The 576,716-nt window shown below is 40.4% G+C and overlaps 2 protein-coding genes and 1 long non-coding RNA gene across 11 annotated transcripts; 1 reads left to right on the top strand and 2 right to left on the bottom strand.

The window, feature by feature from the left end:
- Nucleotides 1–91,113: 91,113 nt before the first annotated feature.
- robo1 (roundabout, axon guidance receptor, homolog 1 (Drosophila)) lies at nucleotides 91,114–286,545 on the top strand. Of its 3 annotated transcripts, none has more exons than XM_039597947.1 (30): nucleotides 91,114–91,228; nucleotides 178,112–178,438; nucleotides 245,025–245,182; nucleotides 249,517–249,637; nucleotides 251,161–251,299; nucleotides 251,455–251,582; nucleotides 255,614–255,622; nucleotides 256,573–256,697; nucleotides 256,888–257,059; nucleotides 258,666–258,871; nucleotides 260,673–260,754; nucleotides 260,941–261,109; nucleotides 261,197–261,363; nucleotides 261,476–261,597; nucleotides 263,289–263,520; nucleotides 264,324–264,445; nucleotides 265,978–266,149; nucleotides 268,283–268,471; nucleotides 271,279–271,305; nucleotides 273,208–273,250; nucleotides 274,840–274,994; nucleotides 276,857–277,243; nucleotides 277,966–278,082; nucleotides 279,175–279,319; nucleotides 279,586–279,816; nucleotides 280,576–281,075; nucleotides 281,179–281,340; nucleotides 284,203–284,478; nucleotides 284,562–284,755; nucleotides 286,383–286,545. In XM_039597947.1, the coding sequence occupies exons 1-30, from the start codon at nucleotides 91,141–91,143 to the stop codon at nucleotides 286,395–286,397; spliced, it is 4,980 nt and encodes a 1,659-aa protein (XP_039453881.1). In that variant the 5' UTR covers nucleotides 91,114–91,140; the 3' UTR covers nucleotides 286,398–286,545. The 3 variants fall into 3 exon arrangements, with proteins under 3 accessions (XP_039453881.1, XP_039453880.1, XP_031615306.1); XM_039597946.1 differs by having other exon boundaries at nucleotides 91,115–91,228; nucleotides 268,283–268,483; XM_031759446.2 differs by lacking the exon at nucleotides 91,114–91,228 and adding an exon at nucleotides 160,971–161,874 and having other exon boundaries at nucleotides 268,283–268,483.
- Nucleotides 251,178–313,416, bottom strand: LOC120432779. 2 transcript variants are annotated; one of them, XR_005608095.1, is made up of 4 exons: nucleotides 313,137–313,416; nucleotides 279,632–279,841; nucleotides 273,127–273,243; nucleotides 251,178–251,285 (listed from the first exon to the last, which is right to left on the bottom strand). It is a non-coding gene; the product is annotated as an uncharacterized LOC120432779 (long non-coding RNA). The 2 variants fall into 2 exon arrangements; XR_005608096.1 differs by lacking the exon at nucleotides 273,127–273,243 and having other exon boundaries at nucleotides 251,185–251,285.
- Nucleotides 313,417–316,884: 3,468 nt separating this feature from the next.
- robo2 (roundabout, axon guidance receptor, homolog 2 (Drosophila)) lies at nucleotides 316,885–470,903 on the bottom strand. 6 transcript variants are annotated; one of them, XM_039622654.1, is made up of 32 exons: nucleotides 470,379–470,903; nucleotides 470,140–470,241; nucleotides 457,324–457,650; nucleotides 376,567–376,724; nucleotides 376,173–376,293; nucleotides 375,562–375,700; nucleotides 364,230–364,366; nucleotides 363,003–363,014; nucleotides 359,078–359,202; nucleotides 357,354–357,525; nucleotides 354,506–354,711; nucleotides 353,507–353,588; nucleotides 353,236–353,401; nucleotides 352,973–353,139; nucleotides 351,571–351,692; nucleotides 349,789–350,020; nucleotides 346,860–346,984; nucleotides 346,603–346,774; nucleotides 345,398–345,586; nucleotides 344,487–344,513; nucleotides 341,729–341,771; nucleotides 337,784–337,911; nucleotides 336,733–337,005; nucleotides 335,617–335,742; nucleotides 330,611–330,770; nucleotides 327,992–328,255; nucleotides 326,867–327,084; nucleotides 322,732–322,914; nucleotides 322,084–322,242; nucleotides 321,667–321,933; nucleotides 320,041–320,232; nucleotides 316,885–319,612 (listed from the first exon to the last, which is right to left on the bottom strand). In XM_039622654.1, coding segments are annotated over exons 2-32 (4,749 nt in total). In that variant the 5' UTR covers nucleotides 470,195–470,241; nucleotides 470,379–470,903; the 3' UTR covers nucleotides 316,885–319,610. The 6 variants fall into 6 exon arrangements, with proteins under 6 accessions (XP_039478588.1, XP_039478587.1, XP_039478591.1 ...); XM_039622653.1 differs by having other exon boundaries at nucleotides 470,140–470,903; XM_039622657.1 differs by lacking the exon at nucleotides 322,732–322,914 and having other exon boundaries at nucleotides 470,140–470,903.
- Nucleotides 470,904–576,716: the final 105,813 nt, after the last annotated feature.

Genomic DNA, 576,716 nt, shown 5'->3' with positions numbered 1-576,716 from the left:
CCAGAGATATTGGCAAAATAGCACTGTAATGTGTTTTTTTCCAGAGACTCCTAACTTGCATTTTACTAGGAGGTATTAGCCTGACCTGTGGGGCCGTCAGAGGTTTTGGTCACAGCAGGGAGCACAGTGAAAGCAATAAAGCTATAGTGTTTGTTCTTCAGTGACTCCTGAGATCTTGCACTGAACAATTTAATTGAAATCATCCTTCCATTGTTCGAGATGACGGTTTTAATTTACAGAGATAAGCAAGAGTGGCCTTGACCTTGCCCTGCTCTGACATAGATCACTGCCCCTGTACCTTTCAAGGTGCCTTCAATCAATTCATTTTCTTCGGACTATAGTTTAATTTTTTTTGTTTTTGTTTTTCAATATTTGTGACGTGAAAGTGCTTCTCGTTTTCCTCCTGGCTTGGTTTTTCCTTTGACATCTGCAGCGTGAGAAAAGAAAATCTATGTAAACAGTACTTCAGTCAACAGATCAACACCCTTCTGTTCTGACTGACCAGCGCTATTGATTACATAATGCTTTGTTCACTCAACTGCTTCCCTCTCTTTGTTGCCATTATCAGATGGTGTGCACAAAACCAGTCACTTTTACCACTGACTGTGAAAGAGCAAAGTCCGCTACTGCAATTATGAGGGAAGCAATAGCAGTGGTAACCATAAGATGGCTTTTTGTGCCCGGACTCATGGCTTAGAAACTCTTAAATCCTCCTTCTAAGCACCTTTAGTGGAGTGTGAAATACAGTGCATTGGGCTTGATTAGATATATACCATTTCTATTTGCTAGAGAGGCTGTGTGTGTGTGTGTGTGTGTGTGTGTGTGTGTGTGTGTGTTTTAACATATAGAAGTGGAAACTACAAGCATCTAGTGAAGTCACATTCACACAGCTTCCTTCTGTAATTGATATTAATTGCTTGTCAGCTGCCTTGCATTCAATTCTCAATGCTTGACTGCTCTGTGGACTAACTGGAAACTCCACTGCCCAAACTGTGCTGAAAGAGAGTGAGTGGATTACTGTAGTTGATTAACTTGTTAAAAATGCTCAGCACCGAGATAAAAAATCAGTCACATACATGTTGAAGTACAGGTGTACTGTTACTCGTCAAGCACACACAAAGAAAATATTTCACGTAAAACTGCTCTGAGGGTACAACTGACTGAATGACAAAAGCTCCCTTAACAATTTATTAAGCACCACAAGTATAAAGTAGCATTAAAAAAGGGTTTTGAATTAATGTTTATTTCCCCCGGAGTCCTGTATGAGTGCGTGTTCATATTACAGGCAGTCAAGAGCAGAGGAGGGGGGGAAGAGGTCGTTTTTCAGCATAAAAGCCCAAATGAAATGGAGAAAAAAAAAATCCTTATTGCAGACAGGGTTCGCTGTCAGTATGAGAGTCCCTTGGCCTTGCCTCAGGCAAAAATTCTGCATTAAAGCTTGCCTGCTCTCAGGGCCAGTATTAAACACTCCCTCTGAAAATATTCACCTGTCAGTGTATTTTCAGTGAAGTGATGAGATGATGTTTTAGCTGTCTGTTGGCAGAAAAGGGAGAGACAGAGAGGAGCTAAAAAAATGGATGAGAAAAAAAATAAACAGCATTAGCATGACTGAAGTGAGCAGCTCTGGCGGAGAGGGACTTCTTTGAAGACTTACAGCCTAATCCTATCTGCTGAACTGCCATCTATGCCTCAGCTTTTGTTTCTCAGACTATAAGACCTATTCCTGCAGGAGGTGCAGAGAGGGTCAATGGATTCATCTTGTAGAGTGCTGAGGAATGTCAAGGTTTTTGTTGATAGCATTAAACAGAACATTTACAACTGAATATGCTTTGTTTACACATTGACCCTTGATAATAACAGTAATCCTGAGCTTATTTTGCTCATGCTCTGAGAAAATATGAACAGCAGAGCAGCCACTTTGAGTTTTCACTGTATTCTGTCTGCAGTTTTTCCTCTATGTAATATTCTCATGATTTTCTTGTGAAGGAATTATGCGATATACAAAGTAATCCTGTATGCTTTGGGTAGATCTGGCTGAAACTAATACCATCTAAAGATATATTCCGAGTCAGGCAGATAGCAAAACTAATTTTTTGCCTTGAGCTAATTTTGACTGCTGGACTTTTTGTGTTTATTTAACCCTCACACAGCCCACTTATAGAGGTTAGCTGGAATCCTGCAGTGTCTGTGGAAATAATTATGTGTGTCTGTATTCAGCTCGGCGTGTGTTTGAACCCTCCAGGAACTATGGATCTTTCTGTTGTTTCCATTCAGTCTGTTTTATTATTATTATTTTTACTGTCTCAGTTAGAGATTCAGAAAGCACTGTAATCTAAAACATTTTGGTCCTCTGCAGATGCATGCCGGGATCAGTTTGTATCTGGATCTAATTGCAACTTTCCAAAGACATTTGTTTCCAGACGCTCCCTTTACACTAATCTCCACATCCACCAAAGTCTTGCTTGTGGAGGATATTTGGATAATCTTCTCTATAATTTTACTGAATCTTGATCATATCATTTAAATAACCTTGAGGCCCTGTATGAATAAACTTGAATTGAACCTAACATACTAAGAACACCTCTCAGTTAGCTTAAGAAATAAGCATTAAAGTTTATTTATTTAATTCCCATCACACCTGAAATAAACCTATTAATCATATTTTAAATATGAAATTGTTAGGAAGACAGACTAATAGATTTTAAAAATTAGAGAGAGATGGATTTTTAAATGAAATTAGGATATCAGCTAACAGGTGAACAACACAGCATATTGCAACTGTGCTTAAACAAAGGGAAGTGACTTACTGCATAACTAAGAACCAGCTTAAATGAAATTATATGCAGTGTGTTGTAATTATTTTCTGGAGATGAAGCACTTCACAGATGCTGACAGCAGCTTTTGGATAACTGCATGATACAAACAGGTCTTGTTTATAGATTTGATTTTTTTTAATCGCATCACTAAAATAAATTCATAAAAAGCACACCTCACCTTGACACACTGGCTCATTTGGTTGTTGATATGCACTCATGGATTCTGGAAGGTCAAGGGGAAATGTGATGCTGCATGTGTGAAGGTGGTCGAGTAGGGATTTTAAAAAGAAGCAATTAGTGTCTTCAGTGTGCTTAAAGTAGATGGGAAGGGTAGACATGAAAGACTTCTCACTCTGTGTCTCGCTCTCTCTCTCTATACTTAAAAATACTTTATAAAAAGGCGTGAGCTTCAGCAGAGAGAACCTGGTAGGTCTTTTTGAAAGCTGCTGCTAGTTTAGCCATTTTAATAACGCGAAGCCACTCTTCACAGTGCACTCTTGGTACGGTGTGGTAGGCCGGTGACACTGATTATATTTAAAACGCTCGTGTTCGGTTGCTAGCTCGTCTGGTCACAGCTATTTCTGCTGCCACAGCAGTGAAGACTGAATTCACTTTTAAGGACTTCAAAGCCAGTTTGAACACTGAAATCTCCCCCATAGCAACTGCAGCTCAAAGGACAGCGTGTACAGTGACTGCCAATTAGGAGTTCCAACGAGACCCATTAGATCCCAAAGAAAAATAGATCTTTCAAAGGGGGACACAGAAGAAAGTGCTGTTTTATGAAGGGTACTAAAACATTTTATGCTACTGGACTGTAATGCACTATATCGCTGCCTATGGCATTAGTTTTTGAAGGGCAAACTATTATTTTAAAGGGAGTTACTCACCTGCGAGTTGTCAGGTGCTGGAGCTGAGTGCTATTTGATGATACTTTTTAATAAACTCATCCAGAGTGCCCTTCAACAACCGTCATCACAATCATGGCTGCAGAAGGTGAGACAGAAGGAAGCAAAGTGAAAAAGCAGGCGCTAGATGTGCCCCAGTCCCACAAATGAAAGATTTAACATCACCCTAAGGTGTTTTTACAGCTCTGTTGTACCTTTAAGGGTGCATTAAGAAAGATTTTACTGTTCCATATCACAAATGGCTGTAATAAATCACCAGGGATTTGATAACGTTGTCACCAGTGACTCGGCAGCCTCTCCTGGGAGTTTTGATTGCAGGAGCTCACTTGGAGACTATACCTGCATCCTCATTCTTGTCTCAGAGGTGATACTGTGTAGTAGGCAGCACTAAAACTGAATGACTGAAAATTTAAACAAGAATATTGCAATGAAAAGCAATCCTAAATACATATCAATCAATCCATACCTTTTCTTAAGCATTCAGACATATTTTTGCCCATTTTCAGAGACTCAAAAGTAATTAGACATTTGACTTACAAGTGGCCAGGTGAGGCGTGTTTGCTTGTTATTCCATGAGAAATTAAGCAGAAAATGTTTGGAGTGTATTCCAAGTGTTGAACTATTTGGCATCTTTTCACTGGAACCGTCAATATGAGGTCCAAAGAGATGTCGATGCGAGTGAAGGAGGCCATCATTAAGCTGAAAAAACCTTCTTCAATGGCTAAGTCGGCCACATGGTCTCAACCCAATAGAGCATGCTTTTCAGTTACAGAAGACAAAATAGAAAGGCCCGCAAAGGAGCAGAAAGAGGAGGCTGTAGTAAAGACCCAATAGAGCATCTCAAGGGAGGAAAATGAGTATTTGGGGATGTCTAGGGGTTCTAGACTTAAGGCAGTCATTGATTGGTAAGTATCCAAGTATTAAAAACAATCCTTATTTAAAATTATCTTAGTGTGTCAAATTACTTTAGGGCCCCTGAAAATGGAGCACTTTAAATGGATAAAAATGGGTGGAATACCTAAAGAGATAATGCAATACTTAATCCTCTTGAATTAAAGCTGAAAGTCTGCATTTCAATTACATCTTGATTATTGGATTTGACATCTTTCGCAGTGGTTTACAGGAGGGAAATGTTATGGTGTTTTATTAACTATGTATCTAATTCAGGGTCGCACAAGAGGGCAGAAGCTGATGACTGAAATATCTTACATGAATTTTTTTTGCCCCATGTAAGAATTCAACAAATAGTGCAAAATAAATACTTTCAATACACAAAATATCTCAAAATTTTAAAGAAAAAAGCCACATAGCAAAAGATCCAGAAAACAAAATCTTTGAAGGATCCAAAACATCTAGCTTACAGCTCAAGAATGTTTATTATTATGCCTGAAATCAGTGGATTTCGAGTTGCACTGCCAAAAAAAGAAAAGCAATAAAACTTTAAATCTTAATATCCAGTTTTTTGGAAAATGTCTGCAATAATATTGATTTTGTAGATAACCATCTACACATGTAAACTGCAGCAGGCTTTTTTTGGTTTTTAAGTTTGCCTTCAGCTTGCAGCTTTGTATTTGGCAGCAGTCGCTGAACACAGATCAGCACTTGTGGGAGCCAGCATGTTTAGGGCTTTTAAAAATCAACAGAAGATTTGGTGAGCATGTGAGCTCCGAGTGATACCCTGCATGAGAGTTTAACAGTAAACACACTTGAGCATTATGACACAGTTGTTAATGGACGAGAGAGCCAGTCCCTGCCAGGCCTTTTCATGTGGGTCATCTAACAAGTGATATCACACTGACAATCCAGGAGAGCCTTCTGTCACACAAATTAATGGACACTTCGAATCTAATTTCACCCTCATACCTTCAGAGGTGCTATACGTCATTCTGTTTGCACTAGGAGCCGTTCCACACTCCGGCTTTTCAATCTGGATGCCTTCAACTCAAACACTGTTCTTATTTTTTTCCGTAAGAAAACATATTAATCATTTGGTTCACCAAATGTATGTGTTAGCGTAAGAATTAATGACCGGTTTAGACTCATAACTCATGTTTGGTGACGTGTATATGTTGAAGTAAATTCTTTGAGACTCTTATAAAATGATAGATAGATAAATACACAAAAGAGCTCCATAAACAGTAAGGCAAGCAGATGTACGCTGGTGCCATATATATATGTAAAAGATGGTTGTTAAATGGCAGCAACATTATTGAACAAAGTGTATAAGTGCCACATTATATTTAGCACTGATTACAAACTTGCAACCATTATTTCCATGTTTCATACATTCTGAAATTGCGTCACGTGTGTTCTCTACATGTTGGAAATAGTCAGCTCTCCCCTCCCTCTCTCTCCTGCTGGTTTGTTTGCTGACATTTCTTTTTACTTAGAAGTGTCGAGGCTGAATAGAGCTTCCATCACCAAAGCAATCACACAAAAACTCTTTCCTGTCGATAATCTGATGTCAATTTGTTTCTACTTCACACAAACGGAGCTTTAAAATCTCTCTGCCTTGGACCTTTAACTTATTTGATCCCTGAACCAGTACAGCTATTGCAACCTAGACTCAACCTTTATTAGATTCTGCCCAATTGACTGTCATGTTTTTGACAGAAGTGTGAAAGCATCATTACAATCTGTTGCCATTGGATTCCCATACTTTCTGCACTGGTCAGTTCCATTTGACAGATGATTGGTCTGTACTTGTGACCCGATGAAAGCTTCTGTGGAGAAAGCAGAGGATGTAAGACAGCGCAGCTCTCGCTCTGTTGACCGTTTGTGAGAAAAATGAGATTAGAAACTGCCCATCCCATTAATTGATAAATCCCGGGCAGCAATCTGTGTCTCTTCGATTCCCAAAATGTCTGAAAATGTGAGTTTCACTGCAGAACTGATGATGATCGCTTTCCAGGAACATCTTCTCAGAGTATATGCAATTGTAATAACCGATTACAAGGTTGGATGGTTTAGCAGCTTATGATCTCCAGATAATACAAACAGTGCTATTAATATAACTTTGTTATTGCTGTTTTCACCCGCATTTGGCTCGCATTGTGACAAGCATGGCTAAGCTGATTTTCCAAGAAGGTAGATGAAGCAGACAGAATTTCTCGTCTTGGTCCAAAAGGAATACATCCTGTTGAACACAGATGTTGAGTTAAGTGATATGTTATTAATAAGAGGCAGAGCATTGTGAAAGAGATTACAGCTGGGGTTTGCCAGAGGCACCTACACACTTAAATCCTTTTGGAAAGGCCAATATTGTATATTTTTAAATGTTTTAAGGGTTTCATGTCATGGGAAAGAAAAGGTTGGGTTTCTGTCTTGCTGTCAGCAGCAAGTTTGTCGGAGACAGTCTGTCTCATTTAAGAGCCTTTGCAGTCATTAAATTCACAATGTGAAACAACACATTTTTATGCTAAACCCACAGGCTGTAACTAGCCTGTCAAAAAGGAGAGTCAAATCTGAAACACCCAAGACAGTTATCAGAGTAATAATTCATGAAAGCACCGTTAAAATGATACGAACATGTCAGAATGCGTACAGTCGAATATTAAATGAAAATAGACAAAATGAAACTAATTAGGTAGATGCTGCAGTGTTTTGGAAAGGGAAAAGTTCAGCGAATAATAATATTGAGGTTGTCTTCATAACATTGAAAACAAGGACAGCAAAACTAACAAAGATGTGACTCAGTTTATTATGATAGTAGCTGACAGTTTGATAGTAGTAATAATAATAACATTAATACTGATGATTATAATAAAGGTTGTTTATATAGCAGTAAAAACAACATTATAACTCCAACATACTGTATAGACAATCAAGCTGTCATACAGACAACTATAAAAAGGTATACATTTAAAACAATGGAGCATTCAAAACTGATAAAAAACAATAAAAATGTGTCAAACTCAATAGTTAAGGCCCCAGTCACCTAAGGCTTGGAGACTTTTACAAGTTACTTTGTTACATTACTATTTGCTACTTTACTATTGCTGCTAAATGTGGTTCTAAAAGCAAATTAATTCATCTTTCACATGACTGCAGAGTCCTGTGAAAACTTCCTTTTTTCACATGACTGTACTGTATTTTTTGATTTCTTTACAGATTTTCTTTTAAAAAAAATTTGTTTTATGCGTAGCTTTCCAAAACATAAATGCAGGCACCTACAGTAGGGGTGAAGAGAAGAGACAGAGCAAACTGAACTGAGTCCTTAGTGTGCAGCTCTCATTTCAGTCAGACTGTGACTTGTTTAAATGATGGGAGTAATCCCTGCAGTCTTTACATCTTACAATCAATTTTTATGGTTGGCCATCACAAAAGCAGCAGCAGTTTCCTGTTAACTCTGATATTATAGGCCTATTAAAGGTATGAAGGCCAGTATTTTCAATTAAACATTTTTTTTTTTTTTTTTTGCATTTGTAACAAACTAAAATGCTTGAAAATTACTTGAAAATGCAGCAGACTATGATGATTTTTAATTGTAGATAGAACTCCTGTTGGCATAGATTTGCAATGAGTTGGGACATTTCAACAAACAGCAGAGATTAAAGCAGTATCTATGTGTATACTAATGTGATTAAGAAGAAAAATCAAAACCAGAATACACAAAATATTTGCTTTTACATACTTTTATATTTTCATCTTGCATGGAAATGTCATGTGTCGGTGGAGCTCATCCAGATTTACTGTAATGCTGTGGAAACAACCAGATGAACAAAACAGAAGCAATCTTTATAATTAACCATCTGACTATTAAAGTTACTGCTGTTAAAAATTGAAACAACAATGATGTAAATCATTAGGTCAACTCAAGTTCCCCTCAAAGACAGTCTCAGTGACTGATGGAAGCAATGTGTTGTTATGGTCATATTCTGCATCCAATTAGTACTGATCTATTGTTGCTACGTGTTGTTTTAATGGTCACAGTAGGCGGGAGATGATTGGCCCTAATCTCATTTGTCTCTCTAATCATGTGTTTATCACACTGAGGTCTGCCGAGGGTCTCTAGTGAGCCATGTATAAACCCTTGCACTGGATGAACCTACAGCACCCATTCAGAAGCAAAGTCATCATTAACATGCAGAGAGGTGAGGAGTATCCAGCTACAGGGGCAGAAAGCGGGCATGAATCATCATTAAAAGATGACATGGCACAGGGTCACATCTACCGGCTAGTGCAGAGGTGGTTACAGCATAAGCTGAGCGGATTGCGTGCTGTAAGGCTGGCACCATGCAGTTCAATAGAGACAAACTATTCTGCAAATAACTTCTGGGGGCCTCACTTTTGTGATATTGAACCACTCCATTCACCGTTAATTGCCTCAGTGTAAGGTTAATTGGCTTGTATTGGAGCCAGGAAATCCAATTAGCTTGGTTGTTATTCCATCTCCATCAACTCATTGATCCACTTGTTTTGATCACAAAATAATAGTTTTTACAAATTAGATCAAGAGAGACACAGTGGATGTAGCAGCTGTATTACTTGGTGCGGACAACCCTTGACACAGTAGTGGAGCACATTATATTGCTTTAGCACCTTGGATTTAAAATTCCCCTTATTACTTTTTTCTCAAATCGCAGATAAAAACTAATATTGTAGAAGTTACACCATACACAATCTAAAGGACGAGCCTGTTCCTCATCGTATAATGCTTTTTTGTCAAAGCTGTTTAACCTGGAGTGACCCCTCCCAAAACGTGTAATAGACACGCCGGTCCACATTGTCCATTTAATGCTTTGTCTCTCCAAAATGTGAAATGGACACCATGCAGAAGTTGCATTATTGCATGCAGAAGTTGCATTAACAGCAGGGGGAGATCATATATTTAAAGCCACGAAGCCGCTAGTGAGCAAAAACCCTATGAAGTGCATTCCAGGGTCCTTAATTGCCAGAAACAAGTAAGCTAGGCGGCTAATAAGTATAAACATGTAAATGTGTTAATAATATTTGTTTAAATGCTTTCCTGTGATTTTTTTTTTTTTTTTCATGCTGGCTTGAAATAAAATATCTCACTTTGCTGTTACTGCAACTTCTGCAAGTGTGTCTATTTTCATGTTCATGTTCATGGTTAATGTTATTAAGGGCTCTATTTTAACCAAAATTTTTAGCTATACCCAAACGTAACCTAAAACTTTTTCATGTCTTACTTGAACCAGTGAGTAAAAATGACAATTAAAAAGTACAAAACGTGCAAAAGGTCCCAAATCAGACACAAGCAAAAAAACTTCAATCACTTCAGGCCTAGAGATGAGTTAGTGACTGTCTTGGTCAATTGGAAAAAATGTGTATTCTATGACCAGGACGTGTTTGTTAGAATTGACTGGCTACTGTATCAAACACCTTGTAATTGCTTTCTTCACTAGTAGATTCCCACAGTCACTTGTAGTTTGCATAGGAAAGGCTGACATGTCTATAGACGTTTTCTAACTTCTAGGGCTGTGCCATATGACATTGTCCACCATAATACTGATGTCATATTGTGATATAATTGCTATAGCAATGCCATGCATTTACATTCCCTAGAAGCCACGACAACTAAAGCCTAGGGTTGTTTGAAAGGGAGCAGCGTGTGTCAGCCTGATGATTTATTCCCTAAAAAAGGGGCTAGTTCAACAACCTCCAGCAAAGCACAATACTTTGAAAAATATGCAAAGATGAAAATGACAAACCTTTTTCACCACTTGAGGATTTTACACTTACAAAATGCTGCAACTTAAAACAGCATTGATAAAATGTTATTTTTCATCATTAGAAATATCATTATCTCTTCAAATATCGTGATATAATTTTGATGTTGTGTTGCTCATCCCTACTCTCTGAGCAGTAGTAAAACTTGAACAAGTGCAATGCAAACTGGAAAGGCAGAATGTTTGCCTTCAAAAAAAACAAAGTTGCGCTTCACTGCAGCACTCAACATGTTTAAAAAGGTGCAACATTTACTTTTCACAATTTCCCTAATGCGCTGCAAGAAGTTGGAAAATGTTTTCACAAAAGTCAGACAAAAGACAAAAGTCCATGCAAACTATGGGTGAATGGACATGGTGACTATATGCTAGCTAGTAAAGCAATTAAATTAAGTTTCAGCTCCATCACCATATACTTCGTGGCCATCCATTTGACATAGCGACTGGCAGCAACTACTTGCCAACCTACTGGTTGCGGAATAGACATTTTTCTCCATGTACCTGCTAGGTAGTAACTGACCATCTCTAGTTCTGGATCACTATGACTTTAGAAAACTATCTCACACTGACTTTCAGCAACCATTTGCCAAATGCTCAGAAAATACACATTTCTCCCTAGCAAGCAGGGTTTTGTCAACTGGTCTCTAGGCCTGTGTGACTGGGTCCAAATTCCATCACCATTCCTTCAACCTCTTAATGTCATTCTTTAAAGCTGGACCGTTATCACTCAGCATTACTCTTGCCTATGTGTCAAGGTACTGACTTTAAAGGATATCTATCTGTGCTTTGCCAGTTGCTTCTAACAGAATAACACTATTTGACTCCCTAAGAGGAGTGCATTGGAAGGTTATAATGAGGTTCTAAAAGAGTCAAATTTCCCTCACAGCACCAAAGTGTACTGCTTATAATCTTAAACGAATTACATGAATAGCACATCATGGAGCATAAATTGCTTTCAGCTTGTTTTTTGTCAAAGTGATGGTCAAAATTATGGCCAACTGAAGGCTTTTCTCTACCCTAACATTTTCTTTTAAAATAAAGCTTCTGCTCCAAAACTGTTCATTTTAAGCAATTTCAAAAAGGTGGACAGTTGGAATGAGATGTCTATATATAAAAGCACAGGGCATCACGTAGTCCATGACAGATGAATCCAAATGTGCAACAAAGGCTATATGAACTGATGGCTGGAAAGATGAATGGACTGATGGATGAATGGTGGTCTGGAGAAAAGTAGACAGGAATGATAAATGGGCAGAAGATGAGTGCTACAGCCTTTCGCATACAGAAAATATTGGATGGTCAAACCTTCAAGAAGACACCAAAATCGTTTCTAAGATATCGGGGCGACATTGTGGCCTATGGATAGCTGTAATTCCACTATGGTAATGTCTCAAGGCGAGTTATTGCACCATTTGAGGGATTTCATTGTTGCTAATGTTTGGTGGTTTTCTGGTCCACTGCAGAGGGGCCAAAGCGGGTGTGCTGTGTGCAGGAAATGTCAATGACGATTAGCATAAGAAGAGGGAAGGGCAGGTCACCCGATGCATATTCCACAGCCCATTGGCTCAATAGTATTAATAATAAAACAACACAATGAGAGGGCTCAGGTACTACTTCACTGCAGATCCGTTGCAAATCCATTGTATTTTCTTGTATGTGAGTGTGTCTGTGTAAAATATTAATTCTGCTCACCTTGCTGCACCTCATTTAAAGATCTCTGTGTTTATTTAAGCCTGTTGGCGTCTTTCTTTGTATGTAAGTCCAAACCACTGACCTCCAGGAGATGCTGAAAGTATTCAGAAACAGATCTCCCCTCCTATCCCCCTTCCCCCACCCCTACCCCTTCATCCATCCCCCACTCCTTTTTCACCATTTCCCCCCCCATGTCTGACTGCAGTGTTGTTGCAGTGAGTCTGTGTGTAGGAGAGAAGCATGTATGTGCATACTAACACGGGCTGTGCTGCGATTTCCCCCTATGCCAACAGTGAGCGCCTGCTGCCTGCGCTCCGGATTGTTATAAATAAGGGAATAAGCATTGAGCTGTTATTAAAGTTGATGGAGACAGATGGCTGCTGTTGTTCACAAGTTTAACTAAATCACCAGCCGATCAGCTGTGACACCCGGTGGAAAGTTGGAAGGCTAAAAGAAAGGGAATGCCAAAGAATAAGTGAGCGGTAGTAAACCGATAGGCCTAGCTGTGAACGATCTGCAGCAAAGACGAGCGAGATAATTCATCACTGCTCCTGTTACATCAGGAGTCTACTGTTATTAGCATCACCGTATCGCAGAGATTAATGCACCATTCATTTCCAGGTTTACCTAGCAGTCTATCTGTGCTCACATACAGTAACTAAGGGCAGTTTTTTGTCTCTTTTGAGTACCACGGATCATGTCAGAGCTCTTGCAAAGACAGAAGCATTCATCTTCCCGGCGTGACAGGTGACACTTATAGATTCAAAGTAATTTAGATGTCCACTTTGAATGCTAATGTATACAACAGACATTGTACTAATGTAGTGATTCATTATTTGCTAGTCAAGTCCTCAGGAGTGATATCTTGTTCAGCCTGGTCATCTTTAAGTGTCTGTCAGTGGTATTATTGTGTATTGATTACAATGTTAGGGGAAGATAACTTCTCTGTCTCCAGGCTAGCTCCTAGGAGAATATGTAGACCATTCATGCTCATATTGGGAAAAACATCAGGTACGTTCAAACTGAAATAGTTTGTCCCGACCGAGAACTCATAATGAATCGATATTTCCTAGTCTGTCATTCTACTCTGTCAGAGGTGACATTGATATTCATACATCGCAGCAGGCTCTGTGTCAATTTCCCAGTCTTATTCAAATCTGCTCTGAATGGAGCACAAACCCTTCAGCAGTGTTGGCTGTGAGGATGATAGCCTGTCCTGTTTGAAGAGAAAATTACAAGAGCAATACACCCGGGAATCCTTTCTCATTCCGTATGATGTCAGTGTACAGACATCATGCAGCAATTTTATCTGAGAGAAGTATTTTCGTGTTCCTTTGTTTTTTCTGTGCAGCATATATGCACGGACCAGATTCATGCGGCTTGACAAATGTGCATGAATTCACATGGGAGATCCTGAACCTTAAACATAAAGATAGAGATGCATGCTTGCAATTCACATTTGGGAAGATCTTATTACCATCCTTGACCCGTGTGACCTTAACCTTCACCCATGGCGCTACACCTAAACTTAACCTTTATCTCGCATGAGCCATTTTCTAATTCTGATCCTTTTAAGTCCATGCAGCTTAAAAATATCACAGTTTTTATTGTAATCATAATCCTTTGGCAAACCCATTCCTTTTTACTTATCAGTTTTGAGTCATACATAAAAAAAACGGTGCGCACACACACTCTGGTAACAAATACAGTGTGTTTGTTTTCCACCCACTTTGACAACTCCTTAAAAATAATGCAATGAGTTTTGTTAATGTTTATAAGTGGTTTGACACCCCCTGCTTGATCCATCAGCCTCTCCGACCCCAGGTGACCCCCTACTGTGTGACCTTTAGAAAGGCCAGCTGTTCCCCTTTATAGGATGTGACTGAAGAGGCGGGTCTCCCAGACACCAATTGATTAGAGAAGCATTAATCAAGCTGAGGGATTATCCCTAGCATGGAAAAGGCTTCTTTCTATGGTAAACCAATTATACTTTTTATGGGATGAGAAGGTTAACTGGCTGCACGAGCAATCTGTTTAAACCATTGACACTGCAGGTCTGGTGAGGTGAAAAAGAAGGAGAAGAACGGGGGCAGAGGAGCCGGCTGTTCAGGACGGAAGGCTGAGGGCATGGAGGAGGATAATATGGATTCATGGAGGAGTTCAAATAGAGAGAATGAAGTGAAAAGCATAAAATGATATTATTGGCCATTAAAGTTAATTGGGGGAGTTGCAGTAAAAGATCCGTGGAAGGAAGGATGCATGATGCCGCCCTTGCTGGTCACATAAAGCAATGTTTTCCCTTCATGCTGCATTGAGCATGCAGCAAAAAGAGGGAGGGCAGAGAAGGAGATTCTGATCAAGGGTTTTTTTCCCCCTTTTCTGGTCTTTAATGGCTCCCATGACTTTAATGACCGCTGCCCTGATCTCAGACTTAATGACCCTTCTAGTTTTAGGGAGGCTAAATTAAACCTGTAAAGAGAAATATCCATTCATTACCACACCGCAATAACTTACGTTCATATCACTAACCTGATAACAATTAGCACATGAAGCTCTCCATTATAATGACAGATTTGTTTATGAGGCCTAATCTGTTGAAGCTCCGCGGCAGCATGAGTTATAAATAAAAATGCCACTCTCAGTTATTCTGATCGATTCACGGTCGCTTACAGTACGAAAGCATCTTTAATACATCAATAATCATCTTACATTTTGCATGACTTACTCACTTTTGTGATTCTTAATTACAAACGTTGTTTACTTGATAACGGCTAGTTCCACAGTTATCTGCTACATGATGATCTGATGATCTTGACAAAGCTGTTTCCATTACAACTTTCTAAAAAAATAATAATTTAAAGTTAAAAGAAGTTGAGCACTTCTTTGTCAAGAATGTCCAAATAAAATTGATGTATCCCTAGAGATGAACACTAGAAGGTTTTCTAGTTCTTCTGCTGAAAAAGCATGAAGATTTTGTAAACATGTTTTAAAGTATTAAAACAGTACGAGTCATTTCTGGTTCAATTACTCAGAAGGTGTTTGAAGCCTACATTTCAGACTGTCATGATTCATTTTATTGCAGCATTTGTTTTTGCATTGAGTTCACCTGTGCCCCGTTATCCACTCCGTGCTTGTTAGGTTGTTGTCTTATCTCAAGTTTTTTTTGCATGCTTTTCACTTGTCCTTTGCTGGCTTCACTGGTTTGATTTACACATTCACCAATTTTTATTTTCGCCTGTTAGAGTATTTGGGGATAACGCTCACATGCTTTTTTGCCCTTCTTAGAAATCTGACCTCGGTTTCTTTCATGTTAGCATTAATACCCCACTGCAGAATGTGGTTAGACATTGCTTCGGTTGCTTGGTTATATTCCAGTTTATTCTGAGAAAGCTGACATACAGCCGCTCATTTTTGACATGAAAGTAATGATGAGCAGGGCTGTTTAGCACAGCTGTCATCTCTTTACTCTCCCACTCGCTCTTTTACAACTTCCCTTCACAGAGAGAACTAGAGAGCAGCACAGCTGTCTGCCAGGGCTGGAGAAGTCCGTTGGTCCTGGTGTAACATCTTTGAACCAGTAACTGCTGTTCTGATATAATAAGAATAATACATCTAACTGACCAATATTTCTGGCACCAACTAAACAAGGGTAAAGTTTACGTGTCTAGTTGACTAGTTGCATACATAGTATATTTTATTCATATGCAGCCATATGTGTGGTGGTGCAGTGGTTAGCACTTCTGCCTCACAGCAGGAGTGCTTTTAGACAGAACATGTCAGTCAGCTTGCTTGCATGGGTTTGCTCCAGGTACCCCAGTTCCTCCCACAGTGCAAGCACTGGCATCTATGTCTGGTTAATTCTTAAATGACCATATAGGTGTAAATGTGAGCAGGAACAACACTGCAGCTATGAACTGGATTTATATATGCATAAGGTTTGTGAGGCAGCCAGTCAGTAGAATTGGATTGTGTCTTTAAAGGGAAGCAAGTTAACATGCAGTGGATAAACTGAGCCACTGTACCAAGGCCAAGTATTTGCTAAGTGTTACCTTGAGCTGAGGATGTTACAAAGTTACTCTAGTAGAGTCCAAGAATAAAAATATGGAGCTGGAAATAAGCGTAATAGGTCTGTTAAAAATTGTATTAAATACAAATTATTAATAAAGCAGAGTGTTTTTGTACATATCTGAACATGCCTGGAGAGGATTTTTAATAAACTGTGCTGCCTTAAAAGACCCTTAAGAATATGACTACTAGTATTTATGTTTTCAACTTACTCTACTAAATGATCCGATCCACTGTCCATGCTGATAGTGTCACTTCTTTAGCTTTGGGTTGCAGCTATAATATTATTATTATTATTATTATTATTATTATTATTATTATTATTATTAGTTTCTTCCTATAATAATAATAATAATAACTGCATGCAGGGAAAAGCAAGTTGCACATTTTGTTGGATCTGAATCATGGCAAACATTCTTGTGTCAGAGTCTATTCTTTCAATGTTAACATGTCATTGAAAGACGAGCAGCTGTGTTTGGTTTCATGTCTGTGGTACTGTAGTTTTCCTGTGTTGCCCCTTGAGGTTTATATCCTCTTTTGAAAAGTTGGACTTGCTGTCATGTTTTGGCAGACATCTTTCTTTCATGGTTCATGATTGATAGTCACTTATTTAGTGAAACAGTAGTACAAAACAGTGGTTATGATTTATTTATACACTTTAAATTTTGTAAAAGAACTCATTGTTTTGAAACCATTGTGGTTCTGCTGTTATTCTCTGTGTTCACACAGACTCTAAACTTCAGGGAAGTAGACATAAAAACGTTGCTCTAACTTGAGAAATGAAATAGAGTGAGTAGTCTGCAGAGCACTGGCCTAAATCTGTCTCTTCATTCTATATTTAAGTGCAGTTTTCAAATGACAGACAGCGACCTCAGGCGCCTCATCACCCAACAAAGAGAGCATCAGGTTGGTGTAATTTTACATAACAGCAATTTAAAGTTACAACTTAAAGAGCTGTTTGGTATTTGATAACAAACCCCAAAATTTCAGACAGATATTTCCATACCCCCCATCCCTCCAACCCAAACCTTCGTATGGTGAATTATACTGTACAATAACTTGACTGACCTTGATTTGGAACAGTAACACTCTAGAACTGAAATATTTATTTTCCAAAGGTTTAAGAGGCCATACAATTTCTTCTAACCTGATTTAGATTTTTTGTTTTCCATCTGAACCTTTAAACCATGTGGTATGCTTTGAATAACACTTGTAAAAACTTCTTCTTTTGTTCGCTGGTTCATTGTTTTGTTTTAAAATTTCACAAAAGAACTGACATGATTTCATCATGAGTTGAAAACTTCACATTTATAACCAAAAAGTTCCACAAAATATACCTTTACTTCAAATCAAATCAAACCTTTTATCCCAAAAATATCTCCAGTACATTTTGACCAGTAAGGAAAAATCACTGGATAGTACTGAGGCTTGACTCCTACTCATCATAGTGATGCTTTATTTCCCAATAAACTCCCAAATTTCCCTACGTAGTCAAACGATTCCAAGTGAAATCCTACCAGAGAACGCGAAACCAACGAGACTCACTTTTTATTTATTGAACACATTACCACACTTGTTTTACACCATTTTTGTTTTGGATATATCACACACAGCAGTAACACTACTACAGCAGAGCGAGTAAACACAACAGGCACTGATTGGTAGGGGCCTCACCCACCTCAGGAAAAATCATTTAACAAGTCATTTTTTATACATGTTTTACATCCTTGCTGTAGCCTGAATATTATTTTATCTTTTTGAAATTATATTAGAACTGAAGTGCCAAACTGCTTTCTCTCTGTACACAGCAACTTAACATTCTACAAGAATAAAGGTGACCCCCTGAGATAAGAGAGCTCTTTCAGTGTAAATATACTCATCAAGTGAAGATAATTCTGATCCTGGTCCTGATCTGGGTCTTTTTCTGCTGCTCTTAGACTCTCATTCTAATAGATTTCCCTTTGATCTTCACTGATCCACTGCTGAAGAGTACTGGTATTATAAAGTCACCTGCAGGTTGCAATAATGGTGCAGCAAATACAAATGTCTGTCCTCGTCTCGTCACTCTTCACATCTGCTTCACCAATCTTTTCATGTGGTGGTGTAGCTGTGAAACGAAAAGCAATGAGTTTACTAAAAAGTTCTGTCTGCTGTAACTTTTTACTTCAAGGGCATCATCATTACTGCACTTCATGGCTACAACACAAATTAAAAGTAATAATTCTTTATAAAGAGGACTGTTTCAGTGTGAACTGACTTAGTGAAAGTGAATACAGGTCATGCACAGAGTTTATATTGACATCAAGGTTGTGACTATAATAAACTCTATGTGTAGAGTAGAGCCTGGAGATGAATGCACAGCAGTAACTAGAGTGTGCCATGCATTAGTATAAAAGAACACCTCAAACTGTCTGACTGAAGTGCCTTGCAGGCTTCTCTCCATTTAATATTACCTCTGGTAATTTCCAGTATTATATTTGCCATGGTTAAGAGCTAGTCACTGACAACAATTTAAGTTGAAATAAAAGAGGTATACCATTTTATTTCTTTTATACAGAAAGAAAGATTAGGAGTTTGACCTTTTGTTAATTTTGCAGTTACAGTGACATATGTATATAATGGAAACTAGTTAACATATGGCCACAAGCAGCCTGAAAGGTCAAGATCTCTTTATATGAGAGTCAAAGGTTTTCAGCTAATGCTGTGAGTGTGTATAGGAGGTGAGCAGTGTTTGTGATGGAATTTATATATATTTGTGTGATATACAAAAACTGCCTAACTTTGTTAAAATTACACATACATATGTTTCAAAATTTGAGGGTGATTACTTGCTTTGAAAAATAGAAAGAAATTACAAGGTTTGCTTTGAAAATAATAGAAAATACAACAAAGGCAGAAACTACAAGAATATTTTGCTTTTAGAAAGGAATTTGTGAGAAAAGCTAAGAGATTGCAGCATTTAATAATACGTATTCTAGCTTGTACGGAGGGGACTTTCTGATATCCCTGTGTTGGTGTTGTTCCTGGATCATCACAATAATGTTTGCCCATGATTCACACTGCAACTGACCAATCACATTGTTGTGGTTTTGGGCTTTGGAATGTGAAAGTTCCAATCTCTTCTGAAACTAAACTATTAACTTAAAATATCAAGTTAATGTAAGTTTGCTATTAGCTTGATTTAGGTTAACTATCTTGGTTTGGTTGTATTAGTTTTCAACAGAGGTGGGACCAAGTCATTGTTTTGCAAGTCTCAAGTAAGTCCCAAGTCTTTATCCTCAAGTCACAAGTCAAGTCTCAAGTAAAGTCAAGCAAGTCAGAGTCAAGTCGCAAGTCAAGACAGACAACTTTCAGGTCAAGTCCCAAGTCCGAAACTTTGAATTTCAAGTCCTTTCAAGTCTTTTTTTAACCCTCTGGTCCCGGGTATAATTGGCCGTTCTTGACTACTTTTGATTTTACTTCTATATTTCACTTTTAAAATATGTTTTTTCTTGCCTTGTTTGGTATCATTATTTACAGCACAACCTCAAATATCTGAAATTTGAGTTATTTTTTTCATTTTGGTATACTATATTAGCACAGTTGATCTAAATTCAGACAAAAAATTCAGAATCCGAGTAGAAAAAAGTTATATTTTTTTACATGTTTAACGAATCATTTTCATAACTAATAGAAATAGAAATAGAAATTGTACATTTCTAAAAATTATGCACAAGTTTTGCAAACAACAAAGTTATATGGTACTATTTACCTAAAAAATGCAGCCAAGGCCTCAGGCGTTTTTATATAACCATTTAAATCTATTTACAGAACAATCAGGTGTCCTGCATCAAATAAGAAGGCACACAAATTATTTGTGCCAGTCCAAAAAATGTAGTTTGTGTTCAGTATAAGACAGAGGAGAACACCACAGGCCTAAACCCTGCAGGTCTGACAACTGGAGGTGCATCAGTCCAGTTTTCTATGTGGAGACAGCGTTTACACTGGAATCTGCCTTTGACAGCTTTTTAGATCAAATATGAAATTCAGCAGTCTAACCGACACACAATACAAAACAATAACTACACAACAAACTAACTATAGCCTCCAAACACGCTAAACGTCACTAATGTCTCACATATGAAAACACTCTCTCTCTCTTTCTTTTCGCTGCCCGCTTTTCATGGTGTCACTCCTAAAACTTCCCCTTCTCCTAAACAACCAAATGTCACATGTTGCCTTATCATTTTTTTTTTTTGATTGGCTGACATGGTAAACTCTAACACCAATAGGGAAGGGTGTTTTTCTTTTCTTTTCACTGCAAGTGGAGAGCGTATGCTAGGCTGTCTGTAGAAAACGCCGCTTTTGTCTAGCATCCCTGTTGAGAATAACCTTTGCAAATAAACAACAGCTAATAATATAAGATCAAAGTATTTTATTTGATGTATTGACATAAATGACAGAAGAAAAAGGCCATGTATAGCAGGACTACTCAGTTACACACTAAGGTGGGCCAGATTTTCTAACCAAAAAAATTTTTTCCCAGGCTCAGACATGCAAAAGTTAAACACGACCATACACTAATTGCAAATTAAACACAGTGATTTTGAATTGTGATGTGATGGTAAAATAAATATTTGTCAGTCTAAACTGGGTTAAATCTACGGGGTTAATGATGGGGAGGAGACGGAGAGAGACTGAGTACAGCTACAGAACCCACTTTCTGAAACGGACCCTGCTCACCATTCACCGACAATTCTGAGCTAACAAGTTGCATGTTATTCTTGGATGCGCTTGTAGGACCGGATTTAAAATAGCATGACAAACATATCATACCTGTTAAAGCCAAACAGTATCATCAACGTAGCCCGAAGAACATTTGCTAATAAAATGAAGTTAGCTAAGTCAGCTGTCTCATCGTAGCAAAAAAAGGCACCACCTACCGTTCTTTATGCAACTTCAAATGTCGGACAAAGTTGGAAGTTGTTCCATCTCCGTCTGTGATTCTCTTCTTGCATGTTTTGCATATTGCATTTCGTTTTTGTTGACTACTTCGTAGTTTATGTGTACCCGAAAGAAATTACTCTTGGGAGCATTTTTGGCTCGAGCGTTTTTGTTCTTGTTTTTTCAAATCTGGTTAATTTGATTGGCTGTGCTACAGCCCACGCTCACATACATACGGAGTGTGGTAAGAATGAATGAATGAATAAAGTGAATTAATGGTCCGCACTTTTTATATAATATGTATGTTAAATTTTAGATTTGGGTAAAATATCAAGTCTTTTCAAGTAAACAGGTTCAAGTCCAATTCAAGTCCCAAGTCACTGGTGTAAAAGTCCAAGTCAAGTCACAAGTCTTACAACCTTTTTTCAAGTCAAGTCTAAAGTCATAAAATTAATGACTCGAGTCTGACTCGAGTCCAAGTCATGTGACTCGAGTCCACACCTCTGGTTTTCAATAGCATTAGCTAACTTTTTGGCTACTGCTAATTGAAAGGTCAGACAGCTTGACTGATCAATTGCACTGATCCTGGACCAACATTGTTATAATGATATAGGGACAACACCAACACAGAGGTATCAGCTCTTGCCTTTTAGTTGTTCCATACAACAGAGTGAATGTTAGTACAGGGAATAGACTCTACTAACTGTTTTTGATGCTGTAAATATATGTTTTGTGTTGTGTTGTTTTGTTTTTTTCCATATTATCCTTACCTTAATATAACTTAATATATAATAATTATAGTTACATCTATTTAACTCTATAAAATATTGCATACATATTTCATTATACAGCAGCATGCTGAATCCATTTTGCACTATGTACAGTAGTTAATTAATCTTACCTCCTTCTCCATTACTAATGATCAACACAGTGTAACAACATAATCTTCACTGCAACCCTGGCAGCAAGCACTTTCATGTCAGCAGTGCCATGGAAGTGCTTCAGCTGGAGGCCAGTCTAACAGTGTGTCATGAAGACATGAGCTGCACACACAGGCTGCCCCCTACCTCGCTTTAGTCTGGCTGACTGATCTTCTGCATATATTACCCGACAGACGGTCAAATCCCAACTGTCCCCCAGGACCTGCATTATTGCTGTTTAAAGCCTATTTGAACCAGAAATAGGTAACAGCATGGAGACAAATTTCAATGGAAAAAAATTCTGAAAAAAAACCCTGAAGCAGTCACAAACTGCAGGGTGTTTCAGTGATGATGTTCAGGCAATCTGTTCAGTGAACTAATTCAATGTCAGCACTGAAACTGTGCTATTTTACATTGCTTTTACAGAAATATGAAAGCAATGTAAAGTACCAATGAATTCAGCATAAGCGGTGTGGGGGGGTGTGGGTGGATAAAGGACAGTGTGTGGAAGATGGGAATTGATGAAACATATGTGCAGAGATCGGTATAACATGAGCAGCTGTAAATACAGACAAATAATATCCCAGCCAGGCCTAGGTGGACAGCTCTGCTCTTGGAAAGATAAGGCCACTGACCTTGAGGTTGTTGTTTGCTTTTGCTTCATTGCTGTCTTCTTATGGAGCTGCAGGTTACTCATGTTCTTAAGTGCCCATTGTCCTCCAGTCTGCCTCAGGCTGTACGAGCACAGAAAGTAGGAGGCTGAGAGGTGGCTGCCCGTGTTACCTTGGGCTTTGCTTGCCACCTGTCTAGACATCAGGAAGATAACATTCCCACTTTTAATCCATACTAGGAAGCCTGGAGGAGACTAATTTTAGTACCCGTTCCTGAGTGTTTATCTGTACACATGTCTGCCTCCCCTTACGCAAAATGTGCTCTTTCAGTTCCACAAGATATAACACACTGCAAAACAAACAACACACAATACCCCTGTTTTTTGGGGGGTTTTTTTGCTTGGCAGTGGCTTGTAGCCATGGGTTAAGAAAAAGCCATCTGTCCAGAGTAAGACGTCCTACAGCCACTGCATTATTTTCAATCACAACAAGCAATTTAATGTAGAATCACTTCCCTAAGGTAAGAAAGTCATGCTCGTACAAAGATAAGTCATTCTTTCAGTCATTCCAATTTGCCTAGGGATGTTGAATTGTTAGTGTGACTCAACTGTCAATGTGAAAAAAAATGGTTACGCAGTTTCACAGACTGTCAGCCTGCGACTTTCACAGGTTGTCTTTATACACTTGCTATATTTATTCATTCCACTTCAAAAGCCTGGCAATTACTGTTGGCACTTATAAAATGGCAGTGGGTTTAGGTAGAAATAATGATTGGCAAGAGAAATAGTTTAGGCTCTGCTGTACCTGATGGGTTAGTAATTGAAGAGGGCAGGAGATTATTGTATGGAACTCGGGAAGAAGACATCAGAAGACATCTCTCATGCAACACTGCACAGAGACTGTGGGAGTCCACAAATTACTTGCTCAAACTGCATCCTGATAACACCCTTAACTTCTTGAGGCAGTTTTCCGAAGGATTTATCTCATCAAGAACCTACATGTAGATTTTTAATGTAATTACACCATCTTCCAAATTATCCTGATGGCATACTTGTAGAAACATTTGTTACTCACATCTCACCATCTGCTATAGTGTTTTCATAATTTTTCCTTTTTTACACTGCTGCCCAGAGTAAGTTCAATGCGTCCTCGTTCCATTCTGTCAGATGCCAAGGGTGCTGCACAAAAATGCCCAAAGTGTCCTATGGTGCTGTGAGACACAGACAATGAGCTACAACGCCAGAACTATATACATTAATTGCATTTACAAATTAAGTAGTGTAACACGTTAAGAGTGTTTTAAATAGATATACAATTCCACAATAAGGTCTTCACTTGGGCATCAATGAAAAAACGTTGAAATGAAATAAAATTTACTTACAAGTTGGATTTTTGGGGGAATTACAGGATCCCATGTTTATTGAACGTATTTAAAGGCCAGCAGTTGCTGAAAAGCATGCCAGCTTTGGTTGCGATCAAATGTTTGACGTGGCCATTGAAGAATTTTCAGTTTCTTTACCTTGAGAAACTCTTGGTTTGGTTTTCAGTGCACTCTGAGTCATTATCCATTTCCACTGTGAAGTGCTGTCTGATCAATTTTCCTGCATTTGGCTGAATCTGAGCAGTGAATATAGCTCTGTACACTTCAGCTACATCTGTCAGCCATCACATCATCAACAAACCGTAGTGACCCACTGTCATAACATTGCCTCCACCATGTTTGACAGATAATATGGTATGTTTTAGATCATGAGCTGCTTCTTTCCTTCATTGTTTCTCTTCCCATCATTCTGGAACAAGTTAATCTCATTTTCATCTGCGCAAGGATGTTTTTCCTGGAACTATTTAAAATAATTTTCACATAAAACATAATCTGGCCTTTCACTTCTTGAATGTAACCAATGAGTTTCACCTTGTTGTAAACCCCCTCTATTTCTGTTCATGAAGACATCTCTTGATTGTAGCAATGGTACACTTACTTGATCTTGAAGGACACCACCTCCAGTGTCAAGTTTGCTGACGACACTGTTGTTGTGGGCCTGATCTTCGACAACAGATGGCCTACCTGGAGGAGATTAGGAACCTGGAGACCTGGTGCCAGGAGAATAACCTCCTCTTAAACGTCAGCAAGACTAAGGAGCTGATTGTGGACTTTACTACAAAGCAGGCGAGGAATTATGAGCCCCTGATCATCAATGGCACGCCAGTGGAGAGAGTGGACAGTTTCTGATACCTGGGTGTCCACTTCACTCAGGACCTGCATGGTCCTGCCGCATTAGGACCCTGGTTAAGAAAGCCCGACAGTGTCTTTTCTTCCTCAGAACACTTGGAGACTTCCATCTGCCACTGAGGGTGCTCAAGAACTTTTACTCCTGCACCATTGAGAGCATCCTGATGGGAAACATCTGCACCTGGATTGGGAACAGCACCAAGTAGGACAGACAAGATCTGCAAAGAGTGGTGCACTCGGCCGAACGCATCATTCAATCAGAGCTTCCTGACCTGCTGTCCATCTACACCAAGCGGTGCAAGACTAAAGCCAGGAAGATTATGATGGACCTCTCCCATCCCAACAATGGACTCGTCCCACTGTTGAGGTCTGGGAAGAGCTTCCGCTCCCTTAAGTCCAAAACAGAGAGAATGAGGAGGAGCTTCTTCCCTCAGGCTATTCGGGCCCTGAACCAGGTGTAGGACTGGACTCACTCACACACATCTCATCACTATAGGACTCTGGCTTTTCTTCTTGCACACTTCCTATAATTTATCATTTCTTTTGACTAATGAACTCTTACATAAACTGTTATTTGCACATTTTTACTGTAAATTTCTAAGTTCAAGCTGTAAATTTTGTAGTAACCTGTAAATTTGTATATCTTACTGTAAACCTACTGTCATTTAATGGCTGGTCACTGCATAGCTATAAGCATTTCACCTCATGTCATACTGTGTATGGTTGTGTGTGTGCGACAAATAAAATTTGAATTTGTGTTTTTGACCTGGGTAGATGATAAGAAGGGGTTTTTCTTAACCAAGAAAAGCATGATGTGGCATTATTCTGAACGTATAGGCAAGTGCATTCCTTTTTTCTATGAATGTAAACAGTTTGTGCTATTTCTCTGATATGCTTATTTTGATTTCTCAGCCTAATAAACAATCTGAAAATACGCTTTTGTGAGGATATGCTAGAAAATGTTAGGTTGACTCCAGACCCATCTCTGGCAAAGGGTTAATGCAAACCTGTCTAACTTTTTAAGTAATCTGACAGTAATCTGGCAGCACAGTGGTGGAGTGGTTAGCACTTTCTTCTCACAGCATGAAGGATGTGGCTCAAATCCTGGCTGGGGCCTTTCTGTGTGGCGTTTGCATGTTCTCTCTGTGCCTGCGTGGGTTTCTTCTGGATTTCTCCCATAGTCCAAAAACATACATTTTGTTAATTGGTGATTCTAAATTGGCATGGACATGAAACAGATGAAGTGTATTATAAAGTATGAATGTTTGGTCTAAATGTGACTGGTAGTCAAAAGTGGTCAGTAGGTCTACAAATTTCTAATAAAAGTCCAAGTTAATTAGATTCTAGGCAGACTGATTTATTTTCTTATTTCCAATTTAAAACTTGTATTAATTGATACCAAAAACAAACATTTGTCAACTGATAAAAAAATTAATAAAACAAAAAAGATGGTCATTTTAATGAAATGTGAAATTGGGATCTTTACTGTAAAGGAGCCATCCGCTTCCCAAATTAAAATAATAATTTATCCGAGCAATATCAATAATATTTATCCAAGATCCCATGTTCAGTACAAGTGGAACTAATCAGCGGATACACGCTTGCCCACACAGTTTGAATTGAGTGCCTTGAGTCAAGATGCTCAGACTGTGTGAAGTCTTTGATGGAGAGTTCTGCCACCTGTTTGGCCCACACCTCTTCACTGCTCAGTGAGGCACAAGATGAAGCACTTTACATCTTAGTGATCCTCCTACTTCTGCTCATCACTCTTCATAATACCTTCCAAGCTCCCCCACCAACACCCCCTCCCCACCGTAATCTGCTAAGCAAAATGAGCAATGCCCCGATCTTTCAGCCACCTCCTCAAAAGCCGAGGCGCTCTTCATTTCAATTCGGCGGTGACAGTGATGAGACATGAGACAGCCCTCCCCCATCCTCATCACGAGACAGTGAAACAACAGACACATGGGCTCTACGACGCTGCTGTGTTTAAACTAGAGATTCATCCATGGCACCAGCAGATGGCTGAAAAGTCCGCTAGCGAGTTAATGTGCTATTTAGTTTTCATTATGTGAGTTGACATAAAATGTGGAATGATCAATGATTTGGATGGAAGAAAGTCAGTTTTCTTTTTGAAGCCTTGTGTGTTTAGAAAAGCACCAATTCCCGGTGAATTACCTTTACATCAACTACCATGCACGATTAATATTCAACACTTTTCCGTAGTCCGCGTGGCATTGTTTGAGGTGACGTGTCAATGTTAATTAAATGGCCCAGGAAAGAGATACAGGCATGACTACATGTACAAAATAATTGCAAACAAAAGATTCATGAAGCCATGTGACAAGGAGACTATGAAGAGAAAGAGAAACACAAAGACATGCTGCACAAGACTAAAGAAGAGCAAAAAATGGTAAAAGGGTTTAAAATAACATTGAGGGATGTGACTAATGCAACAGGAAGGAAAGACACACACAAAACATTTAAATGATCTGAAGAGATGGAACATGACCACAAGGAACACAGCAATTTGTAGTTGGATGTATGTATGTGTCTGCATGTAAGAAATACCACATCTACTGATTAATATAGTCATTAGTCATGAATTATTTATGTCTGGTGTTTTATATACAGCCATTTCACAAATACATGCACATAATGCTGTCCATTAGTTGCATACAGTATGCTTCTGGGCAGACTAACCTAAGCTTTGTGCCTTGTTTTATGGAAAACAGAAGAACAACAAGCAGATGTTACTCTGGAGAGGATGGAATTTTTGCTTTGTTATTGCTCAACACTGAAAGTGTTTTTCTCTGTAATTAGCAATCACTGCCTGCCTGATATGACAAACCAATAATATTCTCTCTGCAGGCGATTCACCTGTTGTACTCTGATTCCCCCCCTCTGCTTTAGAAAAAGTGGGGCAGAAACCAGAATGGACTGGATGTTTTCTCTTCAGCGCAAAAGAAAAAAAAAATATGTTTGTGCTTTTGTTTCTTATATGATAGTTCTCACCTACTAATAAGTGATATGATTTTGTGCAAAATAGTTTTTAATAGGCTTCAAGTGCTACAAGTTTTAATTAGAGAGCGTTAACAGGTGACTCAGAATGTAAGCCCAAATTCTCAGGAAGTACATGTATATCAAACACAAACATGGTTTCCGCAAACACACAATTCTTTCACAGAGTCTGATATTAAAGAGTCACTGAAGTTTTTGCTGTGGATGTAATATTAATGGCACTTTTTTATGACAGGTGATTTGAAATAATCCATTTAGATTTGTAGAGAGCCCAGAGGATTTGCATTTTAATTATACATTTTGATTCACTGGGGTTGATTACTTTCATTCTCTGGCAGCAGGTTAATTGTGTGATCTCAGTTCCGCAACACTGTGGACTTGTGTTATTACTTGTGTGAATAATATAATGAGGTTGTCTTATCCCGGAGCGACACATTCACTGCTTTGGTGCTGCATCATGACAGCTAAGGTGGTGTTTTGCATTCTTTCAATATTTTAAAGAATCTTTCAGGTTTGTTGTGTCCTGTGAAAATTGAGGTTCGGGAGGGAAAACTGGTTGAAATTTATGAAAACAAAAGTGAAGCACATACTTCTGTCGTGATCAGATTTTCCCTCCTGTAGCTTGTGTAGGTTCCACAGTGATTTGCATCAGTTGACTCCCATGCTTGGCCAGTCAGCTCAGCTGTAACCCCGCTCTACACAGACTTGGTCCACAGGGAACCCTGCTTAGCTCAGTGTGCACAGGGAAGGGGAATTAGTGTGGGCTTTCAAAGGAGGGATGGAGGAGGGATCTTCTATGTATCGGAAATCATTGCCGCCGGTGGTTCCCAGTAGACGCGAGCAGTACTGATTTGTAAACATAGTGGGTGTGGAAGGACACGGATGGAGCGTGTCATAAAGATTTATACTGTGATTTTCTTCATTTAAAATGTTCATTTGTGCATATGCCGTGTAACATTTGTGTGTTGTCATTTTCGCTTGGGTCATGATGTTGTGAAATTAAATGTTAATTCTATATATTTACTTCACTCTCGCAGCAGTTAGAAGTAGGAGTTATGCGCTTATAAAACAGTAAATAATGCAAGGAAAAATAGCAGCTGTGAATTGTGATTTCAATCATTTCGACGGCTCAAAGCATTTCCATATCAATAATTGCATTTTGTTCAAACACGTATTCTGAAATAATAGTGTCCACAGGAAGAAGGTGCTTTCCCCCTTATTGTGAGTGAAGAAAACTCAATTTGATAAACAGTTAGCTGCAGCCATTGTTTGGTGATGTTATCATGTGCAAAAATATGAGCCCAGAGAGAGGAGAGATTTACAAATGAGGTTTATTTTTTTCTGTAGTTTATTATTCTTCGGCCAGATAGGGAAAATTGCTTGCTGCTGGCTATAGTTGTGGAGTTTCATCTTCCTTTTTTTCTGGCCAACATGTAAGCTCAACCTTCAGCTCTGGGATTTTAGTGGTACTGATATGGAAACTGACATACTCGGTGCAGAGAGGGGAAAATAAATATTCTATTAGCATTTCATTCTATATAACTTTAAAATATTTAATTTTGTTTGCCCCGTTTATTTCTCCATTGATATTCAACAGTTCATATTCCGCTTCCCTTCCCTTGTGTGCTGCATCCCTGCTGTGCAGTTCAGCTTCAAACATCTAAAATCTAACCTTTCCTTCTCTGGCCATCAGACAATCTCTAAATGTCAGTGATGGATCTCTATCTGAGATGCTTGGCAATCAGGGGTACTTTTGATGTACCACATACCTCTCATCCTCATTTGGAGTCTTCTGAGATTCTGAGTCTGTTGCTGTTCTGTCCCATTGTGTGAGACTAGCTGATCTGCAAAGGGAGGGGGAAGAAGCATGGGCCAGATGAGAACCCATCTGGACAGACCCCACATCCTGCCAACTCTCACCCCAGTGGCTCGGGACGCTCCCCACTCATCAGCAGCCATCAAAGGGCGCCTGCCCACCAGCACACCCTAAGTGGGCTGCCAGCTCTATGAGTCCCTCGCCTCATTACTGACAAAAAAAGAGGCAAAAGCAAGGAGCTCCTCAATCACCCAGCCACCCTAAAGCCCCAAGGCAGAAACCTCCAATTCACAGTGCACTGCGTAAATTCAACACGGCCAACCTTGTGGTTATTTTACAGATTTAGTCAAACAGATAAAAATGAAACTCCAGAGCAGCACAACTTCTGCCTAGTTTATGTATATTCAGTTTATACTATATATTTTAAGGTTTTGCTAACATGCTGTACTTCAGCTAGAGTAAACAATTCAACAGTAATGAAAAAAATGACGCGACGTCTGCCTCTGGTCTAGGGTTATATTGGAGACCTAGTGGGGGGTTTTTTACCCAGAGGCACAAAACAAAGCTAACCCAGAAGTGTATTAGTGCAGACAGCGATTTGCATCAGTGAAGGACAGACCCATAACATGTCTGGTCAGCCATGTGTTGTAACACCTATATATACATGTTTCTATGCCAGTATCTATTCACCTGCTTGTATGTGATGATATCTTCCTACCAGTTCAGCTCTTTTCTAACTGCATAATTAACACTGTCTTCTAAGAGCTGTGCATTGCTACACTGCCAACTGGTCGAGGAGCTCGTCGATCCAGGGTACAGGATAAGAGTCAAACTGTGACACCACTTTCACCTTTTGGTAGTCGACACAGAGCCCTATAGACCCATCTTTCTTCACCACAAGAACTCTGGGGCTACACCAGAATGTAACTCTTCTATGAACTCTGAATAATTTGTCTTTTATGCTCAGGTGACCTATAGGTTCATGAACGCACCGTCACGCCAGGTCCGCAAAATGGTGCTCTATGAGATCAGTAAGGCCAGGTAGGGAGAGAACGCATCTGCAAAACACAGTTTAAACGCCGCAACATCTGTTCTCCGGGCCTGTGTGAGTTGGTCATCACAATGGAAGGAGGATGGAATGGTGGAATTTGGCACCTCTGGTCTCAACTCATCTCCTTAACCTCCTTAACCAGGCTCAGCAGGGAAGCAGTTTCAGCCTGTCTCTATGTTTTAAGGACGTTAAGGTGATATATCTGTGTGACTCCTCCCTTCTCTGACCATACCACTTCATAGTCACCCACAAAGCTAACCCAGAAGTGGATCAGTGCAGATGCACATCCGCCCCGGATGCTTGGCAAGTAAAACTTTGACCACAAGGGGTCCTTGCCACTTGGCGAGTAACTTTGAGCTAGAAGATGAGAGTAATAGAAGCACTTGATCTTCCAGTGAAAGTTGCCTAAGTCTAGCCCCTCTGTTGTACAGGGGCTGCTAACGTTCCTCAGCCTGAAGCAAATTCTCTCATGATCACCTCCCCAATGTCTGCAGCTTTACTCTCAGGTCCAGAATGTATTGAATTTCATTTTTAGGTGGGCTTGGACCTTCCTCTCAGTTTTCTTTATTTAGGTGTGAAAAATCCCCCGCAGCTTCCTGCTGAACAATAACTCAAAGGGAGAAACCTGCAAATAACAGAGGGTACATTCTGCTGAAATGGCCCAATGAGGACTATATGCTCAAACAGGACCTCCATTAATGGTAGTGGGTACAAAAATACCTTTGGAATGGCCGTCTAGTTAACCATTTGAAACTGCAGGCAGAATGTGCACCATTGATGCACATCTGCCCGGGTGCCTGGCCAGTAAAATTGGGCCATTATTCGATCCAGAGTTTTATCATATCCCGTATCCCCCTGCTATGGGATTATAATGAGCTGCCTGGAAAATCATTTCCCGGGGCTTTTAGGCACCAACAACTTGGTGTTTTTCTCTTCTGTCCGAGTGTCACAAGTCACCTGATAAAGCCTATCTTTCACTGATATGAAATGCGGGTAGGTCAGCACTGCATCAGTTTGGACCATGTGACCATCAGTTTTTAGTACCTGATTGAAGCTGACCATAGTTTCATCATGAGACTGCTCCAGTGGAAAAGCTCCCATTGAGTGAATGACTGGAGATGTTGGTGCCTTCCTGAGAAGACCCTGCCGTCTCTTCCTCCCCAGAGTCAGTGTCTGATGACCTGTCGGCCACCATCTGTGCCAATGCCTAAACTGGCTGGGCTGATCGCAGGTCTGCCAAAATGTGGCTTGGATTTGGGCACCACTGTGATAATAAAGGACCCATGGAGACAGCGTTACATGCTGCTACGTTTGTATTGTTTGCATGTTCGTTTTTATTTTCGAACGGTTACTGCAGCATCTTTCCAGCTGGTCTCCTCCTTCTCCTTCACACCACACACAGTTTTGATTTCTGGTCCGGCGATGTACTCAAAAGGGGAGACATGATCAGATGATGGAGGTGAGCTTTGTGAGTCAGCCTCCCCTGACACCACACTCAGAATCCACTGCTCCACCCCTCCGCAGCCACAAACCACGTCCCGCCACAATATGCTACACCAGTAAAGCTGATTCATATTCAGATGCACTGCAAAGTACTTACAATGTACTACAGAAATCTGAAGATACTCTTCCAATCATGTACTGCTTTGTTTTCAGCATTTTAATAATTTATTTTAATTTCCATAAGATATGAATATGCAAAATCAGTGGAGATCATTTTCAGTAAGTTGCAACGTTTCTGTTTATATTTCGAGTTGTGCAAACGGTCCCTGTGGTGACCACAAACATTTGCCAAATGTCTTGTGATGATGTAAAAAAAAAAGATTCAACTTTACAAAAAATGACCTGAGGACTGAAATGGGAATTGTGGTCTGGATATCCACTGGCTACATTAAACCCATTTAAAAAAAATGGCTGCTGCACCCAGAAGCCAACTCACCAGACCAGCCCGTATATCCCTAGATTGGATATATTTAGATTTCTGGGATAGCTTTTCACTTGCGCACCACTGTGGTCCTGTCTGTTTTCTAACATTTAAACACTCTGTGGAGCCTTAACTCAACACAAGGAATTCCTCTCTGGCAGAAAGAACTGCTCAGATGTCCAATATGTGTTTTAAAATGATCTCTTTTAGCTACTTTTTTTCCCGAGAGTGTGCAAATCTACATAGATTTGCCAAATGAGGTTCAACAGATACTAGACTGTCTGGTGATTGAGAACAAAATGTTTCATGGATGAATAATCAGACAGACACGATTTATTTATGACAAAGAGATCCCCCTGACACTCTTTGCAGGGAAGAAAAAAGGCAAAAAGAGGCATATTCATCACATTCACATGAATAGGGAAGCATGTAAGACATGGTGGCACCACTCAGCATGAGTTTCTGTATGAGTTTGCAAAGAGGTTTCCTTTGTGTGCATTCTTCATAATTCATTAATTTTCTACAAAGTTACATGACAGTAATTTGAGACCCCTGAAGTCATTCTAGAAATGCCTCCACATCGCTGTTATCTCACAGATGTATGAATTCTTTGCAGGCAAAACCCGACTCCTGCCTTTGTTCTCATCCCTTCAGTCTTTTCTTCCACTGCCACAGTAGACAAAGAGGGATAGTGACTCATTCCCACCCAGGACACCCGAGACATAGCACGCAGCTTTGTTTCGAACATGAAAAATACAAGTGTGTCAAGCAGGAATGAACAGCTGAAAGTAACCTGAGCGTGCCAGCGCTGCAGCTTTCATCCTATAGTGTTTAATTAAAAAGATCCGTCTATAATCTATATCATCTTGACAACCTAATGAGAAAAGTCTAGACAAAATAACTTTATTGCTGATCCACATTAATATACTCATTTAGAAAAGTGGACTAGATGCTTGTGTTTCTGCTCAACAACACTGGTACAGAAAAATCAGCCTCAGCAGCATCTGCTTTAGTGTCATTACCCTCTTTAAAGTAATTCAACTGTCATCAAGTTACTGCTCTGTTATTGGCTATAATTGGGCTTTGTCTCCTTTAGTCGAAGCTCTTACCAAATAGTTTGTGTTTTATTCATTCAACAAGGCAAAATGAAGTGTCTAGATGGAGTCATTAGAGTCCATTAAATCTGAAGTGTGATGCTTTGCCTTTTGCCCATTATCTTTCCATCGGTGGCATTTTTTTCCCCTCCTATTGTCTTTGCCTGAGCTGATTTTGACTGAAGAGCATGGTCATCTGGATATAATATTCTATTACAGCTTTATAGTGTAAAACTGGTATGAAGCCATCGGCAGAGTTAAAACAAGAAAAAGCTAAAAAAAAAAAAAAAAAAAAAAATAGAGTTCATGTTTTTGTTGTTTAGCCTCCAGGGAGAAATCTTACTCTATGGTAAGGTATGTCCTAATTCATCATTGTCTGCATACCAGCTTTCAGGTTCAGAGTCAGACGACATACGTTTTTCACCTATGTTTGAAATTCCTATGTTTGAAATTCTTTCACACTGAGAACTGATATTATAAGTAAGAGTAAAACCTCAGCATGGTTCAGTCATAAAATAAGTTAGCTTATTACAAAACAGGTAATTTCAGTGGAGGAACTACTTTCACACTGAGAACTGATATTATAAGACAGTGGTTAAACTTTTTTTGCCAGGCCTCACCACCTAATACATGGTTCAGTCAGTAATAAAATAAGTTAGCTCCACACCTACACGGTCAGTATCAGTACAATTCACAGCCTCTATGGAGCTTAAGGGACCACCAAACCCTTTTCAGGCACTAGAATGGCAGATAGAAGAATATATCTTCAGTTTTACACAACACAAGATGCCGTCACGGTCGTGTCACTTTTGCTATCATCATTTTTCACCCTGTTGAAAATGTTCACAAAACAAAACAGCTGAGGTACTGTTTGTCCGTGACAGTGGAACAAATACGGCAGGATCAGTAATTTAACACTGGTATGCAAATTTAATGACAAGAAGTCAAAACATGTCTCTGCTATGTACGATGCTCCCCACGGGAAAGTAATTTTGCAGGGAGACTCAATTTGGCACTTAGAAGGTGAAAAAATCACCATATTTTCTAGTCTTTGGCTTGGAAGGAAGTTGGTTTGGAAACATGTTTGGCCTTATAAGTTGCTCAGTTGCTTTGGCCTACCCAGATAATTTTGTCTGTCTTCTCTGTGTTTTAAAGCTCCTTCACTGAGATTCCCACCAAGGAATTTGTACCTGTGATCCCTATAATATCAAAGAAAACCTTGACATGGTGTCTTTTTTGAATCTGTGCTTATAAAAAATATTACCATCTAGCAGCAACAGTATTATAAGTCTTGTCAGTTGGTTATAACGCAGTCAGCTGAAGTTGTTATAGAGCAAAAAAGTCCATTTACTTTTTTTGAACGAGTCAGGTTATTTTTGAGTCAAATTTTAACAATATGTAGTGTACATCTGATAAATTGTATTGTGCTGTCAATATGGTGATTAAGATCAGAAAATTACATGTAAATATTTCATTTGTCTTTGGTGACAAACCAGTGTCACTCCAGGCAGTTATTTCCTCAGACAAACTGTTTAAAGTGTTTTGTTTTTACCCAGCGAGTCAAAGTTTGTTATTTTAATTTTGCAAATATAGACAACTTTGTCATCTTCATTACTCACTCGAGCAATAGAGGCAGAAATCTTTTGCAAAAGTCTTAGAGATGGATGAACTCACCATTTAAAGGGAGCATCATGCGTTAGAGGGCAGAGCAATGAAGAGACCAGCTTTGCTCACCTCATAATTTAGCTCTGTCTGTCCCCTGGAGCTTATTCTTAGGGCTCCATACTAGAGACAGACAGCGAAGTTCAGCCCTCTGCTCCTGCTGTTTTGTTTTTTTTTCCTCTGAGGTTCTGGCTCAGTGCACGTTATTACTCTCCAGGGGAGGAGGTGTTCATCAGCCAGGGACTCCATCTTAGATTGTTGTCAGCTGTATGGAAGGATACGACCCATATCATTGTGCAGTGTGTTCCACTGTATCTCTGTCACTATCCGTCACTGATGGGAGAGCTGCTAAGCTGCTAAAATCAAGTGAAAGCTGCTGTATTGCAATGGCTGAATTAATCAAAAACGGTTAAAAGAAAACTAAAGCATGTTAGATGGTTTTTATGGGCAATAATTATATTTTGGGAAAACTTCTTATTTGCCTTCTTGCGGTATGTAGGTAACAAAACAAAGGCTCACTTAAGCTAAGACTAAAAACTTCAAATTGGTGGGAACAGCTCGGTGGTTCTGTGTAAAAGTCAAAATCTCGTTACTTCTATAGTACAAAGCTAACTAATTAACACTTTGAGTAGTGTATGTAAAATGGATGTTGCTAGAGAGCTAGAGACAAAGACATAAACCACTGGCGGTTGACCTCTTGGAGGATCTGGGTGAATCTGTCTCAGTGGCTTATCAATCATCATTTTACTTTAGCCCACGGTCACATAGACCTACAGAGAAGTTGGCTACATCTGAAAACCACTGGTTGTTTCAGAAAAAATTAGATCTTCTCATGAAGTTGGTAAATGGTTGCTGGACATTGATGTCAGTCACTGTGAAACTGATTGGTAATGTCCTGTTCACTGGCAAACACAGGTCAAGAGGGTATCCCTGCATTCCCTGACGAAGTTGCTTCTCTTCAAGAAGTAGCGAAACTGTGAAAAGTCAACATAATCAGGACACAAATCCTTTTTGCCTTCAAAGTAAAAGTTGTACCTTTGAAACATGCTGAGTGAAATGGTGAAAAACACACCAGATAAGCATAAACAGCGACTGTGATAAACACGAACGAACTTGGTGGCCTCACACTAATGCAGGCTAGCAGAAGATCTGGCGAAGACTCGTTAAGTGCGCTGGTCTTAGGTACTGGCAGTCCAAATTACCAACGGGTGCTGATCGTGGGTAGAATGAGGTAGCTCTGCCCAGAGGTGGAAACTCCAGCTCCATAGAAAAAAAAACCAGCCACTCACCCGACCATGAAACGTTCTTTCTACTCACTTTCAGTTAGGAACTCCAGCAACCTGTTGCCAAAGAATATACATTGTCCCTATCAACCAGTGGTTACTAACCTGTCTCGGGGCTCTTAGCCCTCACTCGACAAAGGAAGTTTAGTTTAATATTGGTTATGTATTGGTGATATCGAACATCAGACTCTGCTATGAACAGTGTGAAGTGTAGTATTTACAGCAGTCTTTACATTGCACTTTACACTGTCCTTTAAAATAGCTTTGATCTGTCAAGTTCAACTCCTTTATTCATTGTGAAGTCAGACTGTTGATGGGTGACCTAGGTGACTTTTCCATAGGCTGTTATCAATCACCTTCATCTAAAGTGAATTAATTCCAGATTAGTGAGCGAGGGTGTAATTAGATTTCATGAGCAGCAAGTTAAGAGGCTAAGCAGAGCTTTGTGGAGCAGCACTGTGCTATGAAGGCATTGCGAATTAGAGAGTAGATAAGCATGAGAGAGGCCTTCAGTTCTTAGCATGGTGAAGATGGGTGAAGGAGGTTGTTGGGTGAAATTTGTATTGATTCTTCAGTGAGGAGGAAGGGAGCCAGGTGATAAACTTGGCCTGCTTAAGTTGACAATCAATACAGATTTCAACCCTTCCTGAGGAAATAAGCATCAATTACCTGTAATGCAGCAGAAGAACTGCAGCGGATAATTACATCTCACACAACAGGTCAGCGGGTGGACTGACTGTGTCTTCTACCTGACAAGGTGGTTAATACAATTCAGCATGCTCAGAAGGCAGCCCTATGCTCTTGTTACTGCAGCCACGTACCGTTGAGTGAGGTCATTTTCCCTTCAATCAGCTTGACCTTTTCCTTTGTGACATTAAGTGGCTTTGCCAGTTCACCGCGTCACTCAGACATAAGCGTGAGCACAGTTTGTGGGAATGTATACTCTGGGTTGATGAGAAAGTTTATGGCGTGTTGGCCTTGTTCAAGTAGCACTGCGGTACGACATTGTCCCCAGATGGTATTTCTGGAGAAATTAATGAGCTATCCATTGCTGTGATAAATATGATCCTTATCAGCAGGGCAGGAGTCAAAGTTGCTTAGACACTGTCTGATCCAGAAACTGCTTTAGCTGAAGTATGGGAAAAAAAAGTGTAAACACTGTTAGAGTACAGCAGACTGTGAGGTACTTAGTAATTGAACTGTGCTTATGGTAATGCTCAGAATAAACATTGCAGATGGCCTTGATCATCTGTCTGTGATGTTATTAGAACATTTCTAATTAGTTCATCAGAAATCAAACAAAGGCAACCTAGGATTAACATGTTTCTCCTTGTTAGCAAGCAGACATAATCTTTTGCTCAGCAGCTTCCACCGCTGATCCAGTGCTTTTTTTTTTTTTTTTTTTTTTTGCATGAGTAACAACTGTAAAGAATGATTACTTTTTAAATTTAGTTTTCCCTTTAAATAGTGGAAAAAAGAAAAAAACTCCTGATAAGCTTTCTCTGACCTTGAATCTGTTTAGAAGACATAATATTGAGATTTAGTGCTGCAGAATTGTTATGGGTAACCTTTTAAAAATGATAAAACCTCTATCTCGCTCAAAGAATTTAAAGGAACTTAGAATTTAACTTTGATTTTTCCTTTAATTTTAATTCCAGCCCTCAGATGGTTGGTTTCCACTGACTGTTGAGTATATCAGTATATCAACATTTTTAGCATGAATATTTTATTGGTGAAGACATGTAATTTAAGTATCAACTTAACTTTTCTCAGGAGTGTGGTCATGGGTGCTCATATTAAATATGGTCAAAGCTTCAAATAATGAGATCAGCATAATATGTAGTACAAGTAATCTCCCAAAGCTCAGACTTTATACTGTTGCTACAAATGCAATGGTATTTTTTTTTTTTACCTCTTAGTTTAACCTTTTACTTTTGATAAATGGAAATGGACTGGCTCTCTATATAGTGCTTTTCTACTCTGTGCACTTAAAGTACTTTGTACTGCAAACCATATTCACACACACATTCAGAGCTTTAGTCTAAATGTTCCAACTCTTTCTACCTGGTTTAGCTCAGTGCCTTGAGCAGGTGACCACGTGCCATATGGCCCGGGTTTGAGTCTGACCTGTGGCCCTCTCTCTCTCTCCTTTCCTGTCATTTCTTCACTGTATCTGTCAATAAAGATGAAAAAGGCCAATTTAAAAAAACCTCTCTCTACCTATAGTAGACACACATCTCTAAATGTTGTCATATACATGGGACATGACTAACATGGCCATCTGTGAGCCATCTGCTCTTCAAAATTAAAACAAAACGGATCTAGGTGTAGCAGGAAAGACTAAACCAAGGTCCACAATCAGGCAAATAAACAATATTTTGAACCATGAATAATGCACAACTACTCTAGTCCAAGAATAAAACAATGCAGCTAGAAATAAGCATAATAAGTCCCCCCTGAAACAAATCTTCAGTGTGATTTGCATTATTATAGACACATTACACCAAATTTCAGCCTTTAAAACTTCCACTAAAGTTTTTAAAAGTTAGATGTGTTTAAACTTTTTTTTTGTATGTTTTTCAGAAACTGGCCAACAAATTGGTGGTGTTTATGCAGCTAAAGCTATAATTTTCATCAAAATACCCAATTTACCTCATCACTGTGTGAAAATGTTTACCCCTCACTCTGAATTCGCTGCTTAGCTTTTCTAACTACAAGGTGTTGCATCCATTTGTGAAAACAGCGGTGAATAGTTTACCCAGCGGGGTCCGAGTGTACTTTTAGGTATTTTTATTTTCTCTATCAAAGCTAAACTTGACCTGGACATTACAGCACCTGACTGAGAATGTGTAAACACAGTTTGAGTGGACTCTTCAGAACCATTAGCTAAGGTTACATGGTAATTGCAGGCTGATTGCTGGCCTTTAATGCAGATGCCTCAAGCCTCAGCGGGATAAACATGGCCCTTACAGGTTTCATCTAATTCTTTCTAAAAGCACCTGCCTGAGTTCTGTAAAACATTTTCAAGAGAGCTAATTAGCCTCTCTGACAACAGCATAATAGGGAAATAGACAATAGGAATTCTTTTTCCAATACATGCCCAATTCGAAAGCAAATTAAAGTGAGAGAGCACCACTTAGACACCGCTGTTCACACTAAAATAGCTCTATTGAAGCCATCTGGCCAGTAACGGCTGCCCTCTTGTTGCCACAGAAACCGGCGCCAGCCACTAACTTCATATCTGAACATTTCCCAGAAAGAATACAGTCAGTACCCTCAAGCATTATTGCCAAAAACAGTCTATCTGTTCTGCTCTAAGTGTAAGATATTATTAGTTTACTTAATAAAAAAAAAAGCAACACATGAAAAAAAAAATCCACAGAGGAGGAGGAATCGAGCAGAGGAGAATGAGTGATAGAGACAGGGAGACGGAGAGACAGCAGGACATGAAAGAGGAGTTTGTAGCACTGTGCAGCTTTCCCCTTCAGCCCCAGCTGCTTTATACACTGAGTCTTTTTATGTACAAGTGCCCGAGTCCTCCACTGAGAGCCGGACCCACAAAGAGCCCTCACAGCCTCAGGCTCATGGAAAGGTGACACAATCAATAGCCTCTCCCCTCCCAGCTTCTTTATGCTGGTATTGTCAATGCGGATGGCTGTATATTCCCCCTTCACAACTCAATGCAACTTTGAACTTATTGAAGCAAAGTACAACTAAAAATAATGGTGAAAAGGGCAGTAATCATACTGGATTGAAGCAGATTGTTTTGTTTGGGTCTCCAAAAATCCATCCCTGAGAGTTCCCACTTCACAGGTTCCCTGAAATTAGAAAATATTCCAATAAACCAGAGGGGGCACACATTTCTGGTTATCTTTGTATGGGGGTACTGAAATCTATTTGTGGTACAGTTATTCCACAGTTTATTTGTGGATGTTGTTTTCTCATTGATGTGTGCTGGAAGAAACCTGGAAATGAACTTGTCCGCCTTTCCAGAACAAATGTTGCACACGCTCTATACGTACGAATGCAGTGCTGCAGCCGATTGACATTTCTGAAGTGTTTACAGATTGAAATCGAAGAGTCCTGTCCTTGAAAAAGTTTTATAACCTTACCACTCTTCTTCAAAATTACGATTTTCAGTAACTTTGCTGTAATCCTGTGGTGTAGTCTTTGCTGTTATTACTGCTCCTTGTTGCTGTAGCCCTAGTGAGGATTTAAATGCACTACAAAAGACTTAAGTGAAACAAAACTATGTCCTGAAAACTGTGAAAAAATATTTGATACTTTAGCTCGGAACATATAGTTTTATGTGGTTAGAAAATATCACCTAACACGTTATTAACTTGCATGGGCCGGCCCCAGTAGGCTTTAAATGAACTTTCTATAAAACACATGATATCCTCACACTGTGAACAAGTTTGCCCTCAGTGCTTTTTTTTTTAAGTTTGTGTATTGAATTAAATAGTGCAACATCTATCCTCTTATGTTCTTAGCCTCAAAATTATTCCACTATGTGAATGATGAAACTGCATTCCCTTAATGAGCTGAACTGAATACAAATACATTATTTATGCAGCGCCCAAAAAAGTCCAGATTAGGTTTGAATCTTTGCAGAAAGAGAATGTGAAAGTGTCAGAGCTGCATGATAAAAACAGAATCAAGTATCACACAACAATACCTCGATGTTGATAGCGTTGTGCTATTCTGGGGTGTGATTATTGATGTTTTCCCTCAGTATCAGGATGACTGTGTTGGTGTCTCAGAGACAAAAAAAAATAGTAACGACGATAAAAGAGAACCATGTGCACACTTTAAGTTCACAAAATCGCATACTATATGTGTACTCTAATTGATTGCTTAAAATGTGTCTAAAAAGTGGGATAAGTACAGAGGTCCTTTATTGCAATTAGGTTTTTATACTAGCGTTTAATATACTAAAGTATGAAACTATGTTTCTGACCAGGAGCTTTGTTTTTGGTTGTGAATTAAATCTCAGTTTTCAGTTTTATGATACCATTATACCATAGTATGTTTCCCTCCAACTCCTTCATTTACATTATAAATTTGTTCATAATAAGACTTGAGTGTATCAGTAACTTCCACATCCACATTCACTCAGTGTTGAGCTAAAGGGACTGAAAATGCCAGCCAATGAAAACATCAGATCTATGTTGAGCAGTTAATAATTAATTTGAGAAAAAAACTGAAAAACAAAAACATAAATGTCATATTTCCATTTTTTGCAGCAGTTTATTGGCTCCAAAATGGATAATTAGCACCACCAGCTGTTAAGCTTGTTTTTTTCTTTTCATTTTTTTAAACAGATGCTTTCAAAGTTTGGTTGAGAATACTATCGATAATAAAATGTCTGTCTCATACTGAAGGATTTATGTATTCAAATGTATTTATGTTATGAAAACACAGACTCTGAATTTCAGCTCCTTGTAGTTAATTTAATAGACAAGATGACTCGAGGGGACAGTGAATGTCTCCCAGCGTGACTTACTAATATACACCCCTCAATGAAATTACTATATTGGTCTTACTGGATTAATAAACTATCTTACTATACACTGACACCAGTCACTTAATTGAGTGGACATCAGCACTAAGTACAGCTATAACTGAGCTGTCTGACACTGAGGATCTGAGCCACTCTGGTTCTGCCAGGCAGAATACATTAGTCCTGTCCAGCAGAGCCCGAGGTAATATTAAAAAATAGATTCCCTAAGGGCAAAATTCCTCCTTAACTCCTGCCTGCTCTTTGCACATTTCTTAACCACAGGCAATTTATTTTTGCATTGTTCTTTTGTGAGTAGAAAAACATCTATGAAGTGTATTTCAAAGCCTTTGCTCCTAAATTCACTATTAACAGTTAGCTGAGGGGTTTTGTATGTTTTTTGTTTGTTTTTTGAATCATGTCAGGATTCATAGTAGGTAGCCACAAGTTATGATGGATTTGTGGTGGAGGAAAGCCAAGGAATAGCATGAACAGTATGAATTATTTTATATAGCTGGACTGTGTAACAGAGATACTGTTTCTGTAGCACTGATTGTTTTTATTTAGTATGCACACATAGCAAATGCAAATTTACCTGCCAGGCCTTGTAAATTGCATTTTATTGTTTAGAGCCTTGCAGATGTGGACATAAATGATGTGTGTTTGCTTGCACATAATACCGCCTCTAACTTACAGCAGTAAATGTATAGTATATTCTTACATTATGTTTAATTTTCCTTAGGAAAGCCATAATAGGTGGATAATGGATTTTGTTCAAAGTTTTAGCTTTTAGCACCGATGCACTAGTTTCTGTTTTAAAACTTAGAGTATCAGAACAATTTAGTGCATGAACATGACTGGATAATCACCTTTAATTATTTTTTAGCCGAGAGTTTTTGTCATTAAAGTATTTAATGACATGGTTTCATTAATGTTTTTATCTTTACCTGCATCTTCTGATATTGCACCTTTTTGGATGAAACATAATTTTTCTTTCATCCTTATCATATCTGCTATGATAAGCTAAAGTTGATTAAATACCCAAAACAACATGCATTTATGCTATAGTCACAGACATCAACAGTGTTTGGAGACGACAGCATGGCCAAAATTATTGCATCTGTGTGTAATAAGCTTGTGATCTTATTACTTTGAAGAAAAGATCAGTCTGCTATCAGTTTGCAGTTGACTGGTGTCAAGCAGGCAATTGCATTCAGTCTATGATAATAGGACTGTGCTAAATCAGCAAAAATTGCAAATCTGTTGCAACATACTTGCAGAAATTTACGTTAAACAGAAACCCACATTAAGTGCTCACATTCAGAGTCCAGCTAGAACCTCATAGATTTGAAATAAAAACAAATAGTAATTTAGTTACTGCAGAAGAACAATTTAACTACAAAATAACATATTTACTTTGCAGCCTTGCTTTTACATAGGAATATAACCAGAATCCACCCAGTTAGTAACCAGTTGAGTTGAATTGCCTATTACAAAGATACATGATGCAAAGAAGTTGCATCCATTGACTGACTCAGTTTAACGGCAGTGTGTTCATCTGTCTGAATGTATGAATTAGATGGCAACTACTTGCAAACTTTCATCAATCTGTTTGCAAGTGATTGTTGTCAGTTTCAAGAGGAGCTGCATTCCAGCAGGAAAGACAGTGGTGAAAGCAACCACTGCACATTAGTCTTTGACTATCCAAAAATTTAGTGTGTTACCACTAGCCAGTGAGCGTGTCATGCTGATTTTACTCTTGTGAAACTGAGTCATTATATGCAATTGACAACTATGGTCTTTAATTGTTTTTATTAGGAGAATAGATGACTTTAAACACTGAAATCTCCTGTTGGTCATTAGTTTTACCTAACAGTAAAAATTGGATAAATGATGATTGCTAACCATTAAGACCAACACAGCAATAAACACAACCATTTGGTATAACTGTCACCATTAAAGAGGGTTCTCTAAAGCCCCTTTGTAACCACTGGTACCTAAGGAAAAATATGGATTCCCTGCTGGTTGGCAAACGGTTCCTGCTAGCTATCACAAGGTGGAACTGGTCCCAGACAGAGTACTGCTCCAAAAATCACCTTGTGATTATTTTTACTTAGCACAGCAGTCAAGATGTCTCAAAAAGCAAAACGTTTAACTGTGAAAGTGTATGTAATCTTTGCATTAAACATTTCACAATTTTCACTACTGCTCAACATCTGCCATGCAAACTATGGATGACATAGTCTGCTAGCAAGCAAAGCAATGTCATGAAGATTTTCTGTCTGGCAGCCTATATTATTTGCAACTATTTGCAAATAGTTTAATTTTCCAGCAACTGCCAGTAACCCACTGGGGAATGCATGTTTTGTGGCAGCTGCCAGGAGGTCACCAAATGATCTCTAGGTTTTACTGACTGGGATCGAACTTAAATTTCGCCATCATTTTAACTTGGAGCACAGTGTTTTCTATATCCCACCTAAGTTTATTCCTATACCATAACAAAACTTTAACCAAAATTTCAAGTGAGAAAAATAAACAATTTAGCCACCAGTTATTAGTAATACTTATGGGTGGCAATGTTAACCAATGCTATCTAATCATCCATGGCAGAAGATGAAACACACTTTAATATATGTGTATCTGTAGCTGTTCTAGTTCAAGTTCTAGTTGTTGAGTGCTGTATTCACACTGTTGTTGACTTATTCTCAGTAGTTAGTCTCATCACAACTCAGTATGATTTTATTACTCAAGATAAAAGCACGTAATCAAGGAGCTCCTTGGGCTCTAAACAAGCAACAAACAAAGCAAAACACCACCATGCCCTTTGTAGCAACTCCAGGGCTTGGTTGAAGACAATGTGTGAAATTTGTCCAAAAAGAGAGTCTCCATGGACACCAGTCTTAAAAGTCATAACTTATGAAACTCATTTGTTTTTGTCTTAAGCCTAATGACATACACAATTACAGGTGAGCCAAAATAGGTGGGTGTATCATTAACTATCTCTTAAGTGTCATATCAGCTAAGTCCCTGAATCCAACCTTTGAGTTCTGACTTGTGGTGTTGCCTTTTTTTTTTTAAAATAGATTTTTAAGCAAATATATGACATATTACTTGTTGTATATAAAATGTACTAACAAACTGCTTAAGAAGCCTGTATTTGGGTAAATATAATTGTAGTATTTTATGTATGTGCACCAACAGCCTGTGGATGCTATGGTTGCATCTTGCAAAACAAGCTAGCTGGTGTTAACAAATAATATGCATGACTGTTATCCATATGTGGTCACTTCCAGTTCCAAGAAAACCAATATGACAGAATTAAAAAAACGGTAAAAGATATTCCACAAACTGGATGATATCACAGTGACTATGTCCATCTTCTGTGGTGTGCCCTTTATTGAGCAGTAGTGGAAGCACTATTATGATTCACATTGTTTTATTCACATGGTCATGTGAAGTTTCATTCTTGCTACTTGAAATCACTGGAGTATTTGAATAATTAAGATTCCCTTCCTGTGTATCGTCTATTTTAAATTTTGCTTTGTTAGCTTGCTTTACAGAGTATTAGAAGAAATAAGTTAATTCCCACTCAGGTATATTAATTCTTAAATCAGAATTTTAAGCATCCATGAGATTCTGTTTTAGGTAGTAACACACTGATAGCAGCAGCTCTTTGTCTCTGGTAAGAACCAGAGCAATCCGACTAACAAGGACAGCTGTATCACCTCAGGTTTGAACTCAGTGTTCCTCCGCCCAGTATGTAATGGGAAGAGTAACCCTATCATTCCCTTAACAACAATGCCCTTCCCCACAGCCACAGACAACAGGTTTGAGTCCTCTCTCAAATTATAAAAAAAGAACAAGATGAGAGGAGATGAATGCCTTTAACAAATGTCAAGCCGGTGCAGCCAAACCAGCTTCTTTTCTCTCCCTTGGTAAGCCCATGATCCTCTGTCCAGAGGAGATATTGGAAAAATACAAATGCAAATCCTCTGCCTCCCAACAGTTCCACCTGGGAGAGTCTCGAGCTGTCAGTTAATGAATGGCAGAGAGAAACTAAGTGTGTGTGTTTGTGCATGTGTATGTGCTGGTGCATGTGTGCGTGTGTGTCAATAAGAGACAATGAGAAAAGAGAGAAGAAACAACACAAAGAAACAAAGAATATGTAGGTGTGTGCAATGGCTTATAGTTTGTATGTGTGACCCATGAGTACGGGAGGTTTGATTGACCATAACCTTTGTGATTTGTGTGTGTGTCTGTGTGTGTGCATGTCCACTGCAAGAATTGAATACTATTTGAAATGGTCCACCTGGGACCCTGATCCCATCCGGCTCCCGTAAGCAGCTCAGGTGTTGTATGAATGTGATTTATTTCCAAACAGAGAGATCCAAATGGAGATGAGGCAGGGACCACTGCGGCTGTCTGGAGAGATGGAAAGAGAGAGAGAGCGAGGAGGAAAAGCAGAGTGAAAACACCATAAATGGTGAGGGAGGCTACTTTCTGTTTGCTTGAGTGAAAGGCAAAGTCATTGTGCTGCTTGACTGCAACTTCACAGCATAAAATTATGTAGAACTATGACTATGAAATGAGATGGAGATTCTGGTTTTGTTGTCAGTAAGATATTCAGATAAATTACAGATTTTTGGTGCATACTACTGCCTTCTTAACACTATGGGTATAAAAATTTGACACTGTCGTATACTCTGTTTCATGAAGGTGGCTACATGGTGTAATTGTTAAAACATTTGCCTCAGACTCAAACGATCCGAAGTTAGAGACCAGGAGGAGACACAAACCCAGTTCAGGAGATCACAAATTAGTGTACACCTAGTGTTGGTCCCAAGCCTGGATAAATGGGAGGGCTGGGAAAAGAGCATTGGGAAAGACATCTGGTGTAAAAATCTGCCCAGTGAAACATGTGGATCCATCAGCTGTGGCAAACCCTTGGGAAATGAGGGAGAAGCCAAAGTTTTGTCTTCTTCCTCTATTCTCTTTTGTGAAAGGATGCAGGAAAGTTATTCTTCATGTGTCTTCTATTTGGTAAGCATCATATGTGGTGACATAGCTTACCAAATATGTGATGTTGCAAAATATATTTTTAATGATATAACGTATATATATTATGAATTTAGTTGCTAATTGCCAGTGGGAAATGTTAATAATTAGGCTGACTACAAAATGTTCTCTGTGTATTACTTGTATTTAATTATTTTCTTTTTTAAAAAACATATCTCCCGGCATATAAATCATAGTTAGTTTTGTTTCAAAAACTTAAAACATGTAGTTTAATACTGTAGGGAAAGTAACTCCACTGACCCAAAGCCTTAAACAGGATGCTGTAATATGTTTCTCTGAAGGAAAGAAAAAATACCAGTATTGTTTCTCAAAGTGCTCTGAACAACCGTACTATTTACCAAGACCTCCTCTTTCCCACAGCACTGGTATGTATTGTAGGAATTGTTGTGGCTACAGAGCAGCTTCATATGCTGCTTAACACTGACAAGATAAATAACGTGCAAACCGAAACGTTCTGCAACTATGCTCATAAAAATGACTTATGTGACATCATGTGTTTCCTCATAGCCCAATGAAAATGCACAGTGGTCACTCCCTGCTTTTCAGATTTGGCACCTTACAACTTTGTCCACTTCCTCAAAACATAAATCAAGTTGAAGAATCACTGTCTGGATGCAGTGGAAAAGATGTACATGGGGTCAGAACGGAACACAATTTAAAAAATAGTAGTACCACTGAGGGTGGTGCAGAGGTGCTCACGAACGTGACCTTGAGGTGGTGTATGGGTACACGATGATCAGGTAAGGTTTTGTTTTGCTATTGACTGTTTTTTTGTAATAACCAGTATACATACATTTTTTAAATTGTGCTTTTCTAAAGAGAATAAAAACTTCTATTCTGGTTGCTTTCTGGACTTACGTTATATTGACTTCTTTCAAATGATATCAGCAAACATCAGCAAGTTGGAAATTAAGCAATGCAGGATTCTTGATGATGAACGACATTTCCTTCGTGTTTCAGCCGACACGTGTCAAACACAACAAGATGTGTGGTGATGTGAAGGCTATAAAGTCAGAAGCAATCGAAGATTCTCAGAGGTTAGCACCTGCATCTCCCTGATTCTTTCTCTGCCTTCCTCCTTCTTTCTGCTGCACTAAAACCTGGAGCTGCCCCTACTAACACCGATGACCTCGAGTTTCCACGGGGAATCAGGCAGGGCTGAGGGGGAAAATGAGAAAGAGAAGAGCTGGGATACAGCGGTGTGTGTTGTGTGCGTGGCAGGAATGTGAATGAGCATGACACTGGGTGTGATGTTTCACACAATGACTACAAATGTGCCCATTCATTATTGTTTAACTTCTTCCATTTTCTCAGTGAGGGCTGTTTGTGTGTGGACCTGCTTTCTTGTCTAATGCCCTCTCATCCTTCACATCTGTGGACCACTCAGCACAGATGTGTTTGCAGTGTGATCAATGAGCTCTTCAGTCAGTACAACAAGATCTGTCGAACGTGATGACATAAACACAGCACGAGTGCATGTTTGAGTCGCCTCACAGAATGTAATGTGCTGCACATTTTAAGCGTGCAAGGTGGTTTCTGGCTGGCACTGGAATTACACCTGACCTTTAAACACAAACACCTCAGAGCTGCTGATCTTACACATTGCCTGCCCCTGTCACATGTAATCATATTCCTGTAATAACGTGATTAATGGTTGCTCAGCATGCGTAATAGAAAATAAAGTGTGTGGGAATTTCATGATTAATTTGAATGTACATTACAAATTCATAGGTGCTGGATGGCCATTTAATTGAACGGCCGAGTGTGCAGATTCAGACTCAGGTGAAGAGTCAAGTGTGTGAAATAGGCAGCGGCCGGGTTTGAATCAAGCCGGAAATTAATTCTCACAGCTACTGTAAATGAGATGTTCTCTATCACAGATATGACAGAGGAATTACATGGAATGAATTCCATGTCATCTTGATGATCCTCTTTCATTCACTGTAATTTGACTGAGAATGAAAAAGTTGGCCTGTGTGAAGTTAAGTCCTTCTTGCTTGCTCTCTCTCATTCTCGCTCTCCCTCGGGTGCAGAACTATTGACCTTGGGACTGACTGTAAAAGAGCTGACGGCAGACATGACTTTTCCCTTTCATTCATTTCCTGTCAGCCACTCAAGAGCCCCCCGCCCCCCCTTGTTTCTTGAGTCCAGTAAGGTCAGCCAAAACATTCATTAACCAAAGAAATGAAATTTAAAGAATGTTATTTTAATCATTTCATGACTCTGTTGAGTTCAAGTAGGAGTAGGATAGTTTGACCATTTAAAACTGCATGCACTTAGATATGTGAGGCTTCTGTCGGATGATTGCATTTATTGCATCTTATTTTAATGACCTCATAGTACCATATCACCCCAAAAGGGCATTTTGCTGTCAGACTGCTGGCTCACTTTTGGTTCCTAGAGTATTTAAGAGTAGAATGGGAGGCAGAGGCTTCAGATTTAAGGTCTCTCTACTGTGGAACTAGGTCCCAGTGTTTGGGAGCCACACACCCACTCTAGTTTTAAGACTAGGCCTAAAAGTTTTTGTTGTAATCAAGCATATAGTTAGATCTGACTCAGGTGACCCTGAATCCTCACTTTGTTACGTTGTAATAGGCCTAGGCTGCTGGGGGATTCCCAACATGCACTGTGTGTTTATATATCACTCTGGATTTAGTCATTAGATCTACAATCATTTACACATTCCTACCTACAAATATCTATTTTTAAAGTGTTGTAAAACCTAAAAATACACTCTTCATACTCTCTGAAACATTAATTAAAGGTTAATCATCCATTTATTTATGCCAGATTCTAAATAGAGTTGTAGTTTAAAATTTAGTTTAGACATTTTTTAAGAATGTTTGCCAACCTCAGCCATACTGTAAAAGCACGCAACATGATTATTGCATATAGATATATTCAAATGTACATTTTGGTAACTTGTTATGGTAAGGTCCTTGTAATATGAGATAAACAAATAATTTTATCTAAAGTTAGACTTTAAGATTTAAGACTTTAATAAGGCTGATTTTTAAAAAAAAGATGGTCATCTTAGGTACATTTTGTTGCATGCTGCTGACTGTTACAAAGCAATTTGTGAGGGCGGTCAAAAACATCAAGTCCCTATTAGGTTGGTGCACAGTAATGAAGTGCTGGGTGGGCAGGTCTATGTCTTGCTGAGTTTAGATAAAGAGGCTGTGGAGCGGAAGATGTAATTAGCTATATTTACTGCCGCCAGCATAGGGCCTGAAGCACAGAAAGACTGACTGTTTCACAACTTGGTAATTGCACCTGCCTCCTCATTACGTTCATATGACCATGAGTGAATCTAAAGCTAAATTTAAAAAAAAAAAAAAAAAAAAATCAGTGGGACAAAAAATCACCGTCATCTATTTTGACAAAGAGATATGTAAGGAAATGCATGTTTCTGCTCTTCATGAGTAGAGAAATTCTGCCATTGTTTTACAGAAAAGCATTGAAACAAAGCTTGTAGTTTGCCTCCACACAGAAAATGAAAGACATATTCAGTTTCTTTCATGATTGTTATAGCAGATTAGAACTATAAAGGCGTTATAAATGGTCAAAAACAAAAGCATTTCTCAAACTTCTCTGGTGTTAAGCCTACCTTAGGAAGTAATTATTCATGTGAAGGGGCCAAATTAAGAGATATTCATAAAACAGCCAAAAAGGGTTAGGAGTATCATGTGGTTGTTTCTGTCCTGGATGCAATTTCTACTTTATCATCAAACAGATTTCATGTTGTGCAATAATTATGAAAGTAATGTGCAGATCTGTAGTCCTGTACCACTCCATCATTTTCATCATGCAACCTGAAATCAGCAAATTGTAGTGCAAGAGGATAGAAAGAAAAAAACATGTTTGTTTGTTTGTTTTTCTAAAGAACTGAAGAATTTTTGTAACGCAAGTAGTGATTGAATTATAGCTGTAATCTAATTGCTGGATTTTGTAAAGTAATGCATTACATTACCGTGTTACTGAAAAATATTAATTACAGTAACCCGTTACTGTGTAATGCATTAAGATTGACATTTGCACATGTTTGTTAATTTGCATATCTTTCTTCTCGAAATCATGTTTATCTGCTAGTATTATTGTTATGTCATAAATCCTTTTGCCAGTATTAGGCTGCTCTATCTTAATCTGTGGTTAAGTTCCAGTTACCCAAACTGATTTCCTTTACATAAACTTATCTGATAAAAACCTTTAATTAAATTATTTGATAACTGGTATCATGAAAAATATTCCACTGAGAGACCAGAGAAAAAGAAAGCAGAGGACTTGAGACAGAAGCAGAGTTATTAGCCAAGGCATTTTGCAAAAATCTGACAGTTTGGAAGATACCGGGCACACAGATGGATACCAAAGAAGTGGATTATGCTGCAGGAGCTGTTTGTGAAGAACATTTTGAACATTTGAGTTTATATCACTGTGAACTCTTATCAAAACTTCACTGACCACAGCCTCTGTTTTGCACTAAGCTACAAACTTTTATAACCCACAGATCTGTTTGTATGAGGCTTTACGGTTCCCTTCTTTTGCTGTGCTCCAGATATATTCATTTGCACAAAACAAGGGGCTCTGTAAGGTGATGGGAGGCGGGAGAAGGCACCCAGTGAATACTATTGATCTGATTCATATGCAATATGCTAGGTCATTATATGACAAATTCAGGGTTTCGGCATAAGTGGGAGTGAATACTGTGCCAAAATCAAAAAGGCCATTTAGGTGATTCCTTGTGAAAGTAACTCTCTAAACATATCTAACGATGATAGTGTAGAGTTCCTGACATTTTAACTCATCCCTCAGATAATATCCATCTGTACATCTTTTTTTGGCCCTAAATAAGCAATCCTTTGGCAAAGTTATGTTCATTATCTACCAAAGTGAAGGAATACAGCGCTACAATGATTAATGGCTTTGTTGGAGAAGGTGGGCTTGCTCTTTGAGAGATAACCCTTTGTATGTAAAGCAGAATGTGTTATCCATTCAAATAGCCTTATCTAGATACACAGGAGGTGTTCACAGCTCTGCACCGTTGTAATGAGGAGACAGAGAAAGATGCAATAATAAAATGAGACGCGCAGTCCTGCATTACCATATAGATAACCAATACAGTACAAGTGAGTTTGCGATCAATACGTGGGCGTGTTTGCTCCTGTGTAGTGTGAAATACAGAGAGAGCTGTTTTAGTTCTGAGAAAAAACCCCCCAAAAAAAACACAAAACAGGAAGCAGGGAGAGAAATAAGGAATGATCAAACATACTGATATAAAGCAGAAGCTGCATTTGTTTTAGTGCTGCTCTCTATCTCAGCCACTTGACAGAATACTTCCGTGTTTTGCAGTGCTACAGCATGGCTGTGTTGCACCGGCCAAGGCTTTCACTCATTTTGAGAGGCACTTTCAAAGGGGTGATTGGATAACCTTTCCAGTGCACACCTTGGGCTAAATTGTAGTGCATGTTTATTGGAGCAGATCTGCTCCTAAGACCAAGCTCCATAAAACACATAATCCTTTATACTGACACATCCGATTGCAGAGAGCTTGTCAAACATTTCTGCAATCCATAAAATGTGCTCAGAGGGGTTTTTTTACGCTGGAGTAAGGATGTATGACTACTATTTACAGTATGCTGACCTCCTGGAAAAACAGTCATGCTGTAGCAAAACACCAAACTTCCTGCTACATAGATCGTTACCTTTATTGGATGTTTTCCTTTTCTAAACCGTTTTTCATGGCACAAGTATGTAAAAAGTATTTCAGTTTTCAATATTAAGTCTAGAATACTGTCTTTTGTTCAAACAGTACAAATGACAATAATTCATGAGAGAAGTTCTTTTTACTTCAGGTCCTTTTCATGCAAATCCCAATTATCTGTGATGGAAAGCACCTCCTGCCAAGTAACAAAAAAAAGGTTTTGTTGCTTTATTGGAACTAATAATGTGATTGATTTGACTTCTTTGTCTCTCACTCTGAGATGAAGTCATTTAGTTACACAAGGGCGAATGATTTTAAAGGAAAGGATGATAATAATCAAGAGTGCTTCTTTGTCTTTTCTTTTCCCTGATCCTTATGCAGCCGGAAAATCCATCATGACAACTCATTAGAGGAGAACTATGTTTAAGCTTCATTACTGACGGAGCGTTATGATTAACTGTGATTTATCTGTTTCAGCATCCGTTAAAAAATATGATTTACTTCTAAATGGGTGAGGAGAAAATGTTTTAGCGGCTCGTGAAACTGAGGGTTTTTACACGTTGTTTTGAACACCACCTAATTCCTCAAAAGAAAACACACCTCTGAAACACACAAACGGAACAAACAAATAGATGTTTTTGGAAAGGTAAATGCCTTAAAGCACAGAGACCCTCCAACTAAGGTTATTTATCTACCCAGTCCACTATGTTGATTAGCAGACAATAGGATGCAGCTCAATTTACTTCTAATTAGGCTTCTAATGTGTGTTATTAAATACATCACCATGTCCCAATTAGAAAACACTGGGGCTATACATCATTTTAATTGATATCCACCTCAGGCCACATGGGCTCACCATATTCCATCAGTGCTCCCAAAATGATCTTTGCTTGTGGAGAGAAGTGGAGGCTTTTTATTGAAGCGCACCCATTGACTTTATGTTGTGTGTGTGTGTGTGTGTGTGTGCTCTGCTTGATTGTATATATCTGGATTTGTGCATTTTGTGGGCTAAGAGACATTTGAGAATAGCAGTGTGGCTCCTCATTATAAAGCACACATCTCCCATGATACCAATGCGTTCTGTTTATTGAATGGTAATGTGTTAGGGAATGCAAATGCAATCTGCCTCGTGCATTTTGTTCAAGCAATCACATTTAATAAGCTATGGCTGAGTGCAGCCAGGCAAAATGAATGTTTTTGATTCAGGTTGGATCATTGGAGATAACCAGAATAAATTCCTGAAACAGAAAATGTGAATGCACCGGATTTCACAACATGATCAGAGTGGTGCAATGAAAGAAGGAGATCCATGATATTAAAGAACCTCTGATATTTTTCCAGTAATAACACACTGCACAGTATCGCTGCTTGCATGAAAAAGAGCTGCCATTAGTTGACTACATTACCCTTGAGATCTGCAAAACATTTGAGTCTTGCAGCTCATTGTTTAATTTTTATGGACCATAGTTTTGGTGCCCTGCGAGACTGACAAGGACAAGCAGAAGTGGATGGATCGACAGATAATTTTGGTGTTTTGGTTCAGTGTTACCAGAGTCATCATATCTGGAGGATAGGGGAAAGTAGTTGAAATTCTATTGCAGTTTACCATTGCAATACCACATAATAGGCAGACTGGCTAACAGTGTTTAACTAACATTTTAGCAGTGATTTTCGCAGTTAAAGTCAGATATTTCCTTCAGGGGTTAACATACTCTAAAAAGAGTGTGAATGTCGGGCACGCTAACAATATTATTTTAGTCAGCGTTGCACTTTTAGATTGTTTCTCCAGCCACAAATGGTTTTAAGAATTAATAGAAAATAAAAATAGTTAGTTTGCATCAGTTTTTGTCACCTGTGGCCTACAGTGAAAAGATGAAAAGCAATCCCTTGCCATGATGTGTTCTTCTCGCTACTGGTAATATTAAAATATTAAGTGCAGCTTTGATAATCCATGAAATTTGAACTGATATTTTTGTGGGAAAAAAAAGTGAAATGTGATGAAATGTGTTGAATTTAATAGAGCTATAATGAGACTGTATGAACTCTAAGAGTGAAACTAATGTAGTCTGAAAAACCATCAGCACCTTTGCACCTTTCTGGGCCAAGTTAGATTGCATTGTCTGGTCATCAGGGTTGAGGCAGATAAAGCGACTATCGATCAATAACCATTTCTTATCCTCACCCTTCATCTTTTCTCTATCAAAGGGCAAAAGCTCCTTTCACACATGATTCTGCCACAGATAACCACATGTTCAGGCCCTCATTCGATCTGTCCCTTTCTGCACTGTTTACTGTCAACCAGCCTCTGAGTGTACATTATGTCTGCCAGCCTACCACTCACTCAGAGGGAGGGCACAGGGATTATGTTTATTATGGACTCTCTGCTTCTTTGTTTTTGTTTTTTTTCTGTCTCAGTCTCTTCTGCAACTGTCTGCATGAGCATCTGTGTGATGTTCAAAGTCTACTCAGGGTTCTTGTATTTGGTGTGGGCCTTCTGTGAGAGGGATGTGAGAATGCAAATGTGCTCAAGCTTAGCTGACAACGATATTTACATGGAAGATCACAGTGTGGCAGAGCAAACATGTCGCTTTTGTTTGAAGAAGGGAGCTGAGCGCTGAGGAATACCAAATAAAACATGTTTAGAATGACAAGAGACATTTTAAATTTCATCTAACCCCCACATAAGGGCTGACTGCTAATGCGTTTTGTCTGAAAACTTTTACAAAGTAGACTAATTAGTGTGACAAAACTATTTAAACTCACCAAGAGTAGAGATGTAATGTAGTCAAACCTCCACTAGGACATGAAGGAATCCCCTGTTTCTCTGTTCATTATGTTTTATTTACTGAGGAAGCTGTGCTTTGATCATCATACTTGAAAAACCCTCACTGACCTCTTCCACATCCTCAAAGTACCATTTTAACAGGAACTGCTTTTAGCAGTCTTTACATCTGGCCTTTTGCATGCCAGTGAAAAGTACACTGCAAAAAAATCTTCATAATTAAAAGAAAACATTTTGAAGTGAACTGTTTAATCACATAGGTGGTATTTTCAGAAAGACAAGATTCAGTTTTATATTTCCTCTATTTAGAGAGAGGTTTTTCAGTTACTACAGTGGCTTGTGGTGTGGCATTCAAGAATGTTTAATTTGTGGTGACTTGTTTACACAAAAATATTCAGTCATGTTCAATCCTTCACTGCACAGATTAATTTGGTAGTTGACATGTCTTCTCAGACATGTGACTTAAAAGTTCCTTTTATGTCCGCCGTGCATTTAAAGCTGTGTTATAATAACAGGACTGGCTGGAAAATTGATGTGACTGAAGAGATATGCCCACAATAAATGGCAAACAGTTTAATGAGACACAGCAGAGTTACTGAGGGGTTTGTTGAGTGAATGAGAAGGTGAAGAGAGAATCGGAGAGGCTGCTGAGTCATTGCCACTAAACAAGTGAGTTGTACCTCAGTTACATGACTTATTGGTCATCTGTTCTCACATTTTGCTTATTGGTAAACAATGTTTACAGTAACTGAAAATAAATAAGTTGGTGAAGAAAAATGGGATTTTAAGTGAAGAAAATCATTTAAATTATTCCTGCCATTTTTCTTTTCTTAGAGAAGAGAAGCTTTCTCCTGGTAATCCTTCAAAACAAACCATCCTTGTTCAATCTTTTTCTAATTGTACTGTCATGAATTTGAACATTTAACATGCAAACTGAGGTCTGAAGAATCTGAGACGTAATTCTTAGGCATTGCACTGTCTGGTGGTGAATTTTCAGGGAAGCCCAGTCCTGGGAGGATTGTGGCAAATGCTTCAGACAAGCAAACTCAAAAAATCTTTGCTTTCATAGAGGTGCTGAAAATCAATTAATCATTTGATTAGCAACACCTGACTTCTATTTACCCTTTTAATTTCTATGGCAGCTGTAGACGTATACTTAATTTTGGCATGATCTATTTTGTGAAAATTCCTCTGCAAAGAAAAGGTTCATTAGTGAGGTGATGCAACACTCTCTTCTGCTGGCATGACTCGGATGAAATGCAGAAGATAAGGATGTACTTTAAGTCATGTGCTGTTGACACTGGCTTTATTTCCTCATTGCTTGGGATCCTGCAGACTTCACTCGTGTATGTTCAAAAATAATGGCAGTGGTAGAAACACCCAGCCTCCCCCCTACCTCGTTAGACCTCATTAAAAAAACCCAATTTGTTATAAAATGATAAGCCAGCCTTTTACCAAAAACTGCGCTTACACATTTGAGAAAAGTTACAAAATTTTAAACTGTTTAAACTAGCAAAGTTTTGTTTTTATTTTACCCAAAATTCATCACAGATAGATTTATGATGAATAAATGAAGACAGAAACACACTTTGACTGTTCAATGTGTTTAATCTAAATTAAATTCTCATAAAATTAGAAGAAAATACCATTCTGGTAAAACCATGTTGAGTATACAAAAATGTTAATCTCCAAGCAGAATGCAGTAGTTAAATATCTGGCACTGTTATCAAAGCATTGGTTAAGTAGTTAACACATCAAGAACCCAGAGAGCTATTAAGATGAAAGCATGTTGTATCTGCTCACAATTTTTTTAGACTTATCCTAAAATTACTTCAAGTTGCTGGATAAACTTTTAGCATCTACAGAGCTTGATGTCCCAAAAGAGCAGGCACATGGACCAACAATTTGTCTGTCCCTGAACTCCCTGAAAAATCACTGCTATCAGACTACATTCACCTTCTAATGTTTTGTCACAAAGAACTCAAACTCAGCACTACAAATGTAGAAGTGGAAGACTTTTACTCACATCGGATTATTTGCATAGCAATATCAAAGTGGATTTCAGTCTCAATTTATCTCTATATCCCATGGGAGTGTCATACGTGGTAATTTTCTTCTCTGTGATGAGAAGCCAAATAGTAATTGAAAGTGAGAATGAATGTTTTAACAGGTAAATCCCCCAATGAGATGTTTGATGATATTTCCTCCTTTGACTTTTTGGACAGAGATGAAGCCCATTCTTTATAGATCCACATTCAGATGACACATTAATCAAGCTTGCTGCTATGTAGTACTTCTCACCCCCATGTGCCTCTACACCAAATGGCCTCTGAAATGGGAAATTGTGGTGAAAGTGGGAGGGCAGCAGGTGTATTACTTGGAAGCTGGGGCCCCACAGCTAAGAGGAGAGAAGGCTCATGCGTTAGATTGCTAATGCTCTCAGCCTGTCCAAAAAATGCACCTGCTTGTGGCTTGATGTTAAATTATTTGGACATGGTTTATAATTTAATTCCATTGCTGTATTAACTCCCAATACATGAAGCTATTAACTGGGGAGCTGCTGATCGGTAAAGTACTGCCATGGCCATCCCAGGTGAATGGTAAAACTTTGAGGTTTGCCTATAAAATACCCAGTGCCTATGGATTTTGTGCTCTGTGGAAACCACAATAAAAATGCAATCTCAACTTTTGAGGAGAATCTATCACAACAGAATGGAGTACAATTCCCTCTCCTGTCATGTGCTATGCTCTGCTGCCTTTCCTGCTAATGGAATGGAGCCTCCATAGTACTTAATAGTCAGACTTAACTGAACCTAGATCTAACAATATTGCAGAACAAAATGGATATTTATGTTGCAGACATTTTGCTTTGATGTAAAAAAGTAAAGTAAAAAATTTGATGGCTCACCTTTTATTTTAGTGCAACAGTGAGCCAGTGTTGTCATGTGATGGGATCCTGCTACTGGAGCAACTAATACAGCCACTATTAATGTTATTAGCTTCCCCTGTTTGGTGAGGCAAAATATCTGCAAAGAAAAGAACATGAAGTCAGAAACTATTTAGGCACGGACTACTTTACTGTATTTTTTAAGCTCCAAGTTTTGCAAGAGTTTTGACCTCCTCAGACTTTTCTCCTTCGCCATGCACCTTGACAGTGACTGATGATGTGCCAGAAATCCTTACTCTGTGCTGTGTCTCTAGTATCTGCCTCTGTTCTTTTTCTGTTTTACTACATAGTTGCTGAGGCTCTTTCTCATGGAAGTTTCATCCATTTCATTTATAGTCCATCTTCTTTGATCTCATAGCAATTATATTATGTTGATTTTTATATTTGTACAAGCTTTTATGGATAAAACCTGATGGTTTTGGTGATCGTCTTACTTTTTTTAGTGCCACTGTGAGGTTCACCAGCGGGGTTTTGAACAAAATGCCTCAAAAGCCATTGTGTGGATTGTCATTTGGTGCAGATATTCACTCTACAATCTAAATAATTCATTTTGCAATTCCTTAACACTTTATCAGGGAGGATTGTTTTGGATTTGAGGCTGGCTGGGACCTTTCTATGTGGCGTTTACATGTGGTGATTCTAAATTTGCCTTAGATGTGTACGGTTGTTTATCTTTCCGTGTTAGCCCTGCGATAGACTGGCAACCTGTCCAGGGTGAACCCAGACTTTTGCCCTATGACAGCTGGGACAGGCCTCAGCCCCCTCCTTGTGAAAATAGATGGATTTCAGGTGGTAGACCAGATTGCCCAGTAATGATAGGGTTAGAGGTTTGACCCCTGTTTCCTTCAAACGCTAAAGTGTCCTTGAGTAAGACCACCAGTTTAGTGCTTTGCATGGAATGTGTGTGAATGGATAAATGATCACTGCAGGGGCCTATAAGTACAGACCATTTATCATTTATGTCACTCTCATTAACACAAAAAATAAAATTATAACAAAATGCTGTAGGCTGTATAAAAAAGACATAACCACCCCGCCATCACTTGTTAACAGAATCACATAAAACATAACTGTATTAAATTCAATAATCACATTACATTCACAATAATGATGCAGCTGAATGAGTGGATTGAAAGAAAAAAGATTTTAAAAATCCTTTTTTTTTCTTCGACTTGGCTACAGTCACCTGATGTTAGTTCCTGTGCAGGCATGAGGAAAATATGGAGTATGTGTGTATCTTTTTTTAACCACTAGCAGTGCTAATTGCTAGGTGTACAAACATGTGTGTACGTCCCCACCTGTCACTACAAATGGCCATGCCCTATAATGCATAACTCTAAACCTTAGCACAATCTCAAATGTATGTACACATGAGGAATAGCTGTAATAAGTTGTTTTCTTTGTTCGGTATTGTAGGATGTTTGTTAACTCTGGCATATGGCACACAGTGTGAAAAGCCACAGCATTTATTGAACAAACAAGACAGCCGCTATACTGCAGGGCTTCAGACTTATAGATGGCAGGAGAAAGTGGAAATAACACAAACACAATACGCTGTCAACTCCATGACCAATTTGTGACAACTACCTCTGTTCCTCTGTAAACGTGGCACTGGTATTGGAGGCCAAGTCTTTATTTGTAGTATGGCAGTGGAGGGAAAAGTGTTTTTGTCATGCTATGTCAGATTCTGGCACACTGGAAACTGTGTTGAGGTGAAATGACAGCATCCCAATCACAAGTAGGGCAAGCAATTAGGACTGTAGGAATATGTGAGGGAGTTTGAAATCAGTTCAGATGCTTTCCATTGTGACAGAAAACCATGTGTGGCTGAAGACCAGGACAGAGCATGACTTTCTCTTTTCTATCCACCCCACTTTGATAGAAGAGAAGAACACCCCAGGATGGGATTCTTGGCAACCTCACATTGCTTAAAAAAGAGTGGATGGCAGATGACACATGGTGTATTTCATGTCTTTATCCTACTGAGTACCAAGCCACCAGGCATTCAAACGGCTCCCTTTTTATCTGAGCTGTGTCCTTTCTGAAGCTCAAGGATGCTGTAAAGGGCATATGACAGAAATCTGGTATAGTGTTAAATTTACAGACACAACTCTTCCAGGAATAGCAGCGACAAGGGAAAAATTGGCAAGGCAAGGGTTTTTCTAACAGAGGTGTTGTCCAGTTATGTCAACAACAGATATGATGCCCCTTTCAACAATGGTTAGCTGAGAGTGAAATGGGACTGATGTGAACCAGTTTAGCTGATTAAACAGACTAATAGAAACAAGATAACCTGCAAACACATCCTCTGCCTGTCTTAGAGGAGCTGAGGATCTGTTTGCAGATTTGCTTCAATTATCTTGATAGTTATCCCAGTAAGGGTTGCAGTGCCTCTGGGACAAACAAAGCAGGGTGAACTTCCTTTTACCATAAGAGCTCAGTGCATCACAAAACAGAGGGGAAATCTACTGGAATCCATGAAACCATATGCCTGCCCTGAGGTCTGTACCCAGCAAGCATGCCTAAGATATTACAACAAAACAGCGCCTGAACCACTTTGAATGTACTTCAAAGTAGTTTTAAAAGTTTTTCAAGTAGTCTTTACTTCTTATATTTGTTGAGTCATGCAAAAAGTCAATGCAAAAACTCACCATTGTATATGAGGGAGTATTAGCTGCCAGAATAGTACACGTCCTTTGGTTTTCACTATAAGCAGTTCAAGTATTCCAAGTCGTCTGATTCACACTACGTTTATGGTCTTACTTTACTAATGAGTAAAGCCTGTCCTTAGCAGATGAAAGCTCAAAAATTACTCAGGTCATAAAAAATCAGTGAACTGCAAAGCATTATCAGTAGTGTCTCTGTTTTCCTAATTACCTGTAATATTTAAATAATGCTTTTACCTACCTATTTTACCTACTAGTATGAGGATGATTCCTGCAAACCTTTACAGAGTTCATAAGAAGTACCAAAAACCAAGTTAAGCACAAATTTAAGTGATATGCTGATGGCAGAACATCTGTCACACCTCTGCTGGTATCTGATCCTACATTCTGCTCAAATCTGATGTTCAAAATTCACACTGGAGAATGTTTGCATACGTTTTCAGTGTATTTCAAAACGTTTTCAGCACTCTACCAACTGTAACCACGTACGGTGTCTTTCAGTATGTTATTTGTTTTAAACAATATTTTATCAGTTGTGTTGTTCCTTTCTTCCCCACTCATAATTAATTTCTCTGCTGTTTTGCTGTCTTGAAGCTCTGCATGTTGCCAGTTTATGACTGTTTGATTTAATATAACACTATAGATGAGTGTTTATGATTTAATCTGCAAAAAACTCAATATTAGAAGATCTTCATAATACATTGAATTAATTCATGATGGGTGTGTTGTTATTTGCTGGGGTATTTCTATATGTTTCATAAATATAATTTACCATACTGAAGGGTATTCTCACATATTTTCTGTATTCTAGAATTCCATTTAATACAATATTATCTTAGGATAAAAAAGTAATAGATGGCACAATTCACAAAATGTAATGAGAATATGCTGTCTTTTCCTCAACACAAATAGTCTTGCTACCTTCAAAAACAAGGAGACCGATGATCTATTATTGTGAGCTGATCAAAAGCAAGTCCAGCTTTCTGACTGGTACTTTTAACTGTGTCAGTTTTAGCTTTATACTCCTCAAAGAGTTTACATTCCAAGTACTTAAAAGTTAGTTTCTTTTTTCAAAGTTTACCTCGTCTGACTTTTCTCTTAGGGCCCTTTGAGCAGCTGTGCCTGCAACTAGTGTTTAAACAAGACAAGGTTTTTTTCTGACAGACTTCTCTTTGCTTTAATCACTATTCATAGTATGAAAGCAGATATCAAAGTGCTGTTTGTCAGACTTGTTATACCAGTGTAACAGTGAGGTACAGATGTGCTTTGCTTTCATTATTCAATGTGTGTGTGTGTAGACTGAAGTATTTTTGTTTCAGAATAGCAGCATGGTATTTTTGGCTGGTTATGCTGAACATGTGGCAGTCTTCCTGGAAAGCTGACCTGTCGGTCTGTCTACAAGTTAATGTTCAAGTCCATCAATGCCCATCTGCAACTGCTTCTGTTTTCTCTCCATCTGTTCGTCTCACTGCTGCTGACACACACATGCTCACGCACACACATCATTCCATCAAGTACCTGGGATATTTGCACCTTTGCATGCTGGTGGCAATTATGGCTTATGGTGCAAGCAGCATAAAAGAATAAATGTTTGATGAGATGTTCAGTAAAAGTCTTGTTAGAATGAGTGAAAAAATTAATCTCACACTCTCCCACCTACCAGCTGCCAAACCACAAGCTCAAGGCAATATGTGAGACAGTGGTTTGCATAAGTTATCACACTTACTATTGCAGGTTGTTTTCATGACCAGGCGTTGTATGAACACACCAGTGTATTTGATCAGCATTCTCTTTATATTTATTCATTGTTAATACCTGCATCGTGAACGGCTTCTCTCTGCAGCTGCACCTGTGCGCCTCAACAAATAATGAATAAAAGATTATCTCTTGTTATTCTTTTATTCAAGACTGATGCCTGACCTCACTGTGTGTCATTGCTTTCTTGTTTTTATATGATTAACAAGTTGCAGATGCAGCCGGTTATCCTGCATATCAAGCATGGTCTCAGCAGCTGACTCTTCAGTTTTCTTCTCCATCCACGAACACTGAGTGAATATAAATGGATCTGAACTTTAGCTGCCTTTCAACATCACATTCTGACATATTGCAGGACCTCCAATGGCACCTCATCCGCTAAAGAAACAGTGTATAAACAATGAAATTAAATCAAACTGCAATGAAAATATGTGCATGACATATGCATGACATATGGGAGCGTTATTAAATAAAGCATATTGTCTTCCACGTAATCATTGCTGCAGTACCTTCAGTATTGAAGCAGCATTAGTAATATTTTTCAACAATGGGTCAAATAACTATGTTAAATTTAAGGGGCTCAAATATAGAGCATATTAATATGTATTGTTGTCCCCTGAGAGGCCAATTGCTGTTGGTACAGTACCTTACCAATCCCAAACCATAGACAAGATGATCAACCAGCTGCTGAAGATAAAGAGCGTGATTTTTCCTTAAAGTTAATAGTGATAGAAAACAAACCTAAACCTAATTAATACTGGCCTTTTATTCATCAAAGCACCAGAAACTTGAGTAGACATTCATTTGATGTAGGTGCGTAATAACTTTTTAAGGTAAACAGGTGCAGGCTTTTCTTTATTTTGTAGTTGATATTTTCAACCCAAATGTGGCAAGAAATATCAACGGAATATCAACTGTTTAAATTGGGAAATACTGACTAAATTATATTTATGTTTTTTTAAACGACTTTTTGTGACTGATATGCAGAAGGAACCTAAATATTTTCACTTCTTTCTCAAATATTCTACTAATACTTTCTCCAGGATTTGGTCTGATTATTTGACAAAAAGAACAGAATAATAATTCAAGCTTTCAACTAAAATATTTTAGCTAAGGTCTTCAGATCAGTATGGTTTAGTGATTAATGGCATTAGAGTACATTTTAGATTGAAACTTTTTGCATTAAAACAGGGCAAGTAAACAGAATCAATCAGCAGGAATATTTACATTATAATCATTATGGAACAATGGATTTTGACTCAGCGCAGCGCTCATAGGAGATGGCACCAGTTTCACTTACTATGTTGCTCATAGGTAAGAGACTGGTTATGAAGCAGCTCAGAAACTAGCAGTATGCAGTTGTCTAATTCAATATTGGCAGCCATTTGTCATGTTGACCTCTATGCAAGGACCTTGAAATTAATAAACTTAAAATGTAATGACACATAATTGTTATTAAACAACTCCAAGACAACGCATTTTATCTCGTTGATGCATTTAGATCAATTTAGACACCGTACACTGTCTCTCTGTCTGACATACATGTGTAACTTGTAAGTCAGACTGCAGGTCCCTTGTTAGATAAGAAGTTTGTGATGTGGATCTTCATTCCCAGTGGACATAACCTCTGTCCCTCTTTGGACACACCAGGCAGACTAGTTAAGATGCAAAGAGAGAGCAGGAGCAATCTGAATGTTCAGTCCAACTCAGAAAGTCAGCTTCTGCGCTGATTGACAGGAGAGGTTGTGTTCATGTTTACCCTTATAGAAATACATGAGACTGTAAAAAAAAGTAAATAAATAAGAAGAATACAAATACTGTACTGCAAAATTGCTTGGCAAGTGAATAGCTGGACAGGAGGAAAAAAGAAATGGGAGGCATAATGCATGAATTGATGGACTGATTCAAAAGGATGATGGAATACATAAATGCATCAATATAGAAATTCAATTTTAAAGCCAAATAGAATCTTTTGTCCATGCTGGTTTTCTTTTTAGAGAAGGCGGTGGGAGAAAGTTCCTCTTTAAGCACAGATTACAAACGGATGCAAATCTGAAGATTTGTGGGTTGTTTTTTTCTTTAAAATTATTAAATACACTTATAGTTGGAGACAAATACTTGCTACACAGCTAAATTTTTGGATCTCCAGCCAGGAGGGCTGCTAGTAACCAGAATTTATCATTTTATCATTATCCAAATGCAGCTTGAGGTGAGTGCTAATGAGTTACTGCATACATTTCTTGCCTTGACAATATCATATATCTTAACTATTCAGAATGTGTGAATATATCAGTCTATGCCAGACAACAGTAAGAATCAGGTTTGAACTCAGCTTGCAGTTTGCCCTTTTGTGTTTTTCAAAGCCATTTAAAATGTATGAGATGAGTGACGCACCTGCGAAGACTATAATTAATTGCCACACCCTCCTATTTATATTCTACTTTACCCAACGCCTTGGCGCATGTGACGTTGTGGGCGCATAAATTAAGGCTGCTGGCACTGTCCAGCTGCGCAAACATGGAACTTTACTACCTGGGGAAAGCAAACCGAACAGTCATCCCGAAGCCGCCACCACTGAATGATGTGTTTCAGGGACACAGTTTTGTGAGACAAACATGTTTGATTGGCAGCTCATTAAACTGAACCGTATCCGGGTTTTGAGCAGCTGATTGAACATACAAGTGATTTTTCAAGTGGGGTACTCTTCCTTCCAGAGCTGACTTTGCTGTTACCTGCACTTGTTACTGAACTGAAAAAGTAGCTGTGAATTTTCAAACGCTTTTTAACACAGCTAGGTTAAGTTGTTCCCAGTATTTCACATTAAAAAAACAACTGTTCTCAAAATGATTTTATAAGGAAAAAAAACAACAATAGGTCATTATTCAAAAATGTCTTGAATTTCGTTTGTTTTAGAAGATGTAGCCACGAGAACCTCGAGAACAATCTATAAAGCAGTCATTTAAGGAGGCTGCTTGGTTGCAGTCTTCTGACAGACAGGCAGGCAGATATCGGTGCCGTTAGTTTAGCGCAGCTTTAGGACCCAGGGAGGCTGACGCGGCTGCTCCCTGCAGAAGAAGCATGAACAGATTTGAATGCGTTGGCTCTCCACCGCTGCCCTAACACCACTGTACATAACGGGCCGGAATTTCTCATTTTCACCCTGAAGGATAAGGTTTATCAAAGGACTCTGCGTTGGTTCGAGTTTCCAATGGTTTGTTTCTAGGAAGCAGGATAACCCGCTTCCACTCAAGTCGCTCAGTTACTAGTTGTAGGCTGTCCATGTCCCTGGGTTTTGTTCACAGCAACGTGCACAGCAAATAAAAGTTTTACGGACCAGCCAGCATGGATCACCTCGGCTTTTAAGTGAAACACAGACACACGTGCAGCAGCCCGTCGCGTCATTTTGGAGAGGTAAGTTGAATTTCGCTGTTGTTAGTGAAGAGTGCTGCGAAAAGTGTGATGACAAGCGCAGTTTGGTGAAAAATGGTGCTCTTTCTGTCGGTACGGAGGCTTGCTGTGTACTATTGTCTGTGTGATTCATGGAGGCTAGACTGCAGTTCTTCTGACTATACATATTGCACAGACACACCGGCGTGCTATGCGTAAAACTGGTGCCTTTTGGCAGATCTTTCTTTATAGCGCATAAAACACGATGATCTACTTTTACAGCAAATTTGATGTATTCGGGTACATAAAATTGTGTCGTAAAAATCAACATTTTATTTTAAAGCCATTTCCACAGCTAGTATAATGTTGTGTTGTGATTTGACAAGTGTGTCTGTTACTTGTCAAAGCACCCTGTTGACTGATGGGCTGTCATACTCCGCCGGCGGAGCTGTCCCTTTTCTGTGGTGCTGAAAGTTTCCCAACTGGCCACATGGCTTGTCGCATCACAGGAGAGCAGTGACAGGAATCAGGCAATGTACTCGTGTATTTTTGTTATTTCCAGGGACTGACATTTAGGATTTGAAAGGTAAACGCTACTAAGCTCTTTACCGATCCACCTGCAGCGTGGTTCGTACAGGATGATGCGTGTAACTCCCACGGCACTGACTTACAGCACTGAAATCTCAACAGGGACTACGGTAAAAAGTGAGATGAATGGAACAGGTATTGTTTGAATGAACACAAAGGGAATTTAAAAAAACTGAATTGTTTTAATTAAACTGTAAAAACAATCTACTTCATGCTGTATAGTAAGATTTAAAACATTAAGAGTTATGGTTATGCATAATAGTCAGGGAAACCGGTGTTGAACAGTTTTTGGTCTATTTAGGGACTTTGCTTGGCTGAAGGCTTGCAGCTATGTGAACTCATATTCATACAATGTGTGTATTCGTGTGTGCCACTCACTGTGAGGAGCTCCTGTCTGTGATTGCTGTTATCACTAATCTGAAGCTCTTCACATCTGAGATTTACAATATGGCTGTGAGGATTTCTGTAGACAGGTGGAGTGCCGTTCATGCTGCTGCCATGGCATTGCTTCATACAGTATTTTCTATCTCAGCTCAAGCTCCAGAGCAGACTGCCCTTTGTAACACTGTGTGAGTCTTAATAGTCTTGGCAGCATTTGGTACAGTGGCACTTTACAGACTGATTCACTTTCTCAGAGAGCTGACCAGCATTTTCTTTTCTATTTTTTTTTCTTTATCTTTTTCCTCTCTATGGTTGTAGTGATGGTGGTGATGAATTGGGTTGGCTGGATTTAAAAACCAATGAATGGCTTTTTCTTTATATTATAAGTCTTTCCTTGGGCATTTTCGAAAGCAAGTAAGAATTTCTGGAACTTCTCTTAAGACTTTTTTTAAAATGTAAAAGCACATTATTATTGGAAATAATAAGATTACATATTTCTCATGCAAATTCAACTCTGCTGTTGTAATAATTTTATCAGTCTTTTTTATAATACCTATTCCTGCTGTGTTACTGACATTTAATTATGTTATCAGTTATTCTTTTGTGTGCATTTAGCATTTATTACATTACAAAGACAATTAATTTTTTCCCAAATCCCATTTTTTGCTGTAATCTTATCTCTCCCTCTTCACTGCACTTCCAGTTCACATGTTGGTATATTACCATTTTCTTTGTCATGACAAAGAAAATGATATTACATGGATATTAAACATGCTGAATATTACATATCACACTGCATCAAATTGATAATAATTAGGTTCAAAAATTGAGATCAGGGACAAAACAAAGAATGAGATATTAGGGACTTATTCAGAGAGAATAATAGCAGAATTGAAAATCATTTTGTTTGCAGCTTACTCTTGCTTTTGTTTGTTGAATGGGTGACTTTGCCCACTGTGAACTGCTGGTCACACGTCTATGGTTGCTTCAGTAAATCTCTCTAATCCAGAGAGGCGAATCATATATGCCGTCATGGCAAATTTGGGGCTTATCGGCAGACTTGAAATTTTGTGTGTGGCAGTCAGAGCGGGACATGAAGAGATCTCATCTAACAGGATTAGGGATATTTGGAAATAAGACAGCGAAGCAGATAATGAATAAAACATTAATACATCGTGAGTAAAACCAACAACAGTAACTACTAAAATGAGTAAAGATTCTTTGAAAGGTTTTCCTGTCACAAATCCCCAGAACTGCATCTCAATATTTTGATTGTGTTTGCAGTCACTTTCACTGTTTATAAAAAGACTCATTCTCACTTATTAGTATTCACTGGTTAAGAAGATTGAAAGATTTCCAAATGAGTACAAGGAACCATCATTCAAAACTGCAGGTATTTCATGTATTTAAAACATTTCTGCAATAGAAAATGACAAAAAAGAAAAAAACCACAATGATAACCCTTTGTTAGGTGAAAATGATAGAGGAAGTAACCATTACTCTTCTTCATCTACTTTCCACCCTGAAGATGTTTGAATACCCTGAGGCTTCTGACGATTGATTTCTATTTTATTGTTTTTATTTTTCATTTCACTGTCATACCAGATGAAATTGCTGTCCTGCAAGGTTGCTTGATTGAAAAACTCCAGTTCAGTTTAGCTCATCCCCCCCCAGAGCCCCGAGGCTGTGGGTCCATCAACGGGGAGATCCTGTTCCCTCTGACACCCAACCTCACATGCAAAAGGTCGAGGGCTGCTCGCTGTCGGCAGGTCTCATCATTCCCCCATGACACGGCCATTATGGTGCCCCCTGGATGGCATGTCAGTCACCTATGGTGGCAAGTCAATTAGTCACGTCTTAAGGGAGTTAGGGTATGTTTGCTTGTTGGATTTCATCATTCATCTGCACATGGAGGACATGCTGGAAAGGGATTACAATTTTCCCATCACAATCAGTTAACTTACTGTATGCCACGAAACAATTAAGGACTCACATTTTTATCTTAATTCATCAAATATTCCTCAAGTAATTGTTAAGAAAACATGCTATAAGCCCAAAGTTAAGAATAAATGACTAACAAAAACAACAGAAGGAGAAAAAGATGAAGGCTTTCTAGAAAAGTCAGACATGGGATGCAGGAGATTGTGATCAAAGTTGTGGATTAAGTTGTCTATGCTTGCCTCTCAAGGAGATTCAGTGTTGTGTGAATCAAACAGAGAATTTGCAGCACCACATGGAGATTAATGCTGTTAAGTACCTGGATGATTGCTTTTTTTACTCTGTATGTGTGTATTTTTAACAGAGGTTGCTTGTGTGCAGATGTCTCATGAATGACTCACTTTCTCTTTTTGTCCACTTTTTCATCTTGGTCAAAGTACAGGATTCTCAAACCATATGAATATTTTCACATGGTTTTTCAGCTTTAATATATTTGTCTTTGCCAGGCCAGTATTTGTATTTATTCTATGAACATACTGTCACAGAAGAGGAATTTGTTCTGTGCCCAAATCTGTAATGTCAAAGCGATGTACAGCTCCATAAAGTGTGAAATGGAAACGATAGAAAATGTGGCTGAGAGTGTACTCCATGATTTGTCTAAAGATAACTGTGCATTTGCTGCTCTAAAACTCTGAGTAAAATGGTCCACATAAAGTGTGATCTCGATCAGCAGTAGCTGGCTCTAAGACGCCCTGTCGCACACCTCAGTACAGAAAAAAGTTTTTAAAAAAGATGTTTAGTTGCTTGCCACTTAGTATCAAACCAAATGTATTGGGGGTAAGCCTTTGCGATAGACTGCTGTCCTATCCCTGGGTTTGTGTTGTGCAGCTGCTGTAAGCTGCTTCATGCCCCTGCATCAGGTGATAAGCTCCTGGCCCGTCAGCCTCCTCAGCATGAACAAGTTCCCCTACATAGTAAAGCTAACAGAGAAATGTAAATGCTGAGAAAAGCTTTCTGTGAATGCAAAAAACCCTCACTATTCACTGTCAGCCTCAAGATCCCTGACAAGACATCTGATCTTTAGTCAAAGGTTAAAGTAAAATCAAAATAAATTTATTAATAAAATTCATAATATACTGTAGGTAGAAAGAGAGACAAAAAATGCTCTTTTTTTCGTGTTGGGTGGTGGCTTATGTCGTTAAATGTCATGTGGTTTTTGGTGTTATTTATATTCATAAGAATTTAATTGTTAAAATGTTGACAAATGCTTTGCTAGTGCTTCTTCAGTTTTGAAGTGTTGAACAGAAAAGTCGTTGTTCTCTGTTGTTTAAACATCAAAAGTAAATGAAGTTGTGCATTTTTTGCCTTCACAGGCCACATAAGAGTTTTTCTTCTGTCCAAAATTTTAAAAAGTACAATAATCAAATTTAAAGATTAAATTTCGTGTTAAGGTAGTACCATTTAAAATGGGATAATATTTCCAGTTTTTAAATTGCTGTTGTCATGACAGCACCCCCTGTTAGCACTTCTAACTAGATTGGCAGATCTGTGCAGTCTGTCGGTGTAATGGTTTACATCATGGAGTCTACATGGATCTGAGGTCAACACAAAACTACTCCTCACTGTGGGCTTTGACAGTAACTTTAATTTTCCATCCTCGTGACTATACCCTTCCAACAGAAACAGGATGCTTCTCCTTTTTATAATCTGGGACCAACTTAAGGGCGCTGGAGTTGCTGACGCAGCAGGAGGGAATTATTGCTAATGTTAGAAAGCTAACTTATCCAGCTCTCAATCCTTTCTTCATAGTGAGGGCTAGCTATCGAGACGTCTACCATGCTGGCTCCTACTTTCTGAGAGGAACACATACCTAGAATAGCACAAGTCCCCCCATATGCTGAAAGTTGGAAATGTCAAATAAGCAGCTATGTGTTGTTGCAATGCTTGAAAACTCACTCTATTACTGCTTAAAGACCATACAGAGAATGTACAGTCAGATACATAGTGCTATGACATTTACTAACAATACTAGTGCACAAATGTCAGTCAACTGCTGACATTATCCTTCTCAGGAAAATGTACACAGTAGTTCTAGTGTCATCTCAGTTTATGTTTTCTTGTGAAGAATTCAAATGAAATGTGAAAAAATTGTTTTAAGTCTTATTCTTCTCATTCTTTCGTTTCCCAAGGCCTATCATCTGCCTCTGAAAAAAAAAATACTTTTAAGTGTTACCTTTGAATTACTGCACTTACATATTCAGCTTTTACCTAAGGGTTAGGAATAAGAATTCAGTTTTCTTCCCTACCATATCTTATATCTTGATTTTTCTCCTCTAGCTCACTGGAGTATGCCTATTTTGTGATAAAACTCAATATTAGTGTCTGGACATCTCCTACATCACTGGCACCCACACTAGCCAGTATCTGGCAGGATATCTGTGGTTTATTATTTTGTGTTTTTTCTTGCTATAATGTGCTGCATTATTTAACAGGTTTTAAAGTCATAAAACAGCTTGGGTCCCAGCGGGAGGCACTGAGCTGTACTTGGGGTGTTTTTTTCATTTCTGGGGATTTTTAAAGCGTCTTTTGATTTTGGGGGACTGTCCTGTGCCTGGACACAGTTTGAAATGTGGGGTGGAGGCAGAAAGGGGCTGCTGAATATCACATTTTTTTTCTTATCAGAAGGTTGTCCTCCCCCTTTTTTTTTCTTTTTCTGCCTTAGCTCTACCTTCTTCCTTTCATGTGCCTCTGATATCACGGCCAGCTGCAGTAACTGCTCCACTACTTCTTGGGATGAGAATCCCTCAGTCCCTCAATCTCCATATTACCCGAAGCACACTTAATGAATAAAGTGCCTTTTACTGTGTGACATTGGACTGGATGGAGAGCACAAAAACCAAGGCAAGGTCACTTCTGCAGTGTGTTCTTGTTAACTCAAATTCTGAATGCCAGCTGTTATTTGCATGCATTTGTTTGTCTCATGCAGTTTCTTTAAACATAGTGGCCAAGTTTGTGCATACTCAGCAGTGGCTCATTGTTTGATGTCAATACCCAATTCCAAATGGGATGAGAAAGAGTACACAGTTGCCTGGTGTGTATTGTCTGTCAGTGTCTCAGTTGTCTGCGCTGCTCTAAATTTGCAACAAAGTCAAATGTACCCTGTGTATGTGTGCACATTCATTTGCATTGTTTGTGTGTAATAACATCCACTCCCAAATATGAATCTGAATAATCAGTTAGCAGTGCAAATGTGCACAGATTTTTTGTTTTTAATGTGTGCATGTGCCGGTGTATGCAGCCACTGGGATTAGTGGTAACCCATAACATAGGCCAGGTCATCAGTAAGGAGCACATCATCTTGTCTCAGCTCCCCACAGAGACAAAGGCAGTAGATACCCCCTTTGTAGCAGCTGGGAACAAAGCACTAAATGTGCAGACTTGCATTAATGCAAGTAGATTAAAAAAAGATATATGGATTAATCAGCGCAATAGATATATTGAAATGTTCTCTTTCGTAGCCGACTCCGATCAATGGCCATTATGCTACTTGGATACATGTGTAAAGAGTCCCTTTCTCCTTGTGTGTGTACACATTTTGCAATAGTTTCTTTGCTTAATGATGGGCTGGTGTGGCCCTGTGGACATCGTTTGTCCCCTTTAATTACCTGGAGGTAGAGATTGTTATTCATGGTAAGGGACGGGGGAATAGTTGTCTGTACGCCCCCCCTCCCTGAGGCCTGCTGCTCTGAGCATTGATGTGGGAGGATGTGCAGAAAACAGATGCTACCCCATGATTTCTGAGTGTTTGTACTAATGATGAGCATCACTAGTCTATCTTTCAACCCTTTAATGGAGGTTCAGCTTGATTTAAAGTCTGATTTTATGGATGGAGCAGTAGTTTCTAGTCTTGCTCATCACCAAGGGCTGTGCTGCAGCTTTTAGACAGTGATGCTGTATTTCTTTACATTGCCTTGTCCTTTAGAGGTTGATGTAAAGACAGCTTTATGTCAGATCTGGCACTGCTTGTTTTTGAGGCAAACCAGCAAATTTGTCCCATTCACTGCGAACTGTGTATACTTCGATCTTCTTTCAGCCAGACAGCCATCGATCGCTGTTCATTTTAGTGCAACGTGAAAATTAACTTGCAGAGACTCAAAAATATTCTGCGATAGGTAATCAATTACATTTTTCAGCTATATGCCGTCTCTTATTGTTAGGCTCAATTGAACTTTGAGAACTCTGTTTGTTGTTGCATGCAAGGATGGAAAGACATTTTGGACTTTAGAGTTGGCTAATACTGCACTGACAGACTCTGATGCCCTTAAATCAACCCCAGGAGACAAATAATGAGAAAACATCTAATTTTTTAGCATTCCAGCGAATTTGATGATTTCTCGGATTTGGATAGCGGATGTCACTCAGGTTTCAGGCATTGAAAAATCCTGTATGCCTCAACATTATTACACCATAATTAGGTAATCTGAACTGAAAATGAGGGTAACAACTACATCGTCTATTATATACCACTAAAAAACACAGTTTATACCTTTTACCTCTATTTACCTCATTATCTGAATATTGTCAACAAGGTTCATTTGGGCATGCCAGTTTTGGATATGAATACTGTTCATTTGAATATTCATATTATTGGCAAGGCTGGTAGATTTTTCTTCCTCCTTGTCTTGTGTGTGAGTCTCTATCCCGCTTGTATTTAAGTGTTGGGCTGGATATGTCCCAAAGGCTGGCTGTAATTCCCTGTGGTGTCCATCAGACCCCTGTCCCTCGAAGCTCTGACAGAAGGAGCTATTATTTTCTCATCGCCCTGGTGGCCTATGTCCCCTGGGAGACGCCTCACCACGTGACTGACAGCTCCGTAAACACAGCCCTGGGGTGACTGAGTGAGAGCTCACTGCAGCGACACCAGCGTCCCGCCTCTCTCCCTCCTCCTCTTCCTCTCTCTCTTTCTCCAGACTTCTCATCTCTGTGTGTCTATCTGTCATGACCTGGTCCACCCTCAGCCTCCCCACTCACCTCTTCACATTACCCTCACCTGACGCTCAGGGTCAGAAGCCACCTGTGTTGAGGCGAGTTTATTGCTAACCTTGCTGCACCCTTTCCACCAGCTGACCAAGAAACAACCCCCACCCCAAAACAGCCTTATACCTTTGTCATCTATGATATTCAACACATTTTCAATATTTTTAGGTGCACTCTATTAGTTCCTTTAATGCGGTATCATAACAACATGGCACAGATTGCATGGGCTGGTGCAGCTCCACTGTGTATGTGTCAGTAGGTCTAACTCCGATGTAACTAAGACAGATGACTATGTCAAGGTTGTTTCCCCACAGGGCTGGGAGAGTAGTTCTCCTCCCAAGCTGCTCCACTCCCTCCACTTTTCCGGTTTCACTGGGGCCTCACAGCTTATTGTAATGACCTGATGTAGATTCAGAATCAGCAGCCCGGGACATCCATCTACATCAGGGTGCAGGAGACAGGAATACCCTCCAAGTCTGTCTGCGAGCTTGGGTGTGTGTCTGTTTATGTATGTTCCTTCATGTCTGTTCACATAAGAACAGCGTTTTTGTCCCTGAACTAGGTCTAGGAGATATGGGCATAAAATTCCTACTGGGGTTTTTACACTGAATGGTGCTAGATGGTATTTTCCACAGAGTGGGCTAGCTGTTCATTTGCAAGTCAAAGCATTATGTGAGATGTCAGAAGCACATCTATTACAACCAAAAACTATGATTTAGAAAAAAATGTGATGACATACTTAAAAGCAGTCAGGAACCAATGCACATTTTTGTGAAACTTAATAAGACCATTTTTCATTTCTGTTATAATATTTTAAATGTAACTGTTTCACTGGGTATACTGATTTTACTTGGTTAGGGTTTTTACCCTGCAGTCAAACATTCTTTTCCAACAGAGGACTCAAAGCTGTTAAGTCGCTTTCTTCAAAGCCACCAGACTCCATTGACAAGAATAGTAATTTCACCTAGAAGAACATGGGAGTTGCTCATCTACAGATGTCTCAATCCATTAGTTTGAGGTATTGTGAGCCTTTTGAAAGGGTTCATTTTGATCCACCTAATGTGTTCTAGCACCAGAGTTGCACTGTGCAAGATAAGCATACTTTCACTTTGACTAGCGTGAAAATGAGCTGTTTTTTTTTTTTTTTATTAAGTTATTCAGTCTCTTGCTCTTCTCAGTTACCACTTACACCAGCTGAATGCAACAATGGCCTCTTGTTTTGGTCGTAAAAATATTAAACTCCTTTAATATTTGTCGGAGATATTTATGGTATTGTGAACATATAATCTTTAGCTACTGAGTATGCCCGAATGCCTCAATCCAAGAGTAATGCAGTTGGGTATTTTAGAAGACACTTCCTATGCGCTAGGCTTTTGTGCTGCATTACCTTTTACTGCTAAAACTGAATGTCAAATATCTGCCAATTTTAAGAAAAAGACTATAGTTCAGTAGAGTACTATTTTATTATTGATCATGAATTTTGAATCAGCTGCTGCAGCCGGACACAACTTATATTCTATTTAACGTTATCTATTAAACATTAAATAATAATTAGTTTTTGGCATCTCCCATTGCATAAGGGGATTATAGGTTATGAATGTTTTTACCCTGAAAGTTTATAAACATTTTCTAGCTATGATTTAAGTGACTATTTATCCTATTTAGAAGTTATTCATTCACACATGATGACTTCTTCTTATCACTTTATCTTTAACAGACTTAATTTTTTTAATTCTGAAACTTGGTCAATGTCACATTTAGCATGGCAGTTACTTTTACACCGCTCCCTGGAAGTTCTGTTCCAACCTGTGTGCTCTATGATTTTACAACAAACCTATAACTTGTGCAAAGGGCAAACAGTTAATTCTTTTTTATATCCAAATTTCAAGTAAAGGATCATCTCTGGTGAAGAACGGCATGTCTCCGGCTTTGACAGAGCAATTTTCTGTAGTTTTTTATTTGAAGAGTCCACAGTTTCCTAGCCTAAAGGCAACACGTCAGGTGAGGAGCAAGACCAGAAGCATGCTCAATTTATTTTATTTTTTTTAAAGATTCATCGGGTTGTGCACTGTGAATTCGTCCCCGAAGGTAAGACTGGCAGAGCTGACTTGTACAATAGCATACTGTGGAGCCTGAGGGAGAACATTCAGAGGAAACGATCAGAACAGCAGTGCGTCCCATCTCATGCCAGCTCAGAATGCACTGAAAACGCATTTTTTTGGCTTGAATTTTTTTGCTCAAACAAACACAATCTTTCCTGAGCACCTGGACCACTCACCAGATTTGGCAGCCCCGCAGCCTCGCCCACTTCCTGAAAATCAAAATCAAGTTGAAAGATTGCTGTTTTGGTACACTGGAGAGGATCCAATGCCCATTGCAGAAGGACAAGTTCAAGGGGACAAAAATAAAAACAACAGTGAAAACAGTCATGAGACAACTGATAGCCAACAACCAAATCTAAATCAGGTAAGGTTTCATATTTTTATGGTTCTGTTCTCAGAACATTTTGATCACATCTTTTATATAACTCTCCTCATCCAAAATTTAAGGACATTGTTCAGTCAAGATTCCCCAAACTATATTTCACATTCTTTATGCCTGGCTTCTATAAAGCATATTATAAATGTTCTTTTAATAAATAGTCATAATTGTAAGGTAGGTTAAAGTAGGCAGTATTTCACTAAAGTGTAAATATTTTATTGCCTTCTTTTTTCAGATTAAGTCTGGGGGATAGTGTAGTTTTAAAAGTCATATTTGATGCTTTAACTACCTGCACTGTTTCCACTACACTGGAACATTTACAATGATGTAAGTCCATTGTTCCTATAGGAAATAAATATATAAGTTAATAGAGTCAAGCCATAAAATAAAGAGACACTCAACTCCTGCCCTTTCTCTGCAAATCTTTTTTTTTTTCAGCTCCACATCTCAAAACTGTCTCGCACCTATTGGCCAATTGCCCTCCTTGCCTGCAGTTACATAAATAGGACTTTTAAATGAGTAATTTTATGAGTAAGCATGTTTTGGCAGATAAACGTGTTTGTTCTTAGCATTTAATGCCAGAAACAACTAGCCTGATTCTGTCTGAAGATAACAAAAGAAATACACATGCTATACTTACTAAACATGTCCAATATATTAGATACAACTGACATGACGGCAATTGTAACTTGTAACAAACCTTGGCACAGATGTCGACTTCAGGCTACAGTTAACACAGGTTCACCAAAATTGGGCAACAGAAGATTGAAAAATGTTGCCTGATCTGATGCATCTCAATTTCTGGTGCCACATCCCACTGGTAGGGTCAGACTTTGTCATAAGCAGCATGGAAGCATGGATTCACACTGCGTTGTATCAATGCTTCCTCCTCAGCTTGTAATGAGTGGGGGATATTTCCTTGGCAGACTTTGGGCCCCTGAGTACCAAATGAGCATCATTTAAACACCACAACCTACCTGAGTATTGTTGCTGAATATTGCCCATCCCTTTATGACAGCACTGTACCCATCAACCCGTGGCTGCTTCCAGCAAGATAATGTGCCATGTCACAAAAGGTGGTCCAACCCAATCCTTACAATGTGTAACTAATACAATTTTGGGTAATTTTAGCCATTTCCCCACTAAATTTAATGTGTGGGACCTGGTTTTAGAAAGATGACCTGCTGATAGAAAGGGGTGAAAACGTGTTCATTTGTTGATGACATTGTGGAGTTAAGTGAAGTTTTTTTTTTTATTTTATTGTTATGTATTTTATATTTTCTCAGTAAAATACCTCCGAGGCCTTAATTCATCAGGAAGCATGCACTTTCTCCAGAAGTGAAGGGAACTGACGAGTTTAAAGAGTCTCATTTTACCCACATTTCATTCAGTTTAATTCATCTTTTAAAAAAACATAAGGTGCCAAATCATGAGTCATCTTCTGGCACTTTATAGAATAACATTAACACAATAATTCACCCTTGAGAAGAGACTTGAAGACAGTGTATCTCAAACAGTTTGGGTTAGGAAAGAATGAAAAAACAACAACACATGAACAATGAGAGCTAAATGGCTTTGTGTGACAGAGAAAGCAGATTTAAGGACTGACTAGATCCCAGCCATAGTCAGTGTATGTTTCACACCCCATATCTGAAGTGATATTGATCTTCCCAATTACCTTCAGAAAGAAAACTTTCTCTTTAAGTGAAAAAGTTGACCAACTTTTTACAACTTTTAAAAACCCATGTTCTGTCCATATCGTAATTCTCTCTTGACAGCCTATTAATGGAGGTTGAGATGTATTTTAAATGAATTCTTTTGATGTCTCTGTCCTTGTATGCACTCAAATTATAAAATACATTGGAGACATAGGTGTGTGCCAGCATGTGTTTTTGTAGGTGCCTGATTTAGTAGAGCAGGTGATACCCACACTTGAGAGGACGAGGCTAATACTAACAAGGGCAACATCTAAAGAGCTTGTGTTCTTAGCACTTTCAGATTTAATACCCTGCCCTAACAACAAATTAACACTGGCACTTTTCTTTCAAATTTAAAGTACCATCAGTAACAAAGCAGGCCTGCTAACATTGCAATACTGTTATAAGAGACTTTATGTTAATACAGCTTTGCAGAGCATGTAAGTGCAAAGCGAACTCTGCGTAGTGGGAAAGTCAATGAATATTCAGCTCAATCTTCTTTCTATTTGGCTGCCACTGTAAAGATAAATGAAGAGGCATGAATCTGATTTTGTCAGTTATTTTCATAACCTGACTCTAAGGTAGCACTCTGTAATTGCCGGTTTGATTTACCTGGTAGTGTCACTTGGTGGAGAAAAAGACAAAAAGTTTGAAACAGAAAAAGCATATTTTGGCAAAAGAAGAGTCTGTTAAGCATTTCTCTAACCACATTACATTTACCAGATGCTTGTGGAAAAACCTCAAAAACAAGAGAAACAAAGTTTTTGTCCACTTTGACCCTCTGTTTTAATTGGCTGAGGGAAAGGGAGGCTGGGATCTCTGCCTGTCAGTGTGTGAATACTCTAATTAACTAGAACCTTGGAGCATTGTAATCTCTGGATTTTGGAGTATCATAATGTATTAACTTTAATTAAGCTTGTGAGCTACGTGAGCTAATTAGATGAATGTGCTTATTTGTAATCTGGATAATATGAATACATTTTACACAAACTGAAATCAGTCAGTCTTGCTAATTACAGTGTGTGTGTGATAGCTCTAATTGGGTACTGTGTGCCTGCCTGTCGATGATACACTCTCTGTTGTTACTATCTGTGCACCCGGCTTAGGCTAATGTGTTGAAATCCTCATGGAGAGATGATGTGCTCTGCTGAAGGCTGACAGTCCCAAGGAGAAAGGCTCACCATGTCGGAGCCTTGTTGAACCACGTACATGTTCAGGACCACTGCTCCTGTCTGTCAGCAACAAGGCAGTACAAACCCACTGTGTTCTCATTATCTACCTGTTTTTTCCTCTCTTTCCTGCTCTGTGGCAGTCGTTGCAGCTGCTGCTGTTTATCCCTGTATAGTTTTCATGTCTCATATCACACATTTGATCTTTGTCTGCTGTTTGCTGGAGCATGAAAGTCTACCACTATGAATTGTCAGGGCCAGTGGTTTGAATGTTGAAAGGGGAGGAAAGAACTGTATCCATTTCACAGCTGGTCCATGTTAAAGATGGATTTACAGTATCAGTTTCTTGTGATCGGGGCCCTCTAGTAATCATTATGACTTATACTTACTTATAAACATTAGAATCATTATAAACTCTCTTTTGCCTTCGAAACTGCTTTAGTTCTTCATAGAATAGATTCAACAAGGTGCTGGAAACATTACAGCATGTACAACCTCACACCGACCTGTATAGATGGAAGGGTCCATAATATACAATGAACTCAATGTCACATTTAAGAAAGCAGTTTAAGATGGTCTGAGTTTTGTGACATGGCATGTTATCCTGCTGGAAACAGCCATCAGAATATGGCTTCATTATGGTGACTGAGGGATGGGTGGTCAGTTGTCACTAGGACTAAGGAATCAAAATGTGCTGAAAATATCCCTCATACTGTTATACCACGAACTCCAGCCTTAGCCCTTTATATACGGTACAATGAGTCCATGCTTTCGTGTCTTAAACCCTGAAATCAAAATGTGGCACTATAAATGGAGTCTTGTTAGACCAGGAAACACTTTTTCAATCTTCTATTGCTCAATTTGTGGGTGAGCCCATGTAAATTGTATTCTCATTTTCCTGGGCTTAGCTGACAGCAATGGCGCCTGGTGTGGTTTTCTTTTGGTGTAGCCCAGCTGTTTCAAGGTTTGAGCTGTTGTTTATTTTATGTAATTCGTTTAACCTTTATTTATATGGGTAGTCCCATTGAGACTCAATGTCAGTGTCAGAGATGCTTTTCTGCATACACTGTTTGCAACAAGTGTTACTGTTGTCTTCCCATTAATCAAAGTAGTCTGGCCATTCTTATCTGACCTCTCACCCCAACAAGATATTTTTGCCAAGTGAATTGCTGCCAGTTGGATATTTTCTCTTTTTCAGACCATTTTCTGTAAACCCTAGGTGGTTGTGCCATTGAATCCCAGTAAATCAGCAGTTCCTGTAATATTCCGACCAGTCATTCTGGCATCAAAAATATGCTACATTTAAAGTAAATGGTAAATGGTAAATGGCCTGTATTTATATAGCGCTTTCTAGTCCCTAAGGACCCCAAAGCGCTTTACATATCCAGACATCCACCCATTCAAACACACATTCACACAAAGTCACTTAAATCATCTTTCTCTCCCATTCTCATGCTTGTGATGGAGAATTTTAACATTCTGCTCTTTACTGTGATTAGCTGACCTGGATGAATGTAAGGTTCCATTGCACCATGTTTTGTCTTTATGTAATCTTTTAATAAAAGATATACTCGACGGTTCAAGCTATAATTTGCATGGAATCTTCCGACTGTATTCTGTGACCATGGTGTGTGGATAATATGTTGCTATAAATTAATTTGTGCTTGTCTTTATTGTCTGTCAAAAGCCAAGCAAACTGTTGTTACCCTGTATTGTCGTTAGAAACCTTTTATAAAGGCGAATTAAAAACCTACAAAGTTTGTGTAGCTCGATTTATTTCAGATTTCCATAATATGCTCAGTTTTTAATTCAGCTGGTCATCTTGCTCAAGTTTACATCCCTAAATCCACTATGTTGCTGCCATGTGATTGGATAAACATAGTACTTTCTTACTTTATTTAAGTAGAATATTCAGTAGCTGTACTTGACTATTCGCTTTTCTCACAACTTTTAACTTTTATTATCTACATTTTAACACAAATTTAAGTTCTTTCTCAGTATTAATTTCTGTACTTACATTTTCATAACATGCTTATTGACTTAGCTGTAAGACAAATCAAACTGGTTTGGAGCTAAATGGAGGCAAAAATAAAACATGAAATGCAATTCTATTGGTGTATCCACTACTGCTAAATGTACATTAAGCAATGAAAATGGCAAAAATTATATAATTCATGCATCATTGCACTATACTCTGAGGATAGACTGTGCCAGAATGATCTGGAACAACATTTTTGGAGTCACAGTACTCCAGCATCTAGGTAGCACTACAGAGAAAGAGCCAGTATAAAAAGAGTAACTTTTTTTTTAAGTGGCAGGCAATTTCAAACGCAACATTTTGAAACGCTCAGCAGATATAATCAAACACGCAAATTGTTTCCATGCAGTTTGTCACTCGTGTCTGCCAGCTAAAGGTACAGCTGCTGTATTTCTCAGGGAGAGAAAGGAATGTGAGATAGCTTTACTCAGAGATGGCGAAGGATGAAAGAAAAAGAAAACAGGAGAGGAAGAAAATAGATTATTTTTAGGTAAGGACTGCTCAGCGACATTTAATAAACTGGGATTATAAAGCTTGCTAAGAATGGCCTTATTTATTTGAGAATTTTATTGAATTTATGATATGTTGCTGAAGTAGGATTTATTTTTTTTCATATTGTGAAAAGCCCTGCAAAACAAACTGAACTATGCTATTTGGTTGACTGGCAATGCTGCGAAGTTTAAGACAGGCTATAATGATTAATTTGCAAAATTTTGGTGAAGTTTACAGTAATGCACAATGTTCCACTGGTGCGAAGTGATGATGTTCATGGTCAATGTTGGGTTACACTGAGTAGCAAATTAGCTATGATGATTGCACACCATCTACTTATAGGTTGTTAAATTTAGTTGGCTAACACAAAGAGCAGCAGCACAGCTCAGCTCCAACTCTGCTGGAGAGTTAGGATTCCCACACCTGCCAAATCCTACCTTAACTCTATAGGTGTAAGTCACCTATTTAAAATCTAGGTCCCAGCAAAGAGAGCTTTAAAAAGAATCCATTTGTTTCTCTTCCTCTGTTCTTTGAAACAGATGTTCAAGATGAGTACATATGCTAGAATTATGATTGAAGTTTACAAAATAAAATTGCATAGCAGGTAGAGGATGTCCTTCAAAAAGCTACTTTTTACTGAACTGGAGAATAAATTAAATAAACTAGAATAATAAGTATATTAAGTATAGTATAATTACAAGAATAAATTCTTCTGTCTCTTTCTGCTCTGTACACTGGGGTGGGATTCAGTTACATATAATACAATGCTGCTACAATGTTCTGCTCACAATAATGACAATATCAGGGCAGGGGATTTTTATATCATACCCCATATACAACAATCATCTAAGATTTATCCAATATGTAAGAGGAAAAAATGCCCTAAACGTGCAGGAATTATTTATTGTCATTAAATTCGCACATAATTTAGTTAATTTGCTGTCTGATTTGTCTTATTCTGGGTTTCTTCTTCTCGTAGTTAGTTATTTTATGTTTACTTTACCTCATTCATTTGATAATAGAGATAAAGAATAGTGACTCTGGTAAGTCAAATAGTGAGAATATTTAATTGTAATTACAAATATATTAAATTTCAACAGTAATAGTAATAAACAGTAACAGTGTAAAGACAACATATCATAACAGAAACCTGTAGAAGATACAGATGTATCATTATTTTGTCCTACTAAGCATACATTCCATAACTGCTCCTCCTACACTTTATCAAGTCATTTGATAAATGCTTCTTATTCTTCAATTTTATTTATTCCTTTTGCTCATACATTGGCTCAGTAAAACATTATAAAGTTTTCTTAACAATTTGATAAATACAGGCCTAGAGCAGTATTGCAAAATTGAGTCCATAAAGCTGTATTAGAGATTGCTGTGTTGTATACAAGAACCCTATTTATTTTCAGGATTAGCTGTCTTACATCATACTGTTATGACAACCAGCTTAACTAGGTCTGTAAAGATAAATGATACATGATCATTCACTACAGAGGCAGCAAGAGTTATGTTGGCTAATAAATGAGAAAGAGAGCATGTAGCATGGAGGAAACAGAAGAAAATGTGCCTGTGGCCCAATTTCAAACAGACGCCTGGAGTCATGTTGTCTTCAGTTTGCCTTCGTGGTTCTGTATTCTGTTTATTCAGCTTGAGGCATTCTCTGACAGCTGTGCTGAAATGAGCTCTGTAAAGTTAGAAACAGACCTCTGAAGTTAAAAAAAAGTAGTCTTACACAACCACCATTGTGACACTTCTTACACCATACAACCCCACAGGGCACTGCAGCCTGGTTTCAATCAGACATCACAGTGAATAGATGAATAGGAAAAACAAGGTGTTACTATGATCTGTACACAAACTGTAAATGCAGTATATGTCCAGACATTATAAACTGTCAAAGAAGCCCCCCCCCTCCCTGGAAGCCTTATCTATTTATAGGTTATTACACAGAGCGGGTTGAGATTCATAAGGGCATATGGAAGGCAGAAGGAGATTGTCAGCCACTGTCACTTACAGTAAATGAAACCTCTGCTACTCCTGTCCTCCAGAAAGTGCATCTGAAACACACTATTAACTTTCCCATTGCTGATGTCACTTTTTATTGCCCCTTGGTTTCAGGTTTTTCTGAGTTGGCAGGCTCTGCTGCACTCCTTTCCAAACCCAGATAGATGCTTGTGACAGAGCATAGAAATACAGCAATGATGGAGATATTATTCTGAGGATTTAATTTGCCAGAGTGGGTTGGGAAAGTGCACCCTCATGATGATTAATGCAAAAAACCCTGTGCTCTGCTTTAGGGAAACCGTCCACTGTCTAGCTTTTGTCTATAAAATCTCTGAGATTTTATTAACACACATTTTTCAACCGTGTTTAGCCTGGAATTGAAACGTAAGCTTAGTGCAGCTGTAAACCTGCCTGTGTGACATTTTAATCAGTTTCGTCTGTATATTTCTATATCTAACAGTTTGTTTCTGTGCCTGTCATATGGTGGATGTGACAGATGTTAAATCTGAGTGTGTTTGGTGAGAGGTTAATTACAAATCTATATGCAGTATGTGGGAACTGGTTGTGAATTAAATTGGAAAATGCCTTCCAGCTCATCTTCATCCAGCTGATATCCAATGTAGGTGAGTCTGAGTAATGAGATGGACCAGTTTGTGGGATGAAGACCATCAATTAATCAATTTTAGTTTCTGACAGAAAATATAGTTAGGGATGATTAATTGCAACTATTAATAAGATATTGTTAATGACCAGAGGTCTGTGACTCTACGGTGAGTGCTTAAACCAGCCATCAAGGGACTCGGTGTTGCTTTGCATGTGGCAGAGGGTAAAACGTGTGCTGCTTTTGTGCGGGGCATAATAGAGAGTGGCATTTGAACATACGCTTGCCGCATTGTGCACGCGTAATTAACATTGCATAATCTACCTGCTTACATAGCAACTTTTGTAATTAGAGTTATGATTGCAGCAGGATAATGACAGCGATTCTACAGCCGATAATGACTGTTGTGCTCTTGGCAGTTGCTGCATTGTTTGTGTAGCAGACTTCTGACATATGGGACACAAAAGGACACAATGGCCAGGCTGACTGCTTTTGTTCCCACCCCGGCAGACCCAATCACTGCAGACAAATTGCGCTGTAAGTCGTCCAAATGATGCTGACCCTGGGAAAATGGTTCAGACACATAAGAACGGGCCCATAATGTGAAAACCTCGGCTACTTTAAGCTTGTGGACACTGAACCTGAGCACAGAACCTATAGCTCCCTGGTGCTCTCTGACTTCAATAATACTGTTTCACTGACAGACATTTTTCACCAAGTAACAGCTTTTGCAATCTCCCAATCATGGTCTAAAGTCACTCCAAAGGAATAAAGTTAAGTTTGTATTAACTAAAGGCCTGTTTTATTGATATTAGAAAACAAATGTATGTTTTCTGTTTACAGAAAGAAGCACTTTGCCCAGCTTTTAAAAATATGTCCACATGGAGTAATAGGACTAAATAGGATTGGATGTTTTTATGGTAATACTACTTCGAAAAAATCAAAGAACCACCCATCTGTATCCTGAAATAATGGAATTGTCCTTTAAAGAAATGGTGGAGCATTTATTCAAATAAATTAAGAGTTGTCAAAGATGGCATCTTGATAGCAGGCACTTAGGCCCGTGGCGTCACTCGCTGTGCAGTCAGTGGGGACAGGTCCATAGTGCAGGCTAAGGACTAATCCATCATCACTAGCGAAGGGGCTGGGGGCCGTGCGCTTGGCTTCTCACTCCAGGAAATAATAAGCTTTTAATTTTTTAAAGATCACATTCATGAGAAGACAGGTCACTATAAGGAAGCCAAGTTACCAAGCTCATCTCCTGAGAGATACTGGAGTGGCTTCAGCTCTGATTTGAGTTTTATTTTTTCTTCTATCTGCATCAACTTGCCGGTTCTAGACAAAGAGATGCTTATTAAATTGGATCTGCTTATTGTCTAATTTTTCTATACCAGAATAAAAACCTCTATCTAGGCTAGTAGCTTCCACCATTAAAACAAATCTAAATGATCATTCACTACATGACATACAGTAGCAATGAACTGAAAGTGGGACAGTGAAGACGAGTCTCTCCCGGTGGAATGGATGGAGCATATGCTATTATGTAAGTCAACTGCAGGGCGTCTTAATGGCTGCAGATTTGTTTCTCGTCCCAGAGTGTTGCCACCGTCTGCACTGAGGTTCCCACAGCAGTGTGGATGATTGGTAGTAGGTCTTGGAGGAGCATGAGAGATGCGATTTACACAAAGAGGGAAGGACAGTTCAGCCACATGTCATCCACTCTCCCTACCGATCACTTTCCACCACCCAGGCAGGTTAATCCTTTTATTGTAATGAAGTGAAGGAGCATAATGTGAATGTGAGATCCTTAATCCAGTGTTGGCATTTTTATGAGAAAGGAGAAGACATGGTGACACAGAGAACCGAGTGCATGAGAGGCACAGGGACTATTCATCAAAATATGGTGCTGACATGGCACAGCATGATAAACCACACCTAATGAGATTTGCAGGTGTATGTACACAAGAAACAAATCCCCTTAATGGTATTGATGACCACTGCACATGTACTGTAAATGTGTTACTTTTCACTCATTCATTGTAACCTGTTCCGATACAGTAGGTTTTATCAGTTTATGCACATTTCACCAAATCAGAAATGGACTGCTCATTGTTCATTAAAGTGTGATTCCCATGCTCTTTTGTTTGGGTCACTATTATTGTACCGGTTACTGTACATATGAGTCAAGTCTTTTATAGATATATATATAGCACATGGCGCACTAATCCTTAACTCTGGAATTTGAAGCTAAGAAAAAATGTAGTCAATGAACCGCTAAAGCAGTTATTTTATTATTGAGCAGGAAAAAGCACAGAACAAATGGCAAACCTTATAAGAATCATACTATTTGACCTACTCTGGCCATTTCCAGGTGTGACAAAATATTCAGAGAAAGTGCTAAAAGAAAAGAAAATATGATTTCTTTAAATAGTGAGGAATAAATTTCAGATATAAATGACATCTACAGTCAATATTTCATGCAAAAAGGCATTTCTATCTATTTTATTTCTAACTGCTGAAGCTATAGCAGTCTGAGTTAACAAACCCTGTGGATATTTTTGTCCCAGTGGTGGTTAATTGTTATTGCTGTGTTCTAAAAAACAAACCTGCATGTGACTATCATCTTCTGTTGCTGCAAGGCAAAGGAACACGGAAGAAACAAAGGTACCGATTTAATCCTAAAAATACCTTAATGTTGGAAAATATCCAGTTTTATTTGGCTAACTTTCAGCAATATTCCACTCACGCTCAGCTAAGATGAGGCTGTGAAGGGCATCGGATGCATTTCAGAAGTAGGGTCAGTGGCAAATAGAAATGGTCATTAATACTGGAGAGGCCAGGGTTTATAATGGAACTGCTAACCCTGTGGTTAAGGACTAAGAGCTTTCTGATCAAAGTCACCAAGATAATATTGCTTGTCAGTATTTGAAATTCTGGGTTCTCTTCAAACTGGGGACAAATGGTGACCAGATATCTAAAACAGCGTTTGCATATCAGCAGTGCTTATTTGTAAGAAAGATGGTAAAGAAGCACATTGGTAGAATATTTAGCAATAAACTTTATTCTGGATAGAAAATAACAAGAAAACGTCAAATTTAAATATTAACTATTAAATTGACTGCCTCTTAAATGGCACCTTTCTACTCTACCTGAGTACTCAAAGTGCTTTATACAACATGCCATTCATACAAGCACTATTTTCTCTGCTTAAATGCCTTCTATCTAACATTCACACACATTCAGATGCCAATAAATGCACTGGTGTTAGTACTTTGGCCAAGGTTACTTGACATGCAGACTAGAGCAGCCAGAGATCGAACCATCAACCATAATGTTTTTGTGTTAATGTTTTTGTGCTTTATGTCATCTAATCTCTATGAATGGATGAAATTATGGTAGTTGGCATGAAGTGATCCATGAGCTAAAAAGTGTGGAATGGGGCATCTTTATGGTTAGTGAGATTTCCCAAACTATATCACGTGATGAACAAGTGTTGAAGAGAAAATGTGAACAGAAAACTAATTTCTGCTATGCACTCAAACCAGTACTTTACAAGAAGTCTTTGCAATTTAGTCTTTCAAATAGTTATTGCAAAATGATACCATGCATTTATGTCACAGTTTAACTTTATGTTTTGCATTTATTGTATTTGTTTATGTCATACCAGTTGGACTGATGCTTTGAAATCTTGAAGTCTTTTGGCTTTTTATTACACTATCTTTAAACATAGGCATAAAACTGATGCATCACAATAAACAAACATTGGCAAATAACTGCCATTAGTAATCGTCAGCTTATTTGTTTGCTGTTTTGCTGATTGCACTCGACAACGGCAGTTTCAGCCTTTTCAGCCAATACATCCCTGATGCTGTCCCTCGGTGCTTTTGCTTCCCAAGCTGCTTTACTGTTGGTTAGTGTGCAGTTAGTATCAGAAGTAGAAGATGAAAGAAAAAAAAGATTAAGCAATGAAAAGTAGAAGTCCCAGTCAGAGGTAAAATGAAGTTCATTCTTATAACCAGAGGTCTCCACTTAGTTTTCCCGAAAGTTATTTGCCAGTCCTGTATTTAAACATTTCACCTGAGAATTTCCAGGTTCAAGGATGGTTTACATGGGTTTTGTGTCTTATTAATTCATCAAGAAATACTTGCAAGTTGAGAAAAAAACATATGCCTTTGTTCCTTAATGTTCAATAATATTTTACCCACAGGTCGTGATTCCTGTTGAGTTTAAGTGCTTGGGTCATGTGGATATGTCACAATAGGAAACCACAGGTTTTGATTGGCATTGCCTTGGTCTTGTAGGCTTTCAGAAATCAATTTGTGGGCAGCGACTGTTCTGCTGATGGTTCCCGTCTTTTGTTGGAGTTGGTCACTGAGCCAGCAGCAATGCTGCTTGTCAGTGCCTGATTAATTGGCTTGAATCCATTCAGCAGTCATTGAGTCAGATAAAAAGAGACAATAAAGGCCTTTCATTCCTCCTGAACTGAATTTGTAGTGAACACAGTCGAAGGCACTGAAACAAGTCTAGCGAAACATGTGCATTCCCTTTGATGGAAGCAGGTTTAATAATGAGTCCTGAGCAATAGTCATTGATTGGACTGTGATGCATCCTTATGTGTGTGTTTGTAGTTTCCAGGAGGTAGGGCTCAAATAAATCTTCTTTTATCTCCAATTTGTCCATTCATTAATCAAATGGAACACTGTGATGAGTTGAATTATGAATCCAGCTTCCCACTTGATGGAGAGTTGAGGGGGCCATCTCAATGCCATTCCCAAACCAAAGACCTCTGATGCTGACTTGTCACAGCCATCTCCTTACTTGTAATTGAGTATTTATCAGATTGCCTGCAAGAGGAAGATGCAGTGTTTATCTGACACAATTATCAACAATAATGGGGGGAGCTAGCCTGCTAGTCCTCAAGGAAACTGGTAGTATGGTATGGATTCAGATGGCCAGGAGTAGTGAATGCAACAACTAGGACTTCATCTGACATTTAGGCAAGAAATGATTGTCATATGGAAACAACTGTGCAAATACAACACATAATTCTTAGAGTCTGCTGTGACACTGAAGGAATAAAGTAATGAAAACACATTTTGGTGCAGCCCCAATGTTGAGATCTAACAGGGAGACTTTTCAGTGACCTATCTAATTCAGAAGCCAGGAAATAAAAGAGGTGCAAGATGCAGCTGTGAGGAAAAGAATGACATAAAAGCTTCCATGATAAGTGGCAAATACATGGTCCATTTAGTGTGTTATTAAAAGACATGCAAGTCTGGAAGAATTAAGTAATATGAAACCAAAGTTTTTCATAGCAGTGCCAAATTCACTTTCATTGCAACATACATATGTTGAATTCCACTGATTGTTGTGGAATGGTAATGTTAATCATCATTATAAAGGATCCGATGCTTGTAGAGACTCAGTCACTGCTGTGGTGCCTTGAAATATTTGATAAAGCATGTCCATCATATTTTTGTTGAAGCATATCCAATTCAAGGAGAATGTCATGCCTGGAAAAAGGGCTGCAAAGAGAAAATCATACTGCCTCACAGTGCAGGTAGGGAAGTCTGAAAGACCAAGAAACGAAGCAGTCAAGGCTGCCTGGCCTGCTGGATGTAATCAAACAAGGGTGACCAGGTTGTTCCACAGATGGCTGATCTGGAGAATCCTCCGATTTATTTCCATGCCACAGACGGTCCTTGTCACTATGTGCAGGTGATTTCAGTATGGCAGCATTGTCTCTCCCTCTTTCTCTCTCTCTCTCAGACACACACACCACTAAACTGACATTTTGTCTCCCGCGTCTGAAATCAATTTGACACCGACTTCTGTTGTGTTGTGAACAGAATAAGATGCTAGGTCAGAGTTTTGCAACAAAGAAAGTTGATTTGTAGCCTTCTCAGCATTGTTAGCAAGACTCTCTTCTGACAATGAATTTGAATGACACTGAATTACAACGTGAAGGAACTCATTAAATGATTGTAAGTCATTTGGATGTTGCATTACATTGTGTATTACGATACTTGAAAGCAAGAAGTAGGAAATTTTATGCATTGCACAACTTTTTTTTCCTTTTCAGTTGGTATTTACAGGTATGAGAGGAATCCCAGCTATATAACCATTGTTTAACTATTTTTAATCTGTTTTTTCAGTTGGACCTCAAGTGATGCCAGGACAGTGAGCATCATTATGCGTGGCACATGGTCAGGGGCCACGCCCCTCTTCATTATGGTCCTGCTCTGGCTGGCTTGGGGTCAAGAGGTTCCTTTAATCCCAGGTAAGACATGACATGTTTCTCAGCACGTGCTTGTCAGCTCATCAGTGATCAAGACTTCATGGTCTGCCTCCATCATCATGGTTTGTCTGTGTCTGTCTGTCAGTCAATGGCTGTCTGACTTATTGTATGCTTGACACCACTCTACTGTTGACATGGGACTTAAATTCTGAGTCATTTGGAGCTAAGATAACTTCTTTTTTTTGGCACAAAGTAATTTTCTTGGTGACATTTTTTACAACAAGTAAAAGCGTTTGCAGCTCTGAACCTCAAGTTAATTCCACAACTGTTCCTGATTGACTGAAAGGTATTTGTACCTGTGGAATATTGAGAAAATCTCCTGATTTTCCAAATAACAAAATAAAGAAAAGAAGTACACTACATCGTAATCAGCCCTCCGTGGCTTGAACACACTAATATTCAGAAAATTTTAATTTTGCACTGCTATGAACTTACTTTTGCTTGTCAGCATGAAAATAATTTACACCTTACCCACCTCTTCCCTCTTCTTGGGTTTGTAAAACAATACAATACAGAATGGAAGGGTTACAAAGACAGGTCCACCAGATGGACAAAAATGCACAGAAAACTTAGATGGACAGATATAGAGATTCTAAAGTTATGCTAGTAAGATGATCTTGTTTTAAACAAATTTTCTTGAACTTGTTTGGGAATTTGATGTACAAGTAAAGTAGAATCATAGGAATTTAAGAAAAACCCACTGTGGTGGGGGCTGCACATCCAGCCACCATTCAATTATGTTAATTAAATGTGTCCAAAGTATACTGTAAATGTTACTAAAACGTTATCCTTCTGCTGATCGTTATTATCAACTTCTTTAGGAGTCCTCTACATGTTTGATGACGTTATTTTGAAGATCCCTGACCCCATATATGTACATATATTGAATACATGCACTATATGGACAAAAGTACTAGACCACCAACATGTTACATTTGCAGGATTTTCTTGCATGGAAATTGATGCCGGAAAGCTGCATGGGTAGATGGATAGATGCTTGAATTTATATAATTGTGGCAATGAGACTGAAAGCACATGAATTCAAGTATTAGGAGTTGTTTTTGTAGCTTTGGAGGTGAACTTTTTCAAGTCTTAGTTTGACTGTTTTGACTGAGTAAGTGAATTACTCTGTAGTTTCTGGTAAAAAGTTCAAGTTCACAAGGTCACCAAAGGATTTCACATCCTTTGAAAATTGCAAGTTATTAAAAATTGATTTTTTTACAGTGGGAAATAGATTGAAATAACCCAAAAGATTGCTAGAAGAATACTTCACTGGCTTCTGTCATCAATATCTGAAAGTTCGTCTGTTGACTTTTACAGATTTCTTTTCTTCTATCTATGAGATAAATAATCTAAATTGTTCCATGTCTTGTACGCTTTAAGACTTTAAGATATGGTGGTTTTTACATGACTGATTTTCTAACCTGTGACATTTTATTGAAATGTCTCCCTGTTTGAGATAAGTGAACCACCCACACTATGTGCTTTTGTCACCGCAATTGACAGTCATTTCAGTTCCACCATGCTGATTTCTCTTTTTTCCACCCAGCTCTCATCCAGCAAGACAACAGTCCCTTCCAGTCCTGCTTAGCAGAGCATTTCACATTCACTGCTTGCTGTTACCTTCTCATTCTGGCTACTCTGCTTCTTTCTATTGCCTTTCACCTCTCATTCATTTTCTTTAACCATGCTCACGCCACCACCTTCTTCTCTTTGTATTTTCTTTCGCCAGCACTATCTAGGAAGCAATTTACTTGTCAAGCAGAGGGCAGTATGCAGCTCCCTGGTCTCCGATGTAATGGTGTGTGTGTGTGTGTGTGTGTGTGTGTGTGTGTGTGTGTGTGTGTGTGTGTGTGTGTGTGTGTGTGTGTGTGTGTGTGTGTGTGTGTGTGTGTGTGCATGAGGGATTGCTACCTTGGCAGAAATGCTTTCAATCACACTCTTGGAGCACGATCTCTGACTGGCAGCAGTAAGAGCTATATTAAGATTGAATCGAAACACTTTTGCTTAACAATCTGATGGCATCAGAGTGCTATAACCAATGGCTTTTTCTTATCTCTATTGCTTATCACTGAAGAGATGCAAGGTGATACCCACAAGAATTCTAAGTGGCAGGTGACGTATCTGTAAGTCGAAATGGTGTCAAGAACAAAGATATGAAAAAAGACATTCTTTCTTATGTAAGGCACCTGTTGTTTAGCTTCAGTGGCAGTTCACCTTAACCTAAGATCTAAGTCATGGGTTGTACCTTCAGTACATGTGTCAGCAAAGAAAGGCAACTATCAGTAATATCTAGATGTAGGAAAGCTGAATTCCTCCAGGACCGTGTTTCTCAATGAGAGAGAAATGTCAAAGCGCCACTTTATTTTTTTCATCTTTACATACTTCATGACTGACAGCGCTCTTATTTTCCTTGCTTTAAAGTAAATATCAGCTGCTCCCGAAAGCAGTGACTCCCTGTTTCCTTTATTTAGGGCACTTTCATCATTTGGGTTTTCCGAGCTTCTTTGTTAACCATCTCTGATTCATGAGTAATGCACCATTATTATGTGTACTGTCTAACTTCGGCGGAAAAAATAGGACACCATATTAGCACATTAAAAATTTTGTTTGCTCTAAAAGATTCTACAGCTAGTAATTTGCACTCGGTGACATTGTTCAGGGCCAGTGCAGGACGAAGTACTCTTTGTAACACTGTGGATGGGGATATCATGGTGGTGGGTGTCAGTGTATCTCACGTTCCCAGATCTCGACTGTTTCAGACTGCATAGCATGAACAGCTTGTTAGCATGATCTTCAGTCCTCCATCTGTGTTCTGAGAGGCTGCATTCAGTTGGAGGACTGAGTGTAGGGCACTCATGTTTTGAAAGTGTTCAAAGACTGATACAGTTAATGCATAAATTTATTTTTTTAAATGAAAAAAGTTACATTTGACTGGCATACAACAGAAAGTCGACTTGTGTAAACATCCTGTAATCTTTACTGTACTGTAGCTGCCATCCACAGATGTTTCAGAGAGCAAAAATTCACACAAAGTTGTCGCTGAACATGATCTGGAGTTTTTTTTGTAGTAATAATGAGCTTGTCTGTGTTTGGTGAAAGGGTTGGACGATAATTTTAGTAACCTCACAGTTGGCCATTGTAAAATGTATGATATAACCATACAAGCAAATATATTTGTACCAAATATGGCTTCAGACATTGATGCAGGTTTTTTTTCTTTTATTATTTAATATTACCTACAGAATACAATTTTACAGCTACAGCTTTGACATCCCCATGTTAAAAGGCCAAATCCATTTCCAGGGTATCTAATGTATCAACTGATTAAAGTTACAGTTTTGGTTGATCAGGCAACCATATGTTGTAAAGTTATTGCACAGGCCAGGGTTTGAATCCAGTGCCGTCCATTTACTGCAGATGCAGATACAGGCTTTTCTCTGTTTTATCGGCAGTTTGACTTTAAATTTCTTCTTTGTATTGATTTTTTAACATTATACTGTAGGAAACATTCAATATATAGTATGTGTGGCTCTGCATATCCCATAAAGGAGAATTTTCTATTCTTCATACAACGGTTTTTGGTGAATCTGCTCTTTGATGTGATTCTCTAGACAAATGAAATCCATAACAAAAGATATTACATCTGTTACACTCAAAGTGCAATAGATACTGATTCAATTTACTCATCCATTGTGTGACCAGAAACAAACTTTCCTGCAGAGACCTTCTATTTTTTTCTTAAAACATTCAGGTTCCCAAAGCTTTTCTACTAAAAATTGAAACACGGTTAAACCGCACCACCACATAGTGTGAGTGGTTTCTGTCAGGTGAGAGAGCCAGACCCTGTGTTGTACTGTGGGTCCCACTCTTTCCCTTTACATTCAATATTCAGCTTGCACACCACCCCGAGGGTGATTAAATATGTGGTTAATACAGCACCATGAGAGTACTGAATTACACAGGAGCCATGCTGACCTTTTTAAATTACAGAACCAATTGTGCGAGACGGCAGAGGAAGTTTATAACAGGTACTGCCAAGATGAAGCCTGGAGGAGAATGGATCTGCTGCCACTGTCCTGCTGACGCGCTCCTTATTAGTGTTCTGCGCTATAAGCACCCTATTTGACACTCATTCTTTCCTTCCTTTCTCTCACTCTGGATCTCATTTGACTGCAGTTTTTGGTCGCTTTGTTTCTGTATCTTGTTTACTACTAGAGCATCCGCGTAGATGAGCTGAAACAGCCGTCCTGCACACACAAACTAATTTGACATTTCATTTCACCGTTGATGAGACATGTATCACTCCTGACGCACAGAGTAGCCTCACTCCATAAATCTTGATCACTGGCCTTTTTCTCCGATGCATCCTAGTCAGCATATTGGCTTTGCAGATATTTGAAGGTCGTTTCTGATGTCTGATTTAATTTGAGGCTAACGCCAAAAAAATGAAGCCGCCAGTTTCAGCATCAGTCACGTGACTTCTTGGAGTCACAGCCATTTTTCAGGGATGACTGTGCTCATCTTCAATCCCCATCAAAAGAACTCTAAACCTGACTGGCAGCGATACAACAATCTCTGCTTGGCAAAGGGCAAGAAAAGCTTTTTAGCAATGAAAAAGTCCGAATAAAATACCCAGACATTAAAAACCAGGTCTGTTTCTCTCCTAGCCAACTTTCAAGAGTAATTCCTGATTGCTTTTCACAGCACATTGCAAAATGCTCAGTAATTGTATTTAGATGAAAAATCCTCATTTCACCACCACTGTTTCATTCTTCTTTCTTGAGAGAGTATGGCGTTATTAGAGGAAGAGGAAGGATTGAACGCTTGGCATTTAATATAATGAAATTCTTGTGATAGAATGTTTTTTAGAACAATACAGTTTAGTGACACTATTCATTCCATTAAGACATATTAAAAAGCTTTGTCAAAGACACCAATGCTCCTTTTTCCCTCTGAACTCTGTCCATACTTATTTCACAAAGCAAACCGATCCCAGTCTTGTCATCTGAAATTGTGGTGCTGTGGTTATAGCGCTCCATGCGTTATTTTCCTTTACACTTTCTCCCCCATTGTTTTTTGTCTTTAGTGCATTCGCATTCATGTGTTTTTAATCTGTTGCAACATTAAGAATGATACATGGCAATAATTGTGTTCAGAAAAACAAAGTCTTTGCTTTTATGCTTCTTGGGGAGTAAAAATTGAACCAAATGTATCTGATGTTATTATTGATTGTCTTATTGAGAGGATTTTAAATCATATATTGTTGATGGAGTTTTTTTTTCTGTTTTTCATGTAAATCTACCTTTTTTTGCACTTCTGTGTAAGAGCCTCCAGTGTTCCATTAGGAAACGGCGGCAATCTGTCTGCCATCTTTGTTTTTGCAAAACAGCATCTTTGGTCACAGATAACCATATTGTTGGGAGCATCTGACACATTTCCTCTGTCCTGGGGCACAGAGCCCTGTGCTTATCATCTCCCTGCCTCTCACTTCATTCGGCCACCATTTAATTACAGAGCAGGGCAGAAGCCAGTGTTTCCTCATCACACTTCCTCCACCCTCAGGCCATCATTTAATGATGAAAAATCTGCTGTGGGAGATTTGGGCATTTGTTTTATTATCATTCTTTTCTCTTTTTGCCATCGAGCTGTGTGTCTGTGAATGAAAGGAGGGTGTTTTTGTACACAACCAGCATATTTTTGGCAATATATTTTGCTCGCAGGCTTGAAATTTGATATTCTGAGCTTAGAAGTAGTGCTCTCTGTATTTCACACCTTCTGCTATAGCTTCTCACGTATGAAGTGTGACTTTATCTTGAACCTCAGCTCCCTACCATTAAGAATGGGTCTGTAACAAAGTTAGTCCAATGGGAAGGTAAGATTTAGCTCAGGTCACACTTCCTCTAAGGCAACAAAAGATAAAATACCACAGAGGCACAGAGGTGAACTATGATGAGACTACAAAAAACTTTAATATCAAATGCTTTGTCAAGTGTGTGCAAGCCATTTCCGGCACTTTAAGCAAGATAAACAGAAATGGCTGAAGCTGTAATGTCATCATAAAATATGCTGACTAATTATAACCATTACCACCCACGCATACATCAGCAACCCCACAGGCATTTTAACTAAATGTTGGGAAACCTTGTTTAAGGCATTTGTTAATCTAATTTTGAACATCCTTCAAGCAGCACTATGTGTTTCACTTGAATATTCATACAGTATGACTCAGCTTGTGGCTTAATGATTTCATTCAGAAACATTCCAGTGGACACATTTGAGAGAGAAAAAATCATATTCCTTTCTGTTCTTTATTAGACTCCTATAGGAGTTTTAAATAAAATATAATTGGCACTATAGTACCAGATGGTACAATAACAGTGTAGCTGCACATATTTTTCACATGCAGCTCCTTCATACATTATTTCTCCCCAGTTGCGAATGTGTGTACACTTGTATGCATGCGTGATATGATGTGCTGTGCATACAGCAGACTTTATTGATTTCCGCAGAGACATGACACAGGCACCTTTATATCTTTTCACCTCATACCTCAAGTCTGACCCTCTCTCACACACCTGCACACACACATACATGCATAGATACATACATGCACAACCCCACTGCTATCCCCCCCCCGCCCCCCTGATTCTCCGAGCTGAAACATCCCTCTCATGGGGTTTGTGCTGTGGGGCTACGGGAGAGTGTCATCTCACAAATGAATTTCTCCTCACATCCCTCTCTCCATTAAAGAACCTGTTTGTGCTCCTACAGCAGCACGCAGCACTCCCCTGCAGCTGTTTGTGCTCTCAGACACAAGTACTAGTTCTTTATATACCTGTGTTGTTTGTGCTCTGGCTACCTGCATCTCATGCACACAGCAGTGAGACTCTTTCTTGCCATATTGCATTTCTCATGTGCTTTTGTGCATGTGTGCTTCTCATTAGTTTACTAGTTTTTGCCCTCAAGGTTGTTGAATTTGTAAAGAATTTGTTAAGTCAGTGTGAAGGTGGTCTTTAAGTGTAATGTCCTGATCAAGAAAGCAGACAAACTACAAATGGCAATGATATCACATGCTTCCTTGTTTCCTAATGTAGTCATAGCTTTATGATTTTGGTTTAGATTACATTGAATGTCCAGCTTATTGAAAATTCCTCTTGGCTTTTTTTTTGCTTTATTCTTTTGGATCTAGCATAGTTGCATGCAGTAATAACAGGATATTAATGTTTTCAAGGGCAGTAAAATATAACACTGCCACAACAGGAAAACATTGTCATTTCTCACTCACACAGGAGTGATGTCATTCTAGTTTCACTTTTGATGAGGAGCTCAATAGGCATCCGTCTCTACAAACTGTTGATTTGGATTCTGAACTCAGTTGTGGAGATTGGGTGTATTGAAGGACTGGCAGACAAATTGAGCAACACCCATGATTGGAAATCCATGTGCCTGCCTACGTGCTTTTTGGGACAATGAGCATCTTATTTGTCCCTGCTGAAATCACATGCAGGGATTTCCAGGCATATTTGTTGATTTTTCACTTTATGGAAAAGGCAATTTTGACTCATCAGTGTATGTTTATGTTCCACATGCACTCCTTGTATATGTTCATCTGTGCATCTGTCAGGGGGTGGGTGAGTTGGAAAAGTATGAAATTTTTTGGTTTCGGGGGAAAGAACAGTTGGATGCAAATCCTCCCTTAAAGTCGCTGCTCTGTCTTAATTGATGTTCCATTGAATTTGAGCTTTAAAGCCTCTGCAGTACCACTGGGTATTCTGTGCATGTAGCCTGAATGGCCTTTGTAAAGTACTGAATTGTGAGCTCAATTTCCTATGCACGCTCATCGTTTCCCTTTCCCATTTGAGACAAGATATTGGAGATGATCCCCCTATTCTGGCAAGTGGCCATTTTAAATGGAAGCTATTTCAGCTCTTTCATTTGTCAATCAGGCTGAAGAGTGAGTCTCTGACGGTGGCTCAATGTGAGGCTGTAATTGTCAGCGTCCCCTTCTGCCCAATGCGCAGCCCGGTGCTTTGCATGTGAAAAGATCCTGAAAGAAGACGTGAGCGCTGAATTAATACTCAAACTGCCTTTTGTCTCCATCACTTTAGCTTCTGCCGCCATGAGGCACAATGGCACAGACATGCGGACAATCGATGAGGAAAAAGCGAGCAGGATGAAGGCTTCCTGTCTCCATTTTTAAGGCTCTTTCTGAGTGAAAATTGCAATATTTAGGGATTTGGATCCACCTGTAGAAGCTGCCCTCACTGCCTATATATAATGGAGTAGCACAATGATTTTGCTGATTTTAATAGACTTTTATTTAAAAAAGTTTTAAAAAAAGATCACAACTTGTTGGAAATGCTTGAGCTGAAAAACGATGTACATTTAAAATAATTAAAAAACACTCCTGATGTGTGGACAGTGTTATATATTTTTCTTTTAGAAATAAAATTTCCACCCACATAAATCAACCACAGCTGATCCATTATTTCAGTATGTAAAAAGGATGTGTTATACAGTCATTTTTAATAGTATTCTAACAAAAATATAATGTGTCTAGTGTATTTGCTCATATCGAGTCCAACATTGAAGACATAACTGGATGTTATGTATCATGGCTAAGAGTGGAAAAGAAAGGCAATGGCTTGCTTGGAAGCATTTCCAAATGCAAACAGCACATATCGTCTGTAACAGTAGACTTTGTAATTGAATTTTCCATAATGATGCTAAAAGCTAATTTAATTAGAAGGTGTATATTTCCCAAGAAGTAAGTATATTTTATATATTTAATTCATTTATAGCAAAAATTCAGTTATTAGTGTGACAAACAGTATTTGGTATTTTTCTATTGATATATGCTAAGCTGTAAAAACTTCACAACATTAAGGAGTTAAGGTGCAACTTGTCTTTATGTTTCTGTTTTGTGATTTTAGGAGGCCAGCTGCACGCCATGAATACACCCGTTACACAATATGGTAACCTTATTCCTCTATCACATTTTTAGGTTGTCAAGTCATTATGAGTGTAAGCTCACTAATCAGAAAATGTTTGCCTGCATGCTGACATTCTAGTAAACAGTGCTGAGATGGTCTCGGTCCGCCTTTCCATTCAGTGGGATGATAACCAAGCTATGATGATGGCCTGATAATGGTCTGTAAGACTGCCTTAGCATCTATTGTGGTTTTAGGGAAAAATATTTCTGTTTTTCCCTTATCTCCTCTTAATGTTGTCCCACCTGTACCCTCATAATCCCTACAGGTACTCTTGCTTCCAACATACTGCTGTCTGTTGCAATTCCAAGTAATGATTTGGGTAAAAACTGTTAGGGGACATTGGGAGATAGGATTCTTTACTGTACAAAAGGAATGTTCCACTTTTATATAATAGTAAATAGGCAGAAGATTAAAAAAGGCACATTCTAAGTCCCAGTTGGAGTTATAGCAGATCTACCAAAACTTTTGCTCCATTTCTCTTGCTGTTAACCTTCTCTATGACTACAATTTCTTCTGGATCTCATGATGTGTGTATATAGAACAGGTGGCCTTAGGGGAAGCAAAGCCTTTGTTTGAGGGACTAAAAGAGATTTCCCTGGACAAAGTCCCCATGCTGATGATCATATCTAGGTAATAAGACTGATATACAGCCCTATTTTCCCGATGTTTACAGCAGCCCCATGCAGCTTTAATTAACGAAAGAGGTGTCCCTGTTGCTCTAGAACAGCCTCACCTGATCAGTTATTTCCATTTAGAAACACACACTTGACTATAAAAGTCAAATGGAAAATGGCTTTAAAACAGCAGAATTTCCTAATGAACACTTAAATCAGGCAGGAAAACATCAGATTAGCATGCTGTCAGCACTAAATGCCACCCAGGAAACGGTGTGCACAAAGACTGCGGGAAATTAATTTGGAACAAAAAGCCAGTGGAAGGTTTTTTTCCCCCTTATCTCTCCATGTGAACTTCACAAGGAGCAGGTTGACATTGGTTTTATTACCCTGGAGCACTGATGACGAGCTGGATGAGCGAAAGTGCTGACAAGAGGGAACGAGCGGGTGATCAGTCACTGGCTGGGTGCCCATCACAGGCACTCAAGGATGCTGAGAGGACGTTGGCCTTTGTCATGTGATTGCCTGGATGAGAAGACCTATGGCAGGGCCAAGTGTGTGGGGGTTAAACGTACACAGCTAGGCCTCAGCATCGAAGAAAAGGGAATCTTTCCGCATGCAGTCAGACACAAGAGTCCAGATATGCTCACAGTAAATATTCTCACACACCTGCGCATACTTTAAGTACACATTTGTTTGTAGAGACAGCTTCGTGGTGATAATGATGGTACTGACGGTGATAGAACCGCCATGTACATTCACTTGACTGATGTCAAGTGTCAGCTTTTCTACCTTGTTCTTTTTCTTTCCCTGCTTCCCTCTCCTTGAATCCATATGATGCACTCCCCCCACTCTCTGCATCTCTCCCTGTCATATTAATGTCATGTTTCTTCGAGTAAAGGTAAGGGGAAACCGAGTTTCCTATACCATCTTGCTTTTCTTTTCTGAGTTTTATTGCCTGTGTCTGTCACACCTTCAGGCTTTGCTGCACAAAAGTGCAGCTGTGTACTCGACATTCACTTTTATCAGCTCCATGGAGTTGATTGCACGAGGCATAGCTTGAAGGTTACAGTGCCCCACGAGTAGCAGCAATTCAAAACGATGTATTGATATATCCTTCACGATCATTTTAGTGCTATAACATTAGTATTAGTCACAGGTTTTTTTTATGCCTGAAGGCTTTGATAGCAAGTTAATGACCATTATTTGAGAATTTCTGACCTGTGTAATACAGGTACCAGCTTGTTCTTTTGTTTGTTCAAGATTCACTCACTCACATTATTAGCCTCATTAGCCAACAGCCTTCATCAAGAGATGACTTCTGAGATGTGTTCTTGATATAAAACTCTCATATCTGTATGTATATTGAAAGAGATAATACTGTGTGTAATTGTTTCTCCGGTTTATACTGACTGTGAAAGAATCGATTCTGAATTAAGTGGTTGGTGATAAAATCCGCAGCCACCGCTCTGTGCAAAAATATATTCTGAAGGTAAACAGAAGATATAATTAGATGCCAAAACTATATTACCTTCCAAAGTTAGTTGTCACAGTATGGAAGCTTCTCTCTGTGTGTCTCTGGATAGAGTTTACTGGCTGTGAGACCAAGAGGGAACTTTGTATAAAAGTCAGTTACTTTAATAAAAACTTGTTTTTATTTATGTTATTTATGTTTACCTATGTTCCTTCTCTAATTTTTTAAGATATACTTTTGGGCTTACTGACTGAACTGAGGTGATGGAAATGCACCAATGTGCAAAAATTACAGAGTTATTTAATTTATTGGCAGCCTTTCAGATGTGTTATAATATAATTAACATCTGACATTTCAAAGTTTGATTGTGTTTTGCACAATAAAATGGGTTTATATGATGTCAGATCAGTCATTTCTGAAATAAGAGCATAGGCGACCTATTCATGTCACGTTCATGTCTTCAGTGAATATGCTGCTGTGGCTTCAGTGTGCTGTTGTATTGTACTGAATTGGCTTTGTTCAAAGACAAAAAGATTAAGTTGTTTTAGAAGACGTTGCTTTAAATTGGTAAGAGGACTGATTTCTGTAGCACTTTTCTACTCCTTTTGTGTGTATAAGTGCATTCTATCTAACATTCCCTCCTGGATAAACTCGGGGTTCAGAATCTTGCCCAAGAATACTTTCGCATGCAGACTGTAGCAGCCTGGGATCAAACCACCAGCCTTCCAATTAGTATATGACCTGCTCTACCTCCTGAGCCACAGTCACCCCAAAGATGAAGGAAGAAATGAATTTATGTCCAAGCATGTTGACTGACCTGCATAATACATCACATCTACACATTATGTGTGGCAACATGCATGCAATGGATTGCACTCTTTTGGACAAAGAGTGCTTTTGCATATTTCAACCGGACAGGGAAAAGGAGGGGGGGGGGTTAAATTGGCATATTAAATGACTTTTGTTCTTCTAGTCCCAGAGTTTTGGAATAGTCCTCGTTTTTCCTTTTTTCATAAATTAATGTGTAAATAGGTAGTTATTAATGTTTAAAGAGGCCTGTTGTGAAACTGTGTGAGTGCTGTGACAGATTTGTGAGGACATGAAACTTGACAATGGCACAATACAGCCTCTTCAGCCTCTGTGACATCATTTCCCCGGCCTTCTGTATTCACTATTTTCACTGAAATTAATTGCCTCTAGTGCCCTTTATCACTGTGACAATACAGAGAGATGTGAAGTTGACAGTGTTGACTTCATTATTGCTCATTTCCATATGAACAACAGTGCTGAAGAGGTCTTCAACCTGCCCACTTACCTCTACTGTGCTTATAAATTGCACAACGCTAATACACACATAGTTACACACACATATCCCAGATTACCATATAACTGCCCTTCACAATTTTTGACAGGTCCTTTTTCTTTTGGTCTGTTATGCGGTATTTTATTATCTAGAGTAGATGCTGGCAGGGACGGGATGTGAGGGACAGTATCATTTGCCAAGGCTGCTGCTAATGGGTGCTGAAATCTACAGGACTTATATGGATTGTGGCCAGGTGTGGAGGGGATACAGAGTTCCATATCAAATGGCTACACTGCCCCAGACCTCTCTGTGTTGGGTCATTAATCTTGCTGTCAGTGAACTGTCTTTCAAAGTATCTTTTACCTCGTCCTCACCCTTCTTCTTCTTTTTCCTGACCGCCCGGAGTTGTAAAAGCAAAGGAAAGCGTGTCCCATCCCTCTTAGGCTTCCACCCATTTACCACTCATGCAATCACTTGATCAGAGCTGTATTTGATGATGAGTGTGCTGAGTGGAGGTGGGCAGAAGAGACCCATGGGGTGGCTCATCTTTACCTACTTCTCATTGGAAGTAGAACTATGATGGAACTAAACTACACTGCAGAATGAGCTTTCCTGTTACTTTCTAAAGGTCCTCTGTGCATTGCAAATCACACCGCAAAATGATTTTCAGCTTCTGTGCAGCTGCACAGTAAACATCTTTGCATGGTGAATAAGTGGACCATAGTGAAAACTGTCCTTAGTGTCTGCTGACATGGCCATTCTTTGCATGTCTGAGGGGAGAAGCTAAGGGGCTGAGCTCATGTTTCCTGACCCAGCAACAGCAGGAAGCAAAGCATAGAAAAGAGAAGAGAAGCACTCAACTCTCACTTAACGGTGGTAAGATGACTGCGTGAGCTGTGCCCATTTTAGACAGTCCCCTTTAATGCTTCATTTGTGTGATTTTGTGAGTGTGGCTGCTTTAGAAAAAGAGTCTTCTGCTTATCATGCCAGAGAGATGAAAAATGCAATTGCAAGAGAAAGTTATTTATGACCTGTGATAAAGTGTAATTTACCCACAGAGTGAAATGAATAACAAAATAGAGATGTTTTCTTGCCCTGTACACACAAGTTGCTTAAATCTCCTAGAAGTGCATATTGCCAACTCTAGGATGAATAAATAAATGGTGCATTTTATTCTTTGATCAGTCTTCTTTTGTCTAAACCTATGAAGGAGCAGACAAAGAGCATATTTTGACCTCATCATATCCATCCTCACATATCAAATATTAGTTTGTTTAAATATTTACTTTCTAGATCTTTATAGTCAATCACAAGGAGCAGGTCAGACAGTCTTGTGGCACAGTACTATACACACTCTTAAGATATCCTGTCATAGTAATAACTACGAATGACAGGACACTATCAAGCGTAGCTATTAGTCTTTAATGATCCCTTTAACGACAGATTTAAAACTTGTCTTATAATTTTATAGTAGCAATAAAAATCGATGGAGAAATCTCTCTTCCATTTTGAAAAAAAAGAATCTTCTACTGATGACAGTGAAAGACATGGACTCTATCTACTTAAAAGCACATATAGAGTCATTAGGGGATGTGAGTGTGTCATTGTGTAAAGGCTTTACAGCACTGGTCAGCACTGATTGCTCTGGGAGGGGGACTGCAGGTTTATGTCAAGGTGACTATGTCAGTGTGTCATTCCTGGGCGCCCTCATGCAGAACATTGCTTATTTATACATCTGATTTCTCTTTTCAATTGGTTTTGCTGTTCCCGTGACAATGGATGAAGCAAAATTCCCCAAAGAAGCGTACAAATCAATAGCAAGATAGCTGATGCAGCGCTCTAGGATGGAGTGTGAGTGAGGACCTGACAGGGCTTGTATCACTCCTACCTGACATGTTCACACCAGATCTGACATGTGCTGTCAAACACTGACCCTCCCCACAGTGCTCCACCTCACCAGCATTACATGGGCCTTCGGGACAGATCTGCATGGTTTAATACAGTTTCATTGCTTTGCGTGTTGGGATTTTGACAGGTCAGGTTTTTACAGATGTGCACAGTATACTCCAACTTTCACTCGAGACATGTATTTGTGCTCACCAGTTTTCTAGTGAATGTTTTGCTGTCTTTCATTACCAGAGCTTTCAGAAGGCTTAGCATTTCCAGATGTTCCTCTATCTATAGCCATTTGTTCAATAAGACCTGTGCCGCTTGATATTGATTAGCCATCAGTCATGGGCTTACGCATGGTCCAACCCTGACCAATACTTTCCTGGTAATAGAATGGGTAAATGGAATATACTATGTCATTAGTGGATAAATATCATCAAAATGATCCAACTATGTATTTCGTAACATGGTTCACTGCTATTTGTACATTTGGTTTATATATCTGCACTTTTTCTGAGCGAGACAACATGTTTGTATCTGTTTTAATGGAGTAGGTAACTTATTCAGGGTTCTTAAATCTATAGTTTTATCAGGTTTTTATAACGTCAGAAATATCTATTCCAACATTTCTTCTGCATGTGAAGCACAAGTATTGCTAACAGCATGTTCTGGATATTTTGTTTGTTTATGACTTTAAGCTAACTGCCTGCCATTGGCACTCAATTTCTAACCCACTGTCTTTCACTTGTACCTCAGCCTATCCATCGCTACCTTCATCACTACCACAGCTTTCCTTTGACCTATAGTGCAGCACTAGAGCTGTCATGCTCACTAATTTAGTAGTGACCATCCATCACCTAGAAAAGGCCCCATGGCTTTTAGTATATTGGCACACATTAACAGTTCCTTCAATGCTGAACCAACCCCCACTGTACCTGTCTTGCCAGCCTTTCTTTGATCACTAATAAAAGAAAGGTAAAAAAAAAAAAAAATGTCTATTGTTCAATAATATTGACCTGCAAGGTGATTTATCCACCTTTGTATTCAAAATGGTTTTTTTTTCTTTGAGAGTTGAGGTTTCATGTTCACTGCTACCACCGTAAATGCCCCCCATGCTACAGAGCATTCAATAGCTTCTGACTTGATTTATCAGTTTTAAGAAGAAATTGACGAGAGCTGGAGAGAAGTGACAGTCTGGCCCATTAATCAATGTAAAGGGCAGTTTTCTCCTGAAACACAGGCAATTCCAACAGAGCACTAAGTGAACCACTATGGTCATCAGAAAAAATGAAAACTGTTCAGCTGAGGGTAATGTCCTGCACACATCTAAGAATACAAAGGCTCAGGCAGATGCTGTCTTTCCCTTCCAGGCAAAGAAAGCTTTAACCTGCACACCACGTCTAGAGCCTTTCCTTAAACATATCATATGGTTTACCCTGAGGTGGAGGGCGCAGGGAGGGCTACCTCTTTATACCCAATTAAGCTTGCCACAGGAGGTAGACGGTCCCGGCTGAAACCTCCTCTCCCTCGATGCCCCATTAGAGCACTGAGAAGTTGGTAGAAGCCAGAGTCCCTGGCGGACAAAACCCCTGACCTAGAGCCAAGGAGAAGCACTCCAGCTCCACTCCCCTAAATATACAGACATAAGTACAGAATAAGAAGTTGCCTCCAGTTCAGTAGAGATGGAGAAGGCTGTGTGTGTGCGTGTATGTTTGTGTGTGTGCCAAGAAAGGTGAAAGGCCACTCTTTGTTTATTTTTAGAGAACAGTGTGTCTGAGACAGACCTTAAAAACAAGAAGAAGACTATAACAGACTGTAACAAGCAAACATAAAAACCAAAAATACTCCAACACAACTTGAAATACTGTTTCAGTAATTTAATAATTCTTTGTCTTCTGCTGTTGCTACATACTTGTTTCTTTCTATTACTTTGTCCTGCACCGAGAAGCCATTCCCTCAGCCATACATCTACACAAACCATGAAAAATGCTCCAGTGTGCTTACCCAGTGGTTTTGCATCACTCATAATTCATTGTCCCCTGTCCAGCCAGCCATCTGGGATCAGCTGGCCCCAACAGCAGAGATAGACTCGGTGCTGCCGGTGTGCTCCAGCAGCACCGGCCCATCTGTCCCTGCCTGCAGGCTGTGTTGTCGATATTCAGCAGTCTCATAATCAATGACCATACAGGCGAAGGGGAGAAATGCTCCTCCAACTCCAACTCCGACCAGTTTGCAGGTGTGGGGTGTTTACTCTCAAGAAGGCTGTCTTTCTTTTTATATCCCTCTGTTTGTTGTCTGTGACTCACGCTCAGTGCTATCGAACCCCATCACCCATTACACAAACCTTGTGGAAAACATGAAGCAGTGAGGCTGTTTGCAATAGTAATTACAATCCTAAAGGCAACTGTACAGGTTCATCATTAGCGTTAGCAGCTGAACCCTGCAGCTGCAAACTTTCTTTTATCTCTGGTTTGTTTTCCTGTCAGGGACCCATTGTTACCCACTGATTACTATCATGTTGTTTTCTTCTTTGTCTTACCTCAATTTATCCCTAAAAGACACCTGTGTTTTTTAGCATCTGCTTTACAGCAAAGGGCACGGATTTAGGAACGTCTATATTCTTAGTGTGACATTTTCAGACAGAAAATGAAGTGTGAGGCTCTAAATGTCAACCATAAACGCATATCACAAGTTATACTTTATATTCTTCTCTGAATTTATTTTGCTCCCTGGGTGTGCTTAACTCATGCTACATGAGTGATGGATCGTAGGGGTGGAGGCTTAGTTTTCAAAATAGGTCCGTGATCCTTTTAATTTCATTTTCACAAGCTGCTAATTTATTAGGACTCATATACTTAGTCATGTTAGTGTGCACTGAAACGGTGGTTAGGGGACATTTATCTAATTACAGAGGATGGGATTCCATCACCAGTAAGACGCTAGACGTGCCCACTAGTGCTTTACCACATGGTGGCAGGAGTGGTTGAGGGATTCAGATGCTGTTGCTAAGCCAGTGTGAGTTGTCAGAATGAGATTGAATTAAGAATACTCAAAACCATCTGAGTCTACTTTTAGACTTTATGGACTGTCATGTGCATTCAGTGGAAGGAAGAAATCTTCTAATGTATAGACCCATTTTCTGTATAGATATCAATCATGGTGGATTTATAATCTTGGTGGAGCTTTTGAAAGTTGTAAGCTCACATAAATTAAGACCGGCACTAACAGCAGCACAAACTTCCTAAAGCTAAAGATGTTCTCATTGGAAGAAAAATGGAGTGTAATTGGAAATTAGGCTTGCTGCTTGTGAGGCTGCTAACTTAACTACCTTAATGAATAATATGGCTGGAGTTTGATGTTGCTGACTGCAAATGAGGAGAGAGAATTCAAGAGACAGAAAGATAGACAAAGAGAGAGAAAGACAAAGCGTCAGAAATGGACAAATTGATAGCAACACAGACAGAAATGTAGATAGGAGTAGATACTTTTTGGACGTCTGTGAAGCTTTTATGGCAATTAAGATGTGCATTCAAGAAAATCCTATTAAAGCTAAAGTGGTGTTCTCTGTGTTATTGCCTCTTTCTGTGTGTGTGTGTGTGTGTGTGTGTGTGTGTGTGTGTGTGTGTGTGTGTGTGTGTGTGTGTGTGTGTGTGTGTGTGTGTGTGTGTGTGTGTGTGTGTGTGAAAAAGACAAAGGGAAAACAAAGAGAGCAGGGTGGGTGTGTGTGTCTCAGAGTAAATTTGAAGCTTTATTACTGGCCTATATTGCACCCCAAATTACAAATCTTGGAGCAGTTATTCCTGCCTGGAGATGTTACTTCAACCCCACGTTTGAGGCAAATCATCCTGTAATGATATTGCTCATTGCAAATGAGGGAAGTGATGGAAGGTAATGAATGAGGCGGGGGTACAATCCGATAAGGCGGCATCTAACTAAGTGGGTCTCTCCTTCTCAACCTTCAGCTAGCCCGACCCCGTCTCCCATTGCTTAGGCCATTATTCAAACCGTAACAAGACGATTCATTTAGGCTGTCGGTGAGCAGAATTAGATTCCCGCTTGAGCGACCATTGAGCAAAACATAAAGATGTTTCCCCCACCAAACATACAACATTTACATAATTTCAGCTCAGGGTTGGGGCAGCAATAATAAGTTATGATAAAACTGTCATTAGGGGCAGGAATGTGTGGGGAACAGGCGATACACAGTTCAAGATTAATATGGGAGCTGTCCGCGGTTCTGAAATATCAGGGGCACAGAATAATGAGAGTGGCTTTGTAGGGATAACATACCTATACGAGCACATGCTAGCCATTGTGATTCTGCAATATGCAGACTCACAATGGCTATAGGCTCGCCAGTATCAGTGGTGACTCTAATGTGAAGGTCAAAATGTGTGCTCTTTAATATGGTTTCATAATAAGATTACAACCCTGGGCAGACGCTGCTGCAGTAGATATTAAAAGCTAAATCAGCATATTTTTTACTTAACTTTGACTATGTGTACTTGCACATAAAGGCACAATACAAATTGAAGGAAAAACCAGTGTAAAGGCTATGCCATGTGCTACCAGAGCAGTTTCACTGTGCCTTGGTAGTGAGCCTCTGTAACTTTGGTGGAGGCATGAAGCACAGTTCCTGGAAAAATATATTTTTTAATTTGTTGTTTTGATGAAAGTGTTGGAGAGCACTGTCTAATACACTATTCAACAATCTCCCATTGGTGTTCATTTGGGTTGAGATCTAGTGACTGAAATAAACTTTCCAAACTGCCATCTGTTCATATCTTCCACGTGTGTCTATTACAGGTTTTGCCATGATATCGGGTTTCAACTTCTGGACTATTGTGGTCATTTTATATATCTTTAATTTAACCTGTGGAGTCACAGTTATACCTACTGGTCTCTATAGTTTTAAGTTAATTACTTTGTAATGTTAGGCAATCAAGTTATACTGCTATAATAACTATACATGATGATGAATATCTCAGTATCAAATTCTGGCTGTTGCAATAGGATCTAGACTCTGGTCCATTGTTAACTGTAGCATTAAGATTTTTTTTTAATATTGGCAGATGTGACCCAGTATCTTGAAAACCAACTCCATATCAGAAATCTTCAAAACAGACCTCTGTCTACATATGTGCTTATAAACGGACAATTATTCATAGGTTTACCTTCTCAGTTTAAAGAACTGTGAAACCCAGAATGATGCACACTTTCTGCTTCCTCAGTGTGATGCTGAGCAGCATTGGTTTTCTTTGAAGGGGTTGTACTGGTCAGGAAAAACTCAAACAAAATGTGTCTAATAGATGCTACAATACAGGAACAGCTTTACAAGGACATGGCATCCAGGGTAATGTGCAATTTGTCACAAGCAATGGCTGTAAACACTGCATTAGATGGGCATCATCCTGGATTTATTAATCTCCAGACAAAAGCAGGAACAGCACTGAATGAAATGTCTGACCATAATCGGAGCTGCAGAGAAAGATTGTTCTGTTTTCACTGTCACAATTCAAAGACTGTCCTCATTTTAAGGTAAAGATAAATAGATACTGCCCCATGATCGGAAGGTCGGGGTTCGACCCACTGAATGTTCATGTGTTACTCGTTTTTGTTTTTAACAATGTAAAGTAGATTGTTATTTAACTATAAAGGTTCTGCTATCTTTTTTATGCAAGTCATTTCTTTTTTTAAATAATAATTAGTATGCTGTAAAAACCACAACTGCCTAATCAACTTCATAATCATTTTCCTGCTCTCCTTTGACAGCACATAACCATCTTGAACACTGAAGTTTAGCTACAGTAACTATGGAGTGGGTGGGAAATGGAGACACAGTTTCACCACCCGAGGGGAACCAGGGCAGCATCATGGCACAGCTTAACAAAGCTTGGTCTTCTTCAGTTTGTTACATGGCCTTGTGTGGTTGTTTTTGGAGATGTTACATCTAGAACCTCTGTTAAAATAAATAACATGTGCACCTGGGCAGTAAATGCAATGCAGTAAAATCTGTATCAAATTTTAGATAGTGCTCTTTTTAGAGGAACAACCGACATCAGTCGCTTTCTTATGTGGCTGCTCCCTGTCTTACCATTGGTTGGGCTGTTTTAAACTTGAGCCCAGCTGTGGCATTGAATCAAGTCCAACGTGGAATCTCTGGCTCTGTCTCTCTTGACACACACTTTATTGAAAAAGCTATAGCCCTTTATAGAGAGAGTGTCAATTTCAAGACAAAGTCAAGTTGGCAGTCACGCAGAATCCATATTTAATAGTGGCAAACGGAGCAAACACAATTCAGGAAAATCAATACTGCTTTCACGTTTGATCATACATCACCTTTCACTGAACTAGTGCTTACCTCTGTCCTTTTGTCTCCCTGAAAGAAGCCGTGGATCTCTAACAATGAATTGTAAACAAACACATAACAGTTCCACTTCTTTTTGTGGCTGGTAGACAAAGAGCTATCTATAGTTATGTATACACACTGTAAATGGTTGTGAGAATGCAGCATTAAATCTGTCAGAGTGAAGCTAGACAACGGAGGGAAAAAAAAAGGATTTTTCCTGTCAGCTTTGAATGTTACACACATTACTACAAAGGAAATTACTCTGAGATGTTGTTGAACTGCTGTGAAAAATCCAAGTGGAAGAATGAATAAGAGACTGAATATTGGAACTTGTTCATTTCACAGAGTCCATACAAGATGAGGGTGATGCTGTCTTGCTGTAGACTGAGACAATGTAGTTTGAATGAATGCTTTTAAGCACTTAGCCATTATTCGGGACATTTGAGATCAATCTGGACTTCTTAAGCTCATGTATCAGTTTAAAATTGGTTATCTTCTAGCAAATGATGCCTGCATAATATCTGCATAATATTGTTGACTAGTTATGTGTAATTGGGGTAGCAGAGGTCAGGGTGGTGTAGTCTGGGTCTCATTTAACTCTGTTTGTCAGAGGCAGCTTGTTCGGCAGATGGGCCTTGGGTGCTGACAGCCATAGTACGGAGCAGGGGTGAAGGAGGACTGGGAAAGGACGGTGGGAGGGCACACACATGATGACCTGTCAACTTCTGTCACCTGTCTTTGTCCGCTTTTCTGTTCTTCGTGGCCCACCACCCTCCCCTTGTCAGGGTCTGCCTCAGAGCCCCACAGGTATTATGCATCATTTGGTGATGAAAGGTCTCAGTAATGGATCTTTTCTATATCCAAGCTTAACTAAACTGGAGTGACAGCTCTTCCCTCTCCCCATTCCAGACTTTATATTGTCTCTGTCTGTGAGGGAATAAATTTTGAGTGAATGAATTTCATTAGAGGCTCTCATGTGTGTATGCTCGCATGTTTTTTTTCTTTTCCTTTCTTTTCACTCCTACATTTGCCTTTATTGACTACACATGAATTGGGTCACATATTTGATCGCTACCAAGGTGAGCATGGATTATCTTTGACCCCAAAAGAATACTGTGTGGCGATAACAAAACCAGACCGAATGAGATGGAAGAGTAAAAGGCCGTGTTGAAGTTTACCTAACAGGCAAATAACCCGTGCGCTGCTTTCCTTCACATATTTGCTGATGGGAACGACATGTAGCGATGCAGTTTGTGTCTGTTTTCTGGAAACTTTGTTGACTTTCAAGCAGGAGAAAACCATTCCAGTGCCAGCAGGGAGATGATTGACATGGGAGCTGTTGTAGTAATGTATAAAAATGTGCCTCTGATCACTGTTCACTCATGCAGTGGAGCGTGCTGGAAAATACCAAGCCCACCACGAGCTCTAGGTCCCCTGTCGCTGGGCAATGTGTCCCCCCCACCAGCCCAGACACTCAATCTGGTGTACAAGTGCCCATCCCTCCCCCCGTCCATCTTCTACCCCCTCCTCCTACTCCTGCTCTCGCCTTGGCACACACACTCTGGTATGCACTGAAATTCAATCAGATGCTTAATTACATCTTAACATGGGTTCCTACCAGCTGGCTTTATTCCCCCGTTTCTGATTAAAGGGATTAGAAAAATGAAATTTAACAGTGGATTTGCATATTGCTCTAAAAGGGGGACTGGCATGTCTCTGTGCTTGTCTGGCCAGTATTTGGCACTTTTGCTCCCTGTAGTCCATCAAATAAGGAAGGAAATACACAAGGACAAGTTTCTGCCTCCAATTCTGCACAGCAGAAAAAAAAAAAACCTTAGCTATGTCTCTCTTGGCCCATCTCACTGACTACTGAAGACCTCTGACACAGGTATTCTCCTATATAGATCATAACCCAAAGTAGGATAAAAGGAATATAGGAATGTGTTTCTGGGAATTTTACAGTGCATATTTTATGGCTTTTGGGGCAAAACCATTTCTGTTGCTCATATTTTTCTGATGAATGGCATACAGCAGAACTGGGTGGCTTTAGGCTTCTTCCTAATGGGGCCAAGTAAGCCCACTATCCAAGCTGTGCAAAGAAAATGGGCCCATTAATCACAGAGCCACCACCACCATCATCTCCATATGATTATTCTCCTCATGTGTTGGCTAACTCCTTTCTGCACGGGTATTATTGTGACATTCAGTGCTATTCTCCACACTTCCACATTCTTTTTTTCCTCTTAAAATAACTTGCAGGCTTACTTCTCAAGTTAATCCGCTGTATGCAGCTGAACTAAACGTATCCTGGGAGAAGATCTGTTTACGCACTCTCTGTTTATTTTATGCCACAAGAAATCATTCTGTTAAGTTTATATTAAAGGGATTAAAGGCTTATTGGTGTGTCAATTCATCCAGATAGAAAGGGGGAACAGTGTAAGAGTGGAAAAATAAACCCTATAGTGGGATCTCAAGGGGAAAGAGAAATGAGAGAGAAACTTGAGTATTTAATGTGAGCAGTATGTCAGCATATACTTCAGGTAGGTGTGTGTGTGTGTACTTTGAACAATTAGTGAACACTTACCCAGTGCAGCCATTTTAGTACCAATTTGGGAGCAAATCATTAACATTTTGCTTTTGATGAAGGACACTTTAATTAATCCCGATGAAACAGCATGAGGAGCATAGGCTCGAGGAAACTATAGCATGAACAATCAGAGCTTTATTAAGTGGTGGCCCTGTCTGTCTGACAATATGAGACTCTACTGCCCTCTTTTGGAAGAAAAGAAAATGTCACACTAAACACAGCAATCTAAAAGTAAAGGACTTTGGATTTTTGAAGAAGGTAAATAAAAATGTGGGGAAAAAGTTAAATAAAAAACATCAAATTTTCCAAAGAGAAGAGAACACAAATATAATGATGTGAAACTGCAAGGAACAAGTCAAATATGCATATACATTTATACTTTCTGCATATGTTGTTTTCATCCTTTTCCTCAGTGTCGGGCTGTGGTACCATTAACAAAAATGTATTTAATTGTATGTCTGTTTTATTGTAGAACATTGATCTGTGTATTAAACTGAAAGATTTAAAGAAGTCTTAACTTGAACTGAGGTCCACAAAAAGTGCTGTTTGATATAAGAAATATTTCCACAGCATGAACAGATCCGTTCAGAGCCTCCAGTCATGATTCCAAGTTTATCTTGGTTTAGAGTGCCACCTTCTGGTCAGAAGCTGTATTTCTCATATCTCTCCCATTATCTTCTGCTTCACACAACAGCAGGTACTAAAATTTGATTCACAAATAAATATAACTTTAGAATTTTATTTTATATCCGAGACTCTTCTGTGCAGTTTTAAAGGGTAAATGTTTTATGTGCACAGCTTCTGCAGAGATTGGTTTTTAGCACAAAATAGAGTGAGATCCCACTTTATTTGCAGTGCTCCTCTGTGATGCACAAATTTAATATAAACGATGCACACTTGTGGGATAGGGTATGCGTGCTGCACCTAGTTACAGGAATACACATACATATTTTCTGCTGATATTGAGAGCTGAGAATGAAATTTAAACCCACGTAGGACCCAAAGTAATCAAGGGCTCTTTATAAGCAGAAAAAAAAAATTATATTGAAAATAGACTTTAAAATTAACTGGCATTTTGAAATTATTCTATCAGGCATATTATGTAGCACACAGAAAAGAAATTCGCATATTTTCTGTTAAAAACATTTCCTTTTTCAACTAGATGATAAATGTCACATTCCTTGAGTAAACTACCAAAATCAGATCACTCCTCTGGATGTCACATGATTTTCCCATCAGCCTGAGCAGTACAAGAGCTTGATAAGGATAAATAAATTAACTGACAGTTATTTATTCCAATCAGTCTGTGGTGTAAGTGATTGTGTAGACTGAGGGTGGCTGAATGAGAGATGTTTTCTAAATGGTTCTAATTCAGGCCTGGCAGCTAGGTGTCACATCAATACCAAAACCCTGATTTTCCTCAGGTGTCCCTGACCTCCCTAGGGTGGAATCACTTTCAGTGGTGGCTCAGATTGATATTGATATCAAACCCAACACTGCCTCCTCCTGGACAATAGGTACATTGCAGCAGCTGACCTCAGCTGTACCTTCTTACATCTGCAGCTATTTTGAAGCTGGTACGCCTCTGCTCTTAATGCTCTAACACCTTTTATATGACACCAGATGTTTCAACTGGGTCTCATCACACAGCTCAGTGAGCGCATACTGCTGCAGGAGCCCCTTTGAGAGACACTGAATCAGAGGAACAGGGCAGTAAAAGATGCAGGTACACATTTATGACAACCCCATAATCATGAATGGTGCACATTTACGCTGTAGGTTTTGTGATTATCACCTATGTACTTGGGAGGAAGCCAGCAAACCTTAAGTGCAGCTTCAGCATTGATATTGTGTGTGTTTTCCTTAATTAGACATCATTAAATGAAATTTAGGCACCTGTTAGCTCTTTTTTTCAAGCAAAAGCACATTTTACCCTTGCTGTAATTGTGAACCTGTTCCTGTGAACATGTTTACAGTACAGAGAAAAAGACTAGATTAGATTAGATGGTATAGGGTGTTGTACTCAGTAATATAATCTACACCCCTTTTTTGGTCTTCTATAATTATAATAAAAAGTTTCGCATGCCATTTTCCTGGTTGTTTTAGTTTTAACAGTAGCAATTTATAATTTGAGATGCATCAAAACCCAGTGACATTGGAGAAAGCAAGCATGAATGCATCTATATGGAACAGATGTAAGCATGTATGTCATCCAAAGATGAAAGAGAGAAGGGTGTCCAGGTAGAAAGTTTGCATCTGGGTGTAGAAAGAGCATGGAATATGTATTTATGCAAGAAAAGAAGATTTATACCGAAAGCATGCAGCATGCACCGAGAGAGCGCTAAGGAGAGAGAAATGTAGAGCCTAATGCTGAGTGTTCAGGAGTGGTTATGGTCCAGATGGCCCTGCAGCCACAGCAGCTGTAAATCACAGTGCGTTCTACGATCTGGACGATAGTGCTGCGGGCTGGAATCTCTCTGCAAGGTGAGACTGCTGACAACAGCCATTACAGGAAATGAAACCAGGACACTTGGGTGGAGGTAGGGGAGGCAAATGACATTCACCCCATTTGTCTCTATAAAATGGCAGATGTTAGTGGAGCAGTGTGGCACCATAAAATCATCTGACATAAACAGAAGTATTTTGAACTCATTCATTCTGCCTTCTTCTTGAATGCTAATGTCAGCCAGCTTCATTTAACACACAATTTGAGAAAATTGTTGTACTGTTTTTTTTTTTTTTAATTTGACTGCTGCAATCATTAATCATATTTAATCATTTTTAATTGATCACATTTAGAGATTGAATGATAGTAACACATTCAAACATGATTTCAACTTACTATATTATTTGAATGGTAACATGGTAAGAATACGGGTGAGAACAAATGAACATTAAAGACTGAAAACATTTTGTAAAACTTGAGTTTTGTAACTAAGCAACTGTCTAGAAGTAGTTTCTTCCCGTTTGCATCTTTTTAAGTAATCACATGTGTTTTCCCCTGCACACATTAACCTTCAGCCAGGTTCCTCTTGTGACTCCTCATTGATTGGAGAGTTGCACTGGAGAGGCAGGTGATATATCTGTATTGGAGAAGACAGATTGAAGGATGGAGGTTCTGGGTGGGACAGTTGTGTTGATTGAGTGGGGCCATCATCATGACCATGCAGGGAATGCTGGGTGTGGTCCTGTTTATCATCCTCCATACATGGTTGACATAACTCACTGAGAAACATCAGGGCTTTGCTTTGCAGCACATGTGTTTCCAACAGCAGTACAGTATTACTGCACTCTTCCAAAGAGCATGCACACATACTGGAACACCACAGCACATCCAGGTTGTGAACTATATTTACAGCCTGTAGATTAGATGTCACCGTGCTGTGCTGTAATTCTTACCTCTGGTCGACACTCCTGTCCCTTTAAATGAGGAAAGGTACTGATTTTTTTTATTCTTGAGGTTGCGACACTAATGAAACATGAATCACTAGGAACCCTTCGGAGGGGACGTTCTGTCATCATACAGTATTACTGCACAGCATCCCGATGGCTAATTTAAGCTCCATCTGCCATCCTCCACTGTAATTAAAATTCTAATCAAATCTTGAAAAAAAACTTATTTTAAGTTATTATATTTTAAAGTTGTGAAAGAAAAAGTATCTAACTTATTGTTTATTTTATAAAGATGAATGTTATTACTTTGATGAGCTTAGTATATACTTTAGATGAAGCAGTTATTAAATACTCAAGTTTATGGTAAAGGTGTTAAATTTTACCTACGTACTCACTAGTAATGGTTTCACACTTTGGGAATTTCATTGTTTGCTGTCTTTCCCCATGCTGGATAAAAAACTGATATCACTCTTGAAGACAAAATGTTGATACGAAACACCCAATATTCAACTTCAGCTTAAAGTCTGGACAAAAATTCAGTTTAAAGTAATCCATCTACCACCATCTTTTAATCTCACATACAGTATTAGCATTTTGAGCAAGTGACGTTCTTTTATTTTGAGGCTTTGTTCTAAGTTAAGTGTCTACTGGGTAGGCAAGCTTTTTCTTGGTGGTGTACTAGTATTTGGGGAAAAAAATAAAGTTTTATCTCAAACTCAAATGCACGTTGGCAGCTGGATTATCAGCAACCAGTGTCTGAATGAATGTTTGTATCACCCTACACCAGGGGTGTCGAACTCCAGGCCTCGAGGGCCGTTGTCCTGCAGGTTTTAGATCTCACCCTGGGTCAACACACCTGAATCAAGTGACTGGTTCATTACCAGACCTCTGGAGAACTTCAAGACATGTTGAGGAGATAATTTAGCCATTTAAATCAGCTGTGTTGGATCAAGGACACATCTAAAACCTGCAGGACACGGGCCCTCGAGGCCTGGAGTTCGACACCTGTGCCCTACACTATACCATACTTTAAACAAGTGTGTCTGTGTGTAAGCCAAGTTATCTTTACCCTAGCTTGACTCATAGCTTGTAGACTATCTTTGCAATATTTATGACAGGCAGAGAAATACCCTTCAAAAGTTTCCCAAATCAATCCTGTATAACCTCTTCTTAGTCAGCCAACATGTTAAAAAAAAAAAAAAAATTAATGCAATCCTGCAGTTGCCCAAAGGTTTTTCTACTTAGCCTGTTTTTCTGATCTCTGGGCTTTTTCACTGTCCATGTATTTATTTATTTGTTTTTAACTTCTAAAAGTCCACACTAAGATAGCAGGGAAAACCGGCCCTGTAATCACCCCTGCAGGCATTCACTTCACAATGGCTGAGGCTACATGCTGGTAAAAGAGGGAGAGAGTCACTTTCCCCGCCCACCTCCCAATCAGTATCTTGCTGTGTTCCAAGCTGTGTGCTAATGTCCAGTCATTTGTCTGTTCATCTCTGGTGGGAGTCTTTGTACCACCCATCAACCCTGCTGTCACATCACATTGCCAGAACTAAGAGGAGCCAGAAAGGAAGCATCATAAACACCATACTTGCACAAGGGGGGGAGGCACAAGATGCCGATCTAATTTTCAAGACTATATTTTATAGAGGTTGAGCTGTGGGCACGTGATGCATGCTTTGAATAGTGCCATCCAATAATCTTGTTATATCCAACATTTACCAAGAAAATAGTGAGTAAACCAATGGAAAATCAAATATGTTTGGCATAGTGCATTCAGCTTATGATTCTGGCTGAAAAAAAAACCCCACTGTCTTAAAAGAAAAGAAAACTCCTAACTAATAATTTACAATTCTACACAGCATATCAAATGATGAAACTAATACATTTCACTGTTTTTTGAAAATTATTTGAGTGTATTGCATTTGATGCAAAATTTCAAAAAATCGTCAGGGCCGTCTTGCATCATCTCTTTGAGACTTTGTAACTTTTGTTTGTTTTTGAACATTTTCAGTAGAAGACATCTTGGGCTCTATAATCAAAGCAGGCCCTTGACTATAGAGACATGCAGTTGTAAAATATGCAGAATGTTGTTGCGCATTTTCTTGCTGAAATAAACAAACCCTTCCCTAGAGACAAAAGACTTTTTTAGCATATGTTTGTCCAAAACATTTATATTTTGTTAGCATTCATAATGCATTTGCAATGTCCCAAACTCATCACTTGGGAGAATTTCCACCCTTTTGTATCTATTTTTCACCAACTTTTCTGGAAGTTGGACTTTTTTTTTTGGGGAAATAGAATTGCAATATGAAACATTTAATACTTTTTTCAACCGCCCTAGTCCTGGGGGTAGCTATTTATTCTGAGGTGTGATTTGAGTGTAGTCTGCTGCACTGAACGAAGTCTCTGGAGATTTCTGGCAAAGGTCCCAGTAAAGAGCACATTGCAGTGGTTTAACCTTGAAGCTAAATCACTCTGTAGCTCCTCTCATCTCCTCTTCATCTCAGGTTATAGTGGGGTGGAGTCTGATGTTGTTGCCTAGGACCGAGGTCTTAGGTTGTTGGTGTAAAAGCTCTCAGTTTAATTGTCCTTCCAAACCTTATGTGCAGACTTGCAGTGGAGGTAGAAAACAGGGATAAATGTTTTTATCAGTGTTACATAGCGGTGTTGGCCCTGGACTTTTAGAGACACTTTATGGTTGTGACATTGTATGTGGCAGCTTTTGTAACCCCCTATAGATACAACTAAAGGATGACAGGATAAGGCAAAGGTTTTTCTCTGTTAGAGCCCACACATGCAAATATGTATGACCTCTGACCTCAGGCAGTAAGAAAATGGAAGTAAATTTTGAAAGATCCAATACATAACAGTGTTATGATATTGTGGAGGCACAAGAAAGGTTGTTTTGTACCATACAGCATTAAAAGATATAGAATTATATGTATAAACAAAATACACAGGCAAAAACAATGGGTATACCTTTTCCTACACATAAACCAGCATTTAAAAAAGGAATAAGTACACACAGAGCATGTGAAACCTGAGAGATATACTAGCATGTGGAGGTGAGACAAAAGTTTACATAAAACAAAATAGCAGATGCTGTAACCTTGCACAATAATCTGTCAGTTTCTTTGCGAGAACTGAAGTGTTCATTTGCCTTTATTCTTCTGAGTTTTTTTAAGTTATTTTGAAAGCTACACATTTTTTTTTTAAACCAAAAGCTACATAATAATGCTTAGATGACTTTGTTTTATCTTACAGTTCGTTCTAATTATAAAGAAAAAAATGCAAAGAAAATCAAATAAAAATCTACAAACAAGTTCACAAACAATATACTACAACAGTTTACTTCAATGGTATTACAGCTAAATTTTCACAAACCAGGTTAGATTTTCTGGTACAGCTATGCTGGTGATGTGATATGCATATCTTTTTTTCGAACATCCACCACCATTGTCTTCCATGGACTTCCATGTCTTTTTGCGTTGCTGAGTTCACCAGTGCTTGCTTTCTTTCTCAGGAAGTACCACACTGTAGATTTTGCCACTCCTAATACTGTAGCAATTTCTCAGATGAGTTTTTTTCCTGTTTTCACAGCATGGAGAGCTCCTTTGACCCCGTGTTGTTTCTTCACAGCAAAATCTTCCAAATGCAAGCACTGAACCTCAAATCAGTGCCAGGCCTTTTATCTGCTTAACTGATAATGACATAACAAAAGAGTTGTCCATACGTGTCCATGAAATAGCCTTTTAGTCAATTGTCCAAAATTACTTTTGTTGCCTTTAAAAAGAGGTGGCACATGTTAAGGAGCTGAAACTTCTAAGCCTTACACCCAATTTGAATGTGGTTACCCACTAATGAAAACTAAGAGACTACACATTATGTCCATGTCCATAACACAACTATAATTACAATATCTTTCAGTAAACGGGTAAAAAAAACCCAAAACTGTGGACCTAACTATATATTACTGTGCTGAGTCTGATGTCTTTAAGCTCTTTCTTTAAAAAAGCGTTCTTTAAGAGAGAGAAAAGATATTTTGATTGTGTAAGGACACATCAGGACTCATCAGATACTGTTGATCTGCTGTAGATAGTCTTTCAGGCCTGGTACTACTTCTTTTGTTTTCCACTTGTACAGTTTCTTCCGATTTTTTAAGGACGTGGCACATTAATTGCTAAATTCCGACAAATTCTTGGCTAATAGTGAATCATCTTGGTCAAACTGTGTTATCTTTTTTGTAGATTCAGCTAAAGAAAAAATGATGGAACTAATGATGTGCAAAAAGCAGTAACACAATGCCTCAGGATCCCATCCATCCATTCTCTTATGCTTATCCTTTCAGGGTCGCAGGGGGGCTGGAGCGTATCCCAGTCTGTCACAGGGCGAAAGGCAGGGTATACCTGAAACAAGGAGTTGCTTAAGACAGTACAATAAAGCCCCTCATCTCTCTCCCCCTTTGTGCGAACACAAATTTCTACCCCCTTTGTTTGTCACATTTTCATAGCACACATGAAAAGAAAAATGACTGGAGTCCATAATATCCATGCTAAGAGTTTGCATTAGAATCTTTTATTAATAAATCCATTCTTTAAAACCTGTCAGAGAAGGTTATTTATATGTTTTCAATAGGCATACTCTGAGTAAACATAAGGCAAAACAGTTTTTTTCACACTGCATATAAACAAAGATACACCTTATATATGTTAGGCAACCAAGTGGACAGTTTGTAAATGCTGCCTCTGTTGTAACTTGTCACACCATTTATTCTTCGTGAGTAGAATTAGCATTGCATTGTCTAAGCCTCTGTGCAGTTGGCATTAGCAGTGACATTTCGCAGGTAGTGGGAGTGCTAGATTGGCACCCCGAGGGGTTGAAGTGGCCTGTCGTCACTGCAGTGGTAATTATTCCAGAGGCCTAATCATTAGAGAGCTGTTTTAATCAGACTTCCATCAGTGCCCAATGGAACGTGATTAATTACATCTCCAGCAGCGTGATCCTTAAGGACCACTACATCAGGATTACATGACTGACAAATAGGCATGTTTTTGTAAGGCATTGTCCATATTATTCAATTAGGTTAGAACATCAAGTGACTAGACTTAAATTAGGAACTCAATATGTAGAATAAATTTTATAGTAAAGTCAGCATACACATTTGTTATTATCTTTAGATTCACCTCCCATACTTGAAATACTCTGGACTTGGCTGCTTTTGTGTAGTATTTTACACTTGGCAATTACACAGCAGTAATGAAGGGCATGTGAAAGAGACGTGGGGAGTGGGCCGAGGGGGAGGTGCTGCTGACACTTCCAGTTTCCCACGTTAACCTGTGTTCACCTGCCTCCTGACAGCTGGGGCAGCGGGAGGAAACGGGCAATGTAACTTGAAACTCAGACTTGCTGAGCTTGTGTTTTATAAAAATAGTCTTTTGCAATGCGTGTATGTGTTTGCGAATGTGTCTATGTGTGTATGCATATATTTTAAATAAGATATACAGAATATGGAGTATTTATTACACTTCAAATAAAGAAGCATGGTAATTTAGTGGAATAATGTTGTTATTTTTTCCTGAATGAAGACTTTAGAGGTGCAAACATCTTGCAAATCAAGCCTCTATAACTGTAATTGCTTTTTTCATACAAAATTCATCATAAATTATTAGTTCTGTTAATGAATATCTAAACCAGCCTAAACTTGTTTAAACTTGAACAACTCATCAGTTTGATTCAGTGATGGGAAATGATTCTTTGACAGTGAAACAAGCTTAGGTTTATTGTGTCATAATAACTTTTTAATCTGTTTCACAGGAGTGATATTGTTCCGACTTCCTTTCCTTTTGTAATAATTTGAATTAGAGACTTACTGTCACACGCACTAACACAGGCCGTCATACTGGTTTGTTTACTTATTTAAACAGCCGTGTCTGTTGATTATTTGCATACAGGTACTAGAGTTTGTCTTGTTTGTTGCAAGGCATTAGTCTTCTGTGATCTTGTTTGCCACATGTTATAACCAGTTAGCTCAATCAGGCTGTGTGGCTGTCCACGTTGAAAATCTGCTCATGAATGAGCATCATGGATATGGATACAAGAGCGCCATTGCACTTGTGAAATTGCTATTCACACCCCCACCCCCCCTCACTCAGTGTCTCTCTCTCCTTCTATTGCCCTCCCTCTTCACTTGCTCTGTGGATGTGCTCTCTCTCCCTCTCTCAGACGCTCTGTTTACAAAGTCAAGGCTGCTCTGAAGTGACTATCTCTGTGATTTATTCTTTTTTTTTTTATATCAACACTACCTCTTGTGATCTGAGACCTGTGGTTGGTGGATGAAGAGAGAGGGGGAGGACACACATGCGTTTGCACACACTCCTGGACTCACTCAGCCACTACCTGGTGTGGGTGACAAGCGTGAGCTGCTGTCGGATGTGTCACCATCAGTGTGACAACTTCTGCTTTGCAAGAGGGTGAAACATTTGCTTTTTCTTGTGCTATATATGTTTATGAAGGGCATTTTTTGCTGTTTCAACAGTTTCTGCTTTGACCAGGACTGCAACAGATAGCTTCTTAACTCTGTGAGGCACTGAAAAAGAGTGCAAAGAGAGAAAAAAGCTCAATATTACAAAGTTCCAAAATTCTAGGCTTACTTTCACTTCCTATCAATGCTGGGATTACAGTTAGTCTGTGAGGCTATTTCCTTCAAAAGGATCTTTCCAAGGAAAGGAGGAGGAGTGGTTTCTGCCGTGATTGTGTGACCCTTTCTGGGGCTTCACTGTCGTGACCTGAGAATAACGCTCCAGGGGAAGCCGGGGAGGAGGTGTTCTCAAACCAAACAGCTGTGTGAAATATGTCTGAGAGTGGGACAGCGCTCCCCATGGCCCTTGACTCTTTGCTGTAGCCCTGATGCAAGCTTCAGAGACGCGCATGGCCACCGGGCAGCTGCCTCTTCTCTTGTTGGTGGTGCTGGTGGAGGTGTTGAGTGGAGTCTGTGCACCAGCAGATGGCTCAGGGAAGTACAAAGGAAGCTGGAGGTGGAAAGGTGACAGGAGCCGTGAGTAACTCCTCCTTCCTTTGCTGCATCAGATTTTCTCTACTTGTTCTTTCTTGTCTTTCCTTTTCCTCTTTTGCAAGAGTATCCAACAGCTTTTCTTTTCTGGCTTTTTTTCTATTGCTCTTTTTCACTGTTGGGACTTGTGACGTACGAGCTGGGAAGCACTAAGCACTGTGTGCCACTTTGATTGCTCTGGTTGCTGTTTGAGTCTCAGCTCATTTCTCTGTGACAGGCACCTGGATATGAGAGTGAAATAAATCACTTATATGAGTCCAGCAAGCTTGGCATGTGTTGCCAGCTTTAAGAGGTATCAATATGTACGTGACTGCGAAGTGCCTTTCTGCTTTTGAATTTACTATGAGTTGCAATCCATAGTTTATTATCCTGCTCCATGTGTCCTTCTTTCGCTCAGCATTACTCTAATATTCCTGCATGAATATCTCTCCGGGTCTCATTCGTAGTCATTAATTGATCAGTGTTGAGTTGTAAAAAGCTACTCAGAGTGATAGAGCTGCCTATTTCCTCAGAGTAAAAGCTGAGAGTAGCTCCGACTTCATTATATATGCTGACACATGAGTGCATGGATGTTGGGAGGAGAGAGGATGTTCAAATGAGAGCTGCGGTTGTTTCAGGACATTGCTGCTGTCCCCGGCTTTTGGCTCCTGGCTAATAGGATTGTTTGGCATGCCACCACTGCTTGACTCTGAGTGATGAAGTGGAGGGTATGTCCCTTTGTGTCTGTGTCTGTCCCCTCTGTGGAGGTTAAAGGGAGATCGCTATCTTGATACTGTTCCAAGATTAAATGACTGGAATGGGATGGAAAAGACACTAAGTCAGCCTAGAGGAGGTCACTGCCTTCCCAAGGAGACAGAGCTGGTCTCAAGTTGGCATGAAAATTGATATTGTTAACAGTTTTAGATGGCAATGACACTGGAAGTGTTGCGTTTGGTGTTATATTTAGTTACTTGACAAAAGAATTGGAAATCCTGTAAAGTGCATTAGGAGTCTCAGTCACCAGATCACTGGTAGAGTTTTGTAGAAGAACTCTCTTTCTCTTTTAGTGAATGGCAAACTGAAAAAAGTGTTTGGATTTTGGTTTGGAAACCTACATTGAGACTAAAAGTTGGAAGTGAAATGTAAATACAAAAAAGGTATGAGACTCTCAAAAACCCACACCACTCTGGGAAGCACTTCTGCACACAGTGTGCTTTCTTTAAAATATATCATCTTGAATAAGTGAAACATTTTTACCCAGAAAATAAAGGAAAGACTGTTTCTGCAAATTGTACAAATTATTACTTAAGCTTTGTTTCTGTTATGCAGTCTTCCTGTCAATCAAATTTACTGATAATTTGCCTTTTTACAGCAGCCACAGCAAGTTTGTGTTCTAAAGCTGTGCTTTTTTTAAGCTAGAAACAACTTCTAACTGTGTATCTAGAGACAGAAGCACGCTCATACACATTAATATGCAGTTATGCAGTTTCACTCAGTTAACATCCGCAGGGAAATACAGGTGTGTATTGTCTGACTGGTTTATGACTAGAATACATTTTCACTTCAAAATTTCAAGTAATTTTAGTTCAGAGTTTCTAGGTTGTAATTTAAGCTGGTTGCTCATGCCCATGTTCATAATTCTATTTTAGATATAATAAGAAATAAGAAATATTTCCATGCTTCAGTGTTTATAAAACAGACTTGCAGCATCCACTCAGATTTGTTACCCTCTTGTCACCTGCTGTCAATCATCTTCTCCAACCACAGACTGTACACAAAAGATGGACACAGCTTTTGGGTCTGACAAAGAAACCCCGGCAGGGTTTTGAACCTGCATTTTTTCTAATGGCCTGCAGAGGGCAGTTCATGTTAAATTTAATATATCTCGCTACAGTTTCATGTTGACATTTGTGCACATAATGGACAAAAAGGACATGCCCAGGTGCAAGTGTGCACAGGTTCAAGCTTGCAGGCAAGCTGTTTTTGAAGAGATGAATGTACATGTGAGACTCAGCTATTGCAATCCATCTTCATCTCAAAATGAGAGAAAAAAAGGAGAGGGTCGAGAGAGGTATTTCTGTCTGTTGGTTTGAGTTTTAAATTAGAGTTAATGAAACTGTGTGGTTGCACAGATGCTGGTTGATCACAACTCCTTAGGTTTTGTTTTTTTGTGTATTTGTTTGTCACTGCAAGACATACTTGCCAACCTTGAGACCTCAGAATTAGGGAGACATTCAAAAGGGCTGTTTAAGTTAAATGTCACCGTTATTATTGTCCAAATTCAGAGGCTGCGTCCACCTGAGGAACCGGCCTTCGCAGTCTAAGTGGGCCGGGTCCTCCGAAAGCAGGGTAGACCGGAAATGAGCGACTGTGAAATTGGACGGTCTAACCCTTCAGAATTACGTCACGAGCTCTCTCGGTGGTGTGAAACTCTGCCGTCTGCTCCTTGCTATCTAAAATATAACCGGATGCTGGCGTAAATTTTCGACCATCTCATACTTCTGTTTAATCAGTTTTCTGTTTGACGTTTATTCAGCTGTGTGAAAACCAAGGAGGAACCCTCCCAAGGGATTAATAAAGTTTTATTTAATTTAATCTAATCTAATAACTTTAATCTCAGCCAAACCCATTTACTCACGAACAAATAAAACACTGAAAAAAGCCACACAATAACATGTTTAAGTTATTTAAGTGACTATATATCATGTTTAACCTGAGTAGTGAAAGTGCGCAGGGGTTTGAAAACGATGTGCTGGGAGTTTGCTGTTCTCCCCGGCTCAGATATTTGAAGTTTACACAGCTACATTCTCGCCTGAAAATATGTTAAAAGTTTATTTTGCGAGCCAGAAAGAGTAATAAGAGTAATATTAAAACTAAGTAGCTGCAGTAGTAGTAGCCATTGTTGGAAACTGGAATTGGCTGGGCCACTCTGGGATATGGTTTTTCAACTTTGTTGTCCGGGTGGAAAATCGGAAGAAATTCGGGAGAATGGTGGCTCCGGGAGATTTTCGGGAGGGGAACTGAAATTTGGGATTCTCCCGGAAAAATCGGGATGGGTTGGCATGTATGCTGCAAGATGTCTCTGTGTGTTTGGAGAGCATGATAAAGAGTGGGGAAAAGACTGTTGAGCCATTTAAAACATATAAACTGAACAATTTTGTATATGCTCAGTTTACAAATGTGGGAAATTAACTCCTTAATGTGTGTATCTCTCTGACCAACAGCAGTAGTGTTGATGTGTTTTTTGTATTCGGGCGACACAGTGAGCATCGTGGAGGGTGTATAGTAAATGTACCCTGGCAGTGATAGTCTTTGTTATTTGTAATCTCAAAATTACTTTTTGTCCTCGCAAAATTTCATCTTTGGAAATTGTTGAAATATATCTCTCCGTATAATCTGTGAATCTCTAAGCTTCTGATATGTCATTAAAACAACAGTAAAAATGGACACAATCATACACCTGTGCTTCAACCCAGCTTGAGTGGCAGGGGCACAACATGCCAGGTCACAAAAATCGAGAGGTGCAGCACAAGCAGAAAGGGCAGCTTGTGACAGCAGACTGTGATGTCAGTTTGACATCATCTTCGTCATACAGTGCTCTTCATCAGATCCCACACAGCAGGTATAATGAGACCTTAAGAAGAACCCAGGCAAAATTTCCAGCAAGAACTTCACAAACTAATAAGTCATATTCATGTTTTATATGCAGTGTATGGTTCCGTTAGTCCTGAATGAAGCCTCACAAACTCCAAGATGTCTGTGACATAGATGTCTGTGTTTCAGGTGGTCCCGATTCACTCCAATGCTGGGTGAGTTAGGCTGTAGCCCCCTGTGTGAACCAAGCTGGTTAACCAGTTAATTATCTATTTATCAGGATGTGTGGTAATTACAATAAAACATGACTCAAAATATAGCAATAAAGGATTATAATGATGGACAATATGCTACATTTTTATATTTTTCTTTTTTTATTTGCATTTTAAGGACTACTTAAAGTGTTAATGTAGTTTTACCAATGCAATAGACGTGTTGTTTATCAGGACATGATCAAATTTTATGTGTTTTTCTTTTAATGCATTTTCCTCATATTTTGCATTAACAGATGTCTAAAAGGTTTTTGTATTACAAATCCAAATGAACACAGATGTTCTTCTATGTCTGCTAGATATGTAAATACACAGCTGTTTGCCAGTGATAACGTGTCAGTTTTTTAGTGTTTATAGCTTGCTGCCATTGAAAATGGTCAACAAATGAGCTAATGCAGGGTTTTATGTCTCCACAATAATATTCATCTGTATTGCATCCAAGCCCATGTGGTGATAGAATCATTTAACCTTTCTGTTGTGGCAGGCTGTCACCTTAGAGTCACCTTATCTTGTCACCTCATCCACTCTACAGAAGAAAAAAAATTGTTTAATCTCTAAAAACCACAAAAATGGGGAAATGTTACTCATAAAATGTTCATGGGTTTATCTGACTCATCTCCTGGATACTGAATGTGGCATGCAGCAGTCTGCATGCAAAAGTTTCATTTAGCAGCACACAAAGCATAAAGAGATATGCATAAGTGAATTCTGCCGATATAAGTAATAATGCCACTAGCTAATATTTGCTATCCGAGACTAAATCTCTTCTAAGAGTGTGCAGGCAGAGCTCCTCTCGCTGGAAGAGTAACGGGTACTTTTACAACTAATGTCAGCACACAGTGGGTTTTTTTGTGTTTTCATGTCACACCCTCTCATGATCTTACACATTGGCCAGTGCATGAACTCAAAACAGAATCCATAAAACTGGTGTGCAGGTATGAGTGTATGCAGTTAATAAATAAAATATTACATTTTCTGTTTGTAGCATCAAGTTGTCTCCACACACCTCAGATGCACCATCTCCATGTGTAACTTTTAGTTTTTACAACATTCTGCTTGTCAAGAAGACAACTCAGGAGTGGGTTAGCTCTATTGTTCCAAGCAGATATGACATAATTATTTATAACTGATACAGTATATTTACAGTATTCATGGATAAACATGAGCTTTGGTGAACCCTTACATGAACAAGTCCACAAATGGACCACCAGCTTTGCGCTGTTTGCTGAGGTTTTGGTTCTGCTTCTGACACAGCCTCATCCTTGTGATTTATGAGGCAGATTATAGGATTTATGGCTGATTTACTCTCCTCTGGATGCTAACAGAATCCACAGAAATCTAGCTGGCTGCCTCTCAAAATTTGATCAAAGTGCATTATTTATTTCAGATATGCCAAATGTTTTCCATGCAAACGGTTTATAACCATTCCAGTTTATTCTGCAAAAAAAAAAAATAAACTGACTGATATATCGCCATATTTTTCCATTACATGGTCGATTTGTGTGACAAAAAATACTACTGCCTGCAATATTGTCATGATAAACTATCTAGCCGTATGTAGTTTAAAGTATGTTTTGGCCTATATAAGTCTTTGGTATAAGTCTCTGGTTTGCCTGAACTTATGAAACCTCGTTGTGTGCAGCTTTACACTACGTTGTAAATATCAAATTTAGTTGTGGCTAGCATAAATGATTTTCTGTGGGAGTTTGTGGCTAGCATAAATAATTTTTTGTTGGAGCTGCATCTGCAAAGATATAAACTGATACATCCAATAGATGGCAACAGTGACATGCAGGGCTGGTTTGAGTTTGAGGGAAATAATGAGTGCTAAAGAGCAGTGGACTGTATCATGTGGTTTGGGTCAGAGGCCAGATGGAGTCCAGACAGTCTTAACCACAGACACACAGTCATCAGAAACAAAGCCCAAAGCAGTAGAAGCTCACAAATATGTGGAACAATTATTGTAGATGTCTCACTGTGTGTAAGGAATAAAATGAATCTTACGGTATAAGCACCAGATCCAAATCTTTTCTTTGCTGTAATATTAGAAACCTTCCTCAACCCTCATCACTTACTTTTTCCATATTTGGAACCAAATAAGAAACAACTCTTCATTATTCACACTCACACTCTAATTAATTCACTATTAGATGTGCTAATGAGTACCGGAGCCCAGATGTATTCTCTTTTTTTTTTTCCCAGGTTTTTTGGTCATTCTGTGCACTGCTTCCTCTAAGCTCTGCTCTTCATCACACCTTTCCCATTTCTCTCGCTGCCCAAGGCTCTAAGAGGTACAGACATTTTTTAATTAGATAACCGTGAGCTGGGAATCTCAATTACCGCACGCCATACACAAGGTCAGAAACAAAGCGATGGAAGGTCAGTTTATGGCACAGTGGGATGGCAAAAGGGGAGAGGGTGCAAATGGAATCTCAGTGTCACTGATATTGGATTATTTATCTTGTCACAGTTCCTAAAATGCAATGAACCTGATTCACTCAGTATTTGTAAAAACATGGCACACATGATAATCATGCGTGTGTTTTCTATGCCTGTTCTGTGACTATTCTTTTGCTTTCCAAACAAGCCTGCACAATAAATTAATAATTAAATAAATGTTTTCTTATTGTAGTAAGAGATCCAATTCTTGAATTTCTAATGCGTTCCCAAAAACAGCTTCATGTGAGAAGAATTTAAACTTTTCAGCGGAGAGATGTGAAAAAAACAGGTGGATACTGTGATCAGACATGGCCCATAAATATGGGGCTCAGAGAAGCATGGGCCAGAGTGAAATCACAGGATTCTGAGAACATTCAGGGTCAAGGGTCATTAAGTGCTGAGGCATGTCTTTAAAGGTTAAAATTCAAATGGTACCACTCCTTGATGTTTTATTCCTCCTTTTTTCACGCCACTTTTACTTTAACCATTTTATAGGGAAATGTTTGCACACGCAGATGCTTTTCTTTTGCACATCTGGATGTGAGATATATAAAATGGGGAAAAAACCCTCATGCTCTTACTTCACTTTCTTATTCTGCTTTAGTCTGGACACCCATTTTCTGTTTCCAGTGGACTATCGATCACACTCATTATAGTCTGAGTACATATACATCATACCTCACCATACCTTATTTATTTAGCACTACTAACATTTCTACTATGTTTGTCTTTACATTTCCTGTGTAAATGACTGTATGTTTGTTCTTTTTTCCTTGCACCTGAGGCGTAGCCATTCTGCAAATTTATTACACATTCTATAATGACAAAAAGGGCTTCTAATTCTATTTCCAATTCTAATTTTCTGAACACATAAGTGGTGACAGTGTTTCGTCCTTTATAAAGACACAAAATATTCACTCATCAGAACTTCAGCTTTCAGGCCTTGCACTCAGCAAAGTCATTGACAGCACTTCTGACTAGCTCTTAAAGCAAGTCACATTATTATATGCCCAGCTGTATAGCTTTAAAAACTATGTTTCTGCTTCGATATACTGGTAGCTATAGCAGCTGGCTGCCAGCAAACACTATACTGGACCTCTCATGTTTGTGCCTTTTGCCATTTTTAATTAAATTATCTGAGAAATAACATGGTGGTGCACTCTGTCTTGAAGTTTGTGCTTCAGTTTTAGTTTGTTAGTTTATTGGTCTGTGCTAATTAACAGATATGTATATTGTGCATTGCACATTCATGGAGATAGCTTGCTAATCTTAGTTAGCATTCCAGCTGCTCAACCAATTATCACAACTTCTGGCTGCAAAAATCTAACAAGTCATGGGTGACATCATAGTAGCTCCTCTGTTTTATTTGCAGTCTGCAGAAATTGCCAATCCAGTGTTTATTAGAAGGGAAACATGGTTGTGTTTATGCCCTCACCATAATACTACTAAGTCTGTGTTGCACAGTACATTGAAAGTACCAAAGTGAGAATGTAAACTGGGTAAAAGTTAAAAAATAAAAGGACACTTTTCATGTCTTTGCCTTCTTGGTTGAACAGAAATTAATGTTGAGGTTTTGCAAGTCGATGCTGTTGTTAAAGAGAAATACTGATGACTGCACATTCTTGCATGAACATTAAATATTCACGTTTGATAGAGCGAGTTCAATTTAAGGTACATTTGTCGACTCCTTCATTAACTTTTCTGCTGATGAGACAGGTTTGCTTTGATTTTCTGAACTACATGCTGTAGGGCATTCAGACATAACTGTGCACATATAGGACAGGCAGTCTGTCTGGCAGACAGCAGCAAACCCACACCGTCCAACCACAGCAAAGACAGAGCAAGCTGTTTACCAGCCCAGATGAAAATCTGCTGAGGCCCTCGTTCCCCTCACTTCACTGATGAAGTGGTAATTAGCGAGGTCCCACACCTCCAGAGAGCACACAGTCTTAAGTCGCTGTGGTGTTATGCCTGTCTGTAACACATTTTGGTCACACTGTTAACCAGAGGCAACGTGGCTAGTGGAGGTTTGTGGCTGTTGCTCTGTTTTGTTACTGTTACTGCTGAGGCATGGTTTATACAAATTTAATGTAACTTTAAGTTCTTATCAAACAGAACAAAAAAATATTTGAGTTGCAAATGGAGTTTTCACTCCATTTAAACGATTATATTTATTTTTTATACTTTTCCTATCTTGTTATGGAATCATTGGAGCAGCCCTGTATAAACAAAAACACATTTTCCCCCACAGTTTTGGGGTTTTTTTCTTTTGGAGAGCTCAATAACTACTCCACCTCTGCTGTCTGCATGTCTTCCATAGTGGCAAACACACGTCGGTTTAAGCACAATCCAGCTGTGTCAGTGGTTGGGCGTCCGTCGTGGGAGAGGGTCTATGTATCAGCATCCCTTCGCCGCTGACACAGCATTCACACACCCCATTTACTCACAACAATCCCCTGCTCCATCTTACGGTATCAGCACTGTCATAATGGAAATCCATTCCTCAGACACTGGTTAACTTGTGAGCTCGTGATTTGCATTTGTGTGGAGATATTCAAGCCATCTGTTTCCATAACCCAGGCATACAACAGAGATTTTCTCTTGGTCCAGGTCCAGATCATCAAGTGGCATTACAAATTGAATGCAGAATCCAAGGCTGATTAGTGGGTAGACTCCTGACGTTAAATTGCTCTTCACTGTCACCACACAGAGCATCTCTAATAAAACTGCATAAAAAATTAAAGCTATTTTAATTTAAAGAGGTATTCTGGTTTTGTGCTTTTAACATTTTCAAATGATGTCACATTATTGCATAAATGAAATATTGATGTCTTGCTGTAACATCTTTTTTAAATGCAGAGTGAGCAGTAGAACAGTAGGGAATCACCCACTACTTATGACTCAGTGAGAGGCCTATTGTGGCAGCGACACTAATCAGCACTAATGAAGACTGGCTGTGGAGTCTCACGTCATAAAACCTAAAATGAACCTTCTAATTAATTTGCTAATTGGAAATCTGGAACAAAACAAGGTTGGTGTTCTTATATTGAAATGTCTCGTTGTAACTTCATTTTGAGAAGACTGTGAGTAGAAAAAGCAGCTGGAATACAATTAATAATTGGGTTTGATTAATGTTATAGGTATTATATTTAGATGCTCACTTCATTTTGTACTGGATGCTGGAAGCAGCCTTACACATCATTCAGAAAACGGTGGGATAAAAGGGAATGAGCACAGAAATAGTCCCTAGCCACATAAAGGCGCTATTGGACATATTACCACCAGATGTCTGACACCATGTGATTTGTTTCACCCTCAGTAACCCCTTTGAATGTAACAAAAATGTTGTTGGTCTCTTGCACGTTTTATATTTCTTCAGATGTACTGCAATAAAGCATTAACTAAAAACATCACCCATTCCATTGTGTGCAGCCACCTTACATTCTCATCTTTCATGGACAGTATGCCAAGTTTCCTTGGGATAAAAATTCACCCTTTTTTTTAAAAGTGCTCAACACAAGCAGATGGTAATGCAATACCGTGCCTGTAACACATCACTCCATAATCTAGCTGCAATCCAGAAATTCACCTGTCACTAATAAATTTAGCTGATTTCATTTGGTGAAGGGGTGACAGAAGGGAGAGCTGTTATGCCTTTACAGGAGAAGTGGAGGGTTGCACTTCGTCCTTTTGTTGCATTTCCTGCCTTTCTTGGATTTACGATCTGCTTCTCACAGCCTCCGGCCCTCCGGTGCCTCGGCTCTCCCATGTGTCATGTGACACCTCTGCTTTACAGCTAGCAAAAATCATCAGAGGCCATGCCTGGGAAGCTGCTTGTGGGCTTTTTTAACACTGCCAAAACTAATAATAATATTAAGATATTATTATATGTATAACTTTTAAAGCTTTAGCTTTTAAAGTAAGGGTCTAAGGAAAACATTGTATATGCCCATGCAAATTATTATTATCTGCCTAATACAGTGACCGAATAAGAGGTTAAATAATGAATTTGCTCTTGGAATATATTGGAATGTGATAGCAAAAAAGTCTTCAGACGGTCCTATATGAGGCCAGTCTGCTACTATTTTCCATATCAGGTATAAGGTTGGATATCACAGATTGTCCCTTTTTGTATATGGCTCCTATTCTACACACAAATCCAGTTTTTCTTAGACAGCTGATAATCATATTAAAGGAGATATAAAGTGAAAGGTTAGTAGATACATTTAAGGTTGTAAATCTTTAAGAAAAGATTTTGGACTGAAATGACTTATGGAAACTGGTGAATGAAATATTGTGATTTGTTTTATGGCCTATAATTATGTCATCATCTAAACACCCCGTGGCAGAGGCAGAATTTCAGGTGGAAACAAGCTTTGATTTAATGAGATGACAGTTAGATGAATTGCATGGAAGAATATTGTTTCAAGGGTATGTTTGAGGTCATATTGTCAAAAGCCATATGTTGCTCAATTTTAGTGTATTTCTTACATTGGTAAAGTGATTGGGTTGAAATCTTCCTAAAATCTGCTGGACATTAAAAAAACATAAATACACTATACTGCTTTAAAACTGCTTTTGTGAACATACAATGAATGGCTTAAGCTGCCAGAGAAAGCAGATGTTGAGGTCTCACATTGTAAAACTTGATCCAGTCTTCATCCTTAAGAATTTTGCCTAAAAACTGCCTCAGGTGAGACACTACATTTGCTTTCTTTTCTTTCTTTTTTTCTTACTGTCTTTGTTGTCTTTAGAAAGGCTTTCTTTTAACATCAATCAAGAGCACAAATGGGTTTAATCTGAGCTGGCCTACCAACAGCATCTACATTCTTGTCCACTGAGTTAGTTGAAGTTTGAAACTGTGATTTTGGTTTGTTATACTAAAAATGGCATCACAGATGTGCAAGATTGTATGACAAACTTGAGACGTGCTCGTGTGTGATATAGACCAAAATCAAAGCCGTGCCGCAGGTTTCCTGACATTTGATCCGTGCTGGCAGCTGTAAACCACAGTGTAACTTAAACATCAGAAAAAGAGGAGGGTTTTTCCAAGTTGACCTGTAGATTTGGACAATCCTTACAGTCCCCTTGTGGTCTTACCAACTTGATCTGGCTGAGTTTGTTAGTTTTATGAGTGCTGAGAAACTGGCTGCATGCCTGCAACATTCTTAACGCACATCGTCTCAAGGCCTCATTTTCATCTCTTCTAATCAGAAAGTGGCATGAGTTGGTTTATCTGCCCTCTCTCATTGGACTGTGAATGGTTAGTGTGTGCTCCAGTAAATTAGCATACACATGTTTCTCCCTGACAAGCACCAGTCCGTGGTGGAATGAGAGTGTTTGTGTAGGCAGAAAGAGAGGGAGACAGGCTGGGAAAGAGAGATAGCGCTTGCTGTTTGTTCAGTTTGCTTGACTTCAGATCAGATCGTGACTGAACTGTGACATGAGCAATCACAGAAAAATGAACAGAATCATTACCTTGAATCATTACAAAACTGCTATGTGCAAAATACCTGTATCTCAGAGTAAATGCCAGCAAGTGTTGTCTTATACATCAAACTAAAGCTGAAGCATAGAAACTCAGGTTTGTAAAACTGCAAATTAATTATTTGTATAAATAATAAAATGTGGCACAATGTGATGATTTAATCTCTTTCTTTCTTTAATGTAAAAAACTAAAAGTGTCTCAGTAAGTTAGATCCAGATGTGAAATCGGAACAACTTCAGTGCACCTTGGCACTGATTCTCTGAGTTGGAACTGGATCTGTGCCTCAGGAATAATTGTCAGTCTTCCAAAAGATATTCCCATATTTGATGTTTTGATACTGGTACTTGAGAGTACTGTCTAGCATGTGGCGGTAACATTTCCCTGCAGTTGTTTATTGGGCTGAGATGAAGACACCACTACCTTATGGAAATGTTTTATCGCATGTTTTATACTTTTTATAACAGGATCGCTTAGAGCAACTTTGTATTTGTTGGCATTGCATCTTTCCTCTAAGAGAGGAAGTGGACCAAAACTACGGCAGCAAAATGCTCCACCAGTCCTTCTAAAAGCTTCTGTGCTAAGCTTCTGCATGGTTATTTCTGGTTAAACAATGCCCCACCTAAATAGATGGGGAGAGATCTGTAACTTTAATTTCAATGGTATATAAAATCATAATCTTAATATAATACATTGACGGAATCATTCCTTTGAGTTATTACAGTAAATCTCTGTCCTTCTGTCTGTGTGCTTGTTCCTTTGTCCACCAACTCCTTCTACATGATCAAAAGATGAGCAACAAAAGCGAGCACACATCATGGGCTCCTGAAGGTTCTTATCTATATCAGATATTACGACATTGTTGTGTTGCCTGGCAACCACCTGGCTCACTTTTACCTATAGCACCTCTTAAAAGCATAACATCAGTTTTATTTCACCACAATTAACTTCTACTTTAAAAAAACAAACTTTGAATATTATGATTTATATTATAAGGCCATGACATTGCCTGGCAACCACCTAATAACTACTACAATTATATTCATATAATATAGCAGGGCATGGGCATTGAACAGTGTCTATAATAAACATAGAAATTAGATTAAAGAAAAAAATGCCTCAAAAGTTTGTTGTTGTTTGCCTCAAAATATGGTTTGCTTACTTCTGCTACATGTGCAAATTTACAGTATAGCTTCATTTACAGTTCACTCTGGAGTATCACCATAATTAGTGTCTCTGGTTCATCTCACCAGAATATAATATGCAAGGAAAAATGAAAAGCACACTTATAAGCGTACATCTTTAATGAGGAAATATCCTTGCTACCATAAGGCAGAAACTGCCATGAACGGCAACTGTGCAACAACATGTTTGGCTTCATATGTTTCCTGATCCCAAAGTTACTAAACAGATGATTAGCTCTTTAGTCAGCAGGGCAGGACAACCACCAGCTTTGGTTATGGAGTCCTTCTATTTCCTTAAATTCTTTAAGTGCCAGATCTTTCCTTCATAATGTGGTGTCTTCCGTAGTACAACAGAGAGACTAGATTATTATGGGTCAAGGCTTTTTCCTTTAATTTGTCATGTTGTCTTTATGTATGCACATATCCTTTAACAGCTGGTCGTTTTTTTTTTCCTAAGTAGAGGTCAGGGGGAAAAAGGTATTATGTGAAGGAATAATTGCATGTCATTGAAGCGGTTCAGCAAACACTGCCAAACCAAGATGCATTTCATATTTGCTCATTTGTTTTGACCACAACACAGCTTGAGAGAAGAAAGAGATTAAGAGGTGTGTCTAGTGTGAACTGAAAGCCGGGTGTCATAACATCAAAGACTGACAAGGTTATACATCAGCTGTGGATCTTTTCCTCTCTCAGGAGCTTTAATTAAAAAGTCACAGAATTCCCCTTGGCTTACGTTAATGCCACAAACAACCTCGAGGCGTTTACCAGGAAACGTTGCTGGGCACTGAGGGCACAGGTGAACTGGAAATGATAAACAACTATCAAGTCTTTACATCTCTGTCCTGCATAATTTGCATGAGAAGAGTTCGAGTTTAAATACACCAACAAGTTTTGGGGTCACATGTCAAGAATTTTGGTCAGTAACCACCAGATCTCATTTAAGCATAAAAACCCAAGAAATTTTCCTTGTCCCTGGAAAGTCAGACTTCGGCGATGGAGCAGCTCCAGAAAATGTTACTGGGAGGAATGACGGATTAGAGGCTTGCTTTTTGGTCTCTTGGTTTGGGAAAGAATTGTTCACATTAACATATTGATGGAATTTTCAGAGATTATACAAAAAACACATGTGAACTGAGTTAGAGGGTGTTTTTTTTTTTCCTGTGTGTGTTCATGCATGTGTGCTTGTATGTTTAGAGCACACTGCCTGATTAAGTGAATCAATGAGTGGGACAATATGCCATCATTGTATTTTGTCATTAATTTGCCACTGCCTTGAAGTGAGGTCTAATTTATCTGCTCTGCTGCCCTCTAAACTCATTTTCTATCATCATAAGCCTCCAGTTTCTCTTATAGATTACTTTTCCCCTACCATCCTCTGTCTTATATAGATCAAGAAAGAGAATCTGAACACTAGTATTAGCTGTCATTACTCACACAAACCACCCCCACATACAAAGAAATCTTATGGTATTTGAGTGAAGTGCAGGGTAGAGCAGCTGCGTGAAGCAGATTTTATACTGGGAAGTCAGAGAAGGTCACTAGTCTGTCGGCAGTGATGGTGCGGATGTTGACAAGCTGCTTCTGAGTCATGACCATGAGCTACAGATGCCAGAACAGACTAATATATAACAAGCTTTCAGAAGCTGTTCACCTTGGCTACAGAACTTTAAATTCTTGAAAGATCATATTTTTCTCACCTATGAGAAGTCTCTCCCTCTCTCTCTTTCTCTTTTCTCCATCCACAATTTGTCTCTCTCTGAGCAGAAAAAGTGTTCCAGTGTCACAGAAATGGACATCTGGGCTTTTGGCAGCTTGGAGTATGCTTGCCTCAGCTCCACTGGGATGTCAAAGCAAGTTCAGACTCCTTGCAGGCTTAGAACTTATTTGACATCAGTGTGGTTAAACAAATCTGAGAGGCAACATTTTAAGTAAGCATGATAATATATATTTTACATAATGTAAAGGTATGGCAATAAGATGTCCATAAAAAGGTGTTTTGCAAAAGTTCGCTTTTCAGGGATAAAGGTGCCCTGAAAGCAGCTATGACAGCTTCAGCGTGAGCTGCTCGCTCAGTGGGATTCTACTTGGCACTCACCGATTGCAGCTCAGCGGAGTGACCATGCAATATTTAGCACCCTTCAAGCCAATCAGCACTTTTTGTCCTGGATCTGTCTCACTGTTTTTCTTTCTGTGGTTGGTTGCCGATGCCCTCCAAGCAAATCTATCAGTGAGCAAATTGGCACATATTTCTTCCTTGACGTTTGCGCTTCTATTTAATAACAATCAACCAATCATGCATTCATAGGTGAGTCACATTCCAGCTTTGAGGTGTGACGTATATTTATTTGCTGGTAGTTTTGTAACCAACGAAACCATGAGGGGGAAAAAGATACAGTTCGCGCAACCACAGTGAAACTGTCAATAGCAAAATCCTGTTTGCAGGCATTCATGCACAAACTAACATGTCTGATCAGAACACTTTGTCATTACACTCGTTTTATTTTCTCCAGCTGGAGCAATGAACCTGTGGCTGTTAAGGATATCAGAGGGTTTGGTGGAAAAGCTGCAAAGTCATTCAGTCAGCCTTTCCCCGCAGTTCACTCATGGGAACTAATACAGGCCTGATTATTGTAGTTTGTCATTGTCAATATCATGGCTTGATTCTTAAATATCTGTTGAAAACATAATAGTTCAGTGGGAAATTAAATAGAGTCTTAAACATACTCAAGCGCTCCCCCTGTTCTTACAGAAACTATTGAAAAACACATGAAATATCTTTTTCAGTTTCTAAGTCATACTTGTTCTTACTAATGGGACAGTTTTAGCTGGTTAATATACTTTAATCCTTCACAGATCAGGTTATAGACAACTAATATGCACAGGGCTTGGCAGAGCAACATAAAATACAAACAGTAACAGCTTGTGGATTGTATATATTGGTTTCCTCTCATTTATCATGAAATAAACTGCTCTGGTTTAATAATTAGTTCATGCTTGGAGCTAAAGGTATTATCAGCTAGCTATTAATGTACTTTACCGTGTTTGCAGGGGTAAGGTTTCATACATGAACGTTAAGAGCCAGCCTTTCTGCACAGCTGAAGTGTGCATGTGTGAATGTGAGCCATTTGCTCCACTTTCTCACGACAGCTGCTGCATGACTTAATGATTTGTGACATGGTATTTTATGCTGTGAATGCACTGTTTTAATCTTGTCTTTGAACAATAGTTTGCCAGTTTTGAAAATAAAATGTGAAATGTGGCTTATATGCTATGTAGCTACAGCTGGCTAGCTTAGATTAATGGTGGGTGATGCCTAGCTTGGCTTTGTGTTAAAGCTATAAAAGCTGCCTACCAGCATCTCTAGATGCAAATGAGTATATTATATATATTATATTATATCAGTTGTTTAATCTGTACAAAAACTGAAATGTAAAAATGAAAAATTGGATTTTATTGGCAATTGTGTTGGATTATTTATTTGCCATGAGTGTGGACTCAAAGGAAAAACACTGTGAGCAGCAGTAGGCAGATTTTCTTAGTGTTTGTACTAAACTAAGTCTGCTGGCCCCAACTATAAGATAATGTGAGTAGTATTGATCTTCTCTGATCTTCAAGGGGAAAGAAACTACGCATTTTTTAAATTAAAGCCAAACTTCTCATTTAAACAGGTCCTAATATGCTCATTTCCACGATCATGGTTTTATTCTCAGACTCTTCTAGAACAGATTTCTGTGATTCGCAGTTCAAAAGAAATACTTATTTACTAGATACTTGGGATTGTGTGGCCATTCAGTTCATCCACTGTCTGGCACAAGTTGATTTTTTTTTTTTTTTTCTTTAAGGTCACCCTCTACCCTTCTTCTTCGCACTGTAAGGTATTCATCTCTACATGAAAAAACTGCCTCTCCACTTTGACTTTGTACTTCTCTCCAGCTTTCTGTCCTTAATGCGTACGTATGTATTATCTCAAGGCCTAATTAAAACTCCATTAGTCATGCAGAAAACAAAGAAAGAGTAATCAAAATGGAAATGAGCGTAATGGTGCTGTAGAAACAGATGAAGCAGACAGAGTATATTCTGTTGAAAAGGGCTCTTTTGAAGGAGCTTTTTGTACTTTTCTTTCTTTACCATTTTGTTATAGTGAAGGCCATTGAATTCAGCTAAATGACAAAAGAAGTTTGAAGATGGTGTTATGTGTTTGACTATCAGGAGCAAAGATTTCATTTAAATTTGCAGCTTTGAGAATGACTGCTACAAATGAAAGCAGTGGAAATCTTGTTGACTGTGCTTCATAATTAGCATTCTTGTTGGCTGTTCATACTTTTTCCCCTCTGTCATCAGACAAAAAAAGTAAACAGATGTTAGTTGAGAACATTCTCAAAGAAACCAATTTAATAAGTGAAATGGCTTGAGGTCTCTTACAGAAATATGCTGCTTCTCTGATGAGCCTGTGTGAAGGAACTTGTCCTACAGCAAATAATCAGTCAGTCCTCTTAACAAGCTCCACAGTCAGACTCCCCAAACGAATCATTTTAAGCTCATCCATCACTTTTGCAGACTGCCAGGGTGCCAGTGACAAGATAACAATGAGACAACAGCACGTCTCCTCAGCTTCTTCATTCACATTTATTACAAGCTCCCAGCGTTTGTCACTTAGCAATAACTGCATAAGTCAGACTGGACAGTGGCTGAAGTGCTGATTGACTTCACACTGTTGCCAAGATACTAACAGTTCCTAACCTGTGGACATGAAGAAACAGCTGTGGTGGAGAAAAAGCAACATGCTGTTCTGTTTGACTCCGAGGCCAGGGCTTATAACCAGGGGCCCATGAGTAACAAGGGAGTGGTTTAAAAGACAGAATGTATGTTTTTGTATCTTTAAATAAGTAGTTAGTTCACTCCACATGGACCATGTTAATTAGTTAGCAGGGGATCTGATGTTGTGTGCTAACTATATGTTTGGGCTAAGCCTAATCTTGAAAGTAGAGATAGTGTCTGTCTCCCGATCCAGACTGTGGTTCCACAGTCTGGATCTCTCCCATCTTGATAGCCCTGCAGGGGGATCTGTGTACACCACCTGTTAATGAACTCTGAAGTGGTCTCTAATAGGACCTCCACTTGTGGACCACCCAGGAAATACAGCATAAAGATGTAAAGGGCAAATACTGCAGATAAGACTCGAAGCCAGTGGAGATGGAGAAACACAAAGTCTAAGACTATCTGATCTTATGCTATATTTTTTTTTTATAATAACATGCTTCTGCTGATATGTCTTTGACACAATTATCTTAACTCAAAGGTTGTCAGTCATATCAAACTGTTTTCACCAGCAGAAATAGATGGTAAAGGCCATTTTCACAACAAGATCATCTGCTGATTAAAAACTGTAAGATGATGTTGAAAGCTCTGAAATGAACTAGTAAGTCTTAATCATTCAAAAAGTAAACAAATTCAGGATATTGTTTTATATTATTTTATTTAAAATTTAATATTTATTTAAAATTAATAATTTTATTTTATTTAAAATTGGCAGATTGATATTTTTCCTTGTGCTTAAGGAAGATGTTCAATTAAAGCTGAAAATACTTTTCACAATAGACTTGGTGTTATTTGCTATTAATGGACTTTTGGACTCAGTTTATAAGCTTAACAACATTTTTTTTTTTTTTTTTTTATTTCGTCCTTTTCCACTAGAATGAGAAACAAGCCTTTAAGTCGGTGTATTTGATTTAGTTTATACATGCCTGATTGTGGTAGTATGTGTACTAATTTTTTCTGTTATTTTTTTTGCAAAAACACACATTTATATTTTGGTGCTTGCTTTCAAGCTATAATTGCTGCCAGTGTCAAGCTACATTTTTTTTCTCAGTAGCAGATGTTTGTGTTTAATCTGTCTGTTGTGAACAAATTAAAAACAATCTCTGACTGCCGGTGTCACGCTATAATTGTCAGACAGTGCATCAGACCTGCTGTTGATGTCTGTGTTCCTTCATGCCATGCACATTTTCATCTCATTCGTTACATGTGTCATCACACTTCATTCGCATGCACGATACTGAGTAACCTACATGGTTATTAACGTGTGACTCAGTGGCTCTGCTCTCCTGTTGTGTTGTCGGTCGGATCCTGTTGCTTAGACAAACACACGGGCAGAAAAGTGCCAGATAATACGTTCGGGCCAGCATGAAGCCCTTTTACTGTCACGCTAATTGCATCACTGCGAGCACAGCAGGGGTGCGTAATCACTGCATTTTGAATGTCTTCTTTGTGGTTACCATCATTAATGTGTCCAGTGCTGTTGTTAAATGTGATTTCAGGTCATTGCTGTGTATGAAAAGTTTGCATAAATTTGGACTGTCAATTTTCTAATGGTGGGAGTGGCAGACGAAATTGTAGGTCACCTTCTTCTTCTCACTCTAATGGCTTAAAGTACTCTCCAATGAACAATTCCGTCTGCCCGTCTGCTATTTATCTGAAGTGATGCCAGATCTCATTGAGGAAACAGATACTTCCGACAGACTGCCACTCACTTAGCTAAAGGGGTTGGGTGATTAAGATTCAGTTTACCCCCACACCCCCCACCTCAACTGCCCAGCCCACATTAACCCCCTGTCAGTGGTACACAAAAAGAATGGGCATGGCTGAGTCTGATTTATTTCACACAGAGTCATCATAAGGGCACAGCGGGCCTCCCGGCTCCTCGATAAGCCAGATACACCAGGGCCCCGTTGGCCTTTCTTTTTACTCTCTTCCCCGTGCTGTCCCGCCCTCATGCAGTCTGTCACACATACTCAATCTGTCAATCCAAAAGAGAGACAGGCACAAAGACGGGCACAAATCAAAAAGAACTGATTAGCGATTAATGGTGCATCATTGTATTTGCATCAGGACTGCGTGCACGGTGTATGTGTGTGCATACAGAGTGATGTTGTCAGTCATGCAGAGTGTGCCCTGGCCCTCCCTCCTCTGTCCAGCCCATGTGCTCCTATAGGGGTGCAGCCACTTATGGCTATTGATATTGTAGGGATGACTCTGTTGTACACCCACATGCTCACATTCAATCCCAACACAGGGTAGCAGAACAGCCTCCTGCTGAGCCCAAAGAAGAGCTGAAGATTGCATCAACCGATCATTCTGATGGATCTGTTCTCACCTACCGGCTGATTGAAACTTCAAAAGTTTTCGGTTGCTTTGTTTTAGCCACATAAAAAGGAATTTAAACAAGTGTTGGGATTATTTGATGTTTGCGTGATGTGGGCGTTTGGAATCCTCTGCAAGAGACAGCATTTACAGGGATGGAGCCTGGCACTTCTGAGCATATTTACTGTCTGCCTGTGTCAGGGAGGCAGAGGGCTGGAGGTCTGGACCGTGGGTGTGGAAAGTGGGCAGAATGCATCTAGTTTCTCAGTCCCTTTGGTGTTATTGTTGACAGAGACGGGAGTCGCTCAAGATGGTGCCAGCGAAGGGGCAACACCAGCTCCTACCACTGAGCATGAGGATGACAACTCTTTGGGCTACACAGGTACTGCTGCTGCTTTTAACTTAAAAGTCCACTCACAAATGTTCTGTGTTTACTGGTTACACAACACTACTTTTGGCTGTTTTTAGTGGGAATATGTCTCAGTGCTCACCTTAAATTTTTGCCAATCAGTTTTGAAGCCACTGAGTCCTCTGTGCAAACTTTTAGTAAAGTAAGACAGGCCTTGTGTCCAGCAGTAAACTTTAGAACGAACAAAACGAAAACTCCACCTCAACCAAGGCACCTCACTCTCTGGGCAGTACTGATGTTTATATGCTGTACATATTCATTTTTGTTTTTTGTTTGTTTGTTTGTTTTAAATGTTTTTTAAGGTTAATAGTGCATGACAGATGTTTACTTTGATTACATAAACATGCAAGAGGATCATAATGGATAGGAGGCATTGATTTGTAAATAACTGAACATAAATAATCAAGGTTATAGATCAGAGGTCAAATGTGATATGATATTTGGATGCAAACTAAAGTGTGGTATTTAGAACCCCCGTATATCAGTATCATTCCATAAATGTTGCCAACACAAACAAAGGCAGAATTTTAAGTAGAATTTTAAAGATAAATTACATTTTGTGAATGTTTGACCTTATTTTACTTTAAAGAAGAGGTCAGAAGTCCAAAGGAACATGATATTTATCATGTTGACAGACAGAATGACATGCATGTCAGTGGTACCAAAAACATAACTTTCTTGGGGGATGTAAAAAAATCGAAATATTTTCAAAGTTCACTTTTCGAGAGAATTTTCATAGTTCAATTTTCATCTTCTTTTTTTATTGATCTGCAATGAACAAGGAAACATTAGGCCTCTCTTCTGCAAAACAGGTTATAATTAGACTTGGAATTCAATTTAAAATCAGAAAAAGTGAGCTGACTGTCACAGCAAGGCACACCGTCCAATTATACTGTACCTAATCCCTTACTAAGATTGGCAGTCAAAAGGATTTCAGAATGCTTTCGGAACAGCCAGTTGTTTATATTTTTCAATCAGAAAGTCTTTTCACAGAATAAATAAGCACTTAGTTTAGACACCATGTTCCATATGTGTTTCAGTGGAAGACACTTCTGAAAGAGGAGAATTGTGGGAAAATGAGGCACAAAACTGAATAGCATTTGTACTTGGGTGTCTTCAATAAATGAATGCTCTGTAGGGAAATGAGAAGCCAGAAACGGCTTCCAAGCCCAAGAGACTAACAGACACACATACACACAAACTCAAAAAGGAAGCAAGTCTGGAGAAAATTACTGATGATGCATGTGTTTTGGTTGAGTTTGGGCTCTTTTCCCAGAGTGAGGGTGAATAGTGTTCCCCCTGTGTTGTTGTAACAAGGAGGCCTACCTCACTAGGTGATTTACCGGACCTCACACATCTTCAGGAAATATTATGAAGAAAAAGGAAATCCAAGTTGACTGCCAAAACCTTTATGCGGTCTATCACAATGTGTTGTAGCCTGGTAGCTTGTTTTTTATACTTGGACTTCTAAAATATAACCAGCAAAACTATAACATAATCATCAGAAGCACCATGGTGTGGCCTTCATCAATAATGCCAAGGGAAAAGGTCTGAGACATTACAGAAATCTCCTAGAAAATGGCAGCTAATGACCTAGCTAACAGGCCTTGAAGACTTTGAATGCAGGTTTAAAGAGGAAAATCATGTTGTGTCTGCTTCACTTCATTTGTGTTCATCTTTAGAATGATAAATCTACCTTTTGGACAGTGCCAAGAGTTCATCTTTAATCTGGCCATTTAATCCCATCTGTGCATGAAAATGAAGGAAATCGATCTGGCCCAGTCAGTGAATTGGAAATGAGACTAATGTGCCCTAATACCTCATTCTGCCCCTGATAGAACAAAGTGGGCTGCTGCCAAAGACTCCATTTACAAGGAGCGTGACTCTCTGGATGAAACGTGAGGATAATCTTGACATCTGCCAGTTTGAGCTAAAAAAAAGAAAGAAAAAGAGTTAAAAAAAAAAAAACTGCACCATTAATTGTTAAGGTGAAGAACCTTTTAGGTGCCTGGGTTTGTTTAATTATGAGTATTTGTCATTCGATCTCTGTGACCTTCATCCAGAAACAGAGTTTATTGATTTCTGTGTAAGTTTCACTGATTAACTAATCACACTCTATACACGAGATTCAAGGATCCGATGTCCTTGTCATCCATGTCCTTTTGGAACATGTCTGAAATAACTACCAATATCATCATTACTTTAACCTGACCTTCTTTAGTTTAGCTGAAGCTAAAAAAACAAGGGCCACATTTCCAGGCACTGGCTCAGTAATGTTTTATATTATGGTCACCCGGGACTAATACAGCCTACTGTGAATTTTATAAGGAAACACAAGCTGACCTGAAGTTTGTAACACATTAAAAATATTTTTTATTAGTCCCTTATGATATTGACTCTCAGCCAGCTCTAAATTGTTTCCCGATATCAAAGAGCTTTGCACAGAACTTCACATTCATAATAAATGAGACTGACCTGTGTGAAAGCAGTGGATTAGAGAGGCACGCTAAAACTCCTGCACTTACACTTTGCTAGCCAGTGCTTGGCAGGCATACACACACAGAGGAGACAGGTCTTTGGTTCTTCTGCCTCAACATGAAAGGCTGAGCATTACTTCAGAGAGCACATCAGCACTCATATCCTCCCTCTCCGCTGACAGCTACCATTGCGTTTGTCACAGATCACAAAGGACGGCAACTTCAGAGAGCTGCTCTATTTGTAAGGTTATGGAAATAGAAATAGGGAGGAAGAGAGGAAACTGAAGGTTGCCACGCTGTCATCACTGATTGGCTTCAGAATAGAGGGGTCCAGGCATGTCAAAATGCAGCATTTTATCTTCTCTCAAAGCAGTCACCCCTCAATGTCTCCAAGAAACCATTCACTGCACTGATGGATGTGCAGACAGGCGATGTGAGAACAAAGCCGTGTCTATCGGAGAGCTGCGGAGGCATCAAGGTTAATATTGCTGAAGATGTGATCAAATAGAAATTATCCATCAGGGCGTTCACATAGTACAATGCAGGCTGTTAGTCCACATTTCTGTAGTGAAATGAAAAAAGGTGTACTGCGAGTGATAAAGATGATGACTGTATATACACCATGTAAGATATTCATTACTTGTTCACACTATCTCCAGGCTGATGCTTTGCTGAAGTCTCCTTTTTGTCTTTACAGTCACTTCTACTGACTTACTCATACACATACTTCTATCTCTAAATTGTATTTAAGCAATAAGCACTGGTTGTCACATTGTAGTATATACTGTAGTCGAGTCATTTGTGATGATGTCTCACACTCTAAAATACTGTATTTGTCAAACAGCAGTCGCCTGATGTCTACCTAAGAATAAACAGTATTCTACCTGAAACATCCACTAGACTGGTGCATATACCAAGTGCAGCATGAATGTAGAAAAACATTTAGTGTGTACCCTATTCATGTTGAACCATGCTGGCATTCTCAAAAGAATATAGACAACACTGAGCTGAACCTAGCTTCTTGCCTATACTGTTGTAGTAAAAGCATAAATCGTGTGACACAGTTCTGTCAGGTGTCATTTTGTCACATGACACATTTTTATTTTACCATGACGATAAAAGCAAACACAAATTTAATTTTTTGGAGGGAGAAGGTATTTTTTTTTACATTCATGCTAATGTTGCACTAGTTATTGTATGTTCAAATCCAGCATATTTAACTAAATAAAATCTGAATATCTAGTCATTTACACTCAGTTTTACCAAGTATTGATTTTGGTTCATAAACTAATAATAAAATCATTTTAAACCATGATCTATCAGACTGCACAACCAAGCAAATTTAGCGGAAGAGGAATTTTAAAATCAGCTGCTACCACCAAACTGTACAAAAAGCAATTTAACCTCTGCAAAAAGAAATAATACCTCTATTTAACTGGAGTGGATGGAGTTAATGCTTACTCGATGTCTTTATGATCTTGATCCCTAGCTGGCGCTTGTTTTCACCTTATTGATGTGGCGCTGAAGTGGACTGTGCCTGGATACATGGCACAGACAGCGTTATCATGATAGAGATGGAGAACTCTATTCCCTATTCATCCTTTCTTTTCATTACTGGGCTCTTGCGCTGGCCTTGAGTCCCCACCCTGAAAACCAATTTCCTTGACACCATCACCTTCACATATATTACCCAAGAGTCCCCACAGCATCATCGTGTCACATTTCCATGACACTCATTTATGTTCATCAGATGTAGTGCCCTGATAATCATGATACAGGAAGCAAAGAGAATTGTAAACATTCAGCTTGCTGCACACATTATCCCCAGTATGGCAACAGCACTCATTTCATAACAGTGCAACAATAGAGAGAGATCCCTTGCCACGCCTGGAGGAGCGATTCACTTGAGATATAATTAGTTATAACCAAGCACTAATGCCCTATATACAGCTTCCCCATAGTCTCTCTGCTGCTGGAGGTTTTTTTGTTCCCCATCCAATCTCTTTTCATCTCCCTGATCTGCACAGCTTAGCTTAGCCCTGCCCAAAAAAATAGGTCTATTAGCCATTCTTGTCAGGATAGCAAGTGTAGTAATGTGGTCAAGAGGCACTGGAGTGGCGGTAAGATTGGAGATGGGAGTTAGCATGAGTGCAAAGGGGTCAAAACACAAAGACTATGAGGTGAGAATTAAATTAGAATATTCAGATTCACGTTTCTAGTGTCCTCATGATAATTGGGAAGAAAATTGGATGGTGTTTTGCTAAGTGCTAATAATCTTCTGCTCTTGTCCCGTCAAATATGCTTTGTTTCCAAATGAAAGGATAATAAATGTTTTGGGGCTTTTTTAGAGTCTAAATGGGTCAAATTTTTTCCACTCCTAAATGGGAGAGGTCGAACTGGTTTGGTCTGTCCAGCCATACATACGTTGGTGGTTCACAAAGTTTCCATAACAGTGACCTCAAATAAACACTTTCACATTTACTCCTGTACATTACAGTGCAATTCACACACTGGCATGAGGAAGTGAAAGCTCAGAAAGGCAAACCTGCCACATGTCAGAGTGAGGATCCTGCCAATAAAATAATTTCAGGAAGAAATCTTTACCTCATTTTATTGACCTGTTTGGATCTCTTTGCTCAACACACAGAGAGGGTACTATAATTCTGGTACAACAATGCAGTAACAGTGTTGTGCACACAAGTCCCCAAACAATTTTCCTTTACAAAAGAGGCAGCTGTGAGCAGAATGGCTTTTTGCAAAATCAGAATTTAATCTGTTCAGCACAGCAACATTTGGTACAGATATGTGGAGTTAGTTCTGTGTCATTATGTGATGAAATTCTGTGGATTTACAATCAAAACACTGACTTGAGAGCAGAGGTACTAAACACTACACTCAATTTCTTGTTCCAAGTGAAACTCATTTGTGTTAAAAAAAAAAAAAAGGTGAATAGAAATGTTTTGTTTGCAAATCCAAAGTCAGAATTTTGATGCTCCTTCAAATCTTTGAATCATGTCTTTGTCTTTCTAGCACCAACAGTGGTTCATAAAAATCCCAAAGAGCACCACAACAGAACCAGGAGCCATGATATGATATGATTAGTTTCATCTTGTTCACTTTGTTCTGCAATGTGACCTCTGTTAAAGACTGTTAAAGACAAAGTAAGACTGGTCAAACTAGACTCATCATTAATCTGAGTTTGACAAAACATTAACTGGAGCTGAAGGTAGTGTGTTGTTAGTTCATTATGTACTTGAAGCATTAGATAGCACAACAATCCATTCACAAGCTTTTTGAAAGGGAGAGAGCGTTTGAGTTTAGTTATTTATTTATGCACAAATGCACATTAATTACCTTCCTCAATCAGCCCGGCACAAAGGCAGGATTGATCAGGATCTAAGAGCAAGGGTAATTTTTTCACTTAAGCTACAGTTCAATAAAGTCCTGATCCATTTACTAAAGTATACTAAAGTGTCTAAGTGTCCCATAACTACATCTAGGATTCCCAAACTATCAAAACAACCACCAAAGTATAAAAACCCTGATGCATAAGCAGCACAAGGGGAACCAAAGGAATTTCGCAATTGGTTTTAATCTTGTGACTCATCAGTGGCTCTTTTGGACCTGTTGTATGCCTCTTGTAAATCCCAGATTTATTGTTTGTAATGACCCATCCAAAGCACTGGTGTTTATTATTCCTGGCAAAACTCTGAACTTTATATGTTCACTTCCAGAGTTGCCTTTGCCCTCAGATCAATTAGCTGTCTTTACGAGCCAACACATAAGGAGTTCTTCGACCTCGCCGACAACCCCGTGTGCTCCTCCCAGTAGAAATTACTGTAATAACTGTCAGCTGGACTGACTGGTTGATGATCTGTAAAATCATTGCTGGTTTTATTAGTGGTGATATGATTCATGCATAGTCATGTTGGACATGAAGTACAGCCAGAGACAATAATAAGCCTGTTTCTCTGAGAGTCGGCGTGAGCTGTAGGGGGGCTGTGGAAACTCAACAGTGTGACTGTGTCTCAGAAGGGCTCACTGTCTGTGTGTGTGAGAGAGGGGAATATCACGAGGAGGTGGGGAGGTGGGCTGTAAATCTGAGCAGCACCTGCTCCCTCCACTCTGGCGCGTGGTGTGAGGTCAGCAACACCCAGATATCCCATCGATCATATTTATGGCATTCATCACAGCACCAGTTTGTTTTGGCAGCTGATCGCACCAGGGAAAGAAAAAGAAAGAATAGGCTTTTTATTTGAGGGATGTGAATGCTTTTAGCATGAGCAGTGTCTTTGCATTTTTCCTTGCTCGGGGTCTTTGGAGATCAATCGCTGATGTTGGCTCAAAGCATCCACTGTAACCGCAACTACTGAAGAATGATATTCTAAATACACTTGGAAAGTTACTATAAGAACTACCTCACAGGAAAAATATTAATGCCCCATTAATTCTCAACTTTGTGCCACTTTAGGTTTGTGTGGATTATTGAAGGGAGGGTTTACCTTGAGAGCTTTAGTTTTGTCTGACTTCTTACCTACCACCACAATGTAGCTTAGTGAAAACACTAAACTACAACTGGATCGCTGGTCAAGGTTTTGCAGATACAAAATTGCAGATACCTTGGGCCGTTATCAGTAAATTAGAAAACATATCTGTAGAATTAATAGCATCAGAACAAGCATTATGCATTATGTTAATTATTAGTTAGAAATATTTGCATTCTAATATTCTAAATCAGCGGTCCCCAACCCCCGGGCCATGGACCGGTCCGTGAGTCGTTTGGTACCAGGCCGCGAGTGTTGAGGTTCAGGTGTGAAATTTATGGTTTACGGGGGGGGGGTTCGTTTTATCGTTAATTTTTATTGATTTTATCGTTACCTCGGTTTCCCTGTGTCTTTTCCCGTGTGTTATGAATACATTTTATTTATTTATTTTTAGTACCGGTACTCGTTTTATTTTGTTGTATTTATCTGCGACACCTTAAAGGCCAGTCCATAAAAATATTGTCGGACATAAACCGGTCCGTGGTGCAAAAAAGGTTGGGGACCGCGGTTCTAAACTACAATAATTAAAATTGTCCTTTACACTTACCAAACTCAGGTCAGGATGATCGCTTTGAGTGTGTTAGCATTTAGCCTTAAATGCTACTGTGCTACAATACAGTCTCAGAGAGCTGGTAGTATTGTGGTATCTGCAGATGATTTTTTTTCTAACTTGGAGTAGTTTCACAATAGTGTACTCTCAAAACTGTTAGAAGATGTACTTGTAAAGTGACAGATCAACCCTGTTTCCAGTGTCTGAGTGATTAAGGCTGTCATGTTTTTAACATGTGGTAATGCTTTGTGTGTTGTTTTATTTAATAAAAACAAGCCCCCCCAAATAATCAGCAGTCGTTCTGTGCCCCTCCAGCGTTTTATAAGCACTATTTGTTTGTATGTGCAGCATGTCTTTAAACTAAGTTGTAAAAACAATGCACACTACAGCTCATGGATTCTGGACACCAAATATTAGAATGTCTTAGACTTCAGCGGTCCATCTTTGTAGAGCCAACAATGTAACAGATCTAAGTGGCTGATGTCATTGCCAGTACTTATGCTTGTGTTAATTACTTTGTGGTCGTGCAGTTACATTTCCAGGGAGCTGCACATCAGGCTATGTTACAGGGTTTCAGAGAGCTTTATGGTTACGACGAAACTATGCTGTAGATTTCCCGCTGAAGTCTTAATCCCCAGTCAGGCAAACTAAGACGTCAGTGTGAATATGGAGTATAGGATCAGGAGTTTGTCACAGCAAGTAATCCAAACCACATAGCAACATATTAATGACAAACCTTGTAGTGGAAGGGATCATCTCAGATTTTCTCTTGAATAAAATCGGATCTATTTTCGACATCTTTTTCCTGCCATATAATGGTATTTATCTCTGCCCAGCGGGAACCCTCAATATGAACTTCTGTCAAGAACAATCTATCCCCTCTCCCAACCTTTTCTGTGCTAATGTGTTTATATTATCTTCTGTAACAAGGACATCCTTATATCCCACTTAGCACAACTTCACTTCCCCTCCAAACATTGCTAACAGAGCTGTACTTTTTTTTTTTTTTTTTTTAGAAATAAGTCATTTGGGAAATGGTATATCATCTTTAGGTGGAAACTAGCTTTCTAACTTCCTGCTAACTTCTAGCTTGGCTAAATCTTATAAAGCCTATTTTTCTTAGACACCTGGTTGTTAAATTTATTGTAACACCTGAGAGAGCAGCCATGCTACTCACTTTTTGGAGGTGAAAAAATTTGGACTGTTTTTACCTCTAAGTGGTGCCTCAGAGTTTCTTTGAATTCTGGGAAGTAAAGGAGCTTTTGGTCCCAGAAACTGGTAATGACATCAGACTTAATAAGCAAAGGTAAGACTACTGTGTGGCTTTGGCTTTTTTCTTACTACTTACTTTTTTCTTACTGCTATTATTTGTCTTATTTCATAATCAAATTTTCTTTTCTCTATTTTATCTCTTTTGATTTTTTAAATGCAAAGCACTTTGGTCAACAGTTGTTGTTTTAAATGTGCTATATGAATAACTTTGACTTTGCCTATCTGACAGTGCTTCCATCTTAGTTGAACTACTGCTTTTCTCAGTTAAAACTAAGATAATATTTTTTTTATGAAAAGAAAATTAACTGAATGTGCGTAAAATGAGCAACTGCTCTTGACATAGAAGCACTCCAGAACATTCTGAATATATGATTGTCTGCAGCGATACTCTTCCTTATATACGACCCGGTTCTTTGTACAGGTCTGCCATATCTGCAAGCCAGTACCTACGTCTGTGACTCAGTTGGACATAAGAGTCGAAACCTAAATATACTGTATAAGACAGCTGCAGTATGTGACTTGCATAAAATGAATCTGACCAGGAAATGATTGTTTATGTTTCCACCTAAATTAAAGTCAGATTGCTGCTCCACTCTGGCTCTTGTTTTCAGTCTCACTGCCATGTGATTGGCTGAGGTCCAGCAGTGATAAGAACAAAAGAATCTCTTGGCTCAGTTACTGAGTCCTACTGTCAGTCATTAAAGCTCCTGTGTCTCTAAAGCAATTAAGCCAATTAAGCATGAAACACAATGCTGCTTCTTTCTTCCGTTGTGCATTTTTATGAGGGAAGGAGTGAAGTTTTGGTCACCGAACAAGCTGCATTCAAGGAAAAAAAGAGCATCCAAGGCCAGCCAGAGAGGCCTGTACTGTTCAAATCTTACCTCCACGTGATGCAAGCACAGTCATGAATAAAAAAACAATCAGATACCATAGTGAGCGCTGCACAGTAATCTGAACGCTTGACGTCTTTCCATACGGAATGTGGTCTCACAAGACGAGAGTCTGAACAGAAGCGACTAATCAAAACTTTTCGGACAACAGAAGTAGAGAACATTCATGTTAACTTCCCCAATGTCTGTTGCAGCACATATTCCAATGTCTGACTGTATTTTGATGTTGCTGCCAGCGTGTTACGTGATAGCTGGGTTATTTTAATCAGACTCCACAGGCCATGTCGAGGCTGACGCTAAACAGATGCTAATGTGAGGCCCATTAAAAGACACAAGGAAAGAGGGATTCAGTGTGCGCAGGCAAGCGGAAAAGCAACAGCCTGTTTATCGCCTCATCCTGTTTTGTGTTCCAAACCTCGTTGTGGCATCCTGCAAAGCACCCCTTCTTTCTTGTCGTCAGTGCCCACCCCGGCCTCGCATTTCTTGCAGCAGTGTCATGCATGAGGACATTCCCTGAACAGAAACACATTTGTTCTGTGATTTTCTTTTAGTGGATCTCTTACTTTATTTTTACATGTCTGAACAAAGATTCTATAGTAAGAAGACAAAAACTCTTACTCTTTTCTTTAGCTTTTGTTACATGCAGCTTTGCATCTTGCTTTTTTGTTTTGCCTGTCCTTTTTTTGATTCTCTGATATTTCTGTCAGTAGAGAATAGCAAAAACATTTTGGTCATGTCCAGTTTTAAAAGGCTTTTTGGCTTTTGCCTTGTTCCTTGGCTACATGTTAGTGGGTTAACTGTATTTATCCTGGGACAGAGCCCAGAATGATACATTCTTGGGCTTTCTTGTAGAGCTGATGTTCCAGAGCAATTGTACATAGGGAGAGAGGCATCATGAAATGGCCTGACAGCTGCTGAGGTTTCTGTCATAGGATGTTCCAGAAATATGACATGACTGCACTTACTGCACACTGAATAGTGTCAGGGTCTAAATATGGCTGATTTGAGACTAACTAGCCAGATGTGTTTTTAATTTGATTCATTGTTCGGCACCGTGGCAGTCTAACTCCTGAAGATGTGTGCACTAAACTCTTTTCCACACTGATTGATGAGCCTTCCCCGTTTCATTGATATGTTAATGTCTGTGGTTAAACACTACAGTAATTCTCTTTACGGTAACTGTGGTGAAATTCTTATGATTGCACACCTAGTTATAGTGTGGTTGGTGCTCCCGAAGCTTTATCACCCCCTCACCAACCAATCAGAAATGATTTGTTGCCACAGTGACACAGTAACTCTAATATCATCCAACTTCCTCAGGACCCTAAGTCACCTCTACTTTCCACCTCACATCAGTTCTTGTCTCCCACTCCTTCCACTTAGTCTGTCATGCCTCCTAAAAATCATGTTGTCTCAAGAGAGCCCTGACAAAGAAGTTCTCATTGTAGGATCCATGTATGATGAAGCAATCTTTATTTAACATGATATATTCTGCAGGTTCAATCCAACACATATGCAACACTTACTTTGTAGAGAAAGTTGTTAAAAAAAAAGGGTATTTCTGCAAACTGGCACATGAGTTTTATGAAGTCCAATTTCATATCTTTAATTGAATCTGTTTTAAGTTCATCTTTTGCTTTGTGATGACTAGAGGACATGGCTTTTTTCTGGTCTTCTTTCGTTTATTTCATGGAGCTTCAGGTCTGGATCTGAGCATAAAGCCCAGAGAGACTCGACCTTGCTTGTCAAAGGACATTTCTCTCCTGACATCTCAGATATTCTCTCTGATTTGTGATGGGCCACTTGTGCAACTGTAAAATGCATCACGGTCAAAAAACAGGAGCAGGACAAAGTTTCCCTGGAGGTGTTTGCTGATTGTCTTGGAAAATGCTATGAGAGTCCATTCAAACAAGTCCCTTTTTCTTCAAGTTGTTCATCTTTATCTTTTGAAAACACCTTGGGGTTGTGCTGTCCACTGCCAACTCAAGGAGACTGTAAATTTGAATTGTTGTGTTATAAAAAGAAAAGTAGCACAATGAATAAATAAAAGGATGGCTCTGCAAGGACAGGACATGAATGAGAAGAGGCTGGCTGTAGTGAATGTGAGGCGACTAAAGTATGGTAACAGTCCAGCCGAAATGCCTGTGAAGGAAACTCAAACATACTGTACCTGTGGTTCCAAGGTGACTCCAATTGCAAGTCTGTCTCTGTATATGCCTCAATGGATTTAGGAGTAACAACGCTAGCCTGTGGAATGTTAAATCCCATACTGCATCACTTTTCTGTCTTCTGGGAAAGAGTGTTGTGTTTGCCTCTCAATAGGGAGCATCTTTTTGAGGGGGAAAGGTTTTGTCTTATGCGATCTTGTTTGGTGTGCTGGCGAGATGGGAATGAAAGCCATTAAATAGTCTTAGTCAGAAAAAAGGGGGATGTAGGCTCCCTTGCTATAGCCTGCCTGTGTTTCACCCCATCACCTCTGTGCTGAGGGGGCCTAGGTTTTGTGAGGAGGCCAGCAGAACTGAAAAGACGCCCAGCATGTAGTCAACAGGATCCCCTGTGCTGCTGCATGCATAGAAACATCATAAGAAAAGACAGAATGTCCACAAACTCCTTTTGAATATTAAAAAGAATTATCAGAGAAAGAAAAGACTGGGAAGATGAGAGAGAATCTCTCCTTTGAGCATTGGGATGAAGAGATGGAGAAGGGAGCGAATTTCACCACGCATATTGTACACGGACTTGCCCTCATTAGGATCCCATCGTACTCTGGGGCGAAACATTGTCACTGGATTTAGGAGGGTAGCCAAGACTGCAGGGGTTTATGTATTTTGGCAGATCTCAAGAGTAGCAGCATGAAGGACTGGTGGGAAGTGCGGCAGTGTTTGCAGGTTGTTGCTTTGGAGAATTTGGATTACATTTTTATTATTTGCTACATTTTAAGAAGTGTCTTTTATCTAATTGGAGCAGGGATGAATTAAGGAGTTTTTGTGAAATTTCCTTACTTCAGTAGATTGTTTGAAAAGTGTGTTTTTATATGCACATCTACATTGCCCTGGCTCTGTGTTGTATAGACTCATCACCATGCAGATTGTTGGTTTGCTGGTGATGGTGTTTGCAATGTTGGTCATGTTGGGAGTCCCTAAAGACCATAACGGTCCACATGCGACTGATCGCCTATCTGGATTACAGAAGTCCCATTGGTGCAAACGGATGCCAAACAATCCTGAACTTCACAGAAAACATAAGACTTTGAGGCGCTTCCACAAGTGTAGCCAGATCTTTCACAGTAAGTACAAAACTGCAATGCCACGTAACTGCCAGTTGAAAATGTTGACAGGATCAAAAAGTAATTTTAGTTAACGACTGTTAAAACATTATTTGGAGCACTTTGCAGTCTGGGAGCGGGTGTTTTTGTGTCCTTTTTTACCTCACAAATTCTTGGAAGATGTTTTGTGGGAAACGTTAGGCTGTAGTGTTAAAAGCTCTCAGCTTGGCTCTTGCCATCACAGCCTTGATAGTATGTCACTTTTTTGCCTTTGCTAGTCTAATCAAGGTTATAGAAGGAAGTGTGAGGACAAAGAACTTCCATTTACAGAGCTCAGCCATCATAACTTGTACTGGCTCTTTTCTTTTCTTTTCTTTTCTGTTCTTTTCCTTTCTTTTCTTTTTTTGACAACCATAGAAGAAGAGTAAAGAAAGAAGAAAATAAAATACAAGACGACAGATTACAAAAGACTTTAACCAGGACCAGGACCTCAATCATCCTAACATGTTAAATGGTCATGTTAAATTAGAGTCCAAGAATGGCATAAAAGCGTAACAGCATTTTATTGTTGGGAACAATTTTCAGCCTCTCTTGTATCATCTTGAGGGGGTTTTTCTCCTTTTTTGTAGCTAATGTGAAAAAAGACAAAAGACAGCCCTATGAGTGATCTGTGACACAGATAACTGTCTGCTATGTGAAATCCAGTTCAGTCTTTGCTGGGCAACATCTAACCATTAAAATACTCACGTCCCCTTGTAGCAATCATCACTTTCATACACTCTCCCGTGTTGATGGAGCTAACCATGAACTTAGCTGATAATTGCTTCTATGTTACTGTCATCTGCTGCTGGCTAAAGGAAATTTTACTATTCAACTGGTAGTGATCAACTGAACAGCCACTTTGCAGATCCAGGGCTGCAAAAGCTTTTAGGAAAACCTGGCACAAGGACGGAGTGAGAATGGAGTGTGTAAAAGTGTAATGTAATGCACACATGGATGAATGAGAAATAGAAACAGACTGCTCTCTTAATATGTCAGTCATGTGGCATTGTTCATCAGCAGGAGTGAAAACTGGGGCACAGAGAAGGAAACAATCAAAGCAGTGAAGGTTTAAAGTAGATCTAACAACATTTTTTTTAACTTAGGAATACAGAAAGAGATGTTGTGCACCATGCATGTGAGAAATATTTTTAATTTATGTATTCATAGTCCTTGTATTTTTACCATCCAAAATGCTTTCATGGTAAAAAGAAAGGACTGTTAGGGCTTGTTATACTCTGTTTCCTTCCCTCTAATGAAGATGAACGCCTTATAACAGTAATCACAGCAAGCCAGTGTGCTCAGGTTTCACAATGTGAACACTTCCTTGTTGTCTGAAAAAAGCTGGGGCACATATTTCAGTGCCAGGTAGTAATACTGCCACACCTTCTTTCACGAAAGCAGACACAAAGCAGCCGTTGTTGGATTATTTCACATAGTGTTCACTGGAGGGCGCTGTGTGGTAACAAATGCTCAATTGATCCGACACAGACGCTCTGAGCTGAGCTGAGGAAACGTGTCTTTCAGTTGCTCTTTTTTTGCTTTTCCTTTTTTTTTTCTTTCCACATTTTGGATCTTCTGATAAAGTATATAACATACCCTGCTGAGTTATAATTTATACATGTTAGACACCTACTCGCTGTCTAAAGTCGTCATGCCTACTATTGCGCCTCAGAAGTTGGGATCTATAAACTGCACTGATTTGACCATAGCAGAGAAATCTCACAAAACAAAGGGGGGGGGGAGACGACACATTTTATATAGGTTATTCTGTTGTTGTTGGGTTTTTTTTATTGTTGTTGTTGTTTTAAGGAAATGATAAGTTAGAATATACATTCTTATGTCAGAATTCAATTAACTCTGTGTGGTCATGGACGGTGCACTTTGTCGCAATAACTGTGAGCTGTTTTCTTTGGATTTATATTAAAATGTATTCATACTGTTTATCTGAAACGGTGGAAAGGCTGGGGGTATTTGGAAAAATATGTTATGAATTCAGCTCCCAGTCTCAGCATTTACCTGCTCGGACTGGAGGACTACTGTTTTACATGTACTGTAAAACAAAGGGAGTTTTAAAAACAGTATTAGATATTTAAAGAAGAGATATTTCATCCAACTCTAGCCTAATGCTTAAAATGATTAAAAATAACAACATTTTATACCTAAAGTAGTTTATAAAGTTGCATAATTACTGGTATATGAAACCACCGGAGGGAAAACAAAACCTTAAAGTATGTTAAACCCATTACAGGGGCTAATAACTATGAGTTGTGAAAACATTATATTAAATCCCTGTAGGAATAGCATTGGAATCGGCTGTTGCATGTTCGTGGTCAGGAGCCACAGAAATAATAAAACACATATCCGGATAGACTAGTTTTCTAGGGTTTGTCTCATGACTGGACATAACGAAAGACATTACAGTAGACTGCCAGTTGTCTCTGTGAAACTTCGCTGCTCGGTGGGATCCAGGCGGGAAGAGGTTAAATTTCCTCTCTGGGAAAGATTCGGGTCTATGGAGGGGGTAGAAAGGCGCATACCAACTGACGAGGCATTCCGCTTTCCTTGAATGAAATCCTGTGAATATGAATCCGTATTCCCCCCCACTCGCCTGAGGTTCGGTGTCTGCGACGCGCACAAGTGATCGGAGTTGCAGCGGAGGAGAAACGGGGGGGAAGTGATGGAAAAGTTGCAGTGATCTTGTGTCTGGATCCGGTGGATGAGAGAGGATAGGACTAACTTGCAAAGTTTCCGATCTCAAGTGACACATTCAGAACTGGATTGAAATAATGTGACTGCAAGCAGTTTAGCGTGGACTCTGGCGACCGCTGGCGTGATTTCACGCACTTTTGGACTTAAGTTTTGCTTTGCGCTGGAATTATTACTTTGCTTCTTTTTTTTGCACAAAGGAACTAAACGATTTAAACAACACAGCCTGGTTGATCAGTGAGAGCAGCAACGGGATGAATCCAAAGAAAGGATAGAGCTCTGTCACTTCTGCGCTGAGAGATTCTAACACACATTTAACACATGCTATCATTCAGTTGAACTGGACTACTGGAACAGAACATGTGTTGAAATCTCGAACTGTTTCTGTATTATTCTTTCCCATCTCAACTCCCCAATTTCACCTACACCAAGAAGCCATATCAGGCTCGTGTTGGACTGATCTTGGACTTTTATAATTTGCGTTTGGGGACTCACAAACCAAAATCACTGTGTTTGTTTTTAAACTGTGGATTTTAAGATTTTTCATTTTGAGTGCAGTTTGACATGAAGAAGCGGATGCCTCAATTTTTATTTAAATAATTTGGATTATACGAGAACATTTCTCACAAGAGAGACGTTGAATGATGTCTCCAACTTTAATTGGATTTGTATTTCTGTTAGGAATTCTCCATGTGTGCTCAGGTAAGTCGTTGGTAATGATTCAAAGTAATCTGCTAGCCTTTAACTGGGGTTTTACTAGCTGAAATTAAAAATTCGGGGAAGAGTTAAATTAAAGTTTAATCTTTAATTTTATAAAGGTCATTTTAAAATGATTTAAGTGACAGTGGATACACAAACGTATTTGATTTAAGAGCACTCCGTGCAGAATGGTTTCTGCACTAATGTAGTTACAAACTTTACCAGTAATAAGAAAACACATTTTGAGAGCTGGACTTTTGTTAGGGAGTGTGTCATAGTGTGTCTGCCCTTTGTAAGAGGATCCTGTTTTATTAATGTATTTTCTTTCACTTTCATGCTTTGAAATGAGAAAGGTACCACATAACGGTGAATTTTTCTTTGACCACAAAAGTCAACATTCAGGGGTAAAGGGTTGTCTTAACTTTTAAAAGCTGAGCACACATAAACTCACACATAAAGTGCTGAGGCCGTATGGGATGAGTGGAAAGAGCAGCTATCATCGGTCATACAGACAGCACATGCCCCTATGGGGAACATGTTTCTGTGTATGTCAAGATTCTCCCCCTGGACCACGATTATTGCTGAGTGCATCACTATTTTTATGCTTATAAAATTAAAATCTGCTGCATCAGATCAAATTACAGAGATTACTCTTTTATTTTTTTTCATCGGTTGTTTTGTAATACAAATTTATGCCACTCATGTAGAACTACAACAGTTTTAGGTGTCTTTGTTGCCTAATCCTGCATCACCCCCTCCCATTATCTTTCACCTTTTTTTTTCTTCTCACCCATCACATGGATCTCTTTATAGAGTTTCTGGACCGTGCTAGCTGGGGTTTCCAGGTCAGTTGCTTCAGAGTTGAGAAGAAATGCTTACCACCTCATTTTAGGACATTAAGAGGAGAGGGTTTGGAATGGGGGCATTTTGTAGACGAAGAACTGTACAACAAAACAAAAAAAACTAGTTATCATAACTTCTATAAAGGAAGATGCTCGATATACATTATATTTGTAAAGAAGCTACTGTGTTAGAGAAATAGCAGTGACATTTGAACCCTTTACTACGGTTTACTGTTGCTACTGCACACCTCATTACCTAAGTAATAGTCAGCAAAACTCATACTCACACTTAAATGACTTCTATTAAGCCTTAAAGTGACCTATCCCCAATAAAATATCCAGTTCATTCCCTATAAGGTCTGGCAGCCCATATTCATCCATTTTTTGATTCAGTGTGTCTGCATGATTTCATTATCAGCATTGAGTTATTTGAACCTCTGACTTGTTTCATGCGAGTTTGGCCATTGTTTATTGTATGGTGATGGGGAGAGCTTGTGAACCTACAAAAAAATATTGTAGCACCTAAACAGGAAGTCAGGTCAGAGGTGAGGGCTGAGAACTGAATCTGCTCCGCCCTAAGCTGGCTCCTAAGCCAGTAATGGTCCCGTCCTGTCGGAGAGCAGAGTTTCCAATTACTCCCGTCTGTGAATGTCTCGGGATGTTTTCTGGGGAGAGATGGACTGGACAAGAAATACTATAATGACTAGCCCTGGTTTAGACACAAGTGTCAGGAAAATTAGATTTCATGCCACTTCCCAGGGAAAAATAATTCACATTTGCCACTAATTGCACGGCTGAGAACTTCATTCTGGAGTAGGGAATATATCAGATCCCTTAAGCAAACTCTCAGTGGCATTTAGTAACATGTCTTTGTATCCTGTTCCACACATTCAAGATTTAGCCAGGGTGAGAGAATATATTTTTTAATACTTCTTGTATCTGTGAAATAGCGAGTGAGAGATAAAATGACCTTTGCCCTGACAGACTTGTGATGACTTGCTTATTGCCGCTTTGCTGTGTGTGAAGGGTGTAAATTGATACCTCCTTCTGTCTTGTCTTGCCCTGTTATCAGAATGATCTGTCCTCCTGCTATACACTAAATGGTTGTTATCTCTCCTCCAAGTGCTCATCAAACCTTGCACTCACCTCAGAGGTGCCATTCAGATGAGGGCAAGAGGTGGCTCTGCTTCTCACACTCAGAAGGATGCTATGGATTACTTTGAGGAAATAAGGGTTGTTAGAATGATATATATATTAACAGGGAGGCTCTACCTTTAAGGCGTATATCAGACTTTCCTCTGAAAGTTGGCTTCTATGCTGCTATAAACCCTTGGAGTGATTACATCCAGCCCAATAGAGTGCTTAAGTGTGAATGTGTAGTCATGCTGATAAAAACATAGACAGTGGGAGTGGTACCACCTCGGTAAGCATCTCCAGCCCCGGCAGCATCAAGCTGTGGAGGTCTTGACAAATTGACCCATAAGTGCTGATAAATCGTGGAGCACTTCCACCTGCTACATCACAACATTTCATATGACAGGACACAGCAGGTTCCAGAGCCAATTAATGGCCAGAGACCACAGGTGAGACATATCTCTGTCTCCTGGCTTCTTACCTCATGGCCTTGAAACATGCTCATTAAAGGCAGTCTTTCCCTTACCCATTTCTCTTTATCAGTTCTGTGAAATAGTGTTTAGGAGTTGCTTCAAATGGCCCCAAAATAATTATGTTTCTGAGCGTTTAGCCTTCTGAACTGATTTTGGGTAAGCAAAGCAGATTTCTTAAGAAATTTGAGTCTTTGAGTCTGTCGTGTCACCTTTTTTTTCTGAGATGAAAAATCTCACACCTGCGTGAGATGATGGTGTCCATAAAGCTGTAGCTCCATAACTTCCACTAATACACTTTAATCTGATCCTAATCCGAATCAAACTGGGTTTTACACCCTAAGATCCGGGATTAGGTAGACTTTGGCTTAGTGAAAACACATGGAGGAATGTGGGAGGCCAGCGAGTGTGTTCTTCCTGTCCATGAGAACTGTGGCTAACTCATTAATGACCGACAAGATAAACATTTCAAAACAGTTTGTTTGAGGGCAGATAAATTAGGCAGTGACTCTTGATGATCTGCTTTCCCTCGACTGCTCTTCTTTTAATGACCACAAAGGACTGCTTAATTGGATTAATTAACAAATCCATCTGACGTCAATAGTTTGTAATTTGCCGTGGCTGCAGCTCGACTGATACAGATGTCTGCAAGGAGAAACGGAGGATTTAGATTTTTTTTTTAAAAACTGAGGAAGATACTTCTCAATGTCCTTTGTGTCAACTTCTTGGTATTTTAAGTACCACAGGAATTAACGGCTGTGTCTCACCAGGATTCAGTTTAGACGGTGTGAGTTTCGGAGAGTATTGCTTGCTCTGCGCTGATAATGTTGTCATGACTTACTTAGCAAGTATCACTTTGTCTGTCAAGTTGTCTGTCGGTCTAAGCCCCAAAAACGTATAGCCAGACAGAGATAAGCTGTCTACACTAAGAATACTCTGGAACATAACTTCATATAAGTCATATAAGCGTTTTAGTCTGCAGCTGGCTGATATTTGAAGGCAGCAGGCATGTCTAGGCTATTAGACTCCTGGGCCAATATAGTTAATGCATCTTGTTCTGTCGGTTGGCGTGGAGGACAAACATTCCCTCTTGCCACTTGGTCTAAAAGTGATGAATGGTGTGTCCTTATAGGATGAAAGGTGTTGTCTGGTTTCCGTCCCATTTCACAAATGGCACCCTTAGAATTCCCCCAGCTTTCCTTTCTGTTATTAAAAAATATAAAGACCTTTTTTGTTTACTAAGACACCTTAATGTAAAAGCAAGTTACATTTGATTCTGTATCACACATGCATGATTTTTTGATCTACTCTGAATGTATTACTAGTATTGTGATCATTTCAGTAATATAGATGTGATCAAGACTAAAAGACAGGCACATGGGGTTTGTGTGTGTGGGGTGGCAAAAGAGGCTTAAGGAATCTCTTCATCCTCTTACCCATCCCCCACTTTTTTCTTCTTCTTTTTTTTGTTTTGGCCCAATTTTTTTAAGACTTGCCTTTTTTGTGACTGGTCAGTGCAGAGTCTTTCTTAAATAAAGCAGGCCGACACGCAGAAAAAGCCTGTGGGGAAGGGACGAGGAGGCCGTATTGTGTTGCCTTAACGGGGCGATTGTAAGGCTTGGAGGAGGGGAAGAGAATGGTTCACCAGAGACTGAGGGTGTGTGAGGAGAGAGGAGGAGTGCAGCTACACACAAAGGCTACCCTAGGGTGTTGAAGGGGGATGGAGGGAGGAAGAACAGAGGACGAAGGGGAGGACGGAGCAGTCAAACATACCACGATACGCCAGCTTGTGGGAATACTCTTGATATGGCTCCCTGTGCGCACATTGCATATTCTTACTGTTCCCTCATGGCACTGCTGAATGTGCTGATTAGGGTGACAGAGGTGGTAAACTGTGAGTTGGGGTTTTTTAGAGGAGGACATGTGGGGACAGGTGAAGTTGATTTTTAGAAGTGCTGAGTAAATAAAAGATCCTGGAACAAAGCTTCAGTGGTGCGGTGAGGGTTTGGTTTGGTTTTCGGGCAGTATGGCCAACATCCCTCATGTGTCTAACATTTGCATGCTCAGGAACTCTCACAGGGCTTGCCCTGGGCCTGCCGTTTGCTGTGGCGGTGAAGCTGTGCTACCGTGGGGTGCTCTGCCTTGTGCATTTTAAAAAGGTTCAGACCTCCCTCCCTTTCATTTTCTCCACTGGGGAGACTGAGAGATGGCATTGAGGACAGCCTTTCCCTGTATCCTTCTTTTCTTTCTCACTCCCAGAGCTCAGGCCTCCTCCCAGCCTCTGTGACCATTCTATTACCCTCTCATTTCAAGGCCTGGATACACTTTTGAAATGCTAAACCTCCCTTTGGTTATAACTGACAGGGGAAAATACCATTAAAGAGGCTGAGAGGAATAGATTAAATTAGCAGTTAAAAGAGAGACTGCTAATTAGTTGATTAATGTATTTGGTTCCTCCCCCTCTCAGCTATGCTGCCACAGTTACGATTCCCTTTGGTGACAAGGTTGTCTTTCTATATCAAACATTTTTTTTTTATTCTGTTTATTTTATGTTTGGAACATTTGTTATCTATTTATGCAGTGCAGATTCATGATTAAAAGCCACTCTTATTGTGAGTTGTGTCAGCAGCTAAATCTCCTGGTTCCTGGGGGCTAATTCTGTCACACAAAAGACAGTGATAAAAGTAGGAGGGGTGCACTTTATTTAAGGGGAAGCACTGAAAAACATAATTAATGAGAAGGTGACCTTGAAACTCACTATTATAGGACTGCTTTTGGAGCCTGTTCTACCATTCAGCAGTAACCATGGTGAGGAGGCTTCAAATAACTGGGTGATTTTTTTTTTTTTCATCATGTAAATACACTGTTGCTCTGAGTCAGGAGATTAAGTTTAATCCCAGCCCATTATCAGCCTCACCTATTTTCTGTGAATTGGTGACATTTTTTTTTCTGAAACCTGATGTCACCATTGAATCTCACACAAAAACCCAAAACTGTTTTTTTTTTCCCTTATTTTCTTGGTTGATAATGTGTGAAGTGCCACAGTCTCTAAAATGTCTAAATGCTATTGAACTCTTTGAACAAGAATAACGCCTTTTAATTATGTGGAAAGGCTCTGAATTTCCCCTCTTTCGGAAAGCTTTTACTTCTCAGTTTCGAGAGACTTGCAAATCTGTTTCAGTTCTTCTGTAAAGAGTTCAGTCTCCTTCAACTGTGTGATTCTTTTGCAGTCACCTCGACTCTTTCCTTCTGATGTGCCGTCTTTTGCTTAAACCATGAAAGCTCTAATTGAATAACAATTGTAGCTACTCTGTGAAAGACAGCTTCCTCGGGGTTTAAACATAAGATTGCTTTGGTTTGTCTGTATGTCAGTCAGCAACTCTTAATGGTGAGCTTCATACTTCTGACTTAAAACAGGTTCATTGTAGGTTTAGGGCCTCATCCCCATTTCCCTGTATGCACTTTGCCTTGACAGATTCACCTTTCCTGGCTTAGAAGTCATTAATGTAGAAAGGCTCTACTTCCTTCTAAAATGTAGTCTTGACAGGTTGTCTAACCAGAAAATACTACAGTTCGTTCTTCACCTCTACACAGTGTACAGTGAAAATGATGGGCATACTTTGAGCATCTTAGACAATACCAAAATAATTCAGAGCTCTTCTTATCATTCGTGGCTTCTAAATCTAACTAATGTTCAATTTAGCTGTAGTACTGTGCAAAAGTCTTGAGCCACCCCTTATTTCTTAATTTTTTTCTTTCAACGAGCCAGACTTTCTTATAATTTTCTAGTCTGGTCAGGCTTTCTGAAGATCTTTTAAAGTTTGGCCATTGGCTGCTTTTTCATTCATTTTAATTACAGCCCTTGAACCTGACCATTTTCCTTTTCTTTTTTTTTTGGTTTGTTGTTGTTCGTTAAACGACTCAACAGTGAACTGTGGTGCACTCAGCATGAAAAGGAATCTAACGTAACTAACTTGAACCAGTGTGGCATCCTGATAGACAATGACACAAAAGGCAGCCAGCATCCAAAGGAGAACTTTGAATGTCCTGAATAACTATTCCTGAAGACTTTTTAAAGAAATTACAATAAAGTTTGCCTAAAAGACCTTGGAGTGTATTGAAGAATACATTGGCATTGGTCATACCAAATATTGACTTACAAGCTTGTTAAATTTTACAAACTCAGTTTTTGCTTTGTGTGCTGTATTTCCATGTATATTTCCACGTTTCCACACGTGGTCATATTTCCCGTTTTCTTAACAAAAGACTTTCATTAGGTAGACTTTGGCCATAATGTATGGCACTGCATATATGATGAAGTACTGTCTCAAAATCATTATTTTGGCAGCTTAACAGTTGTTCACTTTTAAAAGAGGATGTTGAGTGGACCAGTGGCAGGGAATGATGTTAAAATATACTCAGATATACTTTCTTTTTTAAAAATTCATCCTAAATCAATATTTCCAAACTAGCATTTCTCACAGCTTTAGTCTGAGTGGTGCTTCTGCTGTCAAATGTGGAAAACTGGCAGATAGGAAGTAACTACATTTGTGATCAAGTTGTTTTCACTTTGAAGCATCAAAGGAAACAGTATTTGGTTCATTACATTGTGTACCTGGACAGTTGGTGTGTATGTTTTGAGGAAGAGACGTGGTAAGTGGGTGCTGGAAAGCATTCAGGCCAGTGAGCAGTTGTCTGCAAAAGGAAATTTCTTTTTAATGCCAGACTGGGCACAGTCTCCCCTCTGTGGACGTCTAGAAAAAGGCTTCTTGGCAGACTTTGCCCCTTCATTAATTTTGACCAAATATTTACTGTGCATCACATGGCAAGCCTTACATCCCACTTTAATTTTTTCCAGGCAAGGTTTTGAACAGTTTGGGGCAATTTGTGTTCCATTTGGCTGGACTTGGGCCATGTCCCACTCAGCAGGCTCATGCTGGTGTATCTGGGATTTTGCCACATGGCTCCACAGAGTCTTAACCTATGCTGTGGGGGCCACGTTTCACTTTAAGAATACCATCATAGCCAACAGTATGTGAACCGCTGTTGCATATGCCAATACCTAAGCTTGCACACATTGACACATCAATACTATGCGCTCTGTATTTGCCCTTTTAACCTAAAGGGCACCAGAAGGAAATGTGCCGGGTTTCTACGTTCAGATGTTACCACTGTGCCCTCGACTGAATGCAATAAATGAAATTCCCTTTCTCCATGCAGCTGTCTGAGATTTACTACAGAATGTTTTTGGCTGAGCATTTAGAATAGCCCACATAAGAAGTTAAGGTCCTCAGCTTTGCACTAAGCAACTGTAATGTAACGCTGGTCCAAAGTAGACTTGTATCACTGTTGCCATCAAATAAATAACATTTAAAAAAGCATTAGGTGCTTTTGGCCATGCCTGCCTCGATTCACGTTGGCATCTCTTCAGAGCAGTTCTTTCTTGGCATTAAGCCCACATGCCCTACTCCCCACGACTGGGCTGTGCCAGCTGAGTGTGCTGGTCCCTCTTCCTCCTCACTGCTCTTTCAGCCCCTCCCCTGCCTTCAGTCCCCACATGTCTAGTGGCTGAACAGAAATACTGCAGTTAGCCCAGAGAGCGACCTTGGGAGGAGAGAATCACCTGATCATATTGTTATTGACACAAAACTAAGCAGGCAGCACTTTTCGAAATTAAATTAAGCAAACTGTTTTGTTTAAATTTACTCTACTGTGCCATTCCCATCAAAATATGCTCATAATTCTTGCTTGAATGCTTTTTTATTTTTCAAAAAACAGTAAACACTTCATTTTGCTGAAATACAATTGTATTAATCACTTGAGGATTTCAAGTCTAGCAGCTTGCGTAAGTCAGCAGTGAGATGCTCACTGTCCCCTGTTGGGAAATAAATGTACCAGTGTATTCAATTACCTCTGCTTCTCCTATCCTGCTGTTGTAGAAAGCTTTGATGTATCCCTGAGATCACACTGGTCAAACCTCATTAAAAACTGGCAATGCTGGAAAACAAAAACAAGAAGTAATTGCCCAGTCTTGCTCCCTTGTGCTTCTTTTCAGTAATCCCCCCCCAACCCCTCCCCACCCTTACTTGAAGCCTTGACTGTGCTGCATGAAGCTCCTTAATAGAAGGTCCAAGCCTGTCATCTGCACTCCATATTAATTACAACTCTTTTCCTGGGGTATCTGCACTGCTGATGGAATGACATCTTTGACACCGGCATTCATGAGAAGTCTGAGCTAGGTTTTCTTCTCAGGTCATCACTGTGAATATACAGGGTCAACTGGAGGAGCCTGCAAGTCTGCTCAAAGACACACAAACACACACATTGTGAATAGATTGATAGATAGATACCAGACAGACTGACACACATGCATGCAGACAGGCGGACTCTTTGCTTGCATCCACGCTGCTCTGTTCATCCCATCTGCCTGCGGTCTCCAGAGCCAATTTGACAGGCTGCATCCTAACAAGCATTCCAGTCTTTTCCACTGCAGATTTCCTCATCTTCCCAGTGAATTGATATAATAAAGAATAGCTATTATACTTATCCTGTAGGAATGAAATCTGCCCTGATGGCCTTCTGCAGAGTTTGACAGCTTTTGTTTGTGTCTAATGACACTGACTGTAGCAGATTGGTATCAGGAAGAACTGCAACTCATTCACAATTGTGTCCCATGGGTGCCTGTTGAAAATTCATTATTTTTAGTGTGTGTTTCCCTTGCCACATCTTTTCACATTTACTCCTGCTTGGTATGTTGCTGACACTGTATGTGAAATTATGTTGGATTGTTTAAACTGTGGGGGTAAACCTCAGTGTGTAACATTATTTAAAAATACATTTGTGTTCACATTTTCTTTTAAAGACACACAAAACAAAGATTTTCGCATTCATCATACTTGTTCCTGTGCCTTGTATCTACAGCCTGGTGCAGAAGTTGAAATCCTGCTACTATTGTCTTAGATTCAGATGGGGGCCCCAAAGCAGGATGAGCTCCAGCCTCCCAGAGGAGTACTTTGCTATGCTGTCTTACTCTCAACCTGGCTCGCATTGCAGGGGGATGCGCCAGGATGCGTTTCCCAGCTGACACAGCCAGGAACTCGGGCTGGTGCTTCAGGCCTTGAGACCTCTGCTGGTTCTTGTCCTGATGAGCGATAAGTGTGAATATCCTAGAGCGTTGGAAGTTATGCTAGTAACCCTTGGCCCCGTGCAAAGGAAGTAGAACGCCTTGTTTATGGTATCATCAGCTGATTTGTCACGATTTTATTGCAGGTGAGAACAAGCAACAGGATGATCAAAGGCAACAACACTGATAAAGGGACTCTGACACATCTTAATGGTTAGGTTGTGTTTGCACAAGTTGGAAATTGGAGCAAGTATGGTGGAAGATGACAAGTAAATGGGCTTACTTTTTCTTCTTCAATGTTTAGCATATTGTGAAAATTACAAGAATTGATTGGATAAATTGTAGTGGGCTCCGCTGAGACGCACAATAGTAAGCAGGGTGGGTTTTTTTGTTTTGTTTTTTATCAAGGGGTGTTGTGATCTGTATGCAAATTGCCAGTTTGCCACAGCCATATTTTGCTCAAATATCAATGGGAGCATTGTAATCTGTGGGAGTGTTAGTTTCTATAACAACAAATACAGCCAACCCAATAGTGTATTGTTGTGTATAAACTCATAGATAACGATCTTCTGGTTTGCTTGTGTTAAGAAAGCATTTGGACAGAGGTACCATTTTTTGGAAATTGATAACTATTCTCAAGTGCTGATGTAGTATAAGCGAGGTAACCATACCCTGTTGTGTTTGGTAAATGGAGACAAAGAGATGAGGAGGGAAAGAGGCCATAAAGATATCCATCAACCCCCTCCATCACCCAACCTCTGGAGCTCCATACAGACTCACACACAGGGCTCTAATCCTGCCTCTTAGGAGTGTAAGCGATATCCTTGTGTAACATTAAAAACAGGTCTGATCTGATGCAACTGGCAAAGTCATTCATGCAGCACATTCCAGGGTGGGATTCTGAGGCTGAAACGGTAAAAGATTCAGTTTCACTTTCCTGTTAATGTCATCTGATCAGCAGTAGTACAGTACCTCGTCTTTTCTCTCTGTTTCCGTCTCTCCCGCTTATCTCTGCCCCTCTCTCCCTTATCGTCTCTAATTCAACAGAAAAGGGTGCCTTTTCTTTTGTGTTAAGTCATTTAATTGGCCAGCCCTGTCCCGAGCAGGCGTGGCTCCTGTGTACGCCTGGCTACCCCAAGGGACACACCCTTTGCTCTTATCTCTGCCATAAATCCCTCTTAAGTCCCCTAATCACAGATTAATGGGGCTGTAGATAAAAAGTGCCCTACTGTGCTTGGCCTTCCTTATCACAGATCCATATTCCATATCTCTTACCATTGCTCAGCTGGACATCTGATATGGCTTGTGATGATACGGCTAAGGCTCCTGCAACAGCTTTCAATTTTACTGCCTGTCTTTATGATATTCTGTGACCTTGCCCATTTTGATGGGGGAAATTAAACTTGCAGCAACTTCACTCATATAATCAAATGAAATTCGTCGCTGGGATCCTTTGTTCTGTGACAGGTGAATGACCCAGCATTGTGAAGTTGTTTTATCAGTCAAGGAAGTAGACACATTATCCTGTCTCCCTACCTCAGGGGACCAGACTGACAACGGATCTAAATTGCTTCACTGTCCTTCTCCCCCATGAGTACTCTGGGGTAAAGGGCAGGTGCCTGGCTCCCTTCCTCTTCCTCACACTCTGTGAAGATAGTAGCCATGGAAAACATCTGTGAGAGACAAAGGCACATTTATTTTTGAAGTTAGGGAAATCACTAGACCAGAACTGATTGCTGAAGCTAGGTGATTGTTTTACGTCTTTTTAGCTTGTCTTTCTTCTTTCCTTCAGTCCTTCATATAGGGATTTAGTCAGTGGTGCATGATTAGTTTTTTAAAAAAAAAAAGCTCTATAAATGCTGTTGTCTTCCCCACCGATGGACTGGTGTCAATGCACAGAAAAAAATCATATTAACATTTTAATATTTTTGGTGTTGAGGTGGTCTCACAGGGAACTGGATTCATGCTCCTCCTCTAGGTTTTGTTTTAGCCAATCATAGGGCTTTTCAGCACAAAGAAGGTAACTACTATGAAGCAGAATAAAGAGCCAAAAAATAAATTAAATGACATGAAATTTAAAAAAAATTAAAATAATTTTAAAAAAGGCTTAAGGACATAACTAGCAAAGCAGAGGACTTTCATCTGGTCAGCAATGGTTTTAATCCTTTGTGAATCCAGAAATATACACTGAATTATTTCAAGTGCATTTCTAGTATATCCTTGAGGCTATGAAGTGAAGATTTTTTTAATTCTTTAATTCTGTCTCTTTTTCTTTGTTTATTTCTATTATTATTTCCTATGAATTTATTTTGCCCTTTTCTAGATTTCTTCCAACTGCATTTTAAATTCAAAGAGCTAAAGTGTTAACGAAATAGCCCGTGTCTCTACGAAAGCTAACCTTGTGTTTTTGGGGGGGGTTTCTTGTCCTGAGGCTGCTGAGAGTTAAGGTCGATGGAGGGCCTTCTTCTCTATTTTAAGTCAGAATAGTTAGCTCGATTGATTGCCACATCCCAGACTTAGGAATAGTTGTAACTTGTTACTGTACAGTTGCACTCTATTGCTTTTTCATGTTGATATCTGGGCGATTAACACTGGCAGTAAATATTAACTAATAAATTCTTGCACTGCAAATTTAAAGAGACTTTATTTGATTATATCATCTCTCGTGATAGTTTTACTAGCTTACATCAGTAAAGTCCAGTGCAAAAATAGTCCCCTCCTGAGGTTTCACTATGTTGTTTTCACTGGAAGTAGTCTGTCTCTTTTTAGCATATTTCTTTAATCAGATTGAGGAAGCATGATTATCTTTTGGAATATAAAGTCGGAGTATATCATCTCATGTGCCGTGGTGAAAATGAAGTTTAGCCCCAAGACATAGATGAATCCATGTGAAGCTGGTAGCCATAATCTCAATACACATAAATATTCCTGGTGATATAATGACCGTTCGCTTCATGAGAACCATCACAAATCTCATTCTTATGCCATGTCTATCCATGTTTAGAGTGGGGGGAAGAGTCTGGGTTTTAGAGTGAGCAAATGCCTGGAGGTCTTCATGAATCCTTGCATGTGTACAGTATATGGGTCAATGTAGGTCTGCACCCTTGTGGCAATGTGGTTTGGCATGAGCCTTTCCAATTCGTTGTGTTCACTTTTGCTATTGGGATTGTTGTTTGTTACTAAGATTACTTTCATAAGTGAGAAAACTCTAACTCCATTGTTGTTGTTTTTTAATTACCTCCAGTAAGCAAAGACTCCCTCAAGCATAGTTTAACACTGTGTAGTGTGAGTCTCCCTATGTGAGTAAATGAGAAGACAGATGCACAAAGCTCTCTAGCAAGTGAGACGGTTAAGGGAGAAGTAGAATTTTGCCTCAGGCACCAATCGATCAGATCCTTGCAGTAGAAGTCCCAGCTTCCCTTTGGTGAAGCTGTGTATTGCATTAGCTCATCTTGCATTCTCTGTCTGGAAGCAAAGAGGGGGGTGACGAGGGGGATAGAAAACAGGGGAGAGGATGGTTGAAAGCAGCAGCGGAGAAGGAAGGGCAGCGCTTTGAAATAAAGGGGAGTGCTAGACAACTTAAAGTAATGCGAGAAAGCAATGGTGAAAGTACGCGCTCTGTTCATCTCTTATTTCGGTCTCAAATTTGGTCGTCTGTGTGTGCTGCATCGAAGGAGTGAAGTGAGCTCTCTATCCATTTCCTAAAAGCGTGCACCTGCAGAAGGGAGCACGGGAGTGTTTGTTCCTTGACAGGATAATTCTCTTTCCCCTGGTGAGGGGTAACGGAGCTGAAGTAACAGAGGTCACTCAAAGTGTCTGCGGGGATCAGCACGGCAAAGCCTACATACGCACACACAAGCAAAATATGCTTAGAAAGAATTCAGTCGTGACGAGGAAGGGATGATAGCATTGTGTAACTGATACATGCCGTGCACCCAGTCACGGCTCAAAACGCACACCCTCTCAGGAAACGCACACAAAACACTTATTAGTGTACTTCAGTAGTTCAACTGCTGAATATTTATTAATACAATTATTTTCACCAGCTTCTCTGTTACAGGACACAGTGGCCCACTTCATATTGTATTATCAGTCTGCATGTTCATCATGCAGATCAGCCATAATCATCTACAGTAAACAGTCAATGATCAAACACAGTTCCGCCTGCTGCACAGCTCTCCTCACAGTGTGCTACATCTAAATAGTTAATGGTTCCCCCATAAGGCCCCAAACTTCAGACCATTTCAAATTAGAGAGAAGCTATCTAAATCAGGAAGGGAACGGGCAGAGCAGATAGCGGCTGAGCTCTTCAAAGTCCTCTTTAATAAAACATATTAGCCTGCCTTGTCTGCTGAGGGCTGGTAGTGGTACAGTTGCTACAGTAGTAATCAGCCTGTGTATGCTAGCGAAGTTGGTGCAGCTCCATGCTGTCTGACCAAAGGGCTGGGTCTTTATTAGCATATGGACTGTAAGTTAAAAGGTCTGTTTTGAGAGCAGGTTACAAATGGGGGTTAATTAGCCTAGTACTGGTTGAGAAGGCTTCAATAGCCAGAAAGCATAGAAATGTATTTTTTATAAACTTTATTCAGTGCCAGATAGAGGACTAATTCATTCTTGCTAAAGGCTTGATATATCGCTCTCTAATTCTCCATCTGTTTCTGTTTCGACTCTCAGAAATGCTTTAATCTACAAATGTGTTTTTATACCCACGGAGCGTCTGACGTACAGGACCAAAACTGTTTCAGAATTGCGGGAATTTCTGTGTGTGACTTTATCTTATGTGTCATGTTGCCACAAAATAATAAAACTTCAGCTTTGCTGGCGTTAGTGGAATAACTCCAGATAGAGTTGTGATTATGGGTCAATTTTGACTGCAGTGCTCTGGTGTACAATTATTGCACTGCACCATTAATATGCTACCATCTTAATCGCAGAATTTCATTTAATTATCATTATTTTAATTCCAACCTTCAAACAAATGCTCGTGTTAAGTAAGAATTATTGGAGGAGTTTTTTTTTCCTCCACCTGACTAAGTGCTTTAATTAATATAATAAAACTGAATTGAAATTACCTGAGAAGAAAATAATCAGCAACTTTGCAGTCTGCAAACAGTTAACTCATTTGCTTTTGTGTTATTTTTCCTCACAACCACTGCAATCCTGCACTGCAGTTTGTGACCAGTAATTTCGAAAAAAGAAGTGTGCAGAATCATATGAACATCAAACAGTGTCCCAACGGAGGAGCTGACGCCACATTTCAGTGTTTGTGTAGGGTTCATGTAAGAATGATGAGGTGCAGAAGAAGCATGCCCAGAGTCAACCCTCTGAGATAAAAACTCCATTTCTCTAACAATGTCTGTTTCTGATGATCCCCATCAATCAAGCAATTTTCAAAAGTCCACACAGCCCTTACCTGTCAAAATAGTTACTATTGGGATATTTCGAAAGACTTGGGATCGTGATGTCCTTCACTGGGTTACTGGATTAATTATATCTCATTGACCAAAGTACACATTTGCCTTGAAGTGATTTATCTTTCCACAAAGCTGTCACTAATTATGCTGACTTTACCAAAAATATGTGGCGACCACAAGAAGATGCCTTCTCAGCACCAGTTCTCTTGGGTAACATGGGTGGGTGTATGGCACATAAATGAGGCAGTGTGGCAAGTTCACGGGATGCTGGGTAAATTAATTGCAGGCCTGCGCCTCCAATTATACCCGACTCTCTTTAATTGGTGCTGAATGGGCTCCAAAGGCCTATGCTGGGAGATATGGTGAGAAGGGAAGAGCTCTCTTTCTCTTTCTCTTGGTAACACACACACACACACACACACACACACACACACACACACACACACACACACACACACACACACTTTTGTGTGTAGCCACACAATGCATTCACAGCCATCCAGTCCCGCCCTTCAGGAATTAACAACAGGAAGCTAATTTGCATGTAAAGCAGGTTTGATAGCCACAGCTGACTGGTCAGAGAGCAATATTAATGACCAGAGATAGCACTGGGGTGTTAACCCCCTTGGCACTGCTGTTGGCTCTGCTGTGGCTCATCTGTCTTTCTTCAAAAGTGCAATTTCTGCTCTTGCTCCTTTTCTGTCATGAAGCTATGCACAGCACCTTTATCTTATCTTTTATCTCTTAATTTCCTTTTTACCGTCAAGGTCTGTCATATTTTTGTTTACCCTTGCCTTCATTGTCTTTTCTGCTCTTCAATCTGTGAAATGACACTCACAAAGGTGCATCAATGTTAACCTTTACCACAGGAGCTGCTATTGAAAACAAAGACTTGTTCTTTGCTTCTTCCATCACCACGACCTCAAATAGTACCTTAAATACATCTATTAATATCAAATTTTGCCTGTATTTAAAAGTAATCAGCATGTTTAATACAGTGAAGAACTTGATTATTGCTATATATGTAAAGTAGAATTAATTTAACTGTTTAAAATTTATACTGAAGTGACAAAGTATTTTAAAGTGGCCTACCATCAGCTGCTTAAATGTACATGTATCTACTGTAGCCACATTGGGCTAACCCTTTTAAACTTTTCAATCAAATAAGACAAAGTCCACAACAAGCCTGTCATTCCTTTAAATAGCTTAAATAAGGACTCGCAGATGTAAATCGTCACTTTTGTCATTTCTTCTCAGGATCCCGTCTGCGCCAAGAGGACACCCCACCCCGGATTGTGGAGCATCCCTCTGACCTGATTGTTTCCAAAGGGGAGCCCGCAACTCTCAACTGTAAAGCAGAGGGGCGTCCAACCCCAACAGTGGAGTGGTACAAGGATGGAGAGCGGGTGGAAACGGACAGGGACAATCCCCGTTCTCAGCGCATGCTTCTTCCCAGTGGCTCTCTCTTCTTCCTGCGCATCGTCCATGGACGGCGGAGTAAACCGGATGAAGGTTCTTACGTCTGTGTTGCTCGCAACTACCTGGGAGAAGCAGTGAGCCACAACGCCTCGCTGGAAGTAGCCAGTAAGTGCAGCATGTCTTCCCAATTTCACACCCACGCCACTTTCTGGTGTGGGTGTGAATAGAGTAGTTTGGGTTCAGATGTTGCTGAATAGCAGGCTCCAGTTTCTTCCTGTGTTTCTGCGCTCAATGTGTTCATTGAGTTGAATAATCTCTCGGGCGATGGGCAGGATGTGTTTGGCCCAGCAGTCTCTGTAGGCCTGCAGAGCCTTGGAGGGGGAGAGTGGCCTGATCATTCCAGGGTGAATGCTTCTCTAAAGGGCCCTTGGTAGGTGGTCATGAGCTACAATGGGAACAAAGTCCTTTCTGTTTTCATCCTACCTCTGCTTTTTGTCAAAGAGATAGATATGAGGTTTTATAGCAAAAGGAATGCAATTGCTGCATCTGTGTTTAGTCATCTTTTAATAAAGACTCTTCCTACTCATTTCATTGAAGAATCCGCGATGCCTTTTTATTGTCTGCTTTGCTTGTGCTATGACAGTTGAACTTTGATGTAGAGTGGATTAAGCATCTGTAGGGTCAACAAGAGGCCTTTGTGACACATTAACAAGGCTAATATTTGGCTGTCAGTGTGCTTGCAATGCAGGAGAAATAATAAAAAAAGGCTTCCTAAAACCTTTAGTCTTTTCTAAGAGTTGTGACTGGTGTTGACAAAATTGTTCCCATGATTCTTTAAAAGACTGATTTTGTTGGTGAGGTCAGCTCTTCAGATATATTATCTCTTTGCGCTCTTGACTGGCTGAGAGTGAAGGCTGAGGAGCTCAGATATCAACCGCTCCTCCAGCGTGCCCAGAGGCTGTCACCAACCTCACTCACTGTAATCTAATCAAGATGAGGAAAGAAAGAATGGTGTGTGCGCTTGAATGTGAGCATGTGTGAATGAATGTGAGCCATTGCTGCGTTGGGCATGGGCTGCTGTTATGGTACTGGGTATGAGGTGTCAGTCAAGGGATTGCTGTGTAGTTTAAACTGAATTAGTGGAATATCTGGAATATACAAATGTAACAAAACTTCCCCAATGTGATTGCTTTTTTAATATTTTCTGTCCCAACTGTCAGTTAAATGAAATGTAAAGCAGAAGCAATAGATCCAAGACATTTTGAGGCCTGCTGATCAGACTATAAGTTTTTATAGTGTATTGTCTATGCTCCGATATTGAACTGAGAGTCAAGGTCTTGCTTTAGAAGTAAGGATAATGACAAAGAGCAGCGGAGAATCTGTATCATATATATTCCCAACTAGGCTTTCTAACATAAAAATTACAATTCTGCACAATTTAATAAAAGTGGAAGACCATTTAAGTTTGGTATACTTACAAGTTTCCATAGGCCACAGTGCTAAAAATATCTTTTCCTTGTAGTAGGCAATATGCTGTGTTTATTTCAGAGGTGGATTTTTCAAGTAGAAAAATAAGATACTTGGCGGGAAACACGAGGACCAGAGTACCACTGGCTCTGTCTCAAGTTTAAGTCTATGCTGTATAAGGTTCAAACAGATGCATAATGACAAGCCACTGTGCTCCAGCACTCTCTCTCCTTCTTGCTTAGCTGGTGTCTCTCGCTCACCCCTCTCCACAGTTCATGCTTAACTACATGTAATTATGTTGTTGGAGCAACCAGGATGAAACCCTGCAGATTTAACAGGAGAAAAAAAGCAAAAGAAAAAGTTCAGAAACTCTGAGATTTCTTTTCGAGGCTACATTTAAACTCCCGAGTAAAGACACTTTGAGACATAAATCTGACTTATGAGGGTTTAGGAAAGTTTTAAACCCTTTTTCACCCCTTGTTGTCATTACAGATGCTTGTCATAATGATACTGTTATGAGCTCAATATAGTAGATAGAATTTTTCACTCAGGTTAAGTTGAGGGAATAACCAGACTTTTAATTTCCAATGAAACTCCAAAGAAGGAAGTCATGGATTTAATTGTGTTTACTTTGCCTCGTTCTCCCTCTCTAACATTTTCACTTTAAAAGCACTTTAAAAGCTAAAAACATGAATTTTTTTTTTTGTGATGTTATTCTAAGACCCTGGCTTTGACAGTTTCCTGTGCTCACCAGTGATTGTTAACGTAATCCACGTTTCAACAAGTCCTGTTTTGCCAGGCTAGGAGAGCTAACCCAGTTTGTTTGGTTTATCATTAACCACATGTACAGTACAGCCTACAATCTCTCTATCTCAGCCTCTTAACCCAAAGCCATTTACCATGAACTATGTTTGCTTGGTGCATTCAGACAAGCTTAAGATAGAATTCTTTGCCTATTGTGTTATTGTTTTCTTTGCTTTAAAGATGTCAGCGACAAATAATGAAACGCCTTTGTGCTTGAGAACAGCCAGGTGATAAAGACCATTTGTTCAAGATTGTAACTAAAAGTATTTCAAACATTATGATTATTTTTCCATGATATAAATCTTCAAATGCCATTCTTTTTTTTCCTTTGCAAAACACTGAGCAAACAAGACTCTGAACTCAGTAGGGGAAAGTAAAAGTAAAAAGTGTATCTGAGATTAGTTTAATGTGAGTGCACAGAAGGAGTAGAACTGATTTTTTTTTTAAGTTAATTATTTGAATCCTCTTACCACTGCTCCACTAAAATGGAAATTAATGACTTTATTAATTTTTATATATTAAGTAAGAGAATCATTTATAATGTCTATATTTTTTAAGTAATCACTACCAGACAGGCACAAAATGATAATCGTCAATATACTCTGTGATCTGTCAGAGTAGATTGTTTTACCCATGCTGTGTACGAGTCCCTGAGAGGCTCTATGAATAGCTTGTTTCCCTTTTCCTGGTTGTGCAGATAGTACAGTGAGGTAATGGACGGCACACTGCTCCACTTGAGTAGGCGATAACCTCAGGGCCTGCTGTGTAGTGGCCTGGCTGACTGCACAGTGCTGACCGCACAGGGTTGGCTGCAGGCTTCATATCCACACACAGATTCCTTTCTCCAGAGGCAGGGTTTACTTTTTACAGCCACTAACAACAGAAGCAAAGGGATGTTTACTTGAATTTGGTCCACAGCATATAACTCTTTTCAGCCAAGTTTACCCCAGAATCTCATTGATCTCGATGCTGCTGTGAAATCTCTGTCACCATGTGCAGCCAGCTGGCTTCACCGACTCTCTGATTAGTAGGGGTAGGTCAGGGCGTCAGATGTGTTGAAGGCGGCTCAGTTGATCCTGACAGATTCTGGGCCATGCCTGAGGGTCATCTGCAGAGTGGAGGACAGTTGGCTGGCATGCAGCCGTCCAAAGGCAAAGAAGCCACCTCCCACTGATCTGAAGACCCTCCTGTCTCTTTTGCAGGACATCTCTTGTACTACATCTGTTGAATATCGAATAGTTGGGGTCTTTGTATTGTAAACATTTCAGACTAATCCTCTCCACCTGACACACAACATAAACATTCCAGTTGACTTTGTCAAACATTTCTTTCTCCGCTGCCCTTACCCATCTCCTCATCTCTTCTCTTTACTCGTGATTATTTTTCCACTGCTGCCCACTGAAATGGAACACGCTCTGTGACTGAAACAGCTTCTTTCACTGCCTGATGGCAGAGTAATTATTTATTTGTCATGGTCTTTGCCTTTCATTAACTTATTACGAGAAGAGCAATATAGTGCAGAAGGTCTGGGTTTATAAATTTCATCAACTTCTTGTTCACATCCATCTTTTTTTTATTATTATTTTCAGGGTATCGTGCTTCTTTTAATCTCCTTTTTCAGCTCAGCAAATATTAAGAACTTTGAGACACAAACTGAGACTGTGAGGTGAAGAAAGAAAGGAATAAGGGTGAAAGAGCTGACTGATTTTGAAAAAAGAAAAAAAAAACAGGACAGCTAACTCCACCAGTAGCACCAGTGAGTGTGCTGGCAAGCTGCCAGTGGACTGGAGGCAGTGCGTTGCAGCTCTGTGGCAGTTATTTGTCTCAGGGAGGTTCAGAGCAAATTGGTGCAAACGGCACAGCCAGGGTCTGCTTCGTGAGTCAAGATGCAGCTGAGGCGTGGGCTCCACACCACAGACGCTCCTTGGCCTCCACTCCAATCTGTTTCATGTTGGAATGCAGACCCTGTGCACAATCTCTGAGCCCGATGGCGTGTGCACGTGTGGCTGTCAAAGCTGCCTCAAAAAAAGAAAGTCTCCATTTCATATTAGAGTAAAATATTCATGTTGCCTATGAAATATTGGATTAATTATTCATGTTTATTTTTTATTTTGTTCTAAATAGTTCCAGGGTGTGTACTGCTGTTCAAACCTATTTCAGTCTGCTGTTGTTAATCTTGAAATTGCAGTACATGGGTAGCAACTGGTTACTGTCTAATTACACTCCCCACAGCACATAACTGTCAGCTTAGTCTTTGTGAAACCTCTGCAGGGGAGATATGCTCAACACATGCATTTCAATTAGTCATCTGTATAGCCATATATGCATAGAGCAATTTTTATCATGCATGTTACGTGTGGTCTGTTGAACTTAGCGTCTTTGCCGCTTCAGGCTGTTTGCATAAATCAATGCATTCCATTTAATTAAACCTGGAGTATCCATTTGCTATGCTTGGTCGATACCCAAGTCCCCTTTTGAGATGAAAATTTCTGTGATACACAAGCAAGCCCGGAACTAGCATGCAGTTCTTGTTAGTGACTTGGATATGCACCTTAAAACTTTGACCACGTTCACTAAATATTCATAAGAAGCATTCTGGCAGATATTGGCTGACATAACTGCCCTAAAATGGAGTTGTCACTCCCAGCAGTGATGGCAACCTGGAGTGAAGGAGAGAAGATGCTAGTGTCTCTTTCAGTCATGTGAAAATGTGTCAAATGCCACAGTGATTTGGGGATTTTTGGAACATGGTTTTCGCAACCATGCAAGCATAACCTCGCCCACACAGCCCTCCCCCATCAAAACTAATACTGCTGGCACGATCGGAGGCCAAGCGCTGAAATTGCTCACCATGGGAAACAGTAGAGTAGCAGCAGATAAGAGCCAGAGCAGCTTTTTGACAGAGTTTTAGGCGCTTTGTGGTGTTTTACAGTGAACATGGGCACAGAGCCTAAAGAGAAACACACATCTTGCAGAGTGAGAGAAACTCGAATGAATGGATTGGTTTACACAAGAATGATGCTTTCGACGGAGCGAGATTTCCTATGTGTGTGTATGCGTGTGTGTTCATGTTTGATTCCATCAGTCTTCCAGTCTGTGTACACTGCTCTACTGAACAATGTCTAGTGATATATTCTGTGAAAGGGACTAAAAGTGCAGGTGTATAGGGATGGGTAAAGCTCAATGTGCCATCAATCCCTTTATGCTCCACCCATCTCTGACAACAAAGTGGGACAGGTGAGACAAGTGGGACATGTCCTCCAAAAGTACTTGAGAACCATTTGATTCCCACTCTGTATCTATCACCTATATTATCTGATTGTCACAAGTAGAATTTCGCCATTAAACAATAGACACAGAGCCTGGGTGAATAAGGCACTTTGTAATGATGACAATATACTCCTTTATATTAGGTTAGTCTTTTTAGTGTGATAGATATTGGCCTCTTTGATCTCCCTATATATAAAGACAGAATGAGTGTAGTGTATTAGATGTGCTAAACACAGCTGTTACACACTGACATGAGGCTCTTTCTGCCTTACAGATCTCTCAGTGTGCATTCATGTAGTAAATAGCTTGTCTCTGTTAACAAGGTAGGTAGCCCAGACTTGCCAAGTCCACGTTAAGCACTTTTCTCTGTTTCTGTGATGGCTTTTGCAGTCCGTCCATTTACATATGATGACATTGTCCAGATATCTCTGGATTTCTTTGAAAAGGCAAAACTACCTCACAGCTATGTCTGTCTGAGTGTTTGGACACTTCCCCAAACTCTTGTGCGTCAGATCTTTTTTTCACCCCCCGGTCGCCACAGTGACTGCTTATTCATCTCGATGTAATCCTTGCCTTTGGCTGTAGTGCAGAACAGGAGGTTTTGTAGGACAGCTGCTGGATCCCAGGATAGTGAAGTATGATATTAACATTATGAAGTGCTAGTCTAGGACAGATAAGATAAAGTATGTGAGCTCTTGAGACCATTGGTCCTGTACTACCACTTAGGAGCAGCGCTGATAGCAGAGTAGTTTCCCTTCCTCTACTCTTAAAAACTGAGTTGTGTCCAGCAAGTGTATTTTACTGTGCTTTTTTTTTTAATGAAAATGTGTCCATATTTTTTGAGTTATATTCCATATGGTGGTAAAGCTTGCGTCAGTGCTGGTGAGAACTAGATGAATGCATGCTGCTGACTCTAATCTCCCCTTCTTCTGCTGTGAGTCGGGTATTACTCTTGTTGGTAGGTGTAATCTCTTGTTGGTCTGAGCCCCTCCTTTGGCCAGAGAGTCTCTGCGTATGTGTGTTCACATGTCTGTGAGGCTTGCGCATTCATACGTGCCTGCATTCTGGTGTCTGGTCATATGATGAGGTGTTCTGCTCTGCAGACACGCTCTGGTTATTAAACCTGGGTTAAGCCCTCACTTGAAACCTTCTATCATGCTTCTCGATCCGAGACGATGGCGTTGGGAAGGATTAAGGGGTTTGAAGACCAGAACTTTAGGGGTTTTTGCCAAAGTTTTGAAAGTGTGCTCAAGGGGCACATTCTGCCCCAGTGTACACGAATATTTTTGAAAACTATTTTTTCCCCTCTTTATTCTAAAATGTAATCTTGCCCACACAAGTGCTCTCTGTCTATACGATAACTCAAAACTTAAGCTGTGTCAAGAGCATGCTGTTAAGAGATTTGGGAACCAGTAGCTGGCAATATAAACCTAACCTCAAAGCTATGTTGGCCAGTCAGAAGCACTGATAGTTCAGAGTTCCCTGTCTGCATTGCAAACAGTTTCTGAATCTCTTCAGCCTCAAACAAGTTTTGCAAAGGGTCAGTTTTTACTGACCCAAAACTGTGTTTGCATTTAGTTGAAAGGCTAGCATGCATAGAGAAAGACATTTTTAAAATTGCACAGGCATTAGTCTATAAGGTCAGGATCCAGAGATTTTTGGGGTAGCCTCCTTTTTGCTATCTAACATACCATCTATTGATAGCCTCAGCTCTACTCTCACTCTCTCATGAATGGGAGAATGAAACTTATTGCTTGTTTTACATTAAGGGTAAAAAACACAACCAGTAAAATTTCACCAAAAATAGAAAAAGTATAGTAAATATTTTTAATATTTATCTTAAAAGACTAATGTCTCATACTGTGATTTACTCATGAAGACAGACACCAATTTTGCACATGTGACAGACTGTACAGACTTTTTGTAGGATTTATTTTTATCATGTAAACAATATACAGAAGGTCATTTAGGAAAAGAAAAGATATAAACCTCAATAATAACAATAAGCATATTTCTAATATAATATATACACTGTGTTAAATACAAATGAAGCATGTATCAAGCAAATAACCGATAAGTCTTTAAGAACTTTTAGTTGTAAGTTTTGGGTTAGGGTTTTTTTTGGCTAGTTCTTTTCCTTTACATTGAACTGTAATGTTCACAAACTTTAGAAATGTTAAAAAAAAATATTAAATATAAATTATAATGACAGGAAACTGTGGCAAGTGGACAGCACACAAATATGTGAACTGGTTGTGTAATTTGTGGATTTCTAGCTTCTGTTGGGCTGTTGAGAGGCAGTTAGGTGGTTGTCTGGCGGTATAAGCACAGATGGGCTGATTCTGCTCAGCTTCAGTGGACTGATAGCACAGAAAACAGTGTTTATGCCACACTTGTGTGATACGAGCCTTTATGTGATATGTATTCCCTCTTAAACTGCTATCTCCTCTTTTCCTGCCCACTGTGTTTCTCGCCTTCCCTTTTTTCCTCACTGTTTTGCTTTCTCTCGCTCTGTCTCCTGTGACTTGATAAGGAGAGAAAGATTGAAGTACCGAGGTGTATTTCCACGACCTCTGCGAAGGAGAAGGGAGGGGAAAGTGGGGGGAAAAAAAGACATCTGAAATTTTATCAGAGATGTAGCATGTTGCTAAGCCTGGGGCGTGACAGGCAGGAAGAGCTGGAGAACTAAGCAGTCGACCCAAACACTGATAATGATCTGCCTTGTGCTATCTGACTACCAATGAAATGCAGTCTTCTTGCTGCTGATTATGGAAAGCCAGAGCCGTGCAATCACTCAGTGACAAACAAACAGGAGATATATGATGGCATTCATTTGTCGTTTAATCGCCCTTGGTTGCTGTGGTAGCTACTCTAATCATTAAGGCACAAATTGGGAGAAAATGAGTTTTTCCTTGTCGTGTTATATAGACAAGAGCGTGTCCAAGAATAGGACCAGTATGAATGAAAGTTGATGCTCATTATCACAATGTAGTTCTTCCACAAGCTTTCTTTTCTTCTGACCTTTCTGTAATTCTAACAGTTCATTTCTAAGCCCCAGATATTCAACATGCTAGGTCATGTTACAAATGAAGGGATTGGCTCCATTACCACAGTGATTGTGTACTAATGATGAAGCAAATGAAAAGAAATGGATGAACTGGAACAGCAACAAACTAATGCTATGCAGGTTGTATCTGAAAGCTTTTATTTGACATGTTTAAGCATCTGGCTCACTAGCTTCACAGCGAATGTTGTTTGTGCAGCTTGGGGTTAATTACATGTGCAGTGATCATAATAATCCTCGATGGAGGGTATGTAAACATATACATCTAACAGTCTAATTTGGACAGTGAAGAAGAGGGTGGCTTGTTTGAGCAGTGAACAGAACAGAAACACCCTCACCTCTTCTTTGTGCCTCTTTGACCTTTCTAAACAGGGTGTGGCAGCAACACAAAGGGAGCTCCGTGTAACCATATACAGGCAAAGAGTTGGATAAAAGACAGACGGGAGACGTCATGTGTAAAAGGAGAAAAGTAGAGAGGATCCATTCAAAATTCAAACAGTAGTCAGTGTTGCTGTGGGTAAGTTTGAAATAGCTGACATGTGACTCACTGAGGCATGGTATTGTATGACCATAGTGATGTTGTTAAGCTTAGGGGTGACATTTCTATTCTCCCTTCACTACCACCCCCACTCCACCGCCTTCTCTGTGTTTTGTTCTCTCTCCACCTTACACTAGTATCAGATTCAAATCTGTCAATGGTGCCTTAGTTCTGTTTAGCAGATTGGCTCACATCTGATGGATTGGATAGACAGGCTGTCAATAACCAGTTGGGATCTAGCTGGTCTCCTTCCTTAACCCCTAAAAATACCTCAGGATTGGACACTTACTGATTCTAGTTTTCAACACTTTCAACCATTATTCTTTTCTTGTTCTTGAGAAAGGAAAACTTTTAAGAGGCACTGTACCACACCTTACATTTACTCCATTGCTTTTATAGTGTAACTTATTTAATGTTTGGGCTTTAGAAGCTACTTTGCTGTCTGAGTCATGTCAGTAATCGCAGTGTGGAAGCAAATGATCTTGAGACCAGACCTGTGCATCCAGTAGCGTTTTTCCCCTGCCAATGGGATTAGTGAAGAGTGCCGACTCTGCAGGTGGAGGCCTAAGTTAATTTACCCCACTGTTTGGAGCTATAATAGCTTATTGATTGCCTGACAGAGATGCAAAAAGCAACATGGAAGGGCATGGAGAGGGGAGAGAATAAGTTAATCATCACTCAGTGTGTTGCCAGGATTTAATCACATTAACCTGGGTTCACTACTGCTATGTAAATTCACTTTCAACCTCAGAGGAGTCAGAATAACTGCCCTGAGACAGACAGGACCCTGCTGATTTTGTGAAACCTTCCCTCAGCTGCGGTTTGGTCCCTGTCGGCCTGGTACTTTCTACCCAGCACCCACCTCAGTCCTGAGGGGATGCAGGTTCTCTGCCCAGAGGCCCAGCTTAATTCATGCTAAGCTGTTGGGTTAATTTTAGCTATGCTACCCAGTGGTGACCACCATCTGCTATACTGCTCCTCAGGTTGTCTGAAAAGCATCAGCCTGGCCTCTCTCCATGATTCAGACCAGAACTCTCAGACAGCTGGTTGAACCATCACTCATTTCTTCCCCTAGTTTTTTTTTTTTTTTTTTCCAGGCTAAAGTGCTCCTGTTCAGTATGTATATGTGTGTACAGTAGGTGCAGGAAGGTGTGTGTGTGTTCCTTGGAGGAAGTCTGGCCCATTAGCGCTGCCGTCATATGCACATTCTTACTATGGCTGGTTACCTGGAGACTGAACATTTTGCTTTTATTTGACTGGCTGTCGTCTAGCTACCCAAACAGACTGACACAATCTCTCTTGTTTAAAAGCTTCAAGCAAAGCTGCTACTAAAAGTGTGCTCTAGATCAATACTTAGACTGTGGAAGAGCTCCGTAGCGCTTTCTTTTTTTTTTTTTTTTCCCCCCCAACCCCATCCTTCCCAATTAAGGTTGATTTTGGGACTAAAATCTGTTGCTCATCACATTTACTTTTTGTGTTCTTTCAGGACATCATATTGGCTGCTATTTACACAGAAAGCAGCAAAACTTGGTTTAGCTGTGGTTGGACTTTGCCCATGCTTTAGTCTGCCTTTTATCAATCTGTCTGCACCCAAAGACTCAGCTAACCAAAAGCAAAACAATGGCACAGCGAGGAGAGAGGTGAAGGAGTGAGATAATGTAAACACAGAGGCAGAAAAATGTTGACCTCACACCCCGTCTCACACACACACGCCGACACTGACCTGATGGGCAAATTCCTATCTGGCAACAATAGGAGAAACATCTGGCAAAACTGTCCACCTAAGCCCAAATCTAAACTTCATCAGGTTCCATCTCCACCAGGTACAACGTTTAAATTACTCTCTTGTCCACTTGACAAAAAAAAAAAAAAAAGAAGCCTTGATGCGATTTTAAATAATTGCGCAGTATCTGCTGCTTTGAGATCAAACATGCAAAAGGAGAGATAGGAAGGAACAACAAAGAGAGATAAACTATTGAGGAGAAAATTGCGGACAGGCTGCCATTAAGCGTGGGATGAGAGAGTAGAAGAAGGTGGCTCCAGTTGGACAGAGAGTCTCCCTTGGCTTGTGAGGGGAAGATAAGGGGACAGGTGGTGTTCTGTTCTCTCAAAGATCTCAGACAGCTGGCAACTCTCTGGCTATAAGCATGCTGCCATACAATGTGTGCGTGTCTCCGAGAGCGCATGTATGCAAGTTTGTGTGACATTTGTTTATAAGTTCTTGTGTGTTTATAGCTACATGTGTCTGCATTTGGGAGTTGTTTGAACACTTGGCAGCTAAGATATGTTGCTGATGTCACTCTCGAGTCGTATTTTTTATTTTTTTATAGTTGTTTCTTGTTTTGTTTTTTTTCTTCTCTCTGAAACACAGCAGCTTTTGACGATTTTATGCCAGTATATATTTTATTAGACTATTTTTATTCATGTGTGTTGAGGATTAAACGTGTCAATAATCTGTAGATTCTGTGTGTGGAAGAGCAATGGAAGGTGAACATTTTTGACTCTTACTACAACCCATAAAATTTGTGTTTTTTTGAATTTGAAGTCATTGCATTTTATTTTTGATTACATTTTATGCAGTGTCCCAACTTTTGGGGCTGTACTGGGGTTGTACATTTACCTTTATCTGTGCCTCCAATCCAGTCAGGGTCAACAGTGCACAACAGTGCACAGTGCTTGGGCAAAAATTAGCAGTCAAAAACCAGAGAGGATAGAGAGAAATGATAAGTTGCCCGTTAGTAGAATTTAACAAACCCTGCTTAAAGAAGTGAATGTTTTTTTCAGTTTTCTTGTATGACAAAAAGTTGCACAGCCAAGTGTGTTTGTGCTCATTTTGAGGTATGAAAGACCAGCTGAACTGTTGCCTTTTTTTAACCTACACCCTTAATGTGTGAGGAGCAACAAAATTAACAGATTTTTTGTTGTTGTTGTTGTTAGGCTTTTTACTGTAGGCAGGATTCCACATCGATATGGTACCACCCTGCGGTGCCTCATGAACTTTATTTCATGACCAATGAAGACTTTTCCATGCAAAGCAAATGCTGGGTTGACAAATGAGCCAAAACAGAAGGGACTTAAAATTCCTCTGTGCTGGCCTGGCAGTATGTAGCGTGCGTGTACTGTGGTTAGTTCGGAGTTCTTTACTGTGTTGGCTTTGGGCTCGTTCCACATACAGCACTGTGTTTGATCTGGCAGTGTAGCGGCCACTGAGAGGAGCTTGTGTCATCTCAGTGGCAGACTGCTTTTGTTTGCAGAAAAGAAAAAGAGATGGCACTAAATGGTCCAGAGGCGCTTATTTGCTGTTGGCAAACAGGCACTGTCCTCAGTGGTGAAGCACTCAGTTGCCACAGTGGCCTGACAGCTGGCTTTCATCCCTGAGCGCCACAAAGTTTGTTCACAATGCAAGTCGGTCTTAAATGTAATTCATGCTCTGCGTGGCCATCGTGCTCTGGTGGAGGCTCAGAAAAAAGATTCCCCTCCAGCACTGCTTTTGGTCAACCGAACAGGAATCAATTTCCTAGACCGCTATTGATTGGTGTCAACTCTTATGAGTGTTCTTTTTTCTCTGTTCTTGTTAATGGTTTCTTTGAAGTTCCTTTCAACTTCCCACCTTCAATAGAACAGTTGGCTTGCACCTGATTCATTGATGTTTCACGCCCCAGAGGTCACCTTGATGAGGGTGCCTTCTTTGTGGCAAAGAACTTTTTCATATGCAAAAATTAATGATGGTGATTTTTTTAGATGAAAGAACTATCAGCACTTTCTGCATCCACGCTCAATTTATTTTTCCCTATCAGTCTTGATTAGAATCTAAACATTTCACCATATATGAATCATGGTTACATTCCAAATCTAATCAGCTGTTAAAGCAGACTCATAATGACATTTTAAAATCCTTTAAAGACCATAATGACACTTGCATTTAGGCCAATGGGGACACATATTTCATCATTTATGCAGAATGACTTCAAGGTTCCTGCTACCTTCGTGTGTATCTCTTAATTTTGACTAAATATCTAATTAACAGTCGTAGAGATAATTCTGCAGATCAATGATTTTAATTTGCTTGGGAGCTTTCAAATAACCGCCCACTGCTTAATAGATATTGTGAATGGAAATGATCTTTTTGTTCAGCTAACATACTAACAGAACAGCTAGCTTTGAGATTCACCATTTAGTGTCTCCTAGTCTTGAGACAAATGAGCAGCACAGGCTTGTCTCGGCAGTGACTGTGGAAAATGCTACATGAAAAATTGCTGCAGTGATTAGATCACACACTGCTTGCATTCAGACATGGTCAATTCCTTACATTCGCTTTGCCACAAGAACTTCTGCTGCACTGCTTTCCGAGGTTGAATGGCATCTGAAATATAGTTTCCCTTCATCCTGCACAAGGGTCCAGCTATTTCCCCTTGAGGCAAGTCCACATAAAGCCATCTTTGTCTTCCAGACACACACATGTTATTATAGCTGTCCTCATAACTATAAATATATTCATTCTGAACATCAACTGTTTTCCTTTTTGGCCATAAAGTTGTAGGAATCCTGTAGCTTTTCACTGTGGCATGCAGGACACAATAGAAATGTCAGCATTCAATTTTTCTGTGATACCGAATCATACATTAAAGTCTTTGCAGGTTTTACAACAGTATGCATGCTCCAGTGTGAATAACAGTCACAGTACTATGGAAATTCTTGTTGCCTGATACATGTTAGTGTAACCTTGAGGAGCATGTAAACCCAGTGTTGTCTGATGTTTATGTGTGACTTTCATCGCTAAGCTTCACGTGTCAGTTTGGTATTTTCTTGCTTGGGTAAAAGATTCTGATTTTGTTTATGCAAATGAGTGCTAGGATATTCCACAGAAAGAAGAAATATCTGAAACAGGTCAGGTATAGAAAAACTAGGCCAAGTTCTCAGCAGGAAGCTTTCTGTGTCGCGTTGTGTGGAAACTGTCAGAAGAGACAAGATCAAGGTGACTATTCTGCTCACTCCAAACAACCTTGGAGCTGACGGCCGTTGCCCACTCACTCCTTAGGGCAGGCAGAGCAGAGCATAAACCCTTAAAGCAGGTTTTAAACAAACAGTCTGGTTGCAAGGCTGTGTGTGGCATTTCTGTTCAAATGCCTGTGTCTCCTCTCTACTGCTCTCCAGAGCAGTGCATGAACAGAGCTGTTTCCCTGTCTGATTTATCTGTGCAAGGTGAGATAAGACACTCCCTCAGCCCGTCTGTTAATCCTCTCTACTACAGATGGAGAATGAGCATCAATCTGGCTTTTAGAGAAAAGGTTTGCTGCATGGAAATGGTAGACTACACATTAAATGCACAATTGTATTATCTAGGTTATATCCCCTTTCTGAGGAATTTAGTGGAGGAATAGGAAAATATTTAATCTCAACAGGGTTCTCATTGGCAGTGGAATTTTAAGAATATCTTCAAGGAGGCAGAGACGGTCAAGGGATTTGATACATTTCCTGGAGAACTAGGAACTGTTTTTCCAACTTGGTGGTAGTTTGTAGCCATATTTCTTCTTAGCAGGCCTGTACGTAGCAGAATGAGACTGTTTATCCCTGCAGGGCTTTCCTGAGCTACAGCACCTAGAAAGCAGGATAAAATACAGTTACTTGGGTTATACAAACACTTCATCCTAGTTATGAATGTCATGGAATATTTTATCCAAGCCATGGTGGGAACCAGCTTCAGCACATTACAGTCCACTTTTGCCTGTTTTTTCCATGCAGTATATTTTTGTTCATACAATTTCTCCATTTGGTCTGTAGTGAGTTCTCATACTTGCTAAGTACTGCACTCACTGGTCAACTTTGATGTCAAGCTAAAAGACTGTACTCCTGCACAACTGTGTTCAGCAGATGCTCACTGAAGGCTTTTTTCTGCAAACGAGCCCAAGTGAGTTTGTGGAACAAAGTGAGATGTATGAGTCCCAAGGGGACATTTTTCAGCAAGGATGTGTGTCTGAGGGTGTGGAAGTGTGTGGATGCGTGTGTTTGTATGTGCACTTTGGACGTGTGGAGAGACTCCAGATGAAACCCATCCATATCCCTGACATGCCTGCATTCATCAGGAAGCTTCAGCACCAATCTGCTGACAGCACTGGCCTGTAATTGGCTGACAGAATTAAACATCTCTGCACTAGACAAGCAGAAGACAAGCAGAAGACACTGATGTGGACAGTCACACAATGTGACCTGCGAGTGATGACCGTATTACCTCTACAGTGTTTAAAGTAGAAAGAGAATAAATTGACTTGGATGTAATTTCACCAATCATGCATGCTGCAACGCTGAACTACAACAGTTGCCACCCAGCTGTGTTTTTGTTGTTGTTATTCCTTTGATCCTAATCCAAATAAGTGTCAACACACATTCAAGAAAATGACAGGGATTGGCAACAAAATATTGAAATTTTGTTGTGGTATGCATGCTTCTCCATGTGGAATTACACTTTGGATGATGAGGGAAGTTACTGTGTTAATAAGTGTTTAACAGTAGAGCATAAAACTAGCTGGATGTCATTAAGTTAATCAAACGAACTGTGTTATCAAGCAGAGTTTTAATGAAATACTCCAAAGTGTTCCCCAGATCACAAATAGAATAATTGTGAATGTCTGAAATGAAAGGCAATATAAAATGGAGAGGACCATTCATTTTCCCAAACGTGCAGCTGTCATACATGCACATGGCTGTTGTTAGAGAGAAAGCATTATGGACATGTCATAGAGGAAGCTCACAGTGTTGAACTATGGAAATGGAAGCTCTTCAGCTGCATCTCTTTGATGTATCAGACAAAATGCAGGGATAGTATCCCTGAAGAGCACTTATGCTCGGGATCCATCCCTCCCTCTCTGAGGCCCAGCTGCTATCATTTATAAAAGCAGGGTTTTTACTGTACAGGAACTACCATTTACATGATAATCTTCCCTTGGTATATGAAGCACTAACACAACCCCATTCTACACCTTCCCACTCTTTTTTTATACCCCAGTGTGGTGCCTATCATTTTACCTGAATTCTTAATGAGTGATAAGAATTAATAAAGTCTGTTCCAGCTCCCAGACATTACTGGCTCGGCTGTATTTTTTTTTTTTTTTTTTCAATAGCAGTGTGGTCTTGGTGATGATCCTCAGCTTGCCTGCGACTGGTATGTGTCAGTGAGAGAGTTGGAGGTCCTTTCTCTCTCTTTGACCTCCCTCCTTACACCTTTAATCCTGTCTGTCTCTGTTTATAAACCTTATGCATTTTGACAGGCAGTGTGGGGAGAAAGGCGGGTTTGGGGGCAAAGGGGTTTTTTTGTTTTTTTTCCCCGTTCCTTCTTGAGCCCCAGTTCCCCACTTGTCTGCCAGTAGGGAGAGACACTCTAAAGGTTTAAAAATAATCACTCCCGTTTTCAATGGAGGGCTTTCTAATTGGGCCTGAACTGACCCCTGAATGTGACCGTGCCGTCTGGCTTCCATCCCTGCACTTGATTGAAATGGGAAAAGTCGACGGAGATTCAGCTCATTCTTATTTATTTATGTTTGGTCGTCCCCTGCTTTGCATGGCCCGGCAGTGGATTAGCACTCTTTAGATGGACCCACAGTTGTGGGGCCCCACTTCCCGAACACACTCTGGGAGGGTGGAATGTGCAACACACTGCCAGGGCTAATGGTGTATGAGAAGGGGGTGGTACAGGCTGTCTACCTCAATACACCTCTTTAACTGTGTCTCCAGTCATCAGTCCCACAATGTTTTGCACTTCTAACTCAAGTATAAAGTTTCAAATTCATTACTTAAGAATGGCTGCATTGCAGAACTCATAGTGCCGTTTACCGAATCCACAACTTGATTCTGTCTTTTTGACACTTTGGCAGTAAAACAGATATTTTGATGTTTGTGGGAAAAGACCTCTTGTAAACAGGTTTGATAGCATGCTTGTGTACCAGGAAATGCAAGCAGGATGCAGGATCTTTGTAGGCTAAACACATCTGACCTGGTCACAACACTGTGTCCCTTTATTTCCAGTTTTACGTGCTGGAAATAAACTCTGAGTGACAGCTAAATCTGCAGGCTTATATGAAAAACTAAGCCACTGTGTAATTGAATATTAGTTAAATCCTTGCCATACTACTGAGCGTTGACCTAAAAAGCCCAAATGTGTAATTGGAGTACTGTGCCCACCTCAGGCATCACAGTTGGGCCTCTACCATTGTGTTTATCTTAAATTAATTAAATCATCATCTCTTTGTTATTATGTTTGTCAGCTATTACCTGAAGTCTAGTAGCAACCACAGCGGAGCGTCGATTGTGAATGTATTTTGATGACTCCTTGTTTAGATCTCTTTTCTTTTCCATTTCACAATAGCTTTTAAGTTGGATGAATCTGATAGCTGCAGAGATCATTCGGTATCATTAGCACCTAGTCTTTGAAAAGCTCTGTGCATGATTATAAATAAAATATCACAGGCAGGTTTGTTAATTTGTATTGTGCACTGGCTTAGCCATCCTCCTGTGTTAGGCTTTTGAAACGTTTTGCTAAAAAACAAAAGCAAAGTACGAAGTAGTGTTACTGGGCCTGATTTTGAGGAAAGAAAAAGTTGAAAATCGATCCCATTTTTCACCATCTGTCGAGAATTATAGACCTTTCTCTATGCATAATCTACTCGGCGAGCTGTCTGCTTAATACTGAAGAGTATTTAAATGGGTGAGGACATCAGCTGAGACAGTAGCGTTAACAAAACATCTCTAATTAAAATCAGTGTTCTCTCTTAGTTGTTCTTTGTATATATTATCTGGGTTTTGCTCGGTTCTCTTGGGACCAAAATAATTTTCATCAAATTCAGCTCCAAATGAATCATCTTCATGCATTTAGTGATATTTGCTGCCATAAATTGCTGCGCCTCCTAATTGAAAGGCTTGTTAGCGAGGAAACAGCCAAGAGACTTCAAAAACCCCATCTGTATTTCTCCACTTCGCACTCACCCTGCAGATGTCTACTGCAACTGTTTAGTGTCGTCCTGTGTTGATCTGCTGAGGTGTGAGTCCTACAGGAGTGTATTAGGAGTCTGATGGGAGTTGTGCAGAAAAAGAATACAAAAAAAAAAAACCACACAGGTCAGTAATGTGACCGTCCCTCTGGCAGCAGGTATAGCATAAGGGAGAAAGTGAAGGAGAAGTGCTGCTATTATCTCAGCCAGTGATGCTAGCAAAGTGTTTTTAAATCATCTTTCGCTCCGTACCCTAAAGCGCCATACGTTTTCCCTTTAGATGCTTCACCCATTGGTGCCTCACAGTCACTGGCTCACTTTGTTCTCCAAACCACTATACTATAGAGCAGCACTGACTATGAATTATTGCAGTTCCTCGAATACCATTAATGTGTCTTTTTTAAAAATTGCTGAAACAAACACAAAATGTTAAGTACTGAGTGTAGAAGTGACGGCATCAAGTATTGTATTCTTTCCCCAATTAGTTTTGCTCCATTTAAAGAGAAAGAATGTACCAGATTTATGTTTTAAACCTTTAAAGCCAGAGCATTTAGAAAATGTGAAAGTTTAAATGGCAGAAAATATTAAGAAATAATATAGAGAACCAAAGAGTGACTGAAATGTCCTAGTCCATTATAGTAATTTGGTAGAAGCTAGTTTTACTGCGAGAGAAAGAGAGGAAGCAGACATGATGGATGTATGGGAAGGTTCATCTTACCACTCTCAGCAGGGGTGCCAGATAATGTGGGCCACTTAACAACTACGCAGGAAGGAAGAAAGGACGCGACTATTTTTCTTATTTATTTTTCACACAGGCGGCTGTTTACTGAATCAGAATGCCAAATCTCCATCTGTTAAGTACAGCAGTGCAAAATTCCTTTGCATTTAGAGAGATTTTAAAAGTTTATCATTTAATGCATCTCTCTGTCAAAACAGTAGCTTTTGCTGGCACAAAATGGGAGTGAAAGGATAATTTAATTTCAGTATAAACATGTATCTGTAAAGCACGCTCTTTTCTTTCGGTCTTCATTTTTTGTTTCTGTCTCTCAGCATCTCTCAGGGCTCTTAGTCTGCAAGCAGTGGTAGAGTTGACATTTAGCCCTCCTGTAGACAAAGAGCACTGGCAGAGTGAATGAGGAATGGAGGGAGTAACTGGCAACTCCGGGGCACAGGCCAGATGGATTAACTTGAAAGGCATGGCATTGTAAACCAAATTCAAATTAATCCCTTTTTTGTGTCCCTTGATGGAACAATGGTTCTTTCCTGGGCCTCCGAGAGACATTGACGCTGAGGGGAGAGTCAGGTCTTCACCATATCCGACACTATTCACATCACTGCTCTCAATTACCTGCCACAGAAATCAGGCACTTTCTCAACACTGGCAAAATTGCCTCACATAATTCGAAGCAGGACCCGTGAACTGAATATATTTTAATATTAATTTACAAGTCACAGTTTGTGGTGAATATGCACATCTGGAAACCGGTTTCATTATCTGACCGGTATATTTTTTTCCTAGACTGACTTCCATTTTTAATGCAAGTGCACCTTTGGGATTTCCATATAAAATAGTTCCCCATTCTCCACACCATTTGGCTCTGTCCAGTTTTTTGGGGGGTTTTTTGGTGGGCATGTCTGTTTCCCCCGTGGCCCTGACCAGCTGAACAGCCTAACAAAGAAAGTGAACTCCAACACCCCGTCCACAGAACAAAATTCATGAGTCCCCCCACACTGCTGCTTCCACCTAAAATTCTGTGGTTTTTATTCTTTTTTACTGAACTAACTAATGCAGTGCAGTCGTGTCACTGCTATAAGAATGTTTGTGTTTGCCAGCTTTTCTCTGTTTTCATTGTCTTTCTCAATGACCCATACTGTTCCATATTTTATTTTAATGGGAAAGTCCGTTAGTAAATCACTCTTAAATTCCTTTCGGAACCACGTCTTAATTCCTCCTCCTCCCCCTTATTTGAGCGTGCGTGTCTTTGTGAGTGCATAACACACAGCAAGAAGTAGGACAAGAGGTCCCACTGTTACAGCTTGTATTATTTGACGCAGCTATTCATTAATTATCTTCTCTGTGCAGTCTTCCTTATCGCTCATTGTTTCCTTTTTTTGTTTTTTGCTTCAAGCACCTTGTTCTACTCCCAGCTCTTTGTTAAATCACTTTGCCTATCCAATATCCTTGGGAATCTTTGAGGAAAAAAAAAAAAATAGGATGCGTGCAGTACATGTATTGCTTGCTTGCTACATTTTTATATATAAATATATTTTTACATACAGTAAATTGAAGAAAATGAAGACTGAAACTTGAAAAGCTTTAGTGAGATAAATGCTGATGGTGTTCAACATGAAAAAGGACACGTTAAGCAGAGAATAGATTGCCGGCTGTCACTCTTGGATTTTTCTTCCTTACAAATCTGCCCCTGAGGCTGTTTGTTGCTGACTGCCTCTGAGGACAGATTTATGCTGTGTTTAAGTTGGCCGGAAAAGCTTGAATTTATCACCAAAAGGGTTTAGAGGAACTCCTACACTCAGCGTTTGAACACACTCGCGCAAAGACACCTCCAACGCCTGAATGTCACACATGCTTCTACTTCTGCAGCCCTGCTCTGTTGATGGTGCACTAAATGATCCATAGCGGTGTATATGGACTGCACCTCCTCTTACTGGTCACAGACACTTGCTTTTTATTGTTAGCTCGTACAAATGTTGACTCATATTTTATCATCAAATCAGCACGGTGCAGTGTTATTTAATGTGCTTAATCTTGTCCTCCCACCCAAAATAAATTAAAAAAATAAAAGTATTCCAACCTTATGCATTAGACTCTAAACCCTCAGCTGCTACACCACTTTGCACCACAGAGCCTTTTTTCTGAGATTCTGTCCCAGAGGTGACCCCTCTGGCATCCACCACAGCCTATGTGGCATTACGCTAAACCTCAAATGGTTTACTCACAGAGCTATTAATAAAAACCTCAGTGACAAGCACATCAGTAACAGACAGCAAGAATGTCAGTCAGTCAGTTATAGACAGTGGGGCACATGGGGGAGAATTATAGACAGTGGGAGACTAAAAGTATGCTGAAATCTGTTTGTAGAACAGGGCGTGTGGAGGAAACGTTGATATTTGTGCCCCTGCTGCGCTCTGGGTGCTGTGATGAATGGTGCTGTATAGCGTTTTACTGCACTGTGCATTCCTGTGTCTGGGCTGTTTACTGTTACCACACCTCACTTCTCTGTGTGTAGCGGTAACCAGCCTGGGTAACACATGGTGCTGTCAATGCCAAGAACATTGCCCCAGTGTAGTTATTTTGACCCCATTTCAAACCTAATTCACTCCGCTGCCCAGAGTCGTCGCATACCAGTGGCATAGCTTCATGGCACAAAGCTCAAGAGATCTGAAGTGTAGAAAACAAAACAGTATTGCAGCTGTAGGAGGGAATCAATGGGCACAATTGTGGACATGACAGAGGGGATTTAATGTTCAGCAGGATTTTAAACCATTAGCTACCGTCTCTTGTCTTGTTATCCAAACTGCCCATGTTGCACAGCTGTATGTTTTTTTTTCTTTCTGTCTGATAGATTCCATGCCTTGTTAAGGCAGGATTTAGTGTCAGTAAATCCACATTAGCTGCAGGAAGGACAGTGACCTCTCCAACTGTAATTAGACAACTCCAGTTCAGTACTTTGGAGACCAGCCACAGACACGACTTTCATCATGATGTGTGGACATCAGTTGATTGGTTGGGGACAGGTGAGGATAACATTTTGACCTTCAGTATGTGTCTGCGTGTATGTGTGTCTGTATGTGTGTGTCTATTTGTGCCTCAGGAACTCTTTGACTTGGATTGCTGACTTCTCAGAGGGCCTCTTGTCTCGTTAGTGAAATGTTGATGGTTCCAATGTTAAGTGAGGGACATTAGCTGGTGTGACGGCTCTTCCAGCTCTCTAAAGTCTTAAAGACAGCAGGTCCAGCCTGAACGTTTTCACCTGCTAAATGACAGTCAAGTGTTTAAACTTGCTGTTTCGAGAATGTTAACATCCGTGAAGGAAAGGTTTGTGGCCACCAAACACACACATACGTACACTCACACACACCTCCACCTCAACCCCCCACGCCAGTTTACTATCTCGGCGCCATCTTGGCATGTACCCCATAACATTTGTGGAAAGAAGGAAAAAGGAAATTCAGTGTTCGGTGACAACTGTGAAATCACTTCAGATGGAGGTAAATTGGAGGATTAAGCTGGGATTGAGCCAGAGAAGTGCACAGTGACTGAAATGGAGGGGGAACTGTTCCCAGCAAAATGCACTGAATAGATTTTTAGAGCCTCTGTAATTGTCTTTCTCTTTGTCTGCTGTTCTGGAAAAGCACCGACTCCCTCCTTTCTTTCTTTCTTAATGTTTTTTTCCCTGGCTGTGAGTTTCCTTCATCCTTTGTTGAAATCCTATAGGTGGCAAACAATAATACTAATCATTAAGAGTTTTTGTTTCAGGCCTGTTCCCTAAATAATTTGATAGAGACACTTAAATAGTTGCAGTTTTATTTCCGTGATAACCCCGCTGTCAAACTATTTCTGGCTGCTTTTTTTGTATTATGCTTTCTGGAGTTGTTTACCTCCCTGCTGGCCTGTTCACAGGTACCACACCATGTCCAGCAATGTGTTGTGACACACAACACACTTTCAAGCTCCTCTCTTCTCTCACCTGCCTGTTCCTGTTTCTTCACATTTACTTATACAGGTTGGCTTCCTCACAGTTTTTTCCACATGCCTTTGTCTGCCATCAGTAGCCCACCCGTAAAGTCTGCTTTCCTTTTCATTCTTCTTCCCTTTTCCTTTCTCCAGCAGTCTATCATCTGTTCACTTTGCCTTTTTGGTTTTCCACAGCACGCCTGTTCCTCATCTCCCTCTGCCACTGGATTTCTTGATTCTCATTGGCACTTAGCAGTGGTACCATTCCTTACTTTTCTTCTAGCTCGACTCCACTGGATGACTGGAGCCCTTGTTGAGGTGTTGTTGTGGTTATTGGCTCAGGCTTTTTCTCAAGGGGCTCCTTTAGCTTGTCTCTCTTCCCCGAGTGTCCCTGGCCCCTGGCCTCCAACTCCCACGCCTCTTGCCTCTGCCACAAAGCTGCTGTCAGTTCACAGGCCACATGTGTCAGGCCTCAAGGCCTTATTTAAGACCCAAGTCCTGCCTAGGCGTCACTGCTCCAGCAACAGAGAGGGCACCATGAAAGAGAGGGTGTAGACTATTCAGCAGCCTGCAAAGGCACAGAGGAAGACTGAACAAGAAAAGTGATGGAAATAAAGCATAAACACACTCTTGGAACAATTGCTCTCAGCTCAGCTGACACTGTGAACTCTAAACACAGTGTTCTGTGTGTGAATAGGTAGAGTGACTATTCACCCACACATAGTGCCCCCAGTTCATAAGGGTTTATAAAAAAGTGTGAATATGGCAGTTTGGTTGGAGGGGACAGTGGAGCTCAGCCAGGCCTGAACACAACAGCCTCTCTGTGAGGCTGACTCTCTCAGCGGTGCAGGAGCCCAGACACATTAACAAATACAAGCCTCCAATAAAACAGAACCGCTGGACAATGTTCTGCCAGCTCTGCTATTGGCCTGATAGACTGTATGTGAGGCACAGGAGAGTCATGCCCTTCATTCTATTTAAGTCTATTCCTGGGTCTGTTTTTCTCTATTAGCTTTGAGTGAACAAGCGGTGAGTCATTCCATTTCTGAGCGTGCCAGTGATTTTATTTTATTAATTTATGAGCACATATTTTATCAAGCTGTTAGACTCCAGCTTTGTACACTATTGTTTCTTAGTTGTCATCTTACTCTGTTTGAAACTGTATCCATTTGTCTTGGACTCACTGGAGACACTCAGCAGTGTGTCAGTGTTTTAAGGTGACGTTATCCTTAAATAGTGCTGTGACTAACCAGGTAGAGATGACTGACTCTGTCAACAGATCCTTAAAGTCTCTGTGTGGGGGGTCACAAGAGACAGAGACCCTAATTGACAGTCAGTGAGTGTCTAAACTCAATGTTACTACAGGACTGCCAGGACCTTGATCAGCCAGTGTGGAGAGACGGGCAACAGAGAGCAGGAAGGAGACAGTCAAGACATAAACATAATTGTCCTTTGGTATTCAGCCCTTACTGCTGTTGCTTCATGTGGCACAAAATGAGAAAGGAAGACTGTGGCCCAAATGATAAAGGTTAGGTTTTGTTTGACCCTTGAATGTGTATGCAAACTCATTTTGTCTCTGTTCTTGCCCTCAGAGGAGTGCTTTAGTGTAGGTGGTGGCCAGGGTAATGATGGTTTCCACAGCCATAAAGAAAAGAAAAAGGAAAGAATGTCCATCTCAGTTGTGGGAACAGAACCATAAGCAGACTATGAACAGAAATATGCTCAGACACAGATGGAGTTAAAAGGGGGACAAGGCAAATTACCTTTTTTGCCAAGACCCAATTTGACTAGTCATTAAAGTTTCCTCACTGTGGTCAGGAGGCAGTTTTGGACATGAAAGGTTTAAATTAAAATGTCCAGCATGAATGCTAGTAGATATTTGCCATAATACCTATAATGGTAGGCATTTTCTGTGGCAGATTAGTATTTTGTGTGATTTCACATTTCATTACTTCCCAAAGCCATAATAATAAATTTTGAGCTTCAAGAAATCTGAGCACTTGTTTGACCAACCTTTTTTTTGTTGTTGTTGGATTTTGGGTTTTTTTCTCATGCTGTATGTTTATTTCGTGGTCATTTTCACACCATTGTCGTGCTACACTATCATGCAGTATAGATGAGCACCAGTCTTCAAATGGAAAATTCATTTTGGTGCCTTTGGTGGATCTTCTTTGCTGGCAACCATTTTCACACGAAGCTTCCCTTGTTGCCTTCCATTATCCCCTTTTAATTAATGTGTCTCCCAGAGCACATGGTGTGCAGTAATTAAGGACTAATTGCACCCAAGGTCAGTGGATTTATTCATTTATCTGTTCATTTGTTTAGTAATCATCCTTTCTGGTGGTATTTTTATATCCGTTGCTGTCATTTAGGTCTGTACCCCTCCTTTCGTGTCTTCCTCTGCAACAAAACACCTCGCTGGAGGTGATGATGGCCTTGAGTAGGAAGCCAGTGCCCCATAAAGGCTTCACTACTAGCTGGGAATGCCTAAGGGAGCTTTTACTCCTTGTGGGCCGTGTAAAAGGGCTGGCTGCCTTAGGATATGCAGTCTCTGGTGGTGGTGTTGATGGCATGTTTGGTATAAACAGTGTACTGGGGTCGATGCTATCTGAACAGCTAACATATTCGTGTTTTGTCATCCAGATTTTTTTTTTCATAGGAGAACTGATTTATTTTCTCTCTTTGTTTTATTTTATCAAGCAGATCTTTTGTCTGTGAGAGATGAGGAAAAGACTCCCTGTGATTCCCCACTATTCCCTTTGCTGAGCTTTTGATTCTGGTTTCCTTCATGTTCACATTGCTTTGTCCTTTATTAGTATGCCCGTGTAATGTAGTCACACAAGTGCACACTGGTATTTTTATACACACCTAAACTGAGTCTCATCCATGAATGGCCAAACAGACAACAGACATGCCCTTGCACATTGTCAGTCAGCGGGGTTTCTGCTCAGCATGTGCACACCTTGCTTCTGTCATTTTTTTCCATATTAGAGTGCCGGTGTGGTGGGTTCCTGCTGGTGTTAGGGTAGGGGCCTTGTCCCAGGGCTGTGCATGTGGGCCTAATCCTCTCATTAGCTCAGCCAGTACTGGGTGCAGATGGCACATTGGCACTGAAACAGGGTGCACACCCCCTATCTTTCTACCACAGTCACACCCTCACTGGTATATGGCCATTATCGCTAATGGATTGCTGTTGGTCTGTTTTGCTGCATATGAGGCTTTGCTTGTGTGCGTGTGTGTGCGCATCCTCTCTGTTGTTCCATTGATGATGTTTATCGCAGTTTAGTCCAGCTGTCTACGAAGACTGATGAGAGTTTAGATGTTTGCAGGATGGTTGAATCAGCTGTCACTTGAAAAACTTCTTTTGTAAAAGCCCATCTGTACAATTTTAAAACAGCAGCTCCATCTGATCTTAATGACATGCTGTGAGAAATTTAAAAAAAAAATGCCATTGTGACATTTTCTGATACAGGCTGAAAACAGGGCAATCACACATATATGTATACACAGCAATTATTGTCTGCTTTACCTTTGTCCCTTCATGGTGGATTGTTGGAAACGGTTATTTTCATGCGCTCCACTCTCTGCAGTGCTGATAGTCCCGCTGATTATCCAAGGTCCTAAAAGACATTTACAAGGCTCTCAGCAAAACTGACTCTGCCAGCCCATGAAATAACAAACTGTTAAAAACGTTCTTGTAAATTTTCTGCCAAGGGACTGGGGGAAAATATGAGCAAACTGGCAATCGAGGCGCAGCACTTGAGGTGCTGGGAGCTATTGCGCTGACAAAAACCAGAAGCCCTTCCCTCCTTCGAGAACGTGGTTTGTCGGCACTCTGCTACAAGGTATATGGGCTGCCACTCCAGTTAAATATAGGAAGTGTTTACCAACCTTCCAAGAGCACTTTTTTTATTTATTCTAACAGTTCATTGACACAGATTGTCTAACTAATTCCATTTCGCTTTAATACACAGGCAAAGTTAAAGAGCAGTTTTTAATATTCAAGACTGGTCTTGAGTAAGCCTGAGTATGAAGTTTTATTAAAACTGAGTGGAACAGATACACACTGCTGGATGTGGGCCAATCATTGACAGATGAAAGCCTGTGTGTGTGTGTGTGTGTGTGTGTGTGTGTGTGTGTGTGTGTGTGTGTGTGTGTGTGTGTGTGTGTGTGTGTGTGTGTGTGTGTGTCTGTGTGCAGCTCTGTGTGACTGTTTGACTGTTTGAGTGCGCGTGCGTGTGTGTATATGGAGGTCATTCTGGGCTTCCTGTTGACAGCTGCAGGCTGTGAGCAGATTTACTCCGTGGCAGATGCTACTAAGGGGCACAAGTCAGTCTTGAGTTTATGTTATACCATTTGGCTTCATCTATTTATGGAGCAGGGCTATACAATGATGAAAAGGTAGACTAAGCAAAGCTTCTTTCAATAGTAAAATGTCTTGACGATATATTTTTTTTAAGGTGTGTGTGTGTGTGTGTGTGTGTGTGTGTTGGTTACCCTCATTATCAGAGAAAGACATGCTTGAGTTGTCCCTACAGAAGAACACATCCAGTCTTTAAAAATCCACAATAGACTCACTGTGACATTCTGGTGCCTCCTTTCATCTTCTCCTTCCTCTTGTCCATGTCTCCTTCCGTGCTGCAGTTCTGTTCAGTGTCTTTACAATGTGGTGTCACATGTGATTTGTATCCCTCCCTGAGATTTTTGTGAAAGAGGATCAATCTGGGTTTTCTCAGTAGGTGAGCGAACATGGCCACAGCTGATTATGGCCATGTATGCCAAAGACTTCTACCACAGCATTGTCCCTTGAGGTAGAAGTAATGGTCTGGCTTTCCTCATGTGGATACTGAAGTTCACTTTTGTTGGAGAGCCCTAATCCAGATCTAGAGGGTCTTTTGATAGATTCAGCAACTAAAGAAAGTTGTCATCATCTGTCCTATGTGAAAGCTCCATCATCTTAGCTTTTTCTTAATTTGGGCTAAAGAAACACTCATTAACTTAGGCTTGGGTTCTTAACTGAGCCAGTCGAGTGACTTATGGATTTGTATTGTATGTGTTGGCAGTCTGAGATCAGGGGCCCAAAACCAAACAGAGCACATGACCTTAACCAAAAAGTCAAACATAGGTTTGTCATCAGAGGCACAAATGTGGAAATACTGTAGGTTCATCTGGTCAGCAGTAAAAAATGCAGACTACAAGCAAAGCCTCAGACTAAATGAAAGGCAGACTGGAGAACAGAGAGTTTAAACTGGTTAAAGTGTGGTATTTTGTTAAGCACTGAGCTTTTTCTGCCTTCTATTGCTTTTCTTTACTTTCCTTCTTCCCCAGACACATAAATAGCCTGCCAAAGTACTGAACAGGTTAGACCCTGCTTTGAGCAGTGAAACATGGATTCAGTTTCATTGCTCAAACATTTACCATTTAGTTTGCTATGTATCAGCCTGCACTCTGACAAAGGCTGCCATTGTACCGGAGGGACATTTTTTGGCTTTTCTTTTCCCTCTCAAGGCTTCAGTGCTGTATATTCAAAGGGTGCTACATGTCAGATAAGTTTCACTTTATGCCCACAACAATCATGGCTCTATTGTTCAAACGAGGCGGTTTTGTTTGCAGGCCCTTGACAGGGGAAAGGATGGAAGGAAGAAAACAATTTGATTGCATGTTACTCTAAACCAACAAGACACATGCCAGTGCTTTTTGCGTTTTCTTTTGCTACTGTCTCGGTTTAATTTTAATGTCTTGGCTTGTTGAACATTTCCTTTATTTATAGATTTAGGGGTATGATGGCCAACTTGCACTGGTAGATTCAAATAACAGTGAGTGAAAAGTGGAAAACTGCATATATTCCCAGAAATATTGCCAGGAAAATGTCAGTGAAATGCAGATAGGACGCTTATGGTTAACAGCTTGGCCTCTCCGAGGTGCTATTGGGATCTGGTGAGTGAATTTTTTTCATTCTTTTTTTTCTGGCTCTAGTGCTTCTAATGCCTCTGTTCTGTGTTTTGTTTTTTTGTTGTTTTGTTTTTTTAAAAGGAGGGAAAGAGGAAAAAAAATGTTTTTATTAGATGACTCATTTTACCAGATAATTCAAACATGAATTTTGCTTCAATAAACAGACTAGATTCACACTAATAAGATGGAATGGAGTTTTCTCATGTAACAAAATAGTTATGCTACAAGTAACACAGTAAGTTTTCTGGCTTTATCATGAACAGATGATGCTATTAGGAAGTACATATATATGTAAATGTCCTATACGACATCAATGAATCTTTTATGTTGAACACCAGTATTTAAATGCTGGTATGTTTGTTTTACTGTGATTCCAGTTGGTGAGACAGAGGTAGACTAAATGAGAGCCAGATTGTTTTCTGTGAGCCCTGTGGGGTTAGTCGTGTTGACGAACAATATCCTGGCCTCCCCTGGTCCATGTCTCCTAAGTGACTCTCAACTACATGACCTCCTTTTCTCTCGGCATCACTCTGTCATCATAGTACTTACTCCGGTCCCCCGCTATGACAGCTGTCCTTTCATCAAACATGGCCTTTTCAGATGAAGCCTGAATAACAGTGACATAGCTTTGTTGGCAATATTCAGGATGAATGATTTTAGCTGCCACACTGGAGCTCTAGTTTGTGCTAGGCAGCGTCAGGGCCCTCCTGTGATCCCCCTCTGTTTTAATCAAATCGAAGTCAAAGCTCTTTTAAGTTGAGCCGAACTCTCTATGTACCTATTGAGGACTTTGAACCTTGTTAGATAGATGATGATAAAAAAGGATATGAGGTCATCTTCTTTATGAATGTCGATTAGAATGTATCACACTGTCAACTTGTACAAACTCTGCCCTCTTTTTATCACCCATTGCTTCCTTATCAAGGTAAAGAGTTCTCTAGTATTGACCTTGCGGGAGAGGCTTTCGATCTTGCTCTCAGTACTGAGCTTACAATGACTGTTTGCTATTGTTTGTCATTCTTTGCTGATCTGAAGGAATCGATCAGGCCATGCTGACTCAGTGGACAGAGGTTAAATGTTCATATGCCTGCTTGACTAATCTGTTCCCTCTTAATGATGGTAGTAACAAAGATGGCCTTTGAAAGGATGACTAACAAGTTGGGTTACAATGACAAATCTGTCAGACATGGCTCCACTGCTGCATGATATACTTTTCTCTCCAGCTGAAGATGGAGAATAAATGTACTTCAGTTGGAGGAAGAACTTTTCTTTTCCCTATATGTGTTCCCTAGCTGTTTCCAACAAGTCGTCAGGGCGCTGCTCAGGGGATACTGCCTTTTACTGTTAACCCTCAGGAGTCTATCATCTTTATGTTTCATCATAATCAGGACTTTATGCTGACAACTCAGAGACAACAGGATTAGATGTAGGGGAAAGAAGAAAATAGACATCTTCTGTGTGTTTTAATGAAATCAAATAAATTCCTCTTGGGACAATACTGTGTGTGAATGTGTTCAAAGAAGCACCCCGTGGCACTTTCAGTTATATTGGTTTCAGTATATGTTTGTGCCTGTAGCTATATCCAGTACTATAACCTCCTACAGTAATAAGTTTTGGGTAGTTTTCTCCAAAACTAAGAAAAGTACAGTACACATTGGGTGTATGATTGGATTCTTTGTCCTGCTAAGACTGTCTGTAATATCAGTCTCTCTATATATATCCTTATTTCTTAGTGAGTGTGATTGGGGTGCTGTGGACCAATCCTTCATGCGAAAGAGAGAAAAGGGAAAAAAGGGAAATTTCTCTCATACAAGAAAAAGGATACTCTTGGTTGGCTTATTGATCTCCCTTTCCTCTTCCCTATTTCTTTCACCACTTCCCTCAATCCATTCCTCCCTCTTTCCCTCTCCAGTAGACTGTTGATGAGCTTGCTCCCCACAGACCCGCCGCCAGCCACAGTCAGTCAGGGTTCTCTCCGTCCATCTCTAGCCCTGCTAGGCAGAAGATTTCTCCTGAGGCCAAGAAGAACAAGGCATATTCTGTTACAGGCAGTGCAGGAGAAAGAAAAACGTACTGTTACTAGATATGAGTGAAATCAAATCTGTTTGACTTGCCTGGCAGCTACGGCCATTTTCCATGCAGACAGAGAATATCAGGATTGAGTGAATGGAATGCAGTAATTCATGGTGCACTTGACAGATTTATAGGGCTGTCAGTTATTAAAGTAGATCTGATAACAAATTATTTTATTACCACCAGGAGCAGGTCAGGAAATCAGTCGTGCAAACGCGTAAGATGTTCGATATCTATCTTATTTTAGTGACCTATGATCATTAACTTTTCTTCCGCACCAGACGGCTCTTGTTGCACCTCTTTAACTATACAAATGATACAGCCCGGTGTAGCTGAGGGTCAGAATGGGCAGAAAGTGCTAGAGTGTTTTCCATCTATTCTACATCCTCTGAGTGCCCCATATATTACCAAATGTGTGCAATGAATGGGTGCAAAGCAGACAGAGGGGAGAGCACGCTCACATTATAACTGCTCTCGGATGTCTAAACTAACACTCAGTCTGCACTTCAAAGGCCTGTGGGCGTTGACACACTGCCCTCCTTTGTGTTCGTGTGTATTTGAGTAAATTGAAATTGAGGAGTGAAAGACAGGGCAGAGAAAACAATGGGCCATAAACAAACATTGAGTCCTAGCTCCAGAACAGCTGGTGTTGTGTTGAGAGGCCACAGTGTTTGTTTCAGCAGTGTGGCAGATGTACTGTAAAGCCCTTTGCTGCTTTTATTATCAGTGTGTGCACGCGCAAGTGTGTGTGTGTCTGCCCAAGTGGCTGAACAAGCCTAGCGAGGAGGAAGAACAGTGGAACATTGTGAAGGCAGAGTTTGACAGATCAAACCATTATCTGTACTTCACTGACCATCTTGCTGTTGTCAAATCAGAAATATGTCTCTGTCTACATCTATGATTCTCTTTCTCCATTATTCTCACTTTTTGTTTTTATCTTAACACACTCGAAGACACACACACACACACACTCACCCACGCACAACCCAACTTAGGACCTTTAGCTAATGAGAGCGTGTAGCACAATTACAGCATTTTTGCTTTGCAGCACAGGTTTGAGTCCACTCAGGCAGCCTTCCTTTTATTCCACCCACCAACATGCTGCATAGCTGGCAGTTCCACTAATTGGATAGTGCCGTATGTGTGTGGAGCTCAATGTCCTGCTATGGCCCTTCATCTGGGCAGATGCTGTGGCTATGGTGGATGTTAATGTGAGATGCCGCAAGCTTCATCATCTGGTATCAGTCACTCTGTAATTGGAACAGCCCTGGTGGTTCATTGTAGCCTTCCCAGGCCCTGTTATAACCCCACCCACGCTCTAATAGTGGATGGGACTCCACATTCCCAACCATGTGTGGAGGAAGAGTCTTGGCGGAGGAGGAGGAGGAGATGGAGAAAAGAAGGCAATGAAAGGGAGCCAGAGGAGGAAGAGTGTGATTTCTTGCTTCCTGTCCCAGTCTTGACGGTGCACGTCTGGTCGCCAGCATGCTTACCCCTTTCAGTGCTTCCTCTAATCCCTACCCCCTTTTTTGCCAGTAAAATGATGATAGATTGATAACACCGAGCAGAAATTGCTTTTTACTAGCCCTCCCACATTTTTTGGTTAAACAGAGAGGGGGGCTGAGGTTCATCAAAGGTATTTAATGTTGGCGCATTTTTTTCCCCAATAGAAATATTGCTCCATTCAAAAACTTTTCCTTAAGCTTAAAATGTAGTTTTGATATGTTTTCTTCTTTGCTTGTGGGTTTTATGTTTTGTGAACATGTGCGTAGCATGACGTGTGTGCGGGTGCGTTTCTGCGTGCGCTTTTTATAAAAGGCAGCTTGTGGAGCTAATTAAAAGGCCTTGTGTAGGACAGAACCATTCATCTTAGTGATGGGCCCAAGCTGTCATGCCACAGTCCTGTGGGGGAATGAACCGCCGCTGCAGGAAAAAAAGAAGACGCAACACACGCTGTCCTTCTTTTTCGCTCAATCCTAGGCATCCTAATGTTAGGGTTAAATGTCAGTCTACTTAAGAATTCATTGTGTTATGTTAAAATATTCCAAGGAGTTTCTGATCATCTCCTCTCCGCCACTGCGATACAAAAGAAATTCCCTCCTCCTATCAACTTACCCTCGCAAAAGGTGACGAGAGCAGTTAATGTTGAGATATGCTGTCTTTGACAGAGGGATTAAGATATGCACAACCCTCCCTCTAGGTTTTCTGTGCTCAGCAGGGTTTTTGGATCACAAGGTAATTATATTAGCTGTGATGGCCCTGACAAAGATTGCTGCCAATGGAATTTGTGCTTGATGCCTTTTTAGTATGCATCTCAGGCTTGTATATCCTTTGGCCTCTTTTGCTTGCCCCCCCTGGCCTATGCTCCATGTGTGAACCCAGGCTGCCTGTCCCCTTGCCCTCTCATTACCGCCACAAGCCCAGGGGTGCTGCCAAGGCACTAAGAGGTGAAGCATGTGGGTCAGGGAACAATGCTGCCTCTCCCTCCAGCAACATGTATGCGGTCTAAAATTGCACATCACATTTCCATGGATGAGCAGACCTAATACTGTGTGTTATTGATTACGGATGATGGAGCTTCTCTGACCTGCATATCATTATCGGTGTATCCAGAATGTAACCGCAATCTAAGGCTGTCCTGAATACCAGTGTTTGTGCTCTGGAGCTTTGCTAATAATTACAATAACAGGGAACATGCAAAGCTTCAGCTGCCATTTGGCATGGGATTTTATAATCTGATAACGTCATCTTGCGTAAGTTAAGATTAATTTAGATGACTTTCAAGTAAAATGATTACTTAAAGTCCCTTTTCCTTCTGTTTTCTTTTCCTTCCTCTCTTCTTTCTCCCTTCCTATCCCCCAGTATTTTCCCATCTGTAACAAAAAATGAAATTAATAACAACAAAGTTTGATCAAATGGACCAATTGGAATAGATGATCCATTTGGCAAAATCCATCAGTTGGTCTCATTTGCTGAACCAAATGGGACAGGCAAAAAAAAAAACGTATAGAGTAGCCGGTCTCAGTGCTCATTTGCTGAATTATACAAGGGAGAATTTTTTTTTTCTCTTTCTCTTAAAGTGTAGCTCTTTTGAAGCTGCACTGTCCACAGATTTTTTTTCCTGGGTGCTTTTTTGAAGAAAATAGCTGAAGGGTTATTAAAAAAAAAAGGCTCTTGATTTAGACACATAGTCAGCACGCTGGCACCAGGAGGGTTTAGTGAAAAGTGATGGTCACTGCCGAGCGTGAGTGGGATATCAGGTAAGACAAGAAAACATACATTTCTGGATATTAAAAAAAAGACAAAATCCTAAAAGAGAAATTCTGCCATATGCCTAGAAAACAAATATCCAAATACTTCAGGATAACAGTTCTATTGCATTTCTGTGCACCTCAAGAGTAGCGCTGTGTTCTCCAGTTTCAGGACTGGGTGGTCAAGATCAGCTGCAGGACCCCCACATTTTTCAGTCAGTCAGTGGTAGTGCATGGTTCCTCTAGGGAGATAAACACAGTCACACATGATTGCTGAATTCGGCTTATGTACCTCATAATTTAGTCAAACTAAATTTGCTGTTAAGAAAGACCTGAAGGTCCAGGGGGAAAAAAGGATGTGATTGGCAAGTGGGAACAGCTGCATCACCTGGACAGCGTGTCATGCTGTGAAAAAGCCTCCATCACATATGTTGCAAGTGTTGCAGTAAAATGTTTAGTTATTTAAAGTAATTTTGACTGGCAGTGCTCTCTATGCATCACAGGGTCATCCGAGTTCCCTTTGCTTCTCGCCCTGAAACACCCTCACGCTGAGCAGTAATACTAGTTTTTCTTCTGTTGTTCCTTCACTCAAGATTAAATTACAATAATTACCTGCTCTGAAAGTTCTGGCACATCCAGCTCTGTCTAAATCTTCTAACTCCAGTTGTGAACAATAAAGTACAGACCGTACCTGCCTTTTGAAACAAGAGTCCAGGTCTTTTGAATAATTTTTTTTTGCCCCCCAGTTTGGTCTTACCACCGCAAAACAACAATATCGAAATCTTTTTCTGCTGAGAAAAACAACCATGCCCTTTCTTGGCTTGCGTAGTGTGCATCTTGGGACTTTGTATGCTTCACTGTGTGTAGCAGCACCTGCAGAGACCATAAAAGCAACACGTGTGGATGTGTGTGTGTTGTTTGTTTGTAGGGGAAGAGGTTGATCCCTGAGGGGCTCTGTTCCACTGAGACACGCAGAGAGCAAGGGGTCACTGTGGAGGAAGGGGAGGTAGGAACCCTCACCTCCACATGAACCTTAAACTATTGAGAGAGAAGCGAGGAGAGATAGGGGGGTTGAGACTTGAGCTTGAACATACGTCTGCAGGGCCTGAGACAAATGATAGGGATTTCCTCTGCCTTTCTGACCACGTCTGACTGTCTAAGCTCTTATCTCCTATCTGTCTGGTGTTTTGAGGAATGGCGGTGCCATTTAACTGAAACGCTTGATATCCAATCGTTTATAAATGTAATAAACGTAATAAAATGAAACTGAAACGTCAAAAGCATTCCAAAAAACACTGGCAATCAGAGTGGTTGTCAGAAGTTTTTCTGTAATTTTCTCTTCATTAAGACTAATGTGGGGAAAGTACATTTTCACAGTGAAAATATGTTCCAGAAACCAAAGAAAACTTGTTCTGGAGCTATATTTCTTTAGCCAGCACACATTTTCTGTTCCAACTCTGTAAAGGGACAGGTGGAAAGTCATTAAATCTAAAGTCTAAACTGTGCTCTTTGATTTAAACAGCTTGCTGTCAATGCCCAAGCATTTTCACTATAACTTCATATATAAAATGTCTGTTAGATTGTTAAACTGTCCGGCTCTGTGTGTGCGCGCTGGAACCGTTAATGGAGTGAAGCCGCATGAATCTCTCCACGGGGTAGGCCTGATGTCGACAAAGGAGAGAGATATGGGTTTCACTGGTGTGTGCTGCTGGGTGATGGATGGACAGAGCCGGGGTTAAAGCGGGGTCACCGTGTTTGTTGTGTTGTGTTTAGGTGGAGATGTTTGCCATACTTCATCACCATACCTCAATGTTTGAGGGGATATGTGTGTCACCTCTCTCTCCTTACACACACAATTGTGCACATATACGGAGTCTTAAAAAAGAAAAAACAGGGAGTATTGAATTGAGTATTGCGCTGGCAGATACTTAATCAATATCTTCGAGTAACTGTGAAGAATTGTACTTTCTAATAACTAATTGGTCCCCATTGGTTGCATTTAGCTGCATGCTACAGAATTATCAGTCTCCTTTTTTCCTTTGGCAGAAGGTCCTTGAGATTCTCTTCCTGCTTGTGCTCTAGTCAAGTCATTATTCTCAAGTGTAAAATCTTGCATTTGGTTAAATCAAGGCAGCCTGGGACATGCTTTGGTCTGTAGAGAGGCTAAGACTAGAGGATGTTTTTTGCCATAAGCACCAGCAGCCTCCCAGCCAGGGTGCAGCAGACTTGCACACCTTAAGAGCTCTCCATGGATAGAGTGATGGAGGATTTATATTTACTGGAGTACATATAAGAATCAGTTATACATAATGGGCTATAACTCACTTTTTGCTACAGTAGGTGACAAACTGTACAGATTCACTCACATAAATTACGTTGACACGGTTTGCTTCCAGAGGGTGAGGGGAATTGCTGACCCATCATCGTCCGCTTGAGGATGTGTCACTGCCACGCCAAGGTTGATTTCCTCAGTCTTCTGCTTTTCCACAGGGAAACAGGCTATTTTGCCTCTGTAGCCACACTAATTTCAATGTTGTTTCCACTGCACTGCTGCCTTCACACTCTATGCTTTCTCAGCAGCTGCTGTCGAGGTACACTTGATGCCAGCTACACTTGTGGGTCTGGTCAGTTGCCAGCAGTCACAGGCTGTCGGTGGGTCCTGGGTGTAAATGTGAAGCACCGCATTGCTCAGCACGAACATGTGTGCCCACTCAACTTTTTCACGATAAACACGGCTTCTTGGGTTGTTATTCTAAAAACATTAAATCCAAGGCTCAAGTGCGATTCTCTCTCCATCACCTGTTTCAGGGTGCTTCTGACCTTTACTGTGACTCCCTGTGGGAGGACGTCAGCTGCTCCTGTCGTGAAAGCGAATGTAATAGCGAAAGCCCTCACCTGGAACAAGCAAGATCATTGGGCCATATCCTCACTTTCACGCCAGGCAGTCACCAAATAAACTCTATATACTGTAGCCGATTTAGTAGTGGTCCCTTGCAAGTCCTGTCACATTTATCTTCCCAGCCTGATATGGCTTATCTAGGTTCCAGCGTGTCAACCATGGCACATTATCATATAAAGTGAGATAGTGAACGCATTCTATGTCACAGTCTGTGACCTGATTAGAGCTATATGCAGCAGTACAGGTGCATCGGGGTTTTGTTTGCCTGTTTGTGAGCATTGTATGAACATGTTCGGCCTGTTTGGTTTAGTGTGACAGCAAATGTTGGCTTATTTATGCAGCTGATCTGTTTTGTTTTTTTTATAGAATTCTATTCTTCATTTTTAACTCACTGGAGATAAATCTGCACAAGAATGCTTTTCTCCTATTAGACTTTACAACAGTAAATAGATAGATGGATGTGGATACTGTTAATTTGTGCATGATGTCTTCGGCACCTGTTATCAGCACAGTCACGCAGCCAAGTGGTAGTCAGACAGCTGGATTAATCCTCTCTTTATAACATATTACCTCCCTCTTAACCTTTCAGAAAAGCAGGGGAGAGAGCGCGAGAGTGATCACACATGTAAGGAAGATCACGCCAGACATCTCGGGCGATTCTCTTACTGTTAATGAGCCCCGTGCTATCATCAGTAGTAATGACTTTCACAGGGAACAGCCTTCATTATGAATCCCTTTCGAACCTGTAGATGGTCACCTCTTGGAAACTAGTTGATCCATTTGTAAAGAAATGAAATCTACCATCTTTTCAGAGGCAGAATCGCAGTGTGTATGTTCAAAGTAGCACTTATTATGATGAATTTTGTACAAAAAGACGGTTCTGGGAAGGATAAAAGCATTCCCTTCATACATTTCTCCCCTGGGATGTGGTTGCTCTCAAAGGAGCCCTCCTACCAACAGAAATTTGGGAGATTCCAGGAGACCATAAAATTTCACCAAACATGAGGGAGGGCAATGAAAACAGCATAGGCGGAGACGTCCATTACCACCATAAGTGTGTTTTTATCAAAGTGAATATTTCCCTTCTTCTCCGGGCTTTTAATCTTTTATGTATTTTCTCTGACAAAACGCTTCTTTGAGGGCTCGTTCTTTGTCAGATGCGTTGGTGATAATTAGGTTTACAATAAAAGAGCAGCAGACATATGAGGATATCCTCCTCCTTTTGAACGTTTCTTTTCAAGGGAAACTTTAGGTAACTTTGCCTCTTGAGATTAAAAGACTGATTTTGATGACAAAATATCTGCCTGTGAGTTATTCCTTCCTCCTTTCTCCCTATTTAACTCACTTGTCTTTCCACACACTTCTGTGCGCCTACTCATTTTGAAGCTCTGCTCTATCATTACCCGAGTCGGAGGTGGGTTCATGGTGTATTTTGCAGTCTGTAGTTTGCCTTCCTTCCTCTCCTATTTACCCTGCATGCAAATAACTGTCAGGCTAGACGAGCGCTGTTTCACATTATGCTCCCTGCTCTTATGTTAGCATTCTCTCTTCTCACCACTGCTCCCTCAGAGAAGCAAGCAAACGCAGCTGTGAGCGAGTGGTATTTACTCTCATCTGTGCGCTGTTCATCATGACTAGTTCCATAGCATACCCTCATTACATGAAGGAAGCAGCCAGTGCTCTGCAGACTGGAAGAGCATTCTGTTGCTCACTTAAAGATGGTCTACATCTGATACAGGCATGGTTAGCGTACATATGGAGCAGTCGGATGTAATTTGTACTTGATTGATGATGGTTTATTAATTATAAGATGGATCAAGTGTTTTACTTCTGCAGTTTGGTGCCAGTTTCCACATTTTGCCATTAAAGCGGCTTTTAAAACAGCTGTTTCTAAAATGCGCTTGCCTTTGACATTGGGTCAGCATGCACTGGTGTTAAACATATGCGTAAACTGTTTGAAGTTTTCTATTTTAAAAATCTCCCAAGGATAAAAGCAAGGTCAGTGACATTACAGCTGAGTATAAACAGGCATTTCAACGTTGTTCTTTATTTAGACAGGTGTTAAAAGGGAGGTAAGTGCATCTAAGTAGTGTTTATGCACGTTCTACTGCACCCACCATATTCCCTGGGATGTATTATCTTGGTAAATCATCGACAGCTTTTTTTTGTATGGTGCTTTCCACACATGTTTATTATACTAATTATAGAGCATTCATTGTGATCTTTGGCAAGTCTGCATCATTTATGCGCACGTTGGAATATATGTTACAGTGCAGGCATGTTTACGTACAGCTATGTGTGTAGAAACTGAATGACATAAAGAACTGCGCTTATACAAATTCTAATAAGCTACTGTCTTTTTGATGACCCCCCCCCCACACACACACACACACACACACACACACGGGATTTGTGCCATAGTTTTGCTGAAATGTGCTATAAGAAATTCAAAGAAGATGAGATAGCTGTGTGCAGGCCTAAAACTGATGGGATTTCTGACATACATTCTCTTCCCACATATCTTGAGAAATGATAACTTTCTTTTTTTATTCAGATTTTAACAGTTGTTCAGGTTGTTCATCTTCATTTGCAAAATACAAGGAAAAAAACTAAAGTGGTTGTAGCTCCAGGCATTCAGGGTTAAGATTTAAAATTTGTTTGCACATGCAGCACAGATACATCAATGAAAAACATGATTTCATTCTCTTGAAAAACAGCTAACTTGGAAATATGCTAATAACAAAAGTCTTTTTTATGTGTTTGCATGAGTGTTCCTGAGTGTGTTCAGTGAGTGGGCCAATTGCCAGTCATCCTTACTTCTCTCATTGACATAGATGAGTTGTGATAAGGGTGGGGTGGGTGGGGGATTAGCTGTTCTACTGTTTTCATGCATACTGATGTATTTTGATTATGTAACACACACACAGGAACACACAAGCATTCACTCTATATCATCTACCATTGTCAGCCATTGATTTGCAGACAGGACTTTATTGATTGTCATCAGCCACAGATTACAATCAGTCTGAGCTCTTCTTCTAGCCCAGGGACACTGAAGACAGATGCAGCACTGTAAAATTTCTCTATCTTAATCTGTCCAGATGCCAACTTCCAATTTTCTTGCGTTCTTCCTTAGTCTGCTAATAAATGTTTCATCGGGCTCAAAATTTTAGTGTCCTTTGACTGCCAGGGAAGGGGCTAAAATTATTAGAGCTATTTGGTTCTTAATAAATCTGGTAGTATTTGATGAATGGCACTGTGCACTTTTGTAACTGCTGACAGAAAGAGAGCCACTTTGACACAGCATAGAAATAGACTGATTTATTAACAATACAGTTTATAATGTACTTTCAGACTTTGTAGCAGTTTTTATTGATGCTTCTCATTTTATACCCACATCAGCACATTGAACAAATTGCTTCATCTTTGGTCATTTTGGTATTATCAGCATGTATGTGATAAGTCTTGTCTTTAGTCTAGTGACTTGAGGCTAATTTAATTCAGAGGTAGATAGAGTTCCAGTAAAAGTTGGAGAATACTGAGGATGACAAGGACTGGCAGAATGTAAAAGGCCCAAGACCAATGGAGAGGATTTCGAAAGAAGACAAACAGCTTTAAAATTGTGCATGGGTATGACTGATGAGCAATGAGTTACTAGGTTTCACTAGTAAGGTTCAGTTTTTGTGTCTGTTTCTCAAGAGTTCTTCCCAAAAGTATTCAGAAACCTTTCTACTAGGATGTTTTATGTTATTTTCCTGTTTCATTTCTATTTTGAAGTATTACAAGAAAGAAAGGGGAGTGAACTTGAGGACTGAAAGAATGATGAGCCAGTCCTCCTCTTATTTACTTCTAATTTCTCTTCTCGTCTGATGTAAATTGTATTGCTTTGCACATTACCAAGCAGCCCCCACTAACTCCTCTTTAAGGCGGCACACTGTCTCTCCATGAGAAGGCTTGTTAAAGACTGACCAGTGATCAAGCACCAAGGGCCTTCCCAGGTCAAACCACAGTGACCTCTTGACCTTTGTCTGCTTAACTCCAAATTATGATGTATTAAAGCACAAAGGACTACTAATGGCTTTGCATGTATTAAACATCTGCGCTGCTTCATGATCAAAGGGCCATTTACAATAGGACCCTAAATATGCTCACAGGAAGTAGTGGTGAGTAAAAAAGGTCAGAGGTCAAGGCAAGCGTGTGAAGTGGACCTGTGGCTAATTATTAACTCACTGCAGTCTTTGTACTTGGAGCCAGCTGTAAGACTAGACGACTAAGATCTTTAATATCCTGTTTGCAGCTCCTAAATGTTTCTCTGTATCAGAGGAGCAAGACAGAAATGGAGGCTGCTGCTTTGAAGATGATTGAGCATGTCCTTTTAGTCTTGGAAGCAGATGACAATCAGAAGCGCAGGTGCCTAAAGAGAGAATGCCATGTTCTTGATTGCGGTGAAGACGATTTCCTGTTATCAAAGAGTGTGATCGTACAATGGCAGTCAGACTTCTGGGCAGCGTTGCGCGCCTTTCAAAGCAAACAGCCATTGTCTCAGTTTAGAGTTGTGGCTCCATTCCTGTGGTGTCAGAAATTATACAGTTGGTCTGAAACGACAGGATCCGCTGTTTGGACTTGACTTGGCCGCGGAGCGCAGTGCTGTTTAGCTCAAAACCCCTCAATTTGCTTAGACTTAAATGAGACATTGAGAAGTCACCAGACATTCCTGAAGTGAGTGAGCAATCATTCTGTATTCCAGTGGCACAGAGATGAGAGACAAAGAAAGCAATTGTAACTGACTGAGTTTGAAGGTAGCTAAGCGGTTTATGAGTTGCCACAAATACTGGTAGTCTTAACTGTAAGATGAAGTTTCTGAGCTCTGAGGACTTTTAAGTGTTGTGGTTTTGAGGTGAGTTTTATCATGCTTGTTTTCAGTGCGTGACTAAGTTAGTTGAGCAATCCTTGATCCTCACTTGTCATGTTTTTGCTTGCACAGTACACAACATGTTAACTGAGTTAATCCTCTGCTACAATTAATCATTAAAAAAACCCAGTGTGGATTTGAAATTGAGCAAAACTTGAAATGAAATATCAAATTAGTTCAAAATGGAAGCCCTTCAAAGAGTTTAAGTGCTGGTAAAGTGAACAATTAATCATGTTCTGAGACTCAAAAAGTCATTGACCTCCTTAATAAGAAGGTGATAATGGATGATCCTTAATTGTTCCATTTATCTCTGCTCCAGATGTGCTCGAGGGTTTTTCTTCCAAGAGCCTTTCTTGTCTTGACAGGGAATTGCATCTTTAGAAAGACAAGGTGGCATTGTCTTAGTAAAAAACAGACTTTGACTTTCACTTTGTTTACACCTGGATTTAGTTCCAAGTCACTTTGACAAGTTTCTTTAAGACAGAAGATGATTTATAGTCAGCCTCACTGTAAATTATAGGAAACACTTGCAGCGGCACACACATTTCAGAGCTTTATAAGGGTGGATATGTGACATTTTTTTATTAAGTTATAATCCCGTTAAGTGTTTTTCAGTTGGGGATTTGGCTGGCTGCAGTTTCTGTAGGGTTGTAATCATCATTTTACCCAAACTGACAGCAGCACAGTGTACTAAATAGTAATTATTTTATAGTATTCATCACACACGAGCACTACCAGCAGCGACCAAAATAACAAATTCCTGAAATGCTTCTGGAAAATGAATAACAAGTGAAATCTGATTTTAACCAAATTCAATGAATTCATGTAACACAAGCCGAACTGAGCTTATCATAATAAAGTATTCAGTACTGTAAACCTAAGCAGAAACCATGCAACAATACTCTCTTGCAGCAATGAGGGAAAAAAATCATTTCATCTTCAGCTTGCCTTTCCTTCACCTCCCAAGACAGTATAATAGAAATATATTTTATCTACCCTGCTCTGTTTTTTCTTTTTATTAGTTTTTTTTTTACTTTTCAGTTTCTGCTTATGTCTCTGTAGGCTGTGTTTTTCTGTCTGCTTGTCGGTCTTTCTCTCGGTGGGGTATATCTGGGGTCTTTGGCAGAGGTCTCTCCCCTTTTCCTCTAATTGGCCAGCTTCCCTCTCTCCTTGGCTGCTAGATAATTGGACATGCAACCCCATCCCTCCCCTCCCAATCATTGCCTCTCTCTAGCCCCCTCTGCATTCCATATACTTCGCATCCCAGTGTGAGTCTCTCGGTGGACCCATCTTCGACCACTAGATCAAAGGGAATATACAATCCCACACTGTCCAAACACATCACAGCCCAGGTTGCTCTCGCCTCACTCACAATACCAAATACCAGTATGAGATGAATTTTTATGTCCAAGATATTACATCCAGCATCTTTTTCCACTACCTGGAGACAAAGAGTAGCACCTCCTTGCAGTACATTAAGAACAAGGTAATTCATTTTGGTGTAGCCTTGCTGGAATTATTCATGAGACGTTCAATATAAAAATATTCTGAACTGCTCCGGCCCTTAATAATTCATGCGTAGCATTCGTCTTCATTGGTATAGAGAGCAGCGGAGTCGTCTGTCACTATAGAGAAGCTAGGTTTAACTGGTATCCAGCCCTGGGGTTCACAGAGGTAAAACAGGAGCACTGGAACAAAAGAAGGCGGCGTGTGGTTTTGTCCCTCTGACGCGTGGGCCTCCCATCTCTTGGAAGGAGGCAGCTTGAAAGAGGGGAAGACAGCGCTGTTGACCTTTTGGGAAAGGACCACTGGCTTCAGATTGAGTGATGGTGTCAGCCACAAGAGTAAAACACCTCTATTAGGAATGTCTAGCATGCTTGGGCACTTCTAATTATGAAGAATGCAAAACAACAGTCAAGAGATACAGGAGAGGTTGCTTCGCAGTCATCCGTACGCCGGGCTTGCTCACCAGCTACAGATATGCGGGACCCACCACAGCGTGACTGCTTCGCTACATTCACCACCTCAGATTTCAGAATTTTTCCCTCTTCCATCCTGTTTTGAAATTAACACTACTTTGTGTTCCTAGTTGTTTGAGTATTAACATAGCCATTGCACAAACCTGACAGCCCTGTATTGCGGTTGTAGCACCATGCAACCAAGCATTGCTCTAACTGCAGCCAGCAGGCAAGACTAAATCCACCCACATTTGAGCTCATTGAGTGGGAGTTCAGACAATCCCTGGAGTCCATCTAAGAAAAAACTAAGATGAGGCTAGAAACTGGGACCCAGGAAAAAAATAAGTAACTCAACTTTGTGGTTTCTTTAAAACTGCCAATGATATAAGCCATATGTGTGCAATTTTACTTGACTAGGTTGTCATCCCACTTCCCCATAAAGGTATCCCTGTGAGGGGAAAAGCCTTGTAACATTATCAGCAGAAATGCATTGCTACTGGGCAGTGGATGATAAAGAGAAGAATGGATAGCTAAAAAAGATGGAGAGATGGAGAGCAGAGGGAGTCCCCAGAGATTTTCCCACTGAGAGACTGAGGTCAACAGCAGAACACAAATGGACTTTTTTTTTTTTTTTACCAGGAGCCATAAGGGAGTAAGACAGCAGCACCAACTAGCCCCCACCCCTTCTACCTCCACCTCCCAACCTTATCGGTCAATGAGAACTGAGGCCTCATTATAGCAGACCTCAAAGAAGCAAAGCAGAGGTGCAAAGACCAAATAAAAGGGAACCGAAATGAGAAGAGCAGCCGCAGTGAAGTGCCATCACTAACAACCATTGAATTTATTTCTCAGTATGGCAGATATATATAATATTATCTCATGGAATAAGAGCATGATACACTTGTATATCTGGGAAAAAATTATTAACTGTTGTAAAACCTCTAAGCATTCATCTTTACTTCAGCAATAAAATACATTTCAGCATAACCCAACTGGCAGATTTGTCATCTCATTTAGTTTTACTGTCACCAGCACTCATAAAACGTCTCTATTTATTCAGTGGCAGACAAGCATTGCTGTTTCTCTCAAAGTGGTGTCCTTGTGCCTACCCCAGTAACCTTGAGCCCAATGGAGGAGGTCAATCTGAATCAGAGCGGGTACTCTTTTAAAAGAGAATTACAAACTAGAATGAGGGAATAAAAGACCTGCGGTTGCTAATGATAGCAGGAGGGAGGGCAACACTGGGAGTCAGGTGATTATTCAGTATCTCTAAATTCATTCCTTGCCCTGTATCGCTCCTCCTCACCCTCTCATTTTCTCTACCTATTTGTCTTAAATGGGGGTTTTTCTCACATCTCAGCAAAAATTAATTCCCTTTTGCACTTTCTCTCTTTCAACATGGTATTGCATTGGTCGATTAAGATACAAATACTTTGTTATGCATGCATCCTTAAAAAATTTTTCCCCCGTTGTTGGAAATGAACAGGGTCCCAGCAGAGTCAGGGGGAGTGAGGGAAAAATAGTCTCAAATGAGGTCCAGGTGTGCAGGTAATCAATTTCATGGAGGCTGGTTTTGCAAGGCTGCATGCTGAAGGAGACTGTCATAATTGGGCCACCATTTCAGACAGGTAATGGCTTTACAGCATTTTATTCTTGGCATACACACAGACGCACACACAGACGCACACACATTCCTGCGTAGACCCACAGAAATCACAGGCAGCTGAACACAATTGAGACAGATTGGTTTGTGGCACTTTCTAGTTACCCTCATGTTTCAAGGACTATTGCTGGTTTGTTCATTCATCATAAGGCAGAGGCTGTTTGGTGGAGCTTTTTCCTGGCTGTGGCCAGATTGATCACAGAGCACAACTCCCGCTCAGCTTGTTAACATTAGCTAGATAAGTTGTCCAGCATACTGGGTGCGGCAAAGTTAAAGAGCCTTTTATTAAGGCTAAACTGTAAATGGATTCGCATGACTGAGGTGCTTTACACGGGAGACCAGTTTTCTCATGGATCATCCTGCTTGCCTGCTCTTATTTGTACACGCTATCCTCTGTGAGTCAGCAGACAACACGGGTGTTTCTGCAGAAGCACTGCAATATTCATCAAAACATTGTATGAATTCAGCCTGTATCCTCAAGTTTATATAACAAATAAATAAATATAAATGAAGGCTCGGGATGTACAGTTGAGTGACAGACTAATGGAAAAACATTTACCTTTATAGTAAAGGAATTAGGCTGTTGTTTGTGAAGGTACTCTGTCATCCAGGTCTTGGTAATCTAAGGAGCTTGGAAAGAAAAACGACTGGACTTTATGAGTTTCTTGAAGATGTTTCACCTCTCATCTGAGAAGCTTCTTCAGTTCTAAGAGCAACTGGTGGAGAGTCCCAGATTTTAGGTGTTTATGCTGTGCAGTCCATTTGTTGGCATGGTTTGGGTGCAGTTGTGCTCTATGAGGGATGGGTAAATGCAAATTTCAGTTTTATCACCATAATCATATTGTGAAATATTTCTACACTGACAGAAAAGTGTCCTTTAAAAGGTCAAGCTCACTCACTCGATAGTTTGAATAAGAAAGTAATGTGAATCATATGCTATGGCCTTCAGAGTCATCAAACATGAACCCAAGCGAATACTTCTGGGAGATTATGGATGGAGATCTTAGATGTTAGGGCTTTCCAGCACCATCATTAAAGCGCCAAATGAAGGAAAATCTTCTGTAAGGATAGTCTTCCATCCCTCCAGTAGAGTTCGAGAGACTTGGAGAATCAATACAAAGGGGCTTTGAAGTTGCGCTGACAGTATGTAACAGGCCAGCACTTCATAATGGTTTCTCCTTTCAGAAGTCTGTGATGGTGTACATTGTATTTTTTTCTAGATTTTTCTTCAGATTTTCAACCATGCTTACATTTATTTTGCCTGTCACTTGTTTTATTATGGTTGTGCTTTTATTTCTATTGTTAAGTAAAGCATATCGCATTTATGTGTAATGAAATTTGCAATATAAATTAAATTTCCATTCCATTTTTAAAGTTAGTTTGCATAAAAATCAATACAGCGGGACTCTTCCGTGTGGCTGTTTATACTGCCAGAAACATCCTTGTGACTAGTGGAGAGACATTCAAATTTCTGTTTGGAGGATCTCTTGTTGAAAATTGTCATTATAATAAATCGCTGCCTACATTATATGCTCTAAAGAATACTAAATTTAATTATGAAACTTTATCTTAATTGGTCCCAATCTACCTTTGCGGAGAAGAAGTAGCAGAAGAAGAGAGCCGAGAGGAACTGACATGCAGTGGCATTTACACAGACACTGACGCACACATTTGCACACACTGAACACAAAAGAACATGCATCTTACTGGCTCTTGCGTTTTTTTTTCCTGCCTTAATGGATCCAATTACTCTTTCAAAGACTGCCAACACTGTACCTTATGGTGAACCAATTGTGATGGTAATTCAGTTATTTTTAATGGACACACTCTCAATAATGAACCTGTAGGGGAAAGATTTTCCAGACAAATTGCAGCTCACGTGGTAAAAGTCGATTATGCTAATGTGAGGTGCAGAGAGGTTGTCATGTCTCGTGAGGTAGGGGGTGTCATGTATTCCCCTGTATAATGAAGGAACCTTTCCTAAAATGCTCCCACTTTTGTTCCATAATGGGAAGGGAGGGGTTTGCTAGTAGCATTGACGTATGACACAGTGTTGTAAAATGGCATTGAAATCAACACATCTATGTGTATGTCCCCTGCTGAGGTACAGTATGGCATATTCCACCACTCTGCATCATTTATGAGTCACAGTTTGGAACCTAGATATATGGCTTTCTCCAAGGGAGTCAGAAGAGGACAGCACACCAGATGGCTCTGAGAATTCGGTCCAGAGTGTTAACATAAACTGATATTACTTTTGGTCTATTCACTCTGATCCAGTATCATCTTTCTGTGATGCCCAACAGGCGTGCGTTCTTGGCTTTCCTCCTGATCAGCCATTGAGTTACCTCGTCTCCTCTCACAAGTTCCCGATCTCTGACACTTAGCAGACAGGAGCCTGGGATGGGGACCACCGGACACAGAGGAGGTCACTGTATCCTGTTTCACCAGAGAGGATGAATAGATCTGGGGCAACCAAACACACACACTGCCCCCAGACTGCCTAGGGCACCGTGGTCTGGAGAAAAAGGGAAGGCGAGTACAAAAGAATGACTGAAGTGCATTCCTGAAAGGAGGAGAGATGGGATTGAATGACAGGGGAGGACAAGGGGCCACTGGTGACACTGGCAGCCAGTAGGATTGAGTTTTCCTTCCGAAAAGCAGGCTCAGAAAAAACAATGACTTTGGCATTTGTCTGGAAGGGAGAAACAGAAACTGGGATCTTGTGGTGTGGAGAGCTTAGGGTTCACTGGAATGCCTTTAATGTAACCCTGCCAGGGCTCTCATCGGATACTTCATGGCTGTCCTTATAGAATGTAACATGAATCAATCTTTATCACTGCAATACTTAAAGTACACTCAGCAACTCTGAGGGTTTTCTCTTGTAGTTCAACACACTGTGAATAGAAAGTTTATGGTGAATAACAGTGAGGTTTTTGTGCCAAGATGAACTGCCCTCCAGCTCTATCCTACATTAGATAAGGATCGGCATTCCTCCACTTTACAGATGTAGGTCATGTAGCCACAGCAGTGCAAGCAGCATTTGAGGCTTGCTTCATTTGTTTTATGACCCATCACTGTTTATTGTGGATTACCTGCCCTTCTACCTCTGAGATGAAATCGAGTACATCGCGCCTCTTTTTCTTCCGCTTTATGGCTGAGATAAAACCACATCATTGTGTTTGGGAAATGCATACATAATTTACTAAAACAAATTTACAATCGAGAATATTCTGTGTTTGCTATTAGAAGTGTGGTGGTGGGGACATTAAATTTTAGTTAATGTTCCTCGAGACGTCAATTGAACAGACTAAATGAGCATGACTGAGAGCACCACGGTGTGCATGTGAGATTTTGCCTTATGCACAAAAAACTTATTGCAATTGAGGCAGCTGTTCCACGTACCAACTTAAGTTTAACCATACTTTCAAAGGTTTAGTGATCTTGTTGCTGCTAAAAGCTGGATCTCTCTCTTTCTCTGTCTCCCTGACAGACTTTTGTCATTTTTTTCATGTGATTCATCAATCTCACAAGGACTGACCTGCTGAGATTGTTGGTGTGAAATCTCTGGAAAAGTTAACATTGTGTTCATTTACACAACAGATTGTTGAACAGGAGTGCATGCCTTAAAAGAGGCTAACTTTTCAAGAATGTATTATAAACATGTTCACAGGGAGTCAATACTGCTTGACACATAATATTGTATTTCCACCTTTTGATAATTTATTTTCTAATATCAAGTCAGGTTGTCACAATACTAGAATTTCAATCTCGATACTGATACCCAAGAAAATATTCAGTACAATTTTCATTACCATGTGGGACAAAAATGACCCAAAAAAATCAAGAACCATTTTTTATAACATCTATGACATCTTTTTTTTAAAGTCGACTGATTTAGCGCAAAATAAATAAATAAACAAAAATCATCTTGGTGCCAAAAACAAAAACAGTATTTTTAACCTGTCTGAAGCAGTGCTGTGCTTCTGGTAACTTGGCTCCACATTTTCGTTGCTGTCCTCTTGCTGGTAGACTTTTCTCAGCTCATGTGGGATTTAAGAGAAACATAATAGTTTTTGGGCACAATAATTGTGTTATCCTCGTAAATGAACACTGTCTATTATAACATTACAGACAGCAGGATTGATGGCGCTTGGTGTCTAGCCCTCACATTAACATTACCATTTTATTATTAGCCATAGCTGCTAGGCACTACCTTAATGATAACTTAACAGACAGCTAATGTGGCTATTGGATGAAGGTACTTTCGTCTGCTCCCATATTTCCACTGCGGCTGCCACAGCCGGTGGATATATAATCATGTAATTAGCTTGTACGTTGCCAGAGCACTGAAACACACGGCATGAACATAGTAGAAGCAGAGAAGTCTGCTTGCTTCATGTAAATCTTACTGTTGATAAAGATTAGTAAATGCACCAAATTCAAATCATAATGCACACACTAAAGATGTGTTACAGCATAATGCCCGAGAGAAATCAAGAAAACGATCCACGGAACTTACAGAAGTCTAAATGTCTCTCATGGCGGAAGCTGATAGAAATATCCTCCCAGGCAGCTTTTGGCAGACACAGGTCAGCAAGTCAATAGTGGCCAACAGCTCAGCCAGGGGCCACCACACCCTGCAGATACCAGTAGAATCCAGTATCACACTTCCACTAGTTATTACAGCTTCTTTGTTGGTGGTAGTCTGTGAATAGGGCCAGATTGTATTTCCCCAGTGTCCATACTGCTATGGGACAGGAAGAGGCTAAACAGAGCCAATTAGCTTTGATTTCTGGTCAATTAGTTGCTTTTTTCTTCTACATAAGAGTGTATATTATCCTTGGGGAAAGGATGGCTGTCTGGGACTCAGTAGAAGTCTGTGGAGCTCTTGTTGACTGTCCAAAACAAGTGGTCAAACACACTCAGATGAGTAAACAAACAGCAACATGAGATGTAGAACAAAGGCAAGTTGAATTCTTCAGATGAGTTGTTTTTTGTATTTCCATGAAAGCTCATTCCTGAAATGAAATGACAAATGTAGCTGAATGTAGTTTTAAGATTGCTTCTTGGTACGGAGATATTTTTGGCACATTGTGATGTGCACTAAGACATGGTTGACATGGGAGGAGGGAACGGTCGGGCTTTGCTGAAAAGGAAATTGAAAAGAAACTGAATACCAGGAGTCAGATTTCATGAAATAATAGCTGTGACAGAAATGGGAAAAGGCAAGGAAGCAGAGAAACCAAGAATGATTTTTCTTCTTGGCTCACAGAAAAAGAGAAAGACGAGGACAAATATATCAGGGCCATAATAAATGTACCATTGTGTAGGCAGTTTAACTCGCATACAGTGCAGTTGGAAGCAAATATTGCTTCTGTCAAACTATTATTGGGAGCTGGAGTTGGCCTTTCAGAGTGGAAATCTTGGACTTGGATTTCTTTGACTACAGTGAAGCACACTGCTGGACTCTCCCTCAGGTCACTTTCATGGATCTTCTACAGGGACTTTTCTCCCTCTCTGTGTGTGTGTGCCAAGTGAGAGATCAAACAAAGCAATGCATATTGGATCAGGTCCATGTGCACGTGGCCTTTTATAGTGACCTGCCAAGGATTCTGCGCCAAAAAAAGGGACTAACTACAAGCCAGTGCTGCTATCTTCTGCTGGGCCTTCAGGCCACAGTTCAAAGGCCTGCTGGCTGGAGCTGTCGGCTCTGTTGGCTTCTTACAGCAAACACACACACACGGACAGTACACAAGCACAAGTGGTCAAGCTCACATTGTAGGATACATAAACACATCAACACAGAGAGTGCTCTCTTGCATGCTCATGCATGGACTGGAGTGGGGAGGTGTCCATTTTGACTTTAATTGTGTTTTTCTATGCATTAGCCCAGGGCTCATTATGGCCTCATACGGGGCGTGGGTGGATGAGGATACATGCATGAAGCAGTGACAGAGGGCTTTTAGTGGACAGATGAGAAGGTGGAGGGCCTCTTCAGGTTGGGCAGTGCTCTTCTATCTCATGTGGAGTGGCCATGGATTGCTCTTACTACACCATTCAAGTTGATCACTGCCAGTCCTTACTCCAGCCATTCTAAACAATGGCTTTTGTTAGTGGTGGTAACTCTTTCAAGGACATAATTTGGAGTACATTAGTGGTGCACACAGCTGCGTTTTCACAGCGGTGTTAAAGTTACACGTGTGGTATATGTAATGCAGTATGTGTGCTTGCATATCCATGTGGCATCTGTAGTGAAACAATGGAAGAATCGGACTGTGTAGCCAGTTGAAATGGATGTCCTGGCTCATCTATTCCTACAAGTTGTGGTTTTTTTTATTATTATTGTTATTATATAAAAGTAATGTATTTTGGATCAGGAAGTTAAGTTTTCATAGACTGTATCTGTATAATCTTCATTACTGTCCAACATACTCAACATCTGGCCCCGTAATCGTTTTTTATTAAATGAGGGAGCAATTAGTGAAAATCCGGAAACATAAATGCATAACAAACACACATAATAAACATTTCCTTAGCAACCCTGACTCCAGTCCAAAATGTGTAACTGGAAATGAGCCAAGAAAATATCCACTCATTTCAGTGTAAAGTTCAAGCTGGTGTCAAAATGCAAACGAGCTGAAAAGAACAAATTTGAGTGGCGTCCAAATTTGGATTAAAAAAATAACCCCTCCCCTCACCCCACTGATTTTGCACAAAACACCCAGCACCAGCCACTGAGAACAAATAATGTTTTGTCTAAATATGAGTTAAAAAAAATCTAAAAATTCTGACCTTTAGCCCAAGCACTCTCTTACCCTCAAATGTTTTATGGTATTTTGAGATTTAATGGTTTTAATTAGTGATATCAGCAGCACGCTTTGATGCTGGACCATTAACGGGAAATGTGCTTCATCTTTTTATACAGAACTGTATGTATAGAAAATAGGATACGGGACAAAGAACCCCAGTGAGATCATTACTCATCACTGTGCAAAGACATACAGTATGGCCTTATCTGTCACCACCGAGGGAAGATGCTGTCATGTGACTGGTTCACTCCCCAGAGACTCCTACTGGATCATGCTTAAGCGAGCACAGTAAACCACTGTGATGTACAGTAAGAGGGTTACTTCTAGGGCCTCGTGCTCATGGTGTGTAGTTAAGGAGGTATGGTAAAATAGATGGTGACAGATGGAGGGTCAGACACTGGGATTGCAAGGACAACACTGGCTGGGTTTTTAGCCACATGATGACAGAGCTGACACTGGAACATCGTCTGGCGTGCTCGAGATGTCTCTGTTTACTAGTCGGGGTTTCCACTCACTTAACTTTGTTGTAGATCTGTCAAAGGGTGAGGTGTCCACTTTAACACCAGTCATTCACAATGCGGTGTTCTCATGTTTTCCAGACTTTGCTCCATTTTTCTTCTGTCATCGTCACTCCGCAGTTACGCTAGTCATTTCAGTATACGGGGATTGAGAGAGATGCACAAATGAGACAAAAACTGACACATATACAAAAGTTAAAAAGAGCGTCAGAGATGAAAAGCAGAGAGAACTATGCAATAAGGATGGAAGCATCTAGATAGAGGGGAAAAATATTGCCAGTAGTTCCCTCTGAATAATTCATAGGTTCTTCACGATTGAAAAACTGACTGCTTTTTATGATGTCATATTTCACAGCTAGTTTATACTCAGGATGCCAGTAAAAGCCCAGAGACTGAAGGTAGATATTGGAGATGTAGCTGTGATACTCTGATACGGTGTGTGTGTGGTATTTTCCCTCTCCAACCCAAACATACTGTAACTCTCAGTTCATCTTCCATTAATTAGTCTCTACCCGATGTGTGTATTTACACTGTCTCTGTTTTGATACCTGAACCTTTGCAAATTAACTGTGCAATAAAAATTTGAGTGAGCCGACCTTGGTGTTCAGAGATCCTAGTGTTTTTGACTTTTTGTGTATGCTCCGTGTGAACGCGTTCTCTCATGTCTCAATAGCTGGTCAACCAAACAGTTCAACATCCCTAAAAGCTCCAGTTGACTTGTCTCAAAGCCATTTCTCATGACAAAGAATGCGCACTGAAACCACAGAGTGATTTGTGTGATAAAAGAGGGTCTTGGGTATTGAACTAGAATCCATCGCCACTTCAAAGACTCCCAGAATCCATAGAAGCGTTTGCTATTCTCTGTTGTGCAGGTGTGCTGCCTCCCACAGGCTCTGAAAGCCACGGCGCTCTACAGAGATGCTATCTCTCCCAGATACAGACAGCATGGTGGGGACTCAAACAATAGAAGGCATGTGGTCTCTGGTACTGCAGGAGGGTTGTGTGTTTGCAATCACTTCAAAAATTGCAGGCAGATCCAGTTGTTTGCAAGGGAATGTAATGTTTTGTTTTTAGCTAAGTTAAAATATGTGCAGTGTTTAGCTGAGTTTTTCTCCCAGCATAATGTGACCCAGGTTTGCTTGTTTCATCCCACATTTCAAAAAGATGCAAATTACAGGGAAGGAAGACTCCCAATTTGCTTTTGCAGCTCTGGCTGTGCTGTGTCAGGATCAAACTGCACAGTATTTTGTGCTGTTGAACACCAGCTGTGTAATATCATCTTTCTCATCGTGTTTTTTGTAGTTGATCTGAAACTAGTTGCTAGGGGGCCATACTTCTTTTGAGTCAGCGTGTTTCAAAGGAAGCTCCAATTGGCCACTGTCATAAAACGTCACATGCTAACTTTTCTTGTTGGGACAGAATCCTAATGTCACCCAGATGCTGCTTGTTGTAGCAACGTAACACCAATGTACCAAGATAAAATAAGTAACCATCAACCTTTGTCAGGCTGATATTGTATTGTCCAATTCCAGTGTTGCATATTGCATTTAAGCTGCACTATGCCAAAATCCCTGTGCTCAAGCAAAATAGTGAAGGAATGTTTTATTGATGTCACCCTTATGGCTTCTGCCTCCCGGCAGGTCTAACCCACATAATATGAACTCCTCTGAATTATTTTGCTTTTCTCCACAACAAACTGCCTTCATCTGGCGCTCCAGAGGGCAACAAGCCCTGTCACATCCTGGCCCCGATTTTTTTTTTTTTTTTTTTTTTTTTTTTTTGAGCACAATGTAGCTTTTTGGCAGTACGGTCTCTTATCAAAGGTTTGTTGGCATTTTTTGTGCCTGGTAAAACCTAAACATGGGTTTATTCTGTGATTACCTCCACGGGGAGGCGGTGGCAGTATTTTGTGAGGCATGTTAGATGTTAGGTCTTATCTCAGGAAAGCTGGTAGGAACGGAGGTAGTTTATCTGCTCGCTGAGTCTTTACCTCTGCAAATGAGATTTTTAGTTTGTTGGAGAGATACTGAGGGAGCGGATGATGGTTGTGGGGGCTTCTTGTCTTGCTTGTTGATTTCACAATCACACGCTCTGTATTGCCAAGGGACAGTTTCAGAGTTTTCGTGTTTGCTTGTTTTACACCGCAGCTCCACTGCTCTATTAGTACACTGAAGCAGTTGGGTCAGCAAGTGCTAATGAGTTGTATCACTGACCACGCAACCTGGCAGCTTTGAACACAACGCTGTGTGTGTACACATGGCTTCTGACCTCAAATGCGCTCCTCATCTAGCAGCCGGCAATACACAGCATGCCACCATGCTGAATGTCCTTTAGTTATATTTCACCTATAGCTGAGTGTTTATTCCTCTCTTAAATAATCCAGACTGCCAAGATTTAAATGGTGTTCACACGAACTCTTATTTCACCAGTTCTTGCCTCTCACAGACTCATTTGTACAACACACCCCAGTTGGTGCTTTAGCTGTCCAGCTCATGCATCTTTGCTTCTCCCTTTTGGCAGAAAATTCAAACATCTGCCACCCCCACCCCCCACCCCCCCAAACACTCCTCTGCCTTTCTGCCTTCCATTCCCTTATCCTTCTTATCGGCCGACCAGTTCTTTCTCCTTCATTTCTTAAATTTCCTTTCCTCTTGCTCATTGCCCCTCCTCTGCACCAGATGGGCTCCTCTCTTGCTTTCAGGATAATTTGTCTATGATGCATGGGGGCTTTGGGCTGACCACATGCCTTTGGATGTTGGGAATGGCATCCGTGTTGAGTAGGATTTTTTTTTTTTTTTTTTTTTAATGAAGAGGTGAAAGAGAGGTTGCTGCTTCTGTTGTCTGTCAGCAAAATAGTTCAGAAGATGAGGAAAGAGAAGACAGGCTTTCAGTGTTTCAAATTAAAGGCATAAATGAAATACTGTTAAATGATTAATAAAGACAGAAAATCAAAGAAACAATTTAGAAAACAAAAGGAAAATGACAAAAACAACAACAGAAAGTTAGAACCAGCAGGATAAGCTGCCCTTATTAAAAGACAATTGAAACATCCCTGATCTTTAATAAGTCCATTACATTGTACAGTTGATGGGTTTTATACCATCCTTGTCACGGCTTTTCTTCCTCCCAAAAGGAATAACTGCCAGAGGAAATTTCTTTAGTGTGATTAGATGTTCATAGATGAATTTTTCACATGTCAGTGTTTTGAAGACTCATCTCCAACTGTATTGCAAAGAAAGCCTGCAGGGAATGGGGCTGAAAAGATATGAGACCAGTATTTAGTATTATCCTTTGCTGTCACCCAATGAGGCCAGGATATGTCTATCATCTCTGAGCAATTTTCCCTCTTACATTTTCTATTTCGAGAATTTCCAATTACGAATCACTTAATAGCTTTATTGCATGTGGTTTTATAACTTTGTGTCACATCATGTAGGTGTCACAATTTTACAGGACAAATGTAAACATGATGTTAAACCATGTGATTTTAATAGGCACTTATTGTTTTCTTTAATCAGATATATTTTTCTTGAAAATTATATTTAGGAAAAAGTCAAACAAATCTTCTTTGTGAAAAATGAGGTTTATGCATTGTCTGTGATAAAAAGATGAAGATGACTAACTCTGAATGACCTCAGTTAAAATATAATTAACAAAATCAAACTCCCCACATAAAATTTGTTTAGGCAGAAAACACTGCGACACTCAGCTTTGTTCTCGGTACCAAGCTTGAAAATTCAGTCTATGCAACAGGCATGCATTGCCACAGAGGTGGAAAAGATTCTGCTCCCACCTCTATAAATCTACTATAAGGCTACTGCGCCAACTCTGTGAGTGCAGTAGCTTTAAATTTCCACTTCTACGGGGCTTGGCTTTGTACCCTGGGGAGACTATCATAAATCAGCTCAGTAGGATGTTTCAGGCATGTTAACAGTAGCAAAGTATCCCATAAAACAAAGGAGAAAAACTATGACAAAACATTTCTTTTGTCTGTGCGCTCAATCCTGTGAAAATTGAAATATGGAAAATGGGGGACTTAACATCAGTCTTGAAACCTTACACATTGTCAATTTCACAGAGATCAGGTTAATTTCTGGCACATTTACAAAACCTTCTCTTTGGTATCAGCAAAGCTTGATATTGCATGTTGGACAAGTTGACAAGCGTAGTGAAAAGCTATAGCACCAAAGTATCTGGCAGCGATCACATAGGAGTACGCACTTGGTAGGCAAGTGCTAAAGATGAAATTTCAACTCTATATTTCTGTTTGGCACACCGTATCCGACAGCATTCCCTCATTCCATTCCTTTCGGCAACACTTCCCACTGTAACAGATCTCCTCTTAGATATGATGTGGACATCTTTTCATCTTCTCAGGGTCCATCTGGGAAAGTTTAGGGTCCATGTGGAAACCATTGAAATGGGGACGGCAACTGATCAGAGAAAGATGTGCCCCTCTGGAGCTGCAGCACATGTTTGGATACCAGTACCCTCATTTGCTTTGTCTCACCCTCTTTAACATTCCTGTGCCCTATATCTCTATCCCCTTACCCCCACTTCCCGACTTTTACTTAACCTCTACAACCTCTTCCTGTCTTTGTCGCTCTTCCTTCTTCCTTTCCTCTTTCCCCATCTCCTCTGTGCCTGGTAAAGTGATTGGTGAGGGATCGGGATGGTGGAAATGAAAGTGGCCATGACGAAAGGCTAAGAGATCTGCTGTAACATTACATTGGACTCCCTAGTGTTTTGGGGTTTTTTTCCTTCACCATTTTCCTCAGTGCCTGACTGTTTCCCTCCACGCAGCCACGATCAAATTACTCCTCCCCAGTCACCTCTGCAACAGCAACTGATGTAATTCCAGTTTATAGTTCAGACCGACCAAGACACTGCAACAATCACTCACTCCTACTGTTTCCTAAACCTCCAACAAATTAGACTTTCATTAGAAACTAAGGGTATTAGGCTAAGATTTCCATTACACCAATTTAAGATGAAAGGCTGAATTCTAACTTTTCAGCTTTGAATTAGTGTGTTTGACATATGCTACAAAGGCACCGGTGAAGTTGTGTGTATGCTGGATCTCATTAAGCATGCATTAATAAGGCGTAGTCCAAACAGACTGGCAGCACAGTGAGTCAGGAGAACTAAAACCCAAGCAAACACACCTACCTGCACATGAGCACTCGCATAAACATACTAGATGCTTCAGTATATAAGACAATGGGAGTTTCAGCCAACGTATGGTAAGCAGGAGCTGTTTAATATTTGTGATTTCCATTAACACTCACATGAAGCTTAGCCAGAAACTCAGTCACTGTAAACATCACATCTCTCTTTTAACATCAGGATCTCATTCCCCTGACCACGGTGCTGTTTGCACAGCACTGCTATAGAATACCTCTGCATCCGTGTCCATTACTCTCTGCTGTTATAGTTGATATAGCTTTGTTTTGGGAAGATGGGCAAGAGATTGGAATGAGTATGATTATCTGGTTGTGAGAGCTCAGGATAATAGAGAAGTGAAAAGATTTGGAGCAGATGTTTGTGTTTTAAAATCTCTGACAGGGCCTCACAAAGGGTCAGATGGCACTCTACGGGAAAGCATGCTGTGTTTATGGATGTAATTTCTGTGATGTGTGCTAGCTGCAGTGGACAGCCTGATCTTACAGTACCTCTTTGAGCCCAGGATCATGAGTTTTCCACCCTGTGCAAATAAGCCCGTGTCATTGCACGTCACATCAAATCAGGATTATTTGTGATGACTATGCTGTCCTGATTGGTAGTAATTAGTTTATGCGTAACTGTATTTTCCCTCTCGTTTTGACACACACGGCACACAGATGAACACGTAAACAAATGCACATGTAAAAACAGACAAGCACACGGATCTCTGTTCTGCAGCAGGAAGGAAAACAAGTTGCCTCACATCCCCTTTCTCACCACTCATGGCTGGTCTTGGTCCTACACAGCTTCTTTGTCATCACAGAAATGAGGAGGGGTCAGATCTGGAGGAGGAGAGGCTGAGGAGGTCCTGCTCCTTGGGGGATGGGGCTCCAAGTGCCAGGAATGTTAATTGGGAAGATTGTTTTAATAAGGTTCTCATCTTTGCAGATGCTGGGAGAAGGTTAGCTGCTGGGGCCACACAGACAGGAGGGCAGCTCACAGCGCGATATTGTCAGAAAACATAACTGACACAATGTGAACTAAGCCGTGTTAGACACATAGTGGGATTTAGGCACTTGTGGATAGAGATATTCCATGGCTCTTGGCATGTTTACGCCTGCTTTTCTCGAAGTAAAGGGATTTACTATAATGAGCATTCTATGGTGACAAATGTGTGATCTGCATATCCTCACCAGTTGTGTGTTGTGTAAAATCCTATTACACTGTGAAGACTCAGACTAGCACAGTCTAGCTTGAGCACAGGGTGAGAAGAAAGAACAGCAGCGAGTGAAACTATAAACGCAAAGAGAGAGAGAGAGAGAGAGAAAAGAGTTTATAAAGGATCAGTTCACCCAAGCAGCAAAATAACACATTTTCTCACTTACATCAAGTAGTATCTCATTGTGCATATATCTGGTTTGAGCTTTTGAGATCCATCTTTGAGATTTCTGCCTCTACCCATGAGTACAAAGTAACCGAATTTTGTTTTTTGGTGCTCACAGTGCTGAAGAATTACATTTAAAAAATGTAAAAGCTTAATGTCTTTTCAATGTCTTTTCCTTAATAATAAATAATAATAAATCTAGAGAATTCTTTTAGGTTCTACATTCTGCAGCTTTTATAGAAAGCATTTAGAAGCCACAGTAAGACTTCAATTCAGAGAAATGACAAGCAGGGCTGCAATATGTCACTGTTGTGTTTGAGAGGGAGAAAGAGCCAAAGAATGAGCGAGCACACAGTACAGGTGTACCTGCTTGTGTGGACGATAGTGTTACACCTGTTCTTTTTTTATCTGTGTGCAGAGAGCTACAGGCTCGGGGCTATACAGTGAGTGGTGAGAGCTAGGTTACACCAGTTCTCAGTTCCTCGTCTTCCTCTGGATGCAAAGCTCCACCTATAGACACGATTATGAATACAAAGTACAAGTTTTACTCAGATGACGTATAAGTAGAGCACAGTCCAGTGAGGGTGGACAAATCACGAACCCACTAGTTAGGTGTGCACAGAATTGCTGTAGTGGTGATTAAGTGATCTATTGTTAGAAGTGAAGGTAAATCACTGCTCATAAAGTGTATTCATTTACTTGTTTCTCCCATCGTTCTCCCTCATTATTATTTTACTGCATAGTGAAACTTCTAAACCACCATGAATGGAAAAAGCATGAATTCCGCTGGAAGCAGCATAATGCTTTGGAAAAGTGTTTGGTATTTTTTTTAAGCTTGACCAGTACTGATACTGATTTGAGTGCATTTAATACCAACAATATATGATGCAGTTTCCACAACAGGTAACAGGCTCTCCCTGAGATTCCAAACAGCCTTGAAATTACTTTCATATGTAGACAGTGAGTGATCTGTCAGCTCACAAATCCACAAGGAGCTTGTCAATGTTTTTCAGTCATTAAATTAAGATGCGATAATCCTATACAGATGTTTATTTCACAGCTTGCATTGTGGCAGTGGGTGTTCTTATCTGGACTTTATTGGATTTGTATTTTTTTTCCTTTTTCACAACATTTTTGGACCAAAAGAGTTGTTCTCGAGTTTTCTTTTCTTTTTTCTCTGACATTCCTGGCTTTGCTGCCCCGGCACTCGAAACACTCTTTATTTTAGTCCAACTCCTGCTCACCCAGCACTCCAATCAAACAGGCACTGTTTATTGAACTATGAGGTGCCAAGTCACTCACTCACTCAGTCACTCACATAAACCTGCTTCCCTGCTGCCCTCTGTGCCTTTTGCCATGTTCGCCAAACGCCATCTCGCTCTCCAAGCCTGACGAGAAGACTTATGACCATTTAAACAAACACAGGCACTCAATGGCCTCTCTGTCTGTGTGGCTGTGGGGCAGAATTTCCTTTATGTGGTGCATGTGTGCGTGCCTGTGTGTGAGCACATGTTTGTGTTCTTTATGTACGGACATAATTGCTGTTGGATACTGCTGCACATGAGGCCTACATGTGCGTGTTAAAGTGTGTAGTGGGTGAGGTGCCGAGATTGAACCCTCTGCATTGGCAGCTTCGCTGGGCCAGAGCAAGCTCGGACAAGCCCTCTGGTGTGTCACCTGAGGGTTCGCAAAGCCATCTGCCCTGCCTGCCAGTGTCAGTTACTGAAATCACTTGGCCTAGTGTAATAAAAATGCCTTTATCCAACACGCACAAACACATCGGCTAGGCTGGCATATTTCCCTACATGGCTTGGTTTGTATTTATGTGTCTGTGTCACCCTCAACAAACCAGTTGTTGAGAAATCTTCCAGTAATGTTAAACCGCAGTGATTCCTCCTTTGTATCTTGATACCAAAGACAAGTAAGACAAGCTGTGAATACATGTTGAGGGCCGTGCCTGAGTTTTCTTTATTTACAAAAGGACTCCCATACTTTTTTGTTCAAGCTAGTTCTGTTTGTAGGAGTAATCGGGACATCCTGTCTCTGCTCCGTGACATGACATCACATTCTGCAGGATGATCTCATGATGTTCGGGCTGTGCAGGTGCAAACCCTAAAGGCCAGTGGGGTAATAGTCCTTCTGCTCTTGTTGACATATTTACGGGTGTGCATGCGATATCTTACGGTCAACCATGCACTTAGGCTGTCAAGCATTTTTACCGATGTGACTCTGCAGATGTGACCTCATACTGAATGTCACGGTTGTCTGGGGAGCTTTGATTGGTTTCTATGTGATTTATAAACCCAGAATTTAAATATAAATGCGAAAGCTATGAATCAATTCTTTAAAGAACAAAACATTTACAAGTGGAAAATCTGTGATGGCTTCACAATGATGTCAGCTACTTTTTTCAGCTGCCCTGTTTGTCAGTTTTTATCTTTGTATTTGGATATATGTTCATGAGTTGGAAGTTTGTATCTGCAATCATCTGTCCTAGACAGCATTATGTGCATGCTCAGTGTGGCTTGGCTGCTGTTGGACAGACGAGTAAGACTTTCTGCACGGTGGGCAAGAGGAAATAAGCTCAGAGCAGAAGAACGCCAGTCAGATCCAGAAAGAGAGGCACGTCTGCTGTGTCCAGTCTCTACTCTCTGGTGGTGGGGTCAGAGGGGAGCAAAGAAACAAGAAGGAGGCGGGAGGCAGTGATTCTCCAGAGTGCACCAGGAGTCCTGTTATATCTTCACACCCACCAGCAAAAAAACAGATTTATACAGTGCAAGCAGAGACACACAGTATGCACGCCTCTGGCAAATTATCCACCTGCAACAGCCTTTGCAGTAGAGTGCCATGGGTTAACACACCATTGCTATAAGCCTGTCTTTGATGTAAGCCGCTCAATGTGTGTGAGCCGAAAGAGAGGTAAGATAAGGGGGTCAAATGCTGAGAGGGGGGAGAGAAATTTAAAGACAAAGTTGGAGATGCATTGAGTGAGCGAATGAGAGCTGTCTGTATCGCAGGACAGAGCTGGAGGCAAGGTGAAGAGCATCAGTATGGAAGCATACAACAGAGCCACACTGTGATTAGGCCAGGTTTGTGCTTATGGCGTAAACAACACTCATGATGGGGCAGAGGATTTATGTTGAATAGTCAGTAGAAATGGACTGGAGGGGAGCTCAGCCACTCTAAGCTTTAGTTTAATGCACATAAATCTGTTATTTGACCAGAAAAGAGGAGATTTAGTGGATGTTTTCTTTCTTTACATGTAAACTATTATTTAATATTTCTATGCTTTTAAACATTTCTTATGTACATATTTTGCATGTACAAAGACTTTAACATCTCAATCACGTTGAATCATAGAGACACTTTAATAGTAAATACTCCTGCAGTGCAAAATAAAAAAAACTATGCATTTCTGCTACAGCTGAGGATTTAAGCAGTCACATTTAACCAGTAACATCTGGGGCTGCTTAGCCATTTGATATTTTTCTTGGTGTTCGCTGCGCTGCACATCCATCTCTGTCTAATATCCTCAGGTAGCATTTGATGATATTTGGCCCCTGATAGCCCGACAATGTTGCAGCTTGTGAACTTGAACTACCTTCAGGAAACCAGGACGGATAAAAAGGAAGCAGTCTTGCATTATACATTGAGCAGAGTCTCTTCTTCCTTTTGTTTCTACTTTTCTTCTTCCTCTCATTAATTCACTTTCTCCTCTCCTGTCATTCCCTCTGCTTCCGTTGTGGAGATAGCCATGTCCATTCTGTTTTGAAGAAAAAGCCAAAGCCAAAGGCGAGACCCACGCTGTGCTCTGTGTCTCTGTGGGATTGAGTGCGGGTGCCTTCTGATAAACCTTTAATTCCCTGGTGGGTCTGTTTTTTGTATCCCTCTAAAGATTTGTGAAGAGCTTGTTTTACTTGGTTTAATTTCCTCAGAACAAAGCTCATCTGATCTTCCCACCCAGACTGGTGTGTGGCATTAAGTCTTCATTTTCATTAATGTTGGAGGGCAGCACGGGAATCTCATTTTAATTTGACATTTAAACATCTGTTTTCAATTTCCTGAGGAAAAGAGTGTGTGTTTATGTGTGTGAATGAGCGCGCGTGTGTGTGTGTGTGTGTGTGTGTGTGTGTGTGTGCATTTGTGTGGGTGGACAGGGGATAGCTTGTGGGGGTGATGAACCTGTTAGTTTTCAGAACTGAGAGCAGCCATCTCAGCTGACCTTTAAAGGGGGGTTTGAATGCAAGAAATGATGGCAGCTAATTGCATTAGCTTCAACACAGCTCCAATTTGCTACTGTGGACCTGGAGACAGATTTATTATACAGTACAATATAGCCCAACAGATGTTTGCCACTACAAGCTAAGACTCTGCTTTGATGAATGATTTTTTTTTTCCTTTTTTATGCATAGTCAGCTATTTGTCTTGTAGCAAGCCATGTCAGCCAGGTGAGGTAAAACATGTTTTGTTCTTCCACTCCTGAAAAGAGGAAATGCAGGGCAGAATGCATCCCTTTACCTTGACAAAGCGTATTGATATCTGTCCAGGTCCGGATATCCACTCTGTTCCATCCCATCATCAGCATATTTGTGCAAATCCAGGACGGACAAAGAGGCGTCTTCATGCTGGGACCTGTGACTTTGGCTCATTTCCACATATTAAGCTACAAACTGAAAATCTCTCTGTACACGCATACACTCCTCTCTCTCTCTCGCTCTTGCTCTCACACCCACACACACACACACACACACACACACACACACACACACTGAGTTTGGCCCCTCTGTTAATAGCCCAGGAAATATTATCTGCAAGGGGACAGCTGCAGGCTCACTAGAGAGACAGAATGGTAGAGTAGGCTCATTATCCCAAACACAGATACAGACTGCACCGCACACACTTACAGGACAGCACGTAGTGTGAGAGCCTTGCATCACTTTTTTTTCCCCCCAGAATTCTGGGTCCCAAAACAGGAGCGAGCAGGGATATATGTGAATACAGGAAGGAGCAATACTGGATCTTTTATTTACATGAGTTGGGGGGCAGGCAAAATGATTCTGCCACAGCCCCAGCTCTGATGGGGCTTCTGGGGAAAGAGTTGGGGCTTTGTACCCCATCCAGATTTCGTTCTGTCTGTCGATCTCACAGACTGTCTGGCTGCCTCTGTCTCCCTCTTGCTCACTCCTCCTCAATCCCAGAGGATTTTGTTTTCCACTACGCAGATGTTCAGCGTTGTCTGCTGTGCTGCACTCAGCTGTGTTTATAACAAAGAGGTGTTGGTTTGGAGGTGGAGAAAGGCCGTGAGGTGGGGGAGTGAGTGCTGTTGAAGGGGGGGTCAGTGCACTGTTGGTGTAAACACTGAATGATGCCAGCTTTCCCTCGGGCCTCCAACAAGTCAATATAGCATCGTTTTTCCCTCTTTTCCTCCGAGCATATCATTCTTTATTTTCCAGAGGGACAGATGCCTGTGAATATTAGCTAAAAGAGATACAGTGAGCCCAGCAGGGAAAGTAGAGACACAGTGAGAGAAGACTGTGTGCAATTAAGGTCACAGTTAAACGTTACTGAACTCACACTCCCTGGCACTGAAAGACTGTATTTACCTCAAAGGAAAAATATGATTTCCCTCATATCTTCAATGTACATATTCTTGATCAATATCAATCACTGTCTCCAACTGATGCAGCATATTTATACCTTGGTACATTAGGTTGACTTTTACAATAATCCTCTTAAGGACAAGCTGGATTTGCTGATACAAACAGAGACAGTTTCTTCAGATGGAGCTGGTGCTCTAATGGATCGGATGTTTGGTGTTTACATTCCTGAATGACTCGATCTGCTATTAACCATACAGCATGAACTCAGCACACAGCTGCACTGCTGAGTGTGAGATGAATTAGAGTGAGAGGCTGAAAATTTAGGGAGTTACACATGTAATTGCCTTTCAACTGTATACAGCACAGTGTGAATAGATCTGTGGACCCATGCCTTCTCTTGATGGTGCAATGGCAAATAACTCACAAAATATCCAGTGAATCCTTTTGCTTTGTTTCTGATAAATGCTGCCGCATGCTTTGGAATTTAGATGCTTCTGGGGAGGCGTGGGTGTGATTAGGCAACAGGACTGTGGAAGCCATTACAGGCCATCTCCCTCTAAAACAAAGTTCCTTTTAATGGACTGAATACTCAGTGTTACAAGAAACAGAGAGCAGTATCTGGGCTTGCCAATGACCAATTAAGTGCTTAAAGGGTTTAGTCAGGAATTTGTAGGCTGTCAGTAGGTGAGGGGTCCTTCGGTGAGCCTGACTTTGATCTGTGACTGAGGTGACTTTAGAGCAAGCTAAGGAGCCTGAGACAAAAAGATGGCTAAAGTGCAACTTTTATCCTCAAAATGCAGAAAGAACAACTTGCACATAATTTTCAGGTTTTACCTACAGATAGCAATGCACACGCACACAGTGCCTTGATCTGTGCCTTCATCTTCCCTACTCGGTGTGTGGCCTGAATTTCAGGATACAGACACTGTTTTTATATATTTTATATGTATATATGCGTTGGAGCTGGAAACATGATTACTGGCTCACTGTCTACCAAAAGGAGCTTGTTGCTTTTTCATAACCTTCTCTCCTCCAGTTTATCTTTAACACTGCACATTATGAGCTCATTGATATGAAGTTTGTCTGCCCCTCAGAAAGTGGATTTGCATTGATCTACTTTGTTGCGACGTCCACTTTTTAATGATATTAATCTACTAGTCTGATTAGGCAGGGAGGCAAAGACTAATGATTTTTAGGTGCAGCCATGTATACAGAACTACTCAGTTCATATTTTAAAAGCTCCACATCTATTCGTTATCAAATTACTCTCCACCAAAAATAATTAAATGACAAAGTGGAACTCGTGTATCCAAAAACATGAAAATCCATGGCTGTGTCATCTATTTTAAAGCACTCCAGCAGGGAAAATCAAAAAGACAAGAGTGGCAGATTGGATCTACGGTAGGCTTTCAAGCATGTTAAAATAGAATGGGTGCCTGAATTCAGAATATCTAAATATGAAAGGTCAAGGAGAGATGAAGATGCAATAACAGACAGACTCTTTAGTACACACTGATCCTCTGCATGGAGTAAATCAGAAGTGAGATATGTTCAACATTTTGTCATTTGATGCAGAGCCAGTTATGCGTGTTAAGGCAACTTGACTTAAAGTGTTGGGGTTTTTTTGGTTTTTTTAAAACACCTCAGTAGCGTGCTTCTTTCGTTCTTCCTTTTTCATACCGTCCCCAGAGGGATACATTTTAGCATTTCATTAAATGTTTCTCTTTTTTGTGTGTTTTCTTGTAGTTCTACGTGACGACTTCAGACAAAATCCTGCAGATGTGATTGTGGCAGCGGGAGAGCCGGCAGTCCTGGAGTGTCAGCCTCCTCGTGGACATCCTGAACCCACCATATCATGGAAAAAAGATGGAGTGAATATTGACGACAGAGATGAGAGAATTACTGTAAGTAACTGTTATCGCTGACATGTACTGAAGCTTAGAGACTGCTTTGTATAAAAAGATGGTCTGTTTAAATCTACGAGAGAGAATGACCTAGTACTGTAGGTCAAGTCATTACCACCACCTCACCGTTTGTTGAAAGATTGATTTGTTCGGCTCATTATTCACAAATAGCAATTCCCAAACCCAAAATACCCAATCTTGATGCCTTCTACACTTAATAACTGAGGTATGGAATTAGTCTTGCTCCATTAGCCAGCAGCATTGCATTGATTAGGGATGGCCTGCTGGTGAAATCAACCAGGAGAAGTGTAGATCAGGAGGAAGAAATGAGCTGACTGGAATCGAAGAAAGTTGCACTCAGCAGCAGCAGGAATGACTGCAGAATCAAAACAACTATCTGCATTTACAACCAAACCACCAGTTATTCAGTTTAATTAAAATAGCACCCAGGCCAGCACAACAGTATCAGTCAGCTCTACATGCTTGCTTACTGAAGATGTTTCCTGATTATCCCTAGCTTAAACACTCTGTAGCAAAAGTGTGTGTCTGTAGTAATTCTTCTTGAGCAGGAGATTTTTACTTGGGTTTAATTATACTGCGCTCGTTAGAAGTAAGTCAAACTCAGCAGTTGGCTAACACAAGCAGGTAGTGAGTAGGCAGTAGTTAGTAGTGCGCCTGGATCACATTTTAACAGTCTGACTAGATGGATTTTAAGATTCTGGCTGCACATTGTACAATTTTTAAGCAATCAAAGAGTTTGGCCCCCCAAGTGCTGACAATGTACTGAACTTCACTGTACAGTCGTGGAAAATCTAATCTTGCCCAGATAATAAATATAAGCTACTAATAAAGATGTTCCACTCAGTGTGCCTGCAGTCTGTTGCTGAAAAACCAGCCTGGGCTACTTGTGCACAATATAATAAAACTTTCTGGGCAGGTCAGAATTGTGATTTATCGCTGCTGGCTATCTTTAGCGGAGAGCTGTTCATGACTAAACACAGTTTTGCACAGCGAGGGTGAGTTGAGGTTGGATATATTGAGCCCCAAGCTCCTTAACAGTGTAGCTGTTCTTTCTCAGTTTTTTTTTCCTAAGCTGCACATTCAGGAAATCTGGACGGTGCACAGCATAATTGAAAGAAACAAGCGCATAATCTGGTTTAAAGAGAATTAAATCATATCTGTCTCTGAGTTTAGTCAGTTGTCATTGAGGAGCACGAAAATTTCACTACGCAGTGGACTTTGTTGACTGGAGGAATCTAGTGTAGTATTTGCACATTCATATAGTGCATATCTGGCTATTGTATGCACAGCAGCTATCTTTGCCCACTGTTGCATCACAGATAGTGTTCTCTCCTAAACCGACATCAAAACTATTCATGTTGAACATTTGATCTTCTGTAAAATAAAAGGAATGTTAATCTCTGTCATCCTTTACCCTTTCAGTTTTGGTTATTATCTAATGGACTACCTCATTCTTTGAAGATAAAGCAGTCCTGTTTCATCTCAGTGTCATGCATGCCTCACATACACATTCTTCCACCCAATTATGTTTGTGCTCATTTAAGAACAACACAAATAAACTGTTCCTGTTTCTGCAATAATACTGATTTTACACCCAGAATAGTGGAAGCTATGACTTATTCTTATTATATTATGCTTAATGACTCAGAGTTCTGTCCTTGTAGCTTGGAGCAATGTTGGGCCTTCTGTGGAACTAAAAACAGTCTGGACCAGCTGGTGTTGCTCACTGTAAACTTCCTGTCAAGTACAAAACCGTACAGATTGAGTGTTCCCAAATGACCACTTTAAAAGTAGCGCCAGACGTCATGAATGGCAATCGGAATATGTGTAATCAACTGTGGTGACAGATGTTAACAGATCAAGTTGTATTAGAAATAGAAAAATCGTACGGCAAGCTTGTTTATGGTATAGTAAATTTGGTTGCAATGAATGACCATAGAGGGAGAAGCAGAGGTCTTTTTAATGTGATGAACAGCTGAGCTCGTCAAACCCCACCCTATCCAGTCTGCATTGTTATGTTGGTTTCAATCCGCTTCTCCCGCCATGCAGCATGCTTAAACGTGCAGTCTCCTTGGTGATCACTGTTGATCAGAGCAAGGTCCCAAACCACCTGCAGTGGGGATTTTCTCTCTGCACTGCACTTTATACTGGGTTTGGGATGGCTTGGATTTACTGGCTATAGCTTAAAAAGGAGGGAATGAACTCCAGAAAGGAAGAGAGAGCGCAGGGAATTCTTCTATGTGCTATCTATTTTAGCCAGCTATACGTAAACACCTACTGCACACTGTGTGCCGTGACACACATGGATCCAGCACGGCATTAAAACCACCTGCCTGATATTGTATACGTCCCTACTTTGTGTGTCATTTCACATATATTCATGACTTCATGCGAAAGGTTTCCCACAGAGCCATAAAAAGTAAGTTACCCTGCTGCTGTGCCACTAGCAGCAGCTGGCCACATCCCTCTCAACTCTGTCTAAATGGTCTTCCAGGAACAATAAGGGAGGGACAACTAAATAGAAAAAGAGAAAATGCCAGTATTTAAGCCTAGACCATTGTCTCGTTAGAGAGAGAGTCTGTCGGCAGCATCATAAATGGCCAAAATGCAGCACATTGTCCTTCTCGTTTTGTGCTGTAGTTGTGGCTAATTATCGGCCTGGAAAATGAACTGCTGTGTGAATACCAACAGAGTTGGTGCTGAATGGGGGCTTTTGCATTATCAGCATTGCCAAATGACATGAGACAAAAGGCAACAGGATAGAGCCATCTCCCTCTACTGCAGGGATAATGGTCAGATTGTTGGGGCTTTCAGCAGCCAGTGTGCTGCACTGTGTTGTGTTGAGAGGATATGCATGCAGAAAAAAGAGGACCGCTGCTGCATTCATTTACTTTAGCCAGCTCTCAGAGTCCCTGCTGCTCTGGCACTCCAAATATGCCTTCAGAGAATGGGAAACTGCCACAGACTCACAGAGGTAAGGATATGGATAGAGGGAACAGGGGCCTTAAGTGGTTCCTCATGTCAAAGCCCTGTGGAACCAACAGTACACCCCCTCTTTCTCTGCTGCATGGTCTGCCCTGACCTTGGGCCTTTGTGAGCGTCACAGTGTTTTAGCTGTTAAGCCTTTCCTCAAACAAACAGTAACATAATGATACTTCAAGCCCCTCCAGCACCACAGGGTGCCCTAAATAAGCCAGGCTTCCAAGCCTCTTCAAGTCCCTCTGCCTCCTGCTTTACCATGAATATTAATCAGGGGTGAAGGGCCGAGGAATGCCGCAGAACCAGAAGAATGTTTCTGCTGTCCAAAGTTGTCCTTCAAGAAAATTAAACTTATTGCAACTACTTTGCAAAAACAGATGAAAACACACTGTTTGAGTATGTGAAGTGCAATGAGATGCCCTAGCACCATGTGACTACATGTGTAACTGGGCTTAACACGGTGGTCATGGCTGAAGCAGATTGTTGCAATACTGTGTGTCAGGTGTTCCCTAATGAAGCTATCCATTACATGCTTGCAGGGGGTGGTCCTGGTCTTGCAGGCTGATGTGTGCATTTAAAACCTTAAGCTTTATCGGGGCACAGAGATCACCGTGCACCGTGCTATTGTCTGCATCTCTGCTGACTGGCATGGTTGTCAGCAGAGAGAAGGGCTGAGGGGCCTGTGCTGGGACCGGGACTGCTTTTCCGACTGCCTGAGAACAAAGCATCCCCTCTGGCCTGTAATCAAAGCCCTGGGAAATAACAGACATGACATTCACCTGGACAAACACACATTTTCTCCTCTGTGTGTGTGTGTGGTTGTGTATACGTGTATGCAGTTCATGTGTGCTTGAATGAACGTCCACTTGCTCTCACTTGTAGTTGTATGCACATACATTAAAAATAAATAGAAAATGCCTCAGGTGTTACCTCAGGGAGCTGTGGTTCTGCTGGATTTGAAAAGTATTCTTTAACTTGGCATACCCTGAGGAGAAACAGGCCAGCTGATAGTGGCTTAGAGTCAAGTTGAATGTGACTGCAAACAGCATAAAACAACTATAGACTAAAGTCATCCGGTTGGACTGTGTCTCCATAAGCTCAAAGCAAAAACCCAATGAAAAGCCTCTCTCCCATCAAGCCATTATATGTTTGTGAGTGCATTTTATCACGGTGTTGTAATGGGCTTTTGGTACATAAATGCTCGCTGGAATTCTTGAGTGCAATCAGGAAATGTTTCCTAATGTTTGGGCTTTGCTGTTTTCTGTGTGTCAACAACCAGTCCCAAGTGTCTCTCAGACTAATATTGCCTATCACCTTCTCTTCTGCTTTCACAGATACGTGGAGGGAAACTGATGATTACAAATGCCCGGAAAAGCGATGCTGGGAAGTATGTGTGCGTCGGCACAAATATGGTTGGAGAACGTGAAAGCGAAATAGCTGAACTTACAGTGCTTGGTATGTACCTCAGATTTTTGTCTTTTTTTCTGCTTCTAATGCTACCCTCAAAACATGCAACAGCCACACACTTTTTTCTTTTCTTTTTTTTGGCCTACAGAATAAAAACAAAATCCAGATGTTAAGCTATGATCGTCTCCCTCCCAAGTTACTAAATGGTGTCACTGACCTTTATCAAATGAAGTGTGAGATTACCTCCAATCTCACACTTCATTATGAATCTCAGGTTGTTCTCTGCAGCTTCCCAGCTGCATCTTGTTTCACCGTCACTGACCTCTGACCCTGATTCTCTCTGGCCTAAGCACAGAACCTGTCCAGACTCCTGATTTTTAGCATCATCTTCTTCACTTCCTTTATTTCCTTTCCCCAGAAACCTTTTGTCAGGCTAAGAAAATTACAGTGAAATAAATTGAGAATACACAAGGGCTACTCCTTCTACTTTTCTGAGTGTCATAATCAAGAAATTCTTCATCTTAGTTGTCCTTACAACTAACCATGGTATGTGGCTGTGGTTCAGGAGGTACAGCAGGTCATCTACTAATTGGAATGTTGGTGGTTTCATCCCTGGATGTTCCAGTCTGCTTGCCAAAGTATCCTTGGGCAGGATAATGAACCCCGAGTTACTCAAATGCATTCATCGGGGTGTGTATGTGAATGTTGGATAGAAGCTGAATGAGACCTGTATAAAAAGTGCATTGCCTGCTCGAGTAGAAGAGCACTATATAAGAACCAGTCCATTCACCATGTCCCATCTGATGGAATGTGTTAAGACAAGCTCAGAGATGTGAGAGATGTTTCTTATTTTTCTACAAGCTCGTTATGATATTATAAATTACTAATATAATTTTTTTTTTTAAACTTTTGTGACTTGTTGAGCAGAGAGAGTCGGACCGAGAGTAGTATATACCATCTGGCTTCTATAGTATACTGGATTTTGTCTTATAGGTGTCTATCTTAGTTGGGGTGGGATTCAAATATTGCTATAGCTTGGCTCTATGATGAATTTACAAATAAAAATACTTTAGCACCAAACATCAATATTTTTTTTTTTATTAAAACATGCAGGTGCTCTAAATCTATTTCCTGAGCAATTTGACTTTCTAAAGTCTAAGCTCATTTAATCTTTGTGGTGGTGCTTATCTTGTAAAGTAGGGCAAAGTAAAGGGAAGTTGCACTAAAAAGAGAGAAAATGGTGAACAGCAGAGGAAAGCAAATCAGAAAACTCATTTAGTGAACTGACACGTACTAGAAACTGAATAATAATGAGAGATTATATTAGCATGAACACTGACAGCTCGGTTTAAATAAATACAAAATGACTGTTTTTGCCTTTTCTTTTCTTTTTCTTTTTTTTAAAACTTGGCTTTTTTCACTGTGATTTATTTTTAGTATATTTTTTTATTTGGACGGAAGTGAGATCTGAGATTTTTTTTTTTTATGGAATCAAAGCTTTAGCCCTATTAAAAAAACATGATTGAAGGACTGCTGTGTGTTCATTTACGTCCTCTTTTTCATCTCTGCAGAGCGTCCCAGCTTTGTCCGTCGCCCGAGTAGTCAGGTGGTGTTAGTGGACCAAAGCGTAGAGTTCAGGTGTGAGGCCCGTGGCGATCCAGTTCCCACTGTCCGCTGGAGGAAAGATGATGGTGACCTGCCGAAAGGAAGGTATGACTCATCAACTGGTCCCCTTTCATCCCACAATACCTGCATAAGTCACACACTCCCTGTCTTTGTTTGATCCACCCTCGCTTTTGTCTTTGTCTGCAACCGTTTTTGTGTTTTTGACAACATGTGATATATGAGGACCTGTTTTAACCTAGGTATGAAATTCGTGAGGACCACACCCTGAAGATCCGTCGTCTGGTCTCTGCTGATGTGGGCTCCTACACATGTGTGGCAGAGAATATGGTGGGCAAGGCAGAGGCATCAGCTACGCTCACTGTCCACGGTAAGACAAAATACTCCTATAGTCCTACAAATATATTATTCATGGCCCCTTGGACAGCTATTCTGAATTCATTTCCATTTTGTGTTATTGTGCTGCCTGATTTAAATGCAGTTTAGCCCAGCTACGGTGCAATAATGGTCTTCAGCTTTAGCACCACATGGTCATCACTTTCAGCTATTCTCTCTCAATTAGCTGATTGATTTCTAATAAAACAAAACGCAAAAATCCATAACAGCTGTAGAGAGCACAAGGGAGCTCGGCTGTAGTCGATTTCATTTGCCCTATACAAGTGGCATTACTCCGGAGGCCTGTCTTCCTTCACATTTTAAGACGTACAATAGTATTTGTGAAAATATGGAATATCTCAGTGCCTCCAGTGGCCGTCTCTACTGGATGTCTTATTAACACAGTTGGAATATAAAGCAGCTGGTCACAGAGTATGAACATTCAGAAAGAAACCATTCAGAGGAATTGGGGGCTGAGATCACCCCCCAAACCCTCCTGAGAATCAGAGGAACACAGAGACCATTTAACGGCAAACTAAGGGGGAATGCTGAGAGTCGGGTGAGACAAGACGGGAGGGAAGGAGGGGGGAGCTTAGTGGTGTTGGATGGAAGGGCAGTGAGTATGTTGGTCATGGAGGTGCCTCACCAATGATGCAGAACAGGTTGGGATTTGGGGCTGGGGGCAATTGTGGTGAAAAGGATAGAGGGGGAGAAAGAATTCTCCAGTGAGGTCAGTCATATTAATGTCACTACCAGCAGTCTGCACAGCCGAGATTTAAGGAGACAAGGCAATTCTATTCCTCTGCCAACCCCCACATGTTAAAAAAAGATACTTCATCCTCACATGGCTACCCTTTGCAATTATTTCTTGCTTTTCTCCACAAGACAGCGATCTTTAGATTGGTTCGAGAAGCAAGATTAGGCACACCTGCCAATAAACCCGTCAATAAATCTACTTCTCTTATTGCCTTTTTTCATTATTTCTCTCTCCCTGATGAAAGCTTAGTTAATGAAAGGGAACAGCATTGATGCACCAGTTCAATAAGCTGTTCTCCTGAGCGAGGGTCATATTTGAAATTCTAAAACCTCTCCTGTCCTGAGTGGAAATTAAATGTCTTAACCTCGGGCCAGTTCCCTGCTGTGTGGAGAAGAAGAGAAGCAAAGCCCTGACCCTCTTTTCATACATTACTGTAAGCCCACATATTGTAAGAGTTAGAAAGGTGCAGAAAAACCTTAAACTGCAAAGAAAAACCACCTCCACAGAGTTAGAAACCAATTTTTTTTCCAAGTGTAACACCAGGTGAATAGCATATAACTTAAATCATATGACTCCTTGAGCTAATGCAACGTTAAATCCAACGATGGCTGATGCCTAAACCCAAGTTCCTAGAATCATTTCCATTTATCCTTGAATTTCATGAGTTTTACTCAGACCAGGACATAAGGAGGCCATCGAGGTTGTGGCCACTGAGTAGTCCAGCTAATTAAAGACTAGCAGGCCACAGTCCCACGCCCGGAAATGACATGCTTCTAATTACAGATGTGGGCACAGGAATGGAAAGAAAAGCTGGGTAATTGTAGGTCTGAGCAGGCCAAAGTAGAGTAAACGATGTATAGGTAGTAAGATGCCGCTATAGTACTAAAGACAACAGTATTATGGGGGGCAGTCGTTTAGCCTGTGGGTTCAGTGGGCATTGCTGTTGCCCTGAATCAAAACTCAAAGTAGGGCAATATTGCTAAGCCTGAAAAGTAAAGGGGCATATAAGGCTGAAATGAAATTAATATAAATATTCTTTGAATTGAAGTTTTTCTTCTAAATGTGTGGTCATGTGTAAATGCATGATAAAACCAGTTTAATTAAAACTGGATTTAAAAAACAGTTCAATGTGAAGTCATTTCCTACAATGTCATTATGAAATGTCTTTATCATTGAAGCTGATTGAGCAAAAAAATATTAGAACTATAGCGAGTCACGCAGTATTAAAGATACTGGCCTTCAAAGCTAATCTCTTTTAGAGCGGGACAGTTTCTGAGAAGAATGCTGTTCTGTATGGATGGGGAGATTTTCACACTTTCTGTGGTGAGATTGTCAGCGAACAATGACGACATTGTGAAAGTGGCGCCTGGGGCTATTTTTCTTTCAATGCGCTCTGCTCTCATTACTAACTTAATCAGTGAATTATTGTCTTACACATGTGTTTGTCAGTCTGTTACAGCTCCTCTGGTCTTATAAATATGTCAAGTAAAATATCCTTTTGATTGATGGAAGAAACACAGAATTGGCCAAGTCACCAGCTCTATTTATACATTGATTGTAAAATAGCTAATCTAAGCCACGTGAGAATGTAGTCCTGAGATGGTTTGTTCAGCTATTCATTAAGTTATGAGAATACAAAATCTATAAGGTTTAAGAATTAGAAAAAAAACACACTACAGTGGGCATGGGGAAAATGTTTATGCAGTATGTTTGTTAATTAGTTTGCTAGTGAATGGCAGAGGAATTTAAACATTGTTTCACATTGTAGTGCACAGAATTTTAAAAAAGTTGATGTGTTATTTTTTCTCAGCTGGTTAAGTTTGTCCTTAGCCGTGATTTATGTGCAGAAAGGTCTTGAATGCAATGGTGGTCCCCAGAGCAGCGCTGCTAATAACCCATGTAAAGGGTCTGGAAGGAGACTTGGAACTGGTGCCAAAACAGAGTGAATGAGAGGAACTTTCCCGCCGGCTTTGTGTGTGCAGTTAGAGTTATAATAACCAAAACCTGTGATAATAAATATTTGCCTGTTGTTGTGAGATCTTCACTTCGGCTCATGTACAGAATACAAAATCTCAGCGAGGGACAGAATAAAGTATGATGTACATCTCCCAGTGGGAGCTGCTATTAATCAGGCCAAATCCTCTGCATGCAGCCTGAGTCTTGTGTTGACGACAGGCCCACTGAACAGCAGCCTCGATCAAACTCCTATAAATATCTCTGCTGTGGTCTTTGGTACATAGTCTGCCTCCTATTGGGCTGGATGCCACAGTGCTCGGTGTTTTCCTCGGCCACTCTGATCAGCTCATCGATAGACTAACCTCTGCCCTGTGAGCCAGAAGAAAGCTCACAACAAAGTAGCTTGGTCAGGTTTAAAGATCTCCTCTCCCACCAGGTCCACAATTGTGATCACAGCAGCATGGGAGAGGTAGGGTTACCTAATTAAAGGCTTAGACACACATGAATGGGTGTGAGGAAGTGTTGCAAGGTGAAGGGGGTGTTGTGTATGTTCACATGACTGTGTGTTCCTGGAGCATCTCACACATGGATAGTGCTGAGCATCTTCTAGGTTTGTTTGATGTGCGTGCTATTTGCATTTTAAAGGCCAGCGATAGGCAGGGGGAGGAGGAAGAGGTTGGTCATTACTCTGACTGACAGCGTTTATGTTTCCGAGGGAGCTGTTGAAGCAGACAGATTAGATAAGGTGAGTGATTGGCTGGGGGAGATTTATGACCGGAGAGTGACAGTTAACATTCACCTTGTGTTTTTATAGTCCCGGGGTACATTTGCAAGGCTACATTTAAGAGACTGTGGTGTAGCCATTCCTAAGGGTGCTCTAAACCTCATTAAGGGTGTAGGGATGTTCACCTTCACACAACACCTGGAACAAGAGGAAAAAGGATAAACAAAGCTTGATGTTGCTGAGCATAAAACATCTGGTCTGTGTGCTTCATATCGCTGTGCCTTTTTATTTCACTTAGTCTGCCATTTTTCCTGTCCTTGAACACCTTCCCAAATTAAAATCACATTGAATCAGATGCATTTCAATGCCTTTCTGACTCATTCACAGGAATTATTCTTTGCTGCATGTTATCGTGTGGTCCCAAGGGTTTGAGTGAAGTATGAAATATGACATGTTTTACTGATGATGGCATGATTATTTGTACATGTGGACATCACATTGTGTTCCTTGTCTCTCCTCTTTGTGTCATGCTGTTTAATATTTATTTATTCATCTTTGGGTTTTTGTTGTGTTTTTGTTTCCTTTTTAGTTGTGTCTGGTAAGTTGAAATGTCACCCGTCACCTATTCACCGCCCTGACAGAGACAGGAAGCTGTCACAAGCCCCCTCCATTCTCCTCACATCACCTCTCCACCATCCAATCAGCAATCATGTTTCAGTTGTCACGGGCAACAGTGGCAAAAGGACATTAATGGGTAAAAAAAAAAAAAAGTACACTCAGCTTGGGCCTCCAAGGTAAAGCTGCACCATTTCATTCTATTATTTTCCCCTTTTATGCATTACCAAACCCCATCTTATTCATGGACAAATTATTTCTGTATTTCAAGTGACAGTTTTCAGATTGCTTTTCTTATGTATTATACAGCCACTGTGTAAAAAAGATGAAAATGTGTGCAGAGTTGTATCATTTGAGGGCATATCCACAGCGCTTTTGATATTAAAAGCGTAAACTGGGCTGCCTCTCGACCTCTACATGCAGGTTATTTGTCCTCACAGACCGAGACTAGTGTCACCATGTGACATTGGTCTGTGTCACCACACTTTGTCTAAGATGGACTTTGTCATTAACATGCATGGATATGGCATTGTGGTTGAGGTCTGCACTACTGGAGGGTGTCAGCACGGACAGATGGCTTAAATTTATTCCCCATTTCCATGTAAATTTTAATGGTCCATGCCCTTGCCCATGCAAATGAGGGGCACAGGAGTGAGCCTTGTTTTTTCTATTCATTACAGCAATAATATGCTTGCATTTTTGCATTTGATCAGCATACTGTTTGATCTGCTGTGCACACATCATGCAAAGTTTTAAAAACGAGCCGGATTCAATAACAGATTAAATACAAGAACATTGGCCTGCAGTTACATTTCCTTTGTCTTTTATTCATAGAACTCAGACCCTCTTGTAACTATAATACTGTGATAAATGTAATAGGCAGTAGTGTGTTTGTCTATTCATTGGCTAACCATTTTCATGGCTGTCCTCCAGTACCGCCAGCATTTGTGGTAAGACCGAAGAACCAGGTGGTTGGAGTTGGCAGAACTGTCACCTTCCAGTGTGAGGCCACTGGAAACCCACAACCGGCCATTTTCTGGCAGCGGGAAGGTAGTCAGGTAAATAAAATAAACTGCAGTAAAAGTTTTCATCTCAAAATTCATTCCAAGCTTTGTAAATAACTATTTGTAAGCTTATTTCACATGCTTGGTTATCACTTTAGAATGAAATCTTCCATCTGTCCAGTTGATTTGCTCCAAGCAAATACAAAAATGGTGACCACATGTAATCCTTTTTCATCCTTTCTAGAACCTGCTGTTCTCCTACCAACCTCCTCAACCCTCCAGTCGATTTTCAGTGTCTCAGACTGGGGATCTGACCATCACTGATGCTGTGCGCTCAGACGGGGGATACTACAGCTGCCAGGCCCTCAACATTGCTGGCAGTGTGATCACCAAGGCTCTGCTAGAGGTCACAGATGGTAGGCAAACTTCTTTTAAACACCCTTTTTGCATATAACAAAGCCTGAGAGAGAATTAGGAACACTAGAAATTTAGAGGAATACTTCGGATAATACTTCGGAATTTCAGATAATCTTTGGTTCATTGGTATAATGCTGTTCAAATGTAATGCTGTGGCTTTGCTTCAGAGCATATTAATATCCAAAGTGAGGTTTGTGAGGTCTGGTCTGGCCAGTTCGTTGTGTTCCTGTCAGAGGTAGAGACTCTCTGGTGCCTGTGCACCCAGACCGTGGCGCAGTACTTGGCTTCACTGGCTTCACACTGGCTAATGTCTCCTTCAGTATTCCATGGCTGGCTTGCTGCTGTCTACTGTTGGAAGACTGTAGCCATGTGGTGAGGTCTGGATTGGGTCCTCTAATTACCCTTCTAGCCAATCCCTGACAAGCCTGGTGAACTAACCTTGGCTTCACTTCCACCATTCCCACAGTAATCTGGGCAGCTATTAGTTTGTCTATGACACACCTAGATTCATCCCTTCATTTAACAAATGTCCTTCTTCATTTAAGACCTACAATGGCGTGCTCCAAATCTACGTCCTCCTCTCTCTCTCATTCTGTCGTGCTCTCTGGATAATAATAACAGTTATTAAAGTGAGCAGGCCGCTCTGAGGCCACCACTTCTCCGCAGGCAGATTTGGTAATTACAGGTCATGCTGACAGTGTTTTAGTAATTGCACCATCCCCGGCACAAAAGCAAAGACAAAGCAGCCCACAGATTACACCACAGCATGGTTCTGAAGATCTACGCACACATACATACATCATTATGTGTTGCTTTTACACTCTGTTAGATATTAATTTGAGTTCTCCTCACTGAATGCAACTTGCTAGTAAATCAGTGGGGCTGACAGCAGTGGTCATCAATAGCGCTATGAATAATAATGATAATCAGGGGGAGGCAGAAAACCTATAGTAGGAATATGATGAATCACAAACGGCAGAAATTATTTAAAGTCTTCCGCCGTTTTCTGTGCATTACATCCTTTTTCTGTCAAACACACGCTTTTACTCTGTGTCTTTGTTTGATTTGTGTTGAACACCCGGGGTTCACAGGCTGTGAGACAGGGAGGAGTTTAAACATCCTCATGCTAATACCTTTGTCTGTTCTGGCTAGATGTGTTTTTTTTTTAAGCCTTTTTTCCCTGTTTGGTGTTTTATGGCAGGGGGATGGGCCAGGGAATTGTTGGCTGCAAGCGTTTTTATGTATACTGCTAGTCGTCTGGTGGATCTGCAGCGAGAGGACTGAAGTATCTGAGCCGCTTTCATTTTAATTACACTGTTTTTATTTGGCTAAGTTGGACTCCTGCTGTTGAATGATTAGAAAATTGCTTCCAGTTCTTAAAATTGAATTTAATTCCTCTCCTGCTACCCTTGCAGTTTTCCCATTCTTTCATTGTTACAAGGTTGTTTACCCAATTCTCACCGTTCTATACCTTTTGTGTGTTTACTCCCACAAGCTGGATATAACTGACTGAATCCTGTCTTTTCTTTCCCCGCTACACCACATGAAACCTTCACAGATTTGCGCTATCCACATAATTGCCCATTTTCTTTCCTGCTTCCACAGTTGTGTCAGACCGCCCGCCACCAGTCATCCGCCAAGGCCCAACCAATCAGACGGTGGCTGTGGATGGCACGGTTGTTCTTAACTGTGTGACATCTGGTAACCCTACACCCACCATCCTGTGGAGGAAGGACGGCGTCTTAGTGTCCACACATGACTCCAGGGTCAAGCAGCTGGACACAGGTGCACTGCAGATACGCTATGCAAAGGTGAGACACGTTTAAAAAAAAAAAGTCAGTTTTTAATGTCAAGCAAAGTTAAAGGACAGCGTAGTACCCACTGCTGTTCATAATTTCACTCAAAATCTGCTAACTTGCCATGTATTTATATACACTATATATAATACATGATTTCAATCAATTTAAAATAGACTTCAAGGCTGCCCATATCACATGCATAATGTGCTTGGCAAACCCCTGCTGGTTGGTAAATAAAGCATGTGTTGCCTGCCAGCAGCCAACCCTCAGCAGGCTGTCAGTCAGTTGCTGCAGATCTGAAATGGAGTCTGTGAAGTTGAACAGTCTGTAGTTCTTGTCAGTCAGCAGGCGCTGTGGGCTGCGTGTGTGCGTGCGCACACGTCTATGTGTCATGGCAAGCTGTGTGATGCTGAACACACTTATAGGTAGAGACAAGGAGGGGGTAACGACGTGTCTTCCAGATGGAGGCGTCACAGGGTCGGAGGTCACGTCATTTTGCGGCGCTCTGATGAATGCCGGCACGTCTTGTGGTGACAAGATTGCAGTGCGACTGGGCCGCCAGGCAGGAAAAGAGATGCATTTGAACCCTTCCCTTGCTGTAGAAGAGTAAACTCTGCAGGCACTTTACATTAATGAACTTGTCATTTATACCAGAACATATTTTAATGAAGATGTTTTTGATGTGTGGGGTAATATATTTTATTCATATTGATTTGCAGGTTACTGTTTTAATGAATTTTCTTCCTATTTGGGTGGGGGAAAAGTATCTACAGAGGTCGACAGGATATGTTTATACTTCATGATTCAAACATTTATCTTTTTCATTTTTTTCTGTTTTACTCTGTCTAAACATAAGCAGAATAGTATCAATCACTAACAAACCGTAACAGAGTTATTAGTATTAAGCAGAGGCAGAGACTGCAGCTGACAGAACAGACAGTTTTAAAAATGTACCTTTTTTTAATCTGTGCCATCATGTTTATGTTTCATGTTTGGCTTATTAGCATGCCATTGAGCTGAACATCTTAGAAACTTGTCAACAAATTTCAGTTAAATTAGGAGGAAATTCAGGCTACAAGCCAAGAAATTCTGATTTGTTTTTGGTTGGATCCAGATCCAGATGTCCGGAACTTTGACTTTATTTTTTAAAGAGAACATGTGTTTCTTCAGTTTTTCTTAAATTGCTGCATTTTAAGTGAAAGAAATCTTTCCCCTGAATCTAATGCATTAATAGAATTTTATTAAAATTTTATTTTTATTCAAAACAAACTAGTCAGAAAGAAAGACAAATAAGCCCTTTTCCAGTTATGCCCAGTTCCACAAATATACTAAATTACCCATTTGCTGCACAATGGTTCACATTTTCCAAAATGCAAGTGAACCTTGTCTTTGTCTGGCAAAGTTACAGTACATCTACAAGTACATGAATCATGAATCAAGGTTTAAACATATACCACATGTGTTGCACAGAGCAGTCACTTTCATGTTTGGTATTCAGGTGGATGGCAAGGGGAGAAAAGGTCTCCAATTAGTGTATGATCCTGTGAAAATCTTTTCCATTTGACTAGGAATGCTCTGCCACTTTTGGCCTTTCCAGCTGCTTTCCCCCAGTTTCTGCTCAAAAGGAGATGATATTGAGATTATCAGGCAATGACAGCTGCCTGCTACAGACTCCTTCAGCATGTCAATAAGCAAAAGCAATGATGGTAGGGTGAAGATAACAAGAGGCAGAGCCCAGTTCAGGAAACCGTGGGACACATTTAAATAATTTCCATTTAAACAAATATCCTCCCCTCTCCTCCTCCTCTTTTAGCTCAGTGACACTGGCACCTACACCTGCACTGCCTCCACACCCAGTGGAGAGGCCTCTTGGAAAGCCTATTTAGAGGTCCAAGGTAAGCCTAACCACTTTACTAACAAATGTATTCTTTTTTTCTCGTTTATTTTGGTGATTGTGTTTGTTTAAACTGAAGGAGAAAAAGAGACATAAGCCTTGGAGATGTTCCACATTCCCCTGGTTTTGGAAAACAGCAGTAGACTATGTTTTCCTTATTATTTGCCTTTCTCTGTTCTGCATTTAGAATCTGGGGCCCCATTCCAGCCAAACAGACCTACTGACCCAAACCTGATCCCCAGCGCTCCTTCCAAACCTGAGGTCACTGATGTTACCCGTAGCTCTGTCACGCTTTCCTGGAAACCTAACCTTAATGCTGGAGCCACGCCCACTTCCTATATCATAGAAGCCTTCAGGTAATGCTTGGCCATGAACAAACTAATAACTGGCGGGCTTCATTGAAAGCTTTTTAAATCTTAATTCTCTTTGTGGTGTGTCCACAGTCATGCATCAGGAAGCAGCTGGCAGACCTTGGCAGAGCATGTGAAAACTGAGTCATTTGTACTGAAGGGCTTGAAGCCCAGTGCAGTCTACCTCTTCTTAGTACGGGCAGCCAATGCCTACGGGCTGAGCGATCCCAGTCCAATCACTGATGCTGTGAAAACACAAGGTGAGAACTATATAATAAATTCTTATTGATGTAAATTTAAAAATATAATAATGTCACATTTGGACTTTTCAAACATGACCACTATTTTTCATTTATGTTCGCCTCCACACAGATATCCCTCCCACCAGTCAGGGTGTGGACCATCGTCAGATTCAGAGGGAGCTAGGAGATGCGGTCATCCACCTGCACAACCCCACTATTCTCTCCTCCTCATCTGTCAGGGTTCAGTGGACAGTGAGTATAATTTTAGCAATGAATGGACTGTTGTCGTTTGTTTTTTCTCAGGATCAGATTGCAGAGTGGATTGTTGGTATAGCTCGTCACTAGAGCTTCAAGGTTAGTTTAGTTATAGGCCTATGGTCAATTTGTCAGACCACTCAGCCGAGCAGATGTACTAACATCCTAGCATCGTACAGAGAAAGGACACTGCAGAAAGCAGCCTGGAACACAGTCCAAGTTTTCTTAGTGTCCATCTGGCATCAGTCTGAACTGGTCAGCTGGCCAGAAACCAAAGATTTGCAGCTCTGTCTATAGCGGACCACTCATCCACCCAAAAGCTAGACTTCAGAGCACAACCTCTTGCAACAGGCCATGTAGTGCTATATAGCAATGTGTGCCATGCCAGACTGTGCCATCTAAGATTGAAAACACTTGACGGCTGTTAAAATAATACGAGTGAGAAGGAAGAAGCTGCCAACTCATGCTCTAAAGTAGAAATTGCTTACAGATGTTAAAATGGATAGGTGGGTGAGGAAGAAGTAGAAACGGCAGCTCGTGGTGATTTTTCTTTGCTGGTACAAACTAAATAACAAGTACCAATGTCCTTCTCTAACTGATCTGATAAATGTATCTTTTTGGAAAAATGCAAATACATTTTTGCGCTCCACCAATTTCCTTGCATAGTAGATATTAGACCATAGGATGGGGGTCACCAAGGGGTAAAAACAATCCCAGTTCTGTCTTTTGACACAAGGCCACCCCAGCATTCCCAGGTATTATGAAGTGCCATAGTGAGTGATAAATGGGGCTGAGGAAACGTAAAAAGGATACTGACATGTCAGGACTGATTTAAACCATTACTGCCCAGTTGCTCTGTCTCGCTGGAATGTTCCAGTAAAAGACATGACAGGAGGGAGTACCACAACTTCCTTGTTTTGTGGGGTTAAATCTATTCTCAATGTGCAGTTTCTTGGTTTTACATTTTCCTTTGTGTTGTGGTAAATGCTTGCACAGTTTTCAGCTTAATGAAGACCACCTGAGCCAGCAGCATATTTTATGGGGGAGGGATAAAGAAATCACTAAAATCTTTACAAGCCAGTGCTGCCTGCACTTCCACAGGGACTCGTAGGGATAGTAGCATACTGGTTAGCAGTTATTCTTTTCTTTAACCATGTTGGAAGCAACATTAATTATCACTAGATTAAAAAAATATTGTCTTTATTTAGCTGCACAGTTTTTTTGTTTGTTTGTTTGTATTTTTGTTTGGGTTTTTTTTACTACTACTTCCTGTATAAAGGTGCACTTTTTATTCTCTTTCCTGACTTTAGCAGTCAGTAGAGAGCAGGACAGGATGAGACAGGCAGTTCTGAGAGTCTGGGTCCTATTTAAGCAGCTCCAGACTTGGAGGAACCTTTGGCCAATGACCTCATAGTGTGGTTTGCACAAATCACTGCTGCTCCAAATGGCGCATAGACAGACTTTCGAAAGGAGAAATGTAGAAGATGGGGATGGATAAACAGAGGGGTGATGTGATGAGTTAGCACCCCATTCCATCTGCGTCTGGCATATCGGTTGCATGAATCCACGGCTGTCCAGTGATGCTACAGTTTATTACGCTGCCGTATCATTTTCCACTGTTACTTGTGACATGCATGATCCAGTTAAGCTGACACCACCTTTGCCTCTGTTCCTGTTGCGTTCACTAGGTGGAGCAGCAGTCACAGTACATCCAGGGCTACAAGGTGATGTACAGGCCTTCACCAGAGGGGCAACAGAGGAGTGAATGGGCCGTGTTTGAGGTGCGAACCCCTGGGGAGGGCAGCGCCGTCGTGCCGCACCTTCGGAAGGGCGTCACATACGAATTCAAAGTCCGCCCCTTCTTCAATGAATTCCAGGGAACAGACAGTGATGTCAAAATTGGCAAGACGCTGGAGGAAGGTGGGGAGGGTGTGAATGTGTACGGCTGTGCGCGAGAGTTCTTCAGTGCTTGCATGTGTGCATGCATGTTTTCATGTTTACACCGTTTTATATACACAGCTTGCATGTGTGAGAGAATACAACAGCTGCTGGCAGGCAGGATTATGTTATCGTTAACTGTGTCGTATTCACGCATGCTTGGGTATGGCAAGCAATATACAACACTCCAGTGCAAGTGTTATACTCATTTTTCATAAGGGTGTGGTTGTGGCAGACTTGTGAGGTTTGGTTTAAACCCAACTGCAAATTTTAATTTGTAGTGCAGAGTGTTTACTGGAGTGCGTGCGTTTTTGTGTGTTGCATGTGTGGGAGTGTTTTGATCTTTTTCTGCTGGATTCTCCTTTTGTTTCCAATTGTGTTGATAATTGTTTCTGGAGTTCTAAACATAACGTTTGTTTTCTCATAAGCAGCAAAATGTCTGTTTGTAACACTCACGCACACTGTGACTTTTCTTTTTTGTGTGCTTAATTACCATCACAGGTTGGCGCTCACACAGCAGCATATGCCCCGGCACTATAACTGTCTGAGTAAACAGTTGTTTGCTTTTACCCAAAAAACACTTACATTTAGCAAAGTGATGTTTCAGATTAAAAAAATCATAAATTTGATAATTAGTCATTTGCTCCCACATAAGCTTTAGTCACTCACAGAAGAAATTCTGACAGCTAAATTGCACAGAGAAAGCAGGGAGAGACTGTAGGCACTTAGGCTTTATTTTCCCTATCATATATGAACATGTTTTTTTCTTTTGTCTACCTCCCCAGCCCCCAGTGCCCCTCCTCGTAAGGTTACAGTGACAGAGAGTGGGGACAATGGGACTGCCATCATCGTCTCCTGGCAACCCCCTCCAGAAGAGGAGCAGAATGGGGTGGTCCAGGAGTACAAGGTAACAAGGAAGAAAAAAAAAACAAACAGCCAGCAGTTACCTCAGGTCTGAGCAAGTGGGACTGTTCAGAAAGAGACACAAAGGAGACAAAACAGAGGTGCAGATGCTCAGATAAAAGAATAAGAGAGAAAGAGACAATACATAGACATGGAAAGGTAATGAATTCCTAGATGAGGCATACCTTTGTACACCTCTCAGTGTCTGCTGACAAAAGCTCAGAGGCAGGAAAGTTGGAAAGCTAGTGGAAACAGTTGTGAAACAGTGCCATCTGGTGGAGGTGGTAAATTCACACATCTTGTGGCATTTCAAAAGTGAAATAGTAGTAAAAATCTATCAGTGTTGTATATTTTTCCCCAAAATGTTATTAACTTTTATTATTTGCTGGGCTGTAGTGAGGCTTTAAGCTGTGATTACAGATGTGTGTGTGCAGTAAAGATGAAATGTTATTTTTTTTTAGGAGTTCAAGGCAAATTGTGTATTTTATAATATTTGATTGTAGTGAATTAATGAAAATGAGAAGTTTCCTTTGAAGAACACACTACTTGCCTTTATTGCCTGCTGTCAATAAAGATGTAGTAGAGACATCAGTGTAGTGTGTGTATAAGAATGAGAGTAAACTTTTGACAAAAGACCTCAGTATCTTCCTTTCTGTAACAACTCTATTAGTCCCCTGCCCTACCTCTTTACCAGATAACATTCACACATTAACAATGGCCAATATAGGACGGCACTCTCCTGTCATACATTATGCTGTGGAAGTCCTTTATTTTAATTGGAAAGCCTTTATGAGTCACAAGAAATATAGGTGAGTGGCAAAAAGGGAGATGAGGTAGAGCCTGTGAAAAAGTTAAGCCACTGTTAATTTTCCAGGTAAATGTTTTCTGCTGATAGACTTTAGAGTAATTTCATGGTTTTTAAGTACAGTTCGAGAGTGTTCCCTGCTCATTACTGAGCTCAGTCCCCAGCGGCACTGCTTCTCACCACAATTTTTAAGATGCACAGGAAATTTCAAGCCTTTGTAGTTTTCATCACAGAGTGCAAAAACACACACGCTGGATGAAGTGAGCATATTAACACAGTTAACTGGTGGAAGGAGGTGAGGGGTAAAGAAAACAGACTGCCAGAGGTACAGGATGTAGATGTCTCTGAGTCCTAATCCCAGGTTAAAGTATACTTCTGTGACCCTGTTGGAGTTTGTCTGTGAGACAGCCATCCTTCTAGGGACTCGCAGCTTCTGCTAAAATTGGGTTATGGAGATGATTACTGTTTTTAATTGGTTTGAGAATGTTCCATGACATGTTATGACTACCTCAAGTAATAATAAGCCTGTGTTGAGCATATTCTGTAAAACGTTATAAGTTATAACATGTTTTCCTACCTCAGAGATGAAACACAATACCCACATTGTGCTTAAATGGCCCCAGCCTATTATAAGAGCACAAGACCAGTGGCAGCTACCAAACTAAATGTTCTCACGAAACGCTCATAACATGGCCTCAATCTCCACTTCATCTTTGTCTCTGTTATGGCAGATTTGGTGCTTGGGGAATGAGACTAGGTACCACATCAACCGTACAGTTGATGGCTCAACCTTCTCCGTGCTGATTCCCAGTCTGGCCCCGGGGATCCGCTACAGTGTGGAGGTAGCAGCCAGCACTGGTGCAGGTCCAGGGGTCAAGAGTGATGTCACTTTCTTTCAGCTCGGTGAGTAGAAACAACTGTTGGTTCTCTCCCCTCTTTTCCTGTTTTAAAAACATTACTTCAGTGCCTTTGTCTTCTGCCAATCCTCACAACTGAGTGAAGCCCAAATATTTGACAAATAATTATGGCATTAATCCAGACATCTTAAATTAAGAGCTTTAGAGAAAAAGGACTTAATGCCAAGTAAACAGACAGTTATGTAATACTCTTCTTTATGGGAACAGCCATGTGCAAGCCTCTGCCTGTCTTCTCTTTTTACATCATACGCGATGTTTTAAAACTATAATTGGAGTGATTATTGTTAGAAAAACATCATCAAACCTGCCACACAGGAGTCTGATGAGTCTGAATGACAGGGGGTCTTATACAGCTTTTGCATAGTCTGAAATAGCTTTAGTTTACAGTAGCTGGCAGTACGATTAACACAGGCACATTAAATTCCTGTGTGGCAGAGCTGTTGAGCTGACTGCCGCACCCTGCTCCATTCTCCAGTCAAGGATGCAATGTTTTCTGCCTCTGCTTCGCTTCAGACAACAAAGGCAATAATGAATCCTGCACTCCGGGCTCAGACATGACATGTTATTAATGCTAAGACACACAGCGGAGCCTGCTTCAGAGGCCAGTTGTTGTAATTTACTTATTGTTTTTTGTTCTTTTAGTCTAGATGGACAAATATTTGGAGATATTTTGTCAGTTTTTATTCCCCAAAGCTCTGAGCTGGCCTACTCGGGAGAGATGGAAAACACATGAATAGCAGGATGAGGCAGAGAGAGAAAGAGCTCCATCTGGTTTCAAATGTGTGATTGAGTGGGCTGGGATGGGCATGAAGAAGCATTGGCTGTGACTGATACAATTTATCTCACTTGAAGAGTTCCTGTGGTGATTGTTGCCATGTTCCAACACTGCACTGGAACAATGTGCCTCGGGGACCAGCGCTTCACCCAAATGCATTTGTCACACTCAGAGCTTGTATGCGTCATCCCGGCCTAGATACCTGTACAGTCCCTTGTGGGCTGCTTAGTCACATTGGCATGCTCCGTTCCCTCGGCCAGTCAGAGCCACAAATTGAGAAGACGGCAAAGTAAGAAGGGATGCAGCCAAATGGAGACGTAGCCTCAGAGCCTGAGACAAAGAAAGATACGGAAGGGGTAAAGGCAGCAAGCTGGTTTCTTTTGGGAAGTGTTTTTGCTTCTGGCTAAGAGTGCCAGTTGAGAAGAGTGGCTACAACATGAAAGACGCGAGAAAAAGAGATGAAGACAAAGTAACGAGAACATGAAGAAATTTCAGAGTGACAGGGGTTGGGGCAAGTCAAAGAAATCTTTCATGTGTCACGTATGAGGGAGAATAGACAGATGAGAAAAACAGACCGAGAGCAGGTTGTTGTTGTGAGCAGCTGTACAGCCAGCATCTTTGCAGCAGCGCATTTCACAGTGAAACCGGCTTCAAGGCATTCACACCTCAGTTTTTCCACAGATGTGCCCCGGTTTGCTAATTACTGTGGTGTCTGTGTTTGAGCTTGATCTCTTTGGATTTATTTATATGATTATGATACCACTATTGCTCGGTGTGAATGATGTGTCTCTGTTTTCCTAGCCGCTTCCATCAGGCTGTTATACTGCGCAGGCTCTGTTTGAATGTCTCTGGTTGCTTTTATATGCTCACCTGCTATTGTTGACTGGGATTTGAAATGAAAGCCTTTTGAATTATAGAAACAACTCCTTTTCCACAACAACCCCAGCCTCATACATACCTGCTGAGATGAAGAATCTTTTTATGTACCAGGAGAAAGAATATCCCTATTTATGTATTGTGCAGGCTCCATTTATTTTAAATGTATTTCTCTATTTCAGGCTTTTTCCACTTGGTTTAGTTTCAGCTTTGAATAATGTTGTTTTCATATTCCCAACTCGCATTATTTCACTTGTCCCATCCAAAATTTGCAAGACAAAATATATTGCTTCTTCAATCATTTCTACTTTGTGGCTGCCAGTTTTAGCACTGCCACATGGCTGAAATGCAGCAGCCTGGGTTCAAGCCCCACCACACACTTTCACTGCTTTTCTGTCTACTACTATGCTGTCTAATAATCGCAAAAAGCACAAAAAAAAATTTTCTACTTTGTTCTCACTGTTCTAGATGCTTCTGGGCGAATGACAGACACAGTGAACCAGGAGAACCCCCTGTCCCAGCAGATCTCAGATGTGGTCAAACAGCCAGCATTTATAGCAGGCATAGGAGCTGCTTGTTGGATTATCCTCATGGTCTTCAGCATCTGGTTGTACAGACACCGAAAGAAGCGGAATGGCCTGTCCAGCAGCTATGCAGGTATACGCAAAGGTCAGTACACGAGTGTAACAAATTCAACAGTCACCGAAACATCAACTTGAATTTCAAATTCAAGGCACCGGTTTACTTCAGTGAGGTTTTCTCACTGCATTTAGTGAGCGAGTGCGACGCAATTCGGTCTTCCCCATCGTCTTTACCTTAAATGACGCCAACCTACTTCTCACATTCTCTCTGTCAAACGCAGAAAGATATCTTTGTAGAGCAGCGCTGGAGGTGAAGTCTTACTGAAAGTATTCTCCCGTAGAGTACTTTAAGATGCAGTGTGAGCTCCCGCTGAGAGTACTGCATAAACACCTCTTTTGTTTTGTTTTCATACTTCTGTCACACTGTTTTTGCGGGAGTGTGTTAGGAGTGTTTGCAGTCAGGTACATTACTCCCTTCTGACTGTGCTGGGAAAGGGATAATGTCTGGCTGTAATCTCGCTTTTTCAAGGACACATTTTCACGTGGTCAAAGTACTTTTGAGAGAGAGGCCTTCAGATACAGAGCAGCCAATTATTTCATTCTGGTTAATAAGGACCTCATACCTTTGTTTCAAAAACTCAAAGACTGTATTTCAAGGATGTTGGCATAGCCTCTGCCCAACTCATTCATTTTTTTTTTTTACCCGACTTAAGTTAAAGTAATGAAGTTCATGACATCCCCAGCCTCTGCCCGCAATATTTAGAGTATAAAGAGAGCCATTAGCCCCTCTTTCAGAGTCTCATTTATGTGTTGGCTGACTTAATGTGTGGCCTTGGGCTGTGCAGCTGTTGCCTGTGAGTGCTACCTGCTACATCCTCACTTCCAGGTTTAGGTTTACTGCTGATTGCCAAGGTTAGAGAAGATGGACCCTTCAACCTTGATGCACACACAAACAATGATTTTAGCTGTAAATCTGTGGCTATCCGTGCTCTCAATTTACTCCAGCCACGATAAAAGTGGGAGCAGTGTCTCTCAAAGTAAAAGACACCTCAGCTAAGCTTATCCTGATCTCTGTGCACATTTACAAATACCTGTGGGGTCTGTAAGAGCTATTGTGTTTTTTTTGTTATGTCTTAGATTACAGGGAAAACAAAGTGAAGACCAATATTTAATGAATGCAGTCATGATCTGAGGTCAGGTAAGAGATGAGAAGACAGTGTAGGGTGGTAAGGTTACCTCATGTCCCACTGTGAATCATATATGTTGACGTTTGCTCAAATTTGGAAGAAAAAAAAAAGATGGAAGCTCTTTTGAAAACCAGGAGACAGACATACCTCCCCTTTTTCTCCCCCTGGTGCTCCCAGACCACAAGAGGCCACAGTCTTTGTTGGAGCTAAGAATGTTTTGAAAAGAGTATAATTGCAACCACATGAATCAACAATCTTCGCTAAGTTGAATTTGCATTACTGTGTGTGTGACAGTATATGCTAGCGCCGTCTCTAAAAGATTACATTTATTTTGTCAATGCAAAATTAGTCTAAACAACTTTCTCTTGTTTCCCTCATGACCTCATGGCGCTCTGGCATTATTCAAAATACTACAAATGACATCACTGTGTAACAAAAATGTTATTATGGGATGCTACAGAAGCCTTCATATCTTTTAGCTGAAGTCATTTTTTAAAAGAGAAAGCTGCAGTTACAGTCACAGGTCACATACTGGTTCATCGAGCTTGGGAACGAACATCTGTGAGAATGGCAACCTGATTCTTGATTTATGCATGTTAGTCACGTTTCTATTTCTCACGACTGTTTTGGGTACGTCTCTTCTTCAAAGGCTTCATCAAACAGATAATCTTTTCCAACCACTCATATCTTTAGACTTGTTTGAGCATCAAGGGGAAAGATTCAAATGCGATAAGATGATTGTAATGTTTAAAGGACATCTGTTCGCACGGGGTACTGTATGAGGTAATTGTTTGAGGAAATAAAAATGTGACAGCAGCAGTATCCTGCTTCTTAGATGTCTCTTCGCAAATACAGTTTTAGTCTGAAGGCAAAGTGCAACATTTCTAAAAAATGCACATATTTAAGGCAGTGTGCTGGATGACTACCAACATGGGGCAAAGTTGCATCAACTGGAGTGTTTACTGGAGCATTCTTAACTTCTTCAAACAGGGAAATGACTAAACTATATTTTAAAGACCATAAAAATATAGAAGTTATTAAAGAATTTAATCCACTTCAATGGGGTTTCTGAAACATTTCATAAACCAATGCTTTTTAAAAAAATATAATAATAAATGAAAACGTGAAAATAATGTTGTACTAAGGCTTTCATGACCAGGCCATAATTACTTGTTGGTCTGCAATAATCTTAAAAATAACAGAATTTGATGAATTTCTTTGCCACATATTGTATTGAAAAAGTCACAAAGTTAAAGTTAAAAACTATAGCATGATATCAGTAATTTTTTGCAGTAAATATCAGATACTTAGATCCCATTTTCTACAAGAGTTTTTAAAAACAGGAACCCTACAACAGTAGATGGATGTTTAATAAAGAATCCCTTCCATGCCTGTGCGAGCAATTAAGTTGTGAGGGTGATGATGTGAGTGTTGAGATAGCAACAGACATCTCAACAGTGCGAGACCTCTGAACAGCAGGCCTCTGACAGTCTGGGCCCCAACTTGAACCAGCAGCTGGCTCAACATTCATTTTCCCTCTGGGATGTCTGAGAGGATCAAAGACTAGCAAGCAGCATGTAGCGTGTGAATACAGGCTATTGAAGTGTATTGCAAAACTTTGAAATTTTGTGGAGTTAATATTTAGAAAGATAGTCCTGATAATTCAATAACTTTCTTTTTCTGTCTTTTCCAACAGTGCCATCCTTCACTTTTACACCAACAGGTAAGCACCTTCTCCTGCAGTACATACAGTATCTATGGTTTTATAAACTCAATGTACTACAGCACAGGCCTTTTCCCATTTTCACAAACTTCTTGGAACATAAAAATACCAAACAGTGTGCTCAACACATTAAGCACATCTCAGTCCAGTTTCCCAATAGAAAAAAGGCCAATTCAGGAAAAAAGGAAGACAAACAAAACAACACAAGAAAACAATCAGAATCTGACAATGACAGATACACATCCCCCATAAAAATCCAAAAAAGATTCCTAAACCTATTCAAAGATCCCTTGTTTGTCCTTCAATATATGTTATTCTTTCAGTGGGAAGGTTGTGTCCTCTTTGTTTCCTTTTAAATACAAACCAAACCAGAATATCTTATAACAACATGAACATTTTCACTGCCGTTGGGAAAAGCGTCCTTTAATGGCTTTAACATTAAAGTCCTAATAGAATCATTAGAGAAATTACCAGCTGTAGAGACGTTGGTGAGGAAGACTTGATAAAAACAAAAAAAGGCCCCATTAATTGGCACAGTTTAAAGGTCTACCTCAACATAAATGTTCCAGCAAATATTTGAGCTGTTTCAGAACATAAAGCTCAAAAAAGAAGAGGCCACACTACCAAGAATCTGTTTTATAGTAGTGGTAACTTGATCAAAGGGCTGCTGGCAACCTCAGAGGGGATTTAGGAGAATGACACACCACCAGAGTCTCCAACACACCAATTAAACAGGCAAGTGGCAGCAGAGCTAAGGAGGTTATCTGTGAGCTGAAGTGACACAGCATAAAACAGATAAAAGAAAAGCTCCTTGTATATCTGTATCTTTCTGTCCCTGCAAGTCTGTCTTTACAGTTCTCTCCACCTTCTTCTTTCACTCGTGGACTTTCATCCCTCGGAAATTCCTTGTTCCCTTGAGGTGTGTAAAAGGGTGTTGGCGGTGTTTAGCAAAATGGCAAATGTGAAACAGTGTGAATAGATAAGAGGAAGTAACAGTGAAGGAGACAAATCCCGTGCAGTCTGTGTTTGTTGTTCTACTGGTTGATCCTGTCTGTGCAGGGATTGTATCCACACGGTAGCAGTGCGCTTTCTGTCTGCCTTGAGTCTTGCAATCAGGTAGAATAATTTTGCAGTGGCAGGCTTGTTTCATGGAAGTCTTTCAGCTGAAACATAGTCCTTGCTTGCGCATTTAGGTTCGACTCTTTAGAGAGAAAATCCCTGCCCTGGTACTCTGTGTGAAACCAGGACTTTGCTGAGCATTATACTGATTTTCATCTTTAAGCAGACTGTGTGATAAATTAGTTTGCATAAGATCTCCTCTGGCTACATGCAGAGACCACACCACACACTTCCTGTTTTGAAAGAGAGACAAGGAATCAACACAGCTAAGGCCCAACCTACCCCTCTTCCACCTTCTCTGCTCTCAGGGAAGAGATTGTAATTAAAGTTGGAAGTTTATCTCTCCTTCACACACACCGGCAGCTTAGAGCTCCTTGAAAGAGTCCAACTTGCAGCACACAGAGCTTCAAACACGCTGAACCCGAGCCAGACAACCAAAGAGCTCTGCATCTTTGTTCTTCATAAGCCTCTTACACATCCTCCTGCTCCTGTTGCTTCGTGTGTGCATGTGTGTCTATGACTCAGCTGAAATGATGCCACACGCATTCAATCACACACTCACTTGCACTGATACAAAAACAAAAACACAGCACTAGCTTAAAAGGAAGTCTCCCAATCATCTTTCACAAAATTGGCAATTCAAAATAAATACTTATTTTCTTATTGAATAAGTTAACTCAAATAATTTTATGTTGAACTTACATGACTGTGGTGAAAATAAGGACATCACGACAATCATAACGACGGTGGAATCATGACAGAAACTCATTTTCTCTCTTTCAGTGGCATATCAGAGAGGTGGAGAAGGTGTCAGCAGTGCTGGAAGGTAAGAGTTCATTTAGTGTCTTTGAAAAAAATTATATTTTAAACAGGCACATTAAGTGAATGAATGCTAAGAATGTAATTTCAAATACAAAGAATCCTTAAACCTCCACAGTATATTTGTAGGGTGTGCCTTGTGTACTTTTCTTTGACAAACACTAGGGGGAGTGCTGTGCCTTTCAAAGGTAGCACAGAGCAGAGGAGGGGTAAGGACTTGCATTAAGTATGTAATAATTCTACAGGAACAAAGCCCCATATAGTCTGCCAAGTGCCCATCCTTGTCCCAAATGGTGGAGAACCACATCCAACCACCAGGCTGTGCCGTAGCATCACCATAAAACATTAATGGAGCTACATGCATGTACATAGCAGCAACAGCACGCCGCCTAATGTAGTGGAATTGTGCATTTTGCATAAACAGCAAGAATGTCTGGACTTGGACCTGTATATCCATTGGATGGCATTTGGCATGTGTTCATATAACTGGTAAATAGCAGGGAAAAACACGGGAAAATATGCATTCATTCATTATGCTCTCTTTACTCTAGTCCAAAACATAGTTAATACTGTAATGTATGTGTGTGTTGTTCTTGTGTTAATGAACAGTTAGCTTGAAGCCATCATTATATTATTCAGTGGTATGATTGAATTGGCTGTGTCAGCTCTGCACAAAGACAATGGTTGTTCAGTATCAACATATAACTGCCAGGGTGATTGAGGAGTCATTGTGAGATTGTATTTGGCTGTACAAGACAAATGTGTTCATTACCCAAAATGAATCCAAGAAATGAGTCATTTAAGAGGGAATGAGAAAATGTAATTCATGGCTAATTCACTGTTTCGATATGCAAACCCAGAGTCACTCTATAGAGATTTGGATACTCAAACAATATATGTTCCTCCATTCTTTTTGTATACTAAATTGATTCATTCAATGAGCAAAAACAGACCGTCTTTACTTGGCTTAAGGTCCAGTTGTACAGTAGAATCCTGTTAAATGAGCCATCTTGATTCGAATTTGAATTAAAGCTGAAAAACAGGAGACAAGACAGAGATGGATGGCAAAACAATGATAAGGATGCATTTTTCTTCCGTTGCTCAAGTCTGTTCTCCTTGTGTACAGCTTAAAAAAACACTTTCCAGTGATAGAGATATTGTGTGACACTGTGGAATCTACTCGGTGAGTATTTGTGGTTCACTGCCTGTTCAGGACGTGGATTTCGCAGCATTGGGAGAGAATTTTATCTAGCTGTCTAATCCAGGCGGATCGCTAATGCTCACGAGGGCTCAGGGAAAGTGTCATCGGCTATGGCCAAGCCAAGCACACACAATCTATTTAGCTGGGCTTTTTTCTAATGTGCTCCCTGCGCCCGTGTGTGGCCAAAAGGCAAAAAGTGCTAAAGCCGGATTTCTACTTTTCCCCTTCTCAGCTGGATAAATAAACTCACATAATCTTCTCTTTCAAATATTATGTTATTGTGGGTGTTGCAGTTCATTCACATAAATGTCACTGTGGCATTGGCTTGGTTTCTTACTATTGTTAACCATTTGGTGCCCTTTTTGTTTTTTTCCTCCTCCTTTTTTTGTCCACAGGCCGGGTTTACTAAACATTGGGGACTCTGCCACTCAACCCTGGCTGGCTGACACATGGCCCAACTCATGTTCCAACCACAATGACTGCAGCATCAACTGCTGCACTGCTGGCAATGGCAACAGCGACAGCAACTTGGCAACATACAGCCGACCAGGTATGCATGTTTTGTCAGTGCCGTATGTAGTCAACAACCAAAATAAACCCTCCTCTCGAAGCCAACAATGCAATCATTTGACAAAATAACTGTAGAGATAAGAAATGTAGGGAGCTGGGGGAATCTGCAGTGCAAAAGGAAGTAAAATCTGATATCTAGGTTAGCTCCCTGGAGAGTTATTCTGTGTATCGCTCCCTTCTGTAGGTCTCCACAAGAAAAACCTAGAGAAATATTAGGATTAAGAGAGGCTGTGCGCTTGTGTGTTTGATTTATCTGAGGTTAAAGTAGAGCTGTTTTAGGCAGGAAATAAAAGGAACACACTGAGCAGGGCTCATAGCTCTACTCTGTTGCTAATCAAATTGCTCTGCTGATTTCCATACAGTTGTTATACCCGGTAATGTAATTTCCCCTAAGTGCTCAGTTATTTAAGAAATGTGCAGCGGGCGAAGGGGTCAAGGCTGGACTGCAGACGATGGCCAGAAGCAGAGAAAAAGAGAATGATAGAGGGAGAAGGGTGTACCTGGAAATGCAGATGGAAAGAGAGAAAAAGTAGTGATGAAGAATAAGTGTATGTTAAATGATACAGTGAGATGTACTGGCAGAAATACAAAGCATGGATAAGATAAGTAGGGTGAGGGGGAAAAAGAGAACACCACCAGGTGGCCTCTAGTTTATTTAGCACTAGTACAGTTATCAACAAAGGGAAGCATATTTGGCCTCAGAATCTTATGCATTGCTGCCAAACCACACACACAGAGTATGATGTAGGACGTAATATTAATAATTAACAGCCATGACCAAAAAACCTCTATCCTCTGGAACTTGGATTGCAATGAAATGCTTTATGTTCTAAATTATGCACTTTGGGACTATGCCTTTAAGGGCAGCACATAATTCCTGTCCAGCTGTTCAATCCAATATCCATCCAGCCACTAAATAGTTTCTCCTGACTTCAAACCTTTCCATTGAGGATTAATAATTCATTTTGTAGACTATAGTCAAGTTGAGTTTTTCTTTGCGCTAATCACCCCTCTGAGGTTGAAGTGTTTAACTCTACCTTAACATGGTCTGAGATGTTTAACAGGGAATAACAGGCTAGAGGCAGCCCTCACTCGCATGACACCCTGCTGTATGACACTAAGGAGCTTGCCAGATGCATGCTTTGTGTGTGTGCCAAACCTAAATTCTGAACATTAAGAGGATCACTGACTAGGTGACAGAGCAAAGAAATACGAGTTAATGTCCCTTTATCTCAGCCATAGGGGCGCTTTCACACATCAACCTTTGAAGTGTTTGAGCTTTTCCATGCAGCTGAAACATGAGTTACGTGGCACGAGCTGCGCGCACCTATGGCCATCCTTGGTATTTACCGCAAGGCTGGCTCTCAGATCTGCTGGAGGATTTGAATATTTTATGAGCCAGGGAAAATTGGATCTGTCAGTGAAGCTGTGCTTTTACTGCACGCCTCTTTCCAGGTCTTTGATACAGACATGTCTCCGTCCCTCTCAATGAGCAAAGACGCTCCCAACCATCAGAAGAAAAAGAAAACAGATGACACCTACACTGAGTCATTGGTGAAACTGAGAAGGGGGTAACATAACCTGTGTCAGTCACCTAGAGCAGATCATCATTTTTGCAAACAAAACTGAAACTTAAAGCATAAGTAGAAATGTCTCTCTGGTAGGTGGGGATTATTCAAAAAGCTTGAGATGAAAAATGTGTCGCTTTTCTTAAATTTTTTCAGCTCGACAGTAGATGAAATGATGCCTTATTGTTTGAAATCTTTTGCCAATCTGGCATACTGCTGCTAAGCTGATCAGCAGTAGAAAAGACTGACTAAATGCCCTCCTCATGTTCTTCAGCCGACTGTATCGCCAATTATAACAACCAGATGGAAAACAAGCAGACCAACCTCATGGTGCCTGAGTCAGGAGTCTATGGAGATGTAGACCTGTCCAACAAGATCAATGAGATGAAGACCTTCAACAGCCCAAACCTTAAAGATGGCCGCTTTGTAGGTCCAGGGGGCCAGCCGACACCTTATGCCACCACTCAGCTCATCCAGTCCTCCATTATGGGAAACAACATGAACTCAGACAGAGGGACTGGAGGCAGTGGAGGTGGACTCGTGGGTGGAGGAGAGGTGAATGAGAAACACTGCTGGAAGCCCCCCTCAGTCCAGCAGCAGAAACAGGAAATAAGCTCCCAGCTGCAGTACAACATCATGGAGCAAAACAAGCTGAACAAGGGTGAGTGTGTGGAAAAGCCAGCAGCCATCTTTAGAGAGGGCAACTCCAAGCCATGATCTTCTTCCACTTGATTTTTCCCTCACTTCTCTCTTCTCCTGGCTGTTTCGCCCCACTCTGGATGCCTGTAGGAGAGTTTCATGCTCATGTATCCCTTGGCTCTGTCTCAGTCCTTTTCATTCAACAAAAGCACCATCACTGTCTTTCTGCCTGTCTGTATGGCATTCATGCAACCTCTCCACGCAATCAAGTAGAATATCTTTACTGCTAAATGAGGGCCAGGCTTGAATTGCTGTCATCTTTTGGTGTCTGGGGTGTCTCTTTTTATAACGAAAGCAGGTGTGAGAGTTGGTCCTTGGTGTCAGATTTCTAAAGGAAAGATTAAGATAACTCAAAGATCTTTAAAGATGCTTTGAATGAAGCTATCATCACCTGGTCGTACCTGCAGAAAGGAACCACAGCTGGTGTGATAGTTTTAAGATTTCAGTGCAGCTGTTGCATGTGTTCACATACTCACATGAGAATGAATATGAAAGCATGACCTGCATGCCTCATGTGTAGCTAAAATACATAGTTCTCGGTGTAATCTCATTTCACTCCATATATTGTTTAACATTTCTAATGTAAAGTGGTGATCTTTTTTAGTACAAAGTAGTCGTCTTTGTGGTGTCCCTGTGTGCCTGCCTCCCTGCGATAACTATATCCTACACTATCCTCACCACCAGATCGCTACAGAGGAGGTGACAGCCCTATGCCAGCCACCATTCCCTACAGCCAGACTCATGACAGCCACACTGGGGGCTCCTACAACAGCTCTGACCGGGGCAGCAGTAGTACCTCCGGTAAGATGGTTAGAGGATCAAGGACAGGAGTTTTTTCAGGTCGGACAGTCGGCAGTTATACAAATCAACACATAGACTCTCATTCGATGTTCGCAGGAAGAAAAAAAAAAAGGCAAAATATTATTTTTCCAGCTAATTATTACTATGAATTCTATAATCACATATACCCTCAAGCTCCATTTTAAAATCCCAGTTTTCTCAAAGGCTTTGAATCACTTTGAGACACTAATAAAATATGCTTTCAATTGTAATTTGATTAATTTGCATGTTAGCCCATCTCGAAGCAAAGCCTTCAGTGTGGAAATACGGTGAATAAAACACAAGTTCCAACAATACTTTCAAACAAAGGCATGAGAGCATGTTTCCATTGTTTTTTGCTTTCTTTATGCAACATCATCCAAGGATGTTTAAGGCAAATTAGATAAAAGGAAATGCATCTTCAAATTATTTTGTGTTCATTATTCTGCTTTGTACTTTTTATTTCTGTGTTTGTCCTTGCTTATTTTGCATTACTTCCGTTAATTGGCTTTACTTTAATTCCAGTATGGAGCAGCCTAATTTCATCATGGCCTCAATGTCTGTCTTTGGACAAGGACAAATGATAACACATTGCAGACGGCATGCAACACTGCCACCTTAATGCCATGTATCCATTCTGATATTGCGTTTGAAGTTCAAGCCATTAAGGAGCAGCCTTTAGTGCTGCCTGCACATCACAGCTCATTGGTTCACAATTTTAATAGTTTTCTATTAATTGGACCCTTTTCTGCTGTTTTCCTTCTACCTTTTCTCTTCATACTGGGTTATACCCCTTCAGGGAAATAGCTGTTTTATAGTATTTCCCCTCATTTAATTTCTGAGCAGTATGGGCATACTTACATAAATTGGAGAGTTGCATTAGCCTTTTCACTCTCACGTGTAAAATTATCGTTTTCTTGTCAGTCAGCCTTATTAATGTCAATTTTCTCTGCTGTCAGTATCTTTGTTACCTTGTGATTTCTCCAGCATTAATAATTGATGTGATTTTTAGAGACAGAGAGTATGTGTATCTGTAGCGGTCCTGTGAATGATCGTTTTCCCTTTTGTGAACAGGGAGTCAGGGTCAAAAGAAGGGAGTGCGCACCCCCAAAGTACCCAAACAAAGCACAATGAATTGGGCTGACCTTCTGCCCCCTCCTCCTGCAAACCCACCCCCATCTCGGAACACAGAGGAATACTCTCTACCGATGGAAGAAAGGTGGGACATGTCTAAATGGACATCTGATCTGACAGTATATTTAAATACTAGTTCATTGCTGCTGCCTTTTCTCCACATTCATTCCAAACAATTGCCCCGAGCATTTTCTGTCCATTAGTGCTAGGTTCATGTCAGACCCTGATAGAAGGCTGACATGAATATTTAGAGGATGTTTTCTGGCCTCAATATAAAAAAAAAAACAAAAAACATTCATGTTTTTGCTGAATGATATGAAGGTAATGAGGCTTGTTTCTCTCTGCTGGCAGCTGTGATCCAGACATGCAGTGCCCCATGCCCCCCTCTCACATGTACCTGCAGCCTGATGAGCTGGAGGAGGAAGAAGAGATGGAGAGGGGGCCCACTCCTCCCATCCGTGGGGCAGCTTCTTCCCCTGCTGCCGTGTCTTACAGTCACCAGTCCACAGCCACTCTCACCCCCTCACCCCAGGAGGAGATGCAGCCGATGCTCCAGGATGCCCCAGACAGCCATGAACGCAGGTACAGCAGCATGATGTCAAGCTGTCTGCAAGAACAAAGTAGCAGAAGAAGAGCACTCAGCCGCTGTAAAGAAAAAAAATCCTCAACAAATGTATCTATTCTCTAAAGCCTCATAAAGAAACATGATTTACTTTGCATTTGAAATTCATGGCTGTTTTCCTGATTGAGCCCATTAAACTCCATGTATATCGTCTGTATATTGTGTGCACCGTTGGCCATTTTTCAAAAGCATATCTTAGGTTTTAGACTGATTTCTTACCTTCTTGGGAGTCATTTGTTGCAGTTCATTTCCGTATAGTACGAGGATTCAAGCAGTAGAACATTAGGGTTTTTCTTTAAAAAAAGTGTTTCAAATAGGTAGCACATCAGCGTAAATTTAGTCAAATGTATTTTTGTCAGTGATTATAATTGTGCAGAAATCCAGCTGTGAGATAGAACTGTTTTGGAAAACTCATCCCTGTTATTGTGCCTGAAGGGGGGAAAAAAGCCATAATGAATTTCAAGTTCATCTTCCACAGAGAAGCCATTTTAAAATAAATTAGCAAATTCACATCATTGGGGTGATCAAAACTTAACTTCTAATGTGACATAAGAAGATCATCAACATCATCAACAGTAAAGCACCTCATTTGTAGTCAATTGGCTAAAACATGGGACGATTAAGTTGTTTTTTCCATAACTGGGTAACTATGATTTAATGATGCAAAAATCTCTACAGTTTATGGGATACTGATATGAGTTTTTTCTCACTTTTTATAGGCGCCATGCTGTGAGCCCCCCACCCCCTCCCAGGCCCATGTCTCCTTCACACACATATGGGTATATCAACACCCCGTTAGCCTTGGACACGGATGGTATGGAGGAGGAGGACATACTGGAGGAAGAGGAGGACGGCGATGAGACGGATGCAGAAGTGGCTAAGATGCACTACCACCACACCCACCCCCACACAAACCCTCACCATCCCCAGATGCATCCGCGGAGGTTGCTACTACGAGGGCTAGAACAGACGCCTGCATCCAGCATGGGGGACCTGGAGAGCTCAGTGACGGGCTCCATGATCAACGGATGGGGGTCAGCTTCCGAAGAGGATAATGTCTCTTCGGGGAGATCCAGTGCAGTCAGCTCATCAGATGGATCCTTCTTCACAGACGCCGACTTTGCTCAAGCGGTTGCTGCAGCTGCAGCTGCAGAGTATTCAGGCCTCAGGGTGGCAAAGTACCCTAGTTCACAGGGCCAAGACGTTGGGGGAGCTTCGGGTAAAGTAGACCACTTTTATAGGAAATGTTTCTGCAATAATTTTATTCTCTTCCTGTCCAAGAAAAAGAGGGAAAAAAACTATTGTTCTGTTTCTTTTGTCAGCGCGAAAATACCAAATAAACCCATCAAGCCACCGTCCTGGCAGCCCGGTGTCTACAGACAGTAACATGAGTATGGCCGCTGTACACAGGAGGCCTCCTAAAAAGCAGAAACAACATCCTGTAGGTCATCCAGCGAACCAGCGACGTGAAGTTTTCAATGAAGGTACACGTCTTTTAATTACATCTAGTTATATTTAAAACAGGCTCATTTGATATTGTAGATTACTAACTAAAAATATAATAAGATAAAATAGTAAAAACCCTTTCTGCCAATTAAGTAAAAACATTTCAGGTTCAAGTAATAGTGATCCAGAATTACAAGTCTGGTTTTAACGAATGTTTCTTTCAGGCCTTTTTTTGTTTAAAGCCTATGGTGTATGTGTGTGTGTTACGCAGCATCTAAAAATGATCAATTATCAAGAAAATTAAATGTTTATCATCTCCATCCGGGCACACACCGTCTCTTTATCACTTATCGTTATTTACACAGACAAGTGGCAGCAGTTTAGCTGTATCCCACAAGTACACAGATGGTCAGTTTGTATCAATGCTGCTCCTATATTTCCTGTAAAGATATGGAAGGGAGAAGTGCAGTTATCTGTGACAGCGTGTCTGTAAATGACTGAGTATGGGTGTGCTGTAAGCCAGAATTTTAATCATCTTCTCTCATGTGTTTATGCACATGCATACGTGGCTTCACTCCTAATTTGTGGCAGGGCTGAACAGATCGGGTGAGTGGTGGGCTGGAGGCCAGGGCCGTGGCGTAAAGAAATTGAGGGGGGTTGTCTCACGGGGGCTCTGCCCAGCTTGGAGATGCTGACACTGGGATGTCTCTCTACTCTAGCCACTAATGAAATGGATCAAGGTGCTGTGGCTCATACTGAAGCATCACCTAGCTCAGTAGGGGTGGAACATAAACCAAAAAGAGGCTAAATACCGGAACAGCTGCGCAGAGAAGGAAAAGCTTTAACCTTGTTAAGGGAAAGAGCAATTAACATTTTATAGCACCATCATTTAAAACTCAGAAGCCTACCAATGGACAACCTGCTTTCCCCACTTCCTTTCTGCTTTGATCTTGTGGAAAGATCTTTTTTTTTTTTTATCTGTATGTGAGAGTGTGCACATTGTCACTCTTGTGTGTACAGTATGTGCTGTCCCAGAGCTGGCTCTCCTCTTAGTGTCAGGTGTCCTTGAGTGTTGGAAGCACTTGACAGGGAGATTTAATATCCAGCTCACTGGGAGCCAGACCAGCTATATCACTGCAGAAACCCCCCCAACCCCCTCCAAACCACCCGCCTCTTGCCATCATCCTTATATCCTGGCTTCCTCCCCATCCGCTGCCCCTCCCATTGGCGTGATCTCTCCATCCCACTCCACTCTCCTCTCCTTTCCTCTCCTGCTCTGCTCCGTCTTTGTTTGAGCAAGGAGGGGGCGTACTGACAGCTCTGCAGTTCTGTCTGTCTATCAGTCCTCCTGCTGATTACATTTGATCTGAATGGATTGTTTTTCATTTAGAGTTTATTGCCTCCCCTGCCCCCAACCACCCACCCTCCCACCCTACATACCCTGTCTGTGGTTTGGAATACTGCTTCTGAGGTGATAGGTAAAAAAGATAATTTAATGAAATTTAAAAGAAAGGAAACACAAACCCTGTTTCCTTGGCACAAATTACATTTACAGAGGCAAACACATAACTGTCATTTGTTTATATATCCCTAAGGTGTCCTAATTTCTTTAGGTTAAGACCGCTAACCAGAAAAAAAAAATCAACACCTCTACCCCTGCACCTCAACAGCCTCACTTCCCTACTACTTATCCTTTTTTGACCTAGTCATTTCTTTTGTTTGCACAGTTGATGTGGAAACACCCAAGTTATATTCCCTCCATGATTCATATTATGTTTGACTCTGATGCCTTTGTCTGCCTCCTCACCGAACTTAACCCTTTCCTTTCCCTTCCGATATGCTTCAGCCTTGTCTGCCTAATTAACCACCAGACCCTCAGATTAATCCTCCTTGGCAAGCTCAGAGACAGTTTCAGACCTGAGCTCTGTTCTCGCCGATATTTCCTCGTAAATCTAAAAGGCGCTCTGCTCCTCCCTTGTAGCAAGCTATAGCTCACAGACTGTGGCATTGATCGGACTCTGACTGAGGCAGAACTCAGGAGGCAAGACAGATATTAAAAAACTGCAGACGCCTCTCTGCTATATGATATTGACCATCCCTTTTGTATTCAAGGGGAGTGGAGGATAATCAGGAAAGTGTATTGAAGCTTCACTATACTGCTAAGACAACACAGCAAAGACATCACCAGCCCCATTAGCTTGTTGTGTGTTTAAAAAAAAGAAGAAGAAAAATCTTTGATTCTTCTAATCCAGTTTTGTCTTAAAGTCTGTGAGGTAGTCACTGAGATCTTAAGTGTAAGAGCTGACACTCACTATGTTTAATAACGTTCTAATCCAATGTGGATTATGGGTCTGGCTGCCAACAAAACCATCCTCCAGGTTGGTAGCTGATTAGAAGATGAAATGCCATTGATCGCAAGCAGACAAGGCTTTTTGCTCTGCGTTTTGTTTAGATAGCCGTGTGATGTGCGAGAGGCCAGGCGGCTCACTGGCTGGTCTCATATGAATAATGGCTCAAGGACAAGCAGCATTGATTCATCGACAGAAGAAGTCGAATAGGCCAGAGAGGCAGCTGCTGACCGTCACACTCCCCTCCTCTCTTGCTCAAATCTCATAACTCTCTGGCACATTCAGCCTCTCTAATGTCATCTGTTCTGTTTACTGTCTGTTCGGAGGAGTTTCCGTTCAGCATGGCTATGTCTGCAGCTCTGGGTGTATGTACACACATCACAGCTGTGTTTGTGCATCACCTTGCAGGTGTGAGACAAGTGAGTGACAGATGATACACACTAAAGTTTCATAAATACACAGATCTTGTTCTCCAGTCTTTTGCAATTTTCTAAACTCTTGTGGAGTTTTTTTGTTTTTAATGTGCTTTTGCTTCCTGTGTTTATTTTTCAGATCTCCCACCTCCACCCATCCCCCCTCCAGCAGTGCTCAAGTCCCCTACACACCCTTCCAAGGTAGCTCTGGAGGGCCGGGGAGTGATTTCCCCCAAAGCCGGTGAAGTTCGAGACAAGAGAGGAGGAACAGGGGGATATCGAGCCCGAGAGGACTCGGACCCCAGAACCAGCTCATCTGAACGCAAAGATGCTCAGGATAGACAAAAGACTGCTCACGGAGGGAAAGGGAATAAACATGAGAGTAGCACTACCAACAAAGCGCGCCAGCATGCAGGTACTACAATAGTTACAGCATAAAAGAATTCTTCAGTCTGATGGGTAGCACCTTGGTTCTTAACTATTGTTCCCTGTTTATAGGTTCAGAGGACATTATGCCGTATAGCCGACCACAGTTCCCTACAGTCAACAGCCCCCGAGACCCAAGCTCCTCTAGCTCCATGTCCTCCCGGGGCTCAGGGGGCCGGCGGAGAGGAGAAGGAGGGCGAAGGAACCCTGCAGATATGGGCCTCAACACCTCCGGAGCCTTCCAACCAGGAGATGAAGAGATAGAGGTAAAGGGTAGTCTTAAATTCTACTTCTCTGAAATATACATGATGGCCATCTACACTGTAGTAAAGACAATGTCCCATGTTTGCATCTGTTAATCTTGGCAAGAGATTGAATACAGTTTTTGGACAATGACATAATCTTTGTAATTTTTGGCTCTCTACAACATCAGACTGTATAGAGCCAACTTTAATTCAAGTTGGCTCTAACTTTATTTCAACGGCTCTATATTTTAAATCAAGGTATTTTTACCAAACGTATTGCATTAGTTGCTTGGCAATTTTCAGAGGCTGAAAAGTAATTGGACAATTGACTGACAAATATAACTGGGTATCTTAACTTGAGGGAAAAAAAGATCATCTTGCAAAAGAGGGAAAGATACCACTGGCTAAAAAACAAACAAACAGAGAGAGAGAAAGCAAAAATTGTATTAGTGGCCAAATCCATATTTGGGCCATTCTTAAAAACAAGGAATGCACTAGGTAGCTCAGCAATACCAAAAGGCTTGAAGTGAATGATCACAAAATTCTTTCCTTGGTTAGAAAAAACCCTGCACAATAGTTAGCTAGTGTTGAGGAGGTAGACATATCACATAAAAGAGCACAGTTCTTCTGGACAAAAAGAAAACAAAATGGAAAAAAAAAATAGATAAAAATAAAACCAAGATTATCTTGTACCAGAATGGTGTGAAAAGAAAAGTAATTAGTAGGACTGGAATAGTTCCTGATCAAAAACACAGCAAAAATGGGTACGTACAGCCGCCAATGAAACTGGGTCACTAGTGTTTATTTGTGATGCGACTGCTGATAGAAGTAGCTGGATTCATTCTGTACAGGGATATACTCTCAGCTCAGGTTCAGCCAAATGCTGCAAAACTGATCAGACAACGCTTCACAGTCCAAACTGGTAATGAGCCAAAGCATACTCCAAAAGCAACTTAAGAGTTTCTTAAGGGAAAGAATATAGTATGCTTTTCAGTTAGTGAAGACAAAACTGAAAGCGGAGAGACCCACAAAAAAGCAGCAACTGAAGGTGCCTGTAGTGATGGCCTGGCTGAACAAAACAGCTTTTGGTGATGTCTGTGGGCGCTAGACTTTAATAAGTCATTGACTGCAAAGAATGAAAATCCCTAGCAGCCAATAATTTTGTATTTAAAATAATTTATGACTTAAATGTTTAAGTCCCCCATTGTTAGAGGACATTTGGACAATGTCTAAAAATGGCACTGACAAGAAAAAGAAATTTTACAGATGTTGCTGTATGTTGTTGCATTATACAGATGCGCAGTGAGTCACAGATTAGCTATGTTGGTGTTTACTAGAAGGGAGACATGTAATGTTACCAGAATCATATACATATATATATATATATATATATATATATATATATATATATAATATATATATAAAAAAATTCATTGTAAAGGTAAAAAATTGAAACACTGAGTAATAGTATGAGGGAAAAAAAAAAATGCAACGCAGAATAACTACAACCAACAAGTGCACAGAGTTTGAAGTCCACTCATTTATGTATTTCAGTCTATTGTCCCTTACTGGCCTTCACAGACACAGATCTACAGTGAGTCAATATTGGCTGACCTGTGTGCTAACCAAAATGTTTTTGTTTTTCCAGATGGTAGAAAGCTGAAGAAGGAGGAAAAGGACAGACTGTTCTGATTTTTTTCCAAGAATGGAGCACCATTGTTTCTCTTACAGTTTTAAATATCTTAGTATTTCACCATCATGTTGGCTGCCCTCATACTGTACATCAGTAGTGTTTCTTTACATCTGGAAAACAGACCAATGTTTTTTTTTTTTCTAACTTATCATTTTATATGTCCATTGAAAAAAAAAGGAAAGAGTGAAGAAAAAAATGGTGCATTCAAAACAAAATACACAGTAGTATATTTATGTTTAATTCCAATGCAATATGGAGTGAAATCTTACTCCAGATATTGACATGACTCAGCTTGCCTTGAAAAGAACTTTGGAAAGCCCATACAGTGAGATGTTACTGTAATAAATTAGCTGCAAGCAAAGAGAGGTGGACTGTCTGTAAATATACATGTATACATGATGTCTTCTTGTTTTACCCATTGTGGTACCTCAAAATTGTCTTCCTTGTTTTATTTTTTGCAAATTCTAATTTTATTATGCCAGTAAATATAATTATTTTATCAATTCCATCCATGTTGTAAATTGCTATATTATTTAGCTTCCCCAAGAAAGTGCCACTTTGGGATTTTTCCTTTTTTTTTTTTGTAATGCACTGTTATGTTTTGTGTCGTCATCAATGTTTGTTATTTGTTTTACTTTGGTTTTAAAAGCACAATCACTAAACTTTATTTTAAACCATTCTATCTATTAACCTTTTTGTCTTACTGGAGGAAAACAGGTATGACAAAAGAGTCTAGTTAATCCTGATGATGATGATGATGATGATGATGATGATGTAGGTAAAGATTGCCGTTTACAAAGGCTGTGCTTGAAAGGAGACTCCTTATGTTGTGATTGTCTTCCTCTCCAGTTCTGACGCAAGTGATGACAACGACAGTTAATGTGAGTCATAGCTGCAATGTAAATACCTTTTCACATTGACCATAAACTCAGCTATTGCACATTAATTGAAATGGTAATGCTGACTCCGAATGCACTTAAATGAATGTCAAATACAGGAAAAATGTCACTTTGGGAATCTGGAGAGGTTGTAATTGGACAAGAAGAGTCTCTTTTCTTGATACTAAAGGGCTGATTGAGCCCTCTTTTAAGAAGAAAGGGTGCTGTTGTTTATTCATAGGACATCTGCAAACATTTGTTTCGTAAAGCAAAAAAGTAAAAAGAACTTTAAAAAAAGATGAATAAAAAAAGTTCAAATTATAAATGTTCCTTTGGTCATTTGTCAGTATTTTCTGAAAGGATAAGCCTATATCCCTTTTTTTTTTTTTTTTTTAAGCTCAAATCCACAAAAAGGTTAAGACCAACAATTTGTTATTCTATGACTCAACATCCATTTTCCTTTGGTGTTTTTGGCACTCAATCACAACCCCACTCCTACTGAAGAATCTTTCCAGCCATCAGATTTCTACCGCTTATCCAAAATTTATTCCCAGGAACACTTTCCAAGTCCTGCAGGGATCCTGAGGCTTTCCCAGGCCTCCTAGTTTGGCGTTTTTGGAAAAACTCCAAACAAAGCTAAAGTTTGTACAACTCATATCGAAACAGTTACAAGGTGGGGAGAAAAAAAAAAGACAATCCCACAATATGACACAGATGATCGCACCATAGACTCAATTATGTGCAATTATGCCCCCTCAGCAAAAGTTTTTTTTTTTTCCTTTCTATGTATTGCCCTCTGTTATCTTTTCCTAAGAAGCTGCCTCCTTTTTCTTGTCTGCAAGTAAGAAACAAACTAAGAAACAGTATTGTGTACCAACACACAGAACAAAGTTTTTATAAGCTGCCCACCTGCGCACACATCTTTCATCACGGCACAAAAGGAGCTACTGCTGGCAGTAAGAACTGAAAAACTGTGATACTCTCAGTACGTCTGCAGCAAGCATTTTGTCACTGTTGGGTCAAATATCTAAATGGCAGTTTTAGACTTTTATTCTGTAACAGGTCTGTGCTATATCAAATCATTTGCAAAGTGTTTGCCTCATATCAAAATGTCATGTCACAATATTGTTCCTATAATGCACAAAACAATGAGACAACCCTTCTTGACTAGATCCTAGATGGAAAATACTTTTCACTCTTATGTGACAATATTGTGCAGCTCCTGACAAGTTAGAAAGGTTAAGTTACTTTAGTTACTGTTAAACTAAAGGGTTTCTTTACAGTTTTACTTAGCATTACTAAATACTGGATAACTCGCAGGCTGCTAAGATATAGCCAACATTTTAACTTTTCAAAATAAGAAACTAAAATAATCCTGTGACACTGCAAAATATGATCCACTTTCCACTTTAATCTCTCAGCTGCATACAGCTGACACCCCCCACTGCCAACCCCCTCAAAAAGTTGTTAGGATTTCCAGAGCATTTTCTAGAGTATTGCACAACATAAGCAATGAGATGTTCTATTCATTTTTAGCACTTTTCAAAAACATAAACAGGGTTTCTATTAATTTCCCATTACTGATTAATCAATAATGTGTCCAAAGTGTACAAAACTATTTCTGCTGATATAATAAATTATTCATAAAAGGCACATTTATTTTAATGATATATTTACCATGAATATAATTGATCATAATAACCCAAGTGTAATTGCATCAGCTACATTAAACACTTTTAATGAGAACTAATATGAGCTGACCTCAACCAAAAGTATACAATGTACTTCAACAACACCATCAAGGAGGGAACTATCAATATTCTTGGCTCAGTCGCTAAATAGCCATTTCTGTACTGTAGCTATTCAAATGTATTACCTAATGCCAATTCCATTAGTGTTCTCCATTACTCACAATATCAGCATGCCATGTCATTCAGTAAAGGCATTTGGAACCATAGAGGGAAGCTAAAACCAACAGCGAAGGGATTATATTCAATTTGACAGGCCTAGATTGCTGCCAATTAGGTGTAAGGAGAATTCAATGAGGTTACATAAGAGAGTGAATACAGTACTCATCCCTTTTCGTCACTCACTCGGTGATGGAGTGGCTGCTGATGTAACAAAACAAAATATCCATAAAAAGAATCAGGAAATGACACTGGCACCACAGAGGGACTCTAGACAGCGACTTATCCTAATTGGAGACGGAAATACATTTGTTCCAGTTTATTACATCTAACCTGCCTACTGCTTGTTCTCACAGAGGCAATAACCTGGCCTATGGGAGTCTTTAATGTCAAGCACTGTCTGACTGGCTTATTCAAACAGCAGTGATGAAGAAATAGAGATGATTCCTCCCCTTTGTACTCCCTCATGAACCTCAAAGAACTGGAATTAAGTCCTGTTTTTACAAGCTAATGAGTACTGCTGCCCACCTCAACATGCTGTACCATCAAGAGAGTGATGCCTCTGCTGAAAGCAGGATTTTGCATCTACTATTGCAGTAATTTGAATAATTTTTTTACCATTTATGAATATGTAGATTTTTTTTGCATTTTTTTAATTTTTTAAATAAAATTGTACTTTTTTCTTTAAAAATAAGAGAACATAGTTTGTTCTGGCATTTAGCATTTACACATATAAATTAAAATGTGAAAGATATTTGTATTACTTAGCAACAATATAATTGCAGCTATACCCTCAGAATAAGTGATTCTCTCCTCAACCACCTCCTCCACCACCTCAGCTCTCGGAGATCCCTTCCCCCCTCATTCCCCCAGGTGTTCTTTAATAAGCACCTTTCTAAACAAGAACAAATTTGGAACAGGAGAGAACATCCCCTCATGCCTCCATCCATCATTTTAATGAGTAGAGGTGTGTCCTGTTCTCACAACGAAGTGCAGGTGATTAAAGATCTTAAGTGGATACCCGGGCAGCCAGGGTTATTCACCCCATAATGACATGAATATGCACAATGAGGGTGAACCGTCTCTGGTCTGGTCCTTACAGTTACTCAACCTGTGTGCATATATATGCATTTAAAATAATTCTATGTTGTATATTTTGGCCCTATTTCTTTCTACTGTCTGGCCAAAAAGGGCCTATTGAGCTTTTGGACAAACAAATAATGACCCAATTAATCAAAAACAGGTTGCAGATTGGTTGACAATAAAAAATATTTTTACTGCTAGTTGCAGCCTTAACTGACTGCAAAAATACAATCAGTTCCAAGCTTATAAATTAAATAGTTTTACCAGTAAAATAACTACATTAGAATTTCTATATTACTGAATTAAATATTTCGATAGAATAAAGGTATAATTATAAAGGAGGACATCAAAGCTTTTGCATGGTAGCAATTGATAAGAGAGAAAGCTACTTTCTGTTCCCCAATCACAGGGTTCACCACAGCACCGGTAGCTCCCAGGAACAAACTGGAGATATTTCTTCAGTTATTGGCAACAATGTTCCCTCTAAGCTGCGCACGTGCGCAATTGCGCACTGCTGGCACGATCTCTGCGCACAGAAAATCTGTGTTGCGCACACAAAAAATTTACCTGAATTGAAATTAAAATTAAAACTTTAACAATTCTGTTTTGCAGTGTTAGTCAGTAAGTGACTGGCTGCTCCTGTATGGGATTAGAATGATGCCACCTTATCCCATAGTCCAGCCAATAATGCGATTTACATTCGTATATACGCAGCTAATCAACGTGGTTGACAGGCTATGACAGCGTCCTTATGTGCCGACACCGGTGTTTTAGCTAGCAAAGCGGCGTGGCTGATGTGCAGTGAAGCCACGTCAATGACAACGTGTACAACCATTGGAGATGTGAGCAGGTCAGACGGAACAATTGACGGAAAAAGTGTGGACTTTATACCAGTTTTTAAATTGTGTTGATAGGCCACGTAAAACCAGAGTTGTGATAAAAAAATAAAATAAAAATGCAATGTTTGGTTTTCTTCCTCAATACTATGGTTGTTTATATTTACTGCGGGAATAAACAGTAAAAACGGCGTTTTATAAGAAAAACGGCTCGAAAGCACTCTCCACCTGTGAGTAAAAACAAACTCCACCCCCCTCTCCCTTTCCTATTTGTCCAAAAAAGTACCATGTCGACCAATCAAAAAATGATATGGCAACGTGGCATCTAGTTGTTAAGAAACGGGGGGGAAGTTTTAGGAGTGACGGCGGTGTTTTGATATGTGAGAGATTTGCAACGTTTAGCGCAAATCTTGTGTAGTTAGTGTGTAGTGTAGTTTTGTTGTGTGTGTCAGAACAATGAGGCGAGTACTGAATGTTACAGGTGTTACAGGAGTGATACATCTCCTGTTGTCAGGCCTGCAGGTATCAGGCTGTTGTTCTCCTTTATCTCATAGTGGACAGAAATTATTTTTGGAGTGGCACAAATAATTTGTGTGGCATCAGATTTGATGCAGAACAGCTGATTGTTCTGTAAATAGTTTGAAATGTTTATTTAAAAATGCCTTGGCTGCATTTAAAAAAAAAATAAATAGCTGCAAAAATCTTTGTTGTTTGCTAAACTGAGTTACTTTTTTGAAGAAGTAACTATATAATTAATTGCCCAGCATTGGTCATTATATACTATATTTTGCAGACAGAGAGTTACAGGACTCTCTCCCAGACCACAGACTCATACTCATAATACAAGTCAGAGCTTTTTTTAAAAAGAAAGAAAGTTGTGTTTTCAAAATTGGAGTTCAAGTTATTTTTACTTCCAATAGTGTTAACATACTACACAGGTCAATGACTAGATTTTTTTTTACATTTTCATTGTAAGTGGGCTAAAGCAGTTAATTAAAAGTAGTCTAACATAAATGTAAATGCTGTAATTTGATTATTTTAATAAACCATGTAACTTGGATGGATTAGATGCTGGCGTGACCACAGTGCACACGTCTGATGTCGCTCACAGTGGTCCAAGGGATCGCTCAGGGAGTTTGTGTTCGCTCAGACACGTGAAAAATTAGAGGGAACATTGATTGGCAAATGTGTAAACCACTGCACTATGGAGCCACATAGGGTTAAACGGTTAAAGGTAACGGTTGTAGGTAATTCCCCGATTCAGCAGCGACTTCAGCAAGTTTCAGGTGAGCCTGGGCTGCCATTAACTGGCTGATCACCCATTGGTTTGTGACATCAAAAGGGCAGGATGGATCTGGCTAAGAAGCTCCAAGCTAATTTGCTATTGTAAATCACAAGGCAGCCACAGAATCAAATCGGTTGCGGTGTCTGTCCAACTTTCTCCTCTCTACAGCTTAATTCAACTTCCATCAAAAATAGACTTGCTCCAGTATTTTTTGGTGAGTGGAAAGCACTTCTGGGAGACTGAAGTGCATCTAGTGGAATTGTAATTATTGTCTTGAGAGAGCACAAGCAACTCCAGCAGGCACGCCACAGCCAAAACAATATGCTGCACACCTGGTGAGATTCAAGGCTGACAAGGGAACCACAAAATCCAAAATGATAGTGACCGAGAAACTCAAACTCGTCTGCAAAAGTCTTCATTTGAACCACAGGACCAATAACCAAGTTTCATCTTCTCACATACTGCTATACAATCAAAATGTTTCCCAATCAGAGGAGCAGAAGATCTATTGAAAGACACAGTATTAAGACAGTTTGGCACTGGATTCAAGGCACAAACAGTAAAAGAGGAGGGTCAGAACTTTTGAGTCTAAAAAGTGAAATCAACCTCAGTCCCTTCAACCTGCAGTCTTTTTAACTGCCAACAGGTGGCGACTCCCCTGGTTGCAAAAAGTTGCTCAAAAGTCTGAGTTCTTGTGCTCGTTTGCTTTTTGGCCTCAGTAAACCATTAAGACTTTATTAAGTCAGTCAGTTTCAGGTCATAATGAATCAAAATTTAACATTTTCTAAATTCTTGGTCATTCTGAAAGTCAGAAAGAGGATTACCCAGAGTCATTACTTAATGATTAATCAATCACAAATCATTAAGAAGAGATTGTGTGGATCCACCCCTCGCTCGAGACACTTATGGTTTCCAAACACCAACATTGTAAAGGCGAAAACACTGAGCTCAAAACTTAATAACAGAACCATTAACTAATAGATCATTTTATAGTGACTACATCCATCTTTCATAAGCAGTCTATAGTGACTGCAATGAAGAGATTACAAAACAAATCTAAGCAATTTTTACAAGTTCTAAGGATTGCAAAATACCAGCCATTGGGTTTACTGCCTTTGCCTAACTTTGAAGAGAACAAGTGAATGATAAATTTTCAGAAGGCAATTCTTTCTCAGTACTCTATTGCATGCATTACATTGCTTCCTGCGACTCTATACAGGAATATAAGCACACTAACCTCCCCCACCCCCTTTAAATTCTCATCTTTATGCCTTCAGTGTTTCACTTTTTGCAATCAATAATTTAAACTGCTGTTGCTTTCCCAGCAGCCAAAAACTAATTTCTTTTGTGCACATTCAGGCTGTCTCTCATTTCTGATCGCAAAACTGCTTCATTAACCTCCTTCCCATACTAGAAGGTAATTAAGTGAACAGCTGTGCTCTGTCTGACAACTCATCTTATACTGTCACTACCCTCTGTGAAAACACCAGCGAGGAACCCATCATCACAGGTGCGCAGCATTTAGACGGCTTACCAGCACCTCTCCAAAGCTATTTACACTACAGCTGCAGGTCAAACGCCACCTCTTCAGACAATCAATCAAAACTCATTTAGGTTTAACAGTCTTACCAACCAGCTCATCACAATTACATGCCATTACAAAAAGAGTTGTTTATAATCAGTGTTAAACTCTTAAGCTCGTGAAACTTGTGAAAACTAAACTGATGAGTTATTGTAAAGGATGGCCGTGAGTGTGAGACTGCCAGGCGTAATGAGAGAGGAACTGTGGAAGCCTGCCAAATCCAAGTTGCGCGTGTTTTTTTTTTTTTTTAATAACCAAGAAGTAATCTGGATGATTTGTACATCCATTTGTCAGTTAGCCAGTCATTCTAACCATCCTTATTTAGTGCTGACGGGTCCGCACAATTAACCCAGAGGAATATAGCCTCCTCATGCTGTCCCCTGGAATCTTTCTTCCTTCAGCTATTTCTCTGCTTTGCATCCGTAAGTTGATCTCAAAATCTAGCATTTAACACTACCAGTGAATCACAGACTTTATCAAAGTGCTTCTTATAATTATTAAACAGTTGTTGGCTCAGTGAGATATATATATATATATATATATATATGTAATAAAGATTTTAAAAAAGAAACAATTTCAGGGAAAAGGGCTTGAAGCTGTGTTGTTATTTAAGCAAAAAAAAACAAACAAACAAAACAAACACTTGCACAATGATGGGTTGTTTTAGATTGAATGCCAGCTGGTAGTATTTGTGAGCTATAAGACATGCCTTATAATCACCACTTTGATATCTCTACACAAGAAGGGGAGGAGGCTAGGTCAACCAATTACAGGCACATCAGTCAAAAGAGGACGTATAATTACTTGTTTTTAGTTCCATTAATCAATATGCAGAAAACAAGGTCCAGACAATGGGCGTTTATCAATATGCGTACTTGTGCGTACTTGCGTTCTCGTGTACTCGTGATACGTCATCAGTTGGAGACCAAGTACTGTTCCAATTCGAAGTACGCATCAAGCCGAGAACGTGAAAAAGTCCCGGATGTGTTCTGGCTCTGCCCGTTTTATCGAGCATGCATCGGTGTGGACTTGGTACAGCTAAATATCCCAGAATGCATTTCGTCCAAAACTCAACAGTGGACTCCCGGCACATCGTTTTCAACCCCCCCTCGCATGGTCTTCTCACTACTCAGGTTAAAGAAACCCCAGCAGCTGTCTATAGTATTGAGTGTCCACTAAAATAGAAATAAAAGCGTTCTAACATCTCACCTGCTTGTTTTTATTAAGGTATGTACACATATGTACATGTACACTATTTTTATTAATAGAGGTTTCACTACTGAGGTTAAAAATGATATATAAGTCACTTAGATCACTTCTAAATGTTAATGTTTGGTTTATTTCAGTGTTTTATTTGTTCCTGAGTAATCCGGTTTGGCTGTGATTACAGTTAAACTTCATAACATGTTACTCACAGTTAAATTAGGAGGGGACGGCAGTAACAACTCCGGACCTGTGACATCATCACGTACGCAGGTGTTCCAATTGTACAAATCGCGAGTCCGTGCTCGTGTTCTCGGCGGGTACGTACTCCCGTGCGTTCTCGGCGAGTACGTACTCACCGAGAACGCGAGTACGTACTCGCGTACTTGAGAATTGAGAAACGGCCAATGTGTGGCTATAGTTCAGGAGGTAGAGCAGGTCATCTGATAATCGGTATGTTGGTGGTTCAGTTTTGCATGCCATATACCCTTTGGCAAGATACTAACCCCAAATTGCTCTTCGATGCATCCAAAAGAGTGTAAATGTGTATCAATGTTAGCACTTAAGCATAAAAAAAGTTCTTGTATGAACAGGTTCCTTGAAGTGCATGGATCTTTGTTTCATCCTGAGTAACACCGACTAGTCATTGGCCTTCTTTCTTCCACTTAACATACAGTCTCAGGGTGCTGGATTTGGGGTAAAACCCTGCACAGTAATGAACTTTCTTGTCTTGATGTCATTGTCTCCTATTTCCTCCTTTGGCCAGCTGATTATCCCAGCAAGGTATCGAATGACTGTCAGGACATAGGTGTTGATTGTTCTTCTTGTTCTTTTCATTCAGCTGACTCCTCAAGACTGGCCTTAGTCTCTCTGGGTATTTGGTGGTTGCAGCTTTCCTAGTGATGTCTTCATGGTTCCCATTTGCCTGTGGGATTTCTCAGTGTCTGCAATGTACTAGAAGTACCAAGAAGGCAACAATTTCCTCAGTTCTGACTATCTTCCCTCTTTATTGCCATCCAACTACATTTCTCCAGTCCAAATGACACTCTGAAATTACTGTAAATCCTAGTGGTGTGGATCAGAGAGAGAGAAAGAAAGTTTTTTTTCTTTTGAAGTACGTGAATGATTTATAACCCATTCCCTCAAGACTAACATCAGTGCCTTAGAGCATCACACACATCACCCATTTTTTCAAAAAAGTTGGAGAACATTAATGAAAGATAATATTATTATTAGTTATTAATATTATATAATAATAATTTATATCACTGTCATTTTATTTGAAATGGCCTGCACCCACACAGCATTTCAGATAGTAATGACTACCCGTGATCACCGCATAAAGACCATTCTATGCTGCTGGTGACATAACCTTACTTTAATAACACCAGAAAACTCCACCACACTCACCTTCACCTGACTTTGAACCCCCTGTACCCAAGACCACACACAGAAAGTTTTGGTTTTACAAAAACATTCAACAACATTTAAAGTTGCTCTAACCCATGAAATGACGTACAGTTACTGCTATGGATTTTAAAAATCATGTTATACTTCATATGGCATTTCTAGAAGACTAAAGATAAAAGTGAAACTTCACTCCATGACTGTATTCTACTGAACTCCCATTTTTTATCTTCTGAACAGATTTGTTTTCGATTGAACAACAGATTAAACCAATCTGTGGGTAACTGCCCATCATTTGATGAATTAACTGATGCAATAATCACCTTAGCACTACCATTATTACACTGTTCTTTGGAAATGGATTTAACAATAATACTAGAATGGCTGATTTTGTGCTAATGCAGTAAATTAAATACATGCCAAGGTGCTTAATCACATTGATGCAACAGTCATGTAAATCCCATTTTGCCACACAGCAGTCCAAATAATTGATTTGCAACACTGGGTCTGCATTGACCTAATACAACCTGCATTATTAAAGAGAGATAACTCAGAGATTGCAGAGCAATCTTTACATGCGCTCCTTGGTCCTTTATAGATTGTAACTCGGGCTCCTGCCTAATACACCATTTCTTCTTTTACTAATATGATTGATTTCTGCGACATTATGAAAAAGTAAACAAATTAAAATCCTTATATACATAGTAGGCGTGTGAATCTACCTCCCACTCAATTCCCGGTGGAGTCAAACAATCCCACTGAAAGACTTTTAGTCTTAGTCAAGGTGTTCGTTAGACCCATAATTACAGTACTGGAAATAACCTTGAACCCATGTGACTTTTCCTCTGGGCTTTGAATGCCCAACACAAACAGACAATCACAGTGCTCAAAAAGGCACATGTTTCCATAACAGCATCACCGAATACGTTCAGCAAAACACTGACATGACCAATCATGGAGGCCAAATGTAAATGATGACAGACAAAAGGTCTGGCAGTGTTTGATGTTCACCAAGGGCACATAATGTGAATAAATTAAAGTGTTTTCTTAGTCAAATGACCTAGGGAGTGTTGGGTATTTGAATGGCAGGTGTTCGTCAGGCATTGATAGATGGAAGGTGAGGACAAGGGTGAGTGGGCAGTGGAGGTGTTACAGGGAGGGGAGGATCATGTTGGTGGAATTTAAAGGTTTTAGGCACCTTTAGGATCAGCCCTCTCTCTCTCCCTCGCTCTCTTCCTCTCTCTCTCTCCATTGCTGACAGACTGCATGGTGGAGGTGAGACATCATGCTTTGTGTGGCCTTGGGGCTTTTTTTTCCTCCTCACATAAGATGGCTGAAGTGCTTATGTTGCCATCTTAAGCTGTTGTTTTACAGCCAGGCCATTTTTTTCTCTTTTATGACTACTTGAGAGAACAACCTTTCACCTAAATTTATCTTTTACTTGATATGTTTGTATTTTAACCAATTAATTTCATGTAGACAAAGACCTAGATTGCTAAAGACAGGGCAAAATCATGTGACTGGCTTAAGGTTAGATGTTATTTGACTACAGTGTATTTCTAAATCGTGTCCAGAGCTTGTTCTATCGATTATTATTTTTCTCTCTCTCAAAAAAGACTAATGAGCACACAGAATTCCACTAGAAAGGTTAATACAATATTGAAATGTCAGGAGATTAATGATATTGTTCTTTCTTCCTATGGTCTTGTAGGGGAGGGTGACAAATGTCTTGCCCTTTTCACTCCAACCCTCCCCATTTGTGATATCTCTCTCTCTCCTTCTCATTCTCTTTGTTTCTTATTCTCCATCTTCCATTTTTCCTCCCTCCTATTGTCTCCTCCTCGTTCTCCTTCGCTGGCCATGGCCTCCAGATGCTAAGGACTTTCTCCACTTCTGTCTGTCAATACTGTAGCTATATGCAATGACACAATACAAGAGATGTGCTGTGCTGCAGAGTGTGCAGTTGACAGTGAATGAATAGCATTGATCCATCTTCATTAGAAGGTAAAGAGACTTCTTTATAAGAATTCTGCCTTCATTCCAGGCCAGAAATGTTTGTGTCCATGCGTCACACCATCGAACTGTTTGTTAATGTTCAGCTTTGTTGTATAGAGAAAAAAAACAAAACATGTCTGTCTTACAAGCGCTACAGAAATCATATTCGGTGTTTTGGTCTTTTTACTGCAGATGTTAACTGGTATTATGTGTTCAGTGTTTCAGTGGTGCACATCTTGACTCCTCCCATGCTCCTGCAGCACCCTGGCATGGGGTCCAAGTTTTAATCAACTCTGCATAATTGGAGTGATTCCCTGTCTTGCTGTATATTTCAATCCATCTGTATAATTACGGTGAATTAAAGTCTTTGTCAGAAGGAATGAGGAGGGAGAAGCCTCACACAGACTCCTTCCTACCAGTAGACCCACACCCCCCCCACACACACAAAGACACCACCCCCCGCCCCATCACCTATACTGTAGCTCACACAATTAAACACCAGCTTGAGAGAAAGAGGAAATTACCTCCTTTGTCATCTCACTTTTCACTGGTGAGGGGCTAAACATGCATATGAACATCAACAGTAATTAATGCATCATGACGACCTGTGTACAGAATACACCTGATATCCCTCTACAGACTGCTACAGATTAACCAATTAGCTGTACAGTTTTTACACAGTCACTGTCTTAGTGTTATTTCTGGCTCTAAGACCAGTGGTAAAAGCCACTGCAGGGAACTGATCTTCCTCTTTGCCATGGGGGCAAAGATGAAGAGACTATGACCAGCCGAGCCTCAGTGCAGTAATTGCATCGATGAGAAGGGAAGCAGTAGCTTGCAGGCAGGAATGGGTCATCATTACTCTGTGTGAAGCTTCCAGCCCTAAGGTAGGTCATTACTGCCGTGTGTCAATAGCTGATGCTGTTCTATGATAGAGGCCAAACTGACCTCCCAGGGTCATGTGATCACTTCCTGCCTGTTCTGACAATAACTAGGATGCCACTTTATCTTCTGTCTTTTGCAGGTGATTCTCCAAAATGTTGAATATGATCTTGGACTTCCTGCAACGAGAAGAGAAATGGAGATGCAACCACTACATCTTTCCTCTAGTCACCAGTCTTGGCATTGTTCCTTTGATAATGTCATTCGCATCCTAGTCATAGACTGATCTGTGGTCTACGTCTCTCTAATTTCCTCATCTCATCCATCCTGCGGCGGACAGCCGTTATCTCTTCTTCTATATGACCGACATCTGCAGAGTACAGCCAAATCACTTTACTATCCCGCAGGGAAACAATCCTCCAATAACTTCCAACTCCATCCAGGAAGTCCTGAATTAACCATGAAGCTGGTTTGCCAAGTCATACGCTTTTATTCATTTTATCAGACCTGCCTGATTGTTTGAGTAATTACTATTCTACAGTGTGGCTCTTTCCTTTATTACTCTGAATTCAAGCCAGTCGTGGTTCAGCTCTGAGGTTGCTGTAGTGTTTATGATGCAATTCACATGTGACGGGCTGCACACACAGGGCACAAAACACTAACAACATAGTCATTATGAACGCAGTAATGATCACAGTTGTTGCTAAATAAATGGTCACTGCTGACTGTATAGCAGATTTATTCAGTAATAGAAAGTGGAGAATTGATGCCTTTGTGCCTCTTTGTTAACGCAATCTAACCCATTTCTATTTTTTCTTTTCTTTCTTTTACTCCAAAACAATTGCTATTTCTCATTAGCAAGCCTTTTATATAACACTTAACAATTACCTTGGCCTTTTCCAATTTTTCACCTGAAATCCTGATTCCTTTGGTCCTCACCCTATCGAGCATACAACCTTTCCTCTTTCATCTCAGCGTCACTATCATGTCTGCAACATCTCACAAATTTTCCTCACAAAATGTTTCCAACACCCAATTTATACAGTGATAGGATGCACCTATCGGTTGAAGGTTGAGGAGTGCTGCTCTTTGTATCCGCTCACAGTTTGACTTGCTCACAGTTGTAACTCCAGCCCTGGGCAGTATGTGACTTGCTCTCAATATTCTTGCATCACAAGTTTTCTTTGGGTTTGGCAGACATGAAGTAAGTTGCATAAAATGAGAGGGATGTCAAAAGCTCTTCAAAAATTAGTTGGTGACATGGCTTACCCATGACTATTGATTCCACCTTACTAAAGCTAAAACTTTGCCTATATACCACTGTTTAAACAATATATTCATAATCGCTGTTATGGTTATGACGTCCTAGATATGATAAACTACAGATTGTAGATCCTGAACCCAACTCAGGGAGGCCATCTCCCGTGACTGTAGAGGTTGAGGGGAGAGAGACAGGACAAAAGACACACTGGAAAAGAGAGCCACAATTTAACAATAACTAATGATTAAATTCAAAGTGAGTTATAAACATAAAGAGAATTAAAAAGGTGAGTGAAGAAGAAACACTCATCAGCATCAGAAGAAGCCCCTAGCATCCCAGGCCTACTGCAGCAAAACTAAGAGGGGGTTCACAGTCACCTGATCTCATCATATGATCGCACTATAAACTTCAATTCAGTTTTATTTATGCAGCGCCAAATCACACCAACAGCAGCCTCAAGGTGCTTTATTTTGTAAGGTAGACCCTAGAAAAATTAAAAAGGAAAGCTTTAAGCCTAATCTTAAAAGCAAAGTGGGTGTCTGTCTCCCAAATCTAAACTTCCACAGAAGAGGGACCTGAAAACTGAAGGCTCTGCCTCCATTCTACTCTAGAAATCCAGGTCTTTATTTCTTCAAGGCATTCCTGCAGTTTAACTAAATGGTGTGTGTCATCTAGGTTCATGGAGAGAGCTGGGTATCATCTGCATAACAATAAAAATGTATGCTATGGCTTCAAAAGATAATGCCTAAAAAGTTGAAATACAAAAGGTGAAGGACCACTAAAGATGCAAAAGGTGTCCAGGAGACAACCAAGTCATATGCCTTTACTACCTGAACTCAACCTTTGAATGCAGGGGATAAGCAATTCAAGCTCCTCCCTATCTCTAAAGGAGGCATGAGCCTTAATCTAATTTTTTTAGTCAATAGCCATAGTTTGTGATCATCGGTGAGGGCATAGATCTAAGATGATCTAATGCCAATCGATCTGACAGTCCACCACTCCACTTCCCACACTCGTGAAAAAGAACCCCAACTCCTCCACTTAGGGCCTTTTCCAAGTAGAACCATGTCCTCAGACTTGCTGCTAATTTCATGCCAGCTGCCTTACAGTTAGCTGAAAACTACACCAGCACCAAGCTGGCTGGAAGTTAATCAACGGTGGGACCCCCGAGGTGTTGTGGGAATGCCACAACCATGATTCGAATGAGCTTGGTTCTGCATTGCCGGGTGACCCCGGTTCTGTTCATAATTTTTATGATTAATCCAACACAACCATGTAATGAGCAAAGAAGACAGAGGACAGCCTGAAACCACCGAACCCAACCGTTTACACCTCTGACTAAACCTAGAAACTCTGTCCATAAAATTGTGAAAAGGAAAAAAAAAAAAGAGAAATCAAAAACACCAGACTGATAACCTCAAGTCTTACCATATGATGACATGAGGTTGACAAAAAACAAACAAACAGCAGTGCTTAGCTGCTGTCCCAAATTAACTTTATATTTTAATTTTAAAGGCTTGGAGAAGAAACCTGCTGAAAAGTTGTGACGTGTTCATCACACTTAATAGCATCCAAGTTCGCTGTGTCACCATTTTGGTTTCTTCATTAGAAATCATTAGATTTGCCTTCAAGTTCACATGCATTAATGTTATACTCAAAGCTACTGGTTGGATCCTCAGTTATACAACTATCAATCACCCGTGACTTATTCGCTAGTCAAGTCCTATGTGAGTCCAAGCACGAGATGTGTGCAGCCAGCAGAAACTGCATGAGTTTTCGCAGCGGCAAGAAAGAGCAAAACAAGCTGCAAGTGAAACACAGTAGTCAGTTAGTACTGGGTTACAGAGCCTTTTTTGAAAGCCTAATTTTCCAGCAACCAGGCTTTGTAGAGTTACACGGTTCTTCAAAGAACTGCACTATTCTGATAACCTGATGTTCTGTCTCTTCCTTCTGTTTATCCTCTTAATCAGTCATGTAATGAACGACACTGGTGCTACAGTTTGGATTAATTATACATCAACCCAATTAGACACAGTACATCGATGCTACAGCTTTATCTGATTACAAGACCAATGGAAAGATGAAAAACTCTTCATATTTTACATAAGTAGGCCTTCTGTATCTCCTTGAGGACACAGAGTCGAAGCAAATTAGTGCAAATATTTTTCTTGGAAAAAGGACAAATCACATGCTAAATTTTTTGTCACAAGTTGCGTTTTTCCAATTTGTGTTTGTAATTAGGGTGTGCAGGACCCAGACATCCAGCGGATAATCTGGCCTTTCTGTATTAGACGGGAAGTGGACCGTGAAAGTAATTGGTGAGTGGAGCACAAATTGGATCTAAGCGTGATGCGATTTTTATTCCTCTGAGGCAATGTTTGCAAAGCGATTCGAACAATGCTGCGGCTGCACATTTTCAAAAAACTTTATTACATACATTTGCACACATTTATGATTGAATGTTAACAGCTCCAGTAATCAACCTAAAGGTGTGAAGTATTATGTGAAGCTTACCATCAGCTGGGGAAAAAGGTTACGTTTACAATGGCGGCTTTGGCACTATGATAAATGAACATGGATGATAAATAAATAATAAAAATTTAAATGATTTTCATCGCTCAACTGTTTCAAGAGCATTCCAGTTAGGATTTCTATTAAATACTCCAAAATAAAGTGCCAAATCAACCACACAGAATACAGATTGCAGAGTTGTTTTCTAAAAAAATAAATAAATAAAATCCACAGGGACGGCTTATATCCAGTCCTGCTCCTGGAGACTTGTTGCATGATTTACCAAAAGTTATGTGAGGCAACTAACAAATAACATGATTAGACACAAATTCATTAGGAAATAGCACCAAATGGTAATGAGATCTTGTGCCTGAGCAGTTAACCACTGGGGATTCAGTAAGGCAGTAATAATCATACTTGTGTGACCAGAAAGCATAGAGATTGGATATATGTGCAGTCTGCGAACACTTCCCGCTGATAAATGGGGTTTTATCACTTCGGCAGAATCTTGGCCAGTATGCCTGGCTGAATACTGAACAGGACTATTGTGTAGATGGGGAGTGAGGATGAATGGCAAGACGATTTACTCTGAGGACAAGGAGGTGTGCAGGAACTGATGCCATTAAGCACGAAGGTGTTGTGCCAACATGAAGATAAATGTAAGCTCCTTTCTAGCTACAGTACAGTGGATTTTAGATTATAGCAGGTCAAGGATAAACAAATTTCACATAAGAGAAGGAAATTAACAATGATTATCAGAGACATTCTTTAAAACTAAAAAAAGGAGCACATATTTACATTTCAGAAACTGGCACCAGAAAATAACTGCCACTTTTGCAAACTGAAATTACTTAAATGATTAATCAATTATTCAGATAGTTGGAAAAGTAATTAGTGTGGAGAAAAAAAAGTAATTGATATATTGACTAATCCTTTCGGCACATCTTAAAATTAGGGCACAATCAATACTGGATTTTGAAGGTTAATGAAAATACCAATATGTGAGTCAGGAAGAAAATCAAATAAAATTAAATGACTGTACATCACAAAAAACAATGTCTATAAATATCTGTAGTACAGGTTTGGATGGATTTGTATTTTGCAAGTTTTTTGGATTTATATAGCTAAAACACATTCAACCGCCCAACAGCAAGGGTATCTAGCTGTTTGAGGCCAAACAGCACTCCAGAAAACGGGCAACAACTACAATCCCGAAAAACTCAGTTCTACAGTTTTGTTCAGATCCCAGGTGCCAGTGAATCTTCTCCAGGAGGCTGAGCTCCACTGCAGCTCACTCAGTATTTACAATTTGATGACCACTCTTGCCATACCTCTGCATGACAAGAAGAGAGAGGCAAGTTTCTTCTTAACAAGTGGTACCATAAACTAACACCAGAGCCGGGATTACATTCGATGCCGACTGAAGTTCAGCCACTCCCTTAAGTAGTGGCTCTCAACAAGGTCATCACAGGCAGGTGCATGATTGCCAGCAGGTATGTGATGCACATGCACACACATGTAAAGACACAAATAGATAAGACAGAAACTGGCAGGTCAGCACAGTGAGGACAGAGCAACCACGGTGACGGTGAACGCTTGATCAAAAGCAGAGAACGCCATTTCAATCTTAACAGTCCTCAAAATTCAAAGTATACTTTCACAATCTACAATTTAAATCCATTAACTCCATTTCCTGAGGAAAGTCAAGTGTTAAAGCTTAAAGTCCCATATTTCTTCTTAACAGCTACATGGTCATTTTTGACTGCCCTGCATTATTACTAATGATTTGCTTCTCTGGTGTGGCCACAACAACTGAGATACAACTGTCACAGAGGGATTATAGTACTGATGTAATGGTTCTGAAACCAAGACCAAATCCACGATACACACACCACCAACCTGCTAAAGATCGTGGTCCTATCCGAACCACAGATTTGGAGAATCGTTACACTCGGAGTCTCAAACAGTATACTACAGGTGGCAGCATTGTCATCAGTACTAATTGTTTAAATTGAGCTGTACCTAAAACACTTAAAAGTTTACATTATCAGCACCCTGCTGAGCTCACCGCACCACATTTTGCAAATCTAATTGGTGGGGTTGAAAACTGGTGGGTTCTTCCCTGGTTGTGCTCTGTGCCTGTGGCAGTAAACCCCCATCAATTACCTGCTACAATCTGTTTCATGCTGAACATGAAGGAATGTGTCAACAACCCACAATACTGTTCTGCACACACATGAAAGCCTGGCCATCCAAACAGAGTAAAACCTCTGACAGCATAAATTACTGGGCGGAAAAAGGTGAAGGCGCTGAACATGTATCAAGCCTCGTCTGCTGTCAAAGACAGCAGACAGGGAAACAAAGGAACCCACAGTGGCTGAGCAAAAAATAGACAAGGATGTAAAATGTGCAGTTAGAGGGGATAAGAAGAACAGCCAGCTGTGCTGGACAAAACACTGGTCAACCGATAGGTAGAAAAGTCATATAGTAGCATCTTTTAAAGGACTGTCAGCTCCCATAATAGTGACTTCCTGTTCACCAAGGTAAACAGGAAGCAAACACAGCCTTCAGTCGTGTGTGGTGGCAAGACAAACAACTTCCAGCACAATCCAGTGTGCTCATTGTGTAGTTGTGGAAGAGGAGCTGTGGAACTGTTTGATGAGGGATATGTCTGGGTGCCTCTGCCATTGTTCGGCACAGTTGAGAATCATTTATCACAATAGGAGCACCTGGTGTTCAGAAAAAGCTTGAACAGAGCAGGAGCTGGAACACCACAACCAGAGCGTCTTAGCTAACAAAGAGGGCGAAAATAGCAACATCTTTTTCCGCATCTATCACTGTTCCTCTTCACATCTCACTCCCGCTCCTCTCTCCAGCTCAGCTTTTCCCTCCCTTTTTCAGCTGCTTTTAACATGCCTCCATCTCCCCATGTTAATTTGCTGCTTCAGTGACACGCATCATTGGGGGAGTCATTTCTAATAACCCCGCCAGCCCCCGTACAAGTGCCTTTGAGTCATGCGCTAAGATGTCATTCAAATTATTAAGCATAATGGTGACAATGATGCATTTCTAAAGCCTTCCTTGCTTCCTTACATGACTGCAGTAAACTCAACATAGCTAACCAATCCTCCAACATTTTCCCTACCCCCCAACCCTCTTCACAGATAAACCCCATGTCCCCATCTCATCTTTTTGAGGAGGAGCACGTACTGAGTTGCTGAGGTAAATCATTTCATTTTCCTGAACGTTTTGCCACAAGAAAAATCTTTTTATTTCTGAAGGATCTGTGTGTCACAACCTCCTCAGTGTCTTATCACATGTCATGATGCACAGCTTCTCATTTAAAAGGGTTTCAAGGTAGAGGGGCTAGAGGTTTCTTTACCTTCTTTTCCCTGACCTGAGTCAAAGTAATTATTCATTCACGCAGGGCCATCAGGGATGATCCGCATATGACATTTTCCCTTAGCTGCTTTGTTGTTGCAGATCCAAGGCAGAAAGATTGTCAGAGCCCAACATCTGCTGTTGTCTCCCTTAGCCTCAGCTCAGTACAACACATCTAGGCAGCTAAGAAAATAACTGAACAGAGCCACAGGGATTCTCCTTTTCTCATTTACAAACTTTTTAGCATAAGCAACACATGTGAGGCAGATGGCAAGCTCCAAACATACCCGCACAATAATGTTTATTATTTTAGTTATGCATTATGTTAAAGTAACACAAACTGAGGTGCAGGACAACTTACTGTAATATGCAGAGCATTACATTAGAACGTGTTGTATCACTACAACCTGACAGAGAAACTGTTTTTCTTTGTCTCTGTTTATTTTCTAATTTCACAAATACAGCCTTGACTGCCTAGACGATGCCACCGTGTTCTGGATTAAAAAAGCAGAAAGCAGATGCCTCTGTAATAAAGACAATTAAACAAGCAGCTGCACCATCTGCCATTGTCCGTGACCAAAGTAATGAGTGGAAAAAGAGGTCTAAGAGGAATTTTGGGAAGGTAGCGATGTGCATACATTCTTAGGCTTATAAACGCCAAGGACCTGCAAAAGTGCCAAGATGGGTCAAACCACACTTATTTTTTTCAATCTGTGTAATAAGTATGACAGAGCCTTTTTAAGCAATTAAGCAAAGATGACATTCAGCTTAAAGGACCCAAAACAGATTATAGATGCAAGATAATATAATCTCTGGCATTATTCATTCCTCCTCCTCTTCGTTTCCAGCCTCTCTTCTGCCTCCTGTGTGGCCTGAGCCATAGAAGATAAGTGGTGGGGCAGTGTGTGACCTTGCCCATCTGGGGGTGATTAACTGATTATGCCTCAGAGAGTGGTGACATTCATGCTTGGAGGCCAGCAATTGTCCTCCTTTAAAGGAACAGCAGCAGGTGAAGAAGAGAGAACATTATCAGCAAGACAGGAAAAAAAGAGGGTTACAGCCTCACATGCAATGTAGCAGTGAGATTTCCTTAACATCTACAATGAGCATACATCGAATGAGGTATTTTACATTGAATGACCATCTATCAAACTATTTCCCATCTTGTTTAGCACAAATTAAACAGCTTTAATCTGTTTTCTATTATAAAGTGAGTGTTAATATATACAAGCATGAAATTATTACTGCAGCATTCAAAGGCAGGGTCAGAGTTTCAGTGAGGTCCTTGGCAAAGACTTGAAATCGTATGTGTTCAAGTGCTGCTGTGTGAAAAAACGTGAGCAAACTTGCATAGAAGTTACTAGATAAGGGAAAAAATGAAATGTTAGTCTGATGTGTTATCTGAGTGCATGTGTGGGCTGAAAAGGATGGTTTGGCATATTTTTCTGCCCCACTTCATACAACCAGAGACAAAAGCTGGCCTTGGCAAAGCTGCTTCGTTTTCCTTCAGCGTGTTTTTCAAACTGAAGGTTTTAGAAACGCTTCTTTTTTTGGTTGTCAGAATTTTATTGAACAGAGGGGCACAATTTGGTTCACAGTGAGAGAAAAGATTTCTAAATGTATGTTGTTGCTGTTTTGTTGGGGGTTTTTTTCCTGTGTGTATTCCTTGATTCATTTAAATATACACCACAGGAAATATATAATGCTACACAAAATTTTTAAAAAATCTAATACACTAGTACTGGCACACAGACACAAGAGAAATCTTGGCTATTTTTGTTTTTACTTTTGTTACGTTATAATAAATAATCTACTTTCAAATACTGTTGGACCCTGTCTTTAATTAACAACAATCAGACAAGCTTTTGGGGTGTCTCCCACTGTGTTTGTTAACACACATCATTAATCAAGGGGGGGTTCCATTAAGCAGGTCACTCAGGATCATGCTAAACAATTAAGCTTTGATTAAGAGATTGCTCATCAAGCCATCCCACTAGCAGCCACTGGCACATTTAAAACCCTTAGGATAGGATGCTTTCCATCTACAGCCCTTCACTTGGAAACACTGGTGCTGGCAGTCGATTACAAGTGTACTTAGCTTCAAATATCCTGGGGTAAGCAGACAGACATATCCACACAAGCTATTCAAGTTAGCAAAGTAAAATAATACATGCAGTAGTTTCTTTTCAACTGCTTCTACCTTCCCTAGATGCCATTACAATACATGACAACCAACTGCTGCTTATTTTTGCCAACAGTTTTCTTTTCTATTGAATAAAATCCCCCAGCTTTCACGAACATCTCTGCTCTAAGCTTGTATGAATAGTCCTTTTTGAAAAGACTGCAAGGTGAAATGTAACGCCTCCTCCCACTCCACACCTAACTGAACCACAAATCTCAAGGAGAGCAGATAAGTGAAGAGAAAGGAAAGTGTGGGCAGGCAAGGGTGATGTGATAAAGAAGAGTGTGGGATGGAAAATTAGCCAGAAGAGTTGAATAGAAAGATGAACTCTGGGTATGCAACACAGAGAAATAATAAATACTGTTCATAATCTAAACTGACACATTCAAAACAACTTAAACAAAAAGAGAATTTTAACACTTGCAACATAATTGCAAACACTAAAATTCCCATTAGCCTGACTGCTAATTAGCAGCATTTAAATATAAAAAAAAGGTTCAGTAATTAGCAATCTAATAAGCAAATTGTAAAAGCAACATAAAACAAGTAGCAAGTTCCCACTGAGGCTTAACTGTGGGACACAATTGTTAAGGTGATGATGGCTGTGATTCAGTAATGACAACGGAATGGACAGAGCTGTTGTTGTAGTAAACATACTGTAACCTGCATCAATTTTGAGATTGAAGTCCACCCATGTTCGCACCTCCTACCAAGGTATGCATCCTGGGCATCAGGCAAAACAGTGACATGGCATATAAAAATCAAGACTGTCATTATTGTATGTAATACATGTAATACTAGGCTGTTCAGGGATTGAGAGACTGAGTATTAATGTACCGAAGAACCTGAATTTATCAGAAATGTTACAAAGCTGCCACAGTACAGTATATTCATGAGCTAGCTAAGACACAGTTAGCTGGATAGTGACATGGCTACTACCCATTGGTACAACTTTATCTATTACAGCTATACTCAATAGATAATAGCATAATACAAAGATGGCAAAACCATGGGATTAGTGGGTGGGAATTATGTAGTATATCCATTCACAAAAGAGTAGCAAGCTAGCTGTATTTTAGTTCCATATATGAATATGGCATTTGCTAGTTTACCAGAAAACATTACAAACCAATATACAACCAAGCTAAATTATAGCAAACCCTAGGATCCTTGCACACTTCCTTAATTCTGACCTTTTTTCCATGTTTATTTTTTCTTTTAGACCATTCAAAGTCTGGTTTAGAGCAGCATTGTGCTAAGCTAGTTGTTGTTTAATGTTTGTATTCACTTTCTAATCACCATTTGAGAAATTTCTGGTTTGTTTTGCTTTAACTGTCGGACAAATATAACAAGAACAATAAAAACATCACAGTTAAGAACTTAAAGAACCAGAAATAACTGCAGTGACAGTTATTGCAGTGATATCATATCATCTGGATTTGTTCAAGAGAGTGATGTGTTGCAAGGTATAAACAGCCTCTGGGTGCGAGAATGTACCTGCATCCTGATGATACTAAGATCTATTCACCATGAAGAGGGTGTGATACATCGCATGTTTCTAAGCTAATGTAAGCTAGAAATGCACAATAGTCACTGTAGTAGAGCAGGAGATGCATTAACATCACATCCTTTGGAATTTCCTGGTAAATCTGTTTTCAACATTTGCTTTTAAAGACTTGTGCTTGTGGTTGTCTTTCACATCAGCCATACATACTGTTTTCCCGCATGTCAAAATGATTTATTCTGTTCACATGATAGATGCACATCAGAATCAGATCACCTTACTTAGGGTCCATATAAACAATGAAGTTCTAATCCAGATTTTAATCAGATCAGATCTAATATTATATTATATCTTCCCTACATTTTTAGGTTGTTTTTTTTTTTCTTCAATTAACTGTCAATGAATTGGGCAGAAAATTTTCTACTGCCTAACAGTCAGAGACATCCTGGCCAGTTTACCATCCTCAGCATCATCATTTTCACCAACACTATCATTACAGACTACCAGTCCTCAGACCCACATCTCAACAGCACCCTTATCAGAAGTACTACGCAGGGATAGTCTGTTTTGTAAAACAAGCTCAATATGTGGAAGTGCTGGTCAATAACACCATGTTTTCATTTAAACAATTGGAATATTATATAGCCTCTAAAGTCATTTATCACATTCGGTGCTACAATGGGAATAAACAGAGATACAGCTTGACAGACAGAAGAGAGCGACAGGGAGAGGGATGAAATGCAAATTTTTGCCGCTTGTCCCACACAGCTGGTCTAACTGTTTGACATGTGTGATGAATGGTGTTGCACTGGTACTGCTGGCCTCTCACCTCCACTCATTGTCACCAGTCTAGAGACAAAGAAGAGGAAAAAAGCTGGGGGGGAAAAAAACATCCTGCAGCACAAGCAGCACAAGCAGTAGATGCTTCCTTTCATCACCTCACACACAAACGTGCGCAGACACATGCAGACACTCCCTTCTCCCCACACAAATGCACTGGTACCAACATCAAAGGGCACACACATTCAAATGCACACTCACTCCTGTTATCACACCCTGATAACTTGTATCCTACTGCAGTATGTATTTGCTGAGCAAAGCCTTTTTCTTTCCGGCTACTTAACTAGTTTTTGCTCTCTCCAGACCGTCTCCACCGACGCCTGATGCAACAATTACAGCCATATGAAAGCAAGGGCTTCTGGGATTACGCAAAAAAACAGGTATTCCACCACAAACTGCATATTTGCTACGCATCCCATTGCAGGAGAGAATGAATAAGAGGTGAAGTACACACTGGTAAACAGCTGGAAATAAAAAATGGGACTGGAAGGGGAAAGTTGCTTTGTTGGCAAAGAACAGAGCAGTCATTACTCGTCCTACCCCCCAGGCACAGGGAGAGGAAGAGCTGCGAAACGGCAGCGCTTGCCTCCTAGTCTGCACTGATGGGTTTGTTTAAAAGGTCAGGATAGATCGGTGAACCTTTTTCATAAATATGAATGCAAAAACCTCTCAACCATTCCAAGGAAATATCATAAAAATGGGTTATTTACACATTATTCTTTGATTCTGTGTGGGGTGTTTTAAATTTTATGCCTCGCTGTTCCAATATTTCATAAAGAATTTTTTTTAAACGCTACATGAATCTGTTCCATGACCTTATGTCAACAAAATAAATCTTTTTTTTTTCAGTGCTTTTCCAAAATAATACAGTTTAACACCAGAAAAACATGATTACTGTATGTCTCATGCCATGCCTATAATAGTGCACAGGAGATAAGTTCTAACTGCAACTGTGAAAATGAAGGTAAGTTAAATTAATGGAAGTAAAGCTATATTAAAAACTAAGTTAGCAGTATAAATAAGATGATCTGTAAAGCTGAAAAGCCTGATATTTTTAAAGCCCCTGCCACAACACACCAAAGAGAAACTGCAGGGCTCGATCTCCCACTGCACCATGAGTCCAAACGCTCTGACAGATAACCAAACAAACAAATACATAAATAAACTCTTCAGGCTTCAGTGTCACTAAAAAGAAAAATGAAAAAAAAAAAAAAAGAACCAGTATTAGAGAGAAACTGGCTGTTTTTCTGCATAAGTATGTTTTTCAGATGAAGGAGAGTCAAGAAAAATCCGGCAGCAAGAAGAAAGTGAGTGCAAGATGAGAGGCGGAAAAAAAGAACACCGATATGAGTAATTGTTGACATTTATGAGCAACTGAGGAAGAAAGAAGGTTCAAACTGTTAAAAGTGTCTACTTTACATATCCCATAATCATTCATGGAGAGAAACCACGCATGAAGTATCACAAGCCAGAACGTGGCATAGATCAGTGTCCACATCAGAAAAAAGAACAATTTTACAAAATACTGTGTCAAAAATAAAAAGGTGCCCCTGCAAATGTTCAACAGATTTACAAGACGAAACCAAAGTGGTTGATTTCACACTTAAGTATCAGATTTCACCAATTCGATAATTAACGACAGCCTCAATTGATTTTGGCACATCTTACATGTTAAAACGTGTGGCTGGCAGATAGCAATTAAGTAAATAATAACTCACGGAAGAATAGTGGGAAAGGGAAAAACAGATCAAGCTCCTCTTGCATAAATATTATTAAGCAATTGTTTAATAGAGTCATCACTTTTGCCAAAATGGAGCATGCACCAGGTCCTTGGCACCAACTAATTTACCATTTGCTAAGCACCAAATTTTTACTTAAACCGAAAAACATCCTGACTTTCTACTTGTCGACGATGACCCAACAGGTACCCATTTAACAAACACTGTCTCATTATCGTAGTGAATAGTCTTACCTTAAATCACGTGTCCTCTGCTCAACCAGCTCTGGAAATAATATCCGACTTCTGTGTGAAAACCGCTGGGCATTTTACGGAACGTGGTTTTGATAACTCATAAGTCCTAAGCTAACATGCGCAAAATTCGGTATTTTCACGTCGTGTCTGCACTGGCAGCTTTACGGAAATTGTTCTACTTTCACTTGAAACTAAACCTTGAAACATTTGACTTTTAGTATTTGTTGACCACTTGCGTCATGTTAGACTCATAAATTCCAGAAATGTGGGCCTCTTGGCCCCCGAGCCTCAGACGCACGTGACTGACAGTGTTTGGTCTCGTGCTTGTTGTGCCAAAAAGTGATCGCCTGCCAAAAACTGATTGCTCGTATTTAAACTACTATAAATAACTTGTTGGTCTATAATATGTAAAACTTATGTCAAATGTATCCCTCATGACTGACATCAACTCATCTTGAACTACAAACGACATTCCTGTAACAAGGTAGAAGCCAATCAGTTTTTGGCAGTGACTTTTTTTTATATCCTTTATTTTTCCAGTTAAAAAAAATGTCATTGACATTAAAAATGTCTTTTTTAAGAGTAATCTGGCCAAGAGGACAGCAGAAATTCCAATAAATGTAACAATAGTTCTGTAAACATATTTTAAGTGGACAAAAAGGACCGGGTTGGTTATGGCAAGTACAATAACACAGAGTTATTAAGGATATTTGAAAACCAGGTAATTTAAAATTTTTATATATAACCCCTTTGTAAACCCTTTTCACAGAAGTCTATTTACCAACATACGTAAAGATATTACACATAAAAAATACACGGAAACATTGGAAATCAGTTTTTGGCAGGCTATCAGTAGTCCACTAAACTGCTGACAGCGAAGTTGGTAAAAAGATGAAAAAAATGCTTTCAGGTTCTTTTTATACATGAGTAACGTAAGTAAAAAGTTAGCATAAAAACGGAAGCACAATTTTATATACAATTCCATAGTTATTGGTGCCTAAATGGTGAAATCTACATCTGCGGAATGGTGCAACTGAGATTTAGAAAAATAGCACCGAACAAGTTTACAGTACATGATTTAATAAAAAGATCACAGCTGTGTGTTTGGAATAACCATGCAGATTGAACAAAATCAACTCTAATTTGTGAGTTCACCAAGGTCATTCTTTAAATTTCCTCCCAAAAAGCTTTAAATACTTTTTTTCACATAACTTTTTATAGTAGTTTGTCTACTGAACATGTATTGATGAAAATGCTGGAGGTGCTTCACCAATCTCTGGAGGAGCTCTATGGATCTTCATAGTCAATGCAGAAAACTCAGTAGACCCGATCATGATGTGACAGAAATGTCAGGACTTATTATAAGCTCTATGCAGCAAGTGCTTAATACATAATTCAAAAAGCATTACTCCTCATTATGTAATTTATCAATATAGATATAATCTTTTGTGATTGTTAAGCTCATATATAACATATATTTGGTATCATTTAGAAAGTAAGTGATGGACTATAATGATTAAAATGTGAGCTCATTGTTTGTGAGTGTTTATAGAGATTTTATAAATATTTAAAGAGGAGATTCACAAATATTTTTGTCAGGAATAACTGTGTGGGAACTGTTTCTTGGTGACTTCACTCATGGTCCAACATTCTTTCCATCAACAATAACTGTCGGTGAATTTATACTGCAGCATTAACAAGAACAGTTAAGGGAACAGTTAAGAGTCACATAACAATAAACATCTTAAACAGCAACATACTCAAGACGCATGATGGGAGATAACTAGCCGCTCCCAACACACCACAATATGTACCAGGATTAATACAGTGTGACTACTGCAGTTACAAACTTACAGTCTGGTCCTGCCTACCCACCTACCTCACGTGGGTTATATTTGCATCTGGCAATAGATATTTGTATGTTCTGTATGTTCAGGTTTCAGACTGGGTTTTTTTCTGTCCTTGGGTGTCCGTGAGGTCCAGAATGCTAATATACTTAGCATGATCATGTCAAACATATAGCATTCTGGTTGTGATCATAGAAGTGCCAACCACTTCTGTTTGTGAGGTTCAGCCAGTCAGGGGCTAGCCAAGGCTAAAAGCCAAGGCTATGGAGCTGGTAACACATTCTGAACATATCATGTCCACGTGGAACATTTTTAAGGGCTCAAATGGTCTAAATAGCTCATTTTTTGTGATAATGATTAATTCTATGGGCACCTTCTTGAAAATCCAGAAGACCTCCACAACTCCTTACTCTCCACAGGCCATTTAGGACATCTCACAATGTTTCAGCATTTTGTGGGGGCAAGTAAGAACAGAGACCAAACCACTGACTGAGGCAACCCAACTGATCTCCTGTTTGGAAATCATGTGTCGCTTTTTATGTGATTAATCAGAGGCAAACTATCATAGTACACCACTCAACAGACAACCTAAATAGGTTAGTCAACCAGAAAAATTTCACTTTGTATTGGAAATAAATGAATCGCTGTCCAACAACCACTCTTATACCCAAAATATTGCTTATTTGAGACCAGAGCAGGTAGTTTGTACTGCCTGTGCCGGTATGTGAACTACTCCTTCATAAAAAGTAAGATTAGGATTATTCGTTAGGCTTTTTAATATATTTAGGTGGCAATGTAATTTGTTTTTATCCATTTTCTTAACCACTTATGTGATTCAGGATCCCAGTAGGGTAGGAGCTTATCTCATTTGTGATAGTTTGAGAGGTGGAATACACCTTGGGCAGGCTGCCAGTCCACCACAGGGCTATCACATAGAAACAGCCATTCACACCTATGTCCAGATTAGCATCACCAATTACCTGACATGCAAACATGCAAACTCAACACAGAAAGGCCCCAGGCTCTGGCTGGCTGATTCAGCCCCTGGATTTTCTTGCTTTAGGTGACAGTGCACCACCATGCAGCCTGCTTGTTTATACCTGAATGTTAACAGAGGCTGTTCCTAATGTTATGCACCCCGTTCTACACCACTTCTTTCACAAGTTTTTGGAGAATTTTCACAGATTTTAGTTTGAGCTCTGTGCAAGAGAGCTTGAAAGCAAGCTGCCTGTCTCAGTGATTTAGGAGATTTGGGTTTGTGTTTGAAGCTGCTCTTCTGGAAGGATCAAGGCAGGGATTGGTTTGACATAAAACGCACAGCTGAGTCAGGAACCCTTTTAAACACACAGCGAGCTAAACATCTCTACTGCATACACACACAGCACAAAATAAACTACACTTGTGCTGTTGCTGAGTCAAACACTATTAAGATATTAGAAGGGCCATGTTTTGTAGAAAAAAGGCAAACTTGCATTTTTAATGTTGCAGCTGCAGTGCAAGTATCCAAGAAAAACTGAATATTTAACCTTGAAAATAATCTTGTTGACTGTATTTTTGTATGTACTGTATGTATTTTGTCTGTCATACTGTGTCGAATCTGACCTCCCGTGCTATAGTCTTTCTGTCAAAGACAAAGCCATTTTCCATTTTTCAAAAATATTTTATTTGATATTGATCCAGGTACAAGGAAATAAAAGAACATGGATTTATCTTACAGGACGTGGGAATGAAGCTGTAAAAGTTTATTTTCTTGATCCACTCTCTTCTTGGACATGCAAGTGAATACAGAAGGTGGTTTACAGGAAAAAAAAAAAAAGGAGAATGTATCGTACTGTAGAAATGGCATTGGATCAGGGTGTCGACCTCACCCTTAACTGTACAGAAAGACTTCACCCAACACCTTTCTCTTTTTGTCATTTTTAATCCTCTTTTATAGCAAAAAAGGCAACACACAGATAGGCTACAAAGAACCAACAATATTGAGAAAATGAACAAAGGAGAGGGAAAGCACTTTTATCCTTCCAAAAAGATGTTTTCTCTAGTCTCCTGACAAGCAAATTGTGAGCATTTTTACTCCTTGTGTTGAAAGGGTTTTAAGTTTCTTTAGTTTTGACATGAGAAGAGCAGTGCAGTGAACATGCAAGACGAAGAGTGACGACTACTGACCCGGCACTTCCCCATGCTGTGAGCACAGTGTGCCTTTCATCTCATTATGGCCTCGCTGCTCGGCTCTGACACCAAACTTTACAAGGAACAAAAAAAAAAAACACATTTTATATCTCACAAATCTTTATGCATATTTCACAATATACTTTTATTATCATTTTAATAAATACAAAACGACACTGTGATTTAAAAGAAAACAATGAGTATTAAAGAGACACTAAAACGCATTAGACAATCTTAATTTGGTATGTTCTTTTACTGACATCTTAAGGTGGATGAACCAGCACATTATACTCAAAAGTCCACAGCAGAAAAGAAAAGAGGGGACGACAGAATCAGACATGAGAGGGATAAACTGTCAATGAAAATGGAATGGCATAATCAAGTGGAGATGCGTATGGATATATACACATATATACACATACATAAATACCACCAGAATGTAAAATAACCTGAGATACTCTTTGCACCTCATTTCCAGAACACTGGCCACTGGGTGGATGGTAAAAAAACCAAAATGACATGGCATGACGACAACAGTACAACAGCATCTGATGGCCTTTAGTTTCCCACCCCCCCTTTATCAACATTAGCAGTACAAAAAAAGACAAAACAAACAGTCATTAAACCACAAAAATCCTGAACATTAATATTGAAAACGTCATTGTTTTAAGCAGCGTTTTGGAGTCCATAAAAGGCATACAAAGAAACAAGCTTCTCATTAAAAAAAGGACAACCAAAAAAAAAAAAAAAAAGTCGTTTAAAAAGACAACAATTGATAATCAGAGGCTGAGAAGTCGAAAGCGGCAAATGATAAGTGTGTGTGTTTTGTGGCAGTCGGGCAGACAGAAAGCGTTCTGCTCCACACTCGGGTTGCACACATGGAGGCAGTGAGACCTACCAGTTAATATACAAGGCCTTTCTCCATTTTCACTCCACTCAAAGCTACGATGTAAAACATACGCACTCATTTTTATTCCTTAACATCACTGACACAAGACTGTGCTGATCTTAGTATACTGGAGGCCAACCGCCGCTTCTGTAGATTTCATTAATGAACAGCACCCAGCTGAACCCAGCAGGTTGGTGTGTTGTTTTCCTGGATCATACTGTACCCAGTGACAACATCACAAACACCAAAGAGTAAGTGCTGTAAAAATCAAACAATTAAAAAAATAGTAGGAACCAAAAGACAATAAAATGAAACAAAAACAAAACATAAAAGATGTAAACAATTGCTGTTGTTCCACTCATGATTTAGGAGTAACATTACCACTAATAACAATAAATGCTCCTTTGTTTGTGTTTCCTACCTATTAAGGCCATAGAAGAATCACAAATCTGCCTTTGTAAGTGCTCTGACCGGACTGCAGCATGCGGATAGATTTCAGCGACTCCTCCCTTTTAACTGTTTTATTCTAAGTGTGCTGTTTTACTGAATTATTTAGGTAGTAAAACCTAATAAAAATGAAAAAAAAGAAACAGAATTTGAAATGCTCGGAAACCCTTGTACTAGAATGGAGCCAATGCTTGGAGTTGCCCCCAAACATTGAAAACTAGATATTTCTATTATTTTAGGGGTTAAATAACCAACTAGAGCAATACAGTATCCTTTCTGTACTGCTTTTGGCCTCGTATCTGTCCTTCAGACCCTCAGGAACCTTGTGTGTCTGCCACCCAATTTGTTTCAACTGTGGAAATGGGCGCCTTATTTGTTGCTGTCTGTGAGCAAAGCATTACTCTTTAATATCTCTCTGTACATTAGCATATATTTTTCTTCTCTCTACTTTACAGTACAGAAACTCCTCTTCACATATTCTTCCGGTTCTTCATGTCAGCAGGAGCTATGTTTTTTTGTGCTTATCACCAAAAATTGCAGTGCAAAAACAATAATTAATAATAATAATAATAATGATAATAATTAATGGTAGCTATCAACAAACAATGGATTATAAAACAATTCTTTTATGGCACAACAGCCACTCATTTCACATATAATACAAATAACCAGATAAAACCCAACTGTTCCTGTATATGGAAATAAAAAGCTCAAACAGAATCAGGCTTGCATAGCAATGCAACAACAAGTTAAAGAATATATTTACAGGAAACAAAATCCCCTTTTCCTCAAGGGGAGTTACCAGAAAATTTGTTCTCTTATAGATGTTTTGATTTTTTTCTTTTTTAACTTGCCTTTTTCTAACAAAAAGAAAATTACAGTAAGGTAGGAGGTGGAAAATATTTTCTTGAGGACAAAAAACATAGTGAGATGTACAGTATGTCTGTGTCTATACATCGCATTTACAGTTCTGTGACACTGTTTTTCTCCGTAGTTCTCATTGCTGCACTGCTTCCCTCGGAGAACACACAGGTAAGGACAAAGTTCACTACCCCGGCAAAGAGGGTGTCACTCTTCCAAAGAGAGAACAGGTTCTCTCCAGTTTAAACTGCAGGCAGATCACTCTGTGAGAAGTAAGGAGAATAAAAGAAAACATTAGGATTGGAAAAAAAAGAGAAAAAAATTTGTTAACTTTAAGTAAAGAACCTAATAAACATGTTGGGAGGCATTTTTGCCAGTAATTCAAAGGAAACAGCTGGACTGACTCTTTCCCAAGTTAAAACAATAACTGCCAGTACAATAAAATCACACAAACACTGACAAGCTGTGCTTTTGCAGAAAATATATGCTGAAACAGCCAGACACACTTAACACAGGAAGTGTGCACAAGTACTGGCAGGGTGGATAAACTGTTGTTTGGCAAGATGCAGTTATAGTAATTTTATGGTAAGCATTGCTGCACTACAAAACTTGCCCTTTTTACTGCAGTATATGTGCCGTGCCATATACCATAAAACGCTGCTGTCAAATATCAAAGTACTAAATTACTCACATAACTCTCCTGAGTACTGTCCTTGTCCGTTGGTCCCCAGAAATTCAGCATGCTCTGTGGCGGTCCACTGCTGTGGTTGTCGTGGACCCTCAGTCTTGCGTGGCCCTGTTGAGCCCTTGGAGGAGCCTGTGCCAGAACTGTGGCCACCAGGGGAGGGGAACGATGGTTTACTGTACGGCAGACAGCCCTCTTCTAAAAGCACACACATAGGAACCAAGAGGCATACTTTAAGTTTGAACTTTTATTATTGTAGTGTTACATATCTTGCATCTGATGCATGGAGACAAAGAGCACTTTGCAACCACCACCCCACACTCTTGACATCTGCAGAGTGGCCGTGCCAACGAGCAATGCCAGGGCGTGCCATGGAGAGGACTCTCAGCTTCGCACATGGCCTTGCAGCCACCACCCTTACGATGAGGGTAAATACAATAACAGGGGGACTACTGGCTGCTGTGGCACCCCCTGCTGCAGGGCAACATAACATTGACCCTCAGTAGTCTCCATCATTGCGTGAAATCTCATCAAACTGCTCCCCACTGCTCTGCTAATGACTGTAATATAGCCTTCCCTGACCTCACTGGAGTCTACTGCAAATCAGTCAATGCACTGAAAGATGAGTGAATTCACCTACAGTGTTTTTCGTAAAGATGCTGATTGTGACACCTGTCTTTGTCTCACAGCCTCAGATTAACTGTCTGAGAAACTCCTGGCACAAAGAGTCCAAGGAGCGCAGCATGGAGAGCTCTAACGGTCACAAACAAACAGGCGTGCGCACACATAAGATTAATGAACACACACACAGATGGAGTGTAGAGAGCTGCTGTTTGTGTGAGAAAAGAAAGCTGAAGCGATTAGAGTGCATTTCAGTTGCTGGGGCCTCCTGCCTTACTTGGAGTGGAGCAGGCTGGTACTGGCAACAGTTACAGGGGCATTACGGTGGCTGAGGGAGGGCTGAGGGGGGCATTCTGGAAACCAGAGCAAGTGGCAGACAGTCCAATCTGTTCATGGGAGCCCAGTCTCAAAGCAGCATGACTAACTTCAACACAATCACTTAGAGAAAAATCCCCTACCGCAAAGGCACAGCAGCAGCTAAACTCCTGTGTTATTGTTGTTTTCTGGCCATAATGAAAGGAATTATCTTTGTATTAAAACAAATAGTTCAGTCAATAACAAGAAATGTTCCACTTCCCTTTAGACTTCAGTTGCTTTGAAAGGAATGTTCTTTTTCCTTGCTAATGAATGGTTTTATGTGAGTATAATTATTTTATAGATTTTGTTTTAGGTTGCAAAGTGCATTTTTTAACAAATAAAAAGGATAAATTGTTTATGTGAACAAAACGTAATGTGCTTTCCTGAACAGCAGCAGCAAGACTCTGATCTGCACTCAGTCACAAACATTTCCAATTGGTTATTACATTAATTCATGAAAAAGACTTTAAGTCCAAACAACCACATGGAAAAGCCTCACCTGACTTTCAGCCTAACTCTTAAAAAAGCAATTGTTGTAACCTCTTAGCGCACACATTGTTGCATACTATGCTTTAAAGTTAAATTTTATCTCCGTGTTAGCCTCAATGCATTAATGCCTGTTCCCCTTTCATGGCTAAATATTTTCATCTGTACCTGTTTTGTGGCCCCTGCGGCCATCATCAGCTCGGTCTGCAGAGCCCAGCCTGTCTTGAACCTGGCGATGATGTTCCAAAGAAGTGCGTGTCTGTCTGTCAATAGAGCTCTTCACGTCTTCTGGCCCACACAGGGGTCCTGACATAGGTGGGCGCTCTAGGGAAGAAGCCTTCCTATCTGTTGGGGGCGCCATGCTGTTTATACTGCGGGCCCCCTGGACACGGCCCTGCCCCTGACAGGGAGGAGGCTCAGGTGGAGGAGGTAGGTCTGTGCCAAGAGAAAACCACATTAAATCAACTGAATAGATGAGTTATGTATATATATACATTATATATTACCATAACCCCTTTACAAATATGTCTGTAAAATTTTTATTTAAACTTTTCAAAAGGTGTTTTCGGTTGCTTCCTCCCTCACCGTCTGCACCAGCATCTCTCCGGTGGGGTGTTGTGCCCTGACTTCGGGGTTTGCGAGTTGGCCTAGTGGCCCTCTGGTGGCCCAAGCTGTGTGTGCCGACTGTGCTGCCATCTGTTGAAAATGGACTGCTGGGCCGAGGCCTATGGGACAAGCCTTTACCTGCAGGAGGGATAAAGGACCACGGGCCAGATGGTTAGTAAAGATATTATGGAGCCAACAGTGAAGTCAAAACAGTCATCAGGAAAAGGAAAATTTATCAGTCAAGATCCAGCAAGCCTAATAGGGGAAAAAAGGTAAATGTTTTCATTAGAAGGGAGAGCATTTGATTGAAGTCTTTAAAAGGTTGTAAGCATAGCATATCACCCAGATATTACACAATGCACCAAAGAAAGCAGAGGCAGATCAGAGCTAAGTCACATTTAAGGATCAGGAGGAGATACCCGCAATGTAGCCATATAGAGCAGGTACCATGCACAACCTGGGCACAGCATCCAAAAGCAGCAGAAAGGGAAATAACAAGGCAGCATTATGGGAAAAACATCAGCCAATGGATGACAGGAGAAACAATTAGAACAGAGAAGAAAAAAAATAATTTGTCAGTGGCAGACGGTCCAGCCCAGCAGTGGATATCTGGTCCCACACACCAACCTCTCTTGCTGAGGCTAGTGCCCTCAACGCGATAGCCTGCCTTGTCTGCAGCAGCCACCAGGGCCTGGGCAAAACTGCAGTGGGTAAAAATCGAGCCATCAGATGAACTGCCCAGACTGGACCTATGGCTGGAGAAATTACGGTCATCTTCTGAGGCCGAGCCCCACCCATTCACCATGGACCCTGTAGAACACCATAGGTTTCAGCATAGATGTTTGTGTGTGTTTTTGTGAGTATGTGTGGAAATGGATAGTTATTTATCTGAAACACTCACGCTGAAATCCCAAGCTCATACAGATTCAACAGCTATAGCCTCTATGGATATATGAGCTCACATTCTGAACATCTGTGCTTTGATTAGACATTTAGATGAATAAACTTATTGAGTGGTCTTAAAAAAAAGAAGCAATATGAATATTGTACACTTAAATGAATTAAATTTGCTGTGGGGCATTTCTGTTCTTGCAGGTGAGCGCTTTGTATAGTCATTCTGTTCTGGCATGCCCTCTTTCATCTATTATAAACACACACATTGCATACACACACACACAAAAGTGCACATTTACACACACCAGAATATACACAGTGGAACAGCAGGACTGTCATCAACTTATTTTGCTCGTCTTTTGATAAAGAACAATGAGCGCACCTGTGCAGAGCGGAGTTAGCTACACGACTGCCTCAGGTGACATCTCACAAAACATTGTATTGAATCAAACACCTGGAGGTATGCACACAGATTTTTTTTAGTCCCGTTTAAAAATGCACAACCATCACTGTCTAAAAAATGTGCAGTAGTTTTAAGAAAACTACAGGTTTTAACTTCTATGTGCACAGCACTTTAATGATTTAAAATTCTATGAGCATTAATCAATATACTACTCAATAAGCTACAACAACACAAGTGAGTATTTTACAGGATCAAAGGGGCACAAATAAATAAAATGTGTATATATTGTCAGGCTTTTGGCTTATATGCTACTATATTTCTTTATGCCTTAATTTTTCTTCCTTCGCATAAAAAGCTAGGCCAGCACTTTAAATATAAAAGCATCACTCTGCCAATAAAAATATGCCATTTTGGCAAGCAAAAACATAGAGAACAGTCGGCTAATGTGACAGCTTTCAGTGGGACTGGTTTGGCAGTCTTTGCTAAAGTGGCATAAACCCAAGCACTCAGCTCACACACACTATCTTTCCCTCACACAGAGCGATGTGATTGGACAAACTGGTGTAACAGAGAAGTGGGGAGATGTGAGGGTAAAGGTTGTTTAGAGAACGGTGGGGACAAAAGTTAGCAGCAGGATTCATTAAAAGGTCAGGATAATGCAAAGGGTAGCAGATTCTTGGCCAGGACTGCTGCATATTGCAGGCTTTGATTCAAATGAACACAACTAACACATGAGTGTGCTCTCTCAGATGGCACTTCCCTTTGCAACACAATAGATCACATTAACAATTGGACATAAAACTTGTTAATATCACTGTGGTTTATTTAACCAGACACACTGGGAAATCCCCTTAAAAGGCTTCTCCAACTTCCCCATCTGTGAGTCTCTTTGTCTGTAACCAGATTTCTCAAAGAGACTGTAACTTAGTCACTGGTTGTGACTTTATGGAATTGCACTTTCAACAGAAGAGATTGCAACATCTTTTCACTCCTATTGCAGGGAAATTCTCTCAGATTAATGGAAACTTCTATAAAATATAGGCTTGCATAAGGTAGAGTACCCCCTTACACATCCCATTTTTACAGAGCAAACTGAAATCGAAGGCAACTAGTTTGAGCCCTCCATCTTTCCTGGCCATTTTCTTTGAAATTCTTTTCTAAGAGTTTTTCACTAAGAAAGAAAGACAGCAATTCCACTGGGTCCAATCCTCCCACAAAGAATAGAGCAGATAATGAAGTATAGGCAGTGCCAGCCAAAGCACTGAAGCTTCCAAGTCCTTTCGGCTCAGCGAAGGAACACTGCCTCAGCAAATCACATCACAGAATGACTTTTCAGTTGCTCTAACTGCCACTTTCTACTGCAGAACCTCTGGAGCACTTCTATTCTCAGAAACAGCAATCCAATCAAACTGTGATCATTCTAACATAATTTGATAAAAAATTCAATCAGTTTTCTTTTTGCCCTAGAAATATAACTTTTTTTGGCTCCAGACCAAGGTTTGCTCTACATATCTGCCATTTTATCACATCTTGAACAAGAGCAATGGGCCAAACTGTGTTCTCAAAAAAAAAAAAAAAAATGCTGGCCGACACCCTCCATGTTCCATGCACTGATAGAGCAAGACCAGTAAATGCTAGGCAGTTGGAGGGCAGTAAAACCCAGGCTGCCTCCCTCCTGCCACTAAAACTGATTTACACTGACGGGAACCCTAATCTGCATGTCGTTAAGTAGGAAAATCATTCCCCCTGATGAGCAGGCGTCTCTACCTGCCACCAGGAGATTTGACCCCACACCTCGCAAACCTAGCAAGACTTTATGGGTGAGTAATCGCCCAGAACAGCCAAGCTTTCAAGTCATTGTACGCATAACAGCTTCACTGCCACCACATCTTAGCTGTGCATGACCTATATAGAGCCAAGTAATACCTACGTGTTCACCTCAACGCTGTAGCTCATGCAAGCAATCGCTCTGCAATACCACCACAACAGGAGGAGTTACATTTATCAGCTAAAAATAAGTTGCCTTAACTCAGAGCATAGAATAACGCATTGGAAAACCTGTGCAGACAGTCCGCTGGTGAAAAATGGCCCCTGAGGAGAGTGCAGGGTTTTCTCTTTTTTTTTTCTGGAACATCACTGAAAAGTTAGATTTACTGGCCTTTGGTGTAACATTATGACAACAGACCTATTTCCATATTATTAAAACAATGACAAATCCATCAAGCGACGCTTGACAGCAATCTCACTTCTACCCCTCCCCTGTTTGTGTAGCCTTAAAACGGTGGCTACAATAAATCTCAGCAGCTTCTCCCCTTTTCCCTCTCTTCCTCCTGCTCACCCCGGAGCTGGGGCCGTGTCTGTGTTGTCAAACGATGGGGTGAGAGGCAGACTTGGAGAGAGATAAAAAGAAATAGTGCTGTCTTCAGAGTAATACAGTGGAGGAGAGATGCAGCAGATTAGGGCCCCGTTGCCGCTTTATATTCCTCTAAATACATCAGCAGCAGCATGTGTCAGTGCTACCAAAACCACTGTTCCATCATCCCCTGGAAAACCACTCTTTAATGTTTCTACTGACAGGATAGGCCAATATACAGCACTGTTTGTCTTCTTATTTTTGAGCTTTCTCTCTCAGATAGCCCAGCTCCTTCGATTTTTTGCTCTCTTCCTTATTCTGACCACCCATAAATGTCTCAATAGAGCCTTTATTTTTCAGTGTTTACACACATAACCTGAGGGATACACAGTATCACAGGTGAACACTAAACTAGAATTTTCTACCAAACCTATTCCCCATATGTCACTTTTATCATAAAAGTCCATTTTTGCACTTTTACCCCTTTACATTGCAGATGGATAGTCAGGCCTGGTCAGTATGAGAGCAGCAATCCAGAACCCAGCTCTTCCACTGCAATGTCATGCCCTTCATATGTCCCCCTAACAGACGGCTGTAAAAGTTTTCAGTGAGTTGTAAAAATGGAAATGGTGCCTCTAGTCTGGAATGGAATATGCCGCACGTGAAATTTATTTCAAATCTCCTCGGGAAGATATGGTTGGCTCTGGCTCCGGAGCTGTGTGCAAGTTAAATCACAGTCACTCTCCCCTACCCTCTCCCTCCTCTTAATTTCCCTCTCACTATCCTGTTTAAAATTCATGGACTTTCTTATCTGTTTTTTTTTGAAAATGATAATTGTAATTCCCCAGAGCCTGCCAAAGGTGCTTAAAAAACTTGATTGAGGGCCAAAAATTAACACACCAAAGTCATGAAGAACGTGTTATGAACAACAATCCATTTGCCGTTAAACAAGATGTAACAACAATGGGAGTTGAATACATTTTACCTGCTTATGGACATTTGAATAAAAATAAACAAATCCCATTTACTTATACATTAAAATAAATTATACTGCAGTTAACAACATTAGGTTAAAGCCCCGCCGGCTTCAGATACAAATCCAACAGCCTTACCTGTTAAAGAGCTGTCCAGGTTGTCCATGCTAGACCCTGGTGTGTGCTCAATTCCGCGGGGATGCCTGGCTCCATAGCCTTCATCCTCCTCCTCATCTTCCTCCTCCTCCTCCTCATCATCAGGCAGGTCAGTCTCCAGGTCGGAAACCATTGTGCTCGACACGTAGCCCACTGGAGGAGCTGGAGCCTGGGGAGGAAGAGAGCCTCCCTGCATGTGCCTGGTAAAAATAAATAAATAAATAAATACTCCATATAATCTGAGATTGGGGAACGTGGAGTGTTGATGACTATCGAATGTATAACATGTGGTTGCATGTGGAAATGTAGAGCTAATTACAGAGACCTGTATTATGTGGGCCGCTGAATAAATATGGACAATTTCACTAATTCCACAGTGCAGCTTGTATGCTAACACAATGACCTACTAATTGCTGCTGTGCATGGTATAAAGGGATGCTCTCCAGGCCTGTCGACACATGGCTGTCACCTCAGTGGCAGCCTGCTCTGCTGACAGTCACGTTTGTTAGAGGAGTGCAAAGTCTTTGACGCGGTTTGCAGTGGGAATTGGTTGTAATTACTGGCCCTCTGGTGTTGTCAGAGATGCTCTCTAACCAACAGAGTCATTACCGGGTAACATGACATCTCCTTCCTGACAAGGCTTCCCAGCTCCCCCACTACCACCCACTTCACTATTATGAATGAATGCCAGTCTCTCATTCTCTTTGCGTTGCTGACAGAATGAAGCATGGTCTTCATCTGACTTGCATGAGCACAACAATGGAATGCACCGTACGAGTGTAGGGGGAGTAAACAACCATGGGTAAGAAATTGTGTCTCTTAGAGTGAGCAAAATACAGTAGTTGCCTAAGTGGTAGCATGGGCCCATTAAAATGGAATGATTAATGGGTTTATCTCTGCTGCACACACACAGTTGACATGAGGAATACTGCAGGAACAGAATAAATCCTGGAAGCAATAAACAGGAACACAATGTACAGTAAGCACTGTAAAATAAAAACAATGCATGTACGACTACAATAGTATATCTGTCTAGATAAATAGATTGATAGGACTGCAGTATCTAATTTAAATATTTACAATGCTTTTTAATGCTGCTGTGTTTACCATGTTTGTTTTGCCATGTCCAGTTGGTACGCTCTGGTCAGCTCGTCCAAATGGGCCTGGAGCATGGGCTGCATCTCATCTCGGGGAGAGGGGGTCAGGGTGGCTGTGGACTGCTGTCCAAAGGACACAGCAGCAGGGGATGAGGCGACCCCCCGGATAGGCGGGGTGGGAACCCTTTCTTCCTCTTCCTCCAGCTCATCCTCCATGCCCTGGTGGAGATATGTCTGCACAGGCATGGGCGGTCCCCAACCATCGCTCTCATACCTGAGGGAAAATGCATGTTTACCACACAAATGTAGTTAAGGTTACATGTAGCCTGAGCAAGAGCTATAAGCAATTATTTTTTGTTACTGATTAATATCGACTTATTTCTACTATTTAGTATTTTCCCAATTATCAATCAATGAGTTTATCTGAAAATGCCAGAAGCATTTGATAGACTTAAAAAATAAGGAGCTTGGGGGTTTAATCACCACAACCAAAAATGATAATCTACTAATTTAATTTAGCACAGCTCGCTGATTTTAAAGCTATGCATATTTTATAGAAATCAAACTGGAAAGTATGGACAGACATAGTAATGGCATTACTGTAGAAGTGTGATATTGTCAGTGTCTACAAGTAAAAGACGGTTGAGAAAAGTAGATTGCATAAAAAAATAAATATGTCAAAAGAAACTCATACGTGCTAACACAGTTTTGTGACCTTGTCCAACTTTCATTGGACAGCAATTTGTTATACAACAGACCTGATTAGAATTACAGTTGGTGTCAAGCTTCACTTCCTCATAGCTGTGCTTATACATGCTGAAATAATACTAGCCATAAAGAAGGTGTTCATTAAAGAAATTTGTCAGTGCACACTCCATAGGACATAACTGTTTTAATCTGCTGCCATTAAGAGCGGCCTCAGATTTACAGTGCATGAGACTCTTCATTTGCCAGATAGCCTATTAAAGCAGATGACTCTCCCAGATTGGAAATGGGAGTAAGAGGACATAGTGCCAACTGGACCAAAGAGAGACACTCTCACAATCACTTACACAAGTTACTGTTAGTTCGCACTTAAAGTACAGCGTTGATTTACTGCATTTACCACACAAAATCCATTTCCATCCATGTTTACCAGGTAAACTATCATATTCACCCCGACAGCTAATGTAGAATCCCCAATTAACCTAACAACTATCTCTTTGGACTGTGGCTGGAAGCTTGATTCAAGAGGAAACTAACGCAAACACAAGGCAACAGGCAAACTCTACAAAGAAAGGCTGTGAGGCAACAGTGCCAACCACTGCACCATTACATTAAATGAAAATTAAACAAAAAATATCAGATGTCTGGTACGACATTAATAATTTATAACAATCCAGCTTTTTATATCAACTTCAGCCTCAGTGTGTGTGGATAACATAAATCTATCTTTACAAAACAGTACTATTAGGAGGGTTTTTTTCCCACTATGGAATTCATCAGCTGGATTAAGCCAAAACTACCCGTATGTCTACAAACTCACGAAGACAGACATGTTTTATTTTCATTTATTTTATAGATTGAAGAATGGGTCAGCAGATAGTTTGATTGGCACCCATCTGTATGTGGGTTTTTGTGTAAGAGCCCTGTGCAAAAGAGCACGTGTGCTGCCTGTAGAGACTATACGCACATCGATCCGTTGCTTCTCATCAGATTTACAGTACTACTTGCAGAAAAATCAAAGCTGTTCACATCAGCAAGCGCTGTGTTGTTAATCCTGATAAAAACAGACGTGATCTTCTATTCTTTAGGTATTAAGAGGAGAAAACATACAGTAACTGAATCTTAAGTCAATAAACTCAGTGAGGTATTGTCAGATGACATTAATGCACAATGCAACCAGATTGTTGCTTATACAAGAACTTGTTGGACATCATCTATATCGCTTTGCTTTCTGTGATCATTTGTTTTGCACTGCCATTTTTATTTTGTGTGTAGCTAGCTGCCCACAAAACACACAAAATATTACTTGGAACAGGTTTATTTTTCTCCCTCTTGCGCTTCCACATGAGCTCATGCTTCTTCCCTTCAATATCAGAATTGCCAGTTACAAAGCTTCTGCGTATGGCTTCTTAGCCTCCTAAATCTTTCCTAAAAGCCTTAACTTGGCTACAACAGATTTTCAATAACAGTGGAAACAATATTTTAAACAAATTTTTGACAGCATGACTTGTAATTGAGCTGACTTTCAAAAAATAATTTAAAAGTTGTAAAACTCTTGTCTGGGTATAGGCAGGATTAGTAGACTAAAATAGACCGACGTATTACATTTGGTTGCTCCAAAAAAACAGGAGGCCCAGTGTGAAATGGGAGGTGATCCAGAAAACAACATAATTGAGTCAAATGGGCTGTAAAAGTTAATGAGAAATAATGACAAATACAAAAAAGGAGAGCAGTTTGAGACAACTTCCAAGATTTGGTATCTGATCGCTTGGCTAAAATAAAACTTGCGTAATATCGAGCTTCATTTTCTACTGAAAACTGAGCTGCAAAGTGTGTATGTTGTTTCTATGCATTTAAATGTTTTTTTAAATATCTATTCAAGATGGAATCATTTGTGTGTATTTTTTTATATTAGCAGACATACCCTCCCCCGTCGTGGTGATCATTGGGATAATGGTCCATCTCAGTACCAGGGAGAGGGTGAACAGGAGGAGGGGGCAGGGGAACGTTGGCCCAATTGGACCCATTGGCTTTAGTAGGTTTAGAGCCAGCCTTTGTTTTCTTCTTCTTTCCTCCTTTTCCACCTAGAAAAGATGAGACTCAGTATGAAACTGTATGAAAACGGCACTGTATACAAAAACCAATTAAAAACTAATAAACAACTGGGAGAGCATTTGCCATCTGACAAATGTCTATTATAAATAAACTCAATTTATTCTAAACACACTACTTGGTTTACAAATCCATTTGGACTGTTTCAACACAGCCTTGGAAAGTCGTACACATTTTCAAACACAAGATTTCAATGCGCTCCTGCCTATCAGCGCTTCCATAGAAAACCTCAAGGTTGCCTGATGAAAAGCGTGCTTTCATTGATTGATTGGCTGAAAAGCCTCAAATCTCCATAGAAACAGAAGAGAACTGCAGTAAACGAGGCTGAGGCAGACCTTTGTGCTCCACCCATCCCTCAGCGTCCCCTTTCACACCGGGCATTGGGTTCCACAATGAAATATCTCACTCCACAGCATCATCATAATGAATGGCTTGTGTAGTGTCGATGTGTCCCTAATGGAATTCACTGAGAGTCTATTACTACTTTCATTTCTTTTATTACACCGGAGAGCCGCTAACCCCATCTATTTCCACTCATATCCCTCCAACACCAGATTCTACCTGGTCCCATCCATCTTTATAAATCTGCCAGCCAGTTCAATACCAAGTTTTATATGATTTGGTCACTGTGGAAGAAACCTTTATTTGTTTATTTATTTTTTTCTTTAAAAGATATTTGACTTCAAATCTTAAAAACAAAACCACCAAAAATTTATCCTGGAAAAAGATTTCCTGTTTTTTTATGGCTATTTGAATATTTTTTTTAATCTAGTTTCTATAATAATTATTTACTTACATATGTGTAATGTATCTTATATCTACCACTTCATTAGGGGCAATTCAACAGCTTTGCCATGAATCCTACTTTTTCAGGTTTTGCAGACACTTTTTAAGAAACATGATAATTCCACGTGTATGATATTGAGATTATAGCAGATACTAAACTGCATTATACTGTGGGTCTTCTGCACATTTACCCCATCATGCATGTTAAATTTGCTTAATGGCCAAAACATCTTAAGATCCATGAAATGAAATTATGCTTCATGATGTTCTGTACCGTATTTTGACTTGGACACTGTTTTTAAATAAATGAAAATGAAAATATACTTAATAGTCACAGTAAATATGTTTTTATAACATTATTGGTGGTTAGTATTACTTATTATTCTGAGAAAATAAAATTTTAATATCTGTTCATCAGAAGGTTCACCGTCCATATGTCCAAGTTTTACAACCCTGTAGCACAACCAATATGTGGGAATTAATATTAGTATTTGAATGTTAGATTGTGCATGGGCAAGGGGACTGGAACCTTCTGTGGATTATGTCAGGCTCTTCCTACAAGTAAACACCTTGCAATCCATCAAATAACCTCAGCCTGACATCACCACCCTCCCAGACTACTGAAAGCTATTTTTGGGAATCTCTGCTAAACGCATTTGTTTTTGTCATCTGTTGGTTAGCCTTTGCTGCCAAAGGCCTGTAATCACTTTTTCCACTGGCCCCAAAAGCTGCCAATATGGCATCTTATGCAATGTAACATCATGCATGCTAATGTAATGTAATGAAGTAACTTGGCTCAGACATGGTAAAAAAAAATATCTTATTGTCATCAAAAGACATTTACAGAAGCAACAGAGTACATCTCGACCATCTCTTTTTATGAAAACCAGACAGCAGGAAAATCAGAAACAGTGGGCAGTTTGTTTTTAATCCAAAAAGTATAGATTTTTCTGCTATTAAGACTTACCTGCAAGAATGACAAAAACAGTTTAATGGAAGGTGAGCATGGTAAAAAAAAAACAAAAACAAACCAAAACAAGTAATAATACTGGCACTGGAGAGAAAAATTTAAAAATGAAAATATAGAAGAAGTGTCAGAATAAGATTAATAAAGAATGGAAGTAATAAAAGAAACAACTGTAAGCCCAAGGCAGGTGGCACCACAGTGTAAGTATAGTCTGAAAGTAATTGGGTTTCCTAATCGTACCTCTGGGCGACGCTTGACTTTTACCAATAAATGGTGAGCTGACGTGATTGTTCAGTCATCCTTAGTCCCTCTACACAAGACCAGCCATCAATATTGTAAATGAGCCTCTTCCAGGGAAGGATGGTCTGGCGCTGGAATTGCAACAGCTCAACCCAAATATGAAAAATATAGAGAGAAGCTGTGGCTAGAAGCTATACAAGAATTACACAGCGCACTCATCTCCTCTGACAAAACTGGGCCTCTCTTCAAAGGGGAAGTGATACTAAATATAGATGGAGCTCTGGGTATTTATACCCAGGGTTTGGGCACTCCCATTCTATAACTGTAGGGCTGCATAGCCTTGAGCTTGCTTTGTTTTCATTGGGTGCCTTAGTGCTGAGGGGAAAAGCCACAGAGAGACTCGAGAAAGACTATACAGCCAAATACAACTCATGAGTGGGGAAAATATATAACTGAAAGTCTTGTATCATCATATTTAGTTTAGGTTAAAAAGAAATAAAGGCAACATGTTACATAATGAATGGAGATGCAACAACAGAGAGTTCAGGAGCACAACAGGTAACGCACAACCATGGACTTCACATAATCACAGACTTTGCAGCTTCACAGGATGGGTGAGAGTGTAGGAAGAGAACAAGGTGTCTTTGGGGTCTCTAACTACTACAGAAAACACCAGTTACCTCCTCTCCCCTACACTAAGAAAGGTTTTAATGAGCAGCTTCATGTCCCAGTGGAGATCCATGCTGTCATGAAAGCTGCTCTATTTCGGTTTCTTTTTATCCCGCTCTCTCCTCCTTCAGACCTGACATTCATTATTCTCTCCATGTCCTTAGAGAGAGAGCAAAGCACAGAAACTCCAGCTGCCCCCCTCCCCTCATATGTTGAGTTTACTTTGGTTGAAGTCTGAATCAAAGCTTAGCATGTGCTGATTCAAAATCCCATCAAGTTTCACCTCACAGAATATCTGTTATTGATTAATTTACTTTTAAAGCATCATTAATATTGGTAAGCATGATTATTTCACTGCACATTATATTGCGTATATACTAGACAATATGAAAAAAGAGACATCTATTTAAAAATAACTGAAAGATTCTTAATGAGGAGAATTCTTAAAACATTTTTGTTTTAAATAATCCACATATAGTTACACCTCTGCTGTCTTTTAATTTAATTTAAATTTAATTTTTGCCGTCTTATTAATTCTTAATGATTTAATTATTTGTATTTACTTTCAAGCCATCGGATAGAAGTAGAAATGATTTGGATATCTGTCTGGTATTGTCTTCAGACTTAACCTCTGGGGCTCCAATATGCACTTTAAGGACTTCGGGTGTAGCCAGCGGATATCTTAGCCAAGTCTTCCTGTTCAAGCTGCTGGCCATCGTTTACAAATTTAGATACCATTAAAAAGCTGATAAAGAAAAAAAAAATGGTTTACATAAGAGCTGATGGTTTAAAATTATTTTTTGGTGAATGCACTCTTTTTCTTTTTTGTACTTTCCTTCTCAAATGAGGACATATTGGTCACAGAATACAAACAGACTTCAAGTGGAAACCAGAAAGCTTCTTGCCCCTTGCCCACAGACTCTGCGCATTAATATGCAAATATTTGCTGAGATTAGGTAAACAGATTATCTAAATCTGTCTACCGTAACTGTAAACATATGCCAGGAGACAATAGCTTGCCTAGAGTAAAGAAAGCTCTGAATATATGAGAAAATCTGTCTATTAGCATATGGAAAGTTAATTGTTTGACACAATATTTCCCGTTTCTTTAATAGGTAGAAAAACTGAAAAAGAACAACAGTTTGTGGTTTAATGAGTGACTAATTGCTGTGTGGATTTTATTACTTTGCATCAATCTTCTCATCTACGTCTAGATATATTTTCCGAAATTATTGCAAAATGTTGCTTTAGAGCATATTTGCACACTCTGTTTGTTTAGTGTAAGCAGAAATTTATGTGTTTAATTATTTCTTTTCATCTTATGAAATTATACTACTATGTGCCAAGCCCAAACAGGGACATAAGTCACCTGTGGTTCTATAGGAGGAATTTGCCTGTAAGGCATGACCACTTCACATCCTTCTCTTCAACCCACAGTGTGCCTCAGCATTGAATTAGAGACCAGTTAAAGCAGTGGCTTGTAACTAGATAAAAGAGGAGAGTGGAAGGGAGACAGGCAAAGGGATGCCCTGGTGTCCTATAAATGACATTGTAATTCTCTGAACATGGGTTTTAGTGTAGTCGGCCACCATTAGAGGAAGAGGGAAAAAGGGAGGTATTTTTGCCACTTTACCCAGCCAAGCATCTCTAATGGTGTCTGTGTGTGTATATAGTCCACTCTGTCTGGAAGACTCCCTCTGCCCCTACTCCCGTCTGCTCACTCACACAGTGAGAGACAAAGCTTTCCCAAAGACCAGCAGTAATGGCATGAACCCAGCCTTAGCAATTGCAGCCATAATTTGTCAGTTGATTATATTACTGTTCTTTCTTTTGACTAAAGTTTCCTATTTCCTTATGCTTTGAAAGACTTTTCAACTCACATCCATCTTTACATTCAGCAGTAGTTGTGCTCAGAACCCCCATAACAAAAATAACACCATACCATTCATATGTGATCAATTAGAAGCAGGGAGAGCTGTGTGAGCAAAGTGTCACTGGTGATGGTGAGGGAATTGTGTTATTAAAAAATGGTTTTGATATCAAGTTTGTACATGCAAATAACAGATAAATAAAGCAATTAAGACATCAGTCGATCATAAAGTTGGCTGGGGAGCAGCGTGTCCCAGTCTGCTTAATTCTCTGCTGCGTAAACCAACCTGAGAGACTGCCGCTTCGCTCTGAGCTGTTGTGAGAGCTGGTGGTGCTGAAATCTTGTGATTGGTTGTGTGGTATTCTATTAGACAATCCTTCGGCCAATCGGTAGTCAGGAATGAATAGGAGGGCTACAGTGGGGGTTAAAGGGCAAAAATCACAGTGGCATCAGGTGATTGGCAGTTAGCACAAGCACATGCAAACATGCAGTTAGAGCATCAAGCAAGCAGGATAAAATCAGGATTCATATGTTCAAAAAGCTGAATTATTTAACACTATTTGATTCGTATGCAACAGACAAATCTGATTTGTTGTTGATTTGATAAACATGAAGCTAAGCTTTCACAATACTCTTCATAGTCAGTGGTAGAGATTTTATTTCACTATTTGTCCTGCTTCAGAGTGGTATAATCACACATAATCATGTTTGATCATACTTCTTGAAATAATTTCAGGGAGAATTACAAAACATTTTGAAAGAGTCACTGCAATGTGTAAAAACTATAATTAATCTATTTTAGACTGTTGGAAAATCACCAGATCATAAATATGTATTAGAATAAAGCCGAAGAACACTCATTACGTGTAAACTATCAAACTCCATTCGGCCTTGAAAAATCCTGCATCAAATCCAAGTAATTAATTTGGATTATTTTCTTAAATATTAGTCAAGCTAAAATGGATTGCCAATTACTTTGAAACTGAAGGAGCTGCGGTACCGTCAAGAAAACTCAGCGGGTATATAGATGGATCGCTTAAGTGCAGTATTCCTTTGTGAGATGTTTATTCAGCCTTGGAGAAAAACCAAGATGATGTCTGCTGAGGTAGAAACCGCTCTTTTTAAGACAACCTCTTCCACCACAGTGGCGCAACAAAGACCTCCACGACTTTTGAGGGAAAAGTTTCAATACCAACAGGCTGTCTTGTTACAACTGTAAACCTGTGGCTTGTAATCTGGCTTTCAGTTTAATGTCACTGGAACAATAGCTCAGGCTGACATATTATCATACTCTATAAAAAAAAAAACCCAACACAAGCAAACAAACAAACAAAAAAAACCCTTGGTGAGCCTCCCACATACACACAAATCCCTACAGACTGCATTTACTTTCGCAACTTACTGTTGTTGCAGGAGTTTTTGTCGGGCAGGGAGTAGCCAAGGTTGGCCATCTCCTGCTTGGCCTGCAACGAGGCCTTCCACTGGGCCTCAGGCAGGTCCACAGCCAGCTCATGGATGCTGCTGGAGTGGAGAATCTGAGTGGTGGCATAGGGAGTGGCCTGGGATGTTTGGCCAGGGCTGTTGTAGTTGGTTTTTGTGGTAAAGTCTATACTGCTGTAGATGGCTCCATCCGAGAGCATGGTGCCCGTCTTATCCCCTTGTCCAGTGGGGAGATCTGGGTAAGAGTATAGAGAGATTACATGATAGGCTTCCTTTTAAAAAAGCCCACCTCACCTGTAGCTCTGCATTACTGACAAAAGAAAATGAGAAAAAAGCAAAAATATTGCAATATCTATGGTATATCTTGCCATCAGTTGCACATTTTAACAAATATATTTGTTGAAAATAAATTCTACTGTAGCATTAAGACATTCCTGTTCTCCTTCCACATATCCTTTGGATATCTCACTAGGTTCCCTCTCTGTTCCTACACATTAGGCATAATGTTGCTGCTCTGCATGTGTGTGTACTAACAGAGTCAAAGAGGGAGAGCTAGGAGGAGAGCAGGCAGCTTCTCTCTCCGTAGTGCATGGTTTGCATGCCCAGTGAAGGGGAGATGATGTAAAGCCATGGCGGAAGTGTCCGCATCTGCGCCAGTCAAGCTGTGCCTGTCCTTCACGACTGGCTGCTCAACACCATCCTTTCAAACAGCCATCCACCCCCTGCTCCTCTGCCCGTCTCTCCTCTCTCATTCTCTTGCTCTGAGGTATGGGCTTTGACACCAGGCTGGACTATATGCCATCGCTCAGCCTGGTGACAGTGAAGCCCCTGCTGTTAATGCTGTAGCTGTCCTCTGGTGTGATAAATATATATCCAGACACAAATGTAATGTACATGCATGTATACATCCTGAATGCATATATGTGCGTCACAGAGAGGAAGGCAGAGCAGTCATCTTTCATCTCTCATGGTCTTTTTTCTCAAAGCAAGTGGGAAAGCACCGGGGCGCTCACCTCCTCGACCAAAGTTACTCAGGTCATTTGGTCCCCCGGAGCTGCTGTTGACAGGCAGGCTGGTCGCTGGCCAAGAGTCTGCTAACCAGGGGTAGCCTGGATCACTGGCATTTAGCAAGCCTGGGCGGCTAAGTGGAAACAAAGGATCAAACAACAGATTAGATACAGGCCATAAAACTATATTACTACAAAAGGGTTTTTTTGTTTTGTTTTGTTTGGTTTCATACAAGATTATCCCCAATTACACATTATACCCTGTTTAATTCTTTATTATGTTACTGGAACAGACACATACAGAAAATATGACAGCAATCAACAGCAAGAAATTGTGAAGACATCAAAAAAATTAAAACACATGTTTAAATGTTACTGTGCACACGCAAGTGTGTTTGTGGGAGATAAGCTTTCCATAAACCTCTGAAACTGATGAAACAAGTCTTCAGTATGGGGGGGAAACGCTATATAGATACATTTCTTCTCCCGCAAAGTTGGAATTCCTCCAGGCCCTTTAATTTCTGTTCCTGCTGAGCCTTTGTCACATTTTCCGAGTTATTAATGCAAAAGCACACCGTGGGCAGACTAATGCGTGCATTTGCGCTTTGCATAAAAGTGCAGCAGTACATGCTGACACCCACATGTATATATTTCCTAATTCATTAATATCTTGCCCCTTCTGCTGTGTTTTCCCATCAACCCCTTGTGGTGATGTCCAGACAGTCTAAATCTTATTTGATAGGGAGTGAGACCTCGGCCCTGGAACCGGCTTGTGGGATGTCTGTCTAAGGGAGAGGGCAGGTCCATTTAACAGGTGTTGTGTCCCTCTTGAGGGGTGAGAGCTATAAAAGCAGTCATCACGACTTTAACCTGTCACGGGTGACTGCTGGGAGGCCATTAGGGCCACTTTACTGTACAATCACGTCTAAGGCTCGTTACCATGAGGAACACAGATGGAGTAAAATGAGAATGAAAGATGCCGTTAAATGCCTTTGTTTTCAATTCACTGCCACACCACTTGCCACTTGTGAAACTGATTAAAATGCAAAACAAAATTTCTAACTGCGTAATCACTAGTGTACCTCGTTAGACAAATGATCCTCAGCCGGTATATTCAGTATATACTGCAGACCCCTCAGTTAGCAGCAGATTGCAGATATGTGTGCGCTCTGAGAAGCTGTGTAACACAGTAGTTACCAGTCAAGCTGCCTGATGGGATTTTTTTTTTTTGCCTTAGCTCCAGAGGGGTGACGTGTTGGCTCTCAGGGACTGCGCGCGAGTCAGGCCCTGAGGACAAGGGCAGGTAATGGCATTGCTGCAGTCACTCTCTCCTAAGCCACAAGTTCTAATGAGAAGATGCTGTTTCCACAGTGGGGGGAGTCCAAATGAACTGCAGCCCTGGCAAGCTAAGAGCCCTCGTTGTGGTTCCTGAATGCCAAAACAGGCCCTCGGGGGAGACAAGTCATTCAAATTGATGGCTGTGCATCAGACACATGCACTTTTATAGGGTAATACATCTTCCAAGCCATCTCGTCCTTCTACCTCTGTTTCTGGCTGTCTTGTTACTCCATTGCCATTATTTTCTCTCGCCACACTCTCTTTCTCTAACCTTATTTTTCACCTGTTTTGGGGCAAAACTACAAACAGCTGAAAAAGAAGAGACATTGTTTATTTTGTTGACTCCAGTAATAGCGCGGAAATGCACGCAGCTATAGGCTTGTGCTCCAGCATGTCCTCCCCCAGCCCACTTGAGGAAGACCATTTGAAAGACAAGGAGCTGACAGAGGAAATGGCTGCATCGTCCTTGTATTCATCACAAAGCAGCATTTCTTCTAAGGATAATTAGAATAAGACTGATTTCTGCCACGGACTCGCTATATGTGTATGTGAGTGTGTGCATGTGTGTATTCCAATAGTGGGGTAATGGAGAAGGGCTGGAGGACAGACACAGGGTCATACGTTTAATGAAAAGTTGACACCTAACTCTTAATCCATGCCTAACCTAGAATGGATGGCAACCTTGGCAGGAGAAATTTGATTTGGAGCATTTCTTCTTCTTGTTAGATATTTCAGTTACTTGTGATGAGGAGGAAGGAAACCATAAATACTGCCTAAGATGCCTGACACGGAGCTTCCCATAAATAAGCCAAGTGAGAGAGATTAATTCCAAAGCAACTTCATAAATCAAGCGTTTATGGTCCCACAGACAAGTGAATAGAACTTGGATTAAAAGTCTAGACATTAGCTAACACTTAGCACAAGGGGAAACACAGATTACTTTCTAGATTAACTCTGAGAGAACATGTTGTCGTTTAGTATTCCGGGATGTGAAGGAATCTCCATAGCAACAGTGTCAGTGAAACCTGTTCACTGCGGTGCGCATCCCATGCTCCCTGCCGATCGGAGTAAATCTGCTGTGCTAAAATATTGATCAGCGCCGAGATAGGAAGTTATTACTACCTTCTAATTACCATCTCCTTATTGGCAGGGGGATAAGAAATGAACCCTTATCAGCTTTTATCAATTTCAGCTGAGCAGCCAAAGTCAAATGGTCCAGGTCTACCAATCTGCAGCCTATTCATCTTCCATGAATCATTTATTTTGTGATCGATTAAGTGTAATTGTTCAGTCAGAGCGATTTGGCAGGAGCCAATGAGAAACTAGAAACAGACGTGGTTTAATTTGCTATTGTCTAATTAATGCAATAAACATCTCAGGCAACACATGAACACTTTTTCCCCAAGATATTCTGTTCCACATTTTCACTCTCAGGGCAGATGGGGAAGTAGCAACATCTGGGATTTGATGACAATAGAGTGACTAATGGATCAGAGGCTTGTGCGAGGGCTCCAGACTGCATCCCAGTGTTGTGAAAATTATGGAAGTCACTGCTTCTGACTAAAGATATGACAAATATAGAGCAGCAAAAATACAGACATTTCAAATCCCATTCGCTGGAGTGAGAATCAGAACCACTTATGTGGAAAATTGAAGGAAAAACACTTCAGCAGAAAGTAGATGAGAAACGGCATGGCAAGTGGCGTGGCTAATTCATTAAGAGATTGCTGGCAGCTGACAGAACAATACAAACAAAATTGTCCACAGTAGCATCCAGTTGTATGCACAGAAAATGGGAAAATTTGGGGAAAAAAAAAGCATAAATATAAAAAAAAATTGCTGAAACCAGACTGCAGAGCAGACACATTCCCAAAAGCCCAGATACACTCAGGGTCAGATTTAGTTGCAGACTCTCACTGAGTGTTTGAGATCTGGAGATTCTACCTAGTCAGGTGTGATAAGCAGTAGATAGACAGAAGCCTGGGATTCTCCAGGGAGTCTCTTGAATACCTACAAAGGCTCTGTAACTGGTGTCATTGAGATGTGCCCTATTCACCATAGCCCCTCTAACACAGAGTGAAATGGAGCAGGCTGTATGGGGGTGCAAGAGGGGTACCTCCACACACCTCTCCCCTGGGTAATTATTTTTACATTATTACATGTGCTCAGATCCCAGCCGCCCACGCAAGGTGACAGGCAAATTTATCACTCCAGAGGGCTTCGGGGTTGCCTGTAGCCAGCAGCGGAAGATAAATGACAAAATAAAAGCACTCTATGCTTAAATTGTTTCTGTTAATTCCGTTGAGGAGATTTATGAGTTCATCTACCGATGCATGAATGGAGATGTGGTTGAAATGTATATTTCTATGCGTGTTTGCATGGTAGGCACACAACAGGTATCGGTTATCAATCAATCTATTAGACATTTAGAAGTGCTGGGATCAAAAGCAGCTTGCTGAGGACTTCATGCATAACTATGGAGGAAAGGCTGAGTAAAGCCAATGACATAGGGAAGTAAATAATTATAACATAAGGATTTTTTTACTCATTTTAGATGAGACTGCACACAAATGTGTAGAATGCGTTTCAGATTCACTTTCATGCGATACTCACCTTCCATTGCTCATCAGCCCCCCATCAACTCTCTGGAATGTCACTAAAGAGAAGAAAGAAAAAGGGAAAAAAATACCAGATATTAAGTTTTTCAGGTATAACATAAAGCAAACCAGGGTTTGTTTCCATAAGAAAGGAAAGAAATATTGTCTTTTTAGTATTGCCCATTTTGCTCTTGTGCTTCAATAGCTATGTATTCATCTTTTTCATGCACGACATGATAGTTGATGGATTCACAAAGGGGTGCAGATGTCCGTCTGCATCCAATGTCTTTCTCTTTTTTTAACAGCTATGAAGAGGACTGCATATTGCTTTGCTTTGCATAAGTGGAGACGTCATGTGTTCCTCAAGGACAAGATGCCTGATGAGAGGGAAAACTCATTTCATTTTTTTTTATTTTGCTGCTGTGTTATTATCAGATTTGTGATTAAATCTCAAACCAAAAAAAAAAAAAAAAGATTAGAAATGGCAGAGGCTTCATTAATCACACAGAGTTTTCCATCTACAAGCGTAGAGGCTGAGCTGCTGATGCTTTTTGGCTGGCAGGGCTCCCCAGAAGGTATGCATGTGGCCTGTTTCATTACAGCGATCTACAGATAACAAGGGCCGCTCTTAGTCGGAGGCTGGTAAAACTGCGTGGCCGAAAGTGAGAGACGACTGTGAAGGATCCATTTCATCTCTGTTGTGATGGCAAAGCAGCAGTGAGAGTTCTAAGCATGTAAGAACTTCAATGGATCACAGGAAACACAGAAAAGCAGCAAGAGTTTTGGAAACCACCTCATACCAATGAGGGGGGAAAAATGAAAAGGGAGGGAAATAAGAGAGCTGGTTTACTTAAGAGAGCAAAGGAAAGCTGTTAGTAATTTGGCTCATTTGTTCCACAGATGGAGATTAAAGAGAGAAGAAGGCTGAACATTCCCCCTTTTTTTCTGTTTCATTCAAGTCGGTTCCACAACAAGCCTAGGCATGGGCAAAAGAGGGGGCTTTTCTGTGGGTGACGTAGTAACAGAAGACAGACAGAGGAAACTCCCACAATAGATTAGAGAGACTGCTACACTTTAATGTATCACCAACATTACCTAAGCTTACTTAATCCAATTTTCACTCTCGTAACCACAATTCCAGGCTTTCAAATGAGAGCGAGACAATTTAAATTCTGTCAAGCATGCATGTTGGAGAGTTGAAAGTTTATTTACTACATTAGGGTTTAAGCAAGTGAACACCAGCAGGTGGAATTAAAATACTTTGTTTTACCCAGATAGAGCCAACATCGCAAGTCTGCTAGAATAAAATAGATCTCCGAGAGCTCAAGACAGAAACCGCATTCTTTATTCAGTGAAATGCAAAGCCGCTTCTCTTTGTTCCCCACCACCAAACTTGCATTAAAGAATACTCAGTTGTTTGAGTGAGGACTGACAGGCGGGTGTGAGGGGGAGGCAGTGCAGCGGGAAGGCCTCTGAAGTCCCTATCTGTGCTCGGGCACATTTCTGGGCTGCTGTGGAATACTTTTATGTTAGCCAGAGTGACATGGCGGCAGGGCTGTGCTTCTCGCCTCCGTCTTCAAGATAAGGACTTTTTTTTTCCCAATATGAATACAGATTAATCCCCTTTAATAAGCACTGATCGTGGGTGGAGGTGGGGGTGGGAGTGGCATAATCAGCATATAAAAATTCCATCAAATCTAATTTTTGCTGGCCGCGTGCCTCAACATAGTTGTGATTTACCACTCCTGTGGAGACAGCTTTAGAGGGCTGAGACTGGACATGCTCAACACATCAACTAATTGTCAATGCAGACAAGAGCACTGTAAGACTCTCCAGCACCACTTTGACTCCCATTCAAAATATCACCCTCCAATTTATGCTCTGTTTGCCCTTGTTTGTTCTTGCTGCTCAACACTCTTTGTGAAAAAACCTGCTCTCTCTTTAGCATCTCTGAGGAGTGTTTTCCAAGCAAATGTCCTGCAAGGGATGCTGTGATACTTCACAAAAGTAATTAATTAGTGAAGGAAAAAAAACCTGTAGTTTATTTTTTATAATATTTAAAATATTTAAACCTTCCAACTGCTACTCTTCTCTTCCTTTTCTTATTCAGATGAATCATTTATACACTTTGGACTCCTCTTAAGCTGAATTAGCTAAAAGATGATAACATACACTCACAAAATCGGCCCATTAAAAATGTAATGTTACTCAAGGAAGGCAAACATGTTGTCACAGTAGTAGAGGAATCGCCACAAATAAGGAACACAAAACTCAGAAAGGAAACGGCACCCAGCTGACTAGATGACATCAAAGGAAAGCAGATGCATTATTTCCAACACAATTTCAATCTCGAAAAAAGAGAAAACAAAGAGGGATATGACTGTTTAAGGAGAAGGGAAATGGACAGTCTGACCGTACCCCACAAAAATGCCACAAACAAAGCTACACAAATCAGAATGACTTGCCATTCAGAAACGGACAGCTTCAATAGAAATACACACAAATACAACACGACATGGAATAAAGTTGTGGTTTGAGCAGGAAAAAAAAGAGTTTAAGTTTGCAGGGCCCAGATCATGGCCAATAACAAACTGAAATGTTTTTTCACTTCTAGTTTTGATTCTCTGATGGCACACATTGCGTTCACCAGCATGAGGTTTCAATTTGCATTAGCCATGACCGTAAGTGTGACAGTTCAAACATATGCACTAGAAGCGGGCAGGAGATGAAGCTGTATTTAGGTGGGGGGAGGAGACGGGACAAATGAACAGTACCTGCAGGGGTGAAGGTGAAGGACTGAACTGCAAAACAAGAAGACAGAGAAGTTGTGTGTTAAAAGCCTGCAGAGGTAAGCAGTGCTTTAGGGGGGTATCTGCACACAAGGAACTGGGTCAAGCTGAGAGGTGCTGAGGGTCAGAGAATAGGAGACCACAACGTCACCCAGTGTGCAGAGCGACAGCCAGAAAGCAGCCAGCTCAGAGGCCACAGAGGTGTAAAGAGGGTGGCATAAACAAAATAAAACAGACACACACACACACATACAAATGTAACAAACAGAAATGAAGAGTAAATTAACCAAGTCAGCATATAGTAGCTCTTCTTGACTTGATCATAAAACATCATAAGAAAATATGGCTGCATAAATATGCGTTAGTCTTATTTAAAAGGAAAGAAATAACGCGAGACCACTCAGAGAATACAACACTGAGTTGTCAGTTCATTACCATTTTCTGTTCTCTAATTAAATCTTGTACTCCTGGCAGACTATGTGGACTTGGTGGTTGCTAGTATTGACAGGGGGTCTCTCAGTAAGATGTCAGGGTCAGTGTGTGGGAGGAGAACTGGACAAACCCAAGCTTCAGTGACCAGCAGAGAGTCCAGCCTGCCCACTCAGCTCCATCACCCTGGGCTAATAACCAACACGGTGGGTGGTTTTGTCAAAAACTGTGACCCTCTGGAAATGATTCATGCTGACATCTGTCTTCTTTTTGAGCTTTAACACAGTAGCCATCTCAGTCTCATCGCAGTGTTCTGATATATTTCATCAAGACTGCACTCATTAAAACTGAAAAACGATAATGTAGTTGTGGTAAAATACTCTTGCTTTGAAGTAGGAAGAAAATCACTTCAAAGTTAGAAGAGTGTGTTAAGCCACCAGAATGCATGAAAGTGTGATCAATCTAACCTGCATAGTTGCTCAGACCCTTTCTCTTCTTCCTCCTCCAGTAGAGCCAGATGCTGAAGCCCATGAGGATGACCCAGCAGGCCCCCCCAATACCAGCGATAAAAGCAGGTTGTTTCACCACATCTGTGATCTGCTCTGTGATGCTGTTGTTCCGGTTTCCATGTATAATCACGTCCCGAAACTCTTTACCTGTTTGTGCAGGAACACAAAGGCGGCGCTTATATGATGCTGGCTGGATAGTTACTGAGAAAAACCATAAAGATTTATGCCGTTGTGTATCATTTGATTTTTCAAGGTGAAGGTTAATGCACAAATACTGACAAGCTTAGAAATATTTCACTTTTTTCCCACACCTACAGAAACATAAAGGTTAGCTAGATTAAGCTGAAAGAAAGTGTGTCTGTTACATTTCAGCTATTATTGACCAGAGAAGCAGGACGTACTGTCGATCTAAAGGATGTGCAGTAAAATATATTTTACAGACTGAAAAAGACAAAGCTTAAAAGCTTATAACAAACCCCCAGGTGAGCAGGTTGTTTGCTTAGTTTAGCCCCCAATTCCCTCCACAGCTGGTAAAACACACTGTGAAATGAGATGAGAGGACCCTGGTCTGTATTGATCTCCAATTGCAGCTCAGCCTGACCAGCGTGCTTGATGATATCTCTTGCAGCATGGTAGGAAAAGTGCAAACCGCACGCTATTAACATTCCCATACAGTGACAAGAAAAAAATGTACACTTGTAAGGATAACAACGCACATATGTCTGCATATGCACGTGCAAAGATGCTCAAATGCTCATGTTCTTTACATTACCAACCACATGAACACAACTATTTGCACGTCCACAGACAGGCAAACACAACATATCATAACTGTAAGCTCACGGCTCTGCTCTCGGAGATGGATTATGTGAGTGACGCTGGGGAAATAAGAACATGCTGCGGGCCAAGCCATCAGTTATGGGTCAAATCAGGCACAATCTGCCATAGCTCCACATAAATCACATCCAGTCAGACCACATATCAAAATAATAGTATTTTAACAATATCATTCATTTGGTAATTCCCAGACTTTCATGACAAAAAGTAATGATATTTGCTCAATTCCTAAGATTATTATTGCAAAAATTTTATTTGATACACGAATATCATTCACTAAGGATTAAAAAAGAAAGGGAAATTTGATGTCTATCAGTCAGTCTTACCAATGATAATAGGCTGGGGTTCACTCTTCACTCCAACCCCTGCACTTGTGCTGGCAGCCACTTCCACATGGTACACTACTCCTACCTGCAGCCCACCCACCACTACAGAGCGTATGGCTGCATCCACTGTCTTATTAACATGGAAACGCGTCTCATTCCCAAGACACCAGATCTGAAGTGGAAAAGGACAAAAATAAGTGATGTCTTTCGCTTTGTGTGACTTAAATGAGAATCCATGCTGACGTGCTGGGACCAACCTTGTACTCTTGGATGATGCCGTTCTGGTGATCGGGTGGCGGGGGGTCCCAGGAGATGCTTATGGAAGTGCTGTTCTGGTTTCCAACGGTCAGAACTGTTACCTGCTGAGGAGGGGCACTGGGAGCTGAAAGAGGAGGTGCAAGTACCCTGGTCAATAGTCAAATACACTATCCATCAGTTACGGCAAAGAGAATCAAAACAGAAACGAGGATGCACATCACAGACACATATTTTTGAACGCCCTGATATTCTATAAGGACGACCCAGGTGACCGAAGCTTGCCATGATGTTTCATTAGAGGGGGATTTACATAAAAAGCAGAGCAGATCTGATACTGTGATAACCTGTCTTTAATATTTTACAATGGTTTAATATATCATCCTTATTTCCAGCTTGGTAGGTTTGCACAGAAAATACTGATATTGATTTGTAGAAAAATGGCCTGGCATAGTCAGGCAAGCACTTGCAGTCACACTAAGACTCTAGCATTGACCAGGGTGGCACACGGGTCAATGAGCTTATAGGATGAAGTGCAGACAAGAAGGAAATATGAAAAAAATACATTTTAGGAAAAGGAAACAAAGTCTCAGTAAACATATTGACTGATTCCATCGATCAGCGAGATGAAACTAAAGCTAGTAGGTGAGGATCAGAGGGACGCTTCAGGGTGATGCCCATGTAAGTGAAATCTGCACAATCCACAGGCAGCCAGACAGGTCCAAGCTTTCATAAACCTCTGTTGTTATTCTGATGGCAACAATCTTCTGACCCCACAAGGGGTAAAAGGAAAAATAAATAACAGTTGGCCCAACTGGAAATAACGTTTTAAAAATAATGTTTTCTCATTTCCACAGTGGCTGGCAGGGGTGCAGCACCACAGCAGAATACTGACAGGTCAATTACTCCTGTGCTGCCGCTCTCTCACCTCACCTCCATCCAAAATGGCACGTGTCACCCTGTAAATCTGTGCTCATCCCTCAGTGCAATTGGCCACACCAGCCCCCAGAGAGCCAGAAGGCCCTGGCATGGTAGAAGATGAATGGGTCCAATGATGAACCCAACACCTTAGCCAGATTAGAAACAATCTTCCAAGGGAGCATCTGATCAACCATCAAGCTCTGGGCTCTCCAACACCGAACTACATTCAGGTGACGAAGTGCTGGATTTGTGCACGGCAGTCATCAGAAGCAATGTCGTTCAAAGTTAATGTTATGAATGATTTAGCAGCTTATTATCATGCATATTTGTGCTAAACAATACACATTTTTCATTAGAGGCCTCAGAGGCTGCGCTAATAGAGCCATTAGCAGAGTGATGTATGGCAGGCAGGAATGTGACCCTCTGTCTCGCATGCACATGGCATGCTGTGCTAGATGATGAAGGAATACAAACATGTCATCCATACAAAAAAGGAGCCAATAGCTATTGAAAAGACTGGGTGTGGGATCTCCCAAGAGATCAATGTACTGTAGATCATTAGTCTAGAAATGAACATTTATACAAACATTACTGATTTCCCTTCCCCTTAAATAAGAATTACTCTGCATAAAACATGATCCTCTGCGGTGACTTCTTAGACAATTATGCAGTGGGAATCAGATGGCAGTCAGAGTTCATTTATCAGCCATGATATGGCTGTCCAGATGGAGAGTGAGAGAATGTGTGAAAAAGGCAAAGGGAGACCACAAAGATGGACACAGGACTGGCGCGCTGAGCATACTATAACCCTGAATCTGCCTGGACGTACTCTGGGGATTCTTTAATTGTGTTAATGGACAACCTAAGTTTTAATCACACTCTGAACTGGATTTCTCTATCTGTCTAGCCACACTTTCTCAGTAGTCCCAGGGACTCTGAAGAGCCTAGAGCCCTGTGTTTGACAGTGCATTAACTCTGACCAAGCGCAGCAGCAGAGTTATGGCAGAAAGTTGTTGAGATTGTGCAGGACCTGGATGCAGATAGGGAATATTATCAGCATTGGTAATAGCTGTGACATGTGGGTTTAGGAAACCTTAGGGAGATGTACCTTGGCATGTGTGACTTTAAGGTATGTGTGTGTTCGTGCCAGAGTGTGTGTTGGCGACAGCTATAACTTGATGGCAATTCGACTGCTGCAGTGAATGCACTAGCTGACCACAGGAGATATGGTCCCTTTGAGAAAGGGAAAATAAATGGGCCTGTCATCCCAACAGGATGTGAACTGTCTCCTGTCCATGCAGCCTGAATATGCAGTGGAAAGACAGGCTTCGCCTCCAGTATTAAGTGTCTGTATTTGTCTTTTTGTGCTGCTGTAGGTATGAAGTTATATGGTTAAAAGGTTGAAACAAGGTTGGTGGTTGTATTTCTGTTCCAGTGTACATCAAAGCAAAACAGTGTTATTGCAGGTTTTTTTAATTTGTAATTAATTTCAATGTAGTTTTTAGCAGGCACTAAACCCAAAAACAGTTTTACATTTAGCTTCACTCTGTTCGCTCAGTTTTAGTTCACTACAATAAACTTAATCTAAATACATATCTGTCTGTGCGCCTGTTTATAATACAGTACCACATTGCTCTGTGGCCTTGTCAGAGCCTGTATGAATCAAGCTTTAGGTGACAGATCATCTTCACAGGAGGAAGTGTGAGCTGTGCCCAATCACAGCTCAGATCTGTGGCTGCTGGGTGATGGATTAGATGAAGGTTGGCACTAACACCACCAATCAAAAAAACAGCTGGAAGGTCAAAAAGTTGAGCATATCCTGGAAGCATGTTTAAACAACATACAGTTCTCAGTTTAAAAGAGGGGTGCCAATGAGATTGCAGCAAAAACTGACATGAAAGCAGCCTATGGGATCCTGTCACTCATCATTTGAGTGGATGTGCCACAGTTTGATTTTATTGCTCCTGACATACAGTAATATACATATAATCAGCAAGTTCTTCTACTTACCTTCCTCAGTGGTCCGTGCAGTCCTCGATTCACTGTCCATGCCCTGAAACTCATTGAAATAAGGCCGGACCTTGATCTCATAAACTATGCCTTTCTTGAGACCAGAGAGGATCACACTTCTCTCTGAGGGGACGTTCACATCCTGGGTCTGCCATGGTCCTGGTGATGGCAGTCCTGATGTCTGTCTGTAAAGAACTCTGTAACCCTGGATGAACTGGGACTGACGATCCACCTAAAGAGGTAAAGGAAGGCACAATTATTTTTTTATTTCAAAGAGAACTGTGCAGAGGAGATTAATAGATGCTACTTTGGGACATTTGATAGATAATATGCATTGATGTTTTTCTGCAATTCTTAAAGGGCTGCATGTATAACACTTTAGGGCTTTTATCACCAGCACTTCCACACTTTTCTCAATTAACACTCTGACATCATCTCATACCATAGATCCTACCACAAAGTGGTCCCCCCAACATTAAAAAGGCATTCCATGAAGGACATAGGAATGTCTCATGTGTATTATAAATGCTAAATAGTGGCACCATAAAGCAAGTCCTACTACATTTAGGACGTGGTGTGAATATAAGATTTTCATGCAGCAACAAATACCCCTGGGGACATGAGGAGGATACACAACAGAGATGATAACAGGAGATATGTCCCATAGAAAAGATGGAGGGACAGCAATTGTAATAGCCCCCTGAAATCCACAAAGGGTCCTTCGTCTAAAACTTGGACCCATTTAGCGAGACAGAAAAGGCTGAATTTATGCAGAGGAGGAACGGGTGCATAACTCACTGTAATGGCTTGTTAACAGTAGAAGAAGAAGTGAGCAGGGCTTTCAAGTGGGATGTTAAGCAGCTGTTTTTCACCAGTGTAGCCTGAGTAAATCAGCAAAATGGATTCCGTTCTTGGTGCACGAATTTTATTAATGGAATGATTTGGGAATATAAAAGCTTTCTGAAAGGGGCCCCTCTGTTTACTTAAAGGGTCCCAGCCAATGATTGATTAGGCAGCCGTGTTTTGTGTTGACTGTATGCTGCAATCATAAAGCAATGCTTTAGCATTAAATTAGCGAACAAGTCCACAGGGGTCAATAAAGATGTCACCAGGAAAACTGCTAATGTGGATAATTTGAAAATGCACTCCCTTTGCCACCAAGGGATTTATAGGACCACAATCAAAATAACCATGTACATATTATACAGTCTAAACACCGTAGTGTTTCTGTTCTCATTATATAAAAATTTTAAAAAGTGTTTCACATTTGGCAAAATGTTCTAAAATTGGGCAAAAGTTTATTCTTATTTTGAAGCATCAGAAAGTGCATATAGGATATGGTGCAAGCAAAGGTTCCTGTTTGCAGATTACTACACTGTATTATAAAAACATTAATTTCAATCCGGTTTTATCTGATTACTCCTTTATGTAAGCGGGAAGCAGCTGAAGACATGTGGAAGATAGATGAACAACCAGATGTCTCTGACATCTTTTTTGATGTTACTGTGGTTAATAAAACCATTTTGCAGCTATCTGATGTTCAGTTACTTTTAAGTTCCCATTTACAATATTTCAAAGCTGCAGTCTTAGGGAATAACCTGACAAAAATTTCCTGGCATAAAACAAATCCTAGCCTCAAGGAGCACCTTCTGGCTTCAAAGAGGAATATTTAATGCCAACTATCTTGACTGTGACTCAATTTTGCACAATCAAAGAATCACAATATACGCTCTTGCAGTGCACAGACTCAACTAAAGTCTGAGCAGGCAAAGCTATACTTACTGTCCATGTGACCTGAATGGTTGTGGGACTCAGGACAACAGGGTTGTGCAAGCGAACTATGACCTCGCCGAGCTCCTTCTGTACATGCCTGTGGTCCACACCCTGAGCTGGAGGGCTTATATCTGCAAGAGAACAAGAAAGTAAAAATGAGAAAGAGAAGTCCCAAAGTAAAGTCAAAGAGAGTAAAATGTTTCTTACTCTTCTTAAACTCTGTTCACTCAGCTCCACACAATAAACCTTGATTCATCACCATCAGAAGTGGAATGATAAAAGAAAGACTGAATAGACCAGTCGGATTTAACAAAGACGTGTACACTTGGTAATCACGACTTCATTTAAAAAGGAGCAACTTCATCTGCATTAAAATGACCTCATTCCATTTTGTATTAAGCACTTTTCTGCTCTAAAGAAAAGAAAGTAGAGTTGGGTTTGCAAAGTTCTTTAGACGTGCGACTTGTCTGCACTTACTGGGATCTGACTGAAAAACCACATCACTGAATGAACTCTGAATATACGACCCCTTACACATACTGGATGGAAGATGAATGGACACCATGACACTATGTTCCAGCTCATTTCCCCCATGCATGTGTTTCAAGTTATAAGCAATAAAAAATTCCAGCATATGAGATACTGAGTGTGGCTGAAATGAGCCACATTTTGAGTTATTTACTGGAGGAAAAAAGCCACAAATATCATTTCCTATATTTAAAAAAAAGATGCCTCATTTACACAACCCAGTGCAGTGATAAATAACATGGACACACCAAAGGAGCAAGACAGGCCAAACACAGTTAAAAGAAGTAAAAAATCAATTTATCATCAGTGCATGCTATTGTCAATCAACACTTCTATATATCATCTGAAGGTCTTCATCTCACCATGAGAGAGATAGGCTGCAAATCAAATTCACTTTTTTAGGATGGTATTAGCTTACATTTGACAGAGCATGGCCAAAGGATTGCTTGTGGGAGGGTGTTATCATATCAATGCAATCTGACTGCAGACTGTCCAGTACTGTAATCAAATCATCTTTGGGTTTGGAGACAGTCATTTTCTTCTGTTATGATGATTAACATAGCAGGCATAGCACTAACTCTGTTAGGCCTTCCAAAAGTAGACATGGCTATTTTACATAATTGCTTAAGTGCAGCCTTAATGAGCTGAACTGTGATGAAAAATTTGACCTCTTGAAAGTTGTGCAGTGTTAGTGTCAGTATGACTGTTCACTGCAGACTGCTGAGATGGGCTGATAAGTATCAGAGTTTGGAGTGGAACACAGCGACCTTAATCTATCCTTAGAAACGGAAATCAAATTCAGCTTGTGGCTTATGAAGAACCTATGCATGCATGCAGTGAATAAGTTAATGAAATCGCTTCATATTAGTGTTATGTAAGGTACCTTGTGTTCTGACAGGATCAGACATGGGGCTTGGATCACTCAGGCCCTGGCTGTTCACAGCTCGCACCATGAACAGGTAGATGGTGTTTGGACGGAGACCTTTGACAGTGAACTGGGTGGTTTTGACGTGGTCTGCCACTGTTTGCCAGCTGTTGCTCACTGATTGACTACAGTGCAAGAGAAATAAAGTTATATCCGCAATCCATAGAATACCAAAGCTGATAGCTAGTGACTGGCGGTTTGATGGGAGTGGTAAAACAAACCTGAACGCTTCAATGACATAGGAGGAAACAGGAGATGCTCCAGCCAGCCCAGGCTGCCAGGACAGGGACACACTGTTCTTGGTGACGTCGGTAACTTGAGGTTTAGATGGTGGGCCTGGAAGCTCATTATCATCATGGTTCTTCATTATAATCACTCCACCTGATTCTGAAAGTTTCAGTGAAAAATACAACAAACAGCCATTTTCATGAATAAACAGTAAAGTTTAAAAAAAATATAATGTCAATATCATGTCATCTTCCCCCGACCTACCTTTGACTTCCAAGAAGGCACTCCATGATGTTTCGCCACTGGAGCTGGTGGCCACACATGTGTAGATCCCAGAGTCTGCAAGCTAGAACACAGTGGAATAAAGACAGATATATAAATGAAAACCAGCAGCAAACAATATAAGCAGTAGTAAGGATTCCATTAATAACACTATTAGCGAAAGGGACATTTTAGTTCCCCCTCCTAAGAGCAGCAGTGACTGAATACGTGTTTCCTCCTATCGCTGACACAGTGAAACTGATGGGGGGACTTCTCCGGCTAGGCCCTGCGCTGGACAAACCATGTGTCATTTGTGAGTGCCTCAAAGTGCTGACGCTAATTTCCTAATGAATTCCATTTTCTACTCACCACCCTTCCATCACTTTTCCACTCCCCCTCCTTATTTCCCCACTGTCCTGCCGACCACAACAAAGACAGGCTAATTAATTTAGGGTGGCCAGCAAGAACCTCCTGGACCGATGACAGCTGGCTTGTCTCTCCATCCCTCTTAGGAACTTTGGTTGTTTGTTGGTTTCTGTCCCTGTGCCTTCCTTCCATTTATTAAATAACATGTCAGTGGTCACCGGTTTTGTCAAGCGTAATAGGTATTCCACTGAGGCCACAGAGTGCAGAAAGGGAGATGTGATTCTTCTAAATTTAATCTACTTGATACATTTGCGTGTGCATAAATGTGTGTGTATATATTCTGAACCACAGCTGGATTCCATCCAAGCCTTCACAGCTGAACTCAAATGGAGCTACCATGCCACTAAGTGATACAATCATGCAAGTTAAAAAGGGGAGTTTGGTACTTCTTGTATGCCCACTGGAAAAACCTTGTATCCTGGAGTCTTGTAAACATGACCATGCGGTTGCAAAGAACTGTTCAGACATTTTATTTTAATGCTGGTTTTAAGCTCTGCTACAAAGAAAGCACAATACTTTTAAGACATAGTAGCAGTTAGTAGCAGTAACTGTGACTTTAACACTAAAATCCTTTACCCTGATGTTTTTGATCTGCAGACTGCCCAGCTCCTGCAGCGACATGCGGGGGTCCTTTCCTAGTAGACTGACCCCATCCTTCAGCCAGCTGATGGAGGGGATAGGATCTCCTGAAGCCTGACACTTCAGTAGCGCCATACTGTCAACCCCCAGGGTCTGATTGGATGGGCCTTGGCGAATAATAGGTGGAGGTCTATCTGTGAGCACTGTGAAACAAAGAGGAAAATATGAGTGTTATCCATATTCTGTAGTTCAGATGAATGGCGATGCTCATATAATGCGCATGACTATAAAATAAACTGAGTGATAGCACTGGTCATAAAACACACAGCGGGGGGCGGATGTTGGTATCTATCATAAAGTAGACTATTTTCTCTGCAGGTCTTGTAATTGTGCCACAGAACAATGATTCCTGTATTTCCAGGAAAGAAAAGCTGAGTAGTGTTTTCTTCTTTCATTGATGTGGCAGAGGGATGCTAAGCGGTTTCCAGTTACTGCCTGGGTAGCTTTATTTTTACACACTACTCTAGACTCTGTGGTACAGTTTGGCGGTGAGACACTGGCCTATTGAGTCAGTATGGTTCAGATAAATACTTCATTATGTGCAGTGTGGGGCACAATAAAAGGTGAATTTTAGAAAGTATGGAAACTGAACTCTTTATATCAAAAGAATCAGAGAAGGCAACCTTAATTTTTTTATTATTTGGTTCCAGTTTCAATTTAAATGCTACAACTTTGATGGATTCCATTTATATGAGCAAATTCATTTGTTTTAATGTGCCAAAAAAGCCTTTGGGTAACATCTGTAAAATAGGGGATGTGTCAGAGGCGATCTCAGAGATTTAGTACTGTAGCACACAGGCAGTTTATATATTTAGAGTTGAATAATGTGGAGTCCCCCTGGCTTCGCAGAACCTACATTAATTAGAAAGTATGGATTAATGATGTCAGACCTGCAGGGGCTAATTACCAAGTACCTCAGTAACCTTTCAACACATTATCACACCTCGCTTGCAACCCTATTTTCTGTCCCGCAGTTACATCTGATAAAAGGAAGTGTTTCCAGATTATTCTCTCTACTTTCGTAGGTGCTTCGGGTCAAGGAGGTAGAGAGAAACCTGATATGTTATCCACCAGTCAAATATACTACATTAATTCCACGTTTTTTGTTTTTAGGCCTCTATAATAAGTAAGTAGGGCAAATGTGATCAAATGAATCAAAAGTAATAATGTAAAGTTGAAATCCAGCCAAGAGACAATTGAAAGCACCTGCTTCTAGCCAGGGACTCAGTAAGATACAGTTTGTCTTCTAATAGCATAGTTTGTCAAAGGTAAGATGCATTAAATTATAATGTGCATCCATGTTTGTTAAAAGATGTTTAAAGCAACGTCCCTCACATTAATGCAGTCCTTACTTAATACAGTACACTGCTGTAAGACTCGGTTTGAAAGAAGCTAAAGCGCAAACAGAAGGCATGGTTTGGTCAAGGGTTTTGATGCATTTAATTTATGTGTTCATGGCATGTGGGAGTGACAAAGGGAGGAGGCAAAGCTCGACTAAGGCCTTGGGTCTCTGGATCAGGAATTTCTCATTACAGATCTCCTTGAACTCAACAGACTGCTGGCGGGACTCCGGGCAGTAAATCACATGAAGACTGCAGCAGGTGTGGCCGTGACCTCACCCTGACCCCCACCACACTCTTTCCTCTTTTTCAGCTGATTTTATTCATTTTGCTAACATGTCATCAATAGCATATCTTGGCAAAAATTAAAGTGGGAGAGTTAAAATACTTTAACTATAAAAATGCTAGACATTTCACTCCAAAGTAAATGTGTTTTTCACCATACTGTCTACACTGAGTTATGGAGACATCCTGTATGTGAGCTGTCCACTATAGAGTTGTTGATCACCCTGTAATGGTACTCCAAAAGCTGGATACACTAATATCTTTCTTTCTTTGTAAGACTTTGATAAAGTTCTTCAGTCTGTCAGAGATACTCATAAAGAATTTAAAGCCCAATCAGAGTTCAAACACTTGTGACTGTTATACCCGCGTGCCATGTGTACAAAATGTTTGTTTAAATAAAAATACAAATACAGCTGAAAAAGTGATAAGCAGGAATTTGAAGGGCACTTTCAATAATGTACCTGTACCCGACTCCAAAACAAAACAAAAAAAATGCCCATGCTGTGTTTTTAATCTTTTTGCTAGCAGGTACTTTAGCCAATATATGGATAGCCGTCTATCTTGCCATCACAATAGCTGATTAGATGCTCCCGTGCCTAGCAAGACAAAGTAATTCATTTCATAGAAAGCCACTGTCACTCTGTCACTCTCTTTCTCCTGCTCCCGCCCTCATACACATACATGTGGCTCACTCACTCACCAAACCGTTGACCATTAAACTTGAACAAACTCAAGGGCAATGCTCTATTTTCTTTCCAATAGGAAGACGAGGCATTTTTAATTAAATTGCATCAGGAAAGAAAGAAATAAGTGCACAGAGCAAAAACACAGTAACTGAAGGTTATGGACATACTGACATTTCTTCAACAATAGTTGAATTTTTCTTTGCACTTTGACTGTTTAAAAAATTCATTTGTACTTGTGCACCTACTGCACACACAAAGGTCTTGAAGGCCAAATTCCTACTTGCACTTAACAAGGCAATAGCCGTGTTGTAGCTAAAAGCTGACAAACTCAAGTCAGATGCCATCAGTGTCAGTATAAGTAATTTGTTTGGTGATGGTTCACCTGCCTCACCACATCTGCAGTGATACTAAGCAATGTGTCAGTGTGTAGTAGTGTGCTGGCATGGCAGAAGTTACATGTCAGGTTTTCCTCACCATCTGTGACCTCCAGTTGAGCCTTGGCGAGGATACTGCCTGCAACGGTCAGGGCCTGGCAAATATAGTAACCAGCATCTGCCCTCTGCACAGATGAGATGGTCAGGGCTCCGCTGGGCGACACCGAAAAGCGATTGTTGGGCTGCTGGGGTTGGTTGGGAAAGAGCAAATTCTGCAGGAAATGGAACAAACAGCCAATTAGTGAGAACATGGAAGCAGTTCAACCTGGAAGAATTACAAAAATGCTCACACATCCATCACCATCGAATCCACACATATACTGTGCACACTCACATGCAAACACATCCGACTATTAGTGTAATCACAGCATGAACAATTCTCTCTTTGACTATGTGAACCGACTTCACGAGCTGCAAAACATGTTTGATGACTTGGTTTCATACTTATTCTTGGGCCAAGCCAGTGGCTCCACTCTCTTAGGAAGGGAACTTTTGCTCTTGTTGGCTTCATGACCACTTTCCTCTCTGCTTCAATTCCACAGTGGTTTTGAGATTTTTTAAATGTATTTTCTTTAAAAGGAGACCACCTCATGTAAATTGAACTTTATTAAATATAATGTAATCTTGAATTTAGAAAGGAAGAAATAATCATGGTAACACATTTCAGAGTAAATACACAGAATTAGACGACTAATGACACAGAAAAAAGTACCTCTTTCTGAGTAGTTCCCACCTTGTCCCAGCTCTTGCTGTACTGTTTTTATTAGGATCCCCAGAGGGAACCAGCAAAAACAGCTGGATTGAATTACATCTAATCACTTACATGTAACAAACTGCACAGTTTCTTTTCTATTAGACACTATGGGTCTCCAGAACATATGAGATGTTCAATTGGAAGAAATGCATTAATGTTATTTAACTAATATACTTAATTAGGTTTAACAAATACCGTCACATCTTTTCCATATCAGTAAGGATAAAGAATAGAAAGCTTTAATAAACACAAGGACAAGTGCCAACAAGTGCAGAAATGTCAAGAACGAACAGTCATTTGAAAAGCCTCAACTTTAATGACAAAGTGAGACACACACAGAAATATGAGTTCACAATACTCAATAGCACTGACTCACGATGCTTTAGGTAACATATTGTTATTTGAGTATCATACCTGTGCGAAGTTGTAAGCATGTGTCTCACTTCTGTTCACTGTTTTCAGAAAACTCTGTTCTAATTGTTGGCCTGCAGGCTATGCGTGAGCGTGTTTCAACCTTAGCGAGAGCTGAATCATATCTGTGGCTCATCTACAAGCCCCAACAGGTTCCTAATTGGCACTGTTGTTGACCGTTGTGAGGACACCCAGGTATTTGAATGGGTTATCTGCTTGAGTGAGGGATAGGATCGTTCTTATCAGTTCAGGGTCACAGAAAACCAATTAGCACTTTGCCAGGCACACTTTGATTTGGCGGATCCTGAGAACAAAGGTGTATCTATGTGTCTGTGGTAAAGATACCGATCGCAGATAGTGTAGAAGTGCTGTCTGTGTGTGTGCGCGCAAAGCAGGGGAATCCAAAAAACACAATGACTGTGTGTACAGTTGGTAGAATCGAAACCTGACTGTTGATAACGCTAGATGTACGGTAGATAATAAATCCCGCCTAAAAAGAGAGTGATATGTTTTCACATGTAAGAAATAATAATGAAAAAGTAATTAAAAAACATTAAACTGTTTTCTTCACACCAAGATGGATTAGACTGTGCTTTTACCTGACTTCCCTCCTTTTGCCAGAAGACAGCAGGCTGTGGATTTCCTTTGGTTTCACATGGGAAGGTAGCAGTACGGCCTTGTGACACGATTTGGTCCCTTGGACGGATGACAAACTGGGGAGGAGCTGAAGTCAAAGGGCCAGAACAACAGTGTTAGAGGACCTGCGGTGCATAGTGAAGCCGAACATGAAGGCTTAAGGACTTCAAGCAAAAACAAGCAATATATCACATGGTCAAATCAAAATGGGAGTGCTGTACAGAGCGTCCATGCAGCATCATATCTGTCTTTTGCTCTGAACACCAGTGACTATCATGACTCTCACTGCCATGGTAACAACGCTGGCCATTCATCCAGGTGAGACTGAAGCTGAATGAATGACAGTCACAGTGGCATTCACACAAGGAAGCGTCTCAGTCACAAAGGGATTTAGATCTGAGACAACACATAGGCACACCCATGCCCTGGAAACATCGAAAACTATAACAGGAATAGACAGGGTTAATTGTGTCTGACTTTCCATATGGAGGGTTTACTCTGCATCAGAATGCATCTCATATAAAAGTCAAGATTGTGAGCAGCTTGATACAACTTCTGATCAAAGCTGTATCAAAAGTGAGTGAGAGAAAGAAAAGACTACTTGTGTTTACCACACAACAAGCTACCACTTGAAAAGCTATCAAAGTCTGAAACTGTACTGTGAAGCTTTCTCAGTTAACATTCACACGTTTATCAGCAGCTAGACGAACAGAGTGAGACATTTCTGACTGACAACTTGACAGATGCAGGTCAATAACGAAGACAGAGGACTGGATACAACTTCTATTGGCGTGCAGTGCTGCTGTTTTTGCTTTCTGACCGTTCTGTGACACCAGTCGAAGGAGGGAAAATTTCACACCAAACTTTGTTTCACAGATATTTCAATTGCTTTTTAATGAGACATTTAACAAGCAAAAGCTGACATAATCTAAGTGCATAGACGGCACAATAAAGGCATATAGCATGTGTCCTTACACCTGAAAAACTTTATTATCCAGTCATAATAATCTATCATTTGATCGGTACAAGTGCAAGAAAGCATTTTAATTATCTGAGTAAATTACTGCCTGACCCAGGGCCTCTACTTGTTTCTTCGGTGAATGTCATTGAGGGTCATGTTGACAAGAGCCATGTTTGCCAAGATAAAAATCAAAAACTCTTACAGAGGAAACACAGCTCCTGCAGAGATAATGAAAGTCAACACATTAAGGGCCCTGAGTCACTGCCATACTATCAAATAAGCACAGAGAGTGGATTAGAGGGACCATTTTCTTTTAAGAAACACAATGAAAAACACCAAGACTTCTGCAAAATTCTGACAAGAATTGTTGCAATGCAACATCTTGCACTCTTTCTGTTTCTTTTGATTTCTTCTAAGTCCTTTCTCTGATAAGCCAGCTGGTTCCAGTAGGGCCAAACTCTTCCCATTTGGCTGGTTTCATCATGTAATCCCTTTTTGGGCGTGTGTATTTGTCAAAGATACACACAGTTGGGAATGGTGCAGATGGCAACAGATTTACTGCTTTGCCGTTTGGCCTTCTGCTGCTTGGATATCTTGTGGCTCTCACAATGCTGGGCCTGATACAGAGCTCTTAAATCCTGCTCTGGCAAGGTCTTAGTTCCCTCCCTCTTATTCTCTGCTCCATTCCATACCACACACTGCATTATTAACAACTCACTAAAATATGGTTTCACACCTTACAGAATGCCTCCTATCACTGTACTACCCAGCATTGTCCTTTGTCACTTTCTCAATTCCCATTAATGACTCTTTGTTTGCCATTCTCATGGACTTATTTACACACTTAAGCAGAAAAAAGGATGCTTACTTCCTTTTTCCCACTATTTATGATTTAAAGTCATGTTAAATGGGCCTGAATTCTTATGCTTTGAACTGTTTTTCAGGTATGAGTCATTGTTTCCAAAGGCAAACCAAAAAAACCCAAAAAACTCTTTTATCTACAGTCGATGTTAACATACCAAATAAAAGAAAGCAATCTGTTTGGAAACCAGTTTTGTCATGACTCACAGATATCTTGGGGGCATTCTCCAAGATATCTCTTTATTAATGGTTAAGCTTCCGAATGTGCAAGTGTGCTTAACTGTTAGATTCACTAATAAGTGCCAAAAACATCCAATCCATCCAATCTCAGTTGTGTGATTGTTTGCTCCAGTTAAAACTGCAATTTAAACAAAAAGGCTCGGCTTAAGTCTTTACTGCTTTTCTACATATTTCACAACTTTTCATCCCTCTTTCTGTCTTTAAATTATATTTGAATAAAATAGTCATGAAGAGAATGACCAAAAAGTAGACAGGGTCCGACTGAGAAGAACAGATCAAAACTTTCGACAAATCAAGGGGAAGTCAGCGTGCGACAGTTTCACAGCTTGGCTCAGGGCTAGCAGACATTGGCCCTGTTTTTTATTCAGAAACCCTTAATGACATATGAGAAGCTCCTTCCTGTTCCCTCCTAAGGAAACACACGATCAGGGGCCCATATTTAATTCATGACAAGTCACATCTGCCTGGCTTGGAGAGGGCTCAGCATAAAACAGCAGTCAGGGTGAAAAGAACAAATGGACAAAGAGACAGCGATCCATTCAGCACACTCAAGCACAAATATTTCTTCCTCCTTTAAAATCCCACATTCAATCATATTTTATTCAAAAGTTGACAGCAATTACTGTCTCTTCCCACAGGCAGAGTGAATGTGTAATTTCCTCCATCTTCTTGGAAACTGACAGTTTGACAATCAGAGAACCGCCACTGCTGTTTTGCCAACCAAAGTCCTGCCATTGAGGCAGTGTCTGTTTTTTTTCTACCAGTCAAGCTTGTCTTGACACACACTTCTGCCATTCTTTTCCCTTTCTTTCTCCTCCTGCATATTTCTCATTATTGCATTCTTCCCGTTTCTGCTCTCAAAAGCACGTCTTTCTCTCAAGATGCCAATTTTCACTTACTCCCTCTAACAATCTCACATATGAAGTGTGCCAAATGTGGTTTTCTGTTGACCTACACCAATCTATAGGGAAATAAAACGACATTCCCAGACCGGTGTTCTTGGGCTCAGGAGGAAAGAAGCTGATCAAAACTAAACAGATCTCAGCTCTGTGATCCAAGAATCCACAGATGGCCTCAAGACTCGCAAGTTAAACACATTCTGGACCATATGAGATGACAATGTCTGAGTCAATTACACTGCTAGCCCACTCTTTCACTGTAAAGAATAGAGACTAGAATCTAAAGAACCTTCAGTTTAGAGGAACAATACTAACATAAGCCTTAATCTATAATAATAAAGCAACATACGCAATATTCATCAGCTGCCAGTAGAGCTCACGTATAAGCGATAAAAATACAAAATGAATAGTAACTTTGTGACAATGCAAAGTTTATGGCAGCTGTTTATCCACAGGAAAGCATTTCTAGTAAAGTCGTAAAGCATCAAGGAATTTCTATCTACCTAACACTCCTGAAATTAAACCTGAGAACTCCCACTAGAAAACATAATTTATTTATTCATTCATTCATTTTAAACTGGATATGCTCAAGAGCACAGCGTGGAGAGAACAAAAAAAAGTATCTGTCTAAATATATATCTGATCTGGACTCTGTGTAGACAGAAAAGTTTTAGTAGTGTTTCTGAATTCTAAAGTACGTACAAGAGCCAGTTAACGAAAAGAGATATAGCTCTAAAATCTGCAAATATCTCACAAGTATTTGATGTACAAAGAATAACTGAAAGAAGGGACAACTTATGCAACAAATGTGTTAGTCAAGTACAGGAATGTTGAAGCGATGGTTACTGATTGTCAAGCAGTCAAATGCAACAGGGTGTATGGAGAAGGCATGCAGCATGGGATCAAATCAGAAGGATGGGTACTTACCGACAGGGCGAGCTGGAAACACGACAATGGTGGAGTGGATACACAAAAGACACAAATTAAGACACAGACGCACAAACATAGAAAACAACACAAAAGGAACAGAACATAATAAAATAAGACAAGGGAAATCAAAATCAGAATGAATGACATGTTGTGTTGGGCAAACACACTTCTAGCACAGTGTAAGCATTACAAAGAGAGGATCCAGTAGGTTTTGTCCACTGCCCACTGGACAGTTTTGCTGATGAGCTCCCATCATCTGTTTCCCAGACCCCTGAATGACAGAGGCCGTCTGATGTGAATACCCACTGGTAGTCAAAAGTCTTAAACTGCAATCAGATTTTAGTGTGGGCAGTCATTATTGCTCCTCAGGGACAAATACACTGCTGGACCTTCTCTGCAATAATGAAATCTACCATTCTATGGGTGGTGTATGTTTGTAGTAGCGAGGCAAAGATGTGTTTGCCATAAATGCTGATGAACAGAACCCAAAAAAAGGAAAGAGGAGGAAAGAGAACCAAAAAAAAAAGTCAGGCATGTAGGTTATATCCAAAGGATGAGTCTTCTGAAAGTGTCACAGAGAAGTAGACCCCATAGATGAACTGGTAGTTGTTCCCAATGTTTCCTCTGTGTTCCTGTATAGGTACTCATGGCGAAGTAAACAAAAAAAATTAGATGGTACTCTCACGAATCTGGATTCCAAAAGCGTAAAACAAGTAGTCAACCAAGACCTTGTTTTACCTCCTTCTGGTCCTCTGTGTCGCTGTAAAGCGCTCCACAGAGACGTTAAACACTCGACTTTAATGGGAAGAAGAGTGGTGAAAATAGAAAAAAAAACAGTTAGAATGATTTTATTAACCTTGCAAACCCCAGGTGTGGTGTGCACCAGTAATCTGTGAAATGGCTTTGCTGACTGGGTGGTTACAGCATGGAGGGCAGTGTGGCTTGCAGGCCACCACAACAGGGGGAGGGTGGCAGAGTGTGTCGACGCTGCACTTGGAGATGTAAATAATTAAACAGATTCATGGACTGTCTACATCTCTCTTAGCTATAGTACTCAGCATTCTGCATTTCCACTTGTGTAATGGGGACAGTAAGCAGTGAATTACCAATCCAAAACTTCATCTTTGTATATAAGAAGAATAAGAACAATACGCTCAACAGTTTCTCTGTGTGTTTTTAACTGATTGATTTAATTGTTTGAATTGATATATATCTGTTTCATACCTCTGACTGTGAGGGTGGCGGAGGCCTCCAGCTTGCCCACACGGTTTTCTGCGACACAGGTGAATGTGCCCTCGTCATTAATGGAAGCCTTCTTCACTCTCAGCACATAGTCCTCCTTGTCATACTTGATCTCATACCTGTTAAAAAAGACATAACACTGATATTCAAGTTGCCTGATCATCATTTAATTCAAATGCTATAAAAAAAAGATAAAACATTAACCAAGTAAAACTTATTTTAGAACTGTATGACAATAGATATTAAAGGTTTTTCCCTCTTGGAGTGGTACAGGGAAGCAAACTGGTCGTTTTGACAAATGGTTATTGCAAGGAGCAGGATCAATTATTCAACAATGACAGGCAGTACACAGAGACGTATTCATTCAATTGGAAACGCTCAAAACCTGTGCAATATTCATGAGCTGTTTTTCAATAACTGTGTGTATATACGTGTGTGTGTGTGTGTGTGTGTGTCAGCTCCATATGATTTTTATAGACACTACACTTTCTTAGTGTAAGACATGTTAACTGACTGAATCAATATATCAAGTATAGCAGGGAAAAGTTGTTTCCAATTTCATTGTGGTAGTCAAATATTTGTGTTGATGTGTGCAGACCTTTGTGAATTATATGGCAGTTGACAAGCCGGCGATGCTGGTATGGTTTGTTTTTGCAGTCTGTAATTGAAGAGGGTGCCTGTTCTGGCAGTGTGTAAGTAGTATGTTAGTTGAGGGGTGGTAGTGCTGTGTGATGGTGGTCTGTCAGGCTGACAGTCTTTCCCTGTCCACAGTCTGTCACTCACAGAGGCCAAAAACAGGCATCAGTTCAACAGATTAATGTTAGATCTGCATTAGACAAGAATGTGATTACAGATATTTTAAAAGATTAGCATGCAGAAAACAATAACATTGGTAGACCTGATGCAGTGCAGTTAGTTCAATAATTTGTTGGACAAAGTCACAATTTTTGTGTTTTTGCCTCTGTATACTGCCACAGTGGACTTCAAATTAAAGGGATTAAACATTCAGTATCTGGTTAAAGTGCAGACTTCCAGCTTTAATTAAACAGGCTTTACAAAAAAATCTGCATTAACTGGACAATTAACTGACAAGCAGATTTGTGGTCAGGTGAGGCCTGTTCCCTTGTTATTTCATGACAAATGAAGCAGACATAATATCTGAAGTTGATTCAATGTGCTGAATTGTTATTTAATAGCTTTTCACTGTCAATTTGAGCATGAGGCACATATAAATGTCTGTGCCAGTAAGGGAGGGCATCATTAGGCTGAAAAAAAAAGAATTATAATAAATGAGAGAGACAGCAACTACTACAAGTGAGCAAATCAGCAACATCTGGTACATTCTTAAAAAGAATGAATGAGGGCCTGAAAGAGTTTTAGCTGTCATATAACATAACTCACAGTACATCATGAAATAATTATTCCAAGAGTTAAAAAATACAATTTCATGAGATCCAACCAAGTCAACACCACTGTCGAAGTCTGCAAAGTCTGCAAAAGATTTTTAGACTTTTTCAAATCCACACAGGAGCTTTAAAGAAAAAGCCTGACATCATATTACTCTTTTATTATAGCACATGCCCATGTGCTATAAAGCTCCACACTTGCACTCCAACAACTATTAAAAACACATAAAGAACCGCAATGTCTGCCTAACAGAGCAAACCCTACAGAGATTGAAAATGCCAAAGCAGAGTTGTTTCTGAACAAACTACACTGGTCATGTTCTCTGTAATGAAGAAAAATACTACCCAGTCCAACAGTTTGACTGTTTTATGTGTTTTTAATGGTTTTTAGATAACAATAGAACTTTACAGCACAGAGAAATACACCATATAAGGCTTTGGCTTTGCAGATGTTACTAGTTAAAGGTGTAAAGTCATTTTTTGAGTTTGGCTTTTGATCGTCAATAAAACATGAAATTATACTTTTAAGTGTGTTTGTTTTTTACATAAAAGACAGGAGGATAACGTTTACTCTTGATACCACAATTGAAGTTTGGCTATAACAACAAACTGTGTTTAACAGTAGAACTTTGTGACTAAGGTAAGAGTATGATATGGTCCATTTCCCTGAGAGTGGAAAACACCTCTCTGCTCAACCATCAGGTGCACTGATGGCTGTTTTTCACTGGCAGCTGCAAAACTAATCTATCCTGTCTATCCATGTCTAATTTTCTTTTTTTTTTTGTACCTGCTGTTATGACATTTCCTCAGCAAGCATTCAATGGCAGCTTTATTGAAGTAAATTCCTCAACTATGCCTGTTCCACCCCTCCACACATGTATTTAAGGAGCCATAATGATTATTTGACTGAGTCATGACTAACTGCTTTGTTCTAGAGAGAAGGGATGTACAGTTCAGGTAATAGTGGGGGATGTGCATAAAGCATTTATTGTTGAAACCAAGTGCGTGGCATCCAGAGGAATGAGGCAGCACATTCTGTGGCAAGCTTGCTGTCAGATGAAAAACAAACAAGCTAATAGAGAAAGCATCCTCCAGCACCTGCCCTCCGGATGGTAAGGATCAACGTGATTTCCTTACTTGGAAGAAAAGGTGAAAGAGTGGTGGGACAAGTTAGGGCTTATGCAAAACAACACAACTCCTGAACACAAGGAGAGGTGAGCAAGTGAATAGTAAATAGTTTCCACCATTTTCAATTAAAGCTACACAAAACGACTCTCAACCGAGGCTGACTCTCAAACTTCTTGCATGACATGCGCTTTCACCTTGTTTCTCACACTTTAACACTGGCCAAACCAGTCTCAATCGTTTCTGAAAGGTTTTGTCAGCACAGAAGGACTCACCAATAATGAATATAGATTTGAGAAAACATTAAAAGCAATTGGCATTGTGTTTGTTGCTTTCAGCTATTTGTAGGACTCTTTCAGATGACTTTAAAAAAATACATTCATTATAGATTTAACTATAGGATCCAAAGACACATCTCTAAAGTACGGGAGTTGTATACATATATGTCTGTGGCGCAACAGTGGTTACTTAGTATATAACTAATAATTATCTGGCACATTCAAAAGTGTTCAGTAGTTAATGGTAAATCTGTCCCTTTTCTCTGTGTTGTCACACTCAGAGCTACAGTTTCTATTTGTTAGGCTACACTAGAGAAATAGTGTTTAGAGAGCACTGCGCAACTAAAATTATTGTGACAGTGTGAATCAACTTACGATCTTCTTGTGTTTTAAATGGTCACTTTGAATGAAGGGTCCAGGTCTGACACCTGTATGAGTTAGTTTCTTCAAACTCACATTGGTGCATCAAGAATGTGATAAAACGACAATAAGACAAAGTAAGTCTGCTAACAGTTTTTGACTGAACAGGGTCAAGCTGGCATTTAAATACAATCTGTTTCTGATAATACCATGATTAACTGTGAGGAAACTCAAATCTGTTGCAGACTGTTGCAAATATGTTGGCATCTACGTCAAACGTGTAGCGCTGTACCAGCGTGCTACTACTAGACCTGGCAGAATCCACACATCAAACATGGGCCAGATCTAAACTGGGCAGATGTATAAATTTAGAAATAAACAGATGCAGGTAATTAATTTCATTACTGACCATCATTCTAACAAGAGCAGCGCAAATTTGCTGATAAATGATAAATAAGAGTAAGCTGAAGACAAAGAAATATGTCTATTACATAAGGGGGAACTCTTCTGTTAAAAACTATAGGGAACTAGTTGCAGTCCTGAGAACCGAGACTCAGGTGGAGAACAGGATTTATCCGGAGCTGCTTTACCACAAACTATATAAACCTGGAATCTGTGTGTAACAGCTGGCATGTACGTGTAGAAGAACACAAAATATTTTTTAATGGCAGATCCTAAGCTGTCTATGTGTTAATGAAATCACCGCTACTGTACCATGTCCCTAAATACACAAATTGCTTTGTTTTTTCTGCATTTTGAGAAAATGAACTGGAGTTACGTACCAACACTGGTGTCACATATCCTGCAGCTACAAAGCCTTGCTATGAAGGCTTTTCAAAAGAAATGTTACGCACACGGTTTGTTGTTTTTCAAGTGATGTTACAGCTGCTGTGATGGGTTAATAGAGAGGAAGACACACACTCTTGAGTGAAAACATCAATGTTAATGTGAGATTATTCACTGCATCACTGATGCTGTATGTTACAGAACTGAGAAATTTTCACATATTTATTAATGCTTAAACTCATTTTTAAGTGAGCTGTTGATCTCAGTAAATGAATTAACATTAATTTACTAGATGATTTATGTGGAAAATTATAGCTGTGTTAAAAAATAATAATAATAATTAATAAAGGTGATACGCTGCAGACAATTCTCTGCAGTAAAGCAAAAAAAAAAATCTCTTGTCAAAGCAAATTTGTTTTTTTTTAGGAATCTACTGCAGTGTCATAATGATTCTTTAATCCGACAGCATTTTGTGCTGTTGCATTTTGACATTATTTTATGTTATATATTGAAGTTAAGTGGTAGAGCTTCCCAAATAGTGCAAAGTAGATGGAGAATTTAATGCTGGCATGGTTTACCATTTGTCTTGTTGGGCTTGATTGCCAGTGTCTGAAGTAGAAAGCATGAGTCTGGGAATATATCATTTAACTAACCCTAAACCTAACATACTCTTACATTCAGACATTAATCTAACACACTAACACATGGAATAACACGTGAGTTCCTACATGAACTGCTCATAAAAGGCATGCAGATGTGTTTTCATTGTGTACCAATTTAGAAATTTACAAATGTGACTGAAAGCCTGAAACACAAAAAGGAAGACATGTATTTTTATGTACTGTATGCATTTCAGACGCTCCAATAAGTACAGTTCAGTTCTTCTCTGTTTCAACAATATCCCAATCTCATTGTGAAGCAGGAATATGTGGAGCTTCTCTCTAAACACTCAAAGTGAGCACTAAGTAAAGAGCATCAGGACAAAGCCAAAGTTTTGGCACTGGGCTCACAGTTTTGAGCTTTCTAGTGCTGCCAATTACACGCTCATTCTGATAACATCTCCCCCTCTCACATATCGTGTGCAAAATAAGACATGCTGTTCTGTATTAAATTTAGTGCAATTTACAGTAAATTGTCCACCACAAACCTTAGCAACTTGGGTTTGTGCATTTCATTAGTTGATAGTGCAGATGAGTTGTGCTCATTGGTCTAGACTGACTCCAACTTACTCAGAGTGATTACAACATGTTGGCAATCTGTCTGCGTTTATGAATTAGATGGTATTAGATGGTACGATATTTGGAAACCTTCACTAGTTTGTTTGAGAAGGGACTGCAGTCAGACAGTGATGGACCAATCAAAATTGTTGGTTGGAAGCTGGTCACTTCAACTACTCAAAATCAATCCCACAAAGCCCAAAAATGAAGTGCAATCACTCACCAACCACCAGTTTTCCCTGGTTTTCCCAAGCTGCCCTCCTATTTTTGCACTAGTGTGACTGAGGTCTTACCCAGCAGTCATCCTTAGACTGAGCTCTAGCATCATGGCTAGCAAATTATTTCATTTTACTAATTATGTGATCTTTTAAAGTCAAAAGTACATTATATATGCCTTCGGCTAGATTTTACACTTTTCATTTTATATATTAAGAGCACTGATGAATACATTAGACAATGTAATCAGCCATAAAGACGCTACAGTAACAGCTAAAGTGCTTAGAGAGGTTCCCACAGTCTTGACTGAGCCCTTGCTTTGTGGACAACCCAGGTATGCACATATTGGACAACATTCTTATTGTTCTTGGTCCCATCTCTGTCAGACTCTCAAAACAGGACCTTAGGCCCGTCCATGACTTATTAGAGGAACACGAGTACCATCAATCTGTAATCAACTTCCCATATGATATCAACCTAAATGACAAGATGAGTGGAAATACTCACGGATAAGAGGCAGTTGTGGCCACACACACACCCACACACTTACTCACACACGTACGTACGCACAGCGAGGGAACAGTAGCTCTTTATTGTGACTGAACTTGGGGAGAGTTCTGTTCTCTATTAGAGGAGGAATGTAATTGCACATGAAGAAGTGCTGTGGAAAGGATAGGAGAGCCAAGTTCACCCTGCTGGACTCCATTTTTTTTAAACCAGAGATGGAAGAAATACACAGACACACACACAGAGAATGGCGTATACAATCATCAAACACATATCCTCCCATATGTAGAGTCATTCACTCGTGAAGGGAGATGAGGAGTGATAGGAATGTAAGCAAATGGCGAAACAAAGCGGCATTTTTCAGTTGTCAACTTGATGTGTTTGCTGAATGTAGAAAGCAGCACAGAGATGACAACTTTACTGGACACAATTTAAAAGGATTACGGCTCAAAAATCCTCCAGATCATCTTAGAGGATTTGCCTTTAAACTGTCTGTCACGAACACAGTCACCCATGTTCGACCCTCAGTCTTGTGCCAATTCACTCACATTAAGAGAATCTTATCTTGGTTGTGTGTATGACTGGATGAGTGTGTCTACAAAATGATTCAACAGGAGAGGATCTTATCTGCCTCACCTCTGCGAGTGCATGTGAAGGGGACTGTGAGGAGGGAGAGGGGTTGTGTGCCAACTCTAAGCACATGAGTCAGACTCCAGATACAGTAAAGGACTAATTCCAGCTTGCTCTCTGGCCTCACTGCTCTAACACACAGTCTCCTCTCTGCTCCATTTCGCTCTGACAGTCTGATCCAGTTTTACACCATCTGACTGCTACTTTACCTCATGCTGATCAAAGCAACCGGAGTATACCTGTCCAAGCCTCGTCACCCATAAGAGGGAATCAATTAACCACTATTGCTTCTCATCTTGCTTCACTAAGGCCCTGAGCCAGAACTCCAATCCTTGGTCCCTGGCACACCTCTTGTGTTAGCAGGATAAGGGCCTTCACAACAGTCCAACTAACATTCATCACCATGTCCAACTTTAATCACACAACGGTTAAGCAAGATTCCAAAATTTATGATTAGGTTGGCAGTTTAGTGGGAAAAAAATTACCCTTTTACCATTATTATTTTTTTTCGAATAGTTCTTCTCCCCATTGCCTTAGCAAGCAGTTCAAACTTTATTTAAAGCAGGCACTATGGCTTTAATGGAAAAAACATAAAACTGGACCTCGCTAACCAATGCCTGGAAGCCTTTTTTGATATATGATGGCATATTTACGGTGGCTTACCAGTAGATGTTCTTAATAATGCATAACAATGTCATATTCTTGTTACAAACTATTAGTCAGTTATCTATTTAGCTTGCTTAGTTGGTGACACAGTTAGTGTTAAGAAATCTGAAAGAAAATACACCTGAACAAATGAATAATATTTCATTCACCCACCCCCTTACAGACCCACTCATAAATACTAGATGTATCCACTTATATATCAAGGCAAGTAATGGAGACAGGAACCATAGCTTGTCATCTTTTCATTCTGCTGAGTTGCAGAGGTGAGAAATCACTGAAATTGGGTGGTCAGCATAACACAGGCACTCCTGTCACACTAGCTTTAACAGCTCTCTCAAAAAGAATGACCCACACATCTCTATCATACACGAACCCCCACACATGAACACACCACGAAGGAATTGAGTCAGAAAGAAAGGCGTTTCTGCTGAATGTTGCAGGGGCTGTGCTGTGGAGGTCAACAGGGAAAGATGCCCTGAATACAGATGGATTGCAGGACCAAAGGGGCTCTGATAAGGCACAGGAGAGGGCACAAGGTTCCAAAGCAAATGAAGAGCGAGAGCTATACCGAAGGAGGGAAAGACATGGACCACACACTTTGCTAGTAGGCAGCGGGAGATAATACACACTGCCCAAGTCTTTTCACTGGGGTTCATAGACTGTGCTAGAATAGAATCCTTTCTGTTTTGAAACATGAAGCTCGCCAGCACTCATTTCCAGGCTCTCTGATGTGGGAACAGCTATTGTGTGCTTTTGGCACAATTCCACCACAACGTCCAACTGATGGACATTAATCTGATACTAATTTAATCCACATCAAGACATTTTTATAATTGGAAAGAACTGCGTAAGCGTAAACAAATGTATAAGAATGATGTCAGTTCTGACAAATTATGGGTGACTTTACTACTGTGTGGATTTTAGGTACAGAAATCCAGCTGCTTGAAGACATCTGCAAGAGGTTTTTCCTGGAGAGGACATGCTGCTTTTCCATCTGAACTGAATCTTAAGTGCTTTGTGTTGAGCAGAAGAAAAAAAAAGTTCCATTTGAACCACATTTAAAAAGAGGAAGTTGGATAATTTTAATATTACATGTACTGGTCAGTGGTTTTAATCCCACCTGGAGCACATCTAAGTGAATTTTCTTCGCCTATGCTGGTAATAATTAAAGTCCCCATTACCCACTGTTTTTCAGCACACCTAATGGTTTGCTCATAATTTAGGTCCTGTCCTAAGAGACTCCTTGAAATTTAGTTTAATTAGCTCAGCACACTGTTTGAATTTCTGTGTAACAATAGAGGAGTTGGAAGTGTTTCTTTTTTTCTGACCTGACAGCAAAATCCAGTCTTGTCTGGGAGACCAGATGATAAAGAACAAAAGGAAAAACATTACTAGAGAAAGATCGGCTGATCTCATTTTAGCTACAGCTAATTGTTTTTTTTTTGGCTAGAGTACCATCCTATAAGTAATTTAATGTGTGGTGAACACATGTAATGTATTTAACTCTATCATCTTACAGATCATGGTTCTCCTCTGGCATTCAGGGGAGAAGGATTGGTGCAACTGTGTGTCCATCTGGAATATCTGTTCTATCTGAGCTGGGCTTTCTGGCAAAAAATAAAAAATAGTCCAAAGATAGCAAGTGTGGAAATTTACCTAATTCTCATCTTACTTAGAATAAGGTCAAGACTCAGTGTAAATGTTAAAAGATAAAGGAATATCTGGATTCTTTATCATTATACTGCAGCTGTTGTCCTCTGACCTTTAAATTTACAGTTTCAGGCTATTTCCTCTGACATATGCCAGACTGTAATTTAAAAGGTTTCACTTGGAGATTGCATGGGTTTCGGTATCATACTGTATAATGAAACGACAACAGAAAATTTGACCTATTTCATTACACTGCACTATCAAGGGCTGTTGACTAGTATCCCAGAGTAGATGTAGCTGTTTGGTGATTAATTATTTATTTTTCTATTGCAAACACAGTAAAATGCCCAAACAGTGGTAAACGAGCAACACATTTGTCTTTGTCCTCTAATTGAAACCATTCTGTCTCTATCTTCTTTTCTATCCCACAGAGAGACCGAAGCCAGCGCCATCCTGGCATGCTTTATGTCTATGTGCCAATGTGTGTGTGTGCGTGTGTGGCTGCCTGGGAGGCTGCTGGAGCCACTGAGCATATTAACAACCTGTTTACTCAGCTGAAGCTCCATTTCCCTTCTTCCTAGTATAAAAGTAGCACACACAGATATCCACATAGAGATGCAGGTACATAAAGGGAACAGCAAAGTTAAAACAATTTGATGGTAAAGAGGACGGGCCTTGCTAAGTCTCCCTCTTTCTACAGCTTATCATCATAATAAGGACACTGTAACCTTTTCGGTTAAAGAGCAATCAAAGACCACTTCCCACTGCATATAGAACTACTTGATCCTTAGTCATCTACATTCCTGTGACGGAGACCGATACTGATACAGCTGGAGTGGCCCAAAGGCAAACTAGGCACTAGTCTTGAGTGAGAATGTTAACCATTCTTCTGTTAATTAGAAAAGAAGGAGTTCTGTTTGATGTTTATTAAGTGAAGATAAGCAGCAGAGAAAGCAGGAACAGATCGTCACTTTACAATATACAATGCAGTCTTCTTTTTGGCCGGCAACAAAGGCAGAAGAAAATGTCAGAATTAAAATATTGTCTGTCTTCACGGTTGTTTTTTTGCTTCAAAGCAAAACTGGGAGAATTAAATATAGCAAGAAAAAACAACCGTTCCCACATTGTAATTAGTAACACTGCAATATTTATCTCTTATTAATTTTGGCAGTATCTTTTTCATGCGCATCGTATCCAAATAAGGCCAAACTTCAAAGGGATGGAACAGTTAGCAAGGACGCAGGCACATGACACTCATCCTACTCCGTTATAAATCTGTTAATTAGTGTACAAAATGAACTCATTTCCAGAGCCAACTCCCTATCAAAGACATGAGTGAAATACTTTTATGTGTTTGCTTTGGCACAGAGCTCATGTCCCACTGCCCAGTGAACCAAATCCTTATCAGACACAAACAACCCGCCTACGCTCAGCTCTGCAGCTAGCCTTGAGAGAAGTCAGGTCCACTGTGTGTACGTGTTATGAGGTGATCCAAGCAGTGTGTGACTTGCCTGCTGGCTGGGGACAGTATACCGGTCTCTTTGAAGTCCACTTCTAACAATGACACTGCTTTTGACTGTAAGTCAAGTGACTCATGGGAAGAAACAGGCCGACACGCAGGACCCAGAAAGAACAGTATCACTATATCGTCAGTGGCTTTTTACAGGAAGTCAGATAGTCTAAAGTTGGGAGTGGGGCTAGAGTTTCTCTCCAAATTGTAGACTTTTATTGCTTTTTCCTTACATCAGTTTCTATTTCTGCAAGTGTGAGTAAACATGTGCATCATGTTTCTGATGATACAGAAACTGAACAGGGTTAAACGTGTATAGAAGGTAGTGATTATCTTCCAGGTTTCTGGTGTCTATGCCAAGAATTCCCCTGAACAGCTGCACCTGTACATAGACACTTGAGGGTCACGTCAGCTGCTATACTCTGTCTCTTTGTATCTCCTGTCATTCTATCGGTCTCTGTCTCTACCTGTCTGTTATACAACCTGGCAGATTTTTTTTTCTGCTTCTCTAAATGTCTACATTTCAGCCTCCCGTGCCCACTTACCTGTCAGTCAGATTTAATTGTTTAGCTCCGTATCTGTTTGTCTTCATGCAGACCTCGTCCATGACATGAGACACTGCCGGACTTTTTTGGCATCGACAGGTAGAATGTTTTTTTTTTTCCTCAGAATGGTTAATGTGCATTGTGTACAGCCTAATAGGGGTATTTATTGCTCCCTGGCAGCCACACCAGGTGAGGGCTGGCAGTGTGAGTTATCATTAGTTTGAAACAATCACTTAGACTGACACTAGTGCCTTCACAGCTCCTTTGCAGTAAGTGCAGTCTGTCACATTAGAACTTAACACATAAGCTGGCATTTAGACAGACACACACACACACATGCAATTTAAACTGCTTGCTTATATTCATCTCATTACTTAAAGCACTGCCATTTGGAGAATATTCCGGTAAAAGTACATACCTCCCACGAGGAACATCAATGTCATCTTTCCTCCAGCGTACATTGGGTTGGGGGTCTCCTTGCACCTGGCAGCGGAACTCTACTGTTTCCTCTTCCAGGACCACCTGGTTGATTGGCCTCCGGAGGAAGGTTGGTCTCTCTGCAGCATGGGCACAAAAAAAAGCACAATTTCATTATGTTAGGATTTGGCTTTGCTTTATTTCTCACATTGCCCAGTTCCGACATAATTATCCCTCTAATTACTCATATTTTTTTCATTATCTGATATTTCTGTTCCTCCATGAGGCACAAATATACAGCAATAGTGCACTAAATGGACCTGTAACCTATTTGGAAATATAAGAACTGGCGTTTATTGAACTAACCTATTTATTACCGTTCACTCTGGCTCTTTATAACCTCATGACAGCTTAATGGCCAACGCAAAAATGTGCTCCAGATTGCATGCAACTCAGATGGGAGAGTGTAGCAAAAAAACACTGTTATTAAACTTTGAGAAAACTTGGCTTCAATGTATTTCTATTCAGGAGTATGCAGTAACATGGATGGATGTCACTCTGCCAAATAACTGAGAAGATACTCTTCAGGAGGCCTGAAGAAGCAATCCTTACCAAATACAGTGACTTGTGCTGTCTCGCTGTCCCTTTCGCCGACCATGTTGGTACCCACACAGATGTACATGCCTGCATCACTCTTTCTTGTGTTGGAAATCATTAGTTTCCCTCCTCGAATCTAAAAAAATAAAAGAAATAAATGTAAAATGTACATTTTACACATCTAAATTCTGTCCTTGTCAAATCATTTGACAACACAAAAGCAGCATTTTTCCCCCTCACTGGCTTCAAACACATGAATACCCAGCCAACTGTGCTCAGTGGCAGACATTTCCAGAAGCAAAAGCTCTTTCCTGTGTTCCCAGACACTAATAGCAACATTCACAGTAGACACTGATAATAGTTCTTCTTATTTTGTCCCGTTATTAAAATAAATAGCTACGATACTCACAGTGATCCTGTCATCCTTATCGTCAATTCGAATTTTGTCCTTCTTCCAGTAGATGGTGGGTTCAGGATGCCCTCTGGGAGGGACACACTCAAGGATTGCTGGCTCTCCTGCTGCCACCACTACATCCGTAGGGTTTTGTCGAAAGTCATCTCTCAGCACTGAGGGAAAAATAGAGCAGCCAATTGAGTAAGAGTACAGTGTTAGTAGATACGGTTTGGCTGGATTTTATTGCCTGAATAAAATCCAGCTTACCATTCTGAAAATTCCCTTTCTGCGTATTATGTTAATTGCACAACATAGTGTGAGTGTATGCATCGGTTATCTAGGCTATTTAAATGGGATGCACAGCTTCATCTGACTGGGAGAGCACAAGTGAAAGCTAATTGGAGCTAATGGAGGTCCCTGTGGAGGGAGCAGAACAAACAGAGTCAGAATGCCCTAAAGCCTGGTGTCACTCACTTGTGAGAGCTCACAGGGGTGCAACAGCGCTTCACTCCGGCATGTACTCTTACACACAGCCACATATGTGCTAACACACAAAAACAGTGGGTGGTCTATTGAACAACTGTGGCCTTGCATCTAATCACCCTCAGGTAGGCCCGCCATAGCGGGGATAGCCTCTCCCCCTCTAAAGTGTTCAGCGAAACACACAACAGCAGCTCATTAACAAACGAGGGGAGTCGCTGTCACAGTGAAACACACCAAGGAGCACAGAAGTACAAACATGAAAGCACAATCATGCCAAACTAACTGTGAGAAACTAAACCCTGAGTCACTGATATATTCAGAACACACACCTACCGTATGAATGAATGAAAATAACATAGACCTAATGTACTCAAAAATAGCTTAGACTGGGGCTTCCCTGATGCATGAAATGAAACTATTTTTTCCCTATTTAGTCTTTAATAAATCCAATAAATTGGAGTAGCACTTTAGGAAGTTTGGTATCAGCAGTGTAACTATCAGTGCAGCGGTGAGGGACACGATCCCTCTGATGACTGACTGAGCTTGCTGATGAAAGCACTGAGCTTGTTGGGAGATATTTGAAGATACTTCAGGAGGGCTAAATTAAGGGCAGCACCACAGGTCCTTATGTAAATTCCATGTGGCACAAGGGACAATGGCAGGGAGCGCCAGGATTATAAGAGGGGATAACTGGTCCCTGCACTCCAGGCTTCTCTCATCTCTTCATTCACTTTTCTTACCCTCTCTACAGAAAGCCACAAAGCTATTGTCTTCTTATTTATTTATTTAGACCAAGGGGAAGGAGAGTGGAGGAAGAGAGGAAGCTTTCAACCCAATTATCCTGGGGATGCACAGGGGTATAGAGTGGGACTTTAGTGTGACATGAATTCAAATGAAACCTTTACACAGGGGTAATAAGAGAGAATACAGAGTAGGCAGAGATAGAGATTTTCTCTCTCTTATGCAGGGCTGGCCTCTAATCTAAAAAGCTAAGGTAATTAGCCAGCTCCAGTGTGCCGGACCCCCTAACCAGTGTGGGTAGAACAGCCACCACCAATGGGCTCTCTGTATTTGCATTACAAACAGATGCCCTGCTGTTTAAAATCATAGTCTGGTTTGGACCATACATAGGCTGTTGTTTTCAAGATCACATTGGATTTAATTGCTCCTTTCCATTCATTGCTGATAGCACCCATGGGATTTTGTCAGAATCAATTTCCTTTGAAACAGAACAGTGACAAAAGAAACACGCATTAGGTGCATCATTACGGTGCTTGTGCCACGGTATCTAATCTAATCTAATACGGCACAGTACGTCACAGTAAATGCATCGCTGCACTGCAATCTAAATAAATATGCGATGAATAGAAATGGAAAAATAAATAAATAACAACAGAGTAGTCACACACTCCAGCAAACAAAGAACAACAGATATACACACACGCACTTGTTGCAGGCAGGATAAACATTAGGTTACAAACAGCTAGGAGCAAATAAACAGACATGTCACTGGCGAGAGGATTATGCTTTGTGTGCAGGTTCGGGGCTTGCTGATACCAAGAAAATACTCACCAGACACATTTACTAAGTAAATGAGAGGATGGGCCAACCCAAATACACTTTAGTAAACTATCTAATCCTAACTACAGTCATCAAGGTCATCAGCCCACAGTTAAAAAACACCTACAGCTCAGATTTTCATCCTCTCAGTTTAACATTTGCCCTCCTTTATTACAATTTCAGCCTGTATATCTACCATGGCTTCATTTGCCCAGAGGCAATGCAATGGGTGGAACAATGCTTGCTACTGTGAGGGAATGATTTTATATTAGCACCTTAACATCGACTGGCCTGTCTGTTAATCCATGTGTGATGCATCTGATATGTGTGTATAATTTAGTGGGTCTGCATGTATCCGTTAGAAGCTGAACTTTTGCTCCAACTCTGAGGCCCTGTAGGCATTCAGGCCTGAATCAGCCAACAGACGTGAAGTAATTACCTTTCTCTTCCCCTGAAACATTCAGCTCTTCTTCAGCCGAAAAACCTCACCTCCCATGAAGTACCAGGAAGCCACAAACTCTGCTCGCTCGCTTACTTGCTTATTAATATTTATATATTTTTACATTCCCTTCCCTCTGTTGACTAGTGCTACATCTGTCGATCTGGCTGCAGGGTAAAAAGAACCCATGTCTGAAAAATATTAATATGCCTTTCCCGCTCGTGTGTTATTTATTTATTTTTTTCCTAAATATCAGAGGAGTGGGTTGATTTGAATGAAAGAGCATCAGGCAGGGGGCAAAGCATGGCAAATTTGCAGCTCTTTCAGCTGGCACGGTTTCAACACCTCCAACTTAAAGGGGAGGGAGTCAGGTTGCAACTTGTGCTGTGAAACAGCCAACGGGTTGAGAGTGGAGGTCTTTGCCAACACAAAAACACAAAGGAGACACCCACACAGCTACTTTGTAAGCCAGACTGTGCTACATTGGCAGGAGAGGCCGATGCCAGCAACCATTAGAAAGGTCTATATGCGGGCGTGTTTTTAGCTAAGATAGACTCAGCACACAAAAATCAGCTGGACGCAGATAGATGACAGCTCACACAACAAGCATCATAGCACAGGGGTGGCAGGGCAAGGACAGCATGAGGGGAAATATTTTGTGCAGTGCCCCCTCTTCTTCCACCTAAGATATTAGTCACTGGAGGGTGACACTGCTTGTCAGAAAGATTAGTGGGGAGCCTTGACTGAAGCGTCCAGCCTGCATACCGAGATAAGTGCTGACAAACATTCACCTACAGGAGCGCACCTCGGTTTGGTTCACAAAGGTTGTGCTCACTGCCACAACACCACAGACGTCTAAGACCTATTTCTGACATTCACATCACCTTGATAGATGCTCCCCACATACACAAACAACTACACACCAACCCTGACAAACTGTGAAGCAGTCTTAAAAGCCGCAGGCTTTCATATCTCTTTGTGATACTGCAAATATGAATATTTGTGTATGTTTGTGTGCTTGTTATTACTCTTCCCTCCCCATTAATGGTAGAACAGACCCTCCGTGATTTCACAGATATTCTCTTGGGTCAGAGGCTCAGAAACACACAGTGAGATTACAACAGTTAGAAGCCTGGGGCCACACCCCAGCACCTTCTACCCACACTCTGATTAGAAAATAAACCATGCACACACAAACTAGGAGAGCTGTAGAGAGGTAGCTCCAAGCTATAATATCATTTCATTTGAGTGGTTTTTGCGGTTCATCTGGTAGAGTGCTATTACAATGCCACCATTTTCAATCCCACCCTTAGAGAAGATAGACAATATATATCTCACTTGACAAAGCAAATCTACTGTATGTACTGTCACTGATGTTTTGTATTGCTGTTGATGCTGAAGGCAGGAGAAGGATAATGCCACACTATATTATACCACACTGAAAGGAGATATGCTCCATTTGTCTGGATGCAAGCTTTTTCTCCAGGTTTGACTCGCTCATTTGCCCTCCCACCGGCCAGAGCTAACCTTTGCCCCTCATCCAGATGCAGAAATTACCCCCTCAGCAGGCAGGCAAGCAGCAGGTTCACACATATCCCCTATATCCCTCCACTGAGGGGCTGCAGGTCAGACCACAGAAACAGCTGCGAAAATATGACTGTCTGGCCATGCCCAAGGCTGTGCCTCCTTTGAGAGCTTGATAGAGACTCTCATCATTAGCACAAATAATATCCATCTCTCTGTCTGCCTTATTCTCTCCATCATCAGGGGTCATTCTGCTGCGTTCTCCGTTAATCATTTTTTTCCAATCCCAGTGTTGTCCAATGAATTGCATCTTGCCCCCTACACTCACTTTCACTGGCTTGTCAGTGCTCTCTCTTTGCACTGACTGCAGATGAGGTTCTGCAGATGAAGCCGTATACATTCACACCCAGTCATCCTCCACAGACCATGGCCAAGTCTGATATGATCACCACCATTCTCCCTATCTGCAAATCCTGTGCTAAGGGATTGTAAATAACACTGTCACTTTCGCAGATAAGATTCGCAGAATATGGAAAATAGTGAAAGTAAAGAGACTCATATGGCTGCCAGTGATATTATAGTTGGGGAAATCACAGGTGGTGATACCGTATGAAATGTGGATCTTTAATAGAGCCTCGGAGGGAATAAAAGAGACAGTGCTCCTGTGCCCTGGTGAGAGCACTGAGAAAAAAAGAATGAACATAACACAACACAACAGGGGATAACGAGAGGATGCCTGATCAAGGTCAAACTGAAGAGGTGGTGAGGAGTACAAAGGGACTAAATAGATGGGGCTGAATGTAAATGAAGAGGGTGCATTCCATCACACTCATGCCTCATATGGAGCTTCGACCTCTGATTAAGTAGATAAGCCGAAACAAATATCTTTATTTAAACAGCAGTCCCATTCAAAGCTAATTTTTCAAACAGCACCCCTAATTTGGCCTAACAAGCCCCTGAGCAGCACAGTAATGACAGTAAGAGGACAGTGGGCAAATCTGAGGCCAAGAAAAATCTGTGGTGTGGCTCCTGAGAAACAATATAATTAACTCTTAATGAACCTCTTTCCTTAACAATACTAACACACACACACGCTCGCACACACACAAAATTCAATTTAGCCTAATCCATGCTTTATGGTAATGTATAGCTCATTAAAATGTTATTTAAAAACTCATTAAAATTCACTTGAAGAAGTAATGGCTTCATTACAGTAATATGCTGAAAAGCAAAGAAAAAGACAAGTGAGGACAAGGAGAAGAAAGAGCAGAGAGCGACAGCCTTCTAATCACTTAATTGTGTCTAAAATGGAATACATTTACATAATAAATGATGATGGGCTATATCCTCATCTCTATCTTTTTCCATTCTCATAGCACTCCGTAATTAACAGGCACTACAATTAAAGATGCATTTTGCCCCAAAATGATTTTGGTGGCCACTCCAGTTTTCAGTCTGTTGTCTTGTTTATGGTCATGACTGTGTTTGGGAGGCTTGGCAGATGCAGGCAGTGTGCTGAAACTGGAGCTGGCTGATACTGATGAACAATGTGCCCATGGGCCTTTGTGCCTGCTCTGATAAGGCATGATGTTGTGCTGATGGTTGTGCTCAGTCCAGAATGGACACTTTGCAGCCAGAAGGGGGAGTGAGACGTGAAGGAGGAACGCGATGAAGGGTGGGGGGTTTGGAGATGAGAGTGGGATTGATTTTCTGCCAATTCCAGCAAAGAGACAGCACGGACAGAGGTAGTGAGGCATCATGATTGAGCAGGTGGGTCTGCTTCCTGCATCGGGTAAAGCAAGAGTAGAGAGGAAGTAAAGTGAGAAGCTAAAAAGGAAGAGAGGAAGTACTGCAGCAGGCAAATGCCCCTGTTAATGTTTCCTCCAGGAGAAATCAGTCTCCTATTGCATCAGCCCTATCTCGGTATATATGACATGGAGTGAGTCATAAGTTGGATTTTGAAACAATTGGAAAAGCAAACTTAGTTAAGCGGCTCCCAATCACTAGCTGAAACTGACTGCATTAGCTCTTATCAGGGATACAATTCGCTAAAACAAGGTGCCCAGTATACAAATTGAATTCCAGGTTCGCTCAGGCTCTAATACTAAAATTCATACATCTTTTGTCTGTCATCTTCTCCTTCTATACTACCAAATATCTTATTACATTTTATCCTCACCATCACCCCCTCTCACCTGCAGGGTTAGAGTTAATATGTATTACCCCCCACAGTTTTTTTTCCATGTAGCTGTTCAAGTGTAACAGATGTCACAAGTCCAGCTGTGACACGCTGTCAAGCCGAAAGAGTAGCTCCATTGCTGGCCCAGAAAAAAATGAACATCTGATATGCTGTTTGTGGGTACTGTGCAATGATAATGGTGCTGTGTGTGCATCTCTGTAAGTTCTGGCCTGATGACATTGAGGTAGTGTCCTTCCACAGGGAAATATAATCCCAGGAAGCTGCTGAACTGTGTCCCTGCTGAAAGAACAGTGCAAGACTACCTTAGACACTGTGTGCACATGCACACAGAAACACACACGGAAGTAGTTTCTTATCCAGTGTGGCATATACTTACATCGGCATCTCTGGTGAAAAAGGAAACCTCTGGAGTCTAGACCTATGTCCACTCTGCAAATCTTTATAAAACCTTTAACAGCATCCCTGTCTTTCTCTTTATGCCAGCCTGTTTGCTGCAGCTCCTCGTGTGTCTATTTTATTGTTTTGCTCTATAATTGGATTGGCAGTAACGGCGAGCAGAGCGCCGTTAGGAGCTTGTAAAAGGTGTCACTCTGCGATGGCAGCCCCGTTTTAATTAAGCTCTCTGCTGGAGTTGAGCAGCTTTTATCTAGCTTGGCCTGATGAGCCCCAAGTGCAAGTGTGCTTCATAACATTGTGCAGGACAAGCTGGAGGAGGAAAGGAGGCGTTTGCAACAGCTGTAGATAGCCCAGTTTACTATACTCAGCTGTCCTCCCTTGACACCAGTCTACATCCTGGACTAAGAAGATACTAGGAGACATTGTAAAAAATTTGGTGTGTTTGTGCATGTATGCCATTATTGTGTCTCCTTGTGCTCATTGTGACAGAGCCCCACCCATCAGTGGTGTGCAGTCATGTGTGTATTGGTGCAGATGCAGAGCCAGCCCTGCAACATGGTAGCAGCAAATGGCTACAAACAAGAATCTAAATGAACTGAACAGAACACTCACAGTGCTGCTGTAACTTCTGAAATAATTCCACTTTACTGTGTATAGATCGGCATGTAAGGTTGATGCTGTAGGCAGTGTTGTACGCGGCATAATGATTAGAGGGGTGCATGTTCATCACAGTCTTCCCTTGCCTTTTCTCCCCTCCTCAATCCTCCTAATGGCCTCTTCAGATCATCTGTCCTTCAATCAATACTCCCTGAAAGTAAGAATCCCACACCTAAGGACACTTTGTTCCCCACTGTAGATCACAGGTGACACATTTTCTGTATCAGGAATCATCTGATGGTTCTGAATCAGAACCTTCCAGAGGACTTTGAACCAGTTCTGTTATCCATCAAATGTAAAGGTCTGACCATTTTCTATGTGGATGGATCGGGCAGGAGGTGATACAGTTAGATTTGTGAGCAGAGGAAGGCTGAGGTCTGTCAGTGAGGTGAACAGAAAGCAGAAGAGGCAGGGTGTTAAATCACACGCACAGCCTGGATGCAGAGACATTTAAAGAGATTTATTGATCGCTTTATAGATCTTAACTCTTGAGGGAGAGCAAAAATTAAACTGGATACAGAGATGACCTTTACAACAGCCTCATCCATGGGCAGGTATTTTTTTTAATCATTTCCATGTTCCACTGTATATATGTGTACGCTGTTTATGACTGAGGGGGTAAAGCGATTCACCACTTAGGCAGCGCATTCGAAAACTCCCCTCTGTACAACCAGCGCAACTATTATCCCCAATACGTTTTATGTGTGTCTGCTGAAGCATGATTGAATGCTGCACATAACATCTAAATACTTGGAATAAATTGTAGCAGTGCCTCTGCCTGCTCAGCAAATCACTGCTACATTAGCCTCACCTAAGTACCACATACTCATACATATACAAATTGCAATTTGAAGTGTCTGTGCTGCAGAGTCTGTCAGTTTGTATGGAAAGCAGTTGCCCTGCACGCAGCAGAGTTATGCACCAACAGCACTAATAACAGCATGATCACTCTATAATTCACTGAAATGGCAGAAATTGCTCTCATGCACATTCTCTTGAAGTTCCTGAGATAAAACCAGAATTAACACCTTGAGGACATAAGACCAACTAGTCAAGCAGCTGTTTATATCATACAGCGAAGATTTTAAAAGAATTTAATAAGTGGGCACCAAAGACTCCAATGTAAAATAAGGTCACAGTCTCACTTTGTTCTTGACGATTAGTCAGGGCCTGTATATGTTTTGTTTTCTGGTTTTTGGATATAAAAAACATCACCTTATGCCTTTACATCCTATTACACATTGGTATACATTTCTTCACATTAACACATTCACATGTTTGTTGAGTATGGCAAAAAACAAAAAGACAAACTGTCTCATGTTTTTGAAGTCAAAGACATGAAAAGACATTTAAAAATACCACACAACAAGAAACACACATAATAATTGACATGTTTATGCTTGACATGTAATTGCATATGAATGCAATCTGAAATTGCATTTATAAATGCATGAAAAATGCTTAGATGTTTGACATTAACCAGCTTAGTGGAGCATTTAAAGGATTTATAAAGTTACAGCTTCTCTGGTGTTATTTTGTGGATTTTTGAGACGATCCATATCACAGTTTAGTTTAGTTTTTTTTCCACTGTCTCAGGCACATTAATTGTTGTACAGAGAAGTAATTGTCTTAATTCCATCTGTAATCAGCTTACAGCATTAGTGCAGCTGGATATACCTGTGCACTGAGCTTATGTAACCTGTGTGCTAATGGTGAGAATTTCATTCATTTCAGGGCATGGAGTAAAACCAAGGATGCTCACTCAGGTAATCTGCCCTGTATAAAGCAGCAGTCTGTATGTAATAACCCGGGTGTGCATTTATGTGTGTGTGTGTGTGTGTGTGTGTGAATGTGTGTGTGTGTTTGTGTGTGAGTCAATCCATGCTCATATTATCATGCAAATGGAAAACAATCTGAAACACACCACTGGCTGCCATGCTCAGGATCAGTGCAGAGCAGTGTGTCTAAACCATTCCCATTCTATCCCTCAACCCTCCCTTTCCTCAGCCTCTCCATTTCTCTCCTCCATCAAAAGGGAGATGAAACCGCACTGCTTCATACCACGCTGGTACCATAAACATCTCTGTAGGCTGGGAATGTGGGGTTAATTATTTAGGCAAAGAAACAAAGCTAATGAGGGAACTTCTAATCAGAAGCTATTTGGAGTTCTGTCAACAGTATCGACTGCACTGCAGATGAGATAAGATATCGTTGGAGGGCACCAGTGACCTACAAGGACAAGACAGTGGCTCAACAGCAGCACAGCACAGTGATCCCAGAACTCTCCAGGGCAAAGATTCTTCAGCACAGACAGAGCAGTGAAAAGATACTGTGTGTGTGTTTGTGTGGGCGTGCATGGACATGCATTTCCACTTTCATCCATGCAGTGCTCTTTATCTTTACAGTCCCCATTTTTTATAGAGATGTGACCACACAGGAGAATCCAGTTTGTGACCAGCAATAGGCCCACAATGCTATTAACCAAGAGCTGCTGTGCAGTCATCAATCAGCACTGACTGAATGTGGCAATTAGCTAATGATTAAATGAGGTAAACCCACTGAGCAAGAACTGGTAAAAACAGAACGAAAGAGGGTTTAGTCTGGCAACACAATATGTAGGTTCTGTAGGATGCTTGTTACTGTTTGACACTGATGTGTGTAGCAACAACAAGTAAATGCAAATCTGTGCTCTGGTTCTGAGACAAAGAACATTAAGGGCATTGAAAGAAACTTGATGGCAATGACTAAATTGCAGACCAATTTTAGACATGGGGAAATATCAGCACAGATTTATTTTATTTTTATTTTAAGTTAAATAAATTAAAATAAAATAAAATAAAATAATTAAGTTAAGATTTTTTGAAGAGTTTCCAAACAATAAGCCCTAATTACTTACTGTGTGGAACATGTAATTAGATAGCCATTATTAAGGAAAATCAGGACAGGGTTCAATTTGTGCCCACTTGAGTAATTATTTCCAAATAAGTGCAAAGTTTACTTTGGTTGCCTTTCATTTAGTCGATAGCTGATAAGTTCAAAATGTATCTATAGTTAAGACAGTTAAGGAGTGGATATCTCCAAAGAAATTCACTTTTTTCCTAAAATTTTTAGGTATTTACAATCAATAAAAAATGCATCATTTGGTGTATAAACACCAGACCTTAAACCATTTGAAAATCCTCTTATTTCTTAAGATAGAGCCAACTAATACTCCATCCAAAGGTGACTATTTTTCTTTAAGTATTTTTAAATTCAATATTTAATTTTCAATTTAAAAAGGTCCTTGAAAGGTCGTGATGATAAAATGACCTTTGAAATCGCATCTAATTCCACAAAGCAGAACGTTGTGGAGCCATTAGGAGGAACCCCTGTTGTTGGGGTGGACATTCACTGTAGTGCGGCTAAAGACACCACTTGAGTTGTTTTTCTTGCCTCCGCTGATATCCCTGATTGCACGCAGGCAGTGCAGTCTCAGGTCAGTGGGGGCTGACGCACATCACATATGATACAAGCCCACACATACAAACATTAACTTGCATGCACACATGGTGTAACCCCCCTGTATGAACACAGAAACAACTAGACACTCTGTCCCTTGGGTAATGAAAGAGCATTGTGAGATTGTGGTTGCTGTAAAACCCAATTAGTGTGTGCGCTTTTATCAGTTCTCTTTGAGCTACACACACAGATAACACAGTGCAAATCATTGATTTGCCTTTTTGGTTGTCTGCCCCCTTCTGGACACACACAACCAAGCAGTTGGAAGTGGAAAAATAAGAACTATGGAGAATAAATTACTGGGGTAATGTGCTCTCCACAGGAGGCTTAATCAACATCAATAAGTATAGAATCAAACTGTCAACAGAGAAACAGAGGTGATCCACCACACAACAAGATCTGAATGAATTGTGATTTAAAACTGTTAATAAATAATCAAATTTAGCTTCCAGAAGATGTAAAAAAGCTGTGTCCTTGTGTATTATATGCAATTAAGCAAAAATAAAGGCTGTTTTTTAACACTTGGTGTATTCTTTGCTTCAAAATATGTATTCCGGGTAACTAGCTGCGCTGTCAGACCAAAAAAATACAATAAAATAAAATAAACAAATAAGTGACCACAACTTAAGAATGAAGCAGTGTCACAGTCCCAGCCATATCCATGTCTTCTAACACCTCCGTCTCTCACAGCCACATAAAAGAATAGAACAGAGTGGCAGCAATTGCAGCCTCCGTGCTGTGCAAGCCTCTGCTCCGCTGCAGCCATCAAAAGAGCTACTTCTGTATGCATATGCCACATCACTCTGGGCTTTTGAAGGCACGGATCACTGTCAAGATGCCAAGGCTCCCACCTAGCATACTGTATGGCTGAAAAACCATGTCGAAAGATATATAGGATGATTCTGCATTCTGTGCGAATCAACAGAGGAGGATTCGCTGTCTTATATCCTAATCTTTGATTAGCAAAGATTGCTACTAATTTTCAAATTTCATTAACGCTGTTGAATATCAAATGTCATGTTAGTGAGTTGGAGGTGGAGGTGCACCTCCTTAATAGGACTTAAGAACTAAGTAGAAATCCAGTCAAGAGACAGAAGGGGAGAGACAGGCAGAGGGAGGAACAGACTGAAGTGTTTTTTCACCGTCTTTCATTATTCAGCCTCAAGCTATGAATAACTGAATATCTGAATCCACGATAGCAGGGACGGAGAGCTGTATTTTCATACGGCATGTCTGAATGTGGGGGAAGCATAACAAGCCACAAGAAGGCATCCTCCTCCTCCAAAAACAGTCGTTAAATATAGAGCTAGGAGCTCCGCTTATGCTTGACTGCTTCCTCAATTTCAGCATGGACGTCTGCACCTCACCCCCTTAGTCAACACAAAAAGTAAATAACGATGGCTAAAGTATCCACTTCTGATATCTGTCCTTAATTAATGAGTCAGTAGGAGTGTTTGGTCAGTGGTAAAACCATAGCTAATAGAGATACTGTCAAAAGGAGGGCAACATTATTTGTCCCTGCTTTAGCACAACATTTGAGAAGTCACCCAGACACAGTGGTCCTGCTCTCTGGGCAGCTGCTGAATTAAATATGAGGGCAAGGGGGAGACATGGGGATGGGGCAAAGTGCCTCAGTTTAAATAGCAGAAAGGTGACATGTAAGCACTCTGCTATGGATGGGGACCCCTGACCCCACCATGCCCACAAAAGTGTGATCCCACCAGGTAACTGTTGCATGTTTTATATCAACATAACCCTCCAGCATTGTGCAAATAACAGACACCCATGAAGAAAACAACACATGTGTAACTGCGTTGTGCAAACACCCCTGTCCAGCTAAAAACCTGTCATTAACACAGATAATTGATGGCCACTCTTCCGCAGAGCACTCAGATGATTGAAGTCGATCAACTCATTTGAGAAAAAAAAAAATGCAGTTTAAAATTGCCTTTTCAAATCCGTCTGCTGATTACCATAATCACTTCATGGCTGACAATACTTTGTAAATGTGTGCTATTAATGCCAGCAATTACGCAGGCTAAATGCAAATGGGGTGCCAGTGTGGATGGACCTATCGATCTGAGCATATAAAGCAATAAACAAACCCGATCGTACATTTGCCACTGTGGAGTGACCCCTCCTCACTTCGTCATTATCCTCTGTGAGTTTTGTCCAAGCAATTGAGGAGTTAAACTTTGCTCATGTTTCTGCTCTACATGCAGAAAATGGTTCCTAGACCAATTTATAGAGGCAATTTTAGTGTGAAAATGGATTCATTCTCAGTTCACAGTGAATGCCTTCTTGAAATGTAATGGCTGCTTCACTCTACACCACTCCAGCATCTGCCTCTAGACTGTGCCTCAAGCTGTAGATCACTCTCCCGTGAGCCCTCACTTCACTGTCAGGACAGCAAATTCTACCTTCATTAATAGCAGCCACTCATGTCTGACTTAAATTAATGTACAGGCTATCAATTAGCTCGGAAGACCAGGCGTAGTGTACACAAGGGGAAAGCATCCTTGGAAAGATGCTGGACAGCAGACACAAATACTTCATTTGACACTATTGCTACATTTTTCTATTTCCAGTTGGAAACCTGAAAATTAAGACAGGTGTGGTTCCATTCACGTAGTGGAACAGGTAAGGAGGAGGAGGTTCATGGCCCACTTATTCATTCATATAGAAATGAAAATGCTCACCTTATGGTACTTAATAAATTATGTTCAACATAATCCACACATTTTTATCTTGATTAATCACGCACCCCCTCCATTTTTCCATCTACCTGTTTTCCTTGATGAGTTAATTTCTCTCAAATTGCCTGTTGCCTGAGTGACCCTGACGACCCAGGAGACCTCCTAACAGGCTCCTCTTGCCCATCAGGATTGATCAGTCCACAGTACCCTGTCAGACGCGATCAATACATCATTCCTTCAGTAACAAGGGCCCGCTCGTTTGCCTCCTCTTCCTTCCCTGCGTTGCTTTACTTTCATTTTATTATTATTTCTCGCAGTGGATCGATGCAGTCAAACAGGCACACTGTAAACCACACCACAATTAGAGCGGCATGTAATCTTCTTGTTGACTTCATCTCCTTCACAGCAGCCGGCGAATGAAACACAAATGATAATGAAATCTAATGGGATTCTGTGGAATTAAATCACTTAAACAATGAAGAGAATTCAGCCACATAGGGGTATATACCAATCAATATCTTATATGCACCCAGGCTTAACAAGCTTGCAGAGCAGCTTTTCTTCACGGTGATACATCATGTGGAGTGGCAGCTTTCAACAGGTAAGGCAATGGTAGCAAATGCAAAATACAGCCTTGTAATACTAAACAATATACACAAAAAATGCAATATTCTGTGCATATTAACACTGTGCAAACGTGTATTTTAATGAGATATTTGAAGGAAGAACCAGAATTTTACATCTGTTTTATGCAAAACTGTTCACACAGTGTGGTAAGATCATGAGACAGAATTTCCCCATGAACTATCCTTTGTCTATCTGATAACATGCCAGAGTTTATATAATTGGGGTTAAAACTGTTGATGACTATGAGAGAACTGATTTCTGCAATGTCATTGCATTAGCAGCTGGTTTACGGAAAAGAAAAAAAATAGACAGCGAACTAATTTAATCATTGAATTATAGATTTAACACGCCTATGCAGTTTGGGTTGGGTTTGAGGGCAGGCATAACTGAAAATAGCACTGGTGATGCGAGAAGAGCTGTCTTCTCTGTGCAGGCGGTGTGCAGGGCAACAGTGTGGAACTGCAGGAGTAATTAGCGAACCGGGCCCCCAGCTCCCTGTGAAGTCCGGCTTTGAAGGAGGCAGCTCAGGCCGATCAGTGGCCCCTCTGATGTATGTTTGTGAATCTTTCAAGGGAGTGAGAGCTGCTAACGAGGCCTCATCTATTACCATTTGAGATGTAATTAGCGTTGTTGGAGGAATGGAGCAGGGCCAAGCAAGAGTGGCTCAATCTGGGCTCTGTGTGCCTGTGTGTCCCACAAGGCAGCAACAGCAGGAGGATAAAGTGAGCAAGTGGAAGGAGACTCCCCAGAGAGGAGACAGGGCCTCAGCAGCACTGACACATAGGCCAGCTAGACATACAGCCACCATACTGGAGCACAGGGGTTCAACAAAGCTGGCAGCATTAGACTCTTTGTTTGAGAAGAAAGGGGCCTCCGTAACAAACATATGCACATGTTTCTCGGCTTAAAATGAATCTGTTGTTAAGCTTATTGGTTAAAATCTATCTTTTTTAAGACAACAAAAGATATAACTCAAGAAACACTTTGACTTTTGAACTCCTTGTAAGTCCTTAAGTTCTACACCTTCAGCCCTTCTTTTTGCCAGAAAACATTATGCATTTTCAATTTTTATTCATGCTATTCACAGCAGGATGCCACTATTGCCTCTTTATAGTGTTCATGACCTTGTCACCTACACGTGTGTGCTGAAGCAATGTGGGAAAGTCCAACTGACAAATTAGCTGGGCTTCCAACTGGTGGTCAATCTTTGGCCTCAGGTCACACTGAGGTTAGATCAGGTGTTACTCTATGCTCCGTTAACCATTTTAGTCAACCTTTAACCCCTCAGGGTTAAGTTGCTTGAACCCTCTGGGTGTCTGACTGGGCCATCAAGGTCATGACTGTTTTCACTGAACATCAACAGTGATTAGTTGATGGGAATGAGCTATTAATCTTCATCATGACTGAAATTACAAATATACTACTAAGGCATTATAAACTAGAGGTAAGCCTGCATGCTGGAAGACACCTGCTATACACACCACTTTGTTCTGAAGCCTTCTGTCTAAACAGACAATTGAGAGATGACTAAGAGTCACCGACAGCTGGTGAAAACTTAAGAGGCAAAAACATGGCCTTTCTATAGTTCAGCCGCTCCTCTGGAGAGTAGGGGTGTAACTGGAGTTGGAACCAGCAAGGCTACTCCGTGTAGACTGTGATCTGTGTCAATCCAAGGCATTTTTGAAAATCTTTTTCTCAACCCTCCCACCCCCACCCTGCCCACCCACTGGTTGTTGAACTACAGCATTAGGCAGGGCTACTTGCATCAGTATGCAGCATGGAGACGGTGAATCAATGGAGTCTGGAGGACTTTCCACTCTCACTCGCTTGCAGCTCCAGTATTAATGGCCAGGAACCAGGCCTTATCCACAACTCTTGTGGCCACACGCTAAATTACTGGTCGTGAATCAACACAGCATTTATGGGCAAACGCAAATTAAAGTGGCTAAATCTGCAAGGACAACCAGACCTTGTATAAACTAGGGGATCACAGGGCATGCTAAGAATGGGGCACGAGAAAAGCTATAGATATAGTTTTGTTTCAGCATTCAGTGGACATATTTGATCTGCTGTGAGTGTTAGGACCATTGACTGACTTGGGAGGCCAAGCACCTGGCTAGACACTTATCAGAGCAGACACAAAGTGAGGAAAAAAAACAAGTCATACACAAAGAGAGAAAAAGAAGCGAGAGTAATATTATAACCGTCCGTATAAAGGGAATGGTAAAATAATAAATAGGTAAACAAACAGTAAAGCTGAAGGGGAAAAGGCTTTTAAACATTTAAGCACAGCGGCGGGAGATGCTGCAGGATGACCTGTAATGGGAGAGAGGGAAGCGGAGGAGTGGTAAAAGCCTGATAAAATAAGAGACTGTAACCTCACTCCACTTAGCCATCAGACAAAGAGATGCTTCAGGGAGTGCATGAGCAATATCACCATAAAGTCACAACATGCTGTGTGTGTTGGCAGCTGTTTCTAAGCCTCATGTATGCTTTTCTGCACACTAAAATGAATGAATAAAAAAAGGCTTTCACAAAGAATGTTTACAGAAGTGTTTAGTATGTAGGTCTGAAAAAAAGACAAGGAGTAAAACAGTCATATATTACATGTCTGGAACATAAAGAGTGATGGGGAATGCCAACAGTGAGAGAGACAGAAAAGTATGAAGATTACCTCCACAGTAATTACCAAACCTTATAATCACGAGCTTGTAAAGGGAGAGGGCGGTCTTGAGATTAACCTTGAAATTCATGTGCAAATTCATGTGCATGCCTGCATAAGTTTAGTCATATCTTAGTAACATGAAGGTCCGACTGCCATATACATTTATTTATCCAAAGCTTCTCTAAAAAGAGGGGCCCCATCGTTTTACAACAACTACATCAATTGCTTTAGTTGATACTTGGTAGCTAGATGGTGCCAAATACAGACCCTCAGACAAAATAAAGAGCAACTGCTTGCCTGATTTAATGGGTGTGTGACTTTCATGCTGTGGCCTTGCCACACCTGTTTTATAGACAGTGTGGCTGTTTGTAGGTCATCGTGCTTTTGACACTGTCTGTCAAACATTAAATGCTTCAAAATGGGCCTCCACTAAAAGTGCCCTGGGACCAGACTGCTCACCTTGCTTCCATCTCAGCAGTGACAGTCCACCATTGAAGGAGAGACAGTCTAATTTCACTGCTGCCTGATGTCCATTCGACTTGAGTGATGAGGACGCAGGCCCTCATACACACAAACTGTATATGCACTGGTGTAGATGGCCAGAGAGTACTCACACACGTATGCACACACACCCCCGTAGAAAATGTTTCTAAAACAGTAAAATCAAACGCAATGTTGGCTGTGTTGACAGACCCATTAACTGGCCTCTGACTGCCATTTCAGTCTTGTTTCACCCTGTCCAATTCCAGGGAAATATACTGGCGAAGCCCTACTGAACGCTTCAGTGCACCATGGCCCCTCTGAAGCTATCGTTATTCAGTGTGCTGTCTGCTGCTTGCGCCCCATTCCCACTCTTCATTGTCATGCTAAAAACAAAGTGCTTCATTGTAATAGGGTGCCATTCTGCCAACCATCAAGTGCTTCTCAAGGTATGGTTTATAAGAATATGCATGGACCTTTCAGGGAAAGTTAGAGGCAGTGAGTGAGACATGAGCAGAGATTGGGGCCCCTCTGGGGTTAGGGAGGCCTCTACTCCGATAGCTCCTGATGAAGACAAATGGACAGGACCAATATGGTCTCCCTGTGGCAGGCTATCATCTATAGGAAAATTGGGGTCTGGGATGGCCAGCTGGATGATGGACGTAGAGCCTAATTGGTGACCTGCAGGGTTAGAAATGGGTTCGAAAGGCCTTTCCACTGACAGAGTGGCATGAGTGTCAATCTATCCTGAGCATAGGTCAGAGATCAAGTGATCTGCTTGGGGAGATGTGAAGGGATAGGGAAGCATCTCCAGTTTGCCACTCTCACAAAGAGCGAAAGATATGTCTCGCCCTACAATCAAAGAGAAACAACACATTTTCCCTTTTATCATATGAAGAGTGTGCAGCAGTAACATTCTGTGACCCTTCTGACAACTTTGTGTCTGGAGAGGAAAAATTAAAGAGCATCACGTGATGGTGATTAAAGAGAACATAATTCTTTAACTGCGTGTGGTCTGTCTGGTCAGTTCAGCAGTGAATGCTCTACATAGCACCCAGAGCAAAAGAGAAAAAAAAAAGATCTGTTGTTGAACACTAATCCGAGTCAGTGTTTGAACACTGCCCCCCCGTGCTCAGCTCTTTTTCAGAGGCTGGAAGGAAATCGATCACATGCCTGAATTAATACTTAATCATAGCACCCTAGATGCTCTTAGCCAAGGCTCATGTCCACTGCTGTGCAAACATGGGTGCACATGGGAAGAGGGTAGTGTATACACTTTGCTGCAGCAAAGTGCATTACAGAGTGGACAGCACGTCTCCTTAAAATCAACACACCGCCTCGCATCAGCATGCATGACCTAATATAAGCACGCATATTCAGATCGCCAACACTTGCTGACAGCTTTCACATACCGATCAAAACTGTTCTAAACTGATATTGTCCAGACTAGCTAAATTTGCTAGTGAGCTGACCAGACAAGCTGACATTTCATCTCCTTGTCATTTAAAACCTATTTGCATCTGAGAGAGTCATGCAGTGAGCCTGGGTGGATTATTATTTACCCAGAATAATGTGTAGCTTGGCCTTAATGGACAGCACAAAAACTGACAATAATCCTGTGGAGAGGAATGTCAACATGTTTCTCCATACTACAATATTGAAGTGACACTACAAAAGCGGATGTGAATTTGAATGTCTCCAGTGTTCAGACTGCCACTGGAGAGTCCCCCCGCCCCAAGTCTATTCATTCTGAAAACTGCAGAGCCACTGTATACGAGGGGCTTTTACTCGTGACTGACATGGCTAATCACACTGGCCTCTGATTGGAGAAGAATGAGACAGAGACAACCATTTAGGGAATCCATGTGAGAAATGGTTTTAAACCCTGTTATTTGCTACCAAGGCGACAGATGGAAACACATGCATTGTTGTGTCTCACTATGGACAAAAATAGTGCTTGTTCAAGGACTATCTATGCCGCACACGAGAAAGATGATGAATACTAACTCGTTTTTGCAAATATTCTCTTTTAGGCATTCACTTTACAATTAAACCAGCAGCAGTAATTTTATTCATTTGGAAAAACAAAGTAAATCTGACAACATTAAACACTAAATTGCCGTGTTTATTTGACAAATTACAAATGCTTTGATTTTAAAAAAATAACTGTTTGTTACAATGTGATTGGTTAATCATTATGACTCATGGTTTTCACCTATAAGTGAAGTATATAAGTGCTATAAGTGCAGTATTTTGGAAAGTGCTATTATTTCCCTTATTAGTGCTATCACTCACTGAGCTCTAAAAACAATATACGTTAAACTTACTAATGAGCTATGGGGGCTTCACTCAGCTTCAAGAGGTGGAATAAAGCAGTGCTGCATTTACTTAGAAAACAAAGAAACAAAAGAAAAATGAGACGGACAACAAACCCATGTGAATCAAAAAGGCTTTGGGGGCTTTATCTGGCGGCACCATGTGGGAATGATAATGACCATCTTGGATCCAAAAGGACAACGATTCATCTTAACCCCAGCCTGCCTGGCAAAACTCATAATCCCCGTAACACCCAAGACCCACCACTAGACAGACAGCAGGAAAAAAATTGTACTTTGAAGGGGTGGGATAAGACGAAACAATACCCATCCCACCCACTTCTCTTTAAACTCAGCATGATTATTTAACATTGCCTGGCAGATCCTCCATCTGCTAGCTGCCATTAATTCCCTTCTTTAACCAAATCTTCACCTTTAAACCTCTGAGATTATGTCATTCGCTTCCCCCCCTTGTCTACTCCTCCCCATTTTTTACCCTCTTTACTGGTCCTTCAGTTCAACTAATACCTTTTCACTAGTGATGAATCATTTCATTCAGCCTCGTTTTTTTATTCCCTCGCTCTTCAGCCGCACAAGCATCAAGTGCACTATACTCTTTAAACATCCTCTATCCATCATAGTGGGAAACCTGGTCTGAGAACCCCCATGCTGAAGCTGTCTTCCTCTCCGATCTAGCCTCCTCTTTTGTTTCTTTCTCCCTTAACCCAGCCATCATGATGAACGATGGTGCAGGTTAGATGGGTCCATTTTCAGCCCCCTGACTCCTGACCCCTCCCCATTTGCCCCAGGTGACATTACTAAATACTGCTGTCTAGAGGGAAGTGAATAGTCTCTCCATTTATTTCAGAGAAGAGTTACTGAGCCCCTACGTATTTGTGTTTGTGAGTATACAAGTCTGCACACTGGGTCTTCTTCTGAATCTGCAATCCACACAAAAATATTTTTGTCTGAAGGATTTGTGGTCTTTTATTTGGTAAATTGTCATAACCCTGAAGCCTACAAAACACAGTCAAAGCCACAATGCAATTTCCTAAGTACACTTCACTTCCACTCTTTGTAATCCCTAAAAGGTTGTGTGATAACACTGAAAGAGTTGTATAAATATCTGCTAATATTCGTGTGAACCCATGCCAGTACGAAATAGGATTTCACTTTTTGAGCCTTGCTGAAGGGGCTGACAACCTCCAGGGTCCTCCGTTCAGTGACTCAAACTGCAGTCTTTCTAAACATAGTATAACAATCAAGTCAGAAAGTTTTCTCGAGTATCTAATGGATCAAAGAGAGCTGAATGTTTGACCCAAATTATAAGATTATCATAAAAAAGTCCCCAAGAAGAAAACGGTAGAAAAAAAAAGACCTGTGGCAACAAGAAAGTATAAGGAGAGGCGAGAACGATTGACAGGTTCAAATAAAAAAGCAGTAAAGCCACAGAGAACAACATGAAGACTGAAAGAGTCTTAACTGCGTGGTAAATCTGATTAAGCGTCACAGCGAGGATGGCAAGCAGGGCTAAGTGACTCAATGGATGAGTAAGTGAATAAATAAAGGAGAGAAGATTGCGGTGGCCGCCTGCCACAGCACCACGTTATTTGAGCAGTCTTGTGTGTACACACGCCAGGTTGCTACGGGCTGAGTTTCCACACTGAGCGCAATTACTCTGCCTGTGTTCTGTGCCGGTGAGCTAATTAGACATTGGGAACTTGGGACTGGTAGACTGGAAGATGAGGTGAGTCACTGGGGATGATGATGGAGGCAATAGCTTCTGTTTTTCACCTGAAGCCCTCTTACATTCAGGGAAGCAGTTCCCTGTTTATGCCACAGACTATAAAAGAGAAATGGCCCCAAAAGGAAAAGGAGTAAATGTCGCGGAGAAAATGGTTGAGCGGCGGCTGTGCATGCTCTCTATTTCACCGTCTTCCCCGATGCTTCCCTCTCAGGGACACGCATAAACGCATGCCTACCCCCATCCTGTGCCACCAGAAACACCCAGCTGTCCGCTCTCTGGCCCCATGCTAATCCAAGCCTGCCGAGTCTACGCCCACCCCCTCTGGAGTAACCCAATAACGTTGTATGTACTTAAACAGCAGTGTTGGCAGGCCTCCTACAGTCCCAATCTCCTCTCACTGCCAACAAACACAAAGAGGTCTCTTTCAACAGTACTCAACTGGACTCAACTCCTTCTGAGAGTTGCTCTTTAAACAAACACTCCTCACAGTGTGGCTTACTATGATGTGTCTTTAAAAGAAGAAGAAGAAAAGGGACATAATAATTGATGATTATGCTTCTTTCTCAAGGCAGTATTAGGCAATATGTTATGATTAATAGAATTGTGGTCTTGCTGGTGTACAGGAGGGTTCTTGGCTACTGAGCTTTCTCATTAGCTACGCAGATTCTGGCCCTAACCTAATGAACAATAATAATACTCTCCAGTTGAAATGTGTTACAGAGATGAAACCTGATGGCCTCTGCTGGTAATTGGGCTCCCTTCTACTCATTAAGGGAGGAAGGCAATAAAAAAGCTATAACACTTTCAAAGTGCCATCAGAGGAGGAATGTGGCACTTTCTTTTTGATAATTCATCAAGAGTGCAGCCCTGCCTATTAGCTGAACGAGAGCCCAGGGCCAAATAAACATCACCCAGTCTGCATTGACTATTTGACGGGTAAACAGTCTTTGATGTGATCCTTGCCAGACACTGACGTCCTATGTGGACATGACCGTCAGAGCAAAGAAAAGACCAGGGGGCAACTCTCCCCAGGTGTAGCGTAGTTAGCTATTACAGAAATGTGGCAATTCAAGGTCTCTGGTGTTTATTCGGACTATTTTGCTGATTACTCTGTGTGCTTTCCTTACCCTGCAGGTTAAACTCTGTAAACAAAGTGTGGAAGTATGTAGAGTCCGTAAGAAGTTTGGGTTAAATTCTCGGGTCAGCGCTTGATTACATTTCATGTAACAGAAAAACCCGGTCTGTATATACAACTGTGGCATATGAACTGCAGGTTTTTCTGCCAAGTTCTGCACACTGGGACTTGCAGCTCCATTCATCAGCCAATTTCTCACAACAGCGCTGCTCATCAATTTGTTTCTGAGCAGCTGACATGCTGAAGCCGTCTTGCACCAGAATATTCAAATAAACAATTACCTCTGACTGGCTGAGGCAACAATGTCAGGAATGTTACTCCCCACATCGTGTGTTTCAGCATGCCTCATCACTAAGCCTGTGGCTTTTAAACAGTAAAGGGAGAGGAAATAAGCCAACAGTGACGCACAAGTCATCCTCAGGTCTCATTCCAACACAGTACTCTGTCCGGTCTCGACAGGGTTCACTCGCACACAGTTCACATAGTGCAACTTGGCTGTGGTGAGAAAACCTGTTCAAATCTAAGACTCTTTCCTGCCCTCTCAATCCGTCAGAGAGGGATGAGGAATCAGAGCTACAGGAAACAGACAAGGGAACCCCAGGAGTTCCAATTTACTTCTATCAACTTTTATTCAAACAGTAAAAGCTGGCATAAGTTGGCAGAAATGACAAACAAGCATATGGTTGAGCTGCCTTCTATCTTCTTAACAGGAAGCTTTTTTCAAGCAATAAGGAGTGCAGTGTAACACAGAAAAGCCATAAAAAAACGAGAAGTGACTAGTTGACACTCAATCTCTTGCCTTCTTGCTCCTGTGTGCTGCATAAACATAATGCATGGTAATAAATACACATACATGTATTAGGTTTGGACTGATATATTGGTTTGCAAATACATATTCAGTGCAGGTCTGAATGTGTCACCAATTAACTTTAATGCTACACATTTTGATGGAAAATGTGTAAATATATTAATATGTAAATATATATATCATTATTATATTACTAATAATAGTAGCAGCAGAACAGGTTTACATGGTCAGCCATAGCTGGTGAAAAACTCATTAATTTTTCTTTGGTTTTGAGTGCAAGTAAGGGCAGGAGCAATTTTCAAATTAGAATACCTGCAGTGTAACACACTTACTCAGTTTGTATATAGACAAAACACTGTAAGACAGCTGTTTAGAGAATGACTGCATCGTGGCTGTCACTTTAGTAGATGCTTGTGTGGCATAACTATGATTTATACACACAAGTCAAATTTAGGACCAATAAACCTCAATATTAACCTAATATAAATCCATATTAATTTGTTCACATATTATAGAAGTCTATACACACTCACACACCCAGACAGACACACACACACACCCAAAGATTTCAGTCTGAACGAAACCCTGCTGGCAGACTTGGATAGCTTCACTATGATACAGCATGTCAACCTGACCAGAAATGAGAAGACGGCTGTTAAAGATGTTCTTCAGACAACTTCTTCTGCCTTCTCCAAAAAACAAAAACATAACAGATGAAACATGCTGTGTTTATAGACGGTCATTTCCTCTCTCTTTTTCTCACTTGCTCTGGTTATGTCATCATGTGCCTCTGGGGTGAAGTAAGAACAAGTCCAGACTTCATAAATCCCCCCCACCCCACGTTCGTTATACATGAATGCAGTCAAGCATAGTTGCTAGACTTTTCACTTTTATTGGGGGTTTTTTTGTATTTTTTTTTGCAGATTGAACTTCAACTGAAGAAAAAACGTCTCCTGACTCATCAGCTCTACCACCACACTGCTGTATTTTTATCAGTTAACTGCCAGCATGCAATCTGTTCTGGATTGAGACACTTCCTACAGTATATGCTCCACTGCTGCTTGGTGACTAGAACCACCTGTGCTGAACAACCTGCCTGAGTAAAGTTCACAGACACTGCAATAACGGTATGCAAGGTAATTCAGTCAACCTCGTGGACTGCAAAAAACCCCACCAAGAGCTCCCTTTATGTCTTAATGTTCCTAATAGTGTACTGGACCAGAGAGAATTACATTATCCCAGGATGCCCTGACTTGCTGCTATCAGAGAGAAGTCCAACCAGATCAAGCCAGTCTGGATCACTTCCCTTTCTCCCTCAACAGTGACCCTGAGGAGATAACACCAGGGTAGGAGAAATGCTATTTGCTGTTAAGAAACTGAGATACAGAGGGAAACAGAGTGTGACACTCAACGTGTGGAAACGACAGCGAAGACCTTTATTTGCTCTCTGGCAAAAGTGGGAGTGAATTCACACTGTAAATGAACAGAGGTGGAACAAAGCCAGACAAGGACCAATATATCAAGAGGAACAAGTTTGCTCCTAATCATTTTGTGTACAAAGAAAACCGTGTCAAGAATAATGGGATGGGAAAATGGACTGGAGGAACTCCTTCAGTGGGAGTGATGTATATTTTATGGCTGTAGAGAGGTTGTGACCCTGGCCGTGGCCTATCTGGGACCACGGATGTGGGCTGAACCAGCTGTAGAGTGGGAGGACGACTGCAGATGAAAGTTTAACGGGTCTCCAAAGGCCCATATACCTTCACCCCCTCCAACAGAGCTACATGTAAGAAAGGTGGAGCCTCTTTCACATCTCTGCACATGGCCTCGTGAGGGCTCGTCAGACTCCTCAGCTGCTCCTCGCTCAGGGAGGCCATCTGGTGCCAAGCAACCCAAAGGAAAGAACTGAGGCAGTACTTACAATGTGCTGCGGTGCCCTCCCACACATACGCACACATATTTGTACAAGTGCATCGTTCCAGATAACCTCACACCACATCCGCTCCAATTTCTCCTGTGCTGTTTTAATTTAAGCCAATTAAGCCGATTTTCTAGATTTTATTTTCTCTTCAGCAGCACTCTTTCACTCCCTCTGCACTCAGTGGGATCCCAGCTGGGTTTAAACACACATAGACGGGTCTTCAGAACAAATATTAACAGTTCAGATTTAGAGGATTGCATAGGATCCTTGCTAGAGTGTATCATTTGAGGGGCAAGAGATCATATGCTGAAAATCCTGTTTAAGGCATTAGTTCTTAATCTAGTAAATGCTCTTCTCAGGCTTTCACTAAGTGTCATGATCTACACATCTCTATCTAACAGGTAATTATTTTTGTTTTGGTTTTGTGTATGTTGTTGATAGTTCAGTGTCTGTATTGTTAATTAGTAAGTGTATTTTTATTCAGTTAAATTATTTTCACTCACCTGTGGAGTGTACAGTCAGTTCAGGATGCAGCAGAAGACAAAGGATGGTCAGGAGCAGACATGAAACAAAAGAAAAGAACTGGTTAGTCTGAAGCAAATAGAAAGCAACAGTAACATCCAGTAAGAAAGAAAGCAATGCATTTCATGTAGGTCTAAGAGGAGGTAACAGTGACCTCAGGTTACTACTGGATCATGTCTGAGGCCACTATCATATTCTCTGCCCCCTTCGTCTCCCCACCACCATGGCTGTATCACCCCATCCTCCCAGCTTTCCTTCTGACATCTGCTAATCCCTAGACCTCTGACCCCAGGAAATTTACTCTCTCAACCTTGACCATTTTCTTCTTTTTTCTCTCTTTATGCCTCGTGGATCACCATTATCCGTTATCATTTCATTGTCTCAGGCCGAGAAAAACAATTTAAATTCCCGTGAACCGACATCCTTTTTCAGGCTAAAGAGAAAGGGGCTGTGTATTGGATGAGGGCCTGAAAGATGTTGTGTCCATGGAGTGATAGTCAGGCTGTGTGAATTTATTTGATTTTTTTAACCAAACCCAATAATAAGCATGTACTGTGCCTTTGACCTATCCAGAGACAACTATTTATTCTATATTTTATGGCTGTCAAAGACATCTTCCACACTTCCACCATACATTTACAGGAATTGCATTTTACCTAATACCCACAGTCTGCAGGAATTTTCATATAAATGATGTGCTCCAATGATGCTGATAGTGTTTGTGAGATATGATCCAGCTGGAAGCTAGTAGAGTGTATACATTTTGCCCCCCTAAGAACAAAATGCTTAGATATTGCTGTTATTTTCCAGCCGCTCAAGGATCAGCATGTGGATTCTTTACCACATTATCACATAAATAAAAAAAAGATTTATATCTGTTTTTTTGTGTGAACTTAAAAACAACTCAAAAATCCCAAATCGAGTAAAAAAGAAAGGGGAAGAGAGATTTGCACTGAGCTTTTAAAGTGCAAGATTTAGACAGCTGTCAATGGCCTAAAAATGTCACAGGCAATCACTGAGTAGATAATTCACAGGGGAAAGCACTACACCTGTATCTCCAAGGAAAGAGCAGATAGCTCTAACATCAAATGACACACCACAATGCGGCATGCATATAAAATGACTACATTTGGTCACATTTACTTGACTAAAATGTGATAAAATAGATTTCAAAATGCTGTAAGCTTTGATTTATATTGCCTAGAAGCGATGAAGATGCCGGGATTGTCATGATCATCATGTCGAAAACCATGTAAATGCAATCTTGAAAGTCAACAGATTCAAACTCCAACCTGATCCTCACTAATTTGGAGACTATATTTAAGCAGAAGATCAAGATATTCTCCTAGAAGATAAAGATCTATGCTGACCGTAATATAGGAAGATCTAGATGTTCATGTTGTTGCTGTGATCTTGCTGCCTGGCACCGACCCAAGTGTGTGGACTATGACCCCAGGGCCCGCATTCATACAACCCACTGATCCTGGCTGCCCCTGAATCCTGGCACCACATGGCACACTCCCACGTTTATTATTCATCTACTTCATTACCCTCCATAGTTATTTACCTTCAAACTGCTCTCTGCTGCTGTGACCCTGAGGTGGGTATTATGGCACGCCACAACAAAAAGAGGGGTAGGATAGACGAAAAGGGAGAGCCACCAACCTAATCTCATTTCATGCATCTTCTCTCTCTCTCAGAGCACAGAGAACTAAAGTGAATAGAACCTGTGAACTGAAGTCAAGTGCTGCAGCGGAGTAAAGTGAAGTGGATTTGTGTGGAAATTGCCAAGAGGACACTAACCTCATCTTTCTTAGGTCAGAATGCTAAGCGCTTAGAGAAGCTCGGTCATTCCTAAGTAAGGATAGCCAATCAATTCCAATAGCCCCCAGGGCAGTCGCCATCCCAGGACCCCATGCAAGTGCTGGCTTTTTGCTTCTCAATGCCTGGGAGGAGGCAGCTTATGTGTTGGGCTGAACTCAGTTAATTGCTTGAGATATGACCTTGTGTGGTTTGTGGGAGAGATTTTGGAGAGTAGTTGTTGTGGTTGCAAAGATATTCTCTGGCCCATAAACCAGAGATTAGCCTCACAATGGGAAGGTATATGGCCCAACTTTCCTGTGGGACTAAGAAGATATAATCCCTCCATTAGCACAGTAGGGTAAACTGTGGATTTAGCTTCTCTGTTACTGATGGATTATGCCTCTGCCACATAGACTGAAGTTCAGAATAAAAAGGCAGAACTGGGACATGATTTATTGGACATGTGGATGACACTCCTGTGCCAAACTCTACATAACATTTCTTCTCTGATTGCTTCACAGATCCATTCAGTCAAAGTCTTGTAATAGCTCTCTTCCACACATTTCATTTCTATAATCAGCACTCCATCATCATATCAAGAAATGCAGGGACCTAGTGCCAACTGGATGAAAGAGTGAAATTAAAACAAAATTAGAAAATGACAGACTTCAAAGGAAACATGATGCCACTTTTTTATAATTACATTCATTTTTCCATTTTGATTATTTTTCCCTTTTCTCATAAACCAACGGACTGTGGTGTGCATGTTTATTTTGGACACTATCATAATAATTCAACGTGAACAGTAACACAGCCCCATAATGACTTCCCTTTTCTTTGCTGTTATTTCTGTGCCACTGGTCTGTGCCAGGATGCTACAAGGCTGGGCTGACCACAGAGGAGTAACTCTGGTTTGCTTGTGGTTCTTGGACAAAGTCCTGAGTCCTAAGCTGGGAGTCCATTTCAAATTCAGCCTTGCTTTCCCTTCATTTTAGGGAGGGGGTAATGAAACAGCCCCACTGTAGGGTGCAGAGCCACTGCGATTGTATAATTTCCACAATGGGAAAACAAATGTATGTGCACACGTGTCTTACGTCTTTCTCCCCACTCTTTGTACATATAGCATGTGCTGTACACATCTGCTGCTGTGCTGATCATTAACAGACATGTCCTAAAATAAGAGTCCATCTCAAAATGATCAAAGCTTCTCTGCTGTGGTTAAAACAAAGCCAAAATCGAAGTTGTACCCACAGAAAGACACACAAAGTGGTATGTTTATCCTTAAGTGAAAAACACAGAAAGGGAGGCACACAGAGGAGAGCAAAGAACAGTTTGAAATGACACACAAGGAAACCTGATTGGTAATTAGATCTGCCTGTTTTATTTAGTCTTTTTAAATCTTTTTATGACTTGTAATTTTATGTGCAGCACTTTGTGATTCTGTCTTGAAAGGTGCTATATAAATAAAAATTTATTTTTTATTTTATTTATTAAAAAGCAGGAAATATATTTCATCAGTAGAACCCACATACGGAGTCAAGATAATCCAAAAAGCAATCACTTGAGGACAAATATTACTGAATTCGACCCATAACCGTTTCAGCTGATAGATCAATTTCTGTAATTTTACAAGATGACTTTAACTTGGTCAGTCTGTGTACTCTTCTCTGCTTTTACTTACAGCATCAGATTACATTTATGATAGCCTGAACTCCTTAAGAAAAGGATGAGAGCAGGCTCTCTATAGTTTTTTGAATGTATATTACTCCACAGCACAATGTTAGTACAGTAACTTGATGTAAGCTAGAGCTGCCACTGACTCTTACAGAATCACAGTGGAAATAAATGCTCCATGGCAGTATGCATATGTGCATATCTTCTTAAAACATTAAACTTAAAATTTTTTTGTGTAATTATCCTTTTCAGGCGGCTGTGAGGTTCAGTTACGAACATGCTCCGCACACACCTCTGATAAAGGTCTTATGCTGTATGCTCCTGCAGTGATAAACCTGAACTTCTGTGTGTAGAACGGCAGTCCTTGCTAAAACCATTCAATTAACTCCCCTGCCTTCAACGCCCCCAACAGGATGCACGGCTTTCGTAGACCATCAAGTACAGATGAAACCCTCAACATGTAGTCACACTGGGTAAATTATAGGCAACTACACTCCTGTCTGCCCTCTCAGCCCCACCCACGCATGAACAGGGGGTCATTACCTCTACCCTCACCATCAGGCTGCTGGCATCCAGTTGGTTATGAGCTGAGGTGCCTACATGTGGTGCAATTGAGGGGGAAGCCATGTGCGCTTTGTGAAAAGTAAACGGCATCATGCAACACCGCAGCAAAATTTTCCAGCATCTCGGAAGGCTGGGAGGCCAATTAGATTAGACCAATGTAAAACTGTGGTTACAGGATGTCCCAATTCACTTAACATCTGCTGAAAGAGCATGGCACAACTTCACCAGCAGACAACTGATGCATAATCCATACTATTACTACTCTACAGAATATAAATAGTGGGTAAACTCACTGCTAGTGAAAACACAAGCTAAAAATGCCCATCTTTAAACACAGAGGAAGCGGGACACGACGCCTCATCGTTCACTGTTTGGCTTTTCCACAGCTGAACCTTTTCTTTGGCTCCCGAAAGAACCTCCAGCTGCGTCTTGTGCCACCATATGCATGAAAAGGGGGCCATCAAAGAACATATTTCTTTCATTCCAGGCAATTTCCCTAATCCCTGATGAGCTGCAGGGGAGAGGAAAACATTATGGATGTGGGTTAGCAGGTGGTGGAGAAAGGATTTTGTGGCTAGTGCATAAGTGTGTGTGATTCATTGTATGAATGTGTGTGAACATGAGTTTATCTGAATACGTTTTCATCATTGTAAAGCTGAGTTTAAAGATGGCACCTTTTCGTTTTGTATTTCCGTTAATAAAAGCTCTTGTGTGTGTGTGTGGGAGCATGTGTGTTTATGTGGATTTTAGCACATTAGCGGAGACAGGACTCAATCCCCAAGGAAAGGGGACTGAGAAGTCTTGAAGTAGCTCCCAAGGATTAGTTCATTCAATCTCCTACTAATCGCTGATAAATTCTTTCCACTGGTGAGTCTTGCTCAATACCCCTCGCTCTCAAGAATCCTCTCACTTCAGCCTCAATGGAAGAGAATGCAAAGGGGGAAAAACTGCTTAGCCGTATGATTCTTTCTTAAACAAACTTTGAAATCCAAATACTGGCTACTGCTGCTTTTAGTTAAGGTACAATTGCCATTGTATCTTAAGGCAGGTGATGGTCCACTGACTAGTGCACTTTCTCTCGTATTTCAGGTCAGAGCATAGCAGGGGGGAATGCCCTCCAGAAATCAGTCAGTCCAATTTCCCCGTGTCACCACGAGCGAGCTCCTGACAGCTCTGAGATGTAGGCTGCTATAACGAGCAACAGCAGCAGCCCACAATGTCAGCGTTTTCCTCTTGGTGCTCAGACAAACCTCTGGGCTCTGGAAGTAGGCTGTGAGGGCAAAAGACAGGGTGTCAAGGGCATGCTTGTTAGGGTTTAATTGTGTCATTCTGGGGGCATTATGTCAACCACACAAGCAGGTTGCAATTTTCACAAAATGAATTCTCTACATTTTAATGGTGTATGTTATGAAAAGCAGGTTGCACTATTTTTTCCCCTCTCAATCCTTTATTAATATGGGGAAGGTCAACTGTTTGCAGGACCTCTCTGCTGCACATTCACACTTTCACATTCGCACATGGAGGCTGCCCAGTCTGTTGCTGTTTTTTATAGGGAAAAAAGCCTCCACAGCTGGGAGTGAAAGTCTCTGTCTCAGTGATTGCTGCTGAATACTGCCTGTTTTCTTTCCCACTCGACAAACTGGGGACCTTCCTGCTCAATGCTCACTTCCCTTGGGTTCTTTTTGGCATTAAGACTTAAATGGCTACATTTGGTGAAAAGCATAGAAACCCTATCTTAAAATCTGCTGGGTCACTTTGAGTTATATTGAGACAGGATGGGCTTGGTGACATCTAAAGTGGGTAGTTAAAGTATGAGTCATGCATTAAAAACAAACTGGTCAAAGGGTTTTTAGGGTATGGTGGAGAATCTCCTTTGATTATTGCAGGAACCCATATATACTGAACATGTAAGAGAATCAAAAATGGCCTTTCAGCAGACCTGCTCTTCTATTCCACAATTTGAATGCTAGCTACAAGGGAGTTTCCATTACTTTCTGGCAAAAGATCTTGGCACTGACAATAAATGGGGGGGTGGAGAAGGGGGAGTAAAAAACTGTGAAATCTGACTGGCTTACTTCCAAGTCTCCTATTCCTCTTTTTATCTGAACCCTGCCCTCACACTCTGCCTGGATGCCTGCCAGAGAAACTGTTTTATTATTCCTACCTTTTTTTTTTCTCAATTTCTTTGCATACTATCTTCTCCTCTATTCTCTTTGGTTCTTGTCTAACACTCTTCTCTGGAGCACTTTTCTATTCCCTTTAATGGTGCTGCATTAGTCACAATGTGTGCGTGCATGCAATGTGCATCTGTGTACCTGTATTCATATCTGTAACTATTTAAGTTGATTGAACAGTATATGTGGCCTTTTTCCTACATGGAATAACTAAGCCATTAAATATCTGATGGAGAAGGTTAAACAAATTGCGCCCTATTTGATGGATTGGTTCAATTTGCACTGCCTCAGTCTTCACTTGTGTATGAGTAGGACAGCTGAGCAGCTGGGGGTGCTTAAAGAGCACTTTTTCACTCCCTGCCAGTTTCCCTTCTATAGTACATCTACCATGAAGAAAGCCAATGATTTATGAAGCAAACAAATTTGTAAATGAGCATACACCACTTCAGCTTGCCACACCACAAACCTGCTGATGGGAGACAAAAAGAGCAGAACGTGCAGTGTACAGCTTGCTGGCTCAAATCACAGACATATACACTTGTGTCTCTGAGGAAGCAGAAAGCTTCCTTGTATCATTCACTTCTCCATTAAAAGATGAAATTAAATCAAGCTTGAAACCAAAAAAACATCCTGGCACAGGTGCCAAGGCACACTACTCACTGAATGCAGGTGTTAAAGAAGAGACATTCTTTAAAATGGGTTAAGCAAAAAACACAAAACAAAACAACAACCTCTGATTATAAAGAAAAGAAAGAGATGATGATTGTTAGCTGTTAGCGTAATGGCAGGAGGGTTTTTTTTATCATGCATGAATTTGTTTTAATTTTATTTTTGTATTTTGCCAAATCCTGTTTGCTTTCCAACTGGAGAAAAATGAGCGATGAGAGGGAAACTGACGGGTGGCTGGCAGTATAGGTGGAAGGGTGAGGGTGGGGTGGGGTGCCAAGAATATCAGTTTTGTTCCTCCCTGAGGGGCCTAGATGTGTGGGAGCAGTGGGGAAGAAGAGAGCAGGTGCATGAGCATTCATAAAACATTGTCTAGGCAAGATATCGGACTTACACGGCAATGTAAAGCTCAGCTGAGACGCTGTTATTAAAGCCTTTTTGACCTTAGCCACAACTTTGGAAGTTAAACCTGTTTTACAAGCCAAACTAAGGTTTTCCTGAGCGCAACATTAAGATTCAGTCCACCCCGTCCTCTTGAGTCGTCCCTAGTCAACACTGGAACTAATGTGCTTGAACAAGACATCTAATGGTTCCTGTGAGTATCAAAAGCTTGCCCCTGGAAAGGCTGGTTCCAACAGGGCCCCCCTCAGCAACAACATGGGGAGACAACAGGATTGAGGGCTCCCTATGAATTTAGATCATAGCACAGTCTCATAGGGAACACAATAGGCTCGTATCACGACAAGAGCCAAAATGAGACTACAAAGACCACACATTGAGATCAATGCAGGATATTGTTGAGTTTTCTTGAGACTTCCAGTTGAAATAGTTGTTTTGGAGCGATACAGGAGATGCATTGATTTTTTTTATGAAATGAGTCTAAAATGGTTTGATTTTTTTCTCTCTCCCAGATCAATCATTTGAGAAATGATACTGTTGGTACATTTGTCAGAATTTAGACAAGATGGCTAAAGTGGAGATAATACACCAGATAAAAATCTAACAGCTGACAAAGAAAAGGAGTAAAAGGGAAAAGGAGAGACTGTCTCTTCCTCCCCATTGGGTACTGGAATAACCTTTTAAATCATGTCTGACATTTTTAAGTTGCCACAGTGGAGATTCTGGCAATATCCTAGCTCTGATATTAAAACCAGTTACTGGCAGTAATCTCATTGCTTTGTTTGATGACTTGCAATATGACACCCATCCCCCTCGTCCCTAGCCACCATATAGCTCCTCGCTTTCTCCCTGGAGACCATCCATCCCCGCCCAGATTTGCCCTTACCCTGACACCAGTTGCTAATAGTGCCACTGTCAAGGAAGCCATCAGCAACAAGAGAACATTGAGATCTTTCTGTGAAGCTTCTTTTGGATATTCAAATATATTATGAGCTAGATTGAAAAGATCAGGCCTCTTTTTTACGTGTACATGGAAATCCTGTCTGTTTGAGTGCCTATTTGTAAATGTACATGCACCACTGGCGGTTCACTGGATGAAAGCATACAGACGTACATCTGATAAGACAGAGTCAAACATCAGTGCTGTCATATCTGACACACTGCCAGTGCATGCTGATTGACTGTCAGAGCATTTCAGATTTATTGTTGCTCTTGATGAAGGTGAAGTGAAATTAATTGTCAACACCTGGTCGGGGGAGTGTAGCCACAGTGTGAAGATTACAATCTGTTTGCTGCTACAGTGCAAGGGCATACGTCAGGCTGCGGAGCAGGTGAGAGACCACAGGTTGAACTTAAGCGGGGACATAAGAGGGAAGGAGAGAAGAGGTTGAGAGGAAACACAACAGGCTCGTTAATTAGTGTAGCACAAATGTCTTCATAATTAGGCCTAATCATCTGAGCATGGCAGCGACCATACGGCACTGGCCGAGCAGCCATCCTGCCTGACTGGCCCACAGTGTGGCAGGTACCACAGGGGAGAGAAAGTGGAGAGAAGGAACTAAGATGGAAGGGAGGCGGATAAGAATGCAAAATAGGCAAACAGGAGAGTTTCGGAGTGACTGAAATGTGCATGACAGCAGCTGATCTGTGTTGTGTATGCTTCTACTCTCTGGTGGCATAGTTAGGTGTTGTACCTTGGATTAGAGGCTGGTCTAATTGGCCCACTGGGCACTAGGGAAAGAGCTGAGAGCAGGGCTGCTGTGACAGCGATTTCCTCAGCAAATAAATCATCTAGTCTGTTTCTTCAACATTTCAACACTTTTGACATTAATGCCAAGCCTGCTCAGCTCAAGAGACATATTTACTGGCACTGATTTGATTATGGTTATTATACATGGAGCCACTCCGCAGCATCACTGAACGTCGCACACAAATCCATCAAAGCACTACGGGGTTTGGTTGGTATTTCATAAAAAGAGTAGAGAATTATTTAGACCCCATAAGGAATACATTTGCATTTATATCTGAGATATAAAACATACAGTGCAGTGATAAGAAGCTTGTTGTGCTTTCTGGTAAACACAATATTAGCAGTCAGCACGCAGCTCCTATTACTCCCACAGGTGTATGTTGCCATAGAGAGACGAGGTGAACTAGTGTGAAGTAGGAACAGGGGGAGACCTGCCAGCACCCATTCAGTCTGTCCCTGAAAAGTGGCTACGGCAGGAGTAAGAGCACTGGGATATGCTGAGATCCCCTCATCCTCACACTGAAACCTCTCATCACTGCTAGGCAGACAGCTAAGCTTTAAAGAGAACATCCCCACTCCCTGCCACTTACTTATTTCCGGATTATGTGATTGTACAACCAACAGCCCACTGCATAAAACACAAGAAGGAGGGTCAACACATTATGTCATCAGAGGAAAAGCTGCCACGCACAGAAAGAAGCTGCAGTCCACAACCTACCACTTAGTGAAGAGGCACGCTGAGATTTAGATTGGATGGGTTCAAATTATACCCAAGAGCTGGCAGCTTAGTTAGAGGGAGGATTAAAATCTACTTCACGTCAAGAGCTTTCGGGTTGTAACAGCCGCAAGAACATACAAACACACACACATACACGCAATTACTTTAGTTATCCTCAACCGAATCAGTGCGGGACCAGTGGCAAGCTGCCAACCACATTAAGACTAAAACCCTTTTCGTAAACCCACTAAAAACATTTGGAATCCAGGCCACTACATCCCGGGATTCCTTAGGAGCCTCGTGGATTGTACAGAGAGCAGATAGAGTACTGCTTTGAATATGACAAGTGTAAATTAGGAAGAAACACCATGGTTCAGCCTAATTAAAATTGAAATAATTTTTAAATCACATTATTTCCTAACTCGTGAGGGATCACTAAAGGTGAGAAACCTAAGCTAAGATAATCTGCATATTCTCTAGTGGAGTCAAAATGATGCCTAATCTCCACAGAGTGCCTGATAGGGGTTAAAACAGTGAGCGGTAAAGCCTCGTAAACATCTTTGGCTTCTTCGCTAATCAGCCCCTGCCGTGCCTTACCTCCTCCCCTCGCTCTCTCTCAGAGGAGCTGCCACTGCCTGGGCCACCATATTGTCATTAAAGACCCTAGCATAGCAAGGGAGCACAGGAAACCCCAGAGCCACATCTCAGGAGGCCTAACTACTCCGCTGAGGACTACACTCAGTTCCAGCCACAGAACTGCTCAAACAAAAGCCCAAATAAACAGCCAGAATCACAGACTGCCAGGCAGACAGGCATATGTGTGCACATTCATTATATGCATCTTCAAAAGTAAAGAGGGAAAAAAAAACCAAGATTAAAAAAAGTCTCTTGAGACACACTGTGGAATTGATCAGTATTCTATTTAGCGCTTCATAACACCTAAAACTAAATTCTCTGCTGTGAATTTTCTTGGAAAAAACCCAGAATGCTGGTTTCAACTAAAATCCCACCTGCAGGCTTTTTACCAGGCAGGCTTGAGATTAATTGATTCCAAGCTGAATAGTCTGCTAAAGAGGAGGGTTTAAGCAGCAATAGAACAGAGCCTCTGTCTGCCTTGAACTATCAGCAGGATCTGTCTCTAGTGGATACTAAAAAAACTGGAGGCAGGGCCGTAAGACAGGGAGGACTATAATCATCTCCTGCATATGTGCGATGTGCAAGAGTGGGGAGATGGTGGCGGCAGTGTCTGGGTGGTCGAAAGGGAGGGGAGTGGAAGATACTCGGAGGCTGAATCCAAACGAGGGGGCTTTTCTGCAGACTGAAAGCGCCTGTGTGTCTCCAGCAGATGGACTATTGTCTGTTGAGTCCTGGGGAGTGGGTGCTAAGAGCTTTCCTTGTGCCCAGGGTGGCCCATTTTTTTTATCCCGTACTTCACCTCTATGCCTCCCCTCAGTCTTTTGCTTTGTTACACTTTGTTTTGTTTGCTGTTGGTTTGTGCCTCGCTATGTATCTCACTTTTGTTAACTTTTAAAGGATTTTTTTCTTCTTTATTCGTTTTGGGTGGGGTGGGGGTCACTTTTCTCTGGGTAGGCTGTTTTGTGTTGTCTGAGGAACAAGTGAGAAGGCTGGTAGTGACAGGAGACGAATGCTGAGTCTAGCTGTTCCAGCCTGTTTGGTGGCAGTCCCTCCCTAAGGACTGAATATAAAGACCACCACATAAATCACCAGCCACCCAAACAAGCGGGGAAGAAAACAGCCGTCAGACAATGCGACTGATTACAGCAGGAACCATCATCCATATGCACCATCATCTCCCTTGCATATCTGACTATCTCAGCTATCTTGGAAAATCTGCTGCTGCCTGAGTAAAACATCCATAAGAAGGCGGCTGTGGGAAGGCAGCAGGGATTTTTTTTTTTAACTGCACAGAGACCAGACTGTATTCCAACCACATAAGCTATAGCTACTGCTTAACTGTTAACCTGGAAACTGTATGTGTTGTCACTCTGTCCTATATTTTTCTCAGAGCCTTACAGAGAACTCTTTCACTTCAGCCATATGGTAACATTTTCCTGTCCTTGGTGCTTTTATGTCTTGCTCTGTTAGAGTCATTAATTACATCACTATTCTTAAGACAAGTATATCAGGATCATTCAGAGGGATCCCTCACCGCACTTTCATTTCCAGGAACACCAAACACATATTAAGCTGTGCTTCTTGCCCTCCCCACCTCCCCAACTCTGAGTCAGCCATCCCAAAACTGGCAGGACTTGACAAAATGTTCTGACTCAATGTTGTTGGGTAACCCCACAAAATCCCCCATACCAGACAGAAAAAAAGGCTGTCTACATGAGTGGGATGTTAGAGGGTTGTATGATGTAGGAGGGTGGAATAATTATTTTAGGTCTCCCCGTGTTACCTTGAAACAAACCCAGAGCAGGCCAAAAAGAAGAGTGTAGAGAAGTCAGATTTATAAAAAAAAGAAAGGTCTGGCATTATTTATGACTCCCTATAAAAGCTGTAGTTAATTACAGTGTTTTAGACTTATAAATTACAGATTGTGGAGCTCCCGTTATAATTAGAGCAGTGGAGGCTGGGCCTGGGTTTGGTCTCTGGGTTAGGAGGTGGAGAGGAGCGAGGAGGCAGGGCTGCTGAATAAGGACTCCTCTACTGATGTGGTAAAGCCAGGCACAGAACATGTCCCTGAACAGGGCCTTGCCTGCTGCATGTGGCAACCCCTGGCTGCTCTCTGCAAAAAGCCCTCTAATGCTTATCCGCTATGTCTTTTACCAAACTATGGGACTACAATAGAGCAGACTGTAACTCTAGCATGGCAATATATACATATGTGTCATTTTTTGTTAGCAAAACATGTACTTTCTTTACCTAAAAATACCTCTTCTTTTGGTTCCCGTGTGACAGATCTTGTGCTATTGATTATCTTTTTGCTACAGCTCAGAGAGGCAGAGCCAGATAGGCAGGTAGACAGTGGGATGCTAAAGAGGGTTAATCCTGGTCATCCTGTCACACTCATTAGCTGAATTATCAATGGACTTAGCAGAGCCACACCGCAACATGTGTGGACACAGAACAGCCTCAGCGTGTCATGGGAGGTCTCCAAACAGCCAGGGCATGCCCTGAGGACGATTCTGATGTCAGAGGTCAAGTCAATGGCCTGCATTAATGCACTGTGTGTTGTCAACTATACCATTAGAGACATTAGGGTGATTTTGATAACCTTAAAGAGATTATCAGTGATAACAAAAGAAAAACAAATGCATCAGCATCTATCAGAGTATCAGTCTGATATGATTAATGATTAGAAAGTAATAATCTGATCTAAAATACACAGCAGGCAAACACGGTGAGAATTTGCACTTTGTGGATATGGATTTATCTGGGTGAGAGAATCCTGTGGGGAGGTCAGTCTTGCCATTTCTGGTTTGAAAACATTTGGCTTAAGTAGTTCAAGTAGAGAAATACCATAGGTGTGATGTTACAGCAGCACCTCACACTAATGCAGAGCTGAGCAGCTGAAAATTCCCTCAGGTGAGGGTGTGTCTAGAGAGGCAATTCAGGCCTACAGGGCATCTTTAGAGGCTTTCTATAAGACTCGGATAATCTTTGGGATTTCGCCTTCTTTAGAAAACAATTTAGGAAAACGCCCTTCATCTAAAAACGGTGGATCTGCATCTGATTGAAATCAATAACAAGTGGTAAGTGTTAATAAATTATGAAGAGCAGAACAAACTCCAGATCCTTAATTTGATTCATTTATATTTTTCAGCCTGAATTCAGTAATTCAGCAAGGGGTTGTTATAGCTGAATTCTGGATCAATAAGCAGCATCATTTATCAGAGTTGAGACAGCAGGATGACACTGTGTGCCTGAGTGAAAAGCCTTCAACCCTTGCAGAGTCTAACACAGCCCCAATCAGTAGTCCTCCTCAACAGAGCGGAGACACCTCTTCTTGTATGCACATCACTTCTGTACAGAGGAATTCAGGACAGGGTGCTCTGAATTACAGATGAGGGCAGTGACACTGAAGACAGATGCCAGCCTGTCACCTAGGACCCCCCACAACTGCAAAGTGCAACCCCAGCCTCTACCCATATTCCCCTCCAATTCTTTACCCTGGCCCCGGGCTACAGGCAGGCCCTCTCTCATTAGGGGTGCTGACAGGCCCCGTCCTCACCCTGATCCCTCATCATTAGAGCATGTAAATCTCCCTGTCACACATATAGGCACACATGCACATACACACATGCTGCAGACACATCTGAGAAGGTGGGGTGACGGGTTCCCCAATCACATTTACCTGAGAAATAGGAGCCACTAACCCCGGGACAAACTAGAATGACTGGATTAATGCATATGATAAACATGAAGAAGTGGAGTTATATGACAGGAAATGCAATTATATCGTAATCGCTGTCCTTTGCAAGGCTGAAAAGCAAACACAAGGTGATGAAGACATCAGTTCTTTTTGTCCAAAAACTGATTTCCTCATACTCTAAATGCTGCAACTATTCTAAAATTGTTTAATAAGACTACACATAAAAAATACAAACAACAGAAGACACACAGAGTGCATGTAAAGAGAGGCAACCGAGACAAAAGCAGTGAGTCTGGAGGGCAAGCATCTGGTGGGTCCCAACTGGATTGGTGCACTACTGTTGCTGCATGTATAATTCAAAGTAGCCCTCTCCTCTCCTTTCCTTTCCTCCAGCCATGTAAACAAGCCCAGACACAGCATATGGAGACGAGGATGGAGGGGAGGAGGAGGAGGAGAGGAGAAAGACTAAGAAAGGGAGATGTATAAGAAAAAAAAATATGGAAACGAGGATGGGGGAGAGAAATGAGACGCTACAGGCAGGAGGAGTGATGGAAAAAGAGGAAACAGAGGAGGACAGAACAGGTACCAGAGATAGATTGGCAAAGTTGTTAAAACAAAAAGTGAAGTAGGTGAGGAGCGGAGACGTTTCTTTTTTCCACCGAAAAGCCAGTATGAATTCCTTCTTGTTCATTTTAATTCATGACAATTTCACAGCACAACATGCAGACTCCATGGTGAGTGTTCACTTCTTTGTACTCTAAAGGGGCCTTCAAAGGAATATCACAGTTATTTTAGTCAGATCCCTTGAGACAATTCTAGTGGCTTATTTAGAAAGCTGTTATGGATGCTGGTGTGACTGAGGCGTGCGTGTCTGCATGTTCACATACTCTGTGTGTGCGTGTTTCTGAGTTTGATACAACGTTCGTGTGGTGAAACATTACTAGAACTACACCTGCTTAGTATGATGTACAGGAAACCTCATGATATTCCCAGGACTTTAAAAAAAAAAAAGTAAGAATGAAATACAATTAGGTTTAAGAGCATTTACTTAAAAATTAAATTTGAAATGACTTAATGTTTTTTTTTTAAATTACTTACCTGAATGAGAAGATTTTGGAAGATGAAATCACCAGGCAAGAGTGGCATGGAGGAGAGACAAGATTGAAAATTAGACAGTGCATTGAAAACACAGTGTGAGTAAGTATTTTATGTTCACATTATAACTGATGCCGCCCGCTGCTGTGGAACAGACTGGATTTGCATAAAATCTAAAATACTTAAACTTGTTTACTACTCGGTCTTTCTTGACACAAAGCTAAGGTGGGAATAAAAAGATGCAGTCTTCCAAACAACAACTCATATCACTGCATTTGTGTAGCTACAACACTGCTATCTATCTAAAGCTGTAATTACGATATACACTGTTTAAAAAAGAAAATGGAAAAAGATACACAAAAAGGCGCAGCGAAACAAAGCGAACAAGCCCCAGAGAGGGAGACTAAGGGAGGGAGAGAAATCATTAATGCAAATGCACCGCAGATGCTAGATAGACTGGAGTTATCGGAGGTTACTGCTGTTTTTGGAGGGTGTTAATTGTTATTCATGATGCTGTTGGCTTGAGCACGGACTGGGGCTGGTTGTTTTTGAAGTGTGGAATCAGGTAGGGATTTATTGACCATTGCTGCTGGGGGTACAGGTCCATAGAGGGATGTCAGTCAGGATGGTGGAGGACTTGAGGGGCAGGTGGTGGGAGGCGGAGGAGGCATGGAGCTGCTGGTGGTTGGGTCAAACCTCCAACCTCACACCTATTGTGTCTTCCTGTCTGCCTGTAGCTGTGCAAATGCTCCTGGTATAAACAACAGACATAAGAGGGTAATCTATGTCTGCATCTGTTGCAAAAAAAACTACAACAAAATTTTCAAAGGGGTATTTTTTTAGTTAAAAAACAGAAAATAACATTTAACTAAAGAGAAAATACTTTTGAGACTTTAAAAGAATCTGTTGAAAATAGGATGCCTAACATAAAATATAATGGCTCACTGGAACTAAGTGGAATTTCAACAAGATTTTCTAATACTCCTCAAAATACAACCACATCCCAAGCACAACTGCATCGCCCTGCCTGCCAGCCCGGGTTGTTTAAGTTGTCTGTGTATGTCTTATTACCAGTTCACACAGGAATTTGTGTGCTTTTGTGCATCCACGCAAATGGCTTGGATGCCAGTAGCAAAGCATGCATGTGTCCACACACAGGCACACGGGAGATAAAAATATATTTGTGTCTGTATGCTGCTAATTGCAGGCATGCGGCCATGTGTCCAACCCACAAGGCTGGGTGCTGAGAGAGTGACAAAGCTAAGCTGCCCCCTGTTTTACACGCACATACACACATGTGTGTAGACTCTGTCAACAGGCCTGTCAGAGAAGCGGAGCCCTGACAGTCACTCATTCACCACCAGGACTACTGCACAGTGATATATGCATTGTCTGCGTGGTAGCATTGCTCTCCAATAATATTTTATGCTTCAGTCTCCTTCTCTTTCACTATCTCAAACCAGTTGGCTTTTTTTTTCTTACAAACATAGATGGACAGAGGGAGACAGAGAGAAGCAGAGGGGCAGAGCAAAAAGGGGAATGACATTTCCCTATCTATAAAATGACCTACTTCAAAAGGAACAGAGTCAGGGACAGAGCGAAGACATGAGCAGAATCAGAAAGGATAGCTTGATAAATAAATAAATACAGAGCACAGCAGGATGATAGCATGACAGTGGCCTTAGTGTCTTTTTAACCACTAAGCAAATATACATAAGGACAATCAATATGGGCTGGCAGGTAAGACAAGCGGGGAAAAGGGAGGAAAAAAGAAATGCAGATAAGGTAACTGAAGTAGATACGGTAAGTGTATATACTCCCTTGGCCCATTATTAGTATTATCCTTGCTAATCTGTGTGATCCGCTTAACAAGGAATTTGTGCCTGTTCCCTGTTAGCAAAGAAAGTCTTAACTTTAAATCTGTCATGAAACTAATGTCTGCTGATGATGCAATGTTTTTAAAAGGCAGGTGAAACTTTCTGTAACACCTTTTTTTTCTTTTTTTTCCTTGAGCTTATTTCTGTCTCTTTGCACTCTATCTTTTCCCCTTACCCCTCTCTCTGTCCCTCCTTCCACACGACCTTGGCTAACCCACCACTGGGGTTTTCTCTGACGGAGGGGCAGCCAGGCAGAATTTATCTGTCTAAGATCAAAAGGGGAAGGGGTTTAGGGGGCAATAGGATATAGCTGAGGAAAGATTGCATATCCAGGCATGAACCTCGGGACAGGAACACAGGTTAACAGACTTCCAGCACTGACACCAGATCGTTCGACCAACATCAAAAACATTAAAACACTATTTAAATGATGCAATCTGCACTTTTGTGTGGCATGACACTCTAACATTATGGACACACACGATCAAGAACGCACACACATGAATACAAATGCACATTCACATACATGTACATGTATGGCTCTCGTACTCTCCGTATGGGACTGGTCTCAGGGGGACGCCAGTGAAGTGTGACGGGTGTGATGGGATCATAGGGAGCTGTGGCCTCCCTCCACCAATTACTCAACAATCTGGTCTTGTCCTAATCTTTCTCTAAAAACACCCGGGCTGGAAATGATGCAGAAAACAGCAGGCTGCCCACAAGGACCTACAAGCTAATCCTGGTGCACTGAAGTGTGCTTACTCTCTTTTATAAATACTAAACCACTTCTACATCATTTGGCATCAGGTACACATTCAATGACACCTCTGGTCTTCCTGGAGATGGTGGAGATTATATCAGCCGCTTTGTCCGAGCCATGTAGTCATTCCCAAGAAAGAGTGCTGTGTCCTCAGGCCACCTCTTAATAGGTCAGACACAACAAGTAACCTTTTAAAAAATACTACATACAATACCTCGAACATTGTGTTTAAAACAGGAAAGCTTTTACTCAGTGTTTGAGAGTGCATGGCACTACGAGCAATTTCTTATGAATCACTGAGTGACTACAGCAAAGGCTTTGTCACACTGGTACCATTACTAAACATAAAACCACACGAGCCTACGGCATGTGAAAACTTTTTACAAAATGGAAAAAGAATTGCGTGACATGGTGTATATTAAAAAGCAGAAAATCAATGGAGCCTTAGTCAACAGCGATGGCTTATGCATCAGTCATCATCAGCTTATCAATAATCTAATGAGAATTAACACCTCAAAAATATCGTACGATTTCCATAAGTTAATCAGGATTGAAAATGACTGATGATTTTAAAGGCAGCACTAAAAATACCGAGCAGCCCAGAGGCCTGCCTTTGATCCCAGTGCTCAAATTAAATTGAATCTAACTGTTTCAGACAGCTTCCTCTGTGTCCTTCAGATTCAAACAATGATTTCATCAAGCCCTCTCATCACACCATTCTGCCTAAAGCTATCTGGATGGAACCCCTGTTACTTGATCCTCTGCCAGCAGGAGAGAAATGTCTCAGTCTCTCTCTGTCTTTATAAATAAGTAAAGAGTGTGGTTAGTCCATCTAAGAGCAGAGCAAATAAATGAATAATAAAAGGAAATTCAAATGTCAATCAGCATGAGTGTATAGTAACATTTAACCTATTTGAGATGAAGAGCTTCCATTGAGTGCTTTGGTCACTGCATCGCTTGCTGTATGTGCTAGCTCAGTAAATCCCTAACAAATCTAACTGAGCCCAAATTTTAGTCCAGCCTGTTCGGTTAAGCCATACCAGCATCCACATACTATCGACATATAGCCACTGAACTTCACAGGCAAAGATGCAGGGTATTTTTACCCAGGCCATACCATTCCAACCCCACAGCAGCTGTTCTTCATCCTGAGGGTAACACACATCTGGTGTCAAGGCTCTGAACAAGCAAACAACAAAGTCCTCTTTTGTGTTGATGCTACACAGAGAAAGATAGGCAGCTCTTGGTATAAAGTCACTCCAATGTAGCCTAGGGGCCACAGTGGCCTCCCTCATTCTTGGAGTTGAGCACCTGTCCCAAATGTATCAAAGGTGCTATTTTACGCTAAGGTGAAAGGGTATATCTCTTTTTTATGGGAAGGATTAGGGGCTCCTTCTCCCCCTGCCTTTCTCTCAGCCACCACGCCTCCTGCACTAAATTACTTCACACAGCATCACCCCAGCTCCCATTAGCTCTTTCAATCTGCCTGCCTTCAGCATGACAAGCCCCAGAGCTATAGGAGATGGTAATGATCTGTGTACACTCCGCATTGTACACCCCTCCCCTCTGTACCTCCATCATCCCTCCCTCAAATATCTACCACCTGTCCCACCTCAAAACCTTAGCGATGTATTCAAGATTTGTCTCGGTGTCTTTGGTAACCCACTGCATCCACTAGGCATGCAACAAATTGAAGTGGGCTTTCTTTATCTGCTCTGTCCATGGAGGTGTTGGGGGGGGTCTTTAAGAGGCAATCCTAGAGCCTATTTCAACCCCCTCAGTCTCCAGGAAGACACCCTTATCCATTAGTGACAGAGAGGGTGGAGACCCTGTAAATTATAGACGAGTTCCACACAGTGAACAATGGAGCATCAATTCTGCATTCACCACTACATCTGCATTCCTCTACAAACCAAGACACAAGCACACATTTTTTTAAATATACATACATATAGCGGAGACATAAATAAAAGATAGACATTTAAGAGTCTGTACTCTCATTGCTCACAAAGTAGTCCAATATTCTACATAACTATTGATTGACTACAGGGATAAAAAGCCTCGTGCAAGTTGGTTTGGGACTAAAAATAAAGAGTCGAATGTATGGATGAGGATGCTTGTCAAAAGCCAAGGGTGGGCAGCATCAACATGCAACAAGCCAGACTGGGTCTGTCGGTACGCAAGCACAGGTTATGTGAACATCACGTCTGAATCATCTTTGTTCTGGTGGAACCTTCTCAGGCTTTCTGCTTGGCAAAAAATGAATAGTGATAATTAACATTCCTCTCTCAGCATCCTTTCCATTAAACTTGCATTAATGACAGCTCAAGATAAAGAATTGAAATATTATCTGTCAGCCTCATTCTCATTTCAAGAATGAGGCCATTCTAAATCCACCATTAGCAATTATTCTTTGTGTCTCCAGCACAATATTTTATCTTGTATAATCCTCAAAATCATTTGAATCGGCTGAATTGGAGTGCTGGTATTTGGGGTATTCTTTGAATGACAATGGGTCCACTAGTACTTGGTTGGAATGGATCTCATCTTCTGTGGGCTAAGCTGTGCTGTGTGGTATTAAGTGTGACCAAAAAGATGGAATTTACAAAGTGAACATTATAATCAATAAGACATGAAACTAGCGCAGCAAAGTCATATATAAGTCCCGATGATATCACACTGACATTTCAATGTGCCATTTTATATACAAATTCATCTTGATTCTGCGTTGCGAACTGTATGACCACGAGTTACAGATGTGATGGGGTTTCTTTTTGAAATGAACACAAATGAGATGCCAGTACTCCCGTCCTCTTCTTTCCTGGACTATATTCCCCCTAGATGGGTTTTCATCTAATCCTCAAACACTGTGTACGTGTGTATCCATTAGCAGTGTGGCCCGGAGGCCTTTCTCCTGCCACTAACCCAGGAGGTGCACACCCCCACCCCTCACACTCTCCGTTGGGGGGATCAGGTTAATATTATATTGGAGAAGGAGACAACATTTCTTATTTATTGAAAGGCAGTCTAGCATGAAAGAGTGTTTGCGGGGAGGCTAGTGGATTACCTGACCCTATCTCCCCTTGTATCAGATCACGGTGGACCCCAATAACTTCACGTACTATTGCGGTACGGCGAGGACAAAAGAGAGCATAGACAGCAGCTTTTGTAACCTTTCATGTGTTCCACTGACCGCTTTCAAAACACTGCTGTATTTCTGTGAATTTAAAACATTTGGAAATACTGATTGAGAAAATGTTTAATACATTGTTCATGTGTTTTCTCTAAAAAGCATCCCGTCAGATACGCAGATTTGCATTTTTCTCAATGGCATCTCATTTGCCTCCACTTCAGTACTGCCTACTTCAGTTATTTGCTGCTTATTTGCCACTGCTTTGCTTTTGACATTGAAAGAAAGAGGGCAGTGCCCTCTGTGTTCATGTTGCTACTTCTGACATTTTATCCATTTTCTTGGCTGCTTCAAGGGCCATTGTAGATGATGTACTGGACACAGACAAGAACTACTTAGTCTAACTATCCACTCATGATGGAGAAGAGTCAAATGATGGAGGAAATGAAGAAGGACAAAAAGGACAGGAGGACAAAGCAGAAAAAAAGAATGAGGAGGTAGAAAAAGTAATCAGGGAAGGCTTTGAAATGGGCTTAAAATGAGCAAAATTCCATCGAGCAGAACAGTCTGGACAGGATAAGAAAGGATGTGTGTGAATCAGGGTCAGTACTGACTTAAATTTATGATGGGAAGTAAAATATGACAAAGTCCTTGAAAAGTACAACACGGAAAACACATAGAAGCCTGTTCTCCAGGAAGAATGAACCACTCCAGAGAACAGACACTTTATCTTATTAAAAGAGCTAATCAGAGCCAGATTTACTTTAACAAACTCCAGGGACAAACAACTGAGCGAGTCCAGGCTGATGTACTGCTGCTTCAAAGACTGGTTGATATTACCAAGTACAATAGCTCTATCTCTCTGATTATTCAAATGCATTCTTCCCAACCATACCAACACAGCCAATGTGAATGGTGAATGTCTAAGTGGTGCCAGCACAAGGACTCTTTAAATAAGTGTGTTATTTTGCTCCTGTCACTATACTGTAGACAGTGGATAAAACAGTGAAAATAAGCGATTGCCTTTAGATCTCAACAGTCGATGGGCATTCAAAAAAAAAAAAAAAGGAGGGGGTTGGACTTTGATGGCCCTCATGTTACTATGTATTATGAAAAAGCACTTACGCTGTCCTTTCCACTCATTTTCAAAACACTGCTGCTTCCTATCCCCAAGAGTCCCCAGTTTTACAGCTAACCAGTAGACCTGACTTCCGTTTGACCCATTTCTGCTCATGACAACTATTTCACCACACTGTAGATTTGCACTCATAGTCTCTTTGTCGCTCAGTGGAGAATCGATGCTGAACTAAGAGTGTCTGGAAAGAAATGGCTCCAGGAACACTTTTACATTAAGCACCCCCTGCCAATTAGATACCGTTAAGAATTTGCATTTTGAATTTCAATGGGCAGATCGCGACCCTAGGATACCCAACTATCAAAGCAAATGCCTGTATTGCTGACTACCACAATGCAGCATGCCCTAGCTATATTTCAGCTGTTTGCAAAAATTCAATTTTGATGCTGATAGGACCAAGGGCATTATCCACTTAGAGTTATTAATTTGGCTGTTCTCAGGAGGAGCTGGGGGATGTTTATGCTTTCGCACTGCAGATCCATAGATATTCACAGGCTCTAATTGATTTGGTTAGTGCGGATTCTCTGATGATAAGATATTGTGTTGCAGGCGAGGTACGCATGGATAAACATCTGTGTGGTGTTTGTTCTAATGGCTATGAGAGCAAAGACGGGGGTGGCCAAACACTTCTCACTTCTGACCCACATATTTATACCCCTTTTGACAGTGCCTCCAGCCAAATTCAATAACAGCCACTAGAATATTCAGATTGAAGATGGTGAAACTGGAGCACTGTCCTTAGTAAAATTGTGCTTCTTGAATAAAGCAAGATACATAACCATAGCCAAAACCATAAATAATGTTGGTTAAACAGCACCCTCACTATACTGTGACATTCATTATCTGCTTTTTTAGCACTGAATCCTTGTGTTAAATGCAGTGTTTATCGATAGCAAAACAAAACAAAGCTATATATCTGACATAAAGATAAAAACTAAAGCCTAATGAACTGACTGTAACACACAAATAAGGAGGGGGTCCCTCTCTCCAATTAAGCTTTGTGTGCACTGTGGTGGGATGATTATCATGTTTTTTTCATGTGCCTTCTCAGTCTTTACGCTTGGCCTGCAGGGCTAACATACAACAGCACAATACCAGCATCTATAGAGCTTCACTACAGCACTCGCACAACCGCTTGCACACAGACTCACTAATTTACAGACACCACATGCATGCAGGTACACAAAACCACACTTACACACTGGGGGGGTAAAGCAATTATGGAGTCACATCATATAATCACATAATATCACTTGATTTCAATTCAGCTGTCAACGGATTATGCACAAAGCCCGCATAGTATACACTCACACCCTTACACTAAATATATAAATAAATTAGACTGAGCGTATTTTGACAGGGAGGTAGTAAGTGCAAGGAAGCAAGAGGTACTCCTGAATATTTCAACAGAAAACAAAAAGGAGGAGTTGGTAACATGCTGGCAAAGGCATGCCAGATGTCTGAGGATTTAATGGGGGGTAAATGGAAATCAATCCCTTTCACTGCTCAAGACGCCCAATCATAACACATTGTTTTAATGGTCCCACTGGATGACATCAACAATATATATGGAAGCAAGACGGCTCCACTGCTGACTATTATTATACCCAGTGGTTATGAGCAGAGACAGACAGATAAATGAGGAACGCACTTAGTAGATAAAAATATGACAAACTATGCAAAGGTTTAATACAGGTTACTTATTTTTAAAAGAGGGCTATCAATAATAGTCTTCACAATGGACTTTTTTTTTACATTACAGTTCACTAGCTGGGCGCACGTCCTCATCTTAGGTTTGACAGCGTTTTAGTAGATCAGGGGTCCCCAATCTCAGTCCACGAGGGCCGGTGTCCCTGCAGGTTTTAGATCTCACCCTGGGTCAACACACCTGAATCACATGATTAGCTCATTACCAGGCCTCTGGAGAACTTCAAGACATGTTGAGAAGGTAATTTATCCATTTAAATCAGCTGTGATGGATCAAGGACACATCTAAAACCTGCAGGGACACCGGCCCTCGTGGACTGAGATTGGGGACCCCTGTAGTAGATAAAGGTGAATGACTTGGAAGTGAATTGAGCTGCGGTTTGGAGAGACCCTCGAAGGGGACTGGTGGCGGCTCCTGGGCCAAGCAGATCCCCATGTACTAAATAGAAGTGAAGAAGTTAAAGAATTGAAAAGGGGAAGGAGGGTGGGGCATGTAAACGAGAATGAACAGCTTGTAAAACTGGGGAAACATATATAGATAAGAACTGGAAGGAGCGTGCTTGGAGGCTCGGTCCTGCTCCTGAAATTCCGATACTTTATCTCCAATTATCCTGATTTTATCTTTTCTTGGTACTTGTGAAGTCAAACTGAACACAGGATGCACAGATGAAAAACTCACAATTTAAACAGGTTTTGTTAATAAAAAATCAACAAGAAACTTGTTTGATGTGTCTGATGTGTCTGATCAGATGTGAAGCTGACACTGGTATTCAGCTAAGCAGTGAAAGTCATTTCTTTTTCCTTAAATGCCAACATCCATACAGCGTGTACTACAATGGGCAAAAGAAGTTATCTCTTTAGCATGGCTACCTGTATTCTACACTCACGGTGTCTGAATAAAGGAGTCATGGCAGAGCAGTTAATGGGAGCCGACACTATGGGGAACTTCATGTCACCAGAGACAACACAGCAAATTAGCTGATAATTAAATTTTTCTCCATTAGGGAAAGAGCAGTATAATAACTCACACAGTAGGCTTGCCTGCTCCATTAATGTCTCTATTTTCTACATGTAGGAGGATAAAAGAGAGCGACAGGGATGTCAACATTTCAAAAACACAAGAAAACGGGAGGGCATGGGGGAGGTCACATTCTCATACGGTCCTAATGACGATACGAACAGCAGGACAGAGGGAGGCCCTTGTGTGCTCATTGCTTTCTTCGCGGAGTGCCCAGCTCAGTAAACAAAGAGTAAAGTAGTTGGCTGACCGTGCCTTCAATTATCACAGCTCCAAACTCTTTTCAGTACAGGTGAAGATAATTCCTGTGGACTGTGCTCAAGTGTTTGCGTGTGTGTTGGTGCTGCAGTGTGTATGTAATCACCCAGCTGTTGAAGAGGCTTTAGCCTCCAGCTGTTAGCCTGGTGATGACAGCGGTCCATGGCCCCACCTTCATGCTCACTGATCCGGGTAATTACCTCGTCCATCTGACCCTCTCTCCACAGACACAACACCACCTCCACACCACTCTGACCGAGGTGGCTGTCACTACTGCAATGAAGAGTCTGGGAGAGCTATATAGACAATATGGTTACTCTATTAAAAAGGCCACCCTAAGATCAACTCGGCATGTTTTTTTAATTATAAACTAAGGCTGACGGTACCGCCTCGGAAACAACAATCATTTCAGCTTTCATGAAGTACATGAAGCCATTACCTCAGGAACAATAAAAGAGAAATATTTAAAGGGGTGTGACTCTCAGCAGTCCCCACTGTTAACCTGGAGGTAAAGTTCAGAGCCTCTGTGTGGCCCTAGGACAATCTCGGTGCCTTGCTTCATCAAAGAATGTGTCAGCCCTGGCAAGACTGTCCTCAACAACTAATGACAAAAAGAAGAGAATGACAAAGAGAAGAGAAAAATGAGGGATGAGGAACACATGCTGAGCTTAATACCTCCCATTCGCTTTTCCTGTGTTGTTTCTCTCCACAGTCTCTGTGACTCTCAGTGAGCAGAAACAAGAAAGACCCGGATGATCAGTAATTTCACAGCTGACAGACTTTCCTTTCCCTGATTTGATATCATTTGTAAAAAAAAAAAAAAAAATATGGCGAATCTCCCTGCTCTACGTGTGTCTCCAGTGGGATCTAATGCATTCTGCTCATCTCATTTTCTGAAACACTGGGAGTGTGCAACAGCAGGCCAATCGCAACTGGGCCATACAGGAAGGGTAAAGGAGAGCAAATCAAGGAAAAGTCTGCAATGAAATTAAGACAAAAGCTGTGCATCTGCCCCCTTGAGCTCGGTGGTGTGTGGGTACAGTGCATGCATAAAGGCAACAGCCTCTCTGTAGTACATGTGAATATAATTAAGACTTCACTATCAGCAAACACCTGGACATCTGGCCCTGATTCATAATAACCCAGTCCTCACAGGCGCATTTTTGTGTTTATATTTATGTACGTGTGTATGAATGTGTTCACCTGACTTTGTTTGTGCACATGATTAGCATGCACAAACAAAGCTTCATGTTCATGCTTATACTTGCTTTCCACCCTGCACTTGACTGGGCAGCCTGGCTGTGTCCCAGTTCCACTGGTGACAAGTCCCCAGCCCCCCCCCCCCAATCAACCCTGGAGTGGCTGCGTCAGCTGGACTCGACTGGGGATCAATGCCGAGGAAACAGCCTCATAATGGCCCGGATTAATGATGAAAAATTTGGTGTCATCCAGTAGGCTTGTGGATATTTATCACCGGGGAGGGGTGAGCTGCCAATAGGAACCTCTTAGCACCCCCTTGACCTGGGAGGCTGGTAGCAGGATAAGAGTATAACCATAGCTGCTACTGTATCCAGCTGGACCCCTAATAGAGACTCTCTCTGGGGTATTCGCCCAGAGGAGGATGGATACTCTTAAATAGATACTAAAGCTGCTGCTGCTGATTTTTATAGGCCAGGGCTGCAGCCCATGCTGCCACTGCCTCTATTTGAGAAGGCAGCTTGCTTGAATGAGCACTCTTCTATCAGTCTTTACAAACAGGAATCATTTGCATGTCTCAAGTTTTTGCTCCAACTCCTTTGTGTAGTGACACCTCGAGAAGAGAAAAAAACAAAGTGCTGCTCGAGCACAAAAATGTTCATTCCTTTTAAATATGACATTTGCAATTTAACAAAGAAAATAGGAGAATAAATGCATTCAAGTGCATTTACCAGTAGGAAAAAAAAGCCTTTCAGCCCAATAACTCCATACAAGTCCTACACATTTAGAAAGACAAATAATACACAGACATAATCTCTTAAGCTACAATCATGATCTCTTGTGAGAGTTCTTTCCTCGTGGAAAGAATGACTGGGTATCCCCTCCACATTCTCACAGTTACTGAGAGACAAGGCTATTACAGGCTTGTCAGTGGTGGAGTGGGCCTAAGGAATCTACAACCGCAGGACTTCAAATAGCTCTCCAATTACCTTTCAACAGCCCAAAGTAATGTTCCTTTAGATATATCTTATAGCCTATAGGCACTTCCGCTTGTTGGCCTTGTTTTGTCAGGCTCATAACTCCATGGTTTTTTGGCTATAAAAACATATATATCTGCATACACCTAGTTATCACCCTCACCTTGGAATAGCCTGCCTGGCTTTATGTGGACATCACTTCAATGCTCCTTCAGGAATTCTGGTATTATTTGTTTGATACTCTGTCCCTCATTGTTTCCTCAGTGGCACGCCAGCTGTGACCCTGAGCATGAGGGATCTGTCAGTTCTGAAAATCAAGGCAAATATCACCACTGCTTTTCTTCAGCAAATTCACAGCAAACATGGTTAATGCTGACTCCCCATCTGTCGCACCAAAAACAATCTTCCATCAAGATGAAAACCTTTCCAGCCTCATCACACCACAAATGTTGATTTCTAGCTTTCTGGCTACACGGGATTTCTAGCAAAGCTATAAATCCCATGCAGCCATGGCACTAATGGACATAAGGCCTCTATCCAGGAATGCAGAGCATAAGCAGATATCAGGGCCTGAAGCAGGGGTGGGGGTATGGGGAGCAATTAAGTGTGTGGCACAGGCAGAAGTGCAGGTGTGTGGACTGGTGATAAGGACAGTGGTACTGCCATTACTCATCCCCCACCAACAACAGCAAATAGACTGCCAGCGGATGACGGGTTTGCTCTGGCAGCCTCCGAAAGCTTTTCCTCAGCCGGAGAGAGGAGTGTGTGGCGGAACAGAGTGGATAAGGAATAGATAGCAAAGAAAAGCGCATTTCATCACACCAGGAGAGAAGGGGAAAAATGGTTGCATGCAATATTGTTGAAGGAAGAGTCGTTTAGAAAAACGAGGTGATTCTGCAGGCTGGCTTGTTTCAAAGCAATTAGGATTAATTAAGTGTCGCTGAGGCAATTCATATTTGAGATACTGTTTCAAATCAGTAAAGCATCACATTAAAGAGCCATACAAAAACAATTTAAAAAGAACTCATTTAGAAAGCTAAACAAAACTTGGAAATAAAAAAAAGGTTATACCGTTGTTCAATAAATCATCATTATCAAGATACTTCCTATGAAAAAGATATCCCATTTTCTCCTATGATTAATGGGCACCAATCCACACTATGACACATGATTCTGGTTGTGATTAAACAGAAGAAACAAAAGCGGAAGGAATATATATCTTCTGGACAATTAAAATAGAAAGCAACATCCTGTAATAGCAGAGAGCAAAAGTATTTTGTTCTCATTAAAAAAAACAACAGCGATTCATTGCTCATACTTAACACCAGAAAAAGCCACATTAAATACATATTGTACAACTTGATATTGCTTCAGTGGATAATGTGTTTGACTACATCTAATCATAAAAAAATATATTTATGCTCTGTGCTTTCTATAAGAATATAATCCTGAAATACTTAAGAGGCCCTTCAGCATGCTTACAGTAAGAAATACCACAATCCTTATCCCCTCAAAGAATGTGCATTCCCATATGAGAGCAAAATTGGTGAATCGCCAGAAGAGGTCATTTTGAATATCGCTCTGCTGATATGCTGACAGAGTCTACTTTGTCAACAAGATACAGTAGTTCATCCACAGTCACAGCAGTGCATCCGTCTGCCCTGAGGATCTTCGTGGCCCCTTTCTCCCGGTCAGCACATCGTGTGTTGTCTCCCTGGCCTTGCGGCTAAGAACATCCTGTCTGCCTGTCTACGAGGGCAGCCGCAGACTACGACAAGCAGATGCATTCTGTTTCATGTGTAGCAGCATGCATATGTATGTCCAGGTTCAACCACTTGACAAGGGATTGAGACCTGTGAAGAGAGCATCTCTGCTGAGGGATTGGGGAAAAGGGCATCTCTGCGCTGTGACAAACTCATTGTCATCTGTGACATTTATCACTGTCCTTCTCATATCTGCACACCACCATTTCACTCCTCAGTTAAAGCAACCTCATGGGTGGCAAGGCGTCATTGCAAATGGATATAGAGTTAAAAAGCCATATCAGCTACTAAAGATTAAAAGACACGGAACTTTGTTTGGGAGAAAATTGGAACAAAAGATTTTTTTCCCCGCAATTTAAATGTTGCTTTTTTAAATAAAAACAAAAAAACCCCCAAATCTATAAGCATTTTTTTTCCACTGTACTATTTTTCTTCTCACTAATATAGCTTTTGGGTGCTGATGTCAGCAGCTCTTTACTTCTAGCCACAGAGCCTTGAAACCCAGCACCCCTCCCTCTTACAGGCCTCTGGCAGTCTGGTAGCGAGGGTAAAGCAAAATAAAGACTGTGTCTATCTAAACCAAAAAGAAAAACAACTCAGCTCATGGAACAGATCTGAAGATATACTGTGCTTCACTGTGCAAACTAAATTTTCTACAAGTATGGTCGTATTATACACATGGAAAGTGGAACAGAGAACAAAAGAGGAGCCCCGTCTTCTGTGCGGCGACTGCTGCTGCCTCACTGTTCCATCGCTCCGTCACCTGCTTGGCATCCCCTCTCTTTAATTAGCTGGTAGTAATCAAATGGTAGGAGATTAAGACCCCTAAAATACTGTAGGCAGATGATAAATTCCCAAGAGACACAAAGGCATTGCAGAGGAAAACAAGACAATGAAACTGTTTATTATGTTGAGTTGGAGGGCAAGAAAACGGAGAGAGCTTATCTCAAATTTACCAAAAGACCTGGTGGAGAAAAACAATGTGTAAATCACCTCACCAAGCAGAGAGGCTGCAGTAATTAGACTAAATGCAGACTGAACAAACACCCTGTGCACACACCTAACAAAAGCACACATAATGTATTTACTGCTTTTAATGTCTCCCCTCACACGGTATGACCAAGACACGACTACAACCTACAGTATTCTCTCCACAACTATGTGAGCTGAAAAGCGACTGCTCGTAATTAATTCCTCGGTCTCCAAATGTCGACTTTTATTATGCTGAATCATAGTGGTTCAAATCATAAACTCACTGATTCTAAAGTGATCAAAGTTGTGGTTCTTTTCCTCCATTTTCTACAAGCATGGCTTCAAAGAGACACACTTATCTGAAGGGGTATAATGGTAGTATTCTCAAAGATGTCAGCCACATCTGTCCTCTAGCAAATTTTTGTGGGCTGCTGTGTAGTGGGGTTTGTAGTCATTATCATGATAGGTTGCTAATGAGCGTCCCAGTGACACCAAACATTGAATAGAAGCCACTGCTACAACAGCATACTTATGCATTTTCTAAAATCAATAATTTTAAGTCCCAAAGAATCTCTCAACAAAATTGCAAAGAGAGATGAATGAAACATTCAGCAATATTTGCTTTTGCACACTTGGTCCCAACAGTGTCAGACCGTCTGTATTCAAGTCTGAGAACTGGATGCTGTACTAAGCATGCAGTTCGTCACCAGAGCTAGTACAGGTGTAAGTGGGCTCACGCACTCCCTGCAGGGTTTCTCTGTATGCTAACCACACACTGGAACCCCACACCCCACGGGTGCATGGACACACAACCTTGACCTTTTTCCACAGAAATCGGAGGTGAAAGGGGGATCAAAGGGGAGACGAGGGGGCAGACAGCGAGCGCAAGAGAAACGTGGGGTTGAATTTGAGAACGAGAGTCAAACAGGGAGATTGGGAATAAAGTATTAACATTAAAATGTAATGTGTGACCAACTAAAAGCAGAGGTTAAATGGTATGGATAAAAAGACTTTATCTGTATTGTTTAAATTTTAAACTGAACTCTGGAGTATTTACGCCCTTTGACCACAAATCGCTATGGTCATTTACTGCTACACAGAAAAATCTGACTTCCAGTCTGTGTTCTGCCTAAAGACAAAATAAAGACATAAAAATTATATTGCGGTTTGTAATGATGACTGTGGTACCTTAATATGGAAAGAACATTAAGCAGTGGTGTTTTTGCTCTGCCTTTGTTTTAGCTAAGAGTCAGTGGGCGAGAGAAACCTTCCTGGCTTTGATGAGTGTAATTATGCTTTAAAGAGTGCCGCAGGAGTAAATTCATTACCCAGTCAGATAGCTCTTGTTGCCCGCACTCTCTATCTCTGTCTCCCCCAGCTCTACGCAACAGACAGGGCCTCCAGACCCTCACACACAACCGCACACACACACACAGTAGGTTCCCCATAGACCAGCCTTTGCTATAGGGCTACAGCTCTACAGCTCATCAGGGCTCTGGAACTCTCCACGCAACCCCAATAACTCTGGATGAATATTTGGAAAGAAAAGATGAACACGCACACATAATCGCACATACATCGCACAGCAACTAAATACACACCCACTATAACACTCACCCACATTGCTTTGGGCGGTAATCTCGTCTTCTTGGAGGTTCTCTCTAAATACGGCAGAATAACAATGACCCCAATTTCACCACACACACACACACACACAGTGCAGAATAAAGACCGCAGCAAAGGAAAATTTCAACAATGTGCATAAAGTAGTGAAATGTAAATGTCCAAAACTGCTGTTGTTGTCTATGCAGCTGAAGTCAGTCCCAAGATTGATGGGATTGATTACCTGGACCAAACTGTCTATAAAAATTGTACAAGCAGAAGTGCAATTGAGTGGAGGGTCTCAGAGAATTGATCATTGCATACATTGGTGGATAGCTGCGGGTAAGAGGAACTTTCAGTATACCTAGAATGAAAAGGCAAAGGCAGACATTTGTGAAGCCTTCGTTTTTTAGCATTTGAGCTTGCCTGTTTATGTTTAAGCTCTAAGCCTAAGCCGCGTCTTATTGCTGAGTCCCAAGACTTACGGCTGGGATGGTGTTGCCCCCTCCACCCCCTGCCACTTTTTTCCACTCAAGGGAGCATACCAATTTAAGACTGCACAGCAGGGATATATTGAGTATTAACAGTCCATCTCAAAGGGCAGCGGGTGGGGGCACATTGATTGTGTATGTGAGAGTAAGGGAGACAGGGAGGGAGACGGTGCTTTTTAACAAATTTGGCATTAATTATGCTTCCTGCAGTCATGCAAATCCTGCAATTTACAATTCTTCTGTATGAATCTCTGATGCATTTATCACTATGTCCAACTGTGCGTCAGTCTGGGAGATTCTGCAGTTGCTTTGCAGGACCTCGATTGTGTCTGTCAGTCTATCATTGGGAAAAATGTCTACAGCCTCTCATCTCCTCCCCTTCCTCAGCATGTTGGCCCGTGTGTCTGTGAGGATTCATCATGCATCCTTAGGAGTCGATCAAGGGGAAAACACCTCCCTCTCTCTCCCGACTCTACCTCCTCCAGCTCCTCTTGCCCTCATCTAACATTAATGGCTGTTGGTTTTTTAATGAGGAAGTGGGTGTCCCTGTGCAGTGTGCCCATGGAGGGCTTGGGTGGGTGAGCTGGAGGGGGGAGCGATGTACTGGTGCAAAACACATCCCCCGGCTGTGAAGCTCAAACACAAGGCTAGCAGGGTGGGACAGAGGGGGGCACTCTCTCAGTAAATATTGCCATGCCCTCCTTCAGCCTTCAAAGAGCAAAACAAGCCAACCGCAGCATTCTGCCTGTCTTGCTCTACTCTCTGCACAGTGAACAGGCACTAGGCATTATGGTAATAGACATGCCTGTGTAAAGCTGCTGGGTTTTGTAAATCAAAAAGGCTGTTGCAAGCAGTACACAATGCCATACTTTTTTGTTTCCCTTATTGTTGCAGTGTGAGAGCTGTCTTGTCTAATTAGAAGCACCACAAAGGACTGAGTAGACTGAAAGCTTCAGAAATTAACATAAACAACAACAGCAATTCTCTTAAACAAGTTTCAACTATGTAATATCTTTTACTAATGGTTTTATTTGTCTTACTTGTCTTTTGAAGCAATATGATCCATGGGAGTACCATTTCTACTCATTATCCCTCCCATATTTGCAACTATGTAGTTAAGGCCTAAAAACAGAAGGTATTTTGCTATTTTATTGTATTGTTTTATCAAAGAGACCAAAAAGAAAATAAATACTGGTACTAATGATCATCCTTTTACATTTGACTTTCATATTGTTAAAGCTTCTAATCGAAAAAAAATATGTGCAACCACATTTAGACATTTCACAAACAATAACATTTTATTAACTCGAAGCTCCATAAATGGGTCAGCAGTGGTAAATATGATCCCTAAAAGTCAGAATTAATCTGTCCAGCGGTACACAAATGCTTCTATTTCCTCTGGTGAGTAAACAATGAATGAAGCCTAATTACCACGGTCAGCCTGTAAATCTGACCAAAAATCAATTTTAGTATGCCATAAATTACAGAAGTTAAAAATCAACACAGTAATTATGGTGTATATCTAATACAGGATACACATAGCAAATGCTTTCCATGTGGCAGCAATAAAGAAACCCGTTCAATGCAAGACCCTGGTGTTTGACTTTACCGAGCACACATTTGATCCATTTACATCTGTCTGGTATCGCTTGTTAATTTGAACTCCAACTAGCATTCTGTTTCTATGCTTTGCCCCAAAGCAAATTTTCATTCTGAGCAGTTTTGTTAATTTGCCCAGTACCTCGTTAACTTTAACTTTACACTGAAGCAGGAATAATTTTACATATCAGCATTCAACATATTACTCAGTACTTCAGACAATGTTAAAGAAGAGAAAGGATGCTTTAAAAATGTAAAAGAAATGTCAAGTTATCCACTCACCCCAACCGATCACGGCAGATGGCCCCGCCCCTCCCTGAGCCCTCGTTCTTGTGGAGGTTTCTTCCTGTTAAAAGGGAGTTTTCCTTCCCACTGCTGCCAAAGCAGTTGCTCATAGAGGGTCATATAATTGTTGGCTTTCTTTGTATTATTGTAGGGTCTTTACCTTACAATATAAAGCACCTTGAGGGACCTGTTGTTGTGATTTGGTGTTATGTAAATAAAACTGAGGAGGTTATTTCAGGCACTTCTTAAATGGATTTAAGCTGTCTCAGTTACTTCTGTCTGTTCAAGTAATCCAAGACTTAAAAGATGATTTTTAGATCAGTGCTCTGTTATGGCAAACCGTTTGTTGCAGTACTTCTTGTTGATGAGTACAACTTGTATAATTGATGCTGATGCTATAGAATGAATTTAACCAGATGCTTGCTAATGACACTCTGCGATGGGTAAGATCTAAACATTTAAAAACAGTACACAGCGCACAGTACTGCAGGTGCTCTGTCAGGATCTCGTTTAAACAAAAGCAAGCAAGCATCTACCATTAATGTGAAAATAAATGAAAATTCTAAACTGCTTGTTCAAGGAAATTTGATGGTTTTAGAACAAGTGTATATTAATGCCGTGTGTAGAAAAACTGCACAAAAGGAAAAAAAGGGGGGGTTGTTTTTCCTAATATTGCTCAGTCTATTAGAGATATGCTGTGAACAGATACAAAAGACACTTGTTTGATATGTCTACAGAGCTCTCAGCCACGCCCTGATGCTGCACTCTGCTAGCTAAGAGTGGCCCACATACACAAGCATATTGCCAGTGAGAGTCTGAAATGACATGCAACAAAGGCACAGAGATACTGGGAGCCAATTAAATAAAGGAAATGGCCTTCATCATTGTATGATTAATGGAGCACACCATTAGTGGATAATGTTAGCCCCCCCTTCCCAATCTCTACCTGTGTGAGTGTGCAGCACATCCAAATGTGTGTATGTGTGTGTGCATGTGTAGAAGTGAAAGCAACAGGGGAGGGTGGGGGGTACCCAAATCCCCAGGGTGTAGTAGCTGGAGGTATTCATCGCTCTCTCCTCCCTCTGAGTGATAATTCTGGTGTTATTCAGGCAGGAGTGGGACAGGCAGTGGTAGGCTAGTGATGAAGCACCATGGCCTTTAGAAATTCATTTCCACCCAGCATTCATCTCATTCCCATTCAGTGCTAGTCTACAGCCTACACTCACACCCATACACACAGAGAGAGTCATTACAGAGCCATGATCCATACTCAAAGACCCATCTCTATCTACCAATTATAAAAAAAGCTCCCGCAAATATGAAAAACAGATCCAGGCAAGCATTTCTCCTCGACTGCAGGTGAAGTAAAAATGTAGACAGAAACATAGCGCAACAGGCTGATGGAAAAAAAGTGATAGAGATGAGAGAGGGAGATTTTCTAGGCTTAGTGTTTGCTATAACAGAGCATATGTCCAGACCAAAAGCTGTCAAGAATCTGACATTTTTCTGCCTTAATGAAAACTCCAATCTGCTTTTTTCTTCCATGTACCAAAGGAAAGAGTGCCAAGCAGTCAGAGAGAAAGGCTAGGGATGAAAGGAGCGCTATGATGAATGTGCTTCATCAAGTCCTTTTACTACAAGGCAGAAGAACAAAAATGCAAGTTCCCTGCTAACCCAGTGCCAGCGTTGCCGTCTTCATGACAAAACAACAAGTAAACACATGTGAATACATGTCAGAAAAGAAATGTCTGCAGGGCCACTGACTATAACCCCACCATTAACTCCTAGAGTACAAGCCAACATTTTCTGAGTAGCCCCTGAAAAACAGCAGGCTCTACAACAAATGTCCTCTGTACGGCACCCTCGCCTGCCCTTCACTGACCATGTCGCACCCTCAAGACAAACAGAGACCCCTAAAACATCTGTTCACCATGCAAACTTTACATACCCCATCTGTACAGTATACCCTTGGCTACTTAGCAGCCACACCCCCACACCATCTTTTCAAATTCCACTTAGTAGTCTATCCACATTGAAAACCCCCCACATACCAAGCAGGCCTGGCCCGACTCAGCAACTAGCTCCGCCTGTCCGTCTGTGTGCTCAACCCCTGAGCCAGCACATCAGGTTAGCCTTCCCCATGGAGGAGGAGAGAGGTTGGCTCTGCCACTGGACCACAGAGGTTCCACAGTGCCTTCAATTGGCAGCTAGACTGAAGGATCCCCAACCACTGGCACCTGCCAGTAGCTGTATCCCACTCCTGCCCACAACATCTATTCAGCAAATCCTGGGAGACGTCATTAATATGTAAGTGTTAAAAGGTGGAGCTACAAACTAATTGCACACTGGAATGGGATCGTGTTTAATATTAGAATCCATTACGCTCCGGCTGTTGCAAGTGGAGGCAAATGAATTAAGACAACACGTTATTTACCCATGCACGGGGCAAATGGAGAATGACAGCAGCGAGAAGGTTGACACTCAACATGGCAGCTGTTACTCACATCTGCTGGCTCCCGAATCTGCAATGCACAGCAGCCCTTTGATATGAGCTGCTATCGTAACTAGCTGACTTTCCGTTATTTCTGTGCTTAGCCAAATCTAGCAGCAGTGGGCAGCACAAAGGCAAGACTGCAGAGCAGGGCACAAGGTTGACAACAGCTTCTTTTCAGCACAAAAAGGAAGAGAAGCCATAAGTGTTGGCCTTTAAACAAGGTCAGCAATATGTTAAACATAAAAGACAGCATCAGAGAGTGGCAGCATGCAAGCAGAATACCATTTGTCAAGTAGCTGACTGACTGTGGGTATCGTTATGTGATCAGGTTCAGTGCTAATAAATAATAAATGTTTAAATCAAATTAAATAAAACTGTAAATGAATGCCATCCATATTCTCCAGGAGCCTTAGATTGGGTCAAGATGAACAAAATTTAAAAAATGACACACACACCCCCCCTTGCCTTCTTTTCACCAAGTCCCTAATGAGCATGTCGCTGGCAGAATTAATTTCTTATTGTTTAATTGATCTCCAAACAGCTCTCATCCATCATAGGACTACTCAATATCTTACTCCTTTAATCTCTGTCTACCCCTCAACATTATTTCACCGCACAGGTCATTACACATGGAGAGAACGCTCACATTGTGCTACGGGCATATTTTACACTGGTCACAAACAAACGCTGACACACCAACACACACACGTAGTCAAAGCACAGTCATACGATCTCTTTCTCCTGCCCATGTATAGCACAATAATTTGTGTTTCTATTAACTATGCATCAAACAAGCAGTGCTGAGGCTGCTGTGGTGATACTGACTCCAGCAATGAGGGCTGATGCACCAGGGAATGTGCCTAACATCTGTTTTATATTAATGATTCGTAGCACAGCTCGCAAGCTACTGTAATATTCACAAGGGCTATGAGAAACCAAAGTAATTGGGATATGTTTAGGAAGTGTAACTATGTAGTACTGCACTAAAAACAGGGCTTCTTGCACTTTGCTACTTCAAAAATATGCAGTGTAGGTTTTAGCTCCCATATGCTGTTGGACAGAAATAGCATTTCCAGTTGAAAAAGAAATTAGAGTAAATGGCTGAAACAATACAGTGTAATGAATATTTGGCTGTGTAAGAGCAGTAAATAATATTTGCCTAGGCTGTGATTAAAATGAATAATGTTTACTTGGCTGGCTGTGTAACAACAAAGTGTTGTTGATTTGGCTGTCCACGGTTAATGCTTGACTGTGGAACAGAGTAATAGCTGCGTCCTCTTTAGATGCAAGAGCAATCGTGAGAGCCTTGTCATGTATCAGCACCCACTGACGTGCCCATCCCAGGGGCAACCACAGCACCATGTCCCGTCCCTGACACAGCAACATAATGAATGGCCTAGCTAATGAAGGCTTACTAATTGATTAGGGAGAAAACAGAGTATTACTCACCCTATGATGGCAGCTCCAAGGGGTGCTTAGACACTTTGTCAATGCACTGTTTTCCCAGTCTGTCCAGCCCTGTGGGTCTTTATATCGACCTTCTGACCAGCATGGACACCACGCATGAGATGAAGTGTTATTACCTTTATATTTCATTATCCTCTTACATGTTTTATAACACTGAACACTGCATATTTTTTGTGTGCATGCACCTATTAACATTAATTCAACAAATTAATGTGTTGTACATCTTACTGCAGGCATACACCAAGTCCAACCAGGTGTGTCCGCCAGTGATGAGAGTGAATGGGGATTTCAAGGCTTTAGACTCTGAGCTGTTGCTCAATGAAGCAGACAGAAGCTGTTAAGGTGGGAGGTGTATGTAGAGGGCCATTGTCTTTGATTAACTAATTAGTAGACATTATCAAGACTCAACAGAAGTCATTACGAGTGGGCTTTGGTGATGTGGTGCTCATTTCCCCATGGACCTCCAGCCACTGTCTCCTATCCTCTGCCCAGTCTGCCACAGCCTAGGTCACTTATTAAATCTATAACAACTAATTTTGCTTTTTAAATGGAGCTCTAATTGACTTTCGTGTGGAGAAAGCGATGTGGCTGATCCAGCTTGTATTACTTGAATCCCTGATTGAATGTGAATTAGTGATATGGTATTGTGTGTGCACACCATGGAAGATTGCTGGCCCGACTGCTGATGTTCCTCTGTGTCACACATGCCCTACCTCATTGTCATCCATACATTAATTCACGCCTGTAAGCCAAGCGCTTTCATATCTTTCATCTACCGCTTTCATTTGGTTCTTTGTTTGCACCTTTAGATGAGACTTTTAAAAACCGATGTTGAACTACAGATGGATAGTGAAACACTTCTGCAACCATGGATCAGAATAAAAGCATATCCTTGCATCATTAGCTAAATGTGCTTCAATAACTGCAGGGCAAGTTGAAGACAAACAGAACGGAGTACAGCTTGTGTTTATACCATCTCAGAGGCAAGTGGTTAATACTGCAGATCCAGTGGGTTGCACTCTTCTGTTGAGCTCAGACAAGTGGTGTCCTCACAGGCAGGGGCCAAACCATAATCAAGAAATTATCATAATTCACTCTAATCATAAGTGAAGGAGGGCAAAATGACTGAAATTAAATTCTGGATTACTGCCTCCGATCGCAAGGATGTTTCAGTAACTGCTATTTTCTGCCAGCTTTTTTAATATATGTTTACTATACTCGTTCCGCCAATTAAAACACTAAGTCAAGGGGAGTGCCACAGGTTCACTGTGAAGCAACAGAGATGGGCATGCACAAATTCTGGTGCGGATTTATACTGTTTGTGTGTAATGAGAGGGGCAAAGGCTGAGTGATGTGATTGCTCGGTGTGCTGTATGGCTTTGCTCCCAGTCTAGGGCATTAGGCAGCTCCTCTGCAGTGGTAACAGCATGCTGGGAGAGGGAAGGAAGCAAAATAAAGGCCTGGTCAGAAAGGGCCGTTCTGGTCTAATTGAGTCCTTTGGGCCGAGGCTCCACTGATCAGAGACTTGTTACAGGAATCCGGTTTCATGGTTTCCAAACAATGAGATTTCAGAGAAGGGATTTGTAGTCCTTTGGGATTCCATCCTAACCTTTCTGTGATTTTTGTGGTTCTCTCTTGGTTGTCTGCCTCTGTGTTCCTCTGTTTTAAATCCGATTACTTCTACAATATGGAAACACTCGGATGAGCTAAGCAACTGAATTTCATATGTGAAACAAAGCAGTAACACTGTGCATTCACTGTGAATATGGTGCTTGCCGATGCCAAAGGTGTGGATTGTTTATCAGAATAAAAGTCTGCTTCAACATTAATTGAGCTTGCTTGATTCCGATGTGGATATTCAGCTCATGATGCTGACTCACAGAGCAAACACTATTTCTCGGTCCACTCACAATGTAGCACACAGGTTAAAAGACCAAAGTTAAGAATGTTTGCGCTGATGGACCATAAATCCTAAAACCAATATTCAGAGCTACTGTCCACGTGATTAAATATTAATCATGCAGAGATGTGCGGAGCCAAACACACATATGGTGTTGACTAAGTTTGCTTTACAGCAGTAAATAAAGCTAAAAGGTGAGAAATGTGAAAAAAAAAATTCAATACATAAACACCAAATTTGTTCAGCTTTCTGAATCTGATGTTTTAAACTCAGAGGATGAAACAGTACAAAACCAAAGGAGAGAAAAATGCATAATGATAGCAACACTCATCAGAGGCTCCTGAATACAGAACACAGCGAAAGCTAGCTTCAGAGCAGTTGCCCAGATGAGAAACATTCACAACTTCTACAAAGAAATTCCTGGGAGGAAGACATGTTTTCTTGCTTGCTCTTTCTTCCTTTCACCCTTTATCTCTCTGGCTGTCTTCTTCTCGCTAAACAATTCCTGGGAGACAAAAAACAACAAAGACAAACGACTTTGGCCTTTTAAAAGAAGCGTCAAACCTCTCCCTCCAGTGGGCAGAGGATCCACAGAAGACTGCGTGTTTCTTGCTCACCTCCTGCAGTGGCATTAAGCACTGAAGGCTCTAGATGAGCTTCCTGTGGAGCTGGGACAGCCAGGACAAACACAGGCACTGTGCTGGTTTAAACAGACACTAGGCCCACTCAAGTGTAGCAGTTCATAAATTAAAGACATGAGCAAAGAGAGGAAGAAGGGAGACTGAGCAAATACAAGCAGCAAACACATGACAGAAAACTATCTCCCATTTGGCTTGTCACTCAACTCAAGAGAATGTGGCAGAAAAGGGGGAGAAGGACAAGCTCGAAACAGCAAGAGAGGAGACGGGGAAGCTAATAAAACTATATAATTGTTGATTTAAATGTTTGGTAAAGCTTTAGAATAGAAAAATTGTTCAAGTCTAACAGCTACAAGAGAAACACATTGAAAACATTCCAAGGCTAAAATGTATGCTTTTCTTTTTTTCTGGTCTAGAGAGGAGGCAAATGGGGAGGAGGGAAATGGAGAACAGGCACAGTGCCTCATCCACCTGATGCCATAATGCTTTCTTGCATGGCTTTCTTTTGTAACACAAGTCCTGGGCAGAGGAGAAAGGCAGACACAAAGAACAGACAGTACTCTCTGCAGGACCCTCTTTGTGCCATCGCCACTCGCAGGCGGCAGGACAAAGCTGTCAGCTGCCTGGACACCTCGTTAGCCCCGCTCCCTGCAGCTCTCACATGGCACAGGGTTGACTGCGGCCCTCCTGCAGGGACTGGCTCATCGCTACAGTGGAGCTTCAGCCACTGAGAAATACACACATACACACACAACATGGGACTGTACAGCATTAAAGACCAAAGGAGAAACACGGTGCTATAAAACACACCTGTTCTACAGAAGGTTCAAAGTCCTCCTTTCACAAGCCTTTCCATGGATATTTGCTTTGGTTGTTAAAGCTGATCTTTTCAAATGCAGCCCACAACAAAAGCATCTCAAGCTTGGTCGAGATGGCTGAGGGAACAGGATGAGACTTGCTTTCCTCCTCACACTCTGATCTTTTTTCTTTTACATTTCTTCAGTTAATGTAGGACGAAGAGTTGGGAATACAAAGACAAAGAGGTTAGCTGAACCTAGACAAAACAACCAATGCAGAGAAAAATCTCATTTATTTTGAGCGACCAAACTGAACTCATCAAGCAAAGTTTTGACAATAATTGTAGCAGTTAATACTACACTACATTTTAGCATAGCATTCAGAGTAGGTTGGGGGCTAAATCACATAAACTAATTAAAAGCTGGAAAAGCACATTTTAAAATGTTCTATTAAATACTTCTATGATTTCTACATTCTGAGGTTTCCAAGTGTTTCTGCTCAGTCTTCCAAAGGCACTATAAAGCTGTTTTGCTATCACCTACAGTCTGCTCCTGTTAGTACTGTGTAGAATTTCAAGTAGGGTAAGTGCTTAGTTTGCTAAGACCAGGCCAAATAAATATGCAGGAATTAGTTCCAGCTTCATACGCTGTTAAAATAGGATCCACCAGTCAATGCACCAAAACAACCCCATTCACCACACTTCACTTCATTCTGGCTACAAAGAAAAGCAGAGTAAATGTCATATTCACACACACACACACACACACACACACACACACACACACACACACACACACACACACAAAAATTCAAGGATAAACATACTTCTTTTGATTACAAATATTTATGTTCATAGGTACTGTGTGTGCTGATTTTTTCTCATTGCCACCTTTTACTTTTCCCAAGCAACGCTTACATTTTTCCTCCCTCAACATTCGGACATGCTTCTCTGATTTCTTACAATGAAGAAAAAAAAAATGCAGTTCATTCAAGCAACCAGTTCATGTCAGTCATGTGCAAGGTTTTAACCACTTCCACCCTTCAGAATATCATTCACCGTGTTGATCTTCAAAATAAGTACAAAAAATCCCTCACATTAAAAATTATAAAGGTGTTGCATGAAATGAGACACCACAGACGAATAAGCAAACACAACAACCAGCCTTCAGTCAAAGCAGATGTAGACTTTGTGGCCATTAGAAAATGCTGATGTACCAAAAGGCAGCAATCAGTCAGGCTGGGTGTAGCCACCTCCCATGTATCAGTCTGGACACCCTCGTTCAACAGCTGTGGACTCATATGTTACTGTCGCTCTACCTGCCACTGTCCATCCACAACCATACCACCCACAGCACACATCAATCATCCCGCTCCTGCTGCTTTTTAATCTGTTTCCACCCCCAAAGACCAAGGACGCTTCAAAATTACAGTGTAGAAAGGTCACTCCATCCAATTAGAACATCATCAGGGATGCACACCACAGGGTCATTGCCTGAACCATTGTAACACATAGTAAATCCTGGTACCCAAGAAAGAACCCCCACTCTGACAGGCTTCAGAAAGGCAGACAGAATACTCAGTAGTATTTTCAGGATGAATCTGTTAGAGACAAGTTGTTGTTGGGACAGATTTGAGAGGTAATAGCATGTAAAAGTGCTATGATAGGCCTATTCCCTAAAGATGAACAATGTTATCATCATTCCTTATGTTGACCTTGTGATGACCCCAGCTTCCAGATCAATGAGGTCTCCAATCAAGATTAGATCAAGCCTTTATATCTTTCCCCATCATTCTAGTATCTTGCTCATCACAAGGATTCTTCCTCATAATAGGACATAACTGGACACACAGAAAGTGCCAGGCCTTCTGGAACAATAGAGAACTTTTGGACCAAGCAGAATGATGGTAAGAACCATGTGGAGACCATTGTTTTGGGTCGGCAGAAGGAAAATAGCTAATGAGAGAGTAGAGCGAGAGGGAGACAGTGAAAGACAGTGAAAGACAGAGGGTGGGTCAGTGAGCTTTGAGCCACTCGTGGGCTGATCTAAGCCAATTAGACGCAAGTGACAGCTCAGCTTCATGGTCATGACACAACTAGACCAGAGCACTGCTCTGAGCCCCCACACCCCACAGTACAAGCCTGACTTGGACCCCAACAAGCCTTTAACACTTCACCCATAAAAGCCTAAATACCCATCTACCACAACCCCCAACACCCCGGACTGAAGCCAAGAGAGAGGGAGAGTGTATGCTTAACAAAAGATGTTCTCTCCCCTTCTGTCCTGCCTCCTCTGCTCTCCAGAAGGAAGTGGCTGGCTGAGCAGCGCTCTCTGCCTGGCTCCGTTATGGTCGACCAACTCTCTTGACATCTGATGTTGTTGAGAGTTGCTGTGGCGACAGGGAAAATCCACTGACCTTTGCCCTGGTGCTTCAAAACTTGTGAACCCGAGACAAGTGAAAACCAAAAAGCCTGGTGGGGGGATACATGAATGAGGAGTTTCAATTGAAAAATGGGGCTGGTTCATATGACCACCAACAGCTGTCATTAGTGTGGCACCTTCATCCTGTGAGCTGATAATGGTGCAGCCTTCACAGTATAGATGAGGGGAGGTGGTAGGCCACCAGGTTGTGAGTTGTCAGGGCTCCAGGCAGCATGGGCCTTGTGATTAATGAGACAGGGCATTGCGCCACAAGGAGCTCAGCAGCACGTGCCGCACTGGTGGCAACAACAAAAACTCCATACACTGAGGGATTGTGGACTCATCACACTTTAAAACAGCTAGTCACAAAAGGCTGAATATCAAAATTGACATTTATATATAGCAAAATTGTATTAAAATCGTATTTTTAAAAAAACATAAATAATCATGTGGCACGCCCATCATGCTGAAATTATAAATGCATGGCTTAATGCGTCCACTCATCTACGGTTGATGGAGCACCAAGTTTACGAAATCTGTGGATGGCTTTTTTTCGGGGGGTGAGGAATCAAGAAATGCAGAAATGAAGGATGACAGGAAGGAGTGATGGGGGTTGAGGGACACCCAGCAGGGGGGTGGGACAGGACAGCCCTCTGCACGTCTAACGTCTGCCACTCAAGTAAGTTAATGATGCCACGTTCTTGGGCCAACCATCCCCCTGCTGCGTGTGAGAAAAGAGAGACAGAGATAGGCGACTGAGGGTGTCGTGTCTTGGCACATGGAAGCAGTGAGAAGAGGTGAGATGCTCTTGTGAGGTGAGGGGGGTGTGGCACATTGGTGAAAATTTAGGGTCTGAGAACATTTATGACAGTCAACACCCCATTTGGCACTATTGAGTGATACATGAATGATACAGTATACCCCTCCTCTTTTTTTTCTTCTCAATTACATGGCTGTCTCCTGCCTTCATCAGCATGCTTTATCGAGTCAAGTTACTAATTAAGGTTTATGAGAACTTCTGTTAATTTTGTTAGCAGTCAATCACAAGGTCGCTATTTGATTTTGATAGCAAGAAGGGGAACGCGATCAGCATTTTGGCTTCAGAGCAGAGCGAGCATCAATTTAAGGGATAAGGGAGAACCGGAGGAGGGGTGTGGGTTGAAGAGCTGCAAGATGCTGAGGGAAAGATAACCAAATCCAGTATAGCCCTTAGCAAATGTAAAAAAAAAAATAAATTAAAAAAAAACAATCACTTGTTTAGGTTTAGTTTCACAAAATGTCTTTGTGGGGTAAATAAAACTTACTAAAGAACATCATAATACCTACATGAGCCCAGTCAGCCATAGAGCTGGTAATAACAATCCAAGATCCAGCAGCAATCTACTTTTCAGATTATACCGCTAAAAACAGAACTTGAGTAGGGCATACTATAAGAATGAAAAAGCTGACAGATGCTCATATCCCTTAATCTATAATTAAATTATCTGAGCTCTTCCTCCTCTGACACAGGAATAACCCTGCCTTCTTGAGCTATTTCTCCTTTCATACATCTCCCAATAACACTAGCATAACTATATTAGCAGTGTTTGCTAGAGATGCTCTCCAGACTGCCAAATGGACCTGAATGCAGCTCTGTTTTCAAGCCATGAGGTCAGATGATGGTCAATCAATGGGAGGTCACATCCAGACCTGGCCAAAGGTCAGCCTATCTGGACCCAAAGGTACAACGGGCCTATCAACCCCTTAACTGCTATGAATGGAACTAAATTATGTGGACAGCTCCCTTCTGCTTGGAGTCAGAGAACCTGATAAGAAGAGCAGTTTGCCCCATCTTTAAACTAATGTTTTATAATTAAAAAATGAGAACAACAAGCCAACAATATTTTTAAATCATAGCTAATTTTTGCCATTTAGGATTTTTTTTGTGCAGTTTTATGTAAGGGGGGATAAGTAAATTGCCAAAAACAGGCAATTAAACTAATAACACATTAGCTGCATAAATTATCAACCGACTAATTGCAGATGTATCCCACTCAGCATGTTTTGAATAATACTGTTTTCCATAGCCTGCCCCTACAGCAACAGAAGCCTAGATCGATATTCATGAAGTGTCAGAGTTGCAATTCATGTGTCTGTTCCACACAAACACCACAGGGACCTTCAAAAGAAAGATGGCAGCACAGCTAACATGTAAATTTCACAGTTAATGCCTGGGCATGGCTTATGTTGGCCAATTAAGCTGTTCTTTTCAGCTCCATTACAACGCTGTGTCTTGGGGTTCATTTTTCCCTTACTGTGCCATTTAGGGCTCAAATGGGCAAATGTTGACTGTGCCAGTTGGACGACAAAGGGGGAATTTGGAGTCTGTTACAGTGTGCGGGCACAGGCATGTGTGTGCTAGTGCATATGTGCCTTTACAAACCTTGCCTTGTGTATGAGAAACAGCTATGTACCGTTGTTCCTGTGTGCCTTTGTGTGTGGAGGTCTAATTTGTGCGTGAAACAGGAGAACACTAATGGCTTCTAAAGATCGGTGGAGTCAAATGAGCGTGCTCATCAGTTAGACACACACCCTTTGGTGATCACTTAGTGTCATTAGATTTCATTTCCTGTAGAATAAGAGGATCTTGGTAGATCCCAGACAAATCCCTGCAATCATAGCAACACTTCAGATGATTCACTGCCTTCATTTCATCCTTACTGGGTGGCGAGTGCTGTTGCGTGTGGTATTATTAAATTTAGACTGTTACACTAACAAGATTCATTCGAAACACACCACCAGTATGACATGACATGATTTATTTTCCACATTTTTTACTGAACCAGGAAGCAAAGAGAAAAGACAACTAACCGTCCAACCATTTGAACACACACACACACACACACACAGATGCAGTGAAACAGAGACAAACACATTCGGCACCTGCATGTTCGCTAATAGCTTTGCCCTGTACAGTGTAGAGCACAGGGGCCAGCAGCAAGAGGCACTGAGATAAGATTCTGCTTAGCATTTGAATAGAGAGTTCTGATTTCTATTCAGCTGGCCTTTGGCCATGCTAGTACTGAAGTGGTCTGGGCAAGTCTGTCTGGTGACTGGTCTCCACCGTGCCAGCAAATATGCAGGCTCATATCTGGCAATGTGCAACGTCTGTCAGTGTCCCGGTCTGTCTGTCTGTCTGTCCGTTTGGCTGGATCAGTGTCTGGCCGGTTAATAATCAGCCTGGCTAGCTGCTAATCATCCTCCCAGCTGCAGAAGCAGGTGGCCACACATACCACAGCTCCCAGTCTCATTCACCATGTGATGTCATTTCACTGCACCTGGTCATACTGCGTTACATATAAATGAGCAAGATAGTTTTCCCCTGTGAAACCAAGTGTCTGTCCCTGAAACGCAAAACCTTTGACATTTATTTCTCACTGGAATAGATGGGCAGCTTACTGTGGTGCATTGGTGGCTGAGTGAACGAATCACATTTCTGTGACTCATCCACACCTTGGCCAAGCCTGGGACTGATCCCAGAGCAGTCTAACAGGCACAGGCAGCAGTTAGGACCCAATCCACATCAAAATGGGAAGCTATTAGCTCTGGAACACACAAGGTCACCTTCAAAACACACACAGCATCTATGTAACTTCCTTTGCTGACATCTGCAATGGACGGAGCAGCACAATCATGCAGGGGCCAAGCTGCAAAGTGGAAAGGAACCACAGCTGTTTTAGAAAGTACTCTCAAACATTTGATCTTGTCTCCCCTCACTTTTGAAAGTGACTAAAATACTTATAGTATCAGTTTCAAACAGCAGGAAAGGAAGGAAGTGAGTGAGGGAGGGAGTGGAAAAAGGGAAAGATAGCACAGAGAGAGGGAAAGAGAAGGAAAGAGATGGAGACAGCAGAGACTGGATGATTAGGTTTCAACGCTGGTCTGCAGCTGTTGAGGGCTCTAGGTGTCCCTTACAGCAAACGTAATCCAAGTGAAACACATTATCTGTCTACGCCATGGAAAAAAAAAATCACAGTCATAACACATCCGGATCCTCAATAACGAGCGTGATGCAGGGGCAAACAAAGCTCAGTAAGAGTTCATTATTAGCAGCTGCAAAAAAGAGAACAAATAACTGCATAAACATATGAATTAATAATGAAGAATATTCCAGTGGTGATTGTTTTTCCCCCTAAAAACCACAAGGCTAGAAAAGCAATGAATACTGTGCTTCTTATGGTCAGTTTGCAGTATGTGTTTTCTCCTCCTCCCTTCCCCGGTTCCCTCCTTTCTCCCACAGTTCAGTTAAGAATGTAATGAAGCTGAACTGCTGCATCTCCTACATTCCCCAAGGGCTACTTTAAGGAGGGAATGTCCTTAATGTTTGAACAACAAGAAAAACAGCCACAAAAGCCATTTACCTTAAGCATTTTTAAGTTTGCTTATGTACTTGTGCAAATGTACGTGTGTACTTGTGTGTGCACAACAGTATTTAACCGGACATATCCATCAGAACACCAGTGTGCAGTCTGACATACGCAGCCCAAAATAAACACACTGAAATGTGGACCTGGCTGAGTCCTGACCCTTTCACAAGATCAATCCCCAGCAGCATTGTGCACCCTGCAGTGTTGGGTGATGGCATGCATGCATGTGAATAAATGTGTTTTTTAAGGGTGTGTAGGAAAGTATAAGGGATAATGGACATTTGAACCAGGAACTTGAACACAGAAAAAACACAGCACTTCACACACCAGAGCCTGAATCAATTTCGGCAACATTTGATTCAAACCCACAACCGCTAGTGACTGAACTTCAGCCCTTCATCCTGTCACCTCCTCTCTGGCTCCGTATGATGGATTACCATCTCTGGCAGCCTCAGAGGGTCTTAGAGAAAAGGGAAGGTGGGTGGGGGAGGTCAGTTACGACAGGGACATATTCATCGGAAGGGAGCGCTAGGTTAAGGAATTATGGTATGACAGAGATCTGGGGTGGATAGGAGAGGGCAAAGGGGTTTTCAGGGGTCAGAGGATCCAATCCCAGCTGGACGCAATGGCAAGCCACCCTCAAAACGCCGTGGTCTACAGGGATTTAACTCGGGGTCACATTTTTGATTAATATTATTATCACTCACTTGTCCTTTCGCCCACTTGCCAGCAAATAGAGTGGTATCACACATATTAATCCAACTCTGGTAAATGGCACACCTGTGCAACAAATTAAAATAGACTTAGAATTGGAAACCTCATGTGTTATTAACAGATAGACACTGAAGACTAGATTAATACGGTGATAAGGGTTTATTGTTTTGATGCTAAACATAACAATTTGCAAAATGTACACAATTCAAATAAACCTGAACCATCACTTTAAAAAATGACAACAAAAATCAAAGACCAATACAGTGAAGAAAGCAAGATCTTGTCACCCAGTCGGTGTTTTAAAGTTAATCAATAATCAGCCTGCAGACATATTTCAATAATTTAGAGCTCAGTCTACATCTGAAACTGTCTGATGAGAATAAAAGATACCTGTCTAAAAGGGCTTGCTTTCTGCAATGCTGTCAGATTTGTAAAATTTATACTCTATGTTAATGCAAAAATTCTTTTTTAACTTTTTTTTCTGGTGAGTGAGCATCCGGGGTGTGTAGCATGGGTGATGAGAGACATTGTGGAGCAAAGAGGAACGAGGCAAAACACAGGCAGGCAGGGAGAGAGACAAAGCAATAGACCTGCATTGTCAGAGTAGAGAGGCCATCAATAAAAGTGTCACTATGAAGGCAGAAAGAGGGAGAGTGTGAAGAAGCGAGAGCGGGGTATATAAAAGAAACACAACAAAACCTGGTGCGACTGGTGCTTCATCTTGCTGGCCACTAATGGGCGTGAGAAGCGGCTGGTTCAGCACTCTTTGCTTGACGGCTCACTCCTCCTGTGACGGGCCATGGCATCCTTGATGGAGCGCCACGCACTAACTTAATCCAGTTTGTACACTCAAAGGTGACATAATGGTATAAGTAGAGAGGTGAAGTTTGAAAGAAAAGGAGACAAAAAGACTGATAATAGGCTGAGAAAGATGGTCAAAGGTCATCCCAAACTTGGATCTAAGTACTCGATCTCTTCGCCACCTACTCACCACATTTTCCATCTTTGTCTACAGCTTTTGCCACACCTCTACATTACTGTTGTCGTGATTCAGCCACAATGTATGTGCACGGTATTTCCCTTCTAGAGTTGCTGCTGTCGCTTCATCTAAAGGTAACACAGGCAATCTATTTCCCTAGGTGGAGCTGGGGAGGTCAGAGCTGGGACACAAAGCCCGCTGAGGAAAGTAAAAGTGCAGTCTCAGGATGTGTGCATCTGTGTGTGTGTGAGACAGTGAGGCTGTTAGTGACCGTAGTGTATTCCCATGATTTATCTTCCTGTGAGACTTTCCAAATTTCTGTTCCATTTCTGCAGCCCGGCCTCTTTCCAAGCATGGCACAGGAGTTAGGTATCTGTAGGAGCTCCTCATTTACTGTGACCATCTGTGACTGATAAAGGTGATACGATCAAGCTGCGTGACGCTGTATATGGCTGGAAAACACTATAGCCTTGCATCTGAATATGTGTGTGTGTGTGTGTGTGCGTATGAATAGAAAGGAAGATCTCTACAGAGGTCAGCAAACTCCAGCTGACACATTTAATCAGGGATTTTTTCCTCTCTCACACTATCAGGAGAAGATATGTTTCACACGCTTGCCCTCTCTCCCCATACCTCTTATCACTGGACAACATTCCCACTTTTTCTGCATGTATGCTTTTTGCTTTTCCTCTGTCACATCACTGCTTGTTTCAGCTCAGACAACAGTGAGCTCCAGCAGGAAGGTTTTATAAAATTATTTTTTACTTTTTTTTATATGAAAATGTAATAAGCTAGGAAATACTTTGGTGTGGTGTAAGCAGCAGATTTATGTTTATTTTATCTGTGTGAGCAACTGATCTTTTATTTATTGAGCAAGTTATTGAAAAACCAGACCAACTGTTTTAGATGGACCCGGAAATTTGTGTTTTACACATCTAAGAACATAAAGGAACAGACACGTCAAGATGTGTGGTATGAATAAAACACTTAGATATTACACTTACAAATGAGAGTTTCTGAGACTGTGTTGTATTTCCTAACTATAGCATGCATCATTAATGCGCTGTAATGGTTGCGCTGTTGCTGTTTTCTTCATTACCCTTCATTATTTCTCAAGGACTCCCGCACAGATTAAACCTCAGTCTACCGGGGTTTATACAAGCATGAGGGCAGGTGTTTGTGAACACGTGTGTGTAAGTGCGTGAGTGTCTGTTGTTTGTGTGCACTTGTCACCCCGTTTTCTCATTTCTGAACTGGAATAATGAGTCCAGATGAGCTCAGCAGTGCAGCTCATCCTGACTCCCCACCTGGCTTGCTCCTTTTGGCCCATCCCTTTATTAGCTCCCCCCTCATGCTGGACACAACAGCAACAGCTTGGTAACCCTCCTCCTCTCTTCAACACTCGCACCTTTCCCAACTCAATTTTCCTGCTAATTACCTTGTTGTACGAGTACCAACTGCTACCTAACGATTCACTTAATTGCAGAAGTGGTACATTAGATGATATCAAAGGACCTTTTTAAAAGTCATCCAATCCCATTCCAAGCGGCATTTAGAACCAACCCAAGACATCTGTTTCATTTCAGTGTCATTTGCATTTTTAAAGGTTAAAACCGAACAAAGCTGCAAAGGTATACATCTAAAACTCATTTTTTTGTCTTCATTTATATGTGGTGCCTTTCCCCTGATGATTACATACAGTTAATACACAAGTAGACATGTCAGAGGGCCTATATCACAGTTGGCACTCAATTAAAAGTGATATGTGCTAGTTTCAGGTGGATGTAGTTTGCGTCATGCACCTGAAAAGATAGGGCTAATTAACGTTTTCCTTGGGATCCTATTGCCCCAGGTGTGCCTTGTCACACTTACATATACACAGATACTCGCAGTGCTAGCAATTTATTCAGCAGCGATGGCTGCAGCTTGCATTTCTGACACAGGCTTCACAATGATTTATGAACCTGCTCATTGACCTAGTTTATCCTGAAAAGAGAAAAGGGGCACATTCTCTTATACGCAGTATATCCCATATTGCTGGCCTGGAGTCAGTTTTGAAGAGGAGTAAGATTACAAGGCAGGCTGCTCCGATACCCTCTAGGCAACACATTTACAAGTTCTCTTATCTTCTGAAGTACAGGACAGTGAACAACAGCTATAATGAAATCTCTCCCCAAATGCAGCAGAGTGATGTCTGGGCATTATCCCCACACTCTGCACATGCACCATGGAGCTAGATAACACAAAGCAGCTCCTAGAGTTCATGTTCTTGTCCATCTATTTGTGCTCAACATCCAACACTTAAAGGAGACAAGGTTGCAGACCTAAGCCCAGTAAAGGCACAAGTGCCCCTGTCCACTCGGGCCCACATTAATAATGCACTGGCACCTCTTGGAGGGCTCTTCCCCCTTTGCCTCTTCACTCCACATTTCCTCCTCTAAAAGAGAGAGTGGTGAGTCCGGCCCAGCTTGATGCCTGGCATGCAGCAGCGCCACTCTGTTCAGTGGACACAGAGTTCAATCTGTTTCAGAACTGCAATTCAATTATCTCACCAGGGTCCTGTTCAACCACTCGTGAATGGAAGGGGGGCAAAGGTGCGTTCAATACAATGGAGGGGGAGATCGAGGCAGGGGATGGGGGAGGTTTGGGGGGGGCTACAAGACATATCATAAACACAAATCCAGTTCAACATGGATATAGATTTAAATGGTGCTTTTTCTTGCGAGATTAGCTTTGGCTTTACAATCACTGGACGGATGTCAGGACCTGATAAAGCTAATCACTGCTGTAAAGCGAATGCAGAGGGATTTAGCACATCGCCCCCCCTTCTGCCCCCGCAGCCCCCTGAAGACCTGGCTGTGAAAGAAAACTGAGAAAGCCCAGGGCCCAAAACAGACCAGGCATGGAGCGTGCCGCAAAGTGCCCCTCCCTCTTCTTTAGGCTCTATGATACCCTTATCTCAGTAAAAATGAAACAGAGGAAATACGCTGCAAAATGGGTACATTTTTTTTTAATCACGGAGGTCAAATTTCTAATCATCACTTTGTAGATGTCAACAAATACCTAAAGTTTACTGAAAAGGAACATAATTATTTGGTCATCTAATCACATTTAAAAGACCAAAAATAGTCTATATTTAAAAGATGGAAAAAGATAGTGCACTCTAACCATGACAAAACTACTATAGCAAATGACTCTGGAGCTCTGCACTGTTTCTGACCATTTTGATACCCTTAAGCCAGAAACTTGATTAGCTCAGAAAGAAATGCTGCCAATCAGCTTCAGGAAATTCTCCCTCAAGATGCTCAGGATTACCTACAGTATCATTAGAATTGAAACAAATAATTCATGTCTCCATATAACACACTACCTGAATATTTAAACATCTTTTTCCTTCTCCTCACCTTTTCCATTTTCTTCAACATGCCTCTGAGGGCTTTGATCTCCTACTATTAAAATAATTCATATCAAAATTACCCTACTTTAACAAAAAGTCACATTTGTGCACCATCACACTGTAATCAAGTAACACAGTAAATGACTGTCGAACAGAGCCTTTTCCTGCACCCACACTCCATCTTTGTCAGGCCACCATTGCTGTCATTCTCAAACTGCTATGCCTCATACAGGCTCAGCCCAGTATGCTGTCATTATAATGAAGTGTGTTCAGCTTATTTCACATTTTCAAAGTTGGTCCTTGTTAAGTGTTTTACAGCAGAGGTAAAATAAACCAAACTCCAATTAGAAGTCTTCACTGTAATTTAAAAAGTAAAGACCTCAAAGTACTGAGTGAAAAATTCAGTGTATTTATTTTTTTTAGCCAGTAGTGTTGTATAGATTACTTTACACCATTCTTTTGTTATACCTTGTACAGTATATAGAGCTATACAAACATGTCCAGTTCTGTACACTTGTTTGTAGCCTCTATGCTGAACCTCACTCTCAAACCTGGCATCAATGTTAATACCCATCAGATGTGGGTTATACATATTTCTTCACCTAGCTCTGCTCTTCCCTCCTGCCCTAGTGACCCCTCACCCTTCACCTTTAAGCCATTCAAGTAGTCAATGCCTCTATTCAACCCCCTCTGCTCCTCAGTCCATATTACATGAGAAAGAGAGAGAGCGAGACTATGAGAAAGAGAGAGAATACTGAAGAAGAAAGGCTAAGAAACCGTGTTAGAAGGAAAAAATAAAATAATCGAGAGGGTTCATCAATTTTTCATGAATTTTCATTTAGAGTGGGAGAGGCCTCTTACAGCAATCGATAGATCAAGCTGCTGTCACACAGTTAGCACCTGGGGGCCACTGGAAGGCCCTCGGGAAGGCAGGGCAGTGGATCAGAAGCAGAGACCAACCCCCTCCAACCCATTTCCTAAGGATCAAAAACTAACTATGAATTTTACTGTCATCACCTCAGAAATACAATTACAAGCAGAGGATGTTGTTCCTGCTCTCTTTTGTCTAAAAATCTAAAACATTTGATTTCCAATTTTTGCTTGTTTTATGTTGTCTAAGGAGTCCAGCTCAACATTTTGAGAGACTGTCTAAAGTTTGTCACTGTCATGATAAGAATTCTCCTTTTCCACAACATAAGGACATAGGGACTTTCCACTCCACCTTATGGGCATTTTGAGGTGCCTGGGAGTGGCTGTATAGGAAGCCCATCCTGAGACTGCTGGGGGGTAGGCTCATCTTCAAAGGTAATTCGATCCACAGCTCAGGTTATGCCTGTCACCATTTACCAACAGACTTCAGAAGGCCTGTGCTAAATGTCCATCACAAGCTGTGCTTGTCATTCGACCCCCACTCACCTGCGAGAGAGCCATGTCAGCCATGCCATCATGTTCCCATCATAAAGCCTCCCAGCAGCTTTACGTACATACTCCAACCCATACACACAACATCAATATATATCCCTTGGGGTTGGATCAAATTTATCAAGTGCATGGAAGAAAAAACTCATTATCCAAAACTCTGACCAATATTCCACACTGTGAGGTCGTAATAGGGTTTAAGTGGCTGTTTTAGACCAGCAGGAAATTAGTATTGTTTGTAAATGGAGAAAACAGAAATGAAATTAACTAAAAATAGTGCCAGAAATTGTTGACTTGTTTACTTTAAGTACCTACAGTAGAGACAATGCTTCAGTGCTTGATTAGATCGAAAATGTATTCTGAATGTGCTGAATGCAAATCCAGTCTTTCCATCAGTAAGCAGTGAGATCAGGATTTCTCTTTATCTGTCCTTATAAATTACATAATGTGAGCAGAATCATTTTGAACTCCAGCAAGGAGGAGAAGTGAAGCAAAAGGAGAGAGACTCTTGACTTACATGCTACTTCCAAAGATGCATTGCGGCTCACAGCTTCTCCCAGGTAGTTCCGGGCCACGCAGACATAGGCTCCCTCATCTGGTTTGCTCCGTCGTCCATGAACGATGCGAAGGAAGAAAAGCGAGCCGGTGGGCAGCAGCATACGGTGGGAACGTGGGTCATCTTTGTCTGTTTCCACCCGCTCTCCATCCTTGTACCACTCCACTGTCGGGGTTGGCCGCCCCTCTGCTTTACAGTTGAGAGTGGCGGGCTCCCCTTTGGATACGATCAGGTCAGAGGGATGCTCCACAATCCGGGGTGGGGAGTCCTCCTGGCGCAGACGGGATCCTGAAGAAAAAAAGGATGTTTTATGTTCAGTGATGTTATTATATAAGCTTTATAAAGTCAAGAACCTCTTTCATAACAAACAATAGAAAAATTGTGGGAAGATGGGGTTTTAATTAATAAACACACTCATAGCAACAAAATAAATAAGTTGTCTGGGTCGGGAAGACCGACCTCTGCGCAGAGCAAGAGCTATGTGGTGTGGCTCTGAAGTGGTCTCCAAGGTATCGATTGACAACTTTTACTCTTAAAGAAGAAAAACATATTAAACAGGTGGCACAGTGAAAGCACATATAAACAGTGTTGTTTCTCAGCAAAAGGGTCCTGGATGAACCCACTGGTCAGCTGTGACCTTTATGTGTGGGGTTTTTACCCAGTGCCCACTGGGTACCTACCGCCTTTTACCTCCCACAGTCAAAAGAAATGCATACTGGGTTAACTGGGGATTTTGTCTGTAAGTGTTAATGTCTCATGAATGATTGTCTGCTTCCATGTTCTGGCCATTTATATTGACTGGCGACCTGTCAAGAATGTATTCTGCCTCTTGCCCCTGACAGCTGGGATAAGCTCCAGTGCCCATGTGACCTTGGATTGGAAAAGCGATTAAGAAAATTGATGGACATATATAATTCAATGTTAAGTATCCCATAAAAAACAAACAAATAGTAACCACTAGGGAAAAAACTCTGATAATCCACTTTTTCAAATAAAAAGTAAACTCAAGTTATTATATAATGGAAAAGAAGGACAACAAAACTACTACTTTCTGTGTAATGATCCACTATCCACTACAATCCACTGTGTTCTGCTGAGTTACTTTGGCAGCCTATACATAATTTACAAATGCAGTTACTACTCACTAAGCGACATCTAAAACCATCAAGCTACAATTCAACTCAACAGCAATAGGTATATACAAAAAAACCACCCAAAACAGCTAATCCTGCTACATGTATCCATATTTAAACCCCCAAAATTTGATTCACATTGATCAAAAACCAGGTGACAAAAGCAGCTCTGTTTATGCTATTTTTCTTGCTGCCTGGACCCAGATGGCAGTGGTAAGGGCCTTTATATATCTGACTTGGGATAGAAGCTTGTAATAAAAGCCTATTAAAGCTTTTAATAACCATAACAGGTTTGTCAAAAAAAAAAAATTCTATCTGCTCTTCTCAGCCCATGCAAGGGCTTGAGAGTAATGGAACCTATGGGTAAACAGTGAATGAAGGCATACAGTTAGCTTACATTAGAATTACACACATAGACCCACATTATACTGTTTATCTGCCCTCTATATTTGGTTTTTAGCAAAAGTCAGGAAAAGTGGGAGTTCACTATGCAAAAAGCAGGCATGTGATGTGAATATGAATGTTGGGGTCCAGACTAATGTCAAATTCTAATCCCCTGTGGTTGAAAACCTTGGCCCACTCCTTTTCATTAGAGCTTACAGTGGGTAAGCTTTTGGAGCCTGGCAGTTAAGATAATGCTCCCCAAGTCAGAGTGTGCAGTGTGTCTGTGACCAGGTCTTACCCATGGTGATAAGAGACTGTAGGCCACACAAATGCACGCACACACTCTTACATCAAGGAAGCCATGGGAACCATGCAACAATCAAACAGTCTGATCCAGCAATCAAAGACACAGCAAAGGGAATGGGGAATGAGGCACAGTTTTCCAACAACCCTTTTTTCTTTTGAACCATTCAATACCTCATCAATAACTCTGCTTCAGTTGACAGCTAAATGTTAACCACTCAGTGTTGCCTTAAGTTGAGAGCTCAGCTCTTTGTCTTAAAATGAGCTGTTGCAGGTGTGCATGTGATTGAGCCGAGTTGATGATTGTGACCTTCCCTGGGGGCAGTACAGTGGGGTAATAGAATGATGCCTGCTGCACAGAAGTGCAGTATACCACATAGGCCTTTGTGCTTATGTAAGGGGTAATTTGAACACAGGATGCAAGCATAACAGTGGTGGTTCCAGCTCTTTGTTTGGCTGGGTTTTGCACATCCCACCACCCGTTACACTTCAACCTCCCGGGGGAAACCAGGACAAGCTGTACCGAGGTCTTTTCTCCTCATGAGTCTACAGGCAAAGGGACACGAGCCAGCAGAAACCTGCTGGTCAGCATAAAATCCACTTCAAAGACCAAGTGTGCATATGTACACACAAACACACACAAAACATACAGATTTAGTCTGGAAATGTGCACTAGTCCACAAAATGTCAGGAATCAGGGATCAGATAGGGACATATTGACCCCTGACCAGGAGGCAGTCTGTTCTCTCTTCTTCCTAATTTGGGCTAATTCCCTCCATTTCCCTGTCATTGATTAGTGATCAGGCCTGGTGTCTTGCACTAACTGGTGCCACAGACACGGATCTGTAGTAGAGGGGTAGGTAATATTCTGTCCCCAGAGTCCATGATCTAATTTCATTGGTATTATGTGGAAAACTGAAGAGGTATAGCTGGTGTTTGGAACAAAAATCTAATGTATTTTGCTTGCTATCTTTTTCACCAAAAGTAGGGAACAATAACCTAGCCAGCAGCCAATTTTCCTGTCACAGAGAGGGCAAAGAGCAAGTTTGTATTCTGGCAATAAGTGACTTAATAGATTAAGCAGTAATTAACACTGTGACATTGATAAATGGAGGGCAAGATAAAGGACAGACATGTAGGCCCCCTTCTCCCTCAGATCCAGTGTCAAACGCACATTTATTCTTATCTCATTGGAGCATCTGCTTCCCCAATAATCCACAAATCGTGCAGTGGCTTTCCACTAAGGCCAATGGACATGACTAAACTGCAGTGACTCCATTCGATTTCTATCAGTCTAATTTCTTTGAATCCAATTTGTATTCCAATCTACTGCTTTCTAATCACTTAAACCTTGAGTCTCCATCTGGTCTCCTCTTTCCTGTGGAAATGAACACAGCAGATGCCTCTACAATTGTCCTTTCACTGCCAAAAAAAGCTGAGCTGGGTGCACAGAAGGCCAGACGTGACTGGTCAGTGTCCTTCCTGAGTCAGGTGTAGAGGTTAAAAGCACATCCATATGCTGTGGAATATGGTTTGAAAATGACCCATTAATCTCAATACTGGAAAACTTCAACACCTAAACCTTGTGAGCAGTTTCACTTTGAAAAGTGCAAAGAAAAATATTTGCACAAGCTTAAGCGAGCGTATCTACTACAGCCGTCATGTGGCTTCCATGAACAAGGGATGTCCCTGAATGTGCACTGTGCAAAAATATCAAATTAAAAAACTTTATATACATTCCCACTGCTGAGCCATCAGACCTAGCTCCTCACAGGAGCGAAAGTCAATTTTCAGCTTCCTATTGGGCCCCTTTTCCCACTCTCTTTACGGTAAATGGGCTTTCTGTTGCCCTTTTAATGTGATCATTGGTGCTGTGCAATCAAGTGCTCTCTGAGCTGAGGCGAGTGCACTTCACTGGGTCTCAGGGCACACGCTCCAATCAAAATGCTGTGTTTCCCCCTGTCTGCAATAATACCACCATTACTTTTCACCACTGCTGTGCAGTCATCCACTTTTGGAGAAAAGTAGGAACCACAGAACAAACAAACAAGCACACAGACAGGGAATGAAATCAGAGAGGGATTACTGAACCAGAAGCTGATTCTTTTCTGCCTTTTTTCTTCCCGTCTACTTATGTCAGCTTCACTGAAATGGATGCAATTTCGCTGTGCTGTTATCCAAGAAATGTGCAGTGTTTGAGCACCCGCTTTTCTCCCGCTATAGTGTTTCAACCAATATGTGACATTAGCATTGAAATATAACTGAAAAACATATAGGTTAAACAAAATAAGACGGGTAACATTTGTCGTTTAAATCTGAGATAAAAAGCTGCTTAACTAGAACTCATTCTCCTGCATTACCACTGACCACACACCTAGAACTGATCTTTTCTGTTATCTTTGTCACATATTTATTCATGTGTGCAACAGAAGGTCAGGCCTTTGATGATCTTTTTGTAATTATTTTTATTAGCTCCCAGGAGAAATTCTCCCACCAACCAAATCAATACACACACCAGTCACAGGAAGAGCACTGAAGGAAGGGCTCCCCAAAGAGATATTAATTATTCTACCAACAGATGCATGCTGATCAGAGGTAACCAATGGCAACCCCAGACCAAGGCAAAAAGTTCTGGTCACCAAAGCGCCATAAAACATCAAACAGGAAAAACCAAGGTCCAGGCCAGGAATGCAGTAATATTATAATGTGGATAGTGAAAAGGCAGAGGCATTTCGGGCAGAAAGTGCTGAAACCCAGTGGACTGAGTGAATATAAAATTGTCCAAAAAAAAAAAAAAAGAAAACCTCAAAGAATTTTCAGTGTGAATGAATTATGCATTAAATCCATGTTGTCCAATCTGAAGTATACCCTCCCTCTGCCTCCCACTTCTCCCAACTCTCTCCACTTCTCTTCAACCTCCCACTCGATCTCCTTCTCTCTATGCATCTCCACCTCTACCTCCCCATATCTCTCTGTCCATTTCACTTGCTCCCTGTCCTGTTACATGCTGTCCTCACTGTGAGGGTGACTGAGTCATATCCGTCATGTCATCAAAGGGGAAATGCGATAGAGCAGCAGGGGGAAACTGGTGATGGTGAAAGACGGATGTTACTGGCCCTCCATGCCTCAGCACTGGCCCTGCCGTGACACTTCCAAGCAGCCCGTTCTGCACCCGAAATTCATCTTCTTTATGCCAAGCTGTCAGTGGCGTCACAGCGCATGAGCGCCAGTATACTCCAATACCAGACAAACAGCCCATCTCAGTGAGGTGTCACTGGAGACATCCTGCTGTATCTGCTGGAGTCCAGCCCAGTCCAGCGCATCCGGCCAGCCACTCGATACAGCAGAATCCTCAAACTGAAGACACAGAGTGAAATGAAGAGTGTTCACAGGTGCAGAGCAGATTCCTCCGCTTCATCTTCTGTTTCAAGAGAGGGAGGGGTTTCAACTAGGTAACTGGCTCACATGATGGAGTCTGTTCCACCTCAGTGCTCCGCATACTGCCCCTCTCTTCTCCTGCTAGGATCCATACTTTGAAAGCAAACACAGGGGTAATTCTATGAGCTGCTCTCAACCCCTCAATGCATCCATGCTTGCCTCTAACAAATATCAGATAGAATTCCATTCTGAGTGTATTTCAGGCAGTGTCGAGGTGGGGTCAAATTGACTTTGCATCCATGTATTTACTCTCTCCCCCATGCAGATGGAATATATAAATAGATAACTGTGGGAAACAGAATATCTGATTTTGCTGCAAAGGGCTGATTCACATAGCTTGTATTTCAAGGAGTTTCAACCTTGTTTTTCCCTCATTCTTACTCTCCGCCCTACTATCAGTAGCCATGCGCAGAAAAGGCGATGTTATCACTTTTCAGCACTTGCCTCGTCTCAAAAGAGCGGAGATCGCTGACTTGCAACAAGATACTAAAGGAGGAAGAGCAGGATAATGTAAAAACAGTTAAGACTGCTTTATTGTAAAGGGAAAAGTGTTGACAAGCGTGCTGCTTCCTCTCTTTGTATGGACTGATTAGTACAAGGAGTACAGTGCTAGCTCTGTGGGGCTGTCAGGCCACTGGTAGGGATACTAAACTGCGTGATGCAGATTAAATGATTTCCGATTCCTGGGCCAGTGAAGCGTGTAGCTCACTGCGCCACCCCACCTTTTTCAAACCTCTCTTTTTTCCTGCAGATCCTTTTGAAGAGCCTCTGCTCTAGCATTTGATTGTCGGCCTTTGCTTTGCACCATGACAGTAACCTTGATATTAAAGTTGTGTGCTCAGAAACTCAACGATTTCAATTCCAGCCAAGTAATAAACATTTTAGAGGTGAAATTTTATGATTCACAGTCTCCCCTTCCTATTCCACTACAAAGAATCCCTTACAGTTAAGGTAATGTTCACTTGCTCCAGTCATGCAATGATCATCAGTAATAAGCTATCGTAATAGAGTCCAATTTTCTTTGGTCATTTTAATCTCTGTAAATGTTCTACAAATTAGATAAGAAAGCAGCAGTGTTTAGATCTATCTTTTCATGGTATATCGGCGTGTGCAGAGTGCGTGTAATTGTAAAGACAGCTGGCTCAAAATCACTTCCAAGTGTTAACAGAAATTAAAAAATATAGATTTTTATAAAATGTGGAGGGGGGTAGAGAAGGGTGTTGGTGACACATGGTGTTGAGAGGTGACTGTGTCACTGTGCAGTAAGTGGACTGACTAATCCTAAATAGACTTATTTAGCTGCCTACAGTTAGGTTGGGAGATACTGACACACTTTTAATAAAGCACTCAAAATAATAAGCTATTCAAATAATGGAAACCTTAATTTAACTTAAATTTAGCTGTGGAGTTTTTCAGGAGAAAACAACAAAAAAAAGAGACTAAACAGAAAGGTCAAAACCAGGCATGTGATGTAATCAGAAACGGTATCTCTCTGCTATCTAACCACAAGCATTTCATTCAGCTGAGTCCTCTTCAGGATGAGCATATGTTTGTCACACAGAGACATCAGGTAGATAGAAGGTAAATAACCAACCTGAGCCTCCTATGTAAGCGCACAAACAAAAAATAAGTATTTTCTCAAAATTAAATATATTATTTCACAGGCCAGAGGTCAAACCCAAAAAGTTTTTTAGAGGATTTCTTACCCAAGTTATAAAAAAGGCAAGGAAATATAAAAACACATTGGTCCTCCCTGCATATCAAGCACTCCAGTGGTCCTTAGATACGCTTAACTCCAGATGGAAACATGAAAAATAAGAGCTATAACCACATCATCCAACCGATAAACTCAGAAAGCAAAGCACCGGCTCTGATACTTTCTTTTTTAAGGTGCAGCCAAGCAAGTCAGAATAAGATTTATTAAATTTTTATACCACGAGACATTTAGTGTGGTCTTGCTTTGGGATACAGGGTCAAAGGTGCCAGCAGTAAGTGGAAGAGGACTCATTCAGTTTATTGAGGCCCATGTATCCACGCTAACACAAAACAAGACTTTGATGGTTATTAATAGTGTTTCCAAAACACATTTAGCCACACACTCCTACAGCAGTTCATAATTCTGGAGCTGGCTCTGTGTTGCAGAGCCTCTCAATGACAAATGCCCAGGAGCAGCTATGCAGAAAAAAAATCACCACCATCCTGGAAGTGAAAGTGGAGAGTTCAAATGTTCAAGGATGTGATTAGGGCTTTTGTCCTCTTCACCGAAACGGTTGTGACACTTGGCTGATGCCACGTTCCACACTGAAACTTCAACCACAAAGCCAGTCTCACCAGGAGTCATTATATACAGTAAATCAACTCGCCCCGGGTCATGGTGACTTGGTTTACAAAGCAGTGGGGTGCCATTTTTTTTCTTTTCCCAGCAAGGACACAACAAGAACAGGTTCCTGCAGTACTGACAGAGAGAGATGTGTGCATTTTTCATTTGTGCATCATCAAAGTTATAGCCTCTGCTCTGAAACACTACTCTAATGAGGTGATGGTCTATAGTCTGGAGTCTTTGTATTTCTAAAGGTTTTTATCCTCCAGTTAGCTTCAGGTAAGAAAAGCTGGATAGCTGTCATGGCTAGGTGATCCATAGACCAAGCAGGAGATGAAGACGGTGGAACAAGACACTTATTCAGTTGCTCCACCACTCTGAGCGGCATTACAGCTGTGCTGGACTACTGCTGCGCGTGATGGATGTGTGCTTGAGTGTCGTACTCTGGCTGTCCATCTTCATATGTCTTGCACTGCGAGACAGCTCATGCATTTTTATCACCAGACCTGACCTCATCTTTAAAACACTGGTGAGATACTCAGCTCAGGTACAACTGTCACACAAAGTCTTGACAATGAAAAACAAGAGAGTATGTTTCTGGCTTAAAATGTTGAAAACTAAAAGCACATACATCCCCCAAACTTGTAATTGTGCATGATTTCTTCTTACTTTATCCTCCTGCAATCACTTTATGTTTGCCAGTATAGATTTGTATGGTCTGTAAGTTTACGGTGCATTTGTGTATCTGTGTTTGTTTGTGTAGCGGGGCTTTATCCTATGAGCATGGATTATACAGTTCCATGTACTTCCATGAGTCATTCAACCTTGACATCCCTTCCTCCTATCTGAAGGTTGCCACGAGACAGCCAAACAGAGGGCAGGGTGAGGGCAACGGGACACAGAGTAAATAGATGCTTTCCCCAAACAACATTTCAGCACAGCTTGCAGCATGAAAACACAGATAAGACAAACACTCAGTCCCTTCCATGTTTACATCACCACAGGCTTCCGTTACACTCAGTCCTTATGTCATGTTGTTTTGCTGTGCTCTTACGACAGTTGCATTTTTCCTGATAGGACTGCTCATCAACTCCACAGTGTAAATGAGTAACACATCCTCCACATCCTGATTTGGGTTGTAACCGATGGGGGAGTATTTAACACCGATCATTAAATCATCTGGGATTATACAACGGCACCTTTATTTACTGCTGGCCCCCTTACAACTTTTAATCTGCTGTTTGCGAAACAAAGACGATGACAGAACAGACTGAGGCTTATATCTGCGCTCTGGGGCCCAGGCGGTAAGCACAGGTGTGTATTCTATAAGTACAGGTGTGTGAGACAGGTGAAGGCCCTTACCACTTGTTTTACCTGCTTTAGTCATCTCTATTCATCATATCACTCCTCCCCCACCCCAACCTGAACACACTCCCACTATATGCTGCTATCACAGGTGTAGAACGAACTCGTCATTGTTTGAATTCCACCCTCATTGACACTGCCACTGATGGGATACCTGAGCAATGACAGTATGTGTGTACGTGAGATACAGGGGAAGAGCAAGGCCACAGGAAGATCTGAAAATATATATTGTGGGAGGAAAGACACTTGGTCCTGTTGTAATCTCTCAGTTATTTTGTCTTTTTCTCTGTGCAATTCCACTCTGTAAATGTCAGGGGTATGCTTGACTGGGGCTTAATAAAGCGGAGGTAAAACAGGGAAAAGTGGCATTACCTTCCCTCCATTTTGCTGGTCTTAGAGGAAAACTAGCCATGTGCATTGTCTGATGCTGACATTTTCTCTCCCACATCTGCACTATGAAAATGCAAAGACACTACCTATTTTGTTTCAAGAATTTAAAACAGCTGTGAATCCTCTTATATCTGCGTGATCACACGGCATTTTTTTTGTGATTTAAACGACTTATGGAGAGCTCAAACTTTACTCTATCACATCTTGAATGTGCGAAGTGATCGCTGTTGAAACACGATCCACTGAGCAGCCAGACTTGGCTGTTAAAACATCATAGGAGATGACATGACAACGTTACCGGCCAAGTAACACTTATCGCTTAAATGGCACAAAAGGACCAGGAAGCTGATTTTTACTGCACAAGTGCTCACCGCATCCCATTTCCTCGTTCCCTATTCGGTCTCTTTGTATTATGATCACCAGCTTCAGTCTTGTTGTCTTAACTCATTTTTGATGTTAATCAGAGAATAAACAGTAGCGCTTCATAGCGAAGAGCAAGGCGACTTCCTTGACAGTGATGAGACTATGGGAGACAGTAGAGAGGGGACTTTCCTGTACATTTCAGATGAAGGTTCATCATTACAGCAACCCCATTCCAGCAAATGAACCACAATTACAATAACACTGCCTAAACACTGCCAGCTCAAGCAGAACAATCACATTTGGGGCACGAATCGCAACGGCTCTTTCACAGTGACCTCAGCCTGCCTCATCATTCACCTAGACTATTTTAATCTGGGCTTACTTTCCATTATAGGCCAGCACTATAAACCTCTCTCATTTAATCATAACCATCAACAGAGTTGTTAGTTTGCAGTGTTCTTTGGTAATAAAGCATCAGCCTTGCAATTTATCTTTAAAAGATTGTATTGTTAAACCACTCTTCTCTCAGTTTTTAGATTTGATTGCACCCATTCTGTCCCCTCCTCTTTTCCATAACACACACACACACACACGCACGTGCTCTCCTGGTTTGAGTTTCTCTTGACTCAGCGTTAGTGAAGCCCCAACCCCGCCGGTGAATCAAAAACTACACACTATCCACAGAAACGACCCCATCCCCAAGCGGCCATCTAAACAGCCTCCTTGACATATTTAAGTTGGTCCTTATTTCAGCACCTCTTGTTGTATCACCCAGGATGAATGTGATGTCACCAGCTCCTACATCAGACACAGGCATGCAGGAGATCTCAAAATAGCAAAGGGTCAGGAGTGCATGTCCACTATGCAAAGCATGTTCTAAACCAGCTTCAAAAGCAGCACAGCACAGTTTGTAAGATAACAAAAACAGCTGCGGACATGTGTATTCCAGAAAGTATATCCTACTGCAGTGGGCCTGTTTCATACAAAAAAACCCACACTGTGGTAAAACTGTTTTCAGATGCACAACTTGTCTCGGGTCACTAAATGTCTTCCAACTCTGGCCAACAACAGCCAACACACATCCACTTTCTCCACCTATTCCCTCCCAGTATCAGTCCTCTCCTGCACACTAGCAGTATTAATCACAGCACACTAAACAGTGACTGACGCCATTCACAAGTCTTGGCTTTGTTGGCTATGCAGCCCAGTGAATGCAACTCCAGGCCTTTTTGTCTGCCCAAGTGGACTCTTAGTTGAAGCTCCTCCCTCTCCAAGGACCCTAAGATTACCTCTTAAAAGGCTGGGTGATGGGTGAGTTCTGCTGGGATGGAATAGGAGAGGAAGAAAGAGGGGGGAGGAGGGTGACAGCCAAATGATTGGGAAGATCCACTGCTCCCTGGGAGATGTGCTCCCTCTCTCTGTCCAGCTAGCAATGCCATCAGCTACTGCTTAGCAACCAGTGGCTGAACAGAGTAAAACACACCAAAAAAGGCCAAAGGGAAAAAAAAAAAAATTCAATTCCCAGAAGAAAGGAGACTTGATTTGCAAACTACTAAACGTGGACACTGAACTAAGACGCTTCAGAACCAAAACTTGCAGCTGTGAGGAACAAAAGCGTAGGCTGACAGGCAAAAGAAAAGAAAAAATGGGACCTTACAGACTCTTGCATTCAGGGGCAACAAAAAAACTGGTTCACATATGGATGAGCTGAGCAAACAATGCAATACAAACATATGTGTGAATCATCACTCACGTATGATAATATAATGTCCCTGCACGAGACTCGTCAGAAGTATTCTTTTCTCATTCTTTGATTATGAGCCTCTGATTGTCTGTGCAGACAGTGTGCAAGACGACTGAAAAAAGGTGTGTCCTTTTCAAAAGAAGCACTAAAATGAAAGCAGACCACGGAATTTGAAGGTAATACATCTTAATACCGATTATCGTTTTGCCAGTCACAGGTTGGACCCATTCCAATCACGATTTCCGTCACCTAAGCTGTCCTATTTTGATGATTGCTGTGAGTCATTACATTAACTCTCTAGCTGAAGCTGTTTTAATTCCTATATTAAACTAGTTCGCTTGTAGGACAGAGAATCCTGAGAAGCATGTAATATAAAGATGCTGACTGGGCACTCAGTGGCAGACTGGATCAAGAGGGCAGGAGCTTTTGGCTGCAGAAATGAATCAATCTTGTCTGTAATCCACATCATCATTAAACATTAATCAAACAAATGGAAATAATAAACTGTGGCGCTGTTCCAGATTTGGTTTAGGTCAGCTTACACCACAACGCACAACCACAGCTCTGAAATCCTAAAGCATAGAAACCAAGCCATGTAGTGCAGAGCGCAGACGCTGAGTATTGTACAATCACAGCACATATAAGAAGCAGGCCAATGACCCTCAAATCTACAGAGCAGAACTAGGCTACTGTCTGATTTATACAGTACTACTTCCACTTATACCACATCTAATCTCATATGTTTGATACGTTCTTTATTTTCCTTTTCCAAAAGGGTCTCTCTCACCTCTGCAATGGAAATACCTGTAGCCGCTGTGGCAGAACCTGGAAATCATTTATATTCAGCTTTCTCTAATACCTGTGTCACAGTCAGAAATGTTTCAAAACACATTTAAAGTGTTCTGTCATGGTATGAGCTATGGTTCTATATTATATTGAACAGCTTTTCCTCATCTGTTGCATATAAAAAGAAAATAAACCTCATCTTTGCTCCGATTTTAGTCTCTTGGGAGGAGCTTTTTGTTGGTTTCAAGCATTTCGACTTCAATGGATGAAAAAAAGAGAAGAAAATGAAAAATAAGCACGGAGGAGATGTGAATTCAATTAAATCAAAACTCCACACGCTCCTCATGTTATCACCCAAAAGCCAATACTGATGGCAAATTATTATTATTATTATTAATAATACAGAAATTGCAAAATAAATGAGAAACAAAACTGGCTTTAAACTCTGTATCTATAGGGTGCTGCACGGCAGGGACTTGCGGAGTCAGGGCAAAACAGAACATTATAATATATTTAAGGAGTTTTACACAACAACGTGTTTAGTAACTTACCATCAACTTGAAAATACAGTAGTCCACTGACAAGGATGAACGCTAGCGGACCCATACTAGCATATTAACCATCCACGGCGGGCGCGTAAATCCTCGATTTCACTACAGAAAAAAATATGTCCAAAATGACAATCAAGTCAATTCCGTGTTTCTAGGAGTTATGAATGGTCCCTATTTACTGACAAAAGCCAGTTTTAAGGTCCAGAAACAGAGAGGATCCATTTAAAGTAGAAGTTTACCCGGAGCAGAGCGGGATGTAAATACACAGCGAACCTTGAATCCAAACTCTCGGTCTTTGGATATTATCCCTGCTTGCCCCGTGAGTTCATCTGCAATATCTGCTGTTTGACAAGATGACCTACTGTACACGCTGTAACGAACAGAGTCTGTAAGAAAGGTAATTTAAGTCCACACTGGAAAACACAGCATAGTGTCTATACTTCTCCGCTCGTTATCGGGTCCTTGAGACGCGTCTCTGGCACCTTTCAAATCTTCAGCGACGTCTCCATAGTTGGAGAAACGACTCGGCAGCAAACCAAACTTCAGCTATCATGCATTTCCAGAAAGTTGTGTCATTACAGCGAGAAGCAGCTCCCGAAAGACCCATGTGCTCAGCGCTGTAAATGTACAGTCATTCTACAGTTCAACATCCTCCTCTCTTTCTGCCTTTGGGTTTCAACAGCGCGGCCGCTAGGAGCGCACGGTCTCTGCGCACAGCCCGCAGCTCACCACACTGAAGCTCGACGCACTCGCACAAAACAAGGATCGGTTCGCGAAATCAGCAGCGAGACGCGGAGAGAGCAGCCTAGTGGTTTGAGTTTGGACGTCAGCCCGAATCTCTCTTAAGTTGTGATAATCAAGATAAGCATTTCAAGCAGAGAGAGAGAAAGCGGGAGAATAATAAAGCCATAAAACCACTTTACACATATTTGAATGTTTACACATTAGGAGTTTAACTTTTTATATGTTTACAGCCTAAAGTGCAGTCATTGTTCACCACACAGGGCTGGATGTTGAAGAACAATGTTATCTGAAGACATCAAGGTAGTTTAAGCATCTTATTTACTGGCACATTTCCTAGTGGGGCCAACAACTACATCCGCACAGGCAACAGCGGTAAAAGGGTGGAAAAACGAAAACAGGATAACATAAGAATCACGTTATTTTATGAATGGAATTCATTATTTCATAATATGATAAAGCTGCTAATCAATATATTCCATATTTGAACGCAGGCAAATGACACTTGCTGGGAAATTATAAGCTGAATTGCATGAGGATATTAATCCATTGAGATACTGAAGCAGAATTGTAAATATGATCTTTGTCAGAAATCAATGACTGATTGACCGAGCCCCTGCCCCAAGATGCGGAGAGGAGCAGCTCTGCATACCAACAAATAAATACACAAATGTCTTTTTAAGGGCGAGATATGCAGACGCACACGCGGAATGCAGAGAACAAAATTATTACAATCCAATTTTAATCATGGCCAAATCATGATTGGAAACAACAAGGAGGACCAGAGATGTGCTGATGGTCAGAGATAGACGGGAGGTTCGTGTATGTGGTCTGAACTACCGCGCAGCAGCCTTCTGCATGTTTTCGTACAGGGTTTATTACGGGGGAGCTATGAACTGTGAGCTCCCCCTACTGGTGTCAGCTATGGCTACCTTCTTGTTACCATGCTCTTTTTTTTAAATACCGCCCTATGAAGCCGTATACAGCTATGGTACAGCATATGGAGACCCAACAGGAGTGTGACGGATATAAGAAAACCTGGAGATTGCGTGCATTGCTGTGTTATATCAAGTAGATGAATTCACATGATTTGATAAATGCCACACCTAAGGGGCTATTTCAGCACCGCAATGTACAATAAACCTCAAATCTTCTGTTAGGAAATAACAAGCTGAATGCACTGTTTTACATCAAAAAGTTATGATTACGCTGACAAACTGTTTTCCAAAATTTGTACCAAACTATTATCATTTCATTTCCCCAGTCAGTATATTGTGTAATTCAAACGACTTTCAGAAAGCAAAGCAATAAATAAGCATGCTTGCAAATAAAAGAATACAGCTCTGGGCACACCAGTGTAAAAAGATGGAAAGCACAATCTAACAAGTTGGTGCTTTGTTTCTCCTCTGAATGGATGCAACATTAGCAGAAGTGTGGGCTGAAAGGCTTGGATTTCTCATTTTGTGATTTACATCAAAGTCAGCCATACAACAAAGCCCAACATATGTGCCCCCAAGATGTCTTTGAAAGCCCTGCTCTCCCACTAAAAACAATATACAGGCTAAGGCACATGATCGAATGGCTGTGGCAGAAGGAAACACTTCCACCGCCTTTAATGATAGCTTTGACTGCTCACAGCCCCTTTTTTCTTCTGTTTGTTTGTTGAGCTACATGTCGCAGCTTGCCCTGTAAAGGCCTTACAGGGAACTGCGACATGCTGTAAGTTTGCTAGCTGGCTCTCTTGCATGGAGCGTTGTCAGCTGGCCAGACGCAGTGATTTGTCTTCATATTTTAATATGTTTGTGAGCTGCATGCAAATGCTGTCTTCTCAGTGTCTCTCCAGTGTCCTAGATTCTAGCAGATGAGTGCAGCCACAAACAGACACACAAAGAGGCAAACAGAAATTTATTGTGTCATCAGTGTTGCTGAGGGTTGAAGGCAAATAAAAGAGAGGAGAGAGAGAAAAAAGGGAACTGGAGAAAGGTCATTTACGAAAAAGAAAAGCCCACTTCAAACATAAACAATGGAGGGTATGGCTTCATTGATGGAAAAGTAAGTAGAGTGTAATTCTCCCCCAAGCCCAGCCTTTTATTCCCCACTCTCAATCACTTTATCTGTAGCAGAAGCAGTGATATTTTGTGGCTTTCTAAATATCAGCTCAAAGTGGATTTATTTTAATTAAACTGGAGGCTGTGTTTACTCAGGACGAGGCATGTTACATAAAAATGAGTTTGGGGGGCATAAGCAACGGACTGATAACTCACGGACACCAGGATACAAGCTTATGCTTCATTCCACTGCTGGAAATACATTACAAATCTTTCATTAGGGTGACATTTATAATATTACTGACAAACAAGGTTTGCTTGGGTTGATTAGTTCTTTCATTTCAAAAACTGAAAGCTTGCAGATGAGGTGTAACCACAAACAAATGAGGCTGACGTCACTGAGGGGAAAGCAAATCAAGAGCAGCGGTTTGGAACGAGTGCATTAAAAACGCAGGACTCTAATATATTAAAAGCAAGTGCACCTTATTTTCTACAAAGAGACTAAACATATATGAATTTACAACCAGATGCTGAAATGAATCATTTGTTTTGACCCAAACTAATTGCTGTCATGTTTTTGTGTGCAATTATGTGTTTTTAATTAAATCAAAACTAATAATCAATCAGATAATTACCCATTAATGTCCCCAGACCATCTGCTCATTGACGGTTCCATGGGTGGAGCCATTCATTGGGACGGTTGACCTACATTCATCCATCCTCGTCCACTTCTCAAAATGACATGACATTAATTGGTCAAGTCCACTTGCTTTTATGGCAAATTTAAGTACTCAAAATATTAGTTTGCAAATCAATACAACAAAGAGAAGCATCAAAGATGACTGACATGATCACCCTAAATATGACATGCTGCACCCTTTAATTATTGCAGTTTTTTTCTTGTCCATGATGAGGCTCAGCTTATACTAAAGTGCTGCAAACACAAAGTGCTACAGTGTGGTTGTTTTCTGCAGATAAAAGCATGGCTGAGAATCAATAGGGGGTCCCCAAGTGGACCGAGTGATATCTACGAGACGATCAGGAGTGTGTACAACAGCATCTGCGGACTCTGGGGGTTTGTAGACTACACGTTCCAGCAGCGGTATTTGCAGCACTTTAATTGCATGTAACTGTGGTGCAATCCAAATGCAAACTATGAATCACATGCAGACAGTGACAAAGTGTGTAGTTTCAGCAGAAGTGCTTCTCCTGCGTGTCCGAGGGAGAAAAAGAAAAGTGTTTTTAATTGTGCGCCAGGTCAGAGGTTCAGGTAGCAACATCACTCATGATCAGATCAGAGTGGTATTTGGGGAGCTCTTAGCTGGATATCTTTCATGGCTGAGTATCCCCTTACTGGGTTTGGGTCTCTGCGTAGGGATGATTAGGAGCTGGAGGTGGGAGGAGGTGGTGTGCAGAGGATGGTGGGGTGGGGGCTTGATGTGTGGAGGGGTGATTAATGTAGATGTCAGTAGCGGCCCTTCCTCCTATGCTCCCTACCCAGCATCCGTAATGACACCTGGGGAAGGCAGAATGGGCCTACCTGCAGCCCAGGCTCCCTCAGCAGGGCATGATTCTTCCCCATGATCCTCCTCTGTCAGCACTCCTGTCACCCAGCTCGGATCAGGCCCTTATTAATGGGCCTCTATGTCAAACATAGATATTAAGCTGTGCTCTGCTTCGCACTAGCCTTGGCAATAACGCCCACACGGGCACACAAACACACACACACACATTCCTATACAATCCAGTGACAGACATAAACACACACAGCAGAGTGTGGCACAGGCAGAACTTGCAAACACATCACCACATGTGCATTAACATTCGCTGAAATATTACTTCCTTCTTCAGTTTTACTGATTCTGTTTCAGTGTGACAAAGAGTCCATAGATCTAATAGATATCACTGTTTCCCTCCTCTCCTTCTACTCTTTAATACACACAGCCCAATATTACATTAAGCTGAAAAAGTGACAAACCTTTCACTATGATGTATCGTCCAACAATGCAAATCACTCTGCTCGCCAGTGAATAAGACCCATGCAGTTATAAAAAGGTCACACTGAATGGCTACTGAGTACAGATTCTGTAAAATCTCTGTCTAGAAATGAGGCCAGCTAAAAGCAAATACCCCTCAAATATTGACTAAGACTAAACTAGGGCTGCTTTTGTTATCTAGACTTGCTTCTTTAATAAGGTACATGACCCAGGGAGACATTTATAGGTATCAAAATTTTGGGTTTATTCGGGACAATAAAACGTTTAATGGAAGTCAGCATGACACCAGTTAAAACCAGTACTCTCTGATACTCCCTGAGAGAAGCTTAAGTAAGGGGCCAGACAGATGGAGAGAGTATGGAGGATATGACACTTGAGCTCAGTGTAGAGAGTCTTCCATCAGCAGGACATAAACCTTGCATGTAATGCATCGTCTGTTCTTCCTCTGTGTTCACTGAAAGGTACAGGAAGCGAGATAGGGGAACCCTATCAAATGTTGGAAAATTGAAGTTGAAGATTAACTGTACAGGCGTTTTTCCTTTTAACATCTACTTCAGCTCCAGAGTTTGCTGACTTTCTTATTTTCATGTGAATAAAACAGTCATCAGTTTGTGATTTTGGTTGCAAGTTTTAATGTGGTACTTAGAAGGGATTCAACAGTCCATGTCATACATAAACTTTTACTAAATTCTATTTAAAAAAAATAAAATACTGGTATATCTATGTTATTACATTTAAAATTCATGTCAAGTTCTGTGGCCAAAATATATATTTAAAAGATTAAGTTATTTGTTTTTTAATCGGAACAATAGTATTTACATCATATTACAAATTCTGGATGTGAGTGGATTCAAACAAACAAAACCCAAAGGAGGACACATCAACGGAGAGTCTGAGGAAGCTCTCCCTCAAATGCTGAGCATCAAACTCAATTTTGTGCATTCTGGTTGAATTTAATGCAACTACTTCTACATTTACAGCATCTACTGATGCTGTAAATGTCTTTATTCATGTATTATGATCTCAGCTAAGTAAACACACATATTCATTCTGTCCTCTTATGCCTGTATTATTTGGGAAATTAAACTCTTTAAGAGTAAATGTGTTAATTCTTTTCAGGTATTTTACTATCCCCCCTAGATTACGAGCTGAGATGTGTTTCACTACATTGTTGCAAATTAAACTACCTAGACATATAAAGTGGATAAAATGTATTTATCCTTAAAAATGAAAAGCATTCAATTAAGCTTTAGGAATTGAGATATATATGATGCAAACACTGGTTATTAGCCTACTGTGAATGGAACCCATTGCCAATAGGCCAATAACCAAATATCAAACACCCAAAAAATTATTTGGTGTTTTTGAAATCCAATATAATGGCCAATATTGTTGGGTTTTGTTTTTTAGATGCATTAAACATAAACAGATTTCCCTAAATTTGGTATGTGTAGTTATTTATGAGCTTTACTCTAACAACAAGTTGTAGATTACTGATTTACATTAAACTCTACTCAGATCAGCTGGTTATTGAGCTTAAGGTATTCCAAACATCTATCGCCAAAAGCGAAGTTGCAAAGTGCCCTCTGGTGGAGAAACTATGGAACGTCAGCCCTCACAGCTGAAGGGTGTTTCTCCTATCTCTCATTTACTTTTTAAATTTTCATTAGCACCGACTGCCTTAGGACTCTGGAGCCTTTTTAAAATAATATCTACACACCCATACTTCACACATGTGTGGTAAAAACTACAGATACCTATGATACCAAGAAACTATTGCTTTCAGTTGCCTTTTTATTTATGGCCAAGAAGAACTATCATATGTCATATCATATGATGCAAACGAGGATTTGTGAACATTTCTTAGGAAAATATCATGGGCTACTTAATTGAGGTTTCTGATGCCACCAGGGTTAAAATGACCAAAACAGGGTACAGAGTCACATAGTTCATCCAATACCTACTGGCTGAAAGGTTGCCTATGTGCCACAATGTGCATGAGGACAAACTGAAAACAGACAAGTTTGAGAAGCTTCCTGTGTCACACCAGCAAGAGTTGAACAGACTCAGCACACTGCTGGAGGCAGAAAAAGAAAAAAACGTAACGAACAACGAGCAGAAAGACAAGGCCAGTTTAGAGACTGAGAATCAATCCAGTGCCTGCCAGGAAGAGGTAAAAACCCTGAGAGCTGCTCAGGGAGAAGGACAGTAAAATACTAGAACTCAACAAGGAGATGGAGAGCCTCTCTGCAGGGCTAACTGAAAACCTTCAAAAATAGCATGCCAAAATGTAACGCTCTGGAGAAGAGCCTGAGAAAGGAGGTGACAGAGAGGAAAAACCGTAGGAGGAGAAGGCGACTTTGGAGAAGGAAAATAGGAAAAAACTGTTGGATGAGAAGAAAGCGCTTAACAAGGTAAAGAAAAAAGAAAAGTAGGTAATCAAAAACACTGAAGAAATAAAAGAAATAAAAAAGAAATAACTGAAGGACAGAAATAAAGAGCTGACAAAGAAGAATAAGGAATTTGTCAAGGATAAGTAAAATAAGCAGAACTTGAAGAGGTAAAGGAAAAAAACTGGAGAAAAAGAACAAGGGACAGGGATAGATCAAGAATATGCGATCAAGTGCAGAAAGCACTGGCAGAGGAGCAGAAAGAAAGAGAGAAAAAGAAAAATGAACCTTATGATGTAAATCAAACAAAGGCAAGTTGCAAAGAAAGAATTAAATAGCACAGAGGACTGAAAGACATGGAGGAGACAAAAACAGAAGTGAAAGAAATCTGTGCTGTGAAGTGGATTATTTGTACAGATTTCATTTAGGACTAACATTATGTTGTAAAATGCTTTGTCTTGGGGTTTTTTTTCGCTGTTTTTTTTTTAACTGTTCAATATTCATCCATCCACATCACACTTGCAGGTGTCAGATCATTAAAGTAGTTTTAATATCAGACAAAGATAACACAAGAAAATACAAAATATAGTTTTTAAGTGATGATTTTTATTAAGGGAAAAAAAGTTATCAAAACCTACCTGGGCCTGTGTGAACAAGTAATTGCCCCCTAAACCTAATAACTGGTTGTGCCATCCCTGGCAGCAAGAACTGCAATCAAGCATTTGTGATAAGTCTTTCACAGCACTGTGAAGGAATTTTGACCCACTATTCTTTGTATAATTGCCAGTTTAGGGTCATTCCAAAGCATCGCTATTGGATTAATTACAGATTTTAACTAGGCCACTCTAAAACCTTCATTTTGTTTTTGCTTTTATTTATTTACTTTTTAGCCATTCAGAGGTAGACTTGTTGGTGTGTTTCGGATCATTGTACTTCTGCATAAAGAAAGCGTGCTTGAGCTTCAGGGCATGACCTGACGCAGAATTCGTCAATTACAGCAAGTATCCAGGTCCTGAAGCAGTCCCAGATCATCACACTACCACTACCATATTTGACTGCTGGTATGTTCTTTTTATAAATGCTGTGTTAGTTTTATGGCAGATGTAACAGGATTTCAGTCCAGAGAATATTTTCCATAAGGTTATGGGGATCATTAAGATATGTTTATGCAAATATGAGGTGAACCTTTGTGTTATTTTTGGTCAGCAGTTGTTTTCTCTTTTGAACTCTCCCATGGATGTCTTTCTTGACCAGGCTGTTTCTTATTGCATCATGAAACCTGACCTTTACTAAGGCGTGAAGCCTGCAGTTCTTTAGATATTGTTCTGGGTTCTTTTGTGAATTCCTGGATGTGTCATTGATGTCCTCTTGAAGTAATTTTGGTAGGCTGGCAACTCCTGGGAAGGTCTACTACAGTTTCTCCATTTGTGGATAATGGGTCTCACTATGGTTCACTGGAGTCTCAAAGGCTTTGTAACCATTTCCAGACTAATAGTGACTTTGTTTCTCACCTGTTCCCTTATGGTGGCATGACGTGTTGCTTTTGGAGATTTTAGCCTACTTCACTTTTGCAGACAGGTTATAGTTACAATTAGGTCAATAAATATTTGGACAGAGACAACTTTTTTTTTCGAATTTTTGTTTTGTACATTACCACAATGAATTTTACATGAAACAACTCAGATGCAGCTGAAGTGCAGACCTTCAGCTTTAATTCACTTGGTTGAACAAAAAGATTGCATAAAAGTGTGAGGAAATAAAGCATCCACTTCCTTTTAGGGGCTCAAAAGTAATTAGACAAATTAAATAATTGAAAAAAAATGTTCCTTTCTAATACTGAGTTGAAAACCCTTTGCTAGCAAAGACAGACTGAAGTCATGAACTCATGGAGGTCAACAGTTTTCTCTTTTTTAATGCTGGGCCAGGCCTTTACTGCAGCGACTTTCAGTTGTTGTTTGCTGCTGGGCCTTTATGTCCAAAGTTTAGTCTTAAACAAGTGAAATGCTCAATTGGGTTAAGACCAGGTGACTGACTTGGCCATTCAAGAATATTCCACTTCTTTGCTTTAATTAACTCAAGGATTGCTTTGGCTGAATGTTTTGGATCATAGTCCATCTGTATTATGAAACGCTGCCCAATCAGTTTGACTGCATTTAGCTGGATTCGAGCAGACAGTATGTCTCTGAACACTTCAGAATTCAACTGGCTGCTTCTGTCCTGTGTCACATCATCAATAAACACTAGTGTCCCAGTGCCACTGGCAGCCATGCACGCCAAAGCCATCATACTGCCTCCTCCGTGTTTTACAGATGATGTGGTAAGCTGTGCATCATGAGCCGTTTCACACCTTCTACATACTTTTTATATATATATTTTCTTTTATACAGTCTTCTCTTTATGGTAGATTTGGATTTTGATACGCCAATCTTGTGGAGAGTGTCATTCACATGGTTAGCTGTTGTGAAGGGGTTTCAGCATAGAAATGATTCTGGCATCATCCACCACCATTACCTTCCATGGACATCTAGCTTTTTTTGCGTTGCTGAGTTCACCAGTGCTTTCTTTCTTTCTCAGGAAGTACCACACTGTAGTTTTTGCCACTCCTCCTATTGTAGCAATTTCTCAATCCCTTGAAACAGCATTTGAGTCAATTGTCCAATTACTTTTGGTTCCTTTAAAAAGAGGGTGCCACATGTTAAGGAGGTGAAACTCTTAAGCCCTTTAACCAATTTGAATGTGGATGCCCTCAAATGAAAGCTTAAATTCTGCACATTATGTCCATTGTCCATTATATAATAGCAACTGGAATATGTTTCATTAAACAGGTAAAAAAAACCTTTCAGTGTCCAAATATATATGGACCTAACTGTAAGTGCTTTCTTAACTAAACAGGTTCAGGAGTAATCAGACCTGGGCGTAGCAAGTGAAATTGAACTCAGCTTTCCAAGAAATGTAATTAATCACAGTGATTTAATGAGGGTTTCAATAACTTTTTCACACAGGGTCAGGTATGTTTGTATACCTCTTTTCCTCTTAACTAAAATCATCACTTAAAATGCATTTTGTATTTGCTCAGGTTATTTTTTCTAATATTAAAATCTGATTGATGATCACATAGGCACATCATAAGTGTGACAATTATGCCAAAAACTAAATCAGAAAGGGGGTAAGTACTTTTTCACAGCACTGGATGTGAAGTGTGAAAAACATAAAACTTAATTTCAGATTTTTATTTCTTTATCAAAAATTCATGACTAAATATGCAGCAATCAAAGATAAAGTCTGAGGAAAACATCCTTAGATATTTTTTAGATGGGGTCTAATAGTTTATCCATTTCATCGAGGCTCTGGGGTGTTGTTTGATCAGATTTTAACTGTCAGTGGTCTAGCATTTTGAGCAAAAATGCTCAGAGCTAATCACATTTAAATTCAAATGTTGTTGAACTGTGGCGTACAAAAATATGTGACACCACATGCCGAGCCCTGTCCACACCAAACAAGTTAAACAAGGACTAGCAAAATACAATTATCTTTCAAGTGAAATGAAAAGCAAAACATTATCAATTCAGCTTTAATGACTGAACAAAAATACAAATTAATGAGTAACAGAAACTTTTATATTTAGTCCTGAACACGCGGTAATGCGTGCATTTTTACCTCTGAAAAACACATTTCAAAAGATAACCCTAACCCTATCAACAAACCCACACATGCCAAAAAAAAGTCTTAAATGACACTATAAATTCCTTTTCGGAGCAAACTTTCCAGCACAATCTGCCTCCCTCCTTCACTTTTTCTATTCTATGTCATCTTCTCCTTTCCTCCCACTCTTATTAGATATTCCAGCCCCACTTCTTTAACCACATTCCTGCCATTTATGGAATTTCCCTGTCTTGGTGAAAAAACAGCCCACTCCCCTGGTCTTGAGCGCTGTAGCTAATTAGCTGCCCTACTTTTTCCTGAACGCAGCTGCTTAATCTGCCTCGGTGGAAACTCATCATGACTGTCACTCCCCACCTAGGGCAGCACTTGACAACAGGGTGCACGTCATTTTCATGACAGTACAGGGTAAACAGTTTGGTCCAGTGAACGATGGGCAGCAGCGGCTAATGAGTGAGAGGTGAATACTTGAACCCTGATGAGTAAGAAAGGAGGGAATGAGAGGAAGGGAGGTTCTCAAGTATCTCTCCAACCTGCTTATCAGTTAGGACATTGTCCTTCCTCTTTCCAGTCCTCCTCCACAGCTATACCCATCATTAGCAAAGCTCAGAACAGACGTTGTTTCCTGTGGTTCATAAATCCCATACATAAAGGACCTGACTATAAAAAAGTGAAGACAGGTTTTATTATTGACATATGGAAACCAGTCGCTTTTACAGTCGCAGTTTAAACGTATATACAAAAACATGTATTCATTGTCATTTCCTTTTGGCTCATTAAAAATCGTTATTGGAGAGAACTGTCAAATCTCCCAGTAAGTTGGAAAGAAAAGTCTCAACTGGGACATAACAATTTACAAATTTTGGTGGGTAGAATAAACTCTACAAGACAGAAATCATACATTAAAAGTCTGATGTCTGATATGCCTCATTTAATCAATTACACCCTTATTTCTCACATGATGTAACCAATAAATACACAGAGCATATATTTCCTACTTGACTGTTTGTTTTGGTTGGTAATTTAACAAAAGATGTTTTTTTAAGTAGAAATAGACTTCTAGAGGAAGGTTGTCAAATCTATTTTTGCTGCTCTTATGACCGCTAGCATTTAGTATTCTGCAAGAATGATTACCTCATACATGCCGTGATATCAACTGTTAATATTTTCTTTTCTATCTCTAAATGGATGTGTGAGCTTCCAGTAACTAATTGCATCCACATTACAGGTTATAAAGACTTGTATATTGTTATAGCTTGTGTTGTAAATATATAAATGCAGCAAGTTTAATTATTTATTATGAAAGAGACATGTCCATACAATAGTATGGACATGTGCTGTAAATATTTATTATTCCTTGTTAGAGGAAGCAGAGTGGGTATTAGCATGAACTATGGGTTTAATTAAACCTCCTTTTGTGGTGGTGACATCTGATCAATAAACAGTATTTAAGGTTTTTGCACTGTCCTGTTGTTGGAACTTAGAATTATAGTAATTGTATATTTGGCATTCAATGTACAAATGCACACAGCGTGTACAGATATGCATGGTTCACTACCTGCACTTTAAAGATCAGGAGGTTCATATTTAAAACAGTTTTGATTTGAAGTATGACTAATGAAGAAAACCACATACACTCTATGAACAATAGAACTGGGCTATATCTACACACTACTCATACAGGAGCTGCTTGGCCATGGAAACTAATGCCATGACACTCCCAGTGCACAGTTTTTGTGCTGTTAATGCCAGAGGAGGTTTGGAACTCACCAATTATTGAGTCAATCTGTTGCTGTGGTTCTTTTTTATAAGAATCCCTAGGAGAGAAGAAATTTCACAAACTGACTTGTAGCACTTAGTAGCATTGTATTACAGTACCATGCTCAAAACTAGTGAGTTCTTTACAAAGACCTATTCTTTGACAATTGTTTATAAAGGTAGACTACATGACTAGGTCCTTGATTCTGTCCCATACTTTTCAAACGTCTTGAGTCACCCCACATTTCTTTATATTTCTTTTACAACACCTTCTTGGAATTTTCTAAAGTGGTCTTGAGCAATACTGAAACTCTTTCAAAGCTGTTGAAACACTTTTCAACATTGGTTGCTTTTTCACTAATTTTCAGTCCATTCCTTGTATTTCACCATTTTCAGAGGCATATTTTTTTGTTTTTCTTTTCTTTTCGTTGTTTTTGTTGTTACTTTTCACTTATTTTAAGCCCTGTGCATGACCATTTTCAGATAAATGTTTTTTTTGTTTGTTCAGCCATTTAACACTGACTTATCAATCATTCAAGAATAAAAAAAAGGCTAGTGTTGTGTCTACACATAACAGAAAGCTTAACATAGAACTAATTTTAAATTCTATTTTTTGGTACTTTTTACCATCAGCCTGTCCCAAAAAACTTATATTTTTAATTTCAGATGAACAGTGTCTGAAAAAATGCCCTTACAAAATAGAAACAACCCTTCACAGAATTGGAATAGGACCTGAGAGATAAGTGTGGCCATCTATTTTTCACTGAAGCCCCATCAGAAATGGTCTCATCAGAAATGTCTGAGGTATGCCAAATTACATAAGAACAGGACTGAAAAATAGTGGCAACCGGATGATTAGTAGAGGAGGTCAGGAGAGGTGGACAAAAGACAGTTATTTGTAAAGGGGAGGCTGTGCCATGGTTTGGTGCTGCATTTCAGCCAGTGGTGTTGGGATTTTGTCAAGACTGATGAAATTAAGAATGCAGAAAAATGCATTCAGATTTTAATTAACCATGTAATACCATTTGGAAATATTTGATTGACAGAGGCTTTATTTTTCAGCATGACATTGATACCAAAAAAACTGCCAGTGCAGTAAAAGCATATACAGATAGAGAAAAACATAATGGAACACTATCATGGATTGGCCTCCCCAGAGCCCACATCTCTACATTACTGAAGCAGTGTGGGACCATCATGATAAATAATAATGGCAGTAAACACCCAAAGAAGAGCTGTGAATGTCTTTCAAGAAGTCTTGGCAACATATAGAGTTCAGGCTGAGCTGAAGATATATACTGTTTTTCCACTTCTGTTTGCACATGTTTCAGTAAACCGCTGCACCTATTTCCTATTTTCCTAGAAAAATATAAAGATCCAGACTTTTATATAGCACTGTGCAACACTGTACCTGTGGTAATCGGGCTGAAAACTAATAGGTGTGGCTATATACTAAATAAGTAGTTACTTATAAAACTTTATTTTGACATGGAAAAGACTGCTGCTCTGAGAAAAGGGATTTTAAAGTTAGTTATGTAGGGAATTTGCAGCTAGCCTTCAACTTCAGTTGATATGAGAAATTACAAATTTGGGGTGAGAATGTTGAAAATGTCTTAGATTCTTAGAACTTAAGCAAGTTTTTTTTATTGACAACACAGAGGTTAGTACTATACTTCCTTTATGGATGCTTCTAATCATTCCAAATGGTCCTAATTCAAATTCTAAATAGCAAATACTACACCTTGCAATTGTTATATTTTATACATTTCAGCACTCAGCCCAGTATGCTGGGGTTTAATTTGAATGGTAAACATAATAATCCACCTATTTCGCCAGAATCCCATTTTGAGGGAAAATAAAGAATGTCGATGAATGTTGGCTTTTATCAGTGAAAAGACTGCACTTTTTTGGACACAGTCTAGACTATGCTTAAAATATGTAACCCATTACACTCTCAACAATGCACTCACTTTTGGAACAGAGCCTAGAATTAAAACTGCTCCTCTCACAGCTTCTCTCTCACCCCTACTCAGATGTTTTCACTCTCCTCGTCCCTCGTAACCTCGGCAAACTGACTGTGGACTAGAAAAACAGCCTAACCCTCACACAAAACTGTCTCCTTTGCACCACACAGGAGACATATGTAAAGAGAATTGAATAACATTGTTCTCATCTGCTAACCCTTGGTTGGGCTAGTTCTGTTATGCTCTAGGCAATTTTTAGAAATCAGATATCTGTTGCCCGACACAACAAATCCATTTCCATGAAGACAACTGGCATTACCAAAGATGTATTCATGGGGTTATGAATGAAGAAGTAATTACAGTAGCAAGCTCATTTGGAGCCAAAAGTACAAAAACCCCTCATATATAAATTCACGTAGGCAGCCTGACTGTGTAAATGCCAAATCAAAATGTTTCTCAGTTGTCGCATTTGACTCAATCATCAATATATCTGACCGCCTCGCAAACAAAGCACATTGACACTTTAAAAAACATCGACCAAACAAAAAAAATAAAAAATAACCCCCACCCCTGAGTGCCATCGACAGAATCAGCCAAAGGCCATATACATCTGTGGCTCAAACTTAATTGTCCCCCAAAAAGGAAAGTGATTTAGAGCCGTAGGTCATAGTAGTCCCAAATGACACATTAGGGCACCCCATCCTCATGGTTGACCAGGGACACCGTGACCCTTTTGAGGGAGGAAAATGTCCAGACAGGGGCCCCCATCCACCATACCACCATAAAGTCTTCGATGTCTCCAATTTGAGATGAGTGATGGTCTGACACAAATGACGCTGGACATGACCATGCTGGCCTATAATTATTTCTAAGCAAAAACAGAACAGAAAAGCAAACTACATCAACAATCAGATTGAAATGACTGCCAAACCTTTAAGAAAAATTTACACTGGAACACATGAATAATGAAGGACAGATTCGTAAATGGCAACGAGTGATGTTGAATTGACACATGAAAAGAGACTGTAGCTCAGCTCCACCATTCAGGCTAAGCTCCCCTCAAAGCACTGATCTGGTAATAAAACAATGGAGGCATGTAAGTGGCTTCCACATGGTGTAAGTGGATTTCACAGTGAGCAAGTGTCCACAGCTACTCCTAACCTGTGACCTCTTTCTGTGTTTGCTAACTGTCTCCAACAAATAATTCTAAACCCCCCTCGGCAGAATGAATTACATGGACAGTATGGATCGTCATACTCTCTTCAAGCCCTAATGAAACTGGGCTTGTGCCCCTGACATTTCCATCCCCCAGGGCCAACGCTCACATGGTCGCTGCCTCATACCCTGGCCTTGCCACTTCACACTCTAATTGCAGCCTCATAAGCAAGCGCCACAGCAACAAATCCAGTTAACGACAGTGGCATATTGATCCTTGGCAGGCGGACAGGGAGGCAGGCAGGCAGGCAGCACCCTTGTCCCTAGGTATGGGAGGAGGGGCACTGGCGTTTACAACCTGAAGGATAGTCGGCATCCAATAAAGAGCAGGTATCTTAGACAAAACAAGAACCAAAAGAGGGTCAGAGTGATACAATTATGGTTCGGAAGCTCTGACCCTAACTGCAGGTGAACAATAGACTGCAGGATGATAGTAGGAAGGGGGGTAGAAAAGAGGGAGGCCCTCATTATAGAGCTAGGCCAGGAGACCTGTTCAATTTGCTCCATTAATGAGCGCTGAAGAAGCACTTTCTCTCTGTCCCAGCAGAGCCATTACAGGCCTAGTCTGAGCACCGAAGAAGTCAGATTTCGCACCGTGCCACAAATACTGTCGGCAGCACTGGGACATTAAGCCAAACAGACCTGAAAGCTATGAATACACAAAGGCTGTATGGAAGCCTATAAATCCACAATGCCATCAATACAGAAATGCTGCTCTGGTACTCAAAAGCTTTATGGCTACACGGCACGTTAATCATAATTTCACTTTATTTATGTTGTTTTATTGTATTTTAAATATTGTAATCTTCTCCAAACATTTTATAGAATGTGTACTGAGTGATATTCAAGAACTTTAGTTGCTTTATGCAGCAAACAGGATGCCTAATTAGAAAAGGAAACAAAGCATGTTAGTTAAACTTCTCATTTCCATACTGAAATGGCAGGAAGAAAAGGCATTTTCCTCTAATTTATTTTTTATGGCACAGCACAGTAAAAGATAATATAATGAGGCCAAACAATGTGCAGCTTAGTGAGACTGTATTTCTACTTAAAATCTAACATTCATCAAAGATGTTATTTTTTACAGCTACTGTACATTATACATTAACTGGAGCTGGTAAACATCTCAGTTGCAAGGAATCATCAAAGAGCATTTTTGCAAATTCCATAATCCGCTTTAATGCTCCAATAAATTACTGTTTTTGCTGCCTTTGTTGTCTAATCTGGCTTACTTTCAACTCATACAGTATTATAATATCCCTACCTCCAAGAATAGCTTTTTCTTCTGTTCTAAGCTGGCAGAGCAGACAAAAGATGATCACTCTCTGGTACAAATTTTGCTTCAAATACTTGTTCTATTTACAACACTGAGTCCACATATTACTACTGAAGTTTACAGTCACATTGCAGTTTCCAGCTGTAAAAACATCAGTTGTTTTTTTCATTTCAGATCACAGTTGAAGACGTTTAGGTTTTCACACAAGACGGCACGCTTTCTGGATATTTTGGCATACGGTCCAAAGGACAATGGCTGAAGATTGAAACCTTTCATTATGTACCAGTGATTATTAATTCAATGTGCTAGTGATTCATTGGACATGGGTATATATGTCACACAGTAGAGATTATTTAAGCAGTGTAAGCAAAAGAAAGTACCACCAGAAAATAATGGAAAATAGACATCTGGTACTACCACCCAAGTACAAGACGGACGCATCTGGACAATAAAATTAGATGCTGATTTTGCTGCATGACTCTCTGTTGTTACAACTCAAACTGAACTCAGCACCATTTGGTTTCTGGCACCATCTTTGTGTAACCCCATCTCCCTCCCTTCACAATGTTGACCCACAGCTACTCTCAGCTGCTGTGTTCCAAGCGCTTCTGAGGCGGATGCTGATTTTTTGGCAACAAGAACATCCACGAGGAATGATTTCATGTTTACGTAGTGCTGATAGATGCTTACTTAACTATGGTGTCAAAGACACTTTGACAATCGTTTGACCAAAAAAAAAAAAAAGAAAGAAAATGTCCCATATCAGGGCTGGAAGTTGATAAATTTTTGAAAACTTTTCTCTATTTCAGAGTAAGAAAGAAGTGCATGCACATAAACCAAAAGAGTAGGCTAATATTCAGTGGAGTTTTTATGAATATCAATGATTGTGTTTCAGTTCTATATTTACCCAACCCTATATTTATCCATCCCATGCCTGCATGTAAACAGCAGAAACTGAGTAAAATACCCCTTTTCCCACTTGACAGAGATGGAAAAATTGGCATTCCTTGGCATGTGCTTAGCGACACTGTTATGGTTTATTGAACAGATTAATATACAGCATGTACCTTTATATATGTTCACACACACACACACACACACAAAACGCAAAACAAAACTCTAGTATTAGGGATAAGGTTGATGTAATGCTCTAGGTTGGTACTTTGGTGTATCTATTTTCTGCTTTTTTAATTACAGCTAACAAAAAAACAACAGACACAGAGATGTGCAATAATGTTACAATACACAGCCATTTATTATAAATGGCTTCCTGCTGGGGCAGATCATGAATTCAGAATAAAGGTAGACCAAAGAAATAATACTACAATGTGGCGAGGGAGTGAATGTGCTCTCCGGTGAGTCTGTGACTGAAATCATCCGTTTAAAAAATGATCAAGGAAAATGAAAGTTCAGAGCTTCATGGAGCTGAAGGCTCAAGTCCCCTGCATGTCCAAAACACTGCTTGTGTTTCTGTGGCTGATGCTAGAGGCTTCTAGATGGTAAACAGAGAGTGTACAGGCAAACGGTCTCTGGTCAACAACATTATCTGGATTTTTACTACACCAGCACCGATGTGCAGGACTGCTGCCCTTGAGACTTTACTGTGTGCTATCGAGGTCTAACACATAAAATCGAAAAGGTCATCTCTGCTCTAAAAACAGGAGATTGTTACATGTACAAGAGAAAGAAAGACAGGGAAAGGAGAGAAAGAGAAGGTAATAGAAATGCATCCGACTTTTTCCTTGGGATTTTTTTCAGCAGCTGTGCATCTACAATCCCAGTGTGCCGATAAAGCTTTAAATCATTGTAGATAGAGTTTTTAAGGTATGTTTGTCCTGTCATGAATGTTTTACTTTACTGAGAATGTTGGACCCTTAGAAGGCTCTGGAGGCTCAGATAACATGGTATTACTATTAACATGATCGAACCACCACACAATACAACCTACATTGCTTCAGTGAAGTCTCCCATGGTCCCACTATTTATTTCGGAGACCTGTTCTTTTTCAAAGTCATATTAAAAAAAATCAACAACAACCCCAAAAAACAGAAGCTGCACCAGTTTATCGCAGTTATCTTGCTGTTCTTCTCCTTAAAAATATTTTTTGGCCTTAGTTAATACTGCTGTTGTTTCCAGGCAATAAACTGGAAAATTCATGATCCAGTTTCTAGTATCCAATTACAGTTGATCGTAATTGTGCTCCCACTATCTTCAGGATCAAAAAGAGGATATAAGAGACAACACGAGAGGATGTGTGGGTCAAAAGGATTGCAACAATTTAAACGCGGTGAGTAGTTTGAGCTGAGCTTAATGATTTCTGTGCGACGGTGTCATCCAAAGACCTCACTGAAAAAGGACCTGTTTTAATAAGGCCCCTTGTTCTGAAACTACCTATTGATTTTTACTGTGTCAGGTTGTGGGCCAGTGACCTGCTCTGGTTCCTGACTCCCACAAAGGCTAAATTGAGCCATTTAGAAGCTGGCTCTGTCTTTAGAGACTCCAGCTCAGCACTGACTCCCGCAGCCAATTTATTTCCATCAGGTAGAACTTTTTTTCTGGAGCAGCACAATTTTGCCACAATGAACCTGCTGCTGAAGATCCTGCCACGCAATTTCCTACTTCCTTCCATCTCCCTCCACTGAGTTTAGGTCTTACCCCTTTGCTTTATTACAGTTCAGCATTATACTTACAAGTCTCCCCTAGAGAAGCACATGTTCAAGAAAACAAGAGCTGAGTTTTCTTTCTTTCTTTTTTTAGGACATAAATCAACTAGCAAAAATGTTAGAGGAACGTTTTGTGTTTCCACTGACAGCCTACTGTCAAATCTACTGGACCTCTGCAGGTGAAAGCAAGCAACCACTAGCATTAAAATACCAATGTGAGATGGACATGACATGACGAAGCAATACTGCCTGCTATTAATTTAAGTGCAATACTGTATATTTTTGCACAATGATGTATGCAAAATTACAAAAAACAAAAAAAAAACCCCATCAAGTGCAAAGTGGCTGCTCAGGAATCACATTATCACTTCTGCTTGTTTCAGTTGGCAAAAGTAACTCATCAGCGCTCACAGGTTATTGTAATGTGTGAAGTAGATTACAGAAAGAAAATTATAATTTGTCTGTTGCTGTTTGGCTGTATTGTGCAAACAGAAGACAATTAAAATGCACTGAGAGGTCAAGGAGGCTCACGAACCATCATACCCAGGACAAATTAATCTTCCATTATAATTTGACCAACACTCGAGGAGGAGCAGCAAATTTTGTGAAAATGGGGAAGTGCCATTTTGTCCTTGAGGAAGGTTTGAGTAAAAACCCATTAGGTGATCACTTCATGCACGCTTCTCTAATATCTGACCAATTATTTAGTTGGAGAAGCAAATCTTTTGCATTGTAGAAGGAAGTCTTAATGGACAGATGGATGGAATGATGGAACACCATTCAATGCACTCATTCAGCCAGAATACCTAAAAACTCCAAACAAAAACGCCTAAATAAAAGGTTTTAAAAGCTAACAGTAACTTTAGCATATGATGTGTCGTCTGATGTTCATATGGCATTAAGCAATTCTGTTCTTTAATGTGCAATAACATGCAATTCAGCTGTTTTCCTATATCTGATGTGCTGCATGTAAGCCTATTGCTTCTCTATGATGTTCTTTATTATTTTTCTTTTCCTTCCCCCCAGCCATTTGGGCCAGATGGCTGTCCTACCTGAGCCAGGTTCTGCTGAAGAGTTCTTCCTGTAAAATTGGCTTTTCCCCTCCCATTATCACTAAGTGCTTGTTCATGGGAAATTATTTGCTTTCTCATTCAACCGTGGTATTAAGTGCTTCGAGATGACTCCTGAATTCATGCTAAATGGATAAAATCTACTTTAATTGGTTAACCAAAACTATTTGCATGCATTTGTGCCAAACTTGATTCAATGTATAAGCCCTCACCTATTCACCTGTTTTTCACTGTATGCCATGATCCCTCTGTGAAAAAGAACTTCGATTGCCCTTAGCATTAAGGCACTAAGAGCAGTATTGACAATATCTGTATAAATGGCAGTATCTATAAAATCCTAACTAGACCCATCCTTAGTACTGATAAGACTACAGCTGTGGCTGTTAAAGAGTGAATGGATCATTGTAAAAATTAAACAGCCAGCTGTAGCAGTGATCATTCATCGTCTGCACTAATCAAGATAAGAGGAAGATAAAGTGCAAATGATGCTAGAGCTGTTGTTAACTACAGTAAATACAGACAAATATGTTTACGCATGCTTGAGCTTGTGTGAGGATATTTTTTAGGGTTATTCATAACTGAAAATTTGTAGGCATTAGGTGTCTTTTCATGCAAAATTCCTTATCTCAGATGCATACTGTATAGTCAGTGTGCTGTAAGCTGTAATGCAGCAGCATGCTATTGAAATACTGGTCAAAGATCACATAAAATACTTTCCATCTGAGTGAACTCTTGCTGAAATAGCTAAAAAGATGAAAGGACGCCGAGAAACCATCACACGAATGATCTGAACCCGAGATCAAACAAGAGCTGCTCCATGTCATTTCCTCAATCAAAGTTAGGAACAAATCCAAATATTTTCTTCTTTTGAGAAGGCATGAATAGAGAGTGTAATTCAGGGTTGAGAGAATGTGAATAGCGTACCATAGGTCACTCCAGTTAGAGCGTATGTAAGGATATCAGAAAAGCCATGAAACAGTGCTCAAAGGCAGAATGAGAAAAACTGATATGAAAGTAAGAGGAGGGGGAAAAAACATTCAAGGTCACCCTCGCTCTTTTCTCCCCCCCAGGGCAGCAAAACATTTCAGTGAACAGTGTTGCAGCGCATTCATAGCTCAAACCAATTTTACCAGAGGAATCAATATGGCTGAAATATTGGGCTTTTATGAGTTGCTACATTCAGCTGGCGGCCGTGTGAATGGAGTAATGTGTTCAGCTAGATTAGATTTAAACAGCCCAGGCAATGAGAAGGGGTGAAACGAATTTAAAAGAGAAGAACAAAGAGGAGCACAAACGCCATGATTATTATAATTATTCTTGTTATTATTATTAATTGTTACGTCAGTACTTGGACCTCATGTGCATAACATTTGGTGACATAATGCACCAGCTAGCATTTTTAATACATATGTTTATTATTGTGGCTACATTCTAAACTGTTGTTAAATGATTTTAGATGCACCTGTGTGGTGTGTTAAAAGCCTGCAAGTAAAACACAACTGTTTATTAAAAAAAACTCGAATATGAAGAACAATTATATAAACAAAGAACCCGTGTTTCCTGTACTATTCAATTGTGTGCATTTTCAAACAAAATCTAAATATATCTACCATTTAAATGTCATTCAGAAAGGCTGCTTTTCCAAATCTATAAAACTGACTAATTGAAAGTCAAACATGCTGTTTGAAGGAGTAGCTATATCAGTATTTCACTAAATGCCTTTGTTTCAGTCTTATGTGCTTCAGTTTTCTCTTATGTTTCTTTAATCTGTTATATAGTTATGTCACTGTTTCAGCTTGTATTTGCACATCTGTTTTCATGTGTGTTCGAATGCTTTTGTAGGTTATCTTGTAAAGCCTATAAATTCCACCAGACTGCCAGGGATTCCCAGTATGGCCAAATCTGGCACATTTAAACGATCGACCTAAACACTTACAAAAGTCTTACAAAAAGAACTAAACACGTTGTGCAAAAGTCTTGAGACACCCCTCATTTCTTTATATTTTGCTGGGAAAATTGGAAATAGTGGTGCGGCGAATTGTTGAAACATGGAAATGCAGTATGTCAGGCAAAAATGGTTTGCATAAATCTAACAAGCTTGAAAGTCAGTATTTGGTATCACTGCTGTTATTAAACATAGCCTGAACTTTGCTGAGCCAGCTTTGTTGAAATAAATAGTCTTCAGGAATAGTTCTCTAGAGTTCTTGAAGGACATTCAAAGCTCTTTTTGGATGTTGGCTGCCTTTTGTTTTATTCTCTGTCAAGAGGGCAGTCCACTACTGATCGCGTTCCACTGTGTGTCTTTCTGTCCAGATATGCTTTTATCGCATTGAGAGTATGTTTAGGATCATTGTCATACTGAAAAATACCAATCAAACACTTTCCAGATGGTCTTAAATGATGGATCAAAAATTGAGGGTACTTTCTGTGTTTAAAATTTCATCAATTTTAACAATATCCGCAACACCACTAGATGAAATGCAGATCCAAACCAAAACAGAGCCTCCACATGTTTTGCAGATGGCTATAGACACTCACTCTTATACATTTCTCCTGACATTCTCCATATATATTGACAATGATTTAATTTTAAATTTTTCAAATTTGGACTCAGTACTACATAAGACATTGCTTTTCAGACCATTGCTTGCGTAAGCCTAAGCCTTTTCTCTCTGTTTCTCTTCCTTAAGAAGGCTTCTCGACAGCCACCCCCCCACTGAGACCATTTCTGACGAGGCTTCAGTGAACGGTAGATGGATCAACTGAAAGGCCAGATGTATCTCTCATGTCCTGTGAAAGGTTGGATTTCTTCCGATTTTTTAAGGACATGACTTTTAGATACTGTTCATCCGCTGCAGATAATGTCTTGGCCTGCCACTAGTTCTTCCTCTGCTTGTTCGGTTTCACTTTGCACACCATCCCAAGATATGCGTTTTTTGGCAATTAGGTCTTTGTGAAACACCTATTTGGTGCAAATATTAGATTTTATGCCTGTCAAACTGTGCTATTGTTGGCATTTTTCATATTCAAGTAAAGAAATGAGGAAAAAATGTATGTGATTTTAAAATTGTTTCTTTGCAAAGTTGTCTGTTTTGGATAGAAAATAATTAAGTGCAGGGAATGGACTGAAAGTGAGTGAAAAATCAGCCAATGTTGAAAGAACAACTTCAGAAAGCCTGGAGAACTATAGCTCAAGATGACCTAAAAAAATTACAAAGAAGCCTACCCTCCTTGCAAGCAAAATCTAAAGAAATGCAGAGATTTTTAAGAATTTTACACAGTACTGTATAACCTTTAAGCCTATCTTTTTGAAGTACAATTTATATTTTTGAAACATTAATAATCAGTGTCTTCCCAATCTATGTATCTAATAGGAAGGTGGTCACAGATAACCTAACAATACACCAACATAAACATAAGAAAGACCAGTGCAGGTGGTTCATGTGCTTTCTGATAGCAGCTTTTTTGGAACACTGTAAAATCTCAAAGGTTTAGAGGTGTAGAAAAGTACATCATGTCAGCCACACTACCACAGAGCCACTGCTCAACCAATCCCTGAAAAGAGCACCCGAGAAAGCCATTACACAGCCGTAGTGCCAAGGAAAAGGGTGAGCCACTGGGGCCCCCTGGCAGTGCTACAGTCATTAATGCCCTCAATTTGAGTTAATGGCTTTCTCAATCCCAGTCCTCAATTCCATTCGTCCCCATGCCAAACTATATTTCGTCTCCTCTCACTGTTTGTAATTAATCCATTCATCTCTAAAAGATCCGATCAATGCTGTCTGGAATGCCATGCCAGGGGAATAGTACAGGAGAACCATGTAGACCATGGTTTGGTTAAAGCTGTAACTAGGCTGAATGAAATTATTGACAAAACATTAATTTGGTGAACTGCAACGGTATGTATTAGCCCATATACTCTGTAACATCAATAATATATAGAAATAAGAAATAGGTTTAACAGAAAAACAATATCAAAGCTCTCAGTGCTTCAGTCTGCGCTCCAACAGTGAGCTATTACAAAACTCAACAGGATCATACAGTAAGCATTACTACTGGAGATGATTTTTCAATTCCAGTCCCAGCATATTACTTTCCCCAGCTAAATGCCATGCACAGTGTATATATAAAAAAAATCCATTTCCAATTTATGTATCTTAAAGGGAGGAGATGTTATGCCTGGGAGTATTATATTTGAAACCAGTTCCAGTTACTGTCACATCTATCATGATGTGATTTTGCAAAAGAAAAACATTACAAGTACATGTTTGGGTTGTAACTGATTCATTTTGGGGGGAAATGAAAATTTTCAATGTGTTGCATGAATGTGTGTATATTTATGTGTGCATATCAATGTGAGTGTATGTTTATCGTGATTCAGAAAAGCTGGCTGGCAATCAGGCACTTCTGGCCCTCCCACTGACCCCGCCACTAAATCCCCCTTTCTCGGTCTGGCCTGGGATCAATAAGTAATTTTTTGGAGCTGATTAGTTTGCAGCAGGAAGGTGGTCACTGTCTGATCTGTCCTAAGGATATAATCAAGCACTAAAAAGTGGCATTATTGCAGTTGTAATGTGAGCAGGGTGGTTGTAACGGTATGATGGGATACATGCTTTACTGGAGATGGTGATTACGGACCGTGATGCAGAAAAAGGGCAGTTGTCATCCTGTGAACACCACTTATTATGGGAAAGTGTTCACCATAAAGACAGAGGCTCTTGGTCATTATGAAGATAAATGCTTCTAAATCCTTTTTGTAATAAAAATAATACGAGGTAGTGCTTTTGACCATCGCTGAAAGTAAAAATAAGTCGTATTGTTGCTTTGGCTTGTAAAGACTAGTGCATATTTACAGATAAGTCATTTTGGGCCCTGGACACTCCACTAAGAGGCACAAATAACGCTGACGATTTCATCCTCGATAAAGCAAATATAGGGATATGTATAAAATTTATTTGCAACTTGGATGAACTCTGAATTGTCTTTAGAGCATGGCCATAATTTCTGTGGAATCAATCTTTACTTTAAATACATTAAGCACTTTTCAGAATTATATTCAAACTAACATTCAGAAATGTGATTCACTGTATAAATAAACAGCTGTTTAAACTTACAATATGTGGATTATCGCAGTACCAATTTAAAGTAGGACACAGGTTTTCATGCAGCTACTTGCATGTACACTGCTCTGCTTTGGTGACCTACTTCAAACAAATTCAACAATGCAGCCTCAAGACAAACATCAGTAAAGGAATAAAAAACATTTTTCCATTTTTTTTGCATCGCTACAAAAGGATTAATCAATCTAGATTAGACAATAAGATTTTTTTTACACATTTATACCATTTCAAAATTAAAGTAACACAAATAACTCGTGATAAAGCACCGACAGTCTTTAAAGAAAAAAAAATCAATATTGACACACTTTTGTGTTAAAAAGTGAAAATTATTTTGTTTAACCAAGACTGCTTTGTTTAAGAAAATTTACAAATATTTTGCCCAGTAAGTATCAAAGCAGTGAACATAATAGACTATAAATACATTCCAAGAAAAGTTTGATAAATAATGTTAAATAATAATAATAATAATTAGGGGTTTTTAAAAAAAAAAAAAATATAAGTGAATGTGGAGGAAAACTAAAATATAAATTAATTCTGAAAATAAAAGACAGAAAATTACTGTGTGTAACTGAAGGTCCACAAGAAGGAAGACCCGCCTGCGATACTCAATGAAACATTTTGTCAACATTAATTTCTTCCTGAATGAGCTCCTATGGCCAGCAAGAACACCACCCAGAGGGTGGGAGAAGTTGTCTAGCACAGAGACGAGTTTTTAACATGTGCTTCTTTTCTGCTACATATACACTCACTTAACACTTCATTAGATACACCTTGCGAGTGCTGGGTTGGACCCCTCTTTTGCCTTCAGAACTGCATTAATTCTTCATGGCACGGATTAAGCAAAGTTGTGGAAACATTCTTTTGAGATGATTTGAGATTTATGACAAGCTGTGTTGCTGGAAGCTGCCATTAGTAAATGGTACACTGTGATCGTGAAGAGTCTCCGCTTTTATGTTGACCAGTTTTAGAGAGCCTGTGTGCAAACTGTAGCCTCAGTTTGCTGTTATTAGTTGACAGGAATGATGGCAGTTGTGGTCTTATGCTGCCTCAAAGTTTTATGTGTTGTGCATTCTGACATGGTCTTCTGCATACCCTGGTTGTAATGAGCTTATGTTATTGGAGTTACTGTTCCCTTCCTTTCAGCTCAAAGCAGTCTGGCCATTCTCCTCTGACAACTCTGGCATCAACAAGGCAATTTTGTCCAGACACCTGCCACTCATTGGATATTTTCTCTTTTTTTCTGACCCTTTTCTGTAAAGCCTAGAGCTAGAGGGTGTGTGTGAAAATCCCAGAAGATTACTGGTTTCTGTAATACTCAGACCAGGCTGTTTGGAACAACATTCAAAGTCACTTACATCGCCTTTCTTCCCCATTCTGATGCTTAAATTGAACTTCAGCAGGCCATCTTGACTATATCTACACGCCTGTATTGATCTGCTGCCATGTTATTGGCTTATTAGATATTTGCTTTAAAGAGTAGTTAAACTGATGTACTAATAAAGTGTCCAATGAGTATGCAGCAGACCAACACTAGGTACCACAGACTCAACACTTCAGTAAGGGTTCAATACTTTGAAGGACAGGCCAGGAAAAAAAGCATACATTGGCTGAGACTGTGGTCAAAGTGAGCTTTTTTCTTCCTGTACTTTTTTCTTCCTGTACTTTTTCCATTCTGATTTCTTCCCTAGTAGACAAAGAATTAGTAGAAATCCTGAATTTCTTGAAGTCTATCAACTGCTTTTGTGTTTTGCTAATGTTAAGCAGCAGATGGTTCACTTCACTGAAGTCCACAAACTGTCCACCACCCTCTGGTACTCTGACACATCCTCCCATCTGATGCATCTAAGAACTGCTGACTCATCACAGAATTTCTGTAGGTGCCATGTCTACATGTCTGTGTCATACTCAACAGCTGAAGTATATGGGGCAAACAGAAAAGGGAACATGACAGTTTGTTGTGCACTCTGTACTGCTCACCACCATGTCTGACACACAGTCCTGATGGTGCACATAATGAGGAAGACTGGTAAGGTAGGCAATGATCCAAGCCACCAGGGGAGCATCAGCCTACATAGCAATCATCTTCTTTCTCAGTGGTGTAGGCTAAACTGTGTTAAAAGCTGGTGGAGAAATTTAAATCAAATGATTCTGACAGCATCCACTGGCCTGACCGATGAGTGTAGGCACAATAGACTGTGTTTATAATGCTACTGTCATCAACTCCATCTGGTTAGTAGGCGAAATGGAGAATTACTTGAAAGGGAATCTATGAACGTTCATTTAAAAACCCAATGTGAGTTTAATGATAATGACACGTAGTCACTGGTGGCACTAGGAAGGAGGTCTCCCACAACAGGTGGGGCCACCCATCGGCCAAAATAGGTGCTGGAGGTGTGACAAACAGCTGAAGAGCACCAATTGTTAGGTGAAGTTTTCCTAGCTACCTATACACGTTCAGTAGAGGCAGTTAGCATGTTAGGGGTACTGTTGTTGATGTTGGGTGCCTGCTTATCATTGCAGTCTATGTGAGGAAGCATGTCAAATATATTGAAGAAACGGTTTAGCATATTGGCTTAATGTCGATGCACTCATCTAGCATTTGACTGATGGTTCTCATAACCAGAGATCCCTGGTGTCATTCTGTAACAGACTGTAGTGTTTTTTCTCATGATATTGTAATTATTATTATTATTATTATCATTATTATTATTAGTAGTAGTAGTAGTAGTATTATCATTAGCCAAGCACTGCACATGAGAAAGACTATTATTCACAGTCTGTTCATGCAAAGAATGAGTTCTCTACATGTTAAAAAGTCTACATTTAGATAAAATATGTTTTGGGCATCTTTTCTATTACAAACTACATCCTATTCAAGTAGTATTTTGAGCAGCATTTCTTTATCTTTTATTAGTGTACCTCATCTGCTGCCCTCTCCCATCCTCACAGCATGCCGTCTTTCCTGAACACTGGCTTTGAGAAATCATGTCAACGCCACAGGCTTTCAAATCTTTACTATTCATCTGCAGAATTCTAAACAATCCTCTCTCCAACTATAATTTAAGTCTATTCCTTAAAATAGAGTAGATTACATAATACATAGCCAGTCGCCCTGCCCCCTTTTTATTTTTCAAAGTGCTTTTCAGCTTTATGTAGAAAAAAGGGTGAAAAAAGGCATTGGTATACCACAGTCTTTATTGTATGTTGAAGGATGATTCAGCATCTGCAGAACAGGTTTAGTAAGGCTACACTTAAGTGCAGACATCGCTTATGCACCATAAAGAAACAAAGAAAGAACAAGATGTAGGAAGTATATTACTTTTATACTTCTTAGAAATGTCAACATGAATTAAATTCTTAGTGCTAATATGTTAAAGAAAGAAAATCACCAAAAAACCCTGAAAGTTAAAGCATTTCTGAAGCTGTAGCTGATATTACTAATTTAATGTAAATGCAGTAAAATATTTTTTTTCTTTCTGCCACAAGCCAAGCATGCTGTAAGGAAAGATAGAGCTGTACTTGCAAGCTACTGCAATAGCAGGAAGAGTCTCAACCCACACAAATATCCCTTTAAATGGCCAGTGATTCTTCTCTAATGAGTGCCATGAACTCTGTGTGGCATGACCTCTGTGTTGCATTTCCCTTCTATAAAAAAAGCAACACAGCAATACTAAAAGAAACCAGGAACACATCTTATTCAAGAGGCTAGATACACATATATTCTGGGGATGTGAAAGTTCAGCACTGAAAATCTCTCCCTAAGACTCAAGTATTGAACTTTCAGTGACTGGGAGTGCTATATATTCTTCCTGTTCGGTGTTGACAAAATGTTGAGCTTTTCTCCCAGGGGTTCCATGACTTCAGTCATAAATCTAGTGTGTGCATGTGTGCAGAATGATGGCCAAGGTGGTTGCTATGCTTCTCACATTTAAACCTAAATGTTGGTACACCAGAAATGATTTACAATCAGTGACGTCCAGGGAAAAAACTTTAAAACTCTTTAGACAATCCTCTTCCCACCTTCTCTTTTTCAGAGAAATACTGAAAAACATCTGCAAAAAAGTCAGAAAAAGAGACCTTTTAAAACAAAATGCTGAAACCCAAATGTTTAAAAATGCTTTAACCCAATTATGTTTGCTTTGGGAGTTCAAAAGTATTCCTTTTAGCTATTTGGTAACAGCAGAGCATTAGAGAGAATAAAGTGTAGTAAATTTAAAAAACAAAGTGATCTGAAACTTAAAGCAGCTGGCAAAACATGCCCTCTACTGGATTCTGACAGTAATGTCCACAAAGTATACTACAGAACAGATCGCCTTTGAACAATCAGAAGGAATTACTCTTTTTTATTATCCCTGCAAGAGTATGTAATCAGGTTTTTCAATGCATTCTGGGGTTTGTATACCTGCACAAAGTCTCTACACTGAGTAAAAAAATGACTGTAGATGAGAAAAATGAATAAAACTGAAGGAAACAATAGAGACAGGAAGCCCCCTGGTTACACTGCAATTGTTCACTGAATGAAGACAAATAGCCAGCCATATTTTTTGACAAAGCAATCCCACTTGATCAACCTCAAAACAAAGGTAAGATTCAGTATTTCCCTACGAGGAAAGGCTAAGATCTGTGTAGACAAGGCAAATGAATCAATACAGTAAAATCAATATTCAATGCATTTTTAATTTGAGCGTGTTCATATTGCTGTACACCAGGTAGGGTCACAGACCTTAGAAAAAGTGCTGCAATTTTAATGTCATGTGATTGTTAACTGCCATAATGTCCATGAAACATTCATACCCTTTGGTGAATGTATCATACATAATTACATACTTCTATTTTTTTAACCACCTTTATGTGGGCTTTTGCTTCTTTTAAGTTTGTAACACAGACAAAGGCACTCTTTGAATCAATAAGGTATTTTAATCTAAAAAAGAGGTTATTATCTGTCCATACATGAGTGTCTGCAGTGTCAGTCTTATCAAAATATATCAGTTACTCTCCTGAAATGAATTTTAAAGGACGAAATTAGGTTAATTTGAAATTATTTTACCTAACGTTTGATTTAAATTTAAGATTAGATTTTTTTTGTATGCAATATATATAGGTATATAGATAGTTTTTTTTTTCAGCTGAAAATATATTAATAGGCTGAGACATTTTCACTTAAATATTGTATATCTTTTCCCTGAGCACTCTGCTGGTAAATTCTCCACACACGCAACGAGGCTTGCGCCAAGTCACAAGACAACAGTTAGAGACAACCCTGCAGTGTTGCTGTTGGCCATATACTCAGACCTGCAAAAGAGGTGTGGTAGGAATGCATTACACTAGCATTACCTGACCATTGTAACACTTGCCCAACGGAGCACACAAAACCATCTCCTCCACTGTTTAATTTATTCAGTGTCAAAGGACAGCCCCCGAGAGGCCAAGAATACAGGTTGTTTTATGTGGTTAAATCACAAGACCACCACTGTGTGCACGCATGTACACACACACTCAGGAAAACGCATATTTGCAATACTCACACAAAATACACAAAAACGGGATGGAGGTGAAGTTTTGTGAAAAAGAAATGCTTTTTTTTAACCCATCTATCACAAATAATTGCAAAATCGTATGTATCACTGAGATGAGTCTGAAGGGAAGCACTTCCTCCTGCTCACCTATTTGCCACCACAGCAAACAGGGCATTATCAGGGACAGATGGGTCTTCTTTAAAGTAAGAAGACGGTCTGAAATGCACTACAGCGGGTTTGATTTTACAAGAGGGATCCAAATCAAAGCAATTAGATTGTAATGTGCTCCATAAACCTGAAAGAGGGACCACTGAGGGGGAAATGGCAGAAATATACGTACATGCCCATAGATTTAACAGGAGTTCAAGCTATATTAAAGAGAAAATGGAATTACTAGGGAATAGCTCTGAGACTATGCCTTACACTTTCTGTTCAATAATAGTATGCAAAAATACACACACAAACACACACACACACACACACACACACACAATGCACTCAGACTTCACCTCTTACCCCGTTGTTCCTTGATAGAAACCACAGGGGGTCTTAAATGTGACAAAAAGGATTTCAAACAATCCATACTGCCATTTAGGGAGGTTAATTGCTTGGTCTGGTGCCAAACAGATTCAGTGAAGGCTAAGTCTGTGCACATACTATAAGAAATTATTTGTAGGAGTGAAGAAGCAGTAGCATGAATGCCAGCTAGCGTTCAGGCACTTTAATTTACAAAAGTCTGATCAAAAACATACACTACTTAACTACATGAGATACATGAGAAAAGTCACTGCACTGAAGCAGTGCTATGAAATGCAGCAATATAACAGATCAGTTACAGATACTTAAGCAGTACTGCGCTCTAGGAAAAGCGTGTTATGTGCTGAGCCAGAGCTGTAATTTTTAACAAGAACTGAGTGATAGCCAAATAGAGTTTGTTTCCTTTCCTCTGCTTTCTGTGACCCCACCTAGTCCAAAGCCTGTATGTAGCTATAAACAAGACTTATCTACTAATAATAGAGCCAGCCAAAGGCAATCAAGGCTCTCGCTGCAAAGCCAAACTCTCCTGAGACAGTAAAATCAGGAAACAGCCACAACATATTATAAAAGAAAGCATGTACTTATCTTCTGTCATTCTACAAAGATGTGTGCCAAGTGCCGTGTGTTTTATACACAACCTGCAGTTTTGCTAAATATGCTGCTGTGATGATGAGGCTGTAAAATTGCAACTCTATGACTTTAACAACTGTACACACACACACACGTCCTCAACCCTGTCTAACCTCACCTAAAGTTACTACAGTAGGTAGATATGCTGCAAAACTCTTTCACAGAGGTATTACATTTCCCCTAACCTAATCGCTTGCCCACACAATAAGAACCATAACAGATAGGGGCCACATCTCTTCCATGCCCCCATTCTGGACTGGACCTTATCTGCAGGGAAACACATTTCAGCTGGGCCTGTCCTTACGCACGAGAACGGCCTGCTGACGGTGGGCTCTTAGGGCTTAACCTGGGCTTACTGCACCTCTTCTTCCATAGCAGATACTCCCCATCTCTCCCAGCCCCCTACTCAGCACAAGCTCCCGCTCCTGCACCAGTCCCTGCACCAGGCAAGACACTAGCTCTGCACAAAGAGGTATTTACAGAGTCTGTCAAGTTATTAAACTTTAATCCCACTAAGAAGAGCATATTCTGACAATGAATTATAGATGACACAGGTTAGACTCTCTTATATGACCTCCATTCCACCAAACCCACCATGGTGGATTTTAATAAACTCTATTATGAACTTACTGTGGATGATGCCTGCACCTAGATGGAGTTTCAAATATATAAACACAGGGAAGAAGCATGTGGGGAAAATCTAATCCTGATGTGAATTACAGCTGTAGGGGGTCAGGCTCTAAGCTAAATCTATGTGCACAATAAGGCAATGTTTATCACCTGAAACTCACAACACATATTCTAGAGCAATTATGAAGAGGCTGAGTTAATTCAGTCACAGGAACTCGTCAGTGACCTCACTGCATTTCATTTGTTTAGTCTTTGGGGAGCTTAACATCAGCTTTCCCATCTGTCAAGAATTGGCAAAAGACAGTAAATGAGTTTTAAAATTCAGCAGAGACCAATTGTCCTTCCTTGAAATTATTTTATCATCCCCCATCCCTACACCCTCCTTCCGAGATGACAAACACAGGCTGTCATCCTGATAACACCATGCTCTGTGATTTACTTTAAAACTTTAAATATATGGATACTTGTTAGGTTTATTCATTAAACCTAGTAGGTTTAGAGGTAAGGTAAGATTATCCTAAAACATGACCAGCAGTGATCTTGTAATCTTAAATATTCTTTACAAGGATCATATTCACACACTTAATGGATAAACTGTATTTAGTTATCAGATTTAAGAGTGTTAAGGTCAGTGTGTTTGTTGTGTGACCTGGAGTCAAGGTGACTTCCTGCTTCACATGGCTGTTTCCATGTCTTCCAGATCAGGGGCCTCTCATTACACACTGGAATCCTGCTCCTAAATGGTAGGGAATGACTGTTTGACTCCCTAATTCTGGAGTAATAGGATGCAAGGTCATCATTATCGAGTACACAGGGCCTACATCATGAAAGCTTTTACAGTCCTCAAACAGCTGCTTTTTTACCCCTCAAAACCACATTCCACTCCCAGCCCTTTTTGTACGACCTCGCCTCTCCACACCGCTAATCCCAGAAAGTGTAGAGGACTTGTATTTGTGCAAGTCAACATCTTGCAGCTGTCGTCCTGCCAGGTCAAAGACAGGTTGTGAAGTCCTTCGTACTACTTCCGACACCATCTCTATCCATTGAGTCAATTGTCCTGTGCTGCAAGGGATGAATGGTCGCTCAGATCTTCACACCCCCTCTGCCTCATTGACTCGATTTACAGAAAAAGCAATAAAACGAAAAGAGGTGCAAAGGCTGCATAAGAGTATAAAAACAAGATGTGATGCATGCTTGTCTCTTTAGGGTGCTTTACGTTCAACAAAAAGATAAACAATGCTGGCTAGGCACATACGGCACATTGCTGTAGAGGCTTTGGAGAACCAGCACTGGCTGTCAGTTTCAGACATGACTATCAGCATGGTGGAGGCACAACAATGTGGAAGCAAACAGAGTAATTACCTAGTCAGAGAATGGAATTGTGTTTGCAGGTAAATGGCAGGTGGTTATGATAAGTGTTGAGGCTATTGTGCCAGCAGGCCTTGCCAAACCCAGTTAAGGGTTGGAGTCACGCAGGAAAGAAGATTACTAGAACTCAGTCTTATGGGCTCCCTGTGTGTGAGCCCCATGTAATAAAAAGCTTGATAGCTTGATAGTTGCCATTATCTTTGCTATAGTGCATTTAGAGGCAAAACACACCTTAAGCAGTTTCCCCTCCTGTCGAAAAAGGGAAGAAATTCTAAATCAGTAACTGCCCAACCAAAAATGCATGTTTGACACAAAAAAAAGTCTCAATTTTCTCATCACAGCGGTAGAGTTACACGGGAGTTATAACTGTACAATTTCCATTTAAATGAGGTGGACCAAACACGGCTGGAGCACAGAGTTGCCTGGGCACTGACAGTGTCATGCAACAAAACATTAACAAAGCTACACCTTTTGAAACACTATAGTGAAATAAACTAGACTTTAATGATGTGACAAATATAAAGTGTAGTTTTTCACATTAATATCACCTAGTTTATTCCAAGAAGAGTCAGGGTCTAATTCTTTTTTAATACTCTATGTAAGCCATGTCAGTATTGTAGAAGGGTTGTGAACGTCCCTGCTCAGGAAATGCTGCATGTGAGGCCAGGGCAGTGGGGCCACTACAATTGGCTATGATCTAAACCCCACGGGGCCAAACCAGTGCGTGATCCTTGGGTCAGCCACGCTCTGCTCTCTGCTTTCTTTTCTCTGCTGTGCTTCTTTCATCCAGCTGTCTCAACTAGTTATTATGGGGGTTCCTCTTTCCCTTAGGTGGAGGTGCTCTTTATTTGGCCCTGGGCAGTATATATGTCCAGTGTTACTGTCACTGCTGTAGCAAGCTAGGAAGGCAGGCAAAAATCCACAGTGGATTAGGTGGAATTTGGAAACAGTACTGTACCTATACTGACTCGGGCAATGTAGGAAAGAGGCTTAAATTTAAGCAAAGGACTGCAGAGGTAACAGTACCTACATTGGCTTGACTTTGACACAAACAGCTTCTTATTCTGAAAATACATTTTTTTACACAACAAAGCAAAAAAAACCAAAACAACCCAACAACAACAACAAAACAAATTGAAAACTGCAACAAGGTGATTACATTAATTACAGGTAACAGAGTGAGAACATATTGTTCACTAAACACATGCAATAACTTCAGGCTTGATGCAGCTCTATACAAGACTACTTTTAAATTGTGCTGTGAACAAACTATGCAAAGGTAGGAATTTAAATTTTATAGTTAATCAGTCATGAAAGTAGTGACATGAATACAAATGCATTTACATACTGACAGCAGAGTAAGATTTGTTTTGGGATGCATGGCAGCTGGAGGATATATGCAACAACAGCGATCTCCTTCTGAGCTCACAGCGCCACTTTCACCACGTAGATTTATCACAGATCGTCACTACACAGTGTAATTGATGCTTTAAATTTACAAAGACTCACAAAGGAATTTACAAGGTTGAGCATACTAACACAATAAAGGAGCGCTGTGGATTCATGAAGCTGTCACTCTGTTACAAATCTAATGACTATTAAAGTTGAAAACGAGGGCTCCCATTTTGCTGCTTTCAGCAGAATGGTCTGATGGAAAAGATTGGAAAGTAAGTGAGGAGAAGTGATAGAAAGGGTAGCTAGAAGACCAAACGGACATAATGTTAAATCAGAGAGAATTATTTTAGACATTATATGGGTTATTTATCTCGTTAGTCATTAATCACTCCTCATGTGTATCCTTGGCGAGATGTGGAAAATGCACGTCTTTGTCAATATTCTTTATCAGAAGGCAATAAGGTTGTGTTAGTCTAACTACACAGAGCTGGCCTCTGCTCTAATATTAGAACCTGTGGGGGTTTCATAAGAGCCCAGGGCCCAACAAGCAAGTGAGCATACACCATGGACCCCAGCGCATTGCTTAGCCACATTACCCAGCACCCACCAACCCAAATTTCATTACTAACTCATTACTGAATGCAGCTCAGCCATGGGAGAACCACACTGAATCATAAAACACTAATTTAACACCAGGAACAGATTTTCCTCTATACTGGCCTGGGCAGCACTGTACAAAATGAATAATTGTTCCAACTGGTAATCCTGACAAGTCAACACCTATTCTGTCAATCACTCTGACATGTAGAGAGTTTTAATTTATCTGTTATACACAGACTGAAACAGACATTGTGTTTAATTATTAAATGTGTTGTGTGTGTACTGATGTTCCTGACTGCTTGCACTAAGACAAGAAAGAGGAACTTGTGTTAGACTATTTTTTCTAATTACACAAGTCTAAACTTTTTAATTGCTCTGATTATTTTAGCTTGCTAACAATACTCTAGAGAATGCATGACAACAAAGATGGTATAAAGCTGAACACACAAGCTGAAGCTATTTTGGTTTATTTTTACAGTGCTTAGAAAATGGAGACTAGCCTGCATGAAACCGTAGCAACTCATTAGATTACAAAACATAAACAAAACAAGCCAAAGCTTTGACACTGCAATGTGGTAAATGTATTTTTGAACTTACCTATTTTGGATGAGGTCCATATAGGCAGTCATCAGGATGCAGGAAAAAAAGAAACAAAAACAAAGGAAGATATGAATGTCAGTGGTTATGCTGGAAATGCTCAACAACAATTAAAGGACCAACATAAACTAACAATGGCCCTAAACTTTAGGGCCAACCAAGCAATAACTCTCAGACTCCTCATAAATATAAACAAATCGGTGTGTAAAAATGAACAGTTAGCCTCTGCATAGTTCAGTGATGTCCCAGAAATTCTAAACAACAAACATGCTTAGATGCAACATCATCAGTGATCTTAGTACAAATGAATTCATCAGTTCAAGCCTGTGATCTCAAATATGCCATGAGACTTGCCAGAAGAAGTCTTCTTAGAAGAATAAGGAGTTAAAAAACAGATACATCTCAAAGAACGCCAGTCTCAAGACTGTAGAGTCGGTCTGGGATCACATGAAGAGATAGCAAAAATTTACACGTGTTGCAAGTTCTGTAAGTTGTTTGGAACGTCCTCCCTGTTAAATACTACGAATGCTATCCACCAGTATAACCAAAGCACTGCCTGCTTTCCAAACTCAAGTGTGGTCCCACCCAAAAAACCTTTTTTTTCTGTTTACTATACTTTTTCCATCCATCCATCTATCCTCTTCCACTTATCAAGGGAGGGCTAGAGCCTATTTGAGCAGAGTAAAACCTGGACAGGTGGCAGAGAGACAACATTCGTGCTCACATTCACACTTATGGCCAACTTAGACATTACATGCATGTCTTTGGACTCTGGGAGGCCCGATATCCAGGCAAAGTCCTGGGCTCCAGCCAACCAGTAGATTCAAATCCATGGACCGTTGAGCTGAGACGTAACAGTGCTAACGACTGCGCCACTGTGCCATGAAAGCTAACAATAAAAAAATGCATTCAGGTAATCACTTCCCGTGTTTACCCTCTGTGTTTATTTTTCTGTGTTTACCTAAAGAAATACATGTACAATTTCTTAATGTTCAGAAGGCTTGCACTGCCACACAAAATTTTTTTGCTAAATTTCTGTTAGTTGAACCTCAGCAATGAGTGTGCTATGTGCATTAGCATGACTGTAATTTTACTATTAACTGTAATTATGAGTGATTCTAATTGTTTTCCTAATTAACCCCCAACTGCACTTCAAACAACATCAATCTCAAATGATGACTTTAAATAATGTCAGACATTATAGTGTGTATTTCACTCAGCTATTGATGTTTCTTAGAGTTTCTAATTTCTGCAGCAAGTCTACATAAAACAGTTAAATACATCTTAAAAAATTACTTGATTCTAAGTAAAAATGTATCCAAAAGTAAGTAAAAATGTATCCAAAAGTAAGGGGCACACAAAGCTGTTTCCTAAATCCAACCTTGAAAGTGAGTATAAAATAGAAGGCAAATGTTCCTAATAAAGTTGCCAGTGTGAATGTTTATGTTTTGATAATAATAACAAAAAAAGAACAAGGTGGCTTTTGTCAGCCTCAGAGGACGTATTGACTCATTCAGGAGATGACATATAAGCAAAGAATGAAGAAACAATCCTCTTTTATGTTAGTGGCCCGGCCCCATTTCCATTTTTATAGCTGGAAAAAGATCTGTTTAAAAGCCACTGTCTTTTCTAATGAGATGTCACTTGATTTAGGGTCAGGGAGCTTGAAGTCTACAGTGTTTCACACAGGCTGCTCTGACAGTCAATAGAAATCAATACAGCCGATGCAATTATTAATACAGTCCTTGGCAGTTAGATGTGAATGAGACAGATGACATTAGGCCAGATTGATCTAGAGGGAAATGGATTTCATAAAGCGCTCAATGCCTTCATTATATTGCACACAAAGAAGCCTGAGGAAGCTCAAAAGCATGGCATCTGCAATTCTATGCTTCACAGTACACTGGATTACACTAGCATCAAGGAAATACTCTTAAATCTAAATACTGTAAGATAAACTCTTCCAGCTTCCCCTTCCTAACGATAACATCATCAGTCTTACTGTACCTTCGTTTTTAACTACAATATGCAACAACATATCTTAATTACCAAGCACACTTCTACAAAGCTACATAAACATTAATATGTTGATTCTGGTGGCTGTTTCTGAAACAATGTAGTCAATATGTGTGCATCCACTGCATTTCTAATGAAGAATAAGGATGGGCTGAAGAAGAAGCTGGTGTGTCTCAGGTGTCAGTCCCAGATGCATATTCACCCTGTAGACGAACCCTGTTCCCTACGGGCCCGTGGCACTAAATAACACAGCATTAATGCTGGTAAACAGAAACGGAGCTGTGTTTGGTTGAAGGGGGTTTGTTTAAATAACCTATAGCAGTCCAGCTCAAGTTGTGTTATATCAATAAAACCTGCTTATTGTCACCAAATCCCCAAAGCGTCTCCGACAATATTAAGAAATATATATCTATATTAGCTTTTTGTTCCTCTCTTTATGGAAAATGGGCTGGAGTTTACGTGATTCATTGAAAACTGAATGGTAAAGCGATCTCATCCTGCTTCTCTGTGCACCATCTATCCATCTACTACTATTATCAAGATCACGGCCACAACTTATATTGTCCCTGAGGTTCAAAAGAATCCTCACAGCACTACCAGATGACTAAATGTACAAGCACACAGAACAAATAAATACATAAAATGAATGAAGCCTAGAAAAAATGAGCTTACTAGCTACTCTTTTTTTTATATGAATCTGACATATTGATCTACAATCACCTTTTGATTGTGCCACTGGATAACTATTATTTGTAAGGTCAAAAAAAGGAAAGAAAAGAAAACATGATGAAAAGTGAGAGCTAAGAACCGTAGGGGAAAGTCACACATTAGCACAAAAATAAGGAAACTGTTGTGCAGAATAATCACACAACAGATGTTTGGGGGAAGATTTCTAACTCTGAAAAACAGATATCTGTTGCAAGAGATGGAGGAAATCTGTATCCATTAAGAGAGGAATTATACCCTATTCATTAATATGAACATTTTTGGCCATATTACCTAACTCTAGTCTGTAGTGAAAGTTTTACTTGATACTGTTTTATGTATTAAATATGATGTCATATTTAATATATTAAAAAGTAGCGTTCATTAAGACTTTAAGTTTATTTTGACATTTTTTACACAATCAACAACTTTTTCCAAGGAAGAAACATCCTCTCTTAAAGTCTGCGTCCAAATCGGTGAAAACCCCAAATTTAAAGTCAACCATAAATGGACTCATATTTATATACCACTTTTCTGCCTTAACATGAACGCTATATGCTCTTTTAAGCTATAATCCATGTTTTTCCTTTCATACAGTTTTGACAGACACAATGGATGCATCCATGAGGAATCTGGGGTTCAGCTCAAATTGGTTTTTGGCCAAAGACACTCCAACATGTGGACTGAAAGGATGAGGATCAAACGACTGACCCCTACAAGACGACCTGCTTTACCTCCTGAGAGACATATCCAGCACTTCCTGTCTGCTGGATATGTAAATAGGTTGTCGTTTGATCGCTATGAAGTTCTGGACTTATTAAACTGCTCGGAACATTGATGGCTTCTTCTTAAAACAATGAGCCCTGTACTTTTATCATCTTCATATTCAGAGATGTCAGTTTGGTAACACAAAAAAGCCCGAAGAGATGTATGAGCAGTCAAGGGTATAAAGCAAATCAGTCAGAGTGTGACAGTAGCTGGTGTGAGAGCCGAGAAGTGACTGGTGCTCTGCCATGACAAAGCAACCACGACAGAAACGCTGCCCCGTCATAACTTCAGAACCGAGGACGCTTGGTCATGCACAGGAAAACTACCCGCCTCCAAACAATCTTCAAGCTTATAAATCTGCAGTCACACAAGTGTAAAATAAACACAGACAACATGTTGTTGTTTTAAATATTTGTATACCTGAAAATCTCTGCAAGCTACTGACAATTCTCTGCACTAATCCCACATTTACTCTAAGTAGCAAATCCTGTGATGTTAAAGCACTAATAACTCTCAATCCCTTTTCTGCTGAGTCTCTTCCTCTTAACCCTGAATGAAAAAAAGGATCCAAAAATATCGATCATCAGCCTTTAAGCTAAAAGATTCAAACAAATGCCCAACTTTAAAATGTTCAACACTTTATGCTTGTATTTGCCCTGAATACTGATCATATTTTAAGTGAAAAAAGAATCTTTAGCGAAACACTATCTGCCTCACTTACAGTATAGTAATCCTCGATTTATGGCCTGTGGGTAAAAATCAGGCTTGCTGAAGGGTGCCGTCTGGCCTAAAATGCATGAAAGTAAAGGTTAGCTTTCCTTTTAATGTCCATCCATCCATCTTTCCATTTTCTTAACCGCTTATCCAATTTAGGGTCGCATTATCAAATAACATGAAAAGAATGTAGCCATTGCTTATTTTATCCCAGTCGGCACGGTTCTCTTATCTAAAGCATGCGTAGCCTGGTTCATCTGTTGATGTCATGAGTTTACCATCTTCATCCCGTGTGTGGCAATATTACAGGTCAGCCTGAGCAAAGTACATTCTGATTAAACTAAACTTGGCTCTGACAGTGGCAGTATTTAAATGAGATGTTTTAATGTCAGCATAATTCTAATCTAAATGATACCACCGCTTTAATTATATATCAGAGGCTTGGCTTCATAGATTAGAACAAAAAAAGGCTGAACATAGTTTTTTTTTTTTCATTTTAATCACCCATGTCTGGCTACATGTGGAACACTGCTAATAATTCTTTAATTAACGTGTTGACTAGGAGTAGCAGAGGGCACCATTCCCTCCCCCGTGCCAGTCTGCAGGCTTATAGTCATTTACACACACATGCACAAATTACCACACAGTCACAGTAACATTACATGCACATTTTTATTTTAAAGATATGAGTTTTAATTTAAATTTAAGCAAAGTAATTAAAATATTTAAAGTTTAACAGACATGAATTTGTCCATTAGAAGTAGGTATTTGTTGGTGTCTAAATATGAACTCCAGCATTGATCACCCTTTAATTTGTTGTAGCAGCTCAACATTGTCATTACATAAATGGCCCAACCCTGCAAATTAACCAGCATAACTTCTATTATTGGTATTTCTAACTGGAGCCGTGTTGTGCGTACAGTAAGATCAGCGTGCCAGGGTAACATAAAAAAACAGGAAGTGCGACACACAGAATAGGTAAGCCATGACTGGGCTTGTGATTATTGTCGTTTTACGGCCTTTTTTAGAGTTAGCCCTGCAAGCAGCAGCACAAGACTACATTTCACCTCCTCCCCTGCTCCCTCTATAGATGGGAGCAGAGAGCAGCTGGTGAAAAGAGATAAAGTCATGTTCTGAGTGCTTTCCCCTTCCAATCTACCTCGCACTGCTCTGCAGAGTGCTGGAAGCACAATGATAGAAGCACGAGAGGCAAAAAGTAGATTAAAGAAAGCAGAGCCTCTCACTACTTTTACTGCCCACACCAACACCTTGAATTGGTGAGGTCCCCACTCTCTGTGATTTCGTGGCTGAATCATGTATGTAGGATTTGATTTCGGGCAGCAAGGTACACTGTTTCAGAACTATGTATTGATCGTTCTTTCCCTCCCTCTGAAACACTGATGAAGTCCTTAATGATATAATGTGGGCTCAACTGTGAGGCAAACACAAACCATCCCCCACATCTTAATGAAATTAGTTTTTGCCTCAATAGAGACATTGCCGGTAGCAAAGAGAGGTGACAAAGAAGATCATCTTCAAAGGTTACTTCCCACTTTTTGTTCTCGTTGCCTTTTCTCTTATAATCAGTACGAGTACATCTATGTCCTAAAGCAACGATCAAGGGGGACTTAAATCATTTTTATAGAATTTCTGCACATGAAGTGAATACTGAGAGTGATCATTTCTCAATAATTATTCTGCTCTTTTTAATATTCCATAATTAGAAGTAATAGGCGATTTGTCATTATATCTAATACCATAACGTTACCTAGGAGTGTCATCCATGAAATGCATTAAGACAGTGTACAGCAAGATATTGATATCTGCAAATATCTGATGCATAAAAGAAGAAAACACAAAAAAGGCTACATACAATAGAAATGCCACAAAAGCAAACAAGTAAAGTTCAAAAACTTGCTAATGAAGGGCATTCACTTATCAAACATCTGGACACAGAGCTGCCATGTTGGACCCAGCAGACTCTAAACGACCCAGCAGGAGAGCTCCCAAAAAAGCCTGCTGTTTATCAGAGGCATCCAATCACTACAGCAATCATCTCCCACATTTGAATCCGGAGGTGTTATTGGAGTGATCAATCTTGTCCTGGGTCCATTGGTTTATGCAGTCACCTGCCGGCCAGTTGGCAGCTGTCCTGGACTGGGAGATGGCACTCACTAGTCTGCAGCCAAGGCAGGAGGTTAATTAAGCAGATGTTGGTAAACAAGCAGGTCACTGATGAAATGAATCTGCACCTCAAAATAAAAAAAGATAGTATCTTAACTGCTGCTCATATGAGCACATAAATCTGGTGTCAGAAATGAGCACATATGGCAAAAGAGGCAACATGTGGCAAATGGGTTGCTTAATTTCTCTTCAATAGCCTTTGACGTACTGCCAGAATGAAGTGTTACCATGGCAACAAAGTTACTATTAGGGGGAATTATTCAACTGCCCCCCCAGCCCACCACTCATGATTGAAATGAATCAGTGTTTTATTCTGTAGCATTTCCATTAAATATTTCATATAGAGTATAATAGCCTGTGTCACGTCAGTGAATAAAGGCCTATTTAAAAATTCTCACATAAATGACCAGCGAAAATTAAAAAGGGAAAGTTAAGTGTTGGATCTAAAATGGCACAGCCATAAAAACAAGCTGTGCATAGAATCAGCCATCCCAGATTGGGATAGCGTGACTTTGCTGTTGAAGAAACGCACATGTACAGCTGTGTGTGTATACCTCTGTGTTAACTCTATGATAAACAGCACCTACATCACATTTGCTTCCCATACACCAAACCTACTCAGAACACTCAGTTTTCCTGCCTTCTTATATAAATAAAATATGGCTAAATTTAAGCTGCAGCCAAGATGCTGTCTCAGTACTGAAAATATCCAGTCATTCTGCCCATTACAATACTGATTTTGAAATACTGGTGTGGATTTTCCTTTCAAGTATGAATACATACAGACCAAATTTGATAGCACAAGTTGTATACACTTTAATATACATGCCATAATGTGCAACGTAATCTTGGAATTGTATAAGCTGCTCCAGTATGACAAAGCGTTTGCCATGATGGTGTTTGTTTTTGTCCCCCATGAATGACAGTCCCCGTCTCTTTCTCTAACCAGCTGTTTGTGTTAATTGCTTCTCCACTTGCTACTGTCAATCTAACATGGCACCATCCTAACTGCTTATGAATTGATGACAATAATGGTAATCAGCAGAGACAATGGAGTGAGATTACAGCCCGAAAAGGTCAATTTCTTCTCTATAACAGAAGCATACAGAGCAATGAGAGAAGCCTGTGTCTGTTAAAACAGACAGGATTTTCATTATATGCTAAACAAACACAACAGCTGTAGAATTAATCCTAAATGGGGAATATAGCTTGCACTTAGACCATCTGGCATGGTGGGGCATATTAAAATGAAGAGTGAATTGGCCGACTGAAACTGATGTGCACAAACTGGAGGATGAGGCTTCTCTGTTTGTCAGGGCTGCTGTTTTGGTATATTGAGCACAAGTTGAATGCTGTCTAATAGAGGCTTTCACAGTGGCCATTTTAAGAGAGGTAACAAGAGTGCCCACTGTCTGACCGCTTCACACTACAGCATGTGTTTGCATCAACTGCTGCCAAAAGAGAGAGGGAAAAAAACATCAACTAAATATCAGCTACAAACAGAAATGGATGCTCCCTTGTCCTCTGAACTGAGAAAATTAACAAAGGACAGACTGAAAGGTTTTCTGTCTACCTCAGTAGACAAAAAGCAATACTGAAGATGAATCTTTTAAAGTGTCACTCTTCAGACTGGTGTTTGACCTCTCTTCTTTCCCACAAAGCTAAATGTCAGTATAAAGAACCAAAGGCTCTTCAGGTGGAGTTGCCTTAAAGTCAGTCTTGTAAGTCTACATCGCAATTTAATATTGCATACAGTGTGCTTCCTCACACAATTTTTCACTCTGTCCTCCACCCTGCCAGGCAGACACAAAGAGCAGAAGATTGGGTTTGGCCCATCAAGGACATAATGGTGCTGGTGGAGGAATATTAGATCTCAGCTACAGCTGGGGTACAACGAGCATGTGGCTCCTCCACAGGGACTAACTTGTAGCACCTAATGCAATCAGCCCCTGAAATCACACATACGTCTCCATGTGTGTGGGAGCGAGTGTCCACGCAGAACACAAAGAGTCCTCAGCATGCTCCGCCGTAAGTCAAATCATCATCACTCAAATCTGATTTGGGTCCAGAGTGTTCTGACTGCAATTTCCTTTATTAAAACAGTCAGACATTCAGTTCTGTTCAGTGATCCTGGGTCATCCACAGAGTGAAGGGCAGTCGAGGAGGATGGGAGGGGGGGTGGTTGGAGATGATGGGGGTGAAATTCAGGAGATGTTAATTGGCAGTCCTTTTCATGACAGTTTTGCTGGTGCACACAAAAGGATCTGGAAGTGAGCATGATTCCCTAATTCTACTTGTAAATACGACAATAAAATGTATGCACACCTACTGGCTTAGAACTAGTGACAAGTAATACATGAGTTAAAGTATGTATTTACAACCCTTATTCCTATAAGTGAGAGTGTTTTTCAATGACTTACTAAGATAATAAGAAAATTTCAGCTAATTTGAATATGAAGAACCTGAGAACAGTGAGGGAACTCATAGGTATCAGACAAAAAGAGCACTGTTGCTCTCATCTATATATATCTGACCAGCTGTGATTGTGCATTGACTTCAACAGTTCTTATGTGACCTTCAGAAACTCTAACATTTAACTTTCACATTCAAAAGGCCCTGCAAGAGGGGATGTGTTCAGAGTAAACAAAACAAAATGACCCAATCACTCTATAATCATACAAATCATACAAAGCACACGGCACCCCCTGAAAAGTGACAGCATTTCACATGCAGCCGAACCCATGTGCCAGAATGCCCATCTGTTTCTCTAAATTATGGATGAGCCATTAAATTTTTATTCACTTTAAATGTCCTCCATTTTTTAATTATGAGACATTGGAGTATTTCATCCTCAGAAATTAGATTTTTAATTTCTTGTGAGCAATGTGCAAAATAATACACCATATCCTTGCCAAGCAAAAAGGGGTCTACAGAGTTGAGTGCAGGAATTCAGAACCACTGCAGCTCCCAGTTATTCTGTACATAAATACTGCCACCTGGTGATAAATCACTGGCACCCCATGTGCCTGCAGTAAAGCTGCTCGGTAAATCTGTGGAATATCATACAAAGATCTGATCGGGGCTTCGGCTAGATAATGAGCCCATCCAGCATTTCAGCTTTTAATTGAAATGCTGACCAGCTGCATAAAAAAAAAAAACAGAATGGTCAACAATAAATACCAGCACTGGTTTATTATACACACAAATACACACATGCAACACTTTTGCTTGCCATCGATCAAAATGGCTGCTTTGGGAGGCAGGGTTAATGGTATTATTTGTCATGCCAACCAAGGACGTGAGCATGCGTGCCCACTGGATGTGATGTCTTTATTAGCAGACATGACAGCAGCCAACTCACCAGTCTTTCCCCCATGTAGAGCGATGCCAACCTGGTTAAGCCCTCAGGGTTGTTTAACCAACATGCAGAGTCTAGACTGCAACTGAGGCATTTCACTCATTTATAGTACGATCAAAATGGGTTAAAACATTACAACAGAATTAAAAAGAAATGTTACAGAATGTCACTGTGGTTTGTGAAGCAGTAATGTGGTCAGGCAGCAGGTTTATGGTTAGCAGTGCAAGATGTTTCTTTGCACAGCTGTCCCATAACCATTCTTACTTGATAGCAACAGAAAATAATAAAAACAACAGACAGTTTTGGGTCACGTCTCAATAACAATCTAAATATGTTGTTTGGAATGGAGTTTATCACGAGGACTGTGCACCTCACTGGTATGTTTTCTCTGTGATGCCCCAGCTCATCAGTGTATACTAGGTTTTTTGCTGGAGTCCATTACATGTGTCTATAGTTGATTACATCCACGTAATGAAAACCAAGAATAGGCCTGCTATACATGTGCTGGAAAACCATTTACAAAAATAATGTTTCCAAGACGAACATGGACAAAATAATAATGACTTCCATGTCTAGAAATATGAATACATACAAAAGCTGTTATAATGGAGCTTCCTGAGATAATGGTGAGATTGTACTCCAGTTATTTACTACCCCAACCGACTGTGTTATCAAGAGTGTGTAAATCAATTTGTTTTCCAAAACTAAAGCAAAACAGAACAAAGCTGAGAGGAATCTGGCGAAGATGGGGAAAGAAAAACCACATGAGTTTTTGTTTCTTTTTCAGCTAAAAGGCCCAGAAAAATGTTTCCATTAATAAAACAACATTTCTGCGGAAATGACCACATATATGCACTTACAAGAACCAAAGTGCGTATGTGGGGGATAGAGTTGTTAATCCTGTTAGTTTCTTCATACCTCTGAGCAGCTCCTACCACCATCTCCAATCCTGGGAGGACAGGCACAATAATAACCCAGAGACACTCAGATACTCATTTTCAGGGATGCTTACTGCTGCAGGCTTAAAGTCGGCCTGCAAAACATACATCTCATTCCTTCTTGTTAATATGCAACTCTGCATTTTTACCTTTTGCTTTCCAATGGCAGTCTAGTGCACTACAGTGAATACTGCTGATTGCTGGATCCCTGAGTGAGAGAAAACTAAAATACATGCTGCACAATTTTATACTGCTGCCAAGAAGAAGATCTACCTACAGAGAAACAATTTTCATTTTACAGTGTGCCCCTGAGGAAAGTTCTAAAATGAATATTTGAATCTGTCAATATAAAAAACTGAATCGAGTCTGAGGAAGTATAATTATGAAAAAAAAAACTGATAATATCCAACAAAGGACAATAACAAAGCTTTAACTGCAGCTTTTTTATACTTGATAACAACAAACCATTAGATCATCACTGGCAACAACTTGCAGTGAGACAGCAATAAAACCCATCACTCTGGAAAACTCAGGGGATCTATACTGTTGACTGATAGATTTGACTGGTGTCAAGATATATACACTCACACACAAACCTTATTATGCTGTTTTGATGTTAGATGTCTCAAGCCACATCACACACGAGGCAGCTGCTTTTTAAAACCAGTGTGAGTTTAACCACAAGCTGTCCACCTTTGACATTTTTCTTGGACTAATAGAAACATTATGACACAACCTTGACTCTTCATTTCATTTCATTTTTTAAAAAAAAGCTGTTCTTTTATTTGATGTTTCACGATCATTTCTTCGCTGTGGAGACGTTTCTTTTTCCAAGCGCGGTTAGTAATGTTATTTATATCAGCATGCACATTCACTGCGAGATGGATTGCAAAACCAAAGCCATTAGTTGATAATATGCTGTCTGTTTCTCGCTGTTACTCATCTCTAAATTGCATTAATGTTGCACGCTCATTGGGGAAACTGTTTGTCTTCCTGTCTCATTCTCTGTGCATGTGTGTGTATTTGGGCATTGTTCAGCCCCCTTTTTTTTCTCTCTTACTGGGAAAGGCTGTGTTAATATGTCTCTCTTGTCAATTTTATGAAAGTTTACGCCAAACTGAAATTCCAGATGAATATTAAAGGTGTGCCCACGATTGCTTTCCAAACCCAGCGTTTAGATTTACACCCTCATTATTCACCTACAATACAGCCTCAGGGTGCGATGTAGCACCCACATGATGGGATATACTGCTAAATAAAAGGAATGCATAAGCCTATCAAAGCCTAATAAGTACTGATGACTGATGACATCTTTCTGTTTATTCCAGAAGACTCTTAACTAAAGTTCCACGCACAATCCCATTTTATTAATTCTTATTTAAGGCAGACAGAAAATATAAAACACAGCTTTAAGAAAAAAGAATAACAAATGGCATCTTTATATCCATTTCTACACAAACTGTGTGATGCATTGGGCTGTGTTCCCATTTCCCCCCAGGGCTGCTGTGTTGCAGAGTGAAGACATATGGCTGTTTATGTGTCCTCCTACCCCACCCTGTGGTCTGTCTATGACATGCTCTTACTGATTCGGCAGTGAGGAAGGCGAACAGAGAAGGATGAGACGCAGTAAGAAAGGAGAAAATGGACTGACCCTGATCACATCAGCGGCACATTCACTGTAATCTCTGCCCACTTTGTGATTTATAAGGCCCAAGAAGGTGAATATTTTATTGTAATGCATCTAGGTTAATATTCCAGCTTGGGGTCCAGAGCATTAAGGGAACATGAATCCACTGAGTTTGTTTTGCCAGGGCCTAATCAATCAGGGCATACGGTGGGTGGAACGGCTTAGAAAAGAGCTCTGTTCTCATTACCCAGATGAATCATACATACCATATTATAAATTGCATACCAACCCTGGCCTCCAATGTGCCGACCATCATTCGCTCTCTAGTAAATATTTGGTTTTATGCTAAAACGTGGCCAACAGCAATAGCTTAAAAGGGGCAAATGCTTTTGTAGAAGGCAACATCAAAATGTGTGAGTACTCTTTATTCCATTATAAGGTCTTTATTATGAAAACTGAAGGCTTTGATATGAGAGAGACTCTGGAGAAAAACCAGACTGCTACATAATATAAATGTTACATTACTCAGGGAATATAGAATGTCATGAATAGAATTACATTTTCAGTTTCCAAATTTATTGCTTTGCGCTGCCTCAGAAATCAGTCTGACAGGCGAACATAATTTCACGGGCATATTTCTTCACACAATAATAATGATACCTTTGTTTTGTACCAACCAATAAAGGTCCATCTTGTTTGCTGCCGCAGTAGTAAGAGGCTTACGCGTGCTGTTTGTTCCTTTGCATAAGTCTTTATATAAAAAGCTGCTACTACTGCCTAACTACATCTGGTAGGCACCGCAACCGTTCTCTTAGGATTCATCATTCCCAAAATTGTAATCAAACCAGAGTCATACAGTAATAACGAGTATCCAACAGCTAACCAGACTTAAGAGGCAGACTTATCAAAGTCACAGGGCAGCTGGTTTCATCATATAAGAAGATGTAAGGCAAACTACTTAATGACATGTCATTAACTAATCGCCTAATGCACAAAACTATGTTGTGTTCATGCCTTTCCTTAACAGTGACTTCATAATCCTCACTCTCCACATGCCTACTTTTACACAGGCACAGGAGTACAAACTCAACAGTGAAGAAACAGGGAACCAAGCCAGTAACACAAGGGTAAGCAAATGGTGTTGATCATCTGGTAAAATGACTTTAAGCTATGTCAATCATCACATGTACATACCTCAGCTATGTATTTTTTTGATGATTTAGGTACTAATCCTGGCAAACATTACAGTTTGGACAAATGTTGTTTAGTATCAAAACGCAAAGCTTCAATATGAAGTAAAACGACGCGTCTGCTTAAAGTGCATTTAAGCAGGATCTGCATGTGTAGCAAAAGGTGTGTGCTTGTGTGTGTGTGTGTGTGTGTGTGTGTGTGTGTGTGTGTGTGTGTGTGTGTGTGTGTGTGTGTGTGTGTGTGTGTATCCGTTCATAAGACATTTTAAGACTATTTTTTTCCTCCAACAGTGCCAGTCAGACAGTAGGAGCAGAAGGCAACTGTGGAGGAAGGGAGCTTGTCAGAGCTGTCTCACTGGGTGATGTTAATATGGCAATGCTAAGCTGGCACAGGACTTAAGCAGCTTACAAAGTACAGGGAAATAAACTTGATGATTCCACAGCAGTTTGCATGACTTTTTTAAATCCTAAAGAGTTTAAATACACATCCCACCTCATGCTGTCCACACGACAATTTGCACGATCAAAATCGTGCACACTTGATCGCAAATGTAAAACTGCCGTCGTTTGTTAAACTAAAGCTGATTAATTGTTTCGGATGCTACCAGATAAATTGAAGCTCCATTTTTTATTGACTGCTTCAGTGGCCTGCTTCACCTACTTGCCAGTTGATATCTAGTTTCCATTAGGAATCAATATCCATGTGGGTCATGGCAAATCCCTCAATTAACTTGGAAAGTGAGGGAAAAATGAACTCCACCTTGGTCCACTTGAAGTAACTTTCACTTTCATCTCTTGAAAACATTAAAAACAAGGTTGGATCAAGGCCCAAAGACCTGACCAATATAAATTGGCAAGCACATTTTAACAACATGCGTCTCCTCCCACAAAGCAGTAAATTTCCATCACAGAGCCAGTTGTGCCAGGTCACACGTTTTTCTCTTCACATAGCACATCAGGTGGTATGACATGGATTCATAATTGCCATTAAAGCTATCCATCACTCAAATAGCCCCCATGGTTCATGTGAAGTGTAATTCCAAATGTTAGATACTATATGGAGAATACTGTATGTCCATCATTGTTCAGTGATATGATGTCATTTTGGTCTGTAGGAGCTGATGTTTTATTGTTTAAGCGTGATGGTTTTATGGATTTCCTGTCAGCTTGTTGGATATCAGCAGTGACCTGGAGATCAACCTTGTCAGAACTGGGGTCCAGTGATGGCAGTTCCCTCAGCCAACCCCGCCTTTGAATATGCATCCCCCTCCTTCTCACCCTACACCCTGCAATCCCCAACCATCTGCTCACATCTTGGTGTCACTAGATTCCGGTTGCCCATACTTTCACCCAAATTTCTCCTGTAATGATAATACCCCCAATAACAGTCCTAATCCCAGCATGCCACGCTGCTCAATTACAGTCTTTAGGAGGATGGGATTACGAGCAGAGATGGATGGAGGGGAGGGGGAGGATGGTTGGAATGAGCTGAGATGAAGGGTGGGGGGGGGAGAGAGGGGAGGAAAAGGATAAAGGGGAGGAGAGACTGCTTTTTACTGCCATGAAAGGCTGCAGATGAAGAGACAGGCACAGCAGCAGTGGGTAAATCCCAAATAGCCTGTCACCAGCCGACAGCGCACTGGAGCGTGTAGAGCACAGAACAGCACAGCAGACTGGCAGAATGGGTTGAGCCAGGCTAGGGGGAGAGGGAGGAGGTTGTCTGGTGGGGCTGTAGGAGATGTTAAGGGTTCGCCAATTTGACTCTGGCATAGAGACAGGAGATTGGAGAAAAATACAGCAGGTGACGGAGACATGGGACAGGGTGGCTTGGGTCACGATTTCAAGCTCAGCTCATAAACATTTCTCTGTGATTGTGGCTGAGGGACTGAGGAGGGGGAAATGGAGTAGAAAGTTGACAGGGGGAGAATGAGGAGAAGTGTGAAAGACTGAGTCGGAGAGAGAGAAAGCAGAGAAAGTCAAGCTTGGAAATAAGGCACAGGGCTTATATCTCCACACTAGCATTTACAAAATCCAAGCCCAAATAAACATCCTTCTTCCTCATCCATTTAGTTGTGGATGTTGATTGAGGGTGCTGGCAGGCAGATGAGCCATAATCAACTACCCATCACAACAGCAGCCATCTCACACAGTGACACTGCCAGCCGTACAAGGGATCCTGCAGCCAAGTGACAAATCTGGGTTTGCAGAACAGATTATATTTACACACACGTCAGTGTTCTCCGTGTTTCTGTAGTCAGAGCACGTCAGTAAACTTTCAAAAGGTAATCATCATTTGAATATGAAACTAGTAATGATCCTGTTCTACTAGACCAGAGTCTGCCAACCTTTACGATCAAATGAATCAATTTTGAGCAATTTGAGCAATTTTAACCTCCACCCAAAAAAGTAGAGACATAAAAAAATACTCGAGCCTTATAATTAATCTTTTAACATGTGACTACTCTAAAGTGGGCTATTCAGGGATATTTAGTGCCTTTAATGGGCGTTTTCAAAAAGCATTTCTTTTGTTGCATCTGTGAAATTAGAGCAAAAATTATTGCCAATTATGAAGTGAAGGTATTTGTACATATTGATAACAGTCCATGTTACTGAGTTTAGGACAGAAGATAAAGCAGCAGGTTAAAGAGACAGGGTATGACGCACAGTTTAGTTTGTTTAACCTGGCTAAAAATTGTAATAACTGAAGAATGCAATTACTAAAATGAATGAGAAATAAAATTTTAAATGTAAAAAAAACATGTTTCCATATTCTTATTTATCCAGTATTTTTTAAAGACACAGGAAGCCACTCAAGAAGAGCTGCAAGCAACTCCAGAGCCTAAAGTAACAGTATTCAGATTAATGTCAAGAGCACATATTTCATCAAAACAAATAAAGTGTGCTGTGTTCATGTCTAGTTTGTTGCTACTGAACCTTTCTCAAATGAAATAAATGTTTTCTTTAGCTGAGATGCTACACACTGTCTAAAAAAAACTGAAACCACAGAAGCTGATTGAGTAGAGATTTTAGTTGTTGACCTTTGACCAGCATCAAATTAGCCAAAATTACTTGACTGTTGTTGGTGAATCAAAAAATAAATAAATAGAGGACCTAAATATTTTTTCTAATGAGGACCTGAAACTCCACAAGGTTAGGGAATTCATACTTGAGTTCAAACTTAAAAGCCTAAACCTAACAAATGTCAATTAATAAAATTTCTTACATTTGAATAACTCACTAAAATATGCACCAAAGATATACATATATATGTATATATATATATGTATATACACACACACACACACACACACACTAAACATTCCTTAGGTTCACCATACATACAGTCACATAGATGTGACTGATGACAGGTAAATTAAACATACGTTAAATGTGTGGAGTTCTCCTTTAACAGTTTACCCTTAGCCTTTAGCAATCCACTATATCTTTGTGACATCTGAGACGTCTGTGATCATCCATCAGGACTTATCTGGGGTAAAACAAGAGGTAACAGTGGATCAGCCAAACAATGAATGAAATGTTTCCCCCACAGAGAAAGACTCTTTTTCTGTCTAACGTCCTCCAGAGGGAACCTTCGTGTTCTCTTGTCAAGTTCTGATTCACTGATTCTCCCACTGATCCAGCACAGTCGTCATGTCAAGCCCAAAGTACACATGCAGGCAGACCCTGGTCAACAAAGCCGTGCCTACCAAAGCATGAAGTGAAAAAAGAAAACACCCCCCCCCCACTCCCCACACCAAACAAGTGACATGACATAGCACCTGATAAAGCTGATAAAGTGACATGACCAGCTACCAGTGATGGTCAGTGGCCCAGAGTAGCTACAACACCGTGGAGAGGGGATGGGCTCACTGAAGTAAATCTGCACTCCATATACTTTCCACCTGCATCTGGTAAAACAAATTACACAACTATTGGTGATACAAATTTACACAGTGGATAAACAGCAGGGCAATGTTTGTTATGTACTAACCAGCTTGTAATTACCCAAATAAATCTTATACTCCATGGTCTTAGTTTTTATAAACACTAATCCCTGCAATCTTACACATGTATTTAGAAATAGTTACTGTCATTGAGACTGGAGAGAGAGCAAAACGTGGATATGATTTAATGCTACAGCCACAGAGATCTTAAATGCTTTTAAGAGCCATGTAGGAGACTTTTGAAAGATATATCTGGAACTTTCAGCAGCAACAGGAGGCCTTATGGTAAAGTAGATATATATGTCGGAAAGGCATATCATTTCTAAAAGCAGTAGGGTACATCATTGTTCAGAATAAGATTTGCAAATGTAGATTTGCATATTTCTCTCACCCTTGTGCATGTATTCATTGTGTATGGATGTGTGCGTGTGTGTGTGTGTGTTTTTTAGCATGTCAGTCTGAAATATTGAAAGCAATGTACTTGGAATAACAAATTTGCCAATTTTCCTAATGATATTGATGACAGTTTCATTACAGTTTCATTTTACTTGCCACACACTTAATTCGACAAACACGACAACACTGCAGTACTGCTTGACACAGCTTTGCTTGAGTCTGAATGATTAAAGTTAATATATTCATCGGAGATGTATTTATTGGCATGTATTTCATCTCCTGAATGACACATTAATTAATAAGAAGAAATTTAACAGCATAAATGCTGTTTTTTTCCAGAGTAGTGACAACTTTTTCTTTCTGTAACCATGAAATGTTCTACCCAGTACAAACATCATGTATGTTATATGTTGAATTCAGTTCAATTTACACCACACCACCATCTCTCACCTGGAAGTTTATTAATACTTTAGCTCTGCTTTCAATTACTCCCGGACAGACTAATAGTTAAACTGCTGGAAATTGGACTCCCACCACCTGCCGCTGGATCAGAGACTTTCTCATACCGTGTACAGAGGTAGAGTGGGGCCTCATCTTTCTTCAGCCCTCAGCCTTAACACATAACAATCAAACTGTGTCCTGTGGGCACTGCACATCTGTGACAGTGGGAAGGAACAACGCCATCAAGTTTGCAGGAACCAACTCATCTCAGGGGAGATGAGGGTCACAGAGCTGAAGTTCAGAGGCTGTCAGATTGGTTGAGATAACAAACCTGGATCTCAATACCACCAAGACAAAAGAACTGGTAGAGATTTCAGAAGGAGGAAAACACTGCAACTATCAGCATCAACGAAAGTGTAGGAAAGGGTCTCCAGTTTGAAATTTCTGGGTGTGCAAATTCATCAGACACAGACCTCCAATGGAGCTCACTAACACCTCTGTGGTTTTAAAAGAAGGCCCACCAAGCACTTTCTGAGAATCCTCAGAAAATGGACCTGAAGAAGGAGCTGCTGACCGTCTTCTACCGCTGCTCTTGAAAGTGTCTGACAGTGTGGTTCTCCAGCTGCACCACAGCACAGAGATACTCAGAGGGTCATTATGGCCCAAAAAATCATTGGACATCCTCTTCCCTCCCTGAAGGACCTGTACAGCACTGCTGTCTCAAGAGGGACGCGCAGCATCCTGGGACTGTACACACCAGGACACCGGGTGTTTAAGCTGCTGCCGTCTGGCAGGAGGTTCAGGCTGCTGAGGTCCCGAACAAATAGACTCAACAACAGCTTTTACAACAGGGCAATAGCCCTAATCAATGCAAATAGCTGACCTGACTGGCTACCTACCTGGACTTACCGTTAAAAACTAAAAACAGTAATAATAATAATAATATTTATATTTATAACAAGGTGCAATAATAATTAATGTGCAATAATAACAGTAATTAAATTCTTCTTTTATTACTAAGTTATTATACTGTGTTGTTGTTGTTTGTGTTGCGTTGTGATGTGTCATCGTGTTGTGTTACATGTAGTGCCGACGTAGGACAGTTTTTCCAATTTCATTGTACTATTGTACTATGGATGACTGTGCAATGACAATAAAGAGTTATCTTATCTTATCTTATCTTAATTTAGTTTTATTAATATAGCCCAATTTACAGTAACGGTCATCCCAAGGCACTTTATATAGCAGGGTAAAGACCCTACAATAAGACCATAACAATCAAACTATGTCCTGTGGGCAAGCACTTGGTGACAGTGGGAAGGAAAAACTCCCTTTTAACAGGAAGAAACCTCCAGGACAATCAGGGTCACGGGGTGGCAGTCATCTGCGTTTTTGGTTGAGGGAAGAATGGAAAGACAGAAGCACAGAGAGACAAGGAAAAACACAAACTATGGAAGAAAGTAGGAAAAAGAAGTTAATGAAATGCAGTAGTTGCATGCAAATTCATCAGGTGTAGCTAAAAAGGGTTCACTGCATCATCAAAAGCCCACCAAGCAGCCTGAGCCTACAGTGTCACAATTAAGAGGTTATTCTGGGTCTTCTGATCCAGTTCTAACTATAGTATATTTTATTTGTTAAAAAAGAAAGGTTTAAACCTGAATGTAAAGGTAGAGATGATATCTGTCTTCTGAACCCAAACAAGGAGTTGACTCTACAGGACAGAGTCCTGTCAGCTGAAAACTCTGGATCACATTTAACTTTTGGTGCTCTGTTGTGGTAATATGATACTAAAAAGTCTTTAAAAAGATATGATGGAGAAGAATGTTATGAGAATTTAAATTAAATTCTGGATTTAATAGTAAACCTCAGTTTCATCAGCATTAGGAAGCAAGATTCAGATTCAGTTTCAGATTCTGAAGTTCAAAATCAGTATATAAATAAGTGAGACAGATGGATCCAGTAAGGTCTTTTTTAAGTAGTAGTAAAGCTGAAGTAGAGATTAGTAGTAAAACTTCTTTTAAGAGTTTGGGAATGTGCTCTAAAAGTAATGTTGATGGTTTGGAGGAAGTAAGTCTTGAGGTCAGTTCAGAAAGATCAATAGGAGAGAAGCAGACCTAATAAATACAAGCAATTATTACATTTGCTGTGCTTAATGATGTATCCATGCAAATTCTATGATTTTCTTTTCTCTAACTGTTACATTTTTATTAGAAAATAAAAAATAATGAAGTTATTTCTACTTACAACTAAAGGAAAAAGGTTCAACAGAGCTCTGACTATTAAGTGTGGCTACAGTGCTAGAAAAGTGCTCTTCCTGTTTTCCTCTATGAGTGATGAATAAGATGAACTAACTGTACTGGGGCTTTTTTTTATTAGAGTAACAGACTATTTTTCCATGCCAGATGAAGGTCTGCTAACAACATTACCAGCTTATGCATTATCTGTTTTATATCTCTCTTGAGTTTTTTCTTTCTTTTTTAGAGGAGCCACAGTATGCAGTAATATATACAGTGAGGCTGCAGCACTTGTAACAAGATAATCAACTTCACTGTGCCCTTCACTGTGTGGGCACATGGCATTGAAGGAAATAAATAAGTGAAATCCCTTCCTTTAGTTCACCTGATGTAAGTAATTTTTCCCCAGTGCTGTGTACTCCACTGTTGCAAAACTTTAATATTTTTAAGAAATGGTGAGACAAAAGGAGAAATACCATTAAATAATAAATGTCTATGCCATATGGAAGGACAAGACTACGAGAGTGATTAAAAAGGAGACTGTGCTCACTTTGAACACCACAGAAGCTATTTCATAGACAGCATTTGAAAACTGATTTAACAAATTCACTTTAGATCAGTGTTTCTATAAACATCTAAGTAAAAACCTGTCCAATTAAAGTGTCACTGAATAAACAGGATGAAGTTTACTGATAAAGGCTGAATGGGGAAGATACATAGTCACCCTAATTATTCCAGCGATGTTTGAGCTCTAAACTTAGTCAGTGAGGTCATGGGGAGTTTCCAGAGCGATGTTCTGGTCAGGCAGTGTTGATTATTTTCCAGCAGATTGCTCTATCTCAGCAAAGCAGCATTAGCTGAGTTTTGAAAGCAAGGAGCAACTGGTGTAGCATCTGGCTCCCATGTTTACATGGAGGGGGACAAGATTAATAGAGTGAATTAGCATATCTATGTAAGGACCTAAGAAGTGTGCATTCTAATTACTTTCACAGCCAACCTTGCCAAGACCAGCTAACTGCCTTTGTCTTCTTCTTAGCTGAGAGTGGAAGGATGGACAGTGTCATCCTGACAGCATAAGAGAGAAAAGGGGGCACCTCAATTATGTCTGCTGCCTGGGTTAGTTTCAGAGTAAGAACATCATGAGAATTACTGCAGAGACTTAAAGGAACCTGAAGATAGCCTCAGAGACAAAACCCAGTGATGACAAAAGTATTCTTAACATTCACAACGCCTACAGACCAAGCTCTGCAGCTTTGTAGGACTGATACACACAGAGAGAGAGACATCAGTAAAGGTTTGTGAATACATCAATCTCACAGCACTGTCAGAGCAACAAGCTTCGCAACAAGGACAAGTGGTGTCACATGTTCACTGACAGCAGAGTTATGAAGGACACACAGATGGATGGTGTTGTCAGTGAGATCAAGGAGGTAAAGTATGCAGCTAGTATCATTTAATAATTAGATGTGTGCAAAATGTGTCTTAAAGCTGATACACAGGTTTCGCAGACTGTGCATGACGTCGCTTTTCCACATGAGACATTGCACCTGTTTGAGAGGAAGCATCATTCTTTTAAGAGTCATAGGAGAACTCTCAGCGATGGTGAATGAAGCATGTGTGTTTGTGTGCTAGTGTGTGCAGCAGAACATCTCTCCAGTGAACAGACAGCAGCTTCTTCACATGTGGTGGTGACATGGCTCATTACTGGGGGATCCAGCAGTCTATCAGGAGTCTACAAAAAGTTGAAAGTACTACTCACTCAGCAAGTAGAGTTTAGAGTGACTTATGACACAAAAAACACAGAGGCAACAGGAAGAAGAGGGATAAAAGAATAAAGAATAATTTCAGTTCTCATGCATTAAATTTGATGCCATGATAATGTATTTATGTATTTATTCTCCCCTAATTGCTGTAAGATAATTAAGGTGGTTTGACCTCTACTAAATTCACCAAAGATGTACATGAGTTGATAAAGGTAATGTGAAGTGAGGCAGTTTGCAGCCTCTAGAATTTCTAGTAACAAATATAACATACAAGCTGGTTGTTAGCAATACAGGAATGGCAAAAACACTATGACAGACAATAGAGTGTTGCGTTACACATTATATAAAGGAGGCAGCTTTCAATATCAAAATGCATTTCTGAGTTAAAACAGTACTGGCATACACTCACTGGCCACTTCAAAACAAGTTTGGGATGATTTGAGTTTTGTGACATGCTCTGTTATCTTGCTGGATGCGGCCATCAGAATATGGGCACACCGTGGTACAGGAATGATCATAGACAGCAACAGTACTCAGGTAGGATGTGGCATTTAAACGATGCTCAGTTTTACTGAAGTGCCCAAAGTGTGCCAAGAAAATATTTGTCACACGAAAACATCACTTCGATCGGCCTGAACCCTTGATGCGAAACAAGACACTTAAACAGGACAACAAAAGTTGTAGCAGAACACTTTTCCTATCTTATATTAACCAATTTCAGTGAGTCTCTGCGAGTTGCAGCCTCAGTTTCCTGACTGACAGGAGTGTTCTTCTGCTCTCTGGATATTTTCTGTTTTTTTTGGACCATTCTCTAAAGCCTAGAGATGATTGCAGTTTCTGAAACACTCTGACCACTCCATCACGCACCAACAACCACTCCACATTCTAAGTCTTGACCATACCTACATGCTTAAATGACCTGCTGCCAAGTGATTGGGGGATTAAGAATTTTTCTTCGTTAAGAGCAGTTGAACAGGTGTACCTAACAAAGTGGCTGGTAAGTGTATATTGCAATGAACAACAAGAACTGTAAACAGACTTCACAGAAACACAGACATTTCTCTGATACAAAGATGATGTAAGCAGTGACAGTATCAAAAAATATGAGAAGGGGAATAATGAAGAGTGGTGACTCAATAAGAGCTCTGTATTACTTCATGCGTTGAATGTTCAAATAACAGGCTGACTACTTGCTGTAATTCTGGTAAACATGACATCACAAAGTTCAGTTTTAACCCGACTGTAGGCAGTGCAACAGAAATGCCAGAAAACCTGAACATGAGAATATACCAGATTGTTGTTTTCATGTCATTTCACCATATCATAACAGCATCCCTGCTCCCACATGCTCTGCGCTGCGTCTGCATCTTCGTCACACACAGGCTCACACACCCACCGCAGTCGCTGCTCAGAACAAGCTGTACCTTTAACTTTCCCAACACTGTTGACATCCTCTGTGCTTGAATACTCGGCTGAGCTTTCAAAGTTCTCTCTACATTATTGAATACCTCGGATTTTAAATGAAACTCTAAAGCATTCCACATGGTTTTGTGTTCCCCTGGTTATCTAACCACTTTCTCTACTCAGCGTAGGTATTCCATTACCCATCCACTGGGAGCTAATTTGTATTTTTACAATGTAGCCACTCTAAAGCATCTGAAGAAGCTGTATGCTTGTGCCTTTTTCTAATGCAATTTATGAGAATCACATGAAGTTCAAGGATTGGTCAAGTGATTGAGCGCTCGTCACATATAATTTAGAGAGGTGTGTGTGTTTGTGTGTGCACCACTGAATGCCTATGTATTGTCATTCATTTGTGCTCATGTGTGAATATGTAAATCTCTATTACAATGCAAAGCTAAACTGAAATAAATGATGTCTACATTCTGCCCCACCCTGCCCACATATCTAACGCTGCAAGAATCCAGTAACTGGGTCAGCAACATAAACATGCTTAAACACAAGCTGAATCCTTCTTGTTGCTTCCACAGACAAGATGTAGAGTGACACTAGAGATACAACTCTGAAATATGGATGCATTGGGACACAGTCCGTAATCCCACTACCCAAAAATGGTGTCTGTATGTGTGGGGGTGGGTATGTGTAGGATTTTTTTTTATAGCTATAGTAGGGATGATGGACAACGCAGAGAGTAGTAAGAGCAGAAAATACTACCAGGAATAGCAAAGTGGATCAGGTGACTCGGTTAGAGAAAAAAGCACAGCTGACTCTAAAAATTGAGGAAGTTTCCGTTATCTTTTATTTAACAATTTAGGTTTGATTATTTTTCAACATTCTTAAAGATTGTGGTCTTAATGAAACATTTTTTGTTAATATACAAGAAAGAAATGTCACATTAAGCTTCAATCCAGTCCCAGTGACCTCCCCTCTTTGTCAAAACTGTTTAAGTGCTTGTATTTTAAATGCCAGTTACAAAAAGGACAGTTATATACAGATATCCACATGAGGCCACCTGAAAAAGATTACTGAAGATGCATTTCAATAATAAAGGCCTTTTTTTTTTACATAAGCATTTTCAGTACTGATCTTTCATCGTCCTACCAGCCAGTTTTTACTACATTCATGTAGCTCAGAATGCTCCTTGTAGTACTGTACACCTGAAATGAGACCATGTGCTTGAATTTGGATGAACCTTCGCCATCATTTCTAACATAATAAACATATTAACAGACAGCATCATTATCTTGTGTTAAAAATACCGGTGTCAGTTTTAATAATTTATAATTATGTAGAGCCATTAAATATAAACAGACAATTTAATTATATGCAACTGTATTTTGATGAATGCCACACTGGAGTCCATGCATTTAACAATGAAATCAATACTCGCATTAATCAAGTTCCTGAGAGTCATTACTACAGCGTGAGGTACAAATGATGAAAAACATGCAGGCACGAGAACATAATAGCTCGTGGAGATAAACAGCTACACAATGAAAAAATAAAAACTTGCCTGACGTGCAGCAAGAGGGAGTCCAGTGGACTGACAAGCTCAAGTGTAACATTGATGCTTTAATTTGAAACAAGGCAAAGGGTAAATGGGGCTAACTTGTTTGTAATGGGAGTTAGTTTGTCTGCCACTCTTAAACAAATTCAATTTGTTAGGTCTCCTTTAGAGCAGAACACGCACAAGACAAACAATCTGGCCCAGAAAACCCGATCTAAAGAGAGAACAGCAAGTGAAACAACAGTCAAAATGTCCTCAGGAATAAGCAGAACCAAGGAACTGAGCATATATCATACTTCAATATCCTGCATGGTTACTGCCTAGATGAAAATTGCTTTTTAGGCTCTAAACGGTGTGAGTAAACTCGTTAACAACACTTCTATGCAAATCCACAATAATCATCATTTCTACGCTCCGGGAATGCTGAGGTAGGAGAGAAAACCTCTATCTTTAAGTATCTCCCAAAATAGTCTGAGCTATATGAAATGTCAGATTAGCTCAAATTCCCATCCACCAGCTTTCAAAGAGAGAAATATATGCATGGAAAATACACAGTATGTCAGAGGTATTTATAAATCATTTTCTAAGCACTCTCCTCCACCTTATGGCAGATTTACATTTTTATGAGATTTAAACTATGACTATAATGTGGAATAGCAGATGTTTGAGGTTTCTAAACCGGAGATTGGGTCCAGTTGTCCACATTTTCAGAGCTTTTACCCTTAATTTCAGCTGACAGGTGAGTTTTACTTGTGTAGTTGATAATCTTGTATGCAACAACCTTCTATCCCACACACAAACACTGCTGTGTCAAACTGCATCACTGAAGACGTCCTGTTTCTGAAATGCAAAGTTCTGCAGGTGACATACTGTAGTAATGTATCAAAAGAAAGATGTGCGTCCACAAAATGTGTCCAATTTTATTTATTTTAGCCTTGGACACAAGAAAAGGCAACTTATCTCACCACATAACTAACCACATCTGGTGTAGGGCAAAGAGATTGTTCAAGAGGTGCTTTCCAATTAGGCATTAATTCGTCACACAACCTCACACTTTAATTAAATGTAGCACATCAAATGGAGATGTGAAATATGGGGTTATTAATGTGATGACCGATAATGTTGTTGCCAAGTAGAGGCCTCCATACCCAGTATAAGCCTGAAGCCTCTGAAGACTGGTGGCATCACAGCTTAGCCTTAATCCCTCTGCCTGTCAAAAAGACACATTTTCCTAATTGCCTTTTAACTTATATGAAATTAGCACCTACGTAAGTCAAATTATCATTGCATGATGTGGATAATTGAGATTGGGCAGGGAGGTTTGTACAGTGATAGGCTGTTCGAGCTCATTAATTATTGTGTTGTTGGGGACGGCAGCAGGGAGAAGAGAGAGCTCTGCATTAGGGATGTGAGGATAGTACCTCTCACGGGGGCGATCATGGGGCATTAGCCCTTTCCTCCAAGGATTATAGATTGAATGTTCAAGGCACTGCCAAGGGAAACATACACTGAATAGGATTTTGGCTTAACTCCATAGAAGAAGTGGGTGCCATGGAGCTATAGAAATGGTCAAAATCACCAATTATACAGTCTTTGTAACAAAATGAACACAACTTTGAGAATTTCCTTCACTAAAGACACCATTTTTGTAATGACTGAAGATGACCCAGTTGATAACAACAGATTGAGATTAGGGTTTTACATAATTTGGGATTATGATTTCAAGGGGATTTTCTATAAAGAGCCTTAAACAGTTACTAAAAAATATGTCAAAGAACAGAAATTTTCCATCCAAGATGGAGCCTAGATTGTTGACATTGTTGGCAGTACTGCAAACAAAGTACTGTTGAAGAGGTTAAGGTAGAGAAAATTGTTCAATAGCACATGAATACTATTTGTGGATGCATATTTTTCAAAGACAGATGCCAGAATTCCCAAAGCAACAGTTCAGACGGCCAACCAAAACTCATTGGTTAATGGAAAATATCATGAGCTAGCTTTGATTATGATTATAGTCAAAATCATAATCACAATTATTATAATAAATACTGAGAAGATGATTGTTTACAATTCAGATTGCTCAGTTTTAGAAGCATTATGCATGTATTGATCTTTGTTCTAACATTTTCTTTGAAACATCTGATTTTCTTAGGTCTTAACTGAAAACCAAGTAACTAAATTACTTGGGGTTTTTTTTTTAATGTTTTTGTCTCACACTGGCAAACAATGATCCCTGCTGGGCACAGCCTACAAAGCAGGAGGTCTGTGAGTGGGGTTTTTTGTTTTAGGGAAGTGCAAAAGTAGACTACAGCAAAGAAAAAGTGTGTGTTGGATTCATAAGACAAAATGACAGCATCCCTGCAAAGATGAATAAAAGTACTTAATTATCTTGCTTGTATAATTTATACTATAACATTACTCATTAGCTGTCACAATAATTACAATATCTCTCTAAACCTGAAATAAAGTAATACATAAGTGAATACATTCCATCATCTGTAGGTATAAAAAATTCAAGTAAGTAATTACAATATTAGACTACAGTTCAACTATAGTAATAATTATGTAAGAGGAATCTGTTACGTCATCACACCATGAATTATACTGCAAAAGGAGAAAAAATACATATGATACATATGAACAATACTTAGATTAGCTTTGTTTGCAGTGCAACACAAACATCAGACTTGTGACACTCTAGGCTTATCATCCTCTCCACTACCATTTCCTTCATCCCCATGGCAACTACTCATCTCCTTATTCTAATCACTACAAGTTAACCTTGATATGAAACAGTGCACAAGGGACCACTCACACTTTTGTGCAGGCTTCTGAAGACAGACACCATCCCTAATAATAGCCATAAAAGAAATCACTGTCTCAATTTTATGGGAGCCTGAAGATAAATGATGAGCATACAAGACACGCTGAAAATGACATTTGGGGAACAAGTCAGAACGAGACAACAAAGAGCTGAAGATTTGAAAAGAAAATGATGTACTTGAGGAAAAAATCAACTATAGTTCCATGAAATATGTAAAGTTGAGGATGTGGATTCATCAACCATTATTCTGGAGCCTCACTGCCCAAACCACCAACAAAGACGTTCATTTCAACTTCAGTTACATTTCCTGACATGTAAAACACATAGTTACACTCTGCATCTATCTGTTTGCAGCTATTTGTCTACCCAGTTTAATGTACTAGATCCTTTTGTTTGAGTGCTATAAATGAAAACTATAAAAAACCCCGCCCTATCTGTTGTGCAGAGCTCATGATAGCCTTAATGATCAAATGCAAAACAAGACAACGCCTGAGCACTTACTTCCCCATAAAAGGTGTAAGAGATAATGCTTGTATTATATAATGCTCATTGCTATTCCTCTGATGGAACCCTGCCTTCATGCTATCAATTATTAGTGAGCTATGCAGGTTTCTAGTAAGGATGAAATGTTTTATACTTGTGTAATGAGGAAAACACAACTACTAAAACAAACAATTTTCAGGGGCGGTCCATAAAAACATTAAAGGTCTGGGCTAATAGGCTCATATAACGTCCTACATCATATCTGATGAAAAAAAAGGAAACAAAAAAAAACATGACTGACAACCCAGGGACACTTCACTGTGGTTTATGGAAGTATTTTGTTGGGGGTCGCTGAACACATTTAAAACTAGCGCAGGAAAAAGCTTGACCAAGAAGAGTGGAGATTGAGATGGCCTATCTCATTTTTATGGCGCCCCCCCAGGCTGCAAGCCGGGTAATTATGAGTGACCCAAGGAATGTGTGGCCCGTGGTCGGCTCTGGCCCTGAATGGCCTCTAGTGACCCTTCCATTAAACAAGGCCAGCGATGGTTTGTCAGACAGAGCGTGCACACACATACACGCACAAACACACGCAGTATAAAAATAAATACAAGAAAGTGGCGACTACATGAGCACAACTAGGGTATAGTAAAAAATAATAGTGCATGAAATATCAGAAAAAAGCGAACATCCCCCGATTCCCAGCAATACCATTTTTTCCCAAATCGTGAAGATATTCAGTACACGTTTGAAAACATATGTTTTTTTAAATCCATCAAAATAAATACATGTGATGGTGATGAATTGCTGAACTTCCTTTCAATCCACCAATCAATCAAAAATCTAGAAAACTGATCTAATCTTTTCTTTCAATTCTAAACTCTATTTTTGCAAATTTGACTGACAAAATAAGAAAGAAATACTTTAGAAAATAACTCTATGCTAGATTAAAAAGAGATGCTTTAATGTATTTATTTGTTTGATGTACAATACACAAAGCCAGCCGGAGTGCTGGTGTTTTAAAACAGAACGCATCTTCAGTATCAATGTTCTGTTTTAAGCACAGGATTTCTTCCCATTTCCAACCATGTTGTATTTCTTGGATTTCTTAGATGTTTTGAGTTTCTACAGCTGCTCTCCTGACCAGGTCTCCCTTGTAAAAGAGATTTGAAATCAATAGAACATCCTGGTTAAATAAAGGTAATAAATATGCCATACACTGTGAGTGGCTAAGCATGAACATAATTTGTTGAGTTCCAGATTACATCGCCGTACTCTGCAGTGGAAAAGCAACAAAACTACTTCCAGTGTTACCCTACAACACAGCATAACTTATAAACTTTAAAAAGCTCTAATTTTATATATAACTGCGAATTTAACAAAGATCAAAATTCCATAATATTGTATGACATAAATCCAACAGGTAATGGTTTAAACAAACCATGGAGGCCACCAGAACAGAAACTGTCATATCTTTCTGTACCAAAAGGAAAGGCTTCCAGTTCAGAGAAACACCTAAAAGACCAAACCTAGATGAGTTCAAATAAGTCAAAGTGACATTGGTGCAGTTTTAGCTCAACATCCAACAACAGTCAAAGCATTATTTTCATGTTATCCTGAAACACAGCTTATCATCTTGTGTAAGGCACCTGGCAATGTCTTTGTAAAAATCAACTATGCATAGCCTTTCATAGGCTAACATGTTTACAGTGGCTAACATTATATTCTGTGGTATTGGTACTACCTACTAAATTTCTGGTTCATAGTACCAATATACCAAGTACATAAATATCATGGTAGGTTGTGTCATGGTTGTATCAGCCCAATCAAATGCATCAGCGACTAAAATCAGACAGGAACGTTTTACTGCATGAAGTTGCAGTTATGCACTTTTAATTGTGTATTTTAACCATTTGAATAGGAAACATTTCAGTGAAGCATTCATCCCCGTGATCACTACGTGTGATAACACAATGGGCCGACCTACTGCTAATTCTGGGAAACACATTTACCCTGAAACAGTAATGGCTCATGCAGGACGTGATAGTATCATTTAGTCCCATTACATTTACAATTCACAGGCACATAAAGAGAGTAGAATCTTTTCTAGTAGAGAAATATGAGACAATGAACACTTAATCACCACATTAATGAGATCAAACACCCACGGCTGCCTTCTTGGAGACAGAAAGAGCAATATGACTAGGATACAAATGCTCTGCATCAATGTTTACAAACTCTGTGACCATTCTACTCAACCCACAAATTATAATTACTTCACTTTAAACATGTGGGTGTTACATGTAGTGCAGTATAATTTCGGCAGCACAAATTAATGCATCCCTCTAAAACAAAAAACACACTGGGGGTCAATGTGATATATCTGAAGTGTTTACTGTGCTTTTGACCTCAAAACATAATTCTGAACAACAACATTCTGTCCATCCTAATTGCATCCCATAACACAAATGCATGTGTAAAACCAGGCTATTAAATGGGAAATAACCATCTACTAGGCTAAAATATTACCCTAGAGTAAAACATTTCTTAAATATTTGTAGCAAAACATTTTTGGTCCAGCAAATTATCCCTTGCAGCAACTCAACAATATTGAACTGAAGTGATGTTTTTTCAAAGGCTAATCTTATTACTTTTCTTTAAAGATTTGAAAAATAACTTCACACGATGGATGAGAGAAAGAGAAAGGGGGCTGTTAAGATTGGGAGGATCGAGAGAAACAGTAAAGCATCTGTGTGTGTAACAGAACAGGTATATTTGTGAGAAGTGACTCTCCGTAAGGCCATGAGGAAAACTCTTTGGGAACTGTGACTCCAAGCCAGAGGTATTGAAAAAGCAGGTGATAGCAGTAATGAAAGAAATGCAATAATAATGCAATAATGTTGGTTGGGTGAGTCAGCTGGGCCTCCGGCACTTTCTCCATAGCGCAGTAGATGACCTGGTTTCTCTCCTGTTCCGTTCCTCCACTGCAAACATAGGGCCAAGGTGCCAGCCATCAATAATAAATACACACAGTTACTGTTGCCACACGCCCCTGAGCTCCACAGTGCTGAGATGGAGGCTTATTAAAGTCCCTCCCTTCTGTTATTGTTTAGCCCTGGAAGAAAGTGGTGTTATGAAAAATAGGACAACAAAGAAGAGCATGGCTTGGCACAGTGTCAGGAATAGGCACCACTAAATTGCCACTGTCCTTGGATAAAAAAGTTGGAGCAGTGGGGCTGGCTTGATAGCTGAGTGATTAGGAGACAATGAACATGGGCACAAATATCCTGAGCAGCAACTTAAGTCTTTTTTTATGGGTAGAAGTTTGCAAATTTTGTATAATGGAAATGTAAAGTGTAAAGAAGGAGGCAATTCATATCTTCCAGTCATCGCCTTTAAATAGACAATGTGGTATTCACAATATAGTCTATTATCAGTTTCTTTAAGTCTGGGCAAATACAATTATATTTTTTAAGGCTGGCCTGGTCTGCATTTTTATTCAGATTAAAAATTACCCATGAAAAAGAAAAAAATGCAATAAAATAAATACTCATTTCCTTCAGCTACATTCTTCAGACAGTTGTTTTTGTGATAGTGTTTTTCCAGCTCTACCACAGACATTTTGCTCGACTGATCTGGGGATGAGCCACGGTCTTACGCAGACACACTAACGACTTCTGTGCGCAGCAGATTTTGTATTTGTTTACAGTTCCTGGTAGCGAGAAACAAAAGAACTTGTTCAAGGTCTGTTGGACTCTGGCTTTAGCAGGACATCATATCAGGGACTGACACATCCTGTAGTAGACCTCACTAATCTAACTCTTACCCACAGCATGCCCTGTCTGTCCTGGTGGTGCACCAGCTTGCTGTGGAAGGTTAGAATCCAGTTTGCTTGTGTTTCTGTCTGCATGTGTTTTATATGGCTGATGGGGATCTCTGAGGGAGCTGTTTGTCCATGCATCCGCTCTGTAATCACTGCCATAAAAGAAACAAGAGGCAACAAGAGACAGGCAACTGGCAATAAATGACACGTCCTCCCCATGGTGTAATAACTTGCCCATCCATCAGGCAACCTCTGCTCACACATTTCTCTCCCTCTCTGCCATTCTACTTCCTGCGCTTGCTCCTCTGACTACAGCCTTCATCTCTGGGGAAGAATTACTTGGACGGACAAAGGGATTGATTGAGCTGGGCCACCATTTGATGTTTATTTCAGCTCAAATGAAACTGTCTTGTCCTTTCAATAAACCTCTGGCACAGACGCGCAGGCAACAGAGAATATAGCCACATGATAAATTACAATATGATATCACACCTTCATGTGTTCTCCCCATTTCAGACAGACCATATGTTCCCCCAAAAAGACCTTGAAATTAATCTGCAGCCCTCACAAATTTACTGTTGCAGCAGACTTCTCCATGAGATCGATTTTACACCATATTCCTGTAAATGATGGCTGGCATGTCAAAGTCCCCAGCTCCCTACTGAGAGAGAGGTAAAACAAAGACAACTAGAGGTGGAATCTGAGCAGTGAGGTAAGGGTCAGAGCATGCATGGTTAATAATGGGCACAGAGAAAAAACCGTGGTGAAATGTAAGGCAGCTAATGATTAATCAATGAGTCCAACTGTGTGGTTTCAGGACTATAGTGTAATTTTAAGAGTGTATCGATTGCCTTTAATAAATTATTTAATCGAAAATATTTCAACCAATCTTGTAGAGGACAAAGGACACGCGTGTAACTGCCAGATAATGCATTGTGGATTTGGTATCACTCCTGGCTACAACAACAAGTTGAGATTCTTCTAGTTTAATGAGATGAAGACATGTGATACATGTAAGGCCCTTCAGGCTACGTTGACTGTGGCAGTTTGTGCTGTTTCTCAGTCAGTTGTCCAGTTTAGCTAGATATCAGAGACATGCAGTAACCCTAAACTATAAACTCATTGAGAATCTGGCAGCAGTGGTGGAGTACAACTTATGCACAACTCTAGAGCAAAAAACAGTAAAGTGATGAACTGTATCGGCAACACTTACTGATGTCAGATTTTAGAGACCAATAAAATTAGCGGTGTTTACTATTTTTGATGCATTTTCCTATTTTTAGGTCATCAGTTTCATAGTGCCAGTGCCATAGTGTTAGAATCTCATGTGTCACAATTTTAAACATAGGTTATTATTAAATGTTAAATGAAGTGCTTCTTATATAGCGCCATTTTGAGCACTCGGAGCACTTTCTACTGCAAATCTCATTCACACACACGTTGCTTTTATCTATAATTAAGCACTTTCATATAACATTCCCACACGCTTTCACACTCTGATGGATGCACTGGGGACAAGATGGGGGTTCACTATCTTGCCCAAGGATAATTTGGCACATGAGCTGTAAGAGTCATCGTTTGATCCACCTTCCGATTGGTAGATGACCCGCTCTAGCACCTGAGCCCCAGCTGGTTTCTCTCCTGTTCCATTCCTCCACTCCAAACATAACACCAAGGTTCCAACCTTGACCCCATCATCATCATTATTATTATTATTTTGCAATATAACTTCTATAATAATTAAGTCCTGTAGTGTTCTCTTTGTTCATCAGTTTCAACATGTCTTATTTAAAACATTTAGCAGCAGCATATGGAAAAAAACATTGGCTATATTTCATGTATTTATCAATCACTGAGAGTGAATTTTTAACAACTGTTGGTTTAGGAAAGCAAAATTAGTATACCGCATAAAAACAGAGCTTTTGAGAAGACAGAAAAACAAAATCTGTTCTTTCAAAAACAAGTGAGGGTAAGGTGATGTGGGCTCCACAGCAACATTTATTTTTTCTGCAGGGAAAGTCACATGTCACCATTCTCTCCGCCTGCCACAAAGAGGTCATAAATTACCTGTCCATAAGCCATCAATCTGCACTGGGAGCGACAGCAAACATCAAGCTTACACTCAATCTCGCACGCAAACATGCACGTACAAATATGGGCAGCAGACACAAACACACAATTCTAGGAGAACGCCACATGTGCACGGACCTGACTGTGTACTGGTAACAGTGTTTGCAGTTTCACCAGCCTGCGTTGCACAAACTTTCCACACTTGTAGATAAATATTCTCCAGTTTCACAAACACCAAGAGAAACATTTTCTCGAGCACTTCCGCAGAGAAAGAGGTCAAATTCCTGCAGAACTGACTTTAAAAATTCATTTTGGTGCATTTAGTTCAGTTCATGTATACTTCCACCCTGGGAAAGTGACAGCTAGCTAAAAAAGCAGGTATTTGTTCTATTTTTACACCATAAAGAAACAGGAATGAGAGCAGATGCAGATTCAAATACGTTATTTCATGAGCCAGTGATAACACACTTTGATGAATTATCGTTTTTCTGCAGCAGGAACACCAGCAGAAACTTGCAGTCACATCCAGTTAGATCCCTTCAGCATTAATAATGCACAAGCCTTTATCTTTCTTCCCTGACCTCTTAAATCACTATCACAAAGCTGCTGGTCATGGAGTTAAGACTCCTTCCGTTTTCCATCTGCTTTGCCTCAATCCATTCCTCTTCATTACCTATAATCTTATCTACCCTCTATTTTTTTTCCTTCACACAATCCAGAGGAGTCACCGGGATTATTCGTGGAGAGATATTTTCTCTTGCTCGCCAAGCAGCAAATACCTTGTCTAACACAAGTTGTTAGGACAGTTAGGATGTGAACAGTTTTTAGGGAATCATCCATTCCTGTTTAGGTTGGCAGACAAAAAGAAAGAAAAAGAAAACATTCTTCGTGACCAAAATGCAATGTCATGCTACACAGTGGGAAAGAACTGAAACATTTAGTACTTTTCGAGCTTACGTGTTTGTACATGTGCTTGTGTGTATGGGCTTATATGTGTGTGTGAGAGACTGCAAATGAGAAAGAGAGCGAGAAAATCTGATGAATTGTTTCATATATGGCATCCATCAGCAGTCCTGTGATTTATGGGGTTAATAACAGAGTCTGTTCACAAGCCTGCAGTCCTGTTGTTTTTCTGTTTGTGGTGGGATGACAGAAATACTACAGCCAAACCACCCATTTGTCCTGACCCACTCTCATTTAAAAACCTATAAACCCAGCCCTTGCTGAACTCTGTACCATTTGGCACCACAGATAAGACCATGTGTAGGTATTTGTAAATATTCACTCAAAGCATCCCTTCAATTGCATTTGTACACATTCCCTAAACCAGACAAACACTCCTACAAACTTGGAATTCTCCTTCCAATTTAATTTTCAAGGTTTGCAAGAGTGGGACCAACCAGAGAGTTAAAGGGAAAAATTCAATTTTAAGAAAAATACTTGGAATTTAATCTGAAACTGCTTATAAAAAAATAAATAAAAATGCATAGGTGACAAGTGCAAAGAATGCAAAAGCTCTTAATGTATTGCTGACACACTGAAATGCTCCTCTTTTTCTCCTGTGATCCCTCAAGCCTTTTAAACCTTCAGTCAGGAAAAATGTGCATATTTCCATACCACCTTTAAATAATACAGCAGCTCCACGTAAACCAGGAATGAAGACAACACTTTGGTATAGCACTGTATGGTAATCCACAGTCATTCTTGATGCCTTCAGGCTACATCTATAACAGATGCTCTACCCTCTATGAGCCCTCATATTATATTCACCACTAGGTCTCACTGTTTCTCAAAATTGCACATAATTCAGATAATATGGTAAATACTCCAAACAGCTTTGCTGCTTCGATAAAGGAAATTCCATTCATTTCGCCTCCAAAGCTCCAATAGTGTGCGCACATATTATGACGATGTTAACCACATTAATAGGCAATGCCATTTGATTGTCCGTAATGTTATTTGCAAAATATCGCATTTCGCAGTAAACCATGCAATGCAAATAAACAAATATAGAAAATGGCCAAAATACATGGTTTTGCTATCAAAAAGACATCAGCTATAATGTACAATAGATGCACCTGTTTCACAACTGTCTGGGGCAAAGTAATTGTGTACATCGTCCTGAGCTTTATAATAGGGGCAGTCATTATACATGCAGTGTAATAAAAAGATAATTATGAATTCCCCAACCGTGTTCTGTCATTTGGCAGGCTCTTTAACACAAAGCATACGTTCCAATGAGCCTCAGCTAATCTTCACAAGAGAAGAGGAAATTGGCTCTCTTCAGCTGACTCCATTCCACTTTTCATCTGTGGACTTGCCAGTTTTGAAATCAACATGAAAGATTGGAGGATGAGGGCAGAACAAGAGCAGGGGGAGCACATGAAAGCAGAAAAGTAAGCGAGTGCAAGGAAAGAGTGAAGGGGAGAGACGCAAGGTGTGGGCAACTATAAGGAAATGAAAAGGGGGAGGAGAGAGAGCACAGCGCGGCAGTGATAATATGTTTACCTACTTAATGCTACAGTAGTGCTGATTGCTTTATCAACCCAGTGAGCCTGCATATGAGACGGAAGATTTGCAAGCAGGAAGATCGATGAGACCGGTATGCAAGAAATAATGTAATAAGAGTATCTGTGGGACGTGTTATGAAAAGTAGAGACAGGGAAGAGGTAGAGGGAGGGAAACTGGGCTGAGGTAGCAATTGCCTTGTCTTCCGAACACTGTAGCTGTCACAGCAGGCTACAGGTTACAGTATGTGATTGTGGCAACTACCCTGAGCTGGCATGAGTTAATGGGAAGCTGCAACCTCCACAGCTCTCTAATTGCTGTATTAAGTGGTGGGTAGAAAGATAAAAGGGAAAGGTGTGGGGCTAAATGTGTGAGGACTCATAATGTTTGAGGTGCAGAGGGAGACAAATTAGCCTGTTGATAAAGGCAGCCATGGAGGGAATGATGGTGTGTTTGGAACATTGCCGTAGGTTGATTGATCACCTTGCCACAGCCCTGTGTGTGTGTGTGTGCGTCTCTGTGAGTCTACTTGTGTGTGTGTGTTATAAATGTACTTACAAAAGAGTTGCGTGATTAATTACTTCTAGCATCATTCTACCTATGTTATCAGGACGCAATTAAAACTGAAAGGAATCGGCTTCTAACACTGTCAGAGCTGCACAGTGCATAAATGTGTTTTCTTAAAATTTTGCTTTGCTGAGGACACACTCATTAAATCAAAGCCAGCCACTGTTAGTAGGTACCCAAATATGCATCTGTCAAGAAAGACACAAAGAGAAAACAGCCGACTGAAATTGCCACACAAAATGTGTTTTGTCAGTTTTGAAAAATTAAAGAGCAGAAGAAAGGTCTTTGCATACAATTTGTAAAAAGTGCAAGCCTGGATTTGATAAAAGATTCTTTATTCTAGTGACTGCTTTCAACAAGCCTTGAATGTCTGTTGTCATACTAATGCAATTTCGTTTGACAGAGAGCCTTTAGCCTAAAATAGATCCATCAGCATTCTTAACCATTCAGTGCTCACAAACACACTTTTTCACGTACTCACTTGCACACATTAAAAATCTATGTACTGTAAAGTTAAACTGCTCTAACTACAGGCACATACGTTAGGTAAGCATACACATACACATACAAATACACACATTCTTAGGCTTATACAAAAAATAAAATCTGTAGCTCAAGCCAGAGGCCTTGATATGACAAAGACACAGCTCAAGGATAGAAAAGCACTTTCTCTCACCAAGGCCGATTGCTGTGAAATGGAATGGAAACAATGATACCTATAGCGAACAACAAGCAGGCAGACAGACAAACCGAGAGAGCGAGCTAACATCACATCAGTGCTGCTGCCACAGTCTCGTTTCATCGCCAGTCAAAGCCATTTAGGGGGACGCTGTTAGATGGCCAGACCCTGGGCATCGGCAGCCACTCTCCCAAAGACTTTGGAGCCATATTTATCTGCATTACAGATTAAAGTGCTGGGGACAATCAGATTGGAGATGGCTAATTCCAAAGCTGTCTACCAGCAACATTTAGCAACACAACAGCCGAGTATTCCTTAGACTTATCTCTGTGTGGGTTTAGATGAAAGCGCTTGTTGTCTTTTTTCTCTTTCCCCTTGTGTGTTTTCATTGCTTGTTTATCACCCAATCTTCGTAGCGCATCCCAAGTCGAAGTGGCTGGGTTCAAACAAAATGCCTTCTTGCTAATTATCTTCAATTCCTCATCTTCACAAGACCACTCTCTCCCCACTTTTGCAATTGAATGAATTTGCATAATAATGACTACTTGGCTCAGTGCAGTGTAAATAACTGGCTGGTGCAGGCTAACTGTCCTAATTTCAGTACTTGTTAGGAGACAGGTTAGGCTCCTTAAGGAATTAGTGTTGGTATAACCGATGCCAGGTGATCTGAAGAAGGCCCAACTCGAAATGCAGCTGCCACTTGTAATTATTTTCTTTATTAAGTCATCTGCTGATTTTGAATCACAGAAGTAGGTAATAAGGATCACAATTTCCTCGAACCCATTGGTTCTAATCAGCAGTGTACTCGGTTTATAGTGATACAGAGGAACACCTTTGATACAGGTAATAAGTACTCAAATAACTGCACAGTTAATCATCAACACTGACTAAATTAAACACCACTAAATATATTAGTTTTATGTCAGACAGTCAAACTATCTTAAACCTTTGCTGGTTCTTGTTTTGACCTTTGACCCCTCATTTGTAAATCAATACATATGGATTTTCTGCCTGGGGAAATATTAACACAAAGACATTAAAGACATTAATGAACTTTTGAAAAGGGGAAAAAAACAGATTAAATAATTGCTGATCTTGATGTAATAGCAGCCAAATATCTGGGGATCGATTTGCAGGAGAAATAAGTGAGTGGTACATTTCGATTAGATCCCTCATCAAACCATCACTGAATGCTGTTTTATAAACGCAAACCCCTCTGCTCATCACCAACCATCTCTACATTCCTCCAAGTAAATAGTCCAAACAATTCTTGCTCATGCACTTTACCCTAATGCTCACAGAACCATCCTATTGACGCAACTTGTTCCTGCTTTCAAATAACTAAAACATTTTGAATCACCTTCCTGCCACTTATCTTACTTAGACCGGTCCTCATCATTGACAGATCTCCCAGGGATTCTCAGTAAACAGCCCGGTAACTCGTATAAACAAACAGTGCATTTTTACTTGGTGTAATGTGCTGATAACATGCAGGTACCACCAGCATGCAAACACCAGCCACTCCCAGTCCTCATATTTCTCAGCGTGTCCCTTATTAATCAGTGCAAAGAAGACTGATGGACTCATTCAACCTTGCACACACACACACATACACACTCACTGAGAGAGAAAGAGCAGAACATTCAAGATTGATGTATTTACCATTTTGAAAGTTCACCCAAATGTAAAGGTAATTTTTTTCCTACTGACTGACATTAATATTGTAAAAAAGCAGAGGAAGTAAAAGTAAAATTACTTCATGCTTTTACCTGTAATGCTGGAGTGTATCGTATCTATGACACTTAAGGTGATCACAAATTTCACTAATATTTTAAGAATTCCTATGATGTTTAAAGGTATTCGGTTAAAGTCAGACAATCTACAAGAATCTGAAAAAAAATCCTGATTATTTTTTCCTGTGAAATCGGTGTGGTATAGTGCTCCTTGGAATCAAATTGACGATTTACTCATTGCACATGTTATGATACTTTGAGTAGTGTCTCGTCTTTTAATACCCCATCAAACAGATTTATACCAGCAAGGGCAAGGAGGAAAGGAAAGGAAAGCAAAGGAAAGGAAAGGGAAGGAAAGTCATACTGACAAATAATTGTTCTTTTATGAGCTCTTGAATTTAAAGTGCTTCAATATCTCTATAACTCAACCCAGCACTAGAAAGCCAGTTTAAAAAGACAAATTTCAGAACACGCTGACAAGTCAGTAAAACTTTTAACTAAACTTTACTGACATCAAGGAAAATTTGCCTCTTCCATGACTGCAGCAGCTTTCAAAAGGAACACAGATGATAAATTGGTCTACTATGGCGCCAGCAGGGACACTACAAACTCTGAAGGCTGCCGAGCTCTCACTCTTTCTTCAAGGGAATCCTTTATTAGCCCCAAAGCTCCATCTCAATAGCATAAGATTTAGGCCTATCCCTTTTTGGATTTCAAGCCCCATATCTCTGTATTATTCCTCTTTCCCTGCTGGCCCAGATGAGAGCTGTCCACCCTTCCCAGGCGCCTGAAGCCCCATCTCACCACAGTATCACCTCCCACCCAGCACCACTCTGCATAGTCCCTCCACTGCTCTAATCTTTGATTCAGCCTCCACTGTGGGTTAATGCCATTGGACACACTCCCACCCGATTCCAAATCTCACCTCTGGAAACAGATGAGGAACATGTAAGATGGGTGGGGTAGTGTGCGAGAGAGAAGAAGAGTATGGTGGAACTAGCTTTGTGCTTCAACTCCACAGCCATCGAGGCAGCAGTGTGCGGGCTCCACGGAGGAGTAAATCTGGATTACTCTGGAGAATACACCCTCTCCCAGTGACACGGCAGCAACTGGGGATGAACACTGCACTACCCACGCAAGATTTGTGTGAAACAGAAAACAGGTGACTGATCACAGGGGTGGGTGTGTGTGCATGTGTGGGTGGGTGGGGGTTCTCTAAAGGAGCACCCTTGAGATTAACTGAAGCAGCCTGCACTTTGATAAAGGAAATGGTCACATCATGTGAGCCAAATCAAAAACACTTCACTATGAGCTGCCTCTTCAGAAGTACTCCAGATGGGATTGAATGATTTGATACTTAGGAAATAGCCCATAATGTAGCAAGGTCAGGTTTATACCTGCTTCTTGGGGCACTGAGGCTCAAGTCTAGCCTGTGCTACATGATGACAGGATAAAGTTGAAATGCCCCAAAAATGGAACTTAAAATATGGCAGCAAACACGCCGCCAGATACACACATAAATCACTGCAGGTGAACAACAAGCAAAACACAACAACAATGCAGAGGAAAGCTCACAGGTCTCGAGGCAACTTTCAAAGGGGCTTCACTTTCAGTTATTGTTGTTGTTCACTTTGGTGTGAGCGAGTGGGAGTTTTGCCCAAAGGGGATGTTTTCTGCCTTAGTTGGGGACCAAATCTCTCGTAAATCTCTTTAAAACTGGGACACCTCTGTTTAGAATGTAGGACCACAGGCAAAACATAAAGTTATCTAAAGTACTACTTCTTAAGACAACATATGTGTATTGATATTCTATATTTAATATTGCCAACAAACCATGTGAGAAAACAAATCCAACAATGAACAGTTTCCACTAACAAGTAGCTTTTTCTCCGTGCCACAGACCCGGATTTTTACCCAAAGCTACTAACGTTTTGTTTTAAAGATATTGTATTTTAAAATTATTAGTATTATTGAACATTTTACATGGTTTACATCATGAGTAATCAGACAGATTTCTGATCCAATTACTGCATTTACAAAGGGCATAACAGAAATCAAAATCTAAAAAGAAGAGCTTGTAGGATGACAGAGGGATTCATGGAAATGGGTTCTGAGATATGAGGAATGGTCACTTCTCTCATAGTAATTGCACATGACATTTAATTGTGAGAGTGGCGTATTGTTTAATTGGATGTATCCTCAAGCATCTAATTAGTCTTTGTCAGGAAAAGGAAGAAAATTAAAGAGCAAATAAACCCTCATTTGTTTTGTGGTGTTTAAACACAGTCCATTCCCATGTGCTGTGTTTAGTGTGTAATGATAAATTAACAGGGTGGCTTCACACATTGAAGGTGACTTAAATAGAACTGTGTTGTTGGCTTTTTTTATATGACACCCAGGGAAGATATGTACTTTTACATATACACAGAAGAGTTTTATTGACAACCCGAAGTTGCAAATAGGAAACTTTTGGCTGCCTGCTGTCTGCATTCATTACCAACCCCCTCCATATTTAACTCAGGCTCATAAAATTGCACTCTTGAGGTTAAAAAAGATTTTCAGTACTTGAGATAGGCAATTAATGTCAAGTGTAAAATTGTCAATGTCGTTGAAGCCTGAAAGTATGGCTAATATCCCTCATTAGTATGATAAAGGTTTTCACTCTTCATTCTCCATCAGGGTTCACTTGCTTTTCGATGGTCATAATGTATATGATCCAAGGCTTTTTTTCTCATTAACTATTCAAGTCAATCATGTGGTTGTTACTATGTTTCCAGTAAACTTACAGAAAAGTTGATCTTTTATGACAATATGAACATCTTGTTGACTGTATCACATGCAATCGGTTCTTGCAAGGTGATGTGATATATCTAACATATGCTCCAAAGAAAAGCCACAACCTTTTTCCACTCTCTAGCATTGTAATAATCCATGACTGAAGTCCCAGTACAGCCATGTCTTCCCTATATTAGCATGCAGCTCAGTATAGAAAGTGCAGAGGCCCATACCTAATGAGTCATGTTCCCTGTCCTCCCTGTAGCAGGCTGATGTTCCCAATGAGCTGTGCTCCATTCTCATTCCTTTCTCCCACTCCCACTCCAAGGACCTCAGCCCCTCTCCTCCACTGACAGCTTTCATCCCTGCGACTCACCTGGAGCTGCTCACATCAGTACCACTATAATGGAGTGTGAAGTGTAAAAACATTTAACTGAGAGGCAGGTTCATTTGAGCTGCATCATTTCCAACCTGTCCAGACAGGAGACATGTGGCTTTCATTATACTAAATGCCCAAGCAGACATGCACGCAGGTGCTGAGTGCCATTTGCAGCTTTCCATTTATGTTTTACCTTCAGATAAATAAGGGCCAGGCAGCATAAGGACCACAGGCATTGTGTACTCATTGCTTGGCAAGGCAGGTCTGTAACATCCTGTCATCAAATCGTCTGAAATACATTTGCATTCCTTCAGTGCTTACCCGCCCTATCAACAGCGACCTCTTGAACCTGAGGGTGTTTAACTATCCTGCAGCACCACTGCATGATGACTTGTGCTTTTTGCTAATTCTTGTGATTGTGTGTGCACAAAGCTTGATGCAGCACTGTAGCATTACAGTACTTGGCTGTTGAACGTTTAACTTCCCGTATTCTTATCCTCTGGGAAAACCTTTGTTGTACATTGCTGACCACGGGGACATTTTTACTGAGCATAGCAACCCGGTGTCCTACTTGCTTTTTAGCAAACAGCATGATCAGCGTTGTCAAAAGGACTTCACTGAGCACTTTGATTATGGAATTCCCAAACCTCATGGTCAGCATCCCTGCCATTTTCACCCCTTTGGTGACGTCACGAGGAGGGTTCCCCTGTTCTCGCGGCTCTTCTATCATGGTGGCAAGATCCATTGCTGCATTTAAGAGAGCCCTTCTGTCTAATCACTGCTGCCCTGCCGAGTCTCTTCTCTGCCCCCAATTCCATCCGTATGTCCTGCTCTTAAATTACCCTGGCTAAGCACCCTCTTCTACTTTACTCAGGACCATTACACCGCCTGCCCCTCCCTGTTTGACTGCCAGAGTTTTAATACTATATGTGCTGTGAGGGCTGCCTGAAAAGCAAGAGGTCAGACACCAGCACTTCCTCTTCCTCAAATTACAGCTGCCAGCCAACAAAGCCATCATTACAAGCCAAGCAGTGTAGCATCAGCAGCACATTGGGGCTCTTTGAAGGCAAAGACTCTCCTTCACTAATCTCTTAATGACATTTTTTATGTTGGAGTAGGCTTGGAGTATACAGTGAAACAAGGAAAACATCAAAGAGAAAATGTATAAATTATAATATGAATACTAATAATAGCAAAAAATGCAGCTTGGAAACAGCCTAAACTAGTTTTTATTTTACACTAGTTTAACAGAGCACTATCCACCTCCCATAATGCCTACTGGGTGGCACAGCTCGCACAGGAGAGCTGTGTAGCTGGTGCAACTCTTGGTACATCTTTTGTGCAGAAATAGTCCTCTATATAAATGAACACAACGGAACAACCCAAAAGACCCATGTGTTCCATAAAAGATACGCAAGTGTGTTTACACTTTTAGAGAGTGACAAATTCCATGTTAGGAGGTACATGGGGTAGAAATGTCACAAACTAGACTATATATCACAAAGACTGGAGTTAGTGTTGGACCGTTTTTTAAAAATCCCTTTCACTAGCTGCTTACTTTACTTTTTGTTGGTCAAATTTTAGGTACCAAAAATGCTGGTCAGGTTTTAAAACACACACACACACAAAAATAAATCAATCAATAAATAAATATTATTATTTTTTAATCCCTAATTCTCAGGCACAGCTGCAATAGTGGAAACCGTGGTTACTGACACACTGCCTATGGCATGTTACATCTAAAGGTCATTTCAAACCAGCCCATCAGCCATTGAACAGGCCAGCCTGATGGTTTAAATCTACTTTAATAATTCAAACCCTCATTGAGAGATACCAGTCCTCCCTTCTGGCCTTCCAAGCCATGGGTGAAGGATTAGACTTGGTAGGAGTCTAGGCCCTAAGCAAGCTTCTCTTTTATGCCTGCTTTCCTGCAAGCTGTTCCTGGACCTTTGCAAACCCAAACCCCACTGTTTTTCTTCTCACTGTGCTAATTTATCTAAAAACACAACACCCTGACAGTCAGAACCCCAAGCTGCCTTTATGGGTTAGGAAGGTGATCCTTATCCAAGCCACTTGGCCAATCCATCTGTTTGGCCCTGGAACCCAGGCATCTGCTCACCGCTATTGTTAGGCTTTGTCAGATGACAGGCCAAGACCCTCATGGGGAACCTTGGTCAACTCCAATGCACAGTTATGTGTGTATGCACACGCACAATAGTGCATATGTTTGTGACTGCCTTCAAGGGCCGGGGAGAGAGAGGCCAAGTGCTGGCTCAAGCTACTGTCTTTGTTTTGGTGACCGGGAGTGGAAGCAACAGTGGCCAGAAAACATGCCGGGAGCCCTTGTGTCATCCCAGCAGACTTGCCTGGGTGACCTCCAGCCACAGTAACAACTCTCTCCTAGGGTTGTGGTTTACAGAGTCACTGTCAGACTACAGAAGATTTCAGAGGCAGAGGTCAGTGTTTTGTTCTCAGAAGGACCTTTAGACTATATAAACTTGAAACCAATTTATGGCCACAATAGATCGGGGTCGAAATGCATTCACTGTCACAGTGACTAATTGATTTGGTTTTTTAACTGGGGTTAGCCAAAAACAAACACAATGCACAGTATATATACACACAAGCGGATTGAAAGAGCATACACAGCATTAGTCTGACCTTATGCAAACATGCAAGGGATTGTTTATTTGTTGAAATATGGGTGGATTAAAATGTGGCCTTTCATCTTTTGCAGCCATTTAAAATGGATTAAATTAATCACTTCTCATTCTCTATTAATTAGAGCTAAACAATTTCCAGTAAAAAAATACACAAAATAATCCCTTGTGAAGTTTACTCTAATTCCTAGATAAGATTAACTGAAACTGGAAAGATGAAAAAAAAAAACCACTATGGGTACCTTGACACATTCTATCCACCTAATTTAACTTGACTTCGCTTTGATCCAACATGATAGCTAAATAGGCCCTTCTGTCCCTACTGGTCTATGTGCCCTGCAGGACTGCTGTTTCAGGTCAAAGATCTCTTCCGCACCACTTAGGCCATTCTGTTCTCTGCCCTGCATTAAAATTTTATCAGGTAATTAAACCCAGTCTTCTTCCCTGATGCACATTTTTGACTTAATGATGAGAGAATTGAGAGAAAGCTTGCTTCACACTATGTGGTATTAGACTTTTTCTTCTCCACTTCCACGTGCATTTTGTTTTTCTTATTCCTGTATTCATGTGTTTTGCCTATTCCACATTCAACTTTTCATACATTTTGCAGTTTTGAATAATTAAGAATGTTGATTCCCAAATCATGAAAGATTAATGTCTGAAGAATGCATAATCAAGTGCTTTAATTCTGTGCTTTCTGACGCATTCCTTGTTTAATTATCATTTGGGGGGAAGGGTTGAAAGTAATGGGAGGAGACACATCTGTGTAATGTGATGATCTAAAACATGGAGTCCTCATGAACAGAAAATATGAAGTTTATCTCAAATGTGTGAGGTCTTAAAAAATATATTCAAAAGAACAGTTTGCCACTTCATGGGGATATCTTATTGTTAAAGTTCAAAAGCAATATTTTAAAAGGGTTCATTACGCAAAGTAAAGTTTTCCTTTTCTTAAAGACATGAACTAATAGACAAAGAGTCTGAAAGATTCTTTCAATAAAGCCTTAGAGCCAAACACCAGGTTCCAGCAGCTAATTTACCCTATGTTTTCAGTGATGAATGGAAGCCATTATGCAATGAATAATAGGAGTCAAGAGGATTTATTACACACAGATTGGTAAAACTTCAATAATGCATCCAGCAACTGCTATACACCAAGATTAGAAAACAACTTGCTTCGTAAGTGGCTGCATTCTTTATGTGCCATATAGACTTGGATGAAAGCGCCAAAGTGTAAACACCTCATTTAAAATTGTTAATAAATGTGATTATTATCGTGTGCTGTCCATGACACCACATGACTGTGATTTAAACATATAATGGTTATGGTTATTTATGCATCCAGTGGCAGAAAAATGTTTACACACATTTATACTGTAAAAGTGACTATATTAATGATAAACTAGAATGACAATAACAACTGATCAATTACACAAATCCGGGTCATTATCATACGAACAGGCCTCCGTGTTAAATGAATCAAAAATATGTTTACTTATTAAAAATATGCACATTATACGGCCTACTGAGGTCAAAACAAAGGTGAGTCATTAAAACATTGGTGGAATAAACAAGGTTGTTTACTCATGCCCATTACTGTTACATGTTTGATGAATTACTGGGATTATGTATGTATTAGCATCTTTGTTCAAGTAGCTATTTTTCCCCATATGCTAACTGAACATAGTTTCAAGGTCAGCTGGTTTTGGTATGTTTTAATATTTTTCAGATTTAATGCTTTAACCTGTAACACAGTGAGATGTTGTTAGAACAAAAATTTAGTGCTAATAGTGACTGACAGCATTCTCCAAATATATATAAAAATACTCCCTCACACCATTACACTGCCAGCAGAAGAGCTTCTGAAGAAGGGTTTCTGCTCATGGGTATTTTAAACCCTGCAGATGGCTGTGCAGGAAATCCTGTATATCAGAGGTTTCTGATCAGACCAGCCCATCTGCCACCACCATCTATGCTACGTTCAGAGTCACTTAGATCACCTGTCTTACACATTCTTGGATCAACATCCTTGTGAACATACCTAAATGCACCGACAGGTTGCCATGTGAATGGGCAGCTATTGGCAGTCTTTATCCTTCAAGATCAGGTCCTCTACCATAGGCCTAGTTTGAGGGTCCTGCACAGTATCTTTGCTGTTCTTCTGAACAGAGATCCCAGATGTCATTCATTCACCCAATTTAGGGGTCACTTTGCCAAGTGCTCTGTTTACCGCAGAGACCACTGTTGCCTTTACCCTCCACTGTCCTCGAGTTCCTCTTTCAGTCCTTAGTATTTCTCAAGTTTTTTTGTGCTCCTGCTCCTTATTGTTAATATCACTTGTTATAGTAACATCTATCACTATAGTCTTCTTCCTCTGCTTGTCTATCACTCCTGTGTCTGGTTGGTCAACCATCACCAGTTTGTCTGTCTGTATCTGTAAAGTCCTATCGGATCTTAGATTTCTCATTCTTAACCACCCTAGGGGGCGTATGCTATTTTGAACTTGGGAATTCCAGAACATGTTCACCACAGATGTTCCTGTATAGTATGCCGGCCACTTGGTTAGGGTGTTCTATGTATGCCCTGCCTGCTAGTATCCTGCTTTTATGTGCTGGATTGTCTCAGGGTCATCTTTGCACAGCCTGCACCTGGGGTCTTGCCTGGTGAGCTAGACCCCAGCCTGCATCGATCTGGTGCTTAGAGATTGTCCCTGTGCTGCTGGCAAATGGTTTAACTTGGCACTTGGTAAAGTTTTGTTGTATGAAACTATATGAAATTGTGTCATCATGGGTTTGAATGCAAGGTAAGTAGAAAAAAATTACAACATATATCAGTAAACACCAGTATCTGTATTTGTGTCTGAGTTGAAGTGATATCAAAAGTAGTATCTTGTGTCCCTGGGAGGAGTCACAGAGACATAGGGATGCTGTTATAATGTATCTGCTGGTTAACTTCTCAGCCTCCTCCACACAATAATTAGTACCCAGAGGAAAAATAGTGGGAACTGGGACACAGGAACGGTGAGAAGGATGACTGGGGGGTTCCAAGAGGGATCCCCTAATGACAGGTACAGCAAAGTAGATACTCCAGAGAAAACTGTAGATGAAGTTCTCACTCTATAATCCTATGTTAATGTTACAGTTAGTGCTCTGAGACTAGCTGTGCTGGTGTTTTTTAATATTCAAAAATTCAATTTCTCACATACTAGCTTGTTTATCCATAAGTCTTCTCAATTACGATGAAATCATCTCTGAAACCAACTTCTGGGTTGTTTCCTACTTTCCTTCACAAACACTTTATGTGTTGGCGATGTAAAATTTCTAACTTTGGAAAATTATTGGTAAAATATTGGTAAAATTTCCTAGAAGTTTAACCTTCCAGGAGTAGAAAACACCAGCTAAAACATACATTAAATTTACGCCACTGTAACCAATCTACATGCACATATTCATCAGACACTTCGCAACAGCTTTGATCCCAAGTCAATGTTCAAAACACTTTCTGTGCAAATCTTAGAGATCTGAAAACTGTATTACACAAACGTCAGGATAATGTGAGGTTCATTGTGTTATGAAAATCATAAAAAAGTCCTCCACTTACATGTCAAAACATTAGATAATAAATTAATGCTCTATCTGTAAAAGATATTTTTAAAAAGAGAGAGTTCTGTGCGCTTTTGTGTTTGTGTGTACCAGAGTGTTCTGTGTGAGCATACATGTGTGGAGTCACTGCAGTTAATAAACTGACACATTTGCTTCAAAATTAAGAATCTTCTTGTTAAAGTGATAATCAGAGAGAACATCCTGAACCAGATAAGTCTCAATGGGCCAATGTTGTTTAATATCAGGATACTTACAAATGCAGAAGTAGAGCCAAAAAAAAGGCTATAGGAATCTAGATAAGGCTTAGATTAAATGCTGGAGTCGAGATGATCAGGCAACATTTCTTTTTCATGGAATAATTAAGCCTTACATTATTAGGACCAAGGGTGTATCCCCAGCAATTATCACCCCTTAGTATTACACTCAGCAACTCTGCATGAAAGCATCTTGCCTAATGCGCTCATGTTTTAATATTCTGCTGCTTTTTAAAAGACCCCCAAATGGCGAGATGAGCCTAATCCTGTCATGCAAAATTGACACCCTCGTATGCCATCTGTTTAAATACAGTAAATCTGGTTTAACATAACCAGTTCATAATGAAAAGATAGTAATCCTGTAAATTGGGGCAATGACAGAGACCAATATCTTTAAATGAAAACTGCAGCTTAGCCACAGTGCTCCATATTTCTATCTTGGCAGATAGAGTACCAGTGTACCATCACATCGTTTGGAATAACTTACCATTTGTTTGATGAGTTCCAGGGATTCAGGTACAATTTCCATTAAAGTGGGTCACTCAGCCTGTAACTGAATAGTGGACATGCTCAAGTCAGGCGATCAAGAGAGGTGCCAATGAAGCGGATTATTAGCTACCTGCTGCCAGTGAGTTACTGTAAGCACCATAGATGGAGGTTAACAGAGAGGATGGGGGTGTTGTGGGATTTTGCAATTTATTATCCTCTGGCAATTAGCTAGGAAATGCTACAGGCTCTTTGATTGTGGGATGTTTAAAAATGAAAGAGATAAGCGAGAGCCACAGATGTAGCAGCCCTTCCTCATGGTAGACACTGGCTGCAGGCGCAAGAGATAGCAGAAGCTCTGATAGTCTCCCAGTCAGACAGAAAGGGCTAGATAGGCAGGGCTGAACTGATTCACTGGTGATAACTCCTGTCAATCAGGCCTTGAGCTTGATTAATACACGCAGCTCATGGGAAAATTAGGCCAAATGGGAGGTTTGATGTGAGGGGTTACAGAGAATTGAGTTATGAAGGATAAGTAGAGGAGATACAGCAAGTGTAAGCTGTGTCTTAGTAAATGACAAAGACTGAAAGAGAAACGTGCCAGTTAGGTCAGCTCTTTCAGAAAACCAAAAGCTCATCGCGGTTGATGTATTTGAATAGTTTACCATGGCCATGTCAGCATGGGTCAGGGTCATAGTGAATCTGTCACTGTCTTATGGTTTCAATCAAAATTCTGATGAGGGATTTGGTTCTGTCCATAACCCCTGCCCTTCACTGTCATATTTGAAGTCCATCTTACTGGACACTGGCCACAGGGACATACAGGCTGTCCTTCACTCACTTTTTCCATCACATTTACTCCCTGTGTCAGTCAGGACTGAAACCAGGACATAGTGAGAACTGATAAGAATCAGAACCATTTAAGGTCCACACTCACAGGAAACTTTTTTTCTTGTAACGTGACATGGGTGTGTGGTATAATCACCAGCTTTTTAAAAAAAAAAACATCCAACTAAACTTACAAATTAAAAATGATGAACCTGTATCAGGGTGCTTTATCTCATAATGACATCAGATCATGGGTTTCTACCTCGGTCTCGGTATTAATAAGTGTTTTCGTTATCAGTGCTGTCTACATTACAGTCGTATCTCAGTATCATATGAGCCTAGTTGGATCTGATGGATTTGGTGGTCCCAGGTCAAGGTTAAGGAAACTAGCTTCCTCTATCTACATCCACCATCCAATTTAAACAATCTAAACTTAAATTCAGAGCTCCAGATTGTGACCAAAATTTTAGCATATGTGACCATTTACAAAAGTAAATCAGTAAATATCCAAGTTAAATTTTCCATCTGTGTGTCTTGCAATCTGTGGGTGAAGGCAGGCACTTTTTTCTTCACAAATTCATCCAGTCTGTCCTGACCTGTACAGTAAATGTGTATATGCACACAAACAATCTATAGTTGGTAGCCATTAACATGGATAGTTCAGTCTACACCTGAACTTTTTAGGAGACACTGACATGACTAATTATGGGAGTGCAGGTGCAGGCAGGGAAATACCAACTGGGCCAGTGAGGAAGAGAAGATATTTTGAGCCAGAATTGCTCACTGAGTACCAACAGTTCTGGTACACAGGGAACATGGGACTAAAATTAAACTAAAACTGTGAAAAAAAAAGTGTGAAAAACATTTTATTTTATTGAAATTCAAATTAGAAACAAGACTTTTGACAACAATGAAAAATAACTCAATGTAGTACAATGTATTGTATTCTGATGAAAATAATGTGAAAATTGAGGTAAATTTGTCAACTCAACATCAGAACTGATCCCTGTTGTAATCCTATCCCCACCTTGAAAGTATCCCTTAGTACTACCTGCCTCACATACTTCTCTGACAATCCTGACTTAAACCCACAATACCTCAGTTCCTCTCTTGGCACCCTATCATATGCCTTCTTGAGATCCACAAAGACACAGTCACATCTCCTTCAGTCTCATCAACTTCCCAGAGTACTCCTTCCATTTTCTCAACACTCCTTACCTGTTAGCACATATCCATTTCTGTCCTTCAACCTAACCTGCTGCACATCCTTTCCAGCGAAAATCTCTTCGTCGAGCCAGTTAATACAAGTCCTTTTCTCCATTCTCTTTTGTCTCGCCTCATACACAGCTCATTATAACCTTTTTTTCATTTGAGTTTGCATTAGAATACCTATTGTACATTTCTCAAATCTTGCTACAGACAAATACCACCCATATTCATCCTCTTAAATTTGTTAGTTTTGCATGGCACTGTTTGAGTCCTCCAGACTACATGTTTATTTTACTTTGACTTTCACACTTTTCACTTAATAAACTCTGAATGGGCTAAAGGTTTCAAATGGAGGGATTCAAAAGCCCTCAGATCCATCAGTGGCTGAATGAACCACTATTACAAAAACACTGAGTCTTGAATCACTTTCAGTCTTTATATCAATAGAAAATAAAGTTCACAGGTGGATGATGTAGGTGACCTCTTGATATGTTGGGAAGGTTTTTTTCTATCTTGAATATGTGGTCAAATTGTCTAATATTGTCTAGTGGTCAAGTCTACTGGTCTGACCTATCCACTCACATTGTGACTGTAATGTGCTGTAATTAATTACATCAGCATTTAACATTTAATCCTCCCTATCCAGACATCAAGCCCAGATATAAACTGTACACTAATACAAGGCTTAAATGCATAAAAAGAGCATTATTTTGAAACAATATCAAATTTAACTTACTGATTATACATCATTCACTATATTTCCAGACAATCTCAAGCACTCCTGTTTATCCAGTGCGATTTGTAGTTTCAGTATGGCAAAATTTCGATATGATGAGATGACTTTGATAAAGGACACTTTGTTCAACCATGCAACTATCTACATTGAAAACATGAGTAAAACAAGCTAAGTTAAGAAATTGATATTTCATGACAAAACACAACAACATTTTACAGTAACCATCCTTTGAAAGCCTCTGACACAGATCCAAAATACAAACTGCTGTCAAGCGTCATGCTGATTCTTTTTCATTCTATCCCACCATGTCTTACCAGGTGTATTCAATTCACAACTGTCCTTGAAGCTTTGTACTTCAAGTCAGAACATGCTGAGACAAATCTCTACTTCATCCCATCCCTTTTTTACAGCGTTAACCCTAATGACCCTTGTCAGAGAGGAGCAAGAAAAAAACTAATTCTGTGTAACTTTTTAATGTCTGCTCCTGATTAAGATAAACCCCAGCTATTCTCCTTCCCACTCCCCGCTGGAGCCAATTTTGTTTGGTGGGGAACAATGGTAGATAAAGCTGAGAGCTGGCGAGTTCTCTAATCTGAGGAGCAGTGCTGGAGCAGCTGGGGTGACGTGGGAGAATAGTGTGCACAGTCAGATTAAAAAAAAAAGGCTATGATTGGGATCAGGAGTTTGATGTTGGGTGTAAGATAACAAAGACAGCGTGTCATCCCAATGGGGCAAAGTTAAGAGAAAAAACACCCCCTCTGCCTCGTGAGTCCTTTTTACTGAGTAGGGGGCTTAAGTTAACAAAAGTATAGTGTGGGAAATTTGAAATCTTACCCAAATGGTTTTTACATTTTCTTTTCTAACTAATTTTTAATTTAATGAAAATTAAATGAAAAGAATTCATATATATATATCTATATATACATATATTAGGGTAAGTCCACAAGTAGGCCAAGTCAGTTACACGTAGAAATACCTGGATCTGTGACTCTCTTAAAGGAACAGCTTTTTTGTTGCATAACTATAAGTGTATAATCTTTGTAATGGAGTTTTACTGTATATACATGAGATCTATTCAACTGAAATTGCTATTTAAAAAAAAAATCTTTTTAAACTCTATTCATAAAAACACCATTGCAGTCTATAAAAAACAATAGATACTGGAGTCATTAATGTAAAAGTAATGGTACAAACATTCTAAGCATCATTAGCTATGGTTATATACCCATCGAGTCAAGAGAATAATAAAAGATCATTTCCGATGGGCAAAACTACAGTATATCTATAGCTAGCAATGGTCTTTCCTTGTGGTTTACTGAAGTAACCCATCAGAGCACATACAATAAAATATTCATACAGTATGTGATCACGATGGCCTTTTTACAGAAGCACCACACTTTCTTCATCCTAGTGCAGTCCAGCTGAGGAGACTGAGAAGTTTGGGCATCATCTAACAGTTGACATCTACTTAAAGCACAAGCAGTCTATGTAAGTATGATGAATGTGTATTGTACTCGGTCCTCAACTTAACATGTGAACAGCTTTTAAAATCACAAAAAAATCAGCCCTTCTTGTTTAATGAAAAGGTCCGTATTTACTTAGCAGAAAGAAGGAACCAGCCAAGAAAAAATGGAATCGAGAGATAGTTTGGCTCATAAGTAGCTTATAATCATGTTAGAATAAATGATTGCATTGTTGAAAATGATTCTGGGGTATGCTGTTTTTGTCTATGATATCCCCAACATCAGATTCACCTGTGGTGGTGAACTGTCAACTCACATCTGCTCATTCATCTGTTTGAGTCAAAATCTATCCTCTCAGCTGTTACTGTAGGCTGCCACCATGCACAGATTTGGGGCATGTGTGGGCATGGATGAAATTATCTTTATTAATTGGAACAGAGTTCCAATATGCTAATGGTGTCTTCTTAATCATGAACAAATGTTTACAGCGAAAACACTTTGGCTGCATCCACAAACTGAATAACTGCATCACTACGTCTCTGCGCAAATCAAGAGTTGGAAACACTGTAAGCATTACGAGCAGAAAATAAAAGCGACACCATTTGAGTTTTTGTGGGGAACAATCACAGTCAGCAGCTACTTGAGTGAAATGAAGATTGAACCTGCTTGTCAAATTGCAGTTCTGCAGTTTTACCTCTCTGATTTTTTTTGCTTTGTAACACCTCTCCAGAGCTCCTGTTTATGAGCTGTGACACTTTCCTCCAGCTTTTCATGGCTCCTCGGAGACCCTTATTTGCTATGCAAGTTTAACAGAGGAGAGCAAGTTCAGCCCTCAGTGATTCAACATGATAGGAAATGAGGTGCCCTCCTTTCTTTTACGTGAGCAGGTGTTATTCAGACTAAGACTAGCTTGTCAAAATCTAAAATAAGATTTGAGATTAAAACTGGTGACAGGATACTGGATAACAGATATTAGCTATTTATAGACAATCCAAAGTTATTCAGGCCATCAACAACAGAACAGAGAAACAGAAATGCTTTAATCTCTACCAAAGGGTCCAGTTATGTTGCTCAGACAGCGAACAGACGCTTATTCCATCGTTCAAAAGGAAGAGTTTGTCAAAACGGCCCCTTATAGCACATTAAAATCTTCCAGCTCTATTCAGCATTGAAGCTACAGTGCAGGATAAGAGCTTCTCAGGGAGCCAGACAGCTATTCTTCTAAATTTGCATATCCTTCTGAGACAAGCTTGGCTTCAGATTTAAAAGGACAGAAAAGGAAACAAACACATACAAAAGGAAAGCTCATTCACCAAGCCTTTGTATTTGAATAATCCAACGCTCTCTGTCTCAAATATTTTGCTATAGCGATTCAAACAGACATCCATGATTTAATGGCGAGTATAGTTGATACTTTCAATGAATGGAGGGATTAAGGCATGGCTATTTTAGTGACACACTTTAAGAAACCAGCTTCCAGCTGTTTCAGTTCTAATTGAAAAAATAAAAAAAAATAATTGAGCCAAGAAGTTGTTTTGGGGTTTTTTTGCTGACTGATTCATTCCTAGGCTCTAATGCTCTTTAAAAAAGAGCTTGCAGAGTTGCATGTTGTTGCTATCATGGCAGTGATGCACTGGTGCTGATCCCCAAATAAGATTTCATCCCCTGCTCCGTGGATTAGAGTGGTGAAGAGATTCAGCTGTAACATATTATCTTCTCCACATGTGAGGAAAACTGGAAGAGAAGCCATGGCTTCCAGACTGTGATATGTCTGTTACAGTCTTACACCGCTCTTCTCACAGTCTCTCAAATTTCAAGGTCTGTTGTAACAAATGAAACCACGCGAGGAAAAGAGGGGAAGAGTGATAGCACACGGGGCTTACCAACTTTAGTCAAGTTTTGAGACTGAGTGAGCTGAGTACACTGTCAACAGGGCTGACAGAACAAAACAGCAGAGCAGCACCTGAGCAGCATTTCATCACAGACTGCTCACTTGCTCCATACTAACATCACTGTGCACTGAAGACAACCAGGTGACTATACTGCCGTTCCTTTAGAGCGTAATTACCAAAATTCTCACATAATTAAGCACACTAGCAAAATAGATTCCAGTTATTTAGTTGTTCTTGAATATGGTGCTCCACCTCACTTTGTCTAAGACCTCAGTAAACAGTTTCTTAATAACTGTGTGGTTTAAATCACTGTTTTCAAGTCTTATTCAAACAATATGATGCTCATTTTGTAAATTACAGTCCTCAATAAAGTCAAAAAGAAGGATAAAGCAAGTTATGTTTTAGGGTGGGAGTATCTTGTTACTGATTTGCTAGTCTATGTGCAGCTAGTGCCCCTCGTTTGTCACATCTGATTTATAAACAGGAAGCTGTGAGTTAAGAAAAACTCTTGAGACTTTACTACAGGACTTCACTAACCAATACATAGTATCACAGTAGCTACGTCCACCTTTATAAACAATCTTGACTTTTACCAAAGAAGACCTGCATACAAATCTTTTGAACATGCACCTATTTAAAGTAAATAAGATGTCAATTTTAAATGAAAATATAAAGTCAAACATAAAATTCAGTAATCTAAAGTCTGAATAAATCTAAGCTGGATCCATCTACCAATCAATCCATATTTTACACTTGGTTGTTTGAAACCAGCTACATTTATATTGATATTTACTGCTACTGTGAGTACACATCAAACCATATGAGCGCAGTGTTAAACAGTAAGAATTATGTATCTAAAACATATTAAGCTATTTATGGGATTCACTGTAAGAGGAAGTATTAAGCACAATGGGCATTAAGAAAGAAAAAATGAGCTTTAGAATCTCTGAATGAACCGACACAACTTGTCACATTTTAATTAAACTTTTGAACTGACTACTTTTGTAAAGCTGTGAGATTGTTGCCAAATATTACATGAGCTGCAGCTATTCCAATATTTGGCCACGCTTAGACAGGACAAACAACAACATCAACATTGTTATGGCATGTCCCATATCTGAAACATCCTTGAAGCTTGAGCACCAAATAAAGTGTGTTGACTGTAGATCTATTCATTCACCCACCTTCGGGGGCATTACATATATTGTAGGTAATGGCGAAGTGGCTCATTAAGCTGAGCTGGTGCTGTAGCAGAAATGTTTCCACAGCCGAGTGGTCGAGGTAGAAGGCTCTGATGGCTTCCCACATTGCACAGCTGGGGGCGAGTGGTCAGGCAGTGAAATTTTCAACAGTCCTATGCTGCCGTTTGCGTGACCTGCTGAGCAGAAAGAGGTGAAACCATTCTTTGGCATACTGCTACACTTCCTCAAGTGTGCTAAACTGCATTTACGGATACTGCCATGCTGCTCAGTCACAGACATAAGGTCAATAGTATGAACAAAGCATAGCAGAGCAGAATTACTAAAAGCGGTGCTTACCAGCATATATTTACAGGAAATAAAATGAGATCAGATTGACATTTTTGTGGTTTTACAGTCTTCACACTTGAGTACAAATCATATTTGAGTATATGACTTATATCTCAGTGCTAGGAAATTTACTCAAAGGAATGTCACCGCCATCTCCATATCTAGCTTACTCATACCGCTGTACCTACCCTGTCTTTGCCCTCAAATGAGCTTTTCACCTTTAATTACCGAGTGTGTGACGCGGTAGGGAGCGGAGACATTGTTGCACACACTCATTAACACACACACGCACAAAAAAAACCTGTTTGAAGAAAACAAATGCTTTCTGCCTCCCTTTCTGAAGTTCGTTTAACAATGTCCTCGAGCCACCATTTTCCAATGTGTGAGGAAGTGCCGGCAAACAAGACATCCATCAAACTGACAGACAAAACAAATTACAAGGCAAACAGAACCTTAATGTGTCACCAGAGCTAATGGTGTCAAGGCTGGTTGGCAGTAGATCCAGACACTCACATGCTACTGCTGTCATACTCATATGGCCTTGCTCTTCAACTCACGAAACACCCAACTGAGGAAGAGAGAGGACTAACGTCTGGGCAACACTCAGATATTAACGCCCTACGTGCTGTTAGCAATGAATCAAACCTATATTCATAGAAGTCCATTAAACCACAGCAAGTAAGAACAAGAGGCTTTCATGCAGGTATGATCTATATGTACTGTAGCTTGTGCTCAGAAGTGAGATTATTCTTTAAATGAATGATGCAGGCTCCCTAAAGCCAATAAAAGTGTAATTACATGCCTTGGGCTTTGGTGACAAAGCCTGTGCTGGTGACATCTATCTGAAAATGAGGCAGGAAGGATTACCTTCACTTTCCATCTAGCTTTGGCGCGATCACCTCTCCACAGGGGTCACCTTGGACAAAATGCCACAATTTTACCAGTCATTAAACTCTTAATCCAGCCTCACTGTGCAGACTTCCACCTCATCTTTCAAAACATCCATGGTCACATATCACTTCATTTTATCCGCTGCATCATAGCCACCCACTCTGTCAGAAAGCAAAGGTGAGAAACCTTTGTTGGAACATTTATGGAAGATAAAAAGCAAAAGATTGCAGCTCCCAGTGATCAAACTTTTTGTATTTTATATGCTTAAGGAAAAAGGGTTCTGGTAGGTATAGCGAGATCCTGGGGATTACTTTGTTTTACACTTGTTGGCTTCGGGTTAATATTCTACAAGTTATTTTAGTCTCTGCAAGAAATCACACTCTATAAAATGAGAATTTTTTTGCAGAGATCATCAGCTCTCAAGACTTTTCAATATAAATATTTATTGAGCACATCAACTTGTTAAACTGAACATATAAATCATCTCGCGTGTATAGAGCAGGTAATGCAACAATAGAAAAATAGTTGGCGGACGGCACTGTGTAGCGCTTTGTCTAGGGTGTTGATCATTTTTGCAAAAATAGTTATGCGGACGGCACTGTGTAGCACACAGTGTTGATATATCTTTGGTCAGGTGATAAGTAACAGCCTCCGAGCTCGCGTTATTGATGTTTGGCTGGTTGACCGGGCCGAATTTTCTCCTGTCACTTTCTCGTCATACATATTCAGAGATAGGAAGAGGGAGCGAGAGAGATTTTTGCGGTACAATCATGAATCGTTGTCATTTGGAAATGAGATCGCACATAAGTATGAATCGAGATCGCGATTTTTTAACAGGTAAGAACCTTTGCAATCATGATAAATTGGACAATAAACACACTAATCCAGTGACACAAAAGTGCACAGAGAAATAATGCTGCACTAAATATGAGCTCAATGCAACAAAAATGCAATGCTACAGTGTCCTGTTTCAGAAGGATGTTTTTTTACAATTTAATTTTATATGGTGTTAACACTGAGTATGGGCACAAGCAGATTGGTACATATATAAAAAGGACTACTTTTTTTAACAAGGCTGCTATTAAGGCTGCTTTTCCTTTCAACAGAGAAACAAAAAAAATTTCCACAAATAATTTGCTGCATTTTGTTATTCATTTTTGTCTTGTAATAACGCATATCAGACTGTATAATTTAAAAGTTTGAAATGTTAGCATTCAGCCAGGAAACACATCAGCTATCCACTAGGGTCAAATTTAAGTCAGATTAAAGCTGGCAATTTCAAAACAGCTATTTGGCAAATTCTGTTTGTTTTATTCACTGATTGGTCATATGCACATAGCCTGAGGAAACATGATTGGTTATTAGAACTTGGACTGCTAATGAAAATATTAAAATTTCAGTTCCCTTGCCTAATGATACTCAGTGGATTTTTAATGACACCTAATTCTACAGTTCCATGGTACGCCATATGGTGTTTTGCAAATATTTAATCACAAGACAACTCTGAGATTAAACTGCATTAACACGGCTTGACTTGAAAGAATTCACAAAGGGTGGGAGTCATGTCTGTATAGTCAAAATTGCTTAACGTACCAGCTTTGTCAGAATATGAGAAAGCTGAATACAGTAAGCTAGAGTTAATTTCTAGTAATAGCTCAATAATGGCAACTCACTGATAATATGTTCATATTTAAACATGACCGATAACACAGCTGTGATTTTAATCAATCAATCTTAGTAATGAGAACAGGAAGTTAATCCATTGTTATGCATTATTCGTCTGTAAATTAAGGTCTTTGGGGTTAATTAACTAGTGGGCTAAGGACAATGTTAATAATGCAGCACTAATATAGGGCAGGTAATAACACACTAGAGAATGTCCTTCTCAACTACAGCTTTCAGTTTTTCTACAAGTAAGATGTACACTGAAAGTTATCATTTTATAAAACAGTGGCTTTTAAAAGCCACTGGCATTAATAAATCTGCAATAAAAATATACACTGTTGTGCGTGCAAACAGATTATTGTCCAAGATGCTGTTCAAATGAGTGTTCAGACTTCTCAATATGCTGGCGAACAATTTAAAATCTTTACATTTGACATTTTCTTTACGAAAGAAGCAATTAGCTGCCATAAATGTACAGCTAAGAGACGCCTGGTGTCATATTAAAAGCTGCTGTGTTTGCTGCAGTCAAAAAACAACAGTTAAAAAAACCAAAACGCAGTATGTCATTTATGCTTATGTCACACATGATAGCAGATAATGTGTGCCACTCATTATGATGTGACAGTGGGACAAAAATGGGTTTTGTAAAGTCACAACAATACTTACTGTCGACCATAGTCAATAAATTCTAATTAATTTATCTTTTAGACAAGCTTATTGTTTGTGCCAAATTTGAAGAAATTCCCTCCTTTGGCAGAGATTTTACAAACACAAGAATGAAACAATAATGGATCAAATTCTTAAAATGTCCTCACTGATTAGCAGTCACAGGTTCAAATACACTACTCAAGCGTGAACACTGCAGAAAATTTAGAAAAAAACAAACAAACAGGAGATTGCTTTAAAGTTTTATTTAAACATATTGCTGCATATTGCATTATTTTACAGACTGACTGGATCAACTTAACAAACTGGATGCCACGGTCCATTAAAGGTGGGCGTAATCAGGAAGTCAGAATAATACCACTACGGTACTTTCAGTTAAGCTGCTGTATTAGACTGTTCCCATTTTTTTATGTGCTCCTCTAACCAACACAGGCGGTGCTATCTGCATCCTAGCTCTATGCTGGCACAAGGAGAGGCTGTTGCTTGACACACAATATTGGACAAGACAGTAACATGGAACATTTAGAGGAGGATGGAGTGGGTACGGTCGCACCAGGCTTGCCAGCTGTGATAATGATGTATAATTTAATTGAAGGCTGTGCTTCTATCCTCCACAGAACTCAAACTGCTCTTCTCTTGTCAATGCATTATTCAGGCTAATGGTGACCCTGAAATAGAAAAAAGCTTCTTATCTCTTTAAAGTTTTATTGCAGAGAGCAAAGAGAGGTAAGGAGGTATATCAAAAGAAAGTGAGTTAGAGTGGAGGAGAGAGTCACAGATAAGGTAAAAAAAAAAAAAAAAAGAAAGAAAGAAACGAAAAGCTTACTGAGATGTAGTTCTGTCTACTGACATGCTTTGTGAAGGATTCCTGTTTCTGACCGTGACAGCGTCATCTTCCTGGCAACAGTCGAAAAATTCAATTGGCCAGAGACTCTGATGTTAGAGCTTAGCTCCTGACATTTCCAAAGAAATAATAAAGAATCCCTACAATACAATTACCTTGAACAGTAAGGCGTTACACACTCTCCGCACTCTCTGCTGACTAGCACAGTTTTTCTGCTGCAATACAATATTTAAATCCAAAGTTTAAACAGCAAAACTTGCGTTTCGTCACAATCATCACATCATAGCCATCATCATCTCTAGAGACCAAGCTAGAGAGAGAGAGATGCAAGAGGAAAGGATATTGTGTGCAGTAAAGCAATCATGCATACACTATTATACTTGGACCATCTTCACATGTGATCAAGCAGATACTCTGCAACGTGGTTGTAGCCAAGTCAGATAACGACAGGGTGAAAGTATCTGCAGCTATAAAATGTGCCCACTTCTATCCGTCAAACTAAGCTGTCTTATTTACAGTGTGAAATTCACTCATAAAACACTGTTATTGTACTGTGTAATTTCTTCTGCTATTAGAAGTCAGCTTCCTTAGAAGACTAGAATGTGGAAATTAAGCTAAGCTGTATACATGGCAAGTGGCAAAAGAGCAATAAGTACACTGATGGCACTTTACCCATTTACAGAATTAGTTATTTCACTGCCTCTAACTTTGTAATTGTCCACAGTAAATAATCTTCTTCAGGTTTATCAAAAATGATAAACCCTTCACTTAAAAGTTTAAGGTAGCTAGGGGTAACAACAACACTGGGATTGACATATTTAATTGTATAATATTAAGATGACTTAATCAGACAGATGGATTATTATTTTGATTGGCAGCCAAAGTCACATTAGCAAAATTAGTGGCACATTTTCATACATATTATTTAAACCATACCAAAATGGGAATGACAGATAACTGAATATTACTATTGAATTCTATTATCCCACAAGTGTCCTTACCCTTGTTTGGCTTTACCTAACTGTCTCGGAACATGTTAGGCTCATAAAGGCTAACCAGACGTTGAAGGACAATTTGACTTTAACCTGTAAAATCACTTTCAAAACACCCATACAAGCATTAAAAGATCACAATTTTCCTTATCCTTCTGTCCCCATAGGTGTAAAAAGAAAAGACAAATCAGTGACAAAAGTAAGCAATTTTACTGCAACAAGATCCATGGCATAAAAACCCATCAATAAAAAAAATGTTGAAAGAAAGGTGAAGGTTCAAAACAAGCTCTGGAAGGACTAACTACAGTGAGACAAACTCCTATTCACACAGAAGAGAGAAAAAACACTGGCCTATCTATAAATGAATAGCCTCAGTCCCTCATTACAACCCGATGAGTCACAACACAAAGATTGTTAGATAATATCAAATAAACACATACTGGACAGCAAATTGTGACACCCACACGATCACAAATTAAAACAGCGATAGATGTGTTTATATATTTACTTCTAAAATTTGCATTTAAATAACAATGTTGAATTTTTAACCTTTGTGTGTATATGTTTGTCATTGTATGCTTAATGTTTGAAAAAAAAATACATTAAGCAGCATTAGAACGCATAAAATAATAATTTTCTTTGCTTTCATTTATCATCAACCCTCTAACACTCTAAACTGGGTAGCAACAACATTTACCTAATGTTGACTCAATCCTGTTACCACTGTATCTGTAATCTCGCCCACACTTTTCAGCTTGTACAAACTGCATTTTTTTTTCCTAACCACATGTAGGCGTACATAAGGCAAGTACATTTGAGAAAACGATTCTTCTGAACTTGCAGTGGCACACAGCTTAATGATCTAATTGGAATGAACAAGAAACAGCAGGCATATTTTTTTGCCTTTTGAGCCTTTTTCATGATTGCGTAATTAGGAGAGCTACTTCACTCATTACAGATGTACTTGCTTGGCTGTCTTGTAAGCATTTTTTTTCTAAAATAAAATCAAGTGTTTAGCAGAACTGAAAATTCGGCCTACATTTTCACATTAGCATACACGAGAGGGTGAAAACTGTTCTGAGAAATCTCTATAATGAAATCAAACTGAGTCACAGAATGTCAGCAAAACAAGCAAAACGTCACAGGAACAGATAGTGAGTGATTTTTTTTTTTTTTTTTGCTTGTTCCGTGCGAGTCCTTCATGTGTTCCCTGCCCCAAGACACAAGTCAAAGCTTATTAATTGTAAAAATAATGACAGTGATTTAATTTTCCTGTCAGGCTGTTGCCTAATTTTCCCCCCATTAGTTTGTATAATATTTCTATCCCTGCAGCCAGCTCTGACTTCCTGCTAGGGCCACGGCATGACTGGCACATTGGGGGTTCAGGCATATCCATTAATAGCAATTCTACATAAAGACTGGTTCACGAAAAAATAGACCTAATTCTGAGGAAAACAGAAGACTAAATCTAGTACAGTACCAACATAAAGCATGCTTTCTCAATACTATCATCTATTATTCATACTACTGACTTTTATTACCTTCAAAAATAAAAAAAATAAAAGCTTCTCTTTCTATCAAATTCATATAGAAATGCTACAGTGAGGTCATGTACTGTGGTAAACAGCATAAACACGACAACATTGGGCAGTCTCTGCTGCTGAATAGTCAGCTGAGCTCTGCCTTATAACTGAGCTGTTAAATGTGGTGGCTGTCGGTAGTAAATAAAGAATAACTACTAAACTTTTTGGGAGTATTTGAGATTTGACTCTATTCATGTGAGCAAGCCAACAGAGACAAAGTTTGCATGAGCTGTGATTTCAAAGATGTGGGGAAAAAAAGGAAACACTACAAAATGCATCTCTATGCTCAGCCCACTGATGTGTCCGTGTCTGTTGTGGCAACACGTGTTGTTGATTTCTGTACCAGGAATGTCTGGGAAAGGGTTGATTTATATAGTAGGTGGTGTAAGTATATGAGAGAGGAGTAATTCTTTTTTTTCTTTTTTTTTGTCTGGCCACAAGCTGCAACACATCCTTTAAACAATAAACTTGCAGTAACTTGCTGGAGCTTTAACCTCTTCAGACTTTCTAATCTTCTCCATCCACATTGCACGCAGGTCAAGTTGTGCCAGAAACCTCTACCCTGTGGATTCCTGGGACATTTAACTACTCTAAAAGTAAGAACACTAATGCACCTGTCCGATTTTAATGGAAATCATTTCCTGTTTTGTCGCTGGTGGTTGGTCATTAGGTGATATTTCAGGCTCCAGTTGTATACTTTACCCTCTAATGTATTTACCATCCCTATGCAGTGATGCGTCATTTTTTCCTGATAGAAGCTGTTTTATCCATATCCCAGTGTCATGTCAGTAAGGTATGAACGTGTATTTTCATAATTTGAATGTATGAATTTGATATGTGCAAAATAGCCAAATTATCCTATAACAGCGCATGTCTCTTAAAACTAGGGTACCTACCTACATAAATCTGTAAAAAGGTAATTTTGTTTGGCTAATTTTGTTTTGTATGCAACGTTTTCAGATGATCGCTTTATTGTTTCTAATGGACTGCTCGGCCTTGACCGGCACTTACTAATTGCATAGTTATGAAGCAGAGCATGTGCAAACACAGTGATAAAGCAAGCAATTTGTGCTGTTGATCTGTAGGCTACATATTATTCCTGTGTGAGTAGGAAGTGATGATATTAATTCCCCCATCTCCTCTCTTGCTCTATAAATCTGATACTCTCACTATCATCCCAGACGACCAGAGATACTCTGCTGTTGGAGTGTGTGTTATTTCTCTGATGTGTGTTCATCGCTGACCACCTCAGCAGGCCCCCATTTAGTAAATCAGTTTTTGAAAACATTACAAAAAGTGACCCTGTCTCTAAACCTGGAGTAGTCCACATATCATTTGTCTTCATAGCTTTGTGTTAACACAGCCAGGCTTCTCTCCACCTGGTACTGTCTTCACATTACCATTTATTGTAGTTTGGTGGGATTGTAATACATTCAATTGGATTTCTCCCCCACTGCTGGGCTCAGTTCAATCTCTACTGTCCCTGATCTGGGTGCCTGTGTGATATTAGTTATGGAGGATGTCTCTGCAGGGTGGTGTAAGAATATGAAGGAACAGTAATTTGTTGGATTTTCTCCAGTGTCGAGTCAGACATCATGGATAGGAAGTAAGTGGATTCTTTCCTGATCACAAGACACTCAGAACAAGCACTCTCTGGAGATTGGATGAAAGCAAATAATGTTTAACCATTGATTTTTACCTACACAGCAGCACACCTTGTACACATGGTGTTAATCAAATGGCTAAACACCGTCAGCACAAACCAGGCTGCGGAAAGATGGCTGCAAGATGCTCCGACTGCAGTTTTATTCGACAACTCTGATTTAAGATTTTTTAACAAGTCTGACCAACCAGTTCTGATTTTATCTCTAAATCCAACTAAAAGTTAATAGTAACATGTGTCTACAAAAAGCCTTCACTTCTGTCACATTCTTCTGTCATAATGCTAGTTGGCAGTCGGGGTTAGTCTGCATTCTTTTTACCTTTGAAGTTGGATGTCGGAACAGATAAAAGCAAGGGAACAAATAGATAAAGAACAGTTTGTAAACTGCTCAGGTTGTTTTATTACTTATCATATCTAGCTTGTACCTATGTCTAAAATATGATAGACCTTTAGAAAGAGATTAGCAGTCATGTGGAGACCAATGGATGAATTATCAAAGAAATTTAGCAACTTGCAGGAATGACAAGTGAAATACCCATCAGTGGCATGCGTGCAGGTACAAAGGGTAACTACTCTTACCTTTACGGCAAACGATTAAAGCAACAACCAAAGAATACCACTGACTAAGACATAAATCCGTGGGAAGAAGCTCGCACCTCAAATATCGACTACAGCCACGATCAGCTGCAAAGCAAAGCCCGATGCTCGAGTCTGTTCGAGATTGGACAGCAAAAATATGCCACGCAAGTTTTTCTGCTGTAATTTTATAGATAAATTGGTTTTCTTTCTTGTTGGAAGTTCTAACTTACAGACTTTCAGTTTTATATCAGTACGTTTCTTTCAGTTGCCAACCTTTACAGTACAATGCAACCCAAATCAACGCAACACAAGTCTTTTCCACTTATCACAGGAGGCAGAAAAATAGTATAGTCTTTTTTTCCTTCACTCAAAAACAGCAGCAGTGGTGTTTCAGAGGAGCTTCAAAGCTCATGGAGTGAGATATCACAATATGGGAGCCAGTCTCCTTAGATTGCAGAAGTGCTTTGAGATATTTCTATGAGAGTTTTGATCACCTTTCCACTGTGACAACTTGCCCCCAGTGGAATCCAAATTTCTATAAACAGCTTTCATTCCTCTGGAAGGTGGCTGGCGAGTGCCTGACATTCATAAGATATTGTGTGGCCAATAACCTCAATGTATTGGGTCAGTTTGATGTTTTTTTATGTTTTTTTTATATCATTTTATATTTTGCTCATGCTGTATTTTTGTAACAGGAAACTCAGTTTGAAGATATAAAACTATGCAGTGTGCACACGTTTTTGAAAAGGATTCTTAGCTATAAGTAACAGCAGGGTAAATGTTGACAACCTCAATCATTCTGGCAAATTATATGATCATATCAGAAATCCAGTTACACTGTGCTGTTACACAAATGACCTATACAAAATTACACAGAACTAGTATCTTTACAGCGAATGAAGCGGCATCTATAAACATTTCTTATATAAAGAAACATTAGTCTTTTGTGTCACAAAACTATAATTAAGCCAGCAAAGTTAAAATTAAGAGCAAGGCTGTGGAATGATTTGTTCAACAGTGCACAGATAGGGATGGAGTTTATGGCCTAATTACACCGAGGGAGGTCACTGCCCTCCATTTCACCAGAGGCCAGTGATAGCTGGGATTTCATACTGTAACTGCTTTTACTCTTGGTTTACTGATTGCTAATTCATATTTGCAAAAAAATCAAAAATCAAGCTCTACTCTTAAGCACACTTTATCATTTCAAGTGATTCATAACTGGGCTGAAAATACACCAATAGCTGAAACTGAGAAAAATTAAACGGTGAATATGTAGAGCGACTTACGTGAGAGGTACTGGAAATGGAAAGAGAAATTCCTTCATTACCTAATATTCTTTTAAAAATGTGTATTACTGACCTGAAAGCTTGGTCCAAGTCATTAATTTAGAACTGCTGGGTGCTAATGATGCATCTCAGTGAGAAGTTCATGTACATAGCGGGTCTGAAAGAGCTGGATTTCAAGAAATTTTAAGTGGAGAGTGGGTGAGGCAGAAAAAGAGCAAAGTAACAAGGAATCATTAAATAGATCACGGTGGTGACACTGCCTCTTTGAAGACACACACCCACTGAGCATGAGCCTTGAGTGCTAACAATGCCGATAGGCTGCAGGGAGCATCTCTCAGCCTTCTCGTTGAGCACTAGCACTAAGATTAGAGGTTCCTTTAATCCGACAAAGGGGATTAAATGGTACAAGAGAGGCGAGAGGACCGCTCCCACGGAGGGGCTGAGATGAATTATTTACACCTCCCCTCAAGACTAGTGATCTAAGTCTTTAAACCAAAAATCACAGTTCTAAGACACCGGTGGCATGTCCTGCCAACCAAACATTCCAGGGTGCAAAGATAAATGTGATCTCACGCAACACACCTTCACCACACGGAGACAGAAGGGTGTGCGTGTATGTGAAGGGATTTCAAGCTAGACCTTTAAAAAGCTAAAACATCACAGCTAGACAGTTAAAATAAATTTCCATCTATGAAAAATGTTAACCTCTGTGTTCAGTGTTGGACAGCGATTCACTGGCTAGCTCTGAAAAGTTGGAAGCTGCCATTCAGTGGTTGTAAGCGGTCATCACTTTGTTCTGTGTAAAAAAAAAAAAGGTCAACTTTCTTTGAACGCACTTCTAGCGGAGTGTGTTATTGCATGACAGTGAAGTCCACAGTTGTATTATTCCAAAAGTGTTTAAAGGCAACGTCAGTCTGTGATGAGATTTTAACACTATCCCACACAAGATCACAGGCAAATGTCCAATGTGTCATTTATAAAATATCCGTGTATAGGTCAGTTCAATGACACTACTCCAATATTCCAATTAATAACCAAAATAAATGTAAATCATGGTTGCCCATCATGACTTACCCCCCTTGTTCCATCTGCCTTTAGTCCTTGCCTGATAGGTGAGTTCGGGGCAGCCAGACAGCACCAAGAGAAAAACAAACAAGTTCAAAACAGAAAGAAATCCAGACTTTGCCCTGGAAAACATGTCCAAGAGTTGCTGGCAGCCGAGTCACTTTCACATGGCTGTGTTTCCTCCTAGAGCGGCGCGGCTGTGGCGCATGGTAACCCACGCGTGGGCTGTCATCATCAGTCACGCTGGTGTCAGCAGTGGGTCTCTAGTCCTACCATGCTGCTGTGTGATGCCCCGGCTGGGTGCTGGTCTTCACTGACGCTGGAGATCCGAGTGAAGCCACATCTCTCCCTTCTGTAAGCTCTGCCTCATCAGAGCGCACGGGAACCAAAGGGGAACACACAGCTTGCCATGCGACGGC

Source organism: Oreochromis aureus, linkage group 14 (genome assembly GCF_013358895.1).
Source record: "Oreochromis aureus strain Israel breed Guangdong linkage group 14, ZZ_aureus, whole genome shotgun sequence".
NCBI lineage: Eukaryota > Metazoa > Chordata > Actinopteri > Cichliformes > Cichlidae > Oreochromis > Oreochromis aureus.
This window is presented reverse-complemented; position numbering and strand designations above follow the sequence as displayed.

Excerpts from the sequence above, each read along its gene's own strand:
- robo2 (XM_039622653.1), bottom strand. The coding sequence starts at position 470,194 with ATGGGTCCGCTAGCGTTCATCCTTGTCAGTGGACTACTGTATTTTCAA. Across the intron at positions 351,693-352,972 it reads TGATCCTGTCAGAACACAAG|ATATAAGCCCTCCAGCTCAG; the intron begins GTACCTTACATA and ends GTTCTCTTGCAG. Across the intron at positions 330,771-335,616 it reads GCGAAGCGGCAGTCTCTCAG|GTGGAAAAGGAGGAAAGAAG; the intron begins GTTGGTTTACGC and ends CATCTTTTCTAG.
- robo1 (XM_039597946.1), top strand. The coding sequence starts at position 91,141 with ATGCGTGGCACATGGTCAGGGGCCACGCCCCTCTTCATTATGGTCCTG. Across the intron at positions 279,320-279,585 it reads TCTCTACCGATGGAAGAAAG|CTGTGATCCAGACATGCAGT; the intron begins GTGGGACATGTC and ends CTCTGCTGGCAG. Across the intron at positions 281,341-284,202 it reads ACGTGAAGTTTTCAATGAAG|ATCTCCCACCTCCACCCATC; the intron begins GTACACGTCTTT and ends TTTATTTTTCAG.